The 576,716-nt window shown below is 44.6% G+C and overlaps 1 protein-coding gene across 3 annotated transcripts; it reads right to left on the bottom strand.

Moving 5' to 3' along the window:
- Positions 1-89,635: 89,635 nt before the first annotated feature.
- On the bottom strand, positions 89,636-536,549 carry pdzrn3b (PDZ domain containing RING finger 3b). 3 transcript variants are annotated; one of them, XM_070895159.1, is made up of 11 exons: positions 536,504-536,549; positions 533,194-533,274; positions 532,446-532,553; positions 158,712-158,965; positions 143,024-143,111; positions 129,207-129,305; positions 126,775-126,837; positions 121,498-121,599; positions 116,188-116,223; positions 98,940-99,056; positions 89,636-91,634 (listed from the first exon to the last, which is right to left on the bottom strand). In XM_070895159.1, the coding sequence occupies exons 2-11, from the start codon at positions 533,248-533,250 to the stop codon at positions 90,054-90,056; spliced, it is 2,505 nt and encodes an 834-aa protein (XP_070751260.1). In that variant the 5' UTR covers positions 533,251-533,274; positions 536,504-536,549; the 3' UTR covers positions 89,636-90,053. The 3 variants fall into 3 exon arrangements, with proteins under 3 accessions (XP_070751260.1, XP_070751258.1, XP_070751259.1); XM_070895157.1 differs by lacking the exon at positions 536,504-536,549 and adding an exon at positions 535,205-536,089; XM_070895158.1 differs by lacking the exons at positions 116,188-116,223; positions 536,504-536,549 and adding an exon at positions 535,205-536,089.
- Positions 536,550-576,716: the final 40,167 nt, after the last annotated feature.

Genomic DNA, 576,716 nt, shown 5'->3' with positions numbered 1-576,716 from the left:
TCTGAGTGTTGACTGGAGTGCAGGCAACTTTTAGCAAACAAATGTTCAGTATATATAAGGGAAATATTTCCTCAGTGCACCAGGTGTAGCAAAGTTGCAAATCTGTTTTTTATACATGCTTTCACAGTTTGGCTACACACAGGACACAGGGGTTGAGCTTTGTTCCTATCTAAGCAGCGGCATTTAAACTATACAAACACATTGATTTTCACAATATATATGTCCACTTAAATGTGAGTTTATTATTCCAGGCTGTGTAAGTCTCGTGATAATTGGAATTGTATGGAGTTGCTATGCAACTTTGCTATTTATTATATAGTTCTCTGCTATGGGACTATTTAGTGTTGTTGATATTTTTTAATAAGCTGTTGTGATATAAAACAAATATTTTGAAATGCACCCTTGCTGCACGAAGATAGAAATTGTTCGGAGTTTATCTTGGTGATGGTACATTGCTATTGAATAGGTAGGAGATAAACCATTAAAGTCAAAGATGAGTTTTCGTTCTCAGGGATAATGATTTACAAATTAAGGTGCCAGATGGTGGGGGGAGTATATGAGATATCAGTGTGTGTGTCAAGAGAGACTAACGAAGAATTTGTTCTTTTTATGGCTGCAGTCAATATTTGGCAGAGGTCGACAAGCACTTGTGCAGCTAAATAATGAGGATAATGCTTCCATCTGTTACAGAGAAGTTTATTTTCTGCTGATGGTGAGTGACTTTAAAAAATGAAAGTGAACCATTTTTAGCTTAGCTACTAATGCACATGATTTTTCAGGATATATTCTTGATTTTTTGAAATGAAGAGGCCTTATTATTATATTTAATTGTAAGATGCCTAACCTATTCAATTGTCCTTGTGCTCTGCTTTGATTGGCCGCTGATAACTATCCTTTGAAATGCATTTGAGGATAATTTAACGCAATTAAGGGCTTGACAAACAGGCTGTCGCCCATTTCAGGCTGTTTCGAGCCTAAACTCCCAACAATCACTCATTAACATTTTTTAAAAATTGGTACAGTTTCTTTATTAAAAGACCCATTTGGATCGAATAGCAGTGGTGCACTTATGTGTGTACTGTAGCTGGAAATTGATGATAATTCAGTCTATTAAAGACTTGGGGCCCCGGTTTTCATGACCTGCGAGGCCCGCCCATTTACCACCCAAAGGACCGCCGATGGCCGCCGAGAGACCGGGCGGTACTTTGCCTGAAAGATTCCTCTAAAAGAGATGGCAGTACCGCCCTGCGGCCAAACAAAGGTTTACGCCGTCAATCTGGGTGGCAGCGGGCGGGAGCTCTCAATTCTCGGCGGCAGTGAGCTTGCTGCCCAAGTGCCGCCGAGGATGGAGTCGGGTCCAGGGAGGGTGGAAGACCTGAAAAGTAAAAAAAATCTAAAAGAAAAGTCACCGGAACACCTTCAGGTAAGTCGCTGTAAGAAAAAAATGTAAAAGATGCTCACTAACCTTCTTTTGCAGGTCTTTGTACCTACCGTCGGGGTAAGACCTGCCTCCACACAGCGGTCTTTCCCCCTGCTGGCGCCGACTCCCACCGAATCCCGCCCGCACCAATCTGGCAGCTCGGCGGGCGGGAGGCCACTTACGCGACTTGGCCACCAGAAGACGTCAGCGGGAGGTTCCCGGCGGTGCTCCCCTCCCCCCTCATTCTAGCCCAAGTGGAAACTGGGAGCGAGAGGAAAACGGCAGGAGAATTGGGCGGCAGTGGGCGGTGAGGCCACCAATATCGGGCCTTGGCCTATCTTTGTTTGGCTCTCCAACCCTCAATTCCAGGACAGTACATCAACGTGTAGAATTATTGCTTAAATCTCACTGTGCTTCTGGCTCATGTTTCCTTTGATTCTATTGCATACCATATTTACAAATCATTATTTATTTTCACGTGTTTCAAATTCACAATGGATTAATATACAACCACAAAATGTATCAGCCCATGGCTATAATACTACTAACATGTAAACTGATTTGATGTTGAATCTGTAAATCTCTATTTATGATCTTTGTCAATGGAAGATGAGAAACGTTAGTGGTTTAATACTGCCATGCAATAAGTGCAGCACTGTAGCCAGATGGTGACACACCTGTACAGTATTTGCGGCGTGAGGATACTGGACTTGTCATTCATATTTCATCATCTGCCTTCATTAGCAATTCAGATATTTTCATAACAGAAAACTTGCACACTTAAATTCCACATTAGAAGCCGTCCTGCGCATGTTTAAAAATGGAAAGCATAGAAGAACAATTGTAATGTAAGTAAATACAAGTAAAATAAAAGCAAAATAAAGTATTTTATTAACTTCAAAAAGCATCCCATTGTATTTTATTCAAACTTGGATATTATGGGACCAATTTTTATGTTAGTTATTCCCCACACCTATCAGTTCACAGGATGTAACAAACCACAAAGGAGGGTGTGCACTCGTAACACTAAGGGCTCAATTTGCGCCGTTTTTTTTGGCGCATGCCGCTTTTTTTGGCCGAAATTTTAAAATTCAAGTTTCCCCCAAAGATTGTGGGCCAACGTAACTCAGTTAGTTACATAGAAACATAGACATAGAAACATAGAAAATAGGTGCAGGAGTAGGCCATTCGGCCCTTCTAGCCTGCACCGCCATTCAATGAGTTCATGGCTGAACATTCAACTTCAGTACCCCATTCCTGCTTTCTCGCCATACCCCTTGATCCCCCTAGCAGTAAGGACCTCATCTAACTCCTTTTTGAATATATTTAGTGAATTGGCCTCAACAACTTTCTGTGGTAGAGAATTCCACAGGTTCACCACTCTCTGGGTGAAGAAGTTCCTCCGCATCTCGGTCCTAAATGGCTTACCCCTTATCCTTAGACTGTGACCCCTGGTTCTGGACTTCCCCAACATTGGGAACATTCTTCCTGCATCTAACCTGTCTAACCCCGTCAGAATTTTATATGTTTCTATGAGGTCCCCTCTCATTCTTCTGAACTCCAGTGAATACAAGCCCAGTTGATCCAGTCTTTCTTGATAGGTCAGTCCCGCCATCCCGGGAATCAGTCTGGTGAACCTTCGCTGCACTCCCTCAATAGCAAGAATGTCCTTCCTCAGGTTAGGAGACCAAAACTGTACACAATACTCCAGGTGTGGCCTCACCAATGCCCTGTACAACTGTAGCAACACCTCCCTGCCCCTGTACTCAAATCCCCTTGCTATGAAGGCCAACATGCCATTTGCTTTCTTAACCGCCTGCTGCACCTGCATGCCAACCTTCAATGACTGATGTACCATGACACCCAGGTCTCTTTGCACCTCCCCTTTTCCTAATCTGTCACCATTCAGATAATAGTCTGTCTCTCTGTTTTTACCACCAAAGTGGATAACCTCACATTTATCCACATTATACTTCATCTGCCATGCATTTGCCCACTCACCTAACCTATCCAAGTCGCTCTGCAGCCTCACAGCATCCTCCTCGCAGCTCACACTGCCACCCAACTTAGTGTCATCCGCAAATTTGGAGATACTACATTTAATCCCCTCATCTAAATCATTAATGTACAGTGTAAACAGCTGGGGCCCCAGCACAGAACCTTGCGGTACCCCACTAGTCACTGCCTGCCATTCTGAAAAGTACCCATTTACTCCTACTCTTTGCTTCCTGTCTGACAACCAGTTCTCAATCCATGTCAGTACACTACCCCCAATCCCATGTGCTCTAACTTTGCACATCAATCTCTTGTGTGGGACCTTGTCGAACGCCTTCTGAAAGTCCAAATATACCACATCAACTGGTTCTCCCTTATCCACTCTACTGGAAACATCCTCAAAAAATTCCAGAAGATTTGTCAAGCATGATTTCCCTTTCACAATCCATGCTGACTTGGACCTATCATGTCACCTCTTTCCAAATGCACTGCTATGACATCCTTAATAATTGATTCCATCATTTTACCCACTACCGATGTCAGGCTGACCGGTCTATAATTCCCTGTTTTCTCTCTCTCTCCTTTTTTAAAAAGTGGGGTTACATTGGCTACCCTCCACTCCATAGGAACTGATCCAGAGTCAATGGAATGTTGGAAAATGACTGTCAACGCATCCACTATTTCCAAGGCCACCTCCTTAAGTACTCTGGGATGCAGTCCATCAGGCCCTGGGGATTTATCGGCCTTCAATCCCATCAATTTCCCCAACACAATTTCCCGGCTAATAAGGATTTCCCTCAGTTCCTCCTCCTTACTAGACCCCCCGACCCCTTTTATAACCGGAAGGTTGTTCGTGTCCTCCTTCGTGAATACCGAACCAAAGTACTTGTTCAATTGGTCCGCCATTTCTTTGTTCCCCGTTATGACTTCCCCTGATTCTGACTGCAGGGGACCTACATTTGTCTTTACTAACCTTTTTCTCTTTACATATCTATAGAAACTTTTGCAATCCGTCTTAATGTTCCCTGCAAGCTTCTTCTCATACTCCATTTTCCCTGCCCTAATCAAACCCTTTGTCCTCCTCTGCTGAGTTCTAAATTTCTCCCAGTCCCCAGGTTCTCTGCTATTTCTGGCCAATTTGTATGCCACTTCCTTGGCTTTAATACTATCCCTGATTTCCCTTGATAGCCACGGTTGAGCCACCTTCCCTTTTTTATTTCTATGCCAGACAGGAATGTACAATTGTTGTAGTTCATCCATGCGGTCTCTAAATGTCTGCCATTGCCCATCCACAGTCAACCCCTTAAGTATCATTCGCCAATCCATCTCAGCCAATTCACGCCTCATACCTTCAAAGTTAGCCTTCTTTAAGTTCTGGACCATGGTCTCTGAATTAACTGTTTCATTCTCCATCCTAATGCAGAATTCCACCATATTATGGTCACTCTTCCCCAATTACGATTTTTTTAGGTTAGTATTTTTTTGCGTCATTGGGGCGTAACCTGATGTCTGTGCCAGTTTTTCACACTTCGGCAAGTTTGGCCAACTTACATTTTTCCTAGGACGGCGTATGTGACCATTCCCAAAAACCTTCTGGGCACTTAAGAAAAACCAGCGCACATCAATAAACCGGCGCAAAAAGAAGCCATTGTTTTTAAGCAAAGTTTTAGGAGTCAAGAACACATAAATAGTCATCATGAAGCTTCATTTTTTCCAACTGAAAACACAGAAAATGGAAGTTTAATGCAATTCTGTAATTTTGGATTTTTTTTTAAAGTGCCAGGCCACCACCAAACGTCTCCAAACTGGGCTCAAGGGTCGGAGTGTCGGCTTCAAAAGAAGCCCAGGCAGTCGGGGGGGGGGGGTGCGGGGGTGAAAGCCAAATTAAAGGCATGAGAATCCTTACACTATGCCACTATGCAGCATCAAATGAAGCCCGGGTGTGTTTTCCGATGTTAGCAAGCCTATTGCATATGCTCAGACCTGGTTGTTGTCCATTCTAAGGTGTTGCCCAAAGCGACAACAAAGAAGTTTGTCCTGTCTGCCATTTTGAGCTTCTTGCAGGAGGCCTTAGCCACGTCGGGTATATCGAGATAGGCATTCGTACCCGCACTTGAGTCATGCAGATTGAGTAAGAAGGCTGCGTTTCCGCAAAGATGTTGTAACTGAGATCTGTGAGTTAGTAAAAGCAGGCCTGCATCCTAGAAGCATCAGGAGGACTGCTTTGTCCATTGAAGTGAAGGTTACAGCTGCACTTTCATTCTATGCATCTGTATCGTTCCAGGCCACAACTGGGGATGTGTGCGCCATTTCTCAACATGCAGCACATATCTGCATTTGGCAGGTGACTGCTGCACTATATGCCCGGAGGAATGACTACATAAAGTTCTCCATGATTGTCCAGGAAATGTGTAACATGGCTGTGGGCTTCTCCAGTATTGCAGGCTTCCCCAAGGTACAGGGCTGCATTGATTGTGCGCACATTGCCTAGCGCGCACCTTTGGAGTATTCCGAAACGTACAGGAACAGAAAAGGCTTCCACTCCATTAATGTGCAGCTCGTGTGTGATGACATGCATCGCATCATGTCAGTTAATAAGAACATAAGAAATAGAAACAGGAGTAGGCCATACGTCCCCTCGAGCCTGCTCCGCCATTTAATACATTCATGGCTGATCTGATCATGGACTCAGGTCCACTTCCCTGCCCGCTCCCCATAACCCCTTAATCCCTTATCGTTTAAGAAACTGTCTATCTCTGTCTTAAATTTATTCAATGTGCCGGCTTCCACAGCTCTCTGAGGCAGCGAGTTCCACAGATTTACAACCCTCTGAGAGAAGGAATTTCTCCTTATCTCTGTTTTAAATGGGCAGCCCCTTATTCTAAGGTCATGCCCTCTAGTTCTTGTCTCCCCCATCAGTGGAAACATCCTCTCTGCATCCACCTTGTCAATCCCCCTCATAATCTTATACGTTTCGATAAGATCACCTCTCATTCTTCTCAATTCCAATGAGTAGAGGCCCAACCTACTCAACCTTTCCTCATAAGTCAACCCCCTCATCCCCGGAATCAACCGAGTGAACCTTCTCTGAACTGCCGCCAAAGCAAATATATCCTTTCGTAAATATGGAAACCAAAACTGCACGCAGTATTCCAGATGTGGCCTCACCAATACCTTATATAGCTGTAGCAAAACTTCCCTCCTTTTATACTCCATCCCCTTTGCAATAAAGGCCAAGATACCATTGGCCTTCCTGATCACTTGCTATACCTGCATAGTATCCTTTTGTGTCTCATGCACAAGTACCTCCAGGTCCCGCTGTACTGCGGCACTCTGCAATCTTTCCCCATTGAAATAATAACTTGCTCTTTGATTCTTTCTGCCAAAGTACATAACTTCACAATTCCCAACATTATACTCCATTTGCCAAATTTTTGCGCACTCACTTAGCCTGTCTATGTCTTTTTGATGCAAGATACCCTGGGAGCACCCATGATGCATTCATCCTACTTGAGAGTGCTATACCTGCCATGTTTCAGCAGCAGCCAGAAGGGCAGAGCTGGCTACTGGGAGACAAAGGGTACGGCCTCGCCACCTGGCTCATGACGCCCCTACGCTTAACCCGGACGGAAGCTGACCAGGAACACAACATGTCGCACATTGCGATGCGCGGCATAAGAGAGAGGACCATTGGCATCTTGAAACAACGTTTCCGATGCCTGGACCATTCCGGAGGCTACTTGCAATACTCCCCTGAGATTGTCGGTCAGTTCGCTGTTGTGTGCTGCATACTGCGTAACTTCGCCATCATGAGGCAGCAGCAGCTGGTAGTAGAAGACCCACCTGAGGTGAGAGTGGCTGATGCTGAGCAGGAAGATGCAGATGATGAGGAGGAGGGTGAGGACGAGGAAGCCATGCAACTACCGGAACCCGGAGCACGACGGCGGAGGAGGGCGGGCCGTCGAGCCCCTTTAACGATTGCTCGAGCCTTGCACCAGCAGCTCATCCGTGAACACTTTGCTGCCTGAAGGCTCAGCGGCAACTATTCCACATGGACCATGCTTACTGTTTGGATCTGTTCCGTAATGTTGTGTTGTGTTAATGGAACAAATAATGGAAATTATTCTTGTTTATTTCAAAAAGTTGTGTTAATATTGGAACAAATAATGAAAATGATTCAGTTATAATTTAAAATATATTTTATTCAAAAGTTTAACAAACACTAGTCTGTACTTATCTTAACTTTAATAAAAATATTCTTGTATCCAACTTTAAAGTTTTCAGTTACGATCACTAACAAACTTCAAGATCACTTACAAACTCTAAGATCACTTAAAATCTTTAAGATCATTTACAAACTTTTGTAAATTTACATAACTTACAAAAAAAATGTAATTCGAGAACAGTTACAACAATAACAACAATAACAACAACAGCAGCAAAGAAAGGCTGCACCCATCTCTCCTGCACCTTATTCTAAGACCGTCCGCCGCGCTTGGTCTTGGTGACTCCACCCCTGCCCGCAGGCAGTGGTGCAGCGTTTCTTGGGTTGGTACCAAACTTATTCTTTCGCACATCTCGGATAATGCGCACTTCTTGAGGGGCGGGGAGGTGGGGGGGGAGGGGGGCAGGCGGTACCTCAGGATAGCGCTGTCGAGCTCTCCTTCACCTCTTCACCCTGGATGTAGCTCGCTGCACCTCACTGGAATCCCCAGCCTCGGACTATGGGAAACCATGGAATGTCCCAACACTCGTACCACTCAGGAAAGGGACTGGCACCTCAATGGGCGGCACCTGCACCTCCTCCAGAGTGAGTGCAACAGTGGGGGCTTCATCCATCCCCTCCCCCTCACCCTCCCCCTTCCCCCCCATGCTCTTGGTCTGGAAGGTGGAATTGGAAGATGTTCTCCTCTTCTGGCTCGTCCGAGTCTGAATCTTTTCTGCATCGGCTTCAGCCTCATCAGGGTTGGCCTCGAGTTCTGCAAAATATAACAGAACAGACAAATGGTTAGCAACAGAGGAGGGGGCAGGGTGGGTGGTATGAGTAGGCTCACACAGCGCAGGCAGCAGGCTGATTTGAAGGACCACGATGAATGATAGCACATTGCATCAACTGAAGCGTAGCTGACGGAGACATCCCCATGAACCGAAGCCTGGCTAGCTCACGCAGTACTTAACATTTAGCAAAGCCAGACTGTGGAATTTGCAGGACTTACCCTCTCCCTCGAGTGTGGGCCCAGCTTGTGCAGTGGTGGTTGCTTTTCTCCAGGCAGGACCCATCAAAACAGCGACCCTCTCTTCCAAGGGTGTCAGTGGCTGCAGATTTGCCGGGCCTCCTCCTGTTCGAGTTCTTTTTCGTTTGTTGTGTGCCACTTTCCTTTGCAAAGAGGAAAATATAACTTTTTAGAGATTGTGTCTTTCTGCTGGGTGGGACATATACAGATGGTCACATTTACAATTGCAATTCCAGTGAATAAATGAAAATATTACTTACACTAACTACTTGACCAAGGTCCTGCCACTTCTTTTTGCACTGGCCCCCAGACCTCGGGGTGCTCACCATTGCCCAGTAATCTTCTGCAAGTTGGTTCCAGCGTTTCTTCATTTCTTTTGGTGAAACTTTTATGTGACCTCTGCTGGTGTCCAGCTCGTGTCATCTGGCCTCAATCACAGTAACCAGTGCCTCCACTTCATCCTGTGAGAAATTCTTGGTCCTTGCACCGCGTTGCATCTTGTATTGCAGCTCCGATTTTTCCACTGAGAATTAAAGTTCACACACATACAACTGGCTCTTTAAAAATGGCCGCATGCAGACCGAATGGAGCTGTACTGGGCATGCACACCGACAGCAATCATGTCAAAAATGTCCTTTTTTTTCGCGCATGTGCAGAAGGGGGAAGCATTGGGTTTCGGTGCAAACATTAGGCTCCACCCGCCCGAAGCTAAAGTTCAGGCTGCGCAGCGCCAACTTCAAAAAATAGAAGGGGGAAACTTGCTACTTATTTTTTTTGAGTAGTCGGGGCCAAAACAAACGGGTGAAACTCTGGCAATGTGCCAAAAAACTGCACTGGGCAAAATTGAGCCGTAAGTCTCTATTGTACAACATGCAATTCTGCTCAGTGTTAGGACAGGAATTTCATAAAAATAGTCAAATGATTTGGAAGTAAAGTCTAATCCTGCCTTTACACTAGGATACTACTTGCAAATCACGCCCATATAATGGGCATACAGGGTTTTAGGGCATCTGCTGCAGGCCAAGCTATGCAGGAAGACAAAATGAACAATTTTAAGGCCGTTGGTGAACTGATTCTCTTGTTTTTTAAAATGGGTTTCTTTTTACTACTCCTACAAAGAGTTCTCTCGTCAGATTTTGCAGTATTTTATTTGCTGCTTTTTACTTTTTCTTCCAGTTCCATTCGTGCCACCAATGGATTTCCCAATGGGAATGCCTGTATATCTGAACTTTTTGGAAAAGGAAGAGGAGCAGCGAGATGCCAGACAGGTCAGGCCATGCCAGCGATGACCTGCGGATACACTCACATCAACACACGCGGATAGACGGACCCATAGCGCACTTTGGCAGAGCGTTATTGCACTCGGAAGCTCCAGATATGTTGCAACAGCAGGTCTGATAACATATAATGGCGAATTAAGCATTATGTTGCATGGTTCTTCAGCACCACAAACACAATATGTCTGGGCTTCAGTGCTGCAGCCCAAAAGAAGACATGTCAGGGTGATCATTAGCAGGCAAAGCCTGATTGGCTGCAAGCACCAAGATGCCGCCAACCATATTTGCAGGCACTGTCACATCTGTCTGGCAATGACTGCAGGGAGCTATCTTCACAAGCTCCATGTCAGCAAAGAGCCAGATTCTGATCTGTACCATCTGCTGCTGAAATGCACATAGGTCTGGCACGAACAGTGACACTCTCTCGGCTGGTTCCGTCTCCTAAGCATGTTGCACTGCCGACTTGTGTGAAAGATGCCGTGGAGTACCAACCCAGGACTTTCCTCCTCGCAATCTCGCGGGAGCACCTCCATTTCAGCGGGCCATCGAACGGGCTGCTTGGTCACTCTGTCACTTGTCCGCAGAGTCTGCCTGCACATTTACTTTTCATTCATTTCCTTTTTGCTTATTGTCTCCGAGGCCTCTCTTCGTTCAGCCTCAGGGGAAATGGCTTGAAATGCCTTTTGAGCCTTTCCAAAATCTGAGACCGATGAAATAGCACATTGCCATTCTGGCGAGACTTAACTATTCAGCACTGACTTGCACCAAGTACAGCAAGGTTCTTGCCAAATGACAAAACTTCAAAGCGTCCAGCATTTCCTTGTCACTAGCTTATTGCCAGAAATTAATAATTAAAGTTATTAATTTGCATTGAACAATAGCGGCGAACTTCCTCGGAGCATAAACAGGGTTCCCGACGCACTTCCGCCGGCGTTGCGGACCGGGAGTAGCTCCGAGGAATTTCCTGGCCGATGGTTTTTAAAAAAAAAATCTTCATCTCTTTTGGGCTTTGAAGAGATTTAAATGTGTACATAAATGTTTTTATCGTTTGGAAGCAAGTCAGCCACCACATAATGGAAGTTGTAATACAAATATATCATGTATAGAGTCACAATGATGGCATGTTGCTTCTGCAAGTTTATAATATCTGCTTTAAAGTGCTTTATGTAATTTCCCTGATGGCTAATTATTTTTCGGATCTGTGCATGTGCCAAACTGTTTGGATTTACTACTTTTACAGCAGTGTTACAAGTCTTTTGATCTGGAAAATGCTAAATGATGAAATTCATGTGTTTAAGCTGATATTATATAACACACATGGGACTCGTTTGTATCTGCTACTGTAGGAGCGAAGTCAAATATAAGTGGCCCTATACCATGGTTACTTCATATTATATCTGTGTGATTTAGTTCATTTATTTTATTCAACTATCCATCTTCACCAGTCGTAGATAAAAGATTGAAGAGATTAAAATTGGGAAAAATCCTGATGATTTCGACAAATATTCCTTTTATACCTCCAGCTGCACAAAATAAAATACCTCATTACTTAAAGTCCACCAGAAATGGAAAATATTAAAGAAAGAATAATAAAGACGTCATTTTACATAGCACCTTATCTTCCCTTGCGCATATGTCTTAAAGTGCATAAGAACATAAGAATTAGGAACAGGAGTAGGCCATCTAGCCCCTCGAGCCTGCTCCGCCATTCAATAAGATCATGGCTGATCTGGTCATGGACTCAGCTCCACTTACCCGCCCTCTCCTCGTAACCCTTAATTCCCTTATTGCTTAAAAATCTATCTATCTTTGACTTGAAAACATTCAATGAGCTAGCCTCAACTGCTTCCTTGGGCAGAGAATTCCACAGACTCACAACCCTCTGGGAGAAGAAATTCCTTCTCAACTCAGTTTTAAATTGGCTCCCCTGTATTTTGAGGCTGTGCCCCCTAGTTCTAGTCTCCCCCACCAATGGAAACAACCTCTCTGCCTCTATCTTGTCTATCCCTTTCATGATTTTAAATGTTTCTATAAGATCACCCCTCATCCTTCTGAACTCCAAGGAGTAAAGACCCAGTCTACTCAATCTATCATCATAAATTAACCCCCTCATTTCTCGAATCAGCCTAGTGAATCGTCTCTGTACCCCTTCCAAAGCTAGTATATCCTTCCTTAAGTAAGTTGACCAAAACTGCACGCAGTACTCCAGGTGCAGCCTTACCAATACCTTATACAGTTGCAGCAACACCTCCCTGCTTTTGTACTCCATCCCTTTCGCAATGAAGGCCAACATTCCATTCGCCTTCCTGATTACCTGCTGCACCTACAAACTAACCTTTTGGGATTCATGCACAAGGACCCCCAGGTCCCTCTGCACCACAGTATGTTGTAATTTCTCCCCATTCAAATAATATTCCCTTTTACTGTTTTTTTTCCCAAGGTGGATGACCTCACACTTTCCGACATTGTATTCCATCTGCCAAACCTTAGCCCATTCGCTTAACCTATCCAAATCTCCTTGTAGCCTCTCTGTGTCCTCTACACAACCCGCTTTCCCACTAATCTTAGTGTCATCTGCAAATTTTGTTGCACTACACTCTGTCCCCTCCTCTAGGTCATCTATGTATATTGTAAACAGTTGTGGTCCCAGCACTGATCCCTGTGGCACACCACTAACCACTGATTTCCAACCGGAAAAGGACCCATTTATCCCGACTCTCTGCTTTCTGTTCGCCAGCCAATTCTCTATCCATGCTAATACATTTCCTCTGACTCCGCGTACCTTTACCTTCTGCAGTAACCTTTTGTGTGGCACCTTATCGAATGCCTTTTGGAAATCTAAATACACCACATCCATCGGTACACCTCTATCCACCATGCTCGTTATATCCTCAAAGAATTCCAGTAAGTTAATTAAACATGATTTCCCTTTCACGAATCCATGCTGCATCTGATTGATTGCACTATTCCGATCCAGATGTCCCGCTATTTCTTCCTTAATGATAGTTTCAAGCATTTTCCCCACTACAGATGTTAAACTAACCGGCCTATAGTTACCTGCCTTTTGCCTGCCCCCTTTTTTAAACAGAGGCGTTACATTAGCTGCTTTCCAATCCGCTGGTACCTCCCCAGAGTCCAGAGAATTTTGGTAGATTATAACGAATGCATCTGCTATAACTTCCGCCATCTCTTTTAATACCCTGGGATGCATTTCATCAGGACCAGGGGACTTGTCTACCTTCAATCCCATTAGTCTGAATTACTCCTTGAAGTGAAGTGTTGTTATGTAGATTAACGTGAATTGCACAAAGCAAGATTCTACAAAAGGCAATGAGATGAAGGACAAGTGAATCTGTTTTGGTAGTGTTGGTTGAGACAAGGAATAAGAATAATCATGACCTAGGAAAAGATATGATATAGAAACAGTTCCTTAAAAAAACATTTTCTTCCACAGAACCATGTGACAAAATCACCACAACTTTGTCAGTATTACCAATTCCCAATTCAGGTATGTATCTGGCATAAAGTTTATTTACCCATCTTTTTTGTATTATAAATTTGTCCCGTCTTTCTTTTCATTGCTTTTTCTTTTAATCAGAGTAAAAGTTTTGTGTTTGAATCGTGCGGACAGGTATCAGCAGAAGGCACAGCAGGAGGCAGGGTCTCCTTGCACTAACGGTGACTACACCTCAAAAGTACTTCATTAGCTGTAAAGCGTTTGGAACGTCCTGAGGTTGTGTAAGGCGCTATATAAATGCAAGTCTTTCTTTTCTTTTGAGGAGCTCTCGCTTTGCTGGTTCTCTTGAGATCTGGTGGAGTACAGAGGCTGGTGTGTTCAGTGAGATGAGGTGTCCAGATTTGCAGAAGTGGTCCACACCAGCAGGCTGGTCCATAAACGGCCTGGACCCCAGGACAGGTGGACTATTTAAAAAAAAAATCTTGATCAGCCTGCTGTGAAAAGGAGCCAAGGTGGGGTGGCGGGGTGGGGGGGGGCAGTGACCAGAAGCAAGGGTCAAAGGGCAACAGCCCCCCCCCCTCCCAATAGCAGCCGCCGGATTTTCTCGCTTCATGAGGCAATCTGCCCGCCCAATGCAGATTAGGTGCCATGCTTGCTTAGCTGGGCTCAGTATGGGTGCGTGCAATGCCAACATAATTGCTGAAGTTGTGTCCCGTGAATTGTTGGGGCCTTTGTTCTGCTATTCCCAATCTTCCTTTTATAGGCCCTCATATGTTCTTTGCTCTGTTGATCTAGGTCTTCCTTTATCGGTCCTCATAGAAAGAAAGAAAGATTTGCATTTAAATAGAGCCTTTCAGGACCACCGAATGTGTCAAAGTGCTTTACAGCCAATAAAGTATTCTTTGGATTGGAGTCACTGTTCTAATATGGGAAATGCAGCAGTCAATTTGCGTACAGCAAGCTCCTACAAACAGCAATGTGATAATGACCAGATAATCTGTTTTTTTGTTGTTACGTTGATTAAGGGATAAATATTGGCCAGGACACCGGGGATAACTCCCCTCCTCTTCTTTGAAATAGTGCCTTGGGATCTTTTATGTCCACCTGAGAGAGTAGGTTTAATGGCTCATCCGAAATACAGCACCTCCGACAGTGCAGCATTCCTTCAGTACTGCACTGAAGTGTCAGCCTAGATTTTTTTAATAAGAACATAAGAATTAGGAGCAGGAGTTGGCCATTCGGCCCCTCGAGCCTGCTCTGCCATTTAATAAGATCATGGCTGATCTTCTACCTCAACTCCACTTTCCTGCACTGTCTCCATATCCCTTTATTCCCTTAATATTCAAAAATCCAGCGATCTCTGTCTTGAATATACTCAAAGACTGAGCCTCCACAGCCCTCTGGGGCAGAGAATTCCAAAGATTCACCACCCTCTGAGTGAAGAGGTTTCTCCTCATCTCAGTTATAAATGGCCGACCTCTTATTCTGAGACTGTGACCCCTGGTTCTAGACTCTCCAGCCAGTGGAAACATCCTCCCTGCATCTACCCTGCCTAGCCCTGTAAGAATTTTGTATGTTTCAATGAGATCACCTCTCATTCTTCTAAACTCTAGAGAATATAGGCCTAGTCTGCTCAATCTTGCCTCATAGGACAATTCCCCCATCCCAGGAATCAGTCTGGTGAACCTTTGTTGCACTCCCTCTATGGCAAGTATATCCTTCCTTAGGTAAGGAAACCAAAACTGTACACAATACTCCAGGTGTGGTCTCACCAGGGCCCTACATAATTGCACTATGATGTCTTTACTCTTATACTCAAATCCTCTTGTAATAAAGGCCAACATACCATTTGCTTTCTTAATTGCTTGCTGTACCTGCATGTTAACTTTCAGTGATTGGTGTACAAGGACACCCAGGTCCCTCTGAACACCAACATTTCCCAATCTCTAACCATTTAAAAAATACTCTGCTTTTCTATTTTTCCTACCAAAGTGGATAACTTCAAATTTCTCCACATTATATTCCATTTGCCATGTTCTTGCCCATTCACTTAGCCTGTCTATATCCCCTTGAAGTCTCTTTACATCCTCCTCACAACTTACATTCCCACCTCATCATCATCATAGGCAGCCCCTTGAAATCGAGGAAGACTTGCTTCCACTCTAAAAGTGAGTTCTTAGGTGACTGAACAGTCCAATACAAGAATTACAGTCTCTGTTACAGGTGGGACAGACAGTCGTTGAAGGAAAGGGTGGGGAGGACAGGTTTGCCGCACGCTCTTTCCGCTGCCTGCGCTTGGTTTCTGCATGCTCTCGGCGATAAGACTCGAGGTGCTCAGCGCCCTCCTGGATGCACTTCCTGCACTTGGTCAGGGGCTCCCAGGTGTCGGTGGGGATGTTGCATTTTATCAAGGAGACTTTGAGGGTGTCCTTGAAACGTTTCCTCTGCCCACCTGAGGCTCGCTTGCCGTGTAGGAGTTCCGAGTGGAGCGCTTGCTTTGGGAGTCTTGTGTTAGGCATGTGAACAGTGTGGCCTGCCCAATGGAGTTGGTCAAGCAGTGCTTTGATGCTGGGGATGTTGGCCTGATTTGCAGGATCTTGAGGAGACATCGTTGGTGGTATTTCTCCAGCGATTTGACGTGTCTACTGTATATGGTCCACATCTCTCAGCCGTACAGGAGGGTGGGTATCACTACAGCCCTGTACACCATGAGCTTGGTGGCAGATTTGAGGGCCTGAGCTTCAAATACTCTTTTCCAACCTAGCTTTGTATCATCAGCAAACTTGGATATATTACATTTGGTCCCCTCATCCAAATCATTGATATAGCTGGGGCCCAAGAAACATAGAAAACATAGAAAATAGGTGGAGGAGTAGGCCATTCAGCCCTTCGAGCCTGCACCACCATTCAATATGATCATGGCTGATCATGCAACTTCAGTACCCCATTCCTGCTTTCTCTCCATACCCCTTGATCCCTTTAGCCGTAAGGGCCACATCTAACTCCCTTTTGAATATATCTAACGAACTGGCCTCAACAACTTTCTGTGGAAGAGAATTCCACAGGTTCACAATTCTCTGAGTGAAGAAGTTTCTCCTCATGTCAGTCCTAAATGGCTTACCCCTTATCGTTAGACTGTGACCCCTGGTTCTGGACTTCCCCAACGTCGGGAATATTCTTCCTGCATCTAATCTTTCCAATTCCGTCAGAATTTTATATGTTTCTTTGAGATCCCCTATCATTCTTCTAAATTCCAAGCACTAATTCTTGCTACTACTTACAGCCTACCAACCTGACAATGACCTGTTTATTCCTACTCTCTGTTTTCTGTGCTTTAACCAATGCTCAATCCATGCTAGTATATTACCCCCAATCCCATGAGACCTAATTTTGTTTAATAACCTTTTATGTGGCACCTTATCGAATGCCTTCTGAAAATCCAAATACACCACATCCACTGGTTCCCCCTTATCTATTCTACTAGTTACAATTTCCCTTTCATAAATCCATGTTGATTCTGCCCTATTCTATTATTATTTTCTAAGTGCCCTGTTACCACGTCCTTAATAATAGATTCTAGCATTTTCCCTGCTACTGATGTCAGGCTAACTGGTCTGTAGTTCCTCGTTTTCTCTCTTCCTCCTTTCCTAAATAGCAGGGTTACATTAGCTACCTTCCAATCTGCAGAAACCGTTCTGGAATCTATGGAATTTTGGAAGATGACAACCAATGCATCCACTATCTCTATAGCCTCCTCTTTCAAAACCTGGGATGTAGACCATCAGGTCCAGGGGATTTATTGTCTTTCACTCCCATTAATTTCTCCATTACTAATTTTTTACTAATACTAATTTCTTTCAGTTCTTCATTCTCGCTAGACCCTTGGTTCTCCTCTATTTCCAGGAGGTTTTTTGTGTCTTCTTCCGTGAAGACAGACACAAAGTATTTGTTTAATTTCTCTTCCATTTCCTTATTCCCCATTATAATTTCTCCTGTCTCAGCCTGTAAGGGACCCACATTTACTTTTGCTAATCTTTTCCTTTTTACATACCTATAAACGATTTTACCGTCTGTTTTTATGTCTCTCGCTAGTTTATTCTCATATTCTATTTTCCCTTTAGCAATTTCTTGGTCCTCCTTGCTGAATTCTAAAACCCTCCCAATCCAACTGAGTGAGTTGCGAGGCCACTTCAGAGTACCGTTCAGAACAAACCGTGTTAGACATCTATCTTCCTTTAAACAGCTCAACAGTAATAACCGGCATCATCAATAACCCAGATCCTAATTAATGTTAGCGTTTGACGATCAAAACTTGAAAAGAAGGCCTCTAGACGCTAACTACTGTTAACCTTTGTATCAGTATTGCTAATCAAATTAAAGCCCAAATATTGGTTATATTTGCAGATATGTCTTTTATGTTTTTAATCCAAGTATTCTGAGAACATTAAAACAAAAAGCAAATTACTGAAGCTGCTAGAAATATGAAATAAAAACAGAAAATGTAGCAATCACTGCGCCGGCCAGGCAACATCTGTGCAGAAAAAACATAGGGTTAACGTTTCAGTTCTCACCATGGCAGTATCAGAAGTTGAATTCAGCTTTTAAGAAAAGTTTGGTGACAGTAGTGAACCGGTTAGGTGGTCATTTTTAATGTCCTTTAGGGAAGGGAACCTGCTGTCCTAACCCTGGCCTACATGTGACTCCAGTTCCACACCAACATAGTTTCAGATTGAAGATCTTTTGTCAGTTCTGATGAAAGGTCATCAACCTTTAATGCTATGTTTCTCTCCCCACAGATGTTACCTGACCTATTTTATTTCCAGCATTTTTAGTTTTTACTCTCAGAATATGCTTGTATTGATTTTCTTGGCTGGGAACCTTTCACTGAGCGAGCTCTGATCCCTTCCTGCTGGTGCCCTGCCTGCTTTGCATTCTGCACCACGGCTGCTGAATGAACTTTTCTGTGCCGCTTTCTAGCTGTTTTCCATTGTCTCTGCCATTCATCACCCCCCCCCCCCCACCCTCCCCACTGGATCCGCTGGTGTGCACGACAAATCGCCAAGACTAGTACTCACCTCCGCTGGACCCCTGGATCTACCGATACTGGCTCATGGTCAATTCTCCATGCCTTCTTGGCTGTCCAGTGTCTACGGGAAAACCTCGAGCAATGTTCCCACTGATACTCTGCCCACAAACCTCTCCTGGATTCACTCGCCCTTCACACTTGTCTCTTCGATGCTGGGGATGTTGGCCTGGTTGAGGATGCTAACGTTGAGAGAGAAAGCAGGAAAGGGGTACTGAAGGAATGATCAGCCATGATCTTATTGAATGGCAGTGCAGGCTCAAAGGGCCGAATGGCCTACTCCTGCACCTATTTTCTATGTTGGTGCGTCTGTCCTCCCAGGGGATTTGTCGGATCTTGCAGAGACATCGCTGGTGGTATTTCTCCAGCGACTTAAGGTGTCTACTGTACATGGTCCATGTCTCTGAGCCATACAGGAGGGTGGGTATTACTACAGCCCTGTAAACCATGAGCTTGGTGACAGTTTTGAGGGCCTGGTCTTCAAACACACTTTTCCTCAGGCGGCCGAAGGCTGCACTGGCGCACTGGAGGCGGTGTTGGATCTTGTCGTCAATGCCTGCTCTAGTTGATAGGAGGCTCCCGAGATATGGGAAGTGGTCCACGTTGTCCAGGGCCGCGCCATGGATCTTGATGACTGGGGGCAGTGCTGTGTGGTGAGGACAGGTTGGTGGAGGACATTTGTCTTACTGATGCAGATCACATTGCTCACATGCCAGACATAAGACTCCCAAAGCAAGCGCTCTACTCGGAAATCCTTCATGCCAACGAGCCAAAGGTGGGCAGAGGAAACGTTACAAGAACACCCTCAAAGCCTCCCTGATAAAGTACAACATCCCCACTGACACCTGGGAGTCCCTGGCCAAAGACCGCTCTAAGTGGAGGAAGTGCATCCGGGAGGGCGCTGAGCACTTCGAGTCTCATCGCCGAGTGCATGCAGAAATCAAGTGCAGGTAGCGGAAAGAGCGTGCGGCAAACCAGTCCCACCCTCCCCTTCCCTCAACGGCTATCTGTCCCACCTGTGGTTCTCGTATTGGACTGTTCAGCCACCTAAGAACTCATGTTAAGAGTGGAAGCAAGTCTTCCTCGATTCCGAGGGACTGCCTATGATGATGATGATCTTAAAACCACTATATAAATGCAAGTACTTCTTGTTATTACCTAAACTCACAAACTGCCGAATGCATTCATTTTTAAAAAACTTGTATTGATCTTTAATAGTACATTTTACGCCTTTGTGCCAAATAATGGTTGCTAACTTCTGCTTTAGTTCCTTCTTGTGCGAGTTAAAAATCAAAGGTTGTAATAAGAGCATAATAGGAACAGAAATAAACCATTATCCCAAACTTTAGTCGCAAGATCTTCTGGTTACTTAATACATGTTTTTTTGAGTGTCAATTTGCCATAATAATCTCATTTAACTATAGAGGGTAAAAGTAGTATTAGGTGTATAAATATATATACTGAGTCAATTGATTTCAGTTGTCTCTACTGACTGATATGATAAAAGATTGCGAACAATGTTATAATTTTCGAACATGAAGGCACTCAGGCAATTAATCAGTGGAAAGTGTAATGTATTAGCACCCAAACAATTACTGATCAACAGCATCTACACTTATTACTGGTATAAGATACCCAGATTACACTGCTGCAATAATCAGAATTAAGCAACTTAAATCGGCAGTAAACCAGACACTTGACCCAATAAAGTTAACAAATGTGAGCCTTCTTCAAGATCAAAAACTCCTCACTTCTGCCTGCCTCAGCTGATCTGAGAATATCAAATTGATAGTGCAGCATGGGTCCAGAGAGGAAAAAATCAAATAATGAGTTATTGACTTATTGATTCTTGTGGAGTAGCCTTCTCTTTTGTAAAACTGTAGCAATAGCTCCATATCTGATACCATTGCTACTAGAAAAACATTAAACTCAATTTTTATTGGGTTTTACCATTTCTACTAAATGCAAAATTAATCGACTGTTCTGAGTAACTCTTTCCAGGAAAAATCACACTGTTGTTTGACTTTTCCAAGTGCATTAAAATAAAAAAATAAATTATTGATGTAAATGAGAAATAGAACAGATGAACAAACGAGATAAGCCTGTTCGTTCCACTTAATATGTTCAGTTGTGGCCATCACAAAAATGATTCCTACGGTAGAATGACAGCTTGTAATAGCTGGCATGCAATTGGTTGACCTGTTTATCTGTTGAAGATGAAAGTTACAAATCTCCAGCAACTGTTTGAGGTTGGATGGTGGTTGCTGAAACTGTTGGTAATCTACCAATTGGAGAGGTGTTGTTGATTGAATTAAATCAGTGCTGACCCGGTTAAAGTTCCTACATGCTTGGGAGACCTTTGGAATTGTACCCCGTGAGTCCAGCATGGAGCTGGTGTTAAGGGAAAAAAATCTTTGCTAATTCATCATTCATTCATAGGCAGTCCCTTGGAATTGAGGAAGACTTGCTTCCACTACTAAAGTGAGTTCTTTGGTGGTTGAACAGTCCGATACGAGACCCTGTCACAGGTGGGACAGACATTCGTTGGGGGAAGGTGGGGTGGGACTGATTTACCACATGCTCCTTCCGCTGCCTGTGCCTGACCTCTTCACGCTCGCGGCGTTGAGATTCAAAGAGTTCAATGTCCTCCCGGATGCACTTTCTCCACCTAGGGCGGTCTTTGGCCAGGATCTCCCAGGTGTCAGTGGTGATGTCGCACTTCACCAGCGAGGCTTTGAGGGTGTCCTTGTAATGTTTCCGCTGCCCACCTTTGGCATGTTTGCCATGAAGGAACTCAGCATATAGCAGTTGCATGTGAACTATGTGGCCTGCCCAGTGAAGCTGATCGAGCGTGGTTAGTGCTTCAATGCTGGTGATGTTAGCCTGGGCAAGGACACTGATGTTGGTGCGTCTGTCCTCCCAGGGGATTTGCAGGATCATGCGGAGACATCGTGGTGATATATCTCCAGCGACTTGATGCGTCATCTGTACATTGTTCATGCCTCTGATCCATACAGGAGGGCGGGTATTACTACAGCCCTGTAGACCATGAGCTTGGTGGTAGGTTTGAGGGCCTGGTCTTCGAACACTCTTTTCCTCAGGCAGCCGAAGGCTGCACTGGCGCACTGGAGGCGATGTTGAATCTCCACATCAATGTCTGTCTTTGTTGACAAGAGGCTCCAGAGGTATGGGAAGTGGTCCATGTTGTCGAGGGCCGCGTCGTAAATCTTGGGGGGCAGTGCTGTGCGGCGAGGACAGGCTGGTGGAGGACCTTTGTCTTATGGATGTTAAGCGTAAGGCCCATGCTTTCATATACCTCGGTGAATACATCGACTATATCCTGGAGTTCAGCCTCAGAATGTGCGCAGGCGCAGTCATCGTCCGCGTACTGTAGCTCAACGACAGAGATTGGGGTGGTCTTGGACCTGGCCTGGAGGTGGCGTAGGTTAAATAGCTTCCCACTGGTTCTGTAGTTTAGTTCCACTCCAGTGGGAAACCCAGCAAGGAAACAGCAGTTTTGAGCTTTGTCCAATGGCAGGTAACTTTCACCATTACTGCAGTAAACTGGTGGAGAGGATGAGTTTGATTTCAATGGGAAGGAAAATAGGTCTAATTCCATAACGTGTGGGCGATCCATTCTAACAAAAGCAAAATACTGCCAGTATACCGCCCAAACAGTGAAGGTGCAAATCGCCTCCATCGTCTTTTACAATGAGGAGTAAGATAGATGGGAGATTTAGGAAGGCTGCATTTTTTGTAAAGATAATCTCCTGTATCATGGTCAAAAATGTATCTGTAATACCTGGCCACAAATACACAACCTAGCACCCACAAAATTAAAAACTCTTTATCTGAATGCACTTAGCATTTGTTACAAGATAGGTGAGTTGACGGCACAAACAGAAATAAATGGGTATGATCTGATAGCCAATACAGGGAAGTGGTTGCAAGGTGACCAAGGCTGGGAACTGAATATTCAGGGGTGTTTGCCATTACGGAAGGATAGGCAGAAAGGAAAAAGAGGCGAGGTAGCTCTGTTAATAAAGGATGAGATCAGTGCAGTAGTGAGAAATGATACTGGCTCAGAAGATCAAGATGTAGAATCAGTTTGGGTGGAGTTAAGAAATGATAAGGGAAAGAAGTCACTGGTGGGAGTAATCCAAAGGCCCCCGAACAGCAGCTACACTGTAGCAGAGTATAAATCAAGAAATAATGGGCGCTTGTAAGAAAGGTACGGCAATAATCATGGGTGATTTTCATCTTCATATTGATTGGAAAATTCAAATTGGCAAAGATAGACTTGAGGAAGAATTCATCGTGTGTATTCAGGATGGTTTCTTAGAACAGTACATTGTGGGACCAACCAGGGAGCAGACTATTTTAGATCTGGTAATGTGTAATGAGACTGAATTAATGAATGATCTCATAGCAAAGGATCCTCTTGGGAAGAGTGATCATAGCATGGAAGATTTTCAATTTCAGTTTGAGGATGAGAAAGCAAGGTCTCGAATTTGTGTCCTGAATTTAAATTAAGGCAATTACAAAGGTATGAAGGCAGAGTTGGCTAAAGTGGACTGGGAAAATAGATTAAAGGATTAGATGGTAAATGAGCACTGGCAAATATTCAAGGAGATATTTCATAACTCTCAACAAAGGTATATTCCAGTGAGAAAGAAAGATTCTTAAGAGAAGGATGAACCATCCGCACTAACTAAGGAAGTAAAGGGTGGTATGAAATTGAAAATAAAGGCATGCAATGTTGAGAAGAATAGTGGAAGGCCAGAGGATTGGGAAATTTTTAGAAACCAGCAAAGGACCACTAAAAAAAATAATAAAGAGAGAGAAGTTAGTTTATGAGAGTAAACTAGTAGGAAATATAAACACAAACAGTAAGAATTTCTACAGGTATATAAAAAGGAAGAGAGTAGCTAAAATAAATGTCGGTTCCTTAGAGGATGACACTGGGGAATTAATAATGGGAAACAGGGAAATGGCAGAAACTTTGAACAAATATTTTGTATCGGTCTTCACGGTAGAAGACACTAAAAGCATCCCAAGAATTGATATCAAGAGGCTATTGGGAGGGGGAACTTAAAACAATCACTATCACTAGAGAAAAAGTACTAGGCAAACTAATGGGACTAAAAGTGGACAAGCCCCTTGAACCTGATGGCCTGCATCCTAAGGTCTTAAATGAAATATGTAATGGAACCAACCGAGGGCAGGCTATCTTAGATCTGGTCCTGTGTAATGAGACAGGATTAATAAACAATCTCCTAGTAAGGGGTCCCCTTGGAATGAGTGATCATAGCATGATTGAATTTCAAATTCAGATGGACGATGAGAAAGTTGGATTTCTAACCAGTGTGCTAAGCTTACATGGTGGTAAAAACAGAGAGACAGACTATTATCTGAATGGTGACAGATTAGGAAAAGGGAAGGTGCAACGAGACCTGGGTGTCATGGTACATCAGTCATTGAAGGTTGGCATGCAGGTACAGCAGGCGGTTAAGAAAGCAAATGGCATGTTGGCCTTCATAGCGAGGGGATTTGAGTACAGGGGCAGGGAGGTGTTGCTACAGTTGTACAGGGCCTTGGTGAGGCCACACCTGGAGTGTTGTGTACAGTTTTGGTCTCCTAACTTGAGGAAGGACATTCTTGCTATTGAGGGAGTGCAGCGAAGATTCACCAGACTGATTCCCGGGATGGTGGGACTGACCTATCAAGAAAGACTGGATCAACTGGGCTTGTATTCACTGGAGTTCAGAAGAATGAGAGGGGACCTCATAGAAACGTTTAAAATTCTGACGGGTTTAGACAGGTTAGATGCAGGAAGAATGTTCCCAATGTTGGGGAAGTCCAGAACCAGGAGTCACAGTCTAAGGATAAGGGGTAAGCCATTTAGGACCGAGATGAGGAGAAACTTCTTCACCCAGAGAGTGGTGAACCTGTGGAATTCTCTACCACAGAAAGTTGTTGAGGCCAATTCACTAAATATATTCAAAAGGGAGTTAGATGAAGTCCTTACTACTCGGGGGATCAAGGGGTATGGCGAGAAAGCAGGAAGGGGGTACTGAAGTTTCATGTTCAGCCATGAACTCATTGAATGGCGGTGCAGGCTAGAAGGGCTGAATGGCCTGCTCCTGCACCTATTTTCTATGTTTCTATGTTTCTATGTAAAGGAGACTATGAAGGTATGAGGGCAGAGTTGGCTAAAGTGGACTGGGAAAATAGATTAAAGTGTAGGACGGTTGATGAACAGTGGTATACATTTAAGGAGATATTTGACAACTCTCAAGGAAAATATATTCCAATGAGGAGAAAAGGGTGTAAGAGAAAAGATAGCCATCCATGGCTAACTAAAGAAATAAAGGGCGGTATCCAATTAAAAACACGGACATACAATGTGGCCAAAACTAGTGAGAGGACAGAAGATTGGGAAGCGTTTAAAAGCCAACAAAGAATGACTAAAAAAATGGTTAAGAAAGGGAAGATAGACTATGAAAGTAAACTAACATGAAATATAAAAACAGATAGCAAGAGTTTCTATAGGTATATAAAAAGAAAAAGAGTGTCTAGAGTAAATGTTGGTCCCTTAGAGGACGAGACTGGGGAATTAGTAATGGGGAACATGTAGATGGCAGAAACTCTGAACAAATATGTTGTATCAGTCTTTACGGTAGAGGACATTAATAATATTCCAACAATGGATAGTCAAGGGGCTATAGAGGGGGAGAAACTTAACACAATCACAATCACTAAGAAGGTGGTACTCAGTAAGATAATGGGACTAAAGGCAGATAAATCCCCTGATGGCTTGCACCCTAGGGTCTTAAGAGAAGTAGCAGCAGGGATAGTGGATGCATTGGTTGTAATTTACCAAAACTTTCTGGATTCTGAGGAGGTCCCAGCAGATTGGAAAACTGCAAATGTAACGCCCCTATTTAAAAAAGGAGGCAGACAAAAAGCAGGAAACTATAGACCAGTTAACCTAACATCTGTGGTTGGGAAAATGTTGGAGTCCGTTATTAAAGAAGCAGTAGCAGGACTTTTGCAAAAGCAAAATTCGGTCAGGCAGAGTCAGCATGGATTTATGAAGGGGAAGTCATATTTGACAAATTTGCTACAATTCTTTGAGGATATAACGAACAGGGTGGATAAAGGGGAACCAGTGGATGTGGTGTATTTGGACTTCCAGAAAGCATTTGACAAGGTGCCACATAAAAGGTTACTGCACAAGATAAAAGTTCACGGGGTTGGGGGTAATATATTAGCATGGATAGAGGATTGACTAGTGAACAGAAAACAGAGAGTCGGGATAAATGGTTCATTCTCGAGTTGACAATCAGTAACCAGTGGGGTGCCGCAGGGATCAGTGCTGGGACCCCAACTATTTACAATCTATATTAACGACTTGGAAGAAGGGACTGAGTGTAACGTAGCCAATTTTGCTGACGATACAAAGATGGGAGGAAAAGCAATGTGTGAGGAGAACACAAAAAATCTGCAAAAGGACATAGACAGGCTAAGTGAGTGGGCAAAAACTTGGTAGGTGGAGTATAAATTATGAGGTCATGCACTTTGGCAGGAAAAATCAAAGAGCAAGTTATTATTTAAATGGAGAAAGATTGCAAAGTGCTGCAGTACAGCAGGACCTGGGGGCACTTGTGCATGAAACAAAAAAGGTTAGTATGCAGGTAAAGCAAGTGATCAGGAAGGCCAATGAAATGTTGGCCTTTATCACAAAGGGGATGGAGTATAAAAGTAGGGAAGTCTTGTTACAGTGAGGCCACACCTGGAATACTGCGTGCAGTTTTGGTTTCTATATTTACGAAAGGATATACTTGCTTTGAAGGCAGTTCAGAGAAGGTTCACTCGGTTGATTCTAGAGATGAGGGTGTTGACTTACGAGGAAAGGTTGAGTAGGTTGGGCCTCTACTCATTGGAGTTGAGAAGAATGAGAGGTGATCTTATTGAAACGTATAAGATTATGAGGGGGCTTGACAAGGTGGAAGCAGAGAGGATGTTTCCACTGATAGGGGAGACTAGAACTAGAGGGCATAATCTTAGAATAAGGGACCGCCAATTTAAAGATCAGGAGAAATTCCTTTTCTCAGAGGGTTGTAAATCTGTGGAATTCGCTGCCTCAGAGAGCTGTGGAAGCTGGGACATTGAATAAATTTAAGACAGAGATAGACAGTTTCTTAAACGATAAGGGAATAAGGGGTTATGGGGAGCGGGCAGGGAAGTGGACCTGAGTCCATGATTGGATCAGCCCTGACTGTAATAAATGGCAGAGCAGGCTCGAGGGGCCGTATGGCCTACTCCTGCTCCTATTTCTTATGTTCTTATGTAAGTGGCTGCAGAGATAGTGGATGCATTGGTTGTAATCTATCAAAATTGCCTGGATTAATGGAGAGGTCCGAGCGGATTGGAAAACTGCCAATGTAACGCCCCTATTTCCGAAAGGAGGGAGACAGAAAGCAGGAAACTATAGACCAGTTAGCCTAACATCTGCCATTAGGAAAATGCTGGAGTCCATTATTAAGGAAGTAATAGCAGGACATTTAGAAAAACATAATACAGTCAAGCAGAGTCAGCATGGTTTTATGGAAGGGAAATCATGTTTGACAAATTTGCTGGAGTTCTTTGAGGATGTAATGAGCAGGGTTGATAAAGGGGAACCAGTGGATGTGGTGCATTTGGATTTCAAGAAGGCATTCGATAAGGTGCCACATAAAAGGTTACTGCACAAGATAAAAGTTCACGGTGCTGGGGGTAATATCGGAGCCTGGCTAGAGGATTGGCTAACTAAAATAGGAGGGAGAGAGATAACAGGGAATTATAGACCGGTCAGCCTGACATCGGTAGTGGGTAAAATGATGGAATCAATTATTAAGGATGTCATAGCAGTGCATTTGGAAAGAGGTGACATGATAGGTCCAAGTCAGCATGGATTTGTGAAAGGGAAATCATGCTTGACAAATATTCTGGAATTTTTTGAGGATGTTTCCAGTAGAGTGGACAAGGGAGAACCAGTTGATGTGGTATATTTGGACTTTCAGAAGGCTTTCGACAAGGTCCCACACAAGAGATTAATGTGCAAAGTTAAAGCACATGGGATTGGGGTTAGTGTGCTGACATGGATTGAGAACTAGTTGTCAGACAGGAAGCAAAGAGTAGGAGTAAATGGGGACTTTTCAGAATGGCAGGCAGTGACTAGTGGGGTACCGCAAGGTTTTGTGCTGGGGCCCCAGCTGTTTACACTGTACATTAATGATTTAGATGAGGGGATTAAATGTAGTATCTCCAAATTTGCGGATGACACTAAGTTGGGTGGCAGTGTGAGCTGCGAGGAGGATGCTATGAGGCTGCAGAGTGACTTGGATAGGTTAGGTGAGTGGGCAAATGCATGGCAGATGAAGTATAATGTGGATAAATGTGAGGTTATCCACTTTGGTGGTAAAAACAGAGAGACAGACTATTATCTGAATGGTGACAGATTAGGAAAAGGGGAGGTGCAAAGAGACCTGGGTGTCATGGTACATCAGTCATTGAAGGTTGGCATGCAGGTACAGCAGGCGGTTAAGAAAGCAAATGGCATGTTGGCCTTCATAGCGAGGGGATTTGAGTACAGGGGCAGGGAGGTATTGCTACAGTTGTACAGGGCCTTGGTGAGGCCACACCTGGAGTATTGTGTACAGTTTTGGTTGCCTAACCTGAGGAAGGACATTCTTGCTATTGAGGGAGTGCAGCGAAGGTTCACCAGACTGATTCCCAAGAAAGACTGGATCAACTGGGCTTGTATTCACTGGAGTTCAGAAGAATGAGAGGGGACCTCATAGAAAAGTTTAAAATTCTGACGGGGTTAGACAGGTTAGATGCAGGAAGAATGTTCCCAATGTTGGGGAAGTCCAGAACCAGGGGACACAGTCTAAGGATAAGGGGTAAGCCATTTAGGACCGAGATGAGGAGGAATTTCTTCACCCAGAGAGTGGTGAACCTGTGGAATTCTCTACCACAGAAAGTTGTTGAGGCCAATTTACTAAATATATTCAAAAAGGAGTTAGATGAAGTCCTTACTACTAGGGGGATCAAGAGGTATGGTGAGAAAGCAGGAATGGGGTACTGAAGTTGCATGTTCAGCCATGAACTCATTGAATGGCGGTGCAGGCTAGAAGGGCTGAATGGCCTACTCCTGCATTATTTTCTATGTTTCTATTTTCTATGTTTAACAGAAAACAGAGAGTCGGGATAAATGGGTCATTTTCAGGTTGGAAAACTGTAACTAGTTGGGTGCTGCAGGGATCGGTGCTGGGTCCTCAACTATTTACAATCTATATTAATGACTTGGATGAAGGGACCGAGTGTAATGTAGCCAAATTTGCTGATACAAAGATAGATGGGAAAGCAAATTGTGAGGAGGATACAAAGAATCTGCAAAATATTATAGACAGGCTAAGTGAGTGGGAAAACATTTAGTGGATGGAGTATAATGTGGGAAAATGTGAGGTTATCCACTTTGGTTGGAAAAATACAAAAGCAAATTATTATTTAAATGGGACGAGATTACAAAATGCTGAAGTATAGAGGGATCTGGGGGTCCATGTACATGAAACACAAAAAGTTAGCACGCAGGTACTGCAAGTAATTAGGAAGGCAAATGGAATGTTGGCCTTTATTGCAAGGGGGATAGAGTATAAAAGCAGAGAAGTCCTGTTACAATTGTACAAGGTGTTGGTAAGACCACACCTGGAATAACGCGTACAGTTTTGGTCTCATTTAAGGAAGGATATACTTGCATCGGAGGCAGTTCTTGAAGAAAGGTTGAGCAGATTGGGCCTATACTCATTGGAGTTTAGAAGAATGAGAGGTGATCTTATTGAAACGTATAAGATTCTGAGGGGGCTCGACAGGGTAGATGCAGAGAGGATGAATCTAGAACTAGGGGACATAGTTTCAGAATAAAGGGTCACCCATTTAAAACGGAAATGAGGCGAAATCTTTTTCTCAGGGGGTTGTGAATCTTTGGATATCACTGCCCCATACAGCAGTGGAGACTGGGTCATTGAATACAGGTAAAACATCCGAAATCCGGAATCCTCGGGACTCAGTCCAATGCCGGATTTGGGGTTTTTCCGGCATTGAAAGACAAGAAAATCCATAGTCTGAAATTGGAATCCTCGACCGAATTTGTGTCGGATTTCAGACCTCGCCGCTCGCAAGGTGCTCAGGGCTATCCAGAGCCGAGTGTAAGGATTCCTGACCCCAGTGATGGCTCAACCCCTCCGGGTAGGGTCGGTGAGCTCGGTGGCTGATCATCGATGAGCAGGTCCCTGGGTGTGTGCGGACTGTTGGCGGGGTGCCACACAAAAGGTGGGTGAGGGGCTGAATTTCCATCACTCGCTCATCTCCTCTACACCCTACATTCACGCAGCTCCTCCGCTCCTCGCCGCTTGCCGATTCCCGCCGCCTCCCCTGCGCTTTTTGGTTTCCTCGTCCCTCGCTGCCCGATGTCGCCATCTTGGCCGCCTCAAAATGTCCGATTTTCGGAGAATAATTCCGGATTCCGGACAATTCCACCCACGACGCGCAAAATGTCCGGTTTTCGGACAATTCCGGTTTTCGGAGTTCCCGATTCGGGACGTTGTACCTGTATATTTAAGGCGGAGATAGACAGATTTTTGAATGATAAGAGAGTCAAGGGTTATGGGGAGCGGGCAGGGAAGTGGAGTTGAGGCCAAGATCTGATCAGCTATGATCGTATTGAATGGCGGAGCAGGCTCGAGGGTCCAAATGGCCTACTCCTGCTCCTATTTCAAATGTTCTTATGTTCTGATGGCTGAGCTTGGCATTATCCTTTTGAGCCAGCATGAATCATTATTACATTTTAAGGATGGGCAGTAAATGCTTGCCTTGCCAGCGACGCCCACACCCTGTGAATGAATTTTAAATAAACGTACTATTTCCTCGTGTCTGTTCAGAAATGCATGTCACAACAAAGGTACAGGCAAAAATGGTCATCTTAGCAAATCCACTGTACATTTGGCACAAGTGACATATGTGCCTACTGTGTGTATTGCATGTTTTCCTCCTGTGCAAAGTATGTGCCTCTCATCTATGTGTCTATAGTGCTGTCCTTCTGATACCTGAGGAGCCCCTTCTCGCAGGAACCTACGTCCATTTTTCCAGGCTTTGATATGTCTTGATGTTGACTCATCCACTAGTAATCGTGGCGGAGGTGTGGCGAATGTTTGTGGCAGTGGAGCGGCAAGAGATCGTGGCGGAAGTGCGACAAATGAGGGTACGGGGCCCAAAAGAGCCGAGGGCCCAGAGGCAGTGCAGGCCTGCCCAAAGTGCAATATGGGTGCGCACTAGGTCCATGCAGCAGAGCAGGTCTCCAGTCGTCCTGCTTAACCATTGCCACTGGATAAAGACCAAAAAAAAATCCATGCACAGGCATCTTCCACCCACTCAATTAGAGTTCAGGAAGGATGTACTTGCTTTAGAGGGAGTGCAGCGAAGGTTCACCAGACTAATTCCAGGGATGGCTGGACTGTCATATGAGGAGAGACTGGATTAACTGGGCCTTTATTCACTGGAGTTTAGAAGACTGAGAGGGGATCTCATAGAAATGTATAAGATTCTGACGGGACTGGACAGGTTAGATGCGGGAAGAATGTTCCCGATGTTGGGGAAGTCCAGAACCAGGGGACACAGTCTAAGGATAAGGGGTAGGCCATTTAGATGAGAAGAAACTTCTTCACTCAGAGAGTTGTTAACCTGTGGAATTCCCTGCCGCAGAGAGTTGTTGAGGCCAGTTCATTGGATATATTCAAGAGGGAGTTAGATATGGCCCGAAGGGCTAAAGGGATCAAGGGGTATGGAGAGAAAGCAGGAAAGGGGTACAAAAGGGATGATCAGCCATGATCTTATTGAATGGCGATGCAGACTCGAAGGGCCGAATGGCCTACTCCTGCACCTATTTTCTCTGTTTCTAGGACTGGAATATTGGGTCTGTTATGTATTTAACCCTTTGTAACTTGCATTACAGCTGACCACCAGAGGGCCCACCTGTTGGAGACCCAAGGGATCCCAGCATCCCTTGGGAGCACAGTTTATCAGCAGGCCACCCACGAGGTACCTGTACTCTGGAAGCTTAATAAAGGAGCTAAGGTCACACTTGCTCATTACACACAGTACTCAGTCTCACCATTTATTATGAGTATAACAATTGGCGACGAGGTAATGAACAACTGCGCGAAAATGCAAAGAACAGTCGGCATCCTGGAGAAGTTCTCAGAAGGGGATGATTGGGTGGCCTTCGTGGAGAGACTCGACCAATACTTTGTGGCCAACGAGCTGGAAGGGGACGAGAACGCTACCAAACGAAGGGCGATCCTCCTAACTGTCTGTGGGGCAAAAACCTATGGCCTCATGAAGAATCTCCTGGCCCCGGCAAAACCATCAGAGAAATCCTACAAAGAATTGTGTACACTGGTCTGAGAGCACCTAAATCCTAAGGAAAGTGTTTTGATGGCAAGATATCGGTTCTACACATGTCAACGATCGGAGGGCCAGGAAGTGGCGAGCTATGTCGCTGAACTAAGGCGCCTCGCAGGACATTGTGAGTTTGAGGGATTCCTAGAACAAATGCTCAGAGACTTTTTTGTACTGGGCATCGGACATGAGGCAATGCTTCGCAAACTGTTGACTGTAGAAACTCCGAATCTAAGTAAAGCCATAACGATAGCCCAGGCATTTATGTCCACCAGCGACACCAAGCAGATTTCGCAGAACAAAGAAGTTTCAGCCAGTGCTGTGCATAAAGTAACGTCGGTTTTGAGCAGAATTGTACCGGGCAGAATGTACACGCCGGCTGCTGTGGCCCGACCTCAATTGGCCCAGAGTCCGCCATCATCTGTTAATGTGAGGCAGTTAACTCCCTGTTGGCGCTGCGGAGGTGATCATCGGCCCCAACAATGTCGCTTTAAGCACTATGTGTGCAACGGTTGCAGAACAATGGGACACCTCCAACGAATGTGCAGGCGAGCTGCAAACCCTGCCAACCACCACCTTGCAGAGGAAGATCGATCCACAGTGGATCAGACTGAGTTGGAAACTCATACAGAGGAGACAGAAGTGTACGGGGTACACACGTTCGCCACGAAATGCCCACCAATAAGGTTGAAAGTTGAACTGAACGGCATTCCAGTATCTATGGAGCTGGACACGGGGGCAAGTCAGTCCATAATGAGCAAAAAAGGCTTTTGACAGGCTGTGGGGAAAGAAGGCACACAGGCCCAAGCTCAGCCCCATTCACACTAAACTAAGGACTTACACCAAGGAATTGGCAGTGCAGAAGTCAAAGTCTCCTATGATGGAGCAGTACACGAACTCCCGCTGAGGATTGTGCCAGGGGATGGCCCCACATTGTTTGGCAGATGCTGGCATCAGCTGGAACTGGGACGACATCCGAGCACTTTCGTCCGTCGACGACACCTCATGTACCCAGGTTCTAAGCAAGTTCCCATCGTTATTCGAGCGAGGCATTGGAAGCTTCTTGGGGGCGAAAGTGCAGATCCATTTGGTTCCCGGTACATGACCCATCCACCACAAGGCTCAGGCGGTACCATACATGATGCGTGAAAAAGTGGAAATTGAGCTGGACAGGCTGCAACGTGAAGGCATCATCGTACTCGTGGAATTCAACGACTGGGCCAGTCCGATTGTCCCGGTACTCAAGGAGGACAGTACGGTTAGAACTTGCGGGGACTATAAAGTAACGATTAACCGTTTTTCGCTGCAGGACCAGTACCCACGATCCAAGGAAGACGACCTATTTGCGACCCTGGCTGGAGGGAAGACATTCACCAAGCTGGACCTGACCTCGGCCTACATGACACAGGAGCTGGAGGAGTCTTTGAAAGGCCTCACCTGCATCAACACGCACAAAGGTCTGTTTACCTACAACCGGTGCCCGTTCGGGATTCGGACAGCCGCGGCGATCTTCCAGTGGAACATGGAGAGCCTGCTAAAGTCGGTTCCTTGCACGGTGGTCTTCTAGGACGACATATTGGTTACAGGTCGGGACACCATGGAGCACTTGAAGAATCTGGAGGAGGTTCTTAGTCGGTTGGATCGCGTGGGGCTCAGATTGAAACGCTCGAAGTGTGTTTTCCTGGCACAGGACGTCGAGTTCTTGGGAAGGAGAATCACAGCAGACGGTATCAGATCCACCGACGCCAAGACGGAGGCCATCAAGAACGCGCCGCGACCACAGAACGTGATGGAGCTGCGGTCGTTCCTGGGACTCCTTAACTATTTTGGTAATTTCTTACCTGGGTTAAGCACCTTGCTAGAACCCCTACATGCACTACTGCGCAAGGGAGACGACTGGGTATGGGGGAATTCACAAGAGGCTGCCTTTAAGAAAGCCAGAAATTTATTGTGTTCTAACAAACTGCTTGTCCTGTATAATCCATGTAAACGACTAGTGTTAGCTTACGATGCGTCGTCATACCGGGCACAGAGAACTGCGCAGAGGCTCTCAGTCAGTTACCATTGCCCACCACCGGGGTAGAAATGGCACAGCCAGCAGACTTGCTCATGGTCATGGAGGCATTTGAGAACGAGAAGTCCCCAGTTACGGCTCGCCAGATCAGGACCTAGACCAGCCAGGATCCTTTACTGTCCTTGGAAAAAAACTGTGTTCTCCATGGGAGCTGGTCCAGTGTCCCAGTGGAGATGCAGGAAGCGATTCAGCCGTTCCACAGACGCAAAGACCGAGTTGTCCCTGCAGGCGGACTGTCTTTTGTGGGGCAATCACGTGGTCTTGCCCAGAAGAGGCGAGGGCCCAGGGCCAGCCCACACTGCGATATGTGTGCACACTCGGTCTGTGCAGCAGAGCAGGTCTCCAGTCGTCCTGGTTTACCTTTGCCACTGGACAAAGGCCTAGCTCTGTCAAGCCCGTGTGGTGGCTGGTGTGCAATGGTCACCACACGTTAAAAGAATCCACACACAGGCATCTTCCGCCCCTGAAGTTCAAGACTGGAACATCGGGTCCTCCATTGAAACATCAGTGAACTCATCCCTTTTGGTGTGGAAGCAAGTCATCCTCGTTCGAGGGACCACCTATGAAATGAATGAATGGTATTGCGTACCTCAATTTAAAATATGGCGACTCAAATAAGTACTCTAACTATACTCTACATTTATAGCAGCAACAGCTGCATACTAGAGGAGCCAAGGCCTTAGAGTCAACACACTAAATGCCAGCAATCATAATTATAAATTATACTTCTTTGTGGCTGTTTGTTCCATTTTAACATATTTATGTTATGATTGCTGTTTTATAAACCAAATTGCTGGCATGCAAGGAAACTTCTTTGGTGTGCCTTCCTTGTGAAACTCTCCTCCAATTCCCTGAATCCTTCAATTTTTACACTAGACTTTAATGGATTCTGATTTAAAATGGGGACATCTCTCCAAATGGAGACTAGTGTAAAGTTTGGAAAATTCAGACAAATAAATGATAATTTCATAAATCGAAACAACTGCTCATAAATATATTTGATATTTTTGCTGTTTAAAACGTTCTCCAAGGACGGCACACCATCAATTGGGGGTTAGCAATAGCATGTTCACTGCTCGTTAATTGGTAAAAGTATCAATGTTACTTCAGAAGTCTGAAGTCAAAATGGGTCTCAGCCATAAGTGCTAACTGGGTGTTTACATATCACTTTCACGCTATATGTTAATACATCTCATTACTTCTCCGAGTACTGCAATACATTTTTCTTCCCTGAAGGGACATGTGTCATTGCCACAAGAAATTAGGATTTATTTTCAAGAGGGGAATAAGAGAGTGGTTTTGCTTGTTCCTGAACTTACCCTGAATAATTGTCAGAATTAATAACTAGCCAGCTGTGACAAATGTGGAGCATTTGTTTGGATAATTCAGTATAGGACCTGAAATCAATATTGTACTCACAACTGCAGCAGGGAGATTAATGATTATTTGATAAAGCTTCTTACATCTGGCTCAATTACTCTGTCAACACATGAAGAGATCAAGAATGACATTTTCTTCTACATTATTTGTATTAACATGTGTTAATCAATCTGGAAGCACAAGATATACAGCTTTCATCTTTCTCATCTAACCTGGAGGCATTGGTGCAGACTCCAGCTCTGTAATAAACTCATTTATAACTGTGTATTAGTAGGTGTGCAGTAATCGCTATTTGTGAACACAGTTTGAATCATTAAGTGAAGGCTTTAAGCCTGTGCTTTTTGGAAATTTATTTGTTGGCAGAAATGTAATAATGTACTATAAACTTAAGCGGTTGATACTGTAAAAGAAAATGTATGAATATAGTTTCATCCATCTAGAAATAGTAGGTGAAAGTGTTATTGATGGCCAGCATTTTTATGTCTGTTTGACACCTATTTTGTAAAAAATATAGCAAGTGTCCAGATTATATATTGTTATCGAATAATGCGTTTGATACATTTTTATCACCATGTGTTTGATTTATCAGGGGCTGTTTGCTCAGTGGTGTCTCCTGACTTTAAATCACTAATGTTCTCCAAGACAGTGCTCTGGTCTGCATAAAACATTTTGTTTATTTGAAAATCATCCACAATAGTATGCGCATTATTCACAAAGAACAAAATGGTAACTTAGGGATATCATTTTCATTGCAAAATAGTAATAAAGAAACATCAGAGCCCAGATATTTGCTGGTTTGCAACTTTTACTCCGTGTGTGTGTTAACTTAAGGTACTTTTGCACCATATATATGCACAGCCAGTCTCCTTCCATCAGCTAAGAAAGGGACACTTGCGGAGGAGGGCGAGAGATCATGGCGGAGGAGCGGTGAGAGATCGTGGCGGAGGAGCGGTGAGAGATCGTGGCGGAGGAGCGGTGAGATATCGTGGCGGAGGAGCGGTGAGAGATCATGGCGGAGGAGCGGTGAGAGATCGTGGCGGAGGAGCGGTGAGAGATCGTGGCGGAGGAGCGGTGAGAGATCGTGGCGGAGGAGTGGTGAGAGATCGTGGTGGAGGAGCGGTGAGAGATCGTGGCGGAGGAGCGGTGAGAGATCGTGGCGGAGGAGCGGTGAGAGATCGTGGCGGAGGAGCGGTGAGAGATCGTGGTGGAAGTGCGGCGAATGTTTGTGGTGGAGGAGCGGCAAATGAGGGTACGGGGCCCAGAAGAGCCGAGGGCCCAGGGGCAGCACGGGCCCAGCCCACACTGCAATATGTGTGCGCACTAGGTCCGTGCAGCAGAGCAGGTCTCCAGTCGTCTTGGGTAATCCTCACCACTGGACCAAGACCTAGCTCTGTCAAGCCCGTGTGGTGGCTGGTGTGCACGCACAGGTATCTTCCACCCCCTCAATTGGAGTTCAGGACTGGAACACCGGGTCCTTCATTGGAACATCTGTGAACTCTTGTGGAAGCAAGTCCTCCTTGTCATGTATCTCACACCACTGTATATAACTGTATCTTACCATGCTATACATGGCTGTAACTAGATATGACCTGTAACCACAAGCATACCTTACCACCAGGGGTGCACTTGCAGGAGACACTGCACACCTGTCCCACACAGGTATATAAAGGCAGGTCTCAGGCAAGTGTGGCATTCCAGAGCTGTGAAATAAAGGTGCAGGTCCTGAGTGACCGTGACTTCAAAATGTGCCTCATGTGAGTCTGTACTGCAGGGTCAGGACTTTACAATCCTCGTTCGAGGGACCGCCTATGATGATGATGGGATCAGCTACAATTCATAATGCAAATCAGTCTGGCTCATTTATCCAAATATGGACCTAAAAAAATGAGGTTCTATGATTCTGCAGTTGGAGCTGGTTTTAGTTATAAAAATGCTGTGAGTGATCGCATGAATTTTGTGTCTGTTAGGCTCCATGTACAAAAAAAACTCAGCAAGACTATGGATGCCATCTCTCCACTCTGCATGTTTCTTCACTCGCAGTTTCCTGCCACTGCTGCCATTTTGTAACTCCAAACTCCAGCCAATGCCGTGTCTTAACCTCACACAGATGAACACATGACTGAACGCAATGAAGGACCCCCACCCACACCAGCACTATTTAAAGGGATCATGACATACTTACAGGTTAGTTGTTGGATTATTTCCTGGCTGCTGTTGCAATTGTATGTGTTTTTGAAGATTTCCTGTACTTGACTAAAGTTTAAGTACTCCAGAGGGCGTGGTCTGGCTGATCTTGCAATACTTTAAAATATTGTACTGAAAAAAGTTGCTTTCAGACATAGGTGGCTGGTAGGGCTTCTTCGGTAATTGAGTTGAACCAAGAGTGGCTCGGTAGCATCACTGCTGACCGAGCTGGCCGAGTCCTGAAGGACATAGCTGCCAGACTGGGCCTGCAGCAGGTGGTGAGAGAACCAACACGAGAGATAAACCTACCTGACCTCGTCCTCACCAATCTACCTGTCGCAGATCCATCCGTCCATGACAGCATTGGCAGCAGTGACCACTGCACAGTCCTTGTGGAGACCAAGTCCCGTCTTCAAACTGAGGACACCCTCCATCGTGTTGTGTGGCACTACCTCTGTGCTAAATGGAATAGATCTAGCAGCTCAAAACTAGGAATGAGACGCTATGGGCCATCAGCAGCAGCAGAATTGTATTCTATCACAATCTGTAACCTCATGGCCCGACATATCCCTCACTCTACCATTACCCTGGTTCAATGAGGAGTGCAGAAGAGCATGCCAGGAGCAGCACCAGGCGTACCTAAAAATGAGGTGCCAACTTGGTGAAGCTGCAACACAGGACTACATGCATGCTAAGCAGCAGAAGCAGCATGCTATAGACAGAGCTAAGCGATCCCACAATCAATGGATCAGCTCAAAGCTCTGCAGTCCTGCCACCTGAATGATGGTGGACCAGTAAACAATGAACAGGAGGAGGAGGCTCCATGAATATTCCCATCCTCAATAATGGCGGAGCCCAGCACGGGAGGGCAAAAGACATGCCTGAAGCGTTTGTAACCATCTTCAGCCAGAAGTGCCAAGTGGATGATCCTTATCGGCCACATCCTGAGGTCCCCACTATCACAGAAGCCAGTCTTCAGCCAATCCGATTCACTCCCCATGATAGCAAGAAACGGCTGAGCGCACTGGATACAGCAAAGGCTATGGGCCCCTGACAACATCCCGGCTGTCGTGCTGAAGACTTGTGCTCCAGAACTAGCCGCGCCTCTAGCCAAGCTGTTCCAGTACAGCTACAACACTGGCATCTACCCGACAATGTGAAAAACTGCCCAGGTATGTCCTGTCCACAAAATGCAGGACAATCCAATCCGGCCAATTATCGCCCCATCAGTCTACTCTCAATCATCAGCAAAGTGATGGAAGGTGTCATCGACAGAGCTATCAAGCTGCACTTACTCACCAATAACCTGCTCACCGATGCTCAGTTTGGGTACCGCCAGGACCACTCGGCCCCAGACCTCATTACAGTCTTGGTCCAAACATGGACAAAAGAGCTGAATTCTAGAGGTAAGGTGAGAGTGACTGCCCTTGACATCAAGGCAGCATTTGACCAAGTCTGGCATTAAGGAACCATAGTGAAACTGAAGTTGGAGTCATACCTAGCACAAAGGAAGATGGTTGTGGTGGTTGGAGGTCATTCATCACAGCCCCAGGTCATCGCTGCAGGAGTTCCTCAGGGCAGTGTCCTAGTCCTAACCATCTTCAGCTGCTTCATCAATGTCCTTTCTTCCATCTTAAGATTGGAAGGGGGGGGAGGGGAGGGATGGGAGAGTGTTCGCTGATGACTGCACAGTGTTCAGTTCCATTCGCAACTCCTCAGAAAATGAAGCTGTCCATGCCCACATGCAGCAAGACCTGGATGACGTTCAGGCTTGGGCTGATAAGTGGCAAGTAACATTCGTGCCATACAAGTGCCAGGCAATGACCATCTCCAACAAGCGACAGTCTAACTACTACTTCATGACATACATCAGCATTACCATCACCGAATCTCCCACCATCAACATCCTGGGGGTCACCATTGACAAGAAACTTAACTAGACCAGAATCATAAATGTTGTGGCTCAAGAGCAGGTCAGAGGCTGGGTATTCTGCATAGAGTGTCTCACCTCCTGACTCCTCCAAGCCTTTCCACCATTTACAAGGCACAATTCAGGAATGTGATGGAATACTGTTCAGTTGCCTGGATAAGTGCAGCTCCATCAACACTCAAGAAGCAACTCGCCAAGGCTTCTTCGACTGCCCCTTCCAAATGTGCAACCTCTACCACCTAGAAGGACAAGGGCAGTAGGTGCACCGCTACCTCCAAGTTATACACCATCCTGACTTGGAAATATATTGCATTCCTTCATCGCCGCTGGGTGAAAATCCTGGAACTCCCTTCCTAACAGCACTAAGGGCCCAAGTTTCCCCAGGAGTTGCTCCTTTTTTTTTTGGAGCAACTTGATTTTTCTGGACTATCTTTTTAATTGCAATTCTGGCCATTTAATTTGCAGCAGTGTAAGTGATTAGTTAGGTTTTTTTTTAGTTCTGTTTTTTTTTCCAAAGGGGCCGTTCCCAGCCACTTCCCCCTGTTTTAGGCGTTTAGCCAGCAAATAGTTGCTCCAAACTAACCTACGCCAGTGTATGTGGCCACTTCTGTCCGCACAGAAAAACCTTACTTACAGTGAAGGAATCGGCGCAAGTAACTACATTTAAAGCACCACCAAGCACCAAACAAAGCACAAAAAGTAATAAGCAATTAATTAACAAATAAAATAAAATGAACCCTGCCCCTAAAGCACCAAGACCAAAATAATAAGCAATCAATAAATAACAAATAAAAAAAATAGAAGGAACCCTGCCCCTAAAGCACCAAAATCAATCAGTAAATAACAAATAAAAAATAGAAGTCCGACCGTAGGGAACACAGCGGGCCGCCGATGAGGGAGCCCATTCGGCCAGGGCTAGGGATGGCGTGCTTCGGGCCCCTCCCACACAGCGTTTGCAGAAACGGCCTGCCAGGAGCTACTGCACATGCGCGCAGACTCTAGCGCGCATGTGCAGAGGTCCCGGCACTGTTTTCAGCGCTGGGACCTGGCTCCGCCCTCAATCAATTGGGCTACGCTGTGCCACGATGGATGAGAGGCTGGGGAGCGGTCAGAATACCGACGTCTTTGTTCGGCGTGCTTGGAGGCGGGCAAAAATGGTGCACCTCAGGTGAGGGCGCCAGAAAGACAGGTTCGGGAAACTCGAGCCCAATGTAAGTACCTTCACCACATGGTCTGCAGAGGTTCAAGAAGGCAGCTCAGCACCACCCTTTCAAGGGCAGTTAGGGATGGGCAATAAACACTGGCCTTGCCAGCGACACCCACCTCCCAGTAACAAATTTAAAAAACAATGACTGGGAGAATGAAGAGAGGACACGCAAAGCAGGACAAGGGAAGAGAAGGGAGAGGAAGGGTGGCTACAGTACAGATAGGCCATTTCTGCCACGGCTTTACGTGATCAAATTATTCAGGAGCGATGCCAGTAACCTCAACTGCACCTTCCCACACTCCTTACCTTTCCTCTATCATTGACCATCACATTGTCCTCTTTCTGACAACATATTGGTCGCTTCCGCAGAAATAAAAACCATCACCAAATGCAAATTCAAATCTAAATTTATCAATTCACTCATGAGATAATACGTATAAAATTAAACTAATCGCCCTTGTGCAATCCTTTAGTGCCTGTCTTCCGTGTTCCTTTGCCGACCCTGGAGCTCCTACGAGGTGCTTCCCCAGCGGCTGCAGAATGGGAGGTGGAAGGCTGCTGACCTTTAATTGAGGAGGCTATAGATGGCCTTGGAGGGTGACCTCGAGCAGCTCTCGGACTAGAGCGCCCGGCTTAACACCGCACCATCTTGGCTTAGGTTGCAGCAGCCTGGGCTGGCTGGCTGACGGGGCACTGGTGGAGTGGTAGGGGTGAGAAAGAAAGACAGAAAGATTTACAGAACGCTATCATCCTACTATTTTAAAAATGCAACCTTCCAGTGGAGCCAGGAGGAGCAGGAGTGCACACCCGACTCGGGCTCCCCCCAATCGTAGCAAGCTCTAACTCCGCCCATCAGGGCCGCTGCCGGCAAGGCAAGTGCCTTGACATTTATGACCCACAATGCGAGAGCTGACTGTTAGAGGTGTGACAGGGGCCACATTGTTCGCATGCCTGACACGAGACTCCCAAAGCAAGCGCTCCATTCGGAACTCCTTCACGGCAAACAAGTCAAAGGTGGGCAGAGGAAATGTTACAGCGACACCCTCAAAGCCTCCCTGATAATGTGCAACATCCCCACTGACACCTGGGAGACCCTGGCCAAAGACCCCCCTAAGTGGAGGAAGTGCATCCGGGAGGGCGTTGAGCACCTCGAGTCTCATCGCCGAGAGCATGCAGAAATCAAGAGCAGGCAGCGGAAGGAGCGTGCGGCAAACCAGTCCCACCCACCCTTTCCCTCAACCACTGTCTGTCCCACCTGTGACAGGGACTGTGGTTCTCGTATTGGACTGTTCAGCCACCTAAGGACTAATTTTTTAGAGTGGAAGCAAGTCTTCCTCGATTGCGAGGGACTGCCTATGATGATGATGAGGTACTGACAGTCCGCGCTTAAATACTACTGAAGCTAGAGGCTGCCCTCTGGCCACTTGGTCCAGGCGTGTCCTGCCTCTGTTGAGTCGTGCCTTAGTCTGAAAACGGGCCGAGACAACATTCTACTCCAAGTTCTTTACTTAGTATGGTACAGTCACACTACAACTTGTTATATATATATACTATAGATACACTCTCTGTGTAGTCACTGTGTAGTTGCATAAGATGGAGACTTGTTTACCGGAGGTACCATCAACAAGGTTCACACTGTATACACTATGCTGGCACCACCAGAGGGTGCCACTGGTGGAGGCCCAGGGATCACCCGTACACCACAGGTACCCAGGTATAAAAGGGAATCCACCACGTGATATCCTCACTTTGGACTTATATTAAATGGACTAAGGTCACTACAGTTCAAGTGCAATACTTTTCCTCGTGGAGTCATTATCAGAGCATCTAAAGACATAACACAACTGAAGGAGGGAGTCTCACTGTCCTTCATTATGGTTACGTCAAGCCTTAATGCTGGATTTAGACTAAACAAGTTTAGTGTCAGTGTGAGTCTTTGCGCTGAGGCTAAATATGTAACGTAAATGCTTCATTAATGAGCATGAGGACTATTGCGTGTCTTTTCCCCTAGTGAAGGAAATTGACATACAAGTGGAAAAGTGGACATTTGCAGCAAAAGTGAGAAAATGTCTAAAATCTTATGTCCCACTGCATAATTGCTATCAGTGCATATTGATTTAAAGCATGTCTTAATTTTTAGCAATTGAAACACGATAAGTAAGTGGGCAATAATTTGGCAGATGGAGTATAATGTTGGAGAGTGTGAGGTCATGCACTTTGGCAGAAAAAAAATCAAAGCGCGAGTTATTATTTAAATAGAGAAAGATTGCAAAGTGCCTCAGTACAGCGGAACCTGGGGGTACTTGTGCATGAAACACAAAAGGTTAGTATGCAGGTGCAGCAAGTGATCAGAAAGGCCAATGGTATCTTGGCCTTTATTGCAAAGGGGATGGAGTATAAAAGCAGGGAAGTCTTACTACAGTTATACAAGGTATTGGTGAGGCCACACCTGGAATACTGCGTGCAGTTTTGGTTTCCATATTTACGAAAGGATATACTTGCTTTGGAGGCATTTCAGAGAAGGTTCACTCGGTTGATTCCGGGGATGAGGGGGTTGACTTATGAGGAAAGGTTGAGTAGGTTGGGCCTCTACTCATTGGGATTCAGAAAAATGAGAGGTGATCTTATCGAAATATATAAGATTATGAGGGGGCTTGAAAAGGTGGATGCAGAGAGGATGTTTCCACTGATGGGGGAGACTAGAACTAGAGGGCATGATCTTAGAATAAGGGGCCGCCCATTTAAAACAGAGATGAGGAGAAATTTCTTCTCTCAGAGGGTTGTAAATCTGTGGAATTCGCTGCCTCAGAGAGCTGTGGAAGCTGGGTCATTGAATATATTTAAGACAGAAATAGACAGTTTCTTAAACGAAAAGGGGATAAGGGGTTATAGAAACATAGAAACATAGAAAATAGGTGCAGGAGCAGGCCATTCAGCCATTCTAGCCTGCACCGCCATTCAATGAGTTCATGGCTGAACATGAAACTTCAGTACCCCTTCCTGCTTTCTCGCCATACCCCTTGATCCCCCGAGTAGTAAGGACTTCATCTAACTCCCTTTTGAATATATTTAGTGAATTGGCCCCAACCACTTTCTGTGGCAGAGAATTCCACAGGTTCACCACTCTCTGAGTGAAGAAGTCTCTCCTCATCTCGGTCCTAAATGGCTTACCCCTTATCCTTGGACTGTGACCCCTGGTTCTGGACTTCCCCAACATTGGGAACATTCTTCCTGCATCTAATTTGTCTAAACCCATCAGGATTTTAAACGTTTCTATGAGGTCCCCTCTCATTCTTCTGAACTCCAGTGAATACAAGCCCAGTTGATCCAGTCTTTCTTGATAGGTCAGTTCCACCATCTCGGGAATCAGTCTGGTGAATCTTCACTGCACTCCCTCAATAGCAAGAATGTCCTTCCTCAAGTTAGGAGACCAAAATTGTACACAATACTCCAGGTGTGGCCTCACCAAGGCCCTGTACAACTGTAGCAACACCTCCCTGCCCCTGTACTCAAATCCCCTCGATATGAAGGCCAACATGCCATTTGCTTTCTTAACCGCCTGCTGTACCTGCATGCCAACCTTCAATGACTGATGTACCATGACACCCAGGTCTCGTTGCACCTTCCCTTTTCCTAATCTGTCACCATTCAGATAATAGTCTGTCTCTCTGTTTTTACCACCAAAGTGGATAACCTCACATTTATCCACATTATACTTCATCTGCCATGCATTTGCCCACTCACCTAACCTATCCAAGTCACTCTACAGCCTCATAGCATCCTCCTCGCAGCTCACACTGCCACCCAACTTAGTGTCATCTGCAAATTTGGAGATACTACATTTAATCCCCTCGTCTAAATCATTAATGTACAATGTAAACAGCTGGGGCCCCAGCACAGAACCTTGCGGTACCCCACTAGTCACTGCCTGCTATTCTGAAAAGTCCCCATTTACTCCTACTCTTTGCTTCCTGTCTGACAGCCAGTTCTCTATCCACGTCAGCACACTACCCCCAATCCCATGTGCTTTAACTTTGCACATTAATCTCTTGTGTGGGACCTTGTCAAAAGCCTTCTGAAAGTCCAAATATACCACATCAACTGGTTCTCCTTTGTCCACTTTACTGGAAACATCCTCAAAAAATTCCAGAAGATTTGTCAAACATGATTTCCCCTTCACAAATCCATGCTGACTTGGACCTATCATGTCACCATTTTCCAAATGCGCTGCTATGACATCCTTAATAATTGATTCCATCACTTTACCCACTACTGAGGTCAGGCTGACCGGTCCATAATTCCCTGTTTTCTCTCTCCCTCCTTTTTTAAAAAGTGGGGTTACATTGGCTACCCTCCACTCGATAGGAACTGATCCAGAGTCAATGGAATGTTGGAAAATGACTGTCAATGCATCCGCTATTTCCAAGGCCACCTCCTTAAGTACTCTGGGATGCAGTCCATCAGGCCCTGGGGATTTATCGGCCTTCAATCCCATCAATTTCCCCAACACAATTTCCCGACTAATAAAGATTTCCCTCAGTTCCTCCTCCCTACTCGACCCTCTGACCCCTTTTATATCCTGAAGGTTGTTTGTGTCCTCCTTAGTGAATACTGAACCAAAGTACTTGTTCAATTGGTCTGCCATTTCTTTGTTCCCCGTTATGACTTTCCCTGATTCTGACTGCAGGGGACCTACGTTTGTCTTTACGAACCTTTTTCTCTTTACATACCTATAGAAACGTTTGCAATCTGCCTTAATGTTCCCTCAAGCTTCTTCTCATACTCCATTTTCCCTGCCCTAATCAAACCCTTTGTCCTCCTCTGCTGAGTTCTAAATTTCTCCCAATCCCCAGGTTTGCTGCTATTTCTGGCCAATTTGTATGCCACTTCCTTGGCTTTTATACTATCCCTGATTTCCCTTGATAGCCACGGTTGAGCCACCTTCCCTTTTTTATTTTTATGCCAGACAGGAATGTACAATTGTTGTAATGTCTGCCATTGCCCATCCACAGTCAACCCCTTAAGTATCATTCGCCAATCTATCCTAGCCAATTCACGCCTCATACCTTCAAAGTTACCCTTCTTTAAGTTCTGGACCATGGTCTCTGAATTAACTGTATCATTCTCCATCCTAATGCAGAATTCCACCATATTATGGTCACTCTTCCCCAAGGGGCCTCGCACAATGAGATTGCTAATTAGTCCTCTCTCATTACACAACACCCAGTTTAAGATGGCCTCCCCCCTAGTTGGTTCCTCGACATATTGGTCTAGAAAACCATCCCTTATGCACTCCAAGAAATCCTCCTCCACCGTATTGCTTCCAGTTTGGCTAGCCCAATCTATGTGCATATTAAAGTCACCCATTATAACTGCTGCACCTTTATTGCATGCACCCCTAATTTCCTGTTTGATGCCCTCCCCAACATCACTACTACTGTTTGGAGGTCTGTACACAACTCCCACTAACGTTTTTTGCCCTTTGGTGTTCTGCAGCTCTACCCATATAGATTCCACATCATCCAAGCTAATGTTTTTCCTAACTGTTGCATTAATCTCCTCTTTAACCAGCAATGCTACCCCATCTCCTTTTCCTTTTATTCTATCCTTCCTGAATGTTGAATATCCCTGGATGTTGAGTTCCCAGCCCTGATCATCCTGGAGCCACGTCTCCGTAATCCCAATTACATCATATTTGTTAACATCTATTTGCACAGTTAATTCATCCACCTTATTGCGGATACTCCTTGCATTAAGTCACAAAGCCTTCAGGCTTGTTTTTTTAACACCCTTTGTCCTTTTAGAATTCTGCCGCACAGTGGCCCTTCCTGTTCCCCGCCCCGGCCCTCTCCATCCCCACCCCCCCCCCCATCTCCCCTCCGTCTCGTGCCTCTGCCTCCCTTTTGTCTCCCTCTGTCTCCCTGCATTGGTTCCCATCCCCTGCCATATTAGTTTAACTCCTCCCCAACAGCACTAGCAAACACTCCCCCTAGGACATTGGTTCCAGTCCTGCCCAGGTGCAGACCGTCCGGTTTGTACTGGTCCCACCTCACCCAGAACCGGTTCCAATGCCCCAGGAATTTGAATCCCTCCATGCTGCACCACTGCTCAAGCCACGTATTCATCTGCGCTATCCTGCGATTCCTACTCTGACTAGCACGTGGCACTGGTAGCAATCCCGAGATTACTACTTTTGAGGTCCGACTTTTTAATTTAGCTCCTAGCTCCTTAAATTCATTTCGTAGGACCTCATCCCTTTTTTTACCTATGTCGTTGGTACCAATGTGCACCACGACAACTGGCTGTTCTCCCTCCCATTTCAGAATGTCCTGCACCCGCTCCGAGACATCCTTGACCCTTGTACCAGGGAGGCAACATACCATCCTGGAGTCTCGGTTGCGGCTGCAGAAACACCTATCTATTCCCATCACAATTGAATCCCCTATCACTATCGCGCTCCCACTCTTTTTCTTGCCCTCCTGTGCAGCAGCGCCAGCCACGGTACCATGAACTTGTCTGCTGCTGCCCTCCCCTGATGAGTCATCCCCCCAACAGCACTCAAAACGGTGTATCTGTTTTGCAGGGGGATGACCACATGGGACCCCTGCACTACCTTCCTTGCACTGCTCTTCCTGCTGGTCTTCCATTCCCTATCTGGCTGTGGACCCTTCTCCTGCGGTAAGACCAACTCACTACACGTGATACTCATGTCATTCTCAGCATCGTGGATGCTCCAGAGTGAATCCACCCTCAGCTCCAATTCCGGGTTATGGGGAGCGGGCGAGGAAGTGGAGCTGAGTCCATGATCGGATCAGCCATGATCGTATTAAATGGTGGAGCAGGCTCGAGGGGCCGCATGGTCTACTCCTGCTCCTAATTCTTATGTTCTTATGTGGAGGAAATTATTCTCATAAAAATATAAGTGTTACAGTGAACAGAAAATAGAGAGTTGCAATAAATGGTCATTTTTGGGATGGCAGGGTAACTCGTGGAGTGCCACAAGGATCAGTGCTGGGGCTTCAGCTATTTGCAATCTATCTTGATGACTTAGATGAGGGGACCGAGTGTAATATATCCAATGTTGCTGACAATACAAAGCTAGGTTAGCTGTGAGGAGGATGCAAAGAGGCTCCAAACGGCTTTAGACCACTTAAGTGATTGGCCAAGAAGGTGGTACATGGAGTATAATATGAGGAAATGTGAAATAATCCACTTTGGTAGGAAAAATAGAGAAGCAGAATATGTTTTAATAAAGTGAGAGACTAGTAAATGTTGGTATTCAGAGGGATTTGGGTGTTCTTGTACACAACTCACAGAAAGTTAACATAAGAACATAAGAAAGAACATAAGAAATAGGAACAGGAGTAGGTCATACAACCCCTCGAGCCTGCTCCACCATTCAGTAAGATCATGCCTGATCTGATCATGGACTCAGCCCGCTCCCCATAACCCCTCATCCTCTTATCATTTAAGAAACTGTCTATTTCTGTCGAAAATTTATTCAATGTCCCAGCTTCCACAGCTCTCTGAGGCAGCGAATTCCACAGATTTACAACGCTCTGAGAGAAGAAATTTCTCCTCATCTCAGTTTTAAATGGGCGGCCCCTTATTCTAAGACTATGGGCTAGATTTTCCATTTTTTTTTGCATGCTTAATGCCCACTTAACGTCCATTTTACCGCTGAAATGACGTATAACGCACAGATATCACCCATTTAGCCACAAAATGGAAACTAACGGGCATTTTTCAGAAACTTATCGCCGCGCGTTACTTTCCCCATGTGCGTAACGGCAGGAAAAGATAATACCGCCTGCCCAGTCTTTTTGGTCGGAATCATCAGAATGGGTGAAATCAACGCCCATAATATCGCCCAGCGTTACTTTCCGCACGTAATTAACGCCGAGATTTAATAATACCGCCCGCCTACATTTTTTTGTCGTCAAGATCATATTTGGCAAAACTAGCGACCATGAGATCGCCCAGCGTCACTTTCACCACCTTGTACACATATCGCCCACAATATCGCCCGGAAAAAGTGGAACTGTTCTGAACGAATCCCAGCGTTATGGACGCCATGTTCTACATCACATGTCGCGTCCTTTAAAAGGCTGCTCTACTTCAACCTCGGGGGAGTTTAGATGTACTCTGGAGGTCGTTGGAGTTGATGTGAACATCTGTACAAACATCTTGACCATATTGTGGCCGATTGGAATTTAATAGGTGTCTTCGTCGGGACATTCAATGTTTGTGACCAATCGGTGGAAAACAGAGAGCTATTGCAATGGGGTCTGTCCTTTCTCACCCTCTCTTGATGACCAATTACATGCTGCAGACTCGAGATGGCCGAAGGTACGCTCCACAGCATTATGTGCTCAATGTAAGACGTGCCAGACTGATGAGGAGGACCAGACGTTACAGCCCCTGCAAGTACAGGGAGAAGCAGTCTTACCTCGACTTGCCCGACACCACCTGCCTTCGGAGACTGCGCTTCTACAAAGAGGTTATCACTGAGGTATGCCAGCTCATAGGGGAGATCTGCAGCCTGCCAGCACCATCAGTACTGCATTGTCCGTCGAGGTCAAAGTCACCGTGGCACTGTCGTTCTACGCATTGGGTTCTTTTCAGGCCTCAGCTGGCAACATTTGCGATCTGTCTCAGCATGCCACACATTGCTGCATTAGACAGGTCACTGAAGCCCTGTACACACGCAGGATGGATTTGATCAGCTTCCCTATGAACCGGGAGGCACAGAGTGAGAGGGCTCTAGGATTCTCCAGAATTGCAAACTTCCCCAAGGTGCAGGGAGCAATAGATTGTACGCACATCACGATGCGGGCACATTTTCAGGATGTAGAGGTTTTCAGGAATCGCGAGGGATTCCACTCCCTAAATGTTCAACTCGTTGTCGACTACCAGCAAATTATACTGGCAATGAATGCTCAATTTCCGGGCAGCATCCATGATGCTCACATCCTGCATGAGAGCACTGTATCTGACTTGTTTAACAATCAGCCACAAGGTCAATGCTGGATGCTTGGTGACAAAGGATATGGCCTCACCACCTGGCTGATGACCCCCCTGCATGACACCCACCCACAAGAAGCCAAGAGGCAATACAACGAGAGCCACAGAGCCATTCGCAATATTGTGGAGAAAACCATTGGAGTGCTTAAGCAGCGCTTTAGATGTCTGGACCACTCAGGAGGCGAGCTTCAATCCTACCCTGAGCAGGCAGCTCAATTCGTGGTGGTGTGCTCCATGCTGCACAACTTGGCTATCAGGAGGGGACAGGAATTGCCTGATGAGTCTGACAGTCCACCTCACCAGAGAGAGGAAGAGGAGGATGAGGAGGTGGGCACTGATATCGGCCCAGACAGTCAGGCTGACACTGAAGCCATGCCCCCGCCTCCCTGTAGACCGCATGAAAGGGCCCGTGGTGGCATAATAGCTGCAAGAGCCTTACGGCAGGAGCTCATCAATGAGCACTTTGCCTGAAAGAACATTGGTGTTATTTACAAGCTTGACATACTGGGTATGCTGGGTATGCAGGTCATACATTAATGGTGGGCATCATCTTGGTGACAGTTAAAGTTAAAGTTGATTGAAGTTAAGTGTAATTATACCCTTTGATGTTAAGGAATCACCAGCGTGTAACGGTGCAGCTACCTGAGCTAATGCGCAACAAGGTTTTGTTAAATAAAAAACACTTAAACTGAACAGTTGTCTGAAATCATCAGTATTTCTGTAAAGACCAACCCTCCTGACTCCAAGCTGCCTGGCCAAGGAGCTCCTCAGGTGATGCTTCATTGGGGGGGGGGGGGAATGACGACCGAACCGTTGTTTGGACAGATATGGGAGAGGTCAGTCCCGAGGTGCGAACGTGCTCCGAGCCAGAAGCAAGATGTTGCTCCTGGCTCTCATGTGTCGTTGGCAATGGGGGTGCGTCACCTTGGGGTGTAGTGCCGTGCTCCGGGACCACTGGGAGCCCTCTGCCACCAGTGTTCCTGGCTACCAGCTCCAGGGCCGCCACCATCCCTTCCATGTTATAAATTATATGTTGGACAAAAACTCGGTGCCAACTATGTTCTTGGTGCTTAGAAAGCTTTTTGCTGCTGGTGAATCGCCCTCGTGCCTCCCACAACAGCTAAACAAGCACACACCACAGCCACACACGCTTTCAGTCCCTCTCAGCTCCCTCTCTGTCTCCTCTTCTGCGCATGACCTCCTGAATCGCGGGAATCGAGTGTTGCCATGCCGTTGCCAAGGACGGCGACACTTTAGGGCAGAAGGTCAGCGAGATTTAATGCTACCGCCCATTTCATATCACTCGCAGTAACGCCCAATTTCAAAAATGGAGATGAGGTGCTTTGAGAATGGGCGAGAAGCCGGCGATCTGAAAACCCATTTTTACCGCCCAGGCCGGAAATAACGCCCATTTTTGGGCGATAAGCACAAAAGTGTAAAATCTAGCCTTATGTCCCCTAGCTTTAGTTCCCCCTATGAGTGGAAATATCCTCTCTGCATCCACCTTGTCAAGCCCCATCATTATCTTGTAAGTTTTAATAAGATCACCTCTCATTCTTCTGAACTCCAATGTGTATAGGCCCAACCTACTCAACCTACCCTCATAAGTCAACCCCCTCATCTCTGGAATCAATCTGGTAAACCTTCTCTAAACAGTCTCCAATACAAGTATGTCCTTCCTTAAATACGGAGACCAAAACTGGACGCAGTACTCCAAGTATGGCCTCACCAATACCCTGTAAGTTGTAGCAGGACTTCTTTGCTTTTATATTCTATCCCCCTTGCAATAAAGGCCAACATTCCATTTGCCTTCCTGATCTCTTGCTGTACCTGCATACTAACTTTGTGTGTATCATGCACAAGAACCTCCAAGTCCATCTGTGCTGCAGCACTTTGCAACTTTTCTCCATTTAAATTATAATTTGCTTTTATATTTTTCTGCCAAAGTGGATAACCTCACATTTTCCCACATTATACTCCATCTGCCAAATTTTTGCCCACTCACTTAACCTGTCTATATCCCTTTGCAGATTTCTTGTGTCCTCCTCACAATTTGCTTTCCCACCCATCTTTATATCATCAGCAAACTTGGCTACATTACACTCGGTCCCTTCATCCAAGTCATTAATATAGATTGTAAATAGTTGAGGCCCCAATACTGATCCCTGCCGCACCCCACTAGTTACTGTTTGCCAACCGAAGAATAACCCATTTATCCCAACTCTCTGTTTTGTGTTAGTTTGCCAATCCTCTATCCATGCTAATATATTACCCCCGACCCGTGAACGTTTAACTTGTGCAGTAACCTTTTATGTGGCACTTTATCGAATGCTTTCTGGAAATCCAAATACACCACATCCACTGGTTCCCCTTATCCACCCTGCTCGTTACATCCTCAAAGAACTCCAACAAATTTGTCAAACATGATTTCCCTTTCATAAAACCATGCTGACTCTGTTTGATTGAATCATGCTTTTTCAAATGTCCTGCTACTGCTTCCTTAATAATGGACTCCAGCATTTTCCCAACGATAGATGTTAGGCTAACTGGTCTATAGTTTCCTGCTTTTTATCTGCCTCCTTTTTTAAATAAGGCGTTACATTTGCAGTTTTCCAATCAGCTCGGACCTCCCCAGAATCCAGGGAATTTTGGTAGATTCCAACCAATGCATCCACTATCTCTGCAGCCACTTCTTTTGAGACCCTAGGATGCAAGCATCAGGTCCAGGGGATTATTATTTTACCGAGTACTACTTCTTTAGTGATAGTGATATTATTAAGTTCCTCCCTCCCTATAGCCCCTTGATTATCCACTATTGGGATGTTTTTAGTGTCTTATACTGTGAAGACCAGTACAAAATATTTGTTCAAATTCTCTGCCCTTTCCCTGTTCCCCATTATTAATTCCCCAGTCTCATCCTCTCAGGGACCAACATTTACTTTAGCCACTCTTTTCCTTTTTATATACCTGTAGAAACTCTTACTATCTGTTTTTATATTTTGTATTAGTTTACTTTCATTATCTATCTTTCCTCTCTTTATTATTTTTTTATTCGTTCTTTGCTGGCTTTTAAAAGTTTCCCAATCCTCTGGCCTCCCACTAGTCTTGGCCACTTTGTATGCCCATGTTTTCAATTTGATGTCATCCCTTATTTCCTTAGTTAGCCATGGATGGTTATCCCTTCTTTTACAGTCTTTCCTTCTCATTGGAATATATTTTTGTTGAGAGTTATGAAATATTTCCTTAACTGTTTGCCACTGCTCATGAACCATCCTACACTTTGATCTATTTTCCCAGTCCACTTTAACCAACTCTGCCCTCATACCTTTGTAGTCTCCTTTATTTAAGCTTAGGACACTTTTTTGAGATCTAACTTTCTCACTCTTCAACTGAATTTGAAATTCAACCATGCTATGATCATGCTGATACAGCAAACAATTAAGACAGCAAATGGTATATCAGCCTTTATTGCAATGGGGTTGAAGTATAGGAGTAAGGACGTCTTGCTGCAATTATATAAAGCTTTGATGAGACCACATCTGGAGTACTGTGTACAGTTTTGGCCTCCTTACCTAAAGAAGGATACACTTGCCTGAGAGAGTGTGCAACGAGGGTTCACTAGATTGATTCCTGGGATGAGAGGGCTGTCCTATGAGGAAAGATTGAGTAGAATGGGCCAATGTTCTCTGGAGTTTAGAAGAATGAGAGGTGATCTCATTGAAACGTATAAAATTCTTAGAGCGCTTGACCGGGTAGATGCTGAGAAGCTGTTTCCCATGGATGGAGAGTTTAGAACGGTCATAGTATGGCCCCATTACGTTCCCTTACGTTCAAGGGATGCAGATTTGAATGGATGTGGTGGACAACTGGTTTAGCCATGAACCGCCAGATCTGGCTGGACCAAAGCATTATTGGGGCCTGCTCTCCTCTGCCAACATTGCTCACTATTCCAGAATCATTCTGGAATGTAAAAGATAAAACCTGGTTTCTATTCTCCACTGCAAACTGTCTTCTGAAAACCCCTCTCCAAGTCGCCACCCTCACCTCTGACAACAAATGTGAGGAGCTCATGGACTTCTTTGAGACCCACTAAATTTGAGATCAGCTACCTCTGCCACTTCCCTTCTGTCCCCTAACCCACCAGGCCAAACTTCCTCTAAGGCTCCCGCCTGCCCTAGCCCTGAACTCGCATCTTTCTCCAGTTTCTCTCAGATCTCCCCTCATGACCTCTCCATGTTCATCTTGTCTGTAAACCCCATCCTCTGCTTCCTCGAACGTATTCCCATCAAACTGCAGACCACCTAACTTCCTTTCCTGGCTCCCATGTTAGCTGACATTGTTAACGGTTCTCTATCCTCAGGTACTGTCCCCATCGCCCTCAAACCTGCCATCATCACCCCTCTCCTCAAAAAAACAACCCTTGACCTCCTCCATCTTTGCACACTACCGCTTCATCCCAAACCTCCCTTTCCTCTCCAAAGTCCTTGAACATGTTGTCTGCCCCTGTCACAGTACCCATACAGCTCTCATCAAATTCACAAATGACATCCTTCGTGACTGTGACAAAGGTAAACTGTCCCTCCTTGAACTTGCTGACTTATCTGCAGCCTTTGACACGGTTGAAACATAGAAACATAGAAAATAGGAGCAGTAGTAGGCCATTCGGCTCTTCAAGCCTGCACCACCATTCAATATGATCATGGCTGATTATCTCAACACCATATTCCCGCTTTTCCCCCATACCCCTTGATGCCTTTTGTTTCTAGAAATCTATCTATCTCCCTCTTAAATATATTCAGTGACTTGGCCTCCACAGCCTTCTGTGGTAGAGAATTCCACAGGTTCACCACCCTCTGAGTGAAAACATTTCTCCTCATCTCGGTCCTAAATTTCCTACCCCGTATCCTGAGACTGTGACCCCTTGTTCTAGACTTCCCAGCCAGGGGAAACATCCCCTCTGCATCCAATCTATCCAACCCAGTCAGAATTTTATTCGTTTCAATGAGATCCCCTCTCATTGTTCTAAACTCTAATGAATACAGACCTAATTGACCCAATCTCTCCTCATACGACAGTCCTGCCATCCCAGGAATCAGTCTGGTGAACCTTCACTGCACTCCCTTTATGGCAAGTATATCCTTTCTTAGGTAAGGAGACCAAAACTGCACACAATACTCCAGGTGCGGTCTCGCCAAGACCGGTATAACTGTAGTAAGACATCCTTGCTCCTAATCCTCTTGCAATGAAGGCCAACATACCATTTGCCTTCCTAACTGCTTGGTGCACCTGTATGTCTGCTTTCACTGACTGGTGTACAAGGATACCTTCTCCAATGCCTCTCCACCATTGTTCAGCTGGGTGGGACTGCACTTGCCCGGTTCCATTCTTATCTATCCAATCGTAGCCAGAGAATCACCTGTAATGGTTTCCATTCCCTCTCCCATATTGTTACCTCTGGTGTCCCCCAAGGATCTATCTTTGGCCCCCTTCTATTTCTCATCTACATGCTGCCCCTTGGCGACATCATCTGAAAACACAATGTTTCCACATGTACGCTGATGACACCCAGCTCTACCTCACTACCACTTCTCTCGACCCCTCCACGGTCTCGAAATTGGCAGACTGCTTGTGCGACATCCAGTTCTAGATGAGCAGAAATTTTCGCCAATTAAATATTGGGAAGACCGAAGATATTGTTTTTGGTCCTCGCCACAAACTCTGTTCCCTAGCCACTTACTCCATCCTCCTCCCTAACATCTGTTGAGGCTGAACCAGACTGTTCACAACCTTGGTGTCAATTTTGGCCCTGAAATGAGCTTCGGACCACATATCGGCAACATAACTAAGACTGCCTATTTCCACCTCTGTAACATCGCCTATCTCCAGCCTTGCTTTGGTTGTAATCTACCAAAATTCCCTGGATTCTGGAGAGGTCCCAGCAGACTGGAAAACTGCAAATGTAACGCCCCTATTTAAAAAAGGAAGGAGACAGAAAGCAGGAAACTATAGACCAGTTAGCCGAACATCTGTCATTGGGAAAATGCTGGAGTCCATCATTAAGGAAACAGTAGCAGGACATTTAGAAAATCATAATGCAGCTAAGCAGAGTCAGCATGGGTTTATGAAAGGGAAATCATGTTTGACAAATTTGAGGATGTAACGAGCAGGGTGGATAAAGGGGATGTGGTGTATTTTGATTTCCAGAAAGCATTCGATAAGGTGCCACATAAAAGATTACTGCACAAGATAAAAGCTCACGGGGTTGGGGGTAATATATTGGCATGGATAGAGGATTGGTGAACGAACAGAAAATGGAGAGTTGGGATAAATGGGTTATTTTCAGGGTGGCAAACTATAGGTGGTTTGCTTTGGTGGTTTCGAATAATCCCAGCCTACGGTTCTAGACACAAGATTTATTTGGGGAACAGAAAACTGAATCAGAGACAGGTCTTTTGGCCTCAACCATAAAATACTTTATTCGGTTCCACACACAGACACACATACACCAGTAAAAGTAACACCTGGTGGCGTAAACGAAAGAGTACAACAGTACAAAAAACTGGCCTTTCCTAACAGGCCCCTGTCGCGAATTAAGATGACTAAGAAAATACACTACAGTAATATACAGGATATAACTGGAATCGTCCAACAAATTCCACCTTACACACACTATAATCACACACAGCACCTCTCCATTAAACCCCTAAGGCTTGGTTTGGGACACACAACAACCCTCACACTCGATTCGGTGGCCTTAACGGTCCATGGGCTTAGATAATGCTCACCCAGTTTTTCATTGGCTTACTCGCTGCTTCTTCCTTGGGGAAAGCTTCCGATTCCGTGCCGCCATTGCAGCATTTAGGTCCTGGTCTCGAGGGTCCTTCCGAAGGTAGAGTAGCGAGGCTCTTGATCCCTCGTTGGTGAGTTTCCTCTCCGTCCCGGGTGGATTGCACAGTTCTTGAAGCGAAGAGAGAAGAGAAGCCAGAAATGGCAGAAAACTGCCTTTTCTTATACATTACAGTCCATGCTTCTTCCTGCCAAAATAGAGTATTTCTTTTGTCTGGGATGATTGTCTGAATGGCCCATCATCCCAGATCTTATGTTTGTCTATTATGCCTTCTGCATCCACTGGGTCTGGGACTTAATGGCAGTTCTTTGATTGGTTTCCCGCCTTTCGGAGGTATCTTATGCAGATAATGGCGTAAACAGCCGTTGATGGGTTTCTGCTTGGCACCCGATCTTGAGCTAAGTGGTTTCCCATTACTGAACAATCCTGCCAATCGCCTGGAATGAGTTTTCTCTCCTGGCCATTGTTGCCCATAGACCTCGATCTGCTCCAGACATTTTCAGCAAACAATGAAACACAATGGCCCTGAAATTCCGGTTTGGCCTTCCCACGGGCATTTTAGAGAAAAAATACGCACTTCCCTTAAGCTGCTGCCCACGTTGGACTTTCCGATGCTGAGGCCTCTCCTGACTGCCAGTCACAGAGTGTGCACGTCGACGCGTGTGCAGGCCTACAGCTGGAGTCACATGGCTCTGGGGAGCCAATCAGGTAAAGTATCATAGTAATAGGAGTTCCGCAGGGTCCTAAACTCCTATTATTATGATTGTGATAGAGCCCGAAACACCCAAAACACTAATAAAAAATAGAAAATAATTACACTACGTTCATTTAAATTAAAGTTATTAATGTCTTAAAAAAATAATTTCCCGATTTTTAAAAAAGTTTTTTAAAATAAATTTACTATTGTGGGGAGGGTTTTTAATGATAAAATATGTTTTAATAGCTTTATTTTTTATATGTTTTTGTGTTTTTTAAAACATTTGCACCTGTAAAAGTCGGCTATGCGCCTGCTTTTTCAGGCGCAAGATTTTTGAGGACATTTGTAAACGTAAATATCGGAAATTTCCACTTACACATGTCCTCGCTCCCAAGAGGTGGCCATCTGTCAAGCCAGAAACTTGGCTTGTGCATTGCGCGCCGGAAACCGGCAGTTCCGATGCCTTCCCGGGTCCGTACGAATTCCGTACGGACCCACGGAGGCCGGAATTGTTGGCCCAGTATATAAACAGTACAGTATCCAGCATGTTCTTTGATAAAAACCTCCACTTTGTCCAATATCCTTTAATATCTCCCTAGGGCCTGCGCTGATGCTTACAAAGCTGAAACTAGCGAGGTGCCACAGAGATCAGTGCTGGGGCCAATTTTGCTGATGATACATAGATAGTTGGGAGAGCAAGTTATGAGCAGGATGCAAAGGGATATAGACAGGCTAAGTGAATGGGAAAACATTTGGCAGATGGAGTATAATGTGCGAAAATATGAGGCTATCGACTTTGGTAAGAAAAATAAAAAAGCACATTTTTATTTAAATGGCGAGAGATTACAAAATGCTGCAGTGTAGAGGGTGTAAGGTTACTAATCTTCAGAAAACGCAGATCATGAACCAAAAAAATGGATTGATCCAAGCTTTTTGAATTAAGCTGGACAATTAAGAAGATTCTGTGGTCAAGGACATAAAACTGACTTGATGCATAACAGCAATGGAGTTGTTACGTGAGGCCTTGAACTTGATTGACCAGGGTGGGGAAAACAGCCACTGGAGACATCGAGTCTGTAAAAAGACCGGACAACAAAGGACCCCATGGACTGCAAATTTTTGGATAACAGCATTCAGCATAAGGAAATATCTTTTGCATTGTCAACTCCATGTGCAAATTGGTAGCCATTCAAACTCATCACCACAACCAGTTAAACAGATCACCACCTCGGTAATCGGATCTCACCCCAGCCGGAAATTTATTCAAAACCTGGATATAAATATACGGACACAGACACACAAGCAGGTTACGCAGAAGAAGGACAGGCAACAGAAGAAGGACAGGCAGCAGAAGAAGCGGCAGAAAAGAAACAGAAGCTGCAGAGAACAGCCGGAAGAAGAAACAGCACGTTACGGAATCAAGGACCACGAATTTCTGGTGATTGTATGTTTAAAGTCAAAGTTCTCTCAGCAGTCTAGTCCTGTAGTTTTGGCCGGTTTTTGTTGCATAATAAAACTGACACTGGGTTAAGCCTAAAATTTTGTGCCACGTGTTGTCCTTTCTCACTATAAGTTCCGAGGTCTGAGAATCAGAGTAGAGTGAAAAACAAACATCCTACAAGGGATCTGGGGAGCTCCTTGTGCATGAAACACAAAAAGTTAGCATGCAGGTACAGCAAGTAATTAGGAAGACAAATGGAATGTTGGCCTTTATTGCAAGGGGGATGGAATATAAAAGTAGGGAAGTCCTGCTACAACTGTACAGGTTATTGGCAAGACCACATCTGGAGTAGTGCGTACAGTTTTGGTCTCCGTATTTAAGGAGGGATATACTTGCATTGGAGGCAGCTCAGAGAACGTCCACGAGGTTGATTCCTGAGCTGAAGGGGTTGTCATATGAGGAAAGGTTGGGCAGGTTGGGCCTGTACTGATGGGAGTTTAGAAGACTGAGAGGTGATCTTATTGAAACGTATAAGATTCTGAGGGGGCTGGACAGGGTAGATGCAGCGAGGATGTAGTTTCCCCTTGTGTTGGAATCTAGAACTAGGGGGCATAGTTTCAGAATAAGGGGTCGTCCATTTAAAACGGAAATGAGGAGGAATTTTTTCTTTCAAAGAGTCGTGAATCTTTGGAATTCTCTGCACCAGAGAGCTGTGGAGACTGGGTCATTGAATGTATTTAAAGTGGAGATAGACAGATTTTTGAATGATAATAGAGTCAAGAGTTATAGGGAGCGGACGGGGAAGTAGAGTTGAGGCCAGGATCATATCAGCCATGATCTTATTGAATGGCAGAGCAGGCTCAAGGGACAACATAGCCTACTCCTGCTCCTATTTCTTATGTTCTTATGCTCTTATGTTGCCTCAGCTCATCTGCTGCTGAGACCCTCATCCATGCCTTTGTTACCTCTAGATTTGACTATTCCAATGCATGCTTGGCTGGCCTCCCATGCTCTACCCTACATATACTTGAGATCACCCAAAACTCGGTTGCCTATGTCCTAACTCGCACCAAGTCCCGTACACCCATCACCCCTGTGCTCGCTGACCTACATTGACTCCCGGTTAAGCAATGCCTTGATTTCCAAATTCTCATCCTTGTTTTCAAATCTCTCCATGACCTCGCTCCTCCCTATCTTTGTGATCTCCTCCAACCCCACAATCACCCCAAGATATCTGCGCTCCTCTAATTTTGGGCAAGTGAGCATCCCTGATTATAATGGCTCTACCATCGGTAGCCATGCCTTCAGTTGCCTAGGCCCTAAGCTCTGGAATTCCCTCCTTAAACCTCTCTGCCTTTCTACCTCTCTTTCCTCCTTTAAGACGCTCCTTAAAACCTACCTCTTTGAACAAGCTTTTGGTCGTCTGCCTTAATTTCTCCTTATGTGGCTCGGTGTCAAAATATTTTGTCTTATAATACTCCTATGAAGCACCATGGGATGTTTTATTATGTTTAAAGATTATATTATTGTTATAATCTCAGGATAAGGGGTCAGCCATTTAGGACTGAGATGAGGAGAAATGTCTTCACTTAAAGGATGATGAATCTTCAGAATTCTCTACCGCAGAGGGCTGTGGATGCTCAGTCATTGAATATATTCAAGACTGCGATCGATAGATTTTTGGGCACTAAGGGAATAACGGGATATGGGGATAGGGTGGGAAAGTGGAGTTTATGCAGAAGATGAGGAGATGAGATGAGGAGAAATTTCTTCTCTCAGAGGGTTGTGAATCTGTAGAATTTGCTGCCTCAGAGAGCTGTGGAAGCTGGGACATTGAGTGAATTTAAGACAGAAATAGACAGTTTCTTAAACGATAAGAGGATAAGGGGTTATGGGGAGTGGGCAGGGAAGTGGAGCTGAGTCCATGATCGGATCAGCCATGATCGTATTAAATGGCGGAGCAGACTCGAGGGGCCGTATGGCCTACTCCTGCTCCTATTTCTTATGTTCTTATGTTCTAAGATCAACCCTCATCATCATCATCATAGGTAGTCCCTCGTATCGAGGATGACTTGCTTCCACGCCGAAAAGGGATGAGTTCACAGGTGTTTCAATGAATGACCTAATATTCTGGATGCTGAACTACACCTTGAAGGGTGGAAGATGCCTGTGCGTGGATTGCGTGGGATGGTCGTTGCACACCAGCCACCACACGGGCTTGACAGAGCTAGGTGTTGGCCCAGTGGCAAGGTTTAACCAAGACAACTGGAGACCCGCTCTGCTGCACGGACCTAGTGCGCACGCATATCGCAGTGTGGGCTGGCCTGTGCTGCCCCTGGGCCCTCGCCTCTTCCGGGCGCCGAACTCACGCCCCACCTGGGCCCCGATCACATCCCTCTACGAACTCTTTTCGCTCCTGATCTCATGATCTCATTGAATGGCGGAGCGGGCTCACGGTGCCATATGGCTGACTCCTGCTCCTATTTCTTATGTACTTATATAAAAGTTGGATTGATTTCCAAAATGACCATTCATAAACGTAGTCTAATTTAATGCAATGAGGCCTATTGCACATGTTATATCATTTACCTCAATGCTGTTTGTGGGATCTTACTGTGTACAAATTGGTTGCTGTGTTTGGGGACAGAAGTACTTCATTCGCTGTGAAGTGTTTTGGGGCAACCTGAGTGCATGAAAGGCCCTATGTAAATGTAAGTTCTTTCTTTCCAGCTATCTTGTCTCTATTGAGTGTCACAATCTATATCCTAAGCTATTCTTTTGTAGTTAACTTTTATATAAAGGCTGTTTCTTTTCTCCTTGTATTTCCTATCACTGTAGGAGCCAGGCTGAACTTTATCATTTGAAAATTCCAAACTTATTCTCAGATTCAAATGGCTGCATCTCTTTAAATAGTCCCTAAAGTCACTTACGGAGACTTCCTGGATTTGAAGAGCTGTTGACCATACTGGAAAATAACTGGCTGTCATAACTGTGCAAATCACAGTTTGTGTTTGTTTGAAAATTGTTTGGATTTTCCTGTGAGCTTTGCGGACAATTTGACAAAACTTGTAGAATTTGTGTTAAGTTAAACTTGAGACAAGATTCTGGCTAACTTCTGATTGAATTAAAGGAACCTCTGCAATCTAAAACAAGACAGAAGTGCTTCATTTTCATCATAGTGGGCCTTCTTTGAATTCATGATTCTCTTTGAGGTGGCTTAGTGGGTACCTCTGTGTTGGAAAATTGTGGGTTCAGGTCCCACTCCAGAGATTATCCCTGATGTCCTGGCTAATATTTATCCCTCAACCAACATCAATAAAACAGATGAACTGGTCATTATCACATTAATGTCTGTGGGAGCTTGTTGTGCACAAACAGGACTACATTTCAAAAAAGTACTTCATTGGCTATAAAACCTATATTGGGATGTCTTAAAGTTGTGATAGGCACTATAGAAATGCTAGTCTTTCTTTGCTCTTCCTTTTTTCTTCAATGGTGCCAAGTCAAAATGAAGCCCTCACCCTGAGAAAAGGGAGGGCAGGAATATTGTAAAATGAGTTTTGATTAGTTCATTTAAGAGTGACATTGGCAGAGACCAGGCAATGTTTCCTTTCTGTACGCTCTTTGGTCACAAATAACTGGAGGAACCTACAGGGAAGATGGGACAGGGGGAATATTTTAGAAAAATAGTTGCCTCCGATATCTTTTCCCTTTTTAGCTCTGCTGATTTAATATAATTTATGCAAATAACTATTTTTCACATGAACAGAATTTCCTCCTCCATCTTCTGATTTGTGATATCATCAGAGGAACCTGCTGAGAGTCAGTAGCAGTTTGTGGAAAATAGACGAGATAAAACACAGAATATTTAAATATTATTAAAATAATCTCCAGCCTTTCAGCTACTTAAAATTCAGTACTAAAACAGAAGTCAGCAGTGGTATTAAATTCAATCCAATCTAAGACCTGTCATTTTCCACATAAATTCTTTATTTACGGAGCAGTAAAGCTCCACAGCATGATTTTTTATCTTATCAGCAATACCATTCCCTTATCGGCAGCAACAATCAAACTGACGTGTGGAGAGTATCTTTTTTCATTTCTTTGTATTTTAATTAGATGACTACAAAAGTTAACTCTTGAGAAGGAAATAAAAAGCACATTCCAGATTTTGAGGTTTTATTTGATTAGTGCTGAAGCATTGCATACTGAGAAAATCTGGAGCTAGCACAGGCACAATGGGCTGAATGGCCACCTCCTTTGCTGAAAATCTATGATAAAGCATCTTGCCTACAAATAATTTGTACTGCAAATAAAGTGGGACATTTTCCAATCTTTTATTGGGTGTTACGATGCCTGGACCAAGTTCCTGCGGTGTTACTTTAAGACAGACATTGGATTAAACATAGAAACATAGAAAATAGGTGCAGGAGTAGGCCATTCGGCCCTTCGAGCCTACACCTCCATTCAGTAAGCTCATGGCTGATCATTCACCTCAGTACCCCTTTCCTGCAAGTCTTAAAATAACACGTGCAGGAATTGGTGCCTTATGTGCTCACACCAAGTGATCCCATCAGAAGATTCTGCTTATAATTTCCTGATTATCAACAAGTTCATTTCGTGATCGACTCAGGCCTTCAGAGAGCATTTAGTTTTGAATGGAATGTAGAACGTAGAAGGCGAATTATGCGATCTTTGGTACAGTGTGGTGCCCCCTCTGGGGCAGTGATGCCTTCTCAGTGTCTAATGCACAGTTACAGAAGTAGAGTAGCAAACATTTTCAGAGGATAGCCCCCACTAAAAGCCAGAAGTCTGTTCAAGCAAGTAGTTAATCAGCCTTATCAGTCTCTCAGAGACCACCTTCAGTTGAATGCATGAATACCAAAACATAACAGACATTTCTACATGCGCTTAATACCCAAACCAAACTCCTCTGATCCTGTGCCTATTTTGGAGCCTTTGATTTAAGCAGTATTTCTCACTAACTACGGCCCACAAGGATCATCCTGGAGAACAAAGATAACCCCTGTCTTCTTTTCTCCACTAACATAATCATCATCATGGGCAGTCCCTTGGAAACGAGGAAGACTTGTTTCCACTCCCAAAGTGAGTTCGCTGGTGGTTGAACAGTCCGATACCAGAGCCACAGACCCTGTCACAGATGGGGCAGACATTTGTAGAGGGAAGGGGTGGGTGGGACTGGTTTGCCGCACGCTCCTTCCGCTGCCTGCGCCTAACCTCTTCACTCTCTTTGCGTTGAGACTCGAAGGTGTCCCAGGTGTCAGTGGTGATGACGCACTTTACCAGGGAGGCTTTGAGGGTGTCCTTGTAACGTTTCCTCTGTCCTCCTTTGGCTCGTTTACCATGAAGGAGCTCCGCATAAAGCATTTGCTTAGGGAGTCTCGTATCTGGCATGCGAACTATGTGGCCTGCCCAGCGAAGCAACCATCTCCTTAAATCACTCTCTTCTGTCCTCATCCACAGCAACAAGTGCGAAGAGTTCATGAACTGCTTTGTCAATAAGATTGAGACCATCTATTCAGATGCCTTCATTGCTTCCCACCTTCCCAAATCCTCCAAAGACTCCCTCAGGGCTCCCCTTTGTTTTAGACTGAACCTACGTCATTCTTTAGTTTATTTCCTATCTCCCTTCATGCTGTCTCCAATCTCCCCTCATGCCGTCTCCGATCTCCCCTCACGTTGTCTCCGATCTCATCTTGTTGATGGGATCCATCTTTTCTCCCTCTGCACCACCCCACTAAACTGCTGACCATTTAACTTTGCTTTTTGGCTCCCTGCTAATTGACCTTGTAAATGGTGCTCTCTCCTCTGGTACTGATCCCCCTCTTTCAAAACCATCGTCATCACCCCGACCTCCAAAAAAAACACCCTCAACCCCTTTATCATTGCAAATTACTGCTCCATCTCCAACTGCCTTTCCTCTCCAAAGTTGTTGAATGTGTTATCGACTCCCAAATCCATGCCCATCTTTCCTGAAACTCCATGCCTGAATCACTCGAATCAGGATTCTGTAACGGCCCAAACCAAAGTCACAAATGGTGACCATGAAGAACTTTCTGTCCTAGTCTTCCTTGGCCTCTCTGCTGGCTTTAACCCAGTCAGTTATACCATCCTCCTCCATTTCCTCTCCTCAGTGGGACCGCCCTCAATTGTTACCTTCCTGATTGGAGCCAGAGAGCGTCTCCAGCAATGGCTACTCTTCCCAGCCTCCACCCTTGTGCTGTCATTTTACATATTGGCAGTGAATAAGCTTTCGCTTCCTTGGGTAGGTGACTTCTTTTGCATTATAATTTATGGGAACAGGGAGAGGGCTGAAAATCCATAGCCTTTCCAGCACACTATCACACTAACTCTGGCAGGAGTGTGCTGGGAATGAGATGTCGGGTCTTGGCTTTGCAGAAGGGTTCTTGCTAGCCCTAACTGGGGTGGAGCCTCCGTCCACTCCAAACAAGGCCAGTAGTGTTGGAGGAGATGGTGACAGCTGGTATATCTGGTGAGACTCACCTGGGATTCCAGGCCTGGATCGTCACCTGTACCACAGAGGATTCAAAGAGTAAGTTACAATGGAGGCTGAGGGGGACAAAACAATCTTTCTGGGGTGGGGAAAGACATGTTCCTTTCCCCCCCCCCCGCCACTCACCACCCAATGTAGCAGTAATGTATGGTGGGCATCTGCCACTATAGATACAAATTAAGTAACCTCACCCTAACCAAATCAATTTTGGTGAGGTCAGGGTGAGAGGATTTAACAGTCCTAAGCTGTATACACTAGATCACCAAAATAGATGCATGATCACTGATCACTAGGACCGTCACTCACTGGATTACTATTTATGACTTGGTAACTATCACTGTCACTGTTGTGACAATCTCGATGTTGCCATTGCTTCCCTAGTATTTTCTTATAGAACTAAAATAAGTACTAGGCTTTTATTTATTTACTTACATTACCTCAAGTTCTCAAGTCAATTCCTACTCATATATGAGCTGGATTTTACGCTTTGAGGATTTCGGGGCGGTAATGGCGGCGGGGCAGTAAAGTTAGCGCCCGGGAACAGTTTGCACCTCAGTAAGTAACGTTGGGCAGCTGGGCCCTGAGTCAGGGGTGCAGCGCGAAGGGAAGTGTTGTATCCCTCTCTCGGGCGCTAGCCCGGGAAACTCCCGAGCTAAAGAGCCGGGCTGGAAGCGCTCCCAGAGACACCTGAGGAGAAAACAAAAAACCCCCACACAAAACATCCCCAGAACCATTAAAGGAAATACAGTCACACTTACCTGAGGAGTCCATTACTTATCTCTCTGCAGTTGGTATTGTTGGATCTCCGGAATTGCCAGGGGTCAGTGCTGGGCGCGCTGCGGGGTGGACAGGCCAGGCTGAAGTCACAACCAGAGGCGTTGCACACCGCGCAGCTCTTCCGGGCGGTGCTGCTCCGCGGCAATGCAAAACCAGACCCGAGGATCGCCACGGGGTGTTGGAGGATGACCGCCCGCCCAGAACACCACACCCCCGCCATTGCCACCGCTCCGGGGCGAAACACGGAGCGCAGAAGACCCGATAATCCGCCCCTTAATCACTAAAGATATATAATAACACGTAAACGGATAATTAAGGCCAGATTAATGACTAAAGTGTATTCAAATTGTTAACATTGCCTTCAGTTAATAGTCACAGGCTATTAAAAACAGTAATTTTCTGGTAATTGTTGAAATATTATCGGTTTGTGACTTGTTAACAGAGTTGTTAGAAATGCTTAATTCTTTATTAGTGTGTTGGAGCTGCAGCAAACATATGAAATCTATATTTAAGCTATTCCTTAAGATTCAAAAAAAGTCAAGTTTGTACATATGGCATTGCCCTTATCCAGAGTAACTTCCAAAAATTCACAGAAATTATGATTTTATAGAGAATAACCTGTGGAGTACATTAAAATTTCCTCTATGGTCATAACTGAATAATCACAAATTTTCTCCACCAAAGTGAAAATTACATTTTGTGTTTTGAAGGCAGATTAGTTATGGTGCATGACTTACAATTTGAGTTCATTATAACCTTGCATATAGATACTTTCTTTTTAGTAAGCTGCCATTAACAGTATCATTTTTAGCACGTAATTCAATGTGCTATGAAAAGGAACACTGAACTTGAAGGTTAAAATTATACCAATCAGTTTGGGTGCGTTTATGTTGTAGCTTTAGCACAGCAACACTATAGTTGCAGTATCACTTCAATTTCCTGCCTCCGCTCTTAAAAGATTTCAAATGTAATGGCTGCGAATGGAACTCCATTCATTTCTCCACATACAGAGTTCTCTCCTCGCTGGGAGAATTGCAGCAAAGACAACAATTAGAAAAAAAAGTTACATTTACGGGTCATGTTTTGAACCGTGTATTCACTCACGTTTTTTTTTAAAGCACTGAGAAGAAAGGTGCTTAAAATAAACTAGGCTTTGATTTTTTTCCCCCCCCAAAGACTGTCATCATCGTAGGCAGTCCCTCGAATCGAGGATGACTTGCTTCCACGTCAAAAAGGTGTTTGAATGATGGACCTAAAATTCCAGGTCCGAACTAAACCTTGAAGGGTGGAAGATGCCTGTGCGTGGATTTTTTTAACGTGGGGTGACCGTTGCACACCAGCCACCACACGGGCTCGACAGAGCTAGGTCTTGGTCCAGTGGCAAGGGTTAATAAGCAATTCATGTAAACAATAAGCAATTCACTAGCCTGTCTTGGTAATTGATAAGCGCCCTGCATCCATTGTATTGGGAAGTCTTTGGTTCAGTTTGCTCAGCAGGGCTGATCTGACAGACCTTCCCATCTGCCTGTAACCACAGGGTGACAAAAACAGAAGCATTTAGGTTGAAAACAGGAAGTTGTGAGGGCAATTTTGGCCAGATTTGATAGTGCAGGAGTGTAGTTAGGAGCTAGTTTGTTTAATAAACATGATGACCCATTGATGTGGGAAAGCAGAGTGTGTTCATTATTTTTGTATTATAACATGAAGCTAAATTGCACTAATTGAACTAAGTGAGTCTGATCAAAACCATTGCTCTGTATGTTCAGTTGCTGTGAAATAAAGTAGTTTAACAATTCATATCTGGCCTTGTCTTCCTAAGTGTTTTAGGATCCATCTTCAAAAAGATTGGCGAGACAGAAGGGTTATGAAAGACAAATATCATGGTTACACTCTTGGGTTACGTTATCATATAAATCGATATTGGACAGTGTGAGTCTGCTGCAGGAAAGAAAAGGGCGTGGAATCCACTTGTGGGAGCGGCTGATGCCATTGAACCTGAGAAGGTATCTGTTATGTCTGTAATGTACCTATGAATGACTCCACGAGGTCCTTTATTCGTAACTCCAGAGTGAGGCACAAGCATGGTGGGCAGTCTTTTGTACTGGGCCCTGCACACCTATGCAGGTGACCCTCAGGTCTCCCACCGCAGTGCCCTCTGGTGGACAGCCTATGCCACAGGGGAAGGAAACCCCGGTCTCCACCAGTTGCACCTTCTAGTGGTGCCAGCATATTATATACACAGTGTAAACCTTATTGACAGTACATCAGGTAACAAGTCTCCATCTTATGCAATTATACAGTGACTACACAGAGAGTATATCTATAATCTGCATATATAACAGTATCTACGGCGACTCAAATTTGTACCAATTGATGGCTGCTACCTAGACGATTGAGTTATACTAGTGACAAGAGCAATTTGAAATGTTTAAAATTTAAAAGTGAACAGAAACAGTGAGATTTTTAAAAAAATGGTGAAATCAAAAGAAGTCAGACTTGAGTTCGCAAGCCACGGGGCTGGAGGGAAAATGATGGAGATAGTGAGCGTGAGTTCCTGATAGAACTTGAGCAATGTAGACAGGATAAAGAGCAATGCAAACAGGAAGAAAGGCGAGAACGAGCTTCATTCAGAATGCAGAAAAAGGGTGGTGCTGGGGTGGGAACGACGAGAATTCAAGGCTAATGAGGAGGAAAGAAAATACTGTCATACTCCTGGGTTACGCTAACACACACCAGCAGTTAGTGGGGTCACTGATCTTGGGGACCACCATTTTATTAAATTCAATCTTATTTTAAAGAGGGTGCTGATATTGATAGTTCTTTGCAGACATTTGAATGAGCAAGTGGGACAAAAATGAGTAAGCCAGCTGATATAATGCCACTATTTGTTCCACCTGTGACAGGGACTGTGGCTCTTGTTCAGCCACATAAGCCTCATTTTAAGAGTGGAAGCAAGTCTTCCTCGATTCCAAGGGACTGCCTCTGATGAAGTAGAAAAATGCACTCTGCGTTTTCTCAAGTCAATCTTGCTGATAGTATGGATTGAAATACTGTATTAGGTACTATAGCCTAATGGTTATAGTATTGGACTAACAGCAGAGGTCAGAGTTCAAATCTCACAATGGCAAGTTGTAAAATTGATTATTTTTTTAATCTGGTAACATGTGGAGCAAGTATCAAGGTGAAAATGACCAAGGTGGGCTGTCAGAAATAGCCAAACTGGTTCACTAATCTCAGGGCGGGACTTGCCACTGCTACCCTGACTCCAGTCTCCCACTATGTGATTCTCTCGTGTTGTCCTTAGGGCAGCTATGGATAAGCAGTAATGCTTATCCTTGGGGCTTGTTACTTCATGCCTGCTGCACACAGGCAAAACTTTAAGGGGAAGAAATTCACCTTTGCCCGTTTTTGATGTGTTTTGACCGCTGCGCTGGGTACGGCAGCCCACCTTGCGAAATTCAGCTCTTTGACGTTTTTTTTTCGAGCGGGGCAGAAGTTGATCGTAACGAGGGCGGGAAGTGGAGGCGGGACTGAGTCTCTGCCGCTGTCAGTCATCGGCGCCGGGCTGGTGATGTTATCGCACTGGCGCGTCACAACATCTCTCCCCTTCAGTTAAAGGGTGGGGCCGCTGTGAGTTCTGCGTTTATTTTAGTTAGGTCAACTGGGCCACAGGGAGGGCGTTGGCGGCCCGACCGAACCTGGGAACATATTTGTCGGGCCAACCTGGCAGTCGACCGACAGACAAAAATAAGATGGCTGCCGTGGCAGTGCGCCTTCCCCTTTAATGGCAGTCGCACCGCTATTTCAAACACAGCGCACCGACAGAAAAACCTGTCGGGGACACCGGCTGGTGGCCGGAAGACTTTCTCAACTGAATTTTGCTTCCGGGGCGGGACATTGGTGGTGATAACGCACTTAGGAGGCTTCGGCAGCAGCAGGGTGGAAGTTGGGGGAGAGGGGGTGGATATGGTCACCACCGGTAAAACGCTTGAGGGGAATTGCGCGAACGGCAGCCATTGTGAGGTTATCCACTTTGGTGGTAAAAACAGAGAGACAGACTATTATCTGAATGGTGACAGATTAGGAAAAGGGGAGGTGCAAAGAGACCTGGGTGTCATGGTACATCAGTCATTGAAGGTTGGCATGCAGGTACAGCAGGCGGTTAAGAAAGCAAATGGCATGTTGGCCTTTATAGCGAGAGGATTTGAGTACAGGGGCAGGGAGGTGTTACTACAGTTGTACAGGGCCTTGGTGAGGTCACACCTGGAGTATTGTGTACAGTTTTGGTCTCCTAACCTGAGGAAGGACATTCTTGCTATTGAGGGAGTGCAGCGAAGGTTCACCAGACTGATTCCCGGGATGGCGGGACTGACCTCTGAAGAAAGACTGGATCAACTGGGCTTGTATTCACTGGAGTTCAGAAGAATGAGAGGGGACCTCATAGAAACATTTAAAATTCTGACGGGGTTAGACAGGTTAGATGCAGGAAGAATGTTCCCAATGTTGGGGAAGTCCAGAACCAGAGGTCACAGTCTAAGGATAAGGGGTAAGCCATTTAGGACCGAAATGCGGAGGAACTTCTTCACCCAGAGAGTGGTGAACCTGTGGAATTCTCTACCACAGAAAGTAGCTGAGGCCAATTCACTAAATATATTCAAAAAGGAGTTAGATGAGGTCCTTACTACTAGGGGGATCAAGGGGTATGGCGAGAAAGCAGGAATGGGGTACTGAAGTTGAATGTTCAGCCATGAACTCATTGAATGGCGGTGCAGGCTAGAAGGGCCGAATGGCCTACTCCTGCACCTATTTTCTATGTTTCTATGTTTTCTATTCCACGAAAAATCGGCAGCCATTCCGCAACGAGCCCTTAAGTGGCCTTAACAAAAGGGGCAATTTCGGTCCCATAGAATCTAAGGAAGAACCTAATTCAAGAAAGATTGTCCAGAAACTGCCAACATTTAGAGAAACAAATTCACTGGATTTTTTCTACTGTTGATACAGATTCACTGGTAATCTGCTGAAGAATTGGATTTAAAATAGGTCTGGACTTTGGTAGATTGAGCAAGTTTAATTAGGCTGCATATCATTCAAATGCTAATGATAGAGGCTTTAAGTTATAAGAGACTAATTAATATTTGTGATAACTGAAAAATCTTCTGGGCTTATTTTTGCAGAATATAGCTTTTCAAGGTCACTTTCTTGTGCTGCAGATTTATATTTGTTGTCATTCTGGGGTCAGATGTCATTCAGCAACAGCCTGTGAGTGTTTACAATACTGACAAAACCCAGCATCAGATTTGACAATGAAACGATGTTGTATTTACTAAAACTGAAAAAAAACAGTTAAAATATTAGTAATTGTAGAATTCATGTGTAAGTGAGTTGCGCTGTAATTCAACAGCCGGTGTCTAATCATTTGCTTCCTGAAGCTGTTATTTAATGAATTGTGCAGCATAATATCTGTTTCAGACCATTTGTCTCTGGAATGAAAGATCAAAAGTTGTAGTAACATAGAAGGCTGCATTATTCATAGATGATGTCTAATGTTGCCTCAGTTATCAAAGGTATGAAACTGGGATCTATCACTACCTCTGTTGTAATACACAGTGAGAATTGACCTGTTTTAACCTCTATTATGACTAATACCACTAATTGGACATAGGGGCTTATTCCAAGTTGCTTTTAGAAAGAGTCAGTGGCATTGTAAAGTGTTTTGTCTTTCCTGATGATTTTTGGCTTCTGCTGAGCGTCTCTCCAGAGTATAGTCGACTATGCAAACTAGGAGGTTGGGCAGAAAGCCAATTTGTGTTGAACAGATGGCTATTGAACCTTGTTGAAGGCAACATTTACAAACTGCTTTGCAGCATTTTCACAATGCAGGTTCATATTTATATTGCATGATATGTTAATAAGGCAATTGAGGCTGCATTGATACTGAACCAACATTATATTGACTGGAATAAGGTTGCCATTAAGTACCTTTAAGATACTTTTATGATATTCAATGTAGTTTAATGCTTTATCAATGCAGCTTTATTTGTCACACAAACAAAATCCTGAATATTATAGATATACTTATTAACCTTGAGTACAGAAATAGGAGGATATCACAGATGACAGTGTGGCTGGAGAGAAAGGTGCAGGAGGGAGGGCTTTAGGGGGGCAATTTTCATCACCATTGGGCACCGTTTTTTTGGTGGCCGGTGATTTATTTGAAGTAATCGGTATTTTGAAATTTTACACAAAGTTTTGATGCTGGCGCCAACTGTCAGCACCAGATTTTTTGGCGCTGGTCTGCGCTTAAAATGGATTCCGTGCCGTTTCTGGCCATTCATCCCAGTTTCCCCAACATGGATTTTTTTCAAAATGTGACCTTGGGTACCGTTCTAAAAAAAACCCTACCTTAACTTAAGGAACTCGGCGCTCAGGCTCGCTGTGATCCCGGGCCGGATGGCCTCCCCGTTCCCGGCCCGCTGCATAATGTAACTTCACTCCTCACAGGGCGATGGGAATTGGTAGGATCAATATTATCAGCACAGGCTTGGAGCTGGTGCCTGGAGAAATTGTTCTAGTTTCAATTCAAATACCTGGATTGAAGTAAAAACATGTGTGTGTGTGTGTGTGTGTGTGTGTGTGTGTGTGAGGAGTTCCACAAAAGCTCCCCTGCCTGTGAGAAGAAACCTCTGTTTCTTCCATAATTCTCCCCATTCTGCGTCGTTGCATCGATTTTGTGTTGGCAGAATGGGAGATGGGTGATTCTTTGGCGCTGAACTCGTGTTCAGTTTATGTAGGGTCATTCTACAAAATTTCTCCCTCGCATCCAGGCATCAGACTTAAACCTATAAACTAAAGCAGTCTTACTCACTCACTCCTGGTTAACGAAAATGAAATCCTGACCTCCCTGGTCATTTTTTGGACAGTTATTCCGGTCAAAGCACGAATGAGCTTTGATTGCCATTATCAGCAAGTCAGTGTATGGCTACATGCTTTTTTTATTAGCCACAATATCATAATTACAAATACTAACTGAATTCACTTCTAAACAAAATTCCTCGCCCTGGAGCAAGAGAACTGTTCTGGTCGCTGCGTGTTATATTCCAGTGTATTGGTGTCCTTTTTTTCCAGCGCATGCACAGAGAATTTTCACCACACACTACAAGCTCCGCCCCCAGAATTGTCTTCAGGCGCTAAAAATAACTTTTGCTTTGTGGAAGCTACCGTTTTTTTGGGGGGGGTGCAAACCGGGAAAAAAAATTACGTACGTGGGCGGCAAAAATTGTGAAGGTTAGGGGCCTAGATTCCTGAGGCATTGGGGCTGTTTCTGGGGAGGTGGGATCTGTACAAGCTGGATGGATTGCACCTCAACAGAGCCGGGACCATTATCCTCGCAGGGGGATTTGGTAGTGCTGTCGGAGAGGGTTTAAACTAGCTTGGCAGGGGGGATGGGAACCTGAGAATAGATTCAGAAGGGAGAGAAGCAAAGCTGGAATTGGAAAGTTTGTGTCCTTACACACTACAGCAAATCAACACGAGGCACACACTGGAGACAAGGTCACTCTGTGACCTGTACCTTTATTCACAGGACCAAGAAGTGATGACCCTGCGTGGGACCTCCCTTTATATACCTGGATGACCAGGTGAGGAGTGTCTCCCACAAGTTCACCCCGTGTGGTCAAGTTGTGCATTTCTTAGGTGTATACAGTGTACAGTGTTGTTACATGAAGGTTACAGTTACATGAAGGTTACAAACATGATAGAAAGCAGAAAAGTAGAAAATGAATTTGGAAGACAGAGTTGGCTAGACAATAGACAACAAGGGAGTTTGACAGTGCTAAATGGCATATCCTTCAATGCAAGGAGTTTAGGGAAGAATGCAGATGAACTCAGAGCACGAATAGACATTCCCGTATGATATTATAGCTATTACTGAGACACGGCTGAATAAAGGGCAGGTATGGCAGCTCAACATTCCTGGTTACAGGGTTTCAGACGGATAGAGAAGCGGGTAAAAAGGAGGTGGGTCGCAGTATTGATTAAAGAAACAATTACAGCTGTGAGGAGGGATGATATGTTGGAAGGATCATCAAATGAGGCCATATGGGTTGAATTGAAGAACAAAAGAGGGGCAATCACACTGCTGGGAGTGTACTATAGACCCCCCAAACAGTCAGAGGGAGATAGAAGAGCAAATATGTAGGCAAATTTCTGAGAAGTGCAAAAACTATAGGGCAGTAATAGTAGGGGATCCCAGCTACTCTAATATTAATTGGGATAGAATTCATGTGAAAGGTATAGAGGCTGCAGAATTCCTAAAATGCATTCAGGGGAACTTTTTTTAGCCAGTATGTAGCAAGTCCAATAAGGGAGGGGGTGGTTCTGGACTTAGGTTTAGGGAATGAAGAGGGGCAGGTGGAAGGGGTATCAGTGGGAGAGCATTTTGGTGCTAGTGATCATAATTCAGTTAGATTTAGGGTAGTTATGGAAAGGGACAAAGATAGACCAGGAATAAAAGTTCTCAATTGGGAGAAAGCCAATTTTACTAAGCTGAGAGGTGATTTAGCCACAGTGGACTGGAATCAGCTACTAGAAAGTAAATCAGTGTCAGAGCAGTGGGAGGAATTCAAGGAGGAGATCCTGAGGGTACAGAGCAAGTATGTTCCCTTAAAGAAAAAGGGTGGGACTAACAAATCTAGAGCCCCCTGGATGTCAAGGGGCATACAGGGAAGGTTAAAGATAAAAAGGGAAGCTTATGACCGATACCGAGGACTCAATACTCCAGAAACTCTAGAGGAGTATAGAAAGTGCAGGGGTGCAATTAAAAAGGAAATTAAGAAAGCAAAGGGAGAGCGTGAAAATATTTGGCAAGTAAAATCAAGGAAAACCCAAAGATGTTTTATAAATACATTAGGAGCAAGAGGATAACTAAAGAAAGAGTAGGGCCTATTAGAGACCTTAAAGGTAATCTCTACATGGAGGCGGAAGACGTGGATATGGTTCTTAATGAATACTTTGCATCTGTTTTCACAAAAGAGATGGGCGATGCAGACACTACTATCGAGGAGGAGGAGTGTGAAATTTTAGATAAAATAAACATAGTGAGAGAGGAGGTATTAAGGGGTTTGGCAGCTTTGAAAGTAGATAAGTCCCCAGACCCGGATGAAATGTATCCCAGGCTGTTAAGTGAAGCAAAAGATGAAAGAGCAGAGGCATTGACCATCATTTTCCAATCCTCTCTGGCTTCAGGTGTGGTGCCAGAAGACTGGAGGATTGCTAATGTGGTATCTTTGTTTAAGAAGGGAGAAAGGGATAGACTAAGTAATTACAGGCCAGTCAGCCTAACCTCAGTGGTGGGAAAATTATTGGAGAAAATTCTGAGGGACAGGATAAATCTTCATTTAGAAAGACATGGATTAATCAAAGACAGTCAGCATAGATTTGTTAAGGAAAGGTCATGTCTGATTAACTTGATTGAATTTTTTGAGGAGATAACAAAGAGGGTCGATGAGGGCAGTGTATTTAATCCATAATCTTATGGATTTTAGCAAAACTTTTGATAAGTTCCCACATGGCAGACTGGTCACAAAAGTAAAAGCCCATAGGATCCAGGGCAAAGTGGCAAGTTGGATCCCAAATTGGCTCAGAGGCAGGAAGCAAAGGGTAATGGTTGATGGGTAGTTTTGTGACTGGAAGGCTGTTTCCAGTGGGGTTCTGTAGGGCTTTTTGTGGTTAAAAATCAATGATTTAGACTTGAATGTAGGGGGTATGGTTAAGAAGTTCGCAGATGATACAAAAATTGGCTGTGTGGTTGATAATGAAGAAGAAAGCAGTATACTGCAGGAAGACATCGATGAACTTGTCAGGTGGGCAAATGGAATTCAATCCAGAGAAGTGTGAGGGCTAACAAGACAAGGGAATACACATTAAATGGTAGGACACTGAGAAGTGTAGAGGAACAAAGGGACCTTGGAGTGCATGGCAGCCCTGAAGGTGGCAGGCCAGGTAGATAAGGTGGTTAAGAAGGCATACGGAATGCTTGCCTTTATTAGCCGAGACATAGAATACAAGAGCAAGGAGGTTATGCTTGAACTGTATAAAACACTAGTTCAGCCACAGCTAAAGTACTGTGTTTGTTCTCTCACCACATTATAGGAAAGGTGTGATTGCACTAGAGAGGGAACAGAGGAGATTTATGAGGATGTTGCCTGGACTGGAGAATTTTAGCTATGAGGAAAGATTGGATAGGCTCGGGTTTGTTTTCTTTGGAACAGAGGAGGCAGAGGGGAGATTTAATTGAGGTGTATAAAATTATGAGGAGCTTAGATATAGTGGCTGGGAAGAACCTATTTCCCTTGGCAGATGGATGAACAACCAGAGGGCATAGATTTAAAGTGGTTGGTGGAAGGTTTAGAGGAGGTTCGAGGGGAAAGTTTTGCACCCAGAGGGTGGTGGGGTCTGGAACTCACTGCCTGAAAGAGTGGTAGAGGCAGAAACCCTCACCACTTTTAAAAAGTACTTGGATGTGCACTTGAAGTGCTGCAACCTGCAGGGTTACAGACCAAGAGCTGGAAAGTGGGATTAGGCTGAATAGCTTGTTGTCGGTCGGCACGGACATGATGGGCCGAATGGCCTCCTTCTGTGCTGTAAATTTTTATGACTTCTATGATTTGTCAGTTATCGATCATAAAGATTAAATATATAACAATGGATGGGTTGAGTGATTACAAGACAATAATCTTATTGAGGGGTTCAGGTGATGATGCAAACTACAAGCATAATGTTAAGCAATATATTGTCATGTAAATCCAGATATTAGATTATTCCCAATGTAATTACTTCCTTATGTGGTTATTTTTATTGCATATAGAGTGATGTTATTTTGAACAATAGTCAAGTTGTTTGATGGGTGTTATGGCCAACTTTACTCCCAGGACATTCTATTCAGTTGATTTCCTGTGTGTTAAAATTATAACTTAGTCATTGCATCATTATAGAATATTATTTGAAATAGATGATTGGAAAATGACATTGATATTCGATGATGTGATGTTATTCATACATTGACAAGCTGTTCACCTGTAATTCAATCACATCAGAATGTAATAGTACAAATAACTCTGACACATTGGTATTCTCAGTTTATTATGGGAATTATTTGTTGATATCATTGAGGGGTCATCTTAAAATGGGGTTAAATTCTATTTCTACATGCAAAGTCCAGACAGACCCAACTAAATTAAACTGCATGGGGGAGAAATTTGGTCGCACCTCTGTTGCAGCGTTAACCCAGGTGGAATGGTAACTTTGCGGCAGGAAATGGTTTGCGTCTCCAGCTGCAAAATTCAGCAGCTTGGCCCTGAGTGTGGAGGGGAGCGCTAAGGGAGGCGTTCCACACCTTTTTTAGGGTGCTCGGCCAGCTGAGCAAATGAAAATCCCTAGGTCCTGAAGGTGGATTCCCTGGGAGCGACCACGGAATCACTCAGACTAAACCTTGGTTTAACCGTTTTTTATTCAAGCATGCAGGGGAAGGGTTGCGATGAACTTTTTTTTTCCCAAAATATACTTTATTCATAAAAAAATCTGTACAGTACATTCAAAGGCATTTTAATACTTTTAGCTGCGGTCAGCATTCCCATACACTATTATTTGGGTGCTGACGGCAGTTCCGTTCGTTGCATTTCCTTGTTTTCCAGTTCAAGTGCAACTCGGTCCAATGCGGGATACCTTGTAGTACATGCAAACAAATTACATTTCATGTAACACTGTACAGTACACGGAATGGGTGACGGTATATTTACATTTTTTTTTTTCCTTTTCAACATGCATTTCGCAACAGACCTTGCATTGTACATGGCACTACATAGGTGTTTATAGATCATGGTGCTCCATGTACACAAAAAGTAAATTACAAGTACAGCCCGAGGGGGGTTTTGTGCTGATTCCTGCCCCCGGGTTTACCGTGGCAGAAGGGCTTTAAACTGTGGCCCTTCCCCACCGTGCCTTTGCGGCGACTGCACCAATTTTAAGTGCGTCCCTCAGCACGTAATCCTGGATCTTGGATTGCGCCAGTCTGCAACACGCAGACGTGGACATCTCCTTGCTCTGGAAGACCAGCAAGTTTCGGCAAGACCAAAGAGCGTCTTTGACCGAGTTGATGGCCCTCCAGCAGCAGGTGATGTCTGTCTCGGCGTGTGTCCCTGGGAACAGCCCGTAGAGCACAGAGTCCTGTGTTACGGAGCTGCTCGGGATGAACCTCGACAGCAACCACTGCATCTCTTTCCAAACCTGCCTTGCAAAGGCGCAATCCTGAAGGAGATGGATGACAGTCTCGTCCACCCCGCAGCCGACTCGGGGGCACCGTGCCGTGTTGATGAGATGTCGGCTGTGCATGAACGCTCTGACGGGTAGGGCCCTCCTCACCGCCAACCAAGCTACGTCTTGGTGCTTGTGTGAAAGCTCTGGCGATGAGACGTTCTGCCAAACAAGTTCGACAGTCCGCTCAGGGAACCACCCGACAGGGTCCACCCTCTCCTTTCGGAGGGCGTCCAGGACCTTACGTGCTGACCACTGTTTTATGGCCTTGTGGTCAAAGGGGTTTTTTGTGAAAAACTTTTCTGCGAAGGACAGGTGGACAGGCATGGTCCAACTGGTGGGGGCGTTTCGCGGCAGCGTGGCCAGACCCATCCTTCGCAACACCGGGGACTGGTAGAACCTCAGCACGTAGTGACACTTGGTGTTTGCGTACTGGGGGTCTGTGCACAGCTTGATGCAGCCGCACACAAAGATGGCCATCAGGATGAGGGCCACGTTCGGAACGTCCTTTCCTCCACTGTCCAGAGATTTGTACATTGTGTCTCTGCGGACACGGTCCATTTTGGACCTCCAGACAAAGTGGAAGACGGTCTGGGTGACTGCCGCGGCACAGGAGCGAGGGAAGGGTTGCGATGAACACTTCCCTGATCAGAGGTTTTACAATTACAATTATACAGTTTTTCAAAGTGTGCGACCCTCCTACAGAACCACCGATTAGCTGACTGCTCAGACTGGCTCGGAGTGGTTCTCCCCACCTGTCCATCTCCCGTCACATGTCACCCTCCCGAAATGTGTTGTTCAGTGGTGTCAACTTTGCCTCAGTTCCCCATGTCATGTTGATTAACCTTGTTTCCCAGGGTGGAGCCTCCTTATCCCTCTCCCAAGAACTCGAGTCAAAACTACCATCCTGTTCCCCTGCTACTATAATCTATCTTCCCAAACATTTTACCATCCATGTTCTGTACTGAATACCGTTTCCATGAGTCTGTACCAAGGTTAATACAACGGATGGTTCATTAACCACCAAGCTTTGCTTCCCCTCCTTAAAACCCAATGTAAGCAAGTGTGTAAGTGCGCTTTACATACATAAGTGAGTTTTACATCTGGACCATGTGTCAGATCAGTTCACTACCTTCAGTATCCTTTTATCCCCTTACACGAGGTTGACATCCGGTCTCGGAGCGCACGAAGAGAGGCTTCCGTGAAAAAAAAATCTGAAAAAAACTCAGCAAAACCATTCCCAATACTTCCCTCATGCCACATCCACATGAATCGTGATAAAAAAAACAATCTCACTTACCTTAGGTAGATATTCCTTCTCTCACGGAGGCCGCTACAGCTGGAACTGCCCGCTTTCACGGGCGGCCCCACTAGGGGGCACTACGGGTCGGGTGAGTATCAAAAATCGAGCCGCTGTCGCAACCAGGGGGCGTTGCACACCGGCTCGCCTCTCCTGGGCGGTACTGCTCCGCGTCCCGACAAACCCGGCACCGAATGTCCCGGCTGTCCGCCGCCATTACCGCCCCTCCAGTGTGAAAATAGAAGCAGCCAGGAAGAGAAGATCCAGCCCATATCTTTGGAATAGGAATGAGAACTTGAGTGACTTGTGTAACACACTTTAATTTAGTTTAATTGCTCAACTGTTATGAGGTTGGTTCATACTGCATCTAAACAGTACCATAAAATACCTCTGTAAAAATAATCTTGTATTGTCTGAAGTGCAATTTCAAGTCATGGTGTAGCAATATTTCTCAGACCATTGCTTGCCATTTTTCAGCAATGGTGGAAGTTCTGGTTCACTTTATTTAAAGGGGAAATGACCTCAACTACTGAATTACTCTTATAAATTACTAATCTTTTCATCATTTAGAGTTATCTTGGCTCAGGACTTTAATTCAGTTTAATCAGCACGGTTGTGTATTGAAGCCCCACTGCAAGAATTAAGCATGTAAACTAGGCTTTCACTCCTGTGCAGTGTGGAACAATGTGGAGGCCACTTCAGGGAGCAGTGCGAGCTGGTGCAGGAGGGTGACGGCTGCGAAGAGTGACGTCATCAAGGTCCAGGCCGGTGATTGGAGCATGGGCAGGTACAGCAGGAGCGGCGAGAGACTGTGGAGGGATATGATCGGGGCCCAGGAGAGGCATGAGCTTGGGGCCAAGGGCCCAGGGGCAGCATGGGCCCAGCCCACACTGCGATATGTGTGCGCACTAGGTCTGTGCAGCAGAGCAGGTCTCCAGTCGTTTTGGTTAACTCTTGCCACTGGACCAAGACCTAGCTCTGTCAAGCCCGTGTGGTGGCTGGTGTGCAACGGTCACCCCACGTTAAAAAAATCCACGCACAGACTTCACCCTTCAGGATGTAGTTTGGGATCCGGAATATTAGGTCCTTCACCTGTGAACTCATCCTTTTTTGGCGTCGGAGCAAGTCATCTTTGCTTCGAGGGACCGTCTATGAAGATGATGAGGAGTGCTGCCTTTCAGAGGAGATGCAAAGCGAGGTCCCTTCTGCCTGTTCAGGTGGATGTATTATTTGAAGGGGCAGGGCGCAACGGGGAAGGGAAAGTTCTCTTGGTACCGTGGTCAGAATTTATCCCTCAAATGTCATCAAAAACAGGACTTTAACTGAACTTTTATCTCAGTGCTGTTTGCGGGAGTTTGCTGAGCACAGATTAGCTTCCATGTTAGATTGCATAACAACCCTTTAAAAATCATCATCATAGGCAGTCCCTTGGAATCGAGGAAGACTTGCTTCCACTCTTGAACTGAGTTCTTTGGTGGCTGAACAGTCCAATGCGAGAGCCACAGTCTCTGTCACAGGTGGGACAGACAGTCGTTGAAGGAAAGGGTGGGTGGGACTGATTTGCCACACACTCATTCCGCGGCCTGCGTTTGACCTCTTCACACTCTCGGCGATGAGACTCGAAGTGCTCAGCGCCCTCCCGGATGCACTTCCTCCACTTAAGGCAGTTTTCGGCCAGGGACTCCCAGATATCAGTGGTGATGTCGCACTTTATCAGGGAGGCTTTGAGGGTGTCCTTGTAACGTTTCCGCTGCCCACCTTTGGCTCGATTGCCATGAAGGAGTTCCGAGTAGAGCATTTGCTTAGGAAGTCTCGTGTCTGGCATGCGGACTATGTGGCCTGCCCAGCGGAGCTGATCAAGTGTGGTCAGTGCTTCAATGCTAGGGATGTTGGCCTGGGCGAGGACACTGATGTTAGTGCACCTGTCCTCCCAGGGGATTTGTAGGATCTTGCGGCAACATCGTTGATGATATGTCTCCAGCGACTTGAGGTGTCTTCTGTACATCATCCATGCCTCTGATCCATACAGGAGGGCGGGTATTACTACAGCCCTGTAGACCATGAGCTTGGTGATAGATTTGAGGATCTGGTGAGGCATCTTGGGATGTCCTGAGGAGATGAAGGGCACTATATCAATGGAACTTTATTCATTTTTTTCCTTTCTATTATTTTAATTTTGTGACTATTTCTCATCTGATTCTTTTTACATTGCTGTCAACAATTCATTCGGCCACCTGGGTAATTGTCACAAACGTCTGTTATTAATATCTACTTGCACCCTTTTTTGTCGCAGTTGATGGTCCAAACATTTGCCTGAAAAACCTGATTTGTAGTCTCTAGGAGACAATTTTAATAGCATTATTTGGAGAACTATTGAAGTAAATCCAGCTGATATTGAATTCAGATACTTAAGATTTATGCTGTACACTCAGTCTATCACTATGAAAACAGGATGGGACCAATTTTCATCTCCAATTTTGGACAGGAATGGCAGTAGCATAAAGAAAATTGTCACACAGAACTTAATGCCCCCTTGCTGCTGATGCCTGGACTGCTGCTGCTTTGGTGAGGTCCTTGAAATGTGATCTTGCGGAGATATCAGCGGTCCTTAAAGGATCTGCTCCAGGCTGCTCTTAAACAGGTGTTAAACTTTTAAAATGACCAGTGGCCACCCCTTTAGCTAACCTATCTTGGCTGGGTTCTTCGCAGGATGTGCAAGCAGCTCACTGATGGTATGAAAATACAAATTGATAGGGAGAACCATCATGAAAATTCCATCCCATTCAATGACAATCTACATCACGATAAAATAATGAACAGATTACATTTTAATGTAATAAAACCAACAACACTTTTTATATGACCATTTATTATGATGTTTGTGGCCTCTGTGGAAAATGAAAACATTACTTAGCTATTAGTGATGGAATAATAATCATATTCTCTACATTTTTTGAATAATAACATAATTTATAGATTTTAAATGGATAATAAAGTCAATGTTCTTTATTGCCAATAAAGCTGTCAGTAATTCACAAGGCATAGATTTTAGAGGATGCTTAACATTTTACTGTTGCCATGATCTATTGAAATGTGGGGACCAATAAATCAAGTTATGCAGATCCTCTTCAAGCATAGTAATCTTCGTGGTTAAATATTGAGCATCTAAGTGTATGCTGAATTTCAGTATCCTGGAGACTGAATTTGCAATGTTGGACTTTGATTATGCATGTACAAATAATGGAATACCATGTAAATTTTATATTACGAGTTGATCACCCGTGGTGTTGCTCATGATAAGTCGGACAAGAATATTATACCATGTAATGCGCAATGTATTATTCTGCTACTATCCCTATAAGCTTATGTAATCTAATTGCTATTACATAAACACAGGGTGAAGTGCTTCAGAGTTTAATTACAATCGGAAGATGCGTGTTTATATGATCGGTTCATTTAAAAAACAATTGTCTCACATTTGAGCAAAGTGTCTGGAGTGTCAGTGATGTCTGTTAGATGCAGAACTTTTAGGAGTGTAACATTAGGCTAGAACCTCCACTTTTGTGCTTATCGGCAAAAATGGGCATTATTTCCGGCGTGGGTGGTAAAAAAGTGTTTTCAGATCACTGACTTCTCGCTCATTCTCAAAACACCTAGTTTCCATTTTTGAAAATGGGTGTTACCACGAGCGATATCAAATGGGCGGTAGTGTTAAATTTTTTTGACCTTCTACCGTAAAGTGTGGCCGTCCTTAGCAATGGCATGGCAACGCTCGATTCCCGCGATTCTGGAGGTCAAGGGTCATCATGACATGTGCAGAAGAGGAGACAGAGAGAGAGGGAGCTCAGAGGGACTGTCTGGGTGTGATGTGGCTGCTTTGGGAGGAAGGAGGAAGACTTTAGAGCTTCACAGCAAGTAGGCAATATTTGACTGAATTTGGCCTATAATGGAGAGAGAGGAGGAGGCATCACAGCACACTGTGGAGACTGACGCTGGAGAGGGCAGTGAGGTGGGAGAGGAGCAGATTGGAGGGCGCAAAAGAGCCAGGAGGTTCTCGGACGAGGCAAATGCCTCTCTCCTGCAGGAGGTCGAGTTACGCTGGGGTGATTTGACACAGGGAGGGCGTGGGAAGCCCACCCCAAAGGTATATCAGAAGATATGGACCGAGATAGCAGAGGTGGTCTCGTCAGTGACCAACGAGGTGCGTGAGGGTAACCAATGCCGCAAACGATGGAACGACCTTGTAGGATCTGCAAGAGTAAGTATTACATTGATTGACATGTACTTATGTATTTATATAATTTGATTTGTAACAGTCATAAGTGACTATCAGCAGATGTGAGGTCTTTCACTTTTACTGGGAATGTTTTACTCAAAGCCTGCGGTCACGGTGTATGTCCTTAGGTAAAGAATGATAATAATCATAACAATGATTATTACATCTGTCGGTTATGTGTTGTATCAGTCTCTGTGACAGTACCGAGCAATGATATCACGCAATGATCTCATGCCATGTCGTCCTGTCACCTTTTACAGAAGAAGCTATCGACGATGAGGTCCATGCAGAGGTGAACGGGTGGGGGGCCACCAGTCCCCAGCGACATCACTGAGATGGAGGAGCGTGTGCTCGCACTCGTGGGGAAGTACCCCCGGACAGCCACGGACACATCTGCAGACCCTGAAATGATGCCACGTGAGTAAAGCTTACATCATTGCGTCATGGAAAGTCAATAGATGTCACACCCACTCATATCCGAACAATCATATATGATAGATCATTTCTAAAATTGTCCTATAAATAATGATGGCCTAATGAAAATCATTGCAATGCATAATGTGTTGATGGTCATGAAATGTGATGTCTGCGATGATTTTGAGAGCGGTGGTGCTTTTGTCGTGCATATGCTGTGTGTAGCGCTGGACTCACCTTGTCACCCTAGCACCTCCTCCTCCTCTAATAACCTCATTTGTGTTTTGCAATTCAGCCAGCAGCGTGGCCCCAGGCAAGGCCACAGAGGCCAGAAAGTTGGAGTTGACGGACAATCCTACGTCTGGTGCTGAGGAGCTTCGATTCTCGCCCTTCAATCTGCTGGGCCTGTTCTCCACGGGTGAGAGTACAGATTTCGAGGAAGCTGCATCGCCATGCTCCAGAAGCCATTCCACCCCAAGACCATCTAGTGGTCCTCTGGTCATTCCCGTGGACGCGGCAGGTCTGTTCCTCGAGCGCCACATGACAGCGGAGAGATGGTACAGTTGTCCAGGAGGACTGTAGACATTGGTGACCAGCTCATCGAAGCATTGGGGGGCATATCCCAACAACTGGTCACCATGACCGAGTACATTCCGCGGACGACGGAGGCCCTGGGTGCGATGGCCAGGAATATTGCTGCCACAGGCCTCCGTGTGGTCCCCGAGCACGGCACTCCAGCCCTAGGTTCCGCACCACCACTGCGAACGCCAGATGAGAGCAAGGACCAAGATCCTGCTTCTGCATCAGAGAATGTTGCCCCCTCGGCACCCCCCATACATGTGGAACGACCGCATCTGCCTTCATCCCCCCAATGAGGCACCGCCTGAGGAGCTCCTCGGCCATACGCTGTGGAGCAAGGAGGGGAAGGGGTAGAGGTGGGGAGAAGGGGAGGGGGGAAGGAAAGTGAGGTGCATGTCTGCAGGTGATGGCTGTGTTATATCTCCATCTGGGTGTATACAATTTGTTGCAATGTATAAGGACCACGCTCCTGCTTTGCCTTTGTATTCTGTGTTGCTGGACATGTTGAACATGTGATTGATGTCAATGGCGGAAAAAGTGGGGTGAGGGCGGGGGTTGGGTGTTATTGCCTGTGATACTTATGATTTCAGACCAATGTTGGTGTAAAATTTTTGTTATTGAACATCACCTTGTTGCGCATTGTCTCAGATAGTTGCACCGTTACACACTGTTGATTCCTTAACATGAAAGGATTAAATACAACTTAACACCAATCAACGTAAACTTTAACTGGCACCAAGGTGATGGGCACCATTGATATCTGAGCTGCACAAACACAGCAGTGTGTCAGCGTTGTCACTCACATCAACGCTCTTTCAGGCAAATCGTTCAGATATCAGCTCCTCACGTAAGAATGGGATTTTAAAAATGCCAGCCACACCGTTGCCGTTCATTCAGAACAGTTGCACTTTTTGTGGGCGTTTTTTTGGGCGAGCGATATTGTGAACAATATGTGTGTGAGGTGGGGGAAGTGACGGTGGGCGATCTCCTGGGAGTTAGTTTCACCAAATGTGCTCTTTACGACAAAAAACAGTGGGCAGGCGGTATTATTGAATCTCGATGTTAATTCCATGTGAAAAGTAACGCTGGGCGATATTATGGGCGTTGATTTCGCCCATTCTGCTGATTCCGCCCCAAAACTGTGGGCGGGCGGTCATATTTTTTCCCGCCATGGGAAAAGTAATGCTCGGCGATAAGTTTTCTAAAAATGCCCGTCAGTTTCCATTTTGTGTCAAAATGGGCGATATATGGGCATTATACGTCATTTCAGCGGTAAAATGGGCGTTAAGTGGGCGTTAAGCATGCAAAAAAAGGAGAGGTTCTAGCCCATTGCATCTCATTACACTTATATTCACACTGAAGGTAGAAATGTTTAATTTCATCCCTTCTATCACAAAAGCTTCTTCATTGGATCTTTGAATTAGTATCAGAGCTGGCAATGAGAATTGAAGTCACGACTTTAAAAGTTCACTGCAGCAGTAAGAATCTGGACCATCGGAGACCAGTGGTTTATATGAGAAAATTCTAGTGGATTTTCTACAGATTCTTCTGAAATGCATGATATGGGGCAATGCATTTTTCATATCGAACACATAAGACTGCGCCCCGGACTTTGGTATATATCTGGAAACCAAAATCATATTCTTTGGATGAACTGTTGCTTTAGGAATCATTACTGCCATCTTGGCTCTGTGTTCCAGCCTCTTCTCTGACTTTCAAAGTATGAAGGAGAGTGTGGAGAGCCTCCCAGCACGCTGTTCCCGCACAGAGCAGTGAGAGTGCTGAGGCACAGCCCCATGCGAGTGGCAGTGCTGTCATGTGATGGACCATGCTTGCCTCACTCATGAAGACAGCATGCCTGCTTCCCTGCCAGCCCCTTAACCAGTGCCCGCGTTAGTGCCAGACTGCCCTGGCCATAGCCAAGATGCTGCAGTCTTCAGCAGGACCCACTAAGGCCAGAGCTCCTCGAGGTCGCCCACCATGACCCCCTCAAGCGGAAGTTCAGCAGCTTTCCACCTCCCACTCTGTGGCACTGACCACACTTGATCAGCTCCGTTGGGCAGGGCCACATTGTCCGTATGCCAGGCACGAGACTCCCAAAGCAAGCGCTCTACTTGGAACTCCTTCACGGCAAATGAGCCAAAGGTGGCAGAGGAAATGTTAAGGGTCACCCTCAAAGCCTCCCTGATAAAGTGCATCATCCCCACTGACACCTGGGAGTCCCTGGCCAAAAACCGCCCTAAGTGAAGGAAGTGCATCTGGGAGGGCGCTGTGACAGGGACTGTGGCTCTTGTATTGGACTGTCCACTGTTTATCGGCGACTTGGCCTGGAGGGTGGTGCACGGAGCAGTCCTGTGCAATAAATTTTTAAGCCGGTTCACGGGCTCCCAGGCCGCCTGCAATTTCTGCGGTCTGGAAGAGTCCGTGTTCCATGTTTTTACTGAATGTGCGAGGTTGCAGCCCCTGTTCAACTATTTAAAGGGGCTGCTCCTGAAATTCTGGCTGCACTTCAGTCCCACACTCCTGATCTCTTGCAAAGATTAAACTAGTAAGTTCAAAATGTCAACATTTTTGCCTTGAGAACGTAAGAAATAGGAGCAGGAGTCGGCCATACAGTCCATCAAGCCTGCTCCGTCATTCAATCAGATCATTGCTGAACTTCGACACCAACTCCACTTCCCCGTCCTATCCTCATATCCAAGATTTGTGTGCCCAAAAATTGATCCCAGTTTTGACTATTCTCATCAAGTGAGCGTCCCCAGCCCTCTGGGATAGAGAATTTCAAAGATTCACCATCGTGTGAGTGGAGACGTTTCTCACCTCTCCGAATTGGCCGACCCCTTATCCTGAGAATATGACCCCTAGACTCTCCATCCATGGCAATCAGCCTCTCAGCATCTACCCGGTCAAGCCCTCCAGTATTTTATACGTTTCAATAAGATCACCCCTCATTCTTCTAAACTCCAGAGAATAGAGGCCCATTCGACTCAATCTCTTCTCATAGGAGATCCCTCTCATCCTAGGAATCAATCTAGTGAACCCTCTACGGCAAGTATATCCTTCCAAACACAGTACTCAGGTGTGCTCTCACCAAAGCCCGATATAATTGCAGCAAGACTTCCTTACTCTTATACTCCAACCCCCTTGCAATAAAGGACAGCATAGAAACATAGAAAATAGGTGCAGGAGTAGGCCATTCGGCCCTTCTAGCCTGCACCGCCATTCAATGAGTTCATGGCTGAACATGCAACTTCAGTACCCCATTCCTGCTTTCTCACCAATAGCATAGCATTTGCAGTTCTAATTGCTTACTGTACCTGCATGTTAACTTTCTGTGATTCTTGTACAAGGACCCCCAAATCCCTCTGAATATTTACTAGTCTCTCAACTAAAAAATATTCTGCTTTTTTAATCTTCATACCAAAGTGGATAATTTCACACTTCCGCACTTCATCTGCCACCTTCTTGCCCAGTCACATAACTGGTCTATATCTCTCTGCATCCACCTCACAGCTTACTTTCGCACCTAATTTTGTATCGTCAGCAAACTTGGAATCGTTATACTCGCTCCCCTCATCTAAGTCATTGATATAGATTGTAAATAGCTGAGGGCCAAGTACTGATCCTTGCGGATTAGTAATTTAAGAAAGCTTATTGTGTTTAGAATAAGCAGAAGGAATTGTGCCGGCTCCAATACACAAAGCTTGTCTGTAATTATGTGGAGTTTTGCAGTTTAAAGGAGACAAAAGACAGATACTGGGCTGTATGAACCAGTCAGTCTAAGCTGCCAATCGGCAAAACATTATGGATACCAATGCTGGTACAGAAGAGGCTGTAGAATGTAGAAACACGCTAATGATGGACTAGGCCTAAGTAATTGGGTGACCACAATAGTTCAGAGTGCACTCTGCTTTCATTATAGTATCTCTCGGGAGTTTAAGTGCTTTTTACATTATAATGAGGTACGTGTTGTAGTGAATGTTCCATAATGTAGCATTAAATGGACGCATGGAAGTGATAGGACCAAGGGTAGCAGCTTTAAAGATGAGCTGGTGTTATAAATCAGCCTTTGAGGATGTCGTGAAGTTGACAAAATAATTTTCACTGGCTCACAGCAAGAATGAAATTTAAACCGACATTTGATTTTGGAAAAGGACAAATTCAGGCACGTTAATTTCTTTGTCAAGTAACCTGTGAGACATTTTCTGTGACGTAAATACGGAATGTAATTTAATGCAACATTTCAGATCTAACTGCTGTTTAAAGGGGCAGTGTTGAAATTGATGGTGTCGATCTTATTTATTTGAAGTAATACAGCACCCAACTGAAAAGCTCATCAAATATAAAACAATAATTTATTTTCATCTTTTACAAGACATCAAAAATGTGTAACTAACTAGATGTTAATTAAACTGTATTAGTTCAATACATCCAAGCCTACAAAGCGCACAATTAACTACAAGGGTTTTTCCACAATTACACAATCTTTCATATAAACAAATGATATTTATGTACATGCAAAGAAAACAGTTCTAATTTACTGCAGCTTGTTTGTCAGCAGAACTGCTCAAAAGTAAGCAGGTTCCAACAGTTTTTATAGGATCTTCCAGCTGAAAACTGATTAAAATTTAAGCAAGTTACAAGTAGAACAGCAAGAAATTATAAAATACAAGATCTTTTTCAGTATAAATAGATACATGACTGCAGGTTTCTGTATGATCGACGCAAATAGCATTTTATATCTAAAACAGCAGAATTAGGAGTCTTCATTTCATACAAAATATTAACAATGACTAAAGTCTATTGGCATGTGTGAATTTCCAAAGTTAATAACTTGTAGATTCTAAGCAATGTGAAAAGCAAGATATCAGGCTCCAGTTGGTTGTTTAAAAAAGTATATTGTTTTTTTATTTCTGCCTTTAAAAAGGCACAATCGGATCAACTTGTCTGTTTTTGAATTAGTTTTGTCACCCACTGATGTATATGTAGCACTTCCATTCACATATGGACCACTGACGTATTTTATATATTTACAAAATATGCCACTTTTAACGAGGCAAGATCTTTTCTACCTCAATTGGTAGTATTTAATTTACATCATGGAAACGCTTACTTATACAGTAGTTACTGACAACAGGGAATTATATATCCTTGTTCCATCAGGTGATTTAGTGCCGTGAGTCAACAGTTCCTGGATTGTCATCCAGTTATCAAAAATTTTCTTACTCCGTTTCTTCATCATTTTTTTGTGGCTCAGTTCAATGATGTTCATTTCCTTCTTCTCGTCAGTACTCTGCTGCTCTTTCAAACATTCCAATCTACTCTGCATCATGAATTCACGTCGCCTTCTCTGCTCTTTCGCACGCACCAGATGCTGCTTACGTTCTTCCTTGCTCCAATAACGTCCCATTTTCATCTCACTTATTGCATCGTCATCGGTTGTCATACCGCAACGCTCTTCTTTAATCTTCAATGCACGTTCCTTCAGAAGTCTATCTCTGATAGGCCGCTTGGTAATGTATCTGGTTCCGTCACTTCTGATTTTTACTTTCCACTCCATTTTGGGTTCTATCTGACCTGAGGATTCATGAGAAGGTTCCTTGCACATACTTACAAGACTCATTTGACTCTGTGCATATTCCACGGCAGATTTCTGTTGTATCAACTGCATGTAGCTTTGATAGTGCTGAGCATGCGCTGGGATATGAGCATGTTTATACGGGGAATGGTGGTATGAGGTTGAACAGGGTATGTGCTGGGAGCCTGAGTTCTGGGAGAAAGTATGGCCTTTGTTGCTCTCTGCAATTTTTTTCTCCTCCTTTCCATCAGACTGCTGGCTATGGTCAGATTCCTTCGCAGCCGAGTTCGATTTTGCCGGGCTATACTCTCGGCTCCTTGCGTGGGATAGGAGTGGCTTTTGGGGAGAGTTGCTGGAAACAGAATTGCTGGCTGCCCCCTCATTACTTTGACCGTTGATATTCTCAGCTGTTCTGCGCAAGGAGTTGTCGGGAGACAATTCTAACGTGAGTGGTGTGCTGCGACAACTCTCCCCAGTATTGTATGCGCTGGAGCTATCCTTATCTGACTTTTCCGGCAGCTCTGTGATGTCAGAGAGCTTGTGTCGGCGGCTATCGATGCTGGTGTTGTAGTTGTGGAAACCACTGTTGTGTAACATCCATGACTCCTTGTATTGCTCTTTCAGTTGTTGCATCTTATGGGCCCGCACAATGTTCAGACACTCGAGCTCAATGTTACGCAATTCTTCATTCAACATTTCAAGTTCTCGGTCAACAATTTCCTGGTCATTTTTGCTCATATCCATGGTGCTGCTATGGTAGTACAGACTATACTGGTTGGCACTCTGCATCTGACACTTGAGCTCCAGCAGTTCACGGAACCTCTCGCATTCGTCAGCTGGAATGCCAAGAAAATCTGCATCTGTGTAGTCCCCAGAGATGAATGATTCATTACTGAACTGCATGTCGCCACTTCCAAGAGTGTCGTGGCTGTACAAGAGCTTCATGTGACTACTCAGGGTATTAGAGGTGGTGTGCTCATCTCCTAGGTTCTCTTGCTCAGAGCTTTCATCATTTCGAGTGCTCTCGTCGGTACGTCCAACACCACTATCTTTCTCATGCTGATTAGACAAAATAGTGGCCGTATCTGTTGTTCCTTCATCATCTTCTTGCTTTTTCTGCAACACAAAAGGTTGGAAGAGAGCAGGCAAAAATGTCAGTAAAGTTTCACTTAGCCTGAAATATAGATGATTCGATGCTTGTCGCATCAATAGAACAACAATTTGTATTTATATAGCGCCTTCAACGTAGTGAAATGTCCCAAGGCGCTTCACATGAGTATTATGAAACAAAACATTTTGACACCAAGCCACATAAGGAGGACTTAGGGCAGGTGACCAAAAGCTTGGTTAAAGGGGTAGGTTTTAAGGAGTGTAGAGAGGTGGAGAGGTTTAGGGGGGGGAAATCCAGAACTTAGGGCCCAGGCAACAGAAGGCACGGCCACCAATGGTTGAGCGATTATAATCAGGGATGCTCAAGAGGGCAGAATTAAAGGAGTGCAGGCATCTCGGGGGGCTTGTGGGGCTGGAGGAGATTACAGAGATAGGAAGGGGCGAGGCCATGGAGGGATTTGAAAACAAGGATGAGAATTTTGAAATCAAGGTATTGCTTAACCGGAAGCCAATCTAGGTCAGCGAGCACAGGGGTGATGAGTGAGTGGGACTTGGTGTGAGTTAGGACACAGGCGGCCGAGTATTGGATCATCTCTAGTTTACGTAGGGTAGAATGTGGGAGGCCAGACAGGAGGGCATTAGAATAGTCAAGTCTAGAGGTAACAAAGGCATGGATGAGGGTTTCAGCAGCGGATGAGCTGAGTCAAGGGCGGAGATGGGTGATGTTACAGAGGTGCAAATAGGTGGTCTCATTTATGCTGTGGATCTCTGGTGGAAAGCTCATTTCCGGGTCAAATATGATACTAAGGTTACCAACAGTGTGATTCAGTCTCAGACAGAAGTTGGGGAGAGGGATGGAGTCAGTGGCTAGGGAACGGGGTGGGGACCGAAAACAATGGCTTCAGTTTTCTGAATATTTAATTGGAAAAATTTCTACTCATCAGAACTGGATGTGGGACAAGCAGTCTGACAATTTAGAGACTGTGGAGGGGTTGAGAGAAGTGATAGTGAGGGAGAGCTGGGTGTCATCAGCGTACATGTGGAAACTGACGCTGTGTTTTCGGTTTGATGTCGCCAAGGGGCAACATGTAGATGAGAAATAGGAGGGGGCCAAGGACAGATCCTTGGGGGACACCAGAGGTAACGATGCGGGGGCCGGGAAGAGAAGCCGTTGCAGGAGATTCTCTGGCTACGATTAGATGGATAAGAATGGAACCAGGCGAGTGCAGTCCCACCCAGCTGGACGATGGTGGAGAGGCGTTGGAGGAGGATGGAGTGGTCAACCGTGTCAAAGGCTGCAAACAAGTCAAGAAGGATGAGGAGGGATAGTTTGCCTTTATCACAGTCACATAGGATGTCATTTGTGATTTTAATGAGAGCCGTTTCAGTACAGTGGCAGATACGGAAACCGGATTGAAGGGATTCAAACATGGAGTTGTAGGAAAGATGAACACGGATTTGGGAGGCGACAACACGTTCAAGGACTTGAGCGGAAAGGGAGGTTGGAGCTGGGGGAGGTTTGAGCGACATGGGGACAGTACCCCAGGACAGCAACCATTAACAATGTCAGCTAACATGGGAGCCAGAAATGGAAGTTGGATAGTCAGCAGTTTGGTGGGAATAGGGTCAAGGGAGCAGGACGTGGGTCTCATGGACAGGATGAGCTCGGAAAGGTCATGAGGGGAGATCGGAGAGAAATTGGAGAAAGATGTGATGTCAGGGCTCGGGCAGGGGGCTCGGCCCGGTGGGCTTGGGGAAGTTTGTCCCGGTGGGCTAGGGGAAGGAAGGGAAGAGGCAGAGGCGGCTGAACGGATGGTCTCAATCTTAGAGACAAAGAAGTCCATGAGCTCCTCACACATTGTCGGAGGTGAGGGTGGAGACTGGGGAGTTGGGTTTAACAAGACAGTCAGCAGTGGACAATAGAAGCTGGGGTCTGGAACAGTGAGAAAGAACATTGCAAGATAAAAAGTTCGGATTATTGTGCAGGAAATTAAAAAAAAACTATTTTCACGTATACCGTTTCTAGTACGTCGTGCACTCGACTGGTTTATTGTTACTACATTGACTTAAAAAAAATTACAAATAATCGAAACATGAAAGAGAGGCAGACATGGAGATTATTTTAGAATCTTAATGGAGGATTAAACTTGAAATGTTAACCTGTCAGAAACTGCATGAATTGTGGTGTATTTTCAGTAAAAAAAAAAGTTGTCATTAAACATTGCGATAATGATTTTAAAGGGGGGTGGGGAGAGCAAGGACAGGCGGGAGCGGAGTGTGCGCGCCCCAAAGTGGGTGGCACACCGGGGCGGGGGGAGGGGATGGCGAGACCCTACCAACCTGAATGGCCGGGCCTTATACCCATTAATTTATTAATTTTCTCCGCCTTCCACCGGAACCCAGCCAGAACCAGTACCTCACTGTCGGTCGGAAACAGGAATTCGCACAGCAGGTGGTTGCAGCCAAGGACCTGGGGGTTCGATCCCCGGCTGTCAGGTAATTGGTCCCAACTCTGGAAGCACTTGGGCAGAGGGGGTGGAGCCTAGGGCAAGGGATGCCCAAGACCACCTTGTGGGGGGCCCAGGGGAGCCTGGACCACAAAGACACCTGAAATAAAAATGTAAAAACCTACCTGCCTGGATCTCTCCTGGCCCACGATCCAGCTCCCGACAGGTGTGACCCAAGCGACCACACTCCAGCCTCCAGTTAAAATAGCAGATTGGGTCCCAATGAAGTCATTGGGCTTCAATCTACATATTTAAACAAGATCCCGCTAGCTTGGGACAGGTGTTCACGTGTTCAAAAGAGAAAGTTAACATTTATTGCAAAGGGGATGGATATAAAAGCAGGGAAGTCTTGCTACAGTTGTACAGGGTATTGGTGAGGCCACACCTGGAATACTGCGTGCAGTTTTGGTTTCCATATTTACGAAAGGATATACTTGCTTTGGAGGCAGTTCAGAGAAGGTTCACTCGGTTGATTCCGGGGATGAGGGGTTTGACTTATGAGGAAAGGTTGAGTAGGTTGGGCCCCAGTCATTGGAATTCAGAAGAATGAGAGGTGATCTCATCGAAACGTATAAGATTATGAGGGGGCTTGACAAGATGGATGCAGAGAGGATGCTTCCACTGATGGGGGAGACTAGAACTAGAGGGCACGATCTTAGAATAAGGGGCTGCCCATTTAAAACTGAGATGAGGAGAAATTTCTTCTCTCAGAGGGTTGTAAATCTGTGGAATTCGCTGCCTCAGAGAGCTGTGGAAGCTGGGACATTGAATAAATTTAAGACAGAAATAGACAGTTTCTTAAACGATAAGGGGATAAGGGGTTATGGGGAGTGGGCAGGGAAGTGGAGCTGAGTCCATGATCGGATCAGCCATGATCTTATTGAATGGCGGAGCAGGCTCGAGGGGCTGTATGGCTTACTCCTGCTCCTATTTCTTATGTTCTTATAATCTTATGTTAAATTAGCTTAGTGTAGAGTCACGCACCAAAGCAAACTATTACTTTCAAACTAACGCAGCATCGGGAAACTGGCTGGTGCAGTGGGGAAAAGAGACATTTTTGATAGCTACATGACAGGAAGTTCACAAGAGTAATGGGCCAGCAGGTTCAGCTGTTGTTAAGTCACAATTTGCAATGTTTTCTGGCTGCAGTCTTTCCTCCACTGGCAGTATATACTGCAAAACTTCCATGTAAATATACCAACAGTGATACAACAGTTAGATGTGTTAACAACCCCAACCTCGCTCGTTCACCATTAAATTTAATGTAGCACGTTTAGTAAAAAAAGCATAAGAAGCTAGTCCAGGGAGTCGAGCCAGGGATTGACCATGTAGTGTAATTTTCTGTATCGACACTCAGTAATTCACTGATTTATAGCGTGTGCTTTGTGTTTTAAAGGTAAATACTCAAGAAGAATACACATACCTGTACGGGTAATTTCAAGTTTTATAGGATAGAAATAGTTTGAGGAGATGAATAGGGTAGGCATAATGCTTAGTGAAGTGATTGTGCCATCCTCACTCAGGAACATAGGAACAGGAGTAGGCCATTCAGCCCTTCGAGCCTGCTCTGCCATTCAATGAGATCGTGGCTGATCTGCGACTTAACTCCATATACCCGCCTTTGGCCCATATCCCTTAATATCTTTGGTTAATAGAATTGTTAACAAAAATTACCAATTGATCTGGTATCAATTGCCGTTTACGGATGAGAGTTCCAAACTTACATAGGAACATAAGAAATAGGAGCAGGAGTAGGCCATACGGCCCCTCGAGCCTGTTCCGCCATTGAATAAGATCATGGCTAATCCGATCATAGACTCAGCTCCACTTCCTCGCCTGTTCCCCATAACCCCTTATCCCCGTATCGTATCGATTAAGAAACTATCTATTTCTGTTTTAAATTTATTCAATGACCCAGCTTCCACAGCTCTATGAGGCAATGAATTCCACAGATTTACAACCCTCTGAGAGAAGAAATTTCTCCTCATTGCTGGTTTAAATGGGCAGCCCCTTATTCTAAGATCATTCCCTCTAGTGCTAGTCTCCCCCATCAGTGGAAACATCCTCTCTGCATCCACCTTGTCAAGCCTCCTCACAATCTTATACGTTTTGATAAGATCACCTCTCATTCTTCTGAATTCCAGTGAGTAGAGGCCCAATCTACTCAACCTTTCCCTCATCCCCGGAATCAACCTCGTAAACCTTCTCTGAACTGCCTCCAAAGCAAGTATATCCTTTCAGAAATATGGAAACCAAAACTGCACGCAGTATTCCTGATGTGGCCTCACCAATACATTATATAGCTGTGGCAAGATTTCTCTGCTTTTATACTCCATCCCCTTTGCAATAAAGGCCAAGATACCATTGGCCTTCCTGATCACTTGTTATACCTGCATACTATCCTTTTGTGATTCATGCACAAGTACTCCCAGGTCCCGCTGTACTGCAGCACTTTGCAATCTTTCTCCATTTAAATAATAACTTGCTCTTTGATTTTTTTCTGCCAAAGTGCATTACCTCACACTTTATACTCCATCTGCCAAATTTTTGCCCACTCACTTAGCCTGTCTATGTGCTTTTGCAGCTTTTTTGTGTCCTGCTCACACATTGCTTTTCCTCCCATCTTTGTGTCGTCAGCAAACTTGGCTACGTTATATTTCCCTTCTTCCAAGTCGTTAATATAGATTGTAAATAGTTGGGGTCCCAGCACTGATCCTTGCGGCACCCCCACTGGTTACTGGTTGCCCTTTGTGTGTAGAAGTGTTTCCTAATTTCACTCCTGAAAGGTCTGGCTCTAATTTTTCAACTGTGCCCCCTAGTCCTAGAATCTCCAACCGGTGGAAATAGTTTATCTATCTATCTGTCTGTTCCCCTTAATATCTTGATCAGATCACCCCTTAATCATCTAAATTCTAGGGATAACAACCCTAATCGTTACTTAATCCTTGATATTCAGGTATCATTCTGGTAAACCAATGTTGCACTCTCTCTAAGGCCAATATATCCTTCCTAAGGTGTAGAGCCCAGAACTGCTCACAGTACTCCAGGTGTGGTTAACCAGGGTTTTGCCACCTAGCTTTGTGTCATTGCAGGATCTTGCAAATCCGCAAGATCCTGCAAATCCCCTGGGAGGACAGTTGCACCACGTTAGTGTCCTTGATCAGGCCAACATCCCCAGCATTGAAGCACTGACCACACTCGACCAGCTCCGTTGGGCAGGCCACATTGTTTGCACGCCTGACACAAGACTCCCAAAGCAAGTGCTCCACCCGGAACTCCTACACGGCAAGCGAGTCCCAGGTGGGCAGAGGAAACGTTTCAAGGACACCCTCAAAGCCTACCTGATAAAGTGCAACATCCCCACTGACACCTGGGAGTCCCTGGCCAAAGACCGTCCTAAGTGGAGGAAGAGCATCCGGGAGAGCGCTGAGCACCTCGAGTTTCATCGCCGAGAGCATGCAGAAATCAAGTGCAGGCAGCGGAAAGAGCGTGCGGCAAACCAGTCCCACCCACCCTTTCCCTCAACCACTGTCTGTCCCACCTGTGACAGACTGTAATTCCCACATTGGACTGTACAGTCACCTGAGAACTCACTTTTAGAGTGGAAGCAAGTCTTCCTCGATTCCGAGGGACTGCCTATGATGATGATGATGATGTGTCATTGGCAAATTTGGATACATGAGTTTCTATGCCACCATCTACGTATCACCCCTCAGTTTTATTTTCACTGTTGAGAAGAGGTAATAAAAAACAAAGAGAAACAGTGTGAGACTGGAAATCTATGGAGTCCGGTAAGGAAATGGAAAATGAGAGGAGAAACAAGTATGAATGCTGGAAGTTGAAATGAAGGTGATTGTTGGATGTAAAGAGAAGGACCGATTAGTGTTCATGGAAAACGGTGTTAAAAGTGCAAGTGTATTTTTGTAGTGTGAGGCTTGAAAGTAGTTCAAAATGGTATCAGATGACTTGTGGGATGCAACAACAACATAATGGATGACCTGGGTGAATTACTTTCAGCTAATGTGTGAAGCCAGTCATGTATAGTGACTACAAGGAGCAAAGAGGATTTTTACATAGTTTGTTAAAACCATGAAAATCACATGAATTCTGTCTCATTACTCATTCAGACAAATTTTAGATAAAGAATATCATATCTTCCCCAGGACACAAGGCTATAAGACACTGATAATGAGAGTAATGCTCAACAATCAGCTCGAATGTTTAAAGTCTCCTGTGAAAATACATCTTTATGCTCTGACATAAGGATGCGTATTTATTAAAAATGACAGGGAGTTAGCTTAAACTAATTGAGCAAAAATATGACATTTCCTGTTAAAGCACAGGAGTAGAAATGTGTATCCATGGCAAATTAGCAGTGGAATGTCCTGCGCCCAAATTAGCATGGGTCCGATAACTAAATTTGTTGGGCCCATTTTTTAAGCGTCCCAGGTTCCTGAATCTGGTGTTAGACCCCTTGAATATGTTAATTTGGGGCCTAATTAAGGGTGTGTTGAAGAACCTCTTGGTGAGATTAGTCAGCGAAGAGCAGGAAGGGATTGGGGGTGCCCCACTCGGCATTCTTCAGTGATGAAAAAGCCTTCCTATTACACCAGGCATCGCGATTGCCCCCGTAGCTCGCTCCAACCCACCTCCCAGGGCTTAGGCGAGGCAGGTGGCTCGAAATTGAAGTCTTCCCACAGGCAAACTGCCTGCGGAAACATGGTCAGCCAGCAACGCCAAGTCTGACTCATTTCTATCCCACTTAGTAGCTTTAGAAAAAGGTACTTGGTTATAGTCTCATTACCTGTTGAAGCATGTTGGCTGTAAACTGCATAGCCTGATGATGTTGTTCTTCCAGCATGTCCATATGCAAATCATCGAGGAAATCATTACGGTCATCATCCATCCAGCCTTCGTCCAACTGCATTTCATCAGCAAAAGCAACATAAATATATTGTAATATATCTTGATTTCAACAGCAATTAATAGTATAATGCGAAACAATTATAACTTGCATTTACATAGCTCTAGTGTAGAGAAATGTTGCCAAGACTCTGAGCCAAAGGAGGAGATATTAAGCAAAAAGATTAACCAAAGATGTGGGTTTTTAAGGAGGGCTCTTTAAAGTGAACAGGGAAACGGAGAGGTTTAGGAAGGGAATTCCAGAACATGAGGCCTAGGCTGCTGAAGGCACAGCCACCAATTGGGGGCGGGGAGCAGGGAAGCAGTTTGCTTCTGTCAGAGAAATGGAGAATTGGGGGTTGTAGGGCTGGAGCTGGTTGGAGATAAGCAGGGTTGGGTGTCAAGGCCATGAAGGGATTTTAATACAAGGATTAGAATTTTCAATTTGAGGCACTACCAGGAGCTAATGTCATCATCATAGGCAGTCCCTTGGAATCAAGGAAAACTTGCTTTCACTCTTAAAATGAATCCTTAGGTGACTGAACAGCCCAATATGAGAACTACAGTCCCTGTCACAGGTGGGATAGATAGTCATTGAGGGAAAGGGTGGGTGGGACTGGTTTGCCACACGCTCTTTCCGCTGCCTGCGCTTGGTTTCTGCATGCTCTCAGCGATGAGACTCGAGGTGCTCAGCGCCCTCCCGGATGCACTTCCTCCATTTGGGGCGGTCTTAGGCCAGGGACTCCCAGGTGTCAGTTGCACTTTATCAGGGAGGCTTTGAGGGTGTTCCTTTAATGTTTCCTCTGCCCACTTTTGGCTCATTTGCCGTGAAGGAGTTCCGAGTAGAGCTAATGAAGGACAGCAAGGTGAGAGCTTACAGGTGAGCAGGATTGGTGCGAAATAGGATGTGGGAAGCAGCGTTTGGATGAGCTGAATTTTACAGAGGGTGGTAGGTCATCCAGGTGAGCATTAGAACAGTTGAATCTGGAAGTGATGAAGGCATGGATGAATGTTTCTGCCGTAGATAGGCTTGAGCAGGGGTGGAGGCGAACCATGATTCTGAGAACCATGTAGGTGATCTTTGTGACGGAGAGGTTATAGTGTCAGAAACGCATCTCGTGGTTGAACGGGATGCCGAGGTTGTGAACAGTCCAGTTCAGCCTGAGACAGTAGTCAGAGAACAGGATGCAATGGGTGTCTTGAAAACCACCTGATGAACCTTTCTTGGAACATGGTGTTGTCGCTTTAGTATATTTTGGAAACACTTGGCTGTGTTTGTGTTTCTGCAAGTTTAAAAAAATGCCACTTCTTCTTGCCAATATTCTTCCCTCATGAAAGCAGTGATTTCTTGCCATGGTGTGGGTTGACTATTGATGCCTTCCTTCCCAATCTTGATGTATGATCCTGGATAGCGAGTGTCAACACAGTTGAGGCCACTTCTGTCCTCACTCACTCTTCACATTTCCTGAAAAGCTCACGGGATATCATTAGGAAGTGGGAATTTCTGCCAATTTAGCGCTCTCTAGCCAAGGGAGGCTAACAGTAGCTCAGCTACTGCTGTGCTCCTGAGATCTGTTAACTTGGCATAGAACAGGGCTATGCAGAGACACTCTGTGTCTGAGCCAGATGAGCTGTTGGGAAATGCGACCATGTTTCGCAGCTAATTCAAACACAGTGTAAGTAATCAGACTCTAAAAGCATTGATGTGTTGGAAAAGTATCCTTGCAATTAACTACAGGTATCTGAAATTACTTTGAGTGAACAGCAGTTTCCTTTAACAATGTCAAGTTTAAATACAGTAACAATATTTTGTTTGGTCTAAACACAGACTGGTCTATTTTACAGCCTATAGATACAACACAAACTGCTTTAGAGATCTTGGAAATAGAAAAAAAAACTGTAGAGTTAAAACCTCGTAATTTTAGCACTCGGTGGTGGCCAATTTTAAATCTGTTCTTCCTCTCCTCCCCACCTGCCAACAGAACATGGCAAAAGCAGAAGCTCTTAAAAGAAAACAGATGCTGAAATTACAGCATTACCAATATCATGGATGAAAGTTGTAAAAAGGAAATGTAGAACTCTATATTTTGATTTTCCCTCCATGTCCCAACAGTCTCACTGTAAAAGCTGCAATAAAACACGATGCCAATTGTGACAAGAATGTTATTGGTATCATAACCTCTGAAGATTGAAAAAATTCAGTCCTATCTTATGACACCTTGAGTTATTGCAATCTTACTTTTACGATTGCGCTATGTGTAACAGCAATTACTGAGCAAAGACCACTGGATTGTCACTGTAAAAAAATAAAATAACACAAACTCACCATTGCATCTAGCTTTATTTTGGGGATGAACTTAAAAGTTCCCAGCTTTCACTTGAACAAGTTTTGCTGTTCTTTAAGTCTTTGTTGATCGGACACTCTGCTTCTGTATTTTTGGTAGAAGTGGGGCTTTGTTGTAAAACTGAGGAGCTGGAGCAATTTCTCTTTTTGTGAACAATGATGTTGTGATTTTAAAGAATGACAAATTGCCATGACGTGCTGGAGTGAGGGCTGAGCTTCTTCATGTGTTACTTTGGTTCATTACCACCTAAGTCTCCTTTCTCAACCTCAACTGGTGCAAAATAGCTGGTTATTAGGTTGAAGAATTACCTATTCATTGAGACTCTAACCTCAAAAATTAGGAAAAATATGCAAACGAAGCAGCAAAATTAAAATAACCAGATATTCTTTCCTCATCCTGCTTCATTGAAAACCAATTGCAACATGATAACTCGCTGGACCTCTGCTGCATGAACTTGGAGCCATTAAACAATACTGAGAACGCCCCGCCCTCCGCCCCCATTTGTCAAGGAAGAAATACTGTATGTAAAAAGCTGGTTTGAGGAAATTCTGTAGCAAATACATAAATTATAAAGTTGAGCTGAAGAGGCTCACAACGGAAGAAAAGCAGATGTAGGAACTGTCAGAAGTCACAAGGTTGAAGACAAAGAAAGAGTAAAGACCTGGGCTAAGTGAAGATAACACCCCCTGAATTAACAGAACCTTGATGAGGTGAAGGTCCACAGAGCAGTCCCATCAGATGAGATCATGAGTTAATGCAATTTTACTTTACTAGCTAACGCTATGTGTAACTTGGTACCTGTGGATCCTCGCTTCAAAGAAAATAAGTAAACAAATTCAAAATCACTATTTTGGGGAGAGAATAAGCATTTCTAAATTTCACTTGAACATTTTTTGTTGTTATTAAGTTTCCTGCAAAATATTGGGTGGGGATTTGTGGTCCTTGAACTTGCTGATAGACTTTTTATGGGCTTTTGCATTGGAAGTTCCTGCCAGCTAACTATTGAAAAAGTGCAGCACCCTCTACAGGGCACCTGACACTTGTGTGAACAGGGAAGTTGCTGTGTATCTGTTTAACCAATCAGATTGAAGAATTGTTAATGAGCAGCACAGAGTCTGAGCCAGGAAGTGTCAGTTACAATAGTTAATACTATGTCAAATCAGGTACAGAAAGAAAAATAGAGAGGGAAAGAAAGATGGTATTAAGAGACAGAGAGATAAAAGAGATAGAAAGAAAAAGTAAAACAAATATTTAATTGTTTTTGTTTTTTAAAAATCTCCAACAATAACTAAAATGTGAAGGAACGAGACTCCACACTTGTAAAAGTTAATTTTCAGTGCCTGAGAGGTTGCTTGGCAATAATTAAGACTTATTGGGCTGTTAAAAGGGTACATACACTGGAATGAACAAGCCCTAATCTTTTCTGCCAAGTTTAGTTGATATTTATCAGGTGAGTACCCCATTTATCACCCCATTCCATGTATTTCAATGTTGAGTCTCTCGGCGAGATAACGATATTGCTTCTGAATTTGTGTGTTTAACTGCGCATGTGCGGACGCCGGAAGCTGTTGTCTGATTTACACATTAATAACGGTGAGCACTTTTGGCCTCACCGTTATCTTTACCGCAAAATCCGGGCCATTCTTTCCAAAATTCACAGACTTCAACAGACATTGTCCTCCTTAGGTCCAGAAAGGGCACAACAAACCTTTCCTCTAAATACCTGGCATGGGGAACAGTTCAGAGCAGTATTGTTATAAATGATGTGACTCAACAAAACTCCTATCAAAGGTGCATTCAAAGAGGGTAATTTAACATTAAAGGATTAACCTTCTTCCAAGCCCACGCAACAGAGCTGATGGTGCACAGATATAGATATGATCGGCCACAAAAGAAAGATGGAAATGGACAGCTTAACAAACCTGTGCAACTGAGGATCAAGCACACTCCTTGGTATTTCTTACAAATGCCATGTGCCTGGAGGAATTTATAAAGAGGAATTTTCTGGTATTAAATGGATTGATATGTTAAAAAGACATCAACATCTTTTTGCCTCAGGCAGCAGAAATTCATTAGAAATTTTACCTGCTGAACTTTATCTTTTTGGGAAATGACTCTTCTGGCATGATGTCTGAAATCATTATCAGATTAACAGAGTTGGGATAACTATCAGAATAAATAGCAATGGCTCAGGATCATTGTTACTTTGACAATAACTAATTAAGATACAATTGTCTCTAAAATGCGTCCTTGTTCTAATTTAGTTCTCTTTTCATTTTAGCCCATCAATTAGTATTGAAATAACTTAGGTTGCAGTTATACCACTTTGCATCCATGTGAAATGCGTCGACACAAAAGTAGCACGATAACTTAGGAGTCAGATTTCAGTCTGCCTCCTGAATGCATTACAGCATGAGCAGTGGGAGATGTTCCGGTAAATAGTCTCCCACTATTTGCACTTCATCCTGGGGTTAGTATAACTCCAATTCAATGTGATGCTGTATTTGAAACATACCCAGGTGATCCACGGCTTGCAGGTAGAAAGCAGTAACTCTGATCCGAGATTCCACACTTCTTCGAAAATCAGTTACTGAACATTTGTAAAAAGTGGCGCAAATTGTTGATTTTTGCTTTATATGGTATTTAATGAGAAATTCATGTAGGTTTCCTCAGAGTCAAATAGAAAAGTGAATATTCCAGACCTGTCATTGGTGACCTCCCTCCAGGTAAATTGCATGTGTAGACATTGGGTAGGGACAAGTCTGGACTTGGTGGTGTTGCCCCAATGGTCCAACAGCCTGAAGAGACTTAATGGGTTATTTTACAAGTCGGTGCTGCTGGGAAGCTTTGCCCGTCAATGGCACAAATCAGAAATTCTGAAATGTATTGCCTCTGACCTTCCAACTATTATCAGTTGGGAATTACATTCTATGCTCACATATGGAGCATGAGCATTTGGGAGTGGCTGCAGAGAGCTATCAGTGCACATTGCATCAGTCACAGTCTTCAGGAGAAGAGAGCAGAAAAAGGGAGGGGGGGGGTTGCGAAATCGGGCGTGTTCCCTTATTGCAGCAGCTAACTCCAACATTCCCTCCCTCATGTGCCCTGACAGTGTCTCAGCTACCTCCAACATTCCCTCCCTCATGTTCACTGACAGCGCATCAGCTACCTGCGATATTCCCTCCCTCATGTTCCTGGACAGTGTTTCCATTTCTCGTGAGAGTGTTGTTACTTCTCCCGACAGCCCCGATACCTCATACAGATACCCACCCCACTGATGGTATCCAGCAGTGATCGCGCAAGGTCAATGCTCTCCGCACTCATTGCCATCATCTGAACCTCAGGAGAGCGCGGTCGAGCTCTCCTCCGCTTCACCCTGGGTGTGGCTCGCAGCATCCCAGTGGGACCCGCAGCCTCAGATGGTGGGAAACCATGGAATGTCCCACCGACACTCAAACCACGACACAAGGAAGGAACTGGCACCTCAATGGGCGGCACCTGCACCTCCTCCAAATTGAGTACAACAGTGGGGACTTCATCCATCCCCTCCCCCTCCCTCTCACCCCCATGCTCTTGGTCTGGAAGGTGGGATTGGAAGATGTTCTCCTCTTCAGGCTCATCCTCATCTGAATCTTCTTCTGCATCGTCAGGGTTGGCCTCAAGTTCTGCAAAATGTAACAGGACAGACAAATGGTTTAGCAACAGAGGAAGGGGGCAGGGTGTCATGAGTAGGCTCACACAGCGCAGGCAGCAGGCTGATTTGAAGGACCACGATGAATGATAGCACATTGCATCAACCGAAGCGTAGCTGACGGAGACATCCCCATGAACCGAAGCCTGGCTAGCCCACGCAGTACTTAACATTTAGCAAAGTCAGACTGTGGAATTTGCAAGACTTACCCTCTCCCTCGAGTATGGGCCCAGCTTGTGCAGTGGTGGTTACTTTTCTCCAGGCAGGACCCATCAAAGCAGCGACCCTCTCTTCCAAGTGTGTCCAAGTGGGAGCAGATTTGCCGGGCCTCCTCCTGTTCGAGTTCTCTCTCGTTTGTTGTGTGCCACTTTCCTTTGCAAAGATGAAAATATAACTTTTAGAGAGGTGACTTTCTGTTGGGTGGGACATATACAGATGGTCACAGTTACAATTGCAATTCCAGTGAATAAATGAAAATATTACTTACACTAACTACTTGACCAAGGTCCTGCCACTTCTTTTTGCTCTGGCCTCCAGACCTCGGGGTGGTCACCATTGCACAGTAATCTTCTGCAAGTTGGTTCCAGTGTTTCTTCATTTCTTTGGGTGGAACTTTTATGTGACCTCTGCTGATGTCCAGCTCGTGCCTTCTGTTCTCAATCACAGTAACTAGTGCCTCCCCTTCGTCCTGTGAGAAATTCTTGGTTCTTGCGCCGCGTTGCATCTTGTATTGCAGCTCCGATTTTTCCCCAATGAGAATTAAAGTTCTCACACAGCACTCAAAGTTCTCAGACACATTTAAAAATGGCCGATTGCAGACCGGGAGCTATACTGCGCATGCACGCACATCAGAACCACGTCAAAAACATCCTTTTTTTCGTGCATGCGCAGAAGGGGCGGCATCGTTTTCTCGGTGCAGCCATTAGGCTCCAGCCCCCGAGGCTACAGGACAGGCTGTGCGCCACTCATTTAAAAAAAAATAGAACGGGGAAACTTGGCACATTTATTTTTGGAGCAGTTGTGGTCTAGAAAAATAGGTGTAAATCTGGCAATATGCTAAAAAAATGGCTTTGGGCAGATTTGAGCCCATAGAACTATGGGGCATAGTCTTAGAATAAGGGGCCGCCTATTTAGAACTGAGATGAGGAGAAAGTTCTTCTCTCAGAGGGTTGTAAATCTGTGAAATTCTCTGCCCCAACAGAACTGTGGAGGCTGGGCCATTGAATATATTTAAGGTGGAGATAGACTGTATTTTGAACAATAAAGGAGTGAAGGGTTATGGGGAGCGGGCAGGGAAGTGGAGCTGAGTCCATGATCAGATCAGCCATGATCTTATTAAATGGCGGAGCAGGCTCGAGGGGCCAAATGGCCTACCCCTGCTCCTATATCTTATGTTCCTATGAATCAAATAACTAGGGCTGTAGATAGGGCTTTGAGCTAAAAGAGGGGAGGGGAATGGTCAGGTGAGGGGAAATTTAGAAATCTAAAGAGAAAAGTCAAGGCACTAGAGCAATGTAGTGATTTGGGTAAAAATAAGCGGAGTGTGACAGGAAGGGACAGAGTGAATGGTTATAGTGCATCAGCGAATAAGGTGAAAGCAGGGAATAATGGCTTTGGTACAATAGCCATTACAGAGACATAGTTGCAAGATGACCAAGGTTGGGAACTAAATATTCCAGAGTACTTGATGTTTTGAAAAGACAGGCAGATTGGAAAAAGAATAATCCTGATAATTAAAGATGACATAAGGATAGTAGTGAGAAAGGATCTAAGCTCAGAAGATCAGGAAGTGGAATCTGTATGGGAGGAGATAAGAAATAACAAGGGGCAGAAATCACTGGTTGGAGTAGTTTATAGGCCCCCAAACAGTAGCTATACCATTGGAAAGTATATTAATCAACAAATAATAGCAGCGTGTAACAATAATCATGGGGGACTTTAATCTTCATATAGATTGGGCAAATCAAATTGGCAAAGGTAGTCTGGAGGACGAGTTCAGCATTACAGCAAAATTCTAAAGGGGCAAAGTGTGTTAAAAAGACAAGCCTGAAGGCTCCGTGCCTCAATGCGAGGAGTATTCGGAATAAGGTGGACGAATTAACTGTGCGGATAGCAGTTAACGGGTATGATGTAATTGGCATCACGGAGACATGGCTCCAGGGTGACCAAGGCTGGGAACTCAATATCTAGGGGTATTCAACATTAGGGAAGGATAGACAGAAAGGAAAAGGAGGCGGGGTGGCATTGCTAGTTAAAGAGGAAATTACTGCAATAATAAGAAAGGACATTAGCTTGGATGATGTGGAATCGGTATGGGTGGAGCGACAGAATACCAAAGGGCAGAAAACGCTAGTGGGAGTTGTGTACAGACCACCAAACAGTAGTAGTGAGGTTGGGGACAGCATCAAACAAGGAATTAGGGATGCATGCTGTTGTGTATCTGTAAAGCATGCACTCGATGTTCCGCCACCAGGGAGCTCATCCCCTGAAGTCCCAAGGGATCCCAGCATCCCTTGGGAGCACTGTATATAAGCCGGCCCCGAAGGCCTGTTCCTCACTCTGGAGTGTCTTATTAAAGACTGAGGTCACTGTTACTTTAACCTCCCTGTGTGCAGTCTCATCTGTATTAGGAACAAAATAACTGGCGACGAGAATATGAATCCAATGCAAAGATGCAGCAAACTGTGGGCATCCTGGAGAAGTTCTCGGAGGGCGAGGACTGGGAAGCCGATGTCGAACGGCTAGACCAGTACTTTGTAGGCAACGAGCTGGACGGAGAAGGAAGCGCTGCAAAAAGGAGAGCGGTCCTCCTCATGGTCTGCGGGGCACCGACCTGCAGCCTCATGAAGAATCTTCTGGCTCCGGTGAAACCCACAGATAAGTCGTATGAGGAGCTGTGTACACTGGTTTGGGAGCATCTTAACCTGAGGGAGAGCTTGCTGATGGCGAGGTATTGGTTCGACACGTGCCAGTGATCTGAAGGTCAGGAAGTGGCGAGCTACGTCGACGAGCTAAGGCGACTTGCAGAACAATGTGAGTTTGATGGCTACCTGGAGCAAATGCTCAGACTTTTTTCTACTGGGCATTGGCCACGAGACCATCCTACGAAAACGAGACAGTAAGGCCATTGCGATAGCACAGGCGTTTATGTCCACCAGTGATACCACCAAACAAATCTCTCAGCACACAAGTGCAAGCAATGTTCATAAATTAACTGGAACTGTGTTTGCGAGCAGAAATGTACAGGGCAGAAACCACGAGTCTGCAACTACCAGCAGGCCTCAGGTGACCCAGATGACTCAGACTCCCCAACAAAGGATGAATGCAAGGCAATTCACATCTTGTTGGCGTTGTGGAGGCTTCCATTCAGCCTATTCATGCTGCTTCAAAGGGTATGTTTGCAAGAGCTGTGGAACAATGGGGCACCTCCAACGAGCTTGCAAATGAGCTGCAAGCTCTGCAAATCCTGCTAACCACCACGTGGCAGAGGAAGATCAGTCCATGGTGGATCAAAGCAATTTCGAGCCTCAGAGAGAGGAGGCAGATGCTGAAGTACACGGGGTGCACACATTTTCGATGAAATGTCCACCTATAACGCTAAACGTAAAATTGAATGGCTTACCCGTAGTCATGGAACTGGACACTAGCCAATCCATCATGAGTAAAAAGATGTTTGAGAGACTATGGTGCAACAAGGCATTCAGACCAGCCCTGAGCCCCAACTGAGAACGTACACCAAAGAGTTTATCACTGTCCTGGGCAGCGCCATGGTCAAGGTCACCTACGAGGGCACGGTGCACGAACTGCCACTCTGGATTGTCCCGAGCGATGGCACCACCATGCTTGGAAGGAGCTGGCTGGGCAACATCCGCTGGAACTGGGATGACATCCGAGCGCTATCACATGTCGATGAGGCCTCATGTACCCAGGTTCTCAACAAATTTCCTTCCCTTTTTGAGCCAGGCATTGGAAACTTTTCTGGGGCGAAGGTGTGGATCCACTTGGTCCCAGAGGCACGACCCATTCACCACAAGGCGCGAGCGCTACCTCACATGATGAGGGAGAGAGTGGAAATCAAGCTGGACAGGCTGCAATGCGAGGGCATCATCTCCCCAGTGGAATTCAGCGAGTGGGCCAGCCCGATTGTTCCAGTACTCAAAAGTGATGGCACGGTCAGGATTTGCGGCGATTATAAAGTAATTATTAATCGTTTCTCGCGACAGGACCAATACCCGCTACCTAAGGCAGACGACCTATTTGTGACGCTGGCAGGAGGCAAGATGTTCACCAAGCTTGACCTGACTTCGGCCTACATGACGCAGGAGCTGGAGGAGTCTTCAAAGGGCCTCATCTGCATCGACACGCACAAGGGACTTTTCATCTACAACAAATGCCCGTTTGGAATTTGGTCGGCTGCAGTGACCTTCCAGAGAAACATGGAGAGCCGACTCAAGTCGGTACCACACACAGTGGTCTTTCAGGACGACATATTGGTCACGGGTCGGGACACCGCCGAGCACCTACAAAACCTGGAGGAGGTCCTCCAGCGACTGGATTGCGTAGGGCTGCTGCTGAAGAGGTCGAAATGCGTCTTCATGGCAACAGAAGTGGAGTTTTTGGGGAGAAAGAGCGCGGCGGACGGCATTCGGCCCACAGACGCCAAGGCAGAGGCTATCAGGAACACGCCCAGACCACAGAACGTCACGGAGCTGCGGTCGTTCCTAGGACTCCTCAACTATTTTGGTAACTTCATACCGGGGTTAAGCACCCTCTTAGAGCCCCTACATGTGTTATTACGTAAAGGTGAGAACTGGGTATGGGGGAAAAGACCAAGTAATTGCTTTTGAGAAAGCCAGAAACATTTTATGCTCCAACAAGTTGCTTGTATTGTATAACCCGTGTAAAAGACTTGTGCTAGCATGTGACGCGTCGTCGTACGGAGTCGGGTGTGTATTACAACAAGCTAACGTTGCGGGGAAGTTGCAACCTGTCGCCTATGCCTCCAGGAGCTTGTCTAAGGCCGAGAGGGCCGACAGCATGATTGAGAAAGAGGCATTAGCGTGTGTGTTCGGGGTAAAGAAAATAAATCAGTACCTGTTTGGCCTCAAATTTGAGCTGGAAACCGATCACAAGCCCCTCACATCCCTGTTCGCTGAAAACAAAGGGATAAATACTAATGCCTCAGCCCGCTTACAAAGGTGGGCACTCGCGCTATCAGCGTATAACCATAGCATCCGCCACAGGCCAGGCACCGAGAACTGTGCGGATGCTCTCAGTCGGCTACCATTGCCCACAACAGGGGTGGAAATGGCACAGCCTGCAAACTTGTTGATGGTGGCGCAGCCCGCAGACTTGTTGATGATCATGGAAGTGTTTGAAAATGATAAATGATAAATCACCTGTCATGGCCCGCCAGATTAGGACTTGGACCAGCCAAGATCCTCTGCTGTCCCTAGTAAAAAACTGTGTACTGCATGGGAGCTGGGCCAGCATCCCCGTTGAAATGCAAGAGCCAATCAAGCCTTTCCAGCGTCGAAATGACCAGCTGTCCATTCAGGCAGACTGCCTGTTGTGGGGTAACCGCATAGTGCTGCCCAAAAAGGGCAGGGAGACATTCATCTCGGATCTCCAGAGCACACACCCGGGTATAGTAATGTTGAAAGCAATAGCCAGATCCCACGTGTGGTGGCCCGGTATCGACTCTGACTTAGAGTCCTGTGTACGGCAATGCAGCGTGTGTGCTCAGTTGAGCAATGCGCTCAGAGAGGCACCACTAAGTTTGTGGTCCTGGCCCTCCAGACCATGGTCGAGGATCCATGTCGACTATGCGGTTCCGTTTCTCGGTAAAATGTTCCTGGTGGTGGTGGATGCTTTTTCAAAATGGATTAAATGTGAAATAATGTCGGGAAGCACCGTCACCGCCACCATTGAAAGCCCGAGGGCCATGTTTGCCACCCACGGCCTGCCTGACATACTGGTCAGTGACAACGGGCCATGTTTCACCAGTGCCGAATTTAAAGAATTCATGACCCGCAATGGGATCAAACATGTCACCTCGGCCCCGTTTAAACCAGCCTCCAATGGGCAGGCAGAGTGGGCAGTACAAACCATCAAACAGAGCCTCAAACGAGTCACAGAAGGCTCACTCCAAACCAGCCTGTCCCGAGTACTGCTCAGCTACTGCACGAGATCCCACTCGCTCACAGGGGTGCCTCCGGCTGAGCTATTCATGAAAAGGACACTTAAAACCAGACTCTCGTTGGTTCACCCCAACCTGCATGATCAGGTAGAGAGCAGGCGGCAGCAACAAAATGTAAACGATGGTCGCGCCACTGTGTCACGGGAAATTGATCTGAATGACCCTGTGTACGTACTAAACTATGGACATGATCTCAAGTGGATCGCGGGCACGGTGATAGCTAAAGAAGGGAATAGGGTGTTTGTAGTCAAACTAGACAATGGACAAATTTGCAGAAAGCACCTGGATCAAACGAGGCTGCGGTTCACAGACTGCCCTGAACAACCCACAGCAGACACCACCTTTTTTGAGCCCACAACACACCCAAAGGATCAACGACACCACGTCAGACCAGAAAATCGAACCCATCACGCCCAACAGCCCAACAAGGCCAGGCTCACCCAGCAGCCCTGCAGGGCCAACAACAAGCCAGCCCAGCGAGGGCACAGCCAACACACCAGAACAGACATTTGCACCGAGGCGGTCCACCAGGGAAAGAAAGGCTCCCGACCGCCTCACCTTGTAAATAGTTTTCACTTTGACTTGGGGGTGAGTGATGTTGTGTATCTGTAAAGCATGCACTCCCATGTTCCACCACCAGGGAGCGCATCCCCTGAAGTCCTAAGGGATCCCAGCATCCCTTGGGAACACTGTATATAAGCCGGCCCCTCAGGCCTGTTCCTCACTCTGGAGTGTCTTAATAAAGACTGAGGTCACTGTTACTTTAACTTCCCTGTGTGCAGCCTCCTCTGTGTTAGGAACACAATACATGCAATAAAGGTACAGCAGTTATCATGGGTGACTTTAATCTACATATAGATTGGGCTAACCAAACTGGTAGCAATGCGGTGGAGGAGGATTTCCTGGAGTGTATTAGGGATGGTTTTCTCGACCAATATGTCAATGAACCAACTTGGGAGCTGGCCATCCTAGACTGGGTGATGTGTAATGAGAAAGGACTCATTAGCAATCTTGTTGTGCGAGGCCCCTTGGGGAAGAGTGACCATAACATGGCCGAATTCTTTATTAAGATGGAGAATGACACAGTTAATTCAGAAGCTAAGGTCCTGAACTTAATGAAAGGTAACTTGGATGGTTTGAGGTGTGAATTGGCTAGAATAGAATGGCAAATGATATTTAAAGGGTTGACGGTGGATAGGCAATGGCAAACATTTAAAGATCACATGGATGAACTTCAGCAATTGTACATCCCTGTCTGGAGTAAAAATAAAATGGGGAAGGTGGCTCAACCGTGGCGAACAAAGGAAATTAAGGATAGTGTTAAATCCAAGGAAGAGGCATATAAATTGGCCAGAAAAAGTAGCAAACCTGAGGACTGGGAGAAATTTAGAATTCAGCAGAGGAGGACAAAGTGTTTCATTAAGAGGGGGAAAATAGAGTACGAGAAGAAGCTTGCTGGGAGCATAAAAACTGACTGCAAAAGCTTCTCTCGATATGTGAAGAGAAAAAGATTAGTGAAGACAAACGTAGGTCCCTTGCAGTCGGATTCAGGTGAATTTATAATGGGGAACAAAGAAATGGCAGACCAATTGAACAAATACTTTGGTTCTGTCATCACGAAGGAAGACACAAATAACCTTTCGGAAGTACTAGGCGACCAAGGGTCCAGTGAGAAGGAGGAACTGAAGAATATCCTTATCAGGCGGGAAATTATGTTAGGGAAATTGATGGGATTGAAGGCCGATAAATCCCCGGGGCCTGATAGTCTGCATCCCAGAGTACTTAAGGAAGTGGCCCTAGAAATAGTGGATGCATTGGTGATCATTTTCCAACAGTCTATCAACTCTGGGTCAGTTCCTATGGACTGGAGGGTAGCTAATGCAACACCACTTTCTAAAAAGGGAGGGAGAGAGAAAACGGGTAATTATGACCGGTTAGCCTAACATCAGTAGTGGGGAAAATGTTGGAATCAATTATTAAGGATGAAATAGCAGCGCATTTGGAAAGCAGTGACAGGATCGGTCCAAGTCAGCATGGATTTATGAAAGGGAAATCACGCGTGACAAATCTTCTGGAATCTTTTGAAGATGTAACTAGTAGAGTGGACAAGGGAGAACCAGTGGATATGATGTATTTGGACTTTCAAAAGGCTTTTGACAAGGTCCCACACAAGAGATTGGTGTGCAAAATCAAAGCACATGGTATTGGGGGTAATATACTGACGTGGAGAGAGAACTGGTTGGCAGATAAAAAGCAGAGAGTCGGGATAAACGGGTCCTTTTCAGAATGGCAGGCGGTGACTAGTGGGGTGCCGCAGGGCTCAGTGCTGGGACCCCAGCTCTTTACAATATACATCAATGATTTAGATGAAGGAATTGAGTGTAATATCACCAAGTTTGCAGATGACACTAAGCTGTGAGCTGTGAGGAGGATGCTAAGAGGCTGCAGGGTGACTTGGACAGATTAGGTGAGTGGGCAAATGCACAGCAGATGCAGTATAATGTAGATAAATGTGTGGTTATCCACTTTGGTGGCAAAAACAGGAAGACAGAATATTATCTGAATGGCGGCAGATTAGGAAAAGGGGAGGTGCAACGAGACCTGGGTGTCATGGTATATCAGTCAGTGAAAGTTGGCATGCAGCTACAGCAGGCGGTGAAGAAGGCAAATGGCATGTTGGCCTTCATAGCTAGGGGATTTGAGTATAAGAGCAGGGAGGTCTTACTGCAGTTGTACAGGGCCTTGGTGAGGCCTCATCTGGAATATTGTGTTCAGTTTTGGTCTCCTCATCTGAGGAAAGACGTCCTTGCTATTGAGGGAATGCAGCGAAGATTCACCAGACTGATTCCCGGGATGGCAGGACTGACATATGAGGAGAGAATGGATCGACTGGGCCTGTATTCACTGGAGTTTAGAAGGATGAGAGGGGATCTCATAGAAACATATAAAATTCTGACGGGACTGGACAGGTTAGATGCAGGAAGAATGTTCTCGATGTTGGGGAAGTTCATAACCAGGGGACGCAGTCTCAGGATAAGGGGTAAGCCATTTGGGACTGAGATGAGGAGAAACCTCTTCACTCAGAGAGTTGTTAACCTGTGGAATTCTCTACCACAGAGAGTTGTTGATGCCAGTTCATTGGATATATTCAAGAGGGAGTTAGATATGGCCCTTACGGCTTAAGGGATCAAAGGGTATGGAGAGAAAGCAGGAAAGAGGTACTGAGGTGAATGATCAGCCATGATCTTAGTGAATGGTGGTGCAGGCTTGAAGGGCCGAATGGCCTACTCCTGCACCTATTTTCTATGTTTCTACGTTTCTATTTTTAAGCCAGTTTGGACAGCTAATAGTTGCTCCAAACTAACTTAGGCCAGCGTATGTGGCCACTTGTGGCCGTACAGAAAACCCTTGCCGAGAGTTAAGAAATCAACGCAGGTAAGTACATTCTAAAGCACCAAGCACTAAACAAAGCACAAAAATAAGCATTCAATAACAAATAGAAAATACAAGGACACTAAGAGGACCTGCACCTAGCACGAAGACTTACAAAGCACTAAACAAAGCACAAAAAATAATAAGTAAATCAATTAACAAATAAAAAATAGAAGGAACCCTGCACCGAAAGCACCAAGACCAAAGTAATAAGCAATCAATCAATCAATAACAAATAAAAACAAAATAAACTACTCCTACACTCCATTTCAGTCCCTTCAATAGCATTCATTTGCTGGCTCCTACTTTATTCTAAACAATGGTATATAAATACTCAGCACAATGTATAGACCAAGTGTAATGCACTTACTCCATCCATTGTGTGGCCTTGTGGACATTGCCAGCATGATTTGTCTCATTTGTTTCAGACATTGGACGCCTAATGGGACCCAATCTACTTCTTCTAAACTGATTCCCGTGTAATATCAGCATACTAACCAGCTGCAGGGTTTCACTGACAACCTGCTGGGGTTCTGGTTCTCTCAGACCTCCTTTTACTGGTGTGGCTGGATAAGGCAGCGGGGTGCCGATGAGGGAGCCCATTCAGCCAGGGCTAGAGGTGGCGTGCTTCGGGCCCCTCCCACACAGCCTGCATCACACACTCTCAGATTCTGGGGGCGATGAGCTACTGCACATGCGCGCACACTCTAGCGCGCATGTGCAGAGGTCCCGGCACTGTTTTCAGTTGCCATGCTACGCCACCATGGAGGAGAGGCTGTGGAGCGGCCAAACTTGGCCCGAAGATTTTTGGCACCCTTGGAGTTCTACAAAAGCGGCGCACCTCTGGTGAGTGCGCCAGAAATCTGTACTGGCCAAATTTGGGCCCAATAATTCGAGACAAAATTAAATGTCACTTGGAAAAATATGGGTTAATATATGACAGCCAGCACTGATTTATTGAAGGCAAATTGTGTTTGACTAACTTGATCAAGTTCTTTGATAAAAGTAGATGTGTATATAAACTTTCAAAAGGCATTTGACAAAGTACCACATAAGACTGACTTGTTAGCAACATTGAAGCCCATGGGATTAAAGGAGCAGTAGCAGTGTGGATACGAAATTGGCTAAGGGACCAAAAGCAGAGTGCAGTGGTGCACGGTTGTTTTTCAGATGGGAAGAGTTGGTATTAGGATCACTGCACTTTTTGATCATATTATTGATCTGGACTTGGGTATACAGGGCATAATTTCAAAGTTTGCAAATGACACATAACTCAGAAATGTAGTTAACAGCGAGGATGATAGTAACAGACTTCAGGAGGACGTCGGCTGGTGAAATGAGCAGACACATGGCAGATGAAATTTTAAGGCAGAGAAGTGTGAAGTGATGCATCTTGGCAGGAAGAATGAGGAGAGGCAATATAAATGAAATGGTACAATTTTAAAGGGTGTGCAGGAACAGAGATATGTTGGGGTGTACTTACACAAATCTTTGACGGTGGCAGGACAGGTTGAGAAGGCTGTTAAAAAAGCATATGGGATCCGTGGCTTTATAAACATAGAGTACAAAAGCAAGGAAATTATGCTAAACGCTGATAAATAACTGGATAGGTCCCAGCTGGAGTATTGTATGCAATTCTGGGCACCGCACTCCGGAAGGATGTCAAGTGCTTGGAGAGGGTGCAGAGGAGACTTAATAGCATGGTACCAGCGATGAGGGACTTCAGCTACGTGGAGAGACTGGAGAAGCTGGGGTTGTTCTCCTTAGAGCAGAGAAGGTTACGGTGAGATTTGATAGAGGTGTTCACAATTATAAAGGGTTTTCATGGAGTAAATAAGAAGAAACGGTTTCCAGTGGCAGAAGGGTCAGTCGCCAGAAGACACAGATTTAAGGTGATTGGCAAAAGAACCAGAGGCCACATGAGGAAATATGTGTTTTTAAGCACAGTGAGTTGTTGTGATCTGGAACGCACTGCCTGAAAGGGTGGTGAAAGCAGATTTAATAATAACTTCCAAAAGGAAATTGGATAAATACTTGAAGGGGAAACATTTTCAGGGCGATGGGGAAAGAACGGGGGAGTGAGACTAATTGGATCGCTCTTCCAAAGAGCCTGCACAGATGGGCTGAATGGCCTCCTTCTCTGCTGTATCAGTCTATGATTCTATGAACTACCACTTCCTATTTTGAATTAGGGAACGATTTAACTCTGTTAGCTCAGTTATAAATTGCTAAAATCTTATCTGTATAACATAAGAACATAACATAAGAACATAAGAATTAGGAACAGGAGTAGGCCATCTAGCCCCTCGAGCCTGCTCCGCCATTCAACAAGATCATGGCTGATCTGGCCGTGGACTCAGCTCCACTTACCCGCCCGCTCCCTGTAACCCTTAATTCCCTTATTAGTTAAAAATCTATCTATCTGTGATTTGAATACATTCAATGAGCTAGCCTCAACTGCTTCCTTGGGCAGAGAATTACACAGATTCACAACTCTCTGGGAGAAGAAATTTCTTCTCAACACAGTTTTAAATTGGCTCCCCCGTATTTTGAGGCTGTGCTCCCTAGTTCTAGTCTCCCCGACCAGTGGAAACAACCTCTCTGCCTCTATCTTGTCTATCCCTTTCATTATTTTAAATGTTTCTATAAGATCACCCCTCATCCTTCTGAACTCCAACGAGTAAAGACCCAGTCTAATCAATCTATCATCATAAGGTAACCCCATCATCTCCGGAATCAGCCTAGTGAATCGTCTCTGTACCCCCTCCAAGGCTAGTATATACTTCCTTAAGTAAGGTTACCAAAACTGCACGCAGTACTCCAGGTGCGGCCTCACCAATACTCTGTACAGTTGCAGCAGGACCTCCCTGCTTTTGTACTCCATCCCTCTCGCAATGAAGGCCAACATTCCATTCGCCTTCCTGATTACCTGCTGCACCTGCAAACTAACATTTTGGGATTCATGCACAAGGACCCCCAGGTCCCTCTGCACCGCAGCATGTTGTAATTTCTCCCCATTCAAATAATATTCCCTTTTACTGTTTTTTTTTCCAGGGTGGATGACCTCACATTTTCCGACATTGTATTCCATCTGCCAAACCTTAGCCCATCTTAACCTATCTAAATCTCTTTGCAGCCTCTCTGTGTCCTCTACACAACCCGCTTTCCCACTAATCTTTGTGTCATCTGCAAATTTTGTTACACTGCACTCTGTCCCCTCTTCCAGGTCATCTATGCTATTGTAGACAGTTGTGGTCCCAGCACCGATCCCTGTGGCACACCACTAACCACCGATTTTCAACCCGAAAAGAACCCATTTATCCCGACTCTCTGCTTTCAGTTAGCCAGCCAATTCTCGATCCATGCTAATACATTTGCTCTGACTCCGCGTACCTTTATGTTCTGCAGTAACCTTTTCAAATGCCTTTTGGAAATCTAAATACACCACATCCATCGGTACACCTCTATCCACCATGCTCGTTATATCCTCAAAGAATTCCAGTAAATTAGTTAAACATGATTTCCCCTTCATGAATCCATGTTGCGTCTGCTTGATTGCACTATTCCTATCTAGATGTCCCGCTATTTCTTCCTTAATGATAGCTTCAAGCATTTTCCCCACTACAGATGTTAAACTAACTGGCCTATAGTTACCTGCTTTTTGTCTGCCCCCTGTTTTAAACAGAGACGTTACATTAGCTGCTTTCCAATCCGCTGGTACCTCCCCAGAGTCCAGAGAATTTTGGTAGATTATAACGAATGTATCTGCTATAACTTCCACTATCTCTTTTAATACCCTGGGATGCATTTCATCAGGACCAGGGGACTTGTCTACCTTGAGTCCCATTAGCCTGTCCAGCACTACCCCCCTAGTGATAGCGATTATCTCAAGGTCCTCCCTTCCCACATTCCCGTGACCAGCAATTTTTGGCATGGTTTTTGTGTCTTCCACTGTGAAGACCGAAGCAAAATAATTGTTTAAGGTCTCAGCCATTTCCATATTTCCCTTTATTAAATCCCTCTTCTCATCTTCTAAGGAACCAACATTTACTTTAGTCACTCTTTTCCGTTTAATATATCGGTAAAAGCTTTTACTATCTGTTTTTATGTTTTGCGCAAGTTTACTTTCGTAATCTATCTTTCCTTTCTTTATTGCTTTCTTAGTCATTCTTTGCTGTCGTTTAAAATTTTCCCAATCTTCTAGTTTCCCACTAACCTTGGCCACCTTATACGCATTGGTTTTTAATTTGATACTCTCCTTTATTTCCTTGGTTATCCACAGCTGGTTATCCCTTCTCTTACCGCCCTTCTTTTTCACTGGAATATATTTTTGTTGAGCACTATGAAAGAGCTCCTTAAAAGTCCTCCACTGTTCCTCAATTGTGCCACCGTTTAGTCTATGTTCCCAATCTACTTTAGCCAACTCTGCCCTCATCCCACTGTAGTCCCCTTTGTTTAAGCATAGTACGCTCGTTTCTGACACTACTTCCTCACCCTCAATCTGTATTACAAATTCAACCATACTGTGATTACTCATTCCAAGAGGATCCTTTACTAGGAAATCGTTTATTATCCTGTCTCATTACACAGGACAAGATCTAAGATAGCTTGCTCCCTTGTAGGTTCTGTAACATACTGTTCTAAGAAACAATCCCGTATGCATTCTATGAATTCCTCCTCAAGGCTACCCCGTGCGATTTGGTTTGTAGGTTAAAATCTCCCATGATTACTGCCGTTCCTTTTTCACATGCCTCCATTATTCCCTTGATTATTGTCCGCCCTACCGTGAAGTTATTATTTGGGGGCCTATAAACTACGCCCACCAGTGACGTTTTCCCCTTACTATCTCTAATCTCCACCCACAATGATTCAACATTTTGTTCATTAGAGCTAAATTTCATATTTACATCCCATTCTAGAATAAAAGATTATAATTTAAGTTGACACTTCAGTACAGTATTGAGGGAATGCTGCACTATCGGAATATGCCATCCTTCAAATGAGGTTTTAAACTGAGGCCCCATCTGCCAGTTCAGGTTAAAGATCCCATGGCACTATTGGAAGAAGTGCAGCTCCTTGAGTCCTGACAAACACTCCTCCCACAACACCAAAAACCCAGATTAACTGATCATTTATCTCAGAAAATGCTGAAAAAATACTCAATAGGTCAGGCAACAGAGTTAACGTTTCAACACGATTAATTCTCTCTCTCTCTCTCGCTCCACAGATGCTGCCTGACCTGCTGAGTATTTCCAACACTATCTGTTTTTAGTTCAGACTTCCAGCATCTGCAGTAGTTTGCTTTTGTAATGTGGTAATTTATCTCCTTTGCCTATAAAACAGCAGGGACTGCACTTCAAAAATAACTCCCACCCCCCTCCCTGCAAACCTGGCGCATCTAACGTTTTCAAAGTGTTTTTACCGTTGTGTCAGACAAGGTGGACTCTTGATCGATTTTCAGCTCTTTGGCAATTTTTTTGGAGCGGACTGGAAGTCGGTCATAATGGGGGCGGAAGTGCGGCAGTAAGTACTGGTGAGGGGCGGAAATGGGGGCAGGCCGGAGTCACCGCCACTGTCAGTCAGTGGCGGAGCGGTGATGACGTCAATGCGCGTGTGCCTCATTTAAAGGGGAGAGAACCAGCGATTGTTTAGCTTCGGCCCACTGGGCCTCCAGGGAGGGTTTTGGCCGGGCCAGCGGCCTGCCCAAGAGGGGGTTCGAGGCTGCCTGTTGGCGGCCCGGCCGACCCCGGGGCCGTAACTGTCCGGCATATTGGGAAGTCGGCCGGCAAAAAAAAACATGCCGACCATGACAGTGCGCCCTCCCCTTGAAGGGCCACCAATGCTTGAAGGGCTGACACACAGAACAAAGTGCACCGACAGAAAAAGCTATCGGGGCACCGCACGCGAGCTACGATTTTGCCAGCTAAATTTCCCGGGGGGATGCCACGGAGGTGCGGGAGATCGACGGTGCGGCTTTTGATGATACACTTAGGATGGTCGGAAGCCATGGGGTGGAAGTGGACACCGCCAGAAAAACCCCTGAGCTGAATTTTGCTGACGGACACTCGACTCCACCACCTGGCCGTTGCTCTCTGCCAGTCAGTGGTCTTTTTTGGGGAGCTGAATTTCAGCTCCTTTGTCTAAAGTGTGTTGAATCATTGCTCAAAACCGTGCTGAAAGTGCTGCAGATATGACTGAGGTGAAAGGAAAGCGAGCCCACAAGACTGAAATGATGGGTTCTTCATATTTATGAATGAAACAGAAATTGATTGTTTGGACTGCAAAAAGTATAATTTCGAAACTACCAGCAGGGATTTCCTCAAGGGCTTCCTGCTGCGATACCATTGGCAAAGTTATGGTGATGGAGTGAGAGAAGCTCTGAGGAAATTCCTGGAGTGTCTGTGTTTATTACTGTTTCTTTTTGAGAGGGGTCTTCAACACAGGACACTTTTACCTTCAACAATTTTCTCACTTTGTTCAACAGTATGCTTCTTTTAATTCAGGAATGATGAACACCCTTAACTATACTAATAAATAAAAAGTAGATTTCCTTTGAATGTATTCCTTGAAAGCATTTAAAACAAATATATATATATATATATATGAAATATATAAAATACATAATTTCTTCCTTAATTCATGAGTTAGCAAATATTCGTTAATAAAATGCTGAAGATATTGCGGATATCATATGGCCGTGCGAGTGTGTGTGAGTGAGTGTGTGAACGGGAGAAGCTGAGGTTCACATGAATATTTTAAATTTAATAGAGAATTATTTTTTAAATTCTCTTACCTGCATCTCAGGCCGTGCCAGAAGCAGGGAGATGTTTTTGCTTTCCTCACTGGTAAGCAGAGCCACAGCTTCCTCTCGGTTTTGGATCTCAATACCATTTATCTACAGAAGAGACGCAAGCACAAGTTAATTTACTGAACTATAATGGACCTTGCTGATTAAAGTGGTGAAAGGTAGTGATTAGCCATCAAACTGTACGCTTCCTTGACAAATACCATTCATTAGTTTATTCCAAATGGAGGAATTACATAATGGCTTAATTACATTAAAAGGAACACAAGCTCTTGTCTTTTCAGGTTTAACACAAACATTCATTCATTCAGCAGCTGCAGCCTCGTAAATTCAGCCATGAATTCTTAATAGCAGTTGATGTACACAAAAATTAAAAACCAATATGATAGCACACAAAGTACATGTGGACTGGTATCAGGCCCCTCAGTACTACTCTGTAACAAGCTCGATCCCTCGAAACGAGGATGACGAGCTTCCCCGCCAAAAAGGGATGAGTTCACAGGTGTTTCAATGAAGGGCCTAATATTCCAGATCCCGAACTACATCTTGAAGGGTGGAAGATGCCTGTGCGTGGATTTTTTTAACGTGGGGTGACCGTTGCACACCAGCCACCACACGGGCATGACAGAGCGAGGTCTTGGTCCAGTGGCAAGGGTTAACCAAGACGACTGGAGACCTGCTCTGCTGCACGGACCTAGTGTGCACACATATTGCAGTGTGGGCTGGTCTGTGCTGCCCCTGGGCCCCTGGGCCCGAACTCATGCCTCTCCCGGGCCCCAATCACGTCCCTCCACAGTCTCTCGCCGCCCCTTCGCCCCGACCTCGCCGCTCCTGCTGTACCTGCCCACGCTCCAATCACCGACCTGGATCTTGATGACGTCACTCTTCACAGCCGTCGCCCTCCTGCACCAGCTCGCACTGCTCCCTGAAGTAGTACGCCTCCACGCTGCCCACCAAGGCCTCTACAACCGCTCCTTTTATGGCCCCGACCTGCCGCTGGTGTTCTCACGCAGGTCGAGGTCTCCACGCCTAACAAGCTACTAGGATGTATGAGTCAGCCTCTGGTGATTCTTATTCTGATTGTCCCTCTCAGAAAAAAAGCATAGGTGCTAGCATTGCAGTGGAGTTTAATGTGGTGTTAAAATAACAGGAAATTACATTTTAAAGACTGTAGTAATTGTGTTAAAAAGGTCACAATAATTTGGTCAACATACTTCTGGAACTGCCTAACTGCATTTCTATAACTTTAACTGAATGTAGCATGCATCAGGTCAACATTAGTATCATCTTCATTGTTATACTTTGGACAGAAATGTTTCTTATAAGATTATCTCTAAATATTTTACTATTAAACTATGCAATAACAACAACTTATATTATATATCACCTTTAACGTAATAAAAACATCCCAAGGTGCTTCACAGGAGTGTTATAAAAAAAAATTGCTATCAAGCCATACAAGGAGATGTTAGGGCAGGTGACCAAAAGCTTGTTTGAAGAGGTAGGTTTTAAGGAGAGTCTCAAGGAAGGAAAGAGAAATGGAAAGTGGAGAGATTTAGGGAGGGAATTACAGAGCTTAGGATCTAGGCAGCTGAAGGCATAACTGCCAATGGTGGAGCATTTGGGATGTTCAAAAGGCCAGAATAGGCAGCGTGCAGAGGTCACAAGGTCACAACTTGAATATTGTGTACAGTTTTGGTCTCCTAATCTGAGGAAGGACATTCTTGCTATTGAGGGAGTGCAGCTAAGGTTCACCAGACTGATTCTCGGGATGGCAGGACAGACATATGAAGAAAGACTGGATTGACTAGGCTTATATTCAGTGGAATTTAGAAGAATGAGAGGGGATCTCATAGAAACATATAAAATTCTGATGGGATTGGACAGGTTAGATGCAGGAAGAATGTTCCTGATGTTGGGGAAGTCCAGAATCAGGGGTCAATCTAAGGATAAGGGGCAAGCCATTTAGAACCGAGATGAGGAGAAACTTCTTCACTCAGAGAATTGTGAACCTGTGGAATTCTCTACCACAGAAAGTTGTTGACTCCAGTTCGTTAGATATATTCAAAAGGGAGTTAGATGTGACCCTTACGGCCAAAGGGATCAAGAGAAAGCAGGAATGGGATACTGAAGTTGCATGATCAGCCATGATCATATTGAATGGTGGTGCAGGCTTGAAGGGCCGAATGGCCTACTCCTGCACCGATTTTCTATGTTTCTATGTTATAGGGATGTAGCAGATTACCGAAATAAGGAGTGGTGAGGCCATGGAGAGATTTCAAAAAAACATGAGAATTTTGAAATCGAGGTGTTGCTTAACCGGGAGACAATGTAGGTCAGCGAGCACAGGGGAGATGGGTGAGCGGGACTTGGTGCGAGTTAGGACACGGGCGGTAGAGTTTTGAATGACATCAAATTTTTGGACGGTAGAGCTAGAGGGGTCGGGCAGGAGTGCACTGGAATAGTCAAGTCTAGAGATGATAAAGGCATGGATAAGGGTTTCAACAGCAGATAAGTTGAGGTAAGGGCGGAGATGGGTGACATTACAAAGGTAGAAATGGACAGTCTTAGTGATAGAACGGATCTGAGGTAGGAAGCTCAATTCTTGATCAAATATGACACCAGGGTTGTGAACAGACTTGGTCAGCCTTAGACAGTTGCCGGGGAGAGAGATGGAATCAGTCGAAAGGGAATGGAGTTTGTGACGTGAACCAAAGACAATGGCTTCAGCCTTCCCGATATTTAATTGGAGAAAATTTCTCCTCATCCAGTGCTGGATGTCGGACAAGCAGTTAGATCATATCGAGATAGTGGAGGGTTCGAGAGAGGTGGAGGAAAGGTAGAGCTGGGTATCATCAGCGTACATGTGAAAACTCATGTTGTGTTGCCAAACGATGTCATCGAGGGGCAGCATGTAGATGAGAAATAGGAGGGGGCCAAGGATAAATCCTGGGGGGGACACCAGAGATGAGAGTGCGGGATCGGGAAGAGAAGTCATTGCTGGTGATTCTATGGTAACGTCTGGAAAGATAGGAATGAAATCAGGCGAGTACAATCCCATCCAGCTGGACAATGGTGGAGAGGCGTTGGAGCAGAACTTTGTGGTCAACTGTGTCAAAGACTGCAGACTGGTCCAGAAGGACGAGAAGGGATGGATTACCTTTGTCTCAGTCAATTGAGATGTTTTGTGACCTATGTAAGAGCCGTTTCAGTACTGTGGCAGGGCGGAAGCCTGATTTGAGGGATTCAAAGGAATTCTGGGAGAGATGGACACGGATTTGGGAGGTGACAACACGTTCAAGAACTTTGGAGAGGAAAGGGAGGTTGGTGTTGGGGCAATAGTTTGCAAGGACGGAGGAGTCAAGTGTTGGGTTTTTAAGGAGGGGGGTGATAACGGCAGATTTGTGGAAAAGGGGACAGCACTGGAGGAGAGAGAATCGTTAACAATATCCGCTAACATGTGCACCAGGAAGGAAAGTTGGGTTAACAATTTAGTAGGAATAGGGTCAAGAGAGCAGGAGGCCGGTCTCATTGACAAGATGTGCTTTGAAAGGGCAAGAGGAGAAAAATGAGAGAAATCTGCAAATTTAGGGTTAGGGCACGGGGAAAACCGAGAGAAAGTGAGGTCCGGCGGGCGAGGGGACGGGAGGGAATTGTAAACGGTTGAATAGATGTTGTCGATCTTTTTAACAAAGAAGACTATGAGCTCCTCACATTTAAGGTGAGGGAGGAGGAGGCCGGGGAGGGTGGTTTGAGAAAATGGTTAGTGGTGAAGAGAAGTCCTGGATGATCTGAGAACAGTGGCCAGTTTTAGTGCTGGAGAGCAGGACCCGGTAGTGTTTTGGTGATGGATGATTAGACCAGTTGTCCGCCAAAGATGTTCAAGTCTGCGTGCCTTGAATTTAAGGGAGCGGAGCGGAGGGGTTTACCAGCTGGTACGACTAGGGTGAGAGAGTGTAATGATTTTAGTGAGGACAAGCGCATCAGAGGTGGTGGAGAGGGTCTGATTTTGTAAGTCAGTAGCAGCAGAGATGTCATGGAGAATGGTAAGCCAAAGGCTAGGTAGTTGGAATTGGAAATTGCAGTGGAAATGGACGTGAGAGAGTTTTTTCCCCGGGGTGGATATGAAAGGGAGTGGGTTTTGGAAGGGTAAAGGGAATATGGCTTGAGAGTGATATAAGGAAATGATCGGAGATGGCCTTATGGTTACGGAGCAGATGGCGAGGCCATGTGAGATGATAAGATCAAGGGGGGGTGGGTGTATGGCTGGGGGAATTGACATGAAGGGAGAGATTAAGGGATGAAAAGGGGACAGTGAACTCAGAGGAGTTTACGAAAGAATATACTTGCTTTGGAGGCAGTTCAGAGAAGGTTCACTAGGTTGATTCCGGAGATGAGGGGGTTGACTTATGAGGAAAGGTTGAGTAGGTTGGGCCTCTATTCATTGGAATTCAGAAGAATGAGAGGGGATTTATCGAAACGTATAAGATTATGAGGGGGCTTGACAAGGTGGATGCAGAGAGGATGTTTCCACTGATGGGGGAGACTAGAACTAAAGGGCATGATCTTAGACCAGAGATGAGGAGGAGTTTCTTCTCTCAGAGCGTTGTAAATCTATGGAATTCTCTGCATCAGAGAGCTGTGCAAGCTGGGACATTGAATAAGTTTAAGACAGAGATAGACAGTTTCTTAACCGATAAGGGAATAAGGGGTTATGGGGAGCGGGCAGGGAAATGGACCTGAGTCCATGATCAGATCAGCCACGATCGTATTAAATGGCGGAGCAGGCTCGAGGGGCCACGTGGCCTACTCCTGCTCCTATTTCTTATGTTCTTATGTAAGGAGAGGGAGCAAGAAGAGATGGAGGTTGAAATCACCGAGGATGAGAAGTCGCTCGATGCAGAGGCCAAGGGAGGAAAGCAGAGAAGATGTCTGATTGAGAGATTTAGTGTAGTTTTTGGTTGGGCGATACAGAATAAGGATTTTAAAAAAGAGACCCGAGGGGTGGAACAAGGTGTGAAGGAGGAGAAGTTGCTGGAGGAGTTGGGGACAGACCAAGGTGCGATTTAGATATGAGGGCTACACTATGACCATGGCGATTGGGCATGGCATAGGATGGGGAAGCTTCATTAAGGGGCAAGGTGTCATCGCCCCTCAACCATGTTAAGATAAATCTCAGGAAAATCTGAAATATACATAAATATACACACACACACACACAAATACACTCACATACCCACATTAGTAGAGCGAGCATCGCTTTACCTGAATTATTCGGTCCCCTTCCCTTATGCGGCCGTCTTTTGCTGCAATACTGTTGGGATCGATCTGAAAATAAACAGTTGTTTTACCTTTTTCACGTATGTTTAATCATTACGTTTCTGCTTCCCCTTTCCAGTGTTATCTTGCACTATCTATCGCTCACGCCCTGGGGGTAGGTCTATCATTCACATGCCATGCTGCTCTGTGACTGGCAACACTTTGCCAGTTATTAGTCAGATTTTCTCACTTTTTTGAGAGGAAAAAAATGCATCAGCTCTGTATCTCCGCACAACTGAGATTGGTAAATCCAGTACAGAGATAATTACGGATGCAAATCCACATCCTACAACTTTCTGATGGCTCTTAAATTAAAGACAGTTTTCGTTTATTTTGTACATCAGAAACCGATGTACAAAATTTTTGTTCATCACTCCAGAAAAAAGCCATCATCCCCCTCACCACATCGAAATGTTTCTTATATAATTCCAAGAATGTTGCCTCCACTACCATACCTGGAAGTCTATTCCAAGTGGGCAATTTTAACTCTATCCCCCTGGCAGAAATCAGAGGTTTGAGCAGTTAAAATCGCCCGTTATTTATCTGCCGGAAAGCTGTCTCCTAATTTTAACATGCTCTGGAGCAGGCGGCAAGGCAAACATGGCGGGGACCTTCTTTTCATATGCATCATTGGGTCCCGACTGCAACTTCAACTGGTGGCCTGCACAAGGCAGTCGCTGTGGCTTTCAGTCCAGGTAAAGACAGCAGGAAGTGGAGCCAGGGCCAGAGAGGCCCCAACAGGTCGGTGTTCTGCCCAGTCACCCACTAAGTGCCTTCAATTACACCCGACACGTTTTTTTTCTAACAAAGTGCCAGGCCCTGACATGACACATCCAAGGATCCTGAGGGGAAAGGTGGGAGGTGGAGGGGAGAAATTATATTTCAGGGTTCTATTGAATATGCACATGCACTGGCTTAAATTTTGACGCTAAGTCAGAGCAAGGAAATTGCGGCTCAGTATCTCAAATGGCTTTCGACAGTGCACTTCCCCACCGACACCTGGGAGTCCCTGGCCAAAGACCGGCCTAAGTGGAGGAAGTGCATCCGGGAGGGCGCTGAGCACCTCGAGTCTTATCGGCGAGAGCATGCAGAAATCAAGCGCAGGCAGCGGAAAGAGCGTGCGGCAAACCTGTCCCACCCACCCCTTCCCTCAACGACTGTCTGTCCCACCTGTGACAGGGACTGTGGCTCTCGTATTGGAATGCTCAGCCACCGAAGGACTCATTTTAAGAGTGGAAGCAAGTGTTCCTCAATTCCGAGGGACTGCCTATGATGATGATCCTCAAAAAAGTCCAGGAGGTTTGGCAGACATAATCTGCTCTTCTGAATCCGTTATTTGTTCGGCTATGTGTTGCGTTTTATCTTTGGAGGTATTCTCATTTTTCAGATTCCCTTTGCCCCCCCCTCCATTGCCCCTTTAACAGGTTCCTTTATTTGTCTCTCCTTAATCTGTGCAGGAGTTGTACAATTCATATTTCCTTTTTAATTCATTTCTGATTGAGTTGTTTATCTATTTATGGTCATTCTTGTATGTTTACCCTTGTGACTTTTCAATTATTGATTTCTTTGTTGTTCAGTATCTATTTGTTTTGATTTTCCAGTTTCTCCTAACTTTATATTTTTTTCACTTTTTCTGTCAAAAAAGTTAAAATCTGCAGAAAATCAAGTTTACAAAGTTAGAAATGGGAATATGAACATGATAAATATCTCAGTCACGATTATCCTGGCATTGTCCTTATGGGTGGCATTTTTGAAATCTGATTTATGGACTTTGAGAGAATGACAGGTGACAATATTAATTTATGTTAATATGATGCTAATTTTTATATTTTATTTTTCCCAAATTGAGCACCTACAAAATGTTACATTTAGTGAGGTTTTATTGCATTGGTTAAACTCTACACACATGGTATTTATGAAAATGCACTCTGTTTTGCACACAAACGCACTCATGAAAATCAGCAGCACCAACAATATGCAAGTAACAGCAATTCTGGCATCCCTCTAGTTATGCAACTACTCGAAGTGATGCACTGGTGATTTTGACTATTCTGTGACAGCTCACTTCAATTCTCCCTTTCCAAAGTCTGAAAATCTGACAGGCAGTAAGTATTGTAAAAATATTTCTGTTATCTGTTGCCAAGGAGACAAGTTTAAATGAGATGGTGAGTGTGTAAGAGAGCTACGTGAGATTGTTTTCTTTGGCAGAAACCATTTACTGGACATGTTGAAAAAGGACAAAGCCATCAACACGATAGTGATGACAATTTACACTCCTATACTTAGTAATCAGAACCCTACCATTCCAGTTGTACACTTTACTGTAGCCAAGTAAAGTATGTTTCTCCTTCAAAAGTAACACAATGTGTGCTTCTTACCTCGCTTACATATATTCCCATGTCATCTTCGTCATCTGTCCTGTAGCACACAGTGAGACCAAGCTTGTCCTGGCTGTGTAATCTGTACAAGTCGACTTCCTAATCAGATCGAAAACAAATTGATAGAGAGAATTCAGCAGGATTTTAAAATTATATATTTTTTCCAAAATGTAGTTATTTTTAGTGAGACTTTACACTCACATTATGATCTGATCAGTTTCGATTAAAATGCTTCAGATTGCTTTTTAGTGAGTTTCTCACGATAGTGACATTGCAAGCACTCAGCAGGAACACTGTGCACTCTGCATCAAAGACCTTGATAGTAGAGTTTCAATCATTTCATTCTAGTATGACAGATTCATATAGAGAAACCATCTTCCATTGAATTAATATGAAGATACGTACATGCCCATTTTTTGGGATGGTATTCCAGAACAGAGTTGTTAAAAGTTCACAGAAGAAAATATATATTTTTATCTATTCTAGTTGCTTAGAAATCTAATATTTTGTAGCATCATAATGCATTAATTTTTCCTCAGTGGCTTTTCAGTATTAAATGATTAGTATATCAGAAATGTTGTGGGACGCCACATTTTTAAAAAGTAACCGTGGTTAGAGTGTGGGACAGGTCTCGTTCAAATAGAATGGATTTGATTTGCTTAACCATCTCATCATAAGCAACACCTCAGGCTTCCAAACACATTAACCTGAAAACGGAATTTAACTTTAGGCAATCTATTAAAATTCTACCCTTTTTTAGTATTGATAAAAAATATATTTTAAAAATTGTGTTTTTTTTTCAATATTCAATTGGGGTGAAATTGGATTAGCTGGACACAAAGCGGACAGGTGTAAACAGGCTGCTGATTCGCTACCCCCCATTTTGCATGATGCTAAAGATGAATTTCATTTCCATTGAAATTTTTTCTTTAAATCAACATTGTATTTTGTGTTTAAAATACTGAGGGCTAGAACCTCCACTTTTGTACTTGTCGCCCAAAAATGGGTGTTATTTCCGGCGTGGGCGGTAAAAAAGGGTTTTCAGATCGCCGGCTTCTCGCCCATTCTCAAAACACCTAGTTTACATTTTTGAAAATGGGCGTTACCGCGAGCGATATGAAATGGGCAGTAGCGTTAAATTTTTCTGACCTCCTGCCGTAAAGTGTGGCCGTCCTTAGCAACGGCATGGCAACGCTCAATTCCCGTGGTTCAGGAAGTCAAGGGTCACCATAACATGCGCAGAAGAGGAGACAGAGAGAGAGGGAGCTCAGAGGGACTGAAAGCGTGTGTGGCTGTGGTGTGTGCTTGTCTGGCTGTTGTGGGAGGAACAACGGAGATTCACCAGCAGCAAAAAGCTTACTAAGCACCAAGAACATAGTTGGCACCGAGTTTTCGTCCGCCAAATAAGATAAGCAACATCTTGCTGCTGGCTCGGAGCACGCTCCCATCTCGGGACCGTCCTCTCCCGTATCAGTCCAAGCAGCGCTTTGGCCATCACCACCGCCCCCCCCTGAGTGAAGCATCGCCTGAGGACCTCCTCAGCCAGGTGGCTTGCAGTCAGGAGGGTAAGGGGAAGGGGTAGAGGTGGGGAGAAGCGGGGGCAGGGGGAGAGTTGGTTTGTACAGAAATACTGATGATTGCAGACCAATGTTCAGTTTAAATGTTTTTTATTTAACAAAATCTTGCAGCACATTGCCTCAGATAGCTGCACCATTACACGCTGATGAATCCTCAACATCAAAGGGTATAATCACACTTAACTTCAATCAACTTAAACATTAACTGTCACCAAGGTGATGCCCACCATTGATGTATCACCTGCACACCCAGCAGTGTGTCAGTCTTGTAAATAACACCAACATTCTTTCAGGCAAAGCAATCATTGATGAGCTCCTGACGTAAGGCTCTTGCAGCTGTCATGCCACCACGGGCCCTTTCATGCGGTCTACAGATGGCGGGGGTATGGGTTCAGCGTCAGCCTTATTGTCTGGCCCGATGTAAGAGTCTGCCTCCTCATCCTCTCTCTGGTGAGGTGGACTGTCAGATTCATCAGGCAATTCTTGTCCCCTCCTGATAGCCAAGTTATGTAGCATAGAGCACACCACCACGAATTGCGCTACCTGCTCAGGTGGTATTGGAGCTCGCCTTTTGAGTGGTCCAGGCATCTAAAGTGATATTGTGAGTTGCTCTGTGGCTCACATTGTATCGCCTCTCGGCCCCCGTGTGGGTGTCACGTGGGGGATCATCAGCCAGGTGGCGTGGCCATATCCTTTGTCCCCAAGCATCCAGCATTGAACTTGTGGCTGATTGTATCTGACTTGTTTAACAGCGCTCTCACGCAGGATGTGAGCATCATGGATGCTGCCCGGAAATTGAGCATTCACAGCCAGTATAATTTGCTGGTGGTCGACGGCCAGCTGAACATTCAGGGAGTGGAATCCCTTGCGGTTCCTGAAAACCTCAGCATCCTGAAAAGGTGCCCGCATTGTGATGTGCGTACAGTCTATTGCTCCCTGCACCATGGGGAAGTTTGCAATTCTGGAGAAACCTAGAGCGCTCTCACTCTGTGCCTCCCTGGTCATAGGGAAGCTGATCAACTCCCTCCTGCAGGAATACAGGGCTTCAGTGACCTGTCTAATGCAGCAATGTGTGGCATGCTGAGAAAGTCCGCAAATGTCGTCAGCTGTGGCCTGAAAAGAACCCGAGGCGTAGAATGACATGGCCGCGGTGACTTTGACCTCGACGGACAGTGCAGTACTGATGGTGCTGGCAGACTGCAGATCTCCCCTTATGAGCTGGCATACCTCAGTGATAACCTCTTTGTGGAAAGCGCAGTCTCCGAAGGCAGATGGTGTTGGGCAAGTTGAGGTAAGAATGCTTCTCCTTCTACTTGCGGGGGGTGTAACGTCTTGTCCTCCTCATCTGTCTGTTATTTCTTACATTGGGCACATAATGCAATGCAGCGTTCCTTTGGCGATGTCGAGTCTGCTGCAGGTCACCAAGAGAGGGTGAGAAAGGACAGCCCCACTGCAGCTCTCTGTTTTCCACCGATTGCTCACAAACAAGGAATGTCCTGACGAACGCACCTCCTCAATTCCAATCGGTCACAGTGTGGTTAAAATGTTTTTTGAGAAGTTCACATCAACTCCAACGACCTGCAGAGTACATCCGAACTCTCCCGAGATTGAAGCACAGCAGTCCTTTTAACGGAACGCGACATGTGATGTACAACATGGCGTCCATAACGCTGTGATTCATTCCAGTTAGTTCCACTTTTTGTGGGCGGTTTTTTGAGCGAACGATATTGTGGGCGAAATGTGTGCGAAGTGGTGAAATTGACGCTGGGCGATCTCATGGCTGCTAGTTTGGGTAAATATGCTCTTTACGACAAAAAACAGTCGCTGGGCGTTAATATTGAATCTCGGCATTAATTCCGTGTGGAAAGTAACGCTGGGCGATATTACGGGCGTTGATTTCGCCCATCCTGCTGATTCCGCCCAAAAAAAGTGGGCGGGTGGGAATATATTTTCTCGGCGTTCACCACATGGAGAATGTATCGCTCGCCGATAAGTTTCCGACAAATGCCCGTCAGTTTCCATTTTGTGCCAAAATGGGCGATATATGGGCGTCATAAGTCATTTCAGCGGTCAAATGGGCATTAAGTGGGCATTAAGCATGCAAAAAAAGTGGAGGCTCTAGCCGCTAATCTTTATGAAAGGTGAAACTTTGTAATTCTTTTACATCGACAAACTTAAAATTCAGTGAAAATCAAAAATACCCTGTGATATTTTACAGTCTTAATTCTCTGACCATCATTGCAGACGATAATGGGGATATTGTTTCACCAATAACTGTGTGTCATTCCAATTCTGGGTCAATTTTGCACATAATCCCATAAATATAGACTGACTGCCATTTATCACCAATCTTTTCCGACAGTGTCAGTTTTCCAGCAGAGAGAAAAAAATATTGCTTGTACAAAAATGGTGGGAGGTCTGGGGTATTTAGCTTTCGATGAAATCACAAATTGGGCTTTAGAATACAAAATGCATTACTGAAACTACGTTCTGCAACAATACAATATCATAATTGAGAGGCAATGCAAGGATTTGTAGTTAATGCCATTGGTTGTATGATGTATCAAAACCATTTCAGCAGTGTGAAGCATATAGCATCAGACATCTCTATTGCTGTATATTCTAATCGCAGTTGACTGAGAGTTATGTATATCAAAATGTTGGAGAGCTATTAAGGAAATTGAAAAATACATTATTTATTGCCAGCTATGCATGACAGCTGTCGGGCAGAAGCAGACACACCAGCAATCTTTGTTCGAGATTTGCCAACATTTGTAATTTGCTCAACAACATGTTAGCATGTGCCACTGACATTTCTGCTGCCTGTTATGTAACCTCAATCAATTTGATAAGTGTACATTTTTTTTATCTAAATCATTTGAAAAGTAGCAAAGAAATACAAAATCCATAAAATTAGCTCTGTTATCAACTGCAGAACGGAAAGACCGTTGTAAGCCTATTAGATGGGATAGAAGTTATTTCATTTCTGGTAATAGAATGGTAAATATTACCCATTGCTTGGGGCTGTCGAATTGTAATTTAGTCATTAATCAATGTTAGGCAGGGTCATAGCACCATTCAACTCTCTACAATGTACTGGGAATGGTTTACAAGAACACAGGTTTCCATTATACTAGCAGCTTTAAGCTCCATTTTGAGATTTTGTTTTAAAAAGTAACCAATCAATATTTTGTACAATAACTATAAAGCCAAGAAACAAGAAACACATTTTGGTACCCCTACTTGGAATTTCAGCTTGGCTATCCTTTATTTATTATTGCAATTGCTGTTCTTCAGGCAAAGTTCATATTACACTTTTAAACAAAGTTTCATTTCACTGCATTTTCCTCAGAGAATGCAGGTCAGGTAGAATTAACTAAAGGTTAATGTAACTCTTTGTTGTCCTACATGTCTTCGAACACTTGCACGAAGTCCCTTCGGGGGAGAAATTGACGTAATTTGCACCTCCTACCGGGTCGCCAACGCTGACCACTCCCGCTAAATTTGGCGGGAGTTTAGTGGCGGCGCTATGATCCCCTGCACCCTGATATCATGACGTCATCACCTCGTGCATCGCCCCGGCACCTAGCTTGGGTTTGGCTCCCTGAAGCTGCGCTGGGCGACAACAGCGACAGCTTCAAGGGACGCGTACCTTGGTCAGCAGAACTAAAGGGACTGAGAACCTGTAACTCGCACCAGCTCTCAGAAGGGCAAACTGCTCCAAAATGGCAGATGATTTGGAGCGGGTAAATTGGCTAACCCACCTCGGTGGTGATGCGACCGATGTTGAATATAAATGGAAAGTTTTTTAGAATCAGATTAAAAATGTGGTAAACAAACATGTATCCAAAATCAAAAGGAAATGTGGTAAGAAAAAGCCAAGGTGACTGACTGGCTCTGTACAAAAAACAAATATGATGTAAACAGAAATGTTTCTATAAATTAAAGAAATTTAATACTCAAATAAATAGGGTTGAATACAAAGAACAACTAAAGAAAACTAAGGCTGCTATTAGATCAGCAAAAAGACTAATGGAAAAAAGGATCGTAGACAACTGTGGCAGTAATGGGAAGAGCTATTTTTTAGTTATGTGAAGAGTCAGAGAAGTATCAAAGACTGCATTGGGCCATTGAAGGGTGTTCATGGACAGGTTACACAAGACTCACTGAGTATGTCGGAAATATTAAATGAGTATTTTGCATCAGTCTTCCCCCTTGAAGATGATGCCCAAATATTAGAAATTAATGATACTAGTTTTACTACTAGTAACATTAACATAGATAAGCTTATTGTTTTAGAAAGAATTAAGAACTTAAAAATAGATAGAGCAGCAGGGCTGGATGATAGCCACCCGAGGGTCCTCCGGGAGATGGGACATGTGCTGTGTGAGCCCCTCTGGGAGATGGGACATGTGCTGTGTGAGCCCCTCCGGGAGATGGGACATGTGCTGTGTGAGCCCCTCTGGGAGATGGGACATGTGCTGTGTGAGCCCCTCCGGAAGATGGGACATGTGCTGTGTGAGGGTCCTCCGGGAGATGGAACATGTGCTGTGTGAGCCCCTCCAGGAGATTGGACATGTGCTGTGTGAGGGTCCTCCGGGAGATGGGACATGTGCTGTGTGAGGGTCCTCCGGGAGATGGGACATGTGCTGTATGTTTAATAGCTCACTGCACTCTGGAATGGTTCCTACAGATTGGAAGGAGGCTAATGTAGTCCCCATTTTTAAAAAAAGGTGACAAGGCAGACCCGAGTAACTATAGGCCCATCAGTTTCACATCAGTAATAGGGAAGATGCTTGAAGGAATCATAAGGGATGCAATACAGGTTGAACCTCCCTTATCCAGGACTCCTTCATCCGACACCACCCCTTGTCCGGCACCATTCCTGGCCACTCCGACAAGAACAAATTGAAGTCCTTCCTCGCTGCTGACTCCCGCAATCGCTGGCCTGACTCCGCGATCCACTGACCCCCCACCACCCCACAATCTCTCTGCCGCACTCCCAGCCCCAAAGCCAGCCAGCCCCGATATCCCCTTGCTCAGTACCTGTACCATCCAATTTAATGTGACCTCCCCTTATCCGGCAAAATCCCTTATCCGGCACAGGCCAGGTCCCGAGGGTGCCTGATAAGAGAGACTCAACCTGTATATAAATACTTGGATAGGGAGGGACATATTCCGGTCACCCAACATGGCTTCATAAAAAGAGGTCATGTCTCACAAATCTAATTGTATTTTTTGAGGAAGTTACAAAGTTGGTGGATAAGGGAAGCCCAGTAGACATTGTCTACTTAGATTTCCAAAAACCTTTTGACAATGTACCGCACAAGAGACTTCCCTATAAGATGGGAGCCTCTGGTACTAGTGCAAATATAGTGAACTGAATACAGAACTGGCTGGCAGGACGCAGGCAAAGAATAGTTATAGATGGATTTGGATCTGTTTGTAGACCGGTCACCAGTGGTGTCCCACAGGGATCAGTGTTGGGACCGTTACTTTTTACTATTTTTATTAATGATCTGGATTCAGGGGTTGGCGGTACAATTTGCAGATTTGCAGATGATACCAAGGGCCCGAACTTGGTGAAAGCCAAGGCCCGCCCAAGTGCCGCCCAAAGGTGTGCCGAGACCGGGCGGTACTTTAGCAAGAAGATTCCTCTACAAGAACTGCCAGTACCGCCCGGCGGCTAAATACCGACTTACGCCGTCAATCTGGGCGTCAGCGGGCGGGAGCTCCCAATCTCAGCGGCAAATACGATCCTCACCAAAGTGCCGCCGAGGATTGAGTCGGGCTCAGGGAGGGGGGAAAGACATAAAAATAAAAACAAACACAAAAAAATCATTTGAACACTTTCAGGGGACCCCATCCCCCTGATTTGCTGGAAAATAAATAACACAAGTTTGCTCATTTTTTTTGCAGGTCTTCACACTTATTGTCGGGGTTAGACCTCCCTTCACACAACGGTCCTTCCCCCTGCTGGCGTTGACTCCCGCCCGCACCAATATGGCAGCTCGGCGGGCGGGAGGTCACTTACGCGACTTGCTCGCCAGCGGCGGTTCCCAGCGGTACGCCCCTCCCACCGGCGGGAGGCCTCCACGAAAATGGCACGGTGGGGAGACTGCCCAGAAACTTTGCCGGCAGCCGGCGGTAAGGCCACTAAGTTCGGGCCCCAAGATCTGTGCGAGTGCTGGAATTGCAGAAGAGGCTCTTCTGATTCAGGCAGATGTTAATGTGTTGAGAGACTGGGCTCAAGACTGGAGAATGATGTATAACTTGGATAAGTTCAGTGTTATGCATGTGGGCAGGGCAAATGCTCAACATTCATACACCCTCCAACGAAAGACATTGAATATGGTGGAGATAGAAAGAGATTTGGGCATTCTAGTGCATACATCCTTAAAGGTACACAAGCAATGCCGTGCAGCGATAGCTAGAGCAAATAGAGTGTTGGGGTGTATCCATAGGACAACTGAGTATAAGACGAGGCGTACTGTTTTGTCCTTGTACAAGACCTTAGTCAGGCTGCACTTGGAATATTGTGCCCAGTTTTGGTCGCCTCACATGGTGGGTGATATTGAGGCTCTGGAAAGGGTGCAGAAGAGGACCACTGGACTAATTCCAAGTCTAAAGCATCTTAATTATCAAGATAGGTTAAAAGAGTTGGGACTCTTTACCTGAGAGCAGCGTATAGACTTAGGGGGATATGATTGAGGTTTATAAGATAATGAAGGATTCCAGCGAACAGTTTATTTCAATTAAATAGATTAGACAGGACCAGGAGCCACAAATTTAAGTTGTATGGGGCTAGATCGAGGTTAGATGTCAGGAGGTGGTTCTTTTCCCAGAGAATAGTAGACCTCTGGAACAAGCTGATTTAAATGAAGGAGTTGAATGTAATATCTCCAAGTTTTCAGTTGACACTAAGCTGGGTGGCAGTGTGAGCTGTGAGGAGGATGCTAAGAGGCTGCAAGGTGACTTGGACAGGTTGGTGAATGGGCAAATGTATGGCAGATGCAGTATAATGTAGATAAATGTGAGGTTATTCACTTTGGTGGCAAAAACACAAAGGCAGAATATTATCTGAATGGTGACAGAGATTAGGAAAAGGGGAGGTACAACGAGACCTGGGTGTCATGGTTCATCAGTCATTGAAAGTTGGCATGCAGGTACAGCAGGCAGTGAAAAAGGCAAATGGTATGTTGGCCTTCATAGCGAGAGGATTTGAGTATAGGAGCAGAGAGATATTACTGCAGTTGTACAGGGCCTTGGTGAGGCCACACCTTTAATATTGTGTACAATTTTGGCCTCCTAATCTGAGGAAGGACATTCTTGCTATTGAGGGAGTGCAGCGAAGGTTCACTAGACTGATTCCTGGGATGGCAGGACTGACATATGAAGAAAAACTGGATCGACTAGGCTTATATTCACTGGAATTTAGAAGAATGAGGGGATCTCATAGAAACATATAAAATTCTGACAGGATAGATGCAGGAAGAATGTTCCCGATGTTGGGGAAGTCCAGAACCAGGGGTCACAGTCTTAGGATAAGGGGTAAGCCATTTAGGACCGAGATGAGGAGAAACTTCTTCACTCAGAGAATTGTGAACCTGTGGAATTCGCTACCACAGAAAGTTGTTGAGGCCAGTTCCTTTAGATATATTCAAAAGGGAGTTAGCTGTGGTCTTTATGGCTAAACGGATCAAGGGGTATGGAGAGAAAGCAGGAATGGGGTACTGAAGTTGCATGATCAGCCATGATCATATTGAATGGTGGTGCAGGCTCGAAGGGCCGAATGGCCTACTCCTGCACCTATTTTTCTATGTTTCATGAGGTGGATGGAGACTCGCTGAACTCCTTCAAGCAAAAGCTGGATTTGTTTCTGGCTGCGGCGGAGATTAACTCTGACAGAAGGTAGGTACTGCAGGAGATTTAATGGCCAGAGTGATTGCCTAGATGGGTCGGAGAGGAATTTCCCAGATTTTTTCCCCAAATTGGCCTGGGTTTTTTCATCTGTTTTTTTGCCTCTCCCAGGAGATCACAGGGTTTTGGGTGGGATGATATGTTGTGATAGACAAGGTATCGCAATTGTATGGAACAGACTTGATGGACCAGGTGGTCTTTACTTGTCCGTCATTGTTCGTATTTGGCCGGCCATTACCGGGACGAAATTTAAAGAGGAGGTGGCCGGCTCCTCCCGATAATCTCCCATTTTCCTTCCCGCTTTGGTGCGGCTTTTGATGTGGGGTCGGTGTCGCGATCGCTCAGCCTGGCACTTTGCTTGAGCGGTGGGATGGTCGCGCGGCAGCCCCCCGCTCTGCGGTGCTCCAGTTTAGGTGGGTACCCCATCTGCAGAGTATGCAGTTTGGGCCCTTCCCTTTAATTCAGGGAAGAGGCCCCCATACGGGGCAGTGCTCGCGGCCCAGTGCATAGCGCTGCTGAGCCGAGCACCCCGTTCCCGCCCCAGGAAGGAAGAGGAGAGGTTGACTTTCGGCTCCACTTTCTATCGGGGGCGGTAACATAGAAACATAGAAAATAGGAGTCGTAGTAGGCCATTCGGCCCTTCGAGTCTGCACCACCATTCAATATGATCATGGCTGATCCTCTTAACACCATAGTCCTGCTTTTTCCCCACACCCCTTGATGACTTTTGTTTCTAGAAATCTATCTATCTCCCTCTCAAGCCTTCTAGTTCCTGCCAAAGGCGAGACTTCTGTGCCTGGCACAATGTCTCGTGCCTCGTTGAGGCCAATTCACTAAATATATTCAAAAAGGAGTTAGATGTAGTTCTTACTACTAGGGGGATCAAGGGGTATGGCGAGAAAGCAGGAATGGGGTACTGAAGTTGCATGTTCAGCCATGAACTCATTGAATGGCCGACTCCTGCACCTATTTTCTATGTTTCTATGACCGTCTCCATTTCTCGGCCTTAGTCTTTTGCTGGAATTGCGTTTAACGGTGTGTGCTTTATGACCTATCAACTCTCCACGTACTAATTTATCACATGCAATAATTATCTGCACCTCTTAAATAAATTCAAGAGAATTTAAAAAAATACATCGATTTCAGTATTTTAACAGTTTCATGGGGCTAGAATTTCCAACACATCCGCCAGCATCGGATTGCCGCCCAAAATACCGCTAAGATTTAAAAATTACCACGGGCGAAAAATTCCACAAAAACAGGAAAACATTTCGCCCAGTGGAAAAAATGGACCTTACACCCTGATTCTCGGCGTAAAACGCGATCTTGGGCCGATTGGGCGGTTCTGAAAAGAAATGGGCGGTAATTACTAACATTTAGACCGAGGCTGCGAATCGGGCTTCGGAGGGGGGAAAACACTCAAATATTTTTTCCAAAAAACATAAAATAAAAAATCAGAATATATTCTCAGTACACTTTTCAACTTAATCACTGTAAAAGAATTTTAAAATAATAATAAAAAAACCCTTTAACTTACCTTTTTTTTTTGCAGGGCTACTTACCTGCCGCCGAGCTCTCACTGCTTCTCGTGGGCGTTTTTTTCTACTTACCTACGGGTCACCGCTGGGACAAAAATCAAGCGATGGCGGTCTGTGGACGGTGCACGGCGGCAGTCCGCTCCCCAGCGCTATTTCAAAACCGCCGGCGGAACTCTTTCTGGAAATTTCCGCCGGGTGGTTTTCCACCCAAACCGACCAATACCGTCGAGATACCCGGAGGAGTTGCCCTGGAAAATCCAGTCCATGGTTTTTTTTTAAAGCTGATTTGGGAATCGGTTTAATATAGAAAACAAAAAACTTCACATTAACATTTCACTGCATTTGTAAAGGCTTAGACCAGCAGGGCTTGAGATGACATAATTGAACATTTTCTGACATATATGCTAACCTGAAGATACAGAACTCATAATGACACAATAGAAGAGAGATAGGAAGAACTGTTGCCTTTGGCAACAAAACTGATATCATTGATGCATTAAGGCGATACATATTTGCTCCTTAGAACTACATTTTTTTTAAGTCCTCTAATGTTTGGGCTACAAATAAACAAAAAAAAATTACAACAGGCCTTCTGCCTATCCTGCTATCTTGCACTAAACTGTTGACTTGATACAGTCATTGCACAGAAAACAATAGCTGATCTTTACATTGCTAACACAATTAAATTCCAACCACGTCCATTGGAGAGAAGCCCCATAAGGCTGACTTGAAATTTTTCTTGTGCAGTTCGACATTTTCATTACAGTAAATGGAACAAGTGTCTCTGTGATCTGTTGAAAAGCATTTATCAATCGGCAACAAAAAGTAACTGAGAAAGATACTGGAGCTCTGCTTTGTTAGTACTTTGACCTCTCCATTGATCTTAGTCTTCAAGATTTGAACAAGCTTCTTTAGTGGCTCAAGACATACCATCAGGCCATTAAGGGTTTCCCAATGCTCAGCTGCCTGTGTCAATGCACGACTCACCTTTTGCCACCACACAGTACATCAAAGTCACCATTATTAATGGTTTGGCTCACATCATCACAAAGGAATGAACAGCAAAAAGCTTCACCATTTCAAGCCTGATATTTTTCTTTTCACCTATCACATTACTATTGTAGTTTAATGATCACAATTTCTGTGCTAATTTCAGCTGGTGCTTTGATGTATTAATGACTTGTAATAACAAAACATTAATTTTGAAACTTAATCACCTGAAAATAGATATATTCCAACTTGTACGGATAATGGCAGCCAAAGATGTAGCAATTTATAATGAGGTGCACACAACAGTGAATGCTTCACAACATAGTATAAAAGGGTCAGGAGCCAAAGCCTAATCTATGGAAGAGAGTATGTTACCATCAAAAGCCTCAGAAAATAGGGTGCAGAGGTATTAACACTCGCCAATTTCTGCATTGGTCCTCTGCAGAAACTATGTACTTCAGCATTGCATCGGATTATGCAGCACGTAAACAGGCCATTTGGCCCAATCAGTCCACGCCAGCATTTATGCTTCACTCGAGCCTCCTCCCATCTGTCCTCGGCTAACTCTGTCAGCATAACCCTCCGTTCCCTTCTCCCTCATATTTTTATCTAACTGCCCCTTAAATGCATCTATACTATTCACTTCAACCACTCCCTCTGGTTCCACATTCTCACCACTCTCTGGGTAAAGAAGTTTCTTCTGAATTCCCTATTTGATTTCTTGGTGACTATCTTATATTGACGGCCCCTAGTTTTGCTCTTCCCCACATGTGGAAACATTCTCGGGCCGAAATTACCCCCCCCACCGCCGAAAACACGGCGCACCGACCATATTGCGACTGTTTTTACCACAGCGGTAGATGTGTTGGCCTCTTGCGCGAAATTCCGCTCTTTGGCTTTTTTTATTTCGAGCGGCCCGGAAATCGGCCACAATGGGGGTGGAAGTGTGGCGGTGGGCGGACGTTCAGTAAGTAGAGGGGCGGAGTGTCTGCCGCTGTCACTCATCAGCGTAGCGCTGATGACATCATCATACTGGCATACTGTCACCACATCTCTTCCCTTCACTTAAAGGGGGAGAACCTTCTCGATTCTTTAAGTTCGGTCCACTGGGCCACCAGGGAGGGTTTCGGCCGGGTCACCGGGGGCATAATTGTTGGCCCAACGTGACAGTCAGCCGACAAAAAAAAAAATAAGATGCCGGCCATGGCAGTGTGCCCTCCCCTTTAATGGCAGCCGCACCGCCATTTTACAAGCACTGCAAGCACAGTTCACCGACAGAAAACGCTGTCGGTGCCAATGAGTGGCGGGAGCAAGATTTTCACGTTCAGGGAGGGCACACTCTACCAAAACCTTTCATGATTTTAAAGACCAACTCCCATCCAGTTTCCAAATATATTTTCTGTGATGACGTAATTATTTACACTATTGATTAAACATTATGGACCACAAAATAAAGATCTATGTCAAAACAGACTTTAAGAAAAACAGAACAAAGTGGAGGTATGTCACTTGAAGTAGTTCTATCTCACTAGTAGTCTTTGTACTTCGTGAAATAAATTAGATTTTGCTGCCAATTGCACCATCAACCATAATTCAAGATTTGTACTTAATAATTATGTACATACAAGAAGAATGTTCTTAATCTATCAAGTGCAGGACTAAGTGTGAGAGGTCAAGTATGCCATATAAATACTTCACAGTAAAATAGATAATGAAGAAAATCTTCAAAGTTTTAAAATATACAGTATTTAATAGGTTTTCAGTCTAACTGACCTCCACAAAATGAGCTCACCTCATATTCTAATTCTTCTCTGTCCATTTCAGTTTGCATTCCTCCCAAGTAGTCATTTGGATCATAATATTCCTGTCCTGATGGGTGTCTGACAGAAAAAACAAAATCGATTCACATTTTAAATTCAACTATCATTTTATATGAAAACAAAATAATTTGCCAAAGGTATAAATAGCACTAATGTGGATTTCAATGCACAAAAGAATCGTATGTATTTATTTTATTGAGCTAGCTCTTAATAAAGGGGATTGAATTAGTCACAGTTGGTGTCTGTACCTCCAGGCTTACATGGCCCAGCAGGAGTTGCAGTAATCAATCATTTTTTTGTTGAAACATTGCATATTGCATTAGGACACATGCATATAAAGCACACTGATGTCCTCTGTAAAACATACTGCCTATAGCACCTTAGTATGCAGCATACACACCCAAGCTTTTTATGGAGCACAAAATACAGGGGCACATTGCAAATCAATAAATATTTACCAATGCTATAAAACACAATTCAAACAAAAGTATTTGCAGAGTACCTTATTGTTAGTATATTCAGTAGTTATCGTTGGCAAACAGAACAACATAATTGTAAAACACTAGAATTATTTAATGCAGAAACAATCTTCAATAATTCAGACAAAAAGGGTCAAAACCAAGGAATCCTTGATCGTCACAGTCTCAGTAGAACAACTCAATCCAGTCTTTAGTGAAACTCTTTTAGCAGGGTCACTGATCATTTTTATGTTCTTGGAATGTGGGCTGCTCCGACAAGATTGCATTTATTGCCCATTCCTTAGTTGCTTTTAGAAGTTGGAAGGGTGCCTTCTCCTTGAACTGGTGCAGTCCTTGTGGTGATGGTAGTCCCATGATGTTAGGCCAGGTATTCCAAGGTACTGATCCAGCATATTTGTCTCCTCTGAAGAAACATTGTCACTGCATTCAAAATCCAGTTCTGGTGCATTTCTCGTGATTATGGTCTTTGTAAACAAAACCCTATTCTTCATAAGCCTTGGTTGCATATCCCTGAAATTCATCTGTATGGCAGCAGTCAAAACTTTGACAGCACTGATCACTTTTCCCACAATTTTTCTCATGAAAACCCATGCTGTAGCTGCTTTTCCAATTTGGTTTTATTTCCCTTTGCACCACGTAGGCTGTGGAAAAGCACGTGAGGTCCTTTTTAACCACCCCTTGCTGGATTTGTATGTGAGAAACTCTGGCCTTGCTGTTCCGCTCCCCTTTACCCTTTATGGGGCTCAATTTTCCCCAAAGCATTTTTTTTGGTGTACTTGAAGAGTTAGGCCTGATTTTTTGGGGACTTAGTGCTCAAAAAAAATATTCTGGATTTCTTCATTTTGGCGTGGCGTACCCCGACCTTTAGTTTTGGGGTGGAGCCTTGATCTGCACCAAAAAGATCAGGCTGCCACGGTAACCAGGGACACAGTGCGAGCTGAGGCTGCAAAGTGAAACATACGCTAGCTCCCAACACATGAAAAGAATTGAAAAACACATAGCAGCAACTTACCTCCAACCCCGGCCAAAGGGCTTGCTGGTCTGGTCCCATTCTCAGTCCCCATTCTCGCTCTCTCTTTCTCTCTTTCTCTCAGACTGCGTGTGTGGACCGGGGTCCGAGAATAGGACCGGACAGCCTTCGGGCGGAGTTGGAGGTAAGTTACTGCTATGTGTTTTTCAATGCTTTCAGTTTGTCCGGGCATCTGCTGTGCCAATTTCCTTACCTGCGCCGATTTCCTTAACTCTCGGGAAGATTTTTCTGCAGAGGCCACATTCACTGGCCTAAGCCCAACTGGAGTAACTCTCAGCTGGCCAAACTTTCCTAAATGGCCAGAATTGGCATGGGTGGCTGGTTATGCCCTTTGGCTGAAACAAAAAACTGACCTAAAAAAATCCTAACTGAGTTACGCTGGTGCAAGCTGCTTGGGGAAACTGAGGTTTTTCTAACTTAGGCCAAAAAAGAGCTCCAAAAAAAACGGCGCAAATCACCGGGGAAGATTGAGCCCTTAGTATTACCGTAAAGCTTCTGCTCTGAGCCAATGTAATTTAAATCAAATATGAAGTACAATAGTTCCAGCTCTGCGGCCTGCACCATGTGAGCTGTTGCAAGGTCCTCCTCACAGTGCATTACACCGAAGCACTTGGTATATCCTGTAGAGATACCAAAATATCAGTGTTCAAGTTTTCTGTTCTTTACAGAAAAAAATGGAAACCTTCCCCATATATATGAAAATACCTCTCAAGTTTATTTTTGTAAAAATATTTGCTCACACTTGCATTGAAGGCTTGCTGCATTATAAAAAAAATGCAAAGACACTTGGCACTATTTAAAAAGTTATAATTTAGTATGATTAGGAAACCTAAGAGAGAGACATTAAATAATGACAAAGAATTATGATTCATATAAACAGCCTTTTTTATTTGGTGCAGTTTTGTTGATTTTTCTACTTAAACAAATGCTGATAACATTAGCAGTGATACCAGCTTCAATGTACTGGGGCTGTTAGTCTGAGAGAACTGAATTCACGTTACTAGACTTAACCTCAGGGTGTTGCTACATCAACTGTGGTATTAATTTAGCTCCTGCACTGCCAGGCCCAATAGCTTTTCCAAATCAGTGGCCCAGTAATGTCTTCATCAATTGTTTGAACAAAATATTTAACAAACTGAGAACTAAACAAACTCTTTTTAACAGTTTAATTTTCAAGTGTTCCAAATTGGTACAATCGCTCAATAATATCCATGCCTTTGAGAGTTCCCATTCAGAAACCATTTATAAATCATAAAAAATTGGTAAATTTCAGTGTCCCTTATTTATTCCAATCTTGTACATTTGTTTGTGTGTATTTTTGTTCAAACTCTGAATGCTAATTACATTGTTGGTCCCGGCTTGGTAGGATTACAGGCCCCAACAGTGTGAAGACTTTGGAGGAACATACACAGTTATCATGACAGGAACACTGAAGAATTCCTCATTAATAAGTGGATCTACTTAAATTATTTCACCCCCTCACTGTTACACTAACTCCTTTAAGCCAACTTGCTTTCTCCAACCCCCACATCAGCTCTGAGTGAACAAAAATATATTAAAGAAGGATATTTTTGTAACTGGCATTGTTAAGGCATATTACTCCCCCAATTCATTCTTCAATATCAGATCTTGCTTCAAGCTAAACTTTCGTTTGACAAATTTTGACGAATGGCCATTTAGCATAAATGACTTGCATCTTCTCATCGCACAGTAAATTGTTAATCAAATCAATATGTGGGTGAATACCAGCTTTGGGGGAACTGTTTCTCCCCCACTCCTAAAGAGGCTTTGTTTGCTTTCAAAATGCAATTTGTTCTTTTGTCAATAAAATCAGAATAGAACGAGGAAAGAAACTGTGGTTTTTACTCTCTATTTATGCCTTTGTTCTGCCTCTCTCTCTCTCTTTGTTTTATTGGTGTTAAAATTTGGAATAATTGTCTCACAGATTGTAAGTGATTGGCATTGACACTGACGGAAATAATTAGTTGGTGTCAACTGGTGTTTCTTTGTTGAAAACTGAAGTAACATTGAATGAACAAGCCACTCTCACCCGCAAAAGACTGTTTAATTGTATCATTAAACAGTTTGATGAAAAATTGTTAATTAAAGAAAACAAAAATACACATTTGAAATAAATTCCATTCATTAATTGAGAGTGTTTCCAAATGTGCAAATCGGAAAAGTATAGATTTTATTTAGAAACCTCTTTCCATGCCAATTCCAGTGAATACAACTTTTCAGTGACCTCATCCAGCCTTTTGTCACATTATGGGTCTCCCGTTACACGAAAAGAAATTGAAAATGCTGTAAGTATTTAACACATAAAACTGTTCTATTTTGAGGACTCAACTTATTTTTGTGTTGAGATGATCAATGAAATTTATACATTTCAGAAATGCTGAGCACACATGCCCATCACATATTTTTGAACACTTATACTATTAGCACTGAAAGCTAGATGATCAATTAAAAAAAAATCATTTTTCAATATACATTTGGGAGGGAATATAACACAAATGATATAATGCTGCAATATAAACCTATACAACTGTTATTGTGATTCATGCTTTTCTATCTAATTTTCAAAATTTGTAAGAATGGATACTGGGTGAGTAAATAAGTATTCTTTGCACAAATATATTCAAGGTTTTTATACAGCTGGCTGATGGCTACATGAGAAATTGCGACACTTCATTGTATAAAGTCCTATGAGATATTTTTATGCCATTCATACAATCTTTGGTATTATTGAAATGTTGAAAAGATAAGCGATGAAACATAAATATACCATTAAGTTTCTCTCTGAAGCTGCTTTGAAATTAATGAAATATAGTCATCTGTAACTGGGTCTGATACTTGAGCTTAATAATTGAAGTAACCATATCGCTTGTCATCAGTAAATATTTGTTCATACATGGTACTCTGGCAAACCACTCACTCCCACATAAGGATTTTCTTAACAGTTGGTTTCTTGCCCATTCAATTTGTTAAAATTATAATTGACAAAACAACACCAGAGAAAATGAACTACCCATTACCAACAAATAACAGACTTCTTACTGAACCTTTGTAACATGCAATTAGGGATAATTGGGGATGTAGTGCATTATATTAAATGCTTTCACGAGCTGGTGGTTGCTAAGCTAATATATTGAATGAGTTATTAGTAGCAATAGTGGAAACACTAACATATTCTACTCCCCTTCTTTCATTTACTACTCAATATTTTATCGGTGAAAAATACATTTTAATGTTTATTTTTAGTTTTACAGGCACCAAAAGCATAGTACCAGTACAATATTCCCCAGGACTTAATGCCAGGAGGCAATCATCGCTCCTTTAATAATTGACAGTTTATAAAATTCAAAATCAGAGGTCATGCTCAACATCTCAAAAAACTATATATTTGATTATTTGCTGTGCAGTTTTGATTTCCAGCTCCATGGTGTATTGCATTTTACAAAAAAATAACAAAAGTTAAATTAATTTAAGGTACAGCCCATTGTGAAAGGTGCTTGTAAACTTCTGCAGAATGCTTGGCCATTAATCAACAAATTAATTTTTTTCTGGAAGGCAACTCGTTTGGGCTTGTAGAAATGTCCAATGTGGCAGTATGTCAAGTAATCTGTGGAGAACTCATGGGACGCTCACATGAATCATGCAGCTATAATAATTGGAAATTCGATTTTATGTGTTTTTTTGCAATAATAATGTAGGTATTGCACAAATGCTGTTAAACAGTCTGGAGTAAGGTTTAATCTGGAGAACAAGAGATTCTCTGTGCACTGCACATGAGACTGGATTTCTCCGGGATAGTTTATTGCTTGTAACTATAAAGATTGTAAACTTCAAGTATTCATTAGAAATGTCTTAAATTGTTAGAATATCCACATTTCTTCAACCAGTTTGATATTTTCATACGGCATTTAGTATAATAATATAGTAAATGCTGGTAACTGTATTGAGCATATCCACCAACCTGGTGCAAAACACCAAGTGGGACTATTTTGCCAACCGAAAATAACTAATCAAAACACTAAAATGTTTCTTTGAAGTGTAATGACTAACCTTCATTTTTAATGCTCCTTTGCAAGTTATGTGTTGCAATAGACCTCGTTTTCCAGCTCAAACGGTACAGAAACCAAACAGGGAATTCAGAAGAAACTTCTTTACCCAGAGAGTGATGAGAATGTGGAACTCGCTGCCACAGGGAGGGATTGAAGCGAATAGTATCGATGCATTTAAGGGGAGGCTGGACAAGTATATGAGGGAGAAGGGAATAGGGGGTTATGCTGATAGATTTAGGTGAGGAAAGATGGGAGGAGGCTTGAGCGGAGCATAAACGCCAGCATGGACTGGTTGGGCCGAATGGCCTGTTTCTGTGCCGTATATCCGGTGTAATTCTATGTAATCCGATATAGTCTGGGCCCCAGATTTCCAGAGAACAATTCCAACCCAACTGACAACTAGTGAAGATGTTGTTTCAATCATCATCTCATAAACTCACAATACTTGTGTTGTGCAACAAAACAGTAAAAACTGACCACTCAGTTTTATGAACGGAGCCAGTTTCTCAGCCTGGCTACGTTGAAACACTGGGTGAAAGTAGATCACTTATCCTTGTGATGCCTTTAGTCTGCACCCTTCAAGATAAAATCCAGGTGATAACAAAAGAAGTCATGGGAAAAGACAGCCTGCCATTCTGTCTGAGAGAGATTGGGGTAGATTTGAACTGTTGGACAGCTGACTGGCAGAGAGCACCTGGTTAGCAGACATGTGTTAATGTGACCGGTCCATTTCGAGAGCCGGTTCACATTAACACATATGTGGCGGGCTGCAGTTGCCAAATGGGCATCAAAACGCAATATTCGATGTCTCAGAGGCCAGCCTGGTTGGGCAGAGGTATGTCCAGGGTGAGAGCCTGAGGTGGCGGTGCCCTATATCATCATGGTGAATTGTGCAGGAGCAGTCCTGCTCCTCCTGGGCCTACAAACAAAACGTTTTCACATACCTACAGGGCCCCTTCTCCCTTCCCACTCTTTGCCAACCTGCTTTAGCGTGCTGGGAATCCCCACAAAGGCCCCCCGTTAAACTGCACTGGGGTCCGACTGACTTCACAGGACCACGGTTAACATTTATTCACGAGGCTCCTGCCTGAGTCTGGCGGGCACCTCATCCACTACCAGACCAGAGCTTGGTCTCCAATTGTCTTGGGTAACCCTTGCTACTGGCCCTAGCTCTGTCAAGCCCGTGTGGTGGCTGGTGTGCATCGGCCACCCCACGTTAAAACAATCCACGCACAGGTCCACACAAGATGTAGTTCGGCAGCTAGATTGTCAGGTCCCTCATTGAAACACCTGTGAACTCATAGAAACATAGAAAATAGGTGCAGGAGTAGGCCATTTGGTCCTTCGAGCCTGCACCACCATTCAATACGATCGTGGCTGATTATGCAACTTCAGTACCCCATTCCTGCTTTCTCTCCATACCCCTTGATCCCTTTAGCCATAAGGGCCACATCTAACTCCCTAACTCATCCCTTTTTGATGTGGAAGTGGGTCATCCTCGATAGGAGGGACCACCTAATACTAATAATACCAGCGCCAACAGCGTTAAAATGGGAGTTTGGTGGGAGCAGAGCTGGAAATAGAACTGCTCCATTTTTAACTGCTCACTTGCTCCATTCCTGCTCAACAAGGAGAATTAAAATCCCCCTCAGATGCTTTATCACCAACTATTTTTCCTTGTTTTAATCTCCACCTGTAGATGTGCAGAATTTGGCCTTCACTTCTGATTGCCATCAGCCATAGAGGGGTATGTTTGCATGCTGACACGGACCTGGCTTCAAGCACCTTTGAACCGTTTGAAGTCCCAGACTGCTAGTAAAAGTGAAAACCAACACGGAGTGTCCAATCTAGTATACCTGGCCCTGGCCTATGCATGATTGTAACATTTCTAGCTCTTACATTTGCATTAACTATAAATAAAACAGAGCTCCTATGTCATTACTCTCGGTAAGAAGAATAATGCACTGTTTTATAAGTATACCTGTGCCAAACCATTGAATGCGTGTTGTATTATTCTAAGGTGGAGCTTTAGGTTTTAAAATCAGAAATCCAGTTGTTGTTAAGTAAACACACCTTGGTCAATCAAAGTTGTTGTTTGGTGAGGGAACTTCACAGTACAGAACAGCTTGTAAATTTTGGGTTTTAGGTCAGAAGAACACAGTATTAAGTGACTAAGACATTTTTGCAACTGTAACAAAGTATGTCTAGAATGTGACTTGTACTGATTTTGGTATATTCAGTGGGTATGTTGTGACAATGGCCTGCATTTTGCGGTGGGTATGACAGCCTACTCTCAGAGTATGCCGCCCTACCATCTTTGAAATCCACCGCAAGTTCGGGATGTCTGCATGCATGTGCAAGCACTGAATCCCGAACTTGCGGTCTGTCAACGTACGCGTTGACATACTATCCACTCCACCTCCGAAAACTTAATTGCTGGTGCAGGGCATGTTTCCACAGCATAATTTTAATTAAATGACTTAAAAGCTTTAATGAGAAGCAATCCTAGTGTATGTTAAAGCTGCAGGTTTAAAAAAATATTGCTGAACTTTCAGCACAGTGCACAGTATTTGGTTCGAAGCTGGAATTATGAATTGGCCTCCCACAACAAAAGCTAAATATGATAGTATTTTGAAGGCTGTTGTAATGAAGTATTGTAGTGATTTAAATGAATGAAAGACAATGGGGCAGAATTTCCGATGTGCCGGGCCCGTACGAAGTTGCTACGGACCCAGGAAGGTATCGGAAAAGCCACTTTTGCAGTGCACAATGCGCACGCGCTGAAAACGGGCTTTTCCGATCTGTCAAGCTGGAGCTCGACCGATCCTCCGTATCTCTGGAGCGAGGACATTTGTACATGGAAGTTTGGGCTATTGACCCATATCTTGCACTGCAAATGTCCTCAAAACTCTTGTGCCTGGAAAAGCAGGCGCATAGCCAAATTTTACAGGCGTAAGAGTTTAAAAACATAGAAAAAACATGATTAAAATAAAAATTAAAAAAAACATATTTATGTTAAAACGCTGCTCACTCAATGTTATTTTAAACCCTAACTCTAACTTTTTTTTAAAAATCAGCAATTTTTTTTCTTTAAAAAACATGTGTAACATTTTTAATTTCTATTAGTTTATTGTGTGAGGTGTTTTTTAAATGTTTTATGTATTTTTCGTGAGTTTTGGGATTTTTCTCATTTATTGTAACAGGAAATTCGTAACTTAGGAAACTCCTATTACAATGAGTGAGAAAATACTTACCTGTGATTGGGTGTCCAGGCACACGTGACTCCTGCGGACGTCCCGACGTGCACGCGCTGCGCGTCGCAGGGAGAGGAGGCCTGTGGATCGGGAGTTCCAGCGGGCGCAGCAGCTCCAGGTAAGTGCGCATTTTATTTATATTCTTTATTGATTTACCCGTGGGAAGTCCTCCTCGGAATTTCTGCCCCAATCTGTTTTCTCATTGGACGACCAAGCCTGCGTGATCCCAGGTACTCTTCCACACAGGCTGTGTCCATGGGATCTGTGGGCCCTCCTTTCATCACCAGGAAGGTGCAGGCCGGTGACGTACTCAGGAGGTACGACGCCAACGTCAAAGATTATGAGGGGGCTTGACAGGGTGGATGCAGAGAGGATGTTTCCACTGATGGGGGAGACTAGAACTAGGAGGGCCTGATCTTAGAATAAGGGGCCACCCATTTAAAACTGAGATGAGGGGAAATTTCTTCTCTCAGAGGGTTGTGGATCTGTGGAATTCGCTGCCTCAGAGAGCTGTGGAAGCTGGGACATTGAATACATTTAAGACAGAGATAGACAGTTTCTTAAACAATAAGGGAAGAAGGGGTTATGGAGAGCGGGCAGGGAAGTGGACCTGAGTCCATGGTCGGATCAGCCAGGATCGTACTAAATGGCGGAGCAGGCGCGAGGGGCCGTCTGACCTACTTCTGCTCCTATTTCTTATGTTCTTATGTTTTTATGTTCTTTCCACCCAGTGCACCCACTGGGGGCTAATCTTGCCAATCTCCTCCCCAACCAATTCATTCCCCCCAGCGCTGACCCTGTGGACGCAGGCAGTGGGGCAGCCATCACCGACCCTCTCCGCATCTCCCTCCAGAACGTCTGTTCACTTGCCAACAAGGCCCTTGCCATCCATGAGCTTATCGTGGATGATTGCATTGACATATTGGCCCTGATGGAAATCTGGTTGAGGGATGATGACACCTTACCCTTAAATGAAGCCTCCCCACCCGGCTATACCTTCTACCACTTGCCCTGCCCAGACCGTCGAGGTGGCAGTGTGGCTCTCATCACCAAATCACACCTTGCTCTGTCCCCCTACTCCTCCTTTGAGCATCTCACCTTATTCCAGTCCTCCCACCTCTCATTTAAAATTCTCATTCTCTACCGCCCACCCAAGTAACATAACAATGTTATTACCGCTATTTCTTCACTGCTTTCCTCCCTCTGCCTCTGCACCGAGCGACTTCTCATCATGATTTCAACCTTCATCATGTTCTCTCACCTCTGAGTTCACTAGCCTCCTATTCTCCCTTAATCTCGCCCTCCAGGTAAACTCCCCAACCCACATTCACGGCCACCCCCTTGACCTTGCCATCTCTCGTAGCCTCATTACTCCCATCGTGTCAATCACAGATAAGGCCATCTCTGACCATTTCCTCATATCGCTCTCCATCCACATCCCCCTTCCACACCAACAGCCCCCCCCGACCCCCTGTCAACCCAACCTCCTTCTGTGTCCGCCCTGGAAAAAATTCTCTCCCGACTCTCTTACAATTGCACTTATGAACTCTCAGCTCTCCAGCCTTTGGCTCTCCATTCACCATGAGGTGCGGTGGCCCTCCAAGCCCATGTGGTGGCTGGTGTGGTGGCCCTCCAAGCCCATGTGGTGGCTGGTGTGGTGGCCCTCCAAGCCCATGTGGTGGCTGGTGTGGTGGCCCTCCAAGCCCATGTGGTGGCTGGTGTGGTGGCCCTCGAAGCCCATGTGGTGGCTGGTGTGGTGGCCCTCGAAGCCCATGTGGTGGCTGGTGTGTAACGGTCACCACACGTTAAAAAAAATCCAAGCACTGGCATCTTTCACACTTCAAGATTTAGTTCGGGACCTGGAATTTTAGGTCCATCATTGAAACACCTGTGAACTTTTTGACGTGGAAGCCAGTCATCCTCGACTCGAGGGACTGCCGATGATGATGATTCACCAGGGCATTTCTGCAGTCACCGATCTGCTCAATCACACCCTCACCACCACCTTTGATGCCCTAGTCCCTGTTAAAACAATTACTCTCTCTCACCCTGGTCGTTCCCCCTGGTACAGCCCTGATCTTCACTCCCTTAAATCCAAGGGATGCAGACATGAATGGATATATAGGACGATTGGTTGAGCCATTCACCGCCAGATCTGGCTGGATCACATAAAGCATTATCGGGTCCTCTTCTTGTCCGCCAAAATTGCTCACTACTCCAGAATCATTCTGGAATGTAAGAATAAACCACGGCTTCTATTCTCCACTGCAAACCGTCTTTTTAAACCGCTCTTCCCAGTCTCCACCCTCACCTCCGACAATGTGTGAGGAGCTCATGGACTTTTTGTCGCTGAGATTGAGACCATCTGCCTCTTCCCTTCCATCCCCTAGCTCACCGGGTCAAACTTCCTCGAAGGATCCCCCTGCCCTAGCCCTGACCTCACACCTTTCTCCAGTTTCTCTCCGATCTCCTCTCATGACCTTACCGAGCTCATCCTGTCCATGAGACCCACGTCCTGCTCCCTTGACCCTATTCCCACCAAACTGCTGACCACCCAACTTCCTTTTTTGGCTCCCAAGTTAGCCGACATTGTTAACGGTTCTCTCTCCTCAGGTACTGTTCCCTCTCCCTCAAATCTGCCGTCATCACCCCTCTCCTCAAAAAACCAACCCTCGACCCCTCCGTCCTTGCAAACTAACATCCCATCTCCAATTTCCCTTTCCTCTCCAAAGTCCTTCAATGTGTTGTCGCCTCTTAAATCCGTGCCCACCTTTCCCGCAATTGCATTTTTGAATCCCTCCGATCAGGTTTCCGCCCCTGCCACAGGACTGAAACGGCTCTGATCAAATAACATCCTTTGTGACTGTGACAAAGTAAACTATCGCTCCTCATTCTTCTTGACTTGTCTGCGGCCTTTGACATGGTTGATCACTCCATCCTCCTCCAACGCCTCTCCACCGTCATCCAGCTGGGTGGGACTGCACTCGCCTGGTTCCATTCTTATCCATCTAATCGTAGCCAGAGAATCACGTGCAATGGCTTCTCTTCCCGCCCCCACAACGTTACCTCTGGTGTCCCCCAAGGATCTATCCTTGGCCGCCTCCTATTTCTCATCTACATGTTGCCCCTTGGCAATATCATCCGGAAACACAGCATCAGTTTCCACATATCCGCTGATGACACCCAGCTCTCCCTCACCACCACTTCTCTCGACCCCTCTAAATTGTCAGACTGCTTGTCCGACAGCCAGTTCTGGATGAGCAGAAATCTTCTCCAATTGAATATTGGGAAGACCGAAGCCGTTGTTTTTGGTCCCCACCACAAACTCCGTTCCCTAGCCACTGACCCCATCCCTCTTCCCCAACTTCCGTCTGAGGCTGAACCAGACTGTTCGCAACCTTGGTGTCATATTTGACCCTGAAATGAGCTTTTGACCTCATATCCGCAGCATAACTAAGACCGACTATTTCCACCTCCATAACATCGCCCGTCTCTACCCCTGCTTCAGCTCATCTGCTGCTGAAGCCCTCATCCATGCCTTTGTTACCTCTGGACTTGACGCACTCCTGGCTGGCCTCCCACATTCTACCCTACGTAAACTAGAGGTGATCCAAAACTCAGTTGCTGGTATCCTAACTCGCACCAAGTCCCACTCACCCATCACCCCCTGTGCTCACTGACCTACATTGGCTTCCGGTTAGGCAATGCCTCGATTTCAAAATTCTCATCCTGATTTTCAAATCCCTCCATGGCCTCGCCCCTCTCTATCTTTGTAGTCTCCTTCAGCCCCATAATTCCCCCCCGCCCCTCCCCACCACCTCCGGCCCCGCCCAAGATGCCTGCATTCCTCTAATTATGCCTCTTGAGCATCTGATTATAATCACTCAACCATTGGTGGCCTGCCTTCTGTTGCCTGGGCCCTAACCTCTCGAACTCCCTCCGTAAATCTCTTCGCCTCTCTACCTCTCTTTCCTCCTTCAAGACGCTCCTTAAACCATACCTCTTTGACCCAGCTTTTGGTCACCTGCGCTAATTTCGACTTATGCGGTCAAATTTATCTCACAATACTCCTGTGAAGCACCTTGGGAGGTTTCACTGCGTTAAAGGTGCTATATATATACAAGTTGTTGTTACGTAAACAAAATCTTAAGTCAGAGTTTAATTGTTTGATGAGAGAACTGGACAGGGTGTGATAAATTAAAGTTTAATTGCTCTTCAGCCTTCAAGTCAGGACCTATGGCTTTCTTTCTCTGTTTTTAAAGAAAATAAATAACTTGTATTTATTTTGACACCTTGCATGACCTCAGGATGTTCCAAAGCATTTTACAGCCAACAAAATACATGCTTATATATAAAACAGAATAAGTTTGGGCTCATTTTCCCCAGTATTTGCTCCATTTTTTGGGGGGGCAGGCTGCTTTTTCTGGCCTAACTTAAAAATCCCCAGTTTCCCCAATCAATTTGCACTGGCGTAACTCACTTAGTTACGTTTTTTTTAAGGTTAGTTTTTTTTCTCAAAAGAGGGCGTTACTAGCCTCTTACGTCAATTCTGGCCATTTAGGCCACTTTGGCCAGCTAATAGTTACTCCAATTCTACTTAGGCCAGCGCATGTGGCCACTTCAGAAAACCCTTGTGGAGAGTTAAAGAAATCGGCGCAGGTAGGTACATCGGAGGCCATTCGACCTGGGATAGGGGCGGCAAGCAGAGAGGACCTGGACCTGAACCACCAAGCCTTGGGGAACAGACTTGCAAAACCATCTTTCCTTCGCACAATTAAAATAATAAGAAATTAAAAATGAAAGTCCTACCTTCAGCATCAAACTGCAGTTCACCTTTCGGCACTCGGCCCGGGAAGTCAGTGGGCCGGTGCGGGAGGCCTCTCGGCCTGGGCTCGGGGTGGGACGGAGCAATTCAATGGAGAGGCTGGTTTGGGAGAAGAGGAACTCTATGGTCTGCAGCCTGTGTGTGGCGATCACACCTTCCCTGCACATGCAGCTCCAGTAGAGGCAACACAGCTGTGCAGCACCAAACTGATCACAATTAAAAGCAACAGCACCAATTTGGATCGCCAGATGATCAGAATCGGCATTCTTCGATACAGCGCGGCCATATTCTTAAAAACTCCGATTAAGGATCTTCAGAATAAAATACTTACTGTTAGTTGCTGGTTTCCTTGCACGTCTGCAGCAGTGTCGTGCCCAGCACCGAGAGACTGCCCTCAGCTCAGAGGCAGGTTGGATAAGACTCGGGTTCATGGCTGAGGTATGTTCAGTGCAGCCCTGGTCAGTATGACCATCCTGGCTTATCGTACTGCAAATAGAGGCCAGTGGAACCGGCCCTGAAGACGACACTTCAGGCGAGGGCTCCTCATGTCTGCAGCACGGAAGGCACGCAGACTCGGAGCGTTACTGCGCATGCGCGGCCAATCACTTTTCTCCACCGCGCATGCGCAGACGTCCCGGCACATTTTCCAGCGCAGAACGCAGGGTCCACCCCCCCCACCCCCGCCGAGGCGACTGGCCACACTGTGCGTCTGCAGAGAAGAGGCCAGACAGCGGCCAAAGTTGGAACATCTTTTTCTGGAGCATCTCCTGACGTACTGAAGTGGCGCAACTCGGGTAAGTACGCTGAAAAACAGGCTCGGCCAAAATTGGGCCCAGTCATTTTTGCGATAAGGTGTTTGCTACTGGTGAGGGAGTTTCAGATTTTCAATTTTTATTTTTGTGGACTCAGTAGAAACAGGAGTGCTCTTCTTGGACTTTCCAAAAAATTCCAACCCTCTAATCCTGGGATTGCCTCCTTCCCCAGAACCCAACCCGCTGACCGGCTCAACAACCAGTGATCAGCCGCTGGTGGCGGTGGAATGGGGGGCTATTTGGTGCTGCTGGCATTTAAATGAGGCCCAAACCTGAATTGGGCTCGGGCCTTGGGCTGGCATGGATTGGTGCATGGAGCTATTTTGTAGTATAAGGGGAGGGCCATTCGGCCCACCGTGATTGGATAGCTCTACCAAAGAAATCGCACAATTAATCCCACTCGCCTGCTCTTTCCCCACAGCCCCGGAAAAAAAATGTGCTTCATGCATTTATCCAATTCTCTTTTGAATGTTACTATTGAATCTGCTTGTACCGCCCTGTTGGGCTTGTTTTGGGCACAAGTGGAATTTCTCGGCATGTAACTTTTGGAAGACAGCTTTGATCTTTTTTTCCCGCATTAGTGCTCCCATGCAAAAGCGAAATGGAAATTAATGAAAACTGATGTTGTGCTAGAGCAAAACATTTCAACAAAATTCTGTTTGTTTCGAAGACCTGTATTGTTATAAATATTTTTTGACTTTTTAAAAAAAAAGGTTTGTTCTCCATTGCAAGCATCAACATGTGGTCTTTTAATATAAGTTAAACAGTATGATTAGTAAAAAGTCTGAAAAAGTGAAACAAATTTTTTGAAACAAATACGCATTGGGGTTTCAAGCAATAGCTGTAAAAATAAAGCTGCGAAGATTACAACATGAATTATTGACCAAGTGTAATAAAATTTAATACAGTGGAATACCTTCAGGGCATTCAAAAGTAATTGATAGTTTTCCAACTAACCCATACTGAGGTGGATTTTACCTGATTTAAATGAGTTAAAGAGCTTGCAATTAAAATAGTACTGCCGCCAGACCAGAAAACTGTCTTATTTCTGCTCTTTTATCCATAATCATACATAAACAAAATGGGCATTTCGTTTCAATTAGACTTAATTTTGCACATTAACGATAAATAAATAAAAAAATATTCTGTTGCTACTTATTCATTTTTGACTATAAAAATAAACATACACTTACTCTTCTGGCAATAGGTATTGCTCCAGTACCACGACAGGTGGAGTAGGTGGTCTTATTTTAGCCAGTGCCATGATGTGTTCAAAGGTGATGTCTGTTTGCGTGCCCATATCTACCAGTTGACACTCATGAGATGGGTTAAGAATTTTTGTGCGTGGGGTTCTTCGCAACACTTGTACTACAATGGGTTCTTTGGCTGTTCGAAATGCTTCTACTGCCTGTTCATGTGTGGCTCTGGATAAGTCTTTACCATTAACCTGTCAAATAAAATGTGAAATTCATGAGGATGCAATAAACCTCTTTCTGTAATAAGAACACGCATGCATGATACCAGCTAGACAAATACTGTTACAGGTACAGATAGGGGCACTCACATTTGCATATGCATTGTGAAAATATACAATTTATAAGTGGCAGGCATCTGTACTATACTTGGGCAAGTAGAATAATGTGACATGTTACTGGCAAAATCAATTTTCGGCAATAATTTTGATTTTACACATTGCAATGAAGTACAGGTACCTTCTAACCTTGCCAAGAAATTGAACACAAGAATAATCAATAATTTTATGTCGAACATTCAACATATGTGGTGAATCAGGGCAAGCTGCATTTTATACTTAGAAGCCAAATGAACAATAATAACAGTGGATCAAACAGTGGATCTAAAGGGTCATTTCAGATTGTAAATTGAATTTTTTTAATCCAATGCATCAAAGCAGCTGAAGTAACGTAAGGGTGCTCGGTTGATTTATTTCTTCAAACTGTGTTGAGGAAGCTTCGGGGTAATAATATATTCGTAGAGTGATACAGCACAGAAGGCCATTCGACCCTTTGGTAGAGCTCTCCGATTAATTCCACTCCCCTGCTCTTTCCCCAGAGCCCTGTATGTTTTTTTCAAGTATTTATCTAAATCTCTTTTGCATGTTACTGTTGAATCTATTTCCATCACCCTTTCAGGCAGTGAATCTCAGATCACAGCAACTCGTTGTGTAGAAAAATGTTTCTTCATGTCGTCTCTGGGTTTTTTTGCCAATCACTTTCAACCTGTGTCCTCTGGTTACCGACCCCTCTGCCACTGGAAACCGTTTCTCCTTATTTACTCCATTTGAACAGCTCTCACCTTAACCTTCTCCGCTCTAAGGAGAACAACCCCAACAATCTCTCCAAATAACTGAAGTCCCTCAACCCTGGGATCATTCTAGTAAAACTCTTCTGCACCTCTCCAAGGCCTTGACATCCTTCCTGAATGCCAGCTGAGGCCTAACCAGTGATTTATAAAGGTTTAGCATAACTTCCTTGTTTTTGCACACTATTCCTCTATTAATAAAGCCAAGGATCCTATATACTTTTTAATAAGTCTTCTCAACTGGTCCTGCCACCTTCAAAGATTTGTGTACAGACACGCCCAGGTATCTCTGTTTCTGCATCTCCTTTAATATTGGACCATTTAGTTAATATTGCCTCTTCTCATTCTTCCGACCAAAATGCATCACTTCTCTGCGCAAAATTTCATCTGCCATATGTTTGCCCAATTCACCGGTCTGTCCTGAGTTGTGTGTCATCTGCAACCTGTGAAATTATGCCCTGTATACCCAAGTCCAGGTCATTATCAAAAAGTACAGTGACCCAAATACCAACTCCTCCTATCTGAAAAACAACAGCTCACCACTACTCTCTGCTTTCTGTCCTTGAGCCACTGTACCTTTAATTTTGCGAATAAGTCTATGTGATACTTTTGTCAAATGCCTGTTGAAAGTCCATATACACAATATCAACCACACTATCCTTATCAACCCTCTCTGTTATTTCATCAAAGAACTCGATCAAGTTAGTTAAAGACAATTTGCCTTTAACAAACCCGTTAATGGAATCATACACTCTCTCCTAAACACATTCCTCTCCCAAGATCCCCTTTCCATCCATAAAGTCCATATTGCATCTCAGCCACTCTAAGTCAGTCAGTGTTGCCATAAGGTAGATGTGCCATAAGATGGCCCTTCAGTCCATTTAGCTAATCCTTCCAAAATACAACTCCATTACAGCATCGAGCTGTTTCTTTGCCAGATTTTCGGCTTGTGGGGTTTTTCGGCGAAAATGATAGCGGTACGTGAAACTTACCGATTTCGCTGCGCTACCGTTTTCAGCCCGAACTTTCGGCCTTTGCGCATCGGTAAGAGAGGCATTGCGCAAGCATTCGCGGTGCAAACCGCGAGTTTCGGCAACTTTAGTCCGGGGCTGGGAGCGCTGCGAGAGGGGCCTTGGGAGGGGGGGAAAAAACAATTTTTAAAATAGTCCAAAAAAACATTTACAGGACCCTTATCTATCGACCTGCTAAAAAAAACTTTAACTTACCTTTTTTGCAGGTTTACATGCTTACCTCTGTCGCCAGGGCTGCACCGACAGGCTTGACCTGTCGCTATTCTGGGCACGGCGTGCGGGTCGGGAGAGAGCCGAAAGTTGGTCAGAAACGCAATCCGCGTCGTTGCACGTTGCCGCACCTCACCCCGGCGGTACGTAGAAGCACCGCCGCAAACAGGTACCCGGGCTTCGCGACCGGGTTTTCGCCGAAAATATGGTGAGTTTAGATTCTTGGCCTTAACCAACATTCCTGATAACCTGTTCCAGATGTGTGTTTTTTTTTAAATGAGTTCAGTTTCGTGGTCTGAACAAACTTTTCTGATAACCCGTTCCAGCTGTTGATCACCCTCCGTGAAATGAAATAGAACCTGACATCTGTCCTGAATTTGTCATTAACAACCATTCAATTGCCTTTCAGTTGTAATCTGATGCACTGTCCATTATATAATGTTTACGAGCAGCCTTAACCATCACTTGAACATGGTCATTAAAACACACAGTAGGCTATGGTAAACCTCTGGCTTCCAATTGAGAATCTCAGTACAACTTGTACAAGTGCTTCTGTACTTGTAACAATTCTCAGAGACAAATTCATGAGACATTAGTCCTCTTGTTGAACAGCAACGTGGAGGCCCCGACCTGCGTGAGAACACCAGCGGCAGGTCGGGGCCATGAAAGGAGCGGCGAGTGGCCACGGGAGCACCGTGGCGACGTACTACTCCAGGGAGCAGCATGAGCTGGTGTAGGAGGGCGACGGCAGCGAAGAGTGACGTCATCAAGGTCCAGGTCGGTGATTGGAGCGTGGGCAGATACAGGAGGAGCGGCGAGAGACTGTGGAGGGACGTGATCGGGGCCCGGGAGAGGCGTGAGTTCGGAGCCAGGAGCCCAGGGGCAGCACGGGCCCAGCGCACACTGCGATATGTGTGCGCACTGGGTCCGTGCAGCAGAGCTGGTCTCCAGTCATCTTCGGTAATCCTTGCCACTGGACCAAGACCTAGCTCTGTCAAGCCCGTGTGGTGGCTGGTGTGCAACGGACACGACACGTTAAAAAAATCCACGCACAGGCATCTTCCACCCTTCAGGATGCAGTTCGGGATCTGGAATATTAGGTCCTTCATTGAAACACCTGTGAACTCATTCCTTTTTGGCGTGGAAGCAAGTCATCCTCATTTCGAGGGACTGCCTATGATGATGATGCTTGAACCATGATAATCATTCGATCGAAAAGAAGAGAAAATGAAATAATTCTTAATGAACCAGAAGGATCTTTATGGAGGTTTTGATACCAGCAGCTTTGTTTAGTTGAAGGTGCACAACACTACCGTGTACATGACCTTTCAACTAATCCACCATTAATTCATTAGAGTGCAGTTGCTCTTTAAAGATCATTTGAAATTCGTGAAATGAACCCTCAATGCAATTTTCTAAAGTCAATCCTATCTTTCTGAAATGGTTCTAACATACCGGTTCCACTACAAATTCCCAAATACCTTCCATATGTTTTGGGAAATTTTGTTGAAACCTCTTAAAAGACAGCCATCAAGAATTTCAAAATACACATTGATAACAAAGGAAGTATTATCTTGAGATGTAGTATTTTATGGAGAGTCACAATGACGAATACACAATGCTATTTCATCTATTGCTTAGAAAGTCCATATTCAGAAGATTTTTGTGTTACTTCGCAAACTAAACTGCTCTTAACACGAAAAGTTGTTCATTTCACTAACTGTCCAAATTTTAAAATCAAAACAAACCTTATAGTATTTGAAGTGAGAGTAACTGAAGTCGTGATTGTTCATATGTGAGAATGCCACTACATGAGTTGATCATTCATTGGTTTTACACTAAGACATCATCATAGGATGGAGATCAAAATCAACTTAACAGTACGACTGCTTTCTTGGAGTTCTTAAAATACTCCAGTTGCACATTATACAAACATGGAGAGTGGGGTAACAGAAATGAACAAAAATGTATCTTTTATGGTGAAGATTGCATACCACAGCATTTTCAGTTTTCGTGCAGCCTTTGGAGAAAACTAGTGTTCCTACATATTCCACCTTAATTTCCATTAGCAATCACCATTATTGACATCACATATCGTGGGCTGTGGGTGGAATATCGCATGTGAAGAAGTTATAGAGGATAGAATGTTTGATAAAGATAGACCCGTGATGCTAGGTTATATTGGTCAGAGATGATACAAGTTGTCAAGAAGGTGGATATAGCAGAATCAGGAGATGGCAGAAGCACTCTGGCTGGAAATTGGTAATGATAAGGGGAAGAAATAGCAAATGGGAACTGCTATCAGCCACCAGCTCAAGCTGAGCAGGTAGATAGCCAGCCGTTCAGCCAAGTAAGACAGGCTGTAAGAAATCATAATGTGATCAATACAGGGGATTTCACTATCCCAGAGGTAAAATGGTCTGATAAGCGATAAAGAGAGAAGCAATTTCCTAGAGGTAACCAGTGACTGCTTCTTAATACAGTACAACATTGCAGTAGAATAGTGGAGCTCGATTTCCGAGAACTCTTTGGTGTAATTACCACGCGGGAGTGGCATTGCACCGTTTACTTTTGAGGAAATTGATGCGTCACTGATTTACGCTGAAAAATCGCTAGCACAGATTTCTTGGGTTGTTTGCACCACTTCTGAGCTACATTTGCTGAAACCCTCTGCAATTTAGGGATTAGGCTGGATAGCTCTTTGTCGGCCAGTGCGGACACAATGGGCCGAAATGGCCTCCTTCTGTACTGTAAATTTCTATGATTCTATGATTCAATTCATTTACGTAGCTCCACTTCCATGCAGAAGTCCAGCTTGCACACGTTTCCTGTATCCATGCCAACTTGTGTCAGGAAAAAATTCTAAGAATTAAACCACTTACAAGGTGCTTGGATCAGACGGGATACACTTTAAAATTCCTTACAGAAGAGAGGAATGAATTAGGTGAGGCTATGGTTTACATTTTTAAGAGTTCAATAAACACAAGAGCCATGTGTGAGCACTGGAAGGCACCAAACCTTATCCAATATTCAAAAAGACATGATCCTGGAAATTCTGAGCAAATTAATCCAATACCTGTAGTGGATAAAATGCTTAGCAGCATATATTAGATACTATTGATGTTTAGCTAAAGAGCAAAGAGGCAATGGGTCAGTGTTTTCCAATAAAAATTACTGACTAGCCAAAGGTGTGGCTACGACATCATGGTTTTCGCCACATGCACCCGTTTCAGTAGATGCACTTCACACGTATATATTTACTTAACAAAGATCTACCCCCATTTAGTAACATAGGGCCCAAATTTGGTCCTCCAGTTTTTCCGAGCCCCCCCCGCCCACATTTTAGATCAGAAGCAGCGCCAAAAAACAATGCGTGCGATCGTGGCCGATTCTCGGGCCGTCTGTGGAGCTGGCGTGGCGCAGAAGAAAGCGAGGGGGGCGGAGCAGCGCCGGGACCTCTGCACATGCGCGCCAGAGTCTGCGCGCATGTGCAGTAGCTCCTGGCAGGCAGAATCTGTGGGTGCGCGCTGCAGGCTGTGTGGGAGGGGCCCGAAGCACACCGTCCCTAGCCCTGGCCGAATGGGCTCCCTCATCGGCGGCCCACTGTGTTCCCTAAGGTAGGACTTCTATTTTTTATTTGTTATTTATTGATTGATTTTGGTGCTTTAGGGGCGGGGTTCATTCTATTTTATTTGTTAATTAATTGCTTATTACTTTTTGTGCTTTGTTTGGTGCTTGGTGGTGCTTTAAATGTATTTACTTGTGCCGATTCCTTAACTGTAAGTAAGGTCTCTCTGTGTGGACAGAACACATACGTTGCCCTAAGTTAGCTTGGTACAACTTTTTTCTGGCCAAATTGGCATAAATGGTATAAGTGGCTGGGAACGCCCCCTTTTGAAAAAAAAACGACCGAACAATAAACCTAACTAACTCACTTACACTGGCGCAAATTAAATGGCCATATTGCAACTAAAAAGATATACCAGAAAAATCAAATTACACCCAAAAAAATGGCGTAACACATGGGGAAATTTGGGCCCTATGAAAGTAAAGCACTCATGACCAAAAAACACTCGCATGCTCTGTTTTTCATCTGCTACAATTCTTTGAGGTCATAATTTAACTAGTGGATGTGGGGTATCCAGAGGTTACAATCTGCCTAGATTTTCAGAAGACATTTGATAAAAGTTCCACATGTCAATGGAATTAATGCAACTAGCTAATTGAATTGAAAATTAGAAGGAAGTGATGACAAATGAAACCAGTTCCTGTTTGGGACGAGTTGAGGACTTCAGGTGGGAGAGGTACCTGTTTGTCACTATTAATAAAACAATTTGGAGGAGAATACTTCCGGTAGTATACAATTTATTGTTACCATGTTTTGTTCTTGAGTGAAAGAAAGGGAGATAAACATTCAAAAAAAATCCGATCATTTAAGAGTATTGGTTCAGGAAAGGGAAGAGTATTCACAAACATATTCATAAAATATCATTGAGCCCATTGTTGCTCTTTCGGCAATTGAAAGGGAAATCGGGTGAGGTGCATAATAGGCGGCCAATTCGATCCCCTTCATTTCGTGGTCGAGCTGGTGTTGAACTTTACTCCCTATATCTTAACATTCACCTCTGTCATCTTACCTGAAATGCATGTTTCCTTGCTTGTGTTAATATTGAACATTGTTCTGAAATTTAGTTTATCTATTTCTTTAAAGATCTTAAAACTTTAAATAAGATCATCTCTAAGCTGTCTCTTTTGCAATGCAAACATGCCAATTATTCATATGCTTTTCTGATAGTACAGGTGAACAATCCCATTTACCAACTTTGGTTGACCTTCTTTGTACCCCCGCCATGGCAAAAATGACACCCCTCCCCCAGTGGTATGGTTCCCAGAAATGTATATAATACTCAAGGTGGAGACCAATGCTTAGCACAAACTGATCAGCACTTCCTGGGATCAAATACTCAGTGAGACACAATGACTCCTACGCAGTTGCTGTTGGGACAAAGGTTGGGGTTTCTCTGTGGAGAGCAGTCACACAAGGTTGAATAGAGATGTGTGCATCGATAAATATGCTCTCATTTTGATTCATTGCTGTTAAGGCATTAAGAGAGTATTTATGCAGAACTTTCCCTTAAGAGGTTAAATCGGTGGAATAGAGTCTACACTCGGGGCCCAAATTTCCCCATGAGTTGCACTGTTTTTTTTGGTGTAACTTGATTTTTCTGGTGTATCTTTTAGTTGCAAATATGGCCATTTAATTTGCGCCAGTGTAAGTGAGTTAATTAGGTTTTTTGTTAGGTCAGTTTTTTTTTTAAAAAGGGCCGTTCCCAGCCACTTACACCATTTATTTCAATTTGGCCAGAAAAAAGTTGTACTAAGCTAACTTAGGCCAGCGTATGTTGCCACTTCTGTCCGCACAGAAAAACCTTACTTACAGTTCAGGAATCGGCGCAAGTAAATACATTTAAAGCACCACCAAGCACCAAACAAAGCACAAAAAGTAATAAGCAATTAGTTAACAAATAAAATAGAAGGAACCCTGCCCCTAAAGCATCAAGACCAAAGTAATAAGCAATCAATAAATAACAAATAAAAAAAGAGAAGGAACCCTGCCCCTAAAGCACCAAAATCAATCAGTAAATAACAAATAAAATATAGAAGTCCTACCTTAGGGAACACAGCGGGCCGCCGATGAGGGAGCCCATTCGGCCAGGGCTAGGGACGGCATGCTTCGGGCCCCTCCCACACAGCCTGCAGCGCGCGCTTGCAGAAACGGCCTGCCAGGAGCTACTGCACATGCACGCAGACTCTAGCGCACATGTGCAGAGGTCCCGGCACTGTTTTCAGCGCCGGGACCTGGCTCCGACCCATCTCTTCCGTACCACGCCAGCTCCACAGATGCCCGAGAATCGGCCACGATTGCACGGATTTTTTTTGCCGCTGCTTCTGAGGTAAAATGTCGGCAGGGGGCTCGTAGGTGCGCCGAAAAAACCGGAGGGCCAAATTTGAGCCCGAGAGTACATCATGCAAAAGTGTAGGCTTAATAGGCCAAATGGTATTGCTTCATGCTTTCTTGTGTTCTCAATTTTTATGGTTATTCCTTCCTCCTGGTGAACATATATATTAAGCACAAATTATTCCGCATGCATTAAATAATAATAATCAATTTTAGAATTATTGAATACCCTAATGGCATTTTTGTATTTAATAATCAGTTTCAATCCCCTTCTGTGGAATAATTCCCCCAACCCGACCAATACACATCCTTTAAATGATAAAGGAATGAGAAACTACACTAGGCACATCAAATAGACAAGTAATATACTTTCATGAAAACAGCACTACATTTTGTGTAAAGGCAAAAACAGATGTTCTTATGAGAAGCAAATCTAAAACTGTAAGCTGGATAATGCAAAAAAAAGGATTTAAATAAGTGGAGTATGTTATGGATTATTTTCATGATGTTAATAACATTATTTGCAATGCATAAAAGTAGCTACTGTGCAAGATAAAACAGTTTTGTTTTCAGATGTGAAGAGATGTGATTCAAATTTGGTAGGCTGCTTGTTGAATGTTAGATTCACATTATGTACTCATCACCTGAGTGTTATGTATGCATGCCAATGATGTAATGATGTATTGAACACTAGACCTGAATGTACCTGCAACCTGTATATACCTTACCTGTACACCAGAGAGTGCTGCTGCTGGAGACCTAAGGGTCACCTGCACACGACAGGTAACCCAGTATAAAAGGCAGCTCACCTCTTGGTGTCCTCACTCTAGGAGCTGCAATAAAGGACTATAATCTGTACAGGTCAAGTGCCTCTGCCTCGTGGAGTCATTAACACAGTGCTTATATACACAACACTGAGCTGAAAGCAAAAGTTAGTGTTTTGTGATCACCGTGAATAGATGCCTTCACTAATTGTGTCAGTATGTTTCAGAACACAGTCATTATTGAAGGGGCCGATTGTGTTGTTCATTACAGATGTAACTGTCGGAATTCCAAATGGAGCAGCTGAAAGAAGGATAAAATCTCTGCCTTTTCAAGTATGTATGAATACTTCTCCAGTAAACTCAACCTTTCTGTATTAAAGTACTTTCAAAACACACTCACACAAGAATAAATCACGATACTTAAACTTATATTTTAGGGGTAGTAAATGTAGTTAAATCAAATACTGAGTAAATTAAGTTAAGGAAACAAGGAGTAACTTGCTTGAAAATCTTCATTATTAAAATAAATTTAGTTGCAAAATATTTTATCAGTAAAATTTAAATCTTGTAATTCAGAAGTTATCATCCTTACACAAGGTTTTAGTCTTACAGATAGTTACATTTCCTATTTTACAGGCAGTGTGCTGAAAGATTTAAACACATTCATTTTGTTTTTAATTAAAATTTTCCGTTAGACTGATGTATTTTAATCTACACTACCTATTATGAGTCCAGTATAATAATTATTTCTTTTAACTTCATAATCTGATAGGAATTTGTACATATATTAATATAATTACCTTTTCTGGAAATGTCTGATTAAAGACAGCAAGACTTTAAATGAAATAATTTAAATAAATTATGTTGCCTAAAGCATTGGTAATTAATTATATCAATAACATTATGTCATACCAGAAATTAATTTGAGATTGTGATTGAAAAGGACTATTATTTGCAGTTTCTGAGGGTATGTTCGCTTTTAATTCCCCGTGTTCACCAATTTTTCTCTATTGTATCCCTTAGCCACACAACGCAGGTAACCCGATCTCATGCTTTACTCTGCTGAGGCTCACTGATGTGGGTGTGTGAGATTAACACAGTAGCAATACTTCCTCTGATTCTCATTTTGTTTTATAAAAAAAAACAGAAGTCACCTATTGTTTGCTTGGTGCCTGACACACAGCCCAACAGAATGGGGATGAGGAGGAGAATCAAACTAACATTCAGTTTCTATAGGTATGTAAAGAGAAAAAGGTTAGTAAAGACAAACGTAGGTCCCCTGCAGTCAGAATCAGGGGAAGTCATAACGGGGAACAAAGAAATGGCAGACCAATTGAACAAGTACTTTGGTTCAGTATTCACTAAGGAGGACACAAACAACCTTCCGGATATAAAAGTGGTCAGAGGGTCTATTAAGGAGGAGGAACTGAGGGAAATCTTTATTAGTCGGGAAATTGTGTTGGGGAAATTGATGGGATTGAAGGCCGATAAATCCCCAGGGCCTGATGGACTGCATCCCAGAGTACTTAAGGAGGTGGCCTTGGAAATAGCGGATGCATTGACAGTCATTTTCCAACATTCCATTGACTCTGGATCAGTTCCTATCGAGTGGAGGGTAGCCAATGTAACCCCACTTTTTAAAAAAGGAGGGAGAGAGAAAGCAGGGAATTATAGACCGGTCAGCCTGACCTCAGTAGTGGGTAAAATGATGGAAACAATTATTAAGGATGTCATAGCAGCGCATTTGGAAAATGGTGACATGATAGGTCCAAGTCAGCATGGATTTGTGAAAGGGAGATCATGCTTGACAAATCTTCTGGAATTTTTTGAGGATGTTTCCAGTAAAGTGGACAAGGGAGAACCAGTTGGTGTGGTATATTTGGACTTTCAGAAGGCTTTTGACAAGGTCCCACACAAGAGATTAATGTGCAAAGTTAAAGCACATGGGATTGGAGGTAGTGTGCTGACATGGATTGAGAACTGGTTGTCAGACAGGAAGCAAAGAGTAGGAGTAAATGGGTACTTTTCAGAATGACAAGCAGTGACTAGTGGGGTACCGCAAGGTTCTGTGCTGGGGCCCCAGCTGTTTACATTGTACATTAATGATTTAGACGAGGGGATTAAATGTAGTATCTCCAAATTTGCGGATGACACTAAGTTGGGTGGCAGTGTGAGCTGCGAGGAGGATGCTATGAGGCTACAGAGTGACTTGGATAGGTTAGGTGAGTGGGCAAATGCGTGGCAGATGAAGTATAATGTGGATAAATGTGAGGTTATCCACTTTGGTGGTAAAAACAGAGAGACAGACTATTATCTGAATGGTGACAGATTAGGAAAAGGGAAGGTGCAACGAGACCTGGGTGTCATGGTACATCAGTCATTGAAGGTTGGCATGCAGGTACAGCAGGCGGTTAAGAAAGCAAATGGCATGTTGGCCTTCATAGCGAGGGGATTTGAGTACAGGGGCAGGGAGGTGTTGCTACAGTTGTACAGGGCCTTGGTGAGGCCACACCTGGAGTATTGTGTACAGTTTTGGTCTCCTAACTTGAGGAAGGACATTCTTGCTATTGAGGGAGTGCAGCGAAGATTCACCAGACTGATTCCCGGGATGGTGGGACTGACCTATCAAGAAAGACTGGATCAACTGGGCTTGTATTCACTGGAGTTCAGAAGAGTGAGAGGGGACCTCATAGAAACGTTTAAAATTCTGACGGGTTTGGACAGGTTGGATGCAGGAAGAATGTTCCCAATGTTGGGGAAGTCCAGAACCAGGGGTCACAGTCTAAGGATAAGGGGTAAGCCATTTAGGACCGAGATGAGGAGAAACTTCTTCACCCAGAGAGTGGTGAACCTGTGGAATTCTCTACCACAGAAAGTAGTTGAGGCCAATTCACTAAATATATTCAAAAGGGAGTTAGATGAAGTCCTTACTACTCGGGGGATCAAGGGGTATGGCGTGAAAGCAGGAAGTGGGTACTGAAGTTTCATGTTCAGCCATGAACTCATTGAATGGCGGTGCAGGCTAGAAGGGCTGAATGGCCTGCTCCTGCACCTATTTTCTATGTTTCTATGTTTCAGTCGCACCATCCATTGAGATGCCAACGTGTGACATTGCCAATTTATTACAAACATTTTATTGAATTTGGCTTCAGAAACATTGCAATGTATATTTTTGTATATGATACTGAAAGAAAGAATGAACTTGCATTTATATAGTGTTTTTCACCACCACAGGATCTCCCAAAGCGCTTTACAGCCAATTCAGCAGTTTTGAAGTGTAGTCACGGTTATAATGTAGGAAATGCGGCAGCCAATTTGCACACAAGATCCCACAAATAGCAATGAAATAATGACCAGATAATCAGTGATGTTGATTAAGAATTGGCCATGATGCCAAGGAGAACGCCCCTGCACTTCTTCGAATAGTGCCATGGGATCTTTACCGGAGAGGGCAGCCAGGGCCTCGGTTTAATATCTCATACGGCGGTGCAGCACTCCCTCAGTACCACACGCACGTGTCAGCCGACATTATGTGCTCAAGTCTCTGGAGTGGTGTTTGAGCCCACAACCTGACTCAGGCGAACGTGTTATCACTGAGCTGCAGCTGACACTTCCATGTGAATTTTAACAGAAATGTTTTTATAAGCCACCTTTCTATCAGCACGCTTTGTGAATTGGATTTAATGACATCAGTCTATCCAAGTTGTTCTAATTTTTTTTCAATAAAAAAGATTTTCAGAAGAGAAAATTAATTTTGACTGCAATCCAATAAATTTGATCAAAAGATATCAAATCTCTGTTTTGGTTAGTATTATAAATGCGGTGCTTGTTTTTAATGTAATTATGTTTGCAAAGACTACTTCAAGAAATTTGCTTCATACAGATATTATTGCACATCAAAATGAAGTAACATTGTCTATTTAATCATTAGAAAGGGAAACAGAAAATAGATCTCTATACAAAAAGCAGGTTAATATCTTTACCCCCAAATTACATCCCTCTGGACAAGAATCTTTTTTGGAACCAAAGTATAAAATATATCCACGTAGTTGGTAATCCACGTAGTATTTCAAAGTTAAATGCGGGTCCATTTCTCATTGTATAAACACTTTAATGAAATCAGCAGCGCTCCATTAAATTCTGCAAGTGTCAGTCTCCTCAATTTTTTTTTTCATATGAAATCTCACCTCTCGGAGCTAAGAAAAGCCAACTAAAAGCTTTTAGAATTAATCCCTATCTATTTTGTAATTGAAATGTGTTAGACCTGTCTGGACTTCACAAAACATTTCAGACTTTCAACATATGCTTCACCTTTTCCTAGCCTTGGCATCTACTGAATTCTTACTTCAGAAAATTGTTGGTTAACAGCGGTTAACTTGCATTCCTGATTCATTGTTACACGCCTGTATATTTTCTTGACATTGGGTGACAGTTTTGTCATGGTATCGTCATCATAGGCAGTCCCTTGAACGAGGATGACTTGCTTCCACATGAGTTCAGATATTTCAATGAAGGACCCGATGTTCCAGTCCTGAACTCCAGCTGAGCGGGTGGAAGATGTCTGTGCGTGGATTTTTTTAACGTGTGGTGACTGTTGCACACCAGCCACCACACGGGCTTGACAGAGCGAGGCCACTGGATAAAGGCCTAGCCCGGTATGGGACAGTGATGGCAAGTATAAGCACCAAACACCAACAAGTCAGCTAGTTAGATTAAAATACTGATTAAAATAAAGATTCTTTTGCAATGCCTAATCTTAGAAGAGCACACTACTGCAATAATATCACGGTTGCATTTCTTACAACAACAACTTGAACATTTCTGCTGTCGGACAAGCAGTCTGACAATTTCGAAACCGTGGAGGGGTTGTGAGAGGTGGTAGTGAGGTAGAGCTGGGTGTCATCAGCGTACATGTGGGAACTGAGGTTGTGTCAATTTAAGCATTCTGATTGGGTGGGGACTTTTCAAATCACATCAAAAACAAAGTAGCACCAGCTTCTGAATCTGAATTAAACTGTGTTTCTATTAGGAAAAAATATTTCAGTAAGGCCTTGCTGTATTTTTATGTTCTAAATAATGTGTTGTGCAGCTCTGACTATCAAGGTAATTTAGAAATATTTGGATTTGGGTTCAGGCAAATATGCATATTTCAAACAGGACTGCAAATATCTCAGACTTGTGTTTGTCTGGGGCTGGGTATTTGACACAGAATAAGTGCAGTGTATTATTTTCTGTACTTGTAAACTTGTTAGCACATTATGTGCTATGTAATAGTAAAAACATTTTCTACAATTACAGCACTATTTTCCTTTGGGCATTGAAAGCTATGTTTGGAAATTAGGCCAATCTTTGAGAGTGCATTATATGTGCAGGGGGTCCATACCCCTAAAGGAAGAGTTTGACTTATTTTATTGCAAAATTGCAAAGTGCTGCAGTACAGCGAAACCTGGGGGTCCTTGTGCATGAAACACAAAAAGTTAGTATGCAGTTAAAGCAAGTAATCAGGAACGTAAATGAAATGTTGGCCTTTATTGCAAGGGGGATAGAGTATAAAAGTGGAGCTGAGTCCATGATCAGATCAGCCATGATCTTATTAAATGGCGGAGCAGGCTCAAGGGGCCAAATGGCCGACTCCTGCTCCTATTTCTTATGTGCTTGAAAAAATAAAGTGAACAGTTAATCAGTTTCAGCACTGGAGGAAAAAGACTGAGAAATTGGTTTAGCAGCAGTGAGCAGCACGACTGGAATGCAGGCATGAAGACGGAGGCCTGAGGCCCACTCCAAACGGGCCTTTGACCTTATTTCCATAAAACCGGGGAGCTGCAGACGGCAGGTCGGGGGCCTTCGCAAAATCAGCCAACTCGCAAGTCCTGGGAGGTGAACACGAGGGGTGGGTGTGTGATGAGCCTTCCTGCTTCTCCTGGCAACATATTGAGGTAAGTAAAAACAAGGAAACGCACCTGTTCTTCGACAGCCTTCAGTGGGCCCTTTAAGGACCGCTGGTTAGGCCGTGGTAGACCCGGAAAAAGGTGTGGCTCATGCTCTGCCCAATTTGACAGCAGGATCCTAAAACAGGAAGTCTGCTCCCGATTAGCATATTTAAGGAGCCTAACGTTTGTTGAAAGTGGGTACTCTCCGTACTTCCGCACCCAGAAATTGGCCGTCCCAATGTGCATTTTGTGCCCAAATAACAGGTGCCATGGGGAGCAATTTTTCATCCAAAGAAAAAGCCTTTTGCAAAGATTATGGGGATAGTCCATTAACTGCTCCATTATTGAATCTAGAGTTGCAATATGTCATCTAAATCTCGAGGCTTGGAGCTGGCATCAATCAGAAGCTAAAGATCAACTACATAGGATTACACCGGATATACGGCACAGAAACAGGCTATTCGGCCCAAACAGTCCATGCCATGCCGGCATTTATGCTCCACTTGAGCCTCCTCCCGTCTTTCCTTCATCTATCTCCATCAGCATAACCCTCTATTGCCTTCTCCCTCATATACTTATCGATACTATTCACTTCAACCACTCCCTGTGGTAGTGGGTGCCACATTCTCATCACTCTCTGGGTAAAGAAGTTTCTTTTTAATTCCCTATTTGACATCTTGGTGACTATCGTATATTGATGGCCTCTAGTTATGCTCCTCCCCACAAGTGGAAACATTCTTTCTCTATCTACTCTATCAAAACATTTCATAATTTTAAACACCTTTATTTGGTCACCCTTCTCTTTTCAAGAGAAAAGAGACCCAGTCTGTTCATCCTTTCGCATTTCTGGTATCATCCTTGTAAATCTCTCTGCACCCTCTCCAGTGCCTCTATATCCTTTTTATAATATGGCGACCAGAATTGCACGCAGCGCTCCAAATGTGGTCTAACCAAGATTGAAGACAAGCTTAGTATAACTTCACTACTTTTCAATTCTATCCCTCTAGAAATAACCCCTAGTGCTTGGTTTGTTTTTTTATTGCCTTGCTAACCTGTGTCACAACGTTAAGTGATTTGTGTATGTGTACTCCGAGATCCCTTTGTTCCTCTACCCTACCCAGACTCGCACCCTCCAAGTATTGTGACCTCCCTATTCTTCCTCCCAAAATGTAATACCTCACATTTATCTGTGTTGAACTTCATTTGCCAATTATATGCCCATTCTGCAAGTTTATTCATTTCTTCTCGTAATTTGTTGCAGTCCTCCTCAGTATTGACCATGCCCTGAATTTTGTGTCATCTGCAAATTTAGAAATTGGGTTTTGGATTCTAAAGTCTAAATCGTTAATATAAATGGTAAATAACAGTGGTCCCAGCACTGATCCTTGGTGAACAACACTACCCACCTTCTGCCACCCTTTACCCCTACTCTCTGCTTTCTGTCTTCAAGCTAGCTGACTATCCATTCTGGGTTACTTGTCTCACTCCGCATTCTCTGACATTATTCATTAATCTATTATGTGGTACCTTGTTGAAGGCCTTTTGAAAATCTAGATAAATTACATCTACTGCATTACCCTGGTCTACTCTCTCTGTTACCTCCTCAAAAACTTAAAAGCGGTTGGTCAAGCAAGACTTTCCTTTTGAAATCCATAATGAACCGGTTGGGTTTTTATGATGAATCCAACAGCTTCATGTTCACTTTTACTGGCACCAGCTTTTTATTGAGCAGATTATTTTGACTGAATTTGAATTCTCAAGAGGCCATAGTAGGATTTAAACTCACATTCTGTTCGATTATTAGTCTAACCCTCTGGATTATTGGTCCAGTAACATAACCACTATACTTGCCTTGGAACTGCTCCCGTTAGAGACACTGATATGCTGATTCTGAATCACAAAAATAAAGCATGTGTGGCCCAAATGATGGCTTAAAAGAAGGTAACTTTCAAATCAAATGAAAGTTTCAAAAAAATATACACAATTATAAGATGTTGATTCTGCCAAAAATTGTAAATTTAAAATGCTTCAGCATAAATAGTCAAAACTGCCGTTGTTAACAAAGCCATCGCCATCATCATAGGCGGTCCCTCGAACGAGGATGACTTGCTTCCACAAGAGTTCACAGATGTTTCAATGAAGGACCCGATGTTCCAGTCCTGAACTCCAATTGAGGGGGTGGAAGATCCCTGTGCGTGGATTTTTTTAACGTGTGGTGGCCGTTGCACACCAGCCATCACACGGGCTTGACAGAGCGAGGTCTTTATCCAGTGGCAAGGGCTGAACCTGGAGACCTGCTCTGCTGCACGGACCCAGTGCACACACATATCGCACAGTGCTGCCCCTGGGCCCTCGCCTCTTCTGGGCCCCGTACCCTCATTCGCCGCACCTTTGCCCACCATGTTCCAGGGCCCGGCGTTCCAGCTCTATTTATAGCCCCGACCTGCGGTGTTGGTCTCACACAGGTCGGGGCTATAAATAGAGCTGGAACGCCGGTGTAACAAAGTAAAGAGTTATGGTACAATCGAAAATCAAGTCCTTTATATGTAACTGTAAAAGGACACCAGCCTTCTGTGATTCCTTCTCAGTAGATGATAAAAATCCTAAATGGATGTGGAGGCTGAATGACTAAAACCTGGCATCCATTGATCAGTAACAAAATTCACTGGACCGCACCCGAAGAGGCCGAGCAAATGCTGGCTCTTGCCGCGCAATGCACACACGCCGAGAACCAGCATTTCCAAACTATCAAACTTTCTTTTGACATGCATCCCCGGGACAAGGACATTCTTGCGCAAAGATGTGGGCTATTTTCCCAGCGAATGTCCTTCAAAAAGCATGTAGCCTGCTTTTACCAGCATAAGAGTTTTAAAAGATAGAAAATTTAAATTTTATCACTAATTTTTATATTAAAAACCCTGTCTATTAAGGTAAGTTTATTTTTACCCCTATTAAAATAGATTAAATTTTTTTTGTCTAAATCATTCAATTTCAATTAATTTTAAATATGTGAGGTGTTTTTTTTTATTTATTGTGTTGTGTTTCTGTGTTTTTGGCGTATTCCCATATTGGCCCAAGTTTGCCCCCACGGTTAGAATGGTGCACCTCCGTGAGAACAGAAACGGCGCCTATTATTTACCTCAGTATTCTCCCCGCAGTCCGGTCGATCCAGGCCCTTGGTGCAGCAGATCGCGTGGGGGGCGGAGCCAGGTCCCGGCGCAGAAAAGTGCTAGAGTGTGCGCGCATGTGCAGTAGCTCCTCGCAGCCCGAATCTCTGCAGGCTGTGTGGGAGGGGCCCGAAGCACGCGGCCCCTAGCCCTGGCCGAATGGCCTCCCCCGATGCCCGCGTTCATGTGAGCAGGCCCCCAATGGCCCTAGCAGTATTATTTCAGTGGTTGTGCCTGTGTGTGGGCGCACACTTTGATTTAAAGCATCTTGAATATTTTATGACCAGGTTGGGATCCTTACAGCATAACTTGTCGAAGGCATTATTGTCAACCAGCAAGTCAAAGGCAGGAGATGCTCGGCAACAGGGTTAGTGTGTGTGTGTGGGGCACAGGAAGCATTCAGAGAGCGGGGACAGCTTCGTGCAGCGTGTGAAAGCGAAGGAACAGGGCAACAGGGCAGATGGGGACCTGGCTCGAGATGAATTACCGAGCTGGCTGAGGCCAGAAAAGCAAACTTTGAACGAACCAAGGCAAACAACCCACAGCTGCTGGCACCAATCCAATATCGGTTCGTGGCGTTATTTTGTTGACCAAATCGATTACATTTCGTGCGTGTGTGTCTCTCTATCTCAAAAAATCCCCACTCCCCCCCCCTTTAAGATGCCGCGTTCACCAGCCCCCCCCCCAAGCCTGCCGCGTTGAGCCTTCTCCCCCCCCCACCCCCATTCAGATGCCGAGTTCTCCCTCCCCTATCCCAGGCCGAAGGGACTCCCGCACAGCCAGCCGCTGCCAAGTTTAGTTGAAGGTAGGATTTACTTCAGTTCTTTATTTGTTAATTTAATTATTTACTTCAGTTCTTTATTTGTTAATTTAATTATTTACTTCAGTTCTTTATTTTTTATTGAATGCTCAATACTTTTTGTGCTTTGTTTGGTGCTTGGTGGTGTTTAAATGCAGTTACTTGCGTCGATTCCCTAACTTTAGGTAAGGTTTTTCTGTGCGGACAAATGGCCTAAGTTAGTTTGGAGCAACTATTTGCTGGCCAAACTTGTTTAAATGGCCAAAACAGGCGTAAGTGGTTAGAAACGCCCCCTTTTGAAAAAAAAACTAAGCTTAAAAAAAAAACCCTACCTAACTCACTTACACTGGCGCAAATTAAATGGTCAGAATTGCAACTAAGAAGATACTCCAGAAAAATCCAAAAAAACCGGAGCAACTCCTGGGGAAATTTGGGCCCATTGATAGTAATGGGAGCCCATACAAACGGAGCTCCCATTGGCTCAGGCCCATGTGATCCAAGGTTACACTTACGTTCCTGGGATATGTGAGCCCAGACACTGGGCTGTGAATGGAGACCTTAGATCACAAGTAAATGTTCGTCTGGGACCCTCAGGTACTTTCGTAAAAAAACATTTCGATTGGTGACGTCCGCCTGCAGGAAACCTCCAACCGCAATTTCAGGGCCACTATTTTTTTTTAAACACACACACTTGCTGAACTTCCAAAGAGCTGTATAATTCCCAAACCAATCTTTGCTTTACTTTATTTAAAGCAGTACTTAATACCTAGCTCTAAACAACCAGTTTCCATCTTACATTTCCCACTGCGTTCAGAATCCATACAAAGTGAGGTGAGCTTCAATGACTGAGATTATTGGGAGGTGTTTTCTGCTTTTATGTTGCTCTATGTTTAATGCTACTAACAGGAAAAACCTGTCTTCCCAGCTGTACGTCTCAGTGAATCCCAGCAAGTATACTGTTGGATTGCAGCCAACTGCATGAGACGCAGACATTGGAAGCTGCCACCACGAATGTGGGAGGGCAGAGGAAACATTACAGGGACAACCTCAAAGCCTCCCTGATAAAGTGCAACATCCCCACCGACACCTGGGAGTCCCTGGCCAAAGACTGCCCAAAGTGGAGGAAGTGCATCCGGGAAGACGCTGAGCACCTCGAGTCTCATCGCCGAGAGCGTGCAGAAAACAAGCGCAGGCAGCGGAAGGAGCGTGCGGCAAACCTGTCCCACACACCCTTTCCCTCAATGACTGTCTGTCCCACCTGTGACAGAGACTGTGGCTCTTGTATTGGACTGTTCAGCCACCTAAGGACTCGTTTTTAGAATGGAAGCAAGTCTTCCTCAAACCCGAGGGACTGCCTGTGATGATGATGACGATGGGTTTTAGCACTATGCAAAAGCAGCATTAGAAATGGCAGTTTATTTTAACAAATAGAAATACTAATTACTTCACCAGGTCCTCTGCTGGCTAAGTTTTGCTGGCCTTCCCATATGAAACCTGGCCAATAGCAACTTGCCTGCGATAATACTCTTTCGCAACTCTTATTCTTTAACCGGTTAATCTAGCTCCGGAGAGCGGGCTACCTCAATGAAGTAGAGCAGTGAATTTGTAAATGTAATTCACTGAATTGGCCATTTCCACATTTAGAAAGACTAGTTTATAGATTCATAACATTAGAAGTGAAGTACTTGCCCGTGTGTTTAATCGATGTTTGAGTTTTGAAATCAGAAATAAAGAGTAAAATACAATTCATCTTTTACAAAGTGTGTGCCTTGCCTGCTTGAGTTGTCTGCAGTGAAATTTGTATTTAACTCCTTTGTTAATTCTGGCCTTCCTTGCAATTTTAATATTTAAATTAAACATCAAAAGCATGAGATTTTCAATTTCCCAGGAGCAAAAATGAAATGTATAGTTTTGAAATAATTTACTGCTTATCTATTTAAGGTGACTGAAGTCTGATGGTGAATTGCAAGCTGTGTACTTAGTCTTTGGTGTAGTCTGTGCTGCATAGAAGTTTTCACCCACCACAGAAGTACTAAATCAATTAATGTCATAATTTCAGCTCAATTCATGTTGAACAGATGCTCTGCCAAAGGGCTTCGCTGCCCCATTGTTGAATCAGCTCTCGTTCAGTGGGTGAGTTCATTCCTACCTGGTCGTCGTAATTTTCTCAGCAGAAATTTGCTGAATCTTTGTGAAAGAATGTTAACAAGGCTTTGACAGGCAACTGTAAATTATTCCAAAAGAAAATTGCTACAAATTTCACTCCCTCCTCTTTCTGGGCAGAAAGCATGGAGCCGCACAGAACAGGGAGTTTTCAGTTTACCTCCTGTGTTTCCACCAATTTGTAATGTTCATATTTGCAGACCCTAGCATTAACCAGAAGCAGAAAACATTCCCCTCTGACACCAATGACAGGACTTTTGAGAATTCCGACCAAATTGGAGCACAGCAGCTCCTACACATTTGTAAATTCTGACAAATAACTGAAGAGTCTTAGATAGACAAAGGTTAACAGGAAACATGTGTTTGGTAAACTTCAAAGTTAGAGAAGTGCAACAAAAAGAGAAAGGTGTTATTTGCAGTTATTGTAAAGCATTATTCGAAAGGGAATACAAGAACCTTTTTCTCTCTCAACAATGAATGGAGGTGGCATAATAGGATGGGATTTTTATCCGTGTTGGTTTATGACAGCACTGAGATCACATAAAATGCTGATAAAAAGACTGATTTTGCTGCAGGTGATAAATGAGTTTCCTTGGAGCTTAATAACTTACCAAGTAGCCGATGTGCAATTTAATACTTGTCCACTATTGAATAAAATAAAAGGATACTCAAGCTGTCCTAACCATAAGACAGTGGGTGTAATTTTAACCCACATGAACATCAGGCTTTTGCGAACAGAGCGGGCGTGGAGTTAAGTTAACATACCACCTGCAAAAACGGCCTTAATTTCCCTGACTCCCTGACGCACCTTTGTGCTGGCATCATCATCATCATCATCATAGGCAGTCCCTCGGAATCGAGGAAGACTTGCTTCCACTCTTAGCATGAGTTCTTAGGTGGCTGAACAGTCCAATACAAGAGCCACAGTCCCTGTCACAGGTGGGACAGATAGTCGTTGAGGGAAGGGGAGGGTGGGACTGGTTTGCCGCACGCTCCTTCCGCTGCCTGCGCTTGATTTCTGCATGCTCTCGACGACGATACTCGAGGAGCTCAGCGCCCTCCCAGATGCACTTCCTCCACTTAGGGCAGTCTATGGCCAGGGACTCCCAGGTGTCAGTGGGGATGTTGCATTTTATCAGGGAGGCTTTGAGGGTGTCCTTGTAACATTTCCTCTGCCCACCTTTGGCTCGTTTGCCGTGAAGGAGTTCCGAGTAGAGTGATTGCTTTGGGAGTCTCGTGTCTGGCATGCGAACTATGTGGCCTGCCCAGCGGAGCTGATCAAGTGTGGTCAGTGCTTCAATGCTGGGGATGTTGGCCTGGACGAGGACACTAATGTTTGTGCGTTTGTCCTCCCAGGGGATATGCAGGATCTTGCGGAGACATCGCTGGTGTTATTTCTCCAGCGACTTGAGGTGTCTGCTGTACATGGTCTACGTCTCTGAGCCATACAGGAGGGCGGGTATTACTATGGCCCTGTAGACCATGAGCTTGGTGACAGTTTTGAGGGCCTGGTCTTCAAACACTCTTTTCCTCAAGCGGCCGAAGGCTGCACTGGCGCACAGGAGGCGGTGTTGGATCTCATCATCAATGTCTGCTCTTGTTGATAGGAGACCCCCAAGATAGGGGAAGTGGTCCACATTGTCCAGGGCCACGCCGTGGATCTTGATGTCTGGGGGGCAGTGTTGTGTGGTGAGGACAGGTTGGTGTAGGACCTTTCTCTCACGGATGTTTAGCGTAAGGCCCATGCTTTCATATGCCTCAGTAAATACGTCGACTGTGTCCTGGAGTTCAGCCTCTGTGTGCACAGACGCAGGCGTCGTCCGCATACTGTAGCTCGACGACAGGGGTTGGGGTGGTCTTGGAACTGGTCTGGAGGCAGCGAAGGTTGAACAGCTTCCCACTGGTTCTGTAGTTTAGTTCCACTCCAGCGGGGAGCTTATCAACTATGAGGTGGAGCATGGCAGCGAGGAAGATTGAGAAGAGGGTTGGGGCGATGACGCAGCCCTGTTTGACTGGCCTCAACAACTTTCTGCGGTAGAGAATTCCACAGGCTCACAACTCTCTGAGTGAAGAAGTTTCTCCTCATCTCGGCCCTAAATGGCTTACCCCTTATCTTTAGACTGTGACCCCTGGTTCTGGACTTCCCCAACATCGGGAACATTCTTCCTGCATCCAACCTGCCCAGTCCCATCAGAATTTTACATGTTTCTAGGAGATCCCCTCTCATTCTTCTAAATTCCAGTGAGTAGAAGCTGAGTCGATCCACTAGTGTATATAAGCCTAGTCGATCCGCAGACCCAACCCACATGATTTTGACCTGCATGAAGACTGGTAGCTGCATATTTTGGACAGATTCAGGCGGGCAGCCGCTGCAGGCATGTAAATGAGACTTGAAAGTTAAACTAGCCCGGGCCTCAAACAGATGGTGGGTGGATTTGATGCGCTCTCCATTCCCTGCCCACCAAAAATCCGCTCCCGTTTCAAATCGCACCGCCCCGTGACATTTTTGTTGCAGCGCTCACCGTTATTAAAGCGTAAATTGGACAGCATCTGCACACGCGCAGTTAAACACAGATATCAGGAAGTTGCTCTCTGAGTTTCGTTACATTGAAACACATGGAACGGCATGAAGTTGCTGTACCTATGTGATTGATAGCCACTAAACACACGACCTGTGACGAAACACTAGCGGCAGGTCAGGGCCACAAAAGGTGAGCAACCCCGAGAGCAGCGTGGCACACACCACTACAAGGTACAGCACGAGCTGGTGCAGGAGGGCGACAGCAGTGCAGAGGGCAACTGGATTGGACGTCACCAAGGTCCAGGTCGGTGATTGGAGCGTGGGCAGATACAGCAGGAGCGGCGAGGTCAGGGCGAAGGAGCGGCGAGTGATCATGGAGCGACGTGATCGGGGCCCGGGAGAGGCGCGAGTTCGGGGCCCAGAAGAGGCGAGGGCCCAGGGGCAGCACGGGCCCAGCCCACACTGCGATATGTGTGCGCACTAGGTCCATGCAGCAGAGCAGGTCTCCAGTCATCTTGGTTAACCCTTGCCACTGGACCAAGACCTAGCTCTGTCGAGCCCGTGTGGTGTGCAACGGCCACCCCACGTTAAAAAAACCCACACACAGGCATCTTCCACCCTTCAGGATGTAGGTCTTGACGTGGAATATTAGGTCCTTCATTGAAACACCTGTGAACTCATCCCTTTTTGGTGTGGAAGCAAGTCATCCTCGATACGAGGGACCGCCTAAGAAGAAACACGCCAGAAAAAGCTAGGGTTTGTCCATTCTAGTGTCACCAATGAGTTGAACAGCATGATATGTCTGAATTACTGCCTCATTTCTGCAGATTTTAGTTATTGTTGGAGATTAAAAAAAACATTAAAAATTTTTTTTAACTTTTTCTTTCTGTCTCTTTTATTTCTCTTTCTTAATACCACCATTCTTTCCCTCTCTTTATTTTCCTTTCGGTTCCTGATTTGACATTGAATTAAATAATCCAATTTACACTTCCTGGTTCAGATTCTGCGTCCCTCAACAGCGATTCTTCAATCTGATTGGCTAAGCTGGACAAAGATGCACAGTTACTTGCCGTGTTCGCAGGTCCCAGGTTCCCTGTAGAGAGCATTGCGCTGAAATGGCTCCCTGATTAGAGTAAGTTCCAGTGCAGAATCCCATAGATAGTCTGTGGGCAAGTCTAAGTGTAATGAACTGCCGCTGTCATTTGTTCATCGCTGAGAGCAATATCCGGCCCCTTATTTTTTCTAGAAATTGCCATTCAATGCATGTTACACCAGAAGAAGGGACCAGATCTATACAATGAGATTGGGCCATCATGATTATCGCAGGCAAGTTGCTATTGGCCAGGTTTCGTATGGGAAGGCCAGCAAAACTTAGCCAGCAGAGGACCTGGTGAAGTAATTAGCATTTCTATTTGTTAAAATAAACTGCCGTTTCTAATGCTGCTTTTGCATAGTGCTAAAACCCATCATCATCATCATCATCATAGGCAGTCCTTCGGAATCGAGGAAGACTTGCTTCCACTCTAAAAATGAGCCTTTAAGTGGCTGAACAGTCCAATACGAGAGCCACAGTCCCTGTCACAGGTGGGACAGATAGCCGTTGAGGGTAAGAGAGGGTGGGACAGGTTTGCCACACGCTCCTTCCGCTGCCTGCACTTGATTTCTGCACGCTCACGGCGATGAGACTCGAGGTGCTCAGCGCCCTCCCGGATGCACTTCCTCCACTTAGGGCGGTCTTTGGCCAGGGACTCCCAGGTGTCAGTGGGGATGTTGCACTTTATCAGGGAGGCTCACAGTTTCACGGTACTAATGTACAAAGATGATACGAGATTGTTGTAAGGGGGTAAAAAATATGGTAAATAGTCAGATTAAAGGATGTAGTTCATGCTTTTGTGCTTATTTAAAAAAAAACTACAGAACAGGCTAAAAGAGCCAGAGCAAGGCCAAAACCGTAGAACAACACATTCCAATAGACTGAGATCGGCTTCACATGCTATGGGAGATGGAAAGGTTGCGAGACCACTCTGCAGCCAGTCTGATGAGGGTTAACAATCAATGTAGCTCCGATGATTTGTTGTAGACCAACCAGTGGTCATATATAAGTGTTCACAAGGCCACCATGCCTCGAAAACTGTATAACTGCGTATGTAGAACCCTTGTTCATTGAAGTTCCTGTCTCTTGACAGCTGAGGCTGAAAGCTTCACCTGCATATGTTGGAATAAAGATCGGTTCGAACCTATCTCTGGAGCCTGTCATCAATCAGGGCGTCGATCCTCTATTTCAGTGGGTCCGCTTGGGAGAGAGAAATATTTCTCCACAACACACAGTCATGAGTTATTCCAAGGAAGCAATCGCATTGAGGCATTCAGAAGTTAATATAAAACGTGAGAGTTAAGTTTAAGTTTTGCACTCCTGAAATTATTTTATTTTGAATCCTTTTAAATCATTAGTGGGGGTTATGGTACACAATTATAGCTGTTTAAATGCAATCTATGCGGTTTGTGTATATTGAAAGCTTTAAGTAATAATTCATAGTGGACTATTGGGAAATGACCGATATATACACATTATAGAAACTGAGGAACTTAGGGCCTGAAATTGGTGAAGGCCCCGCCCACCCTAGTGCTGCCAAAGGACCGCCGATGGCCAGCGAGGTACCTGATGGTACTTTGGACGGGATATTCATCAACAAGGTCCCTCCAAGGTCGGTGGGTGGCAAATGAGGGACGTACGCCGCCAATCTGGGCTACAAAGGTGTTTGCCACCCAAGTGCCGCCGAAGATGGAGACGGGCCCACGGAGGGTCGAAGACCTGCCAAGAAAAATCACCAGGAAAAAAAAAAACCCATTGGAAGACCTTCAGGGGATCCCATTGAGGTAAGTTGCTGTGGAAAAGAAAAATGTTTACTTACCTTTTTTTCAGGATCTTCATACTTACCGTTGTGGACAGACCAGCCTCCAGCCGTCGGTCCTTCCCCATTCTGGCACCGAGTCCCGCTGACTCCCGCCCACAGGAATCTGGGAGCTCGGTGGGCGGGAGCTCAGTTGCGCCACTCGGCCGTCCGCTGACGTCAGCGAGCCGTACCTGGCGGCTCTCCTCTCCCGCCCACCTTGAAAGTGGCACTGGGCGGATCTTCCAGAGGAATGTCGGCGGCAGGGGGCAGTGAGTTCATCAATTTCGGGCCCTTAGCCTTTATACCCAAGTGTATATATAGTAATGTATTTTCAACGGGTGGTTAACTTTTGAATTAGGAATCTGTCAAAAGCAATGACTGTGATTAATGTTCTGCACATTAAAAAGTTCTTGAAATCCATTTTGAAGATCGTATGAAATAGGATACGGTTCCTGCATTTTTCTTCCGTTCTGCTTTGTGATGTTTTAGTGTTAGAAACTTATTTGCTACTTGTCAAATATATTTTAAAGTTACATAGATATTCTGTATTTAGTGAATTAACTTTGCACTTTGATCATTCTGATATATAATAAACTAATACAGGTATAACAATCCGTTTACCATCATTTTAAATGCTGTGTACATTTCTCATTGCAAAGATATCAACTGGTTTTATATGGTGTAACTGCTCTGTCCTAGTGGGAAATATGGCACAAATGCTTCACTGTTTATTCCGTTACTCGATGAATGTGCCAATTGTAGTCACCTGGCAGTCCTCAGGGAGCAGTTACTGCAGTACATATCAGCTGTGAAAGACGAATGTCTTGTGTAGTCAGATTTTTCTACCATTCACTAGCCTGGTTTCTGCATCTCCAGATAGCTATCATCATTGCTCAAGCTTTCCTTTGTAACACAAAGACAGCAACCCAAACAAAGCGTGGCCACTCCCAGTAAGGTCACCGCTCGAACAAGAGCAGATTGAACCATAGCCAAGTTGGAATTGCATGTTTGCAGAGATACTGCAGGACACAGTGAAGAACTGTTTTAAACAAATTATCCATTCCATTTATTTTCCTCGAATGGCCGGGCAAATCTAAAAAAGGTACAAGGCTAACATTTTTCTAATCAATAAATTGTGATTTACTGAGGTATTCAGTGAATGTATTAAGTCATAATGCAGAGAACATTTACTAAATCCTGATTTAGCACACCCCTTATACACTAATAGAAGTACATTTGCACCCATCCACAGTCTGGATAGGTATTTACACGAGAGTTTCCTGGTGCTGCTCATTTGCAATATTAAATGGAGTAGTGATTGTCATAAATTCCATATAAATTGAGTGTACGGAAATTATAAGCCACCCTTTAAAATCCTAATTCTGGCTGATGATGGCCGCAGCTTTTCAAGGATGCCTACTACAGGGGCAGCTGGTATATGCAGCTCAGGAAGGCACGAGGTACCATGGCCTACAGACGGAGAGGATGCCACTGATGAGTTGCAGGCCCTCCTCAAGGAAACGGAGGTCAGGAGACACAGATTGCTGGATGTGTGGCAAAAAACTGCCAGAAATGTCACATTCAGAGGGAAATGGTACTGGCCATTGAGAGTCAATTCTCACCTCGAAGACTACAAACCATGCAAGAGGTTCAATGACCTAATCAGAACAGGCCACTCTCCTTTGTCTTCCTCGAGTACCCTGAGCATCAGCACACACTTCACCCTCTAAAAATAACAGCTGTACAACTACCCTTCACATTGCACTCTGCTGGAGTTAGGGCGGGGGTTTGGGGGGTTGGGGGGAGGTGGGCACTGACTCGAGATTTTACAATTTGAACACCCACTTCTCCTATCAGAAAATACAAACCTGCACAACCCGAAAGCTCCTCTCTCCTTTAACAGACTAATATCAGGGTACCACTTCCTTCACCTCTCAAAATCATTTGGCACACACTCAACCACTAGCTTTCCCCCTCATTTACTTCGAGCAGAGGCTGGCCACCTTCTTCCTCGGCAGTCCCTCGGAGTCAAGGATGACTTGCTTCCACACTAAAGATGAGTCCTCAGGTGACTGATGAGTCCAATGCAGGACCTACAGTCTCTGTTGCAGGTGGGACAGACGGTGGTTGGAGGGAGGGGCGGGTGGGTGGGGAGCCTGGGTTGCCGCACACTCCTTCCGTTGTCGACGCTTGACTTCAGCTTGCTCTCAGGGTGCTCGGTGCCTTCCCGGATGCTTTTCCTCCACTTTGGGCGATCTTGGGCCAAGGATTCCCAGGTGTCGGTGGGGATGTTGCACTTTTTCAAGGAGGCTTTGAGGGTGTCCTTGAAGCATTTCCTCTGCCCACCTGGGGCTCGCTTGCCGTGTCGGAGCTCCGAGTAGAGCACTTGTTTTGGGAGTCTCGTGTCAGGCATGCAGACGATGTGGACCATCCAGCGGAGCTGATCGAGCGTGGTCAATGCTTCGATGCTGGGGATGTTGGCCTGAACGAGAACACTGGTGTTGGTGTGCCTATCCTGCTAATGGATTTGCAGGATTTTGCAGAGGCAATGTTGATGGTACTTCTCCAGTGTTTTGAGGTGCCTGCTGTATATAATCCATGTCTCTCAGCCATGTAGGAGGGCGGGTATCACTACTGCCTTGTAGACCATGAGCTTGGTGCCGGGTTTGTGGTCCTGGTCTTCAAACACTCTCTTCCTCAGGCGACCGAAGGCTGCGCTGGCACACTGAAGGCGGTGTTGGAACTCGTCCTCGATGTCTGCCCTTGTTGACAGTAGGCTCCCGAGGTATGGAAAATGGTCCACGTTGTCCAAGGCCTTGTCATGGATTTCGATAACCGGGGGGCAGTACTGTGTGGCAGGGGCAGGTTGGTAGAGGGCCTTTGTCTTGCGGGTGTTTAGTGTAAGGCCTATGCTCTCCTACGCCTCAGTGAAGGTGTTGACGATGGAATTGTCAGGTTTGGCAGATGGAATACAATGTCGGAAAGTGTGAGGTCATCCACCTTGGGAAAAAAAAACAGTAAAAGGGAATATTATTTGAATGGGGAGAAATTACAACATGCTGCGGTGCAGAGGGACCTGGGGGTCCTTGTGCATGAATCCCAAAAAGTTAGTTTGCAGGTGCAGCAGGTAATCAGGAAGGCGAATGGAATGTTGGCCTTCATTGCGAGAGGGATGGAGTACAAAAGCAGAGAGGTCCTGCTGCAACTGTACAGGGTATTGGTGAGGCCGCACCTGGAGTACTGCGTGCAGTTTTGGTCACCTTACTTAAGGAAGGATATACTGGCTTTGGAGAGGGTACAGAGACGATTCACTAGGCTGATTCCGGAGATGAGGGGGTTACCTTATGATGATAGATTGAGTAGACTGGGTCTTTACTCGTTGGAGTTCAGAAGGATGAGGGGTGATCTTATTGAAACATTTAAAATAATGAAAGGGATAGACAAGATAGAGGCAGAGAGGTTGTTTCCACTGGTAGGGGAGACTAGAACTAGGGGGCACAGTCTCAAAATACCGGGGAGCCAATTTAAAACCGAGTTGAGAAGGAATTTCTTCTCCCAGAGGGTTGTGAATCTGTGGAATTCTCTGCCCAAGGAAGCAGTTGAGGCTAGCTCATTGAATGTATTCAAGTCACAGATAGATAGATTTTTAACCAATAAGGGAATTAAGGGTTACGGGGAGCGGGCGGGTAAGTGGAGCTGAGTCCACGGCCAGATCAGCCATGATCTTGTTGAATGGTGGAGCAGGCTCGAGGGGCTAGATGGCCTACTCCTGTTCCTAATTCTTATGTTCTTATGTTTGGAGTTCACAGCCTCCGTGTGCACAGACACAAGCACCGTCTGCGTACTGTAATTCGATGATGGAGGATGGGGCGACCTTGGATCTGGCCTGGAGGTGGTGGAGTTTGAACAGATTCTCGTTGGTCCTGTAATTTTGCTCCACTCCAGCGGGGAGCTTGCTGAGGGTGAGATGGAACATTTCAGCAAGGAAGATCGAGAAGAATGTTGGTGCGATGACACAGCCTTGCTTGACCCCGGTCTGAACGTGGGTTGGGTCTGTGGTGGATCCGTTGGTCAGGAGCATGTCATCGTGGAGCAGGTGCATCTCTTACTTCACCTCTCAAAATCATTTGGCACATACTCCTCGACCATTAGCCTTCCCCCTCATTTACTTTTTGCAGAGGCTGGCCACCAAAGGGGGCATGGGAGACACTCTGATCTAGCTGTGAGAGAAAGCTTATTGCCAGTGCTTGGTTAGTAAATGTACACCAACACTGTTACCATGGCATCTCTGTGAAGCGGCACTTCTTTCTTTGCTCCCTTTATCCTGATTTCTGGAGTTGGGAGACTTATGCAACTCCCAGGCATGCATCCAAAGTGATGCTTGCATCTGCCTCACCCATACTAATAAGATGTTCTCCCACTGACCCCATGACCTAAAGAATTTTTGGCCCAAAAACACTTGCAAGACTCAAGGGAGGTTTCTCCAAAGAGTTGTTATCATTTGCAAACTTTGCAACACTGATCCATATGCATTTACTCTCGGCTCTATCATATCACTTCCTTCATGCCTTGTATAATAGAATCAGAGAATAGTACAGCACAGGAGGCCATTCGGCCCATCGACTTTGCACCAGCTTTTTTGAAGAGCAAACCAGTGCACTAACTTTTGCTGATTTGTGTACATGGATACCTAAACCCCTTTGCGCATCCACAGCTCCTCGTCTCTCACCATTAAGACTCTGGAGATGTGGGAAATAGTCATCTATGGACACACAATTATCAGACTCATTAATACTATGTTAAATTTAATCTGACTCAGTGTTGGAACAGAAACCACACCTTGTATAAATCTGCTATGCTGGAGCATGAATAATCTTTCTAGCAAGGTTATGTTATTACTACAGTGCTGAGAGTAGAACATTTTAATATTTTTGAGAGGATATCCCAATTTAGTATGAGGTCACCAGCAGTTAAAATCAAAATTAGAACAATCAATAATTTGTATTTAAATTATGAGTGCTATGGGGTCTCCAGATAGGAGTACAAAACTTATTTGGTGATTTTCTGATCCTCTGGATATTGAAGTAAGATATTCCCCTCAAGGAAATCCACTTCAATTTCCCTCCCGCAGGACTATGGCAGGACTAATCTCACTATGCTGTGAAAATATTTACCTCTAATAAATTACTATACAGCATATTTCAGAAATACTTCTGCCAGTGTGGCGGTTTCTTGTGTAGAACTGCTTTTCCAACAAAAATGATTCCTTGTGTATCGAAAAATGTATTTGAAGAATTCATCAATGGGGCGAACTGAGATATTTCTGTGTATTTTTAGACAGATCATTTACTTTCTTGTAAGTATCGCAGGCCTTTCAAAATCATCATCATCACTGGGGTCCCTCGAACGAGGATGACTTGCTTCCACACGAGTTCACAGATGTTTCAATGAAGGACCCGATGTTCCTGTCCTGAACTCCCGTTGAGGGGGTAGAAGATGTCTGTGCGTGGATTTTTTTAACGTGGGGCGACCGTTGCACACCAGCCACCACACGGGCTCGACAGAGCTAGGTCTTGGTCCAGTGGCAAGGGTTAACCAGGACGACTGGAGACCTGCTCTGCTGCATGGACCTAACGTGCGCACACATCGCAATGTGGGCTGGATTTACGTAAATCACAACATTGTTGTATCATGAATCGAACGAGATAGAAATGATGAAAACCGATTAATTCTTGACGGTGAGCAGTGAAGTGTTTCAATTTATTTGGAACCCTTGTAGTTTGTTTCAATTTTCAACATAGTCATTTAAAAAACTGATAGGTAAATTGAAATACAATGAACATGTGACCCAGTGATCAATGCAGCTCATCATGTAAACATTTTGACTGACAGACTGCACAAAGACATTACACCTGTGAGCAAACATTGTTTTATTAAACTGCTTTGACATTTGGCTTTGATGGGCTTTGTGCCTTTGCATTCTCCTGCTTAATAGAATAATAATGAGGTCTGGATAAGCCAACAATAGTTCATTTATGCATTCATAAAATTTTACAATTTTAGGTGATGTATCAAGGGACACTTTTCATTGTTCTGCTCGCCTCCTAACATACCGCATTTAATTAAAGATCTCACTTGTACCATAGTGGTGGAAAACAATATTTCCTCAAATAATCCCTTGTTATTTCTAGAGATATAGCCAGTTACAGTCAGCTGGAGGCAATGCTGCACACGGATTTGCTCAACTAGCTATGTACACAGAGTGAGCACATCGGATACCAATATTTTCCCAACATCCCATCATGTGATTTTGGTAAAATATGAGTTAGTTCAGCACTGAAATTGATAAACATTTGTACACTTAAATCTAAATAATAGTTGCAACATTTAGCTTAGTACGCTTTCTTCCAGTATCAAAGCCTTTTTCCACCATTGTGGAATGATATCGATTCATCAGCATTGTTTTGCAATCATCTTTCATTCATCATCATCGTAGGCAGTCCCTCGAAACGAGGATGACTTGCTTCCACGCTAAAAAAGGATGAGTTCACAGGTGTTTCGAATGAAGAACCTGAATTACATCCTGAAGGGTGGAAGATGCCTGTGGGTGGATTTTTTTAACGTGGGGTGACCGTTGCACACCAGCCACCACACGGGCTTGACAGAGCTAGGTCTTGGTCCAGTGACAAGGGTTAACCAAGACGACAGGAGACCTGCTCTGCTGCACGGACCCAGTGCGTACACATATCGCAGTGTGGGCTGGGCCCGTGCTGCCCCTGGGCGTTCACTACAATTCTGTTGTCTCACTGCGAGTTCCCTCAACTGCTAGTCAGCAAGACAACAATTTTTCATCATAGCATTAGAATTGTTTTAACTTATTTTTACACAAATTCAGTTTTAACTCATAGATTGAAGCAAAATTGGTCGGAGATAATTGACTCTTAAATTCCAGTAACCAGTAAACTATAATACAGTAAATTTGTGAACAACAATGCTGATTAAAAAAAAACACACAGGAACGTGGCTTCACTGAACTAAGAGGAGATGCATTGGCCCAGATTTTCCCTAGATAATGGGCTCAATTTTCCCCAATGCCGTTTTTTTGCGTATTTGAAGAGTTCCGCCCATTTTTGGGGGGCCTGACTATGCCAAAAAAAGAACTTTAAAGTTTCCCCGTTCTAATTTTTGAAATTGGCGCCACGCAGTCTGCCCTTTAGCTTTGGGGGTGGAGCCTAATGTCTGCGCCGAAAAAAGGAGGACCCCCACCCCCGCCCCCTCTGCGCATGCGCAAAAAAAAAAGTTTTTTTACGTGACTGGTACATAAGAACATAAGAAATAGGAGCAGGAGTCGGCCATTCGGCCCCTTGAGCCTGCTCCGCCATTCAATAAGATCATGGCTGATCTCATCATGGACTCAGCTCCACTTCCCTGCCCGCTCCCCATAACCCTTTATTCCCTTATCGCTCAAAAATCCATCTATCTCCACCTTAAATATATTCAATGACCCAGCAGAGAATTCCACAGATTTACAACCCGCTGAGAGAAGAAATTCCTTCTCATCTCAGTTTTAAATGGGCGGCCCCTTATTCTGAGAGTGTGCCCCCTCGTTTTAGTTTCCCCTATGAGTGGAAATATCCTCTCTGCATCCACCTTGTCGAGCCCCCTCATTATTTTATATGTTTCGATAAGATCAACTCTCATTCTTCTGAACTCCAATGTGTATAGGCCCAACCTATCTTCATAAGTCAAGCCCCTCATACCAGAATCAACCTCGTGAAACTTCTCTGAACAGCCTCCAATGCAAGTATATCCTTCCTTAAATATGGAGACCAAAACTGTACGCAGTACTCAAGGTGTGGCCTCACCAATACCTGTACGGTTATAGCAGGACTTCTCTGCTTTTATACTCTATCCCCCTTGCATTAAAGGCCAACATTCCATTTGCCTTCCTGATCACTTGCTGTACCTGCATACTCACTTGTTGTGTTTCATGCACAAGGACCTCCAGGTCTCTCTGTACTGCAGCACTTTGCAATTTTTCTCCATTTATGGGCGCGCATGCCCAGTACACCTCCCGGTCTGCATTCAGCCATTTTTAAAGAGCCAGTTGTGTATGAGAACTTTAATTCCGAGTGGAAAAAATCAGAGCTGCAATTTGCAATGCGGCTCAAGGACTAAGGATTTCTCACAGGACGAAATGGAGGCCCTGGTTACTGTGACTGGGGCCAGAAGGCACGAGCTGGACACCAGCAGAGGTCACATAAAAGTTTCACCAAAAGAAATAAAGAAATGCTGGAACCAACTTGCAGAAGATTACTGTGCAATGGTGTCCACCCCGAGGTCTGGAGGCCAGAGCAAAAAGTGGCAGGACCTTGGTCAAGTAGTTAGTGTAAGTAATATTTTCATTTATTCAATGGAATTGTAAATGTGATCATCTGTATGTCCCACCCAGCAGAAAAGACACCCTCTCTAAAAAGTAAAATTTTCATCTTTGCAGAGGAAGGTGGCACACAACAAAAGGAAAAGAACTCAAACAGGAGGAGGCCCGGCAAATCTGCAGCCACTGACACCCTTGGAAGACAGGGTCGCTTGGAGAAAAGTAACCACCACTGCACAAGCTGTGCCCACACTCGAGGGAGAGGGTAAGTCCTGCAAATTCCACAGTCTGACTTTGCTAAATGTTAAGTACTGCGCGGGCTAGCCATGCTTCGGTTCATGGGGATGTCTCCATCAGCTACGCTTCGGTTGATGCAATGTGCTATCATTCATCGTGGTCCTTCAAATCAGCCTGCTGCCTGTGCTGTGTGAGCCTACTCATACCACCCACCCTGCCCCCTCCTCTGTTGCTAACCATTTGTCTGTTCTGTTATATTTTGCAGAACTCGAGGCCAACCCTGATGAGGCTGAAGCCGATGCAGAAAAGATTCAGACTCGGACGAGCCAGAAGAGGAGAACATCTTCCAATCCCACCTTCCAGACCAAGAGCATGGGGGGGAGGGGGAGGGGGAGTGGGAGGGGATGGATGAAGCCCCCACTGTTGTACTCACTCTGGAGGAGGTGCAGGTTCCGCCCATTGAGGTGCCAGTCCCTTTCCCGAGTGGTACGAGTGTTGGGACATTCCATGGTTTCACACAGTCCGAGGCTGCGGGTCCCAGTGAGGTGCAGCGAGCCACACCCAGGGCCCCACTTTCCGAGGCTGCGGGTCCCAGTGAGGTGCAGCGAGGCACATCCAGGGCCCCACTTTCCGAGGCTGCCGGTCCCAGTGAGGTGCAGCGAGGCACACCCAGGGCCCCACTTTCCAAGGCTGTCGGTCCCAGTGAGGTGCAGCGAGGCACATCCAGGGCCCCACCGTCCGAGGCTGCCGGTCCCAGTGGAGTGCGCTGGTTTTTCTTAAGTGCCCAGAAGGTTTTTTGGGGTATAGTCACATACGCCGTCCTAGGAAAAATGTAAGTTGACCAAACTTGCTTAAATCTGAAAAACTGCCACCGACATCAGGTTACGCAAAAAAATCATAACCTAAGAAAATCGTACCCAAGTGAATTACGCTGGTGCAGAAACTTTGGGTAAACCTGGAAGATTTTTATTTACTCCAAAAAATGGATGCAGGCAAAAAATACGGCACAGGTAATTGGGGAAAATTAAGCCCAATAACCATGAGGTTAACACCGTTATAATGAAGTAAATCGGACAGAAACTTTCGACGTCCGTACATATACAGTTGAATGTGGAAATCTGGAAGTTGCTGTCTGAGATAGCCCACTGCTCCACAGGGTGCACGGAAACATTCTTCGGCGATAGACTTGGCACTGACTTCAATACAATGCTGGAAGTTGGGGTAGTTGTTCCCCGCTAAAGTTGCCAGAAAAAGTTATGGCTGGTGCATTTAGGAATAAGTGAATTTTTAACGGCGTGGTAAGTGATAATTACTGCCAAACAATCTCTCTGGCCCTGATAATTTAATTTTAAAGCCTGGAGTCTCACTTCTTCCAAAGTTAATTAGTGTTGGAGATTTTAAAAATCAAAGATTCAAATATTTGTTCATCCTTTTTCTGCCTGTCTCCTTTATTTCACTCTCTCTCTTAATCCCATCTGTCTTTCTCAATATTTATTTTGCTGCCTGTACGTGATCTAAATCTAATTTATATTTCCTGCTTTATATTTTCTGGTTGAGACTGCATCTCTCTGAGGATTCTTCAATCTGATTGGTTGAAGAGTCGCGCTGTTACTTGACCTGCTCACAGATGCCACAGATGCCCTGTAGAGGGCGCTACGTTGGATCAGATGTCGAGTAAGAGTCGCTCAAAAACCCGCAAAAACTTTGCGGGCAGTTGAACGGAAAGCGTACCTTGGCTGCTGGCCACAAAATCCAGACCAAAATAGTCATCTTTTAGAGTACTGAGTGTTGCAATACGTTTTAAATTTGGGTCCCAGCCCAAACTAATCGGATTCCTTTATCTGCTGGATGCAAGAGTCCTATGCAAAATAAATTTGGGCAGCCTCCAGCCAGCTGCTAGTGGACATAATTCCAGAGCACAATCTCCTCATAGCTCTGTACTAATTGCCACAAAATTTGGTAAACAGGATAATTCATGTGGTAAATAGAAAAATATTACCCTGGCGCAGAAGGGGGTGCTCTTTTGCTGCTGGACATTATTGAGTCGAATTGTGTCAGCCGTAGCTCAGTCGGTAGTGACCCACAACTCTGAGTCACAAGGTTCTCGGTTTAAGTCCCACTCCAAAGCCTTGAGCACAAAAATCAAAAAGGTGATAGTGAGATTTTTAATTGCTTTTTAGTGCTCATCAAAAACCACTCCAGTGCAGTGCTGAGGGAGTGCTGCATTGTCGGAGGTGTCGTCTTTCAGTCGAGACGTTAAACCGAGACCCGGTCTGCCCTCTCAGGTGGATGTAAAAGCTCCCGTTGCACTATTTCGAAGAAGAGCAGGGGAGTTACCCCCGGTGTCCTGGCCAATATTAATCCCTCAATCAACATCACTAAAACAGATGATCTGATCATTATCGCATTGCTGTTTGTGACAGCTTGCTGTGCACAAATTGGCTGCCGCATTTCCTACATTACAACAGTAACTCACACTTCATTGGCTGCAAAGTGCTTTGGGACCACCGGTGATCGTGAAAGACGCTTTAGAAACGCAAGTCTTTTTTTTAGGACTTCATTCCGCACCTAACCATGCTGTACTGCAAGTGGTTTTTGATGAGCACTAAAAAGCAATTAAAAATCTCACTATCACCTTTTTGATACGCTCTTTTTGATAACTTCTAGTCAGTCCTGAAAAAGTGGTCATATTCTGATCCAATGCCATAGGAACGGATGTGCTGATGCAACAACATAAATTACTGCACGAAGTCAAAACAGATAATACTGGAAATACTCAACGGGTCAGGCAGCATCTGTGGAGAGAGACAGAGTTAATGTTTCAGGGCGATGACATTTCATAAAAGGTCATCGACCTGAAACATTAACTCTATTTCCTTCTCCACAGATGCTGCCTGACCTACTGAGTATTTCCAGCATTTTCTGTTTTATTTTGCATTGCCAGCATCCACAGTGGTTTGCTTTTGCATGGAAGTCAGTCTAATTAAGTGACTGCAGTAATGATACAAGTCTGACCCCAAGGCTGTTAATAGTTACACGTGTTTTCCACCAGCTGAAATGGACAAATACATTCAGCTCTTCACTTTCTTCCAAAACTCTACTGTGCTTACATTTCTTCTTGGGCAGTCCCCCGGGAGTCGAGGATGACTTGCTTCCACACTAAAATGAGTTCTCAGGTGACTGATGAGACCAATGCAGGATAGAAACATAGAAACATAGAAAATAGGTGCAGGAGTAGGCCATTCGGCCCTTCGAGCCTGCACCACCATTCAATGAGTTCATGGCTGAACATGCAACTTTAGTACCCCATTCTACAGACTCTATCACAGGTGGGGCAGACGGTGGTTGGAGGGGCAGGTAGGTGGGGTGCTTGGCTTGCCGTACGCTCCTTCCGCTGTTTGTCCTTGGCTTCCGCGTGCTCCCGGCGAAGAGGCTCGAAGAGTTCGCTGCCTTCTCGGATGAGTCTCCTTCACTTTGAGCGGTCTTGGGCCAGGGATTCCCAAGAGTCAGTGGGGATATTACATCTTCTCAGGGAGTATTTGAGGGTCCCTTTGAAGCGTTTTCTCTGCCATCCTGGGGCTCGCTTGCTGTGGCGGAGCTTGAAGTAGAGTGCTTGCTTTGGGAGTCTTGTATCAATTTGGTTCGTCCATCGGAACTGATCGAGCATGATCAAAGCCTCGATGCTGGGGATGTTGGCCTGAGAGAGAACACTGAGGTTGGTACACCTATCCTGCCATGTATTTGCGGAGGCAGCATTGGTGATACTTCTCCAATGCTTTGAGGTGCCTACTACTGCACATAGTCCATGTCTCTGAAGCATATAGGCGGGCAGGTATCACTACTGCTCTGTAGACCATGAGCTTGGTGCTGGGTTTGAGATCTTGGTCTTCAAACACTCTTTTCCTCAGACGACCAAAGGATGCACTGGCGCACTGCAGGCAGTGTTGGACTTCGTCATCAATGTCTGTCCTCACTGACAGAAGGCTCCCAAGGTATGGAAAGTGGTCCACGTTGTCCAAGGCCTCATCATGGAACTTGATAATCGTGGGGCAGTAGTGTGTGGCGGGGGCAGGTTGGTAGAGAACCGTTGTCTCACGGATGTTTAATCTAAGGCCCAGCCTCTCAGTGAAGGTGTCAACGATGGTTTGGAGTTTGACCTCCAAGTGTGCACAAACATAAGCGTCGTCTGCATACTGTAATTCAGTGACAGAGGTTGGAACAACCTTGGTTCTGCACTGGAGGCTGAACAATTTCCTGTTCGTCCTGGAGATTAGCTCCACTCCAGCGGGGAACTTATTAAAAGGTGAGATGAAGCTTTGCAGCGAGAAAAATTGAGAAGAGCATTGGTGCGATGACACAGCCTTGCTTGGCCCGGGTCTGCATTTGTATTGGATCTGTAGTGGATCCGTTGGTAAGGATCACGTCTTGTATGTCATCATGAAGCAGGCAGAGGATGGTGACAAATTTTTGAGGACAGACGAATTTGAGAAGGATGCTCTATAATCCCTCTCGATTGACAGTGCAAAGGCCTTTGTGAGGTCAAAGAAGGCCATATACAGAAGCTGATGCTGCTCCCTACATTTTTCTTGAATTTGGTGCATGGTGAAGATCATGTCCATTGTGCCCTTAGTGGGCAGAATCCGCATTGCGACTCTGGGAGAAGCTCTACAGCCACTGGGAGGAGACGACTGAGGAGGATTCTTGCGATGACTTTCCCTGTGGCAGACAGCAGGGAAACTCCTCTGTAATTACTGCAATCGGACTTGTCACCTTTCTTGAAGATGGTCACAATCACGGCATCTCTGAAATCCCCCAGCATGCTTTCCTCCTTCCAGATCAGAGAGATGAGGTCATGGAATCACGCTGAGTACTTCTCCACCAAGCTTTAGTACTTCGGCGGGTATTCCATCTGCTCCTGAGGCCTTGTTGTTTTTCAGCTATCAGATAGCGGTTTCAACCGCATACCGGGCTGGCATTGTGCCGAGATGGTGGTGGGTATGATGCTGTCGGGGGATGGAGTCGAGGACACTCACGTCAAAGACAGAGTCTCGGTTAGGGAGATCATTGAAGTGCCCCTTCCAGCGGGTGCTGACTGCCTCTCTATCCTTGAAGAGCACCTCTCTGTTCTTAGCTCTCAGTGGGGTATGACCTTGAGTGCTTGGGCCATAAGTGGTGTGCTACTAAGAGCTACTGTGCATACTTAGAGACCCATATCATATACAATCCTCAAATGAATGAGGATTACACCACCCACAACTTAATCGAACCAATTCTCTGTATGCTTAGAAGTAAAACCTTTTGAAACACCCCTTTACAATTCAAAGCTTTTGATATGTAACTATATGTCGTTAATAGATCTTAATGTGGCAGACTACAAGATAAAAGAGTGTGTTAGGTTTTTAAGAAACCAGCACTCACAACACTTCAAGGAAGAAGTGAAGTGGTCTTAAACAAGTTCTGTATGATTTTGAAAACATTCATCTGGAAAAATACTACTCTATGAAATAGAAGGTGACAATTTTTTTGATCTTTATCTAATATTTGAAAAGAAACTTCTTATTCCATCAGGAAAATTGTTGATGCAAGAAACTCTGATAATAATGACAGAATTAACTTTTTCTTGGACTAAATTTTGCGCTAATCATTGTTCTAAGCAGCTTGTGATCAACACTTTTTTTAGCAAGAAATCAGGCACCAGAATATTGGTTGGCAATCAATAGTTTTATGTTATAAGATTATTCATCATCGAGTTACAAAAAATTATAGGCTCGAAATTACCTTTGGCAGACTTTTAGCCGACAAATTACATTCCTCTATTGGTATTTTTAATACAGTTGCTAAATTGTTTAAAATACAATGGTGCGTGTCACCATTAAAATAGCAGTCCAAGGAATGTCACACCACTGTTTGTCCGCTAATATTACCAATAAGAATTTCTAGCCTTAGGTTTTGGTTATCCATCAGCTTGTATGTCAAAAGATTCAACTGTAAAATGAAAATTATTTTTCACAATTCACAGTCATTCGTGTTTGTGTATTTTATGTAAACTAATTTTATTTCATTTGCTTTGAGCTTGAGGAGTACTTGAAAGAGAATGATAAATATGCCAACATATAAAATAGATATGTTTCTCAAATGTCAAACCATTAACCACGAGCTTTGTAAAATCATTGCAGGCAAATAGGAGAAAAGTCCCTGAAGTCACACGAACAAAATAAAAGGTTATGGCTGTATAATTTGGCTGTACGACAAATACACTTGTTACAGTGACTAAAAGTCTAACTGTTAGCTACATGCTAAGTTAGCATAGCATATTCTGGACATTTGATTAAAAAAATGGAACATTTGCAACAATTTGTCACTGTTCCATATTTTCTTTACATTAAGTAAAAACGACATTGTAAGTACAGAGAGAGATATTACATAGAATCCACAACATACAAACAGGCTATTCAGTGCCATGTTTATGCTCCACAGGAGCTTCCTTGCGCTCTATTTACTTAATCTCACCCCATCAACAAATGCTGTCCTCCCTCATACACTGAGCTAGCTTCCCCTTTACTGCATCTATGATATTCGCCTCAACCACTGCGTGCTGTAGCGAATTCCACAATCTCTCCACTGAATATGAAGTATGTTAAAATAAACCAATCTGGGTAAATTAATTTTAATGAATGGAGGTGAAATAAGGCATGCCTTAGATTGTATTCACATTTATGTCTCAATTACAGAGTTAAAATCCATAGCAGCAAAACTGGTATCAATGCATTTCAAATACTTGTATCAAAAAAACTTGAGGTTTTCTTGATTCAGCTAAGTGTTTTGTATCCTTTACACGGTTTTGTTTTAATTTTAAAGCGCTTAGCATAGAAATTAGGGCAAGTGTGAAATATAGTGAGGGCAGACAGCATTCCTGCAACAGTAAATATAACAATAAACTTTTATCAACCAAATGAAACAACGGTATGCACAAGCATCAAAAGCCTTTGGAAAGCTATGCAAATCCTTGGGAAACAAAGTATAAAATGTGAGTCCCAATAAGTCACACTGTCTCATTTTTAAGTCACTTCTTAAGGTCTGATTAACTACTTTAGCAACTTCCTAATACATTGGCATTTAAAGCAATAAAAAAGCAAGAAAACTGTTCAAAGACTGCACAGAAGATGCAAATGCACAAAGCTTATCTTCCAACTTCACTGCAAGCAATTCTAGTGAAAAACTCTCAGAATGTGGGTTAATTCTGGCTGCTACACTAGCTAATCCTCCTTTTATTTTAGTTGTCTGAACCACTTGCTGAAAAAGCATAAGACTTGTGGCAAGCTGTCAATGTACATACATTTTTTCTTTTCTGTGTCTCAGCTATTCATATACACAAGTTATCCAGTTAGAACTAATTTCTTTAGCGAGAGAAGAACATAGAATTCTTTTGAGTTCATGAATGTGCTATTATCCGTGAATGATAAGCAATATCAAGGAAACAAGCTAACAAGTGATCAGACACAAAACACATTCTGAAGTTTTGAAGCACAGTTTTGTGATGGCATTCAGCGCGTGGGAATGCAGTCTAATTTCGACAGGAAACCGAAACAGATCTATCAAACCAGAACAGCTATCTGTTTTTCATCATATAAACCTAATTTTGTGTCTAAGCATTAACCCGTACTAATTAAATGGGCATAGTTTTGAAAATGTTTAAATTAGTTTGATCAAAAGATATCTACAGAAAATCAAAATATGTACTGAACCAGAAATTTAAATCATTAATTTTCTTCCTCTCTGCATGATTCTGTAATCCTGCTTGAAGTCATAACTTTTGTAGTTATAACAATTTCCTATTAATTAGGATCAAACGTAAAAATACAATAATAAATGTTTGTAATGAGAGAAATTATCTCTAGCTTCTGCTAAAGCTAGAGATACAACCTGCTCTGGGTTACACTGAGAAACTACAAACTGATCAGAAATGATCCTTGATCAAAAATGAGTTCATATCACATGAGGTCCTTTTTAATTTTGATTCATTATGGTTGGAATTTTGCTTTTGAAAAATGTATGCTAATTTACCAGTCATACTTAATCTAATTTTGCCAAAATTAGGATTGAGAATTTTAACTGATCCCTTGACTCGCTTTAAATCAAAAATGCAATTAATTGTATTTGAACAGTGATACTAACTGTCCAAAAGTAATCTCTTCTAGAACACGAACATTGGACAGAATTTAAATGGAAACTACTTCAAAAGAAAACTACACAATGAACAGCAATTACATTTTCTGTACATCAGATGAAAAATCCTCTGTCATTAAAATTCTCATTTATTCTCTCTTAACTTTAATAAAAGGCATGGTATTCTTTGAAAGAATAACACACTGACAAAGGTCAAATGATGCTGCCCTACAGATACAGTTTCCTCTTTGTCGGTGTACAACTAATTGTTCTTTTTAAGTTTTTAAATATGTTTAGGCACCAATGACATCCTCTGTGATTGCCAAAAGCACGAAGGGAGAAGTTAGAATAATTTATGAAAAAGTGTTCATTAGGACTCGGGATGCCACATTAGAAACCATGATGCATTTTAAAAGGCATGGGGGAATGGGCAGACGGATGGAACGATGTGGATAACTCTTTCAGAAAGGCAATATACGCATGACAGAAACATAGAAACATAGAAAATAGGTGCAGGAGTAGGCCATTCGGCCCTTCGAGCCTGCACCACCATTCAATATGATCATGGCTGATCATGCAACTTCAGTACCCCATTCCTGCCTTCTCTCCATACCCCTTAATCTCTTTAGCTGTAAGGGCCACATCTAACTCCCTTTTGAATATATCCAATGAACTGGCCTCAACAACTTTCTGTGGTAGAGAATTCCACAGGTTCACAATTCTCTGGGTGAAGACATTTTTCCTCATCTCGGTCCTAAATGGCTTACCCCTTATCCTTAGACTGTGACCCCTGGTTCTGGACTTCCCCAACATCGGGAATATCCTTCCTGCATCTAACCTGTCCAACCCTGTCAGAATTTTATATGTTTCTATGAAATCCCTCTCATTCCTCTAAATTCCAGTGATGGACCAAATAGCGTCCTTTTGTGCTAAAAAATTCTACTATTTTATGATTGCGATTGTAGCAAGCTATTCTTGTTTGTCTACAATCGCGATTGTTCACTCCTCTCATCTATGGGAACACCATCTCTTGGTTCCATCATACTTGTCCCAACATAGCCAGCATGTTTCTACCATTAGTTTCTCTTCCCATCCCGGACAGTCACCTTGTAAATATCTCAGATTACTTTACTGACATCAAGTCATGGATAAATCAGATCTCTCTCCATCTCAACATCGTCAAGCAAAAACTGCTTGTTTGGCTCCTGCCAAATTCTGTACTACTGTCTCTGACTCCATCTTCCTTCTTAGCTGCTCACTCGGGCTACAGCATACAGAGCACAACCGCAGTGCTCTGTTCTAACCTGAGCTGCACTTCACATGACATATGCTCTTCATCACTAAGACTGCTTACTTCCACCTCTGCTCATACCTCAGCCTCACACTTTCTGAAATCTTTATCCACGCTTTTGTTGCCTTCAATTTGTCTAATGCCCTCCTAACTGGCCTCCTGAGCATCATCCAAAACACTGCCACTCATGTCATTTTCTGCCTTCGGTCTTGCTTGTCCATCATCATTGTCCTTGCTAATCCCTTGACCTGCTGTTCCCTAATTGAATTCAAAATGCATGTCTTCACTAATAAATCACTACACCGTCTCACCCCAGCTTATGTCGGTCATCTCTTGGAGCCTTACAGCTGTTTATCGCCTTTGCTCTTCCGACTTCAGCTGTCTGTTTGCCTACCTGATCTCCCCATTCTACCTTGATCCATCTTATCCTACTTTCTGGAATGCTTTCCATAAACACCTTCATCTGACTATCTCATTCCTCAGGCTCATTGATAACTTTCTGACTCAGACAAGAATCCAATGAGTTCAAGTCCTACTCCAGGATTTGAACACATAATTTGGACTGATACTTCAAGGCAGTACTTATGGAGTATTGTATTGTTAGAGGTGCTGCCTTTCAGATGGGACTTTAAACCAAAGGCCATTTGTGCCTGCGCAGGTGCACATTGGGACATTTACGATGTTAATGTACTATTTAAACGCAAGCAATTGATGCCTTTTCTGTAGCAGACAATATTGGCAACTTGTTGTTTGGGGAAAGTTTTCTTCAATTTTCACATTCAGTAAAAATCAACACTGAAAGGACAAAAACAAACCACGGGACCGAGGCCGTTCTGGGTTCCGGGTATTTCCGGATTTTGGAACGTCTTTGCCTGGACCGAGGTAGGTAGGGGAGGGGAGGGGGGGCTCGGGCGGCCGAGGTAAGGGGGTGAGGTCGGGTGGCCGAGGGCCGGGGGGAGGTCGGGGGGCCGAGGTAAGGGGGTGAGGTCGGGCGGCCGAGGGCCGGGGGGAGGTCGGGGGGCCGAGGGCCGGGGGGAGGTCGGGGGGCCAAAGGCCGGGGCGGGGTCGGGCCGCCGAGTTGGGCGGCCGAGGCGGTGGGGGGGGGGGGGGGAGGTGGCGAGGGCTGGGGGGGTACAGATTTTGGAACATTTTCAGGTTTCTGGACGACCCCGCCACGGATCGGTCCGTATTCCGGAACATTCCGAATTTCAGAACTCTGGATTTCGGAGACGTTCAACCTGTACAAACTTCGCAAAGTGCTGAAAAGGACATGTTATGGAGGATTTAATGGTGTGTTAAACTGATTACTCAGGAAAGTACAATAGGCTAGCATTATCCAAGGTGTGTGGACACTAAACTGCTGTTTCATTTGCTACTGTTTCTGTAAACTACAAAAATACAGATCTAAACATCAATCATCATCATCATCATAGGCAGTCCCTCGAAGCGAGGATGACTTGCTTCCACGCCAAAAAGTTCACAGGTGTTTCAATGAAGGACCTAATATTCCAGGTCCCGAACTACATCCTGAAGGATGGAAGATGCCTGTGCGTGGATTTTTTTAACGTGTGGTGGCCGTTGCACACCAGCCACCACACGGGCTTGACAGAGCTAGGTCTTGGTCCAGTGACAAGGGTTAACCAGGACGACTGGAGACCTGCTCTGCTGCACGGACCTAGTGCGCACACATATCGCAGTGTGGGCTGGGCCGTGCTGCCCCTGGGCCCTCGCCTCTTCTGGATCCCGAACACATCAATCATACGTGCTGAACAAAACTACCTTCACCACAAACAGGTGACTTTTCAACTTCTAAAAGAATACAAAATTACAATAACCAGCATAGTATACATTTAATAAGTTACGTGGGATAACCCGTACTGAGGATGTCAGATGTCAAACTATAACAGCAAAGGCCTTAAAGAACAATGAAATTGTAACATCCGGAAAAACAATCGTCTCAGTTTGCATCTTCTAATTATACTTTAAAAAAAGAAATATTCAGCCTATTTCTACCACAGGAATTAATATCTCAGGAACACGTCACCTTTTCATGAAATATTACATAATAGTTTCATGTTAGAATCCTCATGTGAAATTGAACAGTTCATCAAAAATGATCCTATAATAGAATATTTACTATAAATGTAATTGAACATTCTCCTTTCTCTAGCTCATCAGATTAGCAATTGATAGCTAGCAGTTTTAAATGTATTTTGTGTGGAATATATTTTTCATGGCAATGAAATGGATTCACTGAATGGTCTTCTCCTGATGCCAATCTGTTTAATTAAACCTACTTATTCATCAAATGCTTCAATTACAAAAAAGATTTAATGTACCTTATATATAATCCAAATTGTAAGTATTGAAGAAGGACATATGCAAATTACATCAAAGGTCATGCAGAAGGAACAAGTTAAATAAGCTTTTTCAAACTTTTTAATGTGTTTTTAAGGCTGTTGTGTGGCTGGGCTGCTTGGCACTTGAGCTAAACGAGAACATATCTGAGGAAATTTGGCCCAGTGAATTGTCCGATTGGATAAGTTTTTTTCTGGGGTCACCAGACAGAGCACTATGTGGCAGCAAAACACTTCATAAGTGGGCCAGTGATGGCAGGATAGGGATGATAAAATTCATCATCATCATAGGCAGTCCCTCGGAATCGAGGAAGACTTGCTTCCACTCTTAAGTGAGTCCGTAGGTGGCTGAACAGTCCAATATGAGAGCCACAGTCCCTGTCACAGATGGGACAGATAGTCGTTGAGGGTAAGGGGTGGGTGGGACAGGTTTGCCGCACGCTCTTTCCACTGCCTGCGCTTGGTGTCTGCATGCTCTCGGCGCCAAGACTCAAGGTGCTCAGCGCCCTCCCGGATGCACTTCCTCCACTTAGGGCGATCTTTGGCCAGGGACTCCCAGGTGTCAGTGGGAATGTTGCACTTTATCAGGGAGGCTTTGAGGGTGTCCCTGTAACGTTTCCTCTGCCCACCTTTGGCTCATTGGCCATGAAGAAGTTTCGAGTAGAGCGCTTGCTTTAGGAGTCTCGTGTCTGGCATGCGAACAATGTGGCTCACCCAACGGAGCTGATCGAGTGTGGTCAGTGCTTCAATGCTGGGGATGTTGGCCTGGTCGAGGACGCTAATATTGGTGCGCCTGTCCTCCCAGGGGATTTGCAGGATCTTGCGGAGACATCGTTGGTGATATTTCTCCAGCGACTTGAGGTGTCTACTGTACATGGTCCATGTCTCTGAGCCATACAGGAGGGCGGGTATTACTACAGCCCTGTAGACCACCTCCAATGCGCCAGTGCAGCCTTCGGCCACCTGAGGAAAAGAGTGTTCGAAGACCAAGCCCTCAAATCTGCCACCAAGCTCATGAGATTTAATAGTTAATGCAATGAAAATGAAATAAGGTAGATTTTTAAAATTTTAGATATCGCCTAAACACTTCATGTTGTGTGATACATTTCAAGCTGTATTTCTGCATATAATCGCAGCAGAACACAAGTATCGAATGTTCCTCCGAGGCATTCCACAGGTTCAATCAAAAATGAACTGTCTCTCTGATACTGCATGCCAGATACCCCCATTCACGTTTCACTCCAGTCCCTTCCACTCTGGAGCTTTTCTGACCAATTTTTGCCGAACACCTTTTCAGTGGGCCGGATTGAAATACGCATCATCTAGCACTTGACAACTCTTTCGAGTATTTTTTTTTAATTATTTGCACACAGGCTAATCAACATCATATGTTGTTTCTAATTAGCATCGCTGTACTTTTAAAGTTTATCCATTGTTCATTCATTTTAATTCAACATAGATAAATGTGAGGTATTACATTTTGGTAAGAAAATTAGCTCACTTATTACTTGGAAAGTAAATGGGGTAGAGGAGTAAAGGGATCTCAGAGTACAAATACACAAATCATTAACGTAATGACGCAGGTTAATAAGGCCATTAAAAAAGCAAACCAAGCACTAGGGGTTTGTTATGTATGCAATATAGATTCAACCTGAGTACTGTTTAACTGAGCAAGGTACAAACTTGGCTCTGCTTTATTGAGGCCCAAAGTGTCTGACCTTCAAAATGGCTGGCCTTTTACACCATGTGTGTGCTGCTCAGTGGCCTCCAAAAATGACGCCATCTGGTGGCTACAAACAGAACATACATACATGACTGGTTTATTTCTAGAGGGATAGAATTGAAGAGTAGATAAACCTGTACCGGTAAAGACGGCAAATGGTATGTTGGCCTTCATAGCTAGGGGATTTGAATATAGGAGCAGGGAGGTCTTACTGCAGTTGTACAGGGCCTTGGTGAGGCCTCACCTGGAATATTGTGTTCAGTTTTGGTCTCCTAGTCTGAGGAAGGACGTTCTTGCTATTGAGGGAGTGCAGCGAAGGTTCACCAGACTGATTCCAGGGATGGCTGGGCTGTCATATGAGGAGAGACTGGATCAACTGGGCCTTTATTCACTGGCGTTTAGAAGGATGAGAGGGGATCTCATAAAAACAAAAAGATCCTGATGGGACTGGACAGGTTAGATGCGGGAAGAATGTTCTTGATGTTGGGGAAGTCCACAACCAGGGGACATGGTCTTAGGATAAGGGGTAGGCCATTTAGGACTGAGATGAGGAGAAACTTCTTCACTCAGAGAGTTGTTGACCTATGGAATTCCCTGCCGCAGAGAGTTGTTGATGCCAGTTCATTGGATATATTCAAGAGGGAGTTAGATATGGCCCTTATGGTTAAGGGGATCAAGGGGTATGGAGAGAAAGCAGGAAAGGGGTACTGAAGGAATGATCAGCCATGATCTTATTGAATGGTGGCGCAGGCTCGAAGGGCCGAATGGCCTACTCCTGCACCTATTTTCTATGTTTCTATGAACCTTGGTTAGATCACACTTGGGAGTACTGTGTACAATCCTGGTCGCCATATTATAAAATGGATAAAGAGGCACTGGAGAGTGTGTATATATGATTTACAAGGATGATACCAGAACTGCGAAGCTATACACATCAGGAAAGGATGAACAGGTTGAGTCTCTTTCCTTTTGAAAAAAAACTGAGGGGTGACTGAATAGAAGTCTTTAAAATTATGAAAGGTTTTGATAGAGTAGATAGAGAGAGAGTGTCTCCACATGTGGGGCAGTGCAAAACGAGAGGTGATCAATATAAGATGGTCACCGAGAAATCAAATAGGGAATGCAGAAGGAATTTCTTTACCCAGAGGGGTGAGAATGTGGAACTCGCTGCCACAGGGAGGAGTTGAGGTGAATAGTGTCGATGTGTTTAAAAGCGAAGCTAAATAAGCACATGAGGGAGTAGGGAATTGAGGGTTATGCTGAAAGAGTTGGTGGGGAGGCTCGAGTTTAGCATGGACACCGGCAAAGACTGGTTGGGCCAAATGGCCTGTTTCTGTGCCGTATATTCTACGTTGTTCTGTGCAATTCTCCCTTTCTGTTGATTAGTCCCATACATGGGACTCTTTCCTGCCGAGATCAGTTACCTAAAATATTTCGAGATGCCAATTTTGGCAGCTCCATTCTGGCATGCTATTGTGTCACCGCCCCTCCCAGTAATTGTTCCACCTGGAATTGTTCTCCGTCAGGTGTCAGGCATAAATAGAGCCAACAAATCTCGCAGCAGCTCGCAAAACCCATAGAAAGGTGGTTTCCATTGCCACGATCCATTTGAGAAAAATGCTGGTTTGCAATCAACTGTAACCTTTAAATGTAAAAAAAACCCCAAAAGGCTCACACAGGGCTAAGGTGTGTCAGCGCCCTAAGGAACGTCAAACACCCAGAGAGTCTCATACCACACTACCCCGAAACATACAACAGTATGTCCAGTTTCTCATGGGTGCAGATACCACGGGGTAGATTTGTGTGTCTACCACTTGGGTGTTAAGTGTTGCCTTAATGGAGAATCCCCACTGACACCTGGGAGTCCCTGGCCAAAGACTGCCCGAAGTGGAGGAAGTGCATCCGGGAGGGCGCTGAGCACCTTGAGTCTCGTCGCCGAGAGCATGCAGAAATCAAGCGCAGACAGCGGAAGGAGCGTGCAGCAAACCTGTCCCACCCACCCTTTCCCTCAACAACTATCTGTCCCACCTGTGACAAGGACTGTGGTTCTTGTATTGGACTGTTCAGCCACCTAAGGACTCATTTTTAGAGTGGAAGCAAGTCTTCCTCGAATCCGAAGGGCTGTCTCTGAAAGACTGCGGAATGAAAAATATGGCTGAGAGGATTGTATGCTGGTAACAAAACCTGCTTGATTTTCCGTCCATTTAAATAAAGAGGAGAATCCGTCAGGCTCTGTTATTAATATCAATCCTCACTATAAGATGTTCCTCTGCACTCTGTCCAGACGATGCTGAATGTCCAGGCAGGAAAAATGAAAATCTACCCCCTTCACCGCTTCTGCTTCTCAATCACCTTCTTATTTCAGTCCCAGTAATGTTGTCTATCATCAACCTCTTCAACAGCACCTCCCAAACTCACAAGCCCCACCACCAGAAAGACAGTTGCATGGGAACACCATCACCTCTAGGTTCACCTCCAAGTCACACACCATCCAGACTTGGACATAAACCCTCCTTCACTGTCACTGGGTCAAAATCCTTGACCCTACCTGCAGCATTGTGGGAGTACCTTCATCACATGGACTGCAGCGGTTCATGAAGGTGGCTCATTGCCAATTTCTCAAAGGCAACTAGGAATGGACAATAGATGCTAGCCTACATCCTGAACATTTTGTTTAAAATGCCTGTGGTCGTTGAGACAAACAGGAGGAAAAGGTCAAATCTGAAGAGTGCAAATGGGGCAAGCGAAAAGTAGAAGTGAAACGAGTAGTAAGAGACAGAAACATACAGAAATTAAGGAGACAGAATTGCTGATGAAAGGGGAGTGAAAGAGAGAGAGGGATATGAAGGAGAGTGCAGAAGTGAAAAGGAAAGAGAATGCAGAAAAGGGAGAAGTGAAGTGAAATTTTGTAGTCCAAGAATTTCAAGAAACACAAAGCACCGTGGGCATTTAATGACGATTCTGTCTGTCACAGAAGCAATTCAATACCAATTACTCACTCCATGTGACACATGGGTACGGCTCGCAGTTCAAATGGCTGGACGCCACTGGCTTCTGGAGTACAGTTTTGTTCATTTCAAGAGCTCAGTTTAAACAGTAGTGAAACAATCAGTGTGTTATGCTGTTTCTTCTAATGTTTAAGTAATTGAAGGAGTTAAGTCAGTAAATGCCCAGTTTCTCGGCGGTATTGGCCGTTTTGGGTGATAACCGGGTCGGTGAGAAATTCCCCAGCTAAGTTCCGCTGGCGGTTTCGAAGACCCGCTGGGGAGCGGATCGCCAGCGTGCACTGTCCACAGATCGCCCTGGCGCGATGTTTGGCTCAGCGGTGAACCGAAGGTAAGTCCAACAAAACACTCACGAGAATCAGCGAAGCTGGGCGATAGGCGAGTCGCCCTGCAAGAAAAAGCTAAGTCGTTGGTTTTTTCCAAGTATTTTAAAATTCTCTTAAAGTGATTTTAAGTGAAAAGGGTCCTCAGAATGTTTTTATGATTTTTTTTATTTCATGTTTTTTGAAAAAATATTTTGTGTGTTTTTCTCCTCCGAGGCCCAACCCGCAGGCTCGGTGTAAATTTTTAGTAAATTGATGAATTATCACCCATTTTCTTTAAGAACCGCACAATCGGCCCAAGATTCCACTTTTTTTGCCGAGAATCGGAGTGTAAGGCCCATTTTTATCGCTGGGCAGATTTTTTTCTTTTTTGTGGGGAATCTTTCGCTGGCGATAATTTTTGGAATCTTAGCGGTCTTTTGCACGGCAGTCGGGTGCTGGCAGGTTGTTAGCCTAATGTACCAGAGTTTCTGAATATATATGATTACACACACGGAGGCTCTGGAAGGGCATAAGAACATAAGAACATAAGAAATAGGAGCAGGAGAAGGCTATACGGCCCCTCGAGCCTGCTCTGCCATTTAATACGATCATGGCTGATCTGATCATGGACTCAGCTCCACTTTCCCGCCCGCTCTCCTTATCCCCTTATCATTTAAGAAACTGTCTATATCTGTCTTAAATATATTCAAGGTCCCAGCTTCCACAACTCTGAGGCATCGAATTCCACAGATTTACAACTCTCTGAGAGAAAGAAATTTCTCATCTCTGTTTTAAATGGTCAGCCCCTTATTCGAAAATCATGCCCCCTAGTTCTAGTCTCCCCCATCAGTGGAAACATCCTCTCTGCATCCACCTTGTCGAGCCCCCTCATAATCTTATATGTTTCAATAAGATCACCTCTCATTCTTCTGAATTCCAATGAGTAGAGACCCAACCTACTCAACCTTTCCTCATAAGTCAACCCCCTCGACCCCGGAATCAACCTAGTGAACCTTCTCTGAACTGCCTCCAAAGCAAGTATATCCTTTCGTAAATATGGAAACCAAAACTGCATGCAGTATTCCAGGTGTGGTCTCACCAATACCCTGTACAGCTGTAGTAAGACTTCCCTGCTTTTATACTCCATCCCCTTTGCAATAAAGGCCAAGATACCATTGGCCTTCCTGATCACTTGCTGTACCTGCATACTATCCTTTAGTGTTTCATGCACAAGTACCCCCAGGTCCCACTGCACTGTGGCACTTTGCAATCTTTCTCCATTTAAATAATAACTTGCTCTTTGATTTTTTTCTGCCAAAGTGCATGACCTCACACTTTCCAACATTATACTCCATCTGCCAAATTTTTACCAACTCACTTCGCGTGTCTATGTCCTTTTGCAGAATTTTTGTGTCTACCTCACACATTGCTTTTCCTCCCATCTTTGTATCGTCAGCAAACTTGGCTGCATTACACTCAGTCCCTTCTTCCAAGTCGTTAATATAGATTGTAAATAGTTGGGGTCCCAGCACTGATCCCTGCGGCACACCACTAGTTACTGGTTGCCAACCAGAGAATGAACCATTTATCCCAACTCTGTTCTCTGTTAGTTAGCCAATCCTCTATCCATGCTAATATATTACCCGCAATCCTGTGAACTTTTATCTTGTACAGTAACCTTTTATGTGGCACCTCGTCAAATGCCTTCTGGAAGTTCAAATACACCACATCCACTGGTTCCCCTTTATCCACCCTGTTTATTACATCCTCAAAGAACTCCAGCAAATTTGTCAAACATGACTTCCCCTTCATAAATCTATGCTGACTCTGCCTGACCGAATTTTGCTTTTCCAAATGTCTTGCTGCTGCTTCTTTAATAATGGACTCCAACATCTTCCCAACCACAGATGTTAGGCTAACATCATGTGTGTTGAAATTATACGAACCCAAGATTAAAATAACTATCAATAGAAACCACAAAAATTATTCAATTTCTGGTCTTTCAGGTGTAAATAGATATTTTTTCAACTTTCTCCAACGTGAAACTTTTTGGTATTATTTCAATATTATTTCAATTACAGTGCAACTTATGTAACTGTATAATAGCAAAACAGAACTCGACTTATTTTTTTAAAAATTAACACAGGCCGCATAAACATATTAGAACTAACATTTTAACTTGATTCCTAACATTCCCCACATGCACACAACCTCGGTGAAGTACCTCAGCCAATGCTGCTCTGAATGCCTGCGAGGAGGTGCTTGGTTACTGTCTGGAACTGCCTTACCCTATTGTTTTGCCTGATCTCTGTTTGGCAACTTCCCTGTCGCCTCTCACAGCCGAGTTGTGGTGCTAATTGGTAGTATGACACTATGGGAGATTATAGGATGGCATGCATGATCCACCAGCTAGTGGCACTGCAGAGTGTCACTCCAACATGTTTATTCACCCAACCACTTTCCCACTCACATTTGTGTACTAGAGAAAGAGGAAAAAGGACAAAAAACGCACCACTGGAAGCAAATAAAACAATTTAAAGAATAACACCATACCAATGAGCAAACACAGCAGAAAGTAAGAATGGTGCTTTCTATTGGCCCTGAAATTCCGGTAACACCATTCCCGCGGGCAAACAACCTAAAAAAAGCAAAAAGTTACGCACTTACCCGTTGTTGCTGCGACTGTCCAAACTTCCGAGCCTGAGGCCCAGAGGTGACTGCACGCATGCACGTGGGGACGTGCGCAGGCTGGGATCTAGTGACAGCAGCCAATCAGGTACAGTATACTTTCTCATTTATAGCAATAGGAGTTCCGTAAGTACCAAACTCCTATTCCTATGAATGAGAACCCCCCCACTTAAAAACTAATAAAAAATAGAAAATAAAGTGCACAATTAACATGCATTTAAATTAAAGTTGTTATGAAAAAAAAAGTTTTACGACATTAAAAAAAATTTTTAACACTTAAAAGAAACTTACTGTAGTGGGGAGGGTTTTCAAACATAAAAAGTGCTTTTATAACTTTATTTTTTATTTGTATGTGTATTTTTAACCACTTGCACCTGTAAATGTAGGCTATATGCCTGTTTTTTCAGGCGCAGGTTTTTAAAGGACATTTGCAGGGCAAGATATTCGTAAATATCGGAAATCTTACCCTGCAAGTGTCCTCGCTCCAGAGATACAGACGATCTGTCAAGCCAGAAACTTGACAGATCGGAAATGTCATTTTTCAGCGCATGCTCATTGCGCGCCCAAACTCGGCTTTTCCGATGCCTTCCTGGGTCCGGAGGAACTTCTTACGGACCCAGGACATCGGAATTTCAGGGCCAATAAGTATTTTGGACGAACACACCAAAATTTTTGAAACAAGTGAGAGCTACAGTTAAAACAATTCATTCATCTCTGGGATCAGGGCTCAAATCTAGACCGGACTTATGCAATAAATTTATTCTAGCAATGAGACTTATTTTTAAAAATAGCATGGCCAGATTTAATCCATTTAACAGTGTGCCAGGGTTTACAATTTGGCACAATGCTGACAACCTCATTCATCAATGTCATAATGATTGTTGGTGTGGTTAATGAGAAAATCCAGTATGGAACAACCTTCTGAGGCTTGCTAGGGTTGACACACATCATTGGAGCAGTTTACAGGGACTTCAGTTCCAATTCACTGAAATATGCCTGACTTAGAAGAGTCTTTATTGAGAGACACTAGGGGTCGACAGCAACATCCCTCTCCTTGATAATCACAATCTATTTACAACTGCACTGATAAATGTCCTTAATGGAGAGCAATCTGATAAATGGGACATTTTATGTTCTACCGCTCCTTTGATAAGCACAATCTATTTAGAACTGTACTAATAACTTTCCTTAATGGGGAGCAATCTGATAAATGGGATAATTTATGTTCTACCAGGACATTCTAATTAATTGATTCAACTGATTCAACTGTGGAAGCAATTTTCAATCAGCCTCAGAATGTACTACAGTCATTCCTATTATATGCAAATCTTTACCTTGAGTAATTCTATTATTAAAAAATGTGCCCTTAAGTTGCATATTATATGATGGTATAAGGTTTGTTTAGTGGTGTTTTATGTCCCTACTCAGTGCACTCTATCTGGTGAAACTGGTAATGCAGAAAAATTAATGATTAATTTGATCACATTTTAATATAGGGTGAAACTATGATTGGGTCAGTCTGCTGTTGAAAGTGGCTGAGTACATGATAAAGTGCAACACCTGGGAGTCCCTGGCCAAAGACCGCCCTAAGTGGAGGAAGTGTATCCGGGAGGGTGCTGAGCACCTCGAGTCTCATCGTCAGGGACATAGTCTTAGGATAAGGGGTAGGCCATTTAGGACTGAGATGAGGAGAAACTTGTTCACTCAGAGAGTTGTTGACCTGTGGAATTCCCTGGCGCAGAGAGTTGTTGATGCCAGTTCATTGGATATATTCAAGAGGGAGTTAGATATTTTCTATGTTTCTATGTCTCATCGCCGAGTGCACGCAGAAATCAAGCGCAGACAGTGGAAGGAGCGTGCGGCAAATCAGTCCCACCCACCCCTTCCCTCAACGACTATCTGTCCCACCTGTGACAGGGACTGTGGCTCTCATATTCGACTGTTCAGCCACCTAAGGACTCATTTTTTTAGAGTGGAAGCAAGTCTTCCTCGATTCCGAGGAATTGCCTGTGATGATGATTTGACATCTTGAAACTTTACAACATTAGTGCAATGACTTCAGTTTTACCAGTTAACATTTTTTAGCCCGTTGTCCCCAACCAACCAGTACTGCATAAGCTGCCAGTGAAACTGAGAAATGATATTTTTGAGCAGCGATACCTCGGAAGCCACACTTTCACGTGTGATGCCTTTGAAGGGCATGCATTGACACAAGTCATGGAATCATATAGCCAGAGTTCCTCCCTCAGGAAATTTATATGCAACCAAATGCATTGAGGTGGTGCCGTTGCAACTGCATCTATTTTCCAAGTGTGAGGCTGGACCTGAGAGTTAGCTGGTAGGTATTGGCTGCTTTTATTTGTAGTGATTTGCGCATCACTTTCATTGTGGGGCCGAGCTGGAGTACTGTTATTGCAGTGTCTTTCCCACTAAGGCCCCAGTTAAAATTGCACCGGGGTCCTCTTCACGTAATAGGGCTCCGATTTCCATAAATTTATGAAGCTTCCTCCTGCTTTCGGTGATGGTTTTTTTGTCTCCAAACCCTGCAGGATTAATATGGGAAAGGGTTGTGGGCTGATCGGGTAATTAATCTGCCCCATTTTGAACTGCTCGTCTGCCTGGTTCCCGTCATACATAATGCCAACCAAATGCTTCAAATGTAATATTTACTGATAGTAATATTTTGAACAGCGACTTTTAAGAGAAAAAAAATGATTATTTAAAGCTCCCAGGAAGATTCACAATGAGCTTTGCGTGGGAATCTGCTGTGTATTTAGGAATATTACAAAGTTAGTGTGCTGGAGAGCTAATATTTCACAGACGACACCACTGAATAAATTCAGTGAGGAAGTCTAACACTAGGGGCGAGAAATTTGCTTTTCAGCGGAATCGGTATTTTTCTGCCAAAATTACCGTTTTTGCTTCGTCACCGCGATGAGGTCGGAAATTCAACCTTTAATTTGCGCAACGGTAAAAATCGGCGTTGCAGGAGGATTCGCAAACCGCGATCCTCGCCAACTTTAAGCCGAGGCCGATCCCGCTGCGAGGGAGGCCTTGGGAGGGCGAAAAAACACCAAAAAATAAATTGGCAAAAACAAAAAAAAATTCACAAAACATTGACAAGACACTTACCTGTCGAATCGCTGAAAAATAATTAAAAAATAAAAACTTTAATTTGCCTTTTTTTGCAGGTCTTCATACTTACCGCTGCACTGCAGGTGTTTCCCTGTCGGTATTCTGGGCGCAGGATATGGGTGTGAAGAGAGCCAAATTTTTGCCGAAAACGCTATTTCAGGTCTTGCACAGCAGCGCTCCTCTCTCCAGCGGTATGTGGAAAGTGCCTCCGCAAAACGTCACCGAATTTCCCGCCAACCAGGTTTTCTACAAATATGGTGAAATATCGCCAAAAAGCGGTGTCATAAGAACATAAGAATTAGGAACAGGAGTAGGCCATCTAGCCCCTCGAGCCTGCTCCGCCATTCAACAAGATCATGGCTGATCTGGCCGTGGACTCAGCTCCACTTACCCGCCTGCTCCCCGTAACCCTTAATTCCCTTATTGGTTAAAAATCTATCTATCTGTGACTTGAATACATTCAATGAGCTAGCCTCAACTGCTTCCCTGGACAGAGAATTCCACAGATTCACAACCCTCTGGGAGAAGAAATTCCTTCTCAACTCGGTTTTAAATTGGCTCCCCCGTATTTTGAGGCTGTGCCCCCTAGTTCTAGTCTCCCCGACCAGTGGAAACAACCTCTCTGCCTCTATCTTGTCTATCCCTTTCATTATTTTAAATGTTTCTATAAGATCACCCCTCATCCTTCTGAACTCCAACGAGTAAAGACCCAGTCTACTCAATCTATCATCATAAGGTAACCCCCTCATCTCCGGAATCAGCCTAGTGAATCGTCTCTGTACCCCCTCCAAGGTTTGTATATCCTTCCTTAAGTAAGGTGACCAAAACTGCACGCAGTACTCCAGGTGGGGCCTCACCAATACCCTGCAGAAGGACCTCCCTGCTTTTGTACTCCATCCCTCTCGCAATGAAGGCCAACATTCCATTCGCCTTCCTGATTACCTGCTGCACCTGCAAACTAACTTTTTGGGATTCATGCACAAGGACCCCCAGGTCCCTCTGTACCATAGCATGTTGTAATTTCTCCCCATTCAAATAATATTCCCTTTTACTGTTTTTTTTTCCCAAGATGGATGACCTCACATTTTCCAACATTGTATTCCATCTGCCAAACCTTAGCCCATTTGCTTAATCTATCTAAATCTCTTTGCAGCCTCTCTGTGTCCTCTACACAACCCGCTTTCCCACTAATCTTTGTGTCATCTGCAAATTTTGTTACACTACACTCTGTCTCCTCTTCCAGGTCATCTATGTATATTGTAAACAGTTGTGGTCCCAGCACCGATCCCTGTGGCACACCACTAACCACCGATTTCCAACCTGAAAAGGACCCATTTATCCCGACTCTCTGCTTTCTGGTAGACAGACAATTTTTGATCCATGCTAATACATTTCCTCTGACGCCGCGTGCCTCTATCTTCTGCAGTAACCTTTTGTGTGGCACCTTATCGAATGCCTTTTGGAAATCTAAATACACCACATCCATCGGTACACTTCTATCCACCATGCTCGTTATATCCTCAAAGAATTCCAGTAAATTAGTTAAACATGATTTCCCCTTCAGGGATCCATATTGCATCTGCTTGATTGCACTATTCCTATCTAGATGTCCCGCTATTTCTTCCTTAATGATAGCTTCAAGCATTTTCCCCACTACAGATGTTAAACTAACCGGCCTATAGTTACCTGCCTTTTGTCTATAACTTTTTTAAACAGAGGTGTTACATTTGCTGCTTTCCAATCCGCTGGTACCTCCCCAGAGTCCAGAGAATTTTGGTAGATTATAACGAATGCATCTGCTATAACTTCCGCCATCTCTTTTAATACCCTGGGATGTATTTCATCAGGACCAGGGGACTTGTCTACCTTGAGTCCCATTAGCTTGTCCTGCGCTACCTCCCTACTGATAGTGAAGGTCCTCCCTTCCCACATTCCCGTGACCAGCAATTTTTGGCATGGTTTTTGTGTCTTCCACTGTGAAGACCGAAGCAAAATAATTGTTTAAGGTCTCAGCCATTTCCATATTTCCCATTATTAAATCCCCCTTCTCATCTTCTAAAGAACCAGCATTTACTTTAGTCACTCTCTTCCGTTTTATATATCGGTAAAAGCTTTTACGATCTGTTTTTATGTTTTGCGCAAGTTTACTTTCGTAATCTATCTTTCCTTTCTTTATTCCTTTCTTAGTCATTCTTTGCTGTCTTTTAAAATGTTTCCAATCTTCTAGTTTCCCATGAACCTTGGCCACCTTATACGCATCGGTTTTTAAATTGATACTCTCCTTTATTTCCTTGGTTATCCACGGCTGGTTATCCTTTCTCTTACCGCCCTTCTTTTTCACTGGAATATATTTGTGTTGAGCACTATGAAAGAGCTCCTTAAAAGTCCTCCACTGTTCCTCAATTGTGCCACCGTTTAGTCTGTGTTCCCAGTCTACTTTAGTTAACTCTGTCCTCATCCCACTGTAGTCCCCTTTGTTTAAGCATAGTATGCTCGTTTGAGACACTACTTCCTCACCCTCAATCTGTAATACAAATTCAACCATACTGTGATCACTTATTCCGAGAGGACTTTTTACTAGGAGATCGTTTATTATTCCTGTCTCATTACACAGGACAAGATCTAAGATAGATGGCTCCCTTATAGGTTCTGTAACATACTGTTCTAAGAAACAATCCCGTATGCATTCTATGAATTCCTCCTCCAGGCTACCCCGTGCGATTTGATTTGACCAATCGATATATAGGTTAAAATCCCCAATGATTACTGCCATTCCTTTTTCACATGCCTGTATTATTACCTTGATTATTGTCCGCCCCACCGTGAAGTTATTATTTGGGGATCTATAAACTACGCCCACCAGTGACTTTTTCCCCTTACTATCTCTAATCTCCACCCACAATGATTCAACATTTTGTTCATTAGAGCCAATATCATCTCTCACAACTGCCCTGATATCTTCCTTTAGTAACAGAGCTACCCCACCTCCTTTCCCTTCTTGTCTATCTTTCCGAATTGTCAGATACCCTTGTATGTTTAATTCCCAGTCTTGGCCACCCTGCAACCACGGTTCTGTAATGGCCACCAAATCATACCCATTTGTAATGATTTGTGCCGTCAACTCATTTACTTTATTTCATATGCTGCGTGCGTTCAGGTAAAGTGTTTTAATACTAGTTTTAACAGCATGATTTTTAGTTTTGACCCCTCCTGCAGCCCCTTTATATTCATACATATTGTCCCTTCCTATCATCTTGTGGTTTACACTTACCCCAGTGCTACTCTGCTCTGTTGCCTCCTGCCATTTGCATTCTTTCTTGGGATCCTGTTCATCTGAGCTCTCACCCACTCTAACTAGCTCAGAGCCCTCTCCTGTGTTCCGAATACTCCTCGCATTGAGGCACCGAGCTTTCAGGCTTGCCTTTTTATTACACTTTGACCCTTTAGAATTTTGCTGTACATTGGCCCTTTTTGTTTTTTGCCTTGGGTTTTTCTGCCCTCCACTTTTGCTCATCTCCTTTCTGTCGCAAAGTCGGCAAATTTCGAGGCATAAGATTTTAATTTAGCCATTGGTATCTTTGTGATATGAGAGTGATATGAGGGTAATTGTTCAGTTCAGATTGGTGACTGTTGAAAGAGGGAACGTGAATATAAACTTGTAAATAAAATGATTTTTAAATAAAAGGGCTCAAAAGAAATCTGAAGGTCCATTTTCTTTCAGCGATTAAAAGCTAGGTGGGATCAATACCCAGAGAAGAAGGTGACCTAGAGATGATGGGTGAACTGCAGATTTATGAAACAGTTCGAGAAGGGTTCCAAATTGAGATTTGCTGAATGACTGCATAGGTGACTTTTCAATTGTTGTGAACAAAGATATCTGAAGTGCCAGGATCACCACTAAAATCTTTTAATTCTTTCAGACACTCCATTCAATTATTCAGAATATGCTCAATGTATTGTTTGCACCCCTCTGTGGCTCTGTGATATCACTGAACTGATTGCTTTGTCAGCAGCATCATTACACAATTCCATTATCTATCTAGCAATTCCTGGATAATAACTGTGCCATTCCTATTGATACAGGAGACTTAAACAAGCATTTAACAACAATATGATTATGCTACAGCAAAATAGCATTAATGGGATCCTAACAAAGGACAATGCTTCAACATTTAAGTATGTAACAAACAATATGAACTCTTTAAAGCAACATTTTTTACAATTTCCTCCATTTAACATTATTCCCTGTCCAGAACCACTATAGTCCAGTAAACGTTTGGTCAAACAGTGCTTTCGCAGAGTGTGGAAATTGATTATAATGACCCCTGTTTTTGCATCACATAGACAAAGCAGTTTGGCAGAAAATCATGGTAGAAAAATGTGACAAAGTATGTCTGTCCCAGCCATGCAATATAGTCTCAGCTATCTGGTATTCTCTGGGTTATGAATACTTTCAATACTGCAAAAGGGTAACTAGAGTGTATTGAGGTAAGTGGCCTGTCAAGTGTTTACATGCTTTTTCCTAACCCCTCAAGATAAAGTAAAAGCTTGTTAAATTTTGCATCTGATTCAGAAGTCCCAATTCCTGAATTTTTTTTAATGGAATGCAATTGGAACAGAGGTTGCTGAATGCAGGGTAAGTTGTCAGGGTTTAAGAGAATGTTCTATTGATTCCTATTCCTATCAACACTAACCTGGATGTGTTAAGGGGAAGAATGACAAGCTCATTAATGATTATTCCTATCATAAAAGGTAAAAAATTTTAAAAGTCCCAATAAAGATCTTAAGGAAGACATTTAAAATGTACAATTATGCAATATGATCCACGGAACAAATATGTGTTTCTAGCCTACAAACATGTTTTTTCCAGATTATTTATTTTCATTTTTTGATATAGCAGGTGGAGAGAGTTTGGCAATTGCATCCAGAATCTTATAAACTGGAGCAATTTTAAACCGATGTATGTGAATTGGAAAGCAATGGAATGGAAAAAGGACATTTAAAAAGATAATAAAGCTGACAAATGCTGCAGTCACTTGACTTATACAGCATGATCATGCTTCATAAACTTCTTCATAGAGCAAAAAACTCCAAGAATAAACTTCCAGATCCCAACTGCACTTCTAATGTGATAAACATCCATCAACGTTGTAATCAATGTGGTTATTACTGGAGCTAACCTCTTGCCAATCTATTTCCTCTCTTGAAAGTGGTGATTTATGCTAGTTGACAGAGCCAGAACACTCACGGCCCACTATCAATCACCTAAGTAGCTGTTCTTTGTGGGTAAACCTAACCAGTGAGCGGCTGGAAGCTATTCTATCAGGAGGGCATCATGGCTCAAGCCAATCCTATTCTCATTCAATATCCACACATGTACCTTTTCCATTCTGGGCCATTGGATAGTAACGAGGAAAAAGAATTCTGACTTTTTTTCTCTCCCTAACCCATGAACACGCTGCTGCTGGCTGAGATCAACTAACAGTTCAGGGTCAAACCTGGGACGTTCCTGGACTGTAAGGCCCAGTACAAAATATGGGGCACATTTACTTATTAAAAGGATAATTTTCTAAATGAGCACTCCTAGAAGGAAAGTTATTGGGAGTTTACCTGTTCGCCGAAGTTCTGTGTGAGAAACACAAATTCGGAAAATTGGTCCCACACTGTATATAGATCATAGAAAATTACATCTCAAAAGGAGGCTCTTCAGCCCATCGTGTCCATGTCGGTCGAAAAAGAGCAACCCAGCCTAACCCCACCTTCCAGCACTAGGCCCATAGCTCTGTAGGTCACGGCTCTTTAAGTGCACATCCAATTAGTTTTTAAATATAATGAGGGTTTCTGCCTCTACCACCCTTTCAGGCAGTGAGTTCCAGACCCTCACCACCCTCTGGGTGAAAAACAATTTCCTCATTTCCCCTCTAATCCTTCTACCAACTACTTTAAATCTATGCCCCCTGGTTATTGACCCCTCTACTAAGGGAAATATGTCCTTCCTAGCCACTCTATCTAGGCCCCTCATAATTTTATACACCTCCATTAAATCTCCCCTCAGCCTCCTCTGTTCCAAAGAAAACAACCCCAGCCTATCCAATCTTTCCTCATAGCTAAAATTCTCCAGAGCTGGCAACATCCTGGTAAATCTCCTCTGTACCCTCTCTCGTGCAATCACATCTTTCCGTCATGTGGTGACCAGAACTGTACGCAGTACTCAAGCTGTGGCCTAACTAGTGTTTATACAGTTCTAGCGTAACTTCCATGCTCTTATATTCTATGCCTCGGCTAATAAAGGAAAGCATTTCGTCTGCCTTCTCAACTACCTTATTGACCTGTCCTGCTAACTTTAAGGTTCTGTGGAATGCTCCTTCCAACGGGCATTGACTGCCTCTCTGTCCTTGATGAGTAGTTCACCATTCTTGACCAGCAGTGGGGTAGGGCCTTGGATGCTTGGGCCGTGGGTGGTCTTGACTATGCTGAAGAATCCACGCACGTCGTGGTTGTCGGCTAACTGCTGGATCTCATGTGATTTCTCCACCCTCCATCTGTTTTTGGATCGCAGGTTTTTTGTTGGACCTCGGCCTTCAGCCATCTGTAGAGTTTGCTTTCTTGCTCTTGTGTTGGGTTGCTGTTTTAAGTTCAGAAATGCCTTGCGCTTGCGGCTAATTAGCTCCTGGATCTCCTGGTCACTCTCGTCGAACCAGTCTTGGTGTTTCCTGGTCGAGTGACCGAGTGTCTCTTCGCAGGTGCTGATTATGGAGGCCTTGAGGGCAGACCAGGCGCTGTGGACACTCTGGGTTATCGAGCGTCGCCAGGTTGGCACTGAGGCACTGGCTGAATAGTTTTCTTAACAGGGTCATTGAGTGCCTCTGCATTGATTTTCCTGTGACATTACAAACTATAGTACACAGACGGCGCTTGCGTCTGCGCACACTCGGAGGCTGAACTCCAAGCCATCGTCAACACCTTCACCGAGGCATACGAGAGCATGGGCCTTATGCTAAACATCCATAAGACAAAGGTCCTCTGCCAACCTGATCCCGCCACACAGCACTGCCCCCTGATTATCAAAATCCACGCGAGGTCTTGGACAACGTGGACCATTTTCAATACCTCAGGAGCCTTCTGTCAGCAAGAGCAGACATTGACGACGAGGTCCAACACCACCTTCAGTGTGCCAGCACAGCCTTTGGTCACCTCAGGAAGAGAGTGTTTGAAGACCAGGACCTCAAATCTGGCACCAAGCTCATGGTCTACAGGGCAGTAGTGATACCCGGCCTCCTATATGGCTCAGAGACGTGGGCTATATACAGCAGGCACCTCAAAACACTGGAGAAGTACCACCAGTGCTGCCTCCGCAAGATCCTGCAAATCCATTGGCAGGATAGTCGCACCAACGTGTTCTCGCTCAGGCCAACATACCCAGCATCGAAGCATTGACCACGCTCAATCAGCTCCGTTGGGCGGGCCACATTGTCCGCATGCCCGACACGAGCCTCCCAAAGCAAGCGCTCTACGCAGAGTTTCGACACGGCAGGCGAGCCCCAGGTGGGCAGAGGAAACGCTTCAAGGACACCTTCAAAGCCTCCTTGACAAAGTGCAACATCCCCACTGACTCCTAGGAATCCCTGGCCCAAGACCACTCAAAGTGGAGGAAGAGCATCCGGGAGGGCACTGAGCACCTCGAGTCCCATCGCTGAGAACAAACAGAAACCAAGCGCAGGCAGCGGAAGGAGTGTGCATCAAACCAGGCTCCCCGACCACCCTTTCCTTCAACCATTGTCAGCCCCACCTGTGACAGAGACTGTAGGTCCCGCATTTGACTCCTCAGTCACCTGAGAACTCACTTTTAGAGTGGAAGCAAGTCTTCCTCAAGTCCGAGATACTGCCTATAGTGATGAAGGTTCTGTGGACACACAATCCAAGGCCCCTCTGCTCCTCCAAATCTCTCAGTATTCTCCCATTTATTGTGTATTCCCTTGCCTTGTTGCCCCTCCCCAAATGCATCACCTCACACTTTTCCGGATTGAACTCCATTTGCCACTTTTCTGCCCAAATGGCCAGTTCATCGACATCTTCCTGCAGCCTGGAGCTTTCCTCCTCAATGTCAACCACACCGCCAATTTTTGTATCATCTGCAAATTTCTTTATCATGCCCCCTACATTTAAGTCTAAATCATTAATATACTACAAAAAGCTAGGGACCGAGTAGCAAGCCCTGTGAAAACCCACTGGAAACAGCCTTCCAACTGCAAAAACCCCCGTCAACCATTACACTTTCTGCTTTCTGCCACTGAGCCAATTTACCACTCTCCCTTGGATCCCATGGGATTTTACTTTTTGATCAGCCTGCCATGTGGGACCTTTTCAAAAGCCTTGCTAAAATCCATGCAGACTACATCAAACGCAATGCCCTCATCGACCCTCCTTGTTAGCTCCCCAAAAAATTCAATCAAATTAGTTGGTCACGGCCTTCCCTTAACAAATCCATGCTGACTGTCCTTGATTAATCTGTCTTTCTAAATTAAGCTTTATAGTGTCCCTCAGAAGTGATTCAAATCATTTTTCCACCAGTGAGATTAAACTAACTGGCCTGTAATTACTTGGTTTATCCCTTCCTCCCTTTTTAAACGTTAGCAGTTCTCCAATCCATTGGCACAAGTCCTGTAGCCAGAAAGGATTGGAAAATGATGGTCAGAGCCCCTGCAATTTCCTTCCTTGCTTCTTTTAATAGGCTAGGATATATTTCATCTGGTCCTGGCGATTTATCTACTTTCAAAGATGCTAAATCCCTTAATACTTCCTCTCTTACTATGACTCTAGTTATGAAAGAAGTGCAATTAAATTTCCAAAGTATCATTTCACAGTTAAAAATCTATTCACTTTCAAAACTGCAGAGCAATATATTGTGGGATTTACTTGATGTTACAATACTGGGGAGGACATGAAATACCGAGCTGACAGTGAACCACAAAATGAGGGGGTCTCATCATCCAAACATCTGTAGGACAAAAAATTGTAATTGGTTCAATTAACTCATCAACTAAATGTGAAAATTTCATAAAGTACCAATGAGGAATGAGTAACAAGCAGAAAAAGAGTCAACCAAAACGTCATTTTTTCCAAGCTACCATTCATGATCTCGCAATTACCATAAAACTGACCAACTAAGTGGATCAAATAGTTTCTTCACACTACTTTCCATCATTTCCTTTCTGAGGTGTTACTCTGCACTAAAATTAACATAAAAATTAAACAATTCTGAATTAATCAACTATCTACAAAATGAGTATTTAATGTTAGAAATGGCTGAAAAATATTTCTGCGCTACAGGATTTGTTTTGTGCCTGGAGTTGGATATTTCACCTTGGCTTGGGTGCTCAAAATATTTTAGAGAAATTCTGTGCGACGGATGTTGTAGTTTTCACCTTCGATCTGCGGAACTCTAATACTTGGAACTGCTAAAAAAGGCAGAACATTTACAATAAAAAATGTGAGGCAAGAGAGATGGGAAAAAAACGTTTCTAATTTCTTACAGTTTAAGCCATTAAAAATTCTGAGCTAAAAAATTTTACCAGGACACCTATCACTGCCTCTCCCGGAACAGCCATTGCTTCACAGAAACAATAACGATTTGCCCAACTATTGCCCAGCGAGTGCCCGTGAAATTCTTACCCCTGGTAAAAGCAAGAGTTTAAAGAGTATAAAAACATATTTTTAAAATTATTTACACATTAAAAACACCTGTAAAGTGAGTTAAGTTTATTTTTTAGCCCCGTTAAAACACTTACATTTATTTTGCATAAATATTTGTTTTAAATGTTTAATTAAATAGTATTTTAATTCATTTTAAATATGTAATTTAAAAAAAAATTTAATTGGTGTGCAATTGTGTTATTGATGTGATCACCATTCATGCTTATGGGGACCCCGCTTTTAGTGGCTGGGCAGGCCTACATAATCCCAGGAGCAGTTGCGATATGTGTGCCTGTACCCATGTATTTCTGCTGAGGCCCAGGAGCACAAATTGACGTGGATCCCGAGGCCCCAGGTAGGCACAGATTTTATTTGCGGACGGAGGCACTGCCCCGTGGGCAGCCTCCGACAGCAAATTCAGGCCCATAGATTCTTAAGAGCATCGAAGGGGGCCATTCAGCCTGCAATGCCTGTGCCAGCTCTTTGAAAGAGCTGTCCAATTTAATCCCACACCCATGCTTTCTCCCCAGAACCCTGCAAATTAGTTGTTTTCAAATATATGTCCAATTGCCTTTTGAAAGTTCCGATGGAAACTGATCCCACTGCCCTCTCAGGCAGTGCATACCAGATCACAACAACCCTTGGTTTGTGAAATCATTTCTTGTCATTTCCCCTCTAGTTCTTTTGCCAATTATTATAAATCGACCCACTTGCCAGAGGAAACAGTTTTGCCATAATTTTGAATAACTCTATTTGGTCCCCTTTAGCAGGAAGGCCAATAGCAGCTTGGCCTTTATTGCAAAGGGGATGGAGTATAAAAGCAGGGAAGTCTTCCTACAGCAATATAAGGTATTGGTGAGGCCACACCTAGAATACTGCGTGCAGTTTTGGTTTCCATATTTATGAAAGGATATACTTGCTTTGGAGGCAGTTCAGAGAAGGTTCATTAGGTTGATTCCGGGGATGAGGGGGTTGACTTATGAGGAAAGGTTGAGCAGGTTGGGCCTCTACTCATTGGAATTCAGAAGAATGAGAGGTGATCTTATCGAAACGTATAAGATTATGAGGGGGCTTGACAAGGTGGATGCACTGGTGGGGAGACTAGAACTAGAGGACATGATCTTAGAATAAGGGGCCGCCCATTTAAAACTGAGAGGAGGAGAAATTTCTTCTCTCAGAGGGTTGTAAATCTGTGGAATTCGCTGCCTCAGAGAGCTGTGGAAGCTGAGATATTGAATAAATTTAAGTCAGAAATAGACAGTTTCTTGAGCGATAAGGGGCTAAGGGGTTATGGGGAGCGGGCAGGGAAGTGGAGCTGAGTCCATGATCAGATCAGCCATGATCTTATTGAATGGCGGAGCAGGCTCGAGGGGCCGTATGGCCAACTCCTGTTTCTATTTCTTATCTTCTTATGTTAACCTTCTCTGCTCTTAGGAGAACAATCCCAGCTTCTCCAAACTCTCTACATAACTGAAGACCTTCATTCCTGACATCCTCTGCACTCTCTTCAAAGCCTGAACATCCTTCCTAAAGTGTGGTGCCTAGAATTATACACAACACTCCAGCTGAGGCCTAACCAGTGATCTGTAAAGGTTTAGCAGGACTTCCTTGTTTCAGTATTCAAAGCCGTTATTTACAATGGCAATTATCCCATACACTTTCTTAACCCCCTTTTCAACTTGCCCTGCCACCATCAAAGATTTGTGAATATACACCCCCATGTCCTTCTGCTCTTGCAGCCCCTATAAATAGTTCGATTATACTGCCTCTCCATGTTGTTTCTCTCAAAGTACATCACTTCACACTTATCCACATTAAATTGAATCTGCCATGTGTCTGCCCATTTCCCCAGTCTGTCTATGTGTTCCTGAAGTTTGCACTATCCTGCTTACTATTTACTATGTTGGCAAGTTTTGTATCAGCCACAAACTTTGAAATTGTACTCTCTATACCAGGTCATTTATAGTATAGTATTAGGCAGTCCCTGGTCTCTAAAAATAGATGAGTTCACAGGTGTGAGGGACCTGTCAATCTAGGTCCTGAACTACATACTGAAGGGTGGAAGATGCCTGTGCGTGGATTCTTTTAACGTGAGGTGGCCCAGCCACTACACGGGCTTGACAGAGCTAGGTCTTGATTCAGTGGCAAGGATTAACCAAGACGACTGGAGACCAAGCTCTGCTGCATGGACCTAGTGCGCGCACATGCTCCTACTATCCATAGATCGTAGTGTGGGCTGGCCCGTGCTGCCCCTGGGCCCTCGCCTCTCCTAGGCCCCGATGACGACGCTCCTGGGCCCCGATCTCTCACCACTCCTCCACCCCCGATCAAAAATGGAGCAGTCAGAAACAGGACATCAGTTAGTCTCCTCTTATTTTGGAGACATCAAATATCAACACTGTTATTTGAAATATTAAAATATTAAACTCCAGCCTCGTTGAAGGGTTATTAACATCAGCAGAACCAAACACCAACTAACAGAATGAACTCGATTCAGTAGGATGTGAATAACAGCAGCAATAACAGCAGAAACCAAACTGCAGATTTCAAACATCAGTCTGACTGGAAAAGCACTGAGACACACACACCCACGTGAGAGTATTCCAGTGCACTGCCTGCGGAAAGAGCTTTAACCAGTTACACAGACTGATAAAACATCGCACCATTCACAGTGGGGAGAAACCGTACACGTGTTGTGTATGTGGACGAGGTTTCAACTGATTGTCCAACCTGGAGAGACACCATGGAGAAAACATGGGAATGTGGGGCGAGATTCAATTATCCATCACAGCTGGAAATTCATCGACGCAGTCACACTGGGGAGCGATCGTTCACCTGCTACGTGTGTGGGAAGGGATTTATTCATTCATCCCACCTGCTGACACACCAGCGAGTTCACACTGGGGAGAGCCCGTTCACCTGCTCTGATTGTGGGAAGGGATTCACTCAGGTCATTTATATACAACAAGAAAAGCTATGATCCTAATACTGATCCCTGGTGGACCCCACTGTATACTTCGCTCCAGTTTTTGCCTCCTATCCCATAGCCAATTATGTACCCAATCAAATGCCTTTTGAAAGTCCATATATATATATAACAAGTACTGCAATACCTTCATCAACCCTCTTTATTACTTCATCAACGAATTAAATCAGGTTCGTCAGACATGATTTGCCTTTCACAAATCCATACTGGCTCTCCCCTAATAACCCATGCTTCTCCAAGTGAGAATTAATTTTGACCTTGACAATGGTCTCCAGTAGTTTTCCCACCACTGTCATTAGACTGATTGACCTGTAGTCACCAGGTTTATCCCTCTCCCCTTTTTTGAACAGGGGTGTAACATTTGCAATCCTCCACTTCTCTGGCAGCACTCCCATATCCAAGGGGGATTGAAAGGTCATAGTCAGAGCTTCTGCTATCTCCACCCTAGCTTCCCTCAGTAACCGAGGATGCATCCCATCCAGACCTGGTGACTTGTTAACTTTGTATGATGCCAACCATTTAGTATCTCCTTTCTATCTACTTTTATCCTATCTCTACTTCAACATTAACTTCATCCTCTTCTTTGCCCCTTTCCCGGTTAACATCTCACGGAACTTATCTATCAGGTGTCAATCTCTCTAACCTTCTCACCATGCTCCACCTCTCAAAATAGGTCTTAACCTTTGGCTCCATCGGTGTTGCCTTTCAAGACATTCACTTTATGTAAACAAGGCCCTACTCAGAATCTTGGTCTTGATGGAAACTGGCTCATGAATGGTGATTTCTCCCCTTTATATAGTGACCAACCACCTGTTCAGATGCTGGTTATTCAAGATTCAACAAAGTAAAGTAACTATGCTGTTCACTTCATCAAAAACCACAAACCCCCACGTGAAGTAAGGAGGAATTTTTCAATTGTGTAAACGACAATAAAAAAGGTTTGGAGAGAAGGAGGAATGAATGAAAAGTTGACAACATTAAAGTCGTTGCAGCTTAAGAAAATACTGAACATCCATTGTGGGAAGCATTGCAAAAATTATTTATAATGTAAATAACTAGAAACAAGAGTTTTTGGGGAGGAAACCACAAAGATACTTGTATTTTAAGAATGTTTTGTAAAATGGTAGAAAATAATCTAAATATTAATTCTCAGTAACTGCAATGAAGCTTCAGTTCTTTCTTAAGGAAAGGTTATCCTGGTTCGTTGGGCAGGCCACATAGTTCGCATGCCAGATACGAGACTCCCTAAACAACTGCTTTATGCGGAGCTCCTTCGTGGTAAATGAGCCGAAGGAGGACAGCGGAAACATTGTAAGATCACCCTCAAAGCCTCCCTGGTAAAGTGCGACATCACCACTGACACCTGGGAGACCCTGGCCACAGGCCGTCCGAGGTGGAGAAAGTGCATCCGGGAGGGCGTTGAGCTCTTCAAGTCTCAAAGCAAAGAGCGTGAAGAGGTCAAGCGCAGGCAGCAGAAAGAGCGCGCGGCAAACCAGTCCCACCTCTTCCCCCGACGAATGTCTGTCCCACCTGTAACAGGATCTGTGGCTCTCATATCGGACTGTTCAGCCACCAGAGAACTCACTTAGGGAGTGGAAGCAAGTCGTCCTCGATTCCGAGGGACTGCCTATGAGGATCCTGTGAATGCATCTTCAAATGATGAAATGATCTGATAGCCCATTCACTCAGATTCTTTCAGTATTAGTAAATGTTGTTGAGTGAACCATACCATGGGAGCTGGACTCATGAGGGATAATTTTGACTTTGGATGATAGTGTAAAACGAGTGATCTTGATTCAGCCGTTCATTATACATCTCTCTCGATTTTCATTTCCATTGAAGTCAAAGTCAACATTACTTCCACTGACTTTAAAGTTCAAATAAAGTCTAAAAAGGTGTTTGGAAACTCTGCATTAAAGAAAGACTTGCATTTATATCGTGCCTTTCACGACCACCGGTCGTCTCAAAGCGCTTTACAGCCAATGAATGTACGATGTAGTCACTGCTGTAATGTGGGAAACGCAGCAGCCAATTTCCCACAAGCATCTCTCACAAACAGCAATGTGATAATGACCAGACAAACTGCTTTTGTTATTTTGATTGAGGGATAACTATTGGTCAGGACACCAGGGATAACTCCCCTGCTCTTCTTTAAAATAGTGCCCTGGGATCTTTTACATCCACCCGAGAGAGCAGGCGGGACCTCGGTTTAATGTCTCAACCGAAAGACGGCACCTCTGACAGTGCAGCGCTCCCTCAGCACAGCACTGGAGTGTCAGCCTAGATTATGTGCTCAAGTCCTTGGAGTGGGATTATCATCATCATCACGGGCAGTCCCTCGGAATCAAGGAAGACTTGCTTCCACTCTTAAAATTAGTTCTTAGGTGGCCGAACAGTTCAATACGAGAACCACAGTCCCTGTCACAGGTGGGACAGATAGTTGTTGAGGGAAGGGGTGGGTGGGACTGGTTTGCCGCACGCTCTTTCTGCTGCCTGCGCCTGAATTCTGCATGCTCTCGGCGATGAGACTCGAGGTGCTCAGCGCCCTCCCAGATGCACTTCCTCCACTCAAGGCGGTCTTTGGCCAAGGACTCCCAGGTGTCGGTGGGGATGTTGCACTTTATCAGAGAGGCTTTGAGGGTGTCCTTGTAACGTTTTCCCTGCCTACCTTTGGCTCGTTTGCCATGAAGGAGTTCCGAGTCAGTGGGGATGTTGCACTTTTTCAGGGAGGCTTTTACTGAGGTATACGAAAGCATGGGCCTTACGCTAAACATCCGTAAGACAAAGGTCCTCCACCAGCCTGTCCTCGCCGCATAGCACTGCCCCCCCAGTCATCAAGATCCACGGCACGGCCCTGGACAACATAGACCATTTCCCATACCTCGGGAGTCTCTTATCAACAAGAGCAGACATTGACGACGAGATTCAACACCGCCTCCAGTGCGCCAGTGCAGCCTTCGGTCGCCTGAGGAAGAGTGTTCGAAGACCAGGCCCTCAAAACTGCCACCAAGCTCAGGGTCTTCAGGGCTGTAGTAATACCCGCCCTCCTGTATGGATCAAACATGGACCCTATACAGTAGACACCACCAACGATTCCTCTGCAAGATCCTACAAATCCCCTGGGAGGACAGACGCACCAACATTAGTGGGATTATAGTGAACATTCCAAGGGAATGTCACCAAAAAATGGAAAGCATGAGGGGAAATTTCAGTGGCGATTCTCCTGCTCGTTTGCTGTGACTTTGGCAGAAGAGTCGTGGAAACTCCGGAAAAGGGGCCTAAATGGAATTTATGCAGTTTTTCCAGGATTTCCGCTGCTCCTCCACTGAATTTACAGCGGATGAGTGAGAGAATCCCCTGGAAATTTACTCCATGGTTCCTTAAATGGTGGGAGTGGGGGTGGAATCTTACCTTCTGCAATCTACATCATCATCATAACTGCCAACGGTATCGGGATGACTGGTAACCATTTACTCCCCACCCATATATGGAGCGCTCAAACTCAATATCTCATGCAGATGAAAATTATTTTTTCTTAATTAAAAAAAACTAGCAAGTACCTGGGCAAGGCTCACAAAGGTGCATTTTGTGGACCTTGGTGTATTCCTTAAAGCACTGTAACATGTCAAGTTTGGGAGGGGAAAATAATCAATTGACTATATGAAGGTTCCTGCTGAAACAAATTGCAATAATTGCCTTAATCTTGGTGATTTCCTGTGTGCCAAAACTGACCTAGCTGTACACTGTTAGTAAAGTGAGTCATACTGACACAACTTGGTGATGAAATTTCACAGGGGTTCGAATGGCACCCGCTGTATCTCTGGTGGGAGATTGACAGACCCTCCAGGGAAATGACATGAACAGCTGGATGTATGGCAGGAAATTGGTGGAGCCCCCAAGAAATTTCAGAGACATAGTTTTCTTCTATTCTCAGTTGATTTTTTTTTCTGGCGGTGTCTAATATTTGAGTGGCCGTGAGTGACAGACTCCAATTTTCCCTCCCCTGTGACCTCCACCACCTGCTTCAGTACATTGGACAGATGTGTAGACGTACCCGTGCCATTTAGAAGTGACTGAAATATGAGCCTGCCTATGAAAAAAAAATGAAGATTGATTAAAGGTAGCATTAAAAAAAATTCTATCAATGGTCATAATTACTTTATTTAAAAAAATCATGAGGTAATTTAATGCCTCTCTCAGGCACTGTTTCAGTCAGCCTACATTTTTACTTTAGAGGATTTAAATTCAGACAGTGTTACTGGGGCTATGAGGCCTTTGTTTAATCTTTCATCTTGTTCACAAAATCACTCTGCCACATTATATCCTCAGGAAATTTAAGACATTTTAAGTTGTACCGTTAAAACGTACAATAATTAGTGTATGTGCGATGTTAAGAAAAGCAAAACCTGATCCTGCTTCTATGACGATATTAAGAGTGATGTTTCAGAAAATCATTCAGTTTGTTCTATTGGTAATAATGAAAACAACTAACTCTTTCAAGTGTTAATGAAATGTGCAGAAAACTAAGGACGCTTTCTAAATATTATATAACATGTTACGACACAAAATTAAACATCTTTTAATGTAACTGCTTCTACCATCTGATTTTCTACAGAGCGGTTATGTTTCACAAAGACGTATGCAAAATAAATGTAAAAAAGAATTCTGTAATAGAATCTGGCAATTGCACTCCAAATGTGCCATTTAAACTTTTTCCATGCAGAACTACATTAGATTCCGAGAACATTGAGGGGTAGAGGAAATGACTTGATTTGCCAAATTTAGCAAAGATATGAATTTCACGCCCCTGGGTGTTGCTAATCTATCTTTATAGCTACTAAAAATAATAAAACTCAATGCAGCAAATACAAATACTAAACAGGAAGTTGGAATATGTTTAGAATCCCTAAATGAAGTTAATAATCAAAACTAAGCATTTTATTTTTTATGTGTCACTGGATCATATAAATTATTCATCGTCAACTCAGGTGGAAAATTTCAATTGCCAGTTTCTCGCAAGTGTCCAATTAAGAAAGGGAGTTCTGAGCTACAGACAGGCGCCACCATCATTAAAGGGCAGTTTCTGAAGATTACAGGTCTCCTGTCTGTCAAACAGAGTCTTTTCTGTAGCTAAAGTAACTCAGTGGCTGTAAAGCTGAAATTAAATACCCTGTGTAGAAAGAAAGCCCTTGTGAACCATCACCTTGTTTCAACAAATACCTGCCTACTTTCAGGTAATTGTGCTGTGTTCAAAGTAGTAGTGGTGGTAATGGGAGGGGTTGAGAATTTGCACTTCATTGACTGTGCTCAATGCATTAGCTCACAAAAGCTGTTGAATAGGGACAACCAGTAAAATTCCTTCGATTTATCACAAGAATTGGAACCGAATAGTACCAGGTGGAGTTGACAAAGCAAGCTCCGGTAAACAGAATGAAAACAGATGATCTGACAAATCTGTTACAATAACCATCCGTAAAGTTTAGAACCTAATGAAGCACCTGGCCATGTGTCCACCAATTAGGGACAGGTGGTAATATCAGAAGCCAGACGTTATAGTTAACCTGTTTGTTGATGTGTGCACTGTAAGAAAGATTCATAATTTCACACATCAAATGCCATGCCATCAGGCATTAAAAACTAGAATTCTAATAATCTGTTTTACATTCAAACATATCCATTGTTACCATCATCATCACAGGCAGTCCCTCGGAATCGAGGAAGACTTGCTTCCACTCTTAGAATGAGTCCTTAGGTGGCTGAACAGTCCAATACGAGAACCACAGTCTCTGTCACAGGTGGGACAGATAGTCCGTTGAGGGAAGGGGTGGGTGGGACAGGTTTGCCGCACGCTCTTTCCGCTGCCTGCGCTTGGTTTCTGCATGCTCTCGGTGACCTCCCGGATGCACTTCCTCCACTTAGGGCGGTCTTTGGCCAGGGACTCCCGGGTGTCAGTGGGGATGTTGCACTTTATCAGGGAGGCTTTGAGGGTCCATTGTTACATTAAATATATGACTGACATTGTCACATCTTGTGCATCAAATCCTGAATGTGTGTGCAAGTGATTTTGGTGCCAACGAACTATTGATATACAAAACAAACAATTATTGTACATTACATTCTACTGCTGTACAGAATTGGGTTAATGGACCTCACAAAATCAATGAACTTAGTACATAATTCAGCATGAAAGCTCAGAAAAATGGGATAAAGCAACCATTGGAATTTCAAAGTACAAAAGATTCTTTGAATATGTTGAGGTATACAATGCATTGGAAAAGCACAGAGCAATTATTTATCTAAATCAATTGTATCACTAAATGTAACAATTTCTACAAGATGGTTAACAGCCCTTAACAACTTGTCATGTTAAAAGAAAAATGAGTATGGTTAGAATTCTGATTCTGTTTACATGTAGATGACTACTCTATATAGGAGACGCATTCAATCCAAATAGCTAACTCTAGGATCAACCAGGGCTGAAGGTTAACACTTCATTTCAACATTGTACATTTAAGTTATTTCAAACTACAAGATTCCAAAAGCACTCCGTAATGCATTGCTAAAAATTAAGATGGTTCAGAATTTATTGACGATCTTGTTGATCAATGTCAACTGGGCCAAAATGAACTGGTCACGATAGCACAAAGCTTTTATTTTCCTGAGAAACGCATGCCTCAATAAATTACAATTCAGGCAGGTCCAGTGAGTCTAGATCCGTAAGTCTTTAGAATAGGCTGCACAAAGAGGATCAAATATACAGATCATCAAGCTTTATCCCTGCTTCATCCACAGTTAGTGCAGAGATTCTCTTCATTAAGGCGTTTGGCAAGTTGCCGATAATTTATTTTCAGGGCTATGTGAAGTTAATGGTGCAAAACTATGTTTTTTCTCTCTTGTTGTGTACACTCTATTTAAAACAGTTATAGCTGTCATAATCCCTACAAAAACATAATGTGTATAATTCCTGTTTCGTAACTGTATGTTATTGATGAAAGTTGGAGCTGTTACACTGAAACTAGCAAAAGAGCCATCACAAATAATGTGAATATCAAATCTACAGTCTGAGTGTCATTATAGTCTGATTTTTGTGCCATAATGATGTCCAAGAAGTGCACACATTCTCTTTACTACAAGTTATTTATGCGATATAATTGAGTGAGATATATGACACAAAAATTAACTAGCAGCAGAAGAACTTTAGCACATAGCAAACAGAACAGTAATATTATGTTCAATCAGGTCTTTAGTCATTTGCCTCTCTTTTCTCCCTCCTCTGATGACCCATGCTGATGTATGATTCCACAGGTGCCTGCCATCCATCAGCACATCACCAAACTGACCGCTCTTCCTTTGTGAGCCTAGACGATGAGTATCGGCCGTGTGGAGCACTAGAGCCAATCCAGACTCTCTCCTTGCCCAATGTCCACACATACTCACATTCCAGCAGGGCTCAAAGGATAGCATCAGAAGTGGGAACCCTGACTGATTTAGTTCCACTCCTCCGCTCAGGGACACCAAGGCACACACAAAAGGATATACTTGCTTTGGAGGCAGTTCCAAGAAGGTTCACTCGGTTGATTCCGGGGATGAGGGGGTTGACTGATGAGGAAAGATTGAGTAGGTTGGGCCTCTACTCATTGGAATTCAGAAGAATGAGAGGTGATTTTATCAAAAAGTATAAGATTATGAGGGGGCTTGACAAGGTGGATGCAGAGAGGATGTTTCCACTGGTGGGGGAGACTAGAACTAGAGGGCATGATCTTAGAATAAGGGCCCGATTTAGAACTGAGATGAGGAGAAATTTCTTCTCTGAGGGTTATGAATCTGTGGAACTCTGCCTCAGAAAGCTGTGGAAGCTGGGACATTAAATAAATTTAAGACAGAAATAGACGATAAGGGGATAAGGGGTTATGGGGAGCGGGCAGGGAAGTGGAGCTGAGTCCATGATCAGATCAGCCATGATCTTATTAAATAGCGGAGCAGGCTCGAAGGGCCATATGGCCTACTCCTGTTCCTATTTCTTATGTTCTTATGAGTGCTACCACAGAAATCAGTTCACTCACACAGACCAGGCTTCAAACATGGAATCTTTGTGGTTTGTATGGATCAGTAATCTGGGTAATGGCCTATCAGGAGATGCCATATGTCTGTTTTTTTTTAAAAAGGTGATTCAGTTATTTAAAATAAATGAAAAAGATACTGCAATATTGATTTATACAAGTTGACTTCACTGAAAATAACCAAGTTTTCTAGAGAGGAAATGTATCTCAAACTTTATTAACTATTGCTGCCTCAGCTAATCTTTCTGTTTGCAACACTTTAGGGCTAAAGCAATTCAAATTATTGAAAAAATAATGAGGTGGGACTAAACATTATATTCTGTATAATGTACAACCAAACCTGTTCAGTCTGGTTCAGAGATGTGGAGTGTGGATTGGCATACCACTCGAGCAAATGAGGGTCATTAAGTTGTCCAAGTCCACAGAGTAACAACTTATTCAGCATTCTGCTATTCAGAATTTTACTTTACATTCAGAATGTCATTGTGGTGATTGATGTAATTAATGGATTATTACAAACATGCTTCAGATTAAGTGCAGTTCAGCACATTTTACTTTCGAGGGCTTCACATTTCAAATTGTACATAAAAGCTGGGTTCACTAATTTCCATGCAAAAGTAATTTTCCTTTCATTATAAGATCAATCAATATTGTGAGCCTGTGTGTGGTATCTAGATCAGATGGATAGCCTACAAGTGCTGCTGCACATACCAGAAAGTCATAATTTTCCAGTTAAATAGATATTACTCATAACCCAGGTTCATAAAAGCAGGAAGGTTTCTCTAAGTTATTGAAAATAAACTCATTTTGCGTGCAGTGTGTAATAAGCATTGATCAAGTGAAATCAAAACAGTTAACTTAGTTCTACCAGTGAGTAAAATGTATTTTTCTTTATGTGATCCAGAAAGTCTATTTTGATAGAAACTACCAGCAACTGCAGGCATCTTTTTCAAAGTAAAGTTTGGGCAGTTGAATAAATTTGGTTAAGCTTATAGTAACTGCATCTGAGAAATATAATCATTACAAAAGGCGAAGAAATATCCCCGGAATCAACTGAGTGAACCTTCTCTGAACTGCCTCCAAAGCAAGTATATCCTTTTGCGTGTGCCTTGGTGTCCCTGAGCGGAGGAGTGGAACTAAATCAGTCAGGGTTCCCACTTCTGATGCTATCCTTTGAGCCCTGCTGGAATGTGGACGAACTAACTGCGCAGACAGCAGTTAACCGATACGATGTAATTGGCATCACGGAGACATGGCTCCAGGGTGACCAAGGCCGGGAACTCAACATCCAGGGGTATTCAACATTTAGGAAGGATAGGCAGAGAGGAAAAGGAGGCGGGGTGGCGTTGCTGGTTAAAGAGGAAATTAATGCAATAGCAAGGAGGGACATTAGCCTGGATGATATGGATTCGGTATGGGTGGAGCTGTGGAATACCAAAGGGCTGCACCTGGGCAGGACCGGAACCAATGTCCGAGGGGGAGTGTTTGCTAGTGCTGTTGGGGAGGAGTTAAACTAATATGGCAGGGGGATGGGAACCAATGCAGGGAGTCAGAGGGAAACAAAATGGAGACAGAAGCAAAAGACAGAAAGGAGATGAGTAAAAATGGAGGGCAGAGAAACCCAAGGCAAAAAACAAAAAGGGCCAATGTACAGCAAAATTCTAAAGGGTCAAAGTGTAATAAAAAGGCAAGCCTGAAGGCTCAGTGCCTCAATGCGAGGAGTATTCGGAACCCAAGAGAGGGCTCTGAGCTAGTTAAAGTGTGTGAGAGCGCAGATGAACAGGACCCCAAGAAAGAATGCAAAAGGCAGGAGACAACAGAGCAGAGTACCACTGGGGTAAGTGTAAACCACAAGGTGATAGGAAGGGACAATATGTATGAATATAAAAGGGCTGCAGGAGGGGTCAAAACTAAAAATCATGCTTTTAAAACTAGTATTAAAACACTTTACCTGAACGCACGCAGCATTCGAAATAAAGTAAATGAGTTGACGGCACAAATCATTACAAATGGGTATGATTTGGTGGCCATTACAGAAACGTGGTTGCAGGGTGGCCAAGACTGGGAATTAAACATACAGGGGTATCTGACAATTCGGAAAGATAGACAAGAAGGGAAAGGAGGTGGGGTAGCTCTGTTAATAAAGATGATATCAGGGCAGTTGTGAGAGATGATATTGGCTCGAATGAACAAAATGTTGAATCATTGTGGGTGGAGATTAGAGATAGTAAGGGGAAAAAGTCACTGGTGGGCGTAGTTTATAGATCCCCAAACAATAACTTCACGGTGGGGCGGACAATAATCAAGGGAATAATAGAGGTATGTGAAAAAGGAATGGCAGTAATCATGGGGGATTTTAACCTACATATCGATTGGTCAAATCAAATCGCACGGGGTAGCCTGGAGGAGGAATTCATAGAATGCATACGGGATTGTTTCTGAGAACAGTATGTTACAGAACCTACAAGGAAGCAAGCTATCTTAGATCTGGTCCTGTGTAACGAGACAGGAATAATAAACGACCTCCGAGTAAAAGATCCTCTCGGAATGAGTGATCACAGTATGGTTGAATTTGTAATACAGATTGAGGGTGAGGAAGTAGACAAAGGGGACGACAGTGGGATGAGGGCAGAGTTAGCTAAAGTAGACTGGGAACACAGACTAAACGGTGGCACAATTGAGGAACAGTGGAGGACTTTTAAGGAGCTCTTTCATAGTGCTCAACAAAAATATATTCCAGTGAAAAAGAAGGGCGGTAAGAGAAGGGATAACCAGCCGTGGATAACCAAGGAAATAAAGGAGAGTATCAACTTAAAAACCAATGCGTATAAGGTGGCCAAGGTTAGTGGGAAACTAGAAGATTGGGAAAATTTTAAACGTCAGCAAAGAATGACGAAGAAAGCAATGAAAAAAAGGAAAGATGGATTACGAAAGTAAACTTGCGCAAAACATAAAAGCAGATAGTAAAAGCTTTTACCGATATATAAAACGGGAGAGAGTGACTAAAGTAAATGTTGGTCCCTTAGAAGATGAGAAGGGGGATTTAATAATGGGAAATGTGGAAATGGCTGAGACCTTAAACAATTATTTTGCTTCGGTCTTCAAGACACAAAAACCATGCCAAAAATTGCTGGTCATGCGAATGTGGGAAGGGAGGACCTTGAGACAATCACTATCACTAGGGAGGTAGTGCTGGACAGGTTAATGGGACTCAAGGTAGACTAGTCCACTCGTCCTGATGAAATGCATCCCAGGGTATTAAAAGAGATGGCGGAAGTTATAGCAGATGCATTCGTTATAATCTACCAAAATTCTCTGGACTCTGGGGAGGTACCAGCGGATTGGAAAGCAGCTAATGTAACGCCTCTGTTTTAAAAAGGGGGCAGACAAAAAGCAGGTAACTATAGGCCGGTTAATTTAACATCTGTAGTGGGGAAAATGCTTGAAGCTATCATTAAGGAAGAAATAGCGGGACATCGAGATAGGAATAGTGCAATCAAGCAGATGCAACATGGATTCATGAAGGGGAAATCATGTTTAACTAATTTACTGGAATTCTTTGAGGATATAACGAGCATGGTGGATAGAAGTGTACCGATGGATGTGGTGTATTTAGATTTCCAAAAGGCATTCGATAAGGTGCCACACAAAAGGTTACTGCAGAAGATAAAGATACGCGGAGCCAGAGGAAATTTATTAGCATGGATCAAACATTGTCTGTCTACCAGAAAGCAGAGAGTCGGGATAAATGGGTCCTTTTCAGGTTGGAAATCGGTGGTTAGTGGTGTGCCACAGGGATCGGTGCTGGGACCACAACTGTTTACAATATACATAGATGACCTGGAAGAGGGGATGGAATGTAACGTAACAAAATTTGCAGATGACACAAAGATTAGTGGGAAAGCGGGTTGTGTAGAGGACACAGAGAGGCTGCAAAGAGATTTAGATAGGTTAAGCGAATGGGCTAAGGTTTGGCAGATGGAATACAATGTCGGAAAATGTGAGGTCATCCATCTTGGGGAAAAAAAACAGTAAAAGGGAATATTATTTGAATGGGGAGAAATTACAACATACTGTGGTGCAGAGGGACCTGGGGGTCCTTGTGCATGAATCCCAAAAAGTTAGTTTGCAGGTGCAGCAGGTAATCAGGAAGGCGAATGGAATGTTGGCCTTCATTGCGAGAGGGATGGAGTACAAAAGCAGGGAGGTCCTGCTGCAACTGTACAGGGTATTGGTGAGGCCGCACCTGGAGTACTGCGTGCAGTTTTAGTCACCTTACTTAAGGAAGGATATACTAGCCTTGGAGTGGGTACAGAGACGATTCACTAGGCTGATTCCGGAGATGAGGGGGTTACCTTATGATGATAGATTGAGTAGACTGGGTCTTTACTCGGAGTTCAGAAGGATGAGGGGTGATCTTATTGAAACATTTAAAATAATGAAAGAGATAGACAAGATAGGGGCAGAGAGGTTGTTTCCACTGGTCGGGGAGACTAGAACTAGGGGGCACAGCCTCAAAATATGGGGGAGCCAATTTAAAACCGAGTTGAGAAGGAATTTCTTCTCCCAGAGGGTTGTGAATCTGTGGAAATCTCTGCCCAAGGAAGCAGTTGAGGCTAGCTCATTGAATGTATTCAAATCACAGATAGATAGATTTTTAACCAATAAGGGAATTAAGGGTTATAGGGAGCGGGCGGGTAAGTGGAGCTGAGTCCACGGCCAGATCAGCCATGATCTTGTTGAATGGCGGAGCAGGCTCGAGGGGCTAGATGGTCTACTCCTGTTCTTAATTCTTATGTTCTTATGTTCTTATAAAATGCTCGTGGGAGTTGTGTACAGACCACCAAACAGTAGTAGTGAGGTTGGGGACGGCATCAAACAAGAAATAAGGGATGTGTGCAATAAAGGTACAGCAGTTATCATGGGCGACTTTAATCTACATATTGATTGGGCTAACAAAACTGGTAGTAATGCGGTGGAGGAGGATTTCCTGGAGTGTATTAGGGATGGTTTTCTCGACCAATATGTCGAGGAACCAACTAGAGAGCTGGCCATCCTGGACTGGGTGATGTGTAATGAGAAGGGACTAATTAGCAATCTTGTTGTGCAAGGCCCCTTGGGGAAGAGTGACCATAATATGGTAGAATTCTTTATTAAGCTGGAGAGTGACACAGTTAATTCGGAAACTAGGGTCCTGAACTTAAGGAAAGGTAACTTCAATGGTATGAGGCGTGAATTGGCGAGAATAGACTGGCAAATGATACTTAAAGGGTTGTCAGTGGATAAGCAATGGCAAACATTTAAAGATCACATGGATGAACTTCAGCAATTGTACATCCCTGTCTGGAGTAAAAATAAAATGGGGAAGGTGGCTCAACCGTGGCTAACAAGGGAAATTAAGGGTAGTGTTAAAACCAAGGAAGAGGCATATAAATTGGCTAGAAAAAGCAACAAACCTGAGGACTGTGAGAAATTTAGAATTCAACAGAGGAGGACAAAGGGTTTAATTCAGAGGGGGAAAATAGAGTACGAGAGGAAGCTTGCAGGGAACATAAAAACTGACTGCAAAAGCTTCTATAAATATGTGAAGCGAAAAAGATTAGTGAAGACAAACGTAGGTCTCTTGCAGTCGGATTCAGGTGAATTTATAATGGGGAACAAAGAAATGGCAGACCAATTGAACAAATATGTCGATTCTGTCTTAACGAGGGAAGACACAAATAACCTTCCGAATGTACGAGGGGACAGTGGGTCTAGTGAGAAGGAGGAACTGAAGGATATCCTTATTAGGCAGGAAATTGTGTTCGGGAAATTGATGGGATTGAAGGCCGATAAATCCCTGGGGCCTGATAGTCTGCATCCCAGAGAACTTAAGGAAGTGGCCCTAGAAATAGTGGATGCATTGGTGATAGTTTTCCAACAGTCTATCGACTCTGGATCAGTTCCTATGGACTGGAGGGTAGCTAATATAACACCACTTTTTGAAAATGGAGAGAGAAAACGGGTAATTATAGACCGGTTAGCCTGACATCAGTAGTGGGGAAAATGTTGGGAGTCAATCATTAAGGATGAAATAACAGCGCATTTGGAAAGCAGTGAAAGGATCGGTCCAAGTCAGCATGAATTTATGAAAGGGAAATCATGCTTGATGAATTTTCTGGAATTTTTTGAGGATGTAACTAGTAGAGTGGACAAGGGAGAACCAGTGGACTTTCAAAAGGCTTTTGACAAGGTCCCGCACAAGAGATTGGTGTGCAAAATCAAAGCACATGATATCGGGGGTAATGTATTGACGTGGATAGAGAATTGGTTGGCAGACAGGAAGCAGAGAGTCGGGATAAACGGATCCTTTTCAGAATGGCCGGCAGTGATTAGTGGGGTGCCGCAGGGCTCAGTGCTGGGACCCCAGCTCTTTACAATATACATTAATGATTTAGATGAAGGAATTGAGTGTAATATCTCCAAGTTTGCAGATGACACTAAGCTGGGTGGTGGTGTGAGCTGTGAGGAGGACGTTAAGAGGCTGCAGGGTGATTTGGACAGGTTAGGTGAGTGGGCAAATGCATGGCAGGTGCAGTATAATGTGGATAAATGTGAGGTTATCCATTTTGGGGGCAAAAACACGAAGGCAGAATATTATCTGAATGGTGACAGATTAGGAAAAGGGGAGGTGCAACGACACCTGGGTGTCATGGTTCATCAGTCATTGAAAGTTAGCATGCAGGTACAGCAGGCGGTGAAGAAGGCAAATGGTATGTTGGCCTTCATAGCTAGGGGATTTGAGTATAGGAGCAGGGAGGTCTTACTGCAGTTGTACAGGGCCTTAGTGAGGCCTCACCTGGAATATTGTGTTCAGTTTTGGGTCTCCTAATCTGAGGAAGGACGTTCTTGCTATTGAGGAAGTGCAGTGAAGGTTCAGCAGACTGATTCCAAGGATGGCCGGACTGTCATATGAGGAGAGACTGGATCAACTGGGCCTTTATTCACTGGAGTTTAGAAGGATGAGAGGGGATCTCATAGAAACATATAAGATTCTGACAGGACTGGACAGATTAAATGCGGGAAGAATGTTCCCGATGTTGGGGAAGTCCAGAACCAGGGGACATAGTCTTAGGATAAGGGGTAAGCCATTTAGGACTGAGATGAGGAGAAACTTCTTCACTCAGAGAGTTGTTAACCTGTGGAATTCCCTGCCGCAGAGAGTTGTTGATGCCAGTTCATTGGATATATTCAAGAGGGAGTTAGATATGGTCCTTACGGCTAACGGGATCAAGGGGTATGGAGAGAAAGCAGGAAAGGGATACTGAGGGAGTGATCAGCCGTGATCTTATTGAATGGTGGTGCAGGCTCGAAGAGCCGAATGGCCTACTCCTGCACCTATTTTCTATATTTCTATGTTTCTAAATAGGACTGATTAATCCTTGCTTCATTTGGCAACTTTGATAATTGCAAAGCAGCTATTTGGCTTTGCTAAATAGGATTTGTTTAATGCTTTAAAAGTTTATTTTGTTCCTTAGTCCTGTAACAGCACAGCTATTTCCTTTAACCACAATGAGGAGTAAAGCTTTCTCTGCTTTGCCCCAACAACATGCCTTAATTCCAAACTCGGACCACCCCGACTGCATCAGTGTGATATTTACTCAAACTAATCTATGAGGAACTAGGTTCAGACTCATGTCCAAACTCATTTGATGTTGGATCCTTGCAACCATCAGCGTATGTTGGATTTGAAGCCAGGCCTCAGAGATTCTGATGCACTGCTCCATCCAGATCCCCAAACAGCATATACATTTAAAACAGTGACAGTTTATTGTGCTGTTATTGAAACCTGTTGTTCAAAATCCTAAATACACATCTTCAAACTTTGTCAAAATTATGTTTTCTTTTTGCAGAACCATTTGATGTCATGGACTGAAAGCAAGGTAAGCGGCTGAGATTCAATCAATGGCATTACCAAAGGAATCAGAAACATAGAAACATAGAAAATAGGTGCAGGAGCAGGCCATTCAGCCCTTCTAGCCTGCACCGCCATTCAATGAGTTCATGGCTGAACATGAAACTTCAGTACCCCCTTCCTGCTTTCTCGCCATAACCCTTGATCCCCCGAGTAGTAAGGACTTCATCTAACTCCCTTTTGAATATATTTAGTGAATTGGCCTCAACTACTTTCTGTGGTAGAGAATTCCACAGGTTCACCACTCTCTGGGTGAAGAAGTTTCTCCTCTTCTCGGTCCTAAATGGCTTACCCCTTATCCTCAGACTGTGACCCCTGGTTCTGGACTTCCCCAACATTGGGAACATTCTTCCTGCATCTAACCTGTCTAAACCCGTCAGAATTTTAAACGTTTCCATGAGGTCCCCTCTCATTCTTCTGAACTCCAGTGAATACAAGCCCAGTTGATCCAGTCTTTCTTGATAGGTCAGTCCCGCCATCCCGGGAATCAGTCTGGTGAATCTTCGCTACACTCCCTCATTAGCAAGAATGTCCTTCCTCAAGTTAGGAGACCAAAACTGTACACAATACTCCAGGTGTGGCCTCACCAATGCCCTGTACAACTGTAGCAACACCTCCCTGCCCCTGTATTCAAATCCCCTTGCTATGAAGGCCAACATGCCATTTGCTTTCTTAACCGCCTGCTGTACCTGCATGCCAACCTTCAATGACTGATGTACCATGACACCCAGGTCTCGTAGCACCTTCCCTTTTCTTAATCTGTCACCATTCAGATAATAGTCTGTCTCTCTGTTTTTACCACCAAAGTGGATAACCTCACATTTATCCACATTATACTTCACCTGCCATGCATTTGCCCACTCACCTAACCTATCCAAGTCACTCTGCAGCCTAATAGCATCCTCCTCGCAGCTCACACTGCCACCCAACTTAGTGTCATCCGCAAATTTGGAGATACTGCATTTAATCCCCTCGTCTAAATCATTAATGCACAATGTAAACAGCTGGGGCCCCAGCACAGAACCTTGCGGCACCCCACTAGTCACTGCCTGCCATTCTGAAAAGTACCCGTTTACTCCTACTCTTTGCTTCCTGTCTGACAACCAGTTCTCAATCCACGTCAGCACACTACCCCCAATCCCATGTGCTTTAACTTTGCACATTAATCTCTTGTGTGGGACCTTGTCGAAAGCCTTCTGAAAGTCCAAATATACCACATCAACTGGTTCTCCTTTGTCCATTTTACTGGAAACATCCTCAAAAAATTCCAGAAGATTTGTCAAGCATGATTTCCCGGTCATCATTTTCCAGATGCACTGCTATGACATCCTTAATAATTGATTCCATAATTTTACCCACTACTGAGGTCAGGCTGACCGGTCTATAATTCCCTGTTTTCTCTCTCCCTCCTTTTTTAAAAAGTGGGGTTACATTGGCTACCCTCCACTCCATAGGAACTGATCCAGAGTCAATGGAATGTTGGAAAATTACTGTCAATGCATCCGCTATTTCCAAGGCCACCTCCTTAGGTACTCTGGGATGCAGTCCATCAGGATTTATCGGCCTTCAATCCCATCAATTTCCCCAACACAATTTCCCGACTAATAAAGATTTCCCTCAGTTCCCCCTCCTTACTAGACCCTCTGACCCTTTTTATATCCGGAAGGCTGTTTGTATCCTCCTTAGTGAATACCGAACCAAAGTACTTGTTCAATTGGTCTGCCATTTCTTTGTTCCCCGTTATGACTTCCCCTGATTCTGACTGCAGGGGACCTACATTTGTCTTTACTAACCTTTTTCTCTTTACATACCTATAGAAACTTTTGCAATCCGCCTTAATGTTCCCTGCAAGCTTCTTCTCGTACTCCATTTTCCCTGCCCTAATCAAACCCTTTGTCCTCCTCTGCTGAGTTCTAAATTTCTCCCAGTCCCCAGGTTCGCTGCTATTTCTGGCCAATTTGTATGCCACTTCCTTGGCTTTAATACTATCCCTGATTTCCCTAGATAGCCACGGTTGAGCCACCTTCCCTTTTTTATTTTTACGCCAGACAGGAATGTACAATTGTTGTAATTCATCCATGCGGTCTCTAAATGTCTGCCATTGCCCATCCACAGTCAACCCCCTAAGTATCATTCGCCAATCTATCCTAGCCAATTCACGCCTCATACCTTCAAAGTTACCCTTCTTTAAGTTCTGGACCATGGTCTCTGAATTTACTGTTTCATTCTCCATCCTAATGCAGAATTCCACCATATTATGGTCACTCTTCCCCAAGGGGCATCGCACAATGAGATTGCTAATTAATCCTCTCTCATTACACAACACCCAGTCTAAGATGGCCTCCCCCCTAGTTGGTTCCTCAACATATTGGTCTAGAAAACCATCCCTTATGCACTCCAGGAAATCCTCCTCCACCGTATTGCTTCCAGTTTGGCTAGCCCAATCTATGTGCATATTAAAGTCACCCATTATAACTGCTACACCTTTATTGCATGCACCCCTAATTTCCTGTTTGATGCCCTCCCCAACATCCCTATTACTGTTTGGAGGTCTGTACACAACTCCCACTAACGTTTTTTGCCCTTTGGTGTTCTGCAGCTCTACCCATATAGATTCCACATCATCCAAGCTAATGTCTTTCCTAACTATTGCATTAATCTCCTCTTTAACCAACAATGCTACCCCACCTCCTTTTCCTTTTATTCTATCCTTCCTGAATGTTGAATACCCCTGGATGTTGAGTTCCCAGCCCTGATCATCCTGGAGCCACGTCTCCGTAATCCCAATCACATCATATTTGTTAACATCTATTTGCACAGTTAATTCATCCACCTTATTGCGGATACTCCTTGCATTAAGACACAAAGCCTTCAGGCTTGTTTTTTTTAACACCCTTTGTCCTTTTAGAATTTTGCTGTACAGTGGCCCTTTTTGTTCTTTGCCTTGGGTTTCTCTGCCCTCCACTTTTCCTCATCTCCTTTCTGTCTTTTGCTTTTGCCTCCTTTTTGTTTCCCTCTGTCTCCCTGCATTGGTTCCCATCCCCCTGCCATATTAGTTTAAATCCTCCCCAACAGCACGAGCAAACACTCCCCCTAGGACATTGGTTCCGGTCCTGCCCAGGTGCAGACCGTCTGGTTTGTACTGGTCCCACCTCCCCCAGAACCGGTCCCAATGCCCCAGGAATTTGAATCCCTCCCTGCTGCACCACTGCTCAAGCCACGTATTCATCTGCGCTATCCTGCGATTCCTACTCTGACTATCACGTGGCACTGGTAGCAATCCCGAGATTACTACTTTTGAGGTCCTACTTTTTAATTTAGCTCCTAGCTCCTTAAATTCGTTTCGTAGGACCTCATCCCTTTTTTTACCTATGTTGTTGGCACCAATGTGCACCACGACAACTGGCTGTTCTCCCTCCCATTTCAGAATGTCCTGCACCCGCTCCGAGACATCCTTGACCCTTGCACCAGGGAGGCAACATACCATCCTGGAGTCTCAGTCGCGGCCGCAGAAACGCCTATCTATTCCCCTCACCATTGAATCCCCTATCACTATTGCTCTCCCACTCTTTTTCGTGCCCTCCTGTCTACGGAACAGCAAAGTCATCTATTCCACATTCAAATCTTTAAATGTATTGGGTTGTTCCCCCACTTGTGGTCATCTGGAGTGATGTTCCTGTTAGCACCGGCCCAATTTTCTATCGCAGTGACTATTTTTATGTCCCCACCCCCGATCCTCCCGCCCGGTCGGATTCCCGCCCTGCCCGGACCGGAAGTGCGGCCCTGAACATGAATCTTTCTGACCACGTTACCCACTGAGCCCCCCCCGACCGAGTGACCCCAAGCCGAGCTCCCCACTGGGCCACCAATCCCTGAGCCAGGGATTGGGGGGGGGCGCAGGGGAGAGCGGCAGGCAGAAAGAGCCGGCGGGAGGAGAGAGAGCCTGGTTTGGGGGCAGGGGAGAGAGAGAGAGAGTAGTTTGGGTGGGGAGAGAGAGTAGTTTGGGCGGGGAGTGAGAGAGAGTAGTTTGGACAGGGAGAGAGAGAGAGAGAGAGTAGTTTGGGCGGGGAGAGAGAGAGAGTAGTTTGGGCGGGGAGAGAGAGAGAGTAGTTTGGGTGGGGAGAGAGAGAGAGTAGTTTGGACGGGGAGCGAGAGAGAGAGTAGTTTGGGCGGGGAGAGAGAGAGAATAGTTTGGGCGGGAAGAGAGAGAGAGTAGTTTGGGCGGGAAGAGAGAGAGCAGTTTGGGCGGGAAGAGAGAGAGTAGTTTGGGCGGGGAGAGAGAGAGTAATTTGGGTGGGGAGAGAGAGAGAGTAGTTTGGGCGGGGAGAGAGAGAGAATAGTTTGGGCGGGAAGAGAGAGAGAGTAGTTTGGGCGGGAAGAGAGAGAGTAGTTTGGGCGGGAAGAGAGAGAGTAGTTTGGGCGGGGAGAGAGAGAGTAATTTGGGTGGGGAGAGAGAGAGAGTAGTTTGGACGGGGAGCGAGAGAGAGAGAGTAGTTTGGGCGGGGAGAGAGAGAGAGTAGTTTGGGCGGGGAGAGAGAGAGAGTAGTTTGGACGGGGAGCGAGAGAGAGAGAGAGTAGTTTAGACGGGGAGCGAGAGAGAGAGAGAGTAGTTTGGATGGGGAGCGAGAGAGAGAGAGAGTAGTTTGGGTGGGGAGAGAGAGAGAGTAGTTTGGACGGGGAGCGAGAGAGAGAGAGAGTAGTTTAGACGGGGAGCGAGAGAGAGAGAGAGTAGTTTGGATGGGGAGCGAGAGAGAGAGAGAGTAGTTTGGGCGGGGAGAGAGAGAGAGTAGTTTGGATGGGGAGCGAGAGAGAGAGAGAGTAGTTTGGGCGGGGAGAGAGAGAGAGAGTAGTTTGGGTGGGGAGAGAGAGAGAGTAGTTTGGACGGGGAGCGAGAGAGAGAGAGAGAGTAGTTTAGACGGGGAGCGAGAGAGAGAGAGAGTAGTTTGGATGGGGAGCGAGAGAGAGAGAGTAGTTTAGACGGGGAGCGAGAGAGAGAGAGAGAGAGTAGTTTGGGCGGGGAGAGAGAGAGAGTAGTTCGGACGGGGAGCGAGAGAGAGAGAGAGAGAGAGTAGTTTGGGCGGGGAGAGAGAGAGAGTAGTTTGGGCGGGGAGAGAGAGAGAGTAGTTTGGGCGGGGAGAGAGAGAGAGTAGTTTGGGCGGGGAGAGAGAGAGAGTAGTTTGGGCGGGGAGAGAGAGAGAGTAGTTTGGGCGGGGAGAGAGAGAGAGTAGTTTGGGCGGGGAGAGAGAGAGAGTAGTTTGGGCGGGGAGAGAGAGAGCCTGCTTGTTGTGGGGGGGGATCGGGGAGGAAGAGCCTGTTGGGGGGGGGGGGAGAGGCGCGGAGAGAGAGAGATGGGGTGGGGGAGTGGGGGAAGAGAGGGAAGACAAATCACATTCTTCCAGCCTGCTTTACACCCACACCCGACATCGTTGGGGTGGGTGAAATCCAGAAGTCACAACACTGTCACTATTCACTTCATACCCAATAAACCTGTTAACAATCCGCACACAATGGCTCATCTATGGCAGCGGCGGGGAGTGCGGGGGGGGGGGTAAAGTTATACACTCGCACTGGGGTATGAGACTTTGGCTGGGGGAGGCAGCACTTGCGCTGGGGTAAGGGACTTTGGCTGGCACTTGGTGGCTTCTGCGGAGATCTATCCTCTGTGGCTTCTGGAAATCAAAGTGGATTGAGATACAATTTGCGAAGTCGGTGAGAACTTGGGCTGGGCAGTTCCAGTTACACATTCCGGAAAAATTTCAGTGTGTGGCTTATCCTCCAAGGGGACGAATTAGAGACAAAGGGCGGTCATTTTTATAGTACAAATAAACGCATCCATTTTCCTCTGCCCATAATGTGAAATGGCACCAATGCCAGTTATTTAATTTTCCACATTGTCTCTGACAACCAGAATCAGCAGGGAGCTCATATGAAAAGTCGGGTCAGTTGTTCTAACAAGCTTCTTTTTGATTTTCCCCAATAGATTTTCAGTGCTAGTTCCAAAGTAGTATTGATCTAACCATAGACTTTTCTTTGAGTAACGTGTAGTCTCCATTATAGTGGAGTCCTCAGCAAGATAGAACAAATCATAAAGGGTATACAGATGCACTACATGCAAGACACACCTAATAAAATAATTATTTAGAAAGTAGAAGATGGGATCGATATCTTTCAGGAACATGTCTGATAACTCCACAAACTCCACACTGTACTCATGGCTAATAGTTAGACATTTTGGAGTATTTAAATTATTACAATAGCAATTCCACAGGGAAGCAATAAGCAGAGTAGTACAGGTTTTTTGCACCAGTATTAGTATTGCTGCAATCACAATCACTTCAGGTGGGAATGAAAAGAAAAAAAATACGTGCATTTCAGAATTTTAAATTGTTGCCATTGCTAAGTCAGGTTTGAGGTTTACTTAAAGAATTATTTAACACAATGCAACAGTTTTACACAGTAACACAGTCTATATAAAATATAAAATACTGGGAAATAAAGAGAGAAGTTTCCAGGAGTCATATTTGTGAACATTTGTACATATATACTTCTCATCTATGCTCGGCGTTAATTCACGATGAACTATTGTTTATGGATGTTCATATTTAAGAAGCAAACACTATCTAGTACTTTCAAAATCAGTATATGCAAACAAAATGAACAGAATAAACAGATAATTCACCTGGGAGAGAATAAGGGACTCAAAATTGAGCAGCAGTTTTGTAACAGAAATACAGAACGTTAGAATATTGACGACCTCTGTGTAACCTTCAACATACAAACCAAGAAAGCCACAAAAGACAAAAATTGGTTACTGACAGAAGAGACTGAAGATGGAAGCTGAAAGTTGCCAGAACCCAGAAAGAAAGGAAATGGGGAAAGTGTATCAGGATAAGGATTTCAAAAGAAAATGCAAGAACTGACACGAGGAACTGGATGGATAGTCAAGTTACAGAAACACAGCAAGCAGCAGGCAAGGGAGACATTCTCTAGACCTAACAGAGTGTTGAGACTATACAAGATAACAAAGATTCTATCAGGCAGAGAAGGACAAAGGTCGCTCTCCATAAAAGACAGCAGCAAATTTGACTTTGAATACAGAAGAATTATACGATTAATAATGGAGGAATACTTTCAGGAATTTCTGAATCGTCTAACCCATAAGCAAAGTGAAGATTCTAGATATAACGATAGAACCCGAGCTAAAATTAGGGCCATTTGAACTTGAAAAAGTCAAGGAAATGATAAACAAACAGCAGGCTGGAAGGATCGTGGCAGCTGGCAGAAAAAAAATCAGCTGAAATTGTCAAGTTGGTAGAGTTGTAATTGCAAAAGGAACAATTAACCAATCAAACACGATTACAACAAAGGATTCTCATGGACCGGAGGAAAGGTTCCATCATCAGGCTACCATAAAGGGAGATATATCATGCTGCACAGTCGGGGCAACTTTACTATCAGTCTCAAGAAAGGTATTTAACATCATGCTGCTGAATAGGATTAGCAAGAGTGCAGATAAGAGACGGTACGAAGAACAGGATTAATTTAGAAACAGAAGATTAAGTCATGATTAACTTTTTGTACTCCACAGTATCGTGGAAAAGCCATGAATAAATGAGATGTCAGCTTCATCATTAATTTGGTTGATTTTGATTCCCTAGATAGACTTGTACTATGGAAAAATGTGACATTATTGTAGGTTTCCTTTGATTACACACATCACAGCTATATGATGAAATGGAATGTCATGTTAAAAATAGAAGATAGAAGAACAGGGTAATTTGGAATAAAACCTGAGGCCCAGCATGAATGTAACAGACTTGTTAATGTACAGAAGCAAAGAGAATAGTGCACTCGAGTAGGTACAGTAAACACTGAGATTATATGGATGATAAAGTATTATTGACAGACATCAGTAACATTGGGCAATGAGTTGGACTGTCAGCTCGCTGGCAAATCAGTTATTGCATTAAACAAACTGGATAACGTTGGCACAAATACTAAATTATCCTTTGAAATAAAGATCGTACTATATATGGCAACGTCTTACTGTTTGTCACTGAAACCTGGCCAATGATAAAGCTACAGAGAAAAGCTTCATACTTTTACATCAAATATCAGCAAGATAGTCACTTGGGATTATCTGAGTATGGTCAAAGAAAGAACAAAGGAACTGCCAGTCGGTCCACATTTAAAGCAAAACTTCCTCAATTGACTTAATCTTGGGCTGAAGGATATTCTAGCAAGGCAATGCAGAAAGGGATCTCCAAGAAGCTGGTGCCAGCTGAACAGAGGTGCAGCAGCCAGCCCGAAACAGGATGGAGTGGAAGAGACTGTACTGCTGCCTGTGCCTTCTATAACTATAGGCGTATATGGCAACTTTTAGCCTGAGTAAAAGATGAATTCAAATATGTTCATCATTAACTAAATTTGCAGCCAAAAATAAAAGCTGATTTCTGAATGATTGGGACATTCAGAAGAGAACAAATGTACATTTCTATTATTAATGCATCAGCATGTAAGATTTTCAATAGGTGGGAAGCTTTAACTCAGACAATGTAAAGTATTGAATTGAATGTGGAATCGATGACTTTGAACACAAGTGCCACTCTTCTCTGCCAGCCTAAGTTGCAGTGCCCCCCACTGCTGCTAAATAGACATTGCAATAGATAAAGGGCAGAATAAACTTCGTCTGAACTGATGTACAAGTATCTGAAGAGCTGTAACTATACACCAATACATTTTCTTTCCAGTTTAGAACCAGGAACTGTTAGAATTAATGCACTAAAGAAAATTAAGACACAAACTCAAAAACTGAACAGCAGTGCAGTTCTTTTGAGAGAAATAATCCAGATTTTACGATTCACCTGGGATTGCCACTTTTGTTCCTGGTACATTACTCGCTATTATAGGATATGCTGCTCAATTGCTTAATGCATTTCTATATGCCAAACTTCACGGACTCCACCAAAACAAAAAATTGAAACACTGACTTCCACAATATGTTAAATCTACAAAATACACAGCAGAGATATATACTTGCACTCTACCTATAAATCATCCCCTACACTGATTACATCAACATATTAACACGTTAATAAAATCCCAAGTAAATGGTAGCCTCTTATATAATTTTAATATTAACAAATGCTAGCATTGCTCTAAATGTTCACAGATAAAGGCAAAAAAAGAAAGGCAATAACTACTACTGAATAATAAAGACTATAAAGATAAGGATATGACTGTCTGAAAATCTTGCTTGCATCACCAACTGTTCATGTACTTACCAGTTTAAAGTGTGCATGAACAGGCAATGAATAGACTTTTCTAGTTTAATGTCCGACCACATGTGCAAAGAAAAATCTCACAATCCATGATTACCTGGCAAACTTCATACAGCAGTTTGTACTGCTCTTCCTTTTTCTGCAGAGAACACAAGTTGCACCCCATGTTGGAAAAGTATGGATAGAAAGCCTTCCTTGTCCAGTTCTTTTTCTTAAAACGGCTCAGTTAACTGTCATTCATGTGGATGTCACTCGAAGTAACCTAGGTGAATCACTTCAGCTGAGACAAATCGTACTGGTAGCAGACAGCCCAGGTCGCAGAAAGCAACTGGCCCTTCCTCGCACCCTCTCAGTTGCTCACTCTGAAACACGCTTCCTGCTCAGCTTTAGTCAAGCTGCTGTGTCGTGCTTCAGCGCACACTATATAGACTGCTGCTCATGCATATTAATCAGCCCTCATTGATTATTCATGACAAGCCATGATACAGGAGGTCATAATTGTTGACTATGATGGATGAAATTTCCCTAATTAAGAATCAACTGCTCTATTATGGCAAAACATCGTGACATATATTTCACCTTTTATTTCTAAAGTCTAGCTTTGCTTGACTGTTAGAAAGAAATGACCGTTTCCTCACTCGCATTCTTTGCTGGCTTCATTATGCTTTAACTGTGTAAAATTAAGTAAAGCAATTTATCTAAAAGCAGATTTGTGGTCAGAAGGTTAATTACAAGGCTGGACTTGAATTCCACATTCCAAAAAATATATATTTCAATTTATCAGGCACATTATTATGCAATTTCAGTCTACTATAAATAATTTCTATGTATGAAATATTACACATACTTTTTTTAACCACAGCAATTCCTGCTTACAAGTTAATGTCTGCAAATTCAGACTCACCATCCTGGGGTATGAGAGAGTCCCCACATCAAGTGAATCGCAGATTCATCACAACCAGGAGACCTCCACTGGACATGTGCATGCAATGAAATACCATTACATTTGTCTATGCACCGACTAACTCAGCAGAATTATGCCACTTAACACAGCAGTCCTATTTAACCCTTTTGTTCAATGGATTTCTCCATGGTGTATACACATCAACACTAGTAAACAAATTAAATAAAAACAAACCATCAGTTATCCAATTCATTCTGATGGTATTTTATTTTTTAAAGTGGAGCACATCACATTAGCCAGCCCCATCAGCTTCTGTGCCACCTTAGGGGGCGCTAGCTTGTCCCAGGTTGCTAGGGGTAGGGAGATGCTGCTGTAACATGCAGAGGTGATGAGTCTCCTGAGCAGTCAGCAGAAGGAAGAAAACATTCCTCTCCCTTTTCAACTGGGGAGGAATGCTGCTTTTATACAGGCATGCAGGACGTGATCCTTACCAACGGATCCATCACAGACCCAATCCACGTCCGGACCGGGGTCAAACAGGGCTGCGTCATCGCCCCAACCCTCTTCTCAATCTTCCTCGCCGCCCTGCTCCACCTCACAGTCAACAACAACATAATGGCAAACAGGAATGGAGTGTAGGTCCCCAAAAGATTCAGCATGGAATTAGAAAATATAGATGCTCTCCAGCTCCTGTCTTGTCCCTCCTTTCCTTAAGCCTCATGTGGGAATCAGTTTCATAGGCACCCTCCAGTATCATTTTTCATGAGTCTCATCAGCGAGAGCATACAGAAACCAAGCGCAGACAGCGGAAAGAGCATGCGGCAAACCTGTCCCACCCACCCTTCCCTCAACGACTATCTGTCCCACCTGTGACAGGGACTGTGGCTCTCATATTGGACTGTTCAGCCAACTAAGGACTCATTTTAAGGGTGGAAGCAAGTCTTCCTCGATTCCGAGGGACTGCCTATGATGATGATCATGTGCAAGCCAAGATAGTCAGTCGGCTATTCCATCTCGGGAAGCATCACATGCGAGGACAATCTGCCCTCATGTGGCAAGGTACGAGGTGCAAATCAGACGCCAAGCCAAAGAAAAGGTTAGGAAGAGTGACCAAAAGCTTGGTCAAAGAGATGGGTTTCACGGTGGTCTAGAAAGGAGGGAACGAGGGACTTAGGAAGGGAATTTCCAGAAGTGACTGAAGGCACAGCTGCCAATTGCCGGCGAAGGAAGTGGGGTAGAGGGGATTCACAAAGTCAGAGAAAGGACCTCAGAGGGTTTTTTTGCTGGGTGGGAGGTTGGGGTGTGGAGGAGGGGTAGGGCAAATAAAATGCATCCAAACATTTTATTGCTTGAGGAAGTAGCCAGAACACCATGCAATTGTTATCCAATTAAATACATTCATTTGATTTATGCCACATATTTGTAAAGATAAATAAAAGTGTTTCCTGATCACATAGTCATGAAGGCAAAACTGGTTTAAGAATTGAAGGTGCCATTTATTCTCACTGAACTTTTTTCAGAAACCAGTATCTTTTAAATTGTTTCGCTAAAAGAAACTGTCTGACATTATTGTAGCACTGCTTAAATATATATTCCTCCTCTTTGAGCATATCAAACATGCCTTGTATAGTCTGCTCTGCCTTTTTTTGTTAAAATACAATGATACCATTATCTGGGCTTCATGATGTACTGTGTCTGTATGTCAAAGTAGAAGTGTGTCAGTTGATGAGCAGCAACATACATGCTGTTCTATTGTCATTGTAAATCCTATAACAGACTATTGCTTTGCATAAAGGGAGGCGGGTGTTGAAGACGCTCATTAGTACTCACTCAGGGGACCTAATAATCTGATTTCTTCCCTTTAATTTTACGTAATTGTCTGGACTTAAGCCAAACTAAAAGGATACAGAGAAAAGAATGCCGTTTCCCCATCAGCATTCCTCATTGATCGTCGAACAAAGGTATTTATTTAGCAAATGCCACACAATAGAAACGTGGGAAGGCTGCTTGAGATTAGGGTGTCATAATATACTCATAATCCTTGAATTACAGGGAGTGACGAAAGTTTCTAGTTTCCATCCTGTAAACCCACGTCACTACTGACGGAAGCACTTGCTACCAACAAATGCAACCAACAGAAATACCAATTAACAACCACAACTAATTAGTACACAACTTGCACATATTTTTCAGTCTTTTACGTCACATAATAGAAACACCATCCACGGAAAACACCCGCTGTAATTTCCTTTGGGCCAGCCAGAATGTTTGGTCAACCATCTAACGCAATTACCACCAACTCTTTCAGAAATATCTGTATTGTACTCACAGTCGCTGGAATTTGCATGTTATTTTCGCATCAGATACCAATGCTTTCTAGTCAGTATCAACAAAAATACGTGTGAACCAACTATTTACCACCATGTGACGTAATGTAGCAAAAGACAACCTGCTTCCTAAGTATTTCTCAGATTAGTTTAAAATTATGCATTAAGCACCATTGCAAATCATTCAAGGGCTCTTAATGGCAGAAACATTTTCATCATGAATTTATAAGTTTAAAATAATGAAGCGAAGAAAGATTAATATTTTTGCAAGTATCTTGTCATTAAGATTCATTAATAAAATTGATAGGTTATATACTGCATGTTCATTTTTCATTAATATAGCATAATTTAAATATCATTGAAATTTCAAATGTAATTAAGAGGTACTGAATCATTGACTGTCAAGATTAGGTTTGTCTTTTGCAACATCCTCCAAAGTAGTTATTCATTTATTGTCATTATCAAATCAAAGTGTGGACATTGCATCAAAGTCTGTCTGTGCCAATTAAGCAATATTGCGGGTAATTTTTAACTGTGCCACCTGGTCAGTAACGTGGGGAGCGGGTTGCCTGCCCGCTGTAGTACTCATTGGTTTCAATGGGGTGATATATGGGTAGGCAAACCACTCTATCAGGCTACCGCCCAGTCACTGAAAGTTGAAAATAACTCCCACAAATGGTCTGCTGGAATCACAATCCATAAAGAAGGCAGATAGTATGATATAGCAGAAGAACTCCATAGCCTAGAAATCCCGCAAAATGCCTAGATGGGGCATAAATAAAGTGAGGCAGGATATCTGGTTGCCAGCATGTTCTGCCATTGAACCGGTCTCAAATCCCAGGGATCGAGATATTTCAATACTTGGAGAAGGGGCTTGTGCCAGTACTGGCACAGAGACCCCTATCCTGATCATCATCATCATAGGCAATCCCTTGGAATCGAGCAAGACTTGCTTCCACTCTTAAAATGAGTCCCTAGGTGACTGAACAGTCCAATACGAGAGCCACAGTCCCTGTCGCAGGTGAGACAGATAGTCGTTGAGGGAAGGGGTGGGTGGGACTGGTTTGCCACACGCTCTTTCCACTGCCTGCGCTTGATTTCTGCATGCTCTCGGCGATGAGACTCGAGGTGCTCAGCGCCCTCCCGGATGCACTTCCTCCATTTAGGACGATCTTTGGCCAGGGACTCCCAGGTGTCGGTGGGGATGTTGCACTTTATCAGGGAGGCTTTGAGGGTGTCCTTGTAACGTTTCCTCTGCCCACCTTTGGCTCATTTGCTGTGAAGGAGTTCCGAGTAGAGCGCTGGCTTTGGGAGTCTCGGGTCTGGCATGCGAACAATGTGGCCTGCCCAGTGGAGCTGATCAAGTGTGGTCAGTGCTTCAATGCTGGGGATGTTGGCCTGGTCGAGGACGCTAATGTTGGTGCATCTGTCCTCCCAGGGGATTTGCAGGATCTTGCGGAGGCAGTGTTGGTGGTATTTCTCCAGTGACTTGAGGTGTCTACTGTACATGGTCCATGTCTCTGAGCCATACAGGAGGGTGAGTATTACTACAGCCCTGTAGACCTGGTAAAGAGGCAGAGTTTGGAGCAGCAGGATGCCAAGGTTTGAAAGGCAAGATATAAAATCCTCCAAAATGTTCCCGAGTGCCAAATCATCAGTTCCACAGGGATTGACTTGGCGTTCTCTTCTTCAGTCTTCTGGAGATCCAGAATGGAACCCCTGCCATCTCTCACAAGACATTGGATCCAGTGGGCCTATTAGGAGCAATCTGGGTGCAATAACCAGGATCGTCAGGAAATGTCCCAACCATGTAACCAAAGCTGGCTGTTGACATAATGTGAGCAGGCCTGAGCAGATCGCCCCCTCCCCCACCGACTATCTCAATGTAGTGTGGAAGTTGTAAGTGTGGCAACCTAGCGGTTCATGGTACGGCCCCAAAGTGCAGCCTTCTGCTTCATTTGGGATCATCCTGCTCTCCTGCCACCCCAGAATTCCATACGTTATATTTTATTCTGAAAAGTAAAGTTGAACAAAAAAGTAGACTCAAGTAAACAAATGAGCAAGACTGATGGTTAATTGTACAGTATTTTTTGTCCATTTCTTTCTATCACTCGTTAACTTGTATTTATGAAAGTTAGCCTATAAAAAATGTTTCTTATGGACTGTTAAATTCGAGTTAAGGGTCAATCAGGACAAATTTGTGTAGTTTAGCTGTTGAGTTAAATACAACAATATGGTTCATTACTCTCAAATCATACTTGGGAGTTCATTTTATGAATGAAGGAAACAATTTCAATAGGTTCACCAGAACGTTGTCAGAAGTGATTAATGCTGTGCAGTTTTCATGCCCACATCACAGACACAGGCATTGGTTACCACAAAATATAGCAGGAGCTCGAGGAGAGGGAGACCTTGGAACACTGAGATTGTGGAAGTGCGTCACTGACAGAACAAACTCCTCCAGGGAGCAGATCACCCAAAACAGTCGCAGCTGTCCAGACCTCACAGAGCCGCAGTGTGTTGCGAGGCTCAGCTTTAGCAGCAAGCTGCCCCTTTTGTGTGCCATTTTGTTTATGATATTCCGCAAAGGACAGTCAATCATCTGTACTACACAACCAGTGGCAGTGAAGGCTGCCAATCCCCTAAACTTTCATAGCATCCTTCCAGACAACCGCAGTGGATGTCACAGGAAACAGCCACTTTGCCAACCACTGCCGCATTAAGGACACAACTGAGGGCTTGTTTTGTCCTGCAACCATTTACATAGCCTTCAGTAAGGATTACAAGCAGCAGCAAGCGAAGCAGTTACAGTTTTACCACGTTGCTTTGTTTCACCAAGGCACTAGGTATTGACTGTACACTGGCAACCATTTGTGAGCCTACCAAAAATCCTTTGGCATCTGTAAAGAGGCAAATGCATTGTAGCATCAGCATGCAACTGGTATGCAACCACTGCCAGGAAATGACACCAGTCAATGCCCACTTGCCAGGGAGTATGCACAGTGCTTTAATTCTGAGGTAATCAAATGTTACGCAGCACACGGAAGAAAAGGTGGGAAGCCAGCCTCTCAAATTCAGGCTACCGGGTACGCCATGACTGTAGCCAACCTTGCACAACACCTACAGCCGAGCGATCATCATACACACGTGTACATTCTTGGTACAGGCTCCTCTTACAGCAAAACAGTTGGGGAGCTGCAGCAATATTTCAGATGCTTGGACTGGTCGTGTGGGCGGGGGGTGGGGGGGTGGCGGGGTGGTGAAGTTATTTCCTAATGAGGGTATAGGAAATCCAGTGTAATGCAAAAGGAACTGAAAAGGAAAAATAGAGCTCGCACTGGCAAAGACTTGATGGCTGGAGTGCCTTCTTCGGTACAGTACATTCTGTTATTTGGTACAATAGTGTGCAGGTGCCAGCAAAAGCAGATGAGATAATGCAACGAGGGAGACAGCTCGTCAAGGGAATTATTGACCAGTGCTTCATAATAATGTTCTACTGGACGTATTTACAATTACGAACCTGCTATTTGTCTTGCCTTCAGAGTTATGCACCAGAATGGCATATGTTTACTTAGACTTTGTTTTTAAAATATGATGTCTTCTCTTCTGCACAACAAAAGGATAAAAGAGATTTTTATCAAAGGAATACATTATTTAGTGAACAAGTGCATGTGGTGTGAACCTCCATGCCTTTATGAGTCAGGAATTTCTATTTACAGGTTACGAGGTTTCTAGAGGTCAGTCTTGGCTCAGTAGCAATACTTCTGCCTCTGAATCAGAAGGTAATAGTTTAAGCCAGAGACTCGAGCACATAATCTAGGCTGACATTCCAGTGGAGTACTGAGGAAGGCTGAACTGTCGGAGGTGCCATCACTCGGATGAGACGTTAAACTGAGGTTCCATCTGACCTCTTGGGTAGACCATAAAAGATCTGATATCCTGAACCAACACCAGCAAAACAGATTATTAGTCATTTATCTCATGGGTGTTCATGGGACCTTGCTGTCTGCAAACTGGCCACTGCCTTTTCCTACAGTACAACAGTGACTTGATTTCAAAATACCTCATTGGCTGTGAAACACTTTGGGGCATCCGGAGGTCATGAAAGGCACTGCATAAATACAACTTCATCCTTTACTCCTTACTCAGATCCTCTATTCAGCAGTCCTTTGCCAGCTGAGGAAATATCAGCGGTGACTGACTGCACAGCCAGCTGGCAAGAAGATTTGGATTCAGAAGTCCACCTATGTCGCGATGTGACCAACTCTGACACCAACGTTTGCTCGAAGCTGTGCAGCTCTCTGCCGGCCCTGCGCAGCTTAGGACCAGCTTTTACAATGTTAAGTTTTGCGCATGAATGGACCACGCTGCCCCTGGAGGGAGCCACGTACCCCAAAAAGGAACACTGTCTGGCACGCCTGCAGCAGTACCAGACATGCTTTATAATGTAACTGGTGAGGCTCATTGCCTGGTGAGGCAGTTCTTGCAGCCACTTGTGCAAGGCTATGGGCTAGACTTTCGAGAGCCCCGATTGGCCGCGCAGAAAAACCGCTCACGCTTGGCGATTAACGCTGGCGAAAATTTCCATTATTAAGTTAAAAATAATCGCCCGGCGAGAAAATGGATCTTGAAAATGGATCTTGCAACATTATTCTCGGCGGTTAAAGGGGAAACTAAGTAAAACAGACGGTTCTTAAAATTAAAAAATTTAGTCTGAGGCTGCGGTTGGGCCTAGGGGGGTGGTGGGGGAGGGGGGACTTTAAAAAAAAAAATTTCACTCAAAAAAAAGTTAAAAAAACATTCCCAGGACACTTTTAAAGCTAATTGCCATTTTACAATTAAAAATAAATAAATAACGTTAACTTACCTTTCTTACCTCACTGTTCTACACCTACCGCCCTGTTTAAGCTGCTGTTACAGGGCGGTTCCCTTGGCGATCTGGACGGGCTTCCATTGAGACCAAACTTATTCCCTGGCAATTTTCTTGGCGGTTTGCTCCATTTTGAGATTTGGGCGATACCGTTAAAAAAACTAAGGGGGAAACTTTCTCTAGAAAAACAGCCGTACCGCTGAGAAAACCGCTAAAAACCTGCCGAAAACGAAGGCGGAAGTTCAGCCCGATGTCTTGGCGTAGAGCTGCTAAGTATTCATCAATACCAGTGCTCGTGCATGTGTACCACCGGTGCTGGCCATCTTCTCACAAAGCTCAACGCTCTGTCTGAGCACTGAACTACAATGAGGTCCAAGAGTCTCTCTGGCATTGTCTAAGTGAGTTAAAGCCAGTCAGTCAGAACTACTTCTGGGAACGTAATCTTCTGCTAAGTGTGTGAGCTTCGAGGTACTTGTGCTCGAGTCTGAAACAGCACATAATCTAGACCGACATCTCAGTGTTGAGGGAGTGCAGCATTTTCAGAGGTACTGTCTTTCAAATGAGACATTAAACTGAGGTTCTATCTGCCTGCTCAAGTCGAAGTAAAGAAGTCGCACGACACTATTAAAAGAATTGAGTTCTCATGGTGTCCTGGACAGCATTCTATCCTCACCCACCACCATAAAAAACAGTTACCCAATCATTCACTCATTTGCCTGAGTGGACCTTGCTATGCACAAATAGGCTGCTGTGTTTGCCAACATAAAATTATTGACTGCATTTCAAAAGTAATTGATTCATTGTAAAGTCCGAGGACATGATTAGGTGCTATATAAATGCAAGTTTTTTTCATCTTTCTTTCTTTGAAACCTAAAGCACTCGTAGCAGAAATATGAGGATTTGCGAGAGATTTTCCTCTTGCTGCATCCGTGGCGTGCACAATACAGTTGTCAGTGGTTTAGCAGACAGCAGCACAGACAACTGTTTTTTCCATCTGTTCCACCGCTGTGGGTACAATGTCAAGTGCTTGCTCAACATGGTGCATGTGTTGTAGCAATCTCTGTTGACAAGCAGGCCTCCTAAGGTGTACATCATCAGATGACAAAAGAGGGGCATTCAACACATGTGGCTCCAATCCTGCATCTCCTGTCCTCTCAATCACCACCTTCCCTGCTGTTGCTTCATTACCTGTACTTTTTTTGTTGCTTTCTTTTCATCAGTAAATGGTTACAAAGCTATATATCTGGGCTTCTCATGGATTTTAGTGAAAGTGACGCTGTTTGGTGCTGTGGTGAATGCTGCTGTTAGGCTGCTCTAGCACGACCTCTGCCTTCTGGCAAACAAAAAGGGGGAAACTATAGACCAGTTAGCCTAACATCTGTGGTTGGGAAAATGTTGGAGTCCATTATTAAAGAAGCAGTAGCAGGACATTTGGAAAGGCAAAATTCGGTCAGGCAGAGTCAGCACGGATTTATGAAGGGGAAGTCATGTTTGACAAATTTGCTGGAGTTCTTTGAGGATGCAATGAACAGGATGGATAAAGGAGAACCAGTGGATGTGGTGTATTTGGACTTCCAGAAGGCATTTGACAAGGCGTCACATAAAAGGTTACTGCACAAGATAAAAGTTCACGGGTTTGGGGGTAATATATTAGCATGGATAGAGGATTGGCTAACTAACAGAGAACAGAGAGTCGGGATAAATGGTTCATTCTCTGGTTGGCAACCAGTAACTAGTGGTGTGCCGCACGGATCAGTGCTGGGACCCCAACTATTTACAATCTATATTAACGACTTGGAAGAAGGGACTGAGTGTAACGTAGCCAAGTTTGATGGTGATACAAAGATGGGAGGAAAAGCAATGTGTGAGGAGGACACAAACAATCTGCAAAAGGACATAGACAGGCTAAGTGAGTGGGTAAAAATTTGGCAGATGGAGTATAATGTTGGAAAGTGTGAGGTCATGCACTTTGGCAGAAAAAAAATCAAAGAGCAAGTTATTATTTAAATGGAGAAAGATTGCAAAGTGCCGCAGTGCAGCGGGACCTGGGGGTAGTTGTGCATGAAACACAAAAGGATTGTATGCAGGTACAGCAAGTGATCAGGAAGGCCAAAGGTATCTTGGCCTTTATTGCAAAGGGGATGGAATATAAAAGCAGCAAAGTCTTGCTACAGTTATACAGGGTATTGGTGAGGCCACACCTGGAATACTGCGTGCAGTTTTGGTTTCCATATTTACAAAAGGATATACTTGCTTTGGAGGCAGTTCAGAGAAGGTTCACTAGGTTGATTCCGGGGTCGAGGGGGTTGACTTATGAGGAAAGGTTGAGTAGGTTGGGCCTCTACTCATTGGAATTCAGAAGAATGAGAGGTGATCTTATTGAAACGTATAAGATTATGAGGGGGATTGACAAGGTGAATGCAGAGAGGATGTTTCCACCGATGGGGGGAGACTAGAACTAGAGGGCATGGTCTTAGAATAAGGGGCCGTCCATTTAAAACTGAGATGAGGAGACATTTCTTCCCTCAGAGGGTTGTAAATCTGTGGAATTCGCTGCCTCAGAGAGCTGTGGAAGCTGGGACATTGAATAAATTTAAGACAGAGATAGACAGTTTCTTAAACGATAAGGGGATAAGGAGTTATGGGGAGCGGGCAGGGAAGTGGAGCTGAGTCCATGATCAGATCAGCCATGATCTTATTGAATGGCGGAGCAGGCTCGAGGGGCCGTATGGATTACTCCTGTTCCTATTTCTTATGTTCTTATGTTCTCCGGTGCTCTGCAAAGTCAGCAGATGGAATATAATTGACAAATAAGTACACTTCTCCATTTTGACTACTGAGTTTTCATTTCATGAGGTGTGAAGCAGGTTGCAACGTGTATGAAAACACTGATGGTACAATACATGGTATACACCAGCGATCTATACAGTGTTCCCATCTCAATAAGACGAATTCCTTGCAAGACTTCTCTCTATGAATTGCCAGATGTGCTGTTCATGCATTGTCAAAACCCTTTGCTTGGATGGTCCATCTGTCCCAGTCCTTGCCCTATAGTTCATTAAACCTTTGGCCGTTGCATATGGAAGCAATGTGAATCACTAAGTTGTCTCATGTCCCACCCGTCATTAAATTCATTTATGTGGCTGTGAGCATTTTATTTTTTCATTCTTGGCTTTGAAAAATTAAAGGTAAAAGCATCACACATATATATCCCTCTTGTGCATAATTAGACAGTTTTACGTGTTACACCGACTTCACATTCATCAATGTTACTGTGTGAGCACTTTCTTCCCCCAGCTAAAAGCATCACCTTTAGTGTCTCATATCCATATTGAGACACCGAGACATCCTTGTCTTCCCTTGTGCTCTTTCTCAATTCATAAAATGTATTTCACATCTTTTCCTATGCCCAGCTTGTAATCTATCCCAAGTTGACATGTTTGGTAACTGCCCTGAACCAGAAGGTTGTTGATGAGCATCTCTACATCATGAACTGTAAATTAGACTTGAAGCATTCTTTTGCTTGTATTTTCACGAAGATTTGTGCACTTTACAGCTGGATGCACAAGTGAATCAGAGCTTATACTAGTTAACTAGCCATTGAGGTGCCAGAGAGGTGTGTAATTACCGGTGTGTCCTTATTGGCCAAACATTAACAATGGCACAAAAGAAGCTGAAGCAAATGGCCTGCAACCAACGACCTTGCAATTAATTCATTGTGTTCTACAAAAGAAAAAGACAATCAGTCTCTAATTTTAGAAAAAAGCAAAATATATTCAATAGAAATAAGTAGTGCATTCACAAGAGAGACATACAAACGCAACGAAGAGCCAGCGCACATGCACGACAGACCTAAAGAGAGATGGGACAAAGGTCGACAGATACAGGGTAATATCACTATAGATTACAAGGGTAAATCCAGCAATCCAATGCCCCAAGTGGAGAAAGCCACAAAGTACAATTCAGAGATAGGACTGCACTGGAAGTGTTGAATTTACCCGCCATTTGTCACTTATTTATGGGCTCGCTTGTCAACATAGAAAATAGGAGCAGGAGTAGGCCATTCGGCCCTTCGAGCCTGCACCGCCATTCAATATGATCATGGCTGATCCTCTATCTCAACACCATATTCCCGCTTTTTCCCCATACCCCTTGATATCTTTTGTGTCTAGAAATCTATCTATCTCCTTCTTAAATATATTCAGTGACTTGGCCTCCACAGCCTTCTGTGGTAGAGAATTCCACAGGTTCACCACCCTCTGAGTGAAAACATTTCTCCTCATCTCGGTCCTAAATTTCCTACCCCGTATCCTGAGACTGTGACTCCTTGTTCCAGCCAGGGGAAACATCCTCCCCGCATCCAGTCTGTCCAACCCAGTCAGAATTTTATACGTTTCAATGAGATCATAGAAACATTGAAAATAGGTGCAGGAGTAGGCCATTCGGCCCTTCGAGCCTGCACCACCATTCAATATGATCATGGCTGAACATGCAACTTCAGTACCCAATTCCTGCTTTCTCTCCATACCCCATGATCCCTTTAGCTGTAAGGGCCACATCTAACTCCCTCTTGAATATATCCAATGAACTGGACTCAACAATTTTCTGTGGTAGAGAATTCCACAGGTTCACAATTCTCTGAGTGAAAAGATTTCTCCTATCTCGGTCCCCTCTCATTCTTCTAAACTCTAGTGAATACAGGTCTTGTCGACCCAAACTTGCCATTTCTAAAAAAAAGGCAAAAACAAGCAAAGTATTATTTTTAACATTCTATTGCAGTAATCTCTATTGCTGTAGATAGTTGTATTAGGTCAGTTGGTATTGGTTTTAGATGTTTTTAGCCTCCTCACAACAAATACTAATCACAAATAAATTGGTCTCGTCAATGAAATACGATAACAAGATGTGAATCTGACAAACATAGAGTAATTTATTTTTTCCATGTATGGTAAAAAGCTCCGGTTGTTTTACAGTTTTCCAAATTTTACACTGACAGGCATTATATACATAGATTTACAAAATGATATCATGATCTTGAAATCACGATCCAACCACTGTTTATATTTATCAACGGTTGCCCAGTAACAAAATGACAACAATACTAACATATTTATGGTTGCTTTTAGAAGTAAGTTTTATATTTCATCCGCTCATTTATACTGAAATATGCAGTTAGCTTTAGCGTGAGGAACGACATGTCTAATACAACCCGCTGCTAAGCTATTTGAATCCTGACCACAAAATCATCATCATAGGCAGTCCCTCGGAATCGAAGAAGACTTGCTTCCACTCTAATAATGAGTCCTTACGTGGCTGAACAGTCCAATACGAGAACCACAGTCCCCGTCACAGGTGGGACAGATAGTCATTGAGGGAAGGGGTGGGTGGGACTGGTTTGCCGCATGCTCCTTCCGCTGCCTGCGCTTGATTTCTGCATGCTCTCGGCGATGAGACTCGAGGTGCTCAGCGCCCTCCCGGATGCACTTCCTCCACTTAGGGCGGTCTTTGGCTAAGGGACTCCCAGGTGTCAGTGGGGATGTCACACTTTGTCAGGGAGGCTTTGAGGGTGTCCTTGTAACGTTTCCTCTGCCCACCTTTGGCTCATTTGCCGTGAAGGAGTTCCGAGTAGAGCGCTTGCTTTGGGATTCTCATGTCTGGCATGCGAACAATGTGGCCCGCCCAGCGGAGCTGATCGAGTGTTGTCAGTGCTTCAATGCTGGGGATGTTGGCCTGGTCGAGGACGCTAACGTTGGTGTGTCTGTCCTCCCAGGGGATTTGCAGGATCTTGCGGAGACATCGTTGGGGGTGAGGGTTAGGGTGAGACCACACAAATCGGCCTAGCACAACATACAATAGGTGATTCTGGAAGGCAGGTGTGTCACAGCACTGCTAATGTTAAAGCACTTCAGCTAGTCCTTCATTTTATTTGTTGCAATTAACATTATCAGAGTGTACTTTACAGAATGTTAATATGGTGATGGAAACAAACGCAAAATACCACGGATGCTGGAATCTGAAATAAAAACAGAAAATGCTGGAAATCTCAGCGGGTCAGGCAGCGTCTGTGGAGAGAAACAGAGTTAACTTTACTGTCGCTAATTGATGAAGGGCCATCGACCTGAAACGTTAACTCTATTCCTCTATTTTAAGGATATGGGTTATTTATCCATTTGATTTCAGATAGCTTTGTAAAAAAAACTCGTGTGTTTTGGAAGACATCTCACAGCAATTTTATAAAATTGATACGATAGTTTATAAATATAATTATTTTTGTAAGGCAACCTATCACAAGAACAAGGCTAATTACATTTATTCCATGCAAAGCTACATATGCTTAACAAACTGCTTAATGTCAATCACTCAGAACTGTAAGGTCTCATTCATTTTAGCCTGAAAATGTTACCCATTCGGATGTATTTTAAAAATAAACAGAACTCCATGTGTTCCAGAGGGTTTTTAATCTGTCTCACTCTTATTTATCATAACTCTAATTTCTAAACATTTCAGTGTTGTTAAACACAGGATTATTAAATACCCTCACATCTGCAGAGGAGGAGAAACCCAACACAATAGTTAAACGTTTAGGTATTAAAAAATGATTACTTTACAACCTCATGAAAACATTCCTGTCATTCATTCCATGATCAATGTATAGAGGAATCCTGATATACGGTAAAATGCAACAGAAACCCATAAACTGAATAATACGTATAATCAAATCAAACTCTGAGTTGTTGGGGAGGATTGCCTGTGTGCTATATATTGCAAAATCAAACGCATTTATGCAGGTATGACTTCACTGAACATCGCACACAGAGCATTTCCTATTGTGTTACTGTGTTAGGAGTTTTTATTAGCAATTTTATTAGATATTTTATGGGTTTGATTGTACTAAGAATATAATTTTAAATGGTCATAGGGTAAGTCTGATATTTAGAGTTTATTGAGTTCTACTAATCTCAATCAAATACTCTAGTCAGAAGATCAAATAAACAGAACTATAACTTCCTTTATAATTATGACTCAGCGTAGAGTCGGCACACAGTTCCATCACCTTTTTTTCCTCTAATAATATTCTGCAGGTAGCCAGAGAAAAATTAATAGTTGACATACTCAAAGTTTAGAATTCTCTCTTCTTCTCACCATTCCATTTCTGTTGTTGCCTCTTTTGTGTCGATGCTGAGCTGTAATTGCAATGATAGAGCATTTTGAACAGAAGCCCATCACAGTTATCATTAATATTGCTTTGTTTGGGCCCAAATGGATCACACTGTGTGGTACTGAACTCTTCTGTTCCTCCTCTCCCCTCAAAATGTAACGCTCTGTCATCACAACATCTTCCATCCTGATGCCCCACTGAGAACCAGTTAAACCTATCTGTGACAACCAAGTTTAGCTGTCAGTTGAAGATGGGATGTAAACAACTGCTAGAATTAAAGAGATTAATTACACAATTTATTGCTAGAATGTTGAAAATATTGGTAGTAAAATGAATAAATAATTACTGTACATTTCATTATGTGACTGAATTGTTCATTATCTGCTGAATTGTATTTTATAACACATACACACAGAAACTTCATTCTGTAAGAGACAGATTGAAAATGTCTTTAATAGGGCTTTCTTCACTGAAATACTTGTCAATTTAAGCAAAGTTCTGCTTAAAATGTCTCAATCATCCATGCACGTCCATTTAATGAAAGATATAATACAAAACAAGTGCATACACAACTTTTCTATTACAAATTCAACTACATCACAGCTACAATATTTCACTTAGCTACACAAGATACTCAAGGGTTGCATTTACACAGATAAAGAAAAACTTGCATTTATATAGCACCTTTCACGACCTCAGGATGTCCCAAAGCGCTTTACAGCCAATGAAGTATTTTAGAAGCGTAGCCACTGTTGTGATGTAGGAAGCACGGCAGCCAATGTTTGCACAGCAAGCTGTAAAACCAACCACGGAGACATGTGGCAGGGAGAATGGGAAGATGCCATGTTTAAAATGACCAACTGCAGCCAACAGCCTGTAAACCACGGAGGATGATGGGACTCTGGCCACCCTGTACAGTAACAGTGTTGCCGGGCACGGAACCGGGCGGGGGATGAGCCAGCTACCGTAAGGGAGAAGAGTGTACATTCGGTTTCTTCCAGGAAAATGGATACAAGGCAACTTTATATTTTAAAAGGACATTTCTCCAGCTTTTCGTGTAAAACCCTCACAGAAGAGGCAACATGTCCAGGCAAAATCTCCCCAGTAATACACAAGGCAACACAAAGGGTATCAGTTTGAATAATTAAACAAAGGCCCACAGGTCTCTTGCAATTATTTTGGCCAGCCCAGACAGAGTGGCACCTCTGTCGAGATAGTGAACAATCATCTTCATTCACCCCATCAGCGAGCGACAGGATACAGGAGGTGTGGCTAATCTCCCATTCCAGACAGATCGATACACATCGAACTGCCATTCACACCCCATTTTATTCAAGGAAGACCCAAGACAATGGTATGCAGTTTTGGCGCGAAGATGAACGGACTATAAGAAAAGCTGCAAAAACACACAAGGAGGTTGGAGGTTTTTTGAGGTTGGAGGCTGGAGTTTGGAGTCAGCTTTTGCACTGAGTTGTAGAGTTGAGTTAAGAAGGTGGGAGTCAGTTTTCGTTGTGGTTGAGTTGAGTTAAAGGGGAGTTGAGTCTGCTCTTCACAGGCCCCTCGCTCTGGGGAAGGTGTGCTTAACTCCAGCAGCTTTTTGTTTCGGAGCCAACCGAGAGGCAAATAGAAGAAACCGACGCAACATCGAGGAGGAAAACCGAACCGACCAACAACGTAAAACCCACCTCAGAGGGACCCCGAGCTGAAATAACCGCCCCCAGAACCCCGGAGTCGATAGGATTGTGAGTACAGCCCAAACCCCCTCACAGACTCAATTTAGGATAGGAATTGGTAAGAAGGGTGGAAGTGGGAGGTGGGGTTGTGTGTGAGTGGAATGTTTCAACTTCTTATTTTCCCCTTCCCTGTTGCGAGAATTTTTCGTGTTGTTGAGTGAGATTGTGCCATTACTGCTGTTGACGACCTCTTCCTATGCCCTCTATCTTTGTGTTTACTATTCTAAATAAACAACATTAGCCATTATGCACTCTTACCCACTGTGTCTGGTGCCTCATTACTCACCCACCCTCATAAATCGCACGTACAGAACCCCAGGGGAGTGTGGATTCGAACCCACACCCCAAGCTCCCCTTACAAAGCTCCCACAAACAGCAATGTGATAATGACCAAATATTTGTTTTTTGTTACCTTGATCACCGAACAAAATAATCTGAAGAATGTAATTCTGCAACATTCGCTTATTAGCAATACCATATGAAGCTTGTGAATTGCAGAAAATTGTTCATATAATTTTGAAATGGTTTCCAACATTAAAATATATCTCAGACAAAACATGCTGGTTACTAACTATGATTATTACAAAGGGTAAACAGCAGTGATTAGTTGTCTAAACGAGGTTGCTTCTGGGTAGATTTGTACTATTTGCACACTAAGGGTTGTAGAATAAATACTTACTTACTTCTATAATATTGGGGTTTAACACGGTTGGAGCGCCTTTAAGGAAGAGATGTCCAAAGGCTGTGGTAGTGTAGACCAGTAATGTCGTGAGTCATACAGGTACTGCACAGCAAACCTGCATTTAATGAGAGATGTGCTGCTGGAGTAAAGTTAGAGGGGAGCAGATTTTAGGCAATAAAAATAGTTTAACGGTAGTTCATTTGTGGTTGATTGGCTGCATCACATGTTGGGTAAAACAGTAATAAATCAACGAGATTAATTAGTCGATTGTTGTCACTAGTTAATTGGTTAATTGGGGTATTAATGAAAATCAGTTTTTGAACTATTCCACTTTGATGGCTTCAGCCACGATTCATACATTACATTTCTGAACATAGATGCTGGAAAACATGTTTCAAAAATTAGCTGCATTAAGATTTTACTGGACCAAGTCGCTGTGGCTGAATTTCACTTTTGGTGACAAATAGACAGCGATCACCAAATTAAACAATATACACCAATCAAAATCATTGGTAAAAGGACTAAAGGGGAGATGAGGAGAAATGTTTTCACTCAGGGGTCTGTCAGGATCTGGAACGCTCTCCCTGAAAAGGTGGTGAAAACTGATTTTATAAATCATTTTAAAAGGGAGTTGGACAGGGACTTGAGGATGAGGATCTTCGAGGGTTACGGACACAAAGCGGGAATATGGGACTAAGCACAACCGCTCTTTGAAAGAGCTAGCACAGGTATGATGGGCTGAATGACCTCCTTCTGTGCGATAAGTTTCTATGGTTCTATGATCACAGATGGAATGCCTGATCTGTACAGAGGTATACACATCATTAACTTGCTGTGATTTCATCAACTGAAGTGTGAACTGCACAGAAAAGGCATTAACTTTAAAATTTCACCGAGAAAATGTACCATGATAAAAAGGAAATTAATTTAAATTGCAATTTTTGATGGCGGTACTTATTTTTGTGAATTATGTGATGCTAAGAAAAAGGTTATGGTTGCATAAGTTATGTCAAACTGTTACATCATTGTGTTAATCTTGCTGTTGCGATTATGCTCGACTTCCAACAGTAATCAAAAGAAAACCTTTCCTTTCAGTTTTAAACAATGAAGTCTTTTACTCCAAATAAACATTTATTTTTTGGAATGTTATTGAAGCAGATTGGCAGTGATTAAACATGTCCAGTTATCTGTGCTTTTTCTTGCTAAATGTTGCTGTAGACACCCTGTGGTTTGCTGGTATGAAATTGTAGCAACAAAGGGATCAGTAAATGTAAACACTAGCAATTTTCCATTTCCATTTAAGAGAAACAAATCACCATTTCAAGCAAAATGTAAATGATGATAAATAGCTTGTGGCACTATACCTGTTGTTTGTGATAAAATGTTGCTGAGAAGCCAATTTCCTTTGGTTTATTTATTATCATTACTTCGAAATAAATACAGACAGGTCTGCAGAATGAATGCCGCATCTGGTAGTTCTTCCCCATGGAAACACAGTGATTTTCAGAATTTAGCAGCTATGGGCTTTGATGCTTCTAGTATTAACTTTTGGTTCTCTGGCTAACAGCCTAATAAAATTCATTTCTATAGTACAGGTGGCTAGGTCTTGTAATTCTGCCATGAGGGTAATCAAATGTAGCCACACAAAGATTACAACCTAGCCTTATGACCACAGCCTTGGGATAGGCTAAATTGAAGTGATTTAGAATGGACAGCGCTTGGATATATACAGCAGACCTACCGAAGCAAAAACAGGAATTATAGAGACAAAAAAGCAGTTAAAATCCTTATCAGCCAGTGTCCATTCTTTACTTCTTTGACATGAATACAATATTTGCAGAACCTAAAGCTGCCCGTAGGGTCCAACTGAGCAGTACTTCAAACAAGATCAAAATATTCCGCAACCCTTTTCTTTTTTTGTGCCATGTGCCTACTGCATTACTATGATCAAAAACGCAAAAGCACAAGCCTTAAGTGTTAAACCTGCAGCTGGGAAATGAAGTGGCACAGCTTGTAGAGGAAGGGATGTGCTACACACCGGGTAGTAGGATATGGGTCTGTGCCTGTCCACACAGGTCGTTTGAGATAAGGTACAGCCCTCACAGTGAAAGAGGTGAGTGAGTCAATGTATGCGGTGAGAGTGCACATACTTGAAGAGCAGCACTCGCAAAGACCTGGAAACAGTGTTCTTGATTGGGGATCAGCAAGCAGTCTGAGACCAAATGAGAAAGGAATCAAATTATAAAAGTAGGGGTGTGCTAAATGGCACCTGAACCCATGCTGATTGAAGTGTTAAAAACGCAAAGTTCACAACCTTTCGTTGGTTATTTGTAATGATAAATATAGCCCAGATTTGTTAGGTCCCATTTTCTTTTAAGCCTTTTATTTCAGACTGTCTAATCACTACATTTGTGACCAGTCTCATCATCATCATCATCATAGGCAGTCCCTCGGAATCGAGGAAGACTTGCTTCCACTCCTGAAGTGAGTTCTTTGGTGACTGAACAGTCCAATACAAGAGCCACAGACTCTGTCACAGGTGGGACAGATAGTCGTTGAGGGAAGGGGTGGGTGGGACAGGTTTGCCGCACGCTCTTTCCGCTGCCTGCGCTTGTTTTCTGCATGCTCTCGGCGATGAGACTCGAGGTGCTCAGTGCCCTCCCAGATGCATTTCCTCCACTCAGGGCGGTCTTTGGCCAGGGACTCCCAGGTGTCAGTGAGGATGTTACACTTTATCAGGGAGGCTTTGAGGATGTCCCTGTAACGTTTCCTCTGCCCACCTTTGGCTCATTTGCCGTGAAGGAGTTCCGAGTAGAGCGCTTGCTTTGGGAGTCTAGTGTCTGGAATGTGGACAATGTGGCCCGCCCAGCGGAGCTGATCAAGTGTGGTCAGTGCATCAAAGTTTGAAGACAGGACCAGTCTACTGCTAATATTAATCATATCCTCTCACTTGCCCAAGTCATTTGTACTTTAACGTACTTTGCATGCAGTGATATGCAGCTTGCCTTTTTGATTCCTCCCCCCCACTACCCCCACCACCACCTCCTTAATGTGCTGTTTCTGATTGTACAATGCTTTTAATTTGCAAGTATATGCTTCTTGTCATTTAGCACTGAGGCAGAGGTTTTCTGTGATTTATACTTGACACGGTTATTATATTTAAGCTTTTAGGCTCAGCTGTGCTGCCTCCACAGCTGAATAGTCTGCTGACACTAGTTGTTGGGTTCACACATGAAGAATTGCCTCTTTGGCAAGGTAACAGAGGAGTATTCATAGTAGATAAACTGTAAAACACAACATTTGGCATGGGAAATCAGAAAATTAAGGGGAATGTTAAAATACTGAAGTGTTAATGCTGATCATGTGACCTCTTCTTTTTCAGCTTTTATACTAACCATTATTGCTTGCCCAAGAGAGGTTGAGTGAGATGCTTTGAAGGCTCGTGGCAATCTTGTTCTTGATCTAGCGGTTCAAATCTGGGAAGACTTGTTCCATCACTTGCTTTGGAGGCAGTTCAGAGAAGGTTCACTCGGTTGATTCCGGGGATGAGGGGGTTGGCTTATGAGGAAAGGTTGAGTAGGTTGGGCCTCTACTCATTGGAATTCAGAAGAATGAGAGGTGATCTTATCGAAACGTATAAGATTACGAGGGGGCTTGACAAGGTGGATGCAGAGAGGATGTTTCCACTGATGGGGGAGACTAGAACTAGAGGGCACGATCTTAGAATAAGGGGACGTCCATTTAAAACTGAGATGAGAAGAAATGTCTTCTCTCAGAGGGTTGTAAATCTGTGGAATTCGCTGCCTCAGAAAGCCGTGGAAGCTGGGACATTGAATACATTTAAGACAGAGATAGGCAGTTTCTTAAACGATTAGAGGATAAGGGGTTGTGGGGAGCGGGCGGGGAAGTGGACCTGAGTCCATGGTCGGATCAGCCACGATGGTATTAAAAGGCGGAGCTACTCCTGTTCCTATTTCTTTATGTTGTTATGTTCTTATCACGTCCCACCTCCCTCCTCCAAAATCAGGCTTATGAAGTGCCTGCACTGCACATGCATTCTCATGACAGTATGGCTGAAATCAAGAACTAACCAAGTGGACAATTGTGGATGTGCACCCAGACCTACTGCTCTGTGACACAGCAAGTATTGGCATTTCAGTCTTACTCCAACTTTTAATTCCTAGTTCAAACCAGTTCAACTTGCTTTTGGACTAAACCATAGATAGGTCTGCTTACATGAAATGTCAAGTAACTGCAACTTTTCTTTAACTCTTTCATTACCTCACACTTCATTTTGGCTGATGCTGAAGACCAGTCGAGAAATTGTGCTATATTGGTGCTATAAATGGATGAACAATAAACACACTTTCATGTTATTCTTTTGTCTGCGAACCCATTTATTTGAAATAGGTTAATGCATCTTCTAAAATAATGTTCAAAGAAATGTCACAGGAACGCATTAAGCATTTGCCTGCTTAATATAGCCAACGGTGATTTTCTGACTCAATAGTCATCTATAGAAAGCGCAGGAAGGCAATGCAATTACATATCAATCTCTTCTCGGTGGAAATCAGTCGGCCTGCTTCTGTTTAGAGCTGTCATGAATTTGAGAACGAAGGTGTGCTGAGCCTGTCCATCTCGGCTCAACCCAACTTATGTTTAATCGTTAGAGTGATTTAAAAAATAAGATCTATTAGCTATAAAAGACACTGTTCCCAGGACCATTATTTTTAAGACTTACATGCACAATGGTGAGAATCCAGCAAAATCGGCATCGCCATTGTTTTCACTGGCGGGGGATGGAACTATATAAATGAGTTTCCAACTGCTTTCGACGCAGGCTAATGGCAGAGCAATGTAAAAGTCACATGAAAACATAGAGCGCCGTAAGTGATGGCGAAGTCATTTACTCCACAGATTTCTATTTATTTTTTGCTGTTCAAGGGTCCCGATAATGCAAATATAATATTGGCTCTGAATTCGCGGTCGGTATGATGGCATACTTTCAGAGTACGTCGTTATACCGCCTTTGAATTTGACTGCAAGTTCAGGATTTCTGCATGCGCTAAATCGCGAAGCTGCGATTTGTCAGGTTCCAACTGCACAGGGGCTACGCTGCAGGTTTCACTCACTCATGGAAATCAACGTGCTGGCGAAACGTTGGGCTAATTGGCCACCTACTGCGCATTAATTACACTGACATTTTTTATGGCTGGTGCAAACAGACGCAGGAGCCTGTTGCACTGCGTGAGGCAACGGGGAGAGGGCAGTGATGAGAAAATATTGTTAGTTGGTGGCTGCTGACTGACCCATTGGGCGTTTCCAGCATTTTCTGATTAAAAATCCACTGGCCAGACACAAAGTGGTTTTCATGTAATCTTTCCCGATGAGCTGTTGAACCCAGAAATTAAGCACAGTAAACACCAGCAATAGGCACTCTATTGATTAGATATATTGGTTTAAGGGCAAAGTTTTTGTGTGCCAATTATTTCTCAAACTATTACAGTAGAAAAAACCAACTGATTTACAGAAACATTTTGTATTGGGGTTTGCTACTTTATACTCAGTTGCTGGTTGAAGGGATTTAAAAAGGTAGGTATGTATATATTTTGGTTATGTCAGTTATACATTTGATCAAACATCTTTCATAACTATGTGTAAATAATAATACTGCATTTGTTAGATATATGGTTTGTCTGCTTGATATCTTTTTTCATACAGATGTTGTTGGCTAACCAGGTGTATGAAAGACAGCTGGGAGGATGTATAATTTGGGATGCTACTACTGAGGATAAAGCGAGATTTCAGACTCCAACACAATACAAGGAAAGTTCTCCGGCCACAACATTTACAGCATCAGGTATTGCACATCCAAAGGAGATACCAGACCAATGCGTATCTAAACATGAAACAAAGGTGGTCCCAGTTGCATGTTGTCGAAGTGATCACTTGGTACAAGAGCTGTTTTCTTTAATAAACTAAAGCAGAATGTTAAAGCTGCAGGAGGTTGAGAACTTGTACATTGCTGTCATGCACAGTGCTGCAGCAGCAAAGTACAACACAAATCGACAGGCTCAAATAGGTTCCCATGCGGTTACAGAGCTGTGCGTTGCAATGTAGATGCAATAAGCACAATACAGTCTGCGTTAATAGCTTACATGGTATTTTCTGGACTTGCATGCATGAATATCAGGAATATAACTTTACCAGCACGTTCAAACTCTGGATGCTATATGGATCAGCTTGTCAGAAATACAGATGCTGTCCAGGTTCCTTGTCCACATGGATGGAACCCAGCAATCGCTGTATACAACCGTGCAACATAGTTTGGGAAGCATCACTGAGGCTGACTTACTGGCCAGCCTCCTCAACTAAGTTTGTGTCAAAACCAACACCTTTTGCTACCCAAGTTCATGATTGCTGCCAAACAGACTTCCTGTAAGATGTTCGAATGCTGAACCAATCGCGTCACTCTGCAATCTCTCGCCGCTCCTTCGTCCCGATCTCACTGCTCCTGCAGTACCTGCCCACGCTCCAATCAGCGGCCTGGATCTTGGTGACGTTCAATCCACTCGCCTTCTTCACTGCCGTCGCTCTCCTGTTCCAGCATGTACTGCTCCCTGGACTGGTACACCACCACACTGCTCCTTCCGCTCCCCGGCCTGCCCCGATGGTGCTCGCAGGATATAAATATTGAATGTCAAAGTCTACTGAAGTTCCTTGTAACGTGTGGTGAGCAGGGACAATTTTCTGGAATGATCGGATTGAGTTGTCCTCATGCCGTTGCTGCTTGTTGATCATGCAGTTAGTTTTCAGAATATTTTTTTTATCATTGTTATGGCACAAATGGTACGGAAATATGTCTTATACAAAATCCCTGTCATTTGTAATTCATTTCAATATACCCACCCTTTTGGGATAGGCGTATTGTATCCCCGATGCATATTCCAATGGAAAATCCTGGAAATGGCAGCAGGTAGGCGTGAGCCTGATATCATCTCCCGCCCATTGAAATGATGCCAAGCAGTCAGTATAACCCGAGCCTAACCTGCCCCAACATTTAGGATAAACACAAAACATGATAGGCTTATGAATAATTTAGTAAATTTGATGAAAGTAGATTTTAGCGTTAGAGATGCCAGTAAGATGTTTCCCATACCTCTGTTTACTCTTCTGTCTGAGTCTACGGGTTGAAAGTTAAACTGGGTGTTGGGTTTTCTAGTTGCGGATGACAAATTCTACGTGTTCATTGGCGATGTATTACAGCATTTATATAGCACCTTTAATGTAGTAACACGTCCCATGGTGCTTCACAGGAGCATTATCAAATAAAAGTTGACACTGAGCCTCTAAGGAGATATTAACACAGGAGAGAGGTAGGTTTTAAGGAGCGTCTTAAAGGATGAAAGAGAGGTTGAGAGGCAGACAGGCTTAGGGAGGAAATTCCAGAGCTTAGGACCCGGGTAGCTGTAGGCACGGCGGTTCATGGCTTCTGTCTTCCCAATATTTAGTTGGAGGAAATTTCTACTCATTCAGGAGAAGATGTCGGATAAGTAGCATGACAAATCGGAGACAGTGGAGGAGTTGAGAGAGGTGCTGGTGAAGTAGAGCTCGATGTCGTCAGCGTACACGTGGAACCTGACTTAGTATTTTCAGATGATGTTGCCAAGGGGCAGCATGTAGATGAGAAATAGGAAGAGGAGGAGCCAAGGATAGATCCTTCGGGGACTCCAGAGGTAATCTTGTGGGAGCGGGAAGAGAAGCCATTGTAGGTGATTCTCTGGCTATGACTGGATAGATAAGAATGGAACTAGGCGAGTGCAGAGGAGAGGCGTGGGAGGAGGATGGAGTGGTCATCCATGTCAAACTCTGTAGACCAGTCGAGAAGGGCGAGGAGGGATAGCTTACCATGGTCACAGTCACATCGGATGTCATTTGTGACTTTGATAAGGGCCATTTCAGTGGTGTGACAGGGGCAGAAACCTGACCGGAGGGGTTCAAAGAATGGATTGCAGGAAAGATGGGCACGGGTTTGGGAGGAGTCACACATTCAAAGATTTGGAGAGGGAAGGGAGATATTCTGGGAGTTATGGATGCTGCAGTTTGCACTCTGCTCCTGTAGAGGTACAATATTCTAACTAAACTGAGACAACTAGGTAGAAAAACAGACCCATTAGTGCTTCAAAATTTCTTACAAATAAGGATGAACTTTCTTTACAAAGGGATTTTATAGTCCTCATTCATCGGAGAACTAAAATGTTCCTTCCGATATATTGATTTTAAATATTAGTTGTTTGTGCTTTCATGGATATTTTCTTTTACACTTCAGTTGCACATCTGTTGGTGTTCAAAGTATAACTCAGATATCGACATACTTCTGGAGATTTTTAAACTCTATTTTTCATGCAGTTACTAACAAGTGAAACTCAGTGTAATGATATAATCTAGCTGTCAGAGCAGGGACTTAAAAATGGAAATTGTGGCAAGGCCATGGGACATTCTGGGACCCATCTTCTCCTAATTAACTAACTGAATCTTTCAACTGTCACAATCCACATGGATCCGATACATGGTGTGGTCTCTGATGAATATTTATTTCTTAGCATATGATGCTCTGCGCTTTTAGCCCCATTAGTTCCGGTAAAAGATTTTGTTGTTTCAACTGGGTTTACCCTGGGTCTTCGCCAGGATTAGTATTCATAGGGAAATTAAATCCGACCCACCTCTGTTTTTGATAATCCACTGTTGTGGAAAAGTCTTCAGGGACATCTATTGATTTTGCATTAATTACTTACAAGGACATATTGAAAAAAGATTACTTGCAACTTTTCTGTCATGATCCTTCAACTGCACTACAAGTATCTGCAAAGTGGAGACAGGAACCGAGATGCAGCTGTGGTTTATAAACTGCTTTAATACACCAAAATTATCCTTTTATTGAATGAGGACTATATTTATTGTGCAGTGTACAAATGCTTTCAAGAGTTGTTCAGACACAAATTTCATAACTGGGCTATTCCAATATCATTATCAATATTGCTAAGTTTAGAGCAATTACAAAAAATATTTTTGTTAACCAATATGGAGTTAAATGTAGTTCCAGAATCTCCCATTGTAACAGCTTGACGTCACACGAAGTCACTTCTTGAACCATACATCTCTCTGTTAATAAAGGTCAGTTTTCTAACGAATAATCCACAGGCTGAAACTGTGTTTTAATGTTAGTTGTGTTTTTTCTCTCAATCCTCTGTAGAACAGTAAATAAAAAATGGATAGCGGTGAATTTGCATTAACCTTCCAATACTGTCTTGATAATGAGATGAATAACTATTTTTGTTTAATAATATGATTTAAATTGTACTAATTAACCATCTCAAAATGTTAATAGCATTAATTTTCTCTGATAACATTTGATTATAGATTCACTTCTCATATAAATATCACAACAGAAATAAAAATAGATGCTGTGATGTATGAACTCATGATAATTACAGTATAAATATTAACATATTGTGACATCCCCATGGATGTCTGAGCCTGCCTTGTGTGTCATCGTCTGAACCTTAGTGGAAGACCTAGGGTCTAATACTGTTTAAAATAATGGTTTTGTGTGTATTGTCCACAGAGAGCATATGTTCTGCATCAAATGACACAACTGAGACAGAAGTCTGTCAGGTTGGGGTTTGTCTACTGAAGTGTTAGCAAACTGACATTGATCAGACAAGGATAAAGAAATAGAAATAAATTATTCATTGTTTTTTTAATCACAATCTTTATCCATACAAATCAGAATTAAACAAATTTAAGCAATTTAAGCTTTTAAAGGCATATTTTTCTCTGTTTACCAATGTTCACAAAAAAGTCAATATAAAGAAGGGAAATCTGCCTTCTATTTACACCAATTTTTTTGATAACATTACTGGAGAAAAATATATCATTTAAGTGTTTTACTGCTGTAAACATTCAGCATTATAAACAATCCAGCTAGTTTATTCTGTTGTGATTATCATATAAGATAGGCTTAATATGTAATAACATTTGGAAATTCATTATTTACACCAAAAAAGAGATGCTATGTTAGTAAAGAAAAATCATGGGGCTCCTTCACGGCAAACGAGCCAAAGGTGGGCAGAGGAAACGTTACAAGGGCACCCTCAAAGCCTCCCTGGTAAAGTGTGACATCACCACTGACACCTGGGAGTCCCTGGCCCAAGACCGCCCTAAGTGGAGGAAGTGCATCCGGGAAGGCGCTGAGCACCTCGAGTCTCGTCGCCGAGAGCATGCAGAAATCAAGTGCAGGCAGCGGAAAGAGCGTGTGGCAAACCAGTCCCACCCTCCCCTTCCCTCAACGACTATCTGTCTCACCTGTGACAGGGTCTGTGGCTCTCGTATTGGACTGTTCAGCCAGCAAAGGACTCACTTCAGGAGTGGAAACAAGTCTTCCTCGATTCCGAGGGACTGCCTATGATGATGATGATGATGATGAGACTGGTCACAAATGTAGTGATTAGACAGTCTGAAATAAAAGGCTTAAAAGAAAATGGGACCGAACAAATCTGGGCTATATTTATCATTAAAAATAACCAACGAAAGGTTGTGAACTTTGCGTTTTTAACACTTCAATCAGCATGGGTTCAGGAGCCATTTAGCACACCCCTACTTTTGCAATTTGATTCCTTTCTCATTTGGTCTCAGACTGCTTGCTGATCCCCAATCAAGAACACTGTTTCCAAGTCTTTGCTGATGAAAGAAAAATTGCTAAATTCTTAGTATTGTAATTTGATCTTAATCAATTCTGGAACAAATAGTTTTATGAGGTACGTTTCCACAACAGGGGCCGAGCGGGATTCAGGCAGGAGGTGTGGCGACTGTGAAACGCCCTCGCTGGTCTCGGTTTGAAACCCTGGGTATTTTAACTCCGAGGCCACACAGCCGTCGATTGGTCTGCTGCACGCCCGAGATGGGCGGCTGGGTGGCGGGCAGGGGAGGAAGCTCGGGCAGTGGGAGCCATCGGCAAGCACTAAGGGAATGCTTGGCAGCAAGCAGCTAAGTCATGGAGAGGGGAGCTCAGGAGGATAGCGCAACAGAGAAGGGAGGAGGAGGCTGTGACTTTCCTTGTGGGCCCAGAGGAAAGTTTCACACTGACTCTGAGGAGCGAGCCTCTTCTGCCCATAGACGAGTTTTAGCCTGGTTTCCCCACTTAGGCCCCAATTAAAATAAAATCAGGGTGCTTTTGATTTAATAGAACCCTGATTTGAAAAAGCTCCTAAGGCCCCCACCTGCTTTAGGCAGGAACCCCATCCGTCTTCATATTCCTGCAGGTTAAAATCAACAGATTCAGGAAAGGATCGCATTACATGCAGGTTCAGCAACCCCTCCCACACACCCCCAATTTTTAACTGCCCACCCGCCCAGCTTCCGCCAGGTTAAAGCCGACTCCGGGTTTTGTTTGCTACGTATGCATTATCTGTATGATAGCTTCGTAGAGGGATGTGATCGGAGCCCAGGAGAGGCGCGAGTTTGGGACCCAGAAGAAGCGAGGGCCCAGGGGCAGCACGGGCCCAGCCCACACTGTGCGATATGTGTGCGCACTAGGTCCAGGCAGCAGAGCTGGTCTCCAGTCATCTTGGTTAACGCTCACCACTGGACCAAGACCCACCACACGTTAAAAAAAATACACGCACAGGCATCTTCCATCCTCCAAGATGAAGTTCGGGATCTGGAATATTAGGTCCTTCATTGAAACACCTGTGAACTCATCCTTTTTTTGCATGGAAGCAAGTCATCCTCATTTCGAGGGACTGTCTATGTTTGAATGAGATGCCATCACCCTTACTCGTGGAGCAAAATCACTCTTTGGATTTTTCTGTGAATTAATTTCCTCGGGAATCAATAGATCCTCATTGCTTTGCTTCATAAAAAGACTACAATATGTGAACAGCTGTATAACTGCAATAGAATAGGTTTTATCTGTACCAAATTAGAAATGAACAATATCTAGATACATTATCAAAAACAAATACAGGGTATCCGTATTCTGCAGAAAAAAACTTAATTGCCAATAACCTGAATATAACTAAAACAACCATACCGGCTTAAATGTTCTGGAACAGTACTTGGATTGCATAATTTAATTTATTTCAATCTAATTCCCAGTGGAACAATAGTCTGTTACTAACATCCTTTACAACTCCTTTGCTGACATCACTGTTGCCTACAGCACAGCCAGTTTCCCATTAGGCCTCTTACAACAATCTAAAATACGTCATCTCCTTTGATATTTACAAAACAAACCCATCACCTCTCCCCTAAGCAATTTCCCAGCAAGGCCGCAGCAGTTACTGCCATGGGTTTATTTTCCATTTGAAATAACCACACTTTTGGTGCAATAAATGTAAATTCTATATACAGTGCAGTTATTACAATGTTATGCTATCAATGTAAGATAGGAATATTTGTATTGATATATAGTTTAAACATATTTGGACAAGTTAAACTTCAGTGTATACAGGTAACAGTGGGGGAAGATTGTATATATGCATTTTGTATTCAAGTTACTAGTGAGGGTAATCAGTCTGGCTTTGGTACAGCAAAGCAGACTCTTCAATCCTATAACAGATTGGCAATGGAACATTATAGGCGGTTACATGTATCCACTCTTTACAACTGTAGGAATTCCATCCAGCATCTCATTGGATCCAGGAATTGCAACAAAAATGATGGAAAAAGGTTTCTAAACTGGTTGTAGCTTCTCGAGAAGTTCAGTAACACCAGTGTGATATCACGAGCTGCACCCTGCAACCAGGTGTTACACTTTTCGCACTTGCTATTGGCCATGTTTCAGACTACTCTTGCAGGTGAGCTCTAGCTTCTGGTGTCTCGGAGCGATTATTTTAACTTGCCCATATATCTAAGTAAATAAAGTAGCGTGTCTACGGAGTGAACAGAGAACTCTTCAATTTGTTTCAGCTACTTATCTTTTCCTGAGCTTTCATGTGATCCTGATCATCATCATCAGAGGCAGTCCCTCGGATTCGAGGAAGACTTGCTTCCACTCTTAAAATGAGCCCTTAGGTGAGTGAACAGTCCAATACTGGAACCACAGTCCATGTCACAGGTATGGACAGTCGTTGAGGAAAAGGGTGGGTGGGACAGGTTTGCCGCATGCTCTTTCTGCTGCCTGTGCTTGATTTCTGCATGCTCTCGGCGATGAGACATAGAAACATAGAAAATAGGTGCAGGAGTAGGCCATTCGGCCCTTCGAGCCTGTAGCCCCATTCAATAAGATCATGGCTGATCATTCACCTCAGTACCCCTTTCCTGCTTTCTCTCCATACCCCTTGATCCCTTTAGCCGTAAGGGCCATATCTAACTCTCTCTTGAATATATCCAACGAACTGGCCTCAACAACTCTCTGCGGTAGGGAATTGCACAGGTTAACAACTCTCTGAGTGAAGAAGTTTCTCGAGGTGCTCAGTGCCCTCCCGGATGCACTTCCTTCACTTCGGGTGGTCTTTGGCCAGGGACTCCCAGGTGTCGGTGGGGATGTTGCACTTTATCAGGGAGGCTTTGCGGGTGTCCCTGTAATGTTGTAAGGCAGCATAGTAGCAGCACACTAACCTGTGGTTTAGACTTCACCTGCTATACAAATGTATTAAATAGTAAACGTACAAGTGAATATTAGCTGCAGTACAACATGTTTTTTTACAGTAGGTAAATTTATCTGGCGACTTGTATAGTGGGGAATAGTTTGCAACTGTTATGCTAAACTATGATATAATAATATGAAATAATACTCTTACTAGCCGTTGGTTTCCCTTTTCTCACCATCTATAGAAACAATCTGGCCTGACCATCTCTCTACAAAGGACACAGATGGTGTCCTTACTTTGAAAGACCGGCTGACAAATACCTTCATAAAAATGACTGGGATCCAGCAGATTTAAATAACAGGCTGTTAATATTCAAAATCGCTCGCAATCAAACACATGCTTGAACAAATCCCACAAAATGTTTGAATTTAAATTGAAGCTTGGAAAGAGTGGGGCCAACATCAGTAAACCAGCTAAAAACTTTAACTGTTGTATCACATTAACCTGGGACATGAATTGTGTGAGTGAAGCAGGTTTTTACACACTTCTGTACCATGAAAGAATTAAAGAGGCTAACACCATGTTAAATCGTGGACAAACTTCACTTTTGTCACACAAGTTTCACACTGCTGCCAGCATTTTCAAGTCAAATTTCAGTAAAAACAAAAAAATAAATTAACTGGAAAATGAAGCCATTCCAATACAGAAACAAGCAGAAATATTAGATAAAACACATTGGAAGTAACAAAAGTTACAATCTGAAATGGCCACACAACATGAGGATGTAAACCCAAGTACCTGTACACTAATTAAACCAACATCCACAATTCAATACAAAGCATATACACCATTTATTTGATTTCTATTTTGCTAACAAAGGTCTTCAAATTGTAGCAACTAATATTCATTAGCCATTATATCAATATGGGTTCCATTGTTATGTCACTTGAACAAACTGTTGACCCTACTGGGAATAATATGAATCATTTTGTCTACATCATTAACAATGAATGTGTTAAAACTTTCCAATGTTTGTTTATACTCAGTGTTAAATTCTCATTCCAAAGGTTGATGACCTTTAGAATCTTTTTAAACTGTTTCCACTGCAACTTGCTTTGTTTTCTTAAATAATTAACGTTATCTTGCAGTGACTATAACGCTAACAGTCTGTGACTACTTCATGCTAATTTACGTCGGATATGAAGAATTAGAGATGGAAAATTGACAGTTCTTGTTTGCTGTAGCATGACCCACTGAGCTCATTTTCATTTTATTTTGTAATGGAGGTTTAAGAGAGGTGCCACAGCATGTATAATTGGCAAATAACTTAATGAGCTTTAGCATAATGTTACCATTCCTTGCAGTCTGTTACACTTGTCGATTATGTGTTCTTCTGCATAATTTATCAGACAGCTGTCAAACGTGAGTTAGCACTTTTCCTTTTCTAAACTCTGCACGACGAACAACTGATTTAGAACCATATAAAGAAAGAATATTTTGTATAGAATGGACACTGATATTCTGTATTAGTGGAGGAAGTGAACAATCAAACTTGCTACTTGCAATTTCAATTAATAAAACATGATACAAAGCATTTTTGCAAGTAATATTGCACCAATGTTTAATAATTTGCCAATGTTATACACCAAACATAAAGGGCTCAATGTTCCCCAATGATTTGCGCCGTTTTTTTTGGAGCAGGCTGCTTTTTTTGGCATAAGTTTTTAAAAAAATACAGTTTTCCCAATCAGTTTGCACTGGCGTAACTCAGTTAGTTACGATTTTTTTAGGTCAGTTTTTTTTCAGCCAAAGGGGGCGTAACCTGCCACCCACGCCAATTCTGGCCATTTAGGGAAGTTTGGTCAGGTGAGAGTTACTCCAATTCTGCTTAGGCCAGCGTATGTGACCTCTGCAGAAAAACCTTGCGGAGAGTTCAGGAAATTGGCGTGGCAGATGCCCGGACACACTAAAAGAATTGAAAAATACATAGCAGCAACTTACCTCCAACCCCGCCCGAAGGGGGAGAGAGAGAGAGAGAGAGAGTGAGAGAGAGCGAGAGAGAGAGAGAGATGTGTGTGTGTGTGTGTGTGTCTGTGTGTGGGGACCGAGAATAGGAACAGACCGGCAAGCCTTTCGGGCGGGGTTGGAGGTAAGTTGCTACGTATTTTTCAATTCTTTGAATGTGTTGGACGCTGGCTGTATGTTTCACTTTGCACCCTCAGCTCGCATTGTGTCCCTGGTTACCGTGGCAGCCTGATCTTTCTGGCGCAGATCAAGGCTCCACCCCCAAAACTAAAGGTCGGGCTACGCCACGCCAGAATGAAGAAATCCAACGGAGAAACTTAAAAATTTTTTTTTGGCGTACTTAGTCCCCCAAAAATCGGGGGTAACTCTTCAAGTACGCCAAAAAAATGCTTTGGGGAAAATTGAGCCCCTAGAGTTTAGTGTTATGGTTAGATTTCGGATAGTCCAAAGGACACAGCATTTGAGAGGTGGCAAGAATTTTCACCATTCGGCACTCCTCAGGCTTACATTGATTGCTCACTTGATGAAAATTGCAAAGGTTTGCATTTGTATAGCACCTTTAATGTAAAAGAACGGCGCATGGTGCTTTACAAATAGACAAGATTAGGAGGGTTATTGGAAGGTTGGGGTTTTTTGGGGAGGTTTTTAAAGATACAGAGCTGGAGAGGTTTTGGGAAGGAGTTCCAAAGAGTGTGACTGAAATGGTTGAAGGCTCTGCCAGCAATGGCGGGAAGAAAGGTGGGGGGGTGATGAACAAAAGACTGGAGTCAGAAGAACAGAATGTTTGCGAGGAGATGTGGCAGAACAGGCTCGAGGGCGAGGTGGCCTACTCCTGTTCCTATGTTATTCAAAGCATTTTTTTCGTGAAAATGGATCAAGTCAGGAATTTCAGCCCTACAACTTCTAAATGAAATTCCTCGGTCACATTTGTTTCATCCTATTTCAGTTTGGATACTTGCACCTACTGCCAAACTGCTGAGGTATCTCCAAGTGAAAATGTGCCTGTTATTAATCAAACACTGACATGTTAATACCATTTTTATCTTTACTTCCCTCTCTGTTGTTGTTGTTACTGCGGGTTATCAGACACATTGATGTAATGTTGAAATCCATTAACACAGAAGATTCAACAAAAACATAACATCTGTAAGTTTATAGGTAATAAAACCAAATACTGCAAATAGAATGCCAAAAGACAGGTGAGGAACAAATCACATAAGCAGACTCCAAAACACTTCACCGAATCTATTGGGCCAAAGTTCTGTCAGTTTGTTGAATTGCATTGTGGAGTGGCTTATTCTAAGCAATGTATAATTATGATTTCAACAGTGGCAAGAATACATTATCCCAAAAGGTCACGGATGCACAGAATGTTGGAAGTGGTTATTTGACAAGCTTGCCAAGGGTTGCTGATCCCACTCTCTGTAGGATATCCCTCCCTATTTCTGGAACGATCACCACCCACTCCCTCAACCTATGGTGTCTACCAGTTGCCGTGGAACGTCCCCAATACTGGGATTCCTGCCTGGCAGCCAGCCAGCCTCTCAATCGAGTCGGCTGCCGGGCGGGAAACAGAGTAATACAAAGAAAATGAGGTCCCGCCATTTCCAGGTTCTCCCGCCTGCCTGCTAACTTGCGCCCCCGCTCCCTCCCGACCTCCCTGTAAATATTGGAGCCATGGACTCCAGTTCTAAATCCTGTACACTTAAAGCATGACTGCAGCTTCTCCGGGCAATCCCACCCTGCGCCTGGCATATTGTGGAAGGCTCCCCTCCTCATGCAATGGTTTCCCCCATTTCCTCCTCAGTAAACTTGGCCTTAAGGGCAACAGCTAGAGAATAACAATATAAAGGCAGAGCTGGTCTCCAGTCATCTTGGTTAACCCTTGCCACTGGACCAAGACCTAGCTCTGTCAAGCCCGTGTGGTGGCTGGTGTGCAACGGTCACCACACGTTAAAAAAATCCACGCACTGGCATCTTCCACCCTTCAGGACCTGGAATACTAGGTGCTTCATTGAAACACCTGTGAACTCATCCCTTTTTGGTGTGGATGCAAGTCATATGGGTGGGAGGATATCCTGTGTGGAGAAACGTGAGAATTTTAAAGTGTTTTCCAAGTAACAACTTCTGCAAAAGGAAAAATCTAAGAACCATCTGAGAAACATAGTTTTGAAACACTCACTTTCAACACAAGTAAGAGATTGCTTTGAATGTGCCAATCGTATTTTTGACTCAAGTAAATAATTATTGACCCCAGATTCCGTGGTCAGTGACGGATGAACGGCGCCATCCGTTCATTACACTTACACTTGCTCATGGACTTCTGCACAGAGAATTGCAGTAATTAACAAGTCACAACAGTGGACCTGGGATCTGTACAGGGAATGTGTGTCTCATGTGAGAAGGGCAAGCAACGCTGTGTCTCCTCAATCCATCAGATTGAAGAATTCTTACTAAGACGTGGGGCTGAAATTGCCCTCCGCCCCGTTTGGGACAGATCCTTTGAATTAACTGGTGAATTACCGCCAGCACTGATGGGGCTGGGAATAGAGGGAAATTGCACTCTTTAGACTTTAAAAATCAACAGGGCGGTGTTAAGGGTGGCAGAGGGGCGGGAGTGGGGCGGAAGACGGGCAGTGTCATCGGCGCCATGCTGAACAGGTCAGCGCGGTGCTGATATCAGCGGTGACGCGGACATGTCGCGTCGTGCTAACGTGTAGCGACATCCCTCCCCTTCACTTCAGGGCCTCTTTGGTGCCCTCGGGCCGACAACAGAGGCGGCTGAAAATTACAATAAAATGGCGACCGCGGTGGCGCACTGTCCCATTTAAGGGCGAATGTGGCACCCAGCCAGTGGCAGCTTCCTGCCACACAAAGCTGTCGGGGTGTACCGGCTAGTGCCGACCACGCTCCCGGGGGGCAATCTCCCTCGCCGGGGCGGAAAGGGGTCGCTGCCGGGGGGGTAAGGGTTCGGCGTGTACCCAACAACGGGTCAGAGCACCGGGCGGGGCGGAAACACAGGGCACTGCGGCACCCTGTTTCTGCCACCCCCGTCCCAGGGGCAATTTCTCCCCCACAGAGTCTAAACCAGGAAGTGTCAGTTGGAATATTTAATTCAATGCCTAATCATGTACAGAAAGCTAATTTTTTTTAAAACCTCCAACAATAATAAAAATCTGAAGGAATGAGATTCCAAACTTTTAAAAGAAAATTTTCAGTACCAGAGAGGTTGTTTGGCAGTAATCACACTGTTAAAAATTCACTTACACTTGAATGGACAAGCCCTAACATTTTCTGGCGTGTTTAGTCGATAAGTACCGCAACTTCACGCCATTCTAAATATTTCAACGGCGAGTCTCTCGGCGAAATACCGTTATTGCGTAGGTTCTGGAGGATAAGGGGATAAGGGGTTACGGGGAGTGGGCGGGGAAGTGGAGCTGAGTCCATGATCAGATCAGCCATGATCGTATTGAATGTCGGAGCAGGCTTGAGGGGCCGTATGGCCTACTCCTGCTCCTATTTCTTATGTTTTTATGTTCGTATGTTCTAACTTGGACAGCAACTTCCTGATTTCCGCGTTTAACTGCACATACGCAGACACCAGAAGTTGCTGTCCAGTTTACTCCTTAATAACAGTGAGCACTGATAGCCTCATTGTTATTCTTACCAAAAAATCTGGGCCATTACATTTTTTAGCCAGCTAGGGAGCTTCTCAGTCAAGCACTGTAACATATTATTTTATGTTATAATTTATAATGGTAATCCTGAAAAATCAGGAACAATATCGGTCAGAGCAAAATAGAGATCTTAAGTCGCTGAAAGCTGTGTTAAATACACGGTTCAAAAAAGAAACACATTGCATTGAGGCCTCTTGACAAGATCTGCACATTCAGCCACAATTGACAGAAGGACATTTTAAAAACTGTCCAGCAATGGGAGGTGTAGGGTAAATGACTGAATGCGACAAGCATTCTAAAGCTTGTTAATTATTATAGTAGTAATTCAGCCTCTAGAGTGCATAGTTCCTGCTGCTTCTGTTTTAGAGTGCATACGGAAGTTTTAATACCACACGCTGTCGTTTCAGTGATCTAACAGCACTGGTATGCAACTGCTCTGATTGAACCTTATAAAACATTCTCATTTTACCTTTTTCATAAATGCCTATCTTTGAATCCAGTGCGGGTTCTGTAGTCAAATCTCAATACTTCTAGCTCAAGTTGCCTCTTTTGCTTTTGCTAGAAGCTCATCTGAAGCCAATCATAAAATATTAAGTTCAATAAATACGAGACCTTCTGCAGTCACCTTGAGTTTGCAAAAATTCCGTTGGACTATTGTATGAAACAATCAGTGTTTTTTTCCAGAGCTTCTAAAATGCACGTTTTACATTGATCCAAGATAAAGTTTTCCATAATTTTTCTTTTGAAAAGAAGGAAGGAAACAGAAAGGAAAAGAGAAGAGAAGAAAAGAAAGAAAGAAAAGTAAGTGCATTTGTACAGCGCTTTTCTCGAGCTCTGGACATTTCAAAGTGATTTACAGCCAATGAAGTACTTCTGACATGTAGTCACTGTTGTAATGAAGGAAACATGGCACTGAAGTTACCACATACAGCAATGAAATAAATGAACAGAGTATTTGTTTTTAGGCATTGGTCGAGGGATAATTGCTGGCTAGGACCACCAGGTGAACACGCATACTCTTCTTTGAATAGTACCATGGGATCTTATATATCCACTGAGAGAGCAAACAGTGCCTCATCCAAAATGCAGGATTGTCTACTGTGCCCCAATCTCTCTCAACTGCCAGTGAAACCCTTATCCATGCCTTTGCTACCTCAAGATTTGACTTTTCCAAACCTTCTTTTCCAGCTTCCTTAGTTCCTACCTTTGTAGCTCTACCTTGTTCAAAGTTATGGCACATGTATCCTATCCTCCCCATGACCCCTGCCCTCACTGATTCCTTGACTCCCGATGCACTGAATTCAAAATCTTTGTTCTACTGTATAAATGCCTCCACAGCTTCATCCCATTTTATCTCTGCAACCTCCTGCAGCCCTACATCACTGCCCTCGCCCTATGGTACATACGTGCTGGAGTCTTGTGCATATCCCTATTCCAGGGTTTCTCACTTGGTGAAAGAGCTTTCAGCCAAGTTGCCCCCTCCCTCTAGAAATATCCCCTTGAGTCCCTTGACTTGGAGACTTCCCTCCCACCATGAAAAACCTTCCCCAAAACCTGCCGTGTTGACTGCAACTTCAGGCAACTTTCCTAAACCCTGTACCTTTTGGTCACTATCTCCGACATGAAGTAGCTTGGGATGTTTTATTACACAAACTGTGCGGTTACAAATGCAGGAAAGTTCTTCTGTAACATTATTGTCACTATTTCGCAAGACTCCCAAGACTAAATATCAGTAGTTGTTGAACAATGGTTTGACTGGTTTAACTACTACGACTGGCAAAGTGGATATATAGGGCCCAAGTTTCCCCAGGAGTTGCTCCGTTTTTTTTGGAACAACTAGATTTTTTTGGAGTAACTTAAAAATTGCAATTCTCCACATTTTATCTGCTCCAGTGTAAGTGAGTTAGTTAGGTTTTTTTTTTAAGTTTAGTTTTTTTTCGAAAGGGGATATTACCAGCCACTTATGAATGTTTTGGCCATTTAAACAAGTTTAGCCAGCTAAAGGTTACTCAAACTAACTTAGGCCAGCGTATGAGGCCACTTGTGTCTGCTCAGAAAAACCTTGCGGTGAATTAAGAAATCCAAATGTTATGATAGGAATGCGATTTTTTTTTTTAATCCTAAGCAGCGAGACTGGACAGGGTGTAGGTGCTATCAGCTTGATTAAACTGAGTATACTGTTAGCAAAGATAGCTAGATATTAAAGTACTGGAAAATCTTTGAAGATTCTTTTCTACCCCACCTCGCCGGAACAAAACTCTTCCTCTCCGCCCCCTAATCAAAACTCTTCCCTCCCACCAACTTGTCTTTTGTAGCCCTCAGCGCGGGAAGGCAGTGGCCGGCCTGTGTGGCAGGCCGCTCGGCCTGGGATAGGGACAGCGTGCGTCCACCCCTCCCACACAGCCTGCATCACACACTCTCAGATTCTGGGGGCGAGGAGCTACTGCGCATGCGCGCACACTCTAGCGCGCATGCCCAGAGGTCCCGCCCCCAAATCCAGTTGCTACGCTACGCCACCATGGAAGAGAGGCTGGGGAGCGGCCAAACTCTGCCCGAAGATTTTTGTCGCCCTTGGAGTTCTACAAAAGCGGCGCACCTCCACTGAGTGCGCCACAAATCTATACTGGCCAAATTTGGGCCAATAAAGTGGAGGAAGTGCATCCGGGGAGGGCGCTGAGCACCTCGAGTCTCGTCGCCGAGAGCGTGCAGAAATCAAGCGCAGGCAGCGGAAAGAGCGTGCGGCAAACCAGTCCCACCCACCCTTTCCCTCAACCACTGTCTGTCCCAACTGTGACGTGGACTGTGGTTCCCGTATTGTACTGTTCAGCCACCTAAGAACTCACTTTAAGAGTGGAAGCAAGTCTTCCTCGATTCCGAGGGACTGCCTATGATGATAACAAAATGGCATAGGCAGAGCCTTGGGTCAGGCTCCTGTGGAACAAGAAGTAGCACAGTGAGCAAATAGCTTGCAAAAGGTCACATTAGTGACAAATCCCCAATTTGGAGGTTTCTGATTCTACATCACAAAAGCTCTTTGTTTCGTGCATATATTAATTACCAGTTGCACAACTGATTAGTTCTCCCAGTTCCAGGTATGTATACAGATAGCACAACACACAGGATATGTTTATCAGCGAGCTTCACAGATAATTCAAGAAACAATAAAAGTCAGTTTGCTAACACTTCCAGCCAGTATAATTAGGAATTCTGAGGACATTTTCGGAGGCTAGAAATGACTGTTGGCCACTGAGGTCCTTCATGTATCAGTAAGACCTTCCTCTATTATTTTAGCTGAGGTAGTAATCCGCATATTTGAAATGGATTAATGCCTGCTTCAAAATAGTGGATAGAGGAATGTTACACAAACATATTTAAGCATCTGTCCATCAAAACCTCCAATTTCGAGACTGCTCATCTTAAATAGATACATATTCAAATAAAGTTACACTATCAAAATGTATTTCAAACTATCTCTTTTTCTTTCTTTCCATTCAAAATACATGGATGGCTGATGTAAGTAATAGAAATGGAACACTGATTCAATTATGAAATGCTCTTCTGAGAATGAGATGAAAGTACATTGTTGGGGTAGTCTGTAGAGGGAGCTTTGCTGTGCATCTGGATTCTTACTGTACCTACCAAGGTGTGTTTGATGTTAAACACTGGATGCTCAGCATTCCATTCCAAAGCACCGACTCCCCTCATCAAAAATTGTGAAGTAATTTGTGAGTCTTGTTCCTTGCAAGGAGTTTAATTAAAATAGGTAATCAATTTCCTAACACAGCCAGTCCATCTCTCTCCAGGTTAGTTTATAGTGACGAGATCTCTGTCATCATTACCACCCACTGATGGCCACTGCCGCCGACAAGCCTCCTCGAATTGCACCCAGTGCCACTTTCGATTTGGGCTGGAGCGGGCGGGAGGGGAGAGCCGCCGGGAAGCGCCCGCTGACGTCAGCGGACGGTTGAGTGGCGCAACTGAGCTCCCGCCCGCCGCGAAGCCAGATTGATGCGGGCGGGAGTTGGTGGGACTCGGCGGCAGAACAGGGAAGGACCACTGGCTGGAGGCTGGTCTGTCCCCAACGGTGAGTCTGAAGATCCTTCCGCTTGGTTTTATTCCGATGATTTTCCTTTTCAGGTTTTCGACCCTCTGTGGGTCCGACTCCATCCTCAGTGGCACTTGGGCGGTAAGCGCCTTTACCGCTGAGATTGAGAGCTCCCGCTGGCTGCTGCCGAGATTGGCGACGTACATCGCTCATTTGCCGCCCGCTGACCTTTCAAGGACCTTTTCGATGAAAACCCCGCCCAAAGTACCGTCAGGTACCTCGGCGGCCATCGGCGGCCATCGGTGGCCCTTGGGCGGGCGGGCGGGGCCCTTCACCAATTTCGGCCCCCATATTATTCACTGTCTGGGGAATGTAGCCAGAGGAATGAGAACACACAAGTTTGGTCTGCTAAACCCACCGATCTGCAAAATCACATCCTTTGTAGTGTAACGGAATAACTACTAGTTCACCATTATTCTTTAAAACATCTTCCTTTCCACTTTGGTATTAGTATAATCACAATGTTGGTAATTCTGTCACGAAAGATAAAAAAACAGCACATTCTGGTTTTAAGACACTCAGTTGACTGAAAACATTCCTTATTAGTCCCCTCGGATTACTGGCAGATTATCACAATCTGTAAAGTCACAGTTTCCCTGCAGTCTTTCTACAAATAGACTGAAAACGCCAGGTAAATGAATATCAGTAAACACAATTTCTACGACAATCAGTACACTATATAACAATGGGCTTTACCTATGGTTTATGTCTACATTTCTGTAGCTTTTTTTGTACATTTCTAAGTAACATTTATTGAGAAGTGTGGCCACAAATCAAAACCAGCTGATTTGAAGCGCTCTTAACTCCATAAAGATGCTTTCACATTATTGGAATGCAGCCAAAAGGTGGCGTATGGATTTCCCTCCCATCAGTGACACTCCATGCCATAAACACTCCGCACTCTGGGAACTGTCAGGATCATAAAACCATGAAAAGTGAAGGCATTGCACGGAATCTGTCCATGTTTTCACTGGGTCTCCACATTACACAGCGACATCCTACAGTAAAAAGGGACAGCGATGCACAGGAGGGAAAAGGCATAAAGCTCCCTAGATGCTAAAGTGTGCCACATGTCCGGAGGTCTCGACATGATAGCACCCTTCTACGAATGTTCTATTTTACATTGTGGTGAACTTATGATATAAATTTATATGATACAAAACAGTGAATTTTACATGAACTATACCCTCTGCTCACATCTCACGGTCAGTGTTCTGCGAGGTGATTAAAGAAATTAATCTGACATGTTACAGACATTAAATATTTACATTAACAATCTTCCATCTTTGGAATGAGACTCAGTTACGTTGCATGGCATCAAGAAACCTGCTTCATGACACTGACATCAAATATAACCGTAAAAGCATTAGCTGCATTGTGAACAATGTATACTCTGCAAAAGCCAGGTTTCAGTCTCATGGCAAGTATTTCAAATCATTTTCTCATCATATGTTACTACCATCCTTTCAAATTGCAGTGCACTTCATGTCAACCAGCAGGTAAAGCACTGTGCTGAAAATCCCTCCAGAGAAGACCTTATTCAAACAGCTGCCAACTGAAAATGTGTGATTCAGTTTGGCAGGGGCACAACCCTGCCACATTTGGCTTTAATTGCCTGATTGTTGTCTCTAAGGCACTCTTGGTTGACAATGCGTTAAAAGTAATGCAGAGTAACAGAATAAAGAAAGATAGATAGCCAGAACATTAAGTGTCTATGGAGGGCTGGAAATGCTCTCATCCATTTTATTTACTTTTTATTCATTAAAACTGCAGATGGAAAGCAGCAGATGATACTTCACCATACAGAAAATAATAAACACAACGTCCATAGCTAATGTATATCTTCTTCTTTGCTCATCAACTGTCAAACTAGCAGATGCTTCCTCCAATCATTTATTAATTGTTCAAAAGTGCTGCTGTCACCGTCAGGGCCACAGAAATTATAATGTTACAAAGAACTCTCACCAATGTTTTTGGTGTAGTTCTGTCGTTCTGTTTAGATTTTTCAATATTTTTGCTTAAATGCTGAGCACTGATGATGACGTCAGGAGTGTTGCAGTCTGGACTGCCACCCAATGCTGTAGGCCTAGTTACTGCAAAAAGGTGCTTTCCATAAACTTGCCCATGCCTCTTAAGAACCCAAACTTAACTTTGTGTGTACAGTGAATGGGAAGCAGCGTACGAGAGGGCTAATAACTACTTAGTTATACCCAGCCACTCATGGCGTACTCTTGATCTCCTCCAAAGACAGAAAACTACCAAGCTGAGACGACATGCGACAGATTTTCATCTTTACCACCTGGGTATTAACATAGAAATATAGAAAATAGGTGCAGGAGTAGGCCATTTGACCCTTCAAGCCTGCACCACCATTCATTATGATCATGGCTGATCATGCAACTTCAGTACCCCCTTCCTGCTTTCTCTCCATACCCCTTGATCCCTTTAGCCGTAAGGGCCACATCTAACTCCCTTAAGCATCGCCTGGGAGAATGATAGAGAGAAAAGTTGAACAGGAAGGATTGCATGTCCTTCACAGAGAATGCCCGATCCTTAAAAACCTTCTGTAGTCTTTCAAGTTGAGTCTTTTTAAAAATGTAACTGGATAGCTTTACTTTAACAAAGTTCTCCCATTGTGGGGGGTGGGTTAGGCAGGGACCCTGGACCCAGGAGGTGGGTATAAAGCCACTTACCTCCTGGATACAGTCCCTGCCTCTGTTTAACTGCTGGGTTTCACGAATTGTGGGAAACCCGTCCGAAGGCAGTTACCCACGAAATGGAGAGGGGAAAAGGAGCTTCCAGCCTCGTTACAATATTTAAATTGAGGTAACGCCCCCTGGGAGCAGGTGGGTCGCCCACCCCTGTCCCACCTCCGGCAAAACCGGAAGTGGGCGGGACCAGGTCGGGAATGCCATTTTTAACAATTTAACTGCCCCCACGCTCCAAACCCACCTGCATTTTGGGGGGAAATTCCGGCCTCTATGTCTCGCATACTCTTTTACTGTCAGCTCTGAATCTTTGTCTATTAACTTATATTTTTTTTTAAACTCGTTCTCTATTTTGTATGTCTCTTTCATTCTGCAAACCTGCCACTCTATGGGCCTCCCTCATATTTTTCCTTTATGTCAGACACTGTTTCTGTGTCTATGTCTTTCTTCCTGTGTGCCTCCTTTTCATTTCAGCACCCACACAGGCTTGCGTCCCTACCCTAAGACAACGACAGCAATCGTCTCATCTCTCCTCTCAGATTTTTGGCTGATGCTCAACCAGTTACTTTATAAAACTCCAACCACCCCAGAAACGTTCTCATCAAATTACTGACCAGGATATATTTGCAACCACCATTGCGGGAAGGGAGCAGGAGAACCAGGGCCTGCAGTGAGAAGCCAGGGCCTAGTTTTGGGAACGAGAGGAAAGCAAGGGCTGAGACCACAGAGAGGCGTGAGCAGCAAGCTGAGGCCTGGAAGGGAATTCAGTTCTATTGTACCCACAGTTACTTATATAAAGAAACATAACTTTTAACATGCTAGTTCTGAAGAAAAGATAATTCATTATCAAAATTTGCTTCTTATTACAAATCTGCAATCATCTAGCAGGTAGATATAATTAAATTCGGAATGAGGAATATGTGAAACAGTTGGAGCATCTCCAATATGCTCCCCTGCCTTCTGATTGATTAAATATATTGTGAGGTAATTTTAGTTATTTCAACACTTCAATCACATTTATGAGGAATTGATAAAATCACGGTGGCTTCAAGAAACAATAATGAGGACAGCTATAAGATGGATACTAAATTGATTTTCTATTGAAAAATTTTAATTTGGAGTTTATGAAATGCTATCAGAAATACTCCAATAACAGTGCATGTGCCTGTCAAAGTACTTTCTCAACACTGGATCACATTGATTTGTTAATAAACATTGCTTTTTGTACGTTAAATAATCACAAAATCCAACATCATTTGTCATTATTTTTACAAAGTTGTGTTAGTTTGAGCTGCTTAATTCCTATTAATCTATGTTTCTATGTTTCTGGTTCCAATGTACAGCTCCTGTAATACTGCTTTTCCTTGGTGTCCATTCTAATCCTGTCTGATGACTCCCTCCTTCCGAGTCTAGTGTAGTCCTGGCCAGGGCTTCTAGCTCATTACCAGAATTTGGTCAAGGGTCAGGAAGTTTCGCTGAAGCATCAAGCTACAACCAGTGCTATTGGGGAATCTGCAAATCAGAGAGCAAATGCAGCAGGAGCTGGGGTCAGGAGGAAACAGAAACGCAGAATCCAGATTTGAATTGTGGACCAAATGGGAATATTCTGGAGATAATGCATGTGTCATTGGGATGTTCAGGGAATGACCAAAAGGGAATGCTGAAAATAGCACAAAGTCATGGAAACAGAACAGAAACTATTCCAAGGCCCATTCTCAGAAGTCAGTAAAATGCTCAGGAGTATTAATGGTAGGTGAACAGGGAACTGTCATAACAACAACTTGCATTTATATAGCGCCCTTAACATAGTCAAACGTCCCAGGGCGCTTCAGAGGAGTATTATGCAATAAAAATTTGACACCGAGCCGCATAAGTAGAAATTAGCGCAGGTGACCAAAAGCTTGGTCAAAGAGGTATGTTTTAAGGAGCATAGAGAGGTAGAGAGGTTTAGGCAGGGAGTTCCAGAGCTTGGGGCCGAGGCAACAGAAGGCACAGCCACCAATGGTTGAGCGATCTCAGGAGGGCAGAATTAGAGGAGCGCAGACATTTCGGGGAGTTGTGCAGCTGAAGATTACAGAGATAAGGAGGGGTGAGGCGATGGAGGGATTGGAAAATAAGGAGGAGAATTTTGAAATCGAGGCATTGCTTAGCAGAAGCCAATGTAGGTCAGCGAGCACAGGGTGATGGGTGAATGGGAATTGGTGCGAGTTAGGACACAGGCAGCCGAGTTTTGGATCATGGAATCGTCAAGTCTAGAGGTAACAAAAGCATGGATGAGGGTTTCAGCAGCAGATGAGCTGAGGCAAGGGCGGAGACGGGCGATGTTACTGAGGTGGAAATATTCGGTCATAGTTATGCTGTGGATATGTGGTCGAAAGCTTATTTCAGGGTTAAATATGACACCAAGGTTGCGAACAGTCTGGTTCAGCCTCAGACAGATGTTGGGGAGAGGGATGGAGTCAGTGTCTAGGGAACGGAGTTTGTGGCGGGGATTGAAAACAATGGCTTCAGTCTTCCTAATATTCAATTGGAGAAAATTCCAGAACTGGATGCCGGACAAGCAGTCTGACAATTTAGAGACCGTGGAGGGGTCGAGAGAAGTGGAGGTGAGGTAGAGCTGGGTGTCATCAGCGTACATGTGGAAACTGACGCTGTGTTTCCGGATGATGTCGCCGAGGAGCAACATGTAGATGAGAAATAGGAGGGGGCCAAGGACAGATCCTTGGGGGACACCAGAGGTAACGATGCGGGGGCGAGAAGAGAGGCCGTTGCAGGTGTTTCTCTGGCTACGTCATCATGACATCATAGGCAGTCCCTCGGAATCGAGGAAGACTTGCTTCCACTCTTAAAATGAGTCCTTAGGTGGCTGAACAGTCCAATACAAGAACCACAGTCCCTGTCACAGGTGGGACAGATAGTCATTGAGGGAAGGGGTGGGTGGGACTGGTTTGCCACACGCTCTTTCCGCTGCCTGACTTTGATTTCTGCATGCTCTCGGCGATGAGACTCGAGGTGCTCAGCGCCCTCCGGATACTCTTCCTCCACTTAGGGCGGTCTTTGGCCAGGGACTCCCAGGTGTCAGTGGGGATGTCGCACTTTATCAGGGAGGCTTTGAGCGTGTCCTTGTAACGTTTCCTCTGCCCACCTTTGGCTCGTTTGCTGTTTACAATTAAATAGATAACAGTTAAAACTAGACTGAATTCCCACCCCGTTCCCCAACATGACAAATTTGTTTCTTATTTTGCTAATTTTAATGGGGAAAACTTATGGATGTCTTACTGGAGTCACAAGGGCTGCATTTGGATGTTAGGATAGAGATTCAGTTTAAACAGGTTAAAAAAAATAATTATTCGTATTAGCCAGTGACCAAGACTAGGTATATTTGTGAGGGTGTTGGTTTCAGTTACTGCTAATAGAACTTTTTCAGGAGATTTATAGGCGCAGAATTTTCGCACTAGGGGATCCCTGAGCGCAAATTCCAGGCCATAATGCCCAGACCCCCATCATACATCAGTTATGTCTTATAAATTTTGCAGTCTCATCACATTTGAATTTGAATGTTCTCCTTAATGTAATTTTGAAAATAAGGTGCAAATGTGCAAGAACTGGTAAATTCCAGGCCTTATTCAATATATTACATTTCCAAGAGAACATAAATAAATACATGAATAAGATGTTACTGATCCACTTTAATGATCCGTGTAAGCTGAAGTAAGGAGCGAATATGTGCTTTTATTAAACATCACGTCAACCATAAAACTTCAATGACCGTAGCCCCTGCATTTTAAGAATGTATTGCAATCTGATCCTCCTGATATTGGGCTTCAATCAAATGTCGCTTCGTAGTATTTTTATTTCTTTTGCTGTCCAACACATCCTGACATGCATGAGAAAGCTTGGGTCAAGGTTCTCCCATCAAATACTGGGGAAACATGTGGCTGTGATTGCTAGTTGAATTCTTCAATGTTACATGTTCACAATTGTCAGGGGATCAACACAAACTGTTTGGGTGAATCACAAGTGAAGTCTTAATTGATTCATTTATTAAAATGTGATTTTTTTGCAAAGTCATAAGTCAACAAGAACTTTAATGTAATGAATACGTCCCGAATCACTTTACAGGAGTGTTATCAGACAAAATTTGATACCGAGCCACATAGAGATTTTAGGACAAGTGAGAAAAAAAGCTTGGTCAAGAGGGAGGTTTTATGGAGTGACTTAAAGGAGGAGAGAGAGGCAGAGAGGTGGAAGTTTAGAGAGGGCATTCCAGAGCTTAGGCCTGAGGCAGCTGAAGGCACGGCCACCAACCAATGGTGGAGCGATTAAAATCGGGGTTGCGCAAGAGGCCAGAATTGGAGTAGCGCAGAGCTCATCGTGGGTTGTCGGACTGGAGGAGGTTACAGAGATAGGGAGGGGTGAGGCCGTGGAAGGATTTGAATACAAGGATGAGAATTTTTAAATCGAGGTGTTGCCGGACAGGCATCCAATGTAGATCAGCGAGCACGGGAGATGGGTGAACGTGACTCGGTGTGAGTTAGTTTACGGGCAGCTCAATTGTACGGAGATCGGAGGCCTGCCAGGAGCAGATTGGAATAGTCGAAGCTGGAGGTTACAAAGGCTTGGATGAGGGTTTCAGCAATGGGTAAACTGAGGTCGGGGTGGAGACACACGGTCTTAGTGATGGAGAGAATATGGGGTCAGAAGCTCAGTTTAGGGTCAAATAGGATGCTGAGATTGTGAACAGTCCGATTCAAATCCAATATTAGAATGGTTAGACACTAGTGATCTGATATCATCAGTGATAAAATCTGAAAGAAAGAACTTGCATTTATATAGTGCCTTTCACAATATCCAGATAGCACAAGTGCTTCACAACCTATTAGTTATTATTGAAGTGTAGTCACTGTTGTAATGTAGGATAATGCAACAACCAATTTGTGTACAAGGTTGCACAAACAGCAGTGAGGTAAATGATCAGATAATCTGTTTTAGTGATTTTAGATGAGGCATGTGAGTTGGCCAGGAAACCAAGAGAAGTCCCCTGATCCCCTGAGAAAGAAGGCGAGGCAAGGCATTGGTTTCACTTCTTACCCAAAAGACAGTGCCCCTGAAAGTACAGCACAGCCTGGATTATGCACTCAGTGGGATTTGAACCCAGGCCTTTCTAACACAGAGGCAAGAGTGTTAGCAGTGAGCCAGGCACCTTGGTGTCTGTATTACACACAATATGAAAACCAGTCTAAATCAATTTGATCCAAATGTCATTAGCTCAGTCTGCCTGTGCCAGAACCAACATTTTTGGGTTCTCACAGAACATCACAAAGTACTTCAGTAAGTTGAAAGGGGTCTGGCCCAGGTGGAATCAAACATTGTCAAGCAAAACAGTAATTGAACAATGGGAGGCCTTCAAAGAGGGGTCCAGTGTAGACACGTTCCTATGAGGGGGAAAGGAAGGCATCCAAAGCTAGAGCTCCTTCGATGACGAAAGAGATAGGCCCTGAAATTCCAGCCTCCACGGGTCCATACGGAGTTCCTACAGACCCGGGAAGGCATCGGAAATGTTGGTTTCCAACGTGCAATGCGCACGCGCTGGAAACCGACATTTCCGATCTGTCAAGTTTCTGGCTTGACAGATGGCCGTATCTCGGGAGCGAGGACACGTGCAAGTGGAAATTTCCGATATTTACGTTTACAAATGTCCTCAAAAATCTTGCGCCTGAAAAAGCAGGCGCATAGCCGACTTTTACAGGCACAAGTGTTTTTAAAAAAACACAAAAACATCTAAAAATAAAGTTATTAAAACATATTTTATCATTAAAAACCCTCCCCACAATGGTAAGTTTATTTAAAAAAACTTTTAAAAATTGAGAAATTATTTTTTTTAAGACATTAATAACTTTAATTTAAATGAATGTAGTGTAATTATTTTCTATTTTTTTATTAGTGTTTTGGGTGTTTGGGGCTGTGTTTTGGGTGTTTCGGGCTCTATCACAATCATAGTAATAGGAGTTTAGGACCCTGCGGAACTCCTATGATACTTTACCTGATTGGCTGCCCAGAGCCATGTGACTCCAGCTGTAGGCTGTGCACGCGTCGACATGCATGCGCTGTGACTGGCAGTCAGGAGAGGCCTCAGCATCGGAAAGTCCAACGTGGGCAGCAGCTTAAGGGAAGTGCGTATTTTTTCTCTAAAATGCCCACGGGAAGGTCAAACCGGAATTTCAGGGCCATAGAGGTTAAAATGAGATAGAAAAAGTAAGCTTATGACAATTTAAAGTTACTAGTACAATAACGAATGTGTATGTAGAAAGTACAGAGATCTAAAAAAGGGAATTAGAGGGCAAAGAGTGAATGTGAGAATAGATTAGTGGCTAACATAAAGGGAACCCAAAAGTTTTTTTTAAGAAACACAAATAGTAAAAGGTTAGTCAAAGAAAGGGTTAGGACCAATTATGGACCAAAAAGGAGTTCTTCTTGTGGAGGCAGACGGCAAGGTAAATAAGTACTTTGTATCTGTCTTTGCCAGAGAAGAGGATGTTGTCAATGTAGCAATAAAGAAAGTGGCAGTAGTGATATGGGATAGAATAAAAATAAAGAGGATGTACTTAAAAGGTTGGTAGTTGTCAAAGTGCAAGATTTAATAGAGTTATTCAAAAATCAGGAAAAGTTTTGATAGAGTAAATAAAGAGGAACTGTTTCCAGCGGCAGACGGATTGGTAAGCAGCAGGCACAGGTTTAAGGTGATTGGCAAAAGAGTCAGGGGTGACATGAGGGAACCTTGTTTTTTACACAGCGAGCTGTGATCTGGAATACACTGCCTGAAAGGACGGTTGAAGCAGATTCAATGTAACATTCAAAAGAGAATGAGATAAATACCTAAGGGGAAAAAATTACAGGGCTATGAGGAAAAGTAAGAGAGTGGGATTAATTGGATAGCCGTACTTAAGAGACAGCAAAGACACGATGGGCTGAATGGCCTCCTTATGGGCTGTGTCATAGAGAATCATAGAAATTTACAGCACGGAAGGAGGCCATTTCGGCCCATCGTGTCCGCGCCGGCAGACCAAGAGTTATCCAGCCAAATCCCATTTTCCAGCTCTATGGCATTTTAAGTGCACATCCAAGTATCTTTTAAATGTGGTGAGGGTTTCTGCCTCTAACACCTTTTCAGGCAGTGAGTTCCAGACCCCCACTGCCCTCTGGGTGAAGAAATTTTCACTAATTTCGCCTCTAAACCTCCCCCCAATTACTTTAAATCTATGCCCCCTGGTTGTTGATCCCTCTGCCAAGGGAAACAGGTCCTTCCTATCCACTCTATCCAGGCCCTTCATAATTTTATACACCTCAATCAGGTCTCCCCTTAGCTTCCTCTGTTCCAAAGAAAAAAGACCCAGTATTTCCAATCTTTCCTCATAGCCAAAATTCTCCAGTCCAGGCAACATTCTTGTAAATCTCCTCTGCACCCTTCCAGTGCAATCACATCTTTCCTGTAATGTGGTGACCAGAACTGCACACAGTACTCCAGCTGTGGCCTAACCAGTGTTTTATACAGTTCAAGCATAACCTCCTTGCTCTTGTATTCCATGCCTCGACTAATAAAGGCAAGTATTCCATATGCCTTCTTAACTACATTATCCACCTGGCCTGCTACCTTTAGGGATCTGTGGACCTGCACTCCAAGGTCCCTTTGTTCCTCTACACTTCTCAGTGTCCTACCATTTAATGTGTATTCCCTTGCCTTGTTTGACCTCCCCAAATGCATTACCTCACACTTCTCTGGATTGAATTCCATTTACCACTGTTCTTCCCACCTGACCAGTTCATTGCTATCTTCCTGCAGTCCGCAGCTTTCTTCTTCATTATCAACCACACAGCCTATTTTAGTGTAATCTGCAAACTTCTTAATCATACCCATGACATTTAAGTCCAAGTCATTGATATATACCACAAAAAGCAAGGGACCCAGCACTGAGCCCTGCAGAACCCCACTGGATACAGCCTTCCTGTCACAAAAACACCCATCAACCATTACCCTTTGCTTCCTGCCTCCGAGCCAATTTTGGATCCAACTTGTCACTTTGCCCTGGATCCCATGGGCTATTACTTTCGTGACTAGTCTGTCATGTGGGACCTTATCAACAGTTTTACTAAAATCCATCGACACTACATCATATGCACTGCCCTCATCAACCTTCCTGGTTACCTCCTCGAAAAATTCAATCAAGTTAGTCAGACACGACCTTCCTTTGACAAATCCATGCGGACAGTCCTTGAGTAATCCATGTCTTTCTAAAAGAAAATTTATCCTCTCCCTCAGGATTTTTTCCAATAATTTTCCCACCGCTGAGGTTAGGCTGACTGGCCTGTAATTACTCGGTCTATCCCTTTCTCCATTTTTAAACAAAGGTACCACATTAGCAGTCCTCCAGTCCTCTGGCACCACACCTGTAGCCAGAGAGGTTTGGAAAATGATGGTCAGAGCCTCTGCTATTTTCTCTTTTGCTTCTTTTAACAGCCAGGGATACATTTCATCCGGGCCTGGGGATTTATCCACTTTCAAAGCTGCTAAGCCCCTTAATACATCCTCTCTCACTATGTTTATCTCATCTATTATTTCACACTCATCCTCCCTCATTGCAAAGTCTGCATTGCCCCTCTCTTTTGTGAAAACAGATGCAAAGTATTCATTAAGAATCTTACCCGCATCTTCTGTCTCCATACACACATTTCCTTTATGGTCTCTAATAGGCCCCACTCTTCCTCTAGTTATCCTCTTGCTCTTAATGTATTTATAAAACATCTTTTCCCTGATTTTACTTGCCAGCATTCTTTCATGCTCTCTCTTTGCTTTCCTGAGATCTTTTTTAATTGCACCCCTGCACTTCTTATACCCCTCTAGAGTTTCTGCAGTGTTGAGTTTTCGGTATCTGTCATAAGCTTCCCTTTTTTTCTTTATCTTACCCTATATGTCACTTGATATCCAGGGGTTCTAGATTTGTTAGCCCCACACTTTTTTAAAGGGCTCATACTTGCTCTGCACCCTCAGGATCTCCTCCTTGAATGCCTCCCACTGCTCTGACACTGATTTACCATCAAGTAGCCATTTCCAGTCCAATTTGGCCAAATCCCATCTCAGCTCAGCAAAATTGTCTTTACCCCAATTGAGAACTTTTATTCCTGGTCCCCCTTTGTCCTTTTCCATAACTACCCTAAATCTAACAGAATTATGATCACGAGCACCAAAATGCTCTCCCACTGATACCCCTTCCACCTGCCCCTCTTCATTCCCCAAAACCAAGTCCAGAACCGCCCCCTCCCTTGTTGGGCTTGTTACATACTGGCTACAGAAGTTCTCCTAAATGTATTTTAGGAATTCTGCACCCTCTGTACTATTCACACTACCTTTCTCCCAGTTAATATTAGGGTGGTTGAAATCCCCCACTATTACAGCGCTATAGTTTTTGCAATTTGCCCAAATATTTGTTCTTCTATCTCCCTCTTACTGCTTGGGGTCTATAGTACACTCCCAATAGTGTGATTGCCCCTTTTTTGTCAACCCATATGGCCTCGTTTGATGACTCCTCTAAAGCTGTAATTGTTTCTTTAATCAATACTGCAACCCCCCCCCCCACCTCCTTTTTACCCCCCTCTCTATCCCGTATGAAAACCCTGTAACCAGGAATGTTGAGCTGCCATACCTGCCCCTCTTTCAGCCATGTCTCAGTAATGGCTATAACATCGTACTCCCAATTGTCAATTTGTGCACTCAGCTCATCCGTCTTATTCCCTATGCTCCTTGCATTGAAGGTATATACCATTGAGTGGTGCCAAGCTCCCACGTTGTCTATTTCCCAGCCCTTGTTTCCTCTGTCTTCGAAATTCACTTTCTACTTCTACTTCTCTGCTGCCCAATTCCAGCTTTGCTTCTCTCCCCACTGAATCCATTCTCTGGTTCCCATCCCCCTGCCAAGCTAGTTTAAACCCTCCCCAACAGCACTAGCAAACCCTCCCGCAAGGATACTGGTCCCGGCTCTGTTGAGGTGTAACCCGTCCGGCTTGTACAGGTCCCACCTCCCCCAGAAACGGTCCCAATGCCTCAGGAATCTAAAGCCCTCCTGCCTGCACCATCTCTCTAGCCACGCACTCATCTTCTCTATCCTCCTATTTCTGTACTCACTAGCATGTGGCACCGGCAGTAATCCAGAGATTACTACCTTTGAGGTCCTGCTTTTTAATCTCTCTCCTAGCTCCGAGATCATTCTATGATCATGAAATGTTAGAAAGAAACCAAGTCTTACTTGATATTATCTCATTAAATGATGTTAGTAGTGTTTCTGATATAATTGCTTGCACCCCCAAAACTCAGTTGAGCAGAGATTTGCTCGCTAGCTTGCTTGCCTCCACAATCAAATTATATCGCGCCAAAATAGACAATTTAGCCGCAAGCCTCAGAGACTTTGCTCCGAAGCTTTTAACATGATTAGAAACTAGCAATACATGAGAACATAAGAACATAAGAAATAGGAACAGGAGTAGATCATACGGCCCTTCGAGCCTGCTCCGCCATTCAATAAGATCATGGCTGATCTATAACTAGAACATAAAAATTCTATTTCGCAAAGAACCAAATATAGCTAACCATTTAAATAAACATCTCAAGATTAAATATAAATTATTAACAGAGTAATCTATTGAGCTGAAAACTCGAGTATTTAATATACAGTGAATTTGAGTAAGTTGAACTATTGCAAAAGAGCAAGGAATTTTCAAAGGATAGCCAATTATTAATGTACTTGCTTTTAAGCAATCGCAGGAATTTTTGCTGCCTTAATACCCGTTTTTTTTTTCGCTGAAAAATGACAGAAGCATGAAGAACAAATAAATGTCTCAATCACCCATGGATAAACAGTGGACTTCAGTTGTAATGACTGGTTTGGGAAAATTCACCTTGTTCATTATAACTGACTGATCACTATATTTGAGGCTGTCATATCCTGTTCTCTGATCCCATCAAAGTTTCTCTGATTTCATTAAAGATTGAACAAAGGTATTTCAATACTGGCATCTAACTATCAGCAAGCATTTATGCAAATCTATTTAAATGTATGACTTTTATTTGTGTCCAACAGTTCAAACATTGGCACTTGTGTGCAAAATTAATGAATTGAGTGAGTGTTTTTGAATGTGTAGTAATCTACTGGTATTAATTCAACTGAGCACTTCAAATGCGCACCCTTTTAAAATCTGAAAACCCTTTGTTTCAAACCATGTTTCAGTTTTGGAGTAAAGTTTCTGTAAAAATGACTTAGTACCAGAGATCACAGGAAGCAGATCAGCCTTTATGCCACAAACAGAATAGTTGGTAAAAATTAATTTTTGTTAACAATATACAATGACTGGCGGTACAATGCCACTAATCTGATCAATACAACCAAACTTCACTAATTATCAGAAACAAATGTGACCGACACAGTGGCAATTGAGTGATGTTTCTGGAAAGGCCAGACTGATTAGTTCAGCTGAATGGTCATGAAAAGTGGTGATTACAAAAACTGAATGCCAACTGGGCATTTTACAATATCAATCGCCCTCTGCAACTTGGAAAGATCCCGCGACGAAACCAAAAAAAGTCATGGCAACTTTAACTTTTCACCGTCACAGGCAGATTTGCGGGAATTGACTGTGTCCAACGCCAGAGGAATGCATTAACAGACTGCTTTGCCAACCTGGCTGTTCAATTGAACTTTTGCACGCGTTATTTTTCAAATGGACCAAGGCGTCCTTGATCTGGAATTCCTCCCACCTGGATAAATAGCTCTTCTAAATTGGACATCTTGGACAAATTGGCAAGAATGCAGAGAATCAATGTAGCTTTTGGACTTGCTCTGATTTGTCTAAATTCAGCACGTGACTGAAGGCAGTAGATAGGACAGAAAATCCAATTGGATCCATCTCTAATAATTTGAGCATAGAATCATACAGCCACAACATAGCAGATGACAACACAAATATTATAATAAAAACTTTGCACTGTTATCTGCAGCATTAGTCAGGACACACATACTGAGCACGGAAAAAGAGTAGATATTATCAGGTCTGAATTAATATTTGAAGATTTAAAGTTATCTGGAGCTGACTCAGCCCAAACACCTTACCAATTTAACTAAAAGCAAATGCTTTCCATAAACGAAATTCAACAAGTAGCATAGTTTTAAGATCTGAGTCACAAAGCCTTAGTGCATCTCTTAAAACACACAACGAATTGATATAAATACATTGACATTGTCTATAGAAACTAAACATACAACCGATAGCTGCAGAAAATTGCATCTTAACAGACTGTGACAGTTCTGATAAATTAGGGTCTTTTTGTGTCGACCACTATCCATTCCAGTGTCAATAATATTGGATGAAATGCTATCGTTACATTATTAAGACCGAGTTCAGTTCAAAACCATAGACAATTGGGAACGTGCTCCTGTAGTATTTATATGGTCCACCATGCATGTAATTTATACAGTGGAAAACATGAAATGACAAGTCCATGAAGTGAATGGCACTGCAGATCTTATATTTAACTTCCTATGTAAGAGATCTTACCCCAAACTACATTTTTTTCTGTTTTCATGGGATGTGGGCATCGCTGGCAAGGTCAGCATTTATTGCCCATCCCTAATTGCCCTTAATTGAGAGGCTCACCCAGCCATTTCAGAGGGCAGTTAAGAGTCAACCACATTGCTGTGGGGCTGGAGTCACATAGAGGCCAGACTGCGTAAGGACGGCAAATTTCCTCCCCTAACCTATCTCAGACCTTCCATTTCTGCTTGCTTCCTCTCCCACTTTCAGTGCTTGTTAAGAATTTGTCTTTTCCAAACATTCTCCAGTTCTGATAAAGGGTCATCGACCCGAAACATTAACTCTGCTTCCTCTCCACAGACGCTGCCTGACCCGCTGAGATTTCCAGCATTTTCTGTTTTTATTCCAGATTCCAGAGTTTATTGCTTTTGTATTAGTCAACCAAATACAATTTTTATGACAATCGTACAGTTTCATGGTCACCATTATTGATACTAGCTTATTACTCCAGATTTATTTATTAACTGAATTAAAATTCCCCAGCTGCCGTGGTGGGATTTGAACTCATGTACTCTGAATCATTAGACCAGGCCTCTGGAATACTAGTCCAGTAACATAACCACTATGCTACCATACCCTATTAAATAAATTAGCTCATACAGCAGTGCTTGGTCTCCAGTCGTCTAGGACCCCTTTGCCACTGGGCCAAGACCTCGCTCTGCTCAGCCCGTGTGGTAGCCAGTGTACAACGGCCACCCCATGTTAAAAAAACTCACGCACAGGCATCTTCCACGCCTCTAACATGAAGTTCGGAACCTGGAACATCAGGACCCTCATGGACAACCCCAACAGTGACAGACCAGAATGACGCACCACCATCGTTGCCCGGGAGCTCAAACACTTCGATGTCGACATCGCCGTCCTAAGCGAGCCCCGGTGGGCAGGGGAAGGCCAGCTCAAGGAACAAGGTGGAAGTTACATCTTCTTCTGGAAAGGCAAACCAGAGGAAGAACGCCGCCTCCATGGAGTTGGTTTTGCCGTCAAGAACGTGCTGGTCGACCGTCTCAGAGACTCCCCCTGCGGGATTAGTGAATGCCTCATGAGTCTCCGACTCACATTATCCCGGAACTAGCCCGCCACAGTTATCCATGCGTACGCCCAACACTTGACGCAACAGATGAGACCAAAGAGGGGTTTTACTCCAGCCTCGAACAATCCCTGTCCCACGTCCCTACGGACGACAAACTGATCCTCCTCGGTGACTTCAACGCCAGAGTCGCTAAGGACACAGCCCTCTGGGGAGGCGTGATTGGCAGAGAGTGGGTAGAGAAAACCAACTCCAGTGGTATCCTGCTCCTGACAAAATGCCTAGAACACAACCTTGTCATCACTCACACCTTGTACCACTAGAGGGTCAAGTACAAGGCATCATGGCAACACCCTCGCTCCAACCACTGGCACCTGCTCGACTACATTATCATTCGAGCCAGGGATCGCAAGGACGGGTGCATCATCCGCGCCATGACAGGAGCTGACGACAGCTGGACGGACCACCGCCTAATCCGCTCCGTCATCAACATCAACATAGCCCCAAAGCGACGGCGACAGCAGAAGCAGTGCCGCAGAAAAATCAACACTGGGGCACTGAAAGACCCAGCTAAGAGAGCCCCATACAGTCAGCGCCTCACTGCCAACCTGGCGACCCTCGATGACCCCTAGTCGCAGAGTGGCCACAGCACTTGGTCTGCCCTCCAGGCCACCATAACCAGTGCCTGCAAAGAGACGCTCGGTCACTCAACCAGGAAACACCAGGACTGGTTTGATGAGAATGACCAGGAGATCCAGGAGCTAATAAACCGCAAGCGCAGGGCATTTCTGATCCTGATAACAACAACCCAACTTGGGAGCAGCAAAGCAGCTCTACAGATGGCTGAAGGCCGAGGTCCAACAAAAAACCTGTGACCTAAAGAATAGATGGTGGATGGAGAAAGCACAGGAGATCCAGCAGCTGGCTGACAACCATGCTGTGCGAGGGTTTTTCACTGCAGTCAAGTCCACCGACAGTCCAAGCACCCAAGGCCCCCCCCCCACTGCTGGCCAAGAACGGGGAGACACTCATCAAGGACATCGAAACAGTCAGGACCTACTGGAAGGAGCACTTTGATGATCTCCTTAACCAAGACTCTGCCTTTGACACGAGCGTCCTCGACTCCATCCCACAGTATGCTACCCACCATCACCTCAGTAACACCCCAGCACTGCAGGAGGTAGAAAAGGCCAAGAACAACAAGGCATGGGGAGCGGATGGAATCCCTGCTGAGGCACTGAAGTATGGCAGAGAGGCACTATTGGCACGAATGTATGACCTCGTCTCTCTCATCTGGAAGGAGGAGAGTATGCTGGGAGATCTCAGAGATGCAGTAATCGTGACCATCTTTAGAAAAGGGGACAAGTCCAACTGCGGCAACTACAGAGGAATCTCCATGTTATCAACCGCTGGGAAGGTCATCGCTAAAATCCTCCTCAACCGTCTACTCCCTGTGGCTGAGGAGCTCCTCCCGGAGTCACAGTGTGGATTCTGTCCACTACGGGGTACAACGGACATGATCTTTACGGTGCGACAACTGCAAGAGAAATGCAGGGAACAGCACCAACCCTTGTACATGGCCTTCCTTGATCTTACAAAGGTCTTTGACACTGTTAACTGCGAGGGACTATGGAGCGTCCTCCTCCGTTTTGGCTGCCCCCAAAAGTTTGTCGCCATCCTCTGCCTGCTCCACGACAACATGCAAGCCGTGATCATGACCAACGGATCCACCACAGACCCAATCCACACCCGGAACGGGGTCAAGCGGGGCTGCGTCATCGCGCCAACCCACTTCTCGATCTTCCTCGCTGCCATGCTCCACCTCACACTCAACAAGCTCCCTGCTGGAGTGGAACTAAACTATTGGACCAGTGGGAACCTGTTCAACGTGCGTCGTCTCCAGGCCAGATCCAAGACTGTCCCATCCTCTGTCGTCGAGCTACGGTACGTGGATGACACTTGCGTCTGCGCACATTCAGAGGCTGAACTCCAAGTCATAGTCAACATCTTCACTGAGGTGTACGAAAGCATGGGCCTTACACTAAACAACCATAAGACAAAGATCCTCCACCAACCGGACCCCACCACACAGCACTGCCCCCAGTCATCAAGATCCATGGTGCGGCCCTGGATAACGTGGACCACTTTCCATACCTCAGGAGCCTATTATCAGCAAGGGCAGACATCGATGACGAGGTTCAACACCGCCTCCAGTGCGCCAGCGCAGTCTTCGGCCGCCTGAGGAAGAGAGTGTTCGAAGACCAGGCCCTCAAATCTGGCACCAAGCTCATGGTCTACAGGGCTGTAGTGATACCCGCCCTCCTGTATGGCTCAGAGACATGGACCATATCAGTGGACACCTCAAATCACTGGAGAAATACCAACAGTGTTGTCTCCGCAAGATCCTGCAAATCCCCTGGGAGGACAGACGCACCAACGTTAGTGTCCTCGATCAGGCCAACATCCCCAGCATTGAAGCACTGACCACACTCGATCAGCTCCGCTGGGCAGGCCACATTGTGCGCATGCCTGACACAAGACTCCCAAAGCAAGCGCTCTACTCGGAACTCCTACACGGCAAATGGGCCCCAGGTGGGCAGAGGAAACGTTACAGGGACACCCTGAAAGCCTCACTGATAAAGTGCAACATTCCCACCGACACCTGGGAGTCCCTGGCCAAAGACCGCCCTAAGTGGAGGAAGAGCATCTGGGAGGGCGCTGAGCACCTCGAGTCTTGTCGCCGAGAGCATGCAGAAACCAAGCGCAGGCAGCGGAAAGAGCGTGCGGCAAACCTGTCCCACCCACCCCTTCCCTCAACGACTATCTGTCCCATCTGTGACAGGGACTGTGGCTCTCATATTGGACTGTTCAGCCACCTAAGGACTCATTTTTAGAGTGGAAGCAAGTCTTCCTCGATTCCGAGGGACTGCCTATGATGATGATGAAATAAATTAGAGACACAGGTCTTCTCCTCTTCTTCTTAGGCCTTTCCCCGGCGTCAAGGATGACTACTGCTGGATTGGGACTGTTTCTTGATTAAACCAATGTGAGGCAGTTACTTGCTGAATGCAAATATACTGTCAGCTGAATCATGTTCTCTGCTCAAGGATAATGGAGTTGATCGGTGTCCACAAATGATGATTGCATTTAAAGATAGGGAGGGAGCGACAAGACAGTAAATTCTCAATAACATTAAAAAGGTGAAAACTTCTATTTAAAGCACTCTGTCAGTCAAAACATTTTTTTTTTTTTAAACTTTACTTCACACCAGGTTGCAATTATACGACAAAGTGACTGATATCAGACTACTCAGAGCGGACAGTTATGCACTCACAGGGCCCAATTGTCCCCAACGCTGACTTTGCATGCTGGAAACGGCGGCAAAAAAAGAAATGGCCCCATCCTGCCCGTTCTGCCGAGTCTCCGGTGTCCTAGCGCGGTGTACATAGTGCAGTGGGGGGGGGGCGGAGCAACAGCCCAGCGCAGAAAACACTGCCGGCAGCTGTCCGCATGCGCAGTGGAATCTGCGCGCATGCTCCTCGCCCTCCCAACGTGTCCTGCGGGCTGTGAACAGGACCCGATGCTCGCAGCCCCTATCCCTGGCCGAAGGGACACCCTGATGTTCGCCTGGTGAGTGGGGAATATCCTGCAGTATTTAGCAGACTGGGTCTTTACTTGTTGGAGTTCAGAAGGATGAGGGGTGATCTTATAGAAACATTTAAAATAATAAAAGAGATAGACAAGATAGAGGCAGAGAGGTTGTTTCCACTGGTCGGGGAGACTAGAACTAGGGGGCACAGCCTCAAAATACGGGGGAGCCAATTTAAAACCGAGTTGAGAAGGAATTTCTTCTCCCAGAGGGTTGTGAATCTGTGGAATTCTCTGCCCAAGGAAGCAGTTGAGGCTAGCTCATTGAATGTATTCAAGTCACAGATCGATAGATTTTTAACCAATAAGGGAATTAAGGGTTACGGGGAGAGGGCGGGTAAGTGGAGCTGAGTCCACGGCCAGATCAGCCATGATCTTTTTGAATGGCGGAGCAGGCTCGAGGGGCTAGATGGCCTACTCCTGTTCCTAATTCTGATGTTCTTATGTTTATTCAAGGTCGCTCAGAGTTGTCAGAAATGGAGTGCAAAAGTTGGGAATTTGGTAAGTGGGAATTCGGTGCAGAGAGGAAGGAGGTTCTGTTTTTTGGCTTCAATACTTGTAGTGGCTCATGTTACATATTTAAATATTTCATATAATCTACCTATAACTTAAACTAGATCAAGTAATGAGTTTAAAAAAACTATTAGCAAAGTTGATTAAATGGATTTTGAAAGGTTGTTTCCCCTGGCTGAGATTATCCACTTTGGACCGAAGAAAGAGAGATCAGAATAAATGGTGTGAAGTTCAGAACTGTGGTGCTTTAAATGTACTAACCTGCGACAATTTCTTAACTGCCCGCAGTGTTTTTCAGAGCTGGCCACATCCGCTGACCTAAGTGGATTTGGAGTAAGTGTTAGCTGGCTAATGTGGCATAAATGGCCAAAACTGGTGTAAGTGGCTGGGAACGCCCCCTTTAAAAAAAAAAACAACTAAAAAAAAAATCGTACCTAACTCTGGAGCAGGTTTATTGGGAAAAATGGCGTTTTTTAACTCACGGCAGAAAAACCAACTTACTCCAAAAAAATTGGAGCAAGTCATGGCCAAATTTGGACCCACAACATCCGTGGGTCTCAGTATTCCCCAGCCTGTTGGTAAATGTAAATTGTAATATGAAATGGTTGATCTTTTAATCTCAAGTTTCTTTACTGCAGATCACACTGCCCAAGTTAGAAGTAAAATGATTGGCTTCTGTGTATGTAACTGCACCGATGTTAGTACAGGGTGAGCATCCGAAATCCAGAAACCTCGGGACTGAGTCCGTTCCAGATTCCGGGTATGTCCAGATTTTGGAACGTCTTTGCCCGGGCCGAGGTAGGTGGGGTCGGGCAGCCGAGATAAGGGGGAGGGAGGGGGCTGGGGCGATGTTGGGCCGCGCGAAGTCGCAGCAGGCGAAGTCGAGGCGAAGTCGGGCCGGAGCAGGGGTGAGGTCAGGCCGTCGAGGGTCGGTGCGAGGTCGGGCCGGAGCAGGGGTGAGGTCAGGCCATCGAGGGTCGGTGCGAGGTCGGGCCGGAGCAGGGGTGAGGTCAGGCCGTCGAGGGTCGGTGCGAGGTCGGGCCGGAGCAGGGGTGAGGTCGGGCCGCCGAGGGTCGGGGCGAGGTCGGGCCGGAGCAGGGGTGAGATCAGGCCGTCGAGGGTCGGTGCGAGGTCGGGCCGGAGCAGGGGTGAGGTCAGGCCGTCGAGGGTCGGGGCGAGGTTGGGCAACGTCGGGTTGCAGGAGACCGGGGCGAGATCGGGCCGCCGACGGTTGGTGAGGTCGGGCCGCTGAGGGTCGGGGTGAGGTCGGGCCGCCAAGGGTCGGGGCGAGATCGGGCCGCTGAGGGTCGGGGTGAGGTCGGGCCGCTGAGGGTCGGGGTGAGGTCGGGCCGCCAAGGGTCGGGGCGAGATCGGGCCGCTGAGGGTCGGGGTGAGGTCGGGGCGAGGTCGGGCCGCCGAGGGTCGGGGCGAGATCGGGCCGCTGAGGGTCGGGGTGAGGTCGGGGCGAGGTCGGGCCGCCGAGGGTCGGGGCGAGGTCGGGCCGCCAAGGGTCGGGGCGAGATCGGGCCGCTGAGGGTCGGGGTGAGGTCGGGCCGCTGAGGGTCGGGGTGAGGTCGGGCCGCTGAGGGTCGGGGTGAGGTCGGGGCGAGGTCGGGCCACCGAGGGTCGGGGCGAGATCGGGCCGCTGAGGGTCGGGGTGAGGTCGGGCCGCTGAGGGTCGGGGTGAGGTCGGGCCGCTGAGGGTCGGGGCGAGGTCGGGCCACCGAGGGTCGGGGCGAGATCGGGCCGCTGAGGGTCGGGGTGAGGTCGGGCCGCCGAGGGTCGGGGTGAGGTCGGGCTGGCGGGGGTCGGGGCGAGGTCGGGCCGGCGGGGGTCGGGGTGAGGTCGGACCGCCGAGGGTCGGGGCGAGGTCGGGCCGCCGAGGGTCGGGGCGAGGTCGGGCCGCCGAGGGTCGGGGCGAGGTCGGGCCGGGGCGAGGTTGGGGCGAGGTCGGGTCAGCGGGGGTCGGGGCGAGGTCGGGCCGCCGAGGGTCGGGGTGAGGTCGGGCCGCCGAGGGTCGGGGCGAGGTCGGGCTGGAGTGGGGACGAGGTCAGGGCGCGAGGCGGAGGGGTGTCCTGATTTCGGGACATTTTCCGGTTTCCGGACGACCCCGCCATGGATCGGCCCGGTGTCCGGATTCCGGAACATTCTGAATTTTGGAACACCAGATTTCGGACGCTCAACCTGTAATAATTACGTGGTTCCTTCAGCTAATGACAATGGAGGAAAAACATCAAAGCTCTTGCCAAAACTTCACTCGATGAGGATAACCGGGACCATTGAAACAGACAAGGCAAACAAGCTCTCTGATTCCTTTAAGATTTAACGTGAACTGAGACATCTTGCTGAAAAGATCCAAGTAGAACATCTTCAATTGAACCATGAACATTTCACTGATTAAGCACTGTAGCAGTCCTATCTCAACACCTGCACATCATTTTTGTTACCATGGTAGCAACTGTAGTCATCGCAAGTATACTTCTTTTAGAAACCCAAACCTATTGAAAGTCTACAATGAGCCAGGAAAAGGCAAACTCTGCTCTCCTTGGAACATCAACAAGCTTCAGTACACCAGGATCATTGAAAACCGCATGAGGAAAAGTCCAAAATATATTTCTTTTTAAACTGGAATAAAGGTTATGTATTTTTTAACATAATATTGTTTATGGCTCGTATTGGCTAAGGTAGAAAACCCAACTGGTTGAGTGGAAAGGGCAGATGAGCCGAAAAACCTGCAGTTGGCTCTGACACTACTTCGTCAAAGTGCTTTCCTCAAAAGAATGAAGCACCCTCAGTTTAGGAACTTCACTTCCAAATTATACACTCATTTTCCTTCCATAAAACCACATTTTATCTACACAAAACGTGTTGTAAAACTCACTTGGCTGTTCACATTTAAGAACATAAGAAATCGGAGCAGGAGTAGGCCATATGGCCCCTCGAGCCTGCTCCGCCATTCAATACGATCATTGCTGATCCGATTATGGACTCAGCTCCACTTCCCTGCCCACTCCCCATAACCCTTTACTCCCTTATCGCTCAAGAAACTGTCTATTTCTGTCTTAAATTTATTCAATGTCCCAGCTTCCACAGCTCTCTAAGGCAGCGAATTCCACAGATTTACAACCCTCTGAGAGAAGAAATTCCTCCTCATCTCAGTTTTAAATAGGCGGCCCCTTATTCTAAGATCATGTCCTCTAGTTCTAGTCTCCCCCATCAGTGGAAACATCCTCTCTACATCCATCTTGTCAATCCCCCCTCATAATCTTATACATTTCGATAAGATCACCTCTCATTCTTCAATGAGTAGAGGCCCAAACTACTCAATCTTTCCTCATAAGTCAATCCCCTCATCCCCAGAATCAACCTAGTGAACCTTTTCTGAACTGCCTCCACAGCAAGTATATCCTTTCGTAAATATGGAAACCAAAACTGCACGCAGTATTCCAGGTGTGGCCTCACCAATACCCTGTATAGCTGTAGCAAAACTTCCCTGCTTTTATACTCCATCCCCTTTGCAATAAAGGCCAAGATTCCATTGGCCTTCCTGATCACTTGCTGTACCTGCATACTAACCTTTTGTGTTTCATGCACAAGTACCCCCAGGTCCCGCTGTACTGCAGCACTTTGCAATCTTTCTCCATTTAAATAATAACTTGCTCTTTGATTTTTGTCTGTCGAAGTGCATGACCTCACACTTTCCAACATTTGTAGCTTTACTATGCTTCTACTGTAAATTCACAGCAAGATTAAGACAAGGATTGAGGATCTAAATATAGTAACCTAAACGAATAGTGGGTGCAGGAACCACTCGTTGTCAGCTGTCCATTTGCCCCAGGCAATATATAGAACAGATAATCACTGTGCAGCGGACTGAAGACCCAATAATGGACAATTTCACAGATGCCTATGTTCAATCAGTCTAAAAAAGGGTGCAGTAACCAAATGGCCAAAAATCTTGCAGACATTTATCCGGTAAATCGCTGTAGGCTGCTCAGTCAATCAATTTTTATGCTTTTTCGAGTTGATTGCAACTTAAAATTTTACAGTTTGATTTCCTCAATTTCTTACGGAGAAGTTTTTTTCAAAATCTTAGATTCCATCGTTTTATTCCTTGCTTGGCTCAGATTAGGGCAGGCAATGAATATTTTCAATACACTTCAGAGAATCTTGTGAATTGAACACAGCCATGTTTAGCTGAACTTCTGTCCAAGGTCACAAGTTAATGCTTTCTCACATTTATTCCTTGCTACATGCTTACGAGCTGTTTCTGGTCATTCTCATGCTGAGAAACTACATATTACAAGAGCAATTTGTCATTAGCTAAGATGCCCCAGGCAGATGTGGACATTTACTAAAGCATGAGCTATAGATGCACCAAGTGGGCCATTGGGACCTTAACACTGACCAGTCAGCACACAGGTGCTGTGGATAGCATCTTATGTGCTGTTTCTTTTAATTGACTCATACCTCAATGGTCATTCAAAATCACTTTATCCCAAATGTGCCCTTTGCATTTAAGCTACAATGACCATTAATGACCTTCTCCCTATCTCAAACACATGGGTAAAACAATGCAAAACACATTTAGAAGAAGAGAAAATTCAATAATCCAATTACACTGCATCGAAGATAAATTTATCATGCTCTCAGCACTATAGTGTATCTCTTCCCTTTACATATTTAAATACCAAGGCTTTTAGGTGAGTGCATAATCAAATTAACAATGATTAAAAAAGAATCAGTAACACTTGGCATTATTGAGTACTCAATCTTTATTCAGCAATCCAAAAGTTATTCCGTCATTTGAATGAATTCGACAAATCTATTGGAGAGATTGAAGAGACCATATAAAAAGAATACATTTAAAAGGTTTGGCTTAAGTTGTAGTTTCTCTCTTATTGGCTCAAAAGCAATGATTAATGCTGTTTTTGTTCAAACTGAAGCTTTTAATGTTTTCTATTCCTTACTGCCATATGTGAATAAAATTCAAATCTTGTAAATAAAAACAAAATTAATTTAAAATCTAGAATATTCATATATATATATAGATTGTGATTTCAAATTAATAAATCGTCGTAGTATTTCTATAATTTGTACTTCCTTGAAAATGCAGAAACACCTCCTTTTTAATTGTTAAAAGATGCAATATAAAATGTTTTGACTCAGCCCAAAGAGCCACACATAATGACAGAATTTGTTTGATGCTGTCAGAGCCATCATCATTTTAAAATTGAACTTTGCAAAATATACAGCTTCCGACAAAAAAAATCCAGACATATAATTTTCTTGCACTCCAAACTTCATTTATTGCAAGTGTATTCAGAAAATACTGTTATTATGGTGACACAATGCTCTTCCGAGAGAAGGGGACAGAAGATAGAACAAAAAGAGAACAGCATGTGGTCCATTTATCCTCAGCCCTCTTTAAAAAAAAATAAAAAAATAAAAATTGAAGCATCTTTTACCAGCTGACAAAATAGATGAAGCTTCAGGTGCAATAAAAGAACCATGCTGTGAACTGAACCCCGCATTAGACCAGCACAGTGCACCATCACTACACAACGTATGGTGCATCCTGCTAATTAAAATAAAGTATCCACAGGTCTGAATGGATCACAAAAGCAGCCTTAGAAGCTCGGACTAGATAGGCCTTTGTGCTGGTATCAGTGAAACTTATGGGAAGCCGTACTCGAGGAATTTAACACAACTGCAGGAAGGTAAGATTTTTTGATTTGAGACTAAGCAATCAATACTGGAGTTCCACACAAAAACTGAGGCTTCATGTTTTGTTCACCATATAAGATTTTTTAATGTCTTTTCTAAATGCCAATTAATGTACATGTAACCTTCAACTTGTTCCATTGTACCAACTGCAAGATGTAAAACGGTCTATTTTCATCTACACTGGTCATTCCAAAGACACGGCTATGGGAAGAAAAATACTGCAATCTTAAAATCACAAAACTTCAGCAATTTTCTTGATGTATGAAATATTTTCAGTAAGTGACACTTTCATAAATACTGTACTTGGTATACTTGATCAGTAAAAGCTACTAAACTATATATCCATAGTAAGATTTAGTGCACGTGTAAAAGGATATCTAGGACAAAGGATTGCCATTATTATGATGCACATCAGTCAAGTGGACAGTGCTAGAATAATTGGCCGTGGGGTAGGGCAGTAATGAAACAATCAGATGTTTATAATGAGGCATTTGTATCGACTCTACAAATGACGTCCAAGAAGAAAAGACACGGAAGAAAAGCAATATAACACTGATTTTCTAATGAAAGAATATAGCCTAATCCCACAGGATTGTATTTTGGTTAAATCCTTAACCACTGCTGTGAGTTCTTCTAAATTAGTGTTATCATATGAGCTGTAGAAAACCTGATCAGATACTCTTCCCTTCTCTGCCCTTTAAACTGGTGGTAATAAAATTAATCTTTATGAAAGCAATTTGCAAATTACAGGCAGATACTGAATAGTTCCACGTGAAGAAGAGGACTATATGTGTAGAAGCATGAATGTAGCTTTCTAATTTGACAAGTTTTATTGGAACAATATCAGGTTGTAGCACTCTGAGTCAAAAAGTCGTGGGCTCAAACTTCACTATTTCAGCACTTCAGCAAATAATCTTGGCTGACACTGTTATGTATGTAAACATTACCAATGTGTAAGACTTGACACCAGGGAGAGACCCAAGGGTCACCTGCACACCCTGGGTAAGCAGGGTATAAAAGGCAGTCTACCACGCTGCCTCTTCACTCTGGAGTTACAATAAAGAGACCAAGGTCACAACAGTATGAGCTTAAGATATACAGTCCTATGGAGTTATTCTGAACATAACAGACACCAAGTGCAGTACTGAGAGAATGCTGCACTGTCAGAAGTGAGGGCTTTCGAATGAGACGTTAAATCAAGATTCCATAAAAGATTACACTATTCAGAGAACAGCAGGTGAGTTTTCCCAATGTCCTGGCTAACATTTATCCCTCAAACAACACCACTAAAGACTATTTAATTGGTCATTTATTTCATTGCTGTTTTTGAAATCTTGCTGCGTGCAAATTGGCTGCTACACTTCCCTCACATTGCAACACTAACCACACTTCAAAAATTAACTTATTGCCTATGAAGCGCTTTGTGACATACTGAGGTTGTGAAACTCGTGCTCCACTTTAGTATCAGAAAGCATATTAACAGCAAAGCCCAATAGGTCAGTGGTCTGATGTCTGTTCATGTTGATTAATAACCTAGCAAAAGAAAGACATGAAGACAAGCGTACTATATCACAGTCTCCACATTATTAAGCAATTCTAAAGGGAACATCTACCATCCCCCCCCACCCCCAGATAAAATGGGCGGTCCAGCTGTAAAACCATACAATAATAAACCAACAAATGTCAATTTCTAGTAGTAGTAATGTGGCATAACTGGAATTTTATGGCACAATAGCCAGCTATCATAATTAACAGGAAATGATAGTCGTGCCAAATGACTCAGTACATAACTCATTCGTCATCATCACAGGCAGTCCCTTGAAATTGTGGAAGACTTGCTTCCACTCTGAAAGTGAGTTCTTAGGTGACATAACTGACTGTGCTGGTATTAAATGATTGAAAAAGCGTCAGTGTACTGCACCAAAACTATGCTGAGAAGGCTTTCGGGAAGCTGCCTGGCCAGCACGAACCACTTCATCAGCACTGATGAAACATTGATGGAACTGGCTGGTTAATATCATATCACAAGTGGTAGCATCCTGTTAGGGTACACTCAAATCAGCACCAATTGTATGAACGGAGTTTGAAAGTGTACCATTCAGCATGTCAAGAGCATTATATTCTGGGAGATTGAACTGAATTATCTACACAGCAGAAATTATAGTCCTAGCCAGCACTGAGCTATTTGGAGATCACAGATTTAGAATAGATGCTGTGGCACCATTTTCGAGTTAAGAGGATTTATTATTTCAAGACTAACTCCAGCAAAGCAGTGTCCATCCTTCAATGGTGAAGAGACACATTCCACCCATTTGTGCAGTACAAGTATGTGGAGGTTCTATGTAGAGTGCTTATGTGACAGTAAAAATATAGTTTAGAGAATAGATGCTATATGGCAATAATAATGTTGTCAAGGAGCCCAGATCATTTCATAAGTCAAGAGAATGAATGGCGTAGAAATTCTGCTTTCTCCTTCCCGCGGGCGTTCGACTAGATTTTAGAGAAAAAGTACGCACCTACCTGAAACTGCTGCGCCCGCTCGGCTTCACGACCCACAGGCCTCCTCTCCCTGCGTGTCGCATCGCGTGCACGTCGGGACGTGCGCAGGCGTGGAGCTGGAGTCACATGGCTCTGGGCAGCCAATCAGGTATAGGATATTCTCATTCATAGTAATAGGAGCGTTTTAAGTCCGAAATTATGAATGAAAACCCCTCCTAAACACCCAAAACACTAATGAAAAATACAAAATATACACTACATATTTAAGATTCATTTAAATTAAAGTTATTAATGTTTTATAAAAAAAATATATTTTCCCGATTTAAAAAAAAGTTTTTTTAATTATGCCTTAAAATAAACTTACCGTTGTGGGGAGGGTTTTAAACAATAAAATATGTTTTCCTAATTTTATTTTAATATGTTTTGTGTGTTTTAAACACTTGCGCCAGTAACAGTAGGCAATGTGCCTGCTTTTTCAGGCGCAAGATTTTTGAGGACATTTGCTGGGCAAGATATGCGTAAATATCACAATCTTGCCCGTACAAATATCCTCGCTCCCGATCTGGCTACGATCTGTGACAGATCGGAAAAGACGGTTTTCAGCGCATGTGCATTGCGTGCTGAAAACCGGCTTTTCCGATGCCTTCCCGGGTCCGTACAGACTTGGTACAGGCCCGGGACATCGGAATTTCTACCCCACTATTTAGCAGTTTGCAATCAAACTTAAACTGCAGCCTTGAAATTGTTCCCTTATATATTTTTTTCTCTTCACGGTATGACAAACACCCGCCTTTCCCCTGATTTTCTTTCCCTAGGTCTCACCAATCCATATGCCTCCCACAGTCACCGTAGCGGGTAGACAACCCATATCCCTGCCAATTCTCCTCTTCAGCCAGGAGGACACGTGCAACAGGCGTCAACTCAGAAGTCCCTCTCTTGATTGTTCCCCTCCTCTGCCAGTGCCACGTCACAGCTGGCTGTGAGCAGGGGCAAGGGAGTTGCCACAATGACTAGCCCATCCATTTTCCCTTCCTATGGGAAAGCATCTAATGGCATGGTTGTAATTAGAGATTCACGATGTAGAAAATCAAAGGCCCTAAGCTACAATGTACCACATTGCCAGTCTCAATGGGGCAGCGATGAACTGCAGCACACTGTCTCGATGACACCAGGTTGAACAATAAATTATCAGTTGATTACAAGATAACGACATCCGGTATGAACGACTGCTTTCAATTATATATAAATATTGTTTCGAAATGGTACAGAATGAAAATTCCACTCAATTCAAAACGACTGAAATGTGTACTGCTGCAAAATTGTCCTGTTGCGAATTATGTATGGTGCAAAATTTAAAACTTTGCTAATAAGGAGACATTGGTTCAGCAGACATTTTAAGGTTAATTTTAGTTGCTGATTGCTCAAGTGGCTTACATGGATCTTCATTAGCAAATTTGTCCATAAGGAATTCCACAGAGCAAGTCATCAGCTTAAGAAAAGGTCAGCCACGACAGAAACATTCATCGTCTCATCGATGTACTTGGACAAAGGATATATTTATCTTCAGTTCTACATACAAAATCCATGAGAAAAGTTCAAAGTCACATGTGAAGGGCAATAAGATGTCGGCTTTCTGAATGGACCAATTTTTTTTAAGGTGCAGATATATATCTAAAAATCCTCTCGGGCTGTTTCCAATAGCGCTCGAGTAATAAACAATTTCATGAATTGGCAGATATTATAGAACCAAAAACATGGCCATTTAAAAAAAAATCAACATCTATTTTGGCACATTGAAAGCATGCTTTTCTAACACAAATGTTTTATTCCTGATCATGCTTCCCCCTAATTTTTGTGCGCAGTCTCTTTCAATGGTTGCCCAGCCCATTCACATTTTCATGCATGCGCGGTTTCCCCTATTTACAAGCCGGTGAGTAACCTGTGCGGGACCTCCCGATCGCTGGGCAATCGTACAGCTTAGCAGGAATGTTGGCCTGCATCATCATCATAGGCAGTCCCTCGAAGCGAGGATGACTTGTTTTCACGTCAAATAGGGATGAGTTCACAGGTGTTTCAATGAAGGACCTAATATTCCAGATCCCGAACTACATCCTGAAGGGTGGAAGATGCCTGTGTGTGGATTTTTTTAACGTGGGGTGGCCGTTGCACACCAGCCACCACACGGGCTTGACAGAGCGAGGTCTTGGTCCAGTGGCAAGGGTTAACCAGGACGACTGGAGACCTGCTCTGCTGCACGGACCTAGTGCGCACATATATCGCCCGTGCTGCCCCAGGGACCTTGCCTGCATATTACTGAAGTAAATGTCAAAGCTTTTGCACGCTGATTTTTTTCGCTGGTAACAATAAATGCACAGATGCCAGAACTGTTATCTGCAGCAGCGCCAGGAATTTCCTTATGGGATCTCCTGATCATCTGCCGTAAACTCGTCGGAAGAACGGCAGAAACCCTGGACGTATCGCTTCGATGGGGTTTCCAACTTTCTTCTGTCAAATTTCGTGGTTGAGCAGGAGATCCTGTGAAGAAATTCATGATGCATGTGTTTTCCACAGGGATGAGACTGGGAAAGGAACTAAAGATTCCCAGTGAACTATTCATTAATCTTCCAACAAATCAGAGTTATTGAAGAGTAAAAATTTGGAAATGCAGATAAACACCAAAATGAAAGGAAAATTGGCAGAGAACAATGAGGATTGGGCCTGGCTCACATGCTTTCTATTGTTGTACAGACTGCTCACAATTACTATCTAGCCCTAGCCCTATCCACAAAATGACAATTTGGGTGAGACACTGCAGGTGGTCTAGAACCTGTGGAACGACATTGTAAATAGGAATAACTGCCAAGAAAACTGCCCTTACGGCTAAAGGGATCAGGGGATATGGAGAGAAGGCAGGAGTGCGGTACTGAAGTTGCATGATCAGCCATGATCTTATTGAATGGTGGTGCAGTCTCGAAGGGCCGAATGGCCTACGCCTGCACCAATTTTCTATGTTTCTATTTTCTATATTATTCTGGAAATCAAAGATAACCCCGATTTCTTTTCTCCACTACTGTCCACTTCAACCCCTTGCCTCTACCTCCTCCACCCTCACCAACATCAAGTGTGAGGAGATCAGGGACTTCTTTGCCATTATGAGAGCATCCGTTCAGCTGTCGCCTCCCTTTACCTTGCCCACCACGTCTTGCCTTGAACCTACACTCCTCTCGTTTATCTCCCATCACCCCTCTCCAACCTCATCTTGTCCACAAGACCCACCTTCTGGCTCTCTTAACCCCATTCGCACTAAACTGCTGACCACCCAAACTTCACTTCTTGGCATCCGTAACATACTAACAATGGCCGAGAATTTGCGGTCAGCGGCGAAGCAAAGGTGTTCACCGCTGGCCTCAAAGTAAGCTTCGAACAAAGATCTTGCATTCTCTGTGTCGAAAATTTCAGGTTTTCTGAAGCACAATTGAAATTAATGTAAGCTAATGGGGATTCCCAGTGACGAGCTGCTGTGACGTCAATAAGCTGTCTAAGCAGCCAATCAAAATGCAAGAATTCGCAAAGTCAACGAACCAGTAAATGAGTAAGTTCCTCTGATTCTAACTTTTAAAAAATGTTAGAAAGAGCAAAACAAAGATTGGGGCTCTCATATCAGGGAAAGGCAAACCTGAAATATAAGAACATAAGAATTGGGAACAGGAGTAGGCCATCTAGCCCCTCGAGCCTGCCCCGCCATTCAACAAGATCATGGCTGATCTGGCCGTGGACTCAGCTCCACTTACCCGCCCGCTCCCCGTAACCCTTAATTCCCTTATTGTTTAAAAATCTATCTATCTGTGACTTGAATACATTCAATGTCTAGCCTCAACTGCTTCCTTGGGCAGAGAATTCCACAGATTCACAACCCTCTGGGAGAAGAAATTCCTTCTCAACTCGGTTTTAAATTGGCTCCCCTGTATTTTGAGGCTGTGCCCCCTAGTTCTAGTCTCCCCGACCAGTGGAACTGCCTCTATCCTGTCTATCCCTTTCATGATTTTAAATGTTTCTATAAGATCACCCCTCATCCTTCTGAACTCCAACGAATAAAGACCCAGTCTACTCAATCTATCATCATAAGGTAACCCCCTCATCTCCGGAATCAGCCTATAAAGACAAACAAATTTAAAAGTTTCTTAAAAATGTTAATTTTAATTTTTAAGAAACTTTTAAATTTGTTTATCTTCCATTCTAATAAAATGGACACATTTGACACTCCATAAAATTAAAATTAATTTTTCAGGGCCATAACCTTTGTTTAGCAGTCCCAGTTAAAATCCCAGTTATACCTAATCTAAAAGGGTTTAACTTTTAATGGGGTATTTAACAGCGTAATTACTCTGTCAGAGCCAAAGTTTTTGTCAGTTTCGATGATGTGAGAGATTACACTGATTGCTGGCACTGTAGGTGGGGGTAGGGGAGAGCACAGCAATGCCTGTGGAGGAGTGGTGACAGATCCCAACGTCAGGATTTCCGCATTGGACTGCACATACGCTAAATCCTGAAGCTGTTGTCAACTTCAAAGGCAAAATGACGGCGATCGCTGCCGTCATCAGCACTGCAAATTCTGGGCCATTTAAAATGGTTCCTGCTCCTAAGGTATTGTCCTCCTCCCTTTCAAAGCTGCTGTCAATACTTTCCTCCTCAAAAAAAACCTCCAGCTCTTCTGTTCTTGCAAACTGCTGCCGTATCTCCAAACTATCTTTCCTCGCCAAGGTCCTTGAACATGTTGTCATCTCTCGAACTCGTTTTGTTTTAGTACATCGACAGCAGGGGAGTGCATTTCAGAATGGCAGGCAGTGACCAGTGGGGTGCGGCAGGGTTCAGTGCTGGGACTCCAGCTATTTACAATATACATCAACGATTTAGATGAAGGAATTGAGTGTAATATCTCCAATTTGCAGATGACACTAAGCTGGGTGGCGGTGTGAGCTGTGAGGAGGACACTAAGAGGCTGCAGGGTGACTTGGACAGGTTAGGTGAGTGGGCAAATGCATGGCAGATGCAGTATAATGTGGATAAATGTGAGGTTATCCACTTTGATGGCAAAAACAGGAAAACAGAATATTATCTGAATGGTGACAGATGAGAAAAAAGGGAGGTGCAACGAGACCTGGGTGTCATGGTACATCAGTCATTGAAGGCTGGCATGCAGGTACAGCAGGCGGTGAAGGTGGCAAATGGCATGTTGGCCTTCATAGCTAGAGGATTTGAGTATAGGAGCAGAGAGGTCTTACTGCAGTTGTACAGGGCCTTGGTGAGGCCTCACCTGGAATATTGTGTTCTGTTTTGGTTTCCTAATCTGAGGAAGGACGTTCTTGCTATTGAGGGAGTACAGCGAAGGTTCACCAGACTGATTCCCGGGATGGCAGCACTGACATATAAGGAGAGATTGGATCAACTGGGCTTGTATCGACTGGAGTTTAGAAGAATGAGAGGGGATCTCATAGAAACATATAAAATTCTGATGAGATTGGACAGGTTAGAGGCAGGAAGAATGTTTCCATTGCTGGGGAGTTCCAGAACCGGGGTCACAGTTTAAGAATAAGGGGTAAGCCATTTAGGACCGAGATGAGGAAAAACTTCTTCACTCAGAGAGTGGTTAACCTGTGGACTTCTCTACCGCAGAGAGTTGTTGATGCCAGTTCATTAGATATATTCAAAAGGGAGTTAAATATGGCCCCTACAGCCAAAGGGATCAAGGGGTATGGAGAGAAAGCAGGAAAGGGGTACTGAGGTTGAATGATCAGCCATGATCATATTGAATGGCGGTGCAGGCTCGAAGGGCCGAATGGCCTACTCCTGCACCTAATTTCTATGTTTCTATGATAAGGGAGATTACGAAAAGATTAGGAGAGAAGTCAAATAAACAATTCAGAAGGCAACGAGGAACTAAATTATCAAGGAATATAAAACAATATTGTAAAACTTTTACAGGCACATCGATAAAAAGGAAGGTTGGGATGGTAATGATGCCATTGAGGGGTAGAGAGGATAATACCACAGGTAACAATAGAGAGATGGCAGAAATATGAAATCATTATTTTGCTTCAGTATTTACCAGGGAGATAGAACTGGTGGATATGACATTGGATCATGAAATTAGTAATGAGAAAAGTAAAAGAGGGGATATATGAAATAAATTAATCAAACTCAGAGAGGATAAAACCGGATGGATTGCATCCACGCATTTTAAAGGAAGCTAGGGAAGAGATAGGGGTCTTACTGCACATATTTAATAATTCTTTAGAAAAATGTGTAGTGCCAGAGGACTGGCAGATAACTAATGTAATACCTATGTTTAAGAAGAGGGATAGAATATGTCCAGGGAATTATTGATCAGTCAGCTTAACATCGGTGTTAGGAAAAATAATGGAATCTCTACTAAAGGAGAAAATAGAACACCTAGAAACTTAGAAAAATATAATAACGAATATGACGGAAAGGCAAAAGGCAAAGAGCACCCAGCCCAACCAGTCCGCCTCACACAACTGCGACATCCCTTATAATGAAACATTCTACACTCCACCCCAACCAGAGCCATGTGATCTCCTGGGGAGTAGCAAAAACCAGATAAAAATCCAGGCCAATTTAGGGAGAAAAAAATCTGGGAAAATTTCTCTCCGACCCATCCAGGCGATCGAAACTAGTTCAGATCATCACCCTGGCCGTATTCTATTCCCTGCAGTATTTATCATCGTATCTGCGCCGTCCAACAAAAGGTCATCCAATCTAATCCCAATTATCAGCTCTAGGTTCATAACCCTGCAGGTTACTGCACTTTAAGTGCCCATCCAACCATCTCTTAAAAGTGGTGAGAGTTTCTGCATCCACCACTCTTCCAGGCAGTGAGTTCCAGATCCCCACAACCCTCTGCGTAAAGAAGCCTCCCCTCAAATAGTCAGCATGGATTTCCAAAGAGAAAGTCTTGCTTGACCAACCTCATTGAAAGTTTTGAAGAGGTAACAGAGAGAACAGACAATGGTAATGCAGTAAATGTAATTTTTTCTAGATTTCAAAAGGCCTTCGATAAGGTACCCCAGAATAGACTGATGAACAAGGTCAGAGAATGCAGAGTCAGGGGACAAGTAGCAGAATGGATCGCTAGCTGGCTTCAAGACAGAAAGCCAAGAGTAGGGGTAAAGGGTAACTATTCAGAAGGTGGGTACTGGTGTTCCACAAGGATCAGTGCTGGGACCACTGATGTTCTCAATTTCTATTGACAATTTAGACTTTGGAATCAAAAACACAATTTCTAAATTTGCGGATGACACCAAAGTGGGGGATAGTCAATACTGAGGAGGACTGCAACAAATGACAGGAGAACATTAATAAACTTGCAGAATGGGCATACAATTGGCAAATTAATTTCAACACAAATAAATGTGAGGTATTACATTTTGGTGGAAGAATAGGGAGGTCACTTATTACTGGGAGGGTGCGAGTCTGGGTGGGGTAGAGGAACAAAGGGATCTCGGATACAAATACACAAATCACTAAACGTTGTGACACAGGTTAGCAAGGCCATAAAAAGCAAACCAAGCACTAGGGTTTATTTCTAGAGGGATAGAACTGAAAAGTAGGGAAGTTATGCTAAACCTGTATCGAACCTTAGTTAGACCACAGAGCACTGCGTACAGTTCTGGTCACCATATTATAAAAAGGATATAGAGGCACTGGAGAGGGTGCAGAGAAGATTTACAAGGATGATACCAGAAATGCGAGGGTATACATATCAGGAAAGGATGAACAGGCTGGGTCTCTTTTCTCTTGAAAAAAGGCTGAGGGGTACCCTAATAGAGATCTTTAAAATTATGAAAGGTTTTGATAGAATGGATACAGAGAGAATGTTTCCACTTGTGGGGAAGAGCATAACTAGAGGCCATCAATATAAGATAGTCACCAAGAAATCCGATAGGGAATTCAGAAGAAACTTCTTTACCCAGAGAGTGGTGAGAATATGGAACTCGCTGCCACAGGGTGTGGTTGAGGCGAATAGTATCAATGCATTTAAGGGGAGGCTAGACAAGCATATGGGGGAGAAGGGAATAGAGGGTTATGCTGATAGATTTAGATGAGGAAAGACGGGAGGAGGCTCGAGTGGAGCAGAAACGTCGGCATGGACTGGTTGGGTCGAATGGCCTGTTTCTGTGCCGTATATCCCGTGCAATCCGAAGTTTTTGACCTGTAAAATGCCTTGGGACATTTTTCTAATTCAAAGGCGCTATATAAATTTAAGTTGTAATATAGGAGAATAGAAAATAAGTTTTTAAAGCTTAGTTACAATGCTTGAAAATCATTACCGCAGTCAGACTGTAAAATGTCCATCTACATTTAACAATTAGCTATCATTAAAACTCAAACAGAAGTTAACCATGTTCACCAATATAGCAGCTATTTTATTTCACTCGGTTGTCTACAGATCTCATACGCCGCGACATCTGTGACTTTCTTAATCATCAACGACCTCCTTTATTCAACAGTCTTTGGTGAATTATTCTTTAGAAATTGGTTGCAGGGATGTACTTATACAAAAAAATTACAAAAAAAGACTGAATAAAATAGCAATACAGCACAATGTGCCTGTAAGTTTGAGAATAAAAATCTTGACTTGTTTGCAAAAACACCACTTGTATATGGTGGTGTTTTTCAAACGGAACAATACTGGAAAAAAAGCAAGATATGTAATGAATATTTGAAGGTACTCAAGCTGAAGCCTAACATGTTGGGAGACATCTGTGCTCCCTTCACAGTGAAAGAACAAGAGACCTGTCAAAGTGACTTGTGATCTACTGGAGGAAAGTTAAACATGGATAGGTATGACTGGTGCATCACTACAGGGCACTATTAAGAGCCCCATCTGCAGCTGTCCTTGAATTTGCTATAATTGTGCCAAGCAGAAATGATTGCTGCTCATTACTACAGCCACATGGCTGGAAGGCTGCGATCACTGCAGTGGAGGTACTGAGCGAACATCACTTTAATGAGGTGTGCAATGGAAAACAGGTAGCTGCAATTCCTCAGAATATGGTCAGTTGTTGTTGCCATAGAAACTATAGATTTGTTATTGTGTCTGTTACTACGGTGTTTCATTTTGAACATGTTCAGCATTGCTTCAGAATGGAACATTTTTGAGATCAGTATCCATTATTTGCAAAGGCTTCATTCTGTCTATTTACACCGTGATACCCCAAAAATATATCTGATAATGAAAAATCTATCCAGATAAATATTGGAAAATATATTTCTATTATCTTATGAAAAGGATTTGCACAAAATTTCTTGCCCAATTCTTTACCCACAGAAAATCAGTTAAACTCATTCCTTTTAACATAAATACTATTAAAACAAAATAAACCTTCTCTTTAAAGTTTGTATGTTATCTGCAATGAACACTGATTATTTGATGTATAAGTCTTACCAAAAGTCTGTGTTCATAATTATATTTAGACAAAACATACTAGCAATATTGCTAAACACATTGACAATTCCTGAAAATAAAAGACTGTAACACATTTTAGGCATCAAATCTGTACCATCATCCATTCTTGTGATCAAGCCAAACAGCTTATCATTGCAAAAGCTACACTTTGGGGTGGTGTGTACCTTAAGATCACCACTGTCCAGGTATACTAATGTGATCTTCTATCATTGTGAGATGCTCCATGTGACCATTTATCCCTGTGAAATGCTCTGTGGAGCATAGAAACATAGAAACATAGAAAATAGGTGCAGGAGTAGACCATTCGGCCCTTCGAGCCTGCACCACCATTCAATATGATCATGGCTGATCATGCAACTTCAATACCCCACTCCTGCTTTCTCCCCATACCCCTTGATCCCTTTAGCCATAAGGGCCATATCTAACTCCCTTTTGAATATATCTAACAAACTGGCCTCAACAACTTTCTGTGGTAGAGAATTCCACAGGTTCACAATTCTCTGAATGAAGAAGTTTCTCCTCATCTCGGTCCTAAATGGCTTACCCCTTTATCCTGAGACTGTGACCCCTGGTTCTGGACTTCCTCAACATCGGGAATATTCTTCCTGCATCTAATCTGTCCAATCCCGTCAGAATTTTATATGTTTCTATGAGATCCCCTCTCATTCTTCTAAATTCCAGTGAATACAAGCCTAGTCAATCCAATTTTTCTTCATATGTCAGTCCTGTCATTCCAGGAATCAGTCTGGTGAACCTTTGCTGCACTCCCTCAATAGCAAGAATGTTCTTCTTCAGATTTGGAGACCAAAACTGTACACAATATTCAAGGTGTAGCCTCACCAAGGCCCTGTACAACTGCAGTAAGACCTCCCTGCTCCTATACTCAAATCCTCTCGCTATGAAGGCCAACATGCCATTTGCCTTTTTGACTGATGTACCATGACACCCAGGTCTCGTTGCGCCTCTCCTTTTACTAATCTGTCACCATTCAGATAATAATATGCCTTCCTGTTTTTACCACCAATGTGGATAACCTCACATTTATCTACATTATACCGCATCTGCCATGCATTTGCCCATTCACCTAACCTGTCCAAGTCACCCTGCAGCCTCTTAGCATCCTCCTCACAGCTCACACCACCACCCAGCTTAGTGTCATCTGCAAACATGGAGATATTACATTCAATTCCTTTGTCTAAATCATGAATGTATATTGTAAATAGCTGGGGTCCCAGCACCGAACCTTGCGGTACCCCACTAGTCACTGCCTGCCATTCTGAAAAGGACCCGTTTATTCCTACTCTTTGCTTCTAGTCTGCCAACCAGTTCTCTATCCACGTCAGTACATTATCCCCAATACCATGTGCTTTAATTTTGCACACTAATTTCTTGTGTGGGACCTTGTCAAAAGCCTTTTGAAAGTTTAAATACACCACATCCACTGGTTGTCCCTTGTCCACTCTGCTAGTTACATCCTCAAAAAATTCTGTGTGACCGTCTGTCGCTGTGAGATGCTCCGTGCGAACATCTATTGCTGTGAGATGCTCTATGTGACCATTTATCGCAGAAATCAACTGTAGCACCCAAGAGCTCATTCAATAGATGCTATTGGATATAAAGAACTGCTGATATATTGACAAATACAATTCATGCTCGGATAGCTGTCAGTGGTGTACAAATTGGTCCCCTCGGCCCATTACTAAAATTCAACATAAAGCTGCAACTTATACATCAGACTTTGTAACACTGAATGCATTTGCAAATATTTTAAGCCTTTGCCCATATTATCATATCAATGGAGACTACAATAGTGAAAAAAAAATAAAGAAGGCTTCTACGAATGAAAAGCCCGGAATTTAGAAGACATTCACATCATGCCTCCCCAAAAAAACATAAAAACCATAATATCATTCAGAAATAATGGGGTCGACTTTAACTCCCCCCACTTGGATGGAAGCCAGGTAGGTGGGCAGTTAAAATGGGGCGGGGGAATTTCTCCATTTGTTCCTGGCCCTATCTCACCAAGTGTAATTTTAAAGTGCATGTGGCAAGGACACGCACCCCAAACCAGTAGGGTCCTGTTTAAATACGATTTATCGGACTTATAATGTAAACGGTCTCCGATCTGCCCAAGTGGGGGAGCAGTAGTGGTTTCCCTGCCAGGCACAACCTGCTGGGAACAGCAGCCAGGGAAAGAAGAGGCCCAGTAAGATGTTTTTTTTTTAAATTACAGGATTCTTTGTGGGCCAGGAGGTGCAGGAGAGCACTGCCAGACACGACAAGAAAACCTTGTACCCCCCCCACCCACGAGTGGAATTTTCCTCGCGGAGAATTTACCATGTGCCGGGGACCGTTCTGCCGGTGAGCGTCATGCCAACGAGGCCCGGCCGTTAAAAATCAGCTGAGCCTGCCTACTACCACACCCAGTCGTTCACCTTTCCGCATTCCTGCCAGGGAGCTTAAATCAACCCCAACATTCTCTGGGGCACCGTAACTGTAACAGATAGATATTTTGAAACCACTTGAAAGATTCAAACGAAGTGCACTTTTGACAACATTTATCTTAACACACACCATCTTCTTCCAATTCCAATGTATTCAGTTTTACGTCCCTATGACTAGAAATATGCGCAAAGATCACTGCCCTATCCCTGCAAAAAGTTTTAATAGAGTGACGGTGCAGTGCTTTCAAGGAAGCAAAGTCTCATGGGTAATAAAAACGGACAATACTGGAAATCTCAGCAGGTCAGGCAGCATCTGTGGAGAGAAACAGAGTTAACCTTTCGGGTCTGTGACCCAGAATTGGAAAAGTTTGCGATTTAACAGATTTTTAAGGAAGTGAAAGGAAGGAAGTGCAGTGAAAGGGGGAGGGAAGGAAAGAACAAAAGCGAAGGTCTGTGATAGGGTGGAAGGCAGGAGAGATTTAATAACGTAAGAAATAGGAGCAGGAGTCGGCCATACAGCCCCTCAAGCCTGCACCAGCATTTAATACGATCATGGCTGGTCTGATCATGGACTCAGCTCCACTTCCCTGCCCGCTCCCCATAACCCCTTATCCTCTTATCATTTAAGAAACTGTCTATCTCTGTCTTAAATTTATTCAATGTCCCAGTTTCCACAGCTCTCTGAGGCAGCGAATTCCACGGATTTACAACCCTCAGAGAAGAAATTCCTCCTCATCTCAGTTTTAAATGGGCGGCCCCTTATTCTAAGATTATGCCCTCTAGTTCTAGTCTCCCCCCCATCAGTGGAAACATCCTCTCTGCATCCGCCTTGCAATAAAGGCCAAGATTCCATTGGCCTTCCTGATCACTTGCTTAAGAGACAAAAGGGATGATGGGCAAAAATGAGATGTTAATGGCACAAGTTGGGAAACAAAAGCTGAGTCTAGATGGGGTGTTGGAGTGTGAATGGTGGAATTATCACCAGCTGCCGTGGACAAAAAAAGGGGAAAAGGGGGGGTTGTAATAAAAGGAAGGAAAGGGAAAAAAAATAGGGGCAGAGGTTATGGTCTGAAATTGTTGAACTCGATGTTGAGTACAGAAGGCTGTAAAGTGCCTAAACGAAAGATGAGCTGCTGTCCCTCGAGCTTGCGTTGAGCTTCGTTGGAACAGTGCAGGAGGCCGAGGACAGAGAGGTCGGAGTGGGAGTGGAGCGGGGAATTAAAGTGACAGGCGATTGGAAGCTCAGGGTCACACTTACAGACTGAACGAAATTTGTTCTGAAAAGCAGTCACCCAATCTGCGTTTGGTCTCCCCAATCTTTATTTCGGATTCCAGCATCCGCAGTTTTTTGCTTTTGTATTAGAATCTCATGAGTAGCGGGTACATACCTGTGCCAGTTAAATTAAAATGTTCTCATTTTTTAAACCGCAGAACAGAAAAAACATCTGGAAGTTGCTCCTTATTTTTGAAAACGTTCATATAGTTTTCCAGTGGTGCTAAACATTCTGACAGCTTACAAGAAAGTTCCCACTATGCTGATTTTTAAATAAGTAAGTGTGTGAAGAGAGGAAATTACATGCAAAAGTTTCACACATTCAAGTATTTGCATCATCATTTATTCAATAGTTCACTTTCTCGTGTTTAATGAGACATACAGAATATTCAAGGTCGACCTCAGAATACAGAATATATTTGATTACTGAGAAAGACAACACAGGTATCTGATCTAAAATAAAAACAGAAACTGCAAGCCAGGCAGCATTTGTGGAGAGAGAAACAGAGTTAACGTTTCAGGTCGAAGAGCCTTCATCAGAACTGGGAACAGGTATCTGATCTCCTTGATTTACAGATTATATTATGCAAAACATGTGGATATTCATTGGAAAGACTATTCCAACCGTTTAATTCTTCTGAATGCATGGGGCAGGGGGGGGTGGTGGGTGGTTAGTGTGGGGGTATGGAAAATTTGGGGTGCACTGATACTGATAGAACTTTGGTCAATTATTTTTACAATTGCTGATAATCACAATCCAGCGCCAGAAATCTCAGTTATGCCGCTATCAAGTGACTATGAGCATAAATCTACGCCAGCACCTTAGTCACATAAATCCAGGAAACTCACCTGAGGTCTTTTGCTTGGGAGCAGAGCAATGTAAATGAGTGGCAGCGGGTTTTGGTGGATGCGTCTGACACACGGCGGAAATTCACATGTAGTGATGTTTCTGTGTAAAGCGGCGTGAATCAGTAACAAGCAAATTTTCTCAGGGTAATGAAACACGCAATGATATTTTCATACTGTAGTTACCCCAAATCTTTCCAGGCCAAATGTGCACTTCCAATACTAATTGCAATGAGAGAAGCAATATCATGTCGTGGGCAGGAGAATGCACAACTCTGGTTCCCTCTGCTGGTTCAGTTACAATCCAACAGACAAGGCAGAGAGAAGGTAAGTCCTTTCCCTTTCTGTTCCCATAACCTGAAGTTTAAGTGCTCCTTGTACTGCCTTTAAATGTCCAGTAAATGAAAACAGCTTAATTTCCAACAGCTTTTTTCTATCATTCAAAATTTCTCTGACAGTCAGTCAGCGATTAATGCAAGTACTTGAATACATAACAATGCTGTCTATTCTTAATTCAGAGTCACTTAATGTGAATTACATGATCAAATTTATTGTTGTGCATTAAATTTTCACTTTACTGTGTTTAATTTGAATGACTGGAGTGCGAACATTTTTGGTTACAACAACAACGTGTATTTATATAGCGCCTTTAATGTGGTGAAACGTCCCAGGGTGCTTCACAGGAGTATTATGCGATAAAAATTTGACACCGAGCCACATAAGAAGGAATTAGTGCAGGTGACCAAAAGCTTGGTCAAAGAGGGATGTTTTAAGGAGCGTCTTGAAGGAGGAAAGAGAGGTAGAGAGGCGAAGATATTTAGGCAGGGAGTTCCAGAGCTTGGGGCCGAGGAAACAGAAGACACGGCCACCAATGGCTGAGCGATTATAATCAGGAATGCTCAGGAGGGCAGAATTAGACGAGCACAGATGTCTCAGGGCAGTGGGGAGGTTGTGGGGCTGGAGGAAATTACAGAGATAGGGAGGGGGCGAGGCCATGGAGGGATTTGTAAACAAGAATGAGAATTTTGAAATCGGGGCGTTGCTTAACCGGAAATCAATGTAGGTCAGCGAGCACATGGGGTGATGGGTGAGTGGGACTTGGTGCGAGTTCGGACAGCGGCAGCCGAGTTTTGGATCACCTCTAGTTTTGGATCACCTCTAGTTTACACAGGGTAGAATGTGGGAGGCCAGCCAGGAGTGCATTGCAATAGTCGAGTCTAGAGGTAACAAAGGCATGGATGAGGGCTTCAGCAGCGGATGAAGGGATGAAGGCAAGGGCGGAGACGGGCGATGTCAGGGAGGTGGAAATAAGCGGTCTCAGTTATGCTGCGGATATGTGGCCGGAAGCTCATTTCAGGGTCAAATATGACACCAAGGTTGCGAACAGTCTGGTTCAGCCTCAGACAGAAGTTGGGGAGAGGGATGGGGTCAGTGGCTGGGGAACGGAGTTTGTGGCGGGGACCGAAAACAATGGCTTCGGTCTTCCCAATATTCAATTGGAGAAAATTTCTGCTGATCCAGAACTGAATGTCGGACAAGCAGTCTGACAATCTAGTGACCGTGGAGTGATCGAGAGAAGTGGTGGTGAGGTAGAGCTGGGTGTCATCAGCGTACACGTGGAAACTGACGCTGTGTTTTTGGATGATGTCGCCAAGGAGCAAGATGTAGATGAGAAATAGGAGGGGGCCAAGGATAAATCTTTGGGGAACATCAGAGGTAACGATGCAGTGTAGTGCAATAAAACAACTTTAAATTATTTGGAGCAGACTGCAGCAAGTTGCTGGGGTTGACATTGTTTGGGGAGGGCCAGGATTTAGGGAGGAACCCGGTTGCACTGGGAAGCTGCACCATTTGCGGTAGCCCTTGAACTTCCAATGGGGGTTGGTGGATCTTCTGCCCACGGCCCCTCCTATGCCAAGGGAGCGTATGTGCAGGTCCCCAGGTTTTCCTGCAATATCCCGCCCAAAAGAGGGGCTTCTGTGACATTCTTTGATCCATACCAAAAGCAATTGATTACTTGTTTTTAGATGATGCATAGTTCTGATCAAACCATTTAATCTTTTTTTCCTTTGAAGGGTCAAGGCTAGTGGACTCGGTAACCCCAGGAACTGCTTTTTGTGCCACTCCTCACAGGCGGATAGATGTACCAAAGTGCTTAGCATTGAAGACTTAAATGTGGATGTTGAGCACAAGGGGGAAGGAGAGAAATTTAAAGGGACTGGGTCGGGGTTGAAGGTTTTATGAAAGCAGGGAAAGTTGTGGCAAGGTTTAAGGAACCAGGCAGGCAGTTCCAGAGCAGAATGAATGGCCACCAATAGTAGGGTGGGGGACAAGGAGAAGTCCCATGTTAGAGCAGTGAAGGAGGCAATGATGGAGATAACCAAGGTAGACTAAGATAAGGCTATAGAAGGATGTGAAATCAAGGACAAGAATTTTAAAATTAGTTCCCTGGTCCTCAAATGCTTCACATCCATTGAATTATTTTTGAAGTGTAAGCGCTGTTGTTGTACAGGCAAACGTGGCAGCCAATCTGCACACAGCAAGGTCTCACAATGAGACAAATGACCAGTTAATTTGTTTATGGCAGTATTGCTTGCAGGGCATATGATGGCCATGACATGGGAGAACTGCCCTGTTATTTTTTGAATGCCATAGAACCTTTTATGTCCACCTGAACAGGTAGACAGGGCCTCGGTTCAATGTCGCATAAAAAAACCATTTCGCATCATATCTGTGTTAACAATAATGGTTGGAACTATGAAACTAAATAATTCCAGCTAATTTTTAGATTAGACTGGAAGCAATTTTCTTTGATCAGCGAGGCCAGAAGGATACTTGCAAAAATGAACGATTAAATGAATTAAATTATAATCAAAGCTCATCCAATGAAGGGTACAGAACAGGATTATTCTGGCCCATCAAACACAATTTTGATTCCTAAAGAGTTCGCAATACTAAATGTATCAGTGAATTATGCTTGGTTCATTATCCACATTTTTTTTGCCTATAATCAATAACTTGTGCACAAATAATCAAAATATCTGAAATAGATTTCAGATTGTAGAAAACAACATAAACGGAATGTAATTCTTTTTCATCAGAAATACCACTGAAGAGTGAAAATGCTGCGATTCTGAAATGGGTTTGCAGAAACTAAATACTGTGTAAAGGTAGAAAAGAAGGCAATCTAAAAATCATTACCTTCTCTTGTTTCCAAACTTGGAATCTCTCCTGTTTATCTTTTTTGTATAATATATACTGTGATCTGTATGAGGTAATTTAATTCCCTTTGTGCTGATAGTTTAAAGGTAATGACCTGTACACCCATTGTCATTGTCTATACCGATGGATTAATGACCGTGGCATAATTTCTGCAAGTATATTATAGAATAATCAACAGCTGAACTTGAAAAATAAATCCATACCACAACTCACTACCTGCACCATAGTTACCCTCACACATTATTTATTTTAAAAAAGAGATGCATTAGCTTGGCTTAAAGTAATAGCGGACTGTTCATCCAGTTGTAGCACTCCCAATCTCGAATGTGTCCACAAAAATTAGCAAAAATAAAAATAAAACACTTTTCTACTTAAGGTCTCATTAAGCAGCAGCCATGAAGAACTTGTGCAGATTATGTGGGAGGGAGTGGGAATGATGTAAAAACCTGGCATAAGTCAGGTCAAAAGAGCTTTCTCTCTCACAGCCTGGGTGTAGTTACAATTGTTGGCGATTTCCTGTTGCAGGACTACACAGGGCATAGGAATAAGTCAGCTCAAACTCTCCCAGACAGTCGATATAACATAATAGAATCAGCTACCTGGGACTAACACATCAAGCTCATATGTAACAAGGAGGCTATCACTGAGCTGTGCCACCTGGGCAGCAAAGGGGTTAGTCAACCAGCCACATTCCATTACTCAGCAGCAGTGAAGGTTACAAGTGCCCACAACTTTTACGCGACAAAATTCTTCCAGTCACTCACAGGGGACATCAGGAGTCCGAAGCCTTTCCTTGCATTAGTCTTTTAAGAATGCAACCCAAGTCCCATTTCATCATGCACCCGCCCACCCACATTCACTCCAGCAAAAAAACAGTACCAGCAGCAGGGGCAGATCAAGTTATTTCCAAACTGATGACATCCCCAAGGTATAGGACATCACTGACTGTGCACACACAGCCACTGTTTGTCCACCAACAACCCTATGCTGTATCTAATAGGAGGTGCAATCATTCACTCAGTAGTCAAATGGTATGTTACTTCCATATGAAAATAAGGTGCATCAGTGCATTCTTTCTGAGGAGTACACCATTAGCTCTGCAATTGGCCTCTATTACTTTCTATTTGATATCATTCCAATCATTGACTTGTTAATGGTTTTACCTGTTTAGTTCTTGTGTATGTTTTATTTACTTTACCTTTGGACAACTGTCACTTTCTTCTACACAATAAAAGAACGACAGACTATTAAAAGTAAAATAACAATAATTAATAATTGTTTGAGTTCTTATGGTGTTTCAGTTCAAATGTTATTTGTGTGCATGTGGTACAGGCGCTCAATATATCTTTGTGTTGTCATTACTGTTGTGTATCTGTAAAGCATGCACTCCCATGTTCCGCCACCAGGGAGCGCATCCCCTGAAGTCCCAAGGGATCCCAGCATCCCTTGGGAGCACTGTATATAACCCGGCCCCTAAGGCCTGCTACTCACTCTGGAGTGCCTTAATAAAGACTGAGGTCACTGTTACTTTAACCTCCCTGTGGGCAGTCTCATCTGTGTTAGGAACACAACAACTGGCGACGAGTATACGAATCCAACACAAAGATGCAGCAAACTGTGGGCATCCTGGAGAAGTTCTCGGAGGGTGAGGACTGAGAAGCGTATGTCGAACGGTTAGACAAGTACTTTGTAGCCAACAAGCTGGACGGAGAAGGAAGCGCTGCAAAAAGGAGAGCGGTCCTCCTCACGGTCTGCGGGGCACTGACCTACAGCCTCATGAAGAATCTTCTGGCTCCGGTGAAACCCACAGATAAGTCGTATGAGGAGCTGTGTACACTGGTTCAGGAGCATCTTAACCCGAGGGAGAGCGCGCTGATGGCGAGGTAGCGGTTCTATACGTACCAGCGATCTGAAGGTCAGGAAGTGGCGAGCTACGTCGCCGAGCTAAGGCGACTTGCAGGACAATGTGAGTTTGATGGCTACCTGGAGCAAATGCTCAAACTTTTTTGTACTGGGCATTGGCCACGAGACCATCCTATGAAAACCTTTGACTGCAGAGATACCGACCCTCAGTAAGACCATTGCGATAGCACAGGCGTTTATGTCCACCAGTGATAACACCAAACAAATCTCTCAGCACACAAGTGCTAGCAATGTTCATAAATTAACTGGAACTGTGTTTGTGAGCAGAAATGTACAGGGCAGAAACCACGAGTCTGCAACTGCCAGCAGGCCTCAGATGACCCAGATGACTCAGAGTCCGCAACAAAGGATGAATGCAAGGCAGTTCACACCTTGTTGACGTTGTGGAGGCTTCCATTCAGCCTATTCATGCGGTTTCAAAGGGTATGTTTGGAACAATGGGGCACCTCCACCTCCAGCTGCAAGCTCTGCAAAACCTGCTAACCACCACATGGCAGAGGAAGATCGGTCCATGATGGATCAAAGCAATTTCGAGCCTCAGAGAGAGGAGGCAGATGCTGAAGTACATGGAGTGCACACATTTTCGATGAAATGTCCACCTATAATGCAAAACGTAAAATTGAATGGCTTACCCGTAGCCATGGAACTGGACACTGGCACTAGCCAATCCATCATGAGTAAAAAGAGAGACTGTGCAACAAGGCGCTCAGACCAGCCCTGAGCCACATCCACTCGAAACTGAGAACGTACACCAAAGAGCTCATCACTGTCCTGGGCAGCGCCATGGTCAAGGTCACCTACGAGGGCAGGGTGCACGAACTGCCACTCTGGATTGTCCCGGGCGATGGCCCCACACTGCTTGGAAGGAGCTGGCTGGGCAAAATCCGCTGGAACTGGGATGACATTCGAGCGCTATCACATGTCGATGAGGCCTCATGTACCCAGGTTCTTAACAAATTTCCTTCCCTTTTTGAGCCAGGCATTGGAAACTTTTCCTGGGTGAAGGTGCAGATCCATTTGGTCCCAGAGGCACGACCCATTCACCACAAGGCCCGAGCGGTACCTCACATGATGAGGGAGAGAGTGGAAATCGAGCTGGACAGGCTGCAACGCGAGGGCATCATCTCCCCAGTGAAATTCAGCGAGTGGGCCAGCCCGATTGTTCCAGTACTCAAAAGTGATGGCACGATCCGGATTTGCGGCGATTATAAAGTAACTATTAATCGTTTCTCGCTACAGGACCAATACCCGCTACCTAAGGCAGATGACCTATTTGCGACGCTGGCAGGAGGCAACACGTTCACCAAGCTCGACCTGACTTCGGCCTACATGACGCAGGAGCTGGAGGAGTCTTCGAAGGGCCTCACCTGCATCAACACGCACAAGGGACTGTTCATCTACAACAGATGCCCGTTTGGAATTTGGTCGGCTGCAGTGACCTTCCAGAGAAACATGGAGAGCCTACTCAAGTCGGTACCACGCATGGTGGTTTTTCAGGACGACATATTGGTCACGGGTCGGGACACCGCTGAGCACCTACAAAACCTGGAGTAGGTCCTCCTGCGACTGGATCACGTAGGGCTGTGGCTGAAGAGGTCGAAATGCGTCTTCATGGCAACAGAAGTGGAGTTTTTGGGGAGAAAGATCACGGCGGACGGCATTCGGCCCACAGACGCCAAGACAGAGGCGATCAGGAACGTGCCCAGGCCACAGAACGTCACGGAGCTGCGGTCGTTCCTGGGACTCCTCAACTATATTGGTAACTTCCTACCGGGGTTAAGCACCCTCTTAGAGCCCCTACATGTGTTATTGCATAAAGGTGAGAACTGGGTATGGGAAAAAAAACAAGTAATTGCTTTTGAGAAAGCCAGAAACATTTTATGCTCCAACAAGCTGCTTTTATTGTATAACCCGTGTAAAAGACTCATGCTAGCATGTGATGCGTTGTCGTACGGAGTCGGGTGTGTATTACAACAAGCTAACGTTGCGGGGAAGTTGCAACCTGTCGCCTATGCCTCCGGGAGCTTGTCTAAGGCCGAGAGGGCCTACAGCATGATTGAGAAAGAGGCATTAGCGTGTGTGTTCGGGGTAAAGAAAATGCATCAGTACCTGACTGGCCTCAAATTTGAGCTGGAAACCGATCACAAGCCCCTCACATCCCTGTTCGCTGAAAACAAGGGGATAAATACTAATGCCTCAGCCCACATACAAAGGTGGGCACTCGCGCGATCAGCTTATAACTATACCATCCGCCACAGGCCAGGCACCGAGAACTGTGCGGATGCTCTCAGTCGGCTACCATTGCCCACCACGGGGGTGGAAATGGCGCAGCCTGCAAACTTGTTGATGGTCACGGAAGCGTTTGAAAATGATAAATGATAAATCACCTGTCACGACCCGCCAGATTAGGACTTGGACCAGCCAAGATCCTCTGCTGTCGCTAGTAAAAAACTGTGTGCTGCATGGGAGCTGGGCCAGCATCCCCGTTGAAATGCAAGAGCTAATCAAGCCGTTCCAGTGACGAAAGGACGAGCTGTCCATTCAGGCAGACTGCCTGTTGTGGGGTAACCGCATAGTGCTACCCAAAAAGGGCAGGGAGACGTTCATCTCGGATCTCCACAGCACACACCCGGGTATAGTAATGATGAAAGCGATAGCCAGATCCCATGTGTGGTGGCCCGGTATTGACTCTGACTTAGAGTCCTGTGTACGGCAATGCAGCGTGTGTGCTCAGTTGAGCAATGCGCCCAGAGAGGCACCACTAAGTTTGTGGTCCTGGCCCTCCAGACCATGGTCGAGGATCCATGTCGACTATGCGGGCCCGTTTCTCGGTAAAATGTTCCTGGTGGTGGTGGATGCTTTTTCAAAATGGATTGAATGTGAAATAATGTCGGGAAGCACCGCCACCGCCACCATTGAAAGCCTGAGGGCCATGTTTGCCACCCACGGCCTGCCTGACATACTGGTCAGTGACAACGGGCCATGTTTCACCAGTGCCGAATTTAAAGAATTGATGACCCACAAGGAAATCAAACATGTCACCTCGGCCCCGTTTGAACCAGCCTCCAATGGGCAGGCAGACCGGGCAGTACAAACCATCAAACAGAGCCTCAAACGAGTCACAGAAGGCTCACTCCAAACCCGCCTGTCCCGAGTACTGCTCAGCTACTGCACGAGACCCCACTCGTTCACAGGGGTGCCCCCGGCTGAGCTACTCATGAAAAGGACACGTAAAACCAGACTCTCGCTGGTTCACCCCAACCTGCATGATCAGGTAGAGAGCAGGCGGCAGCAACAAAATGTAAACGATGGTCGCGCCACTGTGTCACGGGAAATTGATCTGAATGACCCTGTGTATGTGCTAAACTATGGACATGGTCCCAAGTGGATCGCGGGCACGGTGATAGCTAAAGAAGGGAATAGGGTGTTTGTAGTCAAACTAGACAAGGGACAAATTTGCAGAAAGCACCTGGACCAAACGAGGCTGCGGTTCACAGACTGCCCTGAACAACCCACAGCAGACACCACCTTTTTCGAGCCCACAACACACACCCAAAGGATCAACGACACCATCCCGGACCAGGAAATCGAACCCATCACGCCCAACAGCCCAGCAAGGCCAGGCTTACCTAGCAGCCCTGCAGGTCCAACAACACGCCAGCCCAGCGAGAGCACAGCCAACACACCAGAACAGACATTTGTACCGAGGCGGTCCACCAGGGAAAGAAAGGCTCCCGACCGCCTCACCTTGTAAATAGTTTTCACTTTGACTTTGGCGGGGGGAGTGATGTTGTGTATCTGTAAAGCATGCACTCCCATGTTCCGCCACCAGGGAGCGCATCCCCTGAAGTCCCAAGGGATCCCAGCATCCCTTGGGAGCACTGTATATAAGCCAGCCGTTAAGGCCTGTTCCTCACTCTGGAGTAGCTTAATAAAGACTGAGATCACTGTTACTTTAACCTCCCTGTGTGCAGCCTCATCTGTGTTAGGAACACAACAGTTACTGTTATGTATGAATAAAAAGACTGATTGGATAATGTGAGCTCAAAAGTAAAGTGTGACCTTAATCTTTGATTACAGGTCAGCAAAGTGCCTCTCCAGCCTGTGAGGCCTCCTTAAGTACAGGTGCTCCCAAGGGATTGTGGGATCCCTTGGGACTCCAGGGGATGAGCCCTCAGGTGGCTATACAAGGTATATACAGGTTTACATATATAACAGTTACCTTTTGTGAGTTATGAACCCCTGTGTAGGCCTTGCGTACACATCTAACTTGTAAGTGTTTAGAGAGTAGCAGTAATAGGTGCTGCTCAACAAACAGACAAGCTGCATGGGATACAGAAACCTATGACCTGTATTTACCACTAACCCTAATTGCTTGTATCAGAACTAGTGGCCTCAGTTGCTAGCCCAACCTCCTCACAATTCCCACGACTTTGCATAAGCACAGTGCGCTGGGCATCTGTGCGTTCTCAGAATCTCCCCCTCACATTTGTAACCATTTTCTGAAGCAAGTTGAAGACAGACATGACCATTTCTTGGAGTTTTCACCCAAACCATCCCTGGCGGTAGTGGGAGGGAACATTCTCAAGAGATTCCCCTACTACTGTGTCCTTGTCCTATGTTGCTGATATCACTGCAATGGCTCTCTGTTCAATGGCAGACGATACGACAGAGAACCATTTGTCCAAACTAGCCACACAGGTAGAGCGTCCGAAATCCGGAGTTCCAAAAGCCGGACCCTGTGCGGATCACACAAGTCGACGTCCGGAATCCGGAAATCTGTTCAAAAACCGGACATTTTTTTTCACAATAGTAATATAAGCGGCATAAAATGAAAGTAGCAAAATTTCAGAAATGGGTATTTGGTATTTTGATGAGTACTTTGTAAATAATCCCCCCCCCGCTACGCACAGACACACACACCAAAAAAAAAGTCAATAAAAAAAATCACAAAACATTCACAAGACACTTAACTATCGAATCGCTGCAAAAAAATTAAAAAATAAAAACTTTAACTTACCTTTTTTGCAGGTCTTCATACCTACCATTGTTCCAAGGACTGCAATGCAGGTTTTTCCCGGGTGTTTTTTTTTCTTCCTCACTACAGGTGCGCTGTGAGCCAAAATTTTGGGGGCATCGGATTTTGTCTCCGAAATCTGGAAAAACCCAAAACCCGGCCCAGGGGTTTCCAGATTCGGGACGTTGGATTTCTGTTCCGAAATCCGGAAAAACCCCAAAAACGGAATGGCCTCGGTCCCGAGGTTTCCGGATTTCGAAGGTTGTATCTGTACTACCTTCCACTGCCAAATGCATAAAGGCAAGGGATTGCTCAATATAGACCATGCATGGCACTGTGTCTGTATTATCAGATAACTCAGGGTAGAATCTCTCGTCTGTACCTGCTGGCCGTGCATCTTCTACCTCTTAATTATGCTTTGTAGTGCTTCACCCTCATCCAGATTATTACCATGTCCCTGTATTTATCACCCAGATTGTTACCAAATCCTGTTTAATGTGATGATGGTTGGTTTTCTGGTGACTTGCGTCTGAAACGGACACATCTCTCTTACTATTTCCCTGTGAGAGTATGTTATTTTATACAGACATCTGGAACAACTGGAACTTTCCTTCAGTTCCTGATCGATTCGCCGCGATTACATTATATAGTTACCTTATAAAGCTCTTACTTAAATTCTCAACTGCTTCTGGATCTCCTTCCAGGACCTTATTATCGTTGACACTAAGGCCACATTGTAGCCCTTGTTATTGGTCCAAAAATAGTGATCTCCACGGTGTGTACGACGTGCGCACGCACTCACAGAGGCCCCACAAGTGGCAGTTCTTGGCACGTGATGCACATGTGCCGAAATCCAGCACTTGCAAACTGTTAACATTTATTTTGACAGTTCCAACGCATCCCCAGGTGAAGGGCCTTTGCAGGTGGAGATTTGGGCTATTTGCCCAACTCTTGCCCAGCAAATCTCCTTCAAACTCTTACGCCTGGTAAAAGGACACTGCTATTTGCACTGTCAAAATGGCCACATTGTCTCTGATTGCTGATTGGTCCCCTTGGAGGATAAGCCACACCCAGAAGTTTCTTAGGAATGTGTATTTAGAACCGCCCAGCCCAAGTTCTGAATGACTTTGCAAAGTGTAATTCGATCCAGTCTGACTTCAGAAGCCAGAGAGGATAGATCTTCACCAACCCAGCAAAAACCTCCAAAGTTCCAGCCGAAGTCCCTTCAGGGGGTTGGAGGCATGCACTTGGGCACCTCCCTGTGTGTGTCTCTCTCTCTCTCTTCCCCCCTCCCCGTGTCTCTCTCTCTCTCTCTCTTCCTACCTTCCCCGTGTCTCTCTTTCTCTCTCTTCCCCCACCCCAGTGTCTCTCTCTCTCTCTCTTCCCCCACCTCACGGTGTCTCTCTCTCTCGCCCGTGACTCTCACTCTCTCTCGCCCGTGACTCTCTCTCTCTCTCTCTCTCTCTCCACCCCCTCCCCCATGTCTCTCTCTTTCCCCTCCCTGCCGCCTCTCTCTCCCCGCCCACCTCTCTCTCCCCCGCTCGCCCGCCTCTCTCTCCCCCGCCCGCCCACTCCCCCGCCTCTCTCTCCCCCACCCGCCCGCTCCCCCGCCTCTCTCTCCCCCGCCTGCCCACTCCCCCGCCTCTCTCTCCCCCGCTCGCCCACTCCCCCAGCCGAACCGCATGGCCTGCTTTTACCAGTGTAAGAGTTTTAAAAGATAGAAAAATAAAACACACAATGCCCCTTCTATAGAGGGGGGGGAGGGGGTCAGGACCTCGGTCGGGGGGGCGGGGAAGGGAGGAGGTCAGGAACTTGGGGGGGGGGGCGGGGTCAGTAACTCGGTGGTGGTGGGGAGGCAGCCATAAACTTAGTCAGGGGGTGGGAGAAGGTCTTAACCCATGAGGGTGAGCCCTTTCTGTTCTACGTGAGCTCTGTTCTGTCTGGAGTCTGGCAGTCAGAATTGCGCGAATTACACTTTGCAAAGTAAATGATTACATAGGCAGGCTGGATTGAATTCCACATTCTGGAGAAACTGCTGGATGTGTCTTGCCCTTCAAGGGGATCAATCAGAAATCAGGTCTTGCCATCAAAGGTGACCAATTAGAACTTTGGTATTGTGAATAGACACGTCCTTCTCTGGGAGCATGAGAGACAAGATGATGACTTTTGTCCCTGATTGGCATAGGTAATGGCTACTCATTAATTCTCAGATGAGCTCATTAACCCCACTTTATCCCAGCAGCTTTAACATGTATCTGTAAGGTGGGGATGAAACTGTTGTGACCTCAATATAACAAGAATCACATCCAGATCGTTCCAGTGAAATAAAAGCCAATTGTTTCTGAAATATAACAACAAGCTTACCCATGTTACTAAGTCAATTTCCTTTCCAACTAGAAATTAGAATGTGCTCAGGGTGATGTGGTATTTAAATTGGCAATTAGTTCTAGTACATCAAATCTCAATTAGACCCATCACAAATTAAAATATATTGAGTTTAAAGCTGGGCAGAGAATCGAATCGAAAAGTAGTCCTGATGTTCACTACTGCATAATCAAGAAAATGAAAGATCATTGAACAAAGGCGAGTTCAAAAACATCTGTGGTCTCAAGGGAATGAGAGTAGGATAATCTAACTCCAATTTCAAAAGTGAGCCAATTTTAGATTTTTTGTGACATTTTCAAATTTGTTTAGTTCAAATTAATTTGACTGCACCTTATCATACCATGTCACTGAGAAGTCCAACATTGTCAAAACCAAACCTATACACATATTATGCACAATTCACATTTACCATTCGGAGATTGTTTCTAAATATATTCAATCTCAGCATGTGGGTATTACTGGCAAGGTGGTCATTTATTGCCCATCCGTAGGTGTCCTGAGAAGGAGCAGGCTGGGGAGTGGAAGGAACAGTGTGGCAGCATACCACGCCAGGGAGCAACGTGAGCTGGTGCAAGAGAGCAACGGCAGCGAAGAGAGACGTCATCAAGGTCCAGGTCGGTGATTGGAGCGTGGGGGCAGGTACATCAGGAGCGGTGAGGTCGGGGCGAAGGAACGGCGAGAGATTGCAGAGCGACGTGATCGGTGCCCAAGAGGGGCATGAGTTCGGGGGCCAGAAGAGGCGAGGGCCCAGGGGCAGCACGGGCCCAGCCCACACTGCGATATGTGTGCGCACTAGGTCCGTGCAGCAGAGCTGGTCTCCAGTTGTCCTGGTTAACCCTTGCCACTGGACCAAGACCTAGCTCTGTCAAGCCCGTGTGGTGGCTGGTGTGCAACGGTCACCAAACGTTAAAAAAATCCACGCACAGGCATCTTCCACCCTTCAGGATGTAGTTCAGGATCTGGAATATTAGGTCCTCATCGAAACACCTGTGAACTTTTTGACGTGGAAGCAAGTCATCCTCGACTCGAAGGTTTGCCGATGATGATGATACAAGTAACTTGCTAAGTCACTTCAGAGAGCATTTAAGAGTCAATCACGTTGGTGTGGGACTTGAGTCATAGGTCAGACCAGGTAAGGACAGCAAGTTTCCTTCCTTAAAAGGACATTGGTGAGGCAGTTGTGTTTTTACGATAATCCTACAGCTTCATGGTCGCTTTTACTGATACCAGCTTTTGTATGGAAGTCCTACAAGGCTACCACCCAATCAGAATTTTCCCAAAATGTTATATCAGCATTTAAATCAAAATCTTCAATCTAATTCTGACTGATATCAATTAAAAAACTGATTAATTATTTTTCATGTTTAAATGGATTTTGTGGCCCGAAACAATTTACCAAACGAAACATAAAATGATTTCGATCTATGTGACAATGTGGCATTACTCATACAAGACATTCAGAAAATAAGCTGAATAACTGTGCTCTACGAAAGAAATGTCCAAATAAATCTAGCTCGCCAGTTTGCAATAACATTTGATATCTGCTTCACGTTCTGTGAATAAAAAAATATGCAAATTACAGGCAGCTCAATACCAACTATTGCACAATGTTTAAATTCTTCAAATGAACAGTTAACCACAACAGATGACTCCTCACAGCTTCTCTCACACGTCCGTGGTATCACGACTGGCCAATAAAAGGTTTAAACATGGAAAACTTTGGAATTCATTAATCTTGCATGATATTTGCAGTTTCGTGCTGTGTGGTTAATTCCATTGACTGATTTCTCAGGCCCCAATGAGAACAGCTCCTAGATGCTGTAAATATCGAGAGTGCAATCTCTCTTCTCTACAATTATTTGAACGGCTGTCGAAAGGTTTTTTTCCAGAAGCACTGAAATATGGGTGTCGGACTAAAACAGTGAAATAGATCTTGGAAAATGAAAATAAAGGATTCAGTGTTGCAGGTAATACTAGAACATAGTTAAAAGAGCTCAAGATACTAAATAGATTGCAATATCCCCTGCTCTCAACAGATAAGGTAAAATGGGAGGGCTGTGCATGGATTTGTGGTAATGTGGGAAATACTAAGGCATATTACTGCATCTCCTCAGGAAATGACCCAAGGTGCAATATTTCTGGATAGTAGTTATTTCCTTTCCTGGTTATTTTTTTGAAGGGACACCTCAATCCTGTCACCTGTATTATGGTGCAACAGTCCGCGATATGTGGCTCTGCCCTCAGCCAGAATGGCTCTTCGGCTTGACAAGTAGTTTGAAATATTTTGCCCATTTGGTGGAACACACTATTTCCTAGAAGGGTAGAAAAGCTGAGGTGGGTAATAATTTAAAAAGGATCGCTTGAACAGTGCGAGAGAGACCCACCCGATGCTTCTGTTCTTTCGACAGATGCCCAAATCAAGAAGACAAACTGCGTCCTCTGCAGTGGCAACCCAACAACAAACATTAGTCACAAGTAGATGTTAAACCCCTGCTGTCATTGTCACCAATCCAATACTGAAATCACCAGTCTGCTAACAATATGACCACTGACTGGTGTATTATGTGTACGTGTAATGTATATGAAGATACGGCAGCTTAGATAGGATTTAGTATACATAGAAAATAGGTGCAGGAGCAGGCCATTCGGCCCTTCGAGCCTGCATCACCATTCAATATGATCATGGCTGATCATGCAACTTCAGTACCCCATTCCTGCTTTCTCTCCATACCCCTTGATCCCTTTTGCCATAAGGACCACATCTAACACCCTTTTGAATATATCTAACAAACTGGCCTCAACAACTTTCTGTGGTAGAGAATTCCACAGGTTCACAATTCTCTGAGTGAAGAAGTTTCTCCTCATATCAGTCCTAAATGGCTTACCCCTTATCCTTAGACTGTGACCCCTGGTTCTGGACTTCCCCAACATCGGGAACATTCTTCCTGCATCTAACCTGTCCAATCCTGTCAGAATTTTATATGTTTCTATGAGATCCCCTCTCATTCTTCTAAATTCCAGTGAATATAAGCCTAGTCAATCCAGTCTTTCTTCATATGTTAGTCCTGCCATCCCGGGAATCAGTCTGGTGAACCTTCGCTGCACTCCCTTAATAGCAAGAATGCCCTTCCTCAGATTAGGAGACCAAAACTGAACACAATATCCAAGGTGTGGCCTCACCAAGGCCCTGTACAACTACAGTAAGACCTCCCTGCTCCTATACTCAAATCCCCTCGCTATGAAGGCCAACATGCCATTTGCCTTCTTCACCGCCTGCTGTACCTGCATGCCAACCTTCAATGACTGATGTACCATGACACTCAGATCTCGTTGCAACTCCCCTTTTCCTAATCTGCCACCATTCAGATAATATTCTGCCTTCGTGTTTTTGCCACCAAAGTGGATAACCTCACATTTATCCACATTATACTGCATCTGCCATGCATTTACCTGAATATATTATTATAGGCAGCTAAACTATAATATTTAAAATGCGTTCTTACTGGATATAAAATATATCTTTAAGTTTTTACTTAAGAAACGACCAAGTTGGTACCAGAAAAAAAGACTCCAATTTCAGTGCATTGGTGAAAGTATAATTATGAAAAGGTTATACAGCTTTCAGATTAAATCTTGTGTTTCGAATAAAATGATAATATATGAAACTATTGTACTATTATGAAATTCATTGTGCAATTCAACAAAAACAAAACAAAGCATTTGCATTTCCCAACAAATAATTTTGTAAACCCATTCTGAAGAACTGCCTTGACTGTTGTGTGTGATACATTACTGCCACCTACTGGTTTTCAGTAATAAGTGAACATCAATGCTACCAACTGCTTATTAAAAACACTCCAATTCTCAGTTCAATAGCAAGTTATTAGCTGTACTCTATAAAGTACCCTCAAAATTCCACTGCCTGCACTGTAGAGATATTGGGGCCATTTCCAAAAGGTCCGTTAACGCCTCTAGGAGGCGCTAACGGGGCGCGAAGGACATTTCGCCCAGGGGCAGGTGGCGGACCTGATTCTGCCGGAATTGTCCCCGGGATTGCGGTGGTGAAAACGGCTTTGCGCCGCGCCCCGTAGTTTTCGCCCCGGCCGGTAGCGTCACATGGTGTCAGCGGCGTGCACGCCGGCCTCTTTACGCCCCGCGGGGGGAAATCGCCGCGTGGGAGCGAGGGTGACGCTTTGCAGGTAAGCTGCTGTGGCCGCGGCACCCCGTCCGCCATTAAAGGGGACGGCCTTGCGCCACGGCCGCCATCCTTGCAGTCGGCCCGACAATGGTGGCCGCTGGTTCGGCCCAGCGCCCCCTCTTGGTCAAAGCCCCACCTCCCGATGGTCCCGTGGGCACCAGGAAAGTGGCTGCAGAGTTCATAAGAACATAAGAAATAGGAGCAGGAGTAGGCCATACGGCCCCTCGAGCCTGCTCCACCATTCAGTACGATCAGGGCTGATCCGATCATGGACTCAGCTCCACTTCCCCGCCCGCTCCCCATAACCCCTTATCCCTTATCGTTTAAGAAACTGTCTATTTCTGTCTTAAATTTATTCAATGTCCCGGCTTCCACAGCTCTCTGAGGCAGCGAATTCCACAGATTTACAACCCTCTGAGAGAAGAAATTCCTCCTCATCTCAGTTTTAAATGGGCGGCTCCTTATTCTAAGATCATGCTCTCTAGTTCTAGTCTCCCCCATCAGTGGGAACATTCTCTCTGCAACCACCTTGTCAAGCCCTCTCATAATCTTATACGTTTCGATAAGATCACCTCTCATTCTTCTGAATCCCAATGAGTAGAGGCCCAACCTACTCAACCTTTCCTCATAAGTCAACCCTCTCATCCCCGGAATCAACCGAGTGAACCTTCTCTGAACTGTCTCCAAAGCAAGTATATCCTTTCGTAAATATGGAAACCAAAACTGCACGCAGTACTCCAGGTGTGGCCTCACCAATACCCTGTATAACTATAGCAAGACTTCCCTGCTTTTATACTCCATCCCCTTTGCAATAAAGGCCAAGATTCCATTGGCCTTCCTGATCACTTGCTGTACCTGCATACGAGCCTTTTGTGTTTCATGCACAAGTACCCCCAGGTCCCGCTGTACTGCAGCACTTTGCAATCTTTCTCCATTTAAATAATAACTGGCACCGGTCCTTCCCATTAAAAGAGGGACGCTGTGACACATCAGCGCGATGCAGCATGTCCGCGCCGTGCTTCTGTCCCTCGATCCCCCCGCGATTGCCCCGCGGAGGCGAATCGTGCCTCCAATACCGCCCCGCAGAATGTTTTGGTTCAAGGACCCCAATTCCGGGCGCTAAATTTTCATTTAATTCAAATTGTGCGCCCCAATTTCACCCCTATTGTGTATAAGATTTCTTCAGTTCATTAATCATCCCCAGTTTAATATCTATTGTGCCCATATATGCATTGCATTGTTGTTATCTTCAAAATATAGTTTTGGGCTGGGAGAGGGCATCAATCCCATTTTCACCTGGGTAAGCCTGGAATATTGGCCAGGATTTGGCTCGATTGGGATTCTACCCCATTTAGACCTACCGTTAAATTCTAGTGCTTGTGGCGAGAAGGGGTGAATGTTTGTGGCGGAGGAGCGGTGAGGGATCATGGCAGAGGTGCGGCGAATGAGGGTATGGGGCCCAGAAGAGGCGAGGGCCCAGGGGCAGCACAGGGCCCAGCCCACACTGCGATATGTGGGCGCACTAGGTCCGTGCAGCAGAGCAGGTCTCCGGTCGTCTTGGTTAACCCTTGCCACTGGACCAAGACCTCGCTCTGTCAAGCCCGTGTGGTGGCTGGTGTGCAACGGCCACCCCACGTTAAAAAAATCCACCCACAGGCATCTTCCACCCCCTCAACTGGAGTTCAGGACTGGATCATCGGGTCCTTCATTGAAACACCTGTGAACTCGTGGAAGCAAGTCACCCTCGTTCGAGGGACCGCCTGTGATGATGAAATTCTAGTTGAGGGACCATAAATGGATCTGCCGTCTGTCCCGCCACGCACCATTCCTTCATTGTCACTGGGTCAAAATGCTGGAACTGCCCTGCAGCATTGTGGAAGCACCTTCATCACACAGACTGCCATTGTTCAAGTGGCTGGCCCACCTCAAGGTCAACCAGGGACGGGCAATAACTGCCAGCGACATCCACATCCCGATAATGAATTTTCAATAAAAGATAACCGATGCCAGAGGTGCCATCGCAGTGATTCCATGGAACGCGTAGGGCTGGATTTCCGTTATGGTTCTGCCTGATAGCGCCCCGGAGGCGAGGGGTGGCGAACTCCCAGCGCCCTGCCGGGACATTTGGTTGCGGTTTTGCGGTGGCGCTAAGCAGTACCACCCAGGAGCACGCGCCGGTTGCAACATCTCCCCTTTCGACAGCATTGTGAGATTTGGTTGGGGGCAGCACCCGTACCGGCCCCCAAGTGAGACCTCCGGGGAAAGCGGGCAGTCCCAGCTGTTCCGGCAGCAGTGAGGGAAGCAATGACTGCACGAGGTAAGTGTGATTGGGGTTTTTTTTTTTTGGTTCCTTTTTGTGATTTATCTTTATTTGCGGTCAGTAATATATTGGGAATGTTTTCTGTCCCGAATTTTTCATTTGCAGGAGCAGCCTCTCTTCGGGCACTCAGAAGCTGGCTCTTCAGCAACGGGATAGCACCAAGCGAGAGGTGTGCAACCCCTCCCTTAGCGCTCCGTTCCACTCTCAGGGCCTAGCTGATGAATTTTGTGGATGCCGACACAAACCATTTCCCAGCGCAAAATGTATCGCCCCGCCGCCATTAACACCCGAAGAAGCTTCTGACCAAAAATCCAGCCCCCTTGAGTTTCAAAATGATTCTTATTCAGCTCATTTGGATCTCTGGGTCCTCAGGCAGAAACAGCAGGTTGGGCTGCGGTGGGTCCCAATATTGTACACTTACAGACACCAGCAGCAGTCCAGGTTGGTGATTGGAGTGTGAGCAGGTACAGCAGGAGCGGCAAGTGCTCATGGTGCAACGTGATTGGGGCCCAGGAGAGGCGAGAGTTTGGGGCCCAGGAGAGGCGAGAGTTCGGGGCCCAGGAGAGGCGAGGGCCCAGGGGCAGCACGGGCCCAGCCCACACTGCGATATGTGTGCGCACTAGGCCCGTGCAGCAGAGCTGGTCTCCAATCGTCCTGGATAATCCTTGCCACTGGACCAAGACCTAGCTCTGTCAACCCCGTGTGGTGGCTGGTGTGCAACGGTCACCCCACGTTAAAAAAATCCACGCACAGGCATCTTCCACCCTTCACGATGTAGTTCGGGACCTGGAATTTTTAGATCCTTCATTGAAACACCGTGAACTCATCCCTTTTTGGCGTGGAAGCAAGTCATCCTCACTTCGAGGGACCACCTATGGTGATGATCACAGTTATGCAAATGACCCCATCCCCAGGACTTGGAAGGGGCTCTCCAATCTTGGGACCGGGGCGGGTGGAGATTCTGCTCTGCGCACTTCACCCAGGGGGGGAATAAGACCCCAGGAATTTCTGGTTCATAGGCTTGTGAACACAAAAGGAGGCCGTTCACAACCACTGCCCACTCTATGAATCACAATGACAACAACGTGTATTTATATAGCGCCTTTAACGTAGTGAAATGTCCCAAGGCGCTTCACTGGAATATTATGAGATTTTTAAAAATGAGAAAGAATCAAGAGGGTCAGTATACAAATAAATTAGCAATCGCACATTCTTGGAGAATAGTAACACGAGGTTCCTGCAACTGTATTCTGTCCATCACTCACAGGACACAAGTTAATGGTTTTACTGCACATATAGAAACTCTGGGCCATTCCCAAACACAGCCTGGAAACGAGGTGACAAGCTGGCCTTTGCACTCTGCCAAGACTGGTGGTATGAAAATCTTCTCTGTCAACGGTAAGAGTTCGATGTCTCAATTCTGTTGTTCCACAGAGGCTCAAATAACATCAGCACTGTGCTTTCAAACTTTCAATAACAACTTGTATTTCTATAGAAACATAGAAACATAGAAAATAGGTGCAGGAGTAGGCCATTCGGCCCTTCGAGCCTGCACCGCCATTCAATGAGTTCATGGCTGAACATGCAACTTCAGTACCCTATTCTTGCTTTCTCACCATACCCCTTGTATTAGGACTACATCAAACTCCTTTTTGAATATATTTAGTGAATTGGCCTCAACAACTTTCTATGGTGGAGAATTCCACAGGTTCACCACTCTCTGGGTGAAGAAGTTTCTCCTCATCTCGGTCCTAAATGGCTTACCCCTTATCCTTAGACTGTGACCCCTAGTTCTGGACTTCCCCAACATTGGGAACATTCCTGCATCTAACCTGTCCAAACCCATCAGAATTTTAAACGTTTCTATGAGATCCCCTCTCATTCTTCTGAACTCCAGTGAATACAAGCCCAGTTAATCCAGTCTTTCTTGATATGTCAGTCCGCCATCCCGGGAATCAGTCTGGTGAACCTTCGCTGCACTCCCTCAATCGCAAGAATGTCCTTCCTCAAGTTAGGAGATCAAAACTGTACACAATACTCCAGGTGTGGCCTCACCAAGGCCCTGTACAACTGTAGCAACACCTCCCTGCCCCTGTACTCAAATCCCCTTGCTATGAAGGCCAACATGCCATTTGCTTTCTTAACCACCTGCTGTACCTGCATGCCAACCTTCAATGACTGATGTTCCATGACACCCAGGTCTCGTTGCACCTCCCCTTTTCCTAATCTGTCACCATTCAGATAATAGTCTGTCTCTCTGTTTTAACCTCACATGTATCCACATTATACTTCATCTGCCATGCATTTGCCCACTCACCTAACCTATCCAAGTCGCTCTGCAGCCTCATAGCATCCTCCTCGCAGCTCACACTGCCACCCAACTTAGTGTCATCCGCAAATTTGGAGATACTACATTTAATCCCCTCGTCTAAATCATTAATATAGCGCCTTTAACTTAGTAGAACGATCCAAAGCACTTCACAGGAGTGATTATCAGACAAAATTTGACATCAAGCTATATCTGAAGATATTGGGACAGTTTGGTCAAAGAGGTAGGTTTTTAAGGGGTGCCATGAAGGAGGTGAAGGAGTCATGGCAGACGTGTGGTGAATGTTTTTGTGGCGGAGGAGCGGTGAGGTATCGGAGCGGTGAGGTATCGTGGCAGACGTGTGGTGAATGTTTTTGTGGCGGAGGAGCGGTGAGGTATCGGAGCGGTGAGGTATCGTGGCGGAAGTGCGGCGAATGAGGGTACGGGGCCCAGAAGAGCCGAGGGCCCAGGGGCAGCACGGGCCCAGCCCAAACTGCGATATGTGTGCGCACTAGGTCTGTGCGGCAGAGCTAGTCTCCGGATGTCCTGGTTAACCCTTGCCACTGGATAAAGGCCGAGCTCTGTTAAGCCCGTGTGGTGGCTGATGTGCAACGGTCACCACACGCTAAAAAAATCCACACACAGGCATCTTCCACCCCCTCAACTGGAGTTCATTGAAACATCTGTGAACTCATGTGGAAGCAAGTCATCCTCGTTCGAGGGACCGCCTATGATGTCTCAACTGAGATACTAATCGTTATTGGACTACGGTGACAATATTTTCTCAGCCGATCAAGGATCCACAGGGTGCTAGCACAGCAAGGTAGGATGGAAAATGTAGTAGCACAGCGTAGCGAGGCAACATTTTTTAGGAGCATATATTTTAACAGTTGCACATATACACTATCAAATGGAAAATAAATGTGCATTTAATTACCGTGTATTGAGTCTTGTGAACCTCTCTTGACTGGCTGAGCCACTCACAATGCAACAGCTCTACAACTATTTTGTAGGAACTTTAAATCAAGTATCCCCTTTTTGTGAGGGCATTAGAATCCACAAATCTCTAAGTTAACATGGGAACATTACCAAATTAAATTAAAATTCTGTTTCCGGGGGTGACGATGCACTCCAGTCCCTCCGGTGCCCACCTCTCACGGAAGGCCGCGAGCGTACCGGTGGACACTGCATGTTTCGTCTCCAGGGACACCCGAGCTTGGGTATAACTGCAGAAGAGAGGCAGGCAGTCGGGCTGACCATGCAACAGCTCTACAACTATTTTAAGCTGCACCTGTAAATCAAATAATCAAGTAAATCACGCGACCCCTGGTAAAAGCGCGGGGGTGGGGGGGGGGGCACTAAAACCGACACAATTAAACAAATTAAACTTTGGACAGTAAACTGGTTCAAATTAAAATTTGGTTGCCGGGGGTGATGATGCACTCCAGTCCCTCCGGCGCCCACCTGTCATGGAAGGCCGTGAGCGTACCGGTGGACACTGTGTGCTCCATCTCCAGGGACACCCTGGCCCGGATGTAACCGCGGAAGAGAGGCAGGCAGTCAGACTGAATGACCCCCTCGACTGCCCACTGCCTGGACCAGCTCATGGCCCCCTTGGCCAGGGCACAGGAGCAGTCCTACGAGGAGGCCTTCCGACCTGCCCGCTCCCCTCCGCACAGGGTGCCCAGAGATCAGGAGTGTGGGACTGAAGTGCAACCAGAATTTGAGGAGCAGCCCCTTCAAACAATGGAAGAGGGGCTGCAACCTCGCACATTCAATAAAAACGTGGAACACGGACTCCTCTAGATCACAGAAATTGCAGACGGCCTGGGAGCCCCTGAACCGACTTAGAAACTTATTGCACAGGACTGCTCCGTGCAACACCCTCCAGGCCAGGTCCCCGATAAATAGAGGTAGGACTCTCGCGTAGAGAGCCCTCCATTGGGGACCCCCGCCTCCTCCGGACAGCAAGATGGTGCGCCAAGGCGTGTCCGGACGGCAGACGAGGATGGCAACGTGGAGAGTGTGCAGGAACAGCCCGTACAGGAATCCCCTCTGCGCAGAACTGAAAGGCACGGAGGGGATTTCCCGGAGGAGGCTCGAGTTGTGAGGTGCCGGCTCCTGAGGGAGGTTTCGGGACTTGGCGCCGATGAGGAATTCCGTGCAACAGCTCTCCAAACCTGTGAGCATACTCACAGGTGCATACATTACACCGTGGATGTGACATCACACTACTGCACATTCAAACACCTGACTTCACCCAGCGACTGAGGTCACAATTAACCCCGACAATCCCCCCCCCCCCCCACCCCCACCCTCCAGTGACTGAGATGACACCTGACCCCGACCGCACCTTCCATGACTAAAGTCTAAAGTCATATTGGACCAACCCCCGCGCCTCCCACACCCCCGTTCACTGTGACTGGGCTCTCCCTCACCCGCTCCGGTTGCCGAGCTCACAGGCACGTCCAGCACCAGCAATCCAGCAGCACGAGATCAGCCGCAAACCCAGAAACAGCAACTGGCCTGGCCGTGCATGTGCAGTGAGTCACTCTGGCCATTGTACAAGTTGTTGTTTAATTTAGCCTCAGAGCCGCAAACTGACAGCTTGTGGGGGGAGGGGGGCGCGCGGGGGGGGGCACGTCGAGGATGAGTTTTGTGAACCGACGACCCTTCCAGGGGACATTGTTTGCCCGGGGAGACAGTATCCAACCCGGGGTCTGTCCCTGGGAAACAGACGCATGCTCACCCGGTTTTGGACAGCAGAAAACTGAACTGTGCAAACCTCCATATTAATTGGGAATTTCATTCAAAAGGATGGCTAGTTTGGAAAACAGAATCAAAAAAACCTCACTAATGTGCAACGTACGCTCAAAGTTGTGCTTAAGGCACCTTGGTGGAGAAGAATAGAGACAACTTTATTCTATATCTGGATGCCTCTCTCACAGGAGCGCTTGACATTTAGATCAGGAGTGCAAAGTAGAAAATGGTTAACTTTTGAAGAGTACCACAAACATATGTCTCCTGAATTTCAAACTTTCACATCATATTTGGGAAGACGGGCTGCTAAGTCGAGGGTGCCATGGGGCATAAATACTGTATTGAGATAGCTATCTCACCATAGCATAGACAGTAAATCCCAGCAGATTAAGGCTGAAGCTCAATTACCAAAAAACACTGAGTAGTTCTAAATAATGCTACTGTGGAAACAATCTTCAAATATAGTAATCTAGAAATTTCAATTCCAATTTCCAGTATATAGAAGAAATTAGTGAATTTCCGCATAGAGGAATTTCAACCATGTCAAAACAAGCTCACCCATATTATTACTCACAGTGAGTCAGAGTATATAATGTTTTCTAACATGCTTATGTCATGGGATGCGTAGCATCAGAGCAACTTATTTAGAGTGGCTGCAGAAGCCAAATTCTTTTAATATTAAATGGAATCCTGAGATTTTTATTGGGGGTTTGGTGGTTCAATTCCATGGCCGGAATTTTGTCGGCGCTCAGCAGAAGCGATGGGCAGTGGGTCAGCTGTTAAATTTAAAATGATTGACACTGGGTGGGGACCCCGCTGCCCACCTGTTGCCTTGCTACTTTCCCAGATGTCGGGTCTGTCAACGCTGAACAGACTCGGCATGCACTGGCGGGAGCGGCAATTTAGGTCATTATGACCTTGTTGAAGCCTGTTAAAAAGAATTTTGTGCTGAACTTACTATGTTACCAGTTTTTCCACGGGGTTTATACTGCTCAGGAATCACGTCAGGTAAGGACGTCAGGAGTTGTGTGACGTTGAATTCATTTCTCGACTTGACAGCTGCAACTGTGCTATAAAAACTCTATTCTCACAACTGTTCACGTTCCAAGATCAAAAGCTGCTGCTTACTGAATTTGGCAGGCACATTGAACTGTACTCAGCTTCCAAGTGTTTGGAGCAATCTCTCCATCCAGTGTCACCTCATTGGAACAACATCTCTCACCATTGACAGATCGCTTCTGTCATCTCAAGTTCACCTGCCATCCATTACACTAGCATTGGTGCCCTTGAAACTATCTCACCTTGGTTCACAGAATCCCACCACAGCCAGCAGCCCCAGGCACACCAGCAGCACCAACCTTCTCCGCAATCACCTGATGCTGCACAGGACACGGGGCATCAGTGCCCGACCACACTGCTGCCCGGGACACCAGGGATGGCCTCACTATGGACAGACTTACTTCACTTGATGCTGTGTATCCCCGGCTGCCACATGATGCGCCAGGTCGGCACCACCCCACACCAACACCATAAAGCATCCCTGCAATGCCCAAAACATTTCTTTCACACTCATCACCATTGCGGGGACTACCGTGATGTCTCACCATTCACTGCAACTCACTAAGCCACTTCCAAAGGTGCACACAAATCAGTGTTGAAAATAAAGATTTCAATGTTTGACAACACATTGAGAAAATTTAAATGAACATTTTTAAAATCACCCAAGTGCCTACCCTTGTGTGTTGTTAGTTGTGATGCTTGCATTAGAGTGAGGGTGTGTGTGAGGGGTGGCTAGTGACATGGGGATGTGATAATGTAGATAGATAGAGAGGGATGGCTCGAGGTGCAAGGTAAGTTGGTGTGAGTAAGGATGTGCAGGAGTAGGGTAGGGAAGGCAGTGATGGGGATGTGATGAGTGGCACAGCAGGATGAGCTTGAGTGTGGCTTTGCAGTAACGTTTCCTGATCCACTGAGATCATTGAAAGGTTTGTGCCACTGCAGCCTGGTCCTCCTGACGATGTCCCTGCTTGTGCCCTCCTGTGCAATGTGCAACCAGGCTGCGTTGGTCTCCTGGGGAGGTCTCTGTGTGCTGTGACTCCCTCCATAAGCATCTGGGGAGAGCCTGGGTGCAGCTGTGCCCCTCAGTGCAGTGTTTGTCAGTGTTTGCAGCAACTCAATGCTGTAGAACACTGACAGCACAAATGTCAAAGTAAATATTGGACACGGTTCCTTTAAGGAAACCGGCTGATGACGCGTCATCAAATGACGTCACCAGACCCGCTTCCTTCAATTGGGCGGGAAATGCGTCATGCCGGATTAACAAGCCCAATAAATGTAAAATCATTTCTACACAGCGGGCTGGAGCCAGCGAGGTTGGGACCCGCCTCCGATCCTGGCCGCACCAGACCCGCCGAGGCTGGGGAAATCGCGGTCCATGACTCTGTCCATTATTCTGTGAAAATTGTAAATCAGTGGACTTTTATTTTATACATTTATTACTTTACCGATTAATTTTTTTTTATCCTTCGTCAGTTTTGAAGCTGAGAATACTTAACGAAATGGTATGCAAGATGTACCAGCTGGAGTTGGATATTTGATATTAAAGACGATTGAGTAGGGAGAGATGGGGGTTTAGTTGCACCAGTTTTAAAGTACTGGGACAGTCCTGGATTTTGGTAACACTGGGGATGGTCCTGGTCATTTGGAGCACCTGATAATGGCATTGTGCTTTAACAGAACGAGAGGTCGGAGACCCTGCTATGAGCTTGCTGGGGTTTGGCAGCACAAGGGAATCCTTTGGTCTGGCATCACTGTGGAGTGAAAGCTGTGGTTTGGCTTAACTGTGGAGTGGAATGTGTGGTTTGGCTGTAGGGGTAGTGTTTCTGCTTTCTGTGCAATCGCGGATCCAGATGCAAACTGCGCCCAAAACTGTGCTAATTTTGAGAACTGTTTTTTTTATTTACACAGATGAGAGTTTGTGTGGACCTTAATCATTTCAGAACAAAATGGTCCTTTGTGTATGTCCATAAACATATATTCAGAAAACCAGAGGAAGATGAAAAACAGTGAGCAGCAACATTAAAAAACTGTAAGGTGCTAAAACTAATTACATTTGTTACAACGTAAATTTGGATTTTGATTGTGATCATATTTTTCTTAAACCAATAGATTTTTTTGACACACAGTTGATCCCCTGCATTGCACGTGGAGAGTCAAGGCTGAGGGCTCAAGTTTCGGCCTGAGTTGCTCCTATTTTTTTGGAGCAACTAGTTTAGAATGGAGCATCTTAGAAATTGCAATTCTGGGCATTTATTTTGCTCCAGTTCTAGTGAGTTAGAATAGTTTCATTTTGGAATAGTGTTTTTTTTCCAAAAGGGGGCGTGTCCAGACACTTACGCCTGTTTTGCAAGTTTAGGCAGCGAAAACTTACTCCAAACTAACTTAGAATGAAGTAAGTGTAGATTTCCGGACGCTCAGAAAAACCTTGCCTACACTTTAGAAATTAGGCTTAGGGAACGAGAGATGGGGGATGGGGGAGGGGGAGGGAAGTTTACAAACATTAAACACTTCACTTTTACAAATAAAGAGCCATCATCAATAATAAATGATAAATAAATCAATAAATCGGCCAATAAATCAATCAAAAAAATGAAAAAGTAAAAAATAAAAAAATCAATAAAAAATCAATCAATAAATAAAAAATTACGTTTTTACTCAACTACTGCAGCACCAGGAGCCCTCCAACAGTGTGCTGGGACGGGGCCCCCCCCACCCAGGAGATGCCGGTCAGGCAGGCCCCGCCGCTGCCCAGGACTTTGGGCGGGGCCCGCCCCCAGCGAGATGCTGGGCGGGCGGACCCCGCCGACGAGGTAAGGGCTGTCAGGCCACTGGGCCCGGGATAGGGGGCGACGTCCCTTCGGCCAGGGATAGGGTCGTCGCCCGGAGACAGGACGCGCTGGGAGGGCCAGGAGCTACTGCCCACGCACGCAGCTGCTGGCGCTGTTTTTGGCCCAGGGCTGTAGCTCCGCCCCCAGCAGTTCCTGCTGTGCCGCGCCGAGCTAGAAACAGGCCTACAGATATCGGAGAATTGCGAGGTAAGTATTCGGGGCAATTTCTGTTCTAGAAATTAGGTGGGCCTCTCCGATGTGCGCCGTTCTAGCGGGGGGTCCGAAACTTGAGTCCTGAGTGTGGTTTTCAGATGAAGCAGAGTTGCAGGATGTGAGATAATTGGACCAAGGCATGCAAACATAATTCATGTTCCCATTTTAAAGTTCATTATTCTGACTTTATTTTTTGCTTACATTTATTACTTATAGTTAAATAACAGCTGATGGTGATTCAGAAAGCTGAGAAGTAGAGTTGGCTAGAGCATCGGAATTTCTCTACAGTGAGGGGCAAAACTCAGGCGTTATAGTGCCACCCACTGATGGGAGGATGTAATTACAGCATGACAAGTTTACATAGACAGTTTCTATTATAAATATAGATATAGGAATTTATAATCATAAAAGTTGACACCATATTCTGATAGTCATTTTTAATTTTCAAAGGTCACGATTTAATGTGCTGCGAATTACATTTTTCAATCTATTTAGAGAGCCATTGCTTGTGATGGGCCAACCTGACTTCTAAATTTGTTAACTGCAAAGATTATTTTTCTTCATATTGTGTAGAGTTTTGGTCTCCTAATCTGAGGAAGGACGTTCTTGCTATTGAGGGAGTGCAGCGAAGGTTCTCCAGACTGATTCCCGGGATGGCAGGACTGACATATGAAGAAAGACTGGATGGACTAGGCTTATATTTACTGGAATTTAGAAGAATGAGAGGGGATCTCATAGAAACATATAAAATTCTGACGGGATTGGACAGGTTAGATGCAGGAAGAATGTTCCCGATGTTGGGGAAGTCCAGAACCAGGGGTCACAGTCTAAGGATAAGGGGTAAGCCATTTAGGACTGAGATGAGGAGAAACTTCTTCACTCAGAGAATTGTGAACCTGTGGAATTCTCTACCACAGAGAGTTGTTGAGGCCAGTTTGTTGGATATATTCAAAAGGGAGTTAGATGTGGCCCTTACAGCTATAGGGATCAAGGGATATGGAGAGAAAGCAGGAATGGGGTACTAAAGTTGCATGATCAGCCATGATCATATTGAATGGTGGTGCAGGCTCGAAGGGCCGAATGGCCTACTCCTGCACCAATTTTCTATGTTTCTATGTTTCTTGCAGAATGCGGCCTGTGTTTTATTGATCTCGATTATTGTGGTTGTACCTCAAGAAGTACTGTTTGAAGGTCATGAGCATCTTATGACATTGCAAACGATAAAGTGTTATCTTTCTTTCTGCAATTTTGAACAAACTCTTGATCCTAGATACATTTCTCCTTCTCATTCATGTTATTTACAGGGCCAGATAGCAAAATGGGATCTGTGAAACTGATTGCTATTATAATTGTTCCTAAAAAAAAAAGATGAAATTTTCTACAATTCATAGACAATGGGGAAAAATTCCATTCGATTAGCTAGAATCGTAGAAATATACGGCATAGAAGGAGTCCATTAAACCCATTGTGCCTGTGCCAACCGAGAAAGAGCTATCCAGCCTAATCCCACTTTGCAGCTCTTGGTTCATAGCTTTATAGGTTATAGCACTTCAAGTGCATATCCAAGTAATTTTTAAATGTGATGAGTGATTCTACCTCTACCACCCCTTTCAATCAGTGAGTTCCAGACCCCCACCACCCTCTGGGTGAAAACAGTTCTCCTCAACTCCCCTCTAATGCTTCAATCAATTACTTTAAATCGATACCCCTTGGTTATTGACCTCTCTGCTAGAAATAGGTTCTTCCTATCCACTCTATCTCGGCCTCTCATAATTTTATACAGCTCAGTCAAGTCTCCCCTCAGCCATCTCTGTCCCAAAGAAAACAACCCCAGCCGACCCAATTTTTCCTCATAGCTAAAATTCTCCAGTCCTGACAACATCCTGGTAAATCTCCTCTGCACCCTCTCTAGTGCGATCACATATTTCTTGTAATGTGGTGACCAGACCTGCACACAGTACTCTCGGAATCCTCCTGTTGTTCAGATGCCAATATGAATACCAACAATGAGGAGAGAAATTGTAAGCTGAAATAGGCATTTTGAATTACAGAAGTCAAGATTAAAGGATGTACTTGGAACGGTTGCTCCTTCCGAAAAGACCAATACGAGTAATGATGACCTGATAGCTTTCTGGAGGTATGGGGGCAATTTCCAGCTTCAAATAGAAATAATCTCTACAGATGGGAGATAAATTAGATTTGAGAAAGACAACATTATCTTCTATCAGAGGCTCAAAGATTTTGCCACAGATCAATTTAGCAGATCTGGAAATGGGGCTCGAGATAAGAATAGACATGAACAGGTGGCAGGTGAAAACTCACAGGCATTATTTAAAAGGTTTAAAGTGCCATTCTCAGTCTAGGAGGGGATTATTGACAGAGCTCGCAGTTCACTATTAACTTCAGGAATCTCATCACTCTCTGATAGAAGAACTTGCATTTATCTAGCGCCTTTCACGACCTCAGGACAACCCAATGCACTTTACAGCCAATGAAGTACTTTTGAAGTGCAGTCACTGTTGTAATGTAGGAAATGCAGAAGCCAACATGCACATAGTGAGGGCCCACAAACAACAATGTGATAATGACCATACAATCTGTTTTAATGACGTTGGTCGAGGGATAATTATTTTGCCAGGACACTGATGAAAATACAGAAGCAGTCATCATACTCTGCTGGTATAAGAGCATCTAATCTGGAGCCCTAAGAACATATGCAGCCCCCAGGCCCCAGAAATTCCAGTAAACGTCATCTCATTCTATATTTAAATCCCAGTAAAAATTTAATTGCTATCAATTTCATGTTACCATTCATTTCAATGGATCAAATTACAGCTGATTTGAAAAATAGCTGAACAAATGTATTAAAGTAAAGGCTTCAGAGCTTGGTTCATTGAATTTCTGAGAACACTCAAAAATTAGTACTCAAACCTTCGCCAAAATGTAACTCCTTATGTTAACTTTTAAATCCTGAGTCACAGTGGAAATATGAAGACTTGGCTTTTAAATTCATTAAGCAGTCTCGTGCCGAGTTGACCTCGTAAATCCAGTTTTGGTCAAACACTTTTTGTAATGCATCTAAATTGGCACCAAAGAGTCCCAAGTGGGTTTAAATAGGATTCCATTGGTCTATTCTGTGCTTCCTCTGTGCCCTTTTATCTTCAGTAATGCATCCCAGGTTACCATGTAGGATTTTAAGCAGCATCATTTATTAATTTAAGTTATTTTCTAAATTCATGTATGTAAAGTTGGCAAAAGGTTATTACCTGGGTCATACACAAATCTACATAGATCATTACTTAGCACAATTTACAAGTCAAATTTTGATGGGTTGATAGAAGTGAGGAAAGTAATTCCAGGATTCATCAGCACCAACAATAACCACAACGTAACGAGAGCATTTTGTCCAAAATCTTACTTGCCCCTCAAGAGAATTTGAAAGCATTAGATAAATAGTTATAATATGTTTGAACAGTCTTTCCATATTTTTACTGTCACTTGACAAATGAATATAACTTAATGATACTCATATAATGACTGCTTCTTGAACCACAACTTTTCTAAATACAGGTCAGCTTTACATTTATAAATTTTTCTGGAGCATGTAATGAATCAAAAGATAAGCATGCCAACTGACAGGCAGCACACTGACCAATCAGCATTTGCAGCTCCATTTCAACATGTGGTTCCATTTTATTGTAAAGCGAACTCATTACCAGAAAGTAGCAGTCGGTACCAACCTAATCCCTTGTGCACTGCGCTGACTAATTTAACCAATTCAGGGCTACAACTGAACAGTACAGGACCTTTTATATCATTCAAAAAGTAACATTTATTCTACCATTTTTAAATGTTTCTTTCAATTAGTTACTATGGGAAAATTACTGTAAAGTAGCTAAAGAGTTAATTTTGAAATTATTTTTTGTCATTAAATGGACTTAGCAGCCTGATGATATGATTATCAGAAACAAAACCCTCTGTTAGGACATCAACCATTTAAAGAAAACACATTTAACGTTTAAAGTATATAAAAATGGGGTTGACTTTAGAAGTTTCCCTTCTGGCATAATCGCATGGAAGCTGACCAAACCAAACACTGCAGCTTGAAAGAGTAAGACCTTGAGTTTCAAAAACTTAGACCTTAAAAAGCAATTATTGTATCAAGAAAACCATAAATAAGTTATGCTTGTTCCAAAAAACATTGCCAAACATATGGCGGATTTGAATCACTTGTTTGTTGTTCTACTTCGGTAAATATCCCTCTTCAAGCCCCTATCTGTGTTTACATTCCTCCATGCCATTCCCTGCATTCAGAAAGACAGGCCAGAGTGGGACATACATTTGTCTCAATGCCTGCCATTAAATGCCACTCCTTATTTAGTTGACAGGCAGCGTGCTTTGCATGGTGCCATTAAAATATACGAAAACATCAAATTCACCGTTAACAGCACGCGAATTTTACCCTGTTATGGCACCATATTTTTGGGCTTTTATTCTACATACTTTCTCAGCTTCAGAATCACCAGCCACTCCTTTAAGCAGATTTCACATCTCCGACAGTGCACACTTTTAGCCCAGTGATGAGAGACAATGCAGGATTCACATGGAATGTATCATCTGCTTCCATGTGACTCTCTACTCTTGGAAAAGTGGACTGAATAGACACCTTACTAGACTGAGACTCAGGTTCTGAACCAACAATTGGTTTTATTTACACAAGGCAGGTGAAAGAAAAGTGAACGGCATTAAACAATTTGGGGGGAAATTGCAGTCAGGCCCTCCTTCGGAAGAACGCCTCCAACCTGAAATATTTTTACGAAAATAACTGGTGGTCCCGGAGGAACGCAGGATTGCGGTTGGAGGCCTCCATTCACTGTGCAGCGTATGGGAACATGTCTTCCAGGTACGTATTCATATCCTGGAACTACGTGGGCCTGGACCACCAATCACGGGACAGTATTTGCACTGACAACAATGGGAACTCCATGTGTACGAGCTCCCATTATTATCAATGAGAATACCCCCCAAAAAAGAAACACAACACAATAAATTAAAAAAACACCTCACATATTTAAAATTAATTGAAATTGAATGTTTGAGAAAAAAATATTCTTTTGAAAATGTTTTTTGTGTTTTAATAGGGTTAAAAATAAACTTACCTTAATGGACAGTATTTTTAATATAAAAATGAGTGATTAAATTACATTTTCTATGTTTTAAAACTCTTATGCTGGTAAAAGTAGGCTATACGCCTGCTTTTACCAGGCTTAAGAGTTTGAAGGACATTCGCTGGGCAAGAATTGGGCAAATAGCCCAAACCTCTGCCCCACACATGTCCTTCCTGCGGGGATGCGTTGGTACTATATACAATCTTCCTGTTGTTAAGCAATTGTCTGTTGTTTTTAAGTTAAGACTTGAACCTTGTTTATGTATTTTATGTATAATGCTAAGATAGGATTTGAAGTTAGCTTAACAGAACTGCTTGCAAAGATAATGGATGAAAGTTGGTTGAAGTTAACGTAAACATTTGCTATGTCATAAAGGAGGTAACACTGAGAAGCGAACAGGTTTCTGGCTTGGGCCTCGTGAGGTCAAAAAAGGATACCGACGTAAGAGATAAGACATTAATTTCAAAGGAAATCATCTTTGGGAAAGTATAAACAAAACGACATCTTCAGGGCAGGTGTTGACACAAGCATCCAGACAAAGACAACGATACAGCATTGGATAGCAAGTTTTTAGGGAAACCTCTATAGGTCAAAAGGTCTTGTCAATATCCCGATTCAGGCCTACCCCTAAATATAGAATAAAAGTGACCTCCAAAAAACGTACTCACAGATAGAAGAGCGCGAGAGAGAAGTAAGGAGCTCACAGATGGAAGCGAGAGAGAGAGAAAGCTTCAGCTCACAGAGGGAAGAGAGAGAGAGAGAGAGAGAGGAGACTGGCGATGAAAGGAAGAGAATTGCTCACGTGTGTCAACCGTCTGTCCGATTGGATTGGTATCAGCTACTTGTCACGGTCGTATGTGTTTGCTGTATAACTAATGTGTTATATTCCAACTTAAACTCTGATTAAACACAATATACCCACCATATTGGTTTGCACTCGAACCCGATTATTTAAAGTGACCAGAGATAGCCGTAAAGAGGTTATTTCTAACATCAGGCACCTTACACAGAAACCAAAGGCAATAGATTACCACGCCTCTCATAATTACATCAGATCAATAGCTACCCATCAATATTGAATGTATAGACAACCTTTGACAATAGCAAAGAATTCTGTGATTGAATGTGATGGCTCTGGCCAATTAAATCAGTTAACACCTTGACATTGCATTGCGCTTACCTTATAAACATCTCACATAAAAACATAGAAAATAGGTGCAGGAGTAGGCCATTCGGCCCTTCGAGCCTGCACCACCATTCAATAAGATTATGGCTGATCATTCACCTCAGTACCCCTTTCCTGCTTTCTCTCCATACCCCTTGATACCTTTAGCTGTAAGGGCCACATCTAATTCCCTCTTGAATATATCCAATGGACTGGCATCAACAACTCTCTGCGGTAGGGAATTCCACAGGTTAACAACTCTCTAAGTGAAGAAGCTTCTCCTCATCTTGGTCCTTATCCTTAGACTTTGTCCTCTGGATCTGGACTTCCCCAACATCGGGAACATTCTTCCTGTATTTAACCTGTCCAGTCCTGTCAGAATCTTATATGATTCTATGAGATCCCCTCTCATCCTTCTAAACTCCAGTGAATACAGGCCCAGTCGATCCAGTCTCTCCTCATATGTCAGTCCTGCCATCCCGGGAATCAGTCTGGTGAACCTTTGCTGCACTCCCTCAATAGCAAGAACGTCCTTCCTCAGATGAGGAGACCAAAACTGAACACAATATTCCAGGTGAGGCCTCACCAAGGCCCTGTACAACTGCAGCAAGACCTCCCTGCTCCTATACTCAAATCCCCTAGCTATAAAGGCCAACATACCATTTGCCTTCTTCACGGCCTGCTGTACCTGCTTGCCAACTTTCAATGACTGATGTATCATGACACCCAGGTCTCGTTGCACCTCCCCTTTTCCTAATCTGCCGCCATTCAGATAATATTCTGCCTTTGTGTTTTTGCCCCCAAAGTGGATAACCTCACATTTATCTACATTATACTGCATTTGTCATGCATTTTCCCACTCACCTAACCTGTCCAAGTCACCCTGCAACCTCTTAGCGTCCTCCTCACAGCTCACACCGCCTCCCAGCTTAGTGTCATCTGCACACTTGTAGATATTACACTCAATTCCTTCATCCAAATCATTAATGTATATTGTAAAGAGCTGGGGTCCCAGCACTGAGCACTGCAGCACCCCACTAGTCACTGCCTGCCATTCTGAAAAGGACCCGTTTATCCCGACTCTCTGCTTCCTGTTTGCCAACCAGTTCTCTATCCACGTCAGTACATTACCCCCAATACCATGTGCTTTAATTTTGCACACCAATCTCTTGGATGGGACCTTGTCAAAAGCCTTTTGAAAGTCCAAATACACCACATCCACTGGTTCTCCCTTGTCCACTCTGCTAGTTACATCCTCAAAAAATTCCAGAAGATTTGTCAAGCATGATTTCCCTTTCATAAATCCATGTTGACTTGGACTGATCCTGTCACTGCTTTCCAAATACACTGCTATTTCATCTTTAATAATTGATTCCAACATTTTCCCACTGCTGATGTCAGGCTAACCGATCTATAATTACCCGTTTTCTCTCTCCCTCCTTTTTAAAAACATGGTGTTACATTAGCTACCCTCCAGTCCTTAGGAACTGATCCAGAGTCGATAGACTGTTGGAAAATGATCACCAATGCATCCACTATTTCTAGGGCCACTTTCTTAAGTACTCTGGGATGCAGATTATCAGGCTCCGGGGATTTATCGGCCTTCAATCCCATCAATTTCCCTAACACAATTTCCAGACTAATAAGGATTTCTTTCAGTTCTTCTTTCTCACTAGACCCTCGATCCCCTAATATTTCCGGAAGATTATTTGTGTTTTCCTTCGTAAGACAGAACCAAAGTATTTGTTCAACTGGTCTGCCATTTCTTTGTTTCCCATTATAAATTCACCTGAATCTGACTGCAAGAGACCTACGTTGGTCTTCACTAATCTTTTTCTCTTCACATATCGAGAGAAGCTTTTGCAGTCAGTTTTTATGTTCCCGGCAAGCTTCCTGTCATACTCTATTTCCCCCCTCCTAATTAAACCCTTTGTTCTCCTCTGCTGAATTCTAAATTTCTCCCAGTCCTCAGGTTTACTGCTTTGTCTGGCCAATTTATATGCCTCTTCCTTGGATCTAACACTATCCTTAATTTCCCTTGTTAGCCACGGTTGAGCCACCTTCCCTGTTTTATTTTTACTCCAGACAGGGATGTACAATTGTTGAAGTTCATCCATGTGATCGTAAATGTTTGCCATTGCCTATCCACCGTCAACCCCTTAAGTATCATTTGCCAGTCTATTCTAGCTAATTCACGTCTCATACGATCGAAGTTACCTTTCCTTAAGTTCAGGACCCTAGTCTCTGAATTAACTGTGTCACTCTCCATCTTAATAAAGAATTCTACCATATTATGGTCACTCTTCCCCAAGGGGCCTCGCACAACAAGATTGCTAATTAGTCCTTTCTCATTACACATCCCCCAGTCTAGGATAGCCAGTCCTTTAGTTGGTTCCTCGACATATTGGTTAAGGAAACCATTCCTAATACACTCCAGGAAATCCTCCTCCTCTGTATTGCTACCAGTTTGGTTCGCCCAATCTATATGTAGATTAAAGTCGCCCATGATAACTGCTGTACCTTTATTGCATGCATTCCTAATTTCTTGTTTGATGCTGTCCCCAACCTCACTACTACTGTGGTCTGTGCACAACTCCCACTAGTGTTTTCTGCCCTTTGGTATTCCGAAGCTCCACCCATACAGATTCCACATCATCCAAGCTAATGTCCTTGCTTACTATTGCGTTAATTTTCTCTTTAATCAGCGATGCTACCCCACCTCCTTTTCCTTTCTGTCTATCTTTCCTGAATGTTGAATACCCCTGGATGTTGAGTTCCCAGCCTTGGTCACTCTGGAGCCATGTCTCCGTGATGCCAATTACATCATATTCATTAACTGCTGCCTGTGCAATTAATTCATGCATCTTATTACGAATACTCCTCGCATCAAGGCACAGAGCCTTCAGGCTTGTCTTTTTAACACACTTTGCCCCTTTAAAATTTTGCTGTAATGTGGCCCTGTTTGATTTTTGCTTTGGGTTTCTCTGCCCTCCACTTTTACTTTTCTTCTTTCTATCTTTTGATTTTGACCCCATTCTACTTCCTTCTGTCTCCCTGCATAAGTTCCCATTCCCCTGCCATATTAGTTTAACCCCTCGCCAATAGCACTAGCAAACACTCCCCCTAGGACATTGGTTCCGGTCCTGCCCAGGTGCAGACTGTCCGGTTTGTACTGGTCCCACCTCCCCCAGAACCGGTTCCAATGCCCCAGGAATTTGAATCCCTCCCTGCTGCACCACTCCTCAAGCCACGTATTCATCTGAGCTATCCTGCAATTCCTACTCTGACTAGCACGTGGCACTGGTAGCAATCCTGAGATTACTACTTTTGAGGTCCTATTTTTTAATTTAGCTCCTAGCTTCCTAAATTCAGCTTGTACGACCTCATCCCGTTTTTTACCTATATCTTTGGTACCTATATGCACCACGACGACTGGCTATTCACCCTGCCCTTCCAAAAGTCCTGCAACTGCTCCGAGACATCTTTGACCCTTGCACCAGGGAGGCAACATACCATCCTGGAGTCTCAATTGCGGCCACAGAAACGTCTATCTATTCCCCTTACAACAGAATCCCCTTCCACTATAGCTCTCCCACTCTTTTTTCCTGCCCTCCTGTGCAGCAGAGCCACCCACGGTGCCATGAACTTGGCTGCTGCTGCCCTCCCCTGATGAGTCATCCCCCCCAACAGTATCCAAATCTTGTGAATTCCCGCCCCCTCTTCTTTTATATCCATACTGTCTGGGCTTTGAACTAATAGCTTTTCTGTTGATAAATATTTTACATTCTTGTGGGATTTTAATCTGTAACATGTTGATTCTAGCTGTAAAGAATCCAAATCAGAAATGCAATACAGATACAAAGAAAGATTTTTCACATGTAGATTATACCCCATTAATTAAATCTCCATGGGAAAAATGGCATAAATAAATTTTGATCTCCAAATGATCAAGCAAAACTCCAGACTGAATGTCTATTTCCACAATTCAACTGATTGGTTGTTCGAAATCAATACACCCTTTTTGATCCGAACAGGCGTGTCATCATCACAATCTGTACTTAAATCCAAATAAAGTTTAATCTATTTTGAACTAAATATTTATTTAGCTCTTATTTGAAGAAGCTGAGAGTACACCAACTGTTTTTACTGAATCTATGCCACATATCTACGGTGCTGTCGGAAAAATATTCTGATTTCCAGCTTTACTTGAACTTTATAATTCTTAACTGTTTGCTCTAGATTTGCATTCACAACCATGTTAAATACCCTCCTCACCTCTCCACTCGCTATGCCTCTCAGAATTTTGAAGAGTTGGATTATAATGATTTCAGCTTTATAAATCTTCCTCTATAACTTCGAGTCATAATCCAGGAATGCATCAATTTCCTTTTGCCGATTGGGTATACAAAACACTGAAATAAATGCCTTTAAAATAAAACTGTTTATCACCTCTCCTAAATTGTGGAGAAAGGGAATTCAATAGAAGGATATTAAGTACCCATATAATAACATCATGGACAATACATTCGAGCCTAATAGTCTCATCAGTGGTCCATATAAGGTTGGAATAACTTGGTTCAAATTTAGTTAAATTTCCTCAAGATTCATCTTGTACTTCTTCAGTTTAATGTCCTTGCATATTTTCCATTTAAAATAAATGTTATACTGCATTGAAAGATGGGGTAGGGTCAGGATCTTCTTCCGTAAGAACATAAGAAATAGGACCAGGAGTAGATCATTTGTCCCCTCGAGCCTGCTCCGCCATTCAATAAGATCATAGCTGATCTGATCATGGACTCAGCTCCAGTTCCTTGCCCCCTCCCCATAACCCTTTATTCCCTTATCACTCAAAATTCTGCCTATCTCCACCTTAAATATATTCAATGACCCAGCCTCCAAAGCTCCCTGTCCCCTAGTTTTAGTTTCACCTATCAGTGGAAACATCCTCTCTGCATCCACCTTGTCGAGCCCCCTCATTATCTTATATGTTTCGATACGATCACCTCTCATTCTTCTGAATTCCAGTGAGTATAGGCCCAACCTACTCAACCTATCTTCATAAGTCAATCCCGTCATCTGCAGAGTCAACCTAGTGAACCTTCAGCCATGATCATATTGAATGGTGGTGCAGGCTCGAAGGGCCGAAAGGCCTACTCCTGCACCTATTTTCTATGTTTCTTTGAACAGCCTCCAATGCAAGTATATCCTACCTTAAATTTGGAGACCAAAACTGTACGCAGTACTCTAGGTGTGGCCTCAACAATACCCTGTAGATTTGTAGCAGGACTTCTCTGCTTTTATACTCTATCCCCCTTGCACTAAAGGCCAACATTCCATTTGCCTTCCTGATTACTTGCTGTACCTGCATACTCACTTTTTGTGTTTCATGCACAAGGACCCCCAGGTCCCTCTGTATTGCAGCACTTTGCAATTTTACACTATCTAAATTATGATTTGCTTTACTATTTTTTCTGCCAAAGTGGATAACCTCACATTTTTCCATGTTATACTCCATCTGCCAAATTTTTGCCCACTCACTTAGCCTGTCTATATCCCTTTGCAGATTTTTTGATCCTCCTCACAACTTGCTTTCCCACCTATCTTTGTATCATCAGCAAACTTGGCTACATTACACTCAGTCCCTTCATCCAATTCATTGTAAATAGTTGAGGCCCCAGCACCGATCTCTGCGGCACACCTCTAGTTACTGTTTGCCAACCGGAAAATGACCCATTTATCCCGATTCTGTTTTCTGTTAGTTAGCCAATCCTCTATCCATGCTAATATATTACCCGCAACCCAGTGAACTTTTATCTTGTGCAGTAACCTTTTATGTGGCACCTTATCGAATGCCTTCTGGAAATCCAAATTCACCACATCCATTGGTTCTCCCCTTATCCACTCTACTCGTTACATTGTCAAAAAATTCCAGCAAATTTGTCAAACATGCGTTAAACCATTCTACGCAGCTTGATTGAATTATGCTTTTCCAAATGTCCTGCTACTGCTTCCTAAATAATGGAACCCAGCATTTTCCCAATGACAGATGTTAGGCTAACTGGTCTATAGTTTCCTGCTTTCTGTCTGCCTCTTTTTTAAATAGGGGCGTTACATTTGTCATTTTCCAATTCACTGGAACCTCCCCAGAATCCAGGGAATTTTGATAGATTACAACCAATGCATCCACTATCTCCGCAGCCTTTTTTACTATTGAGTGCGCTAATGTTGAGGTTAGAGAAGCAAGCTTCATCTTTTTTAAACCAAATACAGCTACACTCCTCTAATTCTGGCCCCTTGAGCATCCTTGATTTTAATCACTCCACCATTGGTGGCCGTGCCTTCACCAGCCAAGACCCTAAGCTCTGGAATTCCCTCCCTAAATCTCTCCGTCTCTCTACCTCGTTTTCCTCCTTCAAGATGCTCCTTAAAAACTACCTCGTCTGCCCTAATATCTCCTTATGTGGCTTGGTGTCGAATTTTGTCTTATAATGCTCCTGTGAAATGCTTTGGGACGTTTTACTACATTGAAGGCACTACACTGCCAGCGAGCCCCAGGTGGGCAGAGGAAACGTTACAAGGACACCCTCAAAGCCTCCCTGAAAAAGTGCAACATCCCCACCGACACCTGGGAGTCCCTGGCCAAAGACCCGTCCTAAGTGGAGGAAGAGCATCTGGGAGGGCGCTGAGCACCTTGAGTCTCATCACCGAGAGCATGCAGAAATCAAGCGCAGGCAGCGGAAGGAGCGTGTGGCAAACCAGTCCCACCCTCCCTTACCCTCAACGACTATCTGTTCCACCTATGACAGAGACTGTAATTCCCGTACTGGACTGTTCAGTCACCTGAAAACTCATTTTTAGAGTGGAAGCAAGTCTTCCTCAATTTCGAGGGACTGCCGATGTGATGATGATGATATATAAATACAAGTTTTTGGTGTATTTTCAATGGAGTGGTTTCATGATGTGCAAAGCTTAACTGTAAACATTCTTCAACAAAATTTACGTGCAATGAAGAGATTCTACATATTATACTTGGTTGCAGAATTTTCGTTAAATTGAGACTATCGCAGATCAGTTCAAACAAGTGATGTGTTTTGGGTGCCACATCTTTAAACAAATGCGTGAGTCTGCTATTTGCTTGTCGAATTCTCTAATAGTCACAAATCTGACAAGACCTCTCATGATTACAAATAGCAAGTCCAGCTGGAATAGCAAACGCTAGATTGGCAGTTCCTTGAGTCACTATTTTTTAAGCCTCGGTAGAACTGAATTTAAATAGCTTGTGTATATTGTCAGCCTGCAGTTTAAAATCTGTAAAACACAGTAGGTAGAAATAATGTAAAAAATACTTTTGAAATGTCAGTCCTATTATTTGCAAAAGTAAAAGTCGTTTCCAGGTTCTTCTGTTTGGACAATTTTCTGAAATTAAGTATGCAACTTTTCCACATATTTAAGATAACTGTCAATCTGATGTCTAAAGGGATAAAAATAATTGACTTTTCTTATATACATTAAGGGGCCAAAATTGGTGAAGGCCCCCGTCCGCCCAAAGGACCGCCGATGGTTGCCAAGATACCTGACAGTACTTTGGGTGGGGTTTTTGTCAAAAAGATCCTTGAAAGGGCGGCGGCTGGCAAAAAAGGGTCTTACGCCGCCAATCTGGGCGGCAGCGGTCGGGAGCTCCCAATCTCGGCGGTAAAGGTGCTTACCGCCCAAGTGCCGCCGAGGATGGAGTCGGGGCCCATGGAGGGTCAAAGACCTGAAAAGGAAATACATCGGCAAAAATCCCATCGGAAGACCTTCTGGGGACCCCATCCAGGTAAGTTTGCTAACCTTTCTTTTCAGGATGTTCATGCTCACCGTCGGGGACAGACCAGCCTGCAGCCAGCGATCCTTCCCCGTTCTGGCGCCGACTCCCGCCCGCATCAATCTGGCATCTCGGCGGGCGGGGCGGGTCAGTTTGCTGACGTCAGCGGGCAGTTCCCGGTGGCTCTCCCCTCCCGCCTGCGCCACACCAAATGGAAAGTGGCGCTGGGCGCAACGTCAGGAGGAATGTGGGCGGCGGTGGGCGGCAAGGCCATCAATTTCGGGCCCTAAGAATCTTCCAAGAAGTTGTTGCACTCAAGAATCAAACAAAATTATTTATATTGGGTTACTCTGTATGGGCTGAAACAGATTTTGCTCTTCTCCAACTGACTGTGCCACAGTGTTTGTGGTGGCTGGTGTGCAACGGCCACCCCACATTAAAAAAATCCACCCACAGGCATCTTCCACCCTTCAGGATGTAGTTCAGGTCCTTCATTGAAACACCTGTGAACTCATCCCTTTTTGGCGTGGAAGCAAGTACTCCTCGCTTCGAGGGATCGCCTCCGACGATGATGAGTGTTTGGATATAGTTTCTCAGAGCAAATTTCCTATTTCAAATATCTCAGAAGATTCCCTAAAAGGAAAGCACAAATAATTGAAGGTCTTCAAAACACCTTCTAGAGGTCAGCTCTGGCCATATTATCCTTTTTTGAAGAACGAGTGCAATATCTTTATTTAAATCACAATGGCAGATATAGACAACCGTGCTGCAGGTGATATTGTACGATATAAATTTGACAGCGGAAACAAAGCAAAGTTGGTCAATAAGGACACACCTATACCGATGAATCATTTATGTTTCAAACAACTAACGGGCCATTTAATAGGCAGAAATGACCAATATTTTATTCAACCAGCTGTGAAACATCATGGAACAGAGATATGCCTGGGTGAAATGTTAAAAAAAAGTCTAATTCATTGATCAGGACATGAGGCCATGCACTCGGTGATGATAGGTGCAATGGCAAGGTTGGCAGAGAGCCTCTGGGCAATGGTAAGGAGCGTGGAGAGTCCACCTCCAACATTGCACAGAGCTCTGCGCACACCACGGAGCCCATCACTTCCACTCTGTAGAGGATGGTCGACTCCCAGTGACCCCTGGGAATCCAGACCTCACGGCACGTGTGATGGGCTGCGTGGCAGCATCCGTTGCAGCACAGGCAGAAGCCACACAATGTCTCTGTGTTGTCATGCAGTCAATAGTTTGTGGCGATTTTGAGATGGGCGACTGGGTGACGTCATCAAAACCCTCTTCGTCGTTTTGGAGCGTGGGCAGGAACATCGGCGGGCCCAGGTACAGAGGAGTGGGATGGTCGGGGCGGATGAGCGGCGAGAGTTTGTGGTGCAGGTGTGGCAAGAGATCGTGGTGTAGGAACGGTGAGAGGTCGTGGCGGAGGAGCGGTGTGAGATCGCGGCGGAAGTAAGGCGAATGTTTGGCGGGGGAGTGGCGAGAGATCGTGGCGGAGGAGCGGCGAATGTTTGTGGCGGAGGAGCGGCGCGAGATCGTGGGCGGAGGTGCAGCAATCGAGCATACGGGGCCCAGAAGAGCCGAGGGCCCAGGGGCAGCACGGGCCAGCCCACACTGTGCGATATGTGGGTGCGCTAGGTCTCCAGTTGTCCTGGTTATCCCTTGCCACTGGACCAAGACCTCGCTCTGTCAAGCCCGTGTGGTGGCTGGTGTGCAACGGCCACCCCACGTTAAAAAAATCCACGCACAGGCATCTTCCACCCCCTCAATTGGAGTTCAGGACTGGAACATCGGGTCCTTCATTGAAATATCTGTGAACTCATGTGGAAGCAAGTCATCCTCGTTCGAGGGACCGCCCATGATGATGATGATGATGATGATGTGTTTGTGGCATTGAATCCCAGAATGCTCTCATGCTGTCTCAGCTTGATGCCACCCAAGCTCTGACTGCTGCCTTCATCACCGGGTCCACCACAGTCCACCGGGGATCTCACGGTGTCGCAGCAGCCCGGCAATCTATGCTCCAGCAGATTGGTGGGGAGGCTGAGGTGCTGCCCCGGGGGAGTGGCACTGGGTCAGTGGAGCAGAAGCCTGCTGTCCTCGCTCAGGATGATGATATTCCTGATCCCACCACTGCCTCTCCGCCATTGCACTTGTTGCTGCGGCACCCAGCCAGCCCAGCCTGCCGCCGCCCAGCCTTAGGTGGTACGGTGTACAGCCGGGCCTTCCAGGCCCAGAGCTGGGCGAGGAATCCACACACAGGCATCCTCCACCCCTTCAATTGGAGTTCAGGATTGGAACATCGGGTCCATCATCGAAATATCTGTGAACTCGTGTGGAAGCAAGTCGTCCTCGTTCGAGGGACCGCCTACGATGATGATAATGATGGAGTTTGTGGCATCGTATCTCTGTGACATCTGTATCTCTGGCCCTGACACTCAGCAGCCTTCCACCAGTCCTGCTGCAGCCACTGGGGACAAACTACGTAGGAGCAGGTGATTAGAAAAAGGCACTGTAAAAGAGGAAGTAAGGGTTTGCACAAGGGTGATTACTTAATATTTTATATATGTGGTTACTGAATTTGGATAAATTTATTAATGCAATGTAGCAGATTTGGCACTCGGTCTCATTTCTGCTTTGTGCTGTGATATGGAATGAGAAATTGATGGTATGATGGGGACATGCTAAGCAACTGGGAAGTGGCCTCGAATTAATTGGAACCGAAATCTGGTGAGGCAGTCATGGACTGCCCTTACACAAAGCTGATTGAGTGTCTGCCTCCTCCGTCACTGCTGTTTGTGCTCCTGTTCCCCCCCTTCTCCTCCTCATCTCCTTCCTCCTCCTCCTGAGGTGTTGCGGCTACGCTGAGTGGCAATGGCTGTGCCCTCATGATGGCCAAGTTGTGGAGCATGCAGCAGATGACGACCAATAGGGACACCTGTGCCGGAGGGCTCCTCATGAGCGGTCAAGGCAGCGGAACCGTTGCTTGAACACCGCGATGGTCTGCTCAATGATGTTCCTGGTGGCAGCATGGCTGTCATTATCTGAGTGTTGGGCAGGAGTGTTGGGGTTATGGAAGGCAGGCATGAGCCAGGTGGAGAGCGGATAACCCTTGTCTCCCAGGAGCCAGCCGCGAGCTTCATGCGGTGGCTGGAACAGAGCTGGCACACTGTTCTGGCGCAGGATGAACACATCGTGGCTGCTGCCAGGATAGCGGGCATTGACGGTAAGGATTCGGCGTGTATGGTCGCACACCAACTGCACATTCAGCGAGTGGTAGCCTTTGCGGTTACTAATACCTCAGGATTGTGATGCGGTGGCTGCAAAGCGATGTGGGTGCGCTTAGTGCCGCCCTGCACCATGGGAGGCCTGCTATCCTGGCAAAGCCACATGCATTCTCGTGCTGCTTCTCTGGTGATGGGGAAGGAGATGTAATCCCTCCTCCTTCTGTAGCGAGCGTCTGTGACCTCGCGGATGCAGCAATGCATGGCAAACTGCGATAAGTTAGATATGTCTCTTTTTGCAGACTGGAAGGATCTGCTGGCATAGAAATTGAGGGCGATGGTGACCTTGACTGCCACTGAGAGAGCCGAGGTCACCCTGGTCTGAGGCTCGAGGTCTGGTTGCAGGAGGTGGCAGAGCTCTGTGACCACGTCCTTCTAAGACACAGTTCCTCAGTGACATTGATACCGGAGAAGTTCTTCCGGAATACCCTGGGAGGGTGAGGCCTCCTGTTGAGAGCCCTGTTGGCCCTCCTCCCTCTGGTCACATTTTGCATTCTCTCTGCCTCCGACGTTGATGCTGAAGGGCGAGGTTGAGTGCCAGTAGAGCTCCCATTAACGTATGGGAGCGTAGCACTTTTAAATCTCACCTGAATGAAACTGAATATTTTTTTATGAGGCAGAAGTCTCCTAAAAATGAAAATCGCTTTAATCACTAAAATCAGCTGTTTGCCTATCTCAAGTTGATGATGCAGCATTCTTTTGACGACTGCAAATAAAACGGATGTTGATGCCTTTAAATACCGTTCCCACGGCGGCCATCCCACGGGATACCCGCCTTCTCTTCCCGCTGTTGTTCACGGCAGGCGCTGAGGCAGGGGGCGAGAGGGAATTTCTGATCCGGGGTGGTAACGGGGCACTAGGGACTGAGGCAGCAAGTGTTAGCGCCAGCACAAAACTGGCAGAGAGGTTCACAGGCGTGTGTGAATTCATCGCGTCTGGTCGGTAACCCCCACACCCAGTTACCGCCCCCCACAGGTACTAAAGCGAGGTGCAAAGCAATTCTCCCCAAGGACTTCACCACAGCCCAACTTGATGTTTACGTATCGCAGAGATTCAGCAAGATACATCACTGCCTGCTTTATATTCATACGCAGTTGATTAAATAAAATTATTTCCTTTTTTTAAACACGTCTTGCTGTTTTATTGTTCAGAACAATGAGCCAAAATCGATCATCATCATCATCAAAGGCAGTCCTTGAAACGAGGATGACCTGCTTCCATGCCAAAAAGGGATGAGTTCACAGGTTTCAATGATATTCCGGATCCCGAACTACATCCTGAAGGGTGGAAGATGCCTGTGCGTGGATTTTTTTAACGTGGGGTGACCGTTGCACACCAGCCACCACACGGGCTTGACAGAGCGAGGTCTTGGTCCAGTGGCAAGGGTTAACCAGACCGACTGGAGACCAGCTCTGCTGCACGGACCTAGTGCGCACATATCACAGTGTGGGCTGGGCCCGTGCTGCCCCTGGGCCCTCGCCTCTCCTGGGTCCCGGTCACTTCCCTCTACGGATTCTTTCCTCTCCTTCGCCCCTCCTGCTGTACCTGCCCGCACTGCAATCAGCAGCCGTCGCCCTCCTGCAGCAGCACGCGCTGCTCCCTGTAATGGCCCCGGCCTGCTAATGGTCTTACAGGCCCAGACCGCACCAATTTCATTCCTTTACGCAGATCGATAATAAACACGGTCCCTGAAGGGCAGAGACTGAAGGTCCGGCTCCACTGACACTGCTGCCAGTCCCAAAAAAGTGAACATATATGAATTCTTGGCAAACCTGAAACAGGTAAAGCAATGTGTTCAAAGGAAAATAATAGTGGACAAATACATAGTTCATTAACAATACTGGGCATACCCATGTCTGTGGCTGCAATGGCTTATTTGCTATTAGTGGCTGGCGTACTGCACCATCCTCAAGGCCCCAGGTCTCGTTGCTGCTTTCATTCAAATCCATGATGAGTCCACAGAAATATTATTGCTATAATTCTTCTGACCTGCACTATGGGATATTTTTCGGCTCACTGATCGTTCGAAGCACTGCAATATTTGCTCTGTGAAGACCCGGGCGAGTCCATATTCTTTATTGTATTAGTTCTGTCTTGGGGTACGCGGGTTATGCAAAGATTTCATCAGCCATTGCTGCGTGCAATATTGCTGATGTCCAAGAGACCAGAGATTCATCCTTTCTTCTTCAAAGAATAAGAATATAAGAAATAGGAACAGGAGTAGGCCATACGGCCTCTCGAGCCTGCTCCGCCATTCAATAAGATGATAGCTGATCTGATCATGGACTCAGCTCCACTTCCTCGCCCGCTCCCCATAACCCCTTATCCCCTTATCATTTAAGAAACTGTCTATTTCTGTCTTAAATTTATTCAATGTCCCAGCTTCCACAGATTTACAACTGTCTGAGAGAAGAAATTTCTCCTCATCTCTGTTTTAAATGGGCGGCCCCTTATTCTAAGATCATGCCCCCTAGTTCTAGTCTCCCACATCAGTGGAAACATCCTCTCTGCATCCACCTTGTCAAGCCCCCTCATAATCTTATACGTTTTGATAAGATCGTGTCTCATTCTTCTGAATTCCAATGAGTAGAGGACCATGTTTTGTGGTCCTGGAATGATAATATCATGCACAGCCCTCAGGAAGTGCATATTGATATAGATTAGGCACTGCACCGGTTTTGCACATTGATGTAATATCTTTTTTTCCGTATTTAGGTATGCCAAAGGATTGTGCTCGGAATGTAGGCCATGGATGCTGATAGGGATATGACAGACAATCCCCGCTATCATGAAGGAGTATAGATGGCAAAACTGTAGCTACCTTTGCTAAAGTATATTTAGGTTGGCAGGTTTGCAGTAAACAGGCCTTCAAATACCATCTTATTGCAACAGTGGATATCACAGCTCCAAGAGATATCCAACAATCTGTGCTGTGGGGATGAAAATTGTGCTCTACTCACCACCTCTGTAAGTTTGTTAACCAGATTAATTCCTGGGTTTGACGTGAAGCTCAAAGCTTTTAGTTTTTATTCTCTCAATCTTCCACCTCTCTTTGGAAAATCTGCTTGAGTTTCTCTCTTGATTGGCCTTCAGCAGATCTTAGCAAGCAACATTTTGTTTTCCTTTCACACATTTTATCATTGGAGAAGACAGCAATGGTAAACATAGAAACATAGACATAGAAAATAGGTGCAGGAGTAGGCCATTCGGCCCTTTGAACCTGCACCACCATTCAATATGATCATGACTGATCATGCAACTTCAGTACCCCATTCCTGCTTTCTCTCCATACCCCTTGATCCCTTTAGCCATAAGGGCCATATCTAACTCCCTTTTGAATATATCTAACGAACTGGCCTCATCAACTTTCTGTGGTAGAGAATTCCACATGTTCACAATTCTCTGAGTGAAGAAGTTTCTTCTCATCTCGGTCCTAAATGGCTTACCCCTTATCCTGAGACTGTGACCCCTGGTTCTGGACTTCCCCAAAATCAGGAACATTCTTCCTGCATCTAATCTGTCCAATCCCATCAGAATTTTATATGTTTCCATGAGATCCCCTCTCAATCTTCTAAATTCCAGTGGATATAAGCCCAGTCGATCCAGTCTTTCTTCATATGTCAGTCCTGCCATCCCGGGAATCAGTCTGGTGAACTTTCACTGCACTCCCTCAATAGCAAGCACGTCCTTCCTCAGATTAGGAGACCAAAACTGCACACAATACTCAAGACAATGCTATTGTGTACTGATTAATACAAGCACGCAACAGCTATTAGTCATTGACTGTCTGTGATTATAAGCATATCTTTGGCTTATAAAGAAAGCATAGCCTCTTAAGTCACGGAAGTTAAATAAAGTACTATTGAGCATTAAAACACAAAACATGTTCTTTTCTATAACCCTCAGAATCTTTGGCTCTGACACAACACTCACAGGCTGAAAAACTCATCTCGGGCGGTGGGGCAAATCGGTGGTATCGGACCAGCTGCCCCTTATACGTAGTGCCTGGTATTCAGTTGCATTAACTGCGATAGAACTCAATATCAGACGCTGCGTACAACGGGCATCTGATCCCATACCTCCGATTTTGTACCACTGCCCGAGGCGAGTTTCAAGCCCAGAATTTCTAGCCCACAAACTCTGGATCAACAACATAATCACTTTTGACTGTAAGTAACTACATTACATGTGTTCATCTAGAAAGGCCTCACTTGTTATTCAATTATAATAATTTCATAAATAAAAGTTTACATAAACATGAAGGGCTGGATTTTCGAGGGGTTTGCGAACTTACGGAGGTGGTGAGTAGAGCACAATTTTCATTCCCACAGCACAGATTGTTGGTTATCTCTTGCAGCGGTGATATCCACTGTTGCAATAAGACGGTATCTGAGGGCCTGGTTACTCGTCATCATCATTGGCGGTCCCTCAAACGAGGATGACTTGCTTCCACAAGAGGTCACAGATGTTTCAATGAATTACAAACCTGCCAACCTAAATATACTTTAGCAAAGGTAGCTACCGTTTTGCCGTCTATACTCCTTCATGATAGCGGGCATTGTTTATTGTATCCCTATCAGCATCCATGGCCTACATTCCTAGTCGCAAAGGCTGAGTGGGATCCTGGGCTCGTTGTTTGCGGTGGCGATGGGACGTACCGCCGGAGAGACCTCCCTGTCGTGGGGAGGCCACGTGCCCAGCAGACACAGCGATGGTGGCGCCTTGTCAAAAGAGTCATTGGTTTGTGTAAGCCTCTTACCCCGAGCGTGTTCACACTCCCGGCCATGAGCATCCAAATCCCCGCAAAAGGGGCATTTTCATTTCTTCATCGGAACTTCCGACAATTGCCGAGGTTCAACTCATTAACGTTGTTCGCAGACACTTGCCAGAAAATGCAAGTGGCCACTTTGCCGGGCCGACTCGCTTGCCCAAGCGGGAAACCATCAACCGAAGGCCCGGTAAGGCGGCCGAATCTGACCTCATAGACTTCCACACAACGGGACTTTTGACTTGCAAACGTTTAACGACGCGGATTGCGTTACCGTCCAAGTTTCAGCACTCTCCCAACCCATGCGCCGCGCCCAGAACAGCGACAGGCCAAATCTGTCGATGCAGTCCTGCCAGCAGCGGTAAGTTAGAAAACCTGCAAAAAGGTAAGTTAAAGTTTATATTTTTTAATTTTTTGCAACGATTAGTTTGTGGCCTTGGTAATGTTTTTCTGAATGTTTTTTTTTCCCCTCCCAAGGCCTCTGTTGCAGCGCAAATGACCCTGCACTAAAGTTGCCAAACTCGCGTTTTGCGTCACGAATAATTTTGGAACCCCTCCCTTTGCAAGACCCCAAAGGCCGAAAGTTCTGCCTAAAATCGGTAGCACAGTGAAAACAGTCATTTTCATGTATCACTATCGTTTTCGCCCAAAACCCAAACACCCAGCCGGAAAGGTACGTTGCCAGCAACACTTATACAACGGAACTTGAGATTCAGTGAGGGAATCAATGCCGTCAAAACTGGAGAGAGAAAAGCATTTTAAAAACGAAGGATTTACAAAATGAGGATTTGTAGGTACTTGCCCTGTGTCAAGTAGAACAAGATAGTAATAACCCAATAATAGACAGTAAATTGAAAATCAAGTGAAACATATTGCCATGCTACCAGGCAGTAAACTTTATTCCCCGAATGCAAATGCTTTTGCTATGTTAGACAGTCATCAGTTACATGCACCACCTGTGCAAATAAACCCTTCAAGTCTGACAGAATGTATATCTTCCTGTTCCTAATTGGCATTTCCATGGCAACGTACCAGATTTGGAGTTTTACTTCCTTCCTATTTTGAATTACCAGAATGAAAGTCCAAGCTCTATTTCCCTCCTACCCTGATCCATCAAAATATAAAATGTGCCAGCACTATTTATTCTTTTCTTTGATTTTATTCATTTTTAAAGAAAATGTTCATCTTAATGCTTTGAAAAACTGGCTGAACTTTTCAGAGGTATCTATCTTTCCATTTCTTCTCAGCAAGAAACAATATAATCCTTTCAACTATTCCAGAACTCAGTCAGGAAATCCAAAAGGGAAACTGTGTTTCATGCTTCCCTTTATGATTTGAATAATTATTAATTTTTGTTCGGATATGTAACTGTTTGCCCCTTTGATTGGTTAATAAGTTGAACAAAACAAATTAACACGCAGTATGTTTACATGTGGAGTGTGGGTAGGCCAGATGTCTACAGTTACAATTACAGAAACAAGCTCAATCGACACCCCCCTCCCCCCCGGCCACATATCAATTAACCCATTCCTGTCCTTCCTTCCCTACATCCCTTCTCCATAGGCCTCACTTCACCCTGCAAAGATCATGCAACTAAACTTATGGATGGATGACATGTTGCTTATTTTCTGCTTAGTTATTTGAAACAAGTTACTAGAAGTTGCATGGTTATATTTTTCCCTTTAAAACTTTCCCCCCTTTCATTGGTAATGCTTAGCATTCACTCAACAGCTTTGGTTACTTGGGAATTTGTCATGCAAGGAATCGTGAAAAGCCATCAATGCCATGTATGTCCAGGAAACAAGCTATTGGTGCAGTAATATTCTACTTATATTACCGATATCTATCAAACGCATTGCACTCGACTGATTTGCTCAAGATAAAACAGCAAATTAGAAATAAAGATGTAGGGGCTGTACATATCAAAAGCAAGATAAGCATATGCAAAACTGTCAATGAAAAACTAAGGACTTATGAAAACAACCAATCCTCAGTGAGCAGTCAGAAGAACCTACCAATAAAGAGGTCAAGGCAAATCAATCAAATCATTCAAAATACTTTCTGAATTTTTCTCAGTAATTGAAATTTCTAATGTCCACAATAAGGTTTGCAACATAAATTCAAATTACACAATAATATGTCTAAATGTAACTATCATGTTATCTTATTTGTTTTTCTGTATATTAATCAATGTTTTCACTCGAAGACCTCAGTCTTTCTCCAGAGCTTGGGTCTGGGATTGATATTTTGGCCCGGAGCTTTGATTCTATCAGCTGAAGGCAGATCATAATTTAATGCGGTGCATAATTTCCCAGGATTTATTTTGTTAGTCCAAGTGGAAAATGTTTTCTTCAGCCTCGAATGGTATCTGTGGTTTTTTGAAATAATTTACAGAAAAGCTAGAAGTAAAATGTTATGTCCTTTACTTTGCTAAAGTCTGCCAACACTTCCATAATACATTGTAATAAAAACACAATTTCACTTATTTAATCATCATAAGTCAGTGACCCTGATAATATATTGTGCATCATCATAGGCAGTTCCTCGGAATCGAGGAAGACTTGCTTCCACTCTAAAAATAAGTTCTTAGATGGTTAAACAGTCCAATATGAGAGCCACAGTCCCTGTCATAGGTGGGACAGATAGTCGTTGAGGGAAGGGGAGAGTGGGACTGGTTTGCCGCACGCTCCTTCTGCTGCCTGCGCTTGATTTCTGCATGCTCTCGGCGATGAGACTCGAGGTGCTCAGCGCCCTCCTGGATGCACTTCCTCCTTCCTCCATTTAGGGTGGTCTTTGGCCAGGGATTCCCAGGTGTCAGTGGGGATGTTGCACTTTATCAGGGAGGCTTTGAGGGTGACCTTGTAACGTTTCCTCCGCCCACCTTTGGCTCGTTTTCCGTGAAGGAGTTCCGAGTAGAGCGCTTGCTTTGGGAGTCTCGTGTCAGGCATGCGAACTATGTGGCCTGCCCAGCGGAGCTGATCAAGTGTGGTCAGTGCTTCAATGCTGGGGATGTTGGCCTGGTCGAGGACGCTAATTTTGATGCGTCTGTCCTCCCAGGGGATTTGCAGGGTCTTGCGGAGGCATTGTTGGTGGTATTTCTCTATGTAGAAGATATTGTGCATTACACTGCATAAAAGAGTGTCCTCCTCTGATTCACTGTGATCAACAACACTCTGAAACCCACTAGTAAATATAAAATCGCATTATATACGATGCAGATCTTGATATTATACTGCGAAGAGTTTATGAAAAGGTGTGACAGATGATTTCAGAGGCCCAATAGATGCTGCGTGAATGTATTATCATAACAAATGATTGTAAAATGTAGAAGATACCTAGAAAATAGTCCAGCGTTGCAACAAGCAACTTACATCATATTCCCAAAAGAAAAATATGTTTTTCATATGCCTATAGCCCCAGTTATGATAGAAAATGGAGCAGTAGGCAAACAAAAATTTGAAGGAACTGCCATTGGCCGTCCAAAACCTGCCCCACATGATTTGTAATCAAGCCTCGAAATGTGCGTGCAGTGCTTCTGCGTGAAAGAGGCAGTAGGCTTATTCTGAAACTTAAATCGAGATCCTACACCCATCATGGGACTAATTTTCATGGTCGAATGGTCAGGGCATGCTGCAGCATCGTCAATGATTCTTGACGGGACGGACCACTGCAGGTGCTCCAAATATGGACCAAAAATGTTTTGAGTTATATTTCTGTGGGGCCAGGAGGAGAAAAAGTGCTCCTCCTGGCCCCACATAAATGCTGCAGTCTGCTGCCAGTCTGTACGCCAACCTCCGCCCCCACCACCCTCCATGGTCTACCTCCCCTGCTCCAGCACCTCAAGCACCAGACTGTCGTCCGGCTTGGCATAAAAACCAGCTGGATTGCTGGGAAGCTGTGTCAGAGTGTGCGTTCCGTCAAATGATCGACGCGTTCACTGCAATTGCAACATCTGTTGCATACCCACTAGCAAAACACTTCCCCCAAACTGTTTTATCTCCTGTATCAATTTTATTAACTTTAAGGCATTTATCTTGTTTTCCAAAGGGCCCAATTTTACAATTTCAACATGAAGAGTTGCACTATAGACTCTTTTCAGATATACATAAAATAACCATTCTTTGACTTAAAAATTGGGTGTTAGGTTATTAAAGCCTTATTGAAGCGGTATCTCTCACAAAAATACAGCAGGTTTCTGTGCTCGCTGATCTCTTTATAACATAATGAAGCTTTGTTTTAGTATTTCAATCTCACCTCAAAGACATTTTTTTCCATCTTTAAGGAAAACACCAACTGCGATCGCAATTATGTGGCTTAGACAAATCGGAACCAGACAGGCATCACTACAGTCTAGAGATTACTTTTTACAATATTAGTGTACAAAAACATCACATATAGCATTGCTTTGTTTGCTAATGGAATGGAGGTGCTGACCCACTTATTTTAACAAAACTTGTAAGAACTAAAATGTTTCAGGAATTACAATGCAGATTTAATTCCATTTAAAGGAAAGGCTAGTTTATTTTTTTCTGTGAGATTTGCCAGTGTTAAAAATAGATCAAATAATCAACTGAAATCTTTTATTTAGCTACTTTAACAAAAGATCACTGGTTAAGACCTAGAAGTCAAACAAAGCTGAACTATGTTTAGCGACACAAACAGCACACTACCATATAAAGACAAGAATAGAGCACTTTAACAGACTTCAGGAACAAATCTTATCCTGAGCGGGAGCTGAACGGGAGGGAGGGAGGCCCGAGTCCGATCTTCGCCCAGTGAGCCCATTCGGCCAGGGCTAGTGACAGCGTGCTTCGGGCCCCTCCCACGCAGTCTCGGGGGCGAGGAGCTACTGCACATGCGCGCAAACTCTAGCGCGCATGTGCAGAGGTCCCGGCACTGTTTTCAGTGCAAGGACCTGGCTCCGCCCCCCCACCCCTTGTGCTGTGCCACGCCCAGCATGAAGACGTCCTGAGGAGCTCGCAGAATCACAAGGTAAGTTTTTGGCGGCATTTTATTCCAGAAAATCGGTGCACATTATGGAGGTGCGCCGTTTTTACAGAGGGCGGACACTTGGGCCTAATGAAACCACAAACAATTAGAGCAGCATTTTGCACAAATCAAAAATGTAACAAGAGTAATGTCCAATTAGATGAAATGGCATTCAACCTTTCCTCTCAGAGATACAAGGCACTCAAACTTGCTGGCCTTACGAGGATGCATTTTCTCTTTCATCATCCAGGTGAACAGATAGAACACTGTACCAGACCACGTTGTCTCATTTATTTGTGAGGAGTGCAAACAATCCATTCAATTTGAATGGACTTTCAGACTAACTAATCAGAGGGACACTGATGTGCCATGTGACATGCATACATCTGTAGTTCAGAATGGCCCACATTTTTAGCTAAATACGACTGCTTGGAAATAAAAGTTTTTCAAAGAAATAAAGAGGGCAGAGAGTATGATTTTTCAAAAATTGGAATTTGGAAAAATATGTCAATGAAAACATCCTTAATGGTCTTGATGTTCCTAAGATGAAATCACTTAAGTCAAGCTTAGATGCCAATAACAATATATTTTCAAACCACAAAGAAATTCAGTGCTTAGCTGGCTACAACAATCAGAAAATGCAGAATACAAAGTTCCTGTTTGAGATAAGACTATTCCAAGAGGAAGGGACATCAATTTATAACAATTTCCCAGAGTAATTTGAAAACAAATCATTTGCTTAACACAGCTCTTATGCATACAGATTCTGGGATTGTTTCCTGTTCATACCAAAGTGAAATGCAACAGATGTCACTTCCTTTCGAGCATTGTAATTTAGACTGTGGTGATGATTCTGGTACTAATCTTTGCAGCATTATTCTGAAAATACTCAGGACAATGTTAAAAATGAGCATCACCCCTGTTTCTATACGCCATTGCTATTTCATTATTGTACAGAAGCCTAATTTAGATGAACTTAAAATACAAATATCAAGGCTGCTATTCGATGTCTTCACCTTCCTTCCTGAATGACAGCAATTCCTTGCTGAACTACTGCTTCATGTTAAATACAATGGGCTAGGAACATAGAAAATAGGTGCAGGAGTAGGCCATTCGGCCCTTCGAGCCTGCACCGCCATTCAATATGATCATGGCTGATCATGCAACTTCAGTACCCCATTCCTGCTTTCTCCCCATACCCCCGATCCCTTTAGCCGTAAGGGCCACATCTAACTCCCTTTTGAATATATCTAACGAACTGGCCTCAACAACTTCCTGTGGTAGAGAATTCCACAGGTTCACCACTCTCTGAGTGAAGAAGTTTCTCCTCATCTCGGTCCTAAATGGCTTACCCCTTATCCTTAAACTGTGATCCCTGGTTCTGGACTTCCCCAACATCGAGAACATTCTTCCTGCATCTAACCTGTCCAATCCCGCCAAAATTTTATATGTTTCTATGAGATCCCCTCTCATTCTTCTAAATTCCAATGAATATAAGCCTAGTCCATCCAGTCTCTCCTCATATGTCAGTCCTGCCATCCCGGGAATCAGTCTGGTGAACCTTTGCTAGAAATGAGCCAATTAGTGCTATGACCATTTTTTTGGTGCTAATCGCGGTGTCGTTTTTTTTAATCGTCAAAATACCGCTATCATTTTAGCTCGCAAAGAATGCGGTGTTTAGATCGTTGTTTTTAACTGGAGACGAATTGACTATTGAAGATGCTCAGAAATGCTAATGTCTTATTACCCTGCTGAGATGTAACAGTATTTTGCACCATGACAACCATTAACTGTGGTTTTCAAGATAAAGCTTCAGTTTGTCTATGTATCTTGACCACCATTTTTCAGAAAAGGCTTAGAATCGATGACAATTATAAGAGTTAACATAAACACGTTGCTACATAAACGAGGTAGCGATTCTAAAGTGAGCGGTTTTCTGGTTTGGCCTCTGGGATCAAAGAGAAGATCAGGAAGAGAGAGATGAGAGAGATTTCCACAGGAAGAGATCCTGGGTTAGCGTAAACAAAGTGACATTTGGCCAAAATCGTAAGACATCTTTAAGGCAGGTTCTTGAAACAAGAATTGAAACAAAGAACTAGAAGTCTTATTGGATATTACGTTTTTAGAGGAACTATTCCAGTTCAGGCCTACACCTGAAAATAGGTTAAAAGTGGCCTCCCATAAGCTTGTAGTCACAGAAAGCGGAGGGAAGAGCGGAACAGAAGTTGAGCTGGTCAAACACTTTGAGAGTGATCCCATGCTTTACGGAAGGAAGCTCTAGACGAGAGAACTGCTCATGTGCACCAGCCTATTGTCCAATTGGGATGGGTGTTAACTATCTGTTATGGTTGTATGTTTTTGCTGTATGATTAATGTGTTATATTCTGACTTAAACTCTGATTAAACACAATGTATTCACCAGATTGGTTTACAGTCAATCCTGATTATTAAAGTTGCAGAAATTGGCTTAAACTTGCCATATTTCAGTGGCAAATTTGCCAAACGAGAAATGGCGATAGCAGTAAAATCTGGCCTTGCACAACTAAACCCGAAACAAAACCACTGAACTTTAAAAAAAAAGGACCTTCTGCACATGCGCAACTTATTTTCCCCCCGTTTTTTTTTCTCTGTTGATTTTTTTCCCGCGATCCTGGTCACCTGTCAGGGTGCCCGCACATGCTCAGTACACTCAGTGCTGAATCAGCTGTTTGAGAGAGTTCATTTAAAGAGGTTGATCAACGACAGGATAATACAAAATGCAGGGTGAATTCAGCCAGAAAATTCACTCTTGATACTAATGAGGACCTTATTATTGCTATAGAAAGCAGATGGAGGGAGATTAATAAGAAGGGTCATTCTAGACTCTCCCAGCCGCTTTAAGGCGACCGTGGAAAAGTGTGACTGAGGAGGTTTCCTCAGTGGAGGGACTACAAACAATGTAGAAAAAGGTGCAAGTTTGATAGAGCAAGTAATATTTTTATTGATGCACTCCAATTACTTAAATTGTAAATGTGACACAGGTTGGTATCGCTAGGCTTAGTGTTGCACTTTATTTGCTATGAATGATCGTTACACGTGATGAAGACTGCTTTTTGACATCTTAAAAGATGTTTCTGCACTTCGATGTCTTCCTCATGAACCAGCTGCAACTATAAGGGCCATTAAACAGAGGACTGTATTAGATGCACACAGCATGGTCTAAGTGTTTTCATGACTATCTGTGTGTGCCACAAGAGCAGAAGGGCCCTCTGGTAACCATCCCCATTGTCCTGTTTGCAGGGAAAGATGTCCCACAACCGCCGGGAGCCGCGGAGCACAGACGGCGGTCCGCCCCAAATAATACCACTCACCGACCTCGAGGTCTTGTTGGCGCCTCACAAAGGTCAACTACCCGTGGGAGTGCAGGAGCCCTTGTTTTTGAGTGAGGGTAAGTCCTGCAAAATCCCCGGACTGGGTTCAGGCAATGTGATGCAGTATCTGTGGGCTAGGGTTGGGGCAATGTGATACTGTGTCTGTGGGCTAGGGTTGGGGCAATGTGATACTGTGTCTGTGGGCTAGGGTTGGGGCAATGTGATGCTGTGTCTGTGGGCTAGGGTTGGGGCAATGTGATGCTGTGTCTGTGGGCTAGGGTTGGGGCAATGTGATGCAGTGCCTGTGGGCTAGGGTTGGGGCAATGTGATGCTGTGTCTGTGGGCTAGGGTTGGGGCAATGTGATGCAGTGCCTGTGGGCTGGGGTTGGGGCAATGTGATGCTGTGTCTGTGTGCTAGGGTTGGGGCAATGTGATGCAGTGTCTGTGGGCTAGGGTTGGGGCAATGTGATGCAGTGCCTGTGGGCTGGGGTTGGGGCAATGTGATGCTGTGTCTGTGTGCTAGGGTTGGGGCAATGTGATGTGGGCTCGGGTTGGGGCAATGTGATGCAGTGCCTGTGGGCTAGGGTTGGGGCAATGTGATGCAGTGCCTGTGGGCTAGGGTTGGGGCAATGTGATGCAGTGTCTGTGGACTCGGGTTGGGGCAATGTGATGCAGTGCCTGTGGATTAGGGTTGGGGCAATGTGATGCAATGCCTGTGGGCTAGGGTTGGGGCAATGTGATGCAGTGCCTGTGGGCTGGGGTTGGGGCAATGTGATGCTGTGTCTGTGGGCTGGGGTTGGGGCAATGTGATTCTGTGTCTGTGGGCTAAGGTTGGGGCAATGTGATGCTGTGCTTGTTGACGACATATAAAGTAGTAGTGGTGGTCATTCAAATGAGCCTGCACAATGTGACCTTACTGATGTCACCCTGCCCCCTCCCCTGCTACTTACCAGTCATCTGTTGTTTTTTATTTTGCAGATGAGGATTCTGAGGCATCACATCCTGCAGTGGAAGCCTCCACCTTGGCCCATCATATGGAGGCGGAGGAGACAGATATTAGCCAAGCCGAGGAACCTCCATGGGAGGAGGAGGAGGAGGATGAAGGCGATGATTTAATTGGGTGGGGGGGTGGGTAGGTGTGGGTGCGCCCACGCAGGGCACCAACTACATCAGCTGTGGCCACCAGTGCGTCAGAGAAAGTCACCACATTCTCTGGCTTTCCAGCATCCAAGGCCTCGGCTCCAAGTGGGTTGCAGCAACAAACACCCAGGGTTGAATCCTGTATGCAGACGTGGTGTTTGGTGGGATTGTCTCGGGAGAGCATCCAGCTCCTCGAGGTCGTAGGTGGGATCTCGGGAAACATTACTGCGTTATCTGCGGACATGAGGGAGGGCATGTCGCAGATTGTAGCTGCAACGAGGGAGAACACCGAGGCTGTCAATGCCCAGTGGTAACTGACAGTCTCGACTCTTGGCACTCGAGTGCCCAGTATCGCACCACCCAGACTGACAGCACCAGTCAGTGGTGAGGCTGAGCAACAAGCTTGCCACTCAGAAGCCGGGCCTTCCACAGCCCCAGCTTCTCCAAGGGATCCAATGGCGTCTCCTACCTCTCTCCCCCAGCAACAGCAGCGCCCTGTGCACATTGCTGCAAAACATCTTGGACCCAACGTGAGCAGGGGCCACATCAATGCGGGGCGTGGGGGGGGGGGGCGTTAAAACTAAGTATAGGTGGCTGCAGCTGAAGGATGTTTGGTGCAGGGGTGTTAAGAACATAAGAAATAGGAGCAGGAGAAGGCTATACGGCCCCTCGAGCCTGCTCCGCCATTTAATATGATCATGGCTGATCCGATCATGGACTCAGGTCCACTTCCCCGCCCGCTCCCCATAACCCCTTAATCCCTTTTGTTGTTATTGTTTTTCTGTTGTTTTGGTGTTGTTATTTTATAAAAGTTTACAAAAGTTTTACCATTGCTGTTGACGTTAACATTTTATTGAAGTTACTGAATTAAAGTTTCCAAAATTTCATTGATGTAAAAATGTTTAATAAATTTAATAATGTTTTATAAATTGTTTTTTTCACCTTAACTATTCTTGTGCAGTGTCTCATTTGCGGAATAAGAGGGGAAATAGTCAACATGGTGGGATCGAGTGGGCAGTGAACGATGAAACGTGCCGTTCAGCCTTCATGCAAAGCGTTGCATTATGAGCTACTGACGTAAGGCTTTTGCAGTGGCGAAAGTTCCACGAGGCCTCTCCTGTGGTGGTGGCATGAGTTCATCAACAGGCTTCTCATCCTCCTCCTCCTCCTCCTCTCTCCTGAGGTGGTCCTGCAGTCCCCATTGGCAATTCCTGTCCCCTCATGATGACTAAGTTGTGTAGCATGCAGCACACCACACTGATCTCAGAGAGCTGCTGAGGGGAGTATTGCAGGCAGCCTCCAGAGTGGTCCAGGCATCGGAAGCGCTGTTTGAGCAATTGTCTGTTTGACAATGTCGCGTTTGGCTATATGGCTGTTATTATAGCGACGCTCGGCTTCTGTCTGAGGGTTCCGGAGGAGGGGGTCATGAGCCAGGTGGCGAGGCTGTAACCTTTGTCCCCCATCATCCAGCTCTGGCCTTGTGGCTGATGCACGAACAGGCCTGAGACTCTGCTCTCACGCAAGATGAAAGCATCATGGATGCTCCCTGGAAATTGGTCATTGACTGCCATGATGCACTGAGTATGGTTGCAGACGATCTGTATGTTCATGGAGTGGAATCCCTTTCGGTTTCGGTAAACCTCTGGACCCTCTACAGGTGCTCGTCGGGCGATGTGCATACAGTCAAATGGCACCTTGAAGAAGCCAGCAATTCTTGCAAAACCTATAGCCCTCTCATTCTGTCCCTCCTTGGTCATTGGGAATTTTATGAAGTCCATCCTGCGTGCGTACAGTGCAGCAGTCACCTGGCGAATGCTGCAATTTGTAGTGTGCTACGAGATGGAGCATATATCCCCTGCTGATTCCTGAAAGGAGCCGGAGGCATAGAAGGCAAGTGCCACAGTCACCTCTACCTCGACGGGCAGTGCAGTCCTGTTGCTGCTGGTAGGCTGTAGGTCTGCCTGTACGAGCTGGCATATCTCTGTGACCACTTCTTTTCGAAAGCCCAGCCTTTTAATGCACTGTGCCTCAGAGAGCTGCAGGTATGAGCGCTGTTCTCTGCAAGCTCATTGGGGGTAAGGCCTCCTTCCCATATGTCTTTGATTATGCTCATAATGTTCTTGAATAAGCCTTCTTCCAGCTCTATGCTGCATAGAAAAAGCAGCCAGCAATAAATGGCACAGATAGTATAACCCCCATTCTTTTAAATGTCCTTAAAAACAAAGTATAAACTCACAAAAAGCGCAATGTGTAAAACGCAGCCTTCCCTCCAAATCCTTTGATGCACTGAACTCTTGCTCCGTTTTTCAAGATGCGGCATTATTGTGCTGGTGAGTCCAACCTGGTGATTTTTTCAGGCGGGTTTTTGGGCGGATGGTAAAAATGGTGATATCGGGCAATTTTGCAAAAACCGCGATAGAGGGGCGTTGCACGACGATTGACATCACAAAAAAAGGGCAGGTGATAATTTTTATGGCGGATGCAAAACTGGTGACGTAACTTGCAAAATGGCGATCATTTTTTTTACCGCCATAAACACACATTTACTGCCCAATAATGGCGGTAAAACGGGCGCAAACCTGCCGAATTTCTTGCCCAATATCTCCATTACACCTTGTATTGCAGTAAAATATTAAATCATTTAAATGCAGTTTTAGATTATTACTTTAACAAAATGGAATGCACACATAGTTAAAAGCAATACATTTGTAAAACTACACATAATTTCAGTTGCATTTTCAATTTTGTAAATCTATAAAGTAATTAATTATAATTCTATCACAGTTACATTGAAATACTCTCACTTTTTAAATAAATGACACAACATTAATTTTAATTCTAACCATCCTACTGATAGAATGCAAGAAGAACAGGTTCTCACATTAAGCTATACTGTAATATCATCAGCAGTGCAACAACATACATTTTTTATAGCACCTTTAATGCCCCATGGTACGTCACAGGACTGTTAGCAAACAACATTTGACACCGAGCCATACAAGGAGAAATTAGGACAGACGACCAAAAGCTTGGCCAAAGAGGTAGGTTTTAAGGAGCTCCTTAAAGGAGGACAGAGAGGTGCAGAGGTTTAGGAAACAAATTCCAGAGCTGAGGACCTAGGCAGCTGAAGCCAATGGTGGCGTGATGAGAATCTTTGTAACATTTTTTGTGTCTGTCACGTTTATTTGAATTGGAAGCGTGAAGAGATCTCAGAGGGTTGTAGGGCTGGAGGAGGTTGCAGAGATCGGGAGGGGTGAGCAGAAACCAATGTAGTTGAGTGAGAATAGGGGTGATTGGTGAACAGGACTGGGTGTGTGTTAGGATATGGTCAGCAGAGTACAATCTGCTTGGTTTCTCTTGCTGTCCAAACTTCAACTCTGAAAAATGTTTACACAGATTCTTTGGTGCCTTTTTTGATGACATGAAATGCTTTTCTTCTATAAACACATCATATGCTTATTCTGCAACTCCCAGATATTAGACAGGAAACACCTGGGGCAGCGGCGATGTAAATGGAGTGCTACTTACAGCAGAACATATCATTTTTACAGCTAATAAATATTTGACGAGCTGCATTAAGTCAGTAATGGGCTAGGTCCTTCAAACATGACAAAAATGAAGTATGAGGCTTGGAATCGACAGTGAACATCTGGTGAAGGAATACCTATTGTACATAAGGATTCTAATTGTGAACACAATCCAATTTATACCGTATAAACAAGAAAACACAGCACAATGAAAATGAAAGACAATGATCAAAAACAGAAAAGCTATCCTCAGAATATTCATTAGCTATTAAAATGACTAGGAGAGCAAGCAAATGAACATAAGAACATAAGAAATAGGAGCAGGAGTCGGCCGTTTAGTCCCTCGAGCCTGCTCCACCATTCAAGAAGATCATGGCTGATCTGATCATGGACTCAGTTCTACTTCCCTGCCCGCTCCCCATAACCCCTTATCCCCTTACCGCTCAAAAATCTCTCTATCTCTGCCTTAAATATATTCAATGACCCAGCCTCCACAGCTCTCTGGAGCAGAGAATTCCACAGATTTACAACCCTCTGAGAGAAGAAATTCCTCCTCATCTCAGTTTTAAATGGGTGGTCCATTATTCTGAGAATATGTCCCCTATGAGTGGAAACATCCTCTCTGCGTCGAGCCCCCTCATTATCTTATATGTTTCGATAAGATCACCTCTCATTCTTCTGAACTCCAATGAGTATCGGCCTAACCTACTCAACCTATCTTCATAAGTCAACCCCCTCATCTCCGGAATCAACCTAGAGAACCTTCTCTGAACAGCCTCCAATGCAAGTATATCCTTCCTTAAATACGGAGACCAAAATTGCATGCAGTACTCCAGGTGTGGCCTCACCAATACCCTGTACAGTTGTAGCAGGACTTCTCTGCTTTTATACTCTATCCCCCTTGCAATAAAGGCCAATATTCCATTTGCCTTTCTGATTACTAGCTGTACCTCCATACTAACTTTTGGTGTTTCATGCACAAGGATCCCCAGGTCCCTCTGTACTACTGCATTTTGCAATTTTTCTTCATTTAAATTATAATTTGCTTTTCTATTTTTTCTGCCGAAGTGGATAACCTCACTTTTTCCCACATTGTACTCCATCTGCCAATTTTTTGCTCACTCAATTAGTCTGCCTTTATCCCTTTGCAGGTTTTCTTGTGTCCTCCTCACAATTTGCTTTCCTATCCATCTTTAACCCTCTGAGAGAAGAAATATGCTTCAGAAGGAGATAACGGGTACTTTTCATACACAAATTGGATATGCTCAGTCAGGAACTATCTATGTTTCTCAGAACATTAAGAATCAGACAAGCATCAAAATCAAACAAGCTCAAAAATGTAAGACAAATGCACTCAATGCAAGTGATGAGAATCAAAATGTTCTCTCGACTATTACAAAAGGATACTATCCTCAAGCACACCCAGTAGGCTCTTTTACAAATTTCGTAATTTTAGCAAAAATTGTCTTTGTGATAAATCATGCAAAAACAACTATTATTTTTAAACTGAGTACCATATAATTTTGGGGCATATACTACGAAGCAGCCAATTACTTAATCTGAAAACTATTGCCCCAAAGTAGTTATTGGGACATTAGCCGTAGCCCAAGTTTCTGATCTCGCCTTTTACAAACTACTAATTAGTTACTTTCGTAATACAAAACATTTATGGCTTCCTGAGTAAGCTTTAGCTTGTTGCACTTGATCCCAAATGTATTAAGGAAAAGCCAAGTTTATGGCTGCTTCTGAGGCTTGAAGATCACAGGTAAAAGCTGTATGTGTAAATTACTCTGTATACAAAATAATATTAATTTAGGGCCAGGATCAAGCTTTTGCACAACAAGGTTGCAGTGAACAGAGTGTGTGAGTAGAGCTTGAGTTTTTTTCCCCTCTGATTTCTCCCCAACCCTGCTGAAGGTTCTGATTCTTGTTAGGTACAATTCCACTGACACTGGACACCCTCCAATACTTTCCGCAAGGGACCATGCTTCATGCGTGAGCCTAGGCGGGAAGTGTCAAGCAGGCTATTTTATCACGGGAGAGGTATATCAGAGCCAAATCCAACCTGGTCTGCACATATGCACATTCAGTAGGAGGTCACGGTGTCTGGGGTAGGAGCTCATGGGCCCAGAAATTCCGACAGCCCGGGCCCGTACGGAGTTTCTACGGACCCGGGAAGACATCGGAAAAGCCGGTTTGCAGCGCACAATGCGAATGCACTGAAAACCGGCTTTTCAGATCTGTCCAGCTGGAGCTCGACAGATCCTCCATATATCGGGAGCGAGGACATTAGTAAGGACAAGATTGCGGGGTTACCCATACCTTGCCCAGCAAATGTCCTCAAAAATCTTGCGCCTGATAAAAGCAGGCGCATAGCCTATTTTTACAGGCGCAAGTGTTTTAAGACATAAAAAAACATGATAAAATAAAATTATAAACAGATATTTTATTGTTTAAAAACCCTCCTCGCTATGGTAAGTTTATTTTTAACCATGATTAAAAAACTTTAAAAAAAAATCAGGAAAATATTTTATTTTATAAGACATAATCACTTTAATTTCAATTAATTTTAAATATGTGAGGTCTGTTTTTTATTTTTTATTATTTTGTGTGTTGGTTTTGTTCCCATAACTAGCACTGAGAACTCGTAGATACGCGAGTCTCAGTGCTATTAATGGGAACCTGTGAGAAGTCACACGTGACTATGTTCTGGGTGGGAACCCTCCGGATGGGAGCGCGCTTCACAGTGCGGGACGAGAAGGCCTCCCCACCAGAAATCAGGGCGCCTCCGAGACCACTGGGTACTTTCGTAAAAATTCTCCAGTCGGGAGGCAATTGCCCGCGGGAAGACCACCAGAGGAATTTCTGGGCTATTGCATCTGGGGTAGGAACTCTACCTGAATTTTCTTCCCCTAACGCAAGGGTGCGGAGGTCAATTGTAATGTTCCTACAAATTCCTGAGCTGGGGCCAGCTAACTCAGCAAAGATCAGGGACCAAGCATGGGGCCTTCTTGACCAGCTGCTCTCTGCCTGAACCAGCTGGATTTTTAGGACAGTTTCAAAAACAAGGTCTGAACGCATGTAAAAATAACTATTCTGAAATCCTGCTAACAAGCTACCAATGAGAGAGCACAAGTAAATTTTCCCTGCAGGTACTGGTAATAGCATATGAATAGTTGGAAGCGGATACATTATAGGATATGCACTGCGGATTTATTTTCCTTTAAGCTTCAAAAGATATTTTCAGCTTTGAAATGCAAAGTCCTTTTTTCACCCACCAATCATTTTGGAGCATTTCTAATGATAGTAAAAGCTGAATTAGATAAATAGACAGAACTGAAGAATATTGCTGAACTCATATATTTAAATAAACAAAATTCAAATCTTGATTTTAGTGCACAGCCGTCAAAAAGTTAATCGATCCGAGATGCAGCGAACATCCACAGGAAAACAACAGTAACCTTCCACTGTTTTCTGTGCATGAAAAATCCTAGTTGGCTGATCGAATAAAAAACTACTTGGCAGCTTCATAAACTGGATAAAAAATTGGAGTAGAAATTATTATTTTATATAAATGTGTAGGGTCAAGACCAGAGGAATTGCAATGGCAGTGGTAGCAGAGGCCAAAATGGAGCCATAAATTACATTTTGGAACATTTAAATACTAATAGGATGAAATAGATCGAATGGCTTGTGCCTGTATCTAGGATGGGAGGGGGCACTCGAGAGTGAAAATGCTTTCAAGTAGTTCCTCAAATCATGCTCATAGTCTTGTCATTTTTTACAGCAGAGATACCATGAAACAAGCATAGTAAGTGAGGCCCATTCCATGTTGACCTGGTCCAAAGTAACTAAAGTTGCTAATAATGGTCCAGAATCTTCCATCAAAATAGCAGCAAGTTTAATGGTGCTCGCCGTCATTAATGTGTAAATCGTGCAGTAACTTGTGGCGAGGAAGATATACCCCATGAATTGCGAATCGCCACAAGTCATTTGCAACGCTCGCCATTAGCCTCACAAAATCAGCATCTCGCCCTCAACGTCCCAGTAAGCTTCATGAATTTGCTGCATTTGCCCATTAATTGCCTATTAAACTCAGGCCTAATTCAGCCTTCTTCTCCACCTTTCCTCTGTTTCTTTCTCAATCCTTAAAGCTCACTGGTATCAGGAAAATCGGCAGTTGGTCCCGTCATTGACCAAGGTCCGAGATGCCCTGTTGTCCTCGGTACACCGCGATCAGCTCACTCTTGCAGCAACTTACAGGGCAAAAGAATGTCAGGCCGAAGGGTGAGAGCAAAAGTCTTACTAACCAGACACGCAATGCAATCAGCCAATCCAGCAAATCTGGACCAATAATTGTACTTTGAAACGATAGGCCCAGATTTCAAGTCGTGAAAGCTTTAAAAAAACTCTTCCTATAGAATCGGGAAAACTCATCTTTTATGATGTCCTATTTTCTGAGAAGGAAATTCAGCTTTAATGAGGGACATTTTAAATAAATGCTTAATAATTCACTGCAATATACTGACAATTAGTTAAGACATAATATCTTCACTATTAGTACAAAACATAGGGCTCAATTTTCCCCAATGCCATTTTTTGGCATATTGCAAGCGATACGCAAATTTGTTTTGCCCCAACTACGCTAAAAAATTAACGAGCACGTTTCCCCGGTCTAGTTTGAAATTGGCGCTGCGCAGCCTGTCCTGTAGATTTGGGGGGTGGAGCCTAATGTCTGCGCCGAAAAAATGATGCCCCCCTCCTTCTGCGCATGCGCAGGGAAAAAAATGACGTTTTTGACGTGACTGCTCTGGGCGTGCATGCCCAGTACACCTCCCGGTCTGCATTCGGCCATTTCTAAAGGGCCAGTTGCGTGTGAGAACTTTAATTCTCAATGGAAAAATCGGAGCTGCAATACAAGATGCAACACAGCTCAAGGACCAAGAATTTCTTACAGGATGAAGTGGAGGCCCTGGTTACTGTGATTGAGGGCAATTGGCACGAGCTGGACACCAGCAGAGGTCACATAAAAGTTTCACCAAAAGAAATGAAGAAACGCTGGAACCAACTTGCAGAAGATTACTGTGCAATGGTGACCACCCCGAGGTCTGGAGGCCAGTGTAAAAAGAAGTGGCAGGACCTTGGTCAAGTAGTTAGTGTAAGTAATATTTCCATTTATTCACTGGAATTGCAATTGTAAATATGACCATCTGTATATGTCCCACCCAGCAGAAAGACACCCTCTCTAAAAAGTTATATTTTCGTCTTTGCAGAGGAAGGTGGCACACAACAAACGACAAAGAACTCAAACAGGAGGAGACCCGGCAAATCTGCAGCCACTGACACCCTTGGAAGAGAAGGTAGCTGCCTTGATGGATCCTGCCTGGAGAAAAGCAACCACCACTGCACAAGCTGGGCCCACACTCGAGGGAGAGGGTAAGTCCTGCAAATTCCACAGTCTGGCTTTGCTAAATGTTAAGTACTGCGTGGGCTAGCCAGGCTTCGGTTCATGGGGATGTCTCCGTCAGCTACGCTTCAGTTGATGCAATGTGCTCTCATTCATCGTGGTCCTTCAAATCAGCCTGCTGCCTGCGCTGTGTGAGCCTACTCATACCACCCACCCTGCCCCCTCCTCTGCTGCTAACCATTTGTCTGTTCTGTTATATTTTGCAGAACTTGAGGCCAACCCTGATGAGGCTGAAGCCGATGCAGAAGAAGATACAGGCGCAGACGAGCCAGAAGAGGAGAACATCTTCCAATCCCACCTTCCAGACCAAGAGCATGGGGGTGAGGGGGAGAGGGTGATGATGGATGAAGCCCCCACTGTTGTACTCGCTCTGGAGGAGGTGCAGGTGCCGCCCATTGAGGTGCTAGGCCCTTTCCTGAGTGGTACGAGTGTTGGGACATTCCATAGTTTCCCATAGTCCGAGGCTGGGGATCCCAGTGGGTACAGCGAGGCACACCCAGGGCCCCACCGTCCCAGGCTGCGGGTCCCACTGGGATGCAGCGAGCCACACCCAGGGTGAGGAGGGGAAGGAGAGCTTATGTTCTTATAAGAAATAGGAGCAAGATTAGGCCATTTCGCCCATCGAGCCTGCTCCGCATTTCAATATCATGCTTGATCTGATCATGGACTCAGCTCCACTTCCCTGCCTGCTCCCCATAACCCTTTACTCCCTTATCACTCAAAAATCTGTCTCTCTTCGCCTTAAATATATTCAATGACCCAGCCTCCACAGCACGGTAGGGCAGAGAATTCCATAAATTTACAACCCTCAGAGAAGAAATTCCTCCTCATCTCAGTTTTAAATGAGCGGCCCCATATTCTGAGACTATGCCCCTAGTTTTAGTTTCCCCTATGAGTGGAAATATCTTCTCTGCATCCACCTTGTCGAGCCCCCTACTTATCTTAAGTGTTTCGATAAGATCACCTCTCATTCTTCTGAACTCCAATGTGTACAGGCCCAGCCTACTCAACCAATCTTCATAAGTCAACCCCCTCATCTCCGGAATCAACCTAGTGAACCTTCTCTGAACAGCCTCCAATGCAAGTATATCCTTCCTTAAATACGGAGACCAAAACTGTACGCAGTACTCCAGGTGTGGCCTCACCAATACCCTGTACAGTTGTAGCAGGACTTCTCTGCTTTTATACTCTATCCCCCTTGCAATAAAGACTAACATTCCATTTGCCTTCCTGATCACTTGCTGTACCTGCATACTAAATTTTTGTGTTTCATGCACAAGGATCTCCAGGTCCCTCTGTACTGCAGCACTTTGCAATTTTTCTCCATTTAAATTGTAATTTGCTTTTCTATTTTTACTGCCAAAGTGGATAAGCTCACATTTTCCCACATTATACTCCATCTGCCAAATGTTTGCCCACTCACTTAGCCTGTCTATATCCCTTTGCAGATTTTTTTGTGTCCTCCTCACAACTTGCTTTCCCACCCATCTTTGTATCATCAGCAAACCTGGCTACAGTACACTCAGTCCCTTCATCCAAGTCATTAATATAGATTATAAATAGTTGAGGCCCCAACACCGATCCCTGCGGCACCCCACTAGTCACTGTTTGCCAACCGGAAAATGACCCATTTATCCCGATTCTCTGTTTTCTGTTCGTTAGCCAATCCTCTATCCATGCTAATATATTACCTCCAGCACCGTGAACTTTTATCTTGTGCAGTAATCTTTTATGTGGCACCTTGTCAAATGCCTTCTGGAAATCCAAAGACACCACATCCACTGGTTCCCCCTTATCCACCCTGCTCATTACATCCTCAAAGAACGCCAACAAATTTGTCAAACATGATTTCCCTTTCATAAAACCATTCTGACTCTGCTTGATTTAATTATGCTTTTCCAAATGTCCCGCTACTGCTTCCTTAATAATGGACTCCAGCATTTTCCCAATGACAGACGTTAGGCTAACTGGTCTATAGTTTCCTGCTTTTTGTCTGCCTCCTTTTTTAAATAGTAAATGTAGTCATTCCTCTGGGCATATAGCATAGCAGTCACCTGCTGAATGCAGATGTGTGTTGCATGTTGAGAAATGGTGCACACATCTCCAGTTGTAGCCTGGAATGATTCAGTTACATAGAATGAAAGTGCAGCTATAACCTTCACTTCAACTGACAAAGCAGTCCTCCTGACACTTCTAGGTTGCAGGTCTGCTTTTACTAACTCACAGATCTCGGTTACAACTTCTTTGTGGAAATGCAGCCTTCTGACACAGTCTGCATCACTCAGGTGCCTGTCTCAATATACCCGACGTGGGTAAGGCCACCTGCCCATCATCCTACGGGGTCTGAAGTTCCTCATGCGATGACGTCGAATCAATCGTCTCCTCCGCAGCACAATCATGCGGAAGACTTGCACGAGAAATGGCACTGTCAGTATTGCCCCCGTGATTAAATTGTACCTTTGCAAGAAGCTCAACAGACTTGCTTCGAACGGGAAGCTAGACATTCAATGAGGACATTTGAGGCAACGAAGTCTAATGCAGTTCTTTAATTTTGGATTTTTTTTCAAAATACCACCCCACCACTGACCGATCATCTCCTCACCGGGCTCGGGGGTCCTTTGCCCGGATACAGGGGCTCGGCAAACAACCCCCCCTCACGTGCTTCTTTTGATTCTGCTGCATAGTGTAAGGTTCTCATCCCTTCAGTTCAGCTTCCATCCCCCCCCCGCGCCCCCCCCTCCCCCCCGGGGGCTTCTTTTGAAACCGAGCCCCGAGTCCCTGTGTCCGGGTGAGGGAGCGATTCTGCCGGCCAATGCTCCGACCCTCGAGCCTGCTTTGGAGACGTTCGGTGGTGGCATGGCACTTTGAAAAAAATCCAAAATTAAATAATTGCATTAGACTTCAATTTTCTGCGTTTTAAGTTTGAAAAATTTAAGCTTGATGATGCATATTTAAAGTGTTCTTCACTCCGTCCAAAACTTCGCCCAAAAACAATGGCATCTTTCTGCGAGGATTTTTTAAGGTGCGCTGGTTTTTCCTAAGTGCCCAGAAGGTTTTTTGGGAATGGTCACATACGGCATCCTAGGAAAAATGTAATTTGGCCAAACTTGCTTAAATGTGAAAAACTGGCGCAGGCACCAGGTTACGGCTCCTATGACGCAAAAACAAACTAACCGAAAAAAAATCGTAACTAATTACGCTGGCGCGCATCTTTGGGGAAACTTGGATATTTTAATTTAGGCCAAAAAATGCAGAGCGTGCCAAAAAAACGGCGCAAATCAGTGGGGAAAATTGAGCTCATTGATGTAGACACAGAATTACATAGTGCCCATGCAATACTCATTCAAGGCCTGCTGGAATGTGCACACAGTAGCCCTGAGCCTATCAGTATCAGTATTGAGACATTTCTCTGATTAAACAAATTTGCTGAGTGTAAGGAGATCAAGTAGCAGTCAGTCGCCAATGACCCCTGAAAGGATGAAAGCTCTATCCATCATTATTTCAGAGCATTTGCTCTGGATACAAATAATGCCAGGTGCTTCAATAAATTAGAAAATCTACTTGCAAAAATTGAAAGTCTTAATATTCACTGTGCTCTTTGAGGTCGGATCAGTCGCTTTGAGTAAAAGAGATTCGAAGGATCAACCCAAAAGAATGGTGAGGCAGGGGGACTGGGATTAGGAGGGTCTCAGCCCTGACCAGCTAAAATAGTTTCTGAAAATGATTTTCTGATTTAATGGATAAATGTGGTCACAAATTCTGGCCCACTGAGCTTGAGATTGCAGATTCAGAGGTTTGTGTCGTTCGTTTCTCTGGATAAATTCAAGCACTTTTGACAGAACATCGCCTTTTCCCCATACTGGATTACCTGCAGGGAAATACAGTTCACCCTCATTATAAAGTGCTGAGCATTCTCGTGCCATGTCAGTTACATCGAGCTTTTCAGATCATTCACAATTTCAAATGAAGTCGGCAACAAGCAACAGCTGTTATATTTGCATTCCTGTATAACCAAAATTGAAGAGGTTGTAAAGACAGCTCAATGTAATGCAATGGCCTCTTTATAATAAAAAACAAACCAGCCACAGTGTCCTTCCACGTACTTTGAATCATCATCATCATAGGCAGTCCCTCAGAATCGAGGAAGACTTGCTTCCACTCTTAAAATGAGTCCTTAAGTGGCTGAACAGTCCAATACGAGAGCCACAGTCCCTGTCACAGGTGGGGCAGATAGTCGTTGAGGGAAAGGGAGGGTAGGACAGATTTGCCGCACGCTCCTTCCGCTGCCTGCGCTTGGTTTCTGCATGCTCTCGCCGATGAGACTGGAGGTGCTCAGCGCCCTCCCGGATGCACTGCGTCCACTGAGGGTGGTCTGTGGCCAGGGACTCCCAGGTGTCGGTGGGGATGTTGCACTTTATCAGGGAGGCTTTGAGGGTGTCCTTGTAACGTTTCCTCGAATCACCTTTGGCTCGTTTGCCGTGAAGGAGTTCCGAGTAGAGCGCTTGCTTTGGGAGTCTCGTGTCGGGTATGCAGACGATGTGGCCTGCCCAGCGGAGCTGATCAAGTGTGGTCAGTGCTTCACCAAACATCGTCACTCAATGTTCAGCTTTCACACGTACGCTGACGACACCCAGCTCGACCTCACCACCTCTCTCGACCCCTCCACTCTCTCTCTAAATTGTCAGGCGGCTTGTCTGCCATCCAGTGCTGGATGAGCTGAAATTTCCTTCAACTAAATATTGGGGCAACAAAGTGATTGTGGTGGGACCGAAGGCAATCTCCCTTTCCCAGCCATCGACATATTCCTCTCCCAGGTAACTGTCTGCGGCTGAACCAGTCTGTTCGCAACCTTGGTGTCGCAGAATGAAACCCAGATCGAGGGAGATGAGGAGAGATGACACAAATTAGGGTTGCATTCCCTAGAATTTAGAAGGTTAAGGGCTGATCTGATCGAAGTTTTCAGGATGTTCAGGGGAACAGACAGGGTAGATAGAGAGCAACGATTTCCGCTGGTTGGGGAGTCTAGGACTAGGGGGCACAGTCTATAAATTACAGCCAGACCTTTCAGGAGAGAAATTAGGAAACACTTCTCCACACAAAGGGTGGTAGAAATTTGGAACTCTCTTCTGCAAACGGCACTTGATTCTAGATCAATTGTTAATGTTAAATCTGAGATTGAAAGCTTTTTGTGAACTAAAGATAGTATGGGATATTGGCCAAAGGTGGGTGTATCGAATGAAGTTGCAGATCAGCCATGATCTCACTGAATGGCAGAACAGGCTTGAGGGGCTCAATGGCCTACTGCTCTTCCTATGGTCCACCCTCCATAAACTTAAGCTCATCCAAAATGCTACTGCATGTATCCTAACGCACACCAAGTTCCCTTTGCCCATCACCTCTGTGCTCACTGACCTACATTGGACCCTGGTTGAGCAATGCCTCGATTTTAAAACTTTCATCCTTATTTTCAAATCCCTCCATGGCCTTGCCCCTCCCTATCTCTGTGATCTCCTCCAGCCCTACAACCCCCCCATTCCCCCCTCCCCCACTAATTCTGCCCTCTTTCGCATTGCTGATTTTCATCGCTCCGCCATCGGTGGCGGTGCCTTCAGCTGCTGAGGCCCAAAGCTCTGGAATTCCCTCCCTAGACCTCTCTGCCTCTCGTTCGTCCTTTTAGACGCTCCTTATAACCTACCTTTTTGACCAAGCTTTTGGTCATCTGCCCTAATTTCTCCTTATGTGGCTTGGTGACAATTTATTTTTATAACATTCCTGTGAAGCGCCTGGGGACATTTTACTAAGTTAAAGGACTGGCCCCTGTGTCAGTGCCTGCTTAAAAAAAATCAGCCTTGCTCCTCTCATTGCTGCTATTCTCAAATCCTGTTGCTACTGCAAGGCATTCTTGATGCTGCATACAGTAGGCAAGAATTTTCCCAAGAACAGGAATTACCATCTATACTATGCAGCAGCTGAAATGCCTTACATTAGCAACAGCACTCAGGTACATAAGAATATAAGAAATAGGAGCAGGAGTAGGCCATATGGCCCCTCGAGCCTGCTCCACCATTTAAGAGGATCATGGCTGATCTGATCATGGACTCAGGTCCACTTCCCCGCCCATTCACCATAACCCCTTATCATTTAAGAAACTGTCTATTTCTGTCTTAAATTTATTCAATGTCCCAACTTCCACAGCTCTCTGAGGCAGCGAATTCCACAGATTTACAACCCTCTGAGAAAAGGAATTTCTCCTGATCTTTAAATTGGCGGTCCCTTATTCTAAGATTGTGCCCTCTAGTTCTAGTCTCCCCCATCAGTGGAAACATCCTCTCTGCATCCACCTTGTCAAGCCCCCTCATAATCTGATACATCTCGATAAGATCAAATGGTCTTGAAGGAAGAGGGAAGGGGGAACAAAAGAAGAGAACAGGGCAGATACTGAGCAGCGCTTTTAAGGGGAAGAGTGGAGAGGCTAGGAGCAGCACGTTATGGTGTGTGAAGGAGAGTGCGAGCATTTACTGAGAAGTGCAGAGTACGAGTGTCAACATTAACAGACAGAGTTAAAGGTGGTGGAGAAAGAGTATTACAGGCAACTCTCGATTATCTGCACACGGATGCAACGGGAAACCATTGTAACGGCATTAAAAATTCCGTGTGTGTGCGAGCTGCCGACGTCACTTTGAAACTCTGATGTTCCTTTTGAATGTTGCCTATTGAGCCTTGCTTTTAAGCGCTCCGCCCTGCCTCAACTCCCGCTGCTGCTCGCACACAGGCCCACTGCCTCTCATAATTCATTAAAATGCCAGGAACAGTTACAGGAAGTAATCAACAAGCCTAATGGTCTTCAGATCTAGAGGACTAGAATTCAAGGATTAGAAGATACGCTACAGCTAGCTATTAGGGTCCCACACAAGAGACCTGTGTACAAAATGAAAGCACATGGTATTGGGGGTAATGTACTGACGTGGATAGAGAACTGTTGGCAGACAGGAAACAGAGAGTTGGGATAAACAGGTCCTTTTCAGAATGGCAGGCAGTTACTAGTGGGGTGCCGCAGGGCTCAGTGCTGGGACCCCAGCTCTGTACAATATACATTATCGATTTGGATGAAGGAATTGAGTGTAATATCTCCAAGTTTGCAGATGACACTAAATTGGGTGGCGGTGTGAGCTGTGAGGAGGACGCTAAGAGGCTATAGGGTGACTTGGACAGATTAGGTGAGTGGGCAAATACATGGCAGATGCAGTATAATGTGGATAAATATGAGATTATACATTTTGGGGGCAAAAACACGAAGGCAGACTATTATCTGAATGGCGGCAGATTAGGAAAAGGGGAGGTGCAATGAGACCTGGGAGTCATGGTTCATCAGTCACTGAAAGTGGGCACGCAGGTACAGCAGGTGGTGAAGAAGGCAAATGGTATGTTGGCTTTCATAGCTAGGAGATGTGAATATAGGAGCATGGAGGTCTTACTGCAGTTGTACAGGGCCTTGGTGAGGCCTCACCTGGAATATTGTGTTCAGTTTTGGTCTCCTAGTTCTTGCTATTGAGGGAGTGCAGCGAAGGTTCACCAGACTGATTCCAGGGATGGCTGGGCTGTCACATGATGAGAGACTGGATCAACTGGGCGTTTATTCACTGGCGTTTAGAAGGATGAGAGGGGATCTCATAGAAACATATAAGATTCTGACGGGACTGGACAGGTTAGATGCGGGAAGAATGTTCTCGATGTTGGGGAAGTCCAGAACCAGGGGACACAGTCTTAGGATAAGTAGTAAGCCATTTAGGACTGAGATGAGGAGAAACTTCTTCACTCAGAGAGTTGTTAACCTGTGGAATTCCCTGCCGCAGAGAGTTGTTGATGCCAGTTCATTGGATATATTCAAGGGGGAATCAGATATGGCCCTTACGGTTAAGGGGATCAAGGGGTATGGAGAGAAAGCAGGAAAGGGGTACTGAAGGAATGATCAGCCATGATCTTATTGAATGGCGGTGCAGGCTCGAAGGGCCAAATGGCCGACTCCTGCACCTATTTTCTATGTTTCTATTGGTTAGAGCACACCTGCAGAACTGTAATATCAACTCGCTCTAACGGAGAAATTGCCCAATCCCCGAGGGACCCGGATAATCGAGCGTCGCCTGTACCTTCAACCAGGAAGTGTGTGTTGCGGAGTGGGGGTGGGGTTGGGGGGGGCGGGGGGGAGGTTGGGAGCTGTTGGAGCTTAGCGTCAAATTGAAGAGGAGTGTATGCACAACTCCATGTGGATGAAATTAGTCTTCAGTGACGCGCAAAATGCGTGGGGTGTAAAGCTGGCTGCTGATTTGAAATTGCCCTCTTTCACTGCCACTAAATGAAATTTAAACCCCCATGATTGATAAATTAGCCCAAAACTTGATGATCTTCCAATGCACCACATCGCCGAAGGAGTTCCTCAGGGCAATGTCTTAGGCCCAACAATCAGCGAACATTCCACTTCTGACCTTACGATGGAGGGAAGGTCATTGATGATGCTGAAGATGGTGAGCGTTCCTTCTCAAAACTGAAACCCATCAAGGATGAAGTCAGGAACCGAATGGGACAAGGTCGATTTAAGAATCTTTCAATCCTGAGCATCGAGAGCAAAGTACTGAGAGGACTTGACTTCTCGAAAATCATTGACGAGTTTAGCCGACACAACTCTCGGAAAAGACCAGTGTAATGTTATACTGGTAGTTGCCTCTGTGGAGAAAATGGAATGCAAATGGCAAGTCTTCCAAAAAAATTGTGCTATCTTGTTCTAAATTGTTGTCATTGTCGATTTAGTTTCAAAATATAAGGATTTTTTTATTATTAAAGCATTGGTGTTTACTGTTTATACAGGGTTTCATCGAGATATTGTTTGATTGTTTGGAAACATGATCAAATATTAAATGAGTATCGTCACAGTATCAATGAGATGTAGACCTGACCTGACCTTGACCTGATGCATACTCAATATAGTGCCCTGTGACTTAACTCACTAATGTAATTTACTGCAGGATGTGAATGGGAGTAGGGGGCTCATGGCCAGGGTACTGCCCGGGGTCCGAGGCACCCTTAATCCGTCCCTGCCTGGGGGGGTCACCATTGACCAGAAACTTAACTGGACCAGCCACATAAATACTGTGGCAACAAGAGCGGGTCAGAGGCTGGATATTCTGCGGCAAATGTCTCACCTCCTGACTCCCCAAAGCCTTTCCACCATCTACAAGGCACAAGTCAGGAGTGTGATAGAATACTCTTCCACACCAGCTCCAACAACACTCAAGAAGCTCGACACTATCCAGGACAAAGCAGCCCACTTAATTGGCATCCCATCCACCACCTTTCACATTCACTCCCTCCACCACCGGCACACCGTGGCTGCAGTGTGTACCATCTAAAAGATGCATTGCAGCAACTCGCCAAGGCTTCTTTGGCAGCACCTCTTAAACCCGTGACGTCTACCAGCTAGAAAGACAAAGGCAGCAGGTGCATGGGAACACCATCACCTGCAAGTTCCCCTCCAAGTTACACACCATCCTGACTTGGAAATATATCGGCCGTTCCTTCATCGTCGCTGGGTCAAAATCCTGGAACTCCCTCCCTAACAGCACCGTGGGAACACCTTCACCACACGGACTGCAGCGGTTCAAGTTGGCGACTCACCACCACTTTCTCAAGGGCAATTAGGGATGGCCAATAAATGCCGGCCTTGCCAGCGATGCCCACATCCCATGATCAATTTTTTTTTGAATTCCACTGACGTGGCACTGTTATATGGCACTTGTGCAAAATAAATTTGAATTGGGATTCTAGGAAGTCCTATTGCAGGCAGCCCATATCAATCACAGCAAATTTACCAAACTCACGTTGATAAGACCTGTACTGGGATTGGTTTATGAAAATCTGCATAAATCAAGGTTCCAAAAGTTCAACAATTCAATAGATTAAGATCATAATTTTTATTCAATTTAAAATTTTGAGCACTAAATTAAAGAAAAGTGACTAAGTGAAAGTACACACTTAACTGCAGTGTATATTGAGATTTGACAGAGTATTAACATGCACATTTGAGAACTTTAGAACAAATACTCCGCAGAAATTAAAAACATGCTCCCATCACGCATTGTACCCAATTATATAGAATGGTTAAACAAAAATCACAATCATTTCTTTAAAGCACATCAGTATCTGTGCAGCCTTAACAAATCCTACAGGACATCTAGCTCCCAAACACTCAATGCATTGTGTAAGATCTCACAGACTAAACAAGCTCCGGCCCGTAAACAGTTAAACCGACCCGTTCAAAACCTTTTTGCATCAGAAGTTTCTTTTTTGTGGTTCATAAACAATCAGATGGGTTATACTTCTGCTTCTTTTATCTAGAATAGTTAACGTTTTTTTAAATTACTCAGAATTTGAAGTTGTGATTCTTTTAACCTTACCATCTATCATGTGCTTTTTAATAAAACAGGTGGATGTCACTATTTTCACAAACCAACTTTTCTTCAAATTGGTGGTCAACATTTAGAAGCTAATTGATCTTATTATCGTAAATTATATATATATATGAACTGTCTGATTACTGCATAATCTTATTTATTTATTTACTGACATTTACAATGTCCTTTAAAGTAAGACAGAAAGAGGGAGAGAGGAGTGAAAGAGAGAAGAAAAGAGAGAAAGAGAGAGAGATAAAGTAAGAAGCAAAGAAAGAGAGAGGAAGCAATCAGTTTGCACGCAGCAAGGTACCAAAAACAACAATGAGATAAATGACCAGATAATCTGTGTTTATGATGATGGCTAAGGGATAAATATTGGCCAGGACACTGGGTCTCTGCTTCATCATGAGACCCAAGGGGGCAGCTGTGGTCTCAGATACACAAGATGGTGCTTCTTGATCGTACAGCACTCCCTCAGTACTGCACTGTGTCATCCTAAATGGTATGCTCAAGTCATTGGGAGTGGCGCTCAGAGTGAAAGCACTGAGCCAAGGCTGACTATTAAATAGTCTGTGGTACAGTAAAACACACTATGTGGTCATCAAAATAAAATGCCATGCTGTACATACAGTGGCGTTCATCCAACATCAGCATATGAATCTGCATTCGCATATCTGTATAACATGTCTTTATCAAACGCAATTAACTCAAATAGTACAATTTTGCAAATTGAAACTAATAAATGGGTCCTTTTCATGGCAGGCAGTAACGAGTGGAGTGCCGCAGAGTTCAGTGCTGGGACCCCAGCTATTTACAATATACATTAATGATTTAGACGAAGGAATTGAATGTAATATCTCCAAGTTTGCAGATGACACTAAGCTGGGTGGCAGTGTGAGCTGCGAGGAGGATGCTAAGAGGCTGCAGGGTGACTTGGACAGGTTAGGTGAATGGGCAAATGCATGGCAGATGCAGTATAATGTGGATAAATGTGAGGTTATCCACTTTGGTGGCAAAAACAGGAAGGCAGATTATTATCTGAATGGTGACAGATTAGTAAAAGGGGAGGTGCAACGAGACCTAGGTGTCATGGTACATCAGTCATTGAAGGTAGGCATGTAGGTACAGCAGGCGGTGAAGGCGGCAAATGGCATGTTGGCCTTCATAGCTAGGGGATATGAGTATAAGAGCAGGGAGGTCTTGCTGCAGTTGTACAGGGCCTTGGTGAGACCACACCTTGAGTATTGTGTGCAGTTTTGGTCTCCTAATCTGAGGAAGGACATTCTTGCTATTGAGGGAGTGCAGCGAAGATTCACCAGACTGATTCCTGGGATGGCAGAACTGACATATGAGGAAAGACTGGATCGGCTAAGTTTATACTCACTGGAATTTAGAAAAATGAGAGGGGATTTCATAGAAACATATAAAATTCTGACGGGACTGGACAGGTTAGATGCAGGAAGAATGTTCCCAATGTTGGGGAAGTCCAGAACCAGGGGTCACAGTCTGAGGATAAGGGGTAAGCATTTAGGACTGAGATGAGGAGAAACCTCTTCACCCAGAGAGTGGTGAACCTGTGGAATTCTCTACCACAGAAAGTTGTTGAGACCAGTTCGTTGGACATATTCAAAAGGGAGTTAGATGTGGCCCTTACGGCTAAAGGGATCGGGGTATGGAGAGAAGGCCGGGGTGGGGTTTTGAGGTTGCATGATCAGCCATGATGATATTGAATGGCGGTGCAGGCTCGAAGGGCCGAATGGCCGACTCCTGCACCTATTTTCTATGTTTCTATGTAATTGTAGGCGTGAGGCACGGTGGGTGGGGAGGGGGGGGTGCTGCGGGAGAAAGGAATGCATTGACTGAAAGGGCTTCCGTACTTAGACAGGAACAAGCCAAGCGATGACACTTTATTTTACTAAGGATGAAAGGAACCATGATCGGCAAACAGTCGAGTCTAAAGATAGGATGAAGATTTCTTTAACAGCAGCTATATGCATTTCGATCGCAGTTTTTGCATATGGAGATATCTCAAAGCACTTTACTGGGTAGTGGATAGCCCGCAGAAGGAAGAAAGCGGAGAAGAGTCAGGACAGAGCGTGATCACGGTTAAAAGAAGGATTTCTGGACAGCTTTTGAACGCATGTAGAGAGAGGTGACCAGGCAGAGGTACTAGGGGAGAAGTTTCTGAGGATAGTAACTGAAGTAGTAACGCCAGTGAGGAATGAGAATTAGGCCAGTTTTGGAAGAGTGGAGAGATATATAGTTGGAGAGAATCATTGAAGGCCGAAGCCACGGGTGGATTTAAAAGTGAGTCTTAGGATCTTAAAGCCACCCTCGTGGCCACACACATCGGTGAAGTTGGACAAGGGTTGTATTGAGGAGCATGCAGGCGTAAATGCATTCAAGCAGATGCACTTCACTTTTCACATGAAAGCGTTCATGAGCTCCTCATATTGGTTGTCCAAGGTGAAAGAGGAAAATGCAATGGGACATAATTAGTATTGAAGAGAAATATGGAGACTTGAATAAAAGGATTGGATTTCTTTGCTCTGAAGTTACTTAATTCAGTGAAATGGCCCCAAACTAAACTACTTGTTCTTGGTTGGACAAAAAGCAACTACAGCTCTGAGGGCCCAAGTTTCGAGCCGCGCCTAGAACAGCGCAGTCCCGACCTGGACGCTTGTTTTTCACGCCACAAAGTGCACCTAAAAAAAACCTCCGTATTCTCCAGCTCCCTGCAGGTCCTCTGGCCCTCGGCGCAGCACAGCAGGAGCTGTAGGGGGCGGAGCCAGGTCCCTGCGCTGAAAACAGTGCCGGGACTTCTGCACATGCGCGCTACAGTGGGCACGCATGTGCAGTAGCTCCAGGCGCCCAAAACTGTGTGGGAGGGGCCCGAAGCACGCAGTCCCTAGCCCTGGCCCAATGGCCTCACTGGGGCTACGTGAATAAGGCTCCTCCCACGCCCAGCTCCTGCTTCCTCCGACCCGACTCGACTCCCGCTTCCCGCCTCTGGACCGGACCCGACACCGACCCAACTCCCGCTTCCCCCCCGCCCCGGACCAGACCCGACACCGACCTGACTCCCGCTTCCGCCCCCCACCCCCCCAACCTGACTCCCGCTCGCCCCCCCGCCCCCCGCCCCCCGCCCCTGCCTCTGGACCGGACTGGACCCGACACCGACCTGACTCCCGCTTCCGCCCCCCCGCCCCCAGACCGGACCCGACCCGACTCCCGCTCTCCCCCCCCAGCCCCCGCCTCCGGACCGGACCCGTCACCGACCCGACTCCCGCTCCGGACTGGATCCGACCTGACCTCCCTCTCCCTCCCTCCCCTCGACCCGAACCGAACCGAACCAACCTCCCTCCCACCACCCCCCCCGATCCGACCCAACGCCACCTACATGTAAATCTGGTGCTGGAGACGGGCCCTGCCCGAAGTCTCGGGCCCGACCCGTTCAGCCTCCCTCCCCCAATCTCCTTCCCCCCCAATCTCCTTCCCCCCATCCGCCCCACCATCTCCTTCCCCCCCATCTCCTTTCTCCCCTTCTCCCCTTTATCCCCTTCTCCCCCCCTCCTCCCCCTCCTCCATCTCCTTTCCCCCCCATCTCCTTTCCCCCCCCATCTCCTTCCCCCCACCCATCTCCTTTCTCCCCCTTCTCCCCCCACCCATCTCCTTTCTCCCCCTTCTCCCCTTTATCCCCTTCTCCCCCCCTCCCCCCTTATCCCCCCTCCCCCCTTCTCCCACCCATCTCCTTTCTCCCCTTTATCCCCTTCTCCCCCCTCCCCCCCTCCCCCTTCTCCCCATCCCTCCCCTTCTCCCCCTTCCCTCCCCCTGCTCCCCCCTCTCTCCCTCTACCCCCTCCTCCCCCTCCCCTCGCTGTCAGAAACACTGACACTGACAGACAGAGAGTGAGAGACACAGACACACTGACAGACATAGAGACACTGACACACTGGGGGGGGGGGGGCATCCCAGCACGCTGTTGGAGGGCTCCCGGTGCTGCAGTCGGTAAGTAGAAAATGTTTTATTTATTGATTTAAAAAAAAAAATGATTTCTTATTAATTTTTTTGATTGATTTATTGGTTGATTTATTGATGTATTTATCATTTATTATTGATGATGGCTCTTTATTTGTAAAACTGAAGTGTTTAATGTTTGTAAACTTCCCTTTAAACCCCCCCCCCCATTCCCTACGCCTGATCTGTAACCTACGCCTGATTTTCGAAAGTGTAGACAAGGATTTTTCGAGCGCACAAAAATCTTCACTTACTCCATTCTAAGTTAGTTTGGAGTAAGTTTTCACTGACGAAACTTTGAAAACAGGCGTAAGTGGCCGGACACGCCCCCTTTTGAAAAAAAAATTCTGTTCCAAAGTGAAACTGTTCTAACTGACTAGAACTGGAGCAAACTAAATGCCGAGAATTCCGCTGTCTAAGATACTCCGTTCTACACCAGTTGCTCCTAAAAATCAGGAGCAATTCATGTCGAAACTTGGGGCCTGAGAATGGTTCTCTTTTCCTCTGATTACTAGTCTGTGAGGAGCATCATAAACTATAATAAACCTTTGCTATCATAAGGTCAAGTTTTTACATTATTAGATGGAGAACATATCAAAGAAAGATACACATTTTTAATATTAAAAATGCAAACAATTTTTGGTTCAATTGTTGCTGATTACTTTGCTAAAACAATTATCTGGCTTGCATAAAACTACAAGGATGGACATATTACATGGAATTCAGCAATAGTGTGATAGAAAATTAAACTACAGATTAATACTTAATATTGGACAATCCTTAGAACTGCAAGCAAAATAATTATCTGTACGAGAGCGTTAAGTGGTGTCACTTACAAATGATCCTAGTCCTGACAATCAGGTTTTTGAAGTCAAGATCATAACCTCAGCTCTTCAATGTAATGGAAACAGGAGTACTTCTTAAACACCCTTAGTATGTGCTTGAATTGAACGTCATTATGAAAACCAGCTCACATGAGTAGTTCAATCTTCTGGCCAGTTTACCTTTTGAATACTTCAGCTACTGGTTTCACCCAAAACACAAGATCAACTGATTCTATCCGACATTCCCTTTCAAGTCTTGAACAGACCTGCAGCAGAATTAAAGCTCTTAAGCCTGCCACATGATTAAAATGTGTGCTAAAGGTATTTTATATTTCAGATACTAGTTAGATTTTTTCAACAAGCTCCAAATGATTAAACAGGATCATAGGTCAATTTTCCTTGGAACTCCATTACAAATTGCTTAATAGCTTGTACAGGAAACCAAATACATTGAAATGACTTCGTTCTCTCCAGCTTCAACATATGTAAATTATCTAAGTTATGTATAGGATCAAGTGATCCAAATCTAGAAAACTGAGGGCTAAAAACCACAAATTAATATTGTACTCTTTCACACATGAAATTGCTATGGAAATGTGAACCTTTACAAGTCTCATTAATGCAACAACATATCCAGCCATCTTTTTCTTGTCTATACTGTGGAATGAAAGACAAAGAATACTTACAAAGGGTGATTGACCAAAGCAAACGTTTAGATTCTCACCTGCAAAATGAAAGAAAAATATCAGTCAAGAGGATTACAAAGTTATTTCTGTTCACAATTACTAAGAATTGATGTTATAATAATCTTGGGCATAAACTGTTTCATACATAAAAGCACTTGAATTTCCCAATTAATTTGTGATCATGCAGTGAGTTACATTGACCAGAATGAATTTTTCCGATTAATTCAAAGTTAGACTTCCGAAATTATTTGAAAGCAAAAAAATGCTAGCTTCAATACTTGTTTATCCCATTCTAAAACTAAGCTTTTTGACTTTAGGACTTTTATGATTTCCTGAATTTGGATCAAAAAAAAAGATGAAATTACTAATATTTGTTTCTTAAGATCAAAAATGATCAAAAATGCTTGTAATCCAAAAATTCAGATTTAAAAAAACTTGAGGGAACCAATATAAAATATTTTTTCAGCAATTCAATTTTTGATGGAACAAGTACAACTCTTTAAGGAAACGATGAAGCCCTAAATGTGTGAGTTCTGCAAAATTAGGATTGCTCCCACACCAGTAACAAATAGGGCTGGTCTCAGTGAATTCTGCAAAGCATGCCTCTCCCTATTTGAATGGGCTACCTGCACATAGAAAATGTGCCTGGCTGTTAATGGGGAGTTGACCACTGGTCTGAGGTCATGAAGCTTCTTTGGGCGCTGGAGCCAGGTCCTGGGGGTGACACTGCTGGCAATGACTGCCTTGGTGATCTGGTCCCACATCCTTCTTTCTGGAAGGCCTCCTGGCCCGCTGTGGGTAGAGGACCTCTCTTGCATTGTTGACCCTCTGCACAAAGCTGGCGTGCTGCGTGCGAGACCTTCTCTCGGTTGTTGAGCCATTTGTGTTAGTGCTGAAGCACCTTTTCCATTTTTTAGGTACAGAAGACAATCCAGCTTTAAGACCAGAAGACTGCCATTTGGGAATTATTTTTAATGTTTATTTTGCACAAGGCAGTTGACAGCTAAGGGCTAAAAACTTTAAATGATTTTTTTTTAAATTGCTTATTTCAGAAGTCAGTTCCCCTTTAAGGGACTGGCGTTGCTTCCTAAAATGATAGCCTTGCTTTAAGATAATGCTGCTCTTGCTCCAAGGACTCTATGGCCATGCTACCTTGGGCCTCCAGCTGAGAGTAGCACCCCAAACTAAAAGGTAATTTTAGCAGTGCACTCATTTAAATTAGCAGGCAGCACCAAAATACTGGGAATGAGCTGAGGAATCTCAGCAGAGTACAAACTAGGCGGTACTTAGGGCTGGCGCCTTGACGTACCTGCTCTCAGACTGGCTGCAGAGCTCACATAAATCACTGTCACCAGCCTGTCCTCACCACACAGCACTGCCCCCCTAGTCATCAAGATCCATGGCGCGGCCCTGGACAACGTGGACTATTTCCCATATCTCTGGAGCATCCTATCAACAAGAGCAGGCATCGACGACAAGATCCAACACCGCCTCCAGTGCACCAGTGCAGCCTTCGGCCGCCTGAGGAAAAGAGTGTTTGAAGACCAGGCCCTCAAAACTGTCACCAAGCTCATGGTCTACAGGGCTGTAGTAATACCCACCCTCCTGTATGGCTCAGAGACATGGACCATGTACAGTAGACACCTCAAGTTGCTTGAGAAATATCACCAATGATGTCTCCGCAAGATCCTACAAATCCCTTGGGAGGACAGACGCACCAACATCAGCGTCCTTGACCAGGCCAACATCCCCAGCATTGAAGCACTGACCACACTTGATCAGCTCCGCTGGGCAGGCCACATTGTCCGCATGCCAGACACGAGACTCCCAAAGCAAGTGCTCTACTCGGAGCTCCCTCAAGACAAACGAGCCAAAGGTGGGCAGAGGATACGTTACAAGGACACCCTCAAAGCCTCCCTGATAAAGTGCGACATCCTCACTGACACCTGAGAGTCCCTGGCCAAAGACCGCCCTAAGTGGAGGAAGTGCATCCGGGAAGATGCTGAGCACCTCGAGTCTCATCGCCGAGAGAATGCAGAAATCAAGCGCAGGCAGCGGAAAGAGTGTGCAGCAAATATCTGTCCTACGCACCCCTTCCCTCAATGGCTGTCTGTCCCACCTGTGACAGGGACTGTGGCTCTCGTATTGGACTGTTCAGCCACCAAAAAACTCACTTCAGGAGTGGAAGCAAGTCTTCCTCGATTCCGAGGGACTGCCTATGATGATGAGCCTTAAACTGAGATGCATAGAAACGTGGTGGTAAAAGGTAGGATTTTTAAAAATGTTTTTTTGAATCATTTTCAGATGCAGTAATATAGTTTTGATAAAGAGCTCTGACCTGATGGAAAGTAAATAATGCCACTAATGAGATTTTTACGACTGCCAGTATGTTTGGTTCTCATGTGCGAGTAGATTGTACAGTAAAAGTTGCAGCGATTGAATAGCTGAAGAGGAACAAATGAAAGAAAATGTGGATCAAATCTTAAAACATGGGATTAATTGTTTTATCTATCGGTTTATGTTTGAAAAAAATAGCAACTCATGATTTCTAGAACGAATCTCCTGATTTTCGAGAGTTTGTCTCTTGATTTATGAAACCGTGGGGTTAGCATTACTGCATCTGTCATCTCGCAGGTCACTTCGGTACTGCGTATCAAAGACTTCAGCTGTCCCTCCATTACAAACCAAACTGTTTTCTCTTAAATATTTAAGAAACTCGTACAATTACTCAGTGCTTTTGCCCCTCAAGTATAAATTGTAGGCCAAATATGCCTCAAGACCAAACTCCCAATCAGGTTAACTCCACATTCTCTTGGCCTTTTGCACTCCACGGGTCTCTCACTGCTCAAGGCTAATCTCTCACTCAAACTTAAATGTATACTGTCTTAATTTACACAATAGTTCAAATGCTGCAGGGAAAACAGCCAGAGAACAATTATTCACACCACTTCTGTAAATCATCATCATAGGCAGTCCCTCGGAATCAAGGAAGACTTGCTTCCACTCCTGAAGTGAGTTTTTTGGTGGCTGAACAGTCCAATACGAGAGCCACAGTCCCTGTCACAGGTGGGACAGACAGTCGTTGAGGGTAAGGGTGGGTGGGACTGGTTTGCCGCACGCTCTTTCCGCTGCCTGCGCTTGATTTCTGCATGCTCTCGGCGAGGAGACTCGAGGTGCTCAGCGCCCTCCCGGATGCACTTCCTCCACTTAGGGCGATCTTTGGCCAGGGACTCCCAGGTGTCAGTGGGGATGTCGCACTTTATCAGGGAGGCTTTGAAGTTGTCCTTGTAGCTTTTCCGCTGCCCACCTTTGGCTCGTTTGCCTTGAAGGAGTTCCGAGTAGAGCACTTGCTTTGGGAGTCTCGTGTCTGGCATGCGGACAATGTGGCCCGCCCAGCGGAGCTGATCAAGTGTGGTCAGTGCTTCAATGCTGGGGATGTTGGCCTGGTCATGGACGCTGATGTTGGTGCATCTGTCCTCCCAGGGGATTTGTAGGATCTTGCGGAGACATCGTTGGTGATATTTCTCCAGCAACTTGAGGTGTCTAAACAACTAAACTATTAGCAGCTCAAAAATGGCCCAGAGGTAAGGCACCAAAGGCACAAGTTCCTAACAATGAACACCGAATATAATCAATTAAATAAGTACAAATGTCAGTACGTTTTCCCCAATCACTCCCACAAAAACTAAACTCCACTAATCTCTCACTGCTCAAAACCCAAAAGAAAACATCGTGCCTCTATTCCAACCTCAAAAGACTAGCTCCTCTACTGCTCCTGTGTGATACATCTTCCATTTCCCACACCAAGCATCCTGTAACTTCTCTGAATAGGATTGCCAGTAAGTGCTGAATTAGGGACAGTCTTGTGCTATATGCCCACACTCATCTAGAATTAGATTGAGACTGTTCAAACTCATTTCATATAGGACCCTTACAGTTAGTAGATAGAGGCAACTTACATCCCATCAGTCTGGGCTGCATTTGAAGTCAGGTCCCAGAGGTAAAAGGCCAGTATGTAACCAACAACGTGAAAAAGCTAACCATTCAGGATTTGACAATGTAATCTACTCAAGGAATAGGAAACTGATATAAATGTAATATTTCAAACAGGTGTGACATCAGTTTAGACAAATCTGAATGGAAGACTATTTTAACACTATTGAGATGAAATGCATCATTGTATGTCTACATGACCATGACAAGACATTCTCTTGTGTAAAAAAACGTTATTGGGTACAAATTCCTGAACATAAGGCCGTGATTTCGCCAATGGGTGTGAATTGGGTGCGGGCGGCATCGGTGGTGTGTGGGAAATGTGCTCCCAACTCCAGCCCACCCTCCGACAGCAATCTTCTCTGGATGGGGCTTGTTAAGCCCGCCCTGCGAGGCTCCTGGCCAATTAACAGGAAGTGGGTCTGATGACGTCATCTGATGACGCATCATTAGCCGGTTTCCTTAAAGGGACCATGGCCAACCTTTTTCTGACAGTTTGTCTGTCAGTGTTTTACAGCATTGAGTTGCTGCAAACACTGACAAACACTGCACATAGGTGCATTGGCTGCACCCAGGCTCTCCCATGACTCCATCCAGATGCATAGAGAGGGAGTCACAGCATGCAGAGAGGTTCTCTTCCCTTCCAATGCGTGGCAGAGACCTCCCCAGGAGACCAACGCAGCCTGGTTGCACATTGCACAGGAGGACACAAGCAAGGGATGTCATCAGGAGGATCTCACTGCAGTGGCACAAACCTTTCAATGATCTCAATAGATCACGAAACATTACTGCAAAGCCACACTCAACCTCATCTGTGCCACTCATCACATCCCCAACACTCTGCCTTCCCTACCCTACTCCTGCACATCCTTACTCACACCAACTGACCTTGCACCTCCACCCATCCCTCTCTCTCTATCTACATCATCACATCCCCATCTCACTAGCCACCCCTCACACTCACCTTCATCGTAGTCAAATTATACCAACTAACAACACACAAGGGTAGGCAACTGGGGTGTTCTTGCCAATGTTCATGTAGACTTTCTGTTAATGCACTGTCAAACATTGAAATCTTTATTTTGAACATGCTTGTGTTCTTGGACAGATTTGCGTACACCTTTGGAAGTGGCTCAGTGAGTTGCAGAGAATGGTCGAGGGTACCCTGCACAATGGTGATGCGTGTGAAAGGAATGGCTTGGACATTGCAGGAATAGTTTATGGTGCTGGTGTGGAGTGGTACCAACCTGGCACATCATGTGACAGTCAGGGTGCACAGCATCAAGTGGAGTAAATGTTGCCCTGGTGAGACCATCCGGGTCTCCCCGGCAACAATGTGCTCCGGTGCGGATGCCCTGCATCCTGTGCAGGGCATCAGGTAATTGCGGAGAAGGTTGGTGGTGTTTCTGGTGATGCTGGTGTGCCTGGTAATGTTGGTGTTGGGGCTGATTGTGGTGGGATTCTGAGACCAGGGTGAGATTTTGTCAAGGGCATCGATGCTGGAATAGATGGCAGGTGAGGTTGAAATGACAGAAGTGATCATCAATGGTGAGAGAGCTTGCTCCAAGGGGGTGACAGTGGACAGGGTATCTTGTATCGACTGACATGATATGATGCATGTTATCACAGAAGAACTGCACATTCACGGAGTGGAAGTCTTTTCTGTTCCGGTACATCTCGGAATCTTCCAAAGGTGCTCGCAAGGCGATGTGGAATCAATGCCTCATGATGGCGAAGTACCTTTGGGAAGCCAGCAATACTGGAGAAGCCCACAGCCCTGTCAAGCATTGCCTGCGCGGTCATGGGGAACTTTATGTAGTCAAACCTCCGGGCATATAGTGCAGCAGTCACCTGCCAAATGCAGTCATGTGTTGCATGTTGATAAATGGCGCACACATCCCCAGTTGTAGCCTGGAATGATCCAGATGCATAGAATGAAAGTGCAGTTGTAACCTTCACTTCAACTGACAAAGCAGTCCTCCTGACGCTTCGAGGTTGTAGGTCTGTTTTTACTAACTCACAGATCTCAGTTACAACTTCTTTGTGGAACACAGCCTTCTGACACAGTCTGCATCACTCAGGTGCAGGTACGAACACCTGTCTCGATATACCCGACGTGGGTAAGGCCTCCTGCCCATCCCCCTACGTACTCTGAGGTTCCTCATGAGATGACATCGAATCAATTGTCTCCTCCACAACACCATCATACAAAAGGCTTGCACAAGGTATGGCATTGTCAGTATTGCCCCCATGCTTAAATTGTACCTTTGCAAGAAGCTCAAAACAGCAGGCAGGACAAGGTAAGGTTCTTTGTTCTCGTTCCACACAAGGTCTGTATGTACCACACCCTGAGCAGGCGCAGTGATCGGGACCCCGCCCCCCCCTCCCCACCACCCCTCTAACCTCTAATCCCCCCCCCGGCTACATTTGATGTGTAGTGCAGGCTTCAGATGCCTTCCGTATGCGTTCCACAACCCGTGGATACGAATTCCCGATATTGGGAGGGTTGAGAACGTAACGTGATGAGACAGCCGTAGTTTGTTGTTGTGCCAACTGGCTGTATTCACGTTGAGGAACGTAGGGCTCTATGCTTGCCATTAAACCTGAACTTCAATGCACCCAAGCAACGCTACTCTCTGGTTTCCTAATGCTCGTGCAATTCTTTATTTCAGATCTGCTCCCAGACCTGAACAAGAAAAGATCGTTTTCTCAACAAGCCCAGAGCTTTTTTTTGATAGATCAACCACAACTACCCATCTTCTCACCACATCTCACAATCTTTTCTTGCTCCAGAAATGGATCTTATTCCCTCAAACATATTTATCTTGTCTTCTTCAATGACCTTCCCTCAGAACATAATCCACTTTGGCTGAAATAATTAAGTCTGACTTCTCCTACTCCAAGCTGTTAATTTTCCATATGTTTCCCTCGACTTAAACCCTTCGCTGGTGAAGAATTTGCTTGGCGCAGCCTTGTCACTCGCTTTACAGCATCTTGAAAACTTCACTTTGACTCTTCTTTTCCCAAGCTGAAGACAAACTGAAGTTGCCGGCCAGAGAGATCACACCAGAGTTTTACACATAATTGCCATTTCAAGCCTTCCTGTCTAAATCTACCTTCAGTGATAGTGGATTGAAATCCTAAACTTCATTCCAGTATCATCCAAATATACAATAAAACAAAGCATCCAGGCAATCTGGAAATCAAAAAAGAAATCTTAAGTGAGAATTAACTGAAAAATGTAGCATATAATTTATATACTGAGATGAGGAGGAATTTCTTCTCAGAGGGTTGTAAATCTGTGGAATTCGCTGCCTCAGAGAGCTGTGGAAGCCGGGACATTGAATAAATTTAAGACAGAGATAGACAGTTTCTTAACCGATAAGGGACTAAGGGGTTATGGGGAGCGGGCGGGGAAGTGGAGCTGAGTCCATGATCATATCGGCCATAATCGTATTAAATGGCGGAGCAGGCTCGAGGGGGCGTATGGCCTACTCCTGCTCCTATTTCTTAATCTCTTATGTAAATTACAAAGCTCCAAATTGATTGAGGAGCAAAGATTGTCAGACATTATGCCAGGTTAGTTTGAATTCATTTCCCAATTTTGGTAAAGGTATATGAAACTGCAGTTCCTATCTTTATTCCTTTTTGGAATGTTGTGAGGCTTTCTGCTATTTTTGGGAGTTAATCAGCACCTCATTATAACACCAAATGATGGTGACTGAAAGGCAGTTAAACTTACATGATTGATTTGCTTTTTAGGTGACAATAATTGACTATAATGTGCCCAAATAATCCAAGAGCAGGGCTTTTCCATGGTGACTCTAAATTACTTCCCAGATCACAGAGGGTCTACTGACTATTTGCTATTATCACACAGCACATTGTGCTTGTACATCAGGTATTAGCAGCCCCAGCAAAAGGGACTGGATCTGCGACATAATGCAGCTATTATCGAGCTTGCAACAAATTCTTATTGAGAGCAATGTGCTCTCAGCTGCTCCTTAATTATTTTTCCAGATCCTCTCAGAAGCTAAATGATACTCCTGCCTCAGTCCAACATCCCCAGCATTGAAGCACTGACCACATTTGACCAGCTCCGCTGGGCAGGCCACAATGTCTGCACGCCAGACACGAGACTCCCAAAGCAAGCGCTCTACTCGGAACTCCTTCACGGCAAACGAGCCAAAGGTTGGAAGAGGAAACGTTACAGGGACACCCTCAAAGCCTCCCTGATAAAGTGCAACGTCCCCACTGACACCTGGGAGTCCCTGGCCAAAGACTGCCCTAAGTGGAGGAAGTGCATCCAGGAGGGTGTTGAGCACCTCGAGTCTCATCGCCGAGAGCATGCAGAAATCAAGCGCAGGCAGCGGAAGGAGCGTGCGGCAAACCAGTCCCACCCTCCCCTTCCCTCAACGACTGTCTGTCCCACCTGTGACAGGGACTGTGGTTCTTGTATTGGACTGTTCAGCCACCTAAGGACTCATTTTAAGAGGTGAAGCAAGTCTTCCTCGATTCCGAGGGACTGCCTCTGATGATGATGACTAGGTAAATGCCATGCTGCAATGTTGTACTGGTACAGCAGTGCACCTCAAATAGGTAACCAGAGGTCCAAAATTCACCATTTTTTTGGAGCTAACAGTGTAACTTAATTTTGCAAGTTTCACCAATGATATAATGCCTCCTTAACAGATAACGGACGTTTTTTTGTTTCGTTTTCCTGGTGTCACTTGGAGTCAAACTCACCCACAATGCCATTTTTACCCGTTTTTGCGAGTTTCACCAATAAGGATTTTTTTTAAAGGACGGCGCTGGGGACCACCTTACATTACCAAGTCGGAGTCCAATCGAAATAGGCGTTGATCAGCCATGATCTTATTGAATGGTGGTGCAGGCTCGAAAGGCCGAATGGCCTATTCCTGCACCTATTTTCTTTGTTTCTATGTTACCCACGCCATCTTGGCTTGTTGTGTTGATCTATATTTATTATGTTCCTATTGAATGTAGTGCTGCAATAATATCTTTGAATTACTTCATTATAAAAGAAAGTTATTTTATTTTTAGGACTTATAAAACACTCGGTGGGGTCATTTGGCCAGAGATAGGGGCGGCAGCGGGAGGCCATTTGGTCAGGGGAACACCTAACATGCTCAGTGACTGTGCAACGGTAAAACAACAAAGAAAAGTTGAAGGATGTTATATTAGCACTGCAGAGCACGCATTATATAAAAGCAGCCCTCAGCCCACGTTTCCTTCCTCTGGGAACCGGAGAGAGACAGCTCGTTCCCTCCCATTGTGCCTCGCATTACCCGAGAAACCTAAATACTTGGGAACGCACAGAACGGGCCTCACTTTTTTGGCGCTAACACTGAGCTCCACCCTCAAAACCAAAGGTCTTTCTGCGCTGCGCCAAAATGAAAACTAATTTTGGCGAAACTTCGGAATTTCTTTTGCCACTATTTTGGTCTTAAAAAACGGCCATTAATCTAAAATAACGCCAATAAACAGCAATGTGGAATTTTGGGTCCCAGGACCAGACAGAGCTGGGTTGTGTTACTGATAGTCTTGAGTCAAGCAGAATAATTCCATCTTTCACATTTAACACTGAGAAAAAGGAATGAGTGGAATGAGTAATGCATTTGGGGAGGGGCAACAAGGCAATGGAATACACAATAAATGGGAGGATAGAGAGGTGTGGAGGAACACCTTGGAGTGTATGTGCACACATCCTTAAAGATAGCAGGCCAGGTGGATAAGGTGGTTAAAAAGGCATACGGAATGCTTTCCTTTATTAGCCGAGGCACTGAATACAAGAGCAGGGAAGTTACGCGAGAACTGTATACAACACTAGTTAGGCCACAGCTGGAGTACTGCGTGCAGTTCTGGTCACCACATTACAGGAAAGATGTGATTGCACAAGAGAGGGTGCACAGGACATTTACGAGGATGGAAAATTTTAGCTATGAGGAAAAATGGGGTAGGCTGGGGTGGTTTTCTTTGGAACTGGTGAGGCTGAGGGGAGATTTAATTGAAGTGTGTAAAATTATGAGGGACCTAGATAGAGTGGATAGGAAGGACCTGTTTCCCTTAGCAAAGGGGTCAATAACCAGGGGGCATAGATTTAAAGTAGTTGGTAGAAGGATTAGAGGAGAGAAAAGGAAAATAATTATCAGCAAGAGGGTGGTGGGGGTCTGGAACTCACTGCCTGAAAGGATGGAAAAGGCAGAAACCTTCACCACATTTAAAAAGTACTTGGATGTGCACTTAAAGAGCCTGACCTACAGGGCTACGGACCTAGTGCTGGGAGGTGGGATTAGACTGGGTGGCTCTTTTTTGACCAACACAGACACGACGGGCCAAATGGCCTCCTGTGTCATAATTTTCTATGATTCTACAGCAGCAATGGATGAGAGAGAGTGGTGACTGAGTAAACTGATAAAAATAACATACATATACAAGAGCAAAAAAAAACCAAAAAGACAAATGGCTAGAAAAAGGAAGATTAATGCGTAAGAATGACAATGGCGAAAGAACACAAAGAAAAGATCAAGGAATATAGAAAACTTGGAAAAGGCGGGGTGGGGGGGAGAGAGAGAAAGTGTGCAAACAAAAATTAACACAGTAAGATCATCATGCTGCACAAGAAGCTCTGTTTTTTTTGCGGGGGTGTGGGGGGTGGGGTGGGGGTGAGGTGGATTTTACAAAATAGCACGCCCAGCACAGAGCTTCCTGCAATGAGAACACACATTGGGAAGTCTGGGTGCAGGTTAGCATGCTGCATACAATTTGCTGTCCATTACAACTTCTACACCTGAATTCCCAAACTGTACATGCATTCCATGAAGCTGTACGCCAGAAGCACTAGCTCAGTACACCTAGTCCAGGAATGCAAGACATGTAAATTTTTTTTCAAAAGTCTAGGTCGAACTTATTCCAATATTGTAATCGGTCTCAAAGTTTTACCGTTTCTTTTATTGCCATTTCACTGCATCAAAGAACACGGGACAATTTTGGTCAGCAGAATTCAAAACTTCTCAATATTACCGTTCTCATACTTCACACCAATAATCTATTCAAATAAAACCATTGTAAAAACAAATCCACTTAATGCCACTAAATCTTTTTTAGATTAATATTCTACATGAAATCTGACGGCACAACACAAAAGGAGACGGGAAGTATATGCACCTTATACATGTACCCTGTATTTCCGATTCTCATATCGATAGGATACAAAGCAATAATAAAAGATTCCTTCAGGGTGAAATGGGTCATTTCAGTGCCTAAATGCCCCATGGGGATTGAGAGAGTTGTCTTATGAAAACGGATTATTACTGGGCCAAAATTTCTCCTTTCTATAAGAGACTTGACCAGCTCAAGGACTAATACAATAAAGGTACAGCAGTTATCATGGGCGACTTTAATCTACATATTGATTGGGCTAACCAAACTGGTAGCAATATTGAGGAGGAGGATTTCCTGGAGTGTATTAGGGATGGTTTTCCAGACCAATATGTCGAGGAACCAACTAGGGAGCTGGCCATCCTAGACTGGGTGATGTGTAATAGAAACATAGAAACATAGAAAATAGGTGCAGGAGCAGGCCATTCAGCCCTTCTAGCCTGCACCGCCATTCAATGAGTTCATGGCTGAACATGCAACTTCAGTACCCCCTTCTTACTTTCACGCCATACCCCTTGATCCCCCTAGTAGTAAGGACTTCATCTAACTCCCTTTTGAATATATTTAGTGAATTGGCCTCAACAACTTTCTGTGGTAGAGAATTCCACAGGTTCACCACTCTCTGGGTGAAGAAGTTTCTCCTTATCTCGGTCCTAAATGGCATACCCCTTATCCTTAGACTGTGACCTCTGGTTCTGGACTTCCCCAACATTGGGAACATTCTTCCTGCATCCAACCTATCCAAACCCGTCAGAATTTTAAACGTTTCTATGAGGTCCCCTCTCACTCTTCTAAACTCCAGTGAATACAAGCCCAGTTGATCCAGTCTTTCTTGATAGGTCAGTCCCACCATCCCGGGAATCAGTCTGGTGAATCTTCGCTGCACTCCCTCAATAGCAAGAATGTCCTTCCTCAAGTTAGGAGACCAAAACTGTACACAATACTCCAGGTGTGGCCTCACCAAGGCCCTGTACAACTGTTGCAACACCTCCCTGCCCCTGTATTCAAATCCCCTCGCTATGAAGGCCAACATGCCATTTGCTTTCTTAACCGCCTGCTGTACCTGCATGCCAACCTTCAATGACTAATGTACCATGACACCCAGGTCTCGTTGCACCTTCCCTTTTCCTAATCTGTCACCATTCAGATAATAGTCTGTCTCTCTATTTTTACCACCAAAGTGGATAACCTCACATTTATCCACATTATACTTCATCTGCCATGCATTTGCCCACTCACCTAACCTATCCAAGTCACTCTGCAGCCTCATAGCATCCTCCTCGCAGCTCACACTGCCACCCAACTTAGTGTCATCCGCAAATTTGGAGATACTACATTTAATCCCCTCGTCTAAATCATTAATGTACAATGTAAACAACTGGGGCCCCAGCACAGAACCCTGCGGTACCCCACTAGTCACTGCCTGCCATTCCGAAAAGTACCCATTTACTCCTACTCTTTGCTTCCTGTCTGACAACCAGTTCTCAATCCACGTCAGCACACTACCCCCAATCCCATGTGCTTTAACTTTGCACATTAATCTCCTGTGTGGGACCTTGTCGAAAGCCTTCTGAAAGTCCAAATATACCACATCAACTGGTACTCCTTTGTCCACTTTATTGGAAACATCCTCAAAAAATTCCAGAAGATTTGTCAAGCATGATCTCCCTTTCACAAATCCATGCTGACTTGGACCTATCATGTCACCATTTTCCAAATGCGCTGCTATGACATCCTTAATAATTGATTCCATCATTTTACCCACTACTGAGGTCAGGCTGACCGGTCTATAATTCCCTGCTTTCTCTCTCCCTCCTTTTTTAAAAAGTGGGGTTACATTGGCTACCCTCCACTCGATAGGAACTGATCCAGAGTCAATGGAATGTTGGAAAATGACTGTCAATGCATCCACTATTTCCAAGGCCACCTCCTTAAGTACTCTGGGATGCAGTCCATCAGGCCCTGGGGATTTATCGGCCTTCAATCCCATCAATTTCCCCAACACAATTTCCTGACTAATAAAGATTTCCCTCAGTTCCTCCTGCTTACTAGACCCTCTGACCCCTTTTATATCCGGAAGGTTGTTTGTGTCCTCCTTAGTGAATACTGAACCAAAGTACTTGTTCAATTGGTCTGCCATTTCTTTGTTCCCCGTTATGACTTCCCCTGATTCTGACTGCAGGGGACCTACGTTTGTCTTTACTAACCTTTTTCTCTTTACATACCTATAGAAACTTTTGCAATCCGCCTTAATGTTCCCTGCAAGCTTCTTCTCGTACTCCATTTTCCCTGCCCTAATCAAACCCTTTGTCCTCCTCTGCTGAGTTCTAAATTTCTCCCAGTCCCCAGGTTCGCTGCTATTTCTGGCCAATTTGTATGCCATTTCCTTGGCTTTAATACTATTCCAGATTTCCCTAGATAGCCACGGTTGAGCCACCTTACCTTTTTTATTTTTACGCCAGACAGGAATGTACAATTGTTGTAATTCATCCATGCGGTCTCTAAATGTCTGCCATTGCCCATCCACAGTCAACCCCTTAAGTATCATTAGCCAATCTATCTTAACCAATTCATGCCTCATACCTTCAAAGTTACCCTTCTTTAAGTTCTGGACCATGGTCTCTGAATTAACTGTTTCATTCTCCATCCTAATGCAGAATTCCACCATATTATGATCACTCTTCCCCAAGGGGCCTCGCACAATGAGATTGCTAATTAATCCTCTCTCATTACACAACACCTAGTCTAAGATGGCCTCCCCCCTCGTTGGTTCCTCGACATATTGGTCTAGAAAACCATCCCTTATGCACTCCAGGAAATCCTCCTCCATCGTATTGCTTCCAGTTTGGCTGGCCCAATCTATGTGCATATTAAAGTCACCCATTATAACTGCTGCACCTTTATTGCATGCACTCCTAATTTCCTGTTTGATGCCCTCCCCAACATCACTACTACTGTTTGGAGGTCTGTACACAACTCCCACTAACGATTTTTGCCCTTTAGTGTTCTGCAGCTCTACCCATATAGATTCCACATCATCCAAGCTAATGTCTTTCCTAACTATTGCATTAATCTCCTCTTTAACCAGCAATGCTACCCCACCTCCTTTTCCTTTTATTCTATCCTTCCTGAATGTTGAATACCCCTGGATGTTGAGTTCCCAGCCCTGCTCATCCTGGAGCCACGTCTCCGTAATCCCAATCACATCATATTTGTTAACATCTATTTGCACAGTTAATTCATCCACCTTATTGCGGATACTCCTTGCATTAAGACACAAAGCCTTCAGGCTTGCTTTTTTAACACCCTTTGTCCTTTTAGAATTTTGCTGTACAGTGGCCCTTTTTGTTCTTTGCCTTGGGTTTCTCTGCCCTCCACTTTTCCTCATCTCCTTTCTGTCTTTTGCTTTTGCCTCATTTTTGTCTCCCTCTGTCTCCCTGCATAGGTTCCCATCCCCCTGCAATATTAGTTTAACTCCTCCCCAACAGCACTAGCAAACACTCCCCCTAGGACATTGGTTCCGGTCCTGCCCAGGTGCAGACCGTCCGGTTTGTACTGGTCCCACCTCCCCCAGGACCGGTTCCAATGCCCCAAGAATTTGAATCCCTCCCTGCTGCACCACTGCTCAAGCCATGTATTCATCTGCGCTATCCTGCGATTCCTACTCTGACTAGCACGTGGCACTGGTAGCAATCCTGAGATTACTACTTTTGAGGTCCTAATGAGAAAGGACCAATTAGCAATCTTGTTGTGCGAGGCCCCTTGGGGAAGAGTGACTATAACATGGTAGAATTATTTATTAAGATGGAGAGTGACACAGTTAATTCAGAAACTAGGGTCCTGAACTTAAGGAAAGGTAACTTTGATGGTTTGAGACGTGAATTGGCTAGAACAGACTGGCAAATGATATTTAAAGGGTTGACGGTGGATAGGCAATGGCATATATTTAAAGATCACATGGATGAACTTCAGCAATTATACATCCCTGTCTGGAGTAAAAATAAAACGGGGAAGGTGGCTCAACCGTGGCTAACAAGGGAAATTAAGGATAGTGTTAAATCTAAGGAAGAGGCATAAAAATTGGCCAGAAAAAGCAACAAACCCGAAGACTGGGAGAAATTTACAATTCAGCAGAGGAGGACAAAGGGTTGAATTAAGAGGGGGAAAATAGAGTACGAGAGTAACCTTGCCAGGTACCAAAAAACTGACTGCAAAAGCTTTTACAGATATGTGAAGAGAAAAAGATTAGTGAAGACAAACGTAGGTCCCTTGCAGTTGGATTCAGGTGAATTTATAATGGAGAACAAAGAAATGGCAGACCAATTGAACAAATACTTTGGTTCTGTCTTCATGTGGGAAGACACAAATAACCTTCTGGAAGTACTAGGGGACCGAGGGTCTAGTGAGAAGGAGGAACTGAAGGATATCCTTATTAGGCGGGAAATTGTGTTAGGGAAATTGATGGAATTGAAGGCCGATAAATCCCGGGGGCCTGATAGTCCGCATCCCAGAGTATTTAAGGAAGTGGCCCTAGAAATAGTGGATGCATTGGTGATCATTTTCCAACAGTCTATCGACTCTGGATCAGTTCCTATGGACTGGAGGGTAGCTAATGTAACACCACTTTTTAAAAAGGGAGAGAGAAAGCGGATCATTATAGACCGGTTCGCCTGACATCAGTCGTGGGGAAAATGTTGGAATCAATTATTAAGGATGAAATAGCAGCGCATTTGGAAAACAGTGACAGGATCGGTCCAAGTCAGCATGGATTTATGAAGTGGAAATCATGCTTGACAAATCTTCTGGAATTTTTTGAGGATGTAACTGGTAGAGTGGATAAGGGAGAACAAATGGATGTGGTGTATTTGGACTTTCAAAAGGCTTTTGACAAGGTCCCACACAAGAGATTGGTGTGCAAAATTAAAGCATATGATATTGGGGGTAATATACTGACGTGGATAGAGAACTGGTTGGCAGACAGGAAGCAGAGAGTCGGGATAAACATGTCCTTTTCAGAATGGCAGGCAGTGACTGGTGGAGTGCCGCAGGGTTCAGTGCTGGGACCCTAGCTCTTTACAATATACATCAACGATTTAGATGAAGGAATTGAGTGTAATATCTCCAAGTTTGCAGATGACACTAAGCTGGGTGGCAGTGTGAGCTGTGAGGAGGATGCTAAGAGGCTGCAGGGTGACTTGGACAGGTTAGGTGAGTGGGCAAATGCATGGCAGATGCAGTATAATGCGGATAAATGTGAGGTTATCCACTTTGGGGGCAAAAACGCGAAGACAAAATATTATCTGAATGGCGGCAAGTTAGGAAAAAGGGAGGTGCAACGAGACCTGGGTGTCATGGTTCATGAGTCATTGAAAGTTGGCATACAGGTACAGCAGGCGGTGAAGAAGGCAAATGGTATATTGGCCTTCATCGGTAGTGGATTTGAGTATCGGAGCAGGGAGGTCTTACTGCAGTTGTACAGGGCCTTGGTGAGGCCTCACCTGGAATATTGTGTTCAGTTTTGCTCTCCTGATCTGAGGAAGGACGTTCTTGCGATTGAGGGAGTGCAGCGAAGGTTCACCAGACTGATTCCAGGGATGGCAGGACTGACATATGAGGAGAGATTCAGATAGGTTAAGCGAATGGGCTAAGGTTTGGCAGATGGAATACAATGTCGGAAAATGTGAGGTCATCCACCTTGGAATAAAAAACAGTAAAAGGGAATATTATTTGAATGGGGAGAAATTACAACATGCTGCGTTGCAGAGGGACCTGGGGGTCCTTGTGCATGAATCTCAAAAAGTTAGTTTGCAGGTGCAACAGGTAATCAGGAAGGCGAATGGTATGTTGGCCTTCATTGCGAGAGGGATGGAGTACAAAAGCAGGGAGGTCCTGCTGCAACTGTACAGGGTATTGGTGAGGCCGCACCTGGAGTACTGCATGCAGTTTTGGTCACCTAAGGAAGGATATACTAGCTTTGGAGGGGGTACAGAGACGATTCACTAGGCTGATTCCGGAGATGTGGGGGTTACCTTATGATGATAGATTGAGTAGACTAGATCTTTACTCAGAGAGTTGTTAACCTGTAGAATTCCCTGCCGCAGAGAGTTGTTGATGCCAGTTCATTGGATATATTCAAGAGGGAGTTAGATATGGCCCTTACGGCTTAAGGGATCAAGGGGTATGGAGAGAAAGCAGGGAAGGGGTACAGAGGTGAATGATCAGCCATGATCTTATTGAATGGTGGTGCAGGCTCGAAGGGCCGAATGGCCTACTCCTGCACCTATTGTCTATGTTTCTATGTTGCTAACCTGCCTAGTCGGCGCGGATTGGGCGACATTTAATAAATTGGTCTCCATTTCTTTCCCAGTGGTGCTCCTCACTGCGCCACCTGTGTTGCCACGCCATCGGGCACGCACAGACCCCCCCCCCGCCCCCGACCGGCGGTGACCCCCTTTCCGACCCGCGTGGGAAATTGCCCCACGGGAAATTGCCGCGCGGGATCTGATCAGCCGGCACTCGGTGTCCCCGACAGCTTTCCCCGGCGGGAAGGTGTGCGCGGCTGGGCGGCGTGTCCACCCTTAAAGGGCAGAGCGTGCTGCCGCGGCCACCATTTTATTTTAATTGTCGGCTGACTCCGAGGTCGGCCCGATAAAAGCGGACGCGGGTTCGGCCGGGCCGCCAACAGGCAGCCCTGGCACCCCCTCTTGAGGACGCGGGCCCGGCCGAAACCCTCCTTGGTGGTCCAGTGAGCCAAACTAAACTAAATGCAGAGTTCGCAGCGGCCCTCCCCTTTAACTGAACATCGACCGACGTCCGACCCACTCCACGCCAACTTCCACCCCAAACACCGCACGGAAAAAAAAACTAATTTAAAGAGCTGAATTTCGCTCAAGATCGCTAAATTTCAGCCCCCATATCTCCAATTCTTCTCCCAGGAAGGGACAGTGCAAGGAACCAAGGAAAATAACAGCTTTATTTTTAAGAATTGCATAATTAGCTCCCCTGAAGCTTCAGGAATCCCCAGCCCAACATCTGTCTCAAATGGGATGAGAGTAGAGGGAACAATTGACCATGACATCCTCGGCAGGGAAAAAGAAAATCAGCTGGATTCTCCTGAAATGATGATTATCATCATAGGCAGTCCCTCGGAATCGAGGAAGACTTGCTTCCATTCAAATAATGAGTCCTTACGTGGCTGAACAGTCCAATACGAGAGCCACAGTCCCTGTCACAGGTGGGACAGATAATCATTGAGGGTAAGGGTGGGTGGGACAGGTTTGCCGCACGCTCTTTCCGCTGCCTGCGCTTGATTTCTGCATGCTCTCGGCGATGAGACTCGAGGTGTTCAGCGCCCTCCCGGATGCACTTCCTCCACTTAGGGCGATCTTTGGCCAGGGACTCCCAGGTGTCAGTGGGGATGTTGCACTTTATCAGGGAGGCTTTGAGGGTGTCCTTGTAACTTTTGCCCTGCCCACCTTTGGCTCGTTTGCCGTGAAGGAGTTCCGAGTAGAGCACTTGCTTTGGGAGTCTCGTGTCTGGCATGCGGACAATGTGGCCTGCCCAGCGGAGCTGATCCAAGTGTGGTCAGTGCTTCAATACTGGGGATGTTGGCCTGATGATGATGAGTATTGGGTGATAGCCTAAATGATGGCTATCTAGTGACTCAGTTGGAAAGTGCATTATGGGTGTGGACAGCTGTGATGCCTCTAGATGTCAAATAGCTTTTTGCTCATCACTATCTAGGCTCATATAGGAAGAAAAGCCACTTGGGTAAAGTGTGGAATCCTGGCTGCTGTGGAATCTTCACTCAGCAGCAGCTTCAAGAGAGGAATGAAGGAAAAGGAACTGAAAACGTAAAGAACTGTTTTATTCTTGCAACAGAAATGTTGGACCTGGTGAAGTAGCAATTTTTCTCAAAGGTTTATTGTGAAAAGACTAACTGAAGATTGGAAGTCATTCTGGATCATCTTCAAAGCATTCACTTTTAGAATTAAAACAGCAAAAAGTTATTTTTTTTTAAGTTCGAATGAAATGTGGTTTTTACAAAGGGAGAAAGACAACAGCAATGATCGCTCTTCAAATTACAATTATCCCACTACTGATATTTAGAATTGAAGTTAATCCAGGTTTTTTACTCACCCAGGACTTTGGCAGCACTCGATGTTAGTTTTAGTTACGTCTGGAAATGTTTACGTTATGAAAGTAAGTGTTTATTATCTGCTGGGTCTCATGTTTTTGCCAAAAATAGTCGTTGCACCAGATGCCATAGTGCTGGCTGAGGAGCTTATCTTCCAATGATATTATTAGATGCCACACATACACAGAATAAAATCAAAATCAAATCAAAATCTACAAAAATGTTTTTATCACTCAAAAAAGTAAAAATATTGGAAAGCTCCCAGAATACTTTAAAATATATATGTCAGCTGAGTTACATTTTTCTTTGAGGGTCTGAGTGACTCCACTGCCAAGATAAACAAGGGAGTCCTGTGTCAATGCACTGGCATGTCAGGAAACACTTTCCTGAGACATCCACAATGTGAGGATGGAGAGGAACCATGGGAATGAAACTAGACCAAGTGAATGCAGTTTTGTTTTTCAGTTCATATGTTACGTCTCGGCAGCTGGAACCCAGTATTAGTCTGGGTATGGATTTCTTCAGTAAATTCCTATGTACTGAATAGAGTTGATTATTGTTGTAATCAAACAATATGCAAATGTGTTTTTGTTTCATCACTTCCAAAGGTCTAATGCCATTATTCCATGCAGCTGCTAAAGATATGGAGCCAGCTGCATGCACGTTTTGGTTACCACCAGATAAAGCCAATACATTTCCCACACTACAACCATTACCTCTATTGAAGACTAGTTGATTCTATATTGTACAACACACTGAATTTAGAGCAGGGTTCATGCTGTCACTGAATGACTGGTGGAACTTTTTTTAAAGTTAATACCATTGTGTGTATAGTATACCCCTACATAGAAAATATTGCAAGCACAAATGTTCAATTATTTACAGGATTGGATTTATACTTAACTAGAGTTGAACCAGCATATCCTACCAAAAGCATCTAATGCTAAAATTTAATGCATAATGCATAAAAATCTCACCCTGTGCACTATACAAACAGAATACATCTTGGAACCACTACTTAAATTTTAAAAAGCACAATCCTGAGGTATCACCACCTGGTGGATTGTTCTGTGTAAACCACAAGTTGTCAACATTCACCTTCTATTTTAAACAATTGTAAAGCGCAATGTACTGTACACAAGGATTAACTGTGTGTGATCGTAATGTGCACATAGGTTTATATTTAAAATAGACAAATTCTATGAGACTTTCCCATTGTAAATTTCAACTGTAATTTGAAACAGAAAATCGCTTCAAAGGGACTTTCAAGGAAAAAAAGGTGATTATTTATGATGAAAAAATAAAGCCTTCAACTTTAGCTTTGCCATTATGTGTCAAGTCAAATGAACTCTGACCTGTACTTCCTGCGTGGTTTTGATTTATTCTTTGGTCAAGAACTGAGAGCATCTAAACTTCAAGTCATGTGCTTAATCATGTTTAAAATAGCATGTGTACGGTTATATTTGTCACTTTAACACTCAAGATCAGAGACTGATTATTTACAAAAGGTAAAGTTGCCACTCTTTGATAAACCTCTGTTTCCTCTGAAAAAGGAAACATTTGTGACCATCAGATATTTTATTTAACATGCTCCATAATCAATCACATCTTCCTGATGTACAGTTGTGAATTCAACTCTTTAAAAGTAGCTAGAAAAAAATCCTTTACAGCATCATTTTAAAGAAAGATTTATCTATTTTTGCAGTGAGAGGGATAATATCCAAACCATGCCGTTTGTATTGACCTATCCTCTGCACTGGATTCTACTAAATCACAAAACCCAAATCTCAGTGAGGGAGAGAAGAGCTCAGAGATGTGTGAGTGAACAAATCAGACTTTCCTTAATTAGATGTGTTTGGTGAAACCTTGAATACCTTGATAACTGATAATATTGTCATTTTTTAAAAGACTGTATTTATACTGCCAAATTTACACCAATGAATAGTCTGTGTGCACTTCAGCCCAAACGTGCAAGACTCCATTTTCACACCCATACAAGTTCCCAAAGAGCACAGTATAAATTCAGCTTTAAACGAACAGATTCTTCAGCTCATACCCACAAATCAGAACACTGCAACTTTTAACTGTAAATCTTAAATTAAAAAATATTTTTCTTTTACAATTAATTCATAACATCTGTGGAACAGATTCAATGACACTGGTTTGTCATTGTGAACATTTTCCAGCTACATTATCAGGCTTCTTGGAAAAGAAACATTGTAGAATGAGTAATAATTGATCTGTATGAGATGGACAGACGTGGAACATCACAACCTTCTAAATATTGGAACTTTGTTTCTCCATTGTGTCTCACCAACCAAAGTCATAATTGAGACTCCTTCAAATGAAATTGCTACCTTTGAGATGATAAAATAAATCCAATCATTTTGCATGGTTTCGCATATGAGCTGAAAAATATTTCTATGAAACTCTTGGATTTTGCCTCCTGAAGCAAGTTGCCTGTGCCTAACTCGTGCCTCAACAGTAGGCATGTAGTGACAGTTTGCAAGCACTTGAGGTTGATTGGACTACTCATCTTGCGACTTGGCTGTCTCAACATTGCCATTGAAGTAATTGGTACTGTTTTTGTGTGGTGGACCGTTACTTTACTATAAACTTAGAACAAATTTAAGAAAGAATTCAAATTTGTTACCTATTGTACACGTAATAAATGAGGCAAAATAGTAGAGGTTATAGCCAGAGTTAAGGAAAGTTATAGTAACTACTACAGGTATTTTTAAATATTAGTCAGCTCTCATTTTACTTTTTTTTCAATATTTTTCTGGTAGTATTTTACTTTATAGAAACATAGAAAATAGGTGCAGGAGTAGGCCATTCGGCCTTTCGAGCCTGCACCGCCATTCAATAAGATCATGGCTGATCATTCACCTCAGTACCCCTTTCCTGCTTTCTCTCCATACCCCTTGATCCCCTGAGCCCTAATGGCTATATCTAACTCCCTCTTGAATATATCCAATTAACTGGCATCAACAACGCTCTGCGGTAGGGAATTCCACAGGTTAACAACTCTCTGAGTGAAGAAGTTTCTCCTCATCTCAGTCCTAAATGGCTTATCCCTTATCCTTAGACTGTGTCCCCTGGTTCTGGACATCCCCAACATCGGGAACATTCTTCCTGCATCTAACCTGTCCGGTCCCGTCAGAAGTTTATATGTTTCTATGAGATCCCCTCTCATCCTTCTAAACTCCAGTGAATAAAGGCCCAGTCGATCCAGTCTCTCCTCATATGTCAGTCCAGCCATTCCAGGAATCAGTCTGGTGAACCTTCGCTGCACTCCCTCAATAGCAAGAACGTCCTTCCTCAGATTAGGAGACCAAAACTGAACACAATATTCCAGGTGAGGCCGCACCAAGGTCCTGTACAACTGCAGTAAGACCTCCCTGCTCCTATACTCAAATCCCCTAGCTATGAAGGCCAACATGCCATTTGCCTTCTTCACCACCTGCTGTACCTGCATGCCAACCTTCAATGACTGATGAACCATGACACCCAGGTCTCGTTGCAACTCCCCTTTTCCTAATCTGCCGCCATTCAGATAATATTCTGCCTTCGTCTTTTTTCCCCCAAAGTGGATAACCTCACATTTATCCACATTATACTGCATCTGCCATGCATTTGCCCACTCACCTAACCTGTCCAAGTCACCCTGCAGCCTCTTAGCGTCCTTCTCACAGCTCACACCTCCAGCCAGTTTAGTGTCATCTGCAAACTTGGAGATATTACACTCAATTCCCTCATCCAAATCATTGATGTATATTGTAAAGAGCTGGGGTCCCAGCACTGAGTCCTGCAGCACCCCACTAGTCACTGCCTGCTATTCTGAAAAGGACCCGTTAATCCCGACTCTCTGCTTCCTGTCTGCCAACCAGTTCTCTATTCACGTCAGTACATTACCCCCAATACCATGTGCTTTAATTTTGCACACCAATCTCTTGTGTGGGACCTTGTCAAAAGCCTTTTGAAAGTCCAAATACACCACATCCACTGGTTCTCCCTTGTCCACTCTACCAGTTACATCCTCAAAAAATTGCAGAAGATTTGTCAAGTATGAATTCCCTTTCATAAATTCATGCTGACTTGGACTGATCCTGTCACTGCTTTCCAAATGTGCTGTTATTTCATCTTTAATAATTGATTCCATCATTTTCCCCACGACTGATGTCAGGCTAACTGGTCTATAACTACCCATTTTCTCTCTCCCTCCTTTTTTAGAAAGTGGTGTTACATTAGCTACCCTCCAGTCCATAGGAACTGATCCAGAGTCGATAGACTGTTGGAAAATGATCACCAATGCATCCACTATTTCTAGGGCCACTTCCTTAAGTACTCTGGGGTGCGGACTATCTGGCCCCGGGGATTTATCAGCTTTCAATACCATCAATTTCCCTAACACAATTTCCCGCCTAATAAGGATATCCTTCAGTTGCTCCTTCTCACTAGACCCTCGGTCCCCTAGTACTTCCGGAAGGTTATTTGTGTCTATCTTCGTGAAGACAGAACCAAAGTATTTGTTCAACTGGTCTGCCATTTCTTTGTTCCCCATTATAAATTCATCTGAATCTGACTGCAAGAGACCTACGTTATAAATTCTGAGTGAAAAAAATAATGTCACTGGTGTAAAGGTGGGGATGATCATATCGTCCAGCAGCAAAGTGCAGGTCATACGTGAAGAAGATTTTATTTAAACTATCTTCCTTAATCTCTGACTTATTCTATTCTTTCCACCCTCACTTTGATGGTCTGCCTCATTCATCAACTAAGAGGGCAGACAAATGACTTGGTTTTTAATAAAGCCTTTTTTAAACTTGTTCCAAAGACACACATATATATACATACAGGGGCAGTGTAGATTGACTAGTTTCTCGATGATTTGTTTTTCTTTCCTTTCCAGGAAAACTATTTCCTAAATGGTCCAGCTGGGATCAAAGCTTACCAGTAGTGTCCTGCGTTGGAATAACCTATCTCTTAGCATCCCACAGTGTATCAATGCACTTAAACAGATCATCAATGAACCCCCCTCAAACAAAATATACAGAAGTAAACACCTATATGTATAATAGCTTCATAAATTGTGAATGTACTTTTTAAAGAATTCAATAAAAATAATTGCAAATAATTTTTTTTCACATCAGTCAATAGTTGAACTAAAATGTCAATACGTTTGTATCTTCCTTTGCCCCGTACTTTACCAATTTATACAGATTCATTGCTGCTATCTCAGTGTGACTTTACTCTACAAGTGTTCATTTTCTTTTAAAATCACATCCTTTGGAACTTTGCATGATTTGTTGTATTGCTTGGATAGATGTTAGCACTGGCCAACTTTTAACTGAATTCAAAGTGAGTATTGTCTGAAATGGCATTGTCTGCATTAATTTTACATTACAGGTTAATTTATTAATCCAAAGTTGTTGTCCAGCTCCTAATGTGAGCTTAAATTCTAAAGAAAAACCCTAACATCTCAAAAAAATTATTCAATAACTTCACTTAATAGTTCAAATTTTGATTTTTTTGGGAGGACACTAGCTGTCGTTTTGGCTTCCTACCACAAACATCGTATGCTGTCACAAACCCTACTCCCCTCCACAGTTACCACTATTGTGATGTATGTAGCACACAAATCACTGACTCCACACGGTCTGGTGTTGATCTAACTGCTGTGACCTTAGTTCTTTATTGAACTGCTCCAGAGTGCTCCACAGGTGTGGTGGACAGCCTTTTATACTGCCTTGTGCAGCTACTTTCAGGTCTCCCACCACAGCGCCCTCTGTGGTGCACATTGTACTTATCATACATTTAATGTACCAGAGCAATACACAACAGCTATTTTATGCCTTCGTTTTCAAAAAACGATGAGAGGAAAACACACCTAAGGGACTTGCATCAGGTGTCCTTTATTTGTGTCCTTATTTTCAAAATGGTCATTGTATGTACAGTAAACCAGATGAGCCAAATATCTCGGGATTGGCTGTATCTCCTGCAGCGTTCCTTCTATTTTTTTGCTCTTACCTGGGACCGTACCTAATTCTGGAGCCCTGCCAGGAGGATGTGATTTCAGTTCAATTTTCTGGTTGTTGGGTTTCCCAGTTCATTGCCATCCTGGGGTCCTTTTCCAGCGGCAGAGCGATGTCATGAGCTTGAAATCTGCTACGCTGACAACTTCCACAGGGCAAGGTAGCTGCTGTAGAGCCAGAGTGACTGGGAGACCTAAGCCAAATTGGGGGGGGGGGGCAGAGGGGAGTTAATGTCCTGCAGACCCCTGTTCAGGACCCCCTCCACTGTGTGCACCGCCTGCTAATGGTTGAGGCGCTGGGGTTGGGAGGGAGCCGTTAGCAGCTCATCAGTGCTTGCTGTTGTGGTGGAGTGAGATGCTTTGCTTTTTCCTGCTCTCTCCAGTCGCTCAGGTGTTTTGGGGTGGGGTGGGTTTTGAGTGCCCGGCTCGTGTGTATCACCCATTGCTCGCGGTCTGAGCGGAGCTTTTTGTTATGTCTTGGATAAGGAGTCGGACGAGATACTGCAAGCTCAAAGTAAGTGTGACCATAGTCCTTTATTACAGATCTCAGAGTGCCCCTCTCCAGCCTGTGAGGCCTCCTTAAATACATGTGCTCCCAAGGGACTGTGGGATCCCTTGGGACTCCAGGGGATAAGCCCTCTGGTGGTTAGACATGGTAATTAAAGGTTTGCATACATAACACTTTCCTCCTTCACGGCCACTCACACTCTGCACCCTTTGCTCGGCACTGAAGACCCTTTTTTATGAGAAATAGCTGATATTATTTGACAGGAATGGATGAAACCACCTGAAGTCGGATAGCGCACTGCCCGACAGACTGAAGTTTGAAGGACTGCCCGGTTAGGATTGCTTTGTCCGGTTGGAGGCATTCCTGGAGGTTTGATCACATTATGTTCTGACCGCATGACATCTGCCCTTGTGATCCGTGATCACATAACATCTGATCACATGACTATTACAAATGTTATTGCATTTACCTTATAAAAATTGGGTCCCCTGCAATGTCCGTGAGCAGGCGAAGAGGGGAATCTGAGAAATTACAGCCCTGAAGGAGGGCTTCAGCCTCCTGTCAACACCAGATCCTTTTACATTCCTCCTTTTCGGATACTAATCTCCTTTCCTTTCATACTGAATATTAGTCTCTACCTCAAGTGGTGCAGGGTCCCACAGTCCTGTAGCCGTCAGTTTAGGAAATGTCCTCCACTCCTCCTCCATGGTTCTTCAATTTTACTGGCTCTGCAGATAATGATGGTGCTCACCTTCATTCAGGAGTAGTGTAATTAAGGGTGTAAGATCCTTTGCGCTGGAAATTGGTATTGTGCCAATTTTTTTACACCTTTTTTGTTGGAAATTCTGGGCTATCATTGCATCTCAGACAATGCTGCACAGCAGCCCAGTGCCTTCAGGAGGAAAGTCATGCTGCCTCACAAAGCCAGAGAGATGTAATGCTTTGGGATTTAACAGTTCAGGACTGTTAAGGTTTCCGGGCCGGACCACCGTACGCTGCTCCCTCCAATGGCCCCGGCCTGCTGATGGACCGCTACGATCAGACCACCAGCAGGCCGGGGCCATTGGCGGGAGCAGCGTGCGGGGGTATACCACTGCAGGGAGCAGCACGTGCTGCTGCAGGAGGGCGACGGCTGCGAAGCCAGGTCGCTGATTGCAGTGCGGGCAGGCACAGCAGGAGGGGCGAAGGAGCGGCAAGAATCCGTAGAGGGAAGTGACCGAGGCCCAGGAGAGGCGTGAGTTTGGGGCCCAGAAGAAGCGAGGGCCCAGGGGCAGCACGGGCCCAGCCCACACTGCGATATGTGTGCGCACTAGGTCCGTGCAGCAGAGCTGGTCTCCAGTCATCTTGGGTAAGTAACCCTTGCCACTGGACCAAGACCTAGCTCTGTCGAGCCCGTGTGGTGGCTGGTGTGCAACGGCCACCACACGTTAAAAAAATCCACGCACAGGCATCTTCCACCCTTCAGGATGTAGTTCGGGATCAATATTAGGTTCTTCATTGAAACACCTGTGAACTCATCCCTTTTTGGCGTGGAAGCAAGTCATCCTCGCTTCGAGGGACCGCCTGTGATAACTGTTAAGGTCCAACACCTACAGATGTAACAGAGACTGCAGGTTCATGCAGACATTTTTATAATGCATTTTCCTGCATGGTTTTTCAATGTTTTTAATATTTGTGCCTAATTGACTTTTAACTGGATTTTCAGTTAAATTTAACAAAAGATTATAAATCTTAATTCCATTTTTTTGGGGGGCAAAATGGTTCAGTTTCTCCATTCAGACACAATCCATTGACATCTGTAATTTCACAACTGCCAAATGTCACAGTCAGTATTGAAAAGGACTTTTCACCAACAAATCAAGTTCAAGTAGCTTCAAAAAATAATTCACAGAGTATTGTACAAATCAGTGGTCTTAATGCTTGCTTTGTATCATGTGTCGACAGGTTTGAGAAACCAACAGGGGTTTGCTAATCTTACCCAACCAGCTGCCTCTGTTGCAAATTACTTTTTGTATTTCTGTCACTTTAACTTTGACAATTTGCATCAGTTCCAGACTGTTGTAATTAGGCACCAGAAATAATTAAAACGCATTCAAAACGGTTTCTGTTGGAATGCTTTCATTACCACAGAAGAGAAGGCACATTTATCTCTCCCCTCCGCATCGAGCAAATATTCAGAATAAAATGCTACAGAACCTAGTGTATTTTCACAAATTTTACCCTTTCTAATGCATGAAATACATTCCTTGCAAATCCACAAAAGCTGTACTCTAGAAAAACGTAGTCAGATTTAGCAATGGCAACTTTTGAGTAGCTGTGAGGTTTCGCTTTGCTCTGGACATGAACTTAATCTAAATGCTGTGGTGTACAAAAGTGGCACAACCACTGCAGGAATATTAATCAGACACCATCTACTCTCCTCTTCACTTTGTTTCAAACTGACCTTTTCACAAAACTGGAAATTATTAAAGTTTACACTGTCTTGACATGGGGAGGCTGGGAAGGGGAACTTTGTTTTGAAAAATAAATAAGTGAATTGCTCTAACTTGCTCTTTTGCCCTTGCTTATGAATTGGTGACATGATCTTGGCTGCAGTAGAATGGGGAGACGGGGAATTTAATAAATGATTTGACCGTTCATTACTATTTTTCTTCCCAACGTGCCAACTGCGAATGAGGAAAAAGAAAAAAAAGATGTGCATTTGTAAGAACATAAGAATCAGGAGCAGGAGCAGTCCCGCAAGCCTGCTCCGCCATTTAATAAGATCATGGCTGATTTTCAACCTTAACTCTACGTTTCTGTCGCATTCCATTATCCCTCAATTCCCCAAGAGTCCAAAAATCTATGTATCTCAGCCTTCAATATACGACTGAGCATCCATAGCACTTTGGGGCCGAGAATTCCAAAGATTCACGACCCACTGAGTGAAGAAATTCCTCCTCATCTCAGTCTTAAATGGTCTACCCCTTATCCTGAGACTATGCCCCCCTAGTTCTAGACACTCCAGTCAGGGGAAACAACCTCTCGGCATATACCCTGTCAATCCCCCTTAGAATCTTACGTTTCAATTAGATCCCCTCTCAAGTCTTCTAAACTCTAGAGGGTGTGGGCCCAATCTACTCAACCTCTCCTCATAAGACAGCCCTCTCATCTCAGGGGTCAATCTAGTGAACCTTTGTTGCACCGCCTTAAGGCAAGTATATCCTTCCTCAAATAAGGAGACCCAAACTGTGCACAGTACTCCAGGTGTGGTCTCACAAGAGCCCTGTACAACTGCAGCAAGACTTCTTTACTCTTGTACTCCAACCCCTTTAGCAATAAAGTCCAAAGTGCCATTTACTTCCCAATTACTTGCTGGACCTGCATGCTAAGTTTCTGTGTTTCTTGCACAAGGACACGTAAATCGCTCTGAACACAGACATTTAAAAGTTTCTCACCATTTAAAAAATACCGTTTTTCTATTCTTCCTACCAAAGTGAATAACTTCACATTTCCCCACATTGTACTCCATCTGCCACCTTATTGCCCACTCACTTGAAAACCTGTCTATATCCCTTTGCAGGCTCTTTGCGTCCTCACATTTTACTTTTCCACCTAGCTTTGTGTCGTCAGCAAAGTTGGATGCACTGCACTCAGTTCCTTCATCTAAGTCATTAATATGGATTGTGAATAGCTGAGGCCCAAGCACTGACCTTTGTGGCACCCCACTAGTAACAGCCAGCCAACCTGAAAATGACCCGTTTATCCCTACTCTCTGCTTTCTGTCTATTAACCAATCTTCTATCCATGCTAATACCTTAGCCCCAACCCACTGAGCCTTTATCTTGTGTAATAACCTTTTATGTGGCACATTTATTAAATGCCTTTTGGAAATCCAACTGTTCTACATCCACGGGTTCCCCTTTATCTACCCTGCTCGTTACGTCCTTACAAAAACTCTAATAAATTTGTCAAACCTGATTTCCCTTTCATAAAACCATGTTGACTCTGCCTGATCATGTTATGATTTTCTAAGTACCCTATTACCACTTCCTTAATAATGGATTTCCAGCGTTTTCCCGATGACTGATGTCAGGCTAACTGGCCTGTAGTTCCTGGTTTTCTCTCTCCCTCCTTTATTGCATAGCGGTGTTACATTTGCTACCTTCCAATCTGCTGGACACTTTCCTGAACCTAGGAAGTTCACAACCAATGCATCCACTATCTCTGCACCCACCTCTTTTAGAATCCTAGGATACAGGCCGTCAGGTCCAGGGGATTTGTTGGTTTTTAGTCCCATTAGTTTCTCAAGTACTTTTTCTCTACTGATATTAATTACTTTACATTCCTCACTCTCATTAGCCCCTTGGTTCCACACTAGTTTTAGTATACAAAATATTCATTTAAAGCCTCTGCCACTTTCTTGTTCCCCACTATAATTTCGCCTGTCTCGGCCTCGAAGGGACCAATACTTACTTTTGCGACTTTATATCGCACCTTGCATGGCCATCGGATGTCCCCAAGTGCTTTACAGACAATTAAGTACTTGTTGAATTACAGTTACTCTTGTAATGTAGCAGCCAATTTGTGTACAGCAAGCTCCCACAAACAGCAATGTGATAACAATTAGATAATCTGTACATTTAGTGATGTTGATTGAGAGATAAATATTGGACAGGACACCAGGGATAACTTCCCTACTCTTCTTTGAAATAGTGCCGTGGGATCTTTTATGTCCATCTTAGAGGACACCTCAGTTTAACGCTCATCAGAAAGATGGCACCTCCGACAATGCAGCACTCCCTCAGTACTGCACTGGAGTGTCAGCCTAGGTTTTATGTTCAAGTTGCTGGAGTGGGACTTGAACCCACAACCTTATGACCCAGAGGCGAGAGTGCAGCCCACTGAGCCACAGCTGACACAGGAGACACTGTCTTTATTACTCTGAGGCAAACTAAGAGCTGTGATTTTCTCCTGCTCTCCGTAGGAATCTGCTGGAACTCTGCAGTGTTCCCTCACCGCAATGTGTTTGTTTTCAATAACTCAGCAATGTGGAGGGAATTCAATCTACATCACTGAACAATTTGAGTGATAATAGCTGTAGATGTCCCGCTTTAGAGAAAGATGCACTGTTGGATAATATACTTCCTGCATTGTTTGTTGTCACCAGTACGTACAGTGGCATTAAAGCAAAGACTTGTACTTGCATAATGCGGGAAAGAGATCAAATTGTTAACCTTTATTACAGATAAATGGACAGCACAAAGGACAGCAATGGTCTCTCCCAAACAGGACACTGGATCATTTTAAACAAGAATGGAGTCAGAAAGTAACTTCATTCAAAAATCCAGCAATCCCTTTACTGCTACACTTTCACATATTATCTTGTTTAAAAAGTCAATATTTTAATATGACCAAGTGAGCCGAGCAGATGTATTCCAATAATTATCTTCAAAAACTGGATCAGTACTACCAGGGTAATAAGGGAGGAGTTATGACTAAATTCAGTTTTGTAATCTCCATCAACAATTTTGAAACCCCCGCCCGAAGTTAATCTTAGGAACACTTGAGGAGTGTTACTGAGTGGACAACAGGCAATTATCAACAGGAAGAGGAGAACAATAACTAGGAGTGATGTGTTGCATCACTCCGCTCTTATGCACTGTCCAACAGGCAGCATGAATGGAGAAATAGAAGGTCAGCGCAGATGGTGTGTAGCACAGCGACACCTTTGCGGGGGGGGGGGCAGAAATATAATGACCCTGAAATTGCGGTGTGTATGACGGCGTACTCTGAGAGTACGCTGCTGTACTCCCTTTGAAATGTCCCACAAGTTCGGGATGTCCGCTGGAACCTGCGGCTCGTCAATGTACGAGTTGTCAGGCCATCTGCGGGGTCCACGAAAGCAATCGCTGGAGCAGAGTTGGGCTATTTGCCCAGCGACTGGTCAGCGATTGCACATGGAAGTCTTACAGTTGATGCAAGCAGGCACAGGGCCTGTTTGCATCAGCATAAGGGGATATTATCTAAGGCTTTAATTAAACATTTTCATATCCTAACTTATGCACCTATACCGTATTAAATTAGTTTATGCAAATACTGGCCTGGATTAGTTTTAATGATGTATAAAATTATCAAAAAGTTATATTTTTAGTGAGGTTGGTGGAATGAAGGTGATTGTGAATAAAATTCCAATTCTGTTAGTTGCATAATTATTACATTTCAGGATGCCATTGCATCTCATTAGGAGATTTCTTTTGTTAAATGATTGAAATGGAATTCTGCTTACACCTGCCTGCGTCCCTGGGATCCATGTGTCCACAGCCTGGTGTGAGCAGGTACTTTCGTAATTCTTTCGCGGGTCGGAGGTGCACTCCAGGGGTATTGCCTTCGACTGCAATTTCTAGCCCAATAAAAATACTATGCAAATGAAGACTCACCTTAAAGTCACAAAAAGAAAACCCAATGTCTCATAGAATTGTGTTGTTGGGCTGCATAGCTTCAAATCAATAACATCCACTAATGTAATGCCTTTAACAGAATTAAATCAGCTTCATAATATCAATGCACACTTTTTAAATCCCAGAAACCCACAGCTAGCAGCACCTGTTAAAATGGCAGAGAGAAGAACTTTAGCCTCGATAAATTGTTTATACTTAAACAACGCTAAAGTACTCCAGGGTTATTTAAACAGTTTATGACAGAACAGGAAATAAACGTCATCAAAAGGCAAGCTCTATATGCACAACAAATACTAAGTGCTACAAGAACTGAATAGTTGGCTTCAAACCACAAACACAGCTACATAGTAAAGGGTTAACACTTATAATGAGTCACTTTGTACATCCATAACAAATCTCTAGTTTAGAAATAATATTGTTCTCAACCATTATTTCGGTTTTGAAAATTGACTTTCAGGCAATTTCAACCTATGAAGTAAGATTTCGTGATCATAAACCAGTTCATATCAAATCTAATTAAAATGAAAATAAAACTGTCATGGGGTAAATTTTGTGAACATGAAATAATTAAAAACATGTTTGTCCTTAAACCATATCACTGACTCACAGCGTCAAAAAGACATGTCTGTTCCATCGAGTATCTGGAAATTAACCCCCCAAAATTCCACTTTATAAAGCTTTAAAGCAGTAGCTTTTGATGTATTGGTCAGTAACTTTTAACATTGTTATTACCAGTTTAAGTGTATCTAAGGGTTAAGACATGGTAGGAGAGCTCGGTCGGGTGTTATGCTCCTCCTGTACCATGTGGGAACTCAGGGACACTTCCGGTGTCCCTGACGACTACGTGTGCGGGAAGTGTATCCGCCTCCAGCTCCTGACGGTCCGCGTTACGGAATTGGAGCTGAGGGTGGATTCACTCTGGAGCATCCACGATGCTGAGAATGACGTGAGTATCACGTGTAGTGAGTTGGTCTTACCGCAGGGAAAGGGTCCACAGCCAGATAGGGAATGGAAGACCAGCAGGAAGAGTAGAGCAAGGAAGGTAGTGCAGGGGTCCCCTGCGGTCATCCCCCTGCAAAACAGATACACCGCTTTGGGTACTGTTGAGGGGAATGACTCATCAGGGGAGGGCAGCAGCAGCCAAGTTCATGGCACCGTGGCTGGCTCTGCTGCACAGGAGGGCAAGAAAAAGAGTGGGAGAGCGATAGTGATAGGGGATTCAATTGTGAGGGGAATAGATAGGCGTTTCTGCGGCCGCAACCGAGACTCCAGGATGGTATGTTGCCTCCCTGGTGCAAGGGTCAAGGATGTCTCGGAGCGGGTGCAGGACATTCTGAAATGGGAGGGAGAACAGCCAGTTGTCGTGGTGCACATTGGTACCAACGACATAGGCAAAAAAAGGGATGAGGTCCTACGAAACGAATTTAAGGAGCTAGGAGCTAAATTAAAAAGTAGGACCTCAAAAGTAGTAATCTCGGGATTGCTACCAGTGCCACGTGATAGTCAGAGTAGGAATCGCAGGATAGCGCAGATGAATACGTGGCTTGAGCAGTGGTGCAGCAGGGAGGGATTCAAATTCCTGGGGCATTGGGACCGGTTCTGGGGGAGGTGGGACCAGTACAAACCGGACGGTCTGCACCTGGGCAGGACTGGAACCAATGTCCTCGGGGGAGTGTTTGCTAGTGCTGTTGGGGAGGATTTAAACTAATATGGCAGGGGGATGGGAACCAATGCAGGGAGACAGAGGGAAACAAAAAGGAGCCAAAAGCAAAAGACAGAAAGGAGAGGAGGAAAAGTGTAGGGCAGAGAAACCCAAGGCAAAGAACAAAAAGGGCCACTGTACAGCAAAATTCTAAAAGGACAAAGGGTGTTAATAAAACAAGCCTGAAGGCTTTGTGTCTTAATGCAAGGAGTATCCGCAATAAGGTGGATGAATTAATTGTGCAAATAGATGTTAACAAATATGATGTGATTGGGATTACGGAGACGTGGCTCCAGGATGATCAGGGCTGGGAACTCAACATTCAGGGGTATTCAACATTCAGGAAGGATAGAATAAAAGGAAAAGGAGGTGGGGTAGCATTGCTGGTTAAAGAGGAGATTAATGCAATAGTTAGGAAAGACATTAGCTTGGATGATGTGGAATCTATATGGGTAGAGCTGCAGAACACCAAAGGGCAAAAAACGTTAGTAGGAGTTGTGTACAGACCTCCAAACAGTAATAGGGATGTTGGGGAGGGCATCAAACAGGAAATTAGGGGTGCATGCAATAAAGGTGTAGCAGTTATAATGGGTGACTTTAATATGCACATAGATTGGGCTAGCCAAACTGGAAGCAATACGGTGGAGGAGGATTTCCTGGAGTGCATAAGGGATGGTTTTCTAGACCAATATGTTGAGGAACCAACTAGGGGGGAGGCCATCTTAGACTGGGTGTTGTGTAATGAGAGAGGATTAATTAGCAATCTCATTGTGCGAGGCCCCTTGGGGAAGAGTGACCATAATATGGTGGAATTCTGCATTAGGATGGAGAATGAAACAGTAAATTCAGAGACCATGGTCCAGAACTTAAAGAAGGGTAACTTTGAAGGTATGAGGCGAGAATTGGCTAGGATAGATTGGCGAATGATACTTAGGGGGTTGACTGTGGATGGGCAATGGCAGACATTTAGAGACCGCATGGATGAAGTACAACAATTGTACATTCCTGTCTGGCGTAAAAATAAAAAGGGGAAGGTGGCTCAACCGTGGCTATCTAGGGAAATCAGGGATAGTATTAAAGCCAAGGAAGTGGCATACAAATTGGCCAGAAATAGCAGCGAACCTGGGGACTGGGAGAAATTTAGAACTCAGCAGAGGAGGACAAAGGGTTTGATTAGGACAGGGAAAATGGAGTACGAGAAGAAGCTTGCAGGGAACATTAAGGCGGATTGCAAAAGTTTCTATAGGTATGTAAAGAGAAAAAGGTTGGTGAAGACAAACGTAGGTCCCCTGCAGTCAGAATCAGGGGAAGTCATAACGGGGAACAAAGAAATGGCGGATCAATTGAACAAGTACTTTGGTTCGGTATTCACTAAGGAGGATACAAACAACCTTCCGGATATAAAAGGGGTCAGAGGGTCTAGTAAGGAAGAGGAACTGAGGGAAATCTTTATTAGTCGGGAAATTGTGTTGGGGAAATTGATGGGATTGAAGGCAGATAAATCCCCAGGGCCTGATGGCCTGCATCCTAGAGTACTTAAGGAGGTGGCCTTGGAAATAGCGGATGCATTGACAGTCATTTTCCAACATTCCATTGACTCTGGATCAGTTCCTATGGAGTGGAGGGTAGCCAATGTAACCCCACTTTTTAAAAAAGGAGGGAGAGAGAAAACAGGGAATTATAGACCGGTCAGCCTGACCTCAGTAGTGGGTAAAATGATGGAATCAATTATTAAGGATGTCATAGCAGTGCATCTGGAAAATGGTGACATGATAGGTCCAAGTCAGCATGGATTTGTGAAAGGGAAATCATGCTTGACAAATCTTCTGGAATTTTTTGAGGATGTTTCCAGTAAAGTGGACAAAGGAGAACCAGTTGATGTGGTATATTTGGACTTTCAGAAGGCTTTCGACAAGGTCCCACACAAGAGATTAATGTGCAAAGTTAAAGCACATGGGATTGGGGGTAGTGTGCTGACGTGGATTGAGAACTGGTTGTCAGACAGGAAGCAAAGAGTAGGAGTAAACGGGTACTTTTCAGAATGGCAGGCAGTGACTAGTGGAGTGCCGCAAGGTTCTGTGCTGGGGCCCCAGCTGTTTACATTGTACATTAATGATTTAGACGAGGGGATTAAATGCAGTATCTCCAAATTTGCGGATGATACTAAGTTGGGTGGCAGTGTGAGCTGCGAGGAGGATGCTATTAGGCTGCAGAGTGACTTGGATAGGTTAGGTGAGTGGGCAAATGCATGGCAGATGAAGTATAATGTGGATAAATGTGAGGTTATCCACTTTGGTGGTAAAAACAGAGAGACAGACTATTATCTGAATGGTGACAGATTAGGAAAAGGGAAGGTGCAACGAGACCTGGGTGTCATGGTACATCAGTCATTGAAGGTTGGCATGCAGGTACAGCAGGCGGTTAAGAAAGCAAATGGCATGTTGGCCTTCATAGCGAGGGGATTTGAATACAGGGGCAGGGAGGTGTTGCTACAGTTGTACAGGGCCTTGGTGAGGCCACACCTGGAGTATTGTGTACAGTTTTGGTCTCCTAACTTGAGGAAGGACATTCTTGCTATTGAGGGAGTGCAGCGAAGGTTCACCAGACTGATTCCCGGGATGGCGGGACTGACCTATCAAGAAAGATTGGATCAATTGGGCTTGTATTCACTGGAGTTCAGAAGAATGAGAGGGGACCTCATAGAAACGTTTAAAATTCTGACGGGTTTAGACAGGTTAGATGCAGAAAGAATGTTCCCAATGTTGGGGAAGTCCAGAACCAGGGGTCACAGTCTGAGGATAAGGGGTAAGCCATTTAGGACCGAGATGAGGAGAAACTTCTTCACCCAGAGAGTGGTGAACCTGTGGAATTCTCTACCACAAAAAGTAGTTGAGGCCAATTCACTAAATATATTCAAAAGGGAGTTAGATGAAGTCCTTACTACTCGGGGGATCAAGGGTTATGGCGAGAAAGCAGGAAGGGGGTACTGAAGTTTCATGTTCAGCCATGAACTCATTGAATGGCGGTGCAGGCTAGAAGGGCTGAATGGCCTGCTCCTGCACCTATTTTCTATGTTTCTATGTTTCTATGTTTCTATGTCTTTTTAAAACAAATGTTTTTAACAAATGTAAATTACATTAGTTCAGCACACATCAAAATCCCAGCTGCCATGCATTAATCTTCCGCTCTTTGGTACAAAATGGGTTATTTCATGTTGCCATTCTCGTAACTCTCCACCAACACTCCCAGCTTCACACACACACACACAACTGGTAACTTTTTACATATGTTTGCAGCAGAAATTCACACCATTCTGCTCAGTAAACCTAAGCTAGCATCAGGGACTAATTACAGTTACATTCCTAACCAAAACAGACCTAGAAGAAACTGGCTCAGCTTCACAATACAGATGTTGTAAGATTCGTATTTTACAGCCTTTCTTAACAATGTGCAAGAATGTTACAAAAAATAATAAATCAAACACTTCGATACAGTGTGGGCTAAAAACATGTTGCTGCTGTTAATGTAAGCTGCACACATCGTTTCATGCAATGCTGCTGATGTAACACTATCTTAATCTAAAGTCTGTTTTCCAGCCATTATTGCACTTTGAGGCAAAGGTCATTTCAAGGCATTGCTGTTTGATATTGATGCTTCGGTAGCAAAGCAGAGATCTGAGTCGATAAGATGGTCAAACTGCCCTGTCAGAATTGTCTGGCACTGTGGTGACCCATAAAGTTAGCAAATTATAGTACAAATTAAGAAATAAGATTTAATGATTAAATTGTTCAGTAGGTTAGCCACTTAAAGCTTCAGAATGAGGTAACAGCTGACCTTCATTACAAGATCATCCCCTAAAAAGCCCCAGGGCTTAAAATCCAGATGTTACAAGATAACAGAATTCTACAGCAACACCAATCTGAGTATATAGTATATATTAGACAATTTTAAAAGGTGTTATTGAGATTTACCCATCTTGTCAGTATTCACATGCTTTTTTCTTATTTAAGCGTACTTATTTTGAAGCGGCTGGAAATTATAATTTGCCAGTACAGTAATAAAAAGGTGATGCAATTTGCCAGAGCCAAAATCATGTCTCCAATTATCAGCATGTTGAGTGAACACCATTTATTCATGCTCAAGTGTCACATTAATTCACATTTTCGCACTCTATGGAGGTTCCAGCAAAGTAGCTGATAAGCATGATGTAGAATGGGTGGCTCCCAGTAATAGTAACTTAATTGCAGAGTAACTAGTCTGGAAACCATAAGCTTTTTTCAGATGACAGTGTTTACTGATTGGAGCCTAAAGTCTGGCCCCCTATAGCTACTGTACGATACATAGTTAATCTTCAATCTCGATGAAAACAGCACCAACCAGACACACTCTGTAAAAGTCAATAGCTAGACTGCCCTAGTTAGTTCTGTCATACATTATCATACAGTTTCCTTAGCCAGGCACAGCCTGATCATATTGTTTATTTAAGCCTCCAGCCAAGCAGATAGAGGAGAAAATATGTTAAAAGCCCAGCTGTTCAATTCTTAAATGCTTAAAATAAATGCCTTTTCAAGATTAATTTGACATCACAACCACAGCCCTGGTAGTCGTTATCATCATCATAGGCAGTCCCTCGGAATCGAGGGAGACTTGTTTCCACTCTTAAAAATAAGTCCTTAGGTGGCTGAACAGTCCAATACGAGAACCACAGTCCCTGTCACAGGTGGGACAGATAATCGTTGAGGGTAAGGGAGGGTGGGACTGGTTTGCCGCACGCTCTTTCCGCTGCCTGCGCTTGATTTCTGCACGCTCTCGACGATGAGACTCGAGGTGCTCAGCGCCCTCCCGGATGCACTTTCTCCACTTAGGGCGGTCTTTGGCCAGGGACTCCCCAGGTGTCAGTGGAGTGTAGTGCTGAAGATCTGTATACCAGAGCTAGATACTTCCCTCGCTGAACTGTTTCAGTACAGCTACGACACTGGCATCTACCAACAACGTGGAAGATTGCTCAGGTATGTCTTATCCACAAGAATCTAACCCAGCCAATTACTGTCCTATCAAGCTTCTGTCAATCATCCGTAAAGCTATAGAAAGGTTGACCAATCGGACCATCAAGTAACACCTGTACTCCAAGAACTTGCTCACCGATGCTCAGTTTAGGTTCTGCCAGAACCTTTTAGCTCCAGATCTCATCAGAGCCTTGATCCAGATGTTGGATGCAAATACTAAATGCCAGAGGAGAGGTGATAATAGTGTCACTCAACATCATATTGGACTGTTCAGACACCTAAGGACTCATTTTAAAAGCGGAAGCAAGTCTTCCTCGATTTCAAGGGACTCCCTATGATGATGATGATGATCAACAACAAGGCAGCATTCGACCGAGTATAGCGCCAGACTGAGTGTGGCACCAAACCAAGATTGGCACCAAACTGAAGTCAATAGAGATGAAAGAGAAAACCCTCCATTGTCTGGAGTCATACCTGATGCAAAGGAAGATAGTCGTGGCTGTTGGAGGCCAGTATCACAGCCCTCGAGTATCACTGCTGAATTCATCAGGGCCAGTGTCTTCACCCCAACAATCCCACTTCCACCAAAACCATGGCTGAGTGGAACACGTACCTAGTTCACATTTAACCACACACAATATATATTACATCATATGTACGTTCATCCAAAAGATGGAACCAATTAGGTTTACAGCAAGAAGGAAGCCTTTCAGCTCATCGTGACTGTGCCAGGTTTTTTGGAGCAATCCAAAATTATCCTGCTGCCCTGCTTCCTCCCCATGACTCTATCTTCCTCTGCTTCTAATGTTTTATCTACTCTTACCTTAAAAGACACATTGGTCTCTGCCTCATATACTCACTGACAAGGCACTCCATTTCCTGTATGAGTTTGTGAAGTCTTTCACAGACCTCCTTGCCACGTGCTATTTTCTGAGCACTGCAGAATAGTTTAATTTCTATACACGAGAGATACCTGGGCGATTAGAAGACAGTAAACGTACTGATATTCATGAGATAATTCTAGAAAGTCTCTGCTCACGGAAGAATTGTGTTGTTCATTTCCTTATCTCAGCTGTGCTGTCGCATAAACAAGCTGACCAGAGAGCAAGTAACATCCCCCATTTGGCCAACTCAACAGTGGCACTATTACAGGCCAGTTAACAGGATGCTAACCTACCTTCCAGCTTAGCAAATGGTGCATCACACAGGGAGAGCAAGAACATAAATAAAACTGAGGCCGCGACCTGCGTGAGAACACCAGCGGCAGGTCGGGGCCATAATAGGAGCGGAGGTGTGGCAGCCCGGGAGCAGTGTGGAAGCATACTACTCCAGGGAGCAGCGCGAACTGGTGCAGGAGGGCGACGGCAGCCAAGAGTGATGTCATCAAGGTCCAGGTCAGTGTTTGGAGCATGGGCAGGTACAGCAGGAGCAACGAGAGATTGTGGAGGGATGTGATCGGGGCCCCGGAGAGGCGTGAGTTCAGGGCCAGGGGCCCAGGGGCAGCACGGGCCAGCTCACACTGCGATATGTGTGCGCACTAGGTCCGTGCAGCAGAGCAGGTCTCCAGTTAGTCTTGGGTAATCCTTGCCACTGGACCTAGCTCTGTCGAGCCCGTGTGGTGGCTGGTGTGCAATGGCCACCACACGTTAAAAAAATCCACGCACAGGCATCTTCCACCCTTCAGGATGTAGTTCGAGATCTGGGAATATTAGGTCCTTCATTGAAACATCTGTGAACTCATCCTTTTTCGGCGTGGAAGCAAGTCATCCTCGTTTCGAGGGCCCGCCTATGATGATGATGAAATAAAACTGAAATACAAAAGGCCTTCTTCTGGTATTATTTTTTAATCCATCTTTATAGCTCTTGTAATAATATTTTCAAAAAGGTTATTTGCTGCTTTGTCCTTTACAATAAGCTGAAAAAACATATTGTCCACATTGAGTGAAAGGACTGACATTTCAACTGGCAAGTATGATTTACTGCACATGTTATAATTCTCACACTGTCTGTGAGAAAGTGCTATCATCCAAACATATCACAACTCCTACTTTAAGCACAATATTCACCTTTTTATCCACTTAAATCTACATTTTTCAGGCATAAAATTCCAATTCCCAGGACATTTCAGAGATGTTAATTAATCTCCATTTATGATTGATCAGCCAGAGGAACCTCCCCAGAAATTTATGTTTAAAACCCATGCAACATACGAAAAAATGACTTCATTAGCAAAAATGCGTTGAAGACTAAAACGTTTTCACATGTCGCCATCTTTAAATAATGCGCAAGACTGCTTAAAAAATAGAACATTCTTTAAAATAAGTTTATTATATCCCCCAAATATATTTTTATCTTAATACCACTGAAATCAGTTTACATTACAGCATGATGGATCAAACCTACAGCAGTTGCTGCTTTCAGATAGGTTTTTCTGAATGATGACCAAATCATAATCCCTGCAGGCACCTGTCCATCAGTGCGATGGAGAAATAATCTCGCTTGATGCCGAGAGCGTGCAGAAACCAAGCGCAGGCAGCAGAAGGAGCGTGCGGCAAACCAGTCCCACACTCCCTTACCCTCAACGACTGTCTGTCCCACCTGCGACAGGGACTGTGGCTCTCATATTGAACTGTTCAGCCACCTAAGGACTCATTTTTAGAATGGAAGCAAGTCTTCCTCGATTCCGAGGGACTGCCGATGATGATGATATGATGATGATGGCAAAATAACGCTCTGTGAGGAGCATTAACTCTGTAGAACGTATAGATACACATGTGCCATATTATTTTTAAATGTTATTCACAGGGTGTCGGAGGCAAGGTCACATTTATTGCCATCACTAGTTGCTTCAAGAAGATGGCGGAAGGCTTCATTCCTGAACCACTGCAGTCTTTATGGAGAAGGCGCTCCCGTGATAGTGCTTGGTAGCTGTAATCCCTCATCATATGCAGTCCCTCGAAATCGAGGAAGACTTGTTTCCACTCCAAAAATGAGCTCTTAGGTGACTGAACAGTCCAATCCGGGAATTACAATCTCTGTCACAGGTGGGACAGACAGTCGTTGAGGGAAAGGCTGGTTGGGACAGGTTTGCCGCACGCTCCTTCCGCCGCCTGCGCTTGGCTTCTGCAATTCTGTAATTCCTAGCACAGCAATGATGAAAGAATGGCAATACTGGCAATAGTCAGGATAGTGTGTGACTTGGAGGAGGAGAACTTGGAGGTAATCATGTTCCGGGGACATTCCTGCTGTTGCCCTTCTTGGTGAAGGTCAAGGAGCTGGGTGATTCTATCAATAAGCTTGGCAAAGTACTTTGAGATATTAAAAGTGAATATGCATATTTAATAATTTGTTCATTCATGAAGAATAATTACATGGCTGAGGTCTGTTAGGGTTGCTGGTGCCCATGGAACCATATCCAGACAGCAGCACCTTCATAAAAGGCTCGAGGATTTGGCAGGGGTCGGTGGGGGATAAAGCTCACCTTTGTTTCTGGTTGTACGAGGCACTTACTGCTCTGAAACATGTCTGTATAGCTTGAAGACCATCGCTTAAGGATCAATTCAATACTTGTAGGATCAGAGATGTTGATCATAAGGTGAAGCTCCCAACACAGATCTTTACACTAGAGATGGACAGACATTAGTCAGATCTGAGGAACGTCACAGGATCATAGAGCACAGAAGGAGGTAATTCCGCTCATCGTGCCTGTGCCAGCTCTTGCAAAGAACAATCCAATTAGTTCCACTTCCCAGCTCTTTCCCTATAGTTCTGCAGAGTTTTCCTTTTCAAAATATAATTAAAATCCCTTTTTAAAGTTACGATTGAACTTGCTTCCATCACTCTTTCAGGCAGTGCATTTCAGATCATTAAAACACGCTGTGTCAAACAAAATCTCCTCATCTCCCCGCCATGTCCTTTTGCCAATGATCTTAAATCAGTCTCCTCTGGTTACCAGCCCTCCTGCCAATGGAAACACTTTCCCCTTATCTACTCGAACAAACCCTTTGTAATTTTGAACACCTCTGTCAAACCTTCTCTTAAGCTTCTCTGCACCGAGAAGAACAATTCCAGCTTCTGCACGTAACCCTTATCGCCCATCTCCTCTGTCCCCTCTCCAAAGCTGAGGTGGCTTTTCCAAAAAGTTATTTTGGGGAATGTACTCCTCTCTCATTACATCTTAATGGTCTCCTAATCTGAGGAAGGACATTCTTGCTATTGAGGGAGTGCAGCGAAGGTTCACTAGACTGATTCCAGGGATGGCAGGACTGACATATGAGGAGAGACTGGATTGGCTAGGCTTATATTCAATGGAATTTAGAAGAATGAGAGGGGATCTCATAGAAACATATAAAATTCTGACGGGATTGGACAGGTTAGATGCAGGAAGAATGTTCCCGATGTTGGGGAAGTCCAGAACCAGGGGTCACAGTATAAGGATAAGGGGTAAGCCATTTAGGACCGAGATGAGGAGAAACGTCTTCACTTAGAGAATTGTGAACCTGTGGAATTCTCTGCCACAGAAAGTTGTTGAGGCCAGTTCGTTAGGTATATTCAAAAGAGAGTTAGATGTAGCCCTTACGGCTTAAGGGATCAAGGGGTATGGTGAGAAAGCAGGAATGGGGTACTGAAGTTGCATTATCAGCCATGATTTTATTGAATGGTGGTGCAGGCTCGAAGGGCCGAATGGCCTGCTCCTGCACCTATTTTCTATGTTTCTATGAAACCTAAAGAACAAAATACGACTCCTCAACACACTGTCTGAACAATTGTGGGCACAGTCATCATAACAATCTTTTTTTTGTGATAGACTTAGCTCTAGGCTTTTTTTTCTCCATTATTTTCAAAGTGAGTTGCAGAGGTTGACTGTCGCTGCAAATTACTGCTTTAAGAATATAAGGAATAGGAACAGTAGTAGGCCATATGGCCCCTCGAGCCTGCTCTGCCATTCAATAAGATCATGGCTGATCTGATCATGCACTCAGCTCTACTTCCCTGCCCGCTCCCCATAACCCTTTACTCCCTTATCGCTCAAAAATGTGTCTATCTCCGCCTTAAATATATTCAATGCCCAGCCTCCAAAGCTCTCTGGGGCAGAGAATTCCACAGATTTACAACACTCAGAAAAGAAATTTCAACTCATCTCAGTTTTAAATGGGCGGCCCCTTATTCTGAGACTATGTCCCCTAGTTTTAGTTTCCCCTATGAGTGGAAATATCTTCTCTGCATCCACCTTGTCGAGCCCCCTCATTATCTTATATGTTTCGATAAGACCACCTCTCATTCTTCTGAAGTTTTAACAGCCAAACAGCTGTGACATCCAACTTCAAAAATTGTCACCTGTTCAATGTCTTCAATTTTCTAATATTCAGGTCAGTAAATCCAAATTTTGACGCATTGCACAATTATTTATTGTATACGTGTACCCACCAACAAACCAATCTTCTAAAAAAAGACATGCTGGGATGCTAAAGGGCATGATATTTATTCACTGACCAGATGCAATGACATAACACACTTGTGATTGTACTGTGCACACATCATTTACTGATGTCGGCTGTTAGATCAATATTATATCCAATCATCTCCAATTTGCATTCTACATTTAGTAGTCGTAATGGGATAGCAAATGGGCTTCCTACCAATTACCAGTGTGAATGAGATTTTGACAGCTGTTCATTGAAGGAAAACTTCACTGTGGGGGAGCGTGGAAATGAAGAGAGGGAAACAAAGTAAGATGACTATGTACTTACGCCACCCACTCAGATCTCCCATAGCCTCAGTTTATTTAAACCAGCTGCTGATCATAAAGAATAATCTTATGCAGAATGGCTGGTCTGTAGCCATAGGCAGACGAGCATTACGTGAATCGGGATAGTTTTTACTGTGTTTGGGTTCCAACAGGGAGTCTGCAACTAACAAATGGACTCAGCCCAATGCTCATTTCAATATCCTATTTGGAGAAGTCTTATTCTTTTCTTAATCAATAGTGACCAATATTTTCATTTAAAGCTACTGGTTTATCGGTTATCGGCAAAAATAAAAATAGGTTTATCGGCCTCATCCTGTACATTTTCTGTTTTTCCACTTTCTTTCCTTTCTGTGTTCTTTCAGACACCCACTATCTGCACCCACACACATCTTATCACAATTCCATCTCTGTATTTACCTCCAACTATTATACCTCACTCTCCCTCTTTCTATGTCACTTAGATTAGCTGCAGTTGGAATTTTATACAGTTTTGGGCATATCATTGCACGAGTGATATAAAAGGAATGGAAAAGAGACAATGTAGATTCAATTTAAAAATTCTCATCCTTGCGTTCAAATCCCTCCACGAACTCACCCTGTTACTGTAACCTCCACCAGGCCCACAACCCTCTGAGAACGCTGCATTCCTCCAACTCTGGCCTCTTGTGCATCCCCCACTCCCTTCACCCCACCATTGGCAGCCGTGCCTTCAGTTATCTGGGCCTTTAGCTCAGGAAATCCCTCCCTAAATCTCCTTTAAGATGCTCCTTAAAACCTACCTGTTTGGCCAAGCTTTTAGTCAACCCTTCTAATATCTTCTTCGACTCCGTGTCAATTATTGTCGAATTACATTCTTGTGAAGTACCTTGGGACGTTGTCCTATGCTAAAGGTGTTATATAAATGCAAGTTGTTGCAGGTTTACTAGAATGTTACCAGGGAAGAGGGTTACAGTTGTGAAGCAGCACTTGTAAAAAAAAAAGCCTTTTCTAGAGCGGAGAAAGTTAAGGGTGACCGAATACGGTTTTCAAGATTACGAAAGGTTCTAAAAAGGTAAATAGTGAAAGATTGTTTCCACTGGCTGGTAAGATATTAATCAAGGAGGCTATCACCAGCCCTGCAAATGCAGCCCGCCTCCATCTTCAAACTCTCTTGCAGTGTGTGCCCCAAATCACATGCCCTCTAACTTGTTTCCTTTACGTTCTCCCTCTCTCCGCCTTTTGTCATTTTAAATGACTGCAGTCGCTTCAAGCCGCAGGTGAGCTCTTACATGGGTGGCAAGAAATTGGAGTTGAGTGAGGATGCCACCTTCAGGGCACATGTCCCCTTCTTCGTTGACCAAAATAAGGCAAAAGACGCAAGTAATCTTTGACTCCAAAGGAATGAGGGCAATCAAAAGAATGGTATCCTCTCCATTATAAAACCATGTACTAATCATCTGAAATATCCATGCGATACCATGAGAGTCTTCAAGCTCCCTGCTTTCCTCTGCAGGTATTCCATCACCCAATATGAAGAGAAGCAGTGAAAGCCTTGCGTACATATTTGCTCATTCCTTGCACTGATTATCACTCTCATTTAAAGGATGCTGACTCACACATTTGCTTAAAGTACAAAGTGGCTCACAATCAAAGGCAGCGATCTGACACAGGTGGTGGAACCCAAAACCTCCAGCCTTTTGCAGTTACTAGAAGCAAGCCCTGAAACTCTTGAGCAGGTATATGGGGAGAAGCAGTGTTAGACGGGGAAACGAGAGGTGAGGTGGCTGCTGCAGGGTTGATTTGAAATACTCTTGACCACATATCCTCAGTTCCTGCTGCACAGATACGTGACAGAGCAATACATTGTGAATGGTTAAGCTCATACTTTGCTCTGGATGTGCTGTGACCATTGCTTGTCCATCCATCCTAATGTGCTCGTCCATCTATCCTAACCCCTCTTTTTTGTTAAAGAAAAGTTTACTGACCTTTTTTTTGCAGCTCTTCACACTTAGCGTTGAGGTTAGACCTGCCTCCACGTGGTGGTCTTTCCCCCTGATGGAGCGGACTTCCGCCCGGACCAAACGGGCAGCTCGGCGGGCGGGAGGATACTTACGCGCGTTGCGTGCCAGTGGACATCAGCGGGAGGTCCCCAGCGGTCTTCTCTCCCCGCCGGCGGGAGGCCTCCAACAAACTCGCTCGGAGGGGAGACCGCCCAGAAAACTCGCCGGCAGCGGGCGGTGAGTCCACCAAGTTCGGCCCCTCTGTCCACCAGAAATACTGGCCAGAGTTTTGCCGGTGCTCAGAGGACGGGATCCGAAGCAGGTCAGCTACGAAAATTTGAAATGATTGACAGCAGGTCAGGACCCCACTGTCCACTTACCGCCACACGACTTTACCAGGTTTCAAGTCTGTAAACGCTGAACAGACCCGACACGCAGCGACGCGGGAGGCAATTTACGTGATTAAGACCATGTTAAGAGGCTATTAAAGACAATTTTCAGCTCAACTTACAATACTTGCAGGTTTTCCACGAGGTTCCCGTTCCACGGGGATCACGTCGGGTAAGGACGTCGGGAGTTGTGTCAGCATGAATTAATTTCTTGACCCGACAGCTGTAAATGTGCTATAAAAACTCCCATCTCACAGCTATTCACATTCCAAGATCAATAGCTCTTGCTTACTGCATTTGGAAAGCACATTAATCTTTATGGAGGTTGCAAGTCTTTGGAGCAATCTCTCTATCCAGTGTCACCTCATTGGAACAACCTCTCTCACCATTGACAGATCGCTTCTGTCATCTCAAGTTCATCTGCCATCTATTACATTAGCATTGGTGCTCTTGAAACTAGCTCACCTTGGTCCTCAGAATCCCACCACAATCAGCCCCAACACCAGCAGCACCAGGCAGACCAGTAACACCAACAACAACACCAACCTTCTCCGTAATCACTTGATGCTGCACAGGACACTGGGCATCAGCACCCGACCACATTGCTGCCCGGGATGCCAGGGGTGGCCTCACCATGGCCAGATTTACTCCACTTGACGCTGTACACCCTGGCTGCCATATGATGTGCCACATTGGCACTACCCCACACCAACACCATAAAGCATCCCTGCAATGCCCAGGCCATTCCTTTCACACTCACCACCATCGCGGGGGGTACCGTTATGTCTCACCATTCACTGCAACTCACTAAACCACTTCCAAAGGTGCACACAAATATGTCCAAGAAGGCAAAGTGTTGAAAATAAAGATTTCAATGTTTGACAACACATTAACGGAAACTTTACATGAACATTGACAAAAACACCCAGGTGCCTACCCTTGCGTGTTGTTAGTTGGGATGCTTAGACTAGGACGAGGGTGAGTGTGAGGGGTGGCTAGTGAGATGGGGGAAGTGATAATATAGATAGAGAGGGATGGGTGGAGGTGCAAGCTCAGTTGGTGTGAGTAAGGATGTGCAGGAGTAGGGTAGGGAAGGCAGAGTGATGGGGATGTGATGAGTGGCACAGCAGGATGAGGTTGAGTGTGGCTTTGCAGTAACATTTCGTGATCCGCTGAGATGATGTGGTATATTTGGACTTTCAGAAGGTTTTCGACAAGGTCCCACACAAGAGATTAATGTGTAAAGTTAAAGCCTACATGGGATTGGGGGGAGTGTGCTGACATGGATTGAGAACTGGTTGGCAGACAGGAAGCAAAGAGTAGGAGTAAATGGGTACTTTTCAGAATGGCAGGCAGTGACTAGTGGGGTACCGCAAGGTTCTGTGCTGTTTACATTGAACATTAATGATTTAGACGAGGGGATTAAATGTAGTATCTCCAAATTTGCGGATGACACTAAGTTGGGTGGCAGTGTGAGCTGCGAGGAGGATGCTATGAGGCTGCAGAGTGACTTGGATAGGTTAGGTGAGTAGGCAAATGCATGGCAGATGAAGTATAATGTGGATAAATGTGAGGTTATCCACTTTGGTGGTAAAAACAGAGAGACAGACTATTATCTGAATGGTGACAGATTAGGAAAAGGGAAGGTGCAACGAGACCTGGGTGTCATGGTACATCAGTCATTGAAGGTTGGCATGCAGGCGGTTAAGAAAGAAAATGGCATGTTGGCCTTCATAGCGAGGGGATTTGAGTACAGGGGCAGGGAGGTTTTGCTACAGTTGCACAGGGCCTTGGTGAGGCCACACCTGGAGTACTGTGTACAGTTTTGGTCTCCTAACTTGAGGAAGGACATTCTTGCTATTGAGGGAGTGCAGCAAAGGTTCACCAGACTGATTCCCGGGATGGCGGGACTGACATATCAAGAAAGACTGGATCAACTGGGCTTGTATTCACTGGAGTTCAGAAGAATGAGAGGGGATCTCATCGAAACATTTAAAATTCTGACGGGTTTAGACAGGTTAGATGCAGGAAGAACGTTCCCAATGTTGGGGAAGTCCAGAACCAGGGGTCACAGTCTAAGGATAAGGGGTAAGCCATTTAGGACCGAGATGAGGAGAAACTTCTTCACCCAGAGAGTGGTGAACCTGTGGAATTCTCTACCACAGAAGGTTGTTGAGGCCAATTCACTGAATATTTTCAAAAAGGAGTTAGATGTAGTCCTTACTGCTAGGGGGATCAAGGAGTATGGCGAGTAAGCAGGAATGGGGTACTGAAGTTGCATGTTCAGCCATGAACTCATTGAATGGCGGTGCAGGCTCAAAGGGCCGAATGGCCTACTCCTGCACCTATTTTCTATGTAAACATATAAAATTCTGATGGGACTGGACAGGTTAGATGCAGGAAGAATGTTCCCGATGTTGGGGAAGTCTAGAACCAGGGGACATAATCTAAGGATAAGGGGTAAGTCATTTAGCACTGAGATGAGGAGAAACTTCTTCACTCAGAGAGTTGTTAACCTGTGGAATTTCCTCCCACAGAGAGTTGTTGATGCCAGTTCATTGGATATATTCAAGAGGGAGTTAGATATGGCGCTTACGGTTAAAGGGATCAAGAGGTATGGAGAGAAAGCGGGAAAGGGGTACTGAGGTGAATGATCAGCCGTAATCTTATTGAATGGTGGTGCAGGCTTGAAGGGCCGAATGGCCTACTCCTGCACCTACTTTCTATGTTTCTATGTTTCTATAAGATCATTGAAAGGTTTGCACCACTGCAGCCAAGTTCTCCTGACAACATCGCTGCTTGTGCCCTCCTGTGCAATGTGCAACTTGGCTGCAGTGGTGTCCTGGGGAGGTCTCTTCCACTCACTGGAAGGGAAGAGAACCTCCCTGCTTGCTGTGACTCCCTCCATAAGCATATGGAAGGAGTCATGGAAGAGCCTGTGTGCAGCCGTGCACCTCTGTGCACCTGTGTCAGTGCTTGCAGCACCTCAATGCCATAGAACACAGACAACGCAACTGTCAAAATAAATGTACATATTGTCCCTTAAAGGAAACCGGCTAATGACACGTCATCAAAAGACGTCATCAGACCCACTTCCTTTTAATTGGCTGGGAACCTCGCTGGGCAACCTTAACAAGCCCGATCAGGGGAAAGTCGTGTGGGATGCCTGGATGGAGACAGCAGCAGGTTTTGGCCCAGCTACTGACAGCGCCCACCTCAGTTGGCGAAATCGTGGCTACTACATATGGACTTTTAGTTCTGTTTATATACCAAGAATACTCCAACCCCGAATACCTTCTTCAGACTTTGAAATACAATTTCAAGATAACTTTACTTTGAAGAACTACCATGAGTCTGTTCTATACTTCACAGTGCAGAGGTTTTGCTAGCCCGTTTGAAATCTCAGTAGGGTATGTTTTCCTGTGTTTACAAAATCCTTTCTAAACTATCATAAATCCCCTGAGTTTTATGAAAATGTAGTTTGAAATTTTACACACAGAGCAAATGCATCCTAATGAACCTTTTCCAGCTATTTAGCATCAAATTTACATTAGTTTTCACAGTTGAAGAAGAGATCTCCTTTGAGAACCAATTATTTTCATGTCCTGTGACTAAAACTAGTGTTTCTTTTACATAAGCAAACATCAGGCCTTATGAAATGCAGCTGGCGTGTCATACATCTTCAGATCTCGCCAAACAAAACTGCAAAGCAAAATCCTGCTCGGCTAACAAACATCTTTTGTGTTCCCAAACTCTTATGTGGGAGAAATTACCCAGCACCCCAATTGGGGACGGTAACCGACTCGGGGCGGGAATTCCTGCGCCTGGCATGAAGTCCCGCCCCGGCCTCGAAATTGCGGTTACCGTCCCTCACAGGAAGTGCAGCGAAATCTTGTGCGTTCCACTTCCTGCAGGGGCAGGTTCCGGGGCACTACCAGGGCAAGTTCATCAGTGCTTCCAAGCGGGGTCGGCACACGGCGTTAGGGGGTCGCCATGCACGGCGATAACGTCATCACCGGTTGAGCGGCAGCCCGCGGTGCTACCGTGGCAACTCCTCTGCTAACGCCTGCGGAATTCCGCGAGAGCCGGTAACGCCTCCCCCCGCCGGGTGAAAACTGTTTCGCGCCCAATTAGCACCCCTCCCCCCCACCCCCCAGGAGGTGTTAACGGACGTCGCAAAACAGGACAATTTCGAGCCCTATGTCAATACTAATACAGGTATGACGTCCGAAATCTGGAAACCTCGGGACTGAGGCCTTTCCGGATATTTCCGGATTTCGGAGCGTCTTTTCCTGGGCCGAGGTAGGTGGGGTCGGAGAGGGCGGGGGGGCGGTGCTGTTGTCGGGCAGGGTCGGGCCGCTGAGGGCCAGGGTGAGGTCGGGCCACCAAGGCGGGGGAGTCCAGATTTCGGAACATTTTCTGGTTTCCGGCCGGCCCCGCCGCGGATCGGCCTGGTGTCCGGATTCCGGAAAATTCGGACTTTTGGAACTCCGGATTTCAGACGCTCAACCTGTAATTCAATGCTTGCGGTGTAATGAAACTCTCTCATCTTCATTATAGAAATATTTCAAGAAAGAACATTTCCATCGCGAGAATCTCCAACCCGTATGTATTAATCCTTACACACGTTGGCCTGGATTCACCTCACCGCTCAACTTTCCAACCTTTTCCTCCGCCATTCTGCCGAATATCAGACAGAAATCCAAGCCTTTGAATATCATTCTACAAAGCAAGCCATTAATATTAGTGCACAATCGTGGCCTGGACTAAGCCATTCTCCAATTTTACAGTCCCTGTTGGTAAACAACCGTCTCTGCACGTATTCCTGATAGCTTGGCCAAGTTCCAAAACTCAGCCCAATGAGGATAATGGGCATAAACCCGCTTCTTACCACAACATGCCGATCCCCCGACATGCCATTTCACTAATTGTAGTGTTTTTGAGTGATAATCATCACTAAGCCTTCAATAAATTACAACATAGTGCGTGGGCAGCATTGTGGAACAGAACAGTAGTTTACATTAACTTCACGCACCCCATTCGCTTTAAAAAGGTTTTAAAAAGCACTATAAATATATTCCACGTTACTTTATAGTTTTACCATTGTACCCATCTGACACTAGCAGAGCCCTATTAATATGGACTGAATGCAAAACAATATACTTAAGCATAGGATAGTACACAAATACACTTTTGCCAAGTCTGAGAGCATATAATTGGTTTGAAAACATTTTGTTTGGCTAAAACCAGTCCCTGATTGTGAGCGTAAATTGGTATAATGTATTTTGCTGAAATAGTTGCAATTATATTTCGATTCAATGTGAATTTGAAATTTTTTTTGCAACAAAATGAATGATCACAAGCTGTCAAACTGTCTCATATTTTGTGATGTGTGGCATCGTGTGTGTGTGTTTGGGAGTTTCATTATCTGAAATTATGCCCTGACACAAAGCACTGCATTCTCTATTCTCTGCACTTGCTATTGAGAGAGATTTCAATACACGTCAACAAAAAGACATCCATTTCATTCAATGGGCTCAATTTTGGGCTTTTTTCAGCGTACTTACTGGAGATGTGTCATTTTTCTCTGTTGATAAGTGCGTCGAAAAAAATCGCTTCCTACTTTGGCCGCTGTCCGGCCTCTCCTCAGTTGTCGCGCAGCGTGGCCAATCGAGTCGGGGACGGAGCCAGTGTCCTGCGCTGAAAACAGTGCCGGGACGTCTGCACATGCGCAGTGGAGTGTCCGCGCATGCGCAGTAGCTCCTCGCCCCCAGCCTCTCTGTGTGTGTGGGACCCGATGCCCGCCCCTATCCCTGGCCGAGTGGACTCCAGGTGCGATCGACCTCAGGTTTGAAATTTTATGCACTGTAGCTATTTTTTAACTTTCTTAATGGCTTGTCATTTTCCTGGACTTCTGGATATTTTGAAAAAATTATGTAAATATGTTTTGTCTTGTGAATAATGGTGACCATTTGTCAAGCCTATTCACCTGGTGCTATTGTGAAAGAAGAACATAAGTGATGGAGGAACACAGAGAATATCTTATTTATTGAAGTAGACTTTATTTAGATAATATGAGCTCAATTTTGGCCCAGTATAGTCATTGCAAACAAACAGTTGTTTAAATTAGTTGTGAGATTAGGGCAATTTAATTCAACTATCTTTTACTTCTTTTATTTTTGTAGTTTAAGTTTTCATGAATGCTTCTGTTGTACAGTAAATTAACTTTGCAAAGTTTGTCATATGATGTCCTGTTTGATCCTATTCACATTCTTTAGTAAAGTCATTAAGTTCTGCTGGTCTCCGATGTACCTACCTGCGCTGATTTCTTTAACTCTCCGCAAGGGTTTTCTGAAGTGGCCACATACGCTGGCCTAAGTAGATTTGGAGTAACTATTAGCTGGCCAAAGTGGCCTAAATGGCCAAAACTGGCGTCAGTGGCTGGTAACGCCCCCTTTTGAGAAAAAAAAACTGAACTAAAAAAATCCTAACTAACTCACTTACACTGGCGCAAATTGAATGTGCAAAATGGGGATTTTTAAGATACTCCAGAAAAATCAAGTTGCTCCAAAAAAGATGGAGCAACTCTTGGCCAAAATGGAGCCCCATATTTGCACAGTACCTGAGGGAGAGAAAGTGAAAGGAATTTTTCTTTGGAATGGAAAGAAGGAAGAAGAAAATATCTTTATACAACAGTACGCTTTCAGACAAATTAATGTATAGGTAGGCTAAATTTTATTCACATTAGCTTCAGTCCAACAGTGAAAAAGAAAAACTTGCACCATTTGTAAACAGAAAAATGCTTACTTGGTCTTAGCCTGATTCTGTTCTTCAAGCTTAATGTCAAAAGCCAAGAATATCACAGTCTGCAATAGACTAACCTTAGTTTAACTCTGTGGGGTGTATGGCATAGCTTAGTAAATAAATTCATCTGTTTGGGAGTGCTGGACGCATGATATTTTAAGATACTTGCAATACCATGCAGCAGAGATAAAAAGGAAACATTTCAAATACTGCAAGTCTGAATTATAATCATAAATTCTGACTCAGGATCTCCACCCAAACATTAACTGTTCGCTTCACAGATGCTGACAAACCAGCTGTGTATTTCCAGCATTTTATTACGTATATTGATTCATTCCTTAGGGAGAAAAATTATTTTCTAATCTACAGTGAAATTGGTTACGAACCCCCATATCAGGCTAGATTTTCAGTTTTCGATGAAAACGGTAGTTTTACGCCAAAATTACTGTTTGCGCTGCGCTACTGTTTTTAGGCCTAACTTACGGCCTTTATGTCGGTAAAGTCGGCATTGTACGAGGATTCGCGGCACAAACCACGAGTTTCAGCAACTTTAGTCCGGTTTAGGGACGGTAGCGATGCGAGAGAGACCTTGGGAAGGGGAATAAACAAAAAAATATTGCAAATAACATTCAAAAAACCCTTACCGACGAAATCGTTGAAAAATAATTAAAAATTAAAAACTTTAACTTACCTTTTTACAGGTCTGCATACTTACCGCTGCTGGCAAGGCTGCACCGACGGGTTTAACCTGTCGCTATTCTGGGCGTGGCGCAAGGGTCAGGAGAGTGCCCAAAGTCCAACGTAAACGCAATCTGCTTTGGTGCACGTCGGCACACCTCTCCCCGGTGGTACTTGGAAGCACCGCCGCAAAAAGGTGCCCGTGGATCCCGCCGACAAGGTTTCTGCCGCAGAGGATCAAATCGCGGCGAAAACTCAGTCGCAAATGCGGCGAAAATCTAGCCCATCATCTTCAGGTCCAGAATTTGCTGGAGCAGGGCGTCTCGTGGCTCGTACTCGCAGTTAGTTAGACTTTTCCCTCAACCTTTAACTCAAATGTTTTGCCCTGTAAGTTAGTGGAAGTGCGAGCTGATAATGGCCAGGACATGAGGCCATCTTTGACTTTGGTGAATGCTGAGACTAACTTCTCTTTAATCAATGAGATTTAAGGATTTAGAAATAAACAAAGGAAAGACTGAGAAGGAGGGTGAATTTGAGTTGGTGATTGCAATCAGTTGTAGTGAACAGTGAGGAGGATAAGTGGTCGACTTCAAGAGGACAGACAGGCTGGTGGAATGGGCAGACACGCGGCAGATGAAATTTAACTCAGAAAATTGTGAAGTGATACATTTTGCTAGGAAGAATGAGGAGAGGCAATATAAACTAAAGGGTACAATCCTAAAGGGGGTGCATGAACAGAGAGACCTGCGGGTATATGTGCACAAATCATTGAAGGTGGCAGAGCAGGTTGAGAAAGCGGTTAAAAAAGCTTATGTGATACTGGGCTTCATAAATAGAGGCATAGAGTACAAAAGCAACGAAGTTATGATGAACCTGTATAAAACACTGGTTTAGAAACAACTGGAGTATTGTGTTCAATTCTGGGCATCACACTTTAGGGAGGATGTGAAGGCCTTATAGAGGGTGCAGAAGAGATTTAAAAGAAAGGTTCCAGGGATGAGGGACTTCAGTTATGTGGATAGACTGGAGAAGCTGGCGTTACATAAGAACATGTGTTCTCATTCGAACATAGAAGGTTGAGAGGAGATTTGATGGAGGTGTTCAAAATCATGAGGGGTCTGAACAGAGTAGTTAGAGAGAAACTGTTCCCATTGGTGGAAGGGTCGAGAACCAGAGGACACAGAGTTAAGGTGACTGGCAAAAGAACCAAAGCCGACATGAGGAAAAACTTTTTTACGCAGCGAGTGGTTATGATCTGGAATACACGGCCTGAGAGGGTGATGGAGGCAGACGCAATCGTGGCTTTCAGAAGGGGATTGGATTTGTACCTGAAGGGAAAACAATTGCAGGGCTACGGGGAAAGGGGTGTGGCACTGGCTGAGGTGCTCTTGCAGAGAGCTGGCACGGGTTTGACGGGCCGAATGGCCTCCTCCCGTGCTGTTACCATTCTATGACTTTAGGTACAGAATGAGAAATAAAGAGAGGGAAAGAAAGATTGCATTAAGAGAGCGAGAGAGACAGAAAGGTGAAAAACATTTAAAATGTTACATTTTTTAAAGCTCCAACAATTCACGACCCGAAGGAAGTGAGGCTCCATGCTTTTAACTCTTCACTTTCTCGGCCAGAGAGATTGATTGGCAGTCAATTACAATTATCACATTGTTAAAAGGGTAGACTTGACTTTCTTTGGCGAGTTTAATGGGCAATTAATGTGTCAATGCAACAACTTCATGAGACTCACGGGGAGGATGAGAGCACACATCATACACACACTTAGTTTTTCAGCAAATTCCAGTCCATTGAAAACTGGGTCGAGGGAAACTAGTTCATTAACGGAGTCTAAAACCGGGAAGAATTTAATTTAACATTTAGCTCAATAATCACAATCCTGAAAATCTTCAAACCTTTCATCCCAGTGTACATGCCAGGATCCACCAGCGGTCAACCACTGGTGCTGACCCAACCCCAATAAGACCCCGTGGAAATTGCCAAGGAAGGTGGAGATCCAGCATATCCACGTCCCGGCCTGATTCGCTGCCCTCCCACCACACGATGTTCCCTGGAACTTTTTGGGGGCCCTTTAAGGAGCTGCACAGGCTTTTCAAAATACCACGCATGCGCAGCTTTTACACTGAAATGCCGGCAAGCCGGGTGTGCGGGTTCTCTCGAGCAATGCACGGTCATGCTCTTTACAGGGAACGCTGTCAGTAGCCTTCTCCATCGTTGCCGCACTGTGGCTGCAGTATGTACTCATCATCATCATCATAGGCAGTCCCTCATATCGAGGATGACTTGCTTCCACGCCAGAAAGGGATCAGTTCACAGGTGTTTCAATAAAGGACCTAATATTCCGGATCCCGAACTACATCTTGAAGGGTGGAAGATGCCTGTGCGTGGATTTTTTTAACGTGGGGTGGCCGTTGCACACCAGCCACCACACGGGCTCGACAGAGCTAGGTCTTGGTCCAGTGGGAAGGATTAACCAAGACGACTGGAGACCTGCTCTGCTGCACGGACCTAGTGCGCACACATATCGCACAGTGTGGGCTGGGCCTGTGCTGCCCCTGGGCCCTCGCCTCTCCTGGGCCCCAGACTCACGCCTCTCCTGGGCCCCGGTCACTTCGCTCCACATACTCTTGCCGTTCCTTCGCCCCTCCTGCTATACCTGCCCGCACTGCAATCAGTGACCTGGCTTCGCAGCCGTCGCCCTCCTGCAGCAGCACGTGCTGCTCCCTGCAGTGGTATACCCCCGCACGCTGCTCCCTCCAATGGCCTCTGTACTATGCACAAGATGCTCTGCAGCAACTCACCAAGCTTGCTTTAATAGCCCCACAATCTCCATCACCGAGAAGGACAAGGGCAGTAATATCATGGGAACACCAGCACCTTCAAGTTACCCTCCAAATCACACACTATCCTGACTGACATGTACAGCAGTCGTTTCATTGTTACCATGTATACTGACACTTCAAGTCGCTGGAGAAATACCACCAGCGATGTCTCCGCAAGATCCTACAAATCCCCTGGGAGGACAGACGCACCAACATTAGCGTCCTCGACCAGGCCAACATCCCCAGCATCGAAGCACTGACCACACTTGATCAGCTCCGCTGGGCAGGCCACATTGTTCGCATGCCAGACACGAGGCTCCCAAAGCAAGCGCTCTACTCAGAACTCCTTCACGGCAAATGAGCCAAAGGTGAGCAGCGAAAGCGTTACAAAGACACCCTCAAAGTCTCCCTGATAAAGTGCAACATCCCCACTGACACCTGGGAGTCCCTGGCCAAAGACCGCCCTAAGTGGAGGAAGTGAATCCGGGAGGGTGCTGAGCACCTTGAGTCTCATCGCCGAGAGCATGCAGAAATCAAGCGCAGGCAGTGGAAAGAGCGTGCGGCAAACCAGTCCCACACACCCCTTACCCTCAACGACTATCTGTCCCACCTGTGACAGGGATTGTAATTCCCGTATTGGACTGTTCAGCCACCTAAGGACTCATTTTAAGAGTGGAAGCAAGTCTTCCTCGATTCCGAGGGACTGCCTATGATGATGACCATTCCTACCTTATCACTGGGTAACAATCCTGGAATTGACATCCTAGAACCATTGTCAGAGCCCCATCACCATCAGTGCAAGGTGCCCCACAGACAAGTAGGAATGGGAAATAAATGTGGCTTTGCAGTGGCACCCACTCCCTACTCATAAAAGAAACTATTCTACATTGTGATTCAAAGACTTGGTACCACTAGAAGTGTTCAAATAATTGTTTCTGGGTGAAAATCCTGGAACTCCCTCCCGAACAGCACTGTGGGAGCACCTTCACCACACGGACTGCAGCGGTTCAAGAAGGCGGCTCACCACCACCTTCTCAAGGGCCAATTAATGCCGGCCTTGCTAGCGACGCCCACATCCTGTGAACACATTTTTTTTTAAGTTTCTATCGAATAACCAGAAATGGGTCTTTCTTCAAGAAAGTAATAGCATTGCTAAAAACGAGATGCACGATGCAAATCGAACACACATTGATTTTCAAGGTTCTGGAAAGCGTGTTGCAGCAATTGAGACCTAGGATCACCTGCTCACGATCTTTGTTTCAGGCACAAGAGACCCCACTCATACCTGAAGCACTATTTTCTTTCAAAGTTTGTGCGTTATGTTTTAGAAGGCACTTGTTGTAGGTAATCTGATATACTGGCAGTCTTCCTTAAAGGAAGAGGCGATGTACTTATCGAGAGGGAGGACTGGGAGTTTGAGTCAAGGACGACTACGCTGGCTTCACATAACTTGTAAAAATTAGGAACTAATTCCTGAAAATATATATATTTTTACATCAGTGTTTACACGATAGTGTAATATCTAGTACAAAAGCAAAATACTGGAAATCTGAAATAAAAAGAGAAAATGCTGGAAATACTCAGCAGGTCAGGCGGCATCTGTGGAGAGAGAAACGTTCAGGTCGATGACCTTTCATCAGAATTGGAAAAAGTTAGAGACCGAACAGATTTTAAGCAAGTGGAGAGGAAGGAACAGTGGGGAGGGGAGGAAAGACAAAAGGGAAGTTCTGTGATAGGGTGGAAGCCAAGAGTGACTACATGACAAAACATAGATATGATTGTACAAAGCAAAAGGAGATGGTAATGGGACAAGTAAAGGAACAAAAGTGTCTAGAAGAGGTATAAATGGGCTTTGTTGGAACAGTGTAGGAGGCAGTGGACAGAGAGGTCAGAGTGGGAGTGGAGCGGAGAATTAAAATGATAGGTGACCGGAAGCTCGGGGTCACGCTTACGAACTGAACGGAGGTGTTCCGCAAAGCAGGCATCCAATCCGTGTTTGGTCTCCCCAATGCAGAGGAGACTGCATCATGAGCAGCGAATACAGTATACAGCCTCCCGAATCTGGCAACCTCGGGACAGAGGCCGAGCCGCTTTTCATGTTTTTCCGGACTTCGGAACGTGTTTTTGACATCCGGAATCCGGAAACACCCGAGCCCAGATTCGGGTATGCCAAGGAGCTGTTCGGGCGGGCCCCGTTGACAAGGAGCTGTTCGGGCGGGCACCGTCGCCAAGGAGCTGTTCGGGCGGGCCCCGTCGCCAAGGAGCTGTTCGGGCGAGCCCCGTTGCCAAGGAGCTGTTCGGGCGGGCCCCGTTGCCAAGGAGCTGTTCGGGCGGGCCCCGTCGCCAAGGGACTGTTCGGGCGGGCCCCACTACCAAGGAACTGTTCGGGCGGGCCCCGTCACCAAGGAGCTGTTCGGGCGGGCCCCACTACCAAGGAACTGTTCGGGCGGGCCCCGTCACCAAGGAACTGTTCGGGCGGGCCCCGTCACCAAGGAACTGTTCGGGCGGGCCCCATCGCCAAGGGACTGTTCGGGCGGGCCCCACTACCAAGGAGCTGTTCCGGCGGGCCCCGTCGCCAAGGAGCTGTTCGGGCGGGCCCCACTGCCAAGGAGCTGGTGGGGCGGGCCCCGTCGCCAAGGGACTGTTCGGGCGGGCCCCGTCGCCAAGGGACTGTTCGGGCGGGCCCCACTACCAAGGAGCTGTTCGGGCAGGCCCCGTCACCAAGGAACTGTTCGGGCGGGCCCCGTCACCAAGGAACTGTTCGGGCGGGCCCCGTCGCTAAGGAGCTGTTCGGGCGGGCCCCGTCACCAAGGAACTGTTCGGGCGGGCCCCGTCACCAAGGAACTGTTCGGGCGGGCCCCGTCGCCAAGGAGCTGTTCGGGCGGGCACCGTCACCAAGGAACTGTTCGGGCGGGCCCCGTCGCCAAGGAGCTGTTCGGGCGGGCCCCACTGCCAAGGAGCTGTTCCGGCGGGCCCCGTCGCCAAGGAGCTGGTGGGGCGGGCCCCGTCGCCAAGGGACTGTTCGGGCGGGCCCCGTCGCCAAGGAGCTGGTGGGGCGGGCCCCGTCGCCAAGGGACTGTTCGGGCGGGCCCCACTGCCAAGGAGCTGGTGGGGCGGGCCCCGTCGCCAAGGGACTGTTCGGGCGGGCCCCACTACCAAGGAGCTGTTCGGGCGGGCCCCGTCACCAAGGAACTGTTCGGGCGGGCCCCACTACCAAGGGACTGTTCGGGCGGGCCCCGTCACCAAGGAACTGTTCGGGCGGGCCCCGTCACCAAGGAACTGTTCGGGCGGGCCCCATCGCCAAGGGACTGTTCGGGCGGGCCCCACTACCAAGGAGCTGTTCCGGCGGGCCCCGTCACCAAGGAGCTGTTCGGGCGGGCCCCACTGCCAAGGAGCTGTTCGGGCGGGCCCCGTCGCCAAGGGACTGTTCGGGCGGGCCCCGTCGCCAAGGAGCTGTTCGGGCGGGCCCCGTCGCCAAGGAGCTGTTCGGGCGGGCCCCGTCGCCAAGGAGCTGTTCGGGCAGGCCCCACTGCCAAGGAGCTGTTCGGGCGGGCCCCACTGCCAAGGAGCTGTTCGGGCGGGCCCCGTCGCCAAGGGACTGTTCGGGCGGGCCCCGTCGCCAAGGGACTGTTCGGGCGGGCCCCGTCGCCAAGGAGCTGTTCGGGCGGGCCCCGTCGCCAAGGAGCTGTTCGGGCGGGCCCCGTCGCCAAGGAGCTGTTCGGGCAGGCCCCACTGCCAAGGAGCTGGTCGGGCGGGCCCCGTCGCCAAGGAGCTGTTCGGGCGGGCCCCACTGCCAAGGAGCTGTTCGGGCGGGCCCCGTCGCCAAGGAGCTGTTCGGGCGGGCCCCACTGCCAAGGAGCTGTTCGGGCGGGCCCCGTCGCCAAGGAGCTGTTCGGGCGGGCCCCACTGCCAAGGAGCTGTTCGGGCGGGCTCCGTCGCCAAGGAGCTGTTCGGGCGGGCCCCACTGCCAAGGAGCTGTTCGGGCGGGCCCCGTCGCCAAGGAACTGTTCGGGCAGGCCCTGTCGCCAAGGAGCTGGTCGGGCGGGCCCCACTGCCAAGGAGCTGTTCGGGCGGGCTCCGTCGCCAAGGAGCTGTTCGGGCGGGCCCCGTCGCCAAGGAGCTGTTCGGGCGGGCCCCGTCGCCAAGGAACTGTTCGGGCAGGCCCTGTCGCCAAGGAGCTGGTCGGGCGGGCCCCACTGCCAAGGAGCTGGTCGGGCGGGCCCCGTCGCCAAGGAGCTGGTCGGGCGGGCCCTGTCGCCAAGGAGCTGGTCGGGCGGGCCCCGTCGCCAAGGAGCTGGTCGGGCGGGCCCTGTCGCCAAGGAGCTGTTCGGGCGGGCCAGTGAGGAGGCCCCGAGGTAAGGGCAGTGGTGCCGAATGGGGCGAGGCGAGGGACAGCGAGGTAAGGGCAGCGGCGGGGCTCCAAGGTCGGCAGGATCCGGATTCCGGAACATATTACTGATTCCGGTCGACCCTGCCACCGATCGGTCTGGAGTCCAGATTCCAGAACATTACGGATTCCGGAACTCCGGATTTTGGATGCTCAACCTGTACTAAATTGCAAAAAGTACAAGTAAATCACTGTTTCACCTGGAAAGAGTTTTTGTGGCCCTGGGCAGTGTATATGGATTTTAGCAAAGCTTTTGATAAGGTCCCACAAGGCAGACTGGTCACGAAAGTAAAAGCCCATGGGATCCAGGGCAAAGTGATGAGTTGGATCCAAAATTGGCTCAGAGGCAGGAAGCAAAGGGTAATGGTTGATGGATGTTTTTGTGACTGGAAGGCTGTGGGGTTCCACAGGGCTCAGTGCTGGGTCCCTTGCTTTTTGTGGTATATATCAATGACTTGGACTGAAATGTTGTGGTTATGATTAAGAAGTTTGCAGATGACACTAAAATAGGCTGTGTTGTTGATAATGAAGAAGAAAGCTGCGGACTGCAGGAAGATAGCAATGTATCAGAGAGTAGGCACAAGAGTCAGGGGAGGCGGCCACAGGAGCGGGAGTTCGGGCAGTCGAGCGGTCTATAAAGGCCCGAGAGTCGGAGGAGGCTAGCTGGTGCAGGGGCAGGGGCAGAAGGTAATCAAAGAAGTAAGAAGAAATCAAAGTGAGACGTCACAGCCAATTGGGTAAGTGATTGGCTGGTTGGTGAGTATTCGATCTTTTATTTTTCTTAGCAGTAAGAAACGTTTGGCATTGTTACAAATTAAGTTAATCTAAGGGTTAAGTATGTTCCTCCTGTGCCATGTGGGAAATCAGGGACACTACGTGTGCAGGAAGTGTATCCAGTTGCAGCTCCTGACAGACCGCATTGCGGCACTGGGGCTGTGGATGGATTCACTCTGGAGCATCCACAATACTGAGGATGTCGTGAATAGCTCGTTTAGTGAGTTGGTCACGCCGCAGGTAAAGATTACACAGCCAGATAGGGAATGGGTAACAATCAGGAAGAGCAAGGGAAGGCAGGTAGTGCAGGGGTCCCCTGCGGTCACCTCCCTCCAAAACACATACACCATTTTGGGTACTGTTGAGGGAGGTGGCTCATCAAGGGAAGGCAGCAGCAGCCAAGTCGATGGCACCAGAGGCGGCTCTGCTGCACAGGAGGGCAGGAAAAAGAGTGGGAGAGCTATAGTGGTAGGGGATTCTATTGTAAGGGGAATAGATAGACTTTTCTGCAGCCGCAAACGAGACTCCAGGATGGTATGTTGCCTCCCTGGTGCAAGGGTCAAGGATATCTCGAAGTGGTTGCAACGCATTCTGGAGGGGGAGGGTGAACAGCCAGTTGTCGTGGTGCATATAGGTACCAACGATATCGGTAACAAACAGGATGAAGTCCTACAAGCTGAATTTAGGGAGCTAGGAGGACCACAAAGGTAGTAATCTCAGGATTGCTACCAGTGCCACGTGCTAGTCAGAGCAGGAATCGCAGGATAGCTCAGATGAATACGTAGCTTGAGGAGTGGTGCAGAAGGGAGGGATTCAAATTCCTGGGCATTGGAACCGGTTCTGGGGGAGGTGGGAGCAGTACAAACCGGACGGTCTGCACCTGGGCAGGACCGGAACCATAGAAACATAGAAACATAGAAAATAGGTGCAGGAGTAGGCCATTCGGCCCTTCGAGCCTGCACCGCCATTCAATGAGTTCATGGCTGAACATTCAACTTCAGTACCCCATTCCTGCTTTCTCGCCATACCCCTTGATCCCCCTAGTAGTAAGGACCTCATCTAACTCCTTTTTGAATATATTTAGTGAATTGGCCTCAACAACTTTCTGTGGTAGAGAATTCCACAGGTTCACCACTCTCTGGGTGAAGAAGTTCCTCCGCATCTCGGTCCTAAATGGCTTACCCCTTATCCTTAGACTGTGACCTCTGGTTCTGGACTTCCCCAACATTGGGAACATTCTTCCTGCATCTAACCTGTCTAACCCCGTCAGAATTTTAAATGTTTCTATGAGGTCCCCTCTCATTCTTCTGAACTCCAGTGAATACAAGCCCAGTTGATCCAGTCTTTCTTGATAGGTCAGTCCCGCCATCCCGGGAATCAGTCTGGTGAACCTTCGCTGCACTCCCTCAATAGCAAGAATGTCCTTCCTCAGGTTAGGAGACCAAAACTGTACACAATACTCCAGGTGTGGCCTCACCAATGCCCTGTACAACTGTAGCAACACCTCCCTGCCCCTGTACTCAAATCCCCTTGCTATGAAGGCCAACATGCCATTTGCTTTCTTAACCGCCTGCTGCACCTGCATGCCAACCTTCAATGACTGATGTACCATGACACCCAGGTCTCTTTGCACCTCCCCTTTTCCTAATCTGTCACCATTCAGATAATAGTCTGTCTCTCTGTTTTTACCACCAAAGTGGATAACCTCACATTTATCCACATTATACTTCATCTGCCATGCATTTGCCCACTCACCTAACCTATCCAAGTCGCTCTGCAGCCTCACAGCATCCTCCTCGCAGCTCACACTGCCACCCAACTTAGTGTCATCCGCAAATTTGGAGATACTACATTTAATCCCCTCATCTAAATCATTAATGTACAGTGTAAACAGCTGGGGCCCCAGCACAGAATCTTGCGGTACCCCACTAGTCACTGCCTGCCATTCTGAAAAGTACCCATTTACTCCTACTCTTTGCTTCCTGTCTGACAACCAGTTCTCAATCCATGTCAGTACACTACCCCCAATCCCATGTGCTCTAACTTTGCACATCAATCTCTTGTGTGGGACCTTGTCGAACGCCTTCTGAAAGTCCAAATATACCACATCAACTGGTTCTCCCTTATCCACTCTACTGGAAACATCCTCAAAAAATTCCAGAAGATTTGTCAAGCATGATTTCCCTTTCACAAATCCATGCTGACTTGGACCTATCATGTCACCTCTTTCCAAATGCACTGCTATGACATCCTTAATAATTGATTCCATCATTTTACCCACTACCGATGTCAGGCTGACCGGTCTATAATTCCCTGTTTTCTCTCTCCCTCCTTTTTTAAAAAGTGGGGTTACATTGGCTACCCTCCACTCCATAGGAACTGATCCAGAGTCAATGTCCTAGGCGGAGTGTTTGCTAGTGCTGTTGGGGAGGGTTTAAACTAAAATGGCAGGGGGATGGGAATCTATGCAGAGAGACAGAGGGAAGTAAAAAGGGGGCAGAAGCAAAAGGTCGGAAGGAGAAAAACAAGAGTGGAGGGCAGAGAAATCAAGGGCAAAATCAAAAAGGGCCACATTACAACATAATTCTAAAAGGACAAAGAGTGTTAAAAAAACAAGCCTGAAGGCTCTGAGTCTCAATGTGAGGTACATTCGTAATAAGGTGGATGAATTAACTGCGCAGGTAGCTATTAACGGATCTGATATAATTGGGATTACAGAGACATAGGGTAACAAAGGCTGGGAACTCAACATCCAGGGGTATTCAATATTCAGGAAGGACAGACAGGAAAGAAAAGGAGGTGGGGTAGCGTTACTGGGTAAAGAGGAGATTAACGTAATAGTAAAGAAGGACATTAGCGTGGATGATGTGGAATCTATATGGGTAGAGCTGCAAAACACCAAAGGGCAGAAAACGTTAGTGGGAGTTGTGCACAGACCACCAAACAGTAGTAGGGAGGTTGGGACGGCATCAAACAGGAAATTAGGGATGCGTGCAATAAAGGTACAGCAGTTATCAAAGGTAACTTTAATCTACATATAGATTGGGCTAACCAAACTGGTAGCAATACTGTGGAGGGGGATTTCCTGGAGTGTATAAGGGATGTTTTTTTTAGACCAATATGTCGAGAAACCAACGAGAGAACAGGCCGTCGTAGACTGGGTCTTGTGTAACGAGAGAGGATTAATTAGCAATCTGGTCATGCGAGGACCCTTAGGGAAGAGTGACCATAATATGGTAGAATTCTTCATTAAGATGGAGAGTGACACAGTTAATTCAGAGACTCGGGTCCTGAACTTAAAGAAAGGAAACTTCGACGGCATGAGACGTGAATTAGCTAGGATAGACTGGCGAATGATACTTAAAGGGTTGACGGTGGATAGACAATGGCAGACATTTAAAGATCACATGGATGAACTACAACAATTGTACATCCCTGTGTGGCATAAAAATAAAAAAGGGAAGGTGGCTCAACCGTGGCTAACAAGGGAAATTAGGGAAAGTGTTAAATCCAAGGAAGAGACATATAAATTGGCCAGAAAAAGCAGCAAACCCGAGGACTGATAGAAATTTAGAATTCAGCAGAAAAGGACTAAGGATTTAATTAGGAGGGGGAAAATAGAGTATGAGAGGAAGCTTGCAGGGAACATAAAAACTGACTGCAAAAGCTTCTATAGATATGAGAAGAGAAAAAGATTAGTGAAGACTAATGTAGGTCCCTTGCAGTCAGAATCAGGTGAATTCATAATGGGGAACAAGGAAATAGCAGACCAGTTGAACAAATACTTTGGTTCTGTCTTCACTAAGGAAGACACGAATAACCTCCTGAAAATACTAGGGGACCGAGGGTCTAGCGAGAAGGGGGAACTGAGGGAAATCCTTATTAGTCAGGAAATTCTGTTAGGGAAATTGAAGGGACTGAAGGCCGATAAATCCCTGGAGCCTGATAGTCTGCATCCCAGAGTACTTAAGGAAGTGGCCCTAGAAATAGTAGATGCATTGGTGGTCATTTTCCAATATTCCGTGGACCCTGGATCAGTTCCTATGGATTGGAGGGTAGCTAATGTAACCCCACTTTTTAAAAAAGGAGGGAGAGAAAACAGAGAATTATAGACCGGTTAGTCTGACATCAGTGGTGGGGAAAATGCTGGAGTCAATTATTAAAGATGTAATAGCAGCCCATTTGGAAAGCAGTGACAGGATTGGTCCAAGTCAGCATGGATTTATGAAAGGGAAATCATGCTTGACAAATCTTCTCGAGTTTTTTGAGGATGTAACTAGTAGAGTGGATAAGGGAGAACCAGTAGATGTGGTGTATTTGGACTTTCAAAACGATTTTGAAAAGATGCCACACAAGAGATTAGTGTGCAAAATTAAGGCACATGGTATTGGGTGTAATGTATTGACGTGGATACAGAAATGGTTGGCAGACAGGAAGCAAAGAGTGGGAATAAACGGGTCCTTTTCAGAATGGCAGGCAGTGACTAGTGGGGTGCCACAGGGTTCAGTGCTGGATCCCAGCTATTTACAATATACATTAATGATTTATACAAAGGAATTAAATGTAATATCTCCAAGTTTGCAGATGACACTAAGCTGGGTGGCAGTGCGAGCTTCGAGGAGGATGCTAAGAGGCTGCAGGGGGACTTGGACAGGTTAGCTGAGTGGGCAAATGCATGGCAGATGAAGTATAATGTGGATAAATGTGAGGTTATCCACTTTGGTGGCAAAAACAGGAAGGCAGATTATTATCTGAATGCTGACAGATTAGTTAATGGAGAGGTGCAACGAGACCTGGGTGTCATGGTACATCAGTCATTGAAGGTAGGCATGCAGGTACAGCAGGCAGTAAAATGGCACGCTGGCCTTCATAGCGAGGGGATTTGAGTATAGGAGCAGAGAGGTCTTGCTGTAGTTGTACAGGGCCTTGGTGAGACCACACCTTGAGTATTGTGTACAGTTTTGGTCTCCTAACCTGAGGAAGGACATTCTTGCTATTGAGGGAGTGCAGCGAAGGTTCACCAGACTGATTCCCGGGATGGCAGGACTGACATATGAGGAACGATTGGATTGGCTATGCTTATACTTACTGGAATTTAGAAGAATGAGAGGGTATCTCATAGAAACGTATAAAATTCTGACGGGATTGGACAGGTTAGATGCAGGAAGAATGTTCCCGATGTTGGGGGAGTCCAGAACCAGGGGACACAGTCTAAGGATAAGGGGTAAGCCATTTAGGACCGAGATGAGGAGAAACATCTTCACCCAGAGAATTGTGAACCTGTGGAATTCTCCACCACAGAAAGTTGTTGAGTCCAGTTCGTTGGACATATTCAAAAGGGAGTTAGATGTCGCCCTTACGGCTAAAGGGATCAGTGGGTATGGAGAGAAGGTTGGGGTGGGGTACCGAGGTTGAATGATCAGCCGTGATCATATTGAATGGTGGTGCAGGCTCGAAGGGCCGAATGGCCTGCTCCTGCACCTATTTTCTATGTTTCTATGTTTCTACTGGTCAGGTGGGCAAAACAGAGGCAGATGGAATTCAATCCGGATAAGTGTGAGATTCTATTTGGGGAAGTCTAACAAGGCAAGGGAATATTCATTAAATGGTACAGCACTGAAAAGTGTAGAGGAACAAAGGGACTTTGGAGTGCAGGTCCACAGTTCCCTGAAAGTAGCAGGCCAGGTAGATAAGGTGGTAAAGAAGGCATATGGAATACTTGCCTTTGTAAGTCGAGACATGGAATACCAGAGCAAGGAGGTTATGCTTAAACTGCATAAAACACTGGAGTACTGTTACTGTATGCAGTTCTGGTTCACCACATTACAGGAAAGATGTGATTGCATTGGAAAGGGTGCAGAGGAGATTTACAAGAATGTTGCCTGGACTGGAGAATTTTGGCGATGAGGAAAGATTGGAGATGCTGGGTTTGTTTTCTTTGGAACACAGGAGGCTGAGGGGAGACCTGATTGAGGTGTATATAATTATGAGGGGCGTGGATAGAGTGGACAGGAAGGACCTGTTTCCCTTGGCAGAGTGGTCAACAACCAGAGGGCATAGATTTAAAGTAATTGGGGGGAGGTTTAGAGGAGCTATGAGGGGAAATTTCTTTACCCTGTCTGGAACTCACTGCCTGAAAGGGTGGTAGAGACAGAAGCCTTCACCACATTTAAAAGATACTTGGATGTGCACTTAAAGTGCCGTAATCTTCAGGGCTGCGGCCCAAGAATTGGAAAGCGGGATTAAGCTGGTGTAAGTGGCTAAAAATACAAATAGATGGTCACCAAAGTGGGTACTGAAGGTAGAGAATTGATCTGACACGTAAAATGGTCCAGATGAAAGAGCTCATCAGTATTAGAGGGTTGTGAGGAGTCAGAAGTTCCCCACCTGATGGTAGGGATTGTAAGATATCGTCTATTGACAGATTGTATGTAAAACCCGCTTATAAATAATAGAAAATGGCCGTATAACATAAAATGAAAACTTCAGATATTCAAGACTTTGAGGGAATGGCATATAATCAGTCGAAAGGGAGTAGCTTTGCTTGCATGCTTATCTTATAAAGAATGTAGAACTAGCTATGGGAAACCAGGGCAAGGTTAACACTGTAGAACAACACATTCCAAAAGACTGATGTCGGCCCACCTGCAATAGAGAAATAAAGATGCTACAAGACCACTCAGCAGCCAGTCTGATAAGGATTAACGAATCAATGTAACTCCGTAGATCAGGTGTAAGCCAACTGGTAGTCGGGAACTAGTGTTCACGAGGCCACCGTGCCCCAAAAACTGTATAACTGTGTATGTCGAATCCTTGTTCAGAGAAGGTTCATTTGGAATGCTTCCCCTGCATATGCTTGAATAAAGATCGGAATATTGAACCAAGTTTTTGTCTGAGTGATTCCGTGGTCGCTATATGGGCGGGTGTTGAATCCTTATTTCAGGGAATCCATCTTGAAGAAGAGAAATCTTCTTTTACCCCAACAGCTGGATAGCTCTTGGTCGGCCGGCGCGGACATGATGGGCCGAAATGGCCTCCTTCCCTGCTGTAAATTTCTACGATTCTATGAAGGGAGGAATTAAAAGGACAGGCGTTGCGTCTCCTGCGCTTGCACGGGAAGGAGCCGTGGGAAGGGGAGGGGGTGTTGGGGTGATAGAGGAGAGAACCAGGGTGTCGCACTGGGAGTGGTCCCTTTGGAATACTGAAAGAGGAGGGGATGGGGGGAGATGTGATCCGTGGTGAAGGTGGCAGAAATGGCAGGGGATGATCCGTTGAATGTGCAGGCTGGTGGGGTGATAGGGAAGGGAAAGGGTGAAAGCAGAGGGGCGGAAAATAGAATGGACACGGTCAAGGGCCATGTAAACCACGGTAGAGGGGAATCCTCAGTTGAGGAAAAGGGAACACTAGTATGGAAGGTGGCTTCATCAGAACAGATGCGACGGAGACAGGGAAACTGGGAGAATGGAATAGAGTCCTTACAGGAAGCGGGGTGAGAGGAAGTGTAGTCCAGGTAGCTTTGGGAGTCCGTGGGCTTATAATGAATGTTTGCCGATAGCCTATCCCCAAAAATGGAGAGAAATCGAGAAATCCAGTGTAATGTCTAGAATTCGTCAAAGTATTGTTAGATCGCTGTATTCATCACAAGGACTTGAAGTACGGACAAAAGTATATGCATGAAAGTATGGTGATGCCAAATCATGCAAGGAACAGTCATCAGAACCAGCAGAAATCCAGTCGGGATCACTACCACTGTCTGCAACATTTTTAATGATGCCATTAACTTTGAAAGATACGAAGCAGTTCAGACCTGGTAGTGGAATTATTTGATACAACCACATTGAACTCTGCTAGTTGCATCATGCACAGCAACAATGGAGTGTTTAACTGATCCAGTATGTTACAGCAGACACGGTAATTAGGAGCATCAGAAGCTGTTGGGTGCCAAGCAACCATGCAACACCTCCAACTGATCCCCATGCTTAAGTTTAAGTTTCTAAACTATGTCTCGGGGGATAAATCAGACAAGTCATACGCACAAAGCACTCTGTTACACGCAGCTTACATTCCAGTTGCACAAGTAGTACTTCTGCAAGTAAAGCATTATTTTACCTAACATTTACTTCATTGTGTGAGCTGTATCAGAAATAGCTACCCAGAAGAGGCGAGGGCCCAGGGGCAGCACGGGCCCAGCCCACACTGCGATATGTGTGCGCACTAAGTCCGTGCAGCAGAGCTGGTCTCCAGTTAGTCTTGGTTAACCCTTGCCACTGGACCAAGACCTAGCTCTGTCAAGCCCGTGTGGTGGCTGGTGTGCAACGGCCACCCCACGTTAAAAACATTCACGCACAGGCATCTTCCACCCTTCAAGATTTCGTTTGGGATCTGGAATATTAGGTCCTTCATTGAAACACCTGTGAACTTTTTGGCGTGGAAACAAGTCATCCTCGATTCAATGGACTGCCTATGATGATTACTTCCATATTTATGAAAGGATATACTTGCTTTGGAGGCAGTTCAGAGAAGGTTCACTCGGTTGATTCCGGAGATGAAGAGGTTGACTTATGAGGAAAGGTTGAGTAGGTTGGGCCTCTATTCATTGGAATTCAGAAGAATGAGAGGTGATCTTATCGAAAGGTGTAAGATTATGAGGGGGCTTGACAAGGTGGATGCAGAGAGGATGTTTCCACTGATGGGGGAGACTAGAACTAGAGGGCATAATCTTCGAATAAGGGGCCGCCCATTTAAAACTGAGATGAGGAGGAATTTCTTCTCTCAGAGGGTTGTAAATCTGTGGAATTCATTGCCTCAGAGAGCTGTGGAAGCTGAGACATTGAATAAAAATTTAAGACAGAAATAGACAGTTTCTTAACCGATAAGGGATTAAGGGGTTATGAAGAGCGGGCGGGGAAGTGGACCTGAGTCTATGATCGGATCAGCCATGATCGTATTAAATGGCGGAGCAGGCTCGAGGGGCCGTATGACCTACTCCTGCTCTTATTTCTTATGTTCTAATGTTCTTATGTCCTTATGAAGATGAGCTACCCACCTCAGTCAAGTTCAGGACCGGGAGTGCGAAAACTGAAACTTTGCTTTGGTCATTTTGATGCTGGATTAAGCCCTGTCTTTTAACTCCCTGAATTCCATTTGTTTCGGTAAAGGAACGTTCATCCAAATCTGAACCCTTTCTTTTTATCCATATTTCTGCCAGGATCTTTTGACCCAGAATTTATTTATTGCCGAGCGCTTCAGTCTGAGGTGAATAGCTTACATTTCTCTGTATCTCCCTCTTACTCTCTTCCCATAACCTGTAAACCACTTTTTCAAAATCTGCAACACATCACTAAATTAATTTTGAGTCGTAATGGAAGGCAAGCTTTGAGAGATGTAAAGTACATATTTCTAGCTATTAAAAATGAGCAACACTAGCAGTTTTACTGTCTGGACACTTGTAAGTGTACACCTATTTTCTTGGAACAAGGCACAGGAAGAAGTCACGAACAAACTGTTTTAAAGTAAAAAATGTTGTACTACCTGGGAGGGGAAAAGACGCCAGCCTGAGGCAAGAGGTGACTCATCACCCATTAAGAACAATCCCTATGGTCAAGGACTAAACTTGGTTATGCATACAGACAAAGAGATTGATATCCGAGGAGCCCCAGAGTTGATTGGCCACAGGGGGAAAAACAGTTCACCCCCAGAGGGTACAAGTCTGCAAGAAACCAGGACTAAAAAGGGCCCTACGAAATGCACATTTTTGGATAACAGGGCATTAAGGATAAGGAGTTATCTTCTGCACTGTCGACTCCGTGTGCAAATTAGTAGCCATTCCAACTCATCACCGCAGCTAGTTAAACAAATCACCACATTGATTCAAATGCCTTAATCCGGACCCCAGCCCAGCAGGAAATTCATTCATACTCTGGATATAAATATACGAACACAGAAACACAAAAAGACAGAGAGACAGAAGGACAGGAACGGGAACAGCACTGCAGAGAACGGACAGAAGAAGAACCAAACGGTCACGAAATTAACGACCAAGAACCTACAATAACTACAGCCAGGGCTGGTGATTGTATGTCTTAAGTCAATTTCTCTCAGCAGTCTAGTCCTGTAGTTTTAACCGGTTTTTGTTGCGTAATAAAACTGACACTGGGTTAAGCCTAAAATTTTGTGCCACGTGTTGTTCTTTCCCACTATAATTCCCGAGGTCTGAGAATCAGAGTGGAGTGAAAAACAAACACGCTACACACCTTACAAAATATACATTCTATCAGAAATTGAAGCACAGCCAACAATTATGGATATTTTTCAGACATGCTCATTAGTGAAATCTCACAGAACTATATCTATTATAGTGAAGTATAATTTGCTGCAGTTACACAAGGTTTATGTTGTCGTTAGACAGACTGTAATAACAGACTAGAATTTTGTTTTGCCTATACAGAATGTGACTAATTTAATAATTCAGTTGAGACTGCAGAATCAATGGATTTTTGCCAACTGAAAGAAAGCTGACAAACCAAAGTTGTGACAGGATTACTCCTGTGCTTAACAAAGCATGAGGTTGATCAATTTTATTTCTGATTCAACCTTTTTTTTTTGACGCAATCATTACGCGGTATTAATTGTTCAGCCAAGAGGGCAGACTTTCCTGGCCAATAATTAGACAGGATTAGTGGATCCCAAGTGTCCTGCTCCTGCCTCCATCCAGGAGTGACAAGATCATATTTCCCAGATCATTTAAATGATACAGGGACATCTCTAGCACAGGCCCATCATCTCAGGACCAAGGAGGCCGAGACCTTCTGCTGCTAATGGAGAGCCTGATCTGATCTGGATCTGGGAAATCTGGCGAGAGTTTTATTTATTTATTTATTTTAATTGTCCTACCTTCTCATAGAAACATAGGTCAGCAGCCCTAAAGGTTACATATAAACCTATGAACAATGACGGAAAGGCAAAGAGCACCCAGCCCAACCAGTCCGCCTCACCACAACTGCGACACCCCTTATACTGAAACATTCTACACTCCACCCCAACCGGAGCCATGTGATCTCCTGGGAGAGGCAAAAACCAGATAAAACCCAGGTCAATTTAGGGAGAAAAAATCTGGGAAAATTCCTCTCCAACCCATCCAGGCGATCGTAACTAGTCCAAGAGATCACCCTGGCCGTATTCTATTCCCTGCAGTACTTACCATTATATCTGCTCCGTCCAACAAAAGGTCATCCAGTCTAATTCCAATTACCAGCTCTCGGTCCGTAACCCTGCAGGTTAATGCACTTTAAGTGCCCATCCAACCATCTCTTAAAAGTGGTGAAGGTTTCTGCATCCACCACTCTTCCAGGCAACGAGTTCCAGATCCCCATAACCCTCTGCGTAAAGAAGCCCCCCCTCAAATCCCTCCACCAACCACCTTGCCTGTCCCTGCAACCCCCAGAGACTCTCTGATTGGTGGGCGATCAGGGGTCAGGGTAGGCCACAGCGTCGTTTCCTGAACACCCCTTTGCTGGGGGTCCCAGCAGGCATTTGTAGCGGAAAATAGGAGGCCGGGAATAGCCCTTCTGCCTCAATTGGAAGCTTCTGACAGGCCGGTTTCTACTATAAGCCTATGCCGAGCCGTGTGCAATCCCATCCCTCCCCATCACACACCAAGAGAGCCCCAGAAATACAAGAGCTGATTTTTCCTGACCTTTGCGTGTCAAGCGAACTGGACACTCCCCAGGGGCGAGGGTCAGCTAAAAAGGCCCCGAGATCTCAGCACAGACAAGGCACACATTGCGAGGTGTGAGTGAAAAAGGTTGACATCTGGAAGTTTGACTGGAGAGATTAATATCCTTTGTGCAGCATGGAAATTCAGGAAAACAGAACTCCCACACTATCATTGTGGCATTGGCCCAGAACACTTATTATATCAATTACCATCAGAGCTGAGAACTGACAACTCAAGTATGTAAAATGTTAGTATTTTTCAAGTTCAATAACAGATTTTCAAAGTGAAAATGGGTAACCCAATTTTTTTGTGCTATTAACATTAAGGAGCTGATATTGTATTCCACCAATGAAATTCTGTTTAATTATTAATGAGCCATCTAAGAAAGGTTGGAATCCTTTGAAATACTGTGTCAGTTTATGGAAAAAAGCAATAACCAGATCATATTCAGTTCAGAATTTTATTCCGACAAAACTCATATGGCATTTGACAAATATTAATCATTAAATCAAAATTAGAAAACAGCAGAGTGCACAAATCTCCTATGAGCAATAAAGAAAGGAAAGATAGATTATGAAAGTAAACTTGCGCAAAACATAAAAACAGATAGTAAAAGCTTTTACAGATATATTAAACGGAAAAGAGTGACTAATGTAAATGTTGGTCCCTCAGAAGATGAGAAGGGGGATTTAATAATGGGAAATGTGGAAATGGCTGAGACCTTTAACAATTATTTTACTTCGGTCTTCACAGTGGAAGACACAAAAATCATTCCAAAAATTGCTGGTCACGGGAATGTGGGAAGGGAGGACCTTGAGACAATCACTATCACTAGGGAGGTAGTGCTGGACAGGCTAATGGGACTCAAAGTAGCCAAGTCCCCTGGTCCTGATGAAATGCATTCCAGGGTATTAAAAGAGATGGCGGAAGTTATAGCAGATGCATTCGTTATAATCTACCAAAATTCTCTGGACTCTGGGGAGCTACCAGCGGATTGGAAAGCAGCTAATGTAACGCCTCTGTTTAAAAAAGGGGGCAGATAAAAGGCAGGTAACTATAGGCCAGTTAGTTTAACATCTGTAGTGGGGAAAATGCTTGAATCTATTATTAAGGAAGAAATAGCGGGACATTTAGATAGGAATAGTGCAATCAAGCAGACGCAGCATGGATTGATGAAGGGGAAATCATGTTTAACTAATTTACTGGAATTCTTTGAGGATATAACGAGCATGGTGGATAGAGGTCTACCGATGGATGTGGTGTATTTGGATTTCCAAAAGGCATTCGATAAAGTGCCACACAAAAGGTTACTGCAGAAGATAAAGGTCCGCGGAGTCAGTGGAAATGTATTAGCATGGATAGAGAATTGGCTGGCTAACAGAAAGCAGAGAGTCGGGATAAATGGGTCCTTTTCAGGTTGGCAATCGGTGGTTAGTGGTGTGCCACAGGGATCGGTGCTGGGACCACAACTGTTTACAATATACATAGATGACCTGGAAGAGGGGACAGAGTGTAGTGTAACAAAATTTGCAGATGACACAAAGATTAGTGGGAAAGCGGGTTGTGTAGAGGACTCAGAGAGGCTACAAGGAGATTTGGATAGGTTAAACAAATGGGCTAAGGTTTGGCAGATGGATTACAATGTCGGAAAATGTGAGGTCATCCACCTTGGGGAAAAAAAACAGTAAAAGGGAATAGTATTTGAATGGGGAGAAATTACAACATGCTGCGGTGCAGAGGGACCTGGGGGTTCTTGTGCATGAATCCCAAAAAGTTAGTTTGCAGGTGCAGCAGGTAATCAGGAAGGCGAATGGAATGTTGGCCTTCATTGCGAGAGGGATGGAGTACAAAAGCAGGGAGGTCCTGCTGCAACTATACAGGATACTGGTGAGGCCACACCTGGAGTACTCCGTACAGTTTTGGTCACCTTACTTAAGGAAGGATATACTAACCTTGGAGGGGGTACAGAGACGATTCACTAGGCTGATTCTGGAGATGAGGGGGTTACCTTATGATGATAGATTGAGTAGACTGGGTCTTTACTAGTTGGAGTTCAGAAGGATGAGGGGTGATCTAATGGAAACATTTAAAATAATGAAAGGGATAGACAAGATAGAGGCAGAGAGGTTGTTTCCACTGGTCAGGGAGACTAGAACTAGGGGGCCATAGCCTCAAAATATGGGGGAGCCAATTTAAAACCGAGTTGAGAAGGAATTTCTTCTCCCAGAGGGTTGTGAATCTGTGGAATTCTTTGCCCAAGGAAGCAGTTGAGGCGAGCTCATTGAATGTATTCAAGTCACAGATAGATAGATTTTTAACCAATAAGGGAATTAAGGGTTATGGGGAGCGGGCGGGTAAGTGGAGCTGAGTCCACGGCCAGATCAGCCATGATCTTTTTGAATGGCGGAGCAGGCTCGAGAGGCTAGATGGCCTACTCCTGTTCCCAATTCTTATGTTCTTATGTTCTATGTTCTATGTTCTTATGTTCTTATGAGCAACATTTTTTGGAATTCATGCTGAAAGCCATTCAAAACCTAGTGATAATATAGAAGACAGATGTACAAACGCACAACCTCCCAGGTCAAGTTTTGTTCATCCTCAAGATGCATTGCTATTCGGCAATTGAAGTGGAATTTGCAGTGGGTAATAATGGCGAACCAGCAGTGTTCTCCGTTATTACCCCTTTGAAACTGACCACAAGATATAGCGCATGTGCATCTAAACACGGAAATCCTGAAGCTGAGGTCAGTCAATCACTGCTCCGACACTGACTGCACTGTAAATGCCCATGCCCCCGTCCATAGCCAGTAATCAGTGAAATGGATGAAAACTTGGGCTTTACCATGGTAATAGCGCTGTTAAACACCCCATTAAATGTAAGGTCTTGTTGGATTAGGTGTAACTAGTATTTTACCAGCTTATTAGTTTAACCATTGTTGTGTAGACTGAGTAAATCCAGCATTTATAGTTTTGTTGTAAAAACTTTAGTACTTGGGGTTTAATCGGTTTACTCATGGAGTTCACGTCACTTGGCAAAACTTTATTTTGACATTGAGCTGTTGAAAAGCATTTGTCATTATTATTTATACATCCAGCTGAAGAACTGCACCAATACATATATGTAAGTTTATGAAGTGAGCGTCTTCTATTTTAAGGTCAAGTCAAAACCTTAATGTTCAGGAAGCAGTACTCTTTCTACAAGGTAGCCAAGCAGGTTTTACATGTACCTCACGGACCTGGACCAGGCATGGCAAGGTCCAGGTCTGTGATTGGAGCGTGGGCAGATACAGCAGGAGCGGCGAGGTCGGGGCGAAGGAGCGGCGAGAGACTGTGGAGGGACGTGATCGGGGCCCGGGAGAGGCGTGAGTTCGGGGCCAGGGGCCCAGGGGCAGCACGGGCCCAGCCCACACTGTGATATGTGTACGCACTAGGTCCATGCAGCAGAGCAGGTCTCCAGTCGTCCTGGTTAACCCTTGCCACTGGACCAAGACCTCGCTCTGTCGAGCCCGTGTGGTGGCTGGTGTGCAACGGTCACCCCACGTTAAAACAATCCACGCACAGGCATCTTCCACCCTTCAGGATGTAGTTTGGGTCCTTCATTCAAAACACCTGTAACTCATCCTTTTTTTTGGCGTGGAAGCAAGTCATCCTCATTTCGAGGGACCGCCGATGATGATGATGATGACTGCTAAACAAATGCTATGGCCCTGAAAAACTTATTTTTAATTTTGTGATGTGTCAAATTTCTCCATTATGATAAAAAAAATTACAATTTTTAAAGAAACTTTAAAAAAAATTACATTTTTTAAAAGATTGTTCATGATATTTTCACGTTCTACCTTATCCCCCTGTAAGATCTCAAATCTTTGCTTTGCTCTCTGTAACAGTTTTAAACAGTCGGGATAAAAGCAGGTTCTCATTTCTTGCTTCCCTGTCTGTTAGAATTCTGCTTAGACAGCTTGTTGACCTCACGGCAGATCGCGCCAGGGATTCCCCATTACATTACACTGAAATCACTTACCGTATATACTCGCGTATCCTGCGATCTCGCGTATCATGCGACCCCTAAATTTTCGTCCCCAAAACATGATTTTACCGTATATCTCATGTATCATGCGAGTCACTTTTTTGAGATCGAATACAGACCTTAACATGAAACATCGAGTGGATTCTGCTCTCTCTCAGTGCTCTCTCTCCGTGCTCTCTCTCCGTACTCTCTCTCCGTGCTCTCTCTCCGTACTCTCTCTCCGTGCTCTCTCTCCGTACTCTCACTCCGTGCTCTCTCTCCGTACTCTCCCCCCCCGACCTCTGTGACTCTCTCTCTCCCCCCCGACCTCCGCGACTCTCTCTCCCCCCCGACCTCCGCGACTCTCTCTCCCCCCCGACCTCCGCGACACTCTCTCCCCCCCGACCTCCGCGACTCTCTCCCCCCCGACCTCCGCGACTCTCTCCCCCCCCGACCTCCGCGACTCTCTCTCCCCCCCGACCTCCGCGACTCTCTCCCCCCCCGACCTCCGCGACTCTCTCTCCCCCCCGACCTCCGCGACTCTCTCTCCCCCCCGACCTCCGCGACTCTCTCTCCCCCCCGACCTCCGCGACTCTCTCCCCCCCCGACCTCCGCGACTCTCTCTCCTCCCCCGACCTCCGCGACTCTCTCCCCCCCCCGACCTCCGCGACTCTCTCTCCCCCCCCGACCTCCACGACTCTCTCTCCCCCCCCCCCCGACCTCCGCGACTCTCTCTCCCCCCCCGACCTCCGCGACTCTCTCTCCCCCCCGACCTCCGCGACTCTCTCTCCCCCCCGACCTCCGCGACTCTCTCTCCCCCCCGACCTCCGCGACTCTCTCTCCCCCCCGACCTCCGCGACTCTCTCTCCCCCCCCGACCTCCGCGACTCTCTCTCCCCCCCCGACCTCCGCGACTCTCTCTCCCCCCCCGACCTCCGCGACTCTCTCCCCCCCCGACCTCCGCGACTCTCTCTCCCCCCCGACCTCCGCGACTCTCTCTCCCCCCCGACCTCCGCGACTCTCTCTCCTCCCCCGACCTCCGCGACTCTCTCTCCCCCCCCGACCTCCGCGACTCTCTCTCCCCCCCGACCTCCGCGACTCTCTCTCCCCCCCCGACCTCCGCGACTCTCTCTCCCCCCCCCGACCTCCGCGACTCTCTCTCCCCCCCGACCTCCGCGACTCTCTCCCCCCGACCTCCGCGACTCTCTCCCCCCCGACCTCCGCGACTCTCTCTCCCCCCCCCGACCTCCGTGACTCTCTCCCCCCCCGACCTCCGCGACTCTCTCCCCCCCCGACCTCCGCGACTCTCTCTCACCCCCCGACCTCCGCGACTCTCTCTCCCCCCCGACCTCCGCGACTCTCTCTCCCCCCCGACCTCCGCGACTCTCTCTCCCCCCCGACCTCCGCGACTCTCTCTCCCCCCCGACCTCCGCGACTCTCTCTCCCCCCCCCGACCTCCGCGACTCTCCCCCCCGACCTCCGTGACTCTCTCTCCCCCCCGACCTCCGCGACTCTCTCCCCCCCCGACCTCCGCGACTCTCTCTCCCCCCCCGACCTCCGCGACTCTCTCTCCCCCCCCGACCTCCGCGACTCTCTCTCCCCCCCCCCCGACCTCCGCGACTCTCTCTCCCCCTGAAGAGAAGAATTTCAGCAGGAGTCAAATGGATTTTTTTTTGCATTGGAAGGATGCTGCAGGAACTTGGCTTGTTTTCCACATAAACTAATGATTTGGTCATGAGTATCGAGGAACTAATATCAACCAGGGATATTCGATTTACAACCATCATGGAGAGTGAGAGGAGAAACCAAGAGAAATGTCTTTACATAGAGGATTGTTGGAGCATGCCGAGATTCAGCGTGGATACGGTCTGCTTAACAGCCTAACAGCCTAATCTTGGCCAGCACTTCACACCCGCAAATTTTGTATCTCGCGTATCATGCGACCCCCCAAATTTAGGTTACAATTTAGGTCTTCAAAAGTCGCATGATACGCGAGTATATACGATACATGTCGAAATAAGCAAACTCCTTGCCAGAGAGATCGCGGGCTCTGTGTGGGCAGCTTGCTTTGGGGCCAACGTGAACGCCTTTGCTTCGCTGCTGATCGCAAATTCCAGGCAACTGATTCAGAGATAATGGTGCACAGTGGATTTTATTGGCCTTACTTTTTTATTCTCAAGAAGTCTAATTTCAACCCCTACCCCCCAAAAAACCAACAACTTCCAGAGACTTTCAAGATCCAGGGAATAAACACTATTACTATAAACACGCCATGAACTTGAGCTTATCTAAAATTCTGCACTAAATCCTATTCATCCACCACCCCAGGGCTCGCTGTCCTACATTCACTCGCGGTCCACCAATACCTCAATTTTAAAACTCTCATCCTCGTATTCAAATCCCTCCATGGTCTATCCCTTCCCTATCTTTATAACATCTTCCAGCCTTACAACCCTCCAAGAACTCTGCGCTCCTCCAAATCTGGCCTCTCGTGCGTCCCCCCACCTCTTTAGTCCCACCATTGACAGCTGTGCCTGTATGGCTCAGAGACATGGACTACGTACAGTAGACACCACAAGTCACTGGAGAAATACGACCAACAATATCTCGGCAGGATCCTACAAATCACCTGGGAGGACACACGCACCAACATTAGCGTCCTCGACCAGGCCAACATCCCCAGCATTGAAGCACTGACCACACTCGATCAGCTCCACTGGGCAGGCTACATTGTTTGCATGCCAGACACGAGACTCCCAAAGCAAGCGCTCTACTTGGAACTCCTTCACGTCAAATAAGCCAAAGGTGGGCAGAGGAAACGTTACAGGGACACCCTCAAAGCCTCCCTGATAAAGTGCAACATCCCCACTGACACCTGGGAGTCCCTGGCCAAAGACCGCCCGAAGTGGAGAAAGTGCATCTAGGAGGGCGCTGAGCACCTCGAGTCTCGTCTCCGAGAGCATGCAGAAATCAAGCGGAGTCAGCGGAAAGAGTGTGCAGCAAACCAGTCCCACCCACCCTTTCCCTCAATGACTATCTGTCCCACCTGTGACAGGGACTGTGGTTCTCGTATTGGACTGTTTGCCACCTCAGGACTCATTTTAAGAGTGGAAGCAAGTCTTCCTCGATTTCGAGGGACTGCCTATGATGATGATGTCTAGATGCTAAGCTTTGGAATTCTTTCCCCACACCTCTCTGCCTCCTCATCTCTCCCTCCTCCTTTAAGAGACTGCTGAAACCTACCTCTATAGTGTCTTCCTTTGGCTTGGTGTGGATTTTTGTTTGATTGCACTTCTGTGAAGCTCCTAGGGGCATTTTACTATGTTAAAGGTGCTACAGTGGTATATAAATGCAAGGTAAGAACATAAGAACATAAGAAATAGGAGCAGGAGTAGGCCATATGGCCCCTCGAGCCTGCTCCGCCATTCAATACGATCATTGCTGATCCGATTATGGACTCAGGTCCACCTCCCTGCCCGCTCCCCATAATCCCTTATTCCCTTATCATTTAAGAAACTGTCTATTTCTGTCTTGAATTTATTCAATGTCCCAGCTTCCACAGCTCTCTGAGGCAGCAAATTCCACAGATTTACAACCCTCTGCGGGAAGAAATTTCTCCTCATCTCAGTTTTATTCTAAGATTTTGCCCTCTAGTTCTAGTCTCCCCCATCAGTGGAAACATCCTCTCTGCATCCACCTTGTCAAGCCCCCTCATAATCTTATACGTTTCGATAAGATGACTTCTCATTCTTCTGAATTCCAATGAGTAGAGGCCCAACCTACTCAACCTTTCCTCATAAGTCAACCCCCTCATCCCCGGAATCAACCTAGTGAACTTTCTCTGAACTGCAAGTATATCCTTTCGAAAATAAGGAAACCAAAACTGCACACAGTATTCCAGATGTGGCCTCACCAATACCCTGTATAACTGTAGCAAGACTTCCCTGCTTTTATACTCCAGCCCCTTTGCAATAAAGGCCAAGATACCATTGGCCTTCCTGATCACTTGCTGTACCTGCAAACTATCCTTTTGTGTTTCATGCACAAGTACCCCCAGGTCTCATTGTACTGTGGCACTTTGCAATCTTTCTCCATTTAAATAATAACTTGCTCTTTGATTTTTTTCCACCAAAGTGCAGGACCTCACACTTTCCAACATTATACTCCATTTGCCAAATTTTTGCCCACTCACTTAGCCTGTCTATGTCCTTTTGCAGATTGTTTGTGTCCTCCTCACACATTGCTTTTCCTCCCATCTTTGTATCGTCATCAAACTTGGCTACGTTACACTCAGTCCCTTCTTCCAAGTCATTAATATAGATTGTAAATAGTTGGGGTCCCAGCACTGATCCCTGCGGCACCCCACTGGTTACTGATTGCCAACCATTTATCCCGAATCTCTGTTTTCTGTTTGTTAGCCAATCCCCTATCCATGCTAATATATTATCCCTAACCCCGTGAACTTTTATCTTGTGCAGTAACCTTTTATGTGGCACCTTGTCAAATGCCTTCTGGAAGTCCAAATACACCACATCCACTGGTTCCCCTTTATCCACCCTGCTCATTACATCCTCAAAGAACTCCAGCAAATTTGTCAAACCTGACTTCCCCTTCATAAATCCATGCTGACTCTGCCTGACCGAATTTTGCTTTTCCAAATGTCCTGCTACTGCTTCTTTAATAATGGACTCCAAATTTTCCCAACCACAGATGTTAGGCTAACTGATCTATAGTTTCCTGCTTTTTGTCTGCCTTCTTTTTTAAATAGGGGCGTTACATTTGCAGTTTTCCAATCTGTTGGGACCTCTCCAGAATCCAGGGGATTTTGGTAAATTACAACCAATGCATCCACAATTCCTACTGCTGCCTTTCTTAATACCCTACGATGCAAGCCATCAGGTCCAGGCGATTTATTTGCCTTTAGTCCCATAGGGCCCAAGTTTCGAGCCGCGCCAGAACAGCGCAGTCCCGACCTGGACGCCCGTTTTTCGCGCCACAAAGTGCGCCTAAAAAAAACCTCCGTATTCTCCACCTCCCTGCAGGTCCTCTGGCCCTCGGCGCAGCGCAGCAGGAGCTGTAGGGGGCGGAGCCAGGTCCCTGCGCTGAAAACAGTGCTGGGACCTCTGCACATGCGCGCTACAGTGGGCACGCAAGTGCAGTAGCTCCAGGCGCCCGAAACTGTGTGGGAGGGGCCCGAAGCACGCAGCCCCGAGCCCTGGCCGAATGGCCTCACTGGGCCTGCGTGAATAAGGCTCCTCCCACGGCCAGCTCCTGCTTCCTCCCGACCCGATTCGACTCCCGCTTCCCGCTTCCCGTCCCCGACACCCGCTCCCCCGCACCCCCCCCCCCGCCCCGGACCGGACCCGACACCCGCTCCCCCCCCCGGGACCGGACCCGACACCCGCTCCCCCCCCCGGGACCGGACCCGACACCCGCTCCCCCCCCACCCCCCCGGACCGGACCCGACCTGACCTCCCTCTCCCTCCCACCACCCCCCTGACCCGACCCAACCCAACGCCACCTACCTGTAAATCTGGTGCTGGGGATGGGCCCTGCCCGAAGTCTCGGCCCGGCCCGTTCAGCCTCCCTCCCCCTTCTCCTTCCCCCCCCACCCCCGCCAATCTCCTTCCACCCCCCTCAATCTCCTTCCCCCCATCCCCCCATCTCCTTCCCCCCCCATATCCTTCTCCCCCCATCTCCTCTCCCCCTTCTCTCCTTTCTCCCCCTTCTCTCCCCTCCATCTTCTCCCCCCCACCCCCTTCTCCCCCATCCCTCCCTCTTCTCCCCCATCCCACCCCCTTCTCCCCCATCCCTCCCTCTTCTCCCCCATCCCTCCTCCTTCTCCCCCTTCCCTCCCCCTGCTCCCCCTCTCTCCCTCTACCCCCTCCTCCCCCTCCCCTTGCTGTCAGAAACACAGACACTGACAGACAGAGAATGAGACACACACAGACAGACAGAGAGAGAGATAGAGACACTGACAGAGACACACTGGGGGGGGGGGGGGGGGCATCCCAGCACGCTGTTGGAGGGCTCCCGGTGCTGCAGTCGGTAAGTAGAAAATGTTTTATTTATTGATTAAAAAAAAAAAATTATTTCTTATTAATTTTTTTTGATTGATTTATTGGTTGATTTATTGATGTATTTATCATTTATTATCGATGATGGCTCTTTATTTGTAAAACTGAAGTGTTTAATGTTTGTAAACTTCCCTTTAAACCCCCCCCCCCCATTCCCTACGCCTGATTTGTAACCTACGCCTGATTTTCTAAAGTGTAGACAAGGTTTTTTCGAGCGTACAAAAATCTTCACTTATTCCATTCTAAGTTAGTTTAGAATAAGTTTTCACTGACGAAACTTTAAAACAGGCGTAAGTGGCCGGACACGCCCCCTTTTGAAAAAAAAATTCTGTTCCAAAGTGAAACTGTTCTAACTGACTAGAACTGGAGCAAACTAAATGACGAGAATTCCGATTTCTAAGATACTCCGTTCTATACCAGTTGCTCCTAAAAATCAGGAGCAAATCATGTGGAAACTTGGGGCCATAATCTTACTGAGTACCACCTCCTTAGTTGTATTCATCAATCTGACTTTTGTAAATGGTTTTGTTTTACAGATCTGAAAATAGCCTACATTCATACTAAAGAGATACTAATGTTTTAATTTAGTACAGATCCAATACCGGTCCTTTTCAAGTTAATTTTCACACCAAGGGTTCCAATTAAAATTTTATTTATTTTAGCCAATCCATGGGTGTCAGACATATTCCCAGTCCTGGAAAGTACTGTTCAGAGATTTAGCATGCAAGGTACTCAAATATCTTGAGCTCAATTAAGATTCTTTCAGAATGTGGATTTGTTGTAGCCCAATTCCCACTAAAAAATATATTAAATTCTTAATTAAACGGATTACGAGTACTATTTGTAATAAATATCTTGCTTTAATGAAAAACATAAGTTGTAAGGCAACGTGGCTTCAAAAGCTGCTGAAAGCAAATCCAGCTAAATTTAGTTAAAAAAAAATGCAATAGTGTTTTTTTTTAAACCCATTGTTCATTTACTTTGCATGTTAAAATGATTTGTTAAAATCTGATGAGAATCCTCAGGACCCTTGAAAACTACTATCAGGTATCAAATGTTTACAAGGATTTTTTTGAGACTTTTGTTGAATCAAAAATATAGTAATTGGAATAGTTTCTTAAAGAAAATGTAGGAAAGGATACATGTATTGTGCATGAATTTTGTTTTTTAAAGTTCATCAAAAAACACAGTAAATATTTACCAATGAGAATGCGACCTAGTTTTCCTTTTAAACATCAGAGCTTTGTCCGGCCACATACAACAATTTTTTAGAAAGTTTGACCAATGATTAAATTCAGAAAACATTCTCACTGAATTCTAATGACCATGTTTGATTATTGGCCCAAATATACAAACCAGTCAAGACCTTTCCCAAGACCTACAGATTTAATTTCCAAGTCCTTTGCATAGTGCCCAGATGACAGCTTAAGCAAATGCTACAATGCTTTATCGCTTCACTGAAAGCTTAGTTTAATCAAGCAAACATAGGCAGGTTATCACTTCCTGTTGCCAGTGCAGTGTTGGGTTATTGAATTATGACATTAGCTCAGGAATTATGACATTATAACTTCCAATCCTGGCAAATTCAGACACTGCATACAACACTACTTTAAGTTTCAGTTTCCAAACTTCAAAATAATCATACTTTTGCATTCATCGTCTTAAATTTGTACAAGAGTTAGGAAGTTAAATATAACTGTTCCAAAGAGAACTCTGAGAAATGAAGTGGTATGCCTTCTATTCTGCGACAGAGAAAGGTTTCTTACTGTAACCATCACTTACTAGTTTGAAACAGAAGTCAATTATTTCCGCTAAGTTTGAAGTGCAAAATGTTGCGAGGCGACTCATTCATTAAGCTAAGTGGGAACATGTGAAGGCATGAATTTCAGTAGATACAATGCAGAGCCAAAATGTGAAAATGCATTACCTGCTTCACACTTGTTGGAAGTGCTTACCTCAGCACGATGTCACATTCTCAGAATCTACACTTGTTTAGATATAGCCGAATAAATAAAAGGAAACCTCCATACCATTGGTATGCTCCATAAGAACTGTCCGATGAAAGTTACCCTTCAATCTGAATTATGATGACAACGGCAAAGACCAAGTCAAAGAAGATGAACAGCAATTCATCTACTGCGACGATGTTATGTAATAAACTAAATAATGTATCAAGGCACAAGAAGAATGGATTCGAAAGAATGACAAAAGGTGAAAGTAGTAAAAATAGTTAATTAAATGGCCAAGAAGAAATTTTCATAATTAATTCACATGCTGATTTTTATTTCTTCAGAATTCAGTCAAGCTTACACAATGAGACCAAACACCACGATATGGCCGGGATTTTCTTGAGTGCCTCTGTTTGCACCCCAGCGAGGCAGTAAATGCAGTTTCTGGGAATTCACTGGGCGTCTAAATTTTAGCTCCCAGCCGGTAAATTTGGCAACTGGTTAGCGCCGGTACAAAAACTTAGCGCACCGCAATCCAGCTTGACTGAGACCATGACGGCAATCATCATGCAACACTGCATTAGCACCCCAGATAGTAAATTTGGCCCTAACGCCTCATTTAACGCCTGCCCCAAGAAATACCTGAAAAACCAGGCATTCCCAGAGTGCAGCAGGCGGCATTGGCACCATTTTTTAACGGAGGGATAAGGATCCTATATCGCAGGTCACATTGACTGCAACGGTTGCGCACAGCACGCTGCTCCGACTTGCAAACTTCACTTTTATCTGCCATTACAGTGCCTTTACAATGTCAGTGAGAAAATGTAAGGGGGGCATTGCTAGTTCGCCAACGTACCATGCTCTATGCTATTGCCTGGAAGTGTCAAGCTAGAAGAAGGGCTCTTGGCAATGTTGGCCCACGGATGAGGAGAGGCCGAAGACATCTGGGGAGGAGGGCTTTTCCGCATGGGTTTACAGGCACCAACGCTCAGACCTTCAGCTCTCTGATGAGCAGTGTGTGAGAAGGCTGCTCTTCCGAAAGGAAGTGCTGACAGAAATATGCCATCCCCGACAGGCAGACCGATGCCTGGACTGCTCTGGAGGCAGCCTTCAATACTCCCCTGAACAGGTATCTGAATTCATTGTGGTGTACTGCATGTTGCACAATTTGGCCATCGTGAGGGGCCAGGCACTACCAGTGGGGATTGCAGGCCCACCTCAGGAGGAGAAGGATGAAGAAGAGGAGCCTGGCGAGGCCCCCATTGGATAGACACCCCACTCAAAGGGGAGGCAGCGTGGAGATGCTGCTGGACCAAGAGTCACACATCGCCAGCTCGTAATGGACCGGCTCCTAAATGGAGGAAACTGAGGGATGGAGCTAATACTGGACACGCTGTGTGCCCCATAAAGGCACCTCTCCGGTGAACATTGGAATGATGCACAACACACCAATGGCAAATGATGAATCATAAGTTTTACTGCAACAAACTCACAAAAACTCCCCCCACCCCGACCAAAATAAAGCCATACAATATACAATGCACTAAACAACATTGGGCTCAAGTTTCGGCCTGAGTTGCTCCTATTTTTTTGGAGCAACTAGTTTAGAATGGAGTATCTTAGAAATTGCAATTCTCGGCATTTAGTTTGCTCCAGTTCTAGTGAGTTAGAATAGTTTCATTTTAGAACAGATTTTTTTTCAAAAGGGGGCGTGCCCAGCCACTTACGCCTGTTTTGAAAGTTTAGGCAGTGAAAACTTACTCCAAACTAACTTACAATGGAATAAGTGTAGGTTTTTGTACGCTCAGAAAAACACTTAGAAATCAGGTGTAGGGAAAGAGAGATGGGGGCGGGGAGGGAAGGGGGGTATAGAAACATTAAACACTTCATTTTTACAAGTAAAGAGCCATCATCAATAATAAATGATAAATAAATCTATAAATCAACCAATAAAATTAAAAAAAAGTAAAAAATTTAAAATTAAATTAAATTAAAATTTTTTTTAAATCAATCAATAAATAAAAAATTAAGTTTCTACTCACTGACTGCAGGACCAGGAGCCCTCCAACAGCATGCTGGGACCGCCCCCCCCGCAGTGTCTCTCTCTCTCTCTCTCTGTCAGTGACTCTCTCTCGCTCTGTCAGTTTTTCTCCGTGTTTCTGACAGCGAGGGGGAGGGGGGGAGGGAGGAGGAGAGGAGGGAGGGAGAGAGGGGGGAGAGAGGTGGGAGGGAGGGAGGGAGAGAGGTGGGAGGGAGGGAGGGGGAGAGGAGGGGAGGGGTGAGAGGAGGGGGGGAGAGGAGGGGGAGGGAGAGGGAGAGGAGGGGGAGAGAGGAGGAGGCAGAGTGGGGTGGGGGGAGAGAGAGGGAGGCTGAATGGGCCGCGCCAAGGACGTAGAAGCCGGGCCGGACCGCCGAAGACTTCGGGCGGGGGAGCGGGAGCTAAACGGGGAGGGAGGGAAGGAGGCCCAAGTCTGATCGTCGCCCTGGCAGCCCATTCGGCAGGGCTAGGGGCGGCGTACTTCGGGTCCCTCCCACACAGTCTTGGGGGCCTGGAGCTACTGCACATGCGCGCACACTCTAGCGTGCATGTGCAGAGGTCCCGGCACTGTTTTCAGCGCTGGGACCTGGCTCCGCCCCCCACAGCTTGTACTGCACTGTGCCAAGGGGCTGGATCGACCGGCCTGCGGGGAGAATACCGAGGTAAATAACATGTGCCGTTTCTGTTCTAAAAAGCCGCCGCACCTCACGGAGATGCGCTGTTCTAACTCTGGGGGCAAGCTTGGACCCAATGAAACTTGCAGGGCACTAAACAACAATGAAATGTTTTTACCGCTGCAAGTTTCGGCTCGAGCGCACAAAGTCGGTTGTGTAACACTTGATTTAACACCCACGCTCATGGATCCTAATTTTTTTACCGAATTTTCCAGTCGAGGGACACAAACTATTTTCAAGTGGTATCTTTACCGTCCCGCCAAGATTAGCCCCCAAAATCGGGAAAGCCGGAAATCCAGCCCTCTATGTTCAATCATTTGAGTTTTTGTTTTAAAGTTGCACTTCCTTCATTACACAGAATAATTCCTGTCTAGTTAGATATGACAATTAATAACAAAACACAGTTTTTTTAAAGCGTCAACAACAAAGTCATTTGTATCATTAGTTGAAACTACATAACTACAGTATTTCAAAGATCACAGATACTTCACTTTATAAACTGTTACTTAGTTTCTGTGCTAAAAGGATTCATTTTAAATACACATTAAGAAAAAGTTTATTCATTTCATTTAGAATTTCTAAACATTTTTAGTTTGGCTATAATATGCATCATTATAAAACCAAGGAAACAATTTTTCTGGAAGGAAACAGCTCATTTTGAAGCGGCAAAAGAAGTATTCAAAAGATTACAATGATGTAGCCACTAATTTTTTTCACGAGTGTATGCTTTGGTCATTAACCTACAATGCACTAAAAGGCAGGAGGTGTACTTTATACTAAGTGTATAACATTATTCCATATTGTTTTTAAAGTTTCCCTGAAGACAACTGTATATTGTTATAGTAATAACGTCAAAGGTGAGTAGTGAGTAGCATGGAATACGAGATGAGTGGTTTGCACCCTCTACATGAGCTTTTTGTTAATTAGGAGAATGGAAAAATAAATGGCCGATCTCTCTCTCTCTCTCTCTCTCCAGAATGGGACCAGACAGCCTTCGGGCTGGGTTGGAGGTAAGTTGCTGCTGTGTGTATTTCAATTCTTTCAGTGTGCCCGGGCATCTGCTGCGCCACTTTCCTGACCTGCGCCGATTTTCTTAACTCTCCGGAAGGTTTTTCAGGACAGGCCACATACGCTGGCCTAATCACAACTGAAGTAACTTTCAGCTGGCCAAACTTCCCTAAATGGCCAGAATTGGCGGAGGTGGCTGGTTACACCCCCTTTGGCTGAAAAAAAAAACTGACTTAAAAAATTTGTATCTAACTGAGTTATGCTGGTGCAAATTGATTGGGGAAACTGGGGATTTTTAAGTTAGGCCAGAAAAAGCAGCCTGCTGCAAAAAGAATGGTGCAAATACTGGGGAAAATTGAGCCCATTGAATCAAAATATTGATAGAGCCACCCTGCATTTGAAAAAACTGGGGAATATTATAGCGAACAAAAATAGTTCAAGAAAAATTTGAAATCAACTGCATGTGCGCAATCAGCAATGACTTGAGCACATGCAGCTGTTTTGAAACCGTTGTTCAAAATTTTGCTCCAGCATTGCACCTGTTAACTAGGTTCGTATGGGTCAAATAGGGGCTGTCTCATAAATGCTGATGATGCTTTTTAAAGCTCTTCAGAATAGTAACCACAGTTATCAAATGGGTGATTCCATCAGCTGCTCTCACTCTTTCTCTGGTAGAACAGAGCCTTTCCTAAATAGGAGAGTTCCACGAGCTTGTTTGCTCTTGGAACTCAGGTGAAGAAGCTGTTAGCTAGGTAAATGAGGTCTCCTATATTGTGGAAAGGGCCTAAGGGTAGAAATTGGTCCTGCGATGTTATCTTACAAATGTGTTAACTTGATCATATAAAATTCCCCTCTCTTATATTTTAACAGAGGAGCTAACAATTAAATATGTCCACTGTAACAGAGATTCTACAAAATGATTTTTGTGACAATTCACTTTGATGGAGGCAATTGAATCCAGCAATAACTTGGTCTGCAGACACATCTATTTAGGTCTATAACAGGATTCTTACTGGCAAGTATTTTAGTCATCGACTCTCAACTGGGAGTCATTTTGAGCACTATATTCATCAAAAGAAATATGTGCTGAGTTAACAGCAAAGGAATGCTGTGGCTTAGCGGCATTTGCCTGAGGAAGAAGTTAAGAGGAAAACTCTTTCCTTATCACCTTCGTCCTGCTCCTCTTTTTCTGTAAAGTCCTCTTGGAGAGCGGAACAATAGCTACTGGCTTTGAACAACTCAGTTATAGTTTAAAGGCCAAACATATCGGTTAATGTCAAAACCATTCCGAACTTTTGCGAAAGCTAGGAACAGCATTTTGTGAATAAATACCAAGCGACCGTACAAAACATCTCGGCGACCACCTTAACAACCATATGCTGAGGTAGGCTCTCAATAAACAAAACATAGCAGTGAGGAAATCTGGGTCAAAAAGAATATTTGTCACCTTTGTGAGGTGAGCACTGGTATTAATGGGAGGACATAACGGTTGGTGATGTTTCCACCAAACGATCTTTCTATCAACATTGACTGGAGGTGATACAAAAGGATGCACTAATAAAAACTCTGGTCAGTTATCTGATCCAGCATTATGTAGAACTAGATCAATTGCCAAGCATGAACTGGAAAAACAGATTTTGTGACTAATGACTTGTAAAGAGAGTTTGAGACCTAATAACTTCTCCCCAAGCTGCCACAGAACACTACTAATCCAATGCATTCCTTCTTGAAATGCTTAATTCCATATCTGACTTGATGTTGGAGAATGTGGGATACAGCGGACTGAACTATTTGCAATGATGGGAGAGAAAGAACTCAAAGCAGAGTCAAGAATGGAAACTTTATACAAGACAGAGCGGGGAAAGTCATATGATTAAGAATAAGAAACATAGAAAATAGGTGCAGGAGTAGGCCATTCGGCCCTTCGAGCCTGCATCACCATTCAATATGATCACGGCTGATCATGCAACTTCAGTACCACATTTCTGCTTTCTCATGGTCCCATGATAGTCCCACGATAACAATTTTTAAAGTGTTCCCGAGATTACATTTTTCACAATAGAACATAAATTCACATTTGTATATGATGGATTGACAAATGCTTACTAAGATGTTTCCATCCAACATCTCTTTATCCCTTCCTGCCAAACAGGAATTCTAATATTCAACGGAATTAATGCTCATCTAAGATGCACACAAAACCCCTTTTCTATAATTAACTGCACAATTCTATCAACACAAATTGACTCCTTTAGAATTGAGGAAGCTGCTATTTAGCATTAAATATGGCTGTTGAATTGATACAAAAATAAGCAAAAAAATTTAATAAATGTCATGTTGCAAGTTTGCGAAGTCTCCAGAAACAGGGCACTTCCTCAAAAAGTCTTCAATGAAGCGATAACACAATTGCAATTTCTTACTTTGAAGTAATATTTTTTCTAATACCAGCAACTACCTTGTGTATCCTCAGAGATCTTTGACTTAACAAGTAACGGTGTAATGAAATGATTGTGTAGTTGGTCTTCTGCTCTGTTGGGTTTGCTGCGAATGACTGTACTACTGCCAGGCTTAGAAAGTCAGACTCTGTCGATTTACAAGGTGACAAACAAGAGTCATATTCCAATATATCTCGGACTAACTGCTGGACTAGTTTACAATAAATTGCCTGTGTCCATTCATCTTTAGCCGGCACTGGAATAGGAGTCATCTTCAGTGGGTTAGCTTAGTCAGTTGCGTGCTGGACCCAGCAAGGGGCATTCCATCCCTCAAGCTTCCAAAGCAAATAAGATGAGTGTTATTTATTATTAGGTGGGGAGAGAGCGGGAGACATTGCTGGCCACACTCGTACACTCACAGTTGTTCAGCAGCAATAGAATAATAATCAGCACTGTACTCAAAACAGACCAGTGTGTGCCTAACGGAGGCTAACCACTATGGGTTATCTGCTCTCTTTTTTCCAAACTTACTTTTGGAAATGTTTTCTATTCTGCTTAAAGCAAAGGACAAAATATTTAGTATTTGCAGAAAGCATCACAAATATGGCTCTATTTTAGATAAGCACGCAGGTGCTTTTCAAAAAAAATTAAGGTGCAAAACAAAATGAGGAATAAAGTTTTTTTTCCCAAGACACTGCTGGACCTGGGATTGTGTGGTGCAGACACTGTAGGAATTTAACATTAATCCCCTTTCAAAACCTACAGACCCCATTTTTGACTTATATTTACTCCATCCATAGTATTTATGGATATAGTCAGTCTCCTATAGTTGTAACAATGACAAAATCATAAATCTATGTAATCGGAAAGAAGAAAAGTATATATGCAGATTGCTCACATCTGGGTCTCTCAAGAGACACAGGCATTTTTCAGCCCTAGCAACAGTGATGGGCGGGGGGGAGGGAGTGGGGGGGGGGGGGAGAGTGGGGAGGTATTTGGGCTTCATTGACCCTTGATGCATGGTCAGTTTCCTGCTGGAAGTAACCATTTTATTTTCCATCAGTATTTACATCAACACAGTAAGAGATAGTAATGGTCTCAAAAGATCTCTCTGCAGGTAAAGTTGATCGAATACATGTAAGTGACAGACCTTCAACTTGTTGATCATTTAGACTTATTTCTGTTCAAACTTCGAGCTACAAACCATGAGCAAGCTTTCAACTGAGGTAAACAAGAGATCAGTGATTACCACAACTGCCAACTCTGGGTTGATCTACTAACTAAACCAAATTAATTTGAACTGAATTGCTGGTCCCTATTTTAAATACCGGAGTTTCGAATATTACATTCTATGGGGGCGAAATTGGATTGCACCCTGTTTGGGGGTGGTAACCGAGTCAGTGCGGGACTTCCTGCGCCCGAAGTCCCGCCCCGGCTGTGAAATTCGGGTTATCGTCCCTCACAGGAAGTAAGGCGCAATGTCACGCACTCCACTTCCTAGTGGGAGGTGTCTGGGATGCTACATGGACCGGATTGGCAGCACTACACAGCTTCTCCACCAAGCGCTGGCACGGTTTTGGGGCATGGTTTTAAGGTGGTTAGTGGAAAGCTTAGAGGGGATTTGAGGGGGGGGGCTTCTTTACGCAGAGGATTGTGGGGATCTGGAACTCCAGATCCCCACAATCCTCTGCGTAAAGAAGAGTGGTGGATGCAGAAACCCTCACCACTTTTAAGAGATGGTTGGATGGGCACAGAGATGGTTACGGACCTAGAGCTAGTAATTGGGATTAGATTGGATGACCTTTTGTTGTACGGCGCAGATATAATGGTAAATTCTGCAGGGAATAGAATACGGCCAGGGTGATCTCCTGGACTGGTTTCGATCATCTGGATGGGGTTGGAGAGGAATTTTCCCAGATTTTGTTTCTCCCTAAATTGGCCTGTGTTTTTATCTGGTTTTTGCCTCTCCCAGGAGATCACATGGCTCCGGTTGGGGTGGAGTATAGAATGTTTCAGTATAAGGAGTGTCGCAGTTGTGGTGAGGCGGACTGGTTGGGCTGGGTGCTCTTTGCCTTTCCGTCATTGTTCATGGGTTTATATGTAACCTTCAGGGCTGCTGACCGAGGGCCGTGTGGCTCTGTGTCGGCCGCGCGGACACGATGGGTCGGAATGGCCTCCTTCTGTGCTGTAAATTTCTATGTTTCTATGTTTCAGCACCCATCCCCTTCCGGTAAAGGGGAGGGGCTGCTGCGAACTCTGCAGGCTCTGTGATGACCTCTGCTGGGCCACATGCGTGCTGCATGGTGGTGGCCCGGACCATGCGACAAGCAACGAAGAACGGGACGACCAGTGAGTCAGCCGACGGAAAAAATGGCGGCGCACGGCGCAAGGCACCTCCCTTTAACTCCCGCCCCGGGAGAGAAGGTCGGCCCGTTTCGCGGGAGTCTCACAGGGCGCTAGGCGGTCCCTGCAGGGCACAAACGGGATCGCCGCGCAGGGTGATGACATCATTTCCGGAGGGACGGTGGCCCAGGGCACTTTCTACGGGGCATGGCGGTACCGTGTTCACGCCTCTGCTAACTCCCGTGCAATTCCACGGACGCCCCCCCCACCCCCAACCCCCAGACAAAAACAGTTTTGTGCTCTATTGGCTTTGTATGAGCAGCTCAGGTTTTATGTACATTCCTTAATATTGCAACTTCCATGTTAAAAGCAATAAACCACCACAATGTGAATTTGTTCATGGAGTTTGCAAGAACCAACAAGGAGAAAAGGAGAAAACTAAGCTGCTTTGCCCAATTGACTGATGAAAGAAGAAAGAAAGAACTTGCATTTATATAGCATTTTTCACAACCCCAGGACATCCCAAAGCATTTTACAGCCAATGAAGTACTTTATCCCTCAATGCTGATCCTTGTCTATAACAAATGTCTATTTGCTCCACTAAACAAATAGTTATAGACAGGCACATGTCCAGTGCGGGGTTGACTTTCTAGAGTTGAGCTAAGCTGAACAGACACAATATTTATACAAGAAATGCACAGGATATTACTTCTTTAAATCTACCTTTTTTATTATTTCTGTTTGCTGAGGTCATTGTATTAAAAACAAAATGCAAATGATCAAATACACTGCCACTTACTCCAGGTTAAGTACTGCCCTTGGAGAGTGTTGCACCTGGGAGTTGCTCTGCATTTGGTTGCTGGTCAATGCATGCAGGTGTAGGTGGAGCTCCTTCACGGCAAACGAGCCAAAGGTGGGCAGAGGAAACGTTACAAGGACACCCTCAAAGCCTCCCTGATAAAGTGCAACATCCCCTCTGACACCTGGGAGACCCTGGCCGAAGACCGCCCTAAGTGGAGAAAGTGCATCCGGGAGGGCGCTGAGCTCTTCGAGTCTCAACGCAAAGAGCGTGAAGATGTCAAGCGCAGGCAGCAGAAGGAGCGCGCGGCAAACCAGTCCAATCCACCCCTTCCCTCGACGAATGTCTGTCCCACCTGTAACACAGTCTGTGGCTCTCATATCGGACTGTTCAGCCACCAGATAACTCACTTTGGGAGCGGAAGCAGGTCTTCCTCGATTCCGAGGGACTGCCTATGATGAGGTGGAGCAACGTATGTATCAACTGTACTTGCAGTACAATGGCTGGGTTTTATCTGTGTTGAGCTCCATTCATTTGGGTTCATGATTGTGGTGCCATGTTAAGGATCCAAAACACTCAGTGCAAATTTAAATAGCCCCTAGCACATGGGTACACGACTCGCGCGTGACATTGTAAACTTCTATTTATGTAAGTGGAATAGCCATGTTACAACTAGGCATTTGTTGCCAATAGATATTTAACAAATGAGGTCGACTATATAACATAATATGCTGCTAATTTCACTACACATGGTTTATGTAAACACATTTTCATTCAAATTTCCTTGGATTACAAAAATGCATTCCCAATATGAAATAACAAAATAGTGCAAAATCAAATTTATTTTGCCTTATTATATTAAAGCCACATGAAGATATTTTGACAGATTAACTGCCAGAATTTGGGAAGATCCACCTCTTGTTGAATCCTCCACAAGCTAGCACTCTTGATCCAGCATAATAAGCCCGAGAACCAGACACTGAAGCTCACTGCTCCCAAATGGACTCAAAAAGGTCTCACTGGGGACATACGAGAGGTTCCCTGAAGGTCTTTTTTATTCTCATCAGTGCGGCAGACACATTGAGGACAGCGCTAAGCAGCACCACCTCCAATGGAGTTCGACCAATCGCAGAATGTGTTCAAATTGAACAGCGGCACGCACATGTTGCACTGTCTCAATCACCAGGTGAGTGGCATCCATCCATGATTTGCTGCCTGGTGGAGTAAAAAGAAGGCTTCTCTTCTTCAAGGTAGATCCCCTGAAATAAGTGATCGACACCCGCCCGTATCCCCGCCCATATAGTGACTACGGAATCACTCAGACGAAACCTCGGTTCAACCGATCTTTATTCAAGCATGCAGGGGAAGAGTACCTTCCAAGTACAAGGGTTTCTACACACAGTTATACAGTTTTTCAAGGTGTGCGACCCTCCTACAAAACTTCTGTGACCACCGGTTGGCCGACAGTTTGTCAATGGAGCTCCATTGATTCGTAGACCCTTATCAGGCTGGCTGCTAAGTGGTTTCCCAGCCTGTCCATCTCCCATCACATGTCAACCTTCTGGAATGTGTTGTTCTGCAGTGTCAACTTTGCCTCAGTTCCTCATGACGTGCTGGTTAACTTTGCTTCGCAGAGTTTGCTATGCGCCTGGTTCCTTATCAGCCAATATTATCCCTTTCCCAAGATCTCCAGCCAAAACTCTCTCGTTCCCATGAGTGCAGCTGCTGCCACAATCTATGTTTCCAGACAGCTTTCTCCCTACTGACCTAGGTAGGTGTTGTTCTGTACTGAAGATGTAAGTTTCCATAAGCGAGCTTCACATTCATAAGCGAGGTTCACATACAATCTGTCAATAGGCGATATATTACAATCCCAACCTTGAGGTGGAGGAACTCCTGACTCCTCACAACCTCCTAATACTGATAAGCCCTTTAACCCGGACCATTTTGTGTGTCAGATCAATTCACTATCTTCAGTATCCACTTTAGTGACCATCTGTCTGTCTAATTCCACTTTGGTGATATCTTTATCTCCTTACACTGTTCTACCCCCTTACACTGCCTGCTATTACATGGGATCCTCCTGTTTGCATTGTGGACCCCTAAAAAGGCCACCAATAAAGGATCCAGTCACCAGCAGTTGGCAGTTCAATGATGTGTCTAGACACCAGATACTTTTGCTGTCCTTCTTCCTGGTGGGAGACAGGACATCTGAAACTCTGAAGGTGTCCAATTAACTGAGTGGACTTATCTGGAAAGGCAGAAGAAACACATTACATCAGATTTCATACCTTATTTGGACTATTCCACAAACAGAGAACACCTGTTTCAATTATTTACTTGGAACTCAGAGATAAGTGGACTAAGAACAGTGTTCTGCATATTGTTGCCATGCACAAAACAAGAGACTTTGTAGACTCATATTGTAAATACACACTCATCGTAGATGACATGTGAAATTATTCTAATCACTTACCAGATTCAACAGCAGTCTCAAAAGAGAAAAGTTTTCTCAAGCTGCACCTCAGTTTGGAGGTATTAGTGAAACTATTTTCTCCGTCAGTGAATTTCTTCATGGCCTTTTGTAGCTGGATGTTCTTTGATCTTTGTGTGGTGGTGTTCCAGTTTAAACTATTGTCTACCAGTCCAAAAACATACTCCTCTGGCTTAAATCAGCATAAAAATTCACAAAATTGCATTCAAAGGTGCCCGAAATAATGATGTACATTTTGCTATTAACAATTAAAAAGCTGAGGTTGAAGGGTGACTTTGGCAGTTTCAGATGTGACTTTATTCTGGAAGTCATTCCAGGATGATACCTACCCTCTACCAACACAAAATTAGAATACATATCGTACCTACGATGAGCTGAAAGCTGATTTTCAGCAGATATTAGGTCTACTTAATCTTAACTGGCATTGAAATAAGAGCAGTATATTGCATATGAAGGCAGAAATGTATTGCAAGGATCCACCACACCACCGGTGATGGACAATTTCACGGAGAGAAATGAGAGCATCAGTTTGTAGATATTAGGGGTGACTAGAGCGGGGCAATAAAGTGAACGTGTGCATTCTACCTGCTCCTCAGTGGAACAAATCAACCGGAGAAATGGAACCTCTCAGCCTCCATAACCAGCGCCTGCGAAAAGACACTCGGTCACTCAACCAGGACTGGTTTGATGAGAATGACCAGGAGATCCAAGAGCTAATAGATCGCAAGCGCAGGGCATTTCTGAGCCTTAAATAACAACCCAACTCGGGAGTAGCAAGGCAGCATTACAGGCGGCTTAAGGCCGAGGTCCAACAAAAAACCTGCGACCTAAAGAATAGATGGTGGATGGAGAAAGCACAGGAGATACAGCAGCTGGCCGACAGCCATGATGTGCGAGGATTCTTCATCGCAGTCAAGGCCACCTACGGCCGAAACACCCAAGGCCCCACCCCACTCCTGGCCAAGAACGGGGAAACACTCATCAAGGACAACGAGGCAGTCAGGGCCCGCTGGAAGGAACACTTTGACGATCTCCTCAATCGAGACTCTGCCTTTGACTCGAGTGTTCTCGACTCCATCCCGCAGCATGCTACCCACTGCCACCTCAGTAAAACCCCAGCACTGCACGAGGCAGAAAAAGCCATAAGGCAACTTAAGAACAAGGCTATGGGAGCGGATGGAATCCCTGCTGAGGCACTGAAGTATGGCGGAGAGGCACTGCTGGCGCGGATACATGACCTTATCTCTCTCATCTGGAGGGAGGAGAGCATGCCGAGAGATCTCAGTGATGCAGTGATCGTGACCATCTTTAAAAAAGGAGACAAGTCTGACTGCGGGAACTACAGAGGAATCTCCCTGCTATCAGCCACTGGAAAGTCGTCGCTAGAGAAATGGGACAAATAAGACAATGGGGTACATTTTCAACTTGCTGATGCTGCAGATTGGCTGCCCATTATAGAAACCACTGCTTTAATTTGCATGGAAAGGAAAATGTTTTTTTTCTTCAACCCACACCATAGCCTTATCAAATATGGAGGCAGGTAGGAGGTTTAAGCTAGTTTGTATTTGGGTGGTCAACTGGCTGATATCTTACTCCTTTCCCCCTACCCCTGATATAAGGTAGAGACCAAGGAGCTGTGTATATCTCTGAGCTCCTCTGGAGATCAGACTCATTCCCTCTACTATCCTTATTTTCAAAAAAAGTCAGTTCTACTTTACTGTGTATTTGTAATTATCACTGATGAAATGGCCAATGATTCCTTTATTTAAAAAAAAGATATATATTCCTATTAATCCAGTGTTATTTTAAATTATATGTGCTTTGATTTAGTAAATCCAATGTTTTACAAGAAAAATACAGTAGTACAGACAGCAAAACATCACCGTCCGTCAACTTGAGTGTCAATTATCTCAAACTGGTAGCATTCTCACCTCTCGAGTCAGAAGGCCCTAGGTTCAAGTTCTATTTCAGCATTTGAACACATAATCTCGGCTTTCACTTCAGAAGCAATACACATACTGATACAGTGTAAGAGAGATGAAACATCAATCATCATCATAGGCAGAGCCTCAAAGCGAGGATGACTTGCTTCCACGCCAAAAAGGGATGAGTTCACAGGTGTTTCAATGAAGGACCTAATATTCCAGGTCCTGAACTACATGTTGAAGGGTGGAAGATGCCTGGGCATGGATTTTTTTAACATGGGGTGGCCGTTGCACACCTGCCACCACACAGCCCTGCACTAAAATGAGGCCCCGTCTACCTGTTCCAGTGGAAAAAATCCCACGGTGCTATTTGAAAAAGACCAGCGAGTTTTCATCACTCAACCAGCATCACCCAAAACAGACCAACTAGTCACTTCTCTCATTTGCGGGACCTTGTGTGGAACACGGCTGATCAACAGAACAGAGAATGCATTTCAAAAGTAATCCATTGGCGTGAGAAAGTTTGGAACATCCCGAGTATGTGAAAGTGTTGTACTTTCGAGCCAGGGTGTCCCAGGAGATGGAGCACGCGGTGTCCACTGGTACGCTCGCCGCCTTCCACGAGAGGTGGGCATCGGAGGTACTGGGGTGCATCATCACCCCCGGCAACCAAATTTTAATTTGATTGAAGTTTACTGTCAAAAGTTTAATTTGTTTAGTGTATCGGTTTTAGTGCCTCCCCCTTTAATCGGGGGGGGGCACTTGATTTATGGTTTCAACTTAAAATAGTTGTGAAAGTGCAGAAATTCCGAGGAGAACTTCCCACGGGTAAATCAATAAAGAATATAAATAAAATGCGCACTTACCTGGAGCTGCTGTGCCCGCTGGAACTCCCGATCCACAGGCCTCCTCTCCCTGCGACGCGCAGCACGTGCATGTCGGGACGTCCGCAGGAGTCACGTGTGCCTGGACACCCAATCACAGGTAAGTATTTTCTCACTCATTGTAATCGGAGTTTCCTAAGTTACGAAACTTCTATTACAATGAATGAGAAAACCCCAAAACTCTCAAAAAATAGGTAAAACATTAAAAAAAAACACCTCACACAATAAACTAATAGAAATTAAAAATATTACACGTGTTTTTATAAAGAAAAAAAAATCCCAATTAAAAAAAAAAGTTACGGTTCAGGTTTAAAATAACATTATCTGAGTGGGCAGGGTTTTAACATAAATATGTTTTTTAAATTTTTATTTTAATCATGTTTTTTTCTATGTTTTTAAACTCTTTTGCCTGCAACAGTAGGCTATGCGCCTGCCTTTTCAGGTCCTAGGGTTTTCAGGACATTTGCAGTGCAAGGTATGGGTCAATATCCCAAACTTCCACGTACAAAAGTCCTCGTTCCCGACCTGCGCGAGATCTGTCCAGCTCTAGCTCGACAGATCGGAAAAAACAGTTTTCAGCGCGTGCGCATTGCGCGCTTCAAACCGGCTTTTCCGATGCTTTCCCGGGTCGGTAGAAACTTCGTACGGACCCAGGACATCGGAAATTCTGCCCCGTTATAAAAGTGTAACTTTCTTCTTTGAATTCAGATCGGTATTGGTTACCGCTATATAACTTGCAGCATTTTTGGTAATGTTTTTAAATACATAAAAAGAAGCATGTCTGTGGCAGTCTCTTGGCTCCTCTGAACCTGGAGGTCAGCCTCCATAAATATCGGAACACATAGATTCTGCAATAGTTCCCAAACCAGAAATATTCACGCTGCATCTTTTAAATAAATATCAGCCCTAATCCCCAAATATTCCGCCCGCCCACGACAAGCTCCTCTGAAACTCACAGTACATGAATAGAGTATTGAGAGATCTTTGTCATCATAGCCTTGCCATACATATATCTTTAATTCAACTAAACAGGACACCAGAAAAACTGAATTAGAAGTATCTTTCAACACCAACAACAACAACTTGTATTTATATAGCACCTTCACAGGAGTATTATGAGACAAATAATTTGATACTGAGCCAGATAAGGAGAAAAGCTTGGTCAAAGAGGTAGGTTTTACGGAGCGTCCTGAAGGAGGAAAGAGAGGAGGAAACATAGAAACATATAAAGTAGGTGCAGTAGGCCATTCGGCCCTTCAAGCCTGCACCACCATTCAATAAGATCAAGGCTGATCATGCAACTTCATTACCCCATTCCTACTTTCTCTCCATATCCCCTAAACCCTTTAGCCGTAAGGGCCACATCTAACTCCCTCTTAAATATATCTAACGAACTGGCCTCAACAACTTTCTGTGGTAGAGAATTCCACAGGTTCACAATTCTCGAGGTGAAAAATGTTCTCCTCATCTCGGTCCTATATGGCTTCCCCTTATCCTTAGATTGTGACCCCTGGTTCTGGATAGAGAGGCGAAGAGGTTTAGGCAGGGTTCTCCAGAGCTTAGGACCTAGACAACAGAAGACACGGCCACCAATGGTTGAACAATTATAATCAGGGATGCTCAGGAGGGCACTGGAATAGTCAAGTCTATAGTTTCAAACAATTAATTTGTAATACAAGCCTGCTAAACCTTGTTTTAAATTCTACATCAGTTTGCAAGGTCTGCTGATAAGTTAAAACTCGTATTATACCAAGCATTCCAATATATGCTGCATGTGTCCTTGTGCCTTTGTATTTGTGCCTGGCAGCAACTGAAATTGCTTATAAATTCAACATGAACCTCATTATAAACCTCCAAAAAAAAAAATACTCATAAAAAGGTCACTACTGCCGGAATCTGCTAATGTCATTACTCTTTTGGGAAAGTATTTCGAGACCTCATGTATCCATAATATACCATTCAATGCAAGTCTTCATCCCATCTATATTACCGTTATAATTCATGTGCTTTTAACTAAACAAGCTTACATTTTGATTTGAAGGAGGCAAGGAACAGAAAATATTAAGTGCCAGCTAATATTACATGAGTGTGAAGAAGTTGAATGAATTCAGCACCCATCGCTCTGGTTTATTGGTGTTCACCTTGCAATCGTTCAATTACATATCTGTGCTAATCTATCCAATCTCAGCAAGTTTTCAATGAGGTGCACAAGTGAACACCAAGCCCCAGGTAATAAGGTGTGGGGGAGAGCGAGTAGGTATTGCCAGATAGATTCCTGCTGCTCATCACTGTCCAGTGACTCCTGTTAAAACAATGCACAAGTGGCTTCAACTATTTCAGTTGTGCACTTTAAACAAATGCAAGGGGGGGTCACACTCCAAAATAATTTTTTTTTCCAGTGCCCCATTTTTTTTTTCAGGGCACTAAAACCACAAATTATACAAGTGCACCCTGGCTCAAAGGAGGGGGGGGGGGGCGCACTAAAACCAGCAAATTAAACAAATTAAATTGTAAACTTAAATGGATCAAATTAAAATTTGGTTGCCGGGGGTGATGATACACTCCAGTCCCTCCGGTGCCCACATCTCGCGGAAGGCCGCAAACGTACCTGTGGACACCGTGTGCTCCATCTCCAGGGACACCCTGGCTCGGATGTAACCGTGGAAGAGAGACAGGCAGTCGGGCTGAACGGCCCCCTCGACCGCCCGCTGCCTGGATAGGTTGATGGCCCCCTTTTGCAAGTGGCTTCAGGTGTGAACACGAGGGGGCAGCTGTGATGGTCTCCAAATACCTGACACTCATTAGCCTGGCTATACATAAAGAATGGTGAGTTTACCAGAGAGTTACCGCTGACTGAGAGATCACACCCCCAGCATTAGTGACCATCAATTGAGGCATGGTGAGGACACGGGGAAATTTGATGGAAAGACTTACAAAAAGGTGCATCTGGCTCCCACCACTGCTGAGACACAAAAGCATTTTTAAAACATTTCAAAATGTTTGCCGCTACCACACATCAGTACTACAATCCAAATTAGCTACGAGTTGGTGCACTGACTGGAGTCCTGACCTCTGCTCAAATCCCTTTCCTGCAGTAATAAAATTACCCACCGAAAGCAGTAGCTACATTTTATATTTTGACGTGGCTGAAAAAGAATGAAGATTCACATTAGGATGTTAACACTTACTACTGAAATCGAATCAGGCAGATGTGGGAACTTTGCTCAAAATTAAGAGTGAAGTAATTAATGCTGCACCATTTATGCTATTACTGCAGCTACAGCCTTGAACACGAATAGGACCAAGGTCAACATTTGACAGGGTACTTCACTCTCACTTGCAAATTACAACGTTAAGTAAGCTATCCACAGAAGTTCATTATCTTTGAGAAAACTCAGTAAACAATTTCTGTATTGGCCCATGTTGAAAGTGATGACTCAGAACAGTCACCTGGGACTGATTGAAGGAAAGTTATCTCATTAAGGGGCTCAAACAATTGCATCAACCAAAAAAACAACTGCATCCTGAAATGAGGTTAGTCTCAAACATCCATCCAGCTTTTGAAAATCGGGTGTTTGGTTTTCTGTAGATTGATTATCAATGTTACGGTGATGAATCAAATTATACTTATATTACCCGAGATGCTGGATTTTTAGCGAGTGTTTTGAAGGATTTAATGTCACAAGTTCACCCATCCCCCTCACCACCCACCCCCACAAAAACTGTAGATCAATGTTCTTGGTGAATGGTTCAGATCACTATTTGAAATTTGATCTCCACTGCACCCCCCCCCCCCCCCCCCCCACACACACACAACTATTTTTGTAAAAACAATGATCAAGTTCCCCCTGGTTAAAGGGGGAGTCACACTCCAGAAACTTTCAATCAAGTGCCCCCTTGGGTTTTTTTTGAGGGCACCAAAAACACAAACTGTAAAGCAATAGCAATTAAAAGCTATACATCTGGACGATTTAACAGCTCTGTTTAGAATTGTTCATTGACAACTGTCATGATACTTAGATCACTAAAAAGACTGTTACTAAAAAACACATGTAGGTGTCACTTAAATGTTCTGCCTGAGCCTCCCTAGAATCAAGAAATTGGTCGACAATGGTCATTCCAACTTGGAGACCAATCTTAAGTCAGTCAAGTAGGACAAGCTGAAATTTTAAACAGCGGAACATGGAGGCTGACAAGGAGAGCCTTGCGTTAGTCAAGAATGGAGTTGGCTAAGGCATGGATCAGAGTTTCAGTGGCAGAGGAACTGAAGTTGAAATATACAGTTTTAGTGGTGGGTGGGAAGTGGGATTTGAAGCTCAGCGTCAAACAGAACACTGAGGTTGCGCACTACTAGATTCAGTCCACAAAAGCAGCCAGGGAAGGGATTGAGTCGAGAGCCGAGGTGTGGAGCTTTGTGCGGCAGTCAATTAGATGGTTTTGGTTTTGTCGAAGTTGAGTTGAATAAGGTTCTTGCTCATTCTGGAATCAATGTAGCTAAGCAGTCCAACATCACAGTCAAGCATCAACGGCGGCAGCAAAGAGGTAGAACTGAGTACACGCCTACAATTGAGATTGCTGAGTGGCAGTGTACAGACAAGGAAAAAACTCATGATGGATAAATCCTTGGGGTATAGTGAACATGCAGGGGCAGGAGTAGAAGCCAATACAGGAAATGTATTGGGATAGGTAGAAATGGGAACAAACTAGGTCAAAGATGGTTAATTTTAAAAAACTTTAAATATTAAAGGCACATTGTTATGAAGCACTCCTTTAAGGAAAAAGCACACCATCAATTTAATGAATTATTTTTAAACGTGATCGATATCTTGTATTTTTAGTTGAATTCATGGATTATTTATTTCTGTTTAAAATGCTACTGGAAAATAAAGTCTATAAAAAGTTGAAAATCCTAAAATCACACTTAAGATATCAGTAAGCAGTATCTGAAATGTAAAACAGATAAAACTGACATTCAAGTGATTGTAAAGAGCAAGGCTGCTGCCTGAACTTGTAGTCTAGGCGTGAATTAAGTAAAACAATGCAAGAAAATATTTAAACTTATCTTCTGTTCACCAACTTGCTGTTGCAACACACTGTGATAAGCTGATAAGTGATTGTATAAGTAGGCTGTGTGTGGCCAGGGCAAAACATATTTTCTTAATTGGCATTAAAATATTCCAAAACTTGCATGGTCAATGTGGTGCATGGAATTCCCACCGGAGTGGTGGAATGCAAAGCTCTCCAATGTTTTCTATTTTATTTCCTTTATGTCTTTTTTCCCCTTGCCTCAGCTGCAAAGGTTCCAAATTATGTTTGGGATATCTTATTCCAATGGTCAAAAATAAATTCTTGCGGTCTTTGTAAAAAGGTGCTCAGTTTATTGGCCATTTCCTGCAGAGATTGTAACAGTTTAACATACAAGTAGCATTATTTTCTAGCCTGTTGTGATGATTGAACAAGCAAGTCCCTAGTTACGCGTCTACGATGCGCGTGACCTGTAACCCAGTGGCTTACACTCAATGTTTTCTACATCGTACAAACTGCTGAGCCTTCTCACACTGCACTGGTTGGGGCAGCAGTGAGCCATTACAACTGTCCTCAGGCATGGAAAGGAAACATGGGCAGAGTTCCTGCTCCAAATTGCTATCTAGTAACCGCGACTGGATAATACATGAGTTAATGAAACTCGGCTGCAAAGGCTGAGATTGGCTAAATTGCCCACTTTCGGGAGATACCACCCATGGCACTGGACCGCAGCATAATTTGCCACATGGATAAGGTGGTTATGGCGGCAGCAAGGGAGATAATTGAGAAGAGAAAAACACCTCGACTCCAATGTCAAATCACACACACATATCACTTCATACTTGAACAGAGAATCAGCTCAAAACATGGCCAGAAATGAAAAGTAAGTTGAAAGCAGGAACATGCGATATAAACACAGGCTGCACATTGTTGAATTGGTGGTTCAGGGAATGTGAGCCAAACTGAGTTGCGGCTGACTCACTCCTGCTACACGGCTGCAAACACTGCGGTTTATTCTCTCTAAACCACTGATAAACTGACATGCATCCTCTATACATACACACACAATAAGCAATACAATGGAATGGAAACTTTGCTAGATCAGCTGAGTATCTTGTGGTGTCGCCCTTTACAAAACAGACTGGCACTATTTAGTTGCACTTCTGACTTTTGGCTATGACCACCACCTTCTGGTTTCACATTTTAAGCATTAATCAACAGTCCTACATAAACAATTGCAAACGGGTGAAAATCTGTGAATTGCAATATGTGGAACAAAACACAGTGGAGTATCATTTCTCATGCTGAGACAAATACATAATTTTATGAGCACAATATTGTGCGGCCTTGTTACTTAATAGTGAAAAATGGACCAAAGTCAATTCAAAGACTTTCATTCTGGAAAGAGTAATAAAAGCAATATTGGCAGATGGAAACGATGTTTATGGGCTGCGAAAGTGACGTGCAGAAGGAGATCGAAAAAAATAAATTAGACCCACAATTTATGAAATATGAACAACCAGCTCCTTCACGAAAAGCTTAAAAACTTTAAATCTGGAATCAGTGACAGACAAGTCTGCTGTAAAGCACCCACGATTACTCCATTTATAAGGCCAGCAGGGATTCAATTACATCCCACTGTGATGAACTGAAGCCGTCTTGCATGAATTATAACACACTTAAACATGGCAACTCTGCAACTATAACTCACAGCAGAAAACATTAATGAGCAAACTTCCACAAGCATGAAATCAAGTGTACCTAGTCCAGTGGTATGTGTTAGGTAATGATTTAGAGCAGTGGTTTTTCACCTCAGATCTGCAATGAAATCCTGTTGCTTTTTCTGATCGGCCTCTCTGCCGGCTGCAAGGGTTCCAAATTAAATGAATTTGCGCAGCTTCAAGCCAATCGCAAGGCCACAGCATATCAATGTAACGTAGCCAAGTTGGCTGACGATACAAAGATGGGAGGAAAAGCAATGTATGAGGAGGACACAAAAAGGACATAGACAGGCTAAGTGAGTGGGCAAAAATTTGGCAGATGGAGCATAATGTTGGAAAGTGTGAGGTCATGCACTTTGGCAGAAAAAATCAAAGAGCAAGTTATTATTTAAATGGAGAAAGATTGCAAAGTGCTGCAGTACAGCGGGACCTGGGGGTACTTGTGCATGAAACACAAAAGGATAGTATGCAGGTACAGCAAGTGATCAGGACGGCCAATGGAATCTTGGCCTTTATTGCAAAGCAGATGGAGTATAAAAGCAGGGAAATCTTGCTACAGCTGTACAAGATATTGGTGAGGCCACACCTGGAATACTGCGTGCAGTTTTGGTTTCCAATTTTACCAAAGGATATACTTGCTTTGGAGGCAGTTCAGAGAAGGTTCACTCGGTTGATTCCGGGGATGAGGGGGTTGATTTATGAGGAAAGGTTGAGTAGGTTCAGCCTCTACTCATTGAAGAATGAGAGGTGATCTTATCGAAACGTATAAGATTATGAGGGGGCTTGACAAGGTGGATGATGGGGAGACTAGAACTAGAGGGCATGATTTTAGAATAAGGGGCCGCCCGTTTAAAACTGAGATGAGGAGGAATTTCTTCTCTCAGAGGGTTGTAAATCTGTGGAATTTGCTGCCTCAGAGAGCTGTGGAAGCTGGGACACTGAATAAATTTAAGACAGAAATAGACAGTTTTTTGAGCGATAGGGGGTTATGGGGAGTGGGCAGGGAAGTGGAGCTGAGTCCATGATCAGATCAGCCATGATCTTATTGAATGGCGAAGCAGGCTCGAGGGGCCATATGGTCTACTCCTGTTCCTATTTCTTATGTACCTGCAATATTAGAAGGCAGTTGCACGTGGGAAAACCACAACAATGACACACTCGGAAATGCAAAGGTTGTGATTCAAGGACATTGGTGTAAGGTTTGGGTTAAATCATATAGTATGTGAGGTCATGGGGAACTTTGCTCTGTATCCTGAAAACACCTTAACCCAGTTTACTGCCACTTAAGTTCTGCAGAGAAAATAAAACGAACAGTACCACCACCCTGCCCCTTAACAAGCAGTATATTGAGGGGAGGGGTTATATTATATTGTATCTTCTCCACGCTACTGTACCTTATAAATGAATCAACTCTTTAAGCAGCACTTGAGAGGGTAAGCGTCCCACATACCTCTAGAATCCTGTCGTGGATCAGTAATCCCCCTTCTTTATCTGCTGGCCCAGACTCCACTATTTTTGACACAAAAATCCCCTCACACGCTGTGCCCTCTTGATGTTCCTTTAAATAAGGTGCCAAAAAACAAAAAAAAAGGCTACTTTAGTATTTGAAATGCACAACAGAATGAAATAAATCTGAAGACATTAGCAAGAGGGGGAGGTGCTAACTTCAAATGACTATTGAGATCCAATGTGATATGCAATGCCCTGAAGGTACTTTTTGTGGTGACAGTCAGCAATAGCTGGACTGGCAACAGCTGACAGTCACATCACTGCTGGGGGGGCAGCACGTTCAAAATATTCCAACCTCCCCAACCTGAAACCAGCAGGAGATGCCCAGAGGTACTTCCATTCATATAATGAATGCAACCACTTTGCACGGTGTGTGTACCGTTGTAACTGGAACTGTCTGCCTCATGAAGCGTTTGAGGCTAGGTCAGTTGCAAAATGCAAAAACTGAAATCAATAGATGTGTTTTTTCGGCAAGATACCCATGCTGTGGCAAGTACTTCGGAGTTGCTAACGGAACATGCTCAGTTCTTCTATAAAAGGGCTTTAAAGTGGTCGGATGCTGTAAATCTTGTTACAGACCCCCCCTCCCCCCAGAGTACAACCATGGATACACATTCCTATAGGGAAACACGTTTTGAAAACTCTGGTAAATCATACTGGTTATAATTGGGCTGTTGCAATAAACATACCGAACAAGGTCTGCCGCCGATAATGTTAAATCCCAGGGAACCCGAGTCCCGCTGCATGATGATGGTCAGTGCCTCTCCACCCTAAAAACAGACACAATAACAGGTGTTGGCTGGCAGGGCTATAAACAACTGTGAAAGACCAGCTGGCAACTGCACGCCACCTGGCAGAAATAGAAAATACCTTTAAGATTTAAAAAAAAAATGATGAACCAGTTTAACAACAAAATATCACCGGAGCCTTACACAAGACATGTCAACAAACTGCTGCATCTGCTTAAGGTTGGTGGAAGTGCATTAGCTGCACTGATCTTGCAGTGTCTGATGGCATGCTAAGTGACACTACTTCAACATGCAGTCCTCCTCCAACCTTAAACCTAATACAGGGGGAGGGTTTACTTCAAATATTTCATTCCGAGACGACGTTTTGTTGGATGAAACCCAAAGCACACCGTGATTTTGCCCAGTGTTTATAAGTTGAAAAATCTGACACACTTTTATTTACACCGCGAACATAACTCGGAAGGGGGAGGGTCTGTCATAAATATCACCACACTAAATAAACCTTCCAGTGTGATGTCTGTGGCTACAGATTGCCCCCTGCCTCCATGTTAGTGTGCGCTGACAATTCTGGGGGCAAGGAACTTCCCCTCCACCCCGACCCAAAATCCCAGCCCAAAACACACACATCCGCAATGAAGCATGTCGGAGAGGAAGTTGACAGTTTTGGCAGAACGAGATTAACTGTTCCCCCTTCGGAAAGATTTTTATGTAAATATATTTCCTCATTAGCTGGCCCCCTTGGAGAGCAGGATAATATGTGTCTATATGTGTGCGTGTGTGTATATGTCTGTGTGTTTGTGTATGTCAGTGTGTGTCAGTGTGTTTGTGTATGTCAATGTGAGAGTCTCTCTCTCTCTCTCTCCCTGTCTGTCTCTCTCTCCCTCCCGCAGTCTGTATGTCTCTCTATCTCTCTCTCTCCGTGTCTGTATGCCTCTCTCTCTCTCTCGCCCTATGCCTGTATCTCTCTCTCTCTCTCTGTCTGTATGTCTCTCTCTCTTTGTCCTTGTGTCTGTATGTATTTCTCTCTCTCTCCCTATGCCTGTATCTCTCTCTCTATGTCTGTATCTCTCTCTCTCTCTGTATGTCTCTCTCTCCGTGTCTGTATGTCTCTCTCTCTCTATGCCTGTATCTCTCTCTCTCCCGCTGTCTGTATGTCTCTCTCTCTCTCTCTCTGTCTCTCCCTCTCCCTGTGACTGTATCTCTCTCTGTCTCTCTCTCCCTGTGTCTATATGTCTCTCTCTCTTTCTCTTGTTGTGTCTGTGTGTCTCTCTCTCTCTCTCTTTCTCTCCTTGTGTCTGTCTCTCTCTCTCTGTCTCGCCCTGTCCCTGCGCGTCTCTCTCTTTCTGTGTGTGTGTCTCTCTCTCTGTCTCTCCCTGTCCCTGTGTGTGTGTCTCTCTCTGTGTCTCTCCCTGTCCCTATGTGCCTCTCTCTTTCTGTGTGTGTCTCTCTCTGTCTCTCCCTGTCCCTGTATGTGTGTGGCTCTCTCTCTCTCTCTCTGTCTCTCTCTGTGTCTCTCCCTGTCCCTCTGTGTGTCTCTCTTTCTGTGTGTGTGTCTCTCTCTTTCTGTCTCTCCCTGTCCCTGTGTGTGTGTGTCGCTCTCTGTCTCTCTCTGTGTCTCTCCCTGTCCCTATGTGCCTCTCTCTTTCTGTGTGTCTCTCTCTCTCTGTCTCTCCCTGTCCCTGAATGTATGTGTCTCCCTCTGTCTCTTCCTGTCCCTCTGTGTCTCTCTCTTTCTGTGTGTGTGTGTGTCTCTCTCTCCCTGTCCCTGTGTGTCACTCTCTGTGTCTCTGTGTTGACTCACCCTCCATGCTGCCCCTCTCCCAATTCCCCCCAGCCCACTCTTTTCCAGCTTCACGCCCCCAGAGAAATCCTGACCAAAACAGGAGGGGGAGCAAAGCATGTTTGTTGATATATATATATAACACAAACAAACAGACACAAAAAAACTCACGGTGCATTGAGCAGGAAGGCTCTTGGTCAGCGAGTCGATCCTGGCGCTGTACTCGGTGAATTTGCGCTGGTATTTGAGAGCTGTCATCTGCGCCTCGCTCTGCAGCGCTGACAGCTGGGCGAGCAGCGACTTCTCGCGTTTGCCGTAGCGTGCGCCCTGCTTCCTGAGGTCGCGGTCCAGGCCGGCGATGCGGCCCTGCAGCGCCTGCCCGTGCGCCCGCAGCGCCCGCAGGCAGCAGTGTGCGCCCGGCCGCCGCTCCCGGTGCAGCAGCGTGAGCCCGCAGCCCGCCTGGCACACGCCGACCGGCCGCTGCTCGCAACTTTCCCGCATGTGCGCCTCCACCTCCCGCCGGCTCAGCGCCGCCCCGCAACCTTGGTGCCCGCAGCGGGCCGGCGAGAAGTCGCAAGTCTCGGCGTGCTCCGCCAGCCGGCGCAGCGGCACCGCCCGCCCGCAACCTCGCCCCCGGTGGTCGCAGCGGATCTCCAGCCGGAGGATCAGCTCCCGGAGCGGCACGACCGGCTGCAGCTCCTTGGCCGAGACCCGGCGGCACTCCCGCGGGCACTTGCCCCGCTGCACCACCCAGGGCAAGAGGCAGCCGGCGCAGTAAACGTGTCCGCACGGCGTGGCCAGAGGGTCCTCCAGCACTTTGTTGCACAAGTTGCACTTGAAGTCGGGGTCCACGTCCTCGCGGAAGCGCTCCAGCTCGAATCCCATTGTTTTAAAACACAACACCCAACACCAACAAAAAGTTTTTGCAAGGGGCGCAGCGCGCAAGCCTTATCGCCACAATCCCGGTTGATCAGCGCTCCGTATCGCCACAATCCCGGCTGATCAGCGCTCCGTATCGCCACAATCCCGGTTGATCAGCGCTCCGTATCGCCACAATCCCGGCTGATCAGCGCTTCTTATCGCCACAATCCCGGTTGATCAGCGCTCCGTATCGCCACAATCCCGGTTGATCAGCGCTTCTTATCGCCACAATCCCGGCTGATCAGCGCTCCGTATCGCCACAATCCCGGCTGTTTCAGCGCTCCGTATCGCCACAATCCCGGCTGTTTCAGCGCTCCGTATCGCCGCTCACGGCCAGCCCCCGCCACCAAGCCCGGCTGCTGGCTCTTCACTGCGAGCCTCGCTCATCCTCCGAGACTTTCCTCGCAAAAGGCTGCCCTAGCACCGCCTACCGTATTCATCGTACAACTGGGGCAAGCCTTGCGAGCGAATGCCCTCCACCCAAAAACACACACAAGGCAACTTATCGCAAATTGGGGACCCGAGCCAGCGTCTGCACACAATACTCACCCCGATCGATCAGTTCAAACATTTGCTTTTGTGTGTGTGTGTGTGTGTGTACTGTGATCAATTGCAATTTGCAAACGCTAGATGTCTCAATTTATGGGGACGTGGAATCTCTGGATTTTTATTTTGCTCGTGGAAATTGGTTTAAAAACTTTTAAATGCAGTTTTTTTTAAGGGAGTACTGTACTGGAAATTGCAGAACTTCATACTTCCCTGCGCCTCTCCTAAGACAGCACCGTGTAATTCGATCTTGTTTATGGGTAGCGGGGGATGCAAAGTTGCAGAGTATATCATTTATAACGGCCCATGTGATCACCTTCACCCTTACATTAGAAAGCTCTGCAGTGTTAGTGGAGATTAAACAGTGCACGAGTATATGAGCATTTTGCAAACTAATAACCACACACTACTTCTCGCGGTGCCTGCTAACCATTAGTCTCAATGAGCATTTTGGGACGCGGGCATCACGTCAGCATTTGATGACAAAGATCAGAGTGGAATAGTCCCTTGGCTTCCCCATGCTTCCCTGAGCCCAGCTGCTCATGGATCTGGATCAGTCCCACACCCCTCACTCTTCAAAGCCACATCAACTGCGTAACTGAAAGAGATGCTGGCCTCTGTGTACGATCACGAGAACTGAAGTTCCCACCGACAGTACACAGAGGCTGAAATCACTGTCATTAATCGCAGGGGCAGCATTGAGCGAAGAGGCGCTCGGGTCCAGTGAAGTAACAACTGGATCCAGGAATGGAACTGAGGCAAGAGCGGAATGGGCGGCAGGAGAGAGGAGGGGGAGTTGGAAATGAGTAATGATGGAAGACAACGAGAGGGAGAGACAATGGGCAGGAGGGAAGGAAAGAGGGAGAGGAGGGAGACTGAATGGGGGGGGGGGGATTGAAGAGGGGTGAAAGTTTTGAATAGCGGAAGAGGATTTAAGAGGGGAATTAAGGGGGGAGAAAGAGAGAAAGAATGGAAGCTTGAACAGAGGAAGGGATGAGAGGGGTGCTGGTTTGAAGTATGTTGGAGGGTGAGCAGAGTGCAAGGTTATATTGAATGGGGAGAGGGAGAACAGTGCTAGTATGATTTGGCAGATTTCAAGGAGAAGACAGTGGGGTTGATATTCAAATTGCCACATGGGCGTAAAATTGGCATTGTGGATCAACCATCCGATTCTTATTTCAAAGGAAATTAAAATCAGCAGTTTCTATAACAGACAGCTGATCCGCAATGCAAATTTTACACTCACACGCCAAGTTGAAAATCTGCCCCAATTATTGTCTAAATGAAAGAATGGGGAGTTGGATAGGCTACAGTGTCTCTGTGAACTGCTCCGGGAAGGGCTAGACTGTCTCTGTGAAGTAGAGTAGGGGAGGAGGTTGAGTGGCTATTGAAGTAACTTTAAGGAATGTAATGATTGCATGCATCTGTTAAAAATCCAATGTCACTTCGTTATTCTTTTTTAAGGTTACAAATCTATTAATTGTGAAGGGCAAAAATATGTTTTTTAAATAAGCAGAATGCATTAATTTTAATGTAAAAATGCAGAATCCCATAGGAACATGCCTGCAGAGTCCCCGAGGAACGCAGCAATAACTTTGTTCAACATCTGGATTTCCACTGTTGAGGTTTCATGGTTTTTTTACCTCCCGTGCAAGTAAAGGACACCTTGTATACTTACAACTAAAGTTACAAAACCCGTGCAGCTATTTGTTTACACACATCATAGGCTAATAAATCAGGGCCATTCTTAAGGTGTCAGCTTTTTTGAGGCTGTGCGAGTATTTTTTGAAGCTGTTGGTCACTTTTCTAGTTCTCTAGGTTGGCATGTATGTATAGCAGCGTGCATGGTAACAAACATGTGGACAGCATTGCTGATAAAAAAAAATTAACCCCTTCCCAATACTTTGATCAATAACAGAATTCAATGCATAAGCTTCTTTCTTACTAGGGGTTTCTAAACTTGTCGGTTTTGAAAGGTAAGATATATTGAAAATTACAGGACGTGTTTACATTCCACTTCAGTTAACAATATCTTAGTCTGAGCTTGGTTCTTGTCTGCCTTCTGTTTCATTTACCTTCAACAAAACATTTGATTCCAGTATTGGACTCCAGTGAAAAAGAAAACAAATGCATTGCATCTGTTGCTGAGCAGAATTATGGAATATGAAGGATTAACTAAAATGTAATTGGTTAGCTCCTTGTACAGAATGTTTGCGCTATTGTTAACTGTTAAATACTGAATGCAAGATGAAAGTAGCAATAACTGTACATGTGAGAAGCTCTCGAGTTACGTTTTCTGCTGAACTCCAGAGGCACGAGACAGGATTAAGATTTCAGTGTTCACTTTCCCATTGGGAACAAGAGGAACACGTGCCGACCTACCAAACACAGTATTCTAGAGGAATGGCTGGATAATACTGAGATTGGTCATCTGTATAGATCTCTGGGAGCAATGTTCTTTAAAAGATATAGGGGCAGAAATTCCGACGACCCCAGGCCCGTATGAAGTTTCTACCGACTCGGGAAGGCATCTGAAAAGACGGTTTTCAGCACACAATGCGCATGCGCTGAAAACCAGCTTTTCCGATCTGTCAAGCTGGAGCTCGACAGATCATCCGCAGATCGGGAATGAGGACATTTGTATATGGAAGTTTGGGTTATTTACCCATATCTTGCCCGGCAAATGTCTTGCGCCTGAAAAAGCAGGCGCATCGCCTACTATTACCGGCGTAAGAGTTTAAAAACATAGAAAAAAACATGTGTAACATTTTTAATTTCTATTAGTTTATTGTGTGAGGTGTTTTTTAAATGCTTTATGTAGCGATTGTGCGTTTGGTGGGTTTTCTCATTCATAGTAATAGAAGTTTCGTAACTTAGGAAACTCCTATTACAATGAGTGAGAAAATACTTACCTGTGATTGGGTGTCCAGGCACACGTGACTCCTGCGGACATCCCGACGTGCACGCGCTGCGCGTCGCGGGGAGAGGAGGCCTGTGGATCGGGAGTTCCAGCGGGTGCAGCAGCTCCAGGTAAGTGCGCATTTTATTTATATTCTTTGTTGATTTACCCGTGGGAAGCCCTCCTCGGAATTTCTGCCCCAAAATGAAATCTAAATTGATTGCTTTCTCCAGCTGCAAACTGGAATCTGAGATTGAAAGCAAAATCAATTTTATGCCAGAATCCTATTTAGCATGCTGCGAATAAACTTAATTACAAAGATAGGCGGCCAGTTACAGATTTATAATAGCTATATTAGCATTTCAATCCCAATGCACTCTGATGTAATAAATCTCAAACCTTTTTATTAATGTCATAACATATTGATGGTCTCATCGAACATGTTGACAGTGGCACAAACTGTATACAAACTGTGCTATAAACAAATTAAGTGAAATGCCATATACTTGAAGTAAACTGCTGCCCAGTAGTGAGTTAAAGATGGAAGGGATGATTTTAACCGTAGCTGCTTGTGGAAAAATAATTGGCCGGGAGACTAATCCGCTGATGTCCCGTATTGTCGCTTATTTAAACACCTTCCGAGTGGGTGGCAAGGGATGTCCACCTGAAGCCAAGGGGTCCTTCTTTAAATATGAAGATCGGAGTCCAACAAGGTCATCAGGCCCTGACTGCAATTTTAACTGGAGGTCAGCATGGGAAAATCACTCTGGATATCTCAACATGTGAAGACAGCAGAAAGTGAGCTGGGGCCAGAAGAGGTTCAAACAGCTAAGTTTCTAAAAAACATTTTTTTTAAACTTTCATTGTGGGACCTGGGGGAGCTCCTCCAGGCTCCACAAGGAAATTGTAGGCCTTTCCTGACCACCCTCTCTGTAACGTACCTGAGTGCCAGTGACTGACCCTTCAGCCTCCCCGCCATGAGATATTTCACTCCCGCCCGCTGGCTAGCTGTTGTTGCCCACCCATTTTGGTCATGCAGAAGTTAAAATCACCCAGGGTCTCACGCTGCCAAAGTTATGGGGCAGGGGGTCGATTGGTGTTCACCTCGGTTCCCACAACCCTGGGTTTCCAATCCTGTTTAAAATTCGTCATGTAGGGGTTGAAATTCGACTGAAGCAGAGACAAAAATTGGGCTGTAGCAGAACGACCACCCATTATACACCCCGGGCGATTTTCCTTTCAATTGAAGTTGAATTTCACCCTCATAACTTCTTCCAGAAAAAATACAAGGAAAATCATTTTTGTCCGAGGGAAAGAAAGACGTGGAAGAAATATGATGCACATTACAGGATGATGAATATCAGTGGGATTTCTGTTATGACTGTGCATTTGTCAAGCCTTTGTAGATTCCTTACAAATACTTTTTGATAAAGTGAGTGAGAGCCCACTTTTATGTTGTAATCTAATCTTGGAGTGCAAATGAGTTAAAAGTTACTGGGGGAGTGGATCTCCTCCAATCAATAATTTTGCCAAAAGATTTGGCATGACTACAAAACACCTCTGAAGATTACTCATTCAGTAGAATTATCAATAGGGAAGATTTCATCCATTAGCTGCAGCTTACGTGTCACAATGTGAGGCTGTTTGAATTTCTCAATTGAACGACAGCATTTTAAAACTCATTCCAAGGTATCCATTAAGTTTCTGTATTACAATTCTGATAATCATGCTAATTGATTTACGAATATAGTTTAATAGAATGTTTGATTCCAGAGTTCCATGGTGACTTTTCAAAACAGTCTCAATCGTTCCGATTAACATAAGAACATAAGAAATAGGAGCAGGAGTAGGCCATATGGCCCCTCGAGCCTGCACCACCATTCAATAAGATCATGGCTGATCTGATCATGGACTCAGCTCCACTTCCCTGCCTGCTCCCCATAACCCTTTACTCCCTTATCGCTCAAAAATCTGATTATTTCCATCTTAAATATACTCAATGACCCAGACTTCACAGCTCTCTAGGGCAGAGAATTCCATCGATTTCTTCCTTTGAGAGAAGAAATTCCTCCTCATCTCAGTTTTAAATGGGTGGCCCCTTATTCTGAGACTATGTCCCCTTGTTTTAGTTTCCCCTATGAGTGGAAATATCCTCTCTGCATCCACATTGTCGAGCCCCCTCATTATCTTATATGTTTCGATAAGATTAACTCTCATTCTTCTGAACTCCAATGTGCATAGGCCCAACCTACTCAACCTAGCTTCATAAGTCAACCTCCTCATCTCTGGAATCAACCTAGTGAACCTTCTCTGAACTGCCTCCAATGCAAGTATTTCCTTCCTTAAATATGGAGACTAAAACTGTGCGCAGTACTCCAGGTGTGGCCTTACCAATAACCTGTACAGTTGTAGCAGGACTTCTCTGTTTTTATACTCTATCCCCTATACAATAAAGACCAACATTCCATTGGCCTTCCTGATTACTTACTGTACCTGCATACTAATGTTTTGTGTTTCATGCACAAGGACCCCCAAGTCCCGCTGCACTGCAGCACTTTGCAATTTTTCTCCATTTAAATTATAAATTGCTTTTCTATTTTTTCTGCTAAAGTGGATAACCTCACACTTTCACACATTACACTCCATCTGCCAAATTTTTGCCTATTCATTTAGCCTGTTTATATCCCTTGGCAGATTTTTCGTGTCCTCCTCACAATTTGCTTTCCCACTCATCTTTGTATCATCAGCAAACTTGGCTACATTACACTCAGTCCCTTCATCCAAGTCATTAATATTGATTGTAAATAGTTGAGGACCCAGCACCGATCCCTGAGGCACCCCACTAGTCATTGTTTGCCAACCGGAAAATGACCCATTTATCCTGACTCTCTGTTTTCTGTTAGTTAGCCAATCCCCCATCCATGCTAATATATTACTCCTGACCCTGTGAACTTTTATTTTGTGCAGTAACCTTTTATGTGGCACCTTATCGAATACCTTCTCGAAATCCAAATACACCACATCCACTGGTTCCCCTTTATCAACCCTGTTCGTTTTATCCTCAAAGCACTCCAGCAGATTTGTCAAACATGATTTCCCTTTCATAAAACCATGCTGACTCTGCTTGATTGAATTATGCTTTTCCAAATGTCCCGCTACTGCTTCCTTAATAATGGACTCTAGCATTTTCCCTAAGACAGATGTTAGGCTAACTGGTCTATAGTTTCCTGCTTTCTGTCTGCCTCCTTTTTTAAACAGGGGTGTTACATTTTCAGTTTTCCAATCCGCTGGGACCGTCCCAGAATCCAGGGAATTTTGGTCGATTACAACCAATGCATCTGCTATCTCTGCAGCCACATCTTTTCAGACCCTAAAATGTTAGCTATCAGGTCCAGGGGACTTGTCCGCCTTTAGTCCCATTATTTTACCGAGTACTACTTCATTAGTGATAGTGATTGTATTAAGTTCCTCCCTACCTATAGCCCCTTGATTATCCACTACTGGGATGTTTTTTGTGTCTTCTACCGTGAAGACCGATACAAAATATTTGTTCAAAGTCTCTGCCATTTCCCTGTTGTCCATTATTAAATTTCCCAGTCTTATCCTCTAGGGGACCAATATTTATTTTAGCCACTCTTTTCCTTTTTATGTACCTGTAGAAACTCTTACTTTCTGTTTTTATATTTCGTGCTAGTTTACTTTCATAATCTATCTTCCCTCTCTTTATCATTTTTTAGTCGTTCTTTGCTGGCTTTGAAAAGTTTCCCAATCCTCTGGCCTCCCACTAGTCTTGGCCACATTGTATGTCCTTGTTTTTAATTGGATACGATCCCTTATTTCCTTAGTTAGCCACGGATGGTTATCCCTTCTCTTACAGCCTTTCCTTCTCATTGGGATATATTTTTGTTGCGAGTTATGAAATATCTCCTTAAATGTCTGCCACTGCTCATCAACCATCCCATACTTTAATCTATTTTCCCAGTCCACTTTAGCTAACTCTGCCTTCATACCTTTGTTGTCTCCTTTATTTAAGCTTAGGACACTGGTTTGAGAACCAACTTTCTCACCCTCCAACTGAATTTGAAATTCAACCATGTTATGGTCACTCATTTATAGAGGATCTTTTACTAAGAGATCATTTATTAATCCTGTCTCATTACACAGTACCAGATCTAAGATAGCCTGCTCCCTGGTTGGTTCTGCAATGTACTGTTCAAGGAAACTATCCTGGATACACTCTATGAACTCTTCGTCAAGGCTACCCTGGCCAATTTGCTTGGTCCAGTCAATATGAAGGTTAAAATCGCCCATGCTTATTGCCGTTCCTTTTTTACAAGCCTCCATTATTTCTTGATTTATTCTCCATCCAACAGTGTAGCTACTGTTAGGGGGCCTATAGACTACTGCCACCAGTGACTTTTCCCCTTATTAGTCTCCTTATTAAGTCCATCGTTTTCAGTTCTGGACTAAATTCAAGTTTATGTTTCAGTCGAAAAATGATAGTTTACAGCAATGTGCTGTGTTTTCAGACTGAAGTCAGTTTACAGGTTTAACATATTTTGAGGGTCCCAAAATATTAAGGCCTAGAAATTTGTCTTGGGCAACGGCGCAAAACAGGTGATGTTGGATCGGCCCCCATTATACGCAGCGCCCGATAGTCATTGGAGACAATGCAACTGAATGTCAAATGCTGCGTATAATGGGGGGCCAATCCAATATCGCCCATTTTGCATCACCGCCCAAGATTAATTTCTAGGCCTAGTAATTCTCTAGCATATGTTACTTATTTTGTATGTGGCTTAAAACGAACACCTTTAAGGCGTAATAATGCTTATTCTCTGGTGGTAGCCTGTGTGAGTAGTTTAGTCACTTGCTTTTAATACAATGGAAGCAGGAGTCTACAATTAAATCACTCCGGCTGGATCAAAATTAAAAGATTATTAACCAAAATAATTTGGTGATGGAGAGTTTATCAAGAATATAATAAAAACTGGATGCAGAGAGATGTTTCCTTGATTTGCCGAGAACAGCAACTGAGTGAGTAAATGTTTTAGTTTAGTTTTCTTCTGTGTTTAAGCTGATTCTTTTAGGCTAGACTGGTTTTTATTTGTTTGTTGATTCTGTCACAAAGGTGGCTGGTCTCGTGTCATTATGATGGCTTATTTTGTATGTGTACTTAATATTTTCTTGCTCACTCTCACTATTTGAAAAACACAAAGGGCTGTGCTGCAAAATATTTTCTATTGCTTTGACATGCTCACAGTGGAAATGCAACACACTGGTGGGTTTCGAGGTGTTGATAAAGACTCGACTGTGTATGAAATTGAAAAGTCCGCTGCTAATCCAAATCCCACAGGTAGAAACTTCCTGCATTGACCAAATACAACATCCTAAATTGTTTTACTTCATGCTTGTTTTCATTTCCTTATTAAAAGGGTAGGCATCCTTGTGCCAGACATCTGCCAGAAACTATTAAATGTAAAATGTGCAAGGCCAACCCAAGGTGACTCACCCTCCAGTTTAAAACAAATTCCTCTTTCACTGCTATTGTGTGGGAAAGCAGTCTTTAAAAACAGCCTGTATATAATATGGCATCATAATATGTTATCTACAATTTCCTGTATTCTGCCAACGCGCACATACTGGTAGCACAGTTACCCGATTCTCTATACATTCAGGTCTGACCTAACTCTTACCAGTATTACCTCCGTACATCATTTGTATATTTCATTCCCCCCATGACTGAAGAACAATAGCCATGAAATTCAGGGATTTAGTGCCAGCCCTTAAGGACAGTTTTGATGAAAAAATGGCGGCTGATTCGCTTCCGGCGGGTCACGCGGCGGCCGCAATTTTTGGCGATGAAGGTTAGGATAATCGGATAACCTAACTGCAATTTTTGTTGGTGGATGATTCAGCCATCTTTGAGAGCTTCTCTGTTTTGATTAACAGATAAAAATCCAAGGTAAATTACAAGCACATTTGGCTGAACTGCCAGAGTCCAGATGGCCGCGCCTATGGGAATAATAGGGCATTTGGGGGTGTTTCAATGTGACCGTGAGACTTTCGGAGCATATGTGGAGTGGCTAGAAATGTTTTTCACCACAAATAGTATGATCGAAGTCCCCGATGATGAAAATCGTAACCGGGTGGTGTTGGAAAGCAAACGGGCTATTTTCTTAATTGAAGCAGGGCCCGAGGTGTATGAAATCCTGAAAATGTTCTTGTACCTGCCAAGCCAAATGACACATCACTTAAGCAGATTCCAGCACTATAGCCCTGAGCCCCTGGAAATTGCTGAAAGTTATCGGTTCGGAATACAAGTTCAGTTGACCAACAAAAGTATCAGTGAGTACTTTGTAGCATTAAAAAAGCTATCTACTCACTGTCATTTTGGAAACTTTCAGGACCGAGCATTGCATGACTGCTTTGTTTGTGGGATGAAAAATTATACGATCAGAAGAAAGTTGTTGACAACTCCTAACTTGACTTTTGATTTAGCTTGTCAGACAGCTATATCAATGGACATGGCCGACCAATATTCCCGAGAATTTCATAACATTTCTAGTCATCAGACAACCGAGGTGAATCGCCTGCAGGTTAAAAGTAAAAGGCAGTTGGGCCCCAAGGTCTCAGCAACTGGCAAGGGTAACGGAGCATTGAAGTCATGCTATCCGTGCCTGGGACAACACACTGATTAAAGTTGTCCATACGTTAAGGCAGTGTGTTTCTTCTGCAGGAAAACTGGGCATCTTGCGAAGGCATGCCGACTGAAGAGTAAACCAACTTTCAAAGCTATAAGTAGATATCCCCAGAGACTATATAGCATGGAAGAAAGCCAACAGGATGAGGAGGTTTTAGAGCTACACATCATCAGGAGCATGAGGGTAACTAACAGCAATTCAAAATTAGATGTTGCAGGAACCAAGATACCCATGGAAATCGATACTGGTGTATCAGTGAGTGTAGTACCGGAATCGCTATACCATGACAAATTGCATGATTTCCCATTGGAGAAATCCAAGATTGAGCTGCGAGGCTACTCGGGAGAGAACATTCCTGTGGTAGGTTGTATCACCGTACCAGTGAAATACAAGGATCAATTTCAAAGCTTGTCTCTCTTAGTTGTGGCAGGAGACAAGCCTGCCTTACTCAGAAGAAATTGGTTGGGATCACTGAAGCTGGATTGGAGTGAGATTTTTCGTGTTGAAACGAGATTTGCATCAAAGGATGATGTCATCAAGAAGTATCTGAAGGTGTTCTGCGAAACAGGCAGTCCGATCCAAGGCTTCAAGGCAAGTGTCAGGGTACAGAAGGACGCTAGATCGGTTTACTGCAAGCCACGTCCTGAACCATATGCATTCAAGGAGAAAGTTGAGCAAGAACTCAAAAGACTAGAGACTGAGAACATTATTTCTAAGATAGATCTATATAATTGGGCATCACCCATTGTTGTTGTACCTAAGTCCGATGGTAAGGTAAGGTTGTGTGGTAATTATAAAGTAACCGTAAACCAGGTTCTAGAGGGTAATGTCCCCAATACATTGCCAAATGTAGAAGATTTGTTCACAACACTGACAGGTGGTCAGATCTTCTCAAAGTTGGATCTTAAGAATGCCTACTTACAACTTGAACTAGATGAGGAGTCCAAGTCATGCTTGACTATAAATATTCTTCTAGGCCTATATCAATTTAATAAGCTACCATTTGGAATGTCTTCCCCACCATATTCCAAGGGTGATGAACTAGATTTTGCAAAGTATTGAAGGGGTAGTATATTATTTAGATGATATACTAATTTCAACACCAAACAGGCAAATCCTCACAACATGTTGAATGAAGTTCTCAAATGGCTAGAGAAGCACAGAGTACTAGTGACTGCTTGTAAGTGTGAGTTATTTCAAAACTCAGTGGAGTACTTAGGGTACAGAGTAGACAAAGATGGTTTACTTCCAACCAAGGGAAAGCTGGATGCAATTAGAAATGCACCCACTCCCAAGAATGTCACTGAACTTCGATCATTTTTGGATCTTTTGAACTATTATGGGAAGTTCCTACCAACTTTGGCTACAGTGTTACATCCATTGAATGAACTATTGAAAAAACAGGTCTATTGGAAGTGGTCAGAAGAATGCGACACAGCATTCAAGGAGTGTAAAAGCCAATTGGTAGAGAGCACCATTTTAGTTCACTATGACATATCTAAGGAGATGAAGCTAATATGTGATGCCTCTCTGTATGGAGTTGGGGCAATGATCTCTCATGTATCACATAGTGGGAAGGAGAGACCAATTGCTTTTGCTTCATGCACTCTCAGTGCCAGTGAGCGTAATTATGCGCAAATCGAAAGGGAAGCTTTGGCATTCATTTTTGTGGTCAAGAAGTTCCACAAATACTTGTATGATCATAAGTTTATCAACGTTACGGACCATAAGCACCTGACAGCAATCCTCCATCCAAAGTCCCCAGTTCCAACATTAGCTGCAGCCCGAATGCAGAGATGGGCTTTGATTTTGTCAGCATATACATCTGATATTGAATACAGAGGATCAGCTGATTACAGTAATGCTGATGCAATATCTAGATTGCCTCCCCAATCACAAGTTACACCCGATAGTGAATAAGTGTTCTATTTTTCATACATTGATGAACTGCCAGTCACAGCTGAAGTGATTGGTAGAGCAACCAAATATGACCCAGTTATGTCAAAGGTGTATGATTACATTGCAAATGGATGGCCAAACCAAGTAACAGACAAAGATATTCATCCATTCTTCATTCAAAGGAATGAATTATCAGTTGATAAAGATTGTATCATGTGGGGTGCAAGAGTGGTTATACCAAATAAATTCAGATCCAAATTATTAGGAGATCTTCATGACCAGCACCTGGGAATGTGCTTGACCATGAGTTTTGCACACAGTTACTTATGGTGGCCAGGTCTTGATAAAGATATAGAGTATATTGTGAGTCAGTGTACAACATGTCAATCGGTAAGCAAGCAACCACCATCAGTACCATTACAGCCATGGAAATGGCCTCCCAGGATATGGCAAAGGTTACATATTGATTTTGCTGAGTTAGAAGGACAACAATTGTTCATTGTGATTGATAGCCATTCGAAGTAGGTCGAGGTGTTTCCAATGCAGAAAATAACAACAAATAAAACATGAGACATTTTGCGAAGATTATTTTCTTCATTTGGCCTCCCAGAAAAAATCGTTTCTGATAATGGACCACAATTTCGTTCAGACGAATTTGCACAGTTCACGAGCAAAAATGGTGTGAAACATACCAAGGTTCCACCGTACCATTCTGCTTCAAATGGTGCAGCAGAGCGCACAGTACAAATTGTAAAATGTGCCCTCATCAAACAGATGTTGGATCCAAATCTAAAAAACATACCACAAATTGATTAATTTTCTAATTATGTATCGTAATACTCCTCATACAACTACTGGTAGGACACCAGCAGAGTTGCTTCTCAAATGACAACCACGAACCAGATTCTTGTTATTAAAACCAAACTTGGCACAGTCCACAGAAAAGAAACAATTAAGACAGAAAGAGAATCATGATAGAGGTAGAGTAAAAGAGAGAGAAGTGTGAAATTAAATCAGAAGGTGAGAGTGAAGAACCATCACCATAAATGGTTAAAGTGGTTACCAGGAGGAGTGGTGAAAATATGTGGTCCTCACATATATTTTGCTAAGATGTTTGATCATGGACAGGTTAGGTTTGTTCAAATTTATCATATTTTACCTACAGACATGGAAGGAGTTTGAAGGTTGGAATGATTCAATTATTTCTGACTCATCAGATAGTTTTAATACAAGTAAAGTACCAGTAGCATCTCCTACATCAAATCTACTGGAAACAAGTCCAAGAGAAAATCACAATTTAAGTCTGAGTCTGAGTCAGGCAGCCAAACAGTCTGAAGTTGTAGAGAGTTCAAATGTAAATCAAGGGCATCCCTTGGAGGAAAACTTTCCTCAGGATCAGCATAGAATGAGTCTAATTACGACACTATGTTTGGAAGGTTCTGTTCGAGAGTGAAGGTACCCTCTTCGAAACAGAAAACAAGTGGTTAAGCTTGATTTGTAAATATGGCAAAATAAGTCCCTATCTTTTGTTATGCATAACTATGTAAGTTATGTATGATGATTGTTGGTTATAATTACTTCTTCATTAAGGAGGGAGAAGTGTAATGTCTGTAGCTCCACCCAGTGGACTACTGTGGCATTGCAGCCATTACTGTTTACAACAATAAAGAGGAAGCAGTCATGTGACTTGTTCCCTCTTTATTTCTGTAATCAGCAACGGGTGCAATGCCACAGTAGTCCACTGGATGGAGCTATATATATTATAATTTCTCGCCGCTCCTTCGCTCCGACCTCGCCGCGCCTGTTGTATCTGCCCATGCTCCAATCACCGACCTGGACCTTGATGACGTCACTCTTCACTGCTGTCGCAGCTCGTGCTGCTCCCTGCAGTAGTACGCCTTCACGCCGCTCACACGCTATGGAGGGATGTGATCGGGGCCCAGGAGAGGTGTGAGTTTGGGGCCAGGGGCCCAGGGGCAGCACGGCCCAGCCCACACTGCGATATGTGCGCGCACTAGGCCCGTACAGCAGAGCAGGTCTCCAGTCGTCTTGCTTAACCCTTGCCACTGGACCAAGACCTAGCTCTGTCAAGCCCGTGTGGTGGCTGGTGTGCAACGGCCACCCCACGTTAAAAAAATCCACGCACAGGTATCTTCCACCCTTCAGGATGTAGTTCAATACCTGGAATATGAGGTCCTTCATTGGAACACCTGTGATCTTATCCTTTTTTTGGCGTGGAAGTAAGTCATCTGCGTTTTGAGGGACTGCCTATGTTGTTGATGATATATTACAGTCGGCAGTGATGTTGTTGCCAGCGCTCACTCCAGATAATTAGATTAGGCAGACCGTGACATCAATGAGTGTGCAGCGCTGATTTAATTTGCATGATCTGCCATTTTGGACTGCGCCGCTCCACTTAATGCCCTCTCCTGATCGCAACAAGCTGGCCAAGTTTTCAGCAACAGGTTGGAAACCCAGCTGTGTTATTTAAAGGGATCATCAACCATTTGCAGCTGACTTGCTTTTTCAGTTCTACTGTCTCCGTCTAACTTTGTACAACTGTTTGGAACTTTCTAAAGTTTAAAGTTGCTGGGGTCTCAGGGAGCGTCGCTGTAAGTGGAGAGAGGCTTGCTTCTCATTTAAAGGCTTCTGCTCACACCACTTGCTTACAGTCGTGGGGGGGCTCTACTTGCAGTCCCCCTCCTGCTCGAGTATGATAGGGAGGTGGAGTGGAGGCAGCGCAGAAGGGGACAAGATGCTCACAGAGGGAGGAGGTGGAGGGGCAGAAGGGCTCTCAGCTGGACGACTTATCCACCTCGGGTCTTCCGAGAGCTCTTCTCCCACCTGAACATAAGTCAGGAGCAATCTATTCAGAGGCTCGGCTTCACCAAGGAGGTGGTCACAGAACTCTGCCACCTCTTGGAACCAGACCTGCAGCCCCAGAGCAGGGCAACGACAGGGCAGCCAGTGCCTGTCAAGGTCACCGTGGCCCTTAATTGTTTCACCACCGGATCCTTCCAGTCTGCAGCAGATGACGTAGCTAACATCTCCCAGTTTGCCATTCATCACTGAATCTGGGAGGTCACAGAGGGTCTTTACTCCAGGAGAAGGGGGAAATTGCCCTGCGGGTCACGAACCTGGCTGACATCCGCTCCCGGGGTGCGAGTTAAAGGGGAGGATGCCGGCGTCCCGGGCTACCATCTTTTTTTGTTGGCTGACGCAATGATGGTGGCCCTGGCATGGTGCAGCTTGCCATTGTGCAGCCCGGCACTCCATTTTGGGTGTCAAGCTACAGGCCTGATTGCATGACACCCTGGTGGCCCAGTGGTTGTCATCAGAGGTATGGCAAAGTTTCAAAGATTTGTTCTGGGATGTGGGCATTGCCATCAATGCCAGCATTTATTGCCCATCCCTAATTGCCCCTTGAGAAGGAGGTGGTGAAGGAACTCCCACACTGCTGTGAGGGAGGGAGTTCCAGGATTCCATCCCAGCGACGATGAAGGAACAGCAATATATTTCCAAGTCAGGATGGTGTATAATTTGGAAGGGAAATTACAGGTGATGGTGTTCCCATGCGCCTACTGCCCTTGTCCTTCTTGGCGGTAGAGGTCGCGGGTTTGGGAGGTGCTGCCGAAGAAGCCTTGGCGAATTGCTGCAGTGCACCTTGTAGATGGTGCACACTGCAGCCACGGTGCGCCGGTGGTGGAGGGAGTGAATGTTGAAGGTGGTGGATGGGGTGCCAATCAAGCGGGCTGCATTTTCCTGGATGGTGTCGAGCCTTTTGAGTGTTGTTGGAGCTGCACTCATCCAGGCAAGTGGAGATTATTCTGACTTGTTCCTGCCTTGTAGATGGTGGAAAGGCACAATGGTATACATTCAGGAGGGAGTGGCCCTGGGAGTCCTCACTATTGACTCCGGATCCCATGTCTTCGGGCTTCAGGCCAAGCATGGGCACGGAGACCTGCTGCTGATTATCAGCTGATGAATCAGTACTCCTCCATGTTGAAAACCACTTGGAAGAAGCACTGAGAGTAGCAAGGGCACAGAATGTACTCTGGGTGGGGGACTTCAATGTCTATCACCAAGAGTGGCTCGGTAGCAACACTACTGACTGAGCTGGCAGAGTCTGAAGGACATAGCTGCCAGACTGGGCCTGCAGCAGGTAGTGAAATAACCAACACGAGGGAAAAACCTACTTGATCTCGTCCTCACCAATCTATCTGTTGCAGATGCATCTGCCCATGACAGCATTGGTAGCAGTGATCACTGCATAGTCCTTGTGGAGACAAAGTCCCATCTTCACACTGAAGACACCCTCCATCGTGTTGTGTGCCACTACCACCGTGCTAAATGGATAGATTCAGAACAGACTTAGCAGCTCAAAATTGGGCATCCATGAGGTTCAGTGGCCTATCAACAGCAGCAGAATTGTATTCCACCACAATCTGTAACCTCATGGACCAGCATTACCCCTCACTCTACCATTACCATGAAGCCAGGGGTCCAAACCTGGTTCAATGAGGAGTGTAGAAGAGCATGCCAGGAGCAGCACCAGGCGTACCTAAAAATGAGGTGCTAACCTGGGGAAGCTACAACACAGGACTACATGCATGCTAAACAGCGGAAGCAGCATGCTATAGACAGGGCGAAGCGATCCCACAACCAACGGATCAGATCAAAGCTCTGTAATCCTGCCACATCCAATCGTGAATGGTGGTGGACCTAACAGGAAGAGGAGGCTCCATGAATATTCCAAACCTCAATGATGGCGGAGCCCAGCACGCAAGTGCAAAAGACAAGGCTGAAGCGTTTGCAACCTTCTGCAGCCAGAAGACCCCACCATCATAGAAGCCAGTCTTCAGCCAATTCGATTCATTCCACGTGATATCAAGAAGCAGTTTAACGCACTGGATACAGCAAAGGCTATGGGCCCTGATAACATCCCGGCTGTCGTGCTGAAGACTTGTGCTCCAGAACTAGCCATGCCTCGAGCTAAGCTGTTCCAGTACAGCTACAACACTGGCATCTACCCGACAATGTGGAAAACTGCCCAGGTATGTCCTGTCTACAAAAGGCAGGACAAATCCAATCTGGCCAATTACCACCCCATCAGTCTACTCTCGTTTATCAGCAAAGTGATGGAAGTTGTCATCAACAGTGCTATCAAGCGGCACTTACTCACCAATAACCTGCTCACTGATGCTCAGTTTGGGTTCCGCCAGATCCACTCAGCTCCAGACCTCATTACAGCCTTGGTCCAAACATGGACAAAAGAGCTGCATTCCAGAGGTGAGGTGAGAGTGACTGCCCTCGACATCAAGGTAGCATTTGACCAAGTTTGACACCAAAGAGCCCTAGTAAAATTGAAGTCAATGGGAATCAGGGGGAAAACTCTCCACTGGCTGGAGTCATACCGAGCACAAAGGAAGATGGTTGTGGTGGTTGGAGGTCAATCATCACAGCCCCAGGAAATCACTACAGGAGATCCTCAGGGCAGTGTCCTAGGCCCAACCATCTTCAGTTGCTTCATCAATGACCTTCCCTCCATCATAAGGTCAGAAGTGGGGATGTTTGCTGATGATTGCACAGTGTTCAGTTCCATTCCTCAGATAATGAAGCAGTTCGTGCCCTCATGCAGCAAGGCCTGGATGACATTCAGGTTTGGGCTGATAAGTGGCAAGTAACATTCGCGCCACACAAGTGCCAGGCAATGACCATCTCCAACAAGCGAGAGTCTAACCACTGCCCCTTGACATTCAACACCATTACCATCACCGAATCCCCCACCATCAACGTCCTGGAGGTCACCATTGACCAGAAACTTAACTGAACCAGCCACATAAATACCGTGGCAATAAGAGAAGGTCAGAGGCTGGGTATTTTGTGGCGGGTGTCTCACCTCCTGACTCCCCAAAGTCTTTCCACCATCTACAAATGCACAGCGGCCCTCCCTTTTATCCAAAGGTAAGGGGCATTGAAGCGCGTTGGCACTATGCAGAGCGTCCGCATAGCGCTTCCTTTACCCCCCGGTAGTGCCCCGGTTAGCACCCTGTGGAGCACGCAAGACTGACGGGTGGTAAGGGAAATTCTCTGGCGGGGGTGGGACTTCTGTCCTGGCCCCAGAAAGTTATTGTCCCAATCGGGGCGCAGGACGCTTTTGCCCCCGAGATCATATTTTAAAATCCTGTTTCAGCTCTACATAGGGAGTAAGATGCTTGATGAAGAATGACCACAACCTGTGTTAATCAATGTCTGTTATGTTTTAAATATTAACTGTTTTGGCATGTTTATGTTGGTTAACCACTTTTTATGTATGTGTGTAATTGTCTGTATTTGCCCTTTGACATGCTGAGCAAACGGGACTCGACAATGTCGTGAAGGTAGTGTCATGACTGGAGCTGAACTTCAAGGGTAACTGTCATCATCAGCGATCATTTAAAAAAACAAATGGTTACAACAAATTCTCACCAACTCCAACATTTTTCAATGTTTTTGTTTAAATATTGAAAGAAAGAAAAACCTACGGTTATATAGGACTAGATTTTCCGCAGCCTGATGCACGTTTTAACACGATTTGTTTGCGTGAAAAGTGCTTTTTTGTTCTTAAACGCAATTGCACAAAATTCCCCAAACCTTAAGAATGCCGTTTTCAAAATATCGCCAAAAAGCGGATCGCACTGATGCAATGCGTAAAAAAACCGCACCGCCTAAGTTTGACCATTCGGCGAACCCGTTTTTAGAAACAAAAACGCACGAGAAAAGCGAGCATTGCAGCCTCAGAAACGTCGGTAAGTAGGAAGACCTGCAAAAAAGGCAAGTTAAAGTTTTTATTTTTTAATTCTTTTGTAAATGTTTTGTGATGTTTGATTTTTTTGTTTTTTGCAATTTTTTTTGTGTTTTCTCCTCTCCCAGGGCCTGCATTTTTTGTGTTGATATGCCTTGGGCTAAAGTTGGCGACATCGCGGTTTTTAACGTGAATTGTTGTGGAACGCCGTTTTATAAGAACAGGTGTATTTCGTGACCCCCTTAAAAAAATTATTAAATTTTTATTCTTGTTTATTTACTATTTTGTCATTATTTAACAAATAACGACAGGCTGGGGAATTTCTAGCCTCTCAGAAATATCCCAAAGCACTTCACGTACAATTAGTTCATTTTGAAGTGCAGCCACTGTTATTATTTAAGCAGAAGCTGAAGCCATTTTGTGCATAGCAAGATTTCACAAACAGCAATGAGCTGAGTGACCAATTAGTCTGTTTTGGTGGTGTTGATTGGAAGTCGAGTGTTAGTCAGGACACCAGAAGAATTCCCTGGTCTTTTGTGGGGAAATAGAAAGTTATGCTATCAATAAGGGCCAATAGCTGGGGGTTTTGTATGGAGCTAAACTGCACCAGTGTACAGTACTGCACAGATTACCTTTGCCATTGTTTTCCATGTACATTCTGATCAGAACTTTCAATTTTACATATAAATCACGATTAATTGTGTAAGGGGGTAAAAGGTACACTTGAGTAAGAAGCAAAAGGGAATTAGGAGGTTCTGAGGAATCGGGAGTTCCTCTGTCTGTCAGTATGGATTGTAATATTGACCAATTATATAAAACTCACTTATGTATGTAAAGCATGCTTATATACTCGCTTACATTGGGTTACGAAGAGGGAGGCAGCAATGCCTGATGGTTAATGAACCATCTGAAGTCACCAACACGGCATTGACCCTTAACACAGAAAATAGAAGATGAAAACATACACTCAGTACTGAATAACAAGGGCAGTGAAGAATCAACAGTCTAGAAAGATGCAATACCCTGGCAAGCAAGGTCAATCAACACGTCATGAGAAACTGAGGCAAAGTTGAACACATTCCAGAAGGGTGACACCCTGGGAGATGGACAGGTTGGGGGAATCACTCCGAGCCAGTCTGAGCCATTGGCCAATCGGTGGTTCAGTAGGAGGGTCGCACAAATTGAAAAATCGGATAACTGTGCCTGTAAAACTCTTGTACTTGAAAGTGTTCCTCGGAACATTTCCCGAGCATGTTCGAATAAAAACCGGTTAACCGTGGTTTGGTCTGAGTGATTCCATGGTCGCTATACAATACGGGTGGGGATACGGGCCGGTGCAGGTTCCTTATATCAGGGAGTCCATCTTGAGGAAGAGAAATCCTTTTACCCCAACAATATTTTTTTCTTGATAATTTAACATTCTTATGAATTTTCTCTGCATTTCGCTGGACTTCTGGTGAAATAACTGTGGCCATCAGGAGAAGCTCCAAGGAAATTCCAGGCCTGGTATTCCTGGAGTGCGACAGGGAAAGATGTGTCAGAACATTAGCTTGGATGATGTGGAATCTATATGGGTAGAGCTGCAGAACACCAAAGGGCAAAAAACGTTAGTGGGAGTTGTGTACAGACCTCCAAACAGTAATAGTGATGTTGGGGAGGGTATCAAACAGGAAATTAGGGGTGCATGCAATAAAGGTGCAGCAGTTATAATGGGTGACTTTAATATGCACATTGATTGGGCGAGCCAAACTGGAAGCAATACGGTGGAGGAGGATTTCCTGGAGTGCATAAGGGATGGTTTTCTAGACCAATATGTCGAGGAACCAACTAAGGGGGAGGCCATCTTAGACTGGGTGTTGTGTAATGAGAGAGGATTAATTAGCAATCTCATTGTGCGAGGCCCCTTGGGGAAGAGTGACCATAATATGGTGGAATTCTGCATTAGGATGGAGAATGAAACAGTTAATTCAGAGACCATGGTCCAGAACTTAAAGAAGGTAACTTTGAAGGTATGAGGCATGAATTGGCTAGGATAGATTGGCGAATGATACTGAAGGGGTTGACTGTGGATGGGCAATGGTAGACATTTAGAGACCGCATGGATGAACTACAACAATTGTACATTCCTGTCTGTCGTAAAAATAAAAAAGGGAAGGTGGCTCAACCGTGGCTATCAAGGGAAATCAGGGATAGTATTAAAGCCAAGGAAGTGGCATACAAATTGACCAGAAATAGCAGTGAACCCGGGGACTGGGAGAAATTTAGAACTCTGCAGAGGAGGACAAAGGGTTTGATTAGGGCAGGGAAAATGGAGTACGAGAAGAAGCTTGCAGGGAACATTAAGGCGGATTGCAAAAGTTTCTATAGGTATGTAAAGAGAAAAAGGTTCATAAAGACAAACGTAGGTCCCCTGCAGTCAGAATCAGGGAAGTCATAACTGGGAACAAAGAAATGGCAAACCAATTGAACAAGTACTTTGGTTCGGTATTCACTAAGGAGGACACCAACAACCTTCCGGATATAAAAGGGGTCAGAGGGTCTAGTAAGGAGGAGGAACTGAGGGAAATCTTTATTAGTCGGGAAATTGTGTTGGGGAAATTGATGGGATTGAAGGCCAATAAATCCCCAGGGCCTGATGGACTGCATCCCAGAGTACTTAAGGAGGTGGCCTTGGAAATAGCGGATGCATTGACAGTCATTTTCCAACATTCCATTGACTCTGGATCAGTTCCTATCGAGTGGAGGGTAGCCAATGTAACCCCACTTTTTAAAAAAGGAGGGAGAGAGAAAACAGGGAATTATAGACCGGTCAGCCTGACCTCAGTAGTGGGTAAAATGATGGAATCAATTATTAAGGATGTCATAGCAGTGCATTTGGAAAATGGTGACATGATAGGTCCAAGTCAGCATGGATTTGTGAAAGGGAAATCATGCTTGACAAACCTTCTGGAATTTTTTGAGGATGTTTCCAGTAAAGTGGACAAGGGAGAACCAGTTGATGTGGTATATTTGGACTTTCAGAAGGCTTTCGACAAGGTCCCACACAAGAGATTAATGTGCAAAGTTAAAGCACATGGGATTGAGGGTAGTGTGCTGACATGGATTGAGAACTGGTTGGCAGACAGGAAGCAAAGAGTAGGAGTAAATGGGTACTTTTCAGAATGGCAGGCAGTGACTAGTGGGGTACCGCAAGGTTCTGTGCTGGGGCCCCAGCTGTTTACATTGTACATTAATGATTTAGACGAGGGGATTAAATGTAGTATCTCCAAATTTGCGGATGACACTAAGTTGGGTGGCAGTGTGAGCTGCGAGGAGGATGCTATGAGGCTGCAGAGTGACTTGGATAGGTTAGGTGAGTGGGCAAATGCATGGCAGATGAAGTATAATGTGGATAAATGTGAGGTTATCCACTTTGGTGGTAAAAACAGAGAGACAGACTATTATCTGAATGGTGACAGATTAGGAAATGGGGAGGTGCAACGAGACCTGGGTGTCATGGTACATCAGTCATTGAAGGTTGGCATGCAGGTACAGCAGGCGGTTAAGAAAGCAAATGGCATGTTGGCCTTCATAGCGAGGGGATTTGAGTACAGGGGCAGGGAGGTGTTGCTACAGTTGTACAGGGCCTTGGTGAGGCCACACCTGGAGTATTGTGTACAGTTTTGGTCTCCTAACTTGAGGAAGGACATTCTTGCTATTGAGGGAGTGCAGCGAAGATTCACCAGACTGATTCCCGGGATGGTGGGACTGACCTATCAAGAAAGACTGGATCAACTGGGCTTGTATTCACTGGAGTTCAGAAGAATGAGAGGGGACCTCATAGAAACGTTTAAAATTCTGACGGGTTTAGACAGGTTAGATGCAGGAAGAATGATCCCAATGTTGGGGAAGTCCAGAACCAGGGGTCACAGTCTAAGGATAAGGGGTAAGCCATTTAGGACCGAGATGAGGAGAAACTTCTTCACCCAGAGAGTGGTGAACCTGTGGAATTCTCTACCACAGAAAGTAGTTGAGGCCAATTCACTAAATATATTCAAAAGGGAGTTAGATGAAGTCCTTACTACTCGGGGGATCAAGGGGTATGGCGAGAAAGCAGGAAGGGGGTACTGAAGTTGCATGTTCAGCCATGAACTCATTGAATGGCGGTGCAGGCTAGAAGGGCTGAATGGTCTACTCCTGCACCTATTTTCTATGTTTCTATGTTTCTAACCTTTGGAAATAAAAGTTGCAAATCTAGGACCGTAAGTCGTTTCAAATAAATTAATCGTTTTCAGTGTTTATTTAGCTCTAATTCATTTTTATTTCAAATATAACCACCTCTGTATAGTTTGATTCGTTTGCTGTAATTTTTAATATGTTTCGCTTGTGAGGAATTCCAAAACTAGCAGTCATAAATATAAGATAGTCACTAATAAATCCAATAAGGAATTCAAAAGTAGTGTCTTTACCCAGAGAGCGGTGAGAATGTGGAACTCGCTGCCACAGGGAGTAGTTGAGGCGAAGAGTATCGATGCATTTTAGGGGAAGCTGGAAACATAGAAACATAGAAACATAGAAAATAGGTGCAGGAGTAGGCTATTTGGCCCCTCGAGCCTGCACCATCATTCAATAAGATCATGGCTGATCATTCACCTCAGTACTCCTTTCCTGCTTTCTCTCCGTACCCCTTGATCCCTTTAGCCGTAAGAGCCATATCTAACTCCCTCTTGAATATATCTAATGAACTGGCATCAACAACTCTCTGCGGTAGGGAATTCCACAGGTTATCAACTCTCTGAGTGAAGAAGTTTCCCCTCATCTCAGTCCTAAATGGCCTACCCCTTATCCTTAGACTACGTCCCCTGGTTCTGGACTTCCCCAACATCGGGAACATTCTTCCTGCATCTAACCTGTCCAGTCCCATCAGAATTTTATATGTTTCTATGAGATCCCCTCTCATCCTTCTAAGCGCCAGTGAATACAGTGGATAAGTGCATGAGGGAGAATGCAATAGAAGGATATACTGATAGGGTTCGTCGAAGTAGGGTGTGAAGAGACTCATGTGGAACACAAAGAAAGACTTGGATTTATAAAGAAAGACTTGGATCTATAAAGATCAGCATAAACCAATCGGACCGAATGACCTGTTTCTGTGCTGTAAACTCTCTGTAATACACTTTAGAACATATCACCTAAAATTATTAGCAATTGAAAAAAAGGTTTATGTAGTGTGCCACTGATAGTAGAGATTGGCTTTTGCCCGTGGTTTTCTTACGTTGAAACTTCCAAATCTGAGTTCTGCCCTCAATATTGGCAAAGTTCTGGGAACATGACAAGGAATGGTGTGTCTCTCAAAAAATGGGGGCAAAAATATATTAAAACAAAACAAATGCAAAAATATGCTACAGGGAAATGTAGCAGTTTTTATTGAGAAATGATCCCCTTAATAATGGTAAAACAAAGTATATTTTGATGTTTTCAGCTTATGAAAAGATTTCCATCAGCTCTTTGCTTTTAATGTTGAATTTTTAAATTAATAACAGAAGCTCCTCTTACCCATCATCCCGATAAGGATGCAAATTTGTTTTTTTGTCACACCTCATTTCATAAAACTTGTATTTTTGTTTTCATTGACTTCCAGCACAACTCTATCCATTTGACAGAAAAATGAATGACTGTTTAAGGTACACAGCTAGAAATTTGGGATCGCCCGCTTTGAGGCGATGATACCTTTCGCGCTGGGTGATGTCTACTGCCTCAAAATGGGATATTCAGTTGTTTCACCCCAAGAGGAGAGTGGAACATAAAGGGAAGCATTGCACAGTCCTCTTAGGGCGCTAGAGGCCCATCGCGGGGCGGGAGCGCTTCTCAACTTGAGGCGCTGGGATACCAGCAGCTTAGTGCCTAAAGAGGAGATAAGGCCGACCATGTGGAACCAGCAAAAAAATGGAAGGGAAGCTACCAACAATCTTCCACAGGTAAAAGAGGTAAGCAATTGTTAAAAATTTGACTCTCAACACTTACCTCGTCATTCCCTGCGATATTGCCCTGGATCCTCTGTTCCTCTGCTTCCACCCCGTCGGGAGTAGCGCCAGGCGCAGTGGCAGGCCAGTGACAGTGACGTCATCAAGTGGGTGGTGTTAGAGTGCTTAGCGCTAAACATCATCATCATCATCATAGGCAGTCCCTCGGAATCGAGGAAGGTTCGCTTCCACTCTTAGGATGAGTCCTTAGGTGGCTGAACAGTCCAATACGAGAACCACAGTCCCTGTCACAGGTGGGACAGATAGCCGTTGAGGGAAAGGATGGGTGGGACAGGTTTGCCGCACGCTCTTTCCGCTGCCTGCGCTTGATTTCTGCATGCTCTCGGCGATGAGACTCGAGGTACTCAGCGCCCTCCCGGATGCACTTCCTCCACTTAGGGCCGTCTTTGGCCAGGGACTCCCAGGTGTCGGTGGGGGTGTTGCACTTTATCAGGGAGGCTTTGCGAGTGTCCCTGTAACATTTCCTCTGCCACCTTTGGCTCATTTGCCGTGAAGGAGCTTTGAGTAGAGCGCTTGCTTTGGGAGTCTCGTGTCTGGCATGCGGACAATGTGGCCTGCCCAGCAGAGCTGATCAAGTGTGATCAGTGCTTCAATGCTGGGGATGTTGGCCTGGTCGAGGACGCTAACGTTGGTGCGCCTATTCTCCTTGGGGATTCACTAAATGACCACCATTAGCGCTAAACACCTCCTGCCCAAGCGCATGGCTGTTTAGCGCTAATGGTGGCACTAAACAGCCGAATTTCTCTTCTCAAAAACCTAAATAAAACATGGTTCCTGAAATCTGTGTTCAGTTAAAGCTAAACTATTTAACTACCATTCCTCGGGGCAGAATTAACCTTATAAAGAAATCTGAATTGTAAATGGATTAAAGGGCAACCTCAAGGACAAGGGCATTTTGCGGAGAGTTGGGAATATTATGCAAACACCACATCTGTGTTTAATTTGTTTTTCTCTTTTGTGAACACAAGTCTCACACGGATTGGCTGTGAATTCGTGCCTTTCAGATAACTTGATGATACACCACGAAGGAAAAGTGAACACAGTTTATTTAATTACTGGGAAAGATCTGATAGCTCACCAGTGACAAAACAATAAGTGGATTAGGAAGATCTTTTTCACAAGCGGAATAGAGTGAATGATTCGTTACTCTTTACTTTATTTGTGCAAAGTGTGTCAATTTTTTTGGAACAAATGTCAGTTTCTTTTCAACAAAATGAAGAAAGAGTGCGAGTATTGAGGAAAAAGAGTGTAAAGTCCTGTCCCCTCAGTACAGATTCACACGAGGCATGTAGTGAAGTCAAGGTCACTCTGGACCTGCACCTTTATTTCACAGCTCTGGAATGCTGCACTTGCCTGAGACCTGCCCTTATATACCTGTCTCTTGCAAGTGCACCCCTGGTGGTAAGGTATGGTGGTGGTTACAGGTCATATCTTATTACAGTCATGTACAGCATGTTAGGATACAGTTATATATAATAATGTAAGATACATGACAAAGAGCGTTCCATCATTCCCAGCTCCGGCAAACAACCAAGGAGTAGTGAAGATTGTGCTCAAACACTGGTGTGCGGCAACTGGGGAAGGGCTGTGCCTCAGCACGTTCTCGATCTGCTAAGCCCCAACATTCGTGATGCAGCTTTCAGATTTTTATAGTTACGAAAACCAAAATGAACCAGAAGTTTATACTATCATATGAAAATGGTAGACAGGTAAAGAGCGGCTGGCTCATCAAACCTGTCCTATACTGTCTCATCGCCGAGAGCACGCAGAAACCAAGCGCAGGCCGCGGAAACAGTGTGCGGCAAACCTGTCCCACCCACCCCTTCCCTCAACGACTATCTGTCCCACCTGTGACAGGGACTGTGGCTCTCGTATTGGACTGTTCAGTCACCTAAGGACTCATTGTTAGAGTGGAAGCAAGTCTTCCTTGATTCCGAGGGACTGTCTATGATGATACTGTTACGGTGCAACTTATGCACACCATTTGCCTCAGTGACCTCACCAGCCGGGCACCCAATCTTCTTGGAGTGGCAAAAATCCAGAGGAAAGAAACCCTATGGCAATTTAGGAAAAAATAAACTCTGGAAAATTCCTCTCTGGGGATAAACAAGTAAGTTCCAGGAGACCATTGTGAGTGGAAGACATATCTCTCAATTATCAGTGACGTACAGGTGTTGTCACATATTCATCATTCGTCCTTTTCAGAATGGCAGGCAGTGACTAGTGGGGTGCCGCAGGGCTCAATGCTGGAACACCAGCTCTTTACAATATACATCAATGATTTAGATGAAGGAATTGAGTGTAATATCTCCAAGTCTGCAGATGACATTAAACTGGGTGGTGGTGTGAGCTGTGAGGGGGAAGCTAAGAGGCTGCAGGGTGACTTGGATAGGTTAGGTGAGTGGGCAAATGCATGGCAGATGCAGTATAATGTGGATAAATGTGAGGTTATCCACTTTGGTGGTAAAAACAGAGAGACAGACTATTATCTGAATGGTGACAGATTAGGAAAAGGGGAGGTGCAACGAGACCTGGGTGTCATGGTTCATCAGTCATTGAAAGTTGGCATGCAGGTACAGCAGGCGGTGAAGAAGGCAAATGGTATGTTGGCCTTCATAGCTAGGGGATTTGAGTATAGGAGCAGGGAGGTCTTAATGCAGTTGTACAGGGCCTGGAATATTGTGTTCAGTTTTGGTCTCCTAATCTGAGGAAGGACGTACTTGCTATTGAGGGAGTGCAGCGAAGGTTCACCAGACTGATTCCCGGATGGCAGGACTGATATATGAGGAGAGACTGGATCGACTGGACCTTTATACACTGGAGTTTAGAAGGATGAAGGGGGATCTCATAGAAATGTATAAGATTCTGACAGGACTGGACAGGTTAGATGCGGGAAGAATGTTACCGATGTTGGGGAAGCCCAGAACCAGGGGACATAGTCTTAGGATAAGGGGTAAGCCATTTAGGACCGAGATGAGGAGAAACTTCTTCACTCAGAGTGTTGGTAACCTGTGGAATTCCCTGCCGCAGAGAGTTGTTGATGTCAGTTCATTGGATTTATTCAAAAGGGAGTTAGATATGGCCCTTATGGCTAAAGGGATCAAGGGGTATGGAGAGAAAGCAGGAAAGGGGTACTGAGGGAATGATCAGCCATGATCTTATTGAATGATGGTGCAGGCTTGAAGGGCGGAATGGCCTACTCCTGCACCTATTTTCTATGTTTCTATGTCATTACGCAACATTCTTGAAAGAAGTAAGTTCCATTTGTACAGCATCTTTCATATCCTTAAGATGTCTCAAAGTGACTCACAGTCAATACATTATTTTTGAAATGTAGTAAGATTTTTGGGTCATGTCAGCAGATCTTTTACATCCCCTGAACACCCAGACGGAGCTTTGGTTTAATGCTTGATCTGAAAGACAGCACCTCCTACAAAGCAGCACTCCTTCAGCACTGAGGTGTCAGCCTAGATTATGTGCATAAGTCTGAAAGACAGCAGTGCTGCCAAAGCCCAGCCCAGCGGGAAAAGCAGCTCATATCCCAAACGGACACCTGACGAGGAGGGGCGTGAAAAGCACAGCCGCCACCAACGGAAAAAGCGGCAACATGTCAAGGGAGGAAAAGAGGCAGAAGAGACTACTCCACTCCAGAACATCGTGGGCAATGAAGCACCCAGTGCACCCCAGCTCCGGGATATCCGGAGTGGCCAAATGTCCACTCACCCCAGCTCTGGGATATCCGGAGTGGCCAAATGTCCACTCACCCCAGCTCCGGGATATCCGGAGTGGCCAAATGTCCACTCACCCCAGCTCCGGGATATCGAGAGCAGTGACACCACACGTGACGGACAGAGGGAAGAACCATCACCAACCGAGGATAGCCCAGGTTGCATGGGGAACCCATTCACCACACTGTCATTGTTACCCTGTCACAATCCGCTAAGAAGCAAGGACTGGTTTCTCAGCCCCAGGCCAGTATGGCAATTTTCGCACACATGGTATGCAAGAACAGACACAAGGGCTGGGAGTGGCACAACGGACTGTTTTATGTTGAGGGGATCTTCGACTTTACTCATGTTTTTCAGTGGGTAGAAGGATCGCATAAATTAATGTGCATAGCGTAAAAAGCACCACGCCATGTGCTTCCACCTTGGCGTAACTCGCCAAGGTCAAGGCCGACCTGCTGCTCTTGCAGGAGTGTGGCCTGCCGCACTTCAGCAACTACTGCCAGTGGTCACGATGGTGGTCACATGGACCATGGAGGGAGCAGCGTGCGGGGGTATACCACTGCAGGGAGCAGCGCGTGCTGCTGCAGGAGGGCGACGGCTGTGAAGCCAGGTCGCTGATTGAAGTGCGGGCAGGCACAGCAGGAGGGGCGAAGGAGCGGCGAGAGTCCGTAGAGGGAATGACCGGTGCCCAGGAGAGGTGTGAATCTGGGGCCCAGAAGAGGCGAGGGCCCAGGGGTAGCACGGGCCCAGCCCACACTGCGATACGTGCGCGCTCAGACTGTGCAGCAGAGCTGGTCTCGTTAGTCTTAGGTAATCCTTGCCACTGGACCAAGACCTAGCTCTGTCAAGCCCGTGTGGTGGCTGGTGTGCAACGGCCCACATTAAAAAAATCCACGCACAGGCATCTTCCACCCTCCAGGATGTAGTCCAGGACCTGGAATATTAGGTCCTTCATTGAAACACCTGTGAACTCATCCTTTTTTGGTGTGGAAGCAAGTCAGCCTCGCTTCGAGGGACTGCCTGTGATGATGGTCCCATGGGCCGTTGATATGGTCAGGAGGCAACGGCCATCGTGCTTCCGGCCTGGGTAATCTGCTGTGGGGAGGTAAGTTCACCATCACCGAGGTAAAGAAGGTGGTGGGCGGCCGTCTCCTCGTTGCAGATATACTGTATAAAAGCGTTCCTCTCAGCTTTATCAATGTGTATGCCACAGCTCTCAAGGACCAGTGGCTGGCCATATTCCAACAGCTCCCACTGCTGCTGGCGATGTACAGACCGCTCATTCTGGGTGGTGACTTCAACTGCATCATCGATGTGGTCGGACAATCCGTCCAGACTCTTGATGGAAGCGGTAAAAGACGCCAAGCTGTGCAATGTCTTCAGCAACCCTGTGCAGATACATCCATATGCACTAAGTGGAGGAAGTGCATCCGGGAGGGCGCTAAGCATCTCGAGTCTCATCGTCGAGAGCATGCAGAAACCAAGCGAAGGCAGCGGAAAGAGCGTGCAGCAAACCAGTCCCACCCACCCTTTCCCTCAACAACTATCTGTCCCACCTGTGACAGGGACTGTGGTTCTCGTATTGGACTGTTCAGCCACCTAAGGACTCATTTTTAGAGTGGAAGCAAGTCTTCCTCGATTCCGAGGGACTGCTGATGATGATGATGAGATACACCTGGTCAAGACCAGATGGGTCCGTCCGTGCAGGATGCAGGTAAAGAGCAGTAATCGATGGATTTGGATCTGTTTGGAGACTGGTCACCGGTGGTGTCCCGCAGGGATCAGTGTTGGGACCGTTGCTTTTCACTATTTTTATTAATGATCTGGATTCAGGGGTTGGCGGTACAATTTGCAGATTTGCCGATGATACCAAGATCTGTGCGAGTGCTGGAACTGTAGAAGAGGCTCATCTGATTCAGGCAGATCTTAGTGTGTTGGGAGACTGGGCTCAAGGCTGGAGAATGATGTATAACTTCAATAAGTGCAGTGTTATACATGTGGGCAAGGCAAATGCTCAACATTCATACACCCTCCAGGGAAAGGCTTTAAAGATGGTGGAGACAGAAACAGATTTGGGCATTCTAGTGCATACATCCTTAAAGGTACACAAGCAATGCCGTGCAGCGATAGCTAGAGCAAATGGTGTGTTGGGGTGTCTCCATAGGACAATGGAGTGTAAGACGAGGCGTACTGTTTTGTTCCTATACAAGACCTTAGTCAGGCCGCACTTGGAATATTGTGCCCAGTTTTGGTTGCCTCACATGGTGGGTGATATTGAGGCTCTGGAAAGGGTGCAGAAGAAGGCCACCAGACTAATTCCAAGTATAAAGCATCTTAGCTATCAAGATAGGTTAAAAGAGTTGGGACTCTTGGGTTAGAGCAGTGTATAGACTTAGGGGGGATGTGATTGAGGATTATAAGATAATGAAGGGAATAGACAGTGTTCCAGCTAACAGTTTATTTCAATTAAATAGGTTAGGCAGGACCAGGGGGCACAAATTTAAGTTGTCTAGGGCAAGATCTAGGTTAGATGTCAGGAGGTGGTTCTTTCCCCAGAGAACAGCAGACCTCTGGAACAAGCTGCCCTCTCATGTGGTGGATGGAGACTCACTGAATTCCTCCAGGCAAAAGCTGGATTTGTTGCTGGCTACGGTGGAGATCACCTCTTACAGAAGGTAGGTACTGCAGGGAATTTAATGGCCAGGGTGATCTCCTGGACAAGCTTCGATTGCCTGGATGGGTGGAGAGGAATTTCCCAGATTTTTCCCCCCAAATTGGCCTGGGTTGTTCATCTGTTTTTTTGCCTCTCCCAGGAGATCACGGGGTTTCGAGTGGGGTGGAGTGGAAATACATACATCATACATTCATACATACATGTCACCCACAGGAAGACCAGAATTTTGGCAGGGGATATGGAAGCTGAATGTGAAATTGTTGACCCCAGGAAAACTTTGGGAACTCTAGAGGGATTACGAGGGCTAGAGAACCGTGAAAACCCTCTTTGATTCCCTTACGCACTGGTGGGAAACAATCAAGATGAACATCAAGAGGTTCTTCATCCTCAAAGGTGTTCAGAAGGCGAGAGAGAGACCGAGGGAATTGTCGCGACTCCGGAAAAGCAGCAGAATCTGCTCCTAATGCAATTGATGGGGGTCGATGTCAGGAGCAACTCCAAGAGGTGAAGGGCCAGCAAGCCTCGCTCGTTGCCTCAGAGTCCTCCAAAATCATCTTCCACTCCAGAGTCCGTTCTGTCGAGCAGGATCGAGACGTGTTCGCGTTTCTTCTTCCAAAAGGTACATGGGGAGTTCTGTGATCACCAGCCTAAAGGAAGAAGACGGTTCTGTGGTGTACTTGCAGCCTGAAATACTAAGGATCAGCAAATTCTTTTATGCCGGGCTGCACGACGTGAGACCCACAGACAACGCGACCTCCCAGTCCTTTCTGGAGGTTGTTGATGACAGTGAGCGGGAAAGTCTGGCCCACTCTCTAACTCTGGATGAGCTGACAGAGGCCGTCTGGTCATTCGAGAAGAGTAAAACTCCCGTAAGCAAGGGCTTACCAGTGGAGTTGTATTGGGCTCTGTGGGACTGGTTGGGCCCAGACCTGCTGGAAGTGTACGGGGGTATGCTTCTGGCCAGCAGCATGTCAGGATCCATGAGGAAAGGCATCATCACCCTCATCTACAAGCAGAAGGGGGAGAGGGAGGAAATCAAAAACTGGCGGCCCATTTTGCTGCTCAATGTGGACTACAAGATCCTGTCCAAGGCCATCGCCAACAGGGTCAAGTCTGCTCTTGAGCTGGTGATTCACCCGGACCAGACCTGCGCTGTCCCCGGCAGGAAGATCTCTGATAGCCTGGCGCTACTCAGGGATACGATCGCCTACGTGCGGGACAGGAGGGTGGACACCTGCTTAATCAGCTTAGACCAGGAGAAGGCCTTTGGCAGAATATCGCACATGTGCCCTCTAAAATGGGGTTTGGGGAGGGTAGCCACAATTGGATCCAACTGCTCTACACTGACATCAGTAGCGCAGTTCTAATCAACGGGTGGGAATCGGAAAGCTTTCCGATCAGGTCTGGAGTCAGGCAAGGCTGTCCTCTCTCCTCTGTCTCGAGCCCTTTGCCGAGTCCATCAGGAAGGACGTGGTCATAAGAGGGGTGATGATCCCAGGCAGCGAAGGCGCTCAGGTCAAGACCTCCCTGTACATGGACGACGTCGCCGACTTTTGCTCGGATCCGGTCGGTCCGCAGATTGTGAGCAATCTGCGACCAGTTTGAACTGGCCTCGGGAGCGAAGGTCAATCGCAGCAAGAGCGAGGCCATGTTTTTGGGAACTGGGCCGACCGATCCTTTGTCCCTTTCACCGTCAGGTCAGATTATCCGAAGGTGCTCGGAAAATGGTTTGGAGCGACCGTGTCATACGCCAAAAACTGGGCGGAGCGTATTGCAAAGGTCAGGCAAAAGCTGGCATTGTGGGAGCAGTGCTCCCTACCGATTGTGGGCAAGACCCTGGTCATCAGGAGTGAGGTGCTCTCGGTGTTGTTGTACATGATCGAGGTCTGGCACATACCCCACTCCTGTGCCGCTGCAGTCACCTGGGCCGTCTTCCACTTTATCTGGGGATCCAAAATGGACCGTGTCCACAGGGATACGAGGTACAAACCTCCAGATAATGGGGGAAAAGGCGTATCCAACGTCGTTCTCATTCTGATGGCCACCTTTGTGTGCGGCTGCATCAAGCTGTGCACAGGCCCTCCGTACGCAAATACCAAGTGTCACTGCATGCTGAGGTTCTATCTGTCCTTAGTGTTGCGAAGGATGGGTCTGGCCACTCTGCTGCGGGACACTCCATTCAGTTGGACCACCTGTCCTTCGTAGAGACCCTACAGAAAAAGATAGTGGATCCTGTCGGCTGGTACCCCGAGCAGACTGTCAGTCATTTTTCAGAATGCGTCATCACCAGAACTTTCAAACAAGCACCAAGACTTGACTTAGCTGGTGGTGAGAAGGGCCCTCCCTGTCAGATCCCCTCATGCACAGCTGACGTCTCAGCACCACGGCACCATGTCATCGAGTTGTCTGCGGTGGGGACGAGACCGTCATCCATCTCCTTCGGGAATGTGTGATTGCAAAGAAGGTCTGGAAAGAGATGCAATGGTTCCTGTCGAGGTTCATCCCGAGCAGCTCGGTAACACAGGACTCTGTGCTCTATGGACTGTTCCCAGGGACACACACCAAGACAGACAGCAACTGCTGCTGGAGGATCATCAACTCGGTGAAAGACGCCCTTTGGTCTGTCCAAAGCCTGCTGGTCTTCCAGAGCAAGGAGCTGTCCATGACAGAGTGTTGCAGACTGGCACATTCCAAGATCCAGGAGTAAGTGCTGAGGGATGCACTGAAGATTGGTGCAGCTGCTGCAAAGGCTCAATGGGAAGGGCCACAGTGTAAGACCCTCCCCCACTGTATACCGAGGGGCTGGAACCAGTAATCAACCCCTCGGACTGTATGATGTAGAAAATGTTTTTAATGAAAATGTACTTGTTGTCTGTGTAAATAGAGACCCATGCACTGCTTTCATCTGCATTGTGCTATATGTCACGTGATTTGTGGATTGTATTGCAATGTGCCTTGAAAAGTAATGTAAAGTATTTTGCCAAAATTCGATGAATAAAGTATATTTTTGAAATTTTAAAAATGTGCTTAAGCCTTAAAGTGATGCCTGAACCCACAAGCTTCAGACTCAGAGGTGAGAATGTTACCAATGAGCCAAGCTGACACAATGCGCAATCAGAGTGGTGTGCCTTCAAGCTACTTCACTATTTTGAGAATACAATGTTGACTTGTACAGTATCTTTCACGTAACAAACATCCCAAGGTAGTTTACAAATGATGTGAGCAAGTAAAGCAGGAAGTGGTGGGGAAATGTGGTTAGGTTTTGAAGCTTCTGAAGATGGGGAGAGAGTTGGAAAACAATGGAGAAATTTAGACAATGTCAAGGCATAGTGGCTGAAGGTTTTACCAGCAATGTGGAGTGGATTAGCCACAAGGAACCAGAGTTAGGATAGCAGATGGTCCCTGGTGTGTTGCAGGACAGTCGAAGATTGCAGAAGTTGGGTGGAGCTGGGTAATGGAAGGATTTGGAAATAAAGACAAGGTGAGATGCAGTCCAGTGAACAGTTGTGATTGCAGACCAGATGTGGAGTTTGAAAGAATATCAATGTTGTGTATTGTCAGGTTCAGTCAGCGTGAACAGTTGAGAAGGGGGATTACAGTTGGGGCCTGAGCTGGTAGGAATAAACACGATAACTTCCATCTTGTCGATACTGAACTGGAATAATTTCTGGCTCATCTCGGTTTGATCGACAGTCAGGCAGCATTGGTGGTCAATGTGGTCAGAAGGTACATTTGGGTGTCAATAACTCACGGTGGAAAGATGACTTCATATTTGTACCAAAGGGCATCACATAAGAAAAGAAAGGTACTTTTTAATTAAAAAAATTACAAGTCAGGGTGTGCTTAAAACCTAATTGCATTGCATAGTCTCTTCTTCACCTTTCTCCAGAGGTAAATGACTGCCATCTTGAAGATCCACTTTACAGGGATTAAGTATTAATATTGTGCTCCATCTTTACAAGTCAGTTAAGGGGATAGAGTGAATAATTAACTCCTTAACTCAATATCAACACAAAAAGATGTAAATGTTATTTTCACATTCCTTTTAGCTATCGTATGGAACAAAAAGCAACCTACAATGAAGCACAGACAGCTACACATAAATATTGCTGCTGCAAAGCATTTAGCTAAAACACAATAATGCCAATAGTATAGTGAGTGAAGAAGTAATAGTCATGATAACTAAATAAATAATAACTATGCCAGAAAACAGATTATCTGGTCATTCATTATTCCTCCAAGCATTTGCTACACATATGTTGAGATAACAACAGAGGCTACAGTTCAAAAGCAATGAATTGGCTCTGAACACAGGAACAGGAGTAGGGTATTCACCCCATCATGCCTACTCCACCATTCAATTAGATCATGGCGGATCTGGACCTCAACTCAATTTCCGCGCCTTTCTCAATATCCCTTGAAATGATCTGGGATGTCCTGAAGCGATGAAAGGTGCTTTGAAAATGCACATTTTTTTAAATATAATGCCTTATTACAGCGAAAATATTCGAAATGTTTCACAAAGTGAATTATGTTTGCAGCAAGTTGACTGGAATTATGTGGTTCTACTCACATTATTATCACACTTATTCTTGATTTCACACTGAAGTAACCTGAGGGGAGGGGGGGACAGGATTAAATCAATAGTTTTATATGATCAAATGCTTTATCAATGTAAAAAAAGAACTGTTGAACAAATGTCTTAGAGGACATTTCTAGTCCTTACTTCATCAAGGTCAGAAGCCTGTGAATTGATTTACTTTCAAGAAGTAATTGAAGTGATTGGCATCACTGCACCACAGGTATGTGTCACACAGCGGAATTAACAGTATGATTGCTCATACGCCACCAATGGCAAATTCCTTTATATAGCCATGTATCTGTAGAATACAGTTGCTTGAAGGTAGTCGAAATCCTTTTTTCTACAGTGCTGGAAAATGACAAACATAGCATTATCATCAATGATGGTCACTGAAGGAAAATTGTTTAGTTTTGAAATAAAACACATTTAATTTATTTAATACAAAGAGAGTTATAGATTTGAATTGAAACACAATCGGTGTTTCTGCCCATCAAAGCTCCAGGGAGAGTTTTGCTCTGTGGTGATGGGACACAAGACAATGCCAGTACTCAGTAAGCATGACACTGTCCCACAGAGACAATGAGAAGCCAGCCATTATTTATAATCACACTTACTTTCACATTGAAGAAAAAGACAAATAGTAATTAGCAGGATAGAGATAATCAACACTTCCTGTTTAATAGAAGTGCCCCACTGACAACAAATGAGCCCATCAATATCACATGCCATCATTATAATATCTACTGCTTTCACTGCCCATCAATCTGATTTTAAAATGAATAAACACCCCCCAAAAGTATCAAAAAAAGTCGCTTCCAATATTTCTGTAGAATGTTGTTGTAATGATTTTCATTTTTGATTTAAATCTTGAGCCTTTGTAGTGTGTCACAATCCTTTGCAATTTCAGGATTAGTACGTCTCTTAAATTTACTCAGGGACCTTCTCTAATTGAAAATTACACAGAGTACTTAAACAAGGACAATCATAGGTGGTCTCTCGAACGAGGATGACTTGCTTCCACTTGAGGATACATTGCTAACATCAGCTGTGCCTCAGCCTGAGAAAATAATGTTCTATTTGGTGATTTGTTTCAAGACATAGCTCTGACATTTTAATATATTAACTCGTATTTCTAGTCAACCTTTGGTAATTTTACCACGTTGTGGAGCTAGCAATCACATGGAGTGCAGTGCACTGATTCTCAAACTTTTTTGGTTGAAGGACTCTTTTTCAAATCGATCAGTAATCACAGACCCATGACGGACTCATTTTCAAATTGATTAATAATCATGGACCCCCATTTAAATTATAGTACTATATAATACTCATCATCATCATAGGCAGTCCCTCGGAATCGAGGAAGACTTACTTCCACTCTTAAAATGAGTCCTTAGGTGACTGAACAGTCCAATACAAGAACCACAGTCCCTGTCACAGGTGGGACAGATAGTCACTGAGGGAAGGGGTGGGTGGGACTGGTTTGCCGCACGCTCTTTCCGCTGCCTGCGCTTGATTTCTGCATGCTCTCGGCGATGAGACTCGAAGTGCTCAGCGCCCTCCCGGGTGCACTTCCTCCACTTAGGGCGGTCTTAGGCCAGGGACTCCCAGGTGTCGGTGAGGATGTTGCATTTTATCAAGGAGGCTTTGAAAGTGAAGAATATGAAAGTGCTCAATGTAAAGAGTGTTGTAATAATACTTTCAAGAAAACAGGTCTTTACTTACAGATATCAGTGAGATCCCTAAGTGGAGGAAGTGCATCCAGGAGGGCGCTGAGCACCTCGAGTCTCATCGCCGAGAGCATGCAGAAATCAAGCGCAGGCAGCGGAAAGAACGTGCGGCAAACCAGTCCCACCCACCCTTACCCTCAACGACTATCTGTCCCACCTGTGACAGGGACTGTGGTTCTCGTATTGGACTGTTCAGTCACCTAAGGACTCATTTTTAGAGTGGAAGCAAGTCTTCCTCGATTCCGAGGGACTGCCCGTGATGATGATGATCAGTGAGATGGGTGCGCCTGCTTCTCGCACCAATTCTAGGGACACCGCAGCAACAGATGGCCACTTAGTGTTGGACAATTTTTAAAGGTGTCAGCAGGTTGGCCAAGGTGAGTGAGGACACGGGCAGTCAAGCACAGGCTGGAATACTGCTGGAAGCACAGCTCACCACCTTACTCTCACTGTCATGTTCTGTAACAGCTGTACTGTGGGATTATACATGTTTGCGTGAAGATGTGCAGTCACGAGTTTGAAGGGCCCCTTCAGGCACTCTAATCACTTGTCGGGAGGATAGCATAGGGACACGGCGCGAGAGAGAAGAATTGGCTCGACCAGCAGGGAACGCTTGTTGTAAAGTGAGCTAAGAGCTGCAGAGATGAGGCGGGCCCAGCCATTGAGAATAATTTGCAAGAACTGAATCGGTTTTATAAAGAGGAGCAGGCTTGAAATGACCTCTGGTCTCGGACCCTCTGGAAAGTCTTAATGGACCCCCAGGGGCCCGCGGACCCCAGTTTGAGAAACACTGAACTAGTGTGAGGGACCTGGGGGTCCTTGTGCATGAAACACAAAAAGTTGGTGCGCAGGTACAGCAAGTAATCAGGAAGGCAAATGGAATGTTGGCCTTTATTGCAAGGGGGATAGAATATAAAAGCAGAGAAAACCTGCTCCAACTATACAGGGTATTGGTGAGGCCACAACTGGAGTACTGCATACAGTTTTGGTCTCCGTATTTAAGGAAGGATATACTTGCACTGGAGGCTGTTCAGAGAAGGTTCACTGGGTTGATTCCTGAGATGAAGGGGTTGACTTATGAGGATACTTTGCATAGGTTGGGCCTCTACTCATTGGAGTTTAGAAGAATGAGAGGTGATCTTATTGAAACTTATAAGATAATGAGGGGGCTCAACAAGGTGGATGCAGAGAGGATATTTCCACTCATTGGTGAAACTAAAACTAGGGGACATAGTCTTAGAATAAGGGGCCATCCATTTAAAACTGAGATGAGGAGGAATTTCTTCTCTCAGAGGGTTGTAAATCTATGGAATTCTCTGCCCTAGAGAACTGTGGAGGCTGGGTCATTGAATATATTTAAGGCGGAGTTAGACAGAGTTCTGAGTGATAAGGGGATAAGGGGTTATGGGGAGCACACAGGGAAGTGGAGCTGAGTCCATGATCGGATCAGCCATGATCTTATTGAATGGCGGAGCAGGCTCGAGGGGCCGTATGGCCGACTCCTGCTCCTATTTCTTATGTTCTTATGTAAATTTTTGGGCCATTCGCTTTCCATTTTCTCCTATCCAGCAAAATACCCCGGGATAGAATTCCATGGGCGTTCTCCCAATCTTCCATTGTAACGACCATTTATACTGTTCCTCCAGTGTGTCCACTGAAGTTACGGTGGGAGATCGGGAGAACCCAATGGAAATTCTCCCCCCACCCCCATGTTTAACAGCTATAAGTTCCTGCTGATCTGATGGGGAGACAGTTGTCTTCAATTGTCTTCAGTTTCTCTCACATAACTCCTCATGGCTAGTTTTCAAGCTGATTTAGAAAAGCCCTGGCAGCAAGTAGCCCACTTGCATTCTCACATAACGAAGGTGTTTAGTGCCCAAGGTGGTGTATGGTGTCCGAGAATTTGTTACGAGCGAAATACCTTAATAACAGCATCTACAAACCATGGGAGCATGAGTGGTTAATGTGATCAGATGGATGGAAATACCAGATAAGCGAGGAATACTAACACAAATTTAATTTAAAGAATAACAGCCACACTATATTTGAAAAATTCTTCCACAAGATTGGCCTTTAATAATGATGAAAACAAATAGGAAGCATCTAAAATTGGTGCTCCACCATGTCCCTATTTGTTTCATTATTATTAAGGGCCAGTCTTGCAGAAGAATGTTTTAAAAATAGTGTGACCATTATTCTTCAACTTTTATAAAACTTTTATACAAGATTGTGCTTGTGCTAATTCACTCATTTCTTAAAGCTTAGCCTGAACAGCAAGCAATAGATGAAAATACACTTATCTAATTACTAAAGGTGATAAATGTGTTGAAAACTATCTCAAGTTAGAAAGAAAAATAACATACTTGTTGCAGATCATAGGTTAAAAATATAAATGAATCAATCTACTTCCATATTTAAATATTTTGCACCCAGCATCATAACTTTCCAAGACATCATTGTTGAATCTATGGCCTTGGATGTACCCTGCCTCCAAAGCATTACACATCCAGAGGGCACAAAATTCATCTTATCTAATTACTAAAGGTGATAAAATCCAAAGTTGCAAATGTAGCAATGGGGAGAAGTTATCCAACAGAAAATCAAATTATTAAATATCTAATTTGTTTTGAAAAACCAATCAAAATCCATCAAATAAACCAATCAAATTACTCCAGTAATCACTGTTTTTAACGTTGATTTTCCTTTCTCATTCAGGTCAGTGTGACCAGATAGAAATACATTTACAAAACATTGCACATTCTTAGGGAAAAAAAATCACAAAATCTAGACATGAATTCATTATTGAATGTTTGAAATGCCTGCAAGAATTTTCTCCATGTAGGCTTTCTCTTCTGTCTGAGGCTTGGGTTGAAAATTTCATCTGAACTTGAGTGCTGGATATTTCCCATTGTTCTGGGCAAAGTGTGTGTGTATGGAATTATGAGTGAGAGGCAGACAGGCCATGCTCATGTAGAACTACAACATGCAGAGTGCACCATGATAACCCACATCACTTGACAACCAGATAGAATAAAGCCAGGGAGTTGCAGCTCCTGTGGAAAAGATTCTGAGGCCGAAATTGCCCCGTCCCCTAAAGCCTGTTACCACCGGAAATTGGTGACCACACTGAGGAGTGCAATGGCTGCCGATTTTTCATGTAATGGCCGCCATTTTGAAAATTTCGTTCCTGCGGTAT

This window comes from Pristiophorus japonicus, chromosome 12, assembly GCF_044704955.1.
Source record: "Pristiophorus japonicus isolate sPriJap1 chromosome 12, sPriJap1.hap1, whole genome shotgun sequence".
In the NCBI taxonomy this organism is placed as follows: Eukaryota; Metazoa; Chordata; class Chondrichthyes; family Pristiophoridae; genus Pristiophorus; species Pristiophorus japonicus.
The sequence above is the reverse complement of the archived record's forward strand: the minus strand, read 5'-3'. Positions and strand labels throughout refer to the sequence as shown.

Bases quoted from the DNA above. Each gene is read 5' to 3' on its own strand.
- pdzrn3b (XM_070895157.1), bottom strand. From the start codon at position 535,918: ATGGGATTCGAGCTGGAGCGCTTCCGCGAGGACGTGGACCCCGACTTC. The intron at 533,275-535,204 runs GTGAGTTTTTTT...GTCTGTTTTTAG, and splicing joins GCCTTCCTGCTCAATGCACC to GGTGGAGAGGCACTGACCAT. The intron at 129,306-143,023 runs GTGAGCTCATTT...CGATCTGATTAG, and splicing joins GAGAAGAATTAGAATATGAG to GAAGTCGACTTGTACAGATT.